Raw genomic sequence first — 404139 nt, 5'->3', positions numbered from 1 at the left:
AAAGAAAGAAAGAAAGAAAGAAAGAAAGAAAGAAAGAAAGAAAGAAATTTATGAGTCAGTGTCTACAGGTCATAGCTAAAGCCAGGTGAGTTAATGAAATCACCTAAGAATGTGCTGAGAAGAAAAAAGAACGTGTGACTAAATCCTAGGAACAGCAACATTTAAGGATATGACCAAAGTAAAGGAACATAAGGGAGTCTGAAAAAGAAGGAGGACAAAATAGAAGTGTGTGGTAGACACTAGGCACCATTTCACAGAAACTATCTTGCTCATTTTTGCATCCCTCATATCCGACATTCATTCAGATTATCCAGTTTATCTTAGAAATGAGAAGCAAAGCCAAAAATTGTTCTTTGTCTAGGTTTAGATTTATTTCTCTTTACCCTTCTTAGGACTCATCACGCTGCCTGCATCTGGATTCGTGTCTTTCTTCAAGTCTAGAAAATCCTTAACTATTACATTTAAAACTATTATTTCTCGTACATTCTTTCCTTCTGGAATGCCCATTAGATGTACATGGAAGTTCTCCACTGACTCTGTTGTGGATCTGCCTGTGCCTTTAAAACAACGTTTGTTATACTTTATGCAGCACATCCAGGTATTTTCCGTAAAAGAAGGATTTCCGGTTTACCAAGTCAGACATATTACCAGCAAGGAGAGGTGTAACAATTGCCATAAACTTGACTGTTTATGTCTGTCCCCCAGATCTGAGCCATGCTTCAGAACGGAAGCTCATTTGCATATTAGATGCCAACTAGACGTTCCAAACATCCGATACCCAACACATCTGACACCTCACAGCTTGGGTCTTAAACTTGCTATTTTCCCGACGTACTATGTCTCAGTTAATATCGTTCCCATCCACCCAGTCTTCCAAATGAGAGCCTGACTTTGCTTTGAGTCATCTCTCTCCTTCACCACCAATGCATCTACTCCTCTCAGTTTCCATGCCTATTCTGTACTATAAGCTGCCATCATTTACCGTTGCCTTAGTCAGCCTCCTACTTGACTCCCTATTCTTTATGCTGTTCCTACCCATTTACCCATTTAATCGTCTTTCTGAGGCTTGAAACTGGATACGTCACTTCCCCGCATGGAAAACTTAGCTAACTTTCTGCTGTCACAGAATCGAGTTCAAGCTCTTTACGTGGCAATAAAGACCCTAAAAAATTTGCTTTCACTACCCACCTTGCCCCATCTTGTTTCCTGTCCTTGTTACTGTGTATATATGCTCTGTTCCCCTTGTGCTCCCAGGGGAAATAATGTGCTCCCATGACTTTGTTCAAGCAGTTCTCCTTCCCTAGAATATCCTTTGCCTTCCTTTACATGTTGAAAGTCTAGTACTCATTGGTTAATTGGGCTTGGACTCTACAGCCAGAATTCATCTCTCTCATCTCACGTGAACCCAGATAGATAAAGTTCGTCACAATATGCCTTGCATTTGTACACTCGGTTGTACACGTCGATGGAGCAGCAAGATCCTTGAGAACAGGAAGTATACCTTATATTCACCTCTGTCCTATCTAGCAAAACATTGGGAGATTAATACACAGTGCTTGAACTGTGGTGTTATAACACAATATTACAAAAGGAACTCTGAAATTTTTAGGGATCCATGTCTACTAATTACAAACAACTCTGACAGGTCTAGAGAAAGAGAAGAAAGTATATATAGGGGGGCGCCTGGGTGGCTCAGTCGGTTAAGCGGCTGCCTTCGGCTCAGGTCATGATCCCAGGGTCCTGGGATCGAGTCCCACGTCGGGCTCCTGGCTCAGCGGGGAGCCTGCTTCTCCCTCTCCCACTCCCCCTGCTTGTGTTCCCTCTCTCACTGTGTCTCTGTCAAATAAATAAATAAAATCTTAAAAAGAAAGAAAGAAAGTATATATAGGCACACTTTGCATATATACATACATGTGTCATATATATTCTGAAATACCAGGTTTCTGGGAAAAGTATTTGGCCAGTTAAAAGAAAGTTTAAGCACTTGAAAAACACTAGTGCCAACTTTCAATCCCTCCATCTCCAGCCCCCATGAAGTCCTCTCAGCATGATTTTGCAGAACGGCTGGGGGAAAGCAGTGACCTTATCCACTCTCTCCCCATCAGTGTTCTAGACAAAGCAGGGCAATGGGGAGCCATGACAGGTATTAGTAAGCAAGAGCCTGGGTACTCACTCTCCGAGCTATTGAATGGCAAGACTAATTCAATACTGAAGTAAGAAAAGAATGAAATACATGAAATACAAAATATATGAAATATAAAAGTATTAACAAACTACAGCCTTTCTTAGGATCATATGAAACCAGAATGCATTACTATTCTCCAACACATATCATTACTGACTAAGGTCAAATGAGTGAGCAAGTGGTGGTTTTTATTATTTGCTTCTTGTGTAATGGGCAAGAAATTTTTTAAAATTTAAATTCAATTTAGTTAACATATAGTGTATTTTTAGTTTCAGGGATAGAATTTAGTGATTCATCAGCTGCATATAACAGCCAGTGCTCATTACATCAAGTGCCCTCCTTGATGCCCATCACCCAGTTACCCCACCCCCCACCCACCTCCCTTCGAGCAACCCTCAGTTTGTCCCTAGAGTTAAGATTCTTTTATGGTTTGCCTCCTTCTCTGTTTTTATTTTATTTTTCCTTCCCTTCAATGGGCAACAAGTTTTAAATTATTCCAAGAGAAATCTACCTTTAAAGAATGTTTCAAAATAACATTTATTTTCTTTTTTTTTTAAGATTTTATTTATTTATTTATTTGAGAGAGAGAGAGAGACAGTGAGAGAGGGAACACAAGCAGGGGGAGTGAGAGAGGGAGAAGCAGGCTTCCCATGGAGCAGGGAGTCCAATGTGGGGCTCGATCCTAGGACCCTGGGATCATGACCTGAGCCCAAGGCAGACGCTTAACGACTGAGCCACCCAGGCGCCCCTCAAAATAACATTTCTTAAATTAAAAATGTGAATGCTTTATCTATCTTGTATGGGGTGATGGAAATTAAAACAAAAACAAAAACAAAAACCCAGGGATGCCTGTGTGGCTCAGTCGGTTAAGCGTCTGCCTTTGGCTCAGGTCATGATCCCAGGGTCCTGGGATCGAGCCCCGCATCGGGCTCCCTGCTCCACGGGAAGTCTGCTTCTCTCTCTCCCACTCCCCCCTGCTTGTGTTCCCTCTCTCGCTGTCTCTCTCTCTCTCTCTCTCTGTTTCTATCTCTCTGACAAATAAATAAAATCTTAAAAAAAAAAAACCCAAATCCAAATCAATTAGTGGAGCCTAATTTTAATAAAACTTCTTTTTTTAAAAAAGATTTATTTATTTATTTGAGAGACAGAGAGAACACAAGCAGGGGCAGAGGGAGAAGCAGACTCCCCACTGAGCAGGGAGCCCAATGCGGGGCTCGATCCCAGGACCCCGGGATCATGGCCTGAGCCGAAGGCAGACGTTTAACCCACTGAGCCACCCAGATGCCTCAAAACTTCTTTTTTTAATAAATTTTCTTTTTTAAAAAAATCATTTTTCCTATTTATTGTATTGTTTGGTAACTTAACAAGAGGTAATTTTTCAGTTGAGAGACTTGAAAAACATCTGGAGATTTTTTTTTTCGTGTTTAGATCAAATAAATTCTCAGTTTAATATCCTGTTAGAGCTTTGTAGATATTGTTTCTTTCTTTTCGATTTATCAGATGACAAATGCCTGATACAAGCCTTATGCCACACAAAGATCGTTATGTGATGTCCGTGCATCCAAAACATGTTGAGATGTTACAACCTGAAGAAAGCAACGGACCTCTCCCCTTTCAGGTTAGCTGGCAATGATAGGAAAGTTAAAGAAGATATAAAAACAAGAATGGACCTGGTTAAAGAACAGATGATGAGCAGAAAAAAAGAAAAAAGCAAATCTTTCCATGTAAAGGAAATTCTTATTAAATCATTGAAGGGATGCGTGGAAAGCTGTGGGCTTCTCTGGGACAGACTTTGAGATAACACAAAAAGGAGACTCTGGATTAAATCAAATCTCCTGATGGCTTTTTGGTAGCGACTAGGAAATATACAATTGAATCACGTGATTCAAGAGCAACGAGATGGTACTTTTACAAAGATGACTGAGATCTGATGTGTTATCAGAAAAAAACAGGATAGCTGCAGAAGGTCATGGGCCCAACTGGTCCCAAGACGGTTCTGGGAATTATTGGGAAGTAGACATTCTCTTTCCATAGGTAGTTGAAAGTGGTAGGATATACAGGTATCTCTTGATTTTGGAAAGTTTGCATTCGGCCACTTCACTTTTATGAAAGACCTACATTAACACCTGTTTCAAAAGAAATCTGAGGGGCGCCTGGGTGGCTCAGTCATTAAGCGTCTGCCTTTGGCTCAGGTCGTGATCCCAGGGTCCTGGGATCGAGCCCCGCATCGGGCTCCCTGCTCAGCGGGGAGTCTGCTTCTCTCTCTCCCTCTCCCCCTGCTTGTGTTCCCTCTCTCACTGTGTCTCTCTCTGTCAAATAAATAAATAAAAATCTTAAAAAAAAAAAAAAAGAAATCTGAAGAGGATTTTCACTTTTACGATAAAAGGTGAAGGCTAAAATAGCATTCAGAGTTTGTTTTGCAATGAGTTGTGATAGATGTGATAGAAGCCACTCTCCCCCAGCAGTGAGAACAGCCCTGCCAAGCGCCTTCCCAGAGAACTAGGCTTAGCATCTCAGTAAGCAAGCCTCCATAGCTTTGAACTGTGTCTGTGAGCATCTCTGCTTTATCTCCATTTATAATGTGCATCCATCAGCAAGATGTGTCCAAAGGTATCAGAAAAGCCTAAGAGAGGCTACTTTGTTTTTTGTTTTTTAAAAGATTTTATTTATTTATCTGAGAGAGAGAGAGATAGCAAGAGAGAGCACAAGCAGCAGGGGGTGGGGGGGGCGGTGTGATGGGGAGCAGGAGAGGGAGAAACAGACTCCCTGTTGAGCAGGGAGCCCCATGGGGGACTCGATTCCAGGACCCCTGGATCATGACCTGAGCCTAAGACAGATGCTTAACTGACTGAGCCACCCAGGAGCCCCAGGGCTACTTTTGGGGTCTAGGAATGCTCAAAAATTTTTCTGCATGGATGAATGGTAATGGCTTCTTCCCTTGATGGCATTCCAGCTTACCAAATATTTCAAAGGAACACTCTACTTTCAGATATCAGGGGAAACCTGTATGTGAAATTGTGAGCCTCCCTATGGAGAAAGTATACATGACAATGAAGATAACAATAGAGGAAAGCAGAGCAGAGAAATGGAGAGGGACTGAGTCCTCATTTTAATTTGGGAGCCAGCCACACCTGGAGATTTTTCATTTTCATGAGTCAGTAAATTCCCTTTTTGGCCTTAAACCAATGGGAGTTAGAGTTTCTGGCACTTCACTTGAAATAATTCTAATTCTAATTTAAAAAAATTTCCAGAAGCAGAATTGTCTTATCAGATTGCTTTCCTCAGAAGCTGTATCAAATCCTTCACCACCATCAGGGGGGTTCGAGTGTTTCTTCCATTGCATTTCAGCATTAAATGTTGTTACTTTGAGACTCTTTGTCTATTTTAATTTTAATTTTTGTGTTTATGTAACTACTAGTGAAATAAAACTTTTTTTAAAGATTTTATTTATTTATTCATGAGAAACAGAGAGAGAGAGAGAGGCAGAGGGAGAAGCAGGCTCCCCAAGGAGCAGGGAACCCAATGCGGGACTCGATCCCAGGACCCTGGGATCATGACCTGAGCCAAAGACAGACACTTAACCATCTGAGCCACCCAGGTGCCCAAATAAAATGTTTTCTATCCAATAAATAGCATATACTTTTTCTATTGTAAATTGTGTCTTTTGCCTGTTTTCCCTATCAACCTATGGGCTGAAGATTGATTAAAGTGGGATTTTGACACTTGGGGAATTTATTTTTCCTCTGGATTTGATACTTTAAAAAATAACATATTTTTTCTGATTATAAAATACTATTATGGCAGAAATTCAGGAACGTGGTAAAAATTTTTTTAAAAAGAGAAAAAACTAAAAATCACTTTTTAAAAAAGATTTATTTATTTAAGGGGTGCCTGGGTGGCTCAGTCAGTTAAGTGCCTGCCTTCACTCAGGTCATGATCCCAGGGTCCTGGGATTGAGCCCAGCATCTGGCTCCCTGCTTAGAGGGGAGTCTGCATCTCCCTCTCCCTCTCCCTCTCCTCTCTCTCTTTCTCTCTCTCTCTCTCAAATAAATAAATATTTAAAAGTAAAAAATAAAAAGATTTATTTGAGAGAGAGAGAAAAAACGTGCACAAGCACAAGAGCGGGGGGTGGGGGTAGGGCAGAGAGAGAGAGAGAATCTCAAGCAGACTCCCCACTGAGCACAGAGCCCAATTGGGAGGGGGCGCCTGGATCTCAGGACCCTGAGATCATGATCTGAGCCAAAATCAAGAGTCGGATACTTAACTGACAAAGTCACCCAGGCACCCCTAAAAATCAGTTTTAATAATACCACGCAGATATACTATATGTTGGAGAAATTCCCTCTAAATTTATATATATTTATATATTTACTAGAATATAAATGTGTGTGTGTATTTATAGCTTTTTAACTTGTTTTATCACTTAGGATTTTATCACAGGAATTTCTCCCTTATTATTCCTCTAAATAGGTCTTGGGACTCTTTTTGGAACCTGAGAAAATCATGGACTCACTTTTCAGGAAAAAAAAAATGTACATATTCAGAAAAGTTGATACCTCATTTCAGGAAGTTCTCAGATTCACCAATGGAGCCCGGATTAACAACTCTGATTATAAACATGATACTTAGCATCTGCATAGCAGTCTCCTGTGTTAGTGCATTCATTTATTTAACCACTCCACATCAGGCTTCGGAGAGCAGACTTTGGGATCCAAAAGTGTGGGTTCCAACCCTGGCTCTCTTCCTGCGAGGAAATGACTTGCAAATTTCTAACCCCATTAAGCCTATTGTAAGAGTTAAAGGAGATGGTCCATGTAAAGGCTTAGAAGATTCTCTGTATATAGTAAACACTCAATGTAGCTCTCACTTAAAAAAAAAAATTGGGGGGGGCGCCTGGGTGGCTCAGTCCTTAAGCGTTAAACGTCTGCCTTTGGCTCAGGTCATGATCCCAGGGTCCTGGGATGGAGCCCCACATAGGGCTCCCTGCTCGGTGGGGAGCCTGCTTCTCCTCTCCCTCCACCTCCCACTCCCCCTGTTTGTACTCTCTCTCTGTCAAATAAATAAATAAAATCTTTTTTAAAAATGTTCTTATTGTTTCTATATATATTTTAAAGATTTTATTTATTTATTTGAGAGAGAGAGAGAGAGAGCAAGGAGCCTGATGCGGGGCTCGATCCCAGGACCCTGAGACCATGACCTGAGCTGAAGGCAGATGCTTAACCGAATGAGCCACCCAGGCACCCTATAGTTAACCCTTTAATCTACGTGGAATTATTTTTGGTCTATGGTGTGCAACAAGGTTCTAAACTTATTCTCGCCTCCCCCCAGCCCCCACGGCATATTTTCCGAGTGCTATGTTGCTGCCTCTCCCTTCTATGTATTCTCTCTCCTCTGGGTGGGCCACACCCTCCTTGGTGGCAGCAAGAGTAAAAGGAAGATAATTGAGGAGGCTAAGTGACCCCTGCCAGTACCACACCTGGATTATGAGCACTGTTTTCTACTCCTGGGGTTTTCTCCTAAATAGTGAAGGAGATCAGAAGGATGAGGGGAGGCAGGAACATCTGCTTTCTTTACATTGAGAACAACCACATCAGCCGGGAGATGACAGGTCTTCAGGCCCCAAGAAGCCCCCCAAACTGCAGATTTACTGTGAGTTTGCTGATTTACAAAACAGGTCTATCCCTTTCTGCTTTTTGCTCTTTGCCCATTGTATAAATCACCTCCCCAATCCCTCCCCAAACCAAGAGAGGAGCTAGTTGGATGAGTTGGTCTGCCTCTAATTACTGCTTATTGAATTTGATTGTGGATTTTAATATCATTAACACGAGGAGGGGGCAAACAGGGGCAATGCCTGCAGAGTGAGGCTTCAGCTCACCCTCTGCCATCTGGGTTCTTGGCTTATCTCATCCTGTGGTTTGAAGAATGTAAAGGCTCAGCAGGGACTCCTTATCTTGTCTGTTTCTCCCTGTCCCCCCTGGATATACCTCTCTAATGAAAGTATTTGGGTAGCATGTTTCACTGTATATCTGATTATCTTTGTTTTGCTTACGTAAGCCTAAATGAAAACTTAGATTATCACATCCCACTTCCTTCAAATCTCAATAGACGTCACTGCATGGTTTTCTTGGGTTTATGGCTTTGGGAAAGTATGAAGGCACATTATTTTCCTAAATGCTTGCAGCAGCTCTGCCCCCATGGAATTTATGGTCCAATGGAGAAAAAAAATAAATTATTTGTGATTATGAATGCAATATGCTGTGAATTTAATCTTATTTTTCGTATTCTGTCATTTTCATGAGATTTGGGGAGGAGAAAAGATAAACACAGGAGCTCAGTCCACCACTGGGAAATGGAAGTCACACATTCTCCTCTAGTGTCAGAAAAGGGGGGGGAAGGATAAGTACCCAGGAGGAAGAATTCACACTAGGGTCTTGGCTCCTCTCAAACTAACCCTGAGCTAAGACTTCTGGCTAGAAAATCCTCCTGTTGGCTTTCACAACTCAACAGCTATGGTTTCAAGACAGATGGATGCCTTCTCAAATGGCTCCACCCCCTAGGTATGCAGAGAGGTCTCTCTCCTTTGTAGATGCTTCTGGTGACTGACTGAAAGTTGTTGAGTCCACAGTGCCGTGAACTCTGAATCTGATTTGTTTGGGGATAAACCTGTCTGAAGCAGGGAATCCCACCACTTTATTTCTTTTCGGTCCTTTAATCCTAATGCTGGGGCTGTACTCATAACACTTCATAAATTTATGGCCGCTGAGAAACATCGTCTCCCCATCTGCCAATAGTTTCCAAAACTCATTTTTCACGGAGGCTTTTCTTAGCAGAGCTCTTCACTGTACTCTCTAACGACGTATCACGGTGCACATTCATCCAGGTACTGCTGTGGGTTTGGCTGATGAGACTGAGATTTCCCTGAGCCTCCGATTCCTCATGTGGAAGAACTGAGTTAACAGCATCTCTCAAGGCTCCGCTGTGAGAATCAAATGGAATAATGCACACGCACCTGCCAAGCCCACCGGTATTACTACTTTCTACTTTAAGTCTGAACATATCTCATTTAAAAACTGTTAGCAAATTATTTATTTTACTTAAAAATTTTAAAAAAAAGAATTAAAAAAAACGCTGTTAGCAAATTAAAGCCAGATATCGTGCCTTGCTACCAGAGAACCGCTCATAGTAAGTCAGGGACCCCCTCCCCATGCTCAGGGTTGCAGGCTATTTGAACAGTGTGTGTACTTTTTGTGCGTGCCTAGATAAGCTCGCTCGCTCGCTCTCCTCCCCACCCCCACCCCCCGTGTCTGGGTCTCCAGATTTCATTATGAAAGAGGCAGAGCCCATCAGAGAACTTGATCGGCAGCCAGGCACGGTTTTTCTTCTTCTCGTCCTTTGTCAGGTCTTTGTTCCGCCCCTGGCTACACTCTCACAGAGCCACTCACTGGTGATTAAAAGGAGGGACCGGCGGCGGGGCGGGGCCATTGCCTTCACCCCGGGGGGCTGCGCTCTAAGCGCCGCCGGCCGAGGACCCCACCCCCGCCCCCCACGCCGCACCCGACGCCGCGGAGACGTCAGCGCCGCGCAGCCCGGGCTGCGGGCCGAGCCTCGGCTGCTGCTGCGGACCGACGGGCGGGCGGACGGCGGCGGCGGCGGCGACCGCAGGACCCGCGGAGAGACGCGCGGGGCCCGGGAACCGCAGACCCGCAGCCTCCCGCCCCAGCGCCATGGACGGCCCCGACAACGCGACGCTGCTCTTCGCCCCGTCCTCGCTGCAGCCGGACAGCTACTCGCTGTCGCCCAGTGCCAGCAGCCTGCGCCCCGGCTCGGACCTGCCCGTCGCCCCCAGCTCCAGCGCCGGCCCCGGGCTCAGTCTCGCGCCCAGTCCCGGCGTCGGTTTCAGCCCCGGCCCCACGCCCACCTCGGAGCCGGCGCCGGGAGCGTCCCTGCTCCCCCACCCCTGGGCGCACCCCCAGACCCCGTTCTGGGACACGCCGCTGAGCCACGGGCTGAACGTGTTCGTGGGCGCCGCCCTGTGCATCACCATGCTGGGCCTGGGCTGCACGGTGGACGTGAACCGCTTCGGGGAGCACGTCCGCCGGCCCGTGGGCGCGCTGCTGGCCGCGCTCTGCCAGTTCGGCTTGCTGCCGCTGCTGGCCTTCCTGCTGGCCCTGGCCTTCTCGCTGAACGAGGTGGCCGCCGTGGCCGTGCTCCTGTGTGGCTGCTGTCCCGGCGGGAATCTCTCCAACCTCATGTCCCTGCTGGTGGACGGCGACATGAACCTCAGGTACGGAGCTGTCTGGTCCTTGGGCATCTCTCGCACCCCGAGCAGCCACGCTGAGCCGCGGGTTCGAGACGCGGCCGAGAGGAAGGAGAGGCGGTTGGAGAGAGCGCAGGAAGAGGTGACGCCCGGGCTTTCGAAGTCAAGGCAGATGGGAGGAGGGAGCGCTGTAGGGGGAAAGACCTGGACGGGCAGCTGCTCTGCCGGCCCTCCGACCATCTTCCCTGAGGGCTGGGCTGTCAGCGGAGGTCTCCGGCCTCTGGAAGACAAAGGGAACTGGGAAGCCTGAAGCTAGGTCTCGCCGGAAATGCAAAAGCAAAATAAGGCTCTCGGCCCCAATGAAGAAAGTGACCTCATATAGAGGACAATATAATTGAGTTCAGCCCAACAAGTCGTGTTGACATAGCTTTGCCATGTCTAACAGGGTGCTTTGGAGGACTAAAAAAGAAAGATGTTCCTTGCCCTCAGAATCATCCAGACAGACTGTAGCCAGCTCAGTAGGCTTTATAAAGCCGGGGCAACAGTTCTCAGATTCCCCCCGCCCCCAAATCTGGGGTTCCTGTTTCACTTGGGCTTAGAGGTGCTGTTCTCTTGGCAGTTCCCTGGATGAAGTGGGTTCTCCCCACACTTCAAGCTCCAGACTTGCAGTCTTTTTCTCCTCTACCCAATGTGCAAGAGAGAGGTTACCCAATGTGCAAAGGAGATTCTTGGCACAGAGCCCATTCTGAATTCTGTTCATTCCCTTTTCTGCAGCATCATCATGACCATCTCCTCTACGCTTCTGGCCCTAATCTTGATGCCCCTGTGCCTGTGGATCTATAGCCGCGCTTGGATCAACACCCCCCTGGTGCAATTACTACCGCTGGGGGCGGTGACCCTGACTCTCTGCAGCACTCTCATCCCTATTGGCTTGGGGGTCTTCATTCGGTATAAATACAACCGGGTGGCGGACTACATTGTGAAGGTGAGGTCACTCTTCCTTTCATGTACTTAGTGTATTTAGAGAGTCCTTGGTCTCTGACCCCTGGCTGAAATGCTAAGAAGTTTGGGAAAGAGGGATAAGGAAGAAAACTTGGCAGCCCTTGCATGGATAAACTTGAAAAAAAAAGTTTGTGCCACAAAGATAACTTCTGTCTTTTGGCATTCCAAAAACTCATAGCTTTAATTAAGACAAAGCTTAATTAAAAACAGCATAAGAAAACTACTAGTATTCACAGGAGGAAATATATCACAGGGGAAAGAGATATCAGTGCCATTAATTGGCAACATATTTTCCACTAACAAATCTTGCATTATTAAGAATCAAAGCAGATGAAATAAAATTATATGAATTGAATTTGTCCAGTATTTTAGAAATGTATTACTATCTTTTTAAAAAGTGGAACTCTAATTCTTAGAAACTCTGTAGACATTTCCTTTAAAATGTTTTATTAATTTTCTAAAAATAAGTTGACACTAATAAGACCAAAAGTAATTTAAAAATCACATTGAGGCAATAGAATACACAAAATACTGACTTTAAAGCACAAAATAAGATTGGGTCCCGGATAAATAATGCAGAATATATAACCATAAGTAAATCTGTGTGGTTTTCCTTCCCCATTGCAGTACTGCATATGGTTTCTAAAGCTAGTGAAAGGATGAGAAGTCCTATTATTTTGTGTACTATTTCCAGTATTGCTTTATTAAAAAAAACAACTGGTGCTTTTTGAGAAGTAGAGATTTTGTGAAGTTGACTGGAGAAAAAATTAAATATTTGTCAACTGAGCTTTCTTTGAAAACTCAAAAATAGTAAATAAGAGTAAACCATGAATAGGACTCTCATTTTAGGAAGTTACTCAAAATACATAAGTAATTACTGTTAATGCACAGGCAAATTCATTTAGACAAGTGAAAAGAGTTTCTCCAATGTTTCAATTATGTAGATTTAAGAAGATATAATCTTTTGTGTTTTACTTATATTAATTAAATAAGTTAATTTTAAATAAATAATAGATGAATCTAAAACCTGATTATTCAGAGAAGCTACCTTTTATTAATATGAAAAATAAAGGGTTCTTTTATACACATATATCCAGTCTTGAGTAAAAAATTTGTGCTCTATAATAAACATATATTGGGGCACCTGGGTGGCTCAGTCATTAAGCGGCTGCCTTCGGCTCAGGTCATGATCCCAGGGTCCTGGGATCGAGTCCCGCATCGGGCTCCCTGCTCAGCGGGAAGCCTGCTTCTCCCTCTCCCACTCCCCTTGCTTGTGTTCCCTCTCTCACTGTCTCTCTCTCTGTCAAATAAGTAAATAAATAAATCTTTAAAATATATATATAATAAACATTTTGAATATAATAAATTTATATATATATGTAAATATACATATATTTTATATATTACGTATATAGTATACCTACAAATAATCTTGAAATACATTAAGAACACATTAAGCTTAATCATGAAGCTGATACTATTAAGCTAATGCTATAAAACCTAGGAATTCTAGGGCGCCTGGGTGGCTCAGTCATTAGGCGTCTGCCTTCGGCTCAGGTCATGATCCCAGGGTCCTGGGATGGAGCCCCGCATCGGGCTCCCTGCTCGGCGGGAAGCCTGCTTCTCCCTCTCCCACTCCCCCTGCTTGTGTTCCCTCTCTCGCTGTGTCTCTGTCAAATACATAAAATCTTTAAAAAAAAACAAAAAAACACCTAGGAATTCTAAGAGAAAGTCAATCAAATAAGCTATTCCCATGCTAAAAACAGATAAATGTATTTAAGTAATAGACAATTCGGTAAGATTGGCTCACTTTGAATTTAAGGTGAACCTATTCCTACTCCTAACTCATAAAGTATGCTATATAACACTTTTACACTTTTGCAAACACTGTAAAATGATTCTTCAATGTCAGTGCTCACCCAAATGATTTAAAATAGTTCAAAAGAAATTTTGGAGCCAATATTTTTACAATGAAGAATCAGATTTCCTGTCAAAGCTTTTGATGTGGACACACATCTTTTTTTTTTTTTTAAAGATTTTATTTATTTATTCATGAGAGACAGAGAGACAGAGGCAGAGCGAGAAGCAGGCTCCCCGCGGAGCAGGGAGCCCAAAGCAGGACTTGATCCCAGGACCCTGGGATCATGACCTGAGCCGAAGGCAGACGCTTAACCGACTGAGCCACCCAGGCGTCCCAGTGGACACACATCTTAATATAAGAAAACCTCAGGGGCGCCTGGCTGGCTCAGTCAGTAGAGCCTGCAACTCTTAATATCTGGGTCATGAGTTCGAGCCCCACGTTGGGTGTAGAGTACTTAAAAAAAGTTTTGATTTATAATAGTTTGGTTTCTGCCTGTTGTACCTTTGTAGCTTGAGTACTTTATATAATAATTTCAGCACCCTCTAGCGTAGACTTTTTGTCCAGCCCAGATAAATTTTAAATAATTTTTAAAAGAGTATGAAGTATATGCCAATCCCATAGACTCCAAAGGGGTTTCCCCCAGATATCCAGCAAACCAGAAGCAACACTTAAACTGTTCTTCTGGATCTCTGGTTTCCTTCACAGACACCTCCCAACCCCCACCCCCATTAAAAAACAAAAACAAAAACAAAAACTAGCTAACTACTAATCTGAAGGAGAACTAGGAGAGGAATTTTTAGGTTTCCACCTTACTATTTTCACAGCTTATCTTACTTGAATGAGTGAGATGTACCAGTCAGACATCAAGACGGTGCAGTGTCTTATACAAAGTCAGTTGTACTATATTTAAAATCCATCTATTATATGTAAGAATTTTTAGCATCATTAGAGATGTACAGGTGGGAGTTTTCTCATGAACAGATTGAAAAGGGGATGTTCAGAATTACAAAGAATTCCTCACTTCTTCTGTTTACATTTTTCACTTACATAATCTGAGTTGGTAATTGTTTCAATATTGCTATCAATTCTCTGAAATACAAAGTATTTTGAAGTTTGAAAATATCACATGTAAGGTTCATAAATTTTAATAGCTTTTTATATCACGTGTAAAGCCAGAACTAATTTCTTATGGAAAACATGGGGTCCTGTTCAGGGAAGGTAATGTTCATTTGCCCACTCTGTTCATCAGACCAGACCTGGTGTGTTGAGCTCAATTCTAACTGCTGTTTTTAAGAGGTACGCGCACAAATTAAACACATGTTCAGAACCATCAGGACTCCCACCACAGAGTTACATGAAAGTCTGGAGACATCTGCCTGAAGAAGAGTAGCCTTCCCCTCCTGTTTTTGTTTGTTTCTTTTGTTTTGTTTTAGAGAGAGAGAGAAAGAGAAGAAGAAGGAGTGGGCAGAGAGAGAGGGAGAACCCCAAGCAGGCACAATGCTCATTAAGGAGCCCATTGCCAAGCTTGATCCGTGAGATCATGACCTGAGCTAAAATCGAGAGTCGATGCTCAACCGACCAAGCCACCAGGCGCCCCTCCCCTCCTGTTTTTTACTTTTTATTTATTTTTTAAAGATTTTATTTATTCGAGAGAGAGCAAGAGAGGGAATGATGAGCAGGGGGGAGGGGCAGAGGGAGAAGCAGGCCTCCCCCCCCCCCCCCCCCCCCCCCCCCCGAGCAAGGAGCCCAATGCGGGACTCGATCCCAGGACCCTGGACCATGACCTGAGCCAAAGGCAGACACCTAACCAACTGAGCCACCCAGGTGCCCTTCTGCTCCTGTTTTTTAAACAGGAGTCAAATAAATAAGTTAATTAAACAAACAAACAAGAGCCTGGTCTATGCTGCTCCTGAGCGTCTATCCAAGATAATGGCTAGTTGTTAGGGAAGGCAGATTGTCACTTGTCGTAAGGACAGGCCTCCAAACAATTAGAACTGTCCAACAAGGACCCGGACTCATCCTGAAGGCGGACCTACCCATCCTCAGAAGTACTTTGTCCAAGACTGCTGTGGTAAAGGTCTCCACTGTGTGGGAGGTGAGCCTAGATGTGTCTCTTCTTGCAAGAGCCTCGGATTCGCTTGCCTGAATTCCGTATCAACTATCCTATTTTTGATGGTTGTCTGTTCATTTTCTATTACCAGGTTTCCCTGTGGTCTCTGCTAGTGACGCTGGTGGTCCTTTTCATAATGACTGGCACTATGTTAGGACCTGAACTGCTGTTGAGTATTCCTGCAAGTGTTTACATGATAGCAATTTTTATGCCTTTGGCAGGCTATGCCTCAGGCTACGGCTTAGCTACTCTCTTCCATCTTCCAGACAACTGCAAGAGGACCGTATGCCTGGAAACGGGTAGTCAGAATGTGCAGCTCTGTACTGCTATTCTGAAACTGGCCTTCCCACCGCAGCTCATCGGAAGTATGTACATGTTTCCCTTGCTTTATGCCCTTTTCCAGTCTGCAGAAGCAGGGCTTTTGGTTTTAATATATAAAGTGTATGGAAGGAAAATACCACACAAGCGAGATCCTCTAGATGAAGATGAAGATACAGATATTTCTTACAAGAAACTAAAAGAAGAGGAAATGGCAGACACTTCCTATGGCACAGTGAAAGCTGATAATTTAATTATGATGGAAACCACTCAGACTTCTCTCTGAACATGAAGATACAGAGGCGCTTCCATCTTGCTGAAATATTACTTCATCTTTATGGTCTGTGGTAGTGAATATGGTTTACATAAAGGATAACAAATGGTTCACATTATCATACGTGTCACAGTTATGATCTTCCCATTGTAAGGTTGCATTGGTGTATTAACCAAGTCTTTTCCCAAATTACAAATCGGTGTCATAATATAACTTGCACCTGGGACTGCTAGAGTAAAGCCAGAACATGTTAAATGTGCTCTTTGGTTTTTACCATTACCAATTTCTATGTTTCAAATATGTAAACTCCTAGAAAACAGGGTCTTGGAAATGTAGAATTCTGGTGCACTATCTTATATGAGTAAAAACAAGCTATTTTTTTTTTGTAAAGCATAATTTGAAAGCAATTTGTAAAGCATAATTGAGTTTAATGTAATTGTAAAAAAACCAAGTGCTTGCTCAACTTAGGAATACCAGACAGTGTTGAATTTTGAGCTGTATTAAAAAAAAAAAATCCCAAAACAGGTCAACTAAGCAATGAAATACAGTATTTTATTGTCAAACCTTTATCAAGTCAACACAAAAAGTACATTAATGTGTATCTGATATCGATTAATAATGGACAACTAACATTCTTCCAGGGAACAAGGCATTTTCTTCTCAGTTGGGGACTGATTTGGTTTCTGCATTTATGTCGACACATCGCCAATCAGTTATCTTTTGGAGGGATAATTTGGTTAGGAGAATTTTAGTACTCTCCACCCCAAAAGACATCAATACCTCGTGGTACTCGCTTGAGGTGGGGGGTGGAGGGGAGGGGAGGACGTGCTCCAGGGGAGAAAACAATTAGCCTAGAAACGGATGCCTTCCAGTGCTTTCCCTGTGGAGTTCCCGAAAGGGTACAAGGGGCGGACTTTTCAGAGCAGTTCTGAAATAATGAAACTAGAACCTGAGATCATAGGTAACAGACCCAAAGCAGTTCCCCCAAACCTGTGCATTTTTGCTCACTAGCCAGACAGAGGCACCCAGCTTCGCCTCAGCTTCCCGGGCGGCGCAGACACCTGGAACCATCAAGGCCCGGGGGCCACCTGGCTCGGCTAATCCCGGTGATTGCGCTCTTCCGCTGGTAGCCTCTTCACCTCCGGCGGGCTCACGCACAAGTCAGTTCCTGCGGCACAGAGAAAGCAGTCCTTCCCCATCACCGAAGGCTGTTTGTGCCGACCTCCGGGCGTGGAAAATTTCCCCACCGGGGTGGTCAGGGACAGGCCGCCTAGGCGGGGGCTCCGGGACGCGAGCCGGCGACGGGCAGGCTGCGGGGGGCCGCGCAGCGAGGGGAGCGGCGTGGCGGGGGGGGTCGGCGGCCGGCTGCCTCCGCTGGGCTGCCTATTTAGGGCAGGGCGGCTGCGGGAGCGGCCCGGGCTGCGCTTATGGCTGCCCTGGGGGACGAGGTGCTGGACGGTTACATGTACCCGGCGTGCGTCCCCTACTCGTACCCGTACCCCTACCCGCCGGCCGCCAAGAGCAAGGGCGCGGCGGGCGCGGCGGGCGCGGCGGGCGGGGGCGGCTGGCGGCACCGGGGCGGGGGCTACGCTCCCGCGTCGTCCTCCTCGTCGTCGTCCTCTGCCGGGGCGGCCGCGGCCTCCTTCCCGGGCTGCGGGCCGCTGACGGCCGCCGAGTACTTTGACAGCTACCAGCGGGCGCAGCTCATGGCCCTCCTGTCGCAGGTGAGCCCGGGCCTGGGCGCGCGGCCCCACAGGGCCGGCAGCCGGGACGTGGCGGTGCAGGTGAACCCGCGCCGCGACGCCTCGGTGCAGTGCTCGCTGGGGCGGCGCACGCTGCTGCGCGGGGCCCGCGACTCCGCTCCCCCGGCCGGCCCTGGCCTCGAGGGTGCGGGCGGCGGCGGCTCGGCGTCCCCGCAGCCGGCGCGCCGGGGCCCGGAGCAGGGCAGCCCCCCGGGCGGCGCCCCGCGGCCCGTGCGCTTCCCGCGCACCGTCGCCGTGTACTCGCCCGTGGCCTCCCGCCGCCTCACCACCTTCCCGGAAGGGGCCGCCAGCGCGGCTGGGGGGCAGAGGCCCGCGGCGCCCGAGGGCGAGCGGAGGCCGGCGCCTCCGAGGCCCCGGGGCCCCGAGGAGGGCGAGGGGTCGGCGAGGAAGGCGCCGCAACGGCCGCGGCCCGAAGAGGACGGAGGGGACGAAGACGAGGCCCAGGCCGCGGTGCGGACGAGCTGGGCGCCGCCGGCCGCCGGGGCAGGGGAAGCGGCCCGGCGGCGCGCGCCCAGGAGTCCGGAGCAGCCCCCGCCGGTGGGGCGGGCCCAGGACGCCGCGGGCGCGAGGTCGGCGCCCCGGAGCCCCGAGCAGGCCAAGGAGCGGCCGCGCTTCCAGGTGAGGCCCGGGCGGCCACGGGCGCGTGGTCTCCTCCCGCCCCCCGCCCTCGCCCCTCGCCCCCGCCCCTCGCCCTCGCCCTCGCCCGTGGCCGCGCGCCAGCCGTGGAGCGCCGGCTCCCTTGGGGGCGGGCCACGGCTGGGTGCCTTTTCGCAGCCGCTGACCGCGGCAGGGGAGCGGCCTTTCCCCCCGCAGAATTCAACGAGCGCAGCCTGCTTGTTGGCGGCGGTTGTAAAGCGGGCCCCACAGGTTGGCGAGAGACGCCCTCGTACTCCTCCTATTCCGAGCGCATTGACTGTTTAAAAAACAACAACCTTGACCGTGGACGCGGAGTCGGGTGTTGACTCCTCATCTGGACGGTCTAGGTGGGGTGCTCAGCAGGACATCCTAAGGGGAACTTGGTGGCAGGAGAGTCGTTTCCTGAGGACCGCACTCCCCTCTCTGAATTCAGTGTGGCAAAAAGCCCTAACCGTCAACTACTGGGGTCCTGGTCAGCTCTCCCCTGATTCTTTTTTTTTTCTTTTATTTTTTTAAAGATTTTATTTATTTATTTATTGGAGAGCGAGCGAGAGAGAAACAGCATGAGAGGAGAGGGTCAGAGGGAGAAGCAGGCTCCCCGCTGAGCCGGGAGCCCGATGTGGGACTCGATCCCAGGACCCTGGAATCATGACCTGAGCCGAAGGCAGTCGCTTAACCAACTGAGCCACCCAGGCGCCCTCTCCCCTGATTCTTGCCCGAACTTCCCAAGCTCCTCCTGGAAGCTAGAGCTCTTGACGTGCCTCCCTTGGGATCTTTTCTTGCTCCTAGAAAGTACCCTTATTCGGGACCTCAGCGTTGCTAAAGCGCTCGGGCCACTGTGTCCGCTGCCTGAGCGGGGCAGGCGTGGGGGCCAGCTCCCACGGGCTGACCCTAAAGGGCTGGAGTGCGCGGGGGGCAGTGGTAACGCGGAGAAGTGGATAAGGCCGAGGCAGGTAGTGCGAGCACTGGAGGCCTCCTTTGGGGTCTCTCGCACAGTCAGCCCACGGCTGTTGGGAGCAGGGGAGGAGAGGAGGAGGGAGTCAAGTTGGACAGAAGCTGTGTGTAATTTAAACCTTGGGTAATCTTGCCTCCTAACTTTCCTGGACCAATGTTTGCTCACCTATGAAATTGCTCTAGAATTGGCAGGAACTTTGGAGAGCACTTAAAGGCCTAACTCCAAACATCTGTTTCTCACGGGGAGGGGGAGACGAGCAGCTCAAGAATAAGACAGTACTACTTTAGTTCATGTTAAATACGAATTCTGGTTTATCCGCAATTTAGATTCCTAGCACTGTTGGAAATTGAAGAACCAAGCGGATCTGGAACATGAACTTTTTAGGCTCCTGCTTGCTTGTGTGCTTGATTAAACCATTAGGTCACCTAATTACATTATAGAGACTAATGGGCAAACCTTGAGCCCACTTTACTCCATGATCTGGAATGAGGTTGCCAATTTTAAGTAGCAAGTCGGTCCTTCCCAGCTTGTGAAATGAAGGCTAATTTAAATATCCTGTGAGTTAAATGCTGGTGTCTTTCTCTTCAGTTCTTAGAGCAGAAGTATGGCTACTATCACTGCAAGGACTGCAACATCCGATGGGAAAGTGCCTACGTGTGGTGTGTGCAGGGCACCAACAAGGTAAGAAACCCCGCGGAATCGGCATCTTTTTGACATTGGTGTCGAGAGGGTTTTGCTTCACGTTTCCTCTCTCCTCACAGGTTTACTTCAAGCAGTTTTGCAGAACTTGTCAGAAGTCTTATAACCCTTACCGAGTGGAGGATATCACCTGTCAAGTAAATCAAATACTCACACTTTGTGTCTGAACTGGGTAGCTGGGAGAGGGGTTTGGTGGAGCTTCTTGAATGTATCCTGAGAGAGGCTAGGTTCCCAGTGACCCTAGGTTTTGACTGCTTTTCAGTGGGGATTGTGGAGGTAATACTCAACCAGGGAACTGGGCCTTGGGGGTCTTGTTTCCTTCTGTCCTTGCAAGTCTTGGTTATGTTAACCTCTTTAGACGCTGTCCCTTCTCCCGCAACATGGAAGAAGGTTTGCCTTACCTGGTACTCCGTCTAGTGTAGGAAAGCAAATCAAAACCTGGAATACCTTTCTGCTGTCATGAAGCTGCCTGTTGTGCCCAAATGCTGTTTGGACGTACGCCGTACGCCGCTGAGCATACTCAGCATAAGCATGGGGTTTGAAAGTTTCAGTCCTGCCTGAGTGCTCGCGAAGGGAGGATGATTTGTTTCAGAGTAGATTTAAGCTGCCCAGTTTTATGGCTAATGATGACCTTGCTGGTTTACTTTTAACTAAGCACTGCACTGTGGGAAGCGGGATAGATAATCTAAGGAAAGAGGTGACTAAACTTTTTTTTTAAAGAGCTAAATGGTCCATAGGTCTTCTTAAAGATTTTATTTGCGAGCGAGCGAGAGAGCGCAAGCACAGGCCAGCTGGAGAGGCAGAGGGAGCCCGACGCGGGGCTTGATCCCAGCCCCTGAGCTCATGACCTGTTAGCACACGTGTCGGAACCTGATGTGTCAGTCGACAACAGCCTAATCCATGCACGTCCCTCCAGCTGGACGTTGGAAGCCTTCCACGCTAGGGTAGGAAGAGAGCCCCCAAGTATGGCAAACGGTTTAGGCTCCCTTAGATGAGGGCAGAGTAGGGTGAGGCCCTAAAGTAGGATGCCTCCAACGCTGTGCTCCTGGCTCAGGGGTTTCTGCTTTGCTTTTGGTGTCCGCTTCAGGTCACTGGCAGCAGGTGTGTGGGGGGAGGCAGGGTTAGCCCCCGCTGCTAGGCCGCACCCACAGCTTGCACCTGGCAGCCTCACCCCTTGGCTTTCCTGGTCTGACTCCGCTCCCCGGCTGGTTTCTTCTCCACCCTCCAAGGGCAGAAAGATTTCCTCCTACCTGTGTTTCAAGAGAAACTTCCCACGTCTGAACTGAATCTTCTGCAACATGAGAGCATGACTAGCTGGTTCAGCACCCTCTATTCCTATCCTATCCTTGCTGGAAGGGCTGTGGATGGGACAAGATCAGCACAGGGCCTTGCGTAGAGTGCATTCGCGAAGTGTTTGAATGGACTAGAAAAAAAAACTGAGGTTTGAGGAAGTCCCCACAGGCTTATCTTCTGTATGTGCTTCTCACTTTGGTTTTTCAGAGTTGTAAACAGACTAGATGCTCCTGCACTGTAAAACTCCGCCACGTTGACCCTAAAAGGCCCCATCGTCAAGATTTGTGTGGGAGATGCAAAGGCAAACGCCTGTCCTGTGACAGCACTTTCAGCTTCAAATATATCATTTAAATGAATGTTAAAAGAAACCCCAAGAACAATGGTCCTACTTGAATGTGAGCTAATGGAGCAGACAAGTTAGCTTTTTTCCTGCTCCTTTCTGCCTCTCCCTTCTCAAAATACTTCATGCAAGGCTGTATTTTTGACAAAGCCTTCAAATAAAAGTATTGCAAAAACAATCGATAAATTGCATAAGATGTTTTTTTGCTTTGTTTTGAAGTTTAGGAGAGCTGCTCTTCTAACAGTTTGCATCTGTCACTTTGTTAGAGGGCCTCACAAGTATGAGGTTTACTGCTCCCGTGTGGCTGTGCGGCTGAAGCTTCTAAGCAAGATAGTGATCGAATGAAAAGCCACCTAGCCATTAAAGTAACATTCTTCTCGGGGAGGTGGAGGCGGAGCCCAGCCTTGCTGTACGAGCGAGAGTTAGGGTTCTGCCTCTGGGTTGCTCCCGAGCGGCTGGCTGGCTAGCTGCGGCTGGGGGCTGTGAACTACAGTTTCACGGAGGGTACAGGTGGGGACTGGAACAGGGTGGCCAAGGGCAGTTTCTTTAAGCTGTTACCACCTGAAGTCCAGTGGATCAAGTTAAATAGGCCTCCTAAACGTACTTAGGGATTTCAAGTTAGTTAACTGTGTTAAGGCTGGGTTTTTGTCTTGCAGTTCTGTAACTGCAAACTAACATAGGAATTCTCATCCTATCTGTGCCTGCTAGCTTCTGACATGATTCCCAAGAAAATACTAAGGACCTGCTCCCGGCACGCTCCTGGTGGGGGATGGCATGTTGGCTAGGGCCTCAGGATTTTAGTATCAGAGTTGATTATTGGTTTAATGGTTACAGAAACCACGTAACTGGAACCAGGTGCTAATTATGCCTCTGTCCAATTTTCTAATCCTCTCATTTGAGTTAACCCTTACGACCTTAGAGGGTAGTCTAGAGAGATGTTTGTTAACCTCTTGGGTGCATGGGTGTAGACAAATGTAAAGAACCTAGAATGAATTTGAGGTCTCTAGGACCCTTAGAGCAAGGGGAAGTCCCCTCTGCATCTACATGAACTAGGGAAGGTGCTTGTAAAAACAGACTGAGGCCCCTGTCCCTTCAGAATCACGGTCTGGGTGTGAGGCATTTTAGCAAGCACCCTGGGTGTTACTTGTTGATGGAATTGAGGTGTGGAAACTGCTTGAGTCAGCCTTGTACTTCAGAAGAACACAGATGTGGCCTCTGCCCTTCTGGACCTTCCAGTGCATTGGGTAGATGGCCATTATTTTCTGCATTAAAAAAAGGTAACATGGAGTTTGTCACATAATATGAAAGAGCTACTTAGGTGCCTATAATAAATGGGGGATCAGATTTAGGGAGGTCAGGGAAGGCTTGCCTGAAAAATGACACTTGGGCTGACCTGAAGTTTGGGTGAATTGAATTAGGTGAAGGAGAGCCTTTTCAGACCAAGGTAGCATATGCAAAGGCCCAGTGGTAGAGCAAACCAAAAGGAAACCAAAGTAATAGAATACTTTGGAGGACAGGGATGGGCATGATGGCAAGTGACACTGGTAGGCCTAGACTGGGAGGACTTTTTAGACCTTGCTCAGGACTGACTGGCCTTTGTCATCCGAATTCACGGAAAGGTTTTAAAGCTGTGGTAGGACACAGATTTATCTTCAAAAAGAAATAATCACGGTGGATGCCTATAAACAAGTAAGACTTGCAAAGACCAGGTAAAATGGTGGTAGGACCAAAGAGATGACAACTCTAGGTGTGGGGGAAGGTGCTGTTCTAACACCTGTTCCTATGGATTTGGTTGAAGGTAGAGACAGGGAAAGGACACTTATTTGACTCACGGCATGCAAGTGTACTCAGTAAACACTTGAGTGAGGGAACAATAGAAATACACCTATTAGGGAGTCCTAAGTCTACTAATACGGGTAGTTAAATCATTCTTTAAACTTAGGAAAAGTAATGGCAAGCTCTTAATAGAGCAGCTAACCTATTTTACAGTTGAGGTAAAGCAAGGATCAAAGTAGGTTTTACTTGGTGTGCATTGGACAAAGTGGCACAAAAACATCTTTGTTATAAAAGTTGTGCTAACATTTTAGCAATTAGCACTGTCAAACTGTACAAAGGAAATGTGTGTATATGTGTATACGTGTGTGTGTATATTTAACGAGCGACATTGACTAGAAAGAAATACCCCAGAATACTGTTATCTCTGGTTTCCAGTGATTCTAGTTTTTACATTTCCTACATTTGCTAAGGTGACAGTGGATTACTTTGGAAAAAATTTTAGAATGCCATCAAGTACAATGACATTGATTCTAATATCTTCCTTCTTTCATTTAGATTATGCTGGCGTGGTGTGTGAGCAGTTCTCTTGGACCTAAATGAGGAAAACTTACTCTGGCTTTGGTGAGTTTGTTCTAAGAGAATGTTTATTTCCTAAATTTATGGTAGATTGTGGGTTGTATCACACCCTCTATATCACTGAAAGTAGAAAACAGTTTCTAAACTGTGTTTAAAAAAAAAAAAAGCTTTTGGCTTCCTATTTTAGAAGCAGAATGAAAACACTTCCAGCTCTCTTCTCTTGGTGTTATTTTACAAGCTAGTATTACTATTTAAAAAATGATCAACTTAGTGGGCAAAAGAAAAAGGGCTCTGTTTGGAAGTACACGGGGTATTTAATAAATTAAGCATCTGGTGTATTTTGTTAAATGCAAACTTTGGATTCAGAGGAGCAAATTAGTATCGGTTTTAGGAAAACTCAATTGCAAAAGGACAATCCTACTTACTTTGTATTTGCATTTTTGCTCTCTGTAGGTGTATTTATCTTATTAACTTAGCTACATAAACATGAATAGGAAATTTCAACTGTTCAAAGGTTTGGTTTGGGTAATGAATTAGTCAACCTAATCTGTTCTCAACTTTATTCTCCCCCTTTTCGGGAAGGTATGTTTAAGAATGAGGCTAATATTTGAAAAGTTTCTGCATGATGCACACGATCATCATTCATCCTTAAAATACAACACAAATCAACAGCTACAATGCTTTTTATTTTAACAAAAAGGATATAAGGAGGGTGAGAAAATGGGATGGTACGATAGGATATAAAGTGTGGGGTGTCTCTGGACACCATCCCTCTCTTCCTGCCCCACACCTAAAAGTTATTAAATAATTTAAAGGACACCATTTACAGTACCAGAACACCATTAAAATAATTTGTGTGTGTTTTATCAGGGTCAAAAAATACAGTGATTATGAATGTGCCGTGACCAGTTATGGATTTTACAGGTAACATAACTCTAGTCAGCAGTCCAATGGCGTGCACAGTGCCTTCAATTAATGCACTTGAGCATAATTACATTTCTGGCAGGGTCCACACCCCCAAGAAAAGGCAAAGCTAAGCATTTCATTTCTACATTCTAAACTCTGGAGGCACAGAGCCCAGTTTAAAAGAAAAGTCACAGTGGATAAGAGATGCCTATAAAAAATACAAGGTGTTCCTTTCAAATCAGAGGAATTGTGGGACTACATTCATTTCTTTTACAAAATGCTATTTAAAAAAGGACAGAGAATCCAGTTCATGTTATGCTACAGACTTCGACAGGAGTTAAGTATATTGCATGTTTTGGTAGTCAGTCTTCAGGCTTCCTTTCATTTTCCCCCATAGCCCCAGGTTCCTTCTGGGTGAAACACATGAGTCCTGAATAAACATAGAAAAATGTGTTTGCATCTCCTTGAATTTTCTGCAGACTTCGGAGCCCGCAAGTCATGTATTCTACCATCAGTGACCACAATCTTTTCTTTAGCTTTGTACACCTGTTCTTGTCTAACAGTGCATTGCAAAAATGTACAATACTGGTTTTAATCTATACAGTTTCTATAATAATTATGGAGTAAAATAAGTTAACGTTTCTAAGGAGAAGAGCTGCCGGGCAGCATACATCTTTATTTTACATTTTTAAGTCTCTGCAGGCATCTACTTTGGTTAGTTATCAACAATCGTCCCGTAAGCACTGATCAGAGAACTGAGCAGCATTCCAATAACATTAACAGATATATTATTTCTTTTCAAAATACCGGGAAAGCCCAGCTTTAAAATAGTATTAAAATGTTCTAACATTTACACACTATGAAGAGTTAGAGCTAATAAAATAAAATTTCTTCAAAAATAATCTTGCAGTGCTCTTTCAGGCATGCTCTGACACGTTATCCCCAAACATCCATACCTTGAAAATAGGACTATCACATACTCACACATCCCAGCTCACGCACACGTAATCCCTTATACAGACTAAAAAACAAAACACCCACGCCCTTATCCCAGGTGTTGAAAAAAAAAATCAATGGTTTTTGCAAAGAAGTCTTTCTGTGTGTGTGTGTCTATCCGACTGAAGGTTCTTCATGTAGATGATTAAGCATCAACTGTAGACTATGCTTCTGGCTGCTGGAAATCCACACAGCTTTGCAGGTCTTCAGCTAAAATGAACGCCTGGATTTTAGCCTCATGTCACCTGCTTTCCAATGTCTCCGTATTAGAGGCCATTATTGCAAACAGTCTGGGAATTCTCTTCTTTCTCCAGAAAGTAATGTATGCATCACTTTTAGCCCTTTTCTTTTCACATAGGTTAAGTAATAAAAAATTCCTTCTTCATAGAGTTAATTGTGGGAGGTATTGGCAGCTGTTAGAATTTTCTTCAGATCTTTGATTTTGACGTTCTTTATCTCGATAGAAGTTGGACAATAGTTACACTCGTGTTGTGGATGCTGCCAGGAAGTTATCTGTGAACTGCAAGGGTTCATAAAAGGTGCCTGGTAATATTCTTCATCATCTTCAGGTTTGTTTCTTCCCTAAATGCCTGAAGTTTCTCAGAATCCAGTGCTCACCAAATTTCCAATTGGTTTGGCCTGTGCTAAAAGCTGGTATGATTGCACCATGCGTAGAGACTCTCTTATTTCTAGATTAAGTTCCATCAATTTGTAGTTGGCTTCTGACATGTCCAGGTCAGAGCCTATAACCGCGAAGCTTCCCGTCTGGCCCAGAGTCTGATGATGGAAATATATGTGTAACAGCGTCTGCACAGGGTCATCTTCACAACTGCCGAAGATATCACTGGGCCAGAGAGATCTGAAATACACAATATTTTTAAGTCCTGAGACTCAAGCAATTATTAAAGTTAGCTACATTTTAAATTAATACCTATAACAAAATTTCCTTGTGAATCATTGAGGATCTGTTTTAATATTTGAGCAAATGTATTACCCAAAGTAGAGGAGTGAACAAAGTCTAAAAGTGGGGTCATTTCAGTGATAGCTGTAGAAAATACCAAAGTCATGCTTTCATAAAGACGGGATACTGAAACAACATCAGATGAAAGCCCAAACCCAGTCACTGTAAAATCCCAGTCTAGGTGGAGAGGTAGGAAATCCCTTCACATTTTACCTGAAAGCTTTTACTTGTGCGACAGCTGATATAAATTCCTTATTTTTCAAAGTTTCAATTAAAGAATGAATGGCAGTTTCTATAGTGGTTTGTGCGGCTTTGGAAAGGTCAATTTCTTCATTTTCTGAAGCAGACTCTGCTTCTTTGAGGATATTTTCCAGCTGGGCTAGTTCCTCAGACATGTTGATGACCTAAAACAAATAAATATACCTTAAAAGGATCTATTTGTATATTAAGTAACAAAAAGGGCATTTATTTGGCTGTAAAGATATGTCTCATGATAGGAGTAGCTTCTCTTAAAGATTTGCAAATGTTAAACTTAGTAGTTAAAGGCACTTAATACTTCAAGTTCTCAATTCAGTAGACTACAAGTCATCTCTAAATACTCTTGATAAGGTGATAAGGGCACCTGGCTGGCTCAGTTGGAGCACGTGACGCTCGATCTCGGGGTCGTGAGTTTGAGCCCCACATTGGGCACAGAAGTTACTCAAGAAAAAAAAAATAACAGGTGGTAATAAATATGATAGATGTAATAAAACCGGTTGTAACCAATGTTTATATTGGTTTTAACATAGTAAAAATCATTCACTGTTGGGGGGGGTCATGAATTTTTGAAAGTCTTTATATTTTAAAAGATTATTTACCCAGTGCATTTTATATAAACCAGTATGTATTTTTTAAATTGATTTAACCATTTAACAAAAGTGAAAGCATTTCCTGTTTCAGTACCAGCTTTGACAAGGGGCAAAAAGACTAACTTCACTACCTTTGCACCTATTCCTTACATGATTTCCAACATTCAAAGTGTTTTTGACATGTTGGTTCTTATGTGCATCACTAGAACTACAAAAATATATGGACAAGATGTTAGGGGAGTTCCATAATTTAACTGTCTCTTTATTCAGCTGATGTGTTTTCCTTGACTTTTGGTTACAGATGATCTGTCATTGCTGCTGTGACCTTTAAGGTCTTGAACCTTTCAAGACCGCTGGCTATCTATCTGCTGTTTTATTTACTGACAGGTCCCAAAATAGCACATCGAGTCTAAAGACAATTCTGAAAAAAAGCATTCACCATTAAGTGACTTTTGACATAAGCTCTCCTACAAGGAATATATGTATTGTATTTTAATATTCTAGAATCAGTGATTCCTACTACAACTAAATATTTACCTCTGCTTCATTTTTTATTGTATTTACTTGGCCGATCAGTTTGCAGTAGGCTTGGAACAGAAGCAGCAACTGAAAATGCAGTTTATATAACCTTCGGCAGAGCTCCAGTTCCTAGAAGTAAGTAAATAACACTGTGTTAAATTCAGGTGCCATTGTCCATGCTGTTTGATTAGACAGTACATTTCCAATAAAAATTTATAAGTAAATACATTAAAAGTCATCTTGGCATTTATTTCTCTGTAGTAAGCAAGTTAATGTAGTGTGAAGCTGATGAAAGATGCTTTGAAGACTGGGATTAAAATACAATTTAAAGATTGTTGGTTACATAATTCATTTAGTGAGAAGCACATTTTCACATTAGAATTTTTCGGTAGGCAATATATAGAATGCTTTAAAAAGGATTCACTTTAGCTTAAAATTCATAATGAAAAAAATGTACAAATGCATATACTTTTGCCCCCTTGAGATGTATATCGTGCTACATTTATCAACAAATGTTTGATAAAGCAAAGTCAAACTGGATTACCTCTTACCTAAAAATGAAAACCCAAAACCTTGTGATCTCATTGAAATGAGACCATGAAATTAACATATGCACTTATGAGTTTTAAAATTAAGTTTAAAATGTTAGTTTACAGATGTACAAAAAAGGGAACTGCTAGTTGTACATATCAGAAAATCTCCTCTTTAGAGGACCAACATTTCATGGATTAGGGCTATGTGGAACTAAAGCACACTCTTAAAAGTAGTCCATGACAAAACATTGCTAGGTCACAAATGGCAAGTGAAAATCAGCTTGTCTGACATGGTAAGTCTATAAATTAAGACAGGTCACTTACTGCTAGAATTTCCATTTGCTAAGCAAGAAGGTGATCGGGTCACAAAAAATACAAAGGAAGAAAAAGACCAAGAATTAGTGTAAGAAATCATTTTAACTAGGGTCACAGATGTCCCAGGCAAACTGAAGAACATTTACTTTCATCCAAAAGAAAAATTTGATATTTCCAGAATAAAACTTTTTATACACTTACTGTAACAACCCAGGGTGTTTTAAACTCTTTGCCAAATAACTAAATGACATGTAGGCTATAATTTATTTCTTGTCTGAAAGCTACACAGGACAAAACTGAACTAATGTGATCTAGGAAAAGGTGGCTAGTATAAGTGATCTAAGAAAAAAAGCAAATGTCATAAAATTTCCATCAGTAAAGTGGAAAATTTCTGATTAGAAAAATAAGAAATGAATTGCTGTTTTTAGAAATGAACTGGCTTATAATCTTATAAATATCCATGAGAAGATTATCTTTGGTGTGGGTCTAGGCTTCCTACCCTTACTAATTAGGTCCTATGTTGCCCTAATTGGTGCTGAGTCAGAACATAAAATATCAAAAGCAGATGTGTATTTTAAAATGCATTCCAAAATGCAATTTAGTGAACTTCAGAAGTTCAGCCCAACTAGGTTTGAGTCAAATGAGATGATGTATGTAAAATACATAGCAAAACATCTAATTTAAGGATTATTTAAAAATTATTACATTAAAGTATCTATAGCCACTTGGACCTAGTCCCTAGTCCATTCTAAAGAATGATTTCTAATTAAAATAGCAATTGCTGTAACGTAAATATTGCTTCTAAAAGTCCCTTTGAAGTCAGCTTTTCTAAACAGTGTCCTCTGAAGGACTGTTTATATAACATTTATTCCTATCAATTTAGAAGGGATTTGCTAAGCAAAGGTGAACTTTAGCTCCATTCTGCTTCCTTGTAAATTATGTGGATAGTCATTCAGTGAATGTCAGTTGAGCATAATCCAATGTCAAACATATTAGCATATCTAAATTTGAGGTTCTACTTTGTACGGTTTTATATGGAAACTAAACCATTTGAGTTTCAAATACTTTTTCTCACTTCCATTAGCGTGAATGATGGAACTGGCTCTCTCTGCATCACTCACAGCATCTATTCTGGGCTGTAATGGGAAGGAAATCATGGCAGGGGCGCCTGGGCGGCTCAGTCGGCTGAGCAGCCGACTCTTGATTTCAGCTCAGGTCATGATCTTAGGGTCATGAGAATGGAGCCCCACGTCGGGCTCCACGTTCTGCAAGGAGTCTGCTTAAGAGTCCATCTCCCTCTCTCTCTCTCTCCTCCTCCCCTGCTTGCTTGCTCTCTCAAATCAATCTACGATCACAACTGTAGGAGATAACACAAATGTAATTAATCGTGTAGCTCTGAATTACCAGAAATTATGCCAACTTTCCAGATTTAAAATTGATTTTTAAGTATATTGAAATTGGCAGGTGTGGGTTTTTTTTTAATCTAAAAATTATTATGCAAAAGAATTCTGGTACACAGGGACAGATACTAGTAATGTTGTGTAAAAAGTGTCCCCAATCTCAAGGAGCTGAATATAAAAGGAGAGAGAAGATATAAACTAAACTCTTAAGTGTACAGTTTTCAGTTTTCACTTAGAAAGCCTTGAGCTATATTAACCGACTTAGACTCTTGGAGATGGAACTCATTTACTTCAAGGCAGAGGGATGTAAGAAATCACTTTGTCTAATCACCTAATTTATGTAGGAAAAAGTTTATATTACATGCTCAAACCATGCAGTTAAATAGTGGCAAAGATAAAACCAAAGGCTCCAATTCTAGTTTAGGGTTAATTCCTTATTTTCCCTTGTTTCTTTCTTTACACAGGTGATTTGACCATTCCTTGTAACACAGTACAGGATTTGGAGTCAGCCTGCCTAGATTTGAATCTTAATTCTAACTTTTCTTACTGATTTTAGATACATTGGCTTCTTTGAGCCTCAGCTTCCTCATCTGCAACATGGGGATAATAATAGCATCTACTAGACATCGTTGTAAGGACAGAGATACTGAATGTGAAATGCATACTACTATTTTCTCAACATTTCAGTTTAAAAAAACTTCACATTTTTATTATAATCATACAATAACTTTTACAGTGACTAGAAATGCTTAACAGTGTAACCAATATTGAAAAAGATGAACTCTGATGTCAATGCAGAAGTTAATTTTAATTGATGACTGCATCTTCCCCATATGAACCTATATTCCTATTAGAATAATTTGTAGGGCTTAATTTATCCTCATTTAATATAATGTGTTATATACATGTACTTTAAGAAAATGTTACTCTTATTTTCACTGACTTTTATACTATAAAAAAGTTATAATTTATCCAATCACAATTTCACCTTTAGAGAGGCCAACATGAATGTATGTAACGTTACTCTCAGGTTTGCTTTCCCAACTAGACAATTTATCTGCAGAATACTAATGCAGAACAAAAATTTTTTGAAGAGGCAGATGCAGCAAGTACAATCTAACTTGGACTGTCTAGATATCCATCAAGCTTATCTGCTGAATGTTATTAAGCTTCAGTCACAAGCTGGTCGTTCATTTTTATTAAAGTGAATTTTTCATTACTAAGCCAATATTTCATTGAACCTAACTTTGACAAAGATTGTTCTGATAACAAAAATGAAAAGTGTTATAAATTTTATTTTTAGGATTATCAAACAGGGACATTCGAACACATAATTTTACCTGATCTAGAGATATAGCAAAAGTAAGAAGAGGAAACTTACCTGTGCATCTGTGTTTATCCTATACAGGTCGTCTTTGGCACCAAATGTCCTCTTACAGTTGTCTAACCACTAAAGAAATAAGTAACCGTAAATTTTAACATGGTGATTGTACAATGCACAATGAAATTGGTAATAAAACAGCCTGTGTGTATAAAACAACTTTAAAAGTTAACCTGAAGTTCTGGGATTGGTTATAGACCGAGCCTTCAATCTCCACTTGAGCCTAATTATTTATGTGCAACAAACCAGAGCAGGATGATACTGTAAACACAATGAGATGCACACACTGTGGTGCTTTACTCACAGAAACGCAATGAATAGTCTGCTCTTCTAGAGACTTGTGGTGCTCCATTTCAGTAAAGAGTATTCATTTTGCAGATTTTATTGGAAATCGTCACAACCTATACCTGACCTTTGTCTAATATAAGATGGGGAAATAAAAGATGTGCTTCCCGCTGGAAGCACAATTTAATAAAGGCAACTTCAAATTACCAGGTCTGTTTGCTTATCAGAAGTGTAATTCTCAGAAGACTGGTGTCCGTTTTAATTAGTAAAACAGAAACCAAAATCCATTTTAAATCTTGTTTTTACTTCTTTTCCTTCCTTTTGGACAGTAATGAATGACAAACATGTTATCTCCCAAGAATATTGGATATAGAAGGCATGTGTGGTTTTTTCCCTTACCCATGGGCTATTCCTAAAGTTGGCTATTTATTTAAGGTATCTTTTCTTTGGTCAAATAAAAATAATAGTATCGTAGTTCAGTGGGGGAAAACATTGGAGGTCATGGAATGTCCGAGCTGAAATAAAAGCTAAGAGCCTCCAAGTGAAGCACCTAGGTTTTGACAGTTTGATATTATTGTCTGTTCTTCTTACTTCCTAGTTCTTTGTGATCTATTCAACATAAAACTAATATATGTAAGAAATCATTCAGACTTTGAGAAAAACTATTAGCTACATTAAGTATACTCTCTGAAAATATCTCGGTACTACCAGGCATTTAAAACACTCAACTGTAGCTTAACATTCTACATGCAAAGAATGAAAATGAGACACCTCAGTTATTTCAAAACAATTCTTTGACCTTATGTTGCTTTTATTGCAGTCCCTTAGACTGTACAGGCCCATCGGCTTTCGCTTGACAGCGTGTCTGAGGAAACATGTTAAGCTTTCCTAGTGGGACACGGCAGCCAGTACCAGCCAGTGGCAGAGGCTACCCGGCAGGTTTCTTTGTATCGGCAGCACCCGGCTGAAACCTGCTGTAAAATGCATGGGCTCGTATTTACTCAGAATGTTAAAATGCATATACACCTAGTCATTCTCCCTAATCCAGCCCAATTTGTCCAAGTATACTAATTATTAGAAAAAAAAGTAACTGAATATTTAATGCCTATTCTTACTAAATATGATTTTTTCTACTCTATGCCCAGTGATCTAGCATTTTGGGACCCTTATTCAATAAATTGACTTTTTAAAATTATTTTTTTTTAAAGATTTATTTATTTGAGTGAGAGAGAGAAACAGCATGAGAGGGGAGAGGGTCAGGGGGAGAAGCAGGCTCTCCGTTGAGCCGGGAGCCTGATGCGGGGCTCGATCCCAGGACTCTGGGATCATGACCTGAGCCGAAGGCAGTTGCCCAACCAACCGAGCCACCCAGGCGCCCAGTTTATGACTTTTTTTTAAAGACACCTCCCAAGCCTGTAGTCCCACGGCTGCATGCCAGCCTGAACAGTACAGGTCCCCACGATCCCAGCCAGTGTATGCAAGACAGTACTCTGTGTACAGCATGTCTTCCAGTTCACAGCCAGTCTCCCTGCCATTACTCTTTCTTTACCCAAGGCTCAAGTGAAGGTTAAAACTGAACAGGAGAGGTTGGGCTTCTGGGCATGATGGAGTAGCCTGTATAAGGCCAATCCTCCAAGGACAACTACAGACGCAGACTACCATCCACCAGGACTGAGGGAGTTAGGCCAAAGCACTGAAAGGGAGCCCTGTGTAGATCCCACGGTTTATTCCAGGGGATCTGCTTACTCAAAGCTTTGCTTGGTCCTCAGGCAGAGAGGCTGACCAGACAGCCGTGGCCTGGGGGGTGTGGCCCACAGTGTCACTGAGCTGGGAAAACAGGGTCATCAAAGGCGGGGAAGTATGGAGGGCCAGGATGCTGGAGGAAAGGGGACTGCAGAGAAGGGACCCAACCGTGTGCAGCTTCCCTCGCAACACTGCCGCTCCAGCGTTTAACATGTGCAGGAGGAGAGGCTAGAGAACCAAGCAGCCGGGAGGCTAAAAAATCTGAGAGATTTCTGGTCTCCTGGTGTTGAAAAGAAGAACCGTTCATTTCCTGCCAAGACGGCAGGGGTCCTGATGCATACCCCACACTTTCACTCATGATCCTCAGGAGGCTCGAGGAATAATGGAAGACTATCTTAACTACAAGACTATAATGCTAAAAACTATTAGAGGGGAAAACTGAGTAACAAGAAATACTTGGTTCATAGACCAAGATAAGAAAGGAGAAAAAAAGGTAACAAAGAATAGATGGGGGGCGCCTGGGTGGCTCAGTCAGTTAAGCGTCTGCCTTCGGCTCAGGTCATGATCCCAGGGCCCTGGGATCGAGCCCCGCGTCGGGCTCCCGGCTCAACGGGGAGCCTGCTTCTCCCTCTTCCTGCTGCTCCCCCTGCTTGTGCTCTCCTTCTCTGTCAAATAAATAGTCTTTAAAAAAACAAAAACAAAACAAAGAACAGAGGCGACAAATAGTGAGATGGTAGCTCAGAAGGAATCATTTTTCTCCCGCATACAAATATTTGATTCAACACAATTTATTGTAAAGAACATTCTTTTCCTACTGCATAGCAACAGCACGTTTGCTATAAATTATTACACACATGTATATATGTCTGTTACCGGGTTTTCTATTATATTCCATTGGTCTAGTTTTCTATTCTTAAGCCAATATACTCTTGAATTTTTTAGTAAGTCTTACTGGCTGGAAGTTTAACACTGTTTAGACTTTGTTGTTGTTCTTCATGGACAAGGTCTGGAAGACTATTTCTGTGAAGGACAGAGTAAAGATTTTAGGCACTGCAAACCATTTATTCTCTATTTTAACTATGTTGCAGTGCAAAAAATAGCCACAGACAATATGTAAACAAATAGGATGACTATGCTCCAAAAAAACCTTTAGAAAAACAGGCAGTGGGCCAGATACGACCTACGGGCTGTAGTTTGCTGACCTGTGTTCAAGACGGTTGCTTGCCCTATAATTAGCTATTTGTACGTCCATATAAATTGTAGAGTTAGCCTGCCAATTTCCATTAATAGACAATCTGAGATTTTGAGTCTCCTGATTCATGACATAGTACAGTCTTTAATTTATTGGGCTGTCCTTTAATTTCTCTCAGTCATATTTGAAGTTTTCCGTGTGGAGGTGTAGCACATCTTTAGATTTATTTGTAGGTGTCTGATGTTTTCCTCTTGTACGTGGTATCTATTGCTGTATCACTAACCTCTCTAAAACTTAATGGCTTAGGGGGCGCCTGGGTGGCTCAGTCATTAAGCATCTGCCTTCGGCTCAGGTCATGATCCCGGGGTCCTGGGATCGAGCCCCACATCGGGCTCCCTGCTCAGCGGGAAGCCTGCTTCTCCCTCTCCCACTCCCCCTACCTGTGTTCCCTCTCTCACTGTGTCTCTCTCTGTCAAATAAATACATAAAATCTTTAAAAAATAAAAATAAAAAAATAAAACTTAATGGCTTAAAACAACCAGACTAATCTGCTGGCTGGGAGTTTCTTCTGGCCTTGCCTAGGGTCGCTCCTGAGTCCCAGTCCTCTGACGACTTGAGTTGGCCTCCCTTCGATGCCTGGCATGCTAGCTGTCAGCTGGGATGCCTCCACTCTCTTCCACGGGGCCTCTAACTCTCTAGGAGGCTAAGGGTCAAATTCGTTTTCCAGCGTTTACCCAATTTACACTTGGACTGGAGTGATGGCAAAGCACAAGCTGCAAAAGGCCTACATGCTAGGCTCAGAAACTGCACAGCACTGTTTCTGAATTTGGTCAGAAAAAGGCAAGGATACCTCAGACTTCAGAGGTGCGGAACTAGACTCCATCTGTTGACGGAAGGAACGGCAAAGCCAAGTTATAAAAGGGTGTGGACAGAGGCATGGTTTATCAAGGTCATTAATTGTAGCAATCTATCACAGCTTCTATGGTAGGCAAATATTTCTGAAGACACAAAAGGCACAAACCATAATGGAAAACAGACGGATAACTTGGACTTAATTAAAATGAAAAACGTGTGTTCATCAAAGGATGCTATTAAGATAGTGAAAATGCTAGCCACAGAGAAGGGAAAAAATTTATAATACGTATATCCAGTAAAAGGCCTGTGTTTAGAAGAACTCCTACAAATCAGTAAGAAAGCCATAAATAACCCATTTACAAAAATGGACAAGACACTTGAAGGCACAATTCAAAAAATACCTAAATAAAATATCTATTTGAGCAGGTGCTCAAACAAGTCTTCAGGGGAAATGCAAAATAATATGATAAAATACAGCACACCCACCAGAATGACTAAAATTCTACAAGGTGGAAACACCAAGTGGTGGCAAAGATATGAAGCAACAGTAACTCCTGTACACACTTCTGCAGGGATTATAAACGGATACAGCATGTTTCAGAAAACTGCACGGCAGAACCTACTAACGTCGAACATACGTATACCCCACGACCCAGCAGCTGTACTCCTAGATACTCAGATATGTGAACATAAGCACACAAAAGACGTGCACAAGAATGCACACAGCAGTGTTACAGTACTCCACCCTTGTCTGTGGGTGCGGGCACCCCGTCAGTGGCAGCCCGGAAGCAGTGACCCGCCTCTGACCTATCACTGGAAGGTCCACAGTAGCCTGACGCTGTGTCACAAAGCCTGCATCAGTCCCCCTCCATCGCATCCTGAAGGCACTGTATCATGTCATGTCATCACAAGGGTGAGTCCAGTACAGTAACATATTTTGGGAGAAAAAGAGACCACCTTCACACAACCTCTTTTACAGTCCATTGTTATAATTGTGCCATTTTATTACTGTTAATCTTTCACTGAGCCTACTTTATAAACTTCATCATGTACAGGAAAAAACACAGTGTAAACAGGGTTCCGGTACTATCTATGGTTGCGGGCATCCACTGGGGCTCTTGGAATGTACCCCCCATGGATAAGGGGGGACTATTGTATTTGCAAGATGACCAGATCTTGCCCGATACTTTCCCAATGTCGAAAACTCTTCCCTCTTTACCAATGTCATTATTCTATCAGTCCAAATGTAAGATTTCCTCCTCCCTTATAAGGGGAGAATACTTAGAATAAATACTTAGTATCTAAGTATTTTCTCATACCATATGCTTTCCCTGAAAGAATCCCCCAATCTAAAATTACTGTCTGTCAAGGCCTGAGGTCTGATCTCTATTCCATGAAGTTTTCCTAATAGCCCAAAGTGACCTCTCTTTGGAAATCACAGTATATAGCATCAGGTCTGTTAGACCTGTACAATTTTGTGAAGTCTCTTTCATTGCCAGTACTTTTATTTATATCTATAAATTGACACTTTTGTTACTAATTATTTGTATGCAGTGTTTGTGCTTTATATTCTTACTGAGTATATTAAGGGAATAAGAGCCAGGTTTTATACTCTTCATAGGCCTTTACATGTGAAATATATATACTTTTTTTAATTAAAAAATTTTTAAAAATTAGTTTCAGGTGTAGAATTTAGTGATTCATCATTTACTTACAACACCTGGTGCTCATCACAACAAGTGCCCTCCTTAATCCCCATCACCTATTTCACCCCTCGCCCCCCCCAAGGAACCCTCAGTTTGTTCTCTATAATTAAAGAGTCAAACTCAACACCCAAAAAACAAATAATCAAGTCAAAAAATAGGCAGAAGACATGAACAGACACTCCTCCAAAGAAGACATACAAATGGCAAACAGACATGAAAAAATGTTCATCATCATTAGCCATCAGGGAAATTCAAATCAAAACCACATTGAGATACCACCTTACACCAGTTAGAATGGCAAAAATTGACAAGGCAAGAAACAACAAATGTTGCAGAGGTTGTGGAGAAAGAGGAACCCTCTTACACAGTTGGTGGGAATGCAAGTTGGTACAGCCACTCTGGAAAACAGTGTGGAGGTGCCTCAAAAAATTAAAAATAGAGCTACCCTATGACCCAGCAATTGCACTACTGGGTATTTACCCGAAAGACACAGATGTGGTGAAAAGAAGGGCCATATGCACCGCAATGTTCATAGCAGCAATGTCCGCAATAGCCAAACTGTGGAAAGAGCCGAGATGCCCTTCAGTAGATGAATGGATAGAGAAGACATGATCCATATATACAATGGAATATTACTCAGCCATCAGAAAAGATGAATACCCAACTTTTACATCAACATGGATGGGACTGGAGGAGATTATGCTAAGTGAAAGAAGTCAAGCAGAGAAAGTCAACTATCATATAGTTTCACTTACTTGTGGAACATAAGGAATAGCATGGAGGACATTAAGAGAAGGAAGGGAAAAATGAAGGGGGGGAAATCAGAGGGAGAGACGAACCATGAGAGACTATGGACTCTGAGAAACAAACTGAGGGTGTTAGAGGGGAGGGGGTGGAAGGATGGGTTAGCCCGGTGATGGGTATTAAGGAGGGCACGTACTGGAGCGCTGGGTGTTATACGAAAACAATGAATCATGGAACACTACATCAAAACTAATGATGTATTGTATGGTGACATAACATAATAAAATAAAATTAAAAAAAAAAAGTCTGTTTCTTGGTTTGCCTCTCTTTTTCCCCCCTATGTTCATTTGTTTTGTTTCTTAAATTCCACATAGGAATGAGATCATATGATAATTGTCTTTCTTTGACTGACTTATCTCACTTAGCATAATACCCTCTAGTTCCATCCATGTCATTGCAAATGGCAGGATTTCATTCTTTTTTATGGCTAAGTAACATTCCAAAGAAAATATGGAACACTTCACGAATCTGCATGTCATCCTTGCACAGGGACCAAGCTAATCTCTGTATTATTCCAGTTTTAGTAGATGTGCTGAGGAAGCGAGCATTACATGCGACAGGTATTTAATACTAATTAATGAAAGATCCATCTATTCTAGGAAAAAAATATCTACTCTATATAGTTTGTGTGAAAAGGAGAAAACAGTTTTCAGTTTTTCTGCCCCTGCTAATTGAAAACCTTCCCTCTCGGGAACAGAACTAATTATTGTTTTGCAGTGCCAGATGGGGGATGAAGAAACATCTCTTCAAAAGTACGATCTATAATCTACTACACATCTCTTTCTCCCTTTGCTTGCCCATATACACATCGCAGGAAAGAGAGCCCAGCTTTGGCATGGGTTACACATTTTCTAGATCACAACAGCATAGTGCATTCTCAGAGAGCTGATGCTTTTATTTCCCCACTTGCACTGTGGACAGAAGCTATGTCGTCTCCACAAAGAAGCTTTCTATAAAGCTATAGTTTTCCATTGTGTTCTTAGGCTCTTCGAGGGCTGATTTCTAAGAGCCAAAGACAGGAACTCACTGGACAGAGAATTCAGAGGGAGGGCCCATGTTTCTCAGTAAAACCCCGAGGCAAGTGCTAAGAGGTCTGCTTTTCTCTCTCGGCTGGAATTCAGCTGCCAAGTTAACATTTCTAGTGTCAAAAGCAAGCTACTTTTTTCATATGGCAAAAGGAGACTGACCTGCTCAGCTGCTTCTCTTTTGGCATTGTATGTATCCAGGTGTTCTTGCAACTCCAAAACACTGAACTTGAGTGTTTCCAGCAAACCGCATGACATCAGCTGTCAAATCAGAAACATTGATCCAGGTTATCACTTTTTTTTTTAAGACTTTATTATTTGAGAGATAGAGAGTACGAGCAGGGGTAGAGGGAGAAGCAGGCTCCCCGCTGAGCAGGATTCCAGGACCCTGGGATCACGACCCAAGCTAAAGGCAGACAACGACTGAGCCACCCAGGCGCCCCCAGGTTATCATTTCTGGTCATAGTCATGAGACTGGCAACTTTTGAGTCGTGGAATTTCTGTTAGTTGGTTTTTGGCCCAACTTAGTGCCGGCGTCCCTTTACTGCACTCTGTCCTATACGAAGGGCTGACCTTTCGCTGAAATAGTATAAACACAGTGGGATTTCAGGGATGCCAGCAAGGACAAGCATGCCTTCAAATGCTTTCAAGAACTGCCTTAGGTGAGAAATGGCATGCCAGACCAGTATATACCTTAAAGATAACACCCTTGAAGCTTCTTAAATCTTAATGCTCTAAATATATATATATATATTTTTTTTTTTAAAGAGAGAGGGAGAGGGAGAATCTTAAGCAGGCTCCCATGTCCAGCATTGAGCCTGATGTGGGGCTCGATCTCACCACCCCTGAGATCATGACCTGAGCTGAAATCAAAAGTTGGACGCTTAAATGACTGAGGTACCCAAGTGCCCCTCTCTACATATCTTAATACATAATCTATGAGCATGTTTGGAAACAAAACACGAAGACTGAGCTCTGGGTTCTTCATGGGGGTAGGTCTAGCCCTCTCCTACCCACTTTTATTCAAGAATCAGGAAAGAAGTACCCATGTCTAGAGTAGGACTCTCTAGCTTCCCCATCTAGGACTCTGTGAAGGGTGAGGACAGTGAGGGCTCAGAATCAGAAACAGTCACAAGTCACTGCATCTAATACACTGGAATTATATTTTGCGAGATATTTATAGTCAAATTGAAAATATAAACCTTTACACTTCAAAATTCTGAATTGCCTTTAAAAAAAAAAAAAAGACCATTTACTGATTGGTGCCATTCAAATTTAGTCTTTATAATAAGCCTTCATATAAAAACTTACTGTTTCGGGGTGCCTGGGTGGCTCAGTCGTTAAGTGTCTGCCTTTGGCTCAGGTCATGATCCCAGAGTCCTGGGATCGAGCCCTGCATCGGGCTCCCTGCTCGGCGGGAAGCCTGCTTCTCCCTCTCCCAGTCCCCCTGCTTGTGTTCCCTCTCTCACTGTGTCTCTCTCTGTCAAATAAATAAATAAAATCTTAAAAATAAATAAATAAATAACTTACTGTTTCAGCATCCACAAACACTGTTGGGCATTCTGAACACATCATCATCACTTCCAGTGAACTTTTAAATTTGGTACCAATGCGTTGCAGACTCTCACCAAGAAAGCTGACTGCCTCATTAGTTATATCTCCAAACTTTCTTTGAATTGTCTACGGAGAAAAGCATTAAAAAATTTTAGTGTTTCATAAGGCCTTTTTTCATCTTTAAGGAGCATAATTTATAATTAGGGCAAACTTTTATTTTAAAATTATTATTGTAGTGATATACAGAATTCTAATAACTGGTCTGTAAATCCATGTTTTTAGTCTCTTCCTTAGGATATGTTAATTTCACAAAATGATCAAAAATTTACAAAATCGTACTACTGAAAAAAGAAACTGATGATTCATGCCATTCATCTCCCCATTCCTGAGATTTTTTTCATTAGGAGAGATAGAAGGAATACATGCTGCACACCGTTGGAAATAAAGTCCTTACATGTCTGAAGAATTAGCTCTTCTAAAGTTCTACCTGAAAGAAACTTTCAGTAAATGCAGTTTACTATGTATGCTTGGCTATGGGCTGCCATCTGATTTAATTAAAGTCATAAACATGCATTAAGGGTACTATCTTCTCAAAACTCAAGAATACTCACTGATGTAGAGAGTGCCTTACCCATAATGAGCACTCAGGGACTTAGACTACATTATCAATGGTATAATTATACAGATAGTTAACGTGTACCCACATGTGTATGTGCCGCACCGTCGGGTATCCTTATAATTTAATAATAATAAAAGCATTAGCTACAATCTCAAGCATCAGGAAACAGAATATCATTGGAAAGAAAAAAATACATAAATAGGAAACCAAGTAGCAGTGCAAAAGTACAGAATAAAATAAATAAATGCTCTGCTTCAGGAGCGCTAAACAACTTCCCGGAGGGAGAGACTGGAGGTTGGAGTGGCTGGAAAAGCCCCACTGAGAATATGTACTTAGCTGGGTCTTCCAAGATGGGCGGCATTTGCTTGGGTTGAGAGGAAAAGTGGTAGGTAGTTCAGAGCATAACGACTGACCTGGTGTTTCTCTGTGCTTTAGTTTCCCTGGCTACAGAACGCCAGAAATACATCTACATTTCTTTTTTTTAATTTTTATTTTTTTAATTTATTTGCGAGAGAGAGAATGAGAGACAGAGAGCATGAGAGGGAGGAGGGTCAGAGGGAGAAGCAGACTCCCCGCTGAGCAGGGAGCCCGATGCGGGACTCGATCCCGGGACTCCAGGATCATGACCTGAGCCGAAGGCAGTTGCTTAACCAACTGAGCCACCCAGGCGCCCAATACATCTACATTTCATAGGTCTGTTCTAGGAATTAAATAATGTAAAGCATTTAAGCACAATGCCTAGCTCATATTACTATTTCTACAGTTGGAAGCAATCTTAGCTAAAATTTGTGAGATGTGTGGAAACACAGCCAATTAATTTAGTACTTAATTATAAATTGTTTTAGGATAGTGACTGTAAACCCTTTGAAGGCAGGGACCATGCTTTCTATGTTTTTTTGGCATCCCGGATGGTGCCCACCCTACTGCAGAAAATTTATCAGATATTGCTTTCAAGTTTTATTTTAGTTGCCTGAAGGGAGATATCTGTATTAGTCGTTTATAAATTAACAGCAGTACAATGGCGTCACAATATAAATTTAAATAATATCACTATCTTCGGGAAAAAAAATTTTTTTTAAAGATTTATTTATTTTAGAGATGGGGGAGAGGAGGGGCAGAGGGAGAGAGAAACCGAAGCAGACTCAGCTCTGAGCGTGGAGTCCGTGGGGCTCGATCTCACGGCCCTGAGATCACAACCTGAGCCAAAATCAAGAGTGGGACGCTCAATGGACTATGCCACCCAGGAGCCCCGGGGAAAAAATTTTTTTAAAGAACATCATTGGGAAGATGAAAATCTGAGACACTAAGAAAAATAAAAATAGAAAATAGAATTTGAAAAAGAAGGGAAAGAAAATAGAATTTGAGATACTGATTTTAGATTTAAAAAAACGCAAAACTCGGGGCGCCTGGGTGGCTCAGTCGTTAAGCGTCTGCCTTCGGCTCAGGTCATGGTCCCAGGGTCCTGGGATCGAGCCCCACATCGGGCTCCCTGCCCGGCGGGAAGCCTGCTTCTCTCTCTCCCAGTCCCCCTGCTTGTGTTCCCTCTCTCGCTGTGTCTCTCTCTGTCAAAGAAATAAATAAAATCTTTAAAAACAAAACAAAACAAAACCAAAACTGTAACTTTATCAGGTAACTGTTAATATAAATTCAGAAAACTTTAAACCTCCCAGACCTGGAACAGCCTGGAAAACACATGAAAAGTGAACACTGCGCAGGACCCATCGGTGTCAGACAGCATCTGGTTGACATGGCAACGCCAGGCTTCTTCCTCGTCATCACACGCTACCGGCTGAAACGCAGCTATTATGGCAGAAAGAAACGGTGATGGAGGAGGGGATGTCTGGACTTCTGGGAAGCCATCTTGCTCTTCTTCATCTTGACTGTTAATACAAACATCACAGTAATCATAATACTATCTTAAAATAGTCACAGTCATCCAACATAGATTATTTTTATTCAAATTTATGCATTGATTTAGAAAATGTACAACAACCTAAACTTTGTAAGAAAGTACAAATAAGCAGATATCTGTGTTCTTTCTACTGAGCATCTTTGGAATTAGAAATTAACTTTCAAGCAACCACCTTAAAACAAGCCAAGTCCCATAATATGCCATGCTGTGCAATAATTTCAGCAACTTCTGTGAATAACTCAGATTAGAATGCTTTCATTTTTAATGATCAATTTTGGAGGCTTTTTCATTGAACAGGTCCAAATTGATGATGATAACACGTAAAGTGTTCTGGCTTTCGGGTCAGGGGCTAGCTTAGCTGCTTTATATGGACTGTTTCAGTCCATCTTCACAGCAACTCTGAAGGTTAGACTCATATTCCCTCAGTTTTACCACGAGGAGACAAAAAGTTCAGTGAAAAATACTGTGCCTAGGTTATTGGGTAGGAAATGAGAGAATCAGAATTTGAACCCAGGACTATGGGTCCAAACCCAAGGTTATCAGCCTTGACACATACTGGGAGCTCAGCTATTTCATGAGTATATACCATGTGCCTCGAGGTGTGTCAGTAATAGACTGTGGACTCAAAGAAAAATAAGACCTGGCCATCTCTTTTGAGGAATTTATAATCCCAACAAAGTCAGATAATACAAACAAAAATGGAACAATGGAAAGAGATGAAGATACGTTTGGGTTGGCCATTCTATATAGAAATGTGTAACTCTGGGTCTTAAAGCTGAAGAGGGGTTTGAGTCAGACACTCCATAAAACAATGTGTTACTCAAGGTCTTAAATTCGCATGTTTCACATGACAAAGTAGCTCTATATGGCTTTACAGAAATTATGGAGCAATTCATATGGAAGGGAGGGATCTGAGTAAAGATGGGGGGAAGATCAAAATAAAACGGACATCTGAAGTAAAACTAAGCTATACCTCAAAAAAGTATATTTTTACAATGTCACTGTGGTGACTGATTTTAACAAAATGTGTTTCTTTTAAGCTTGGGTGGCTATCCCTCCGTATTTAGTAGGGATGCACTACTCTATTTCAATCTTCAATACTTGGCCAAAGTCCCTAATTTGGCTTCAGCCTTTTAGAAAGCCCAATAGTTGAAGATCTACCTCCACATCATTTCTGGCATCCCTGACTTTGTGTATGATGAATGAATGAGTGATTGCAGAGGTTACTGCCGTCCAAATCGGTAATATGAACAAGGTGTGTCACCAAGATGGTTAATGTCTGAATGTACACTTTCAAATACAGGAAAATATTCTAGGTATACTGAAGAGTGAAAATCTCCTTCTGTGTTGTATATGTTAAAACTCTATTATCACTTGATGGGGCGCCTGGCCGGCTCAAGTTGGAGGAGAATGCAACTCTTGATCTCAGGGCGTGAGTTCAAGCCCCATATTGGGTGTAGAGCTTACTTAAACACACACACACACACCCTCACACCCACACACCTCTCTTAGCACTTGAAATACAAATGAATGGTTTTTATTTTAAGAGTGAAACTCTGAAATATTTGATGATTAAAAATAATTATCAAGGAGCTTGAAATTATTGAATGGGGAAATAGATACACGGACAGTGCGTCAAGCTAGATAGCTTTATAAAGAACATTATTTTGAGCAGTATTTATAAAACTTAAATAAAAGAAAAATAGTAGATATTATATCATAATTCTAATCATTATAGAACTGTTTGGTTTACACATTTCATAACAGCCACCAAGATTTCTTCTAAGAACTATATGCAATAATTGATTACTCAATTTTGTTAACCCATGAGTGAATAAAATGCCCTCTCTGGGAATTCTTGATACTTTGCAATAATAATATATTTTGAATGTATGGAACATAAACATTTTAAAAGGAGTAATCTAACATCTGACAGTACCAAGAAATGATCACTTCTGCCCATTTTGTAAGTCAAACTTTACAATTCTGACCACTGATGAGGAAACTATAAAATAATTTTTTGGATAGATTTCACATTTATTTTAGTATCACATAAGTTCATCCCATGATTTTAATACTTGGCTCTGGCCATGGCCTAATATTGATTTTAACAACTGGCCATTTGGTATTTCACCAAAATAGGTATTTGGTGTAGAATGTTGCTCACTATGCTTTGTTTCTTCTTTAAACAAACTGAAGGTCAATAATAGAAAATAAACCCATCACAGTCATTTTTTTTTAAATGAAGGCGGTATGATTATAGGCTAAAACACAGAAACAAAAATAAGTAAACTGGAATAGAGCGTCATATTTGGGAGGGGCTCAGATGGAAAATATCACCTCATTCTAGTGTTTGTGATACCATATTCTCACCTAGACAGTCCAGAGAAATCAGCTTCTTCTTCTTCACATCGTTCATCTAGTTCTTTCAAAGCTAAGGTAACATCTTCTTCACAGATTGACTCAGGGTAGCTTTCGGGAGCTAAGGGCTCTGGCATGTCAGTGTCTTCTAAGTCCAGAATCCCCCGACACACAAGAGAATCCTGCTGTTCTTGAATTATGTATGAACCTTCATCTTCAACAAAGTTTGTAATAGCCTGTTCCTCCTTTAATACTGAACTTGTATCCTGTAAATCAATCACATTTTTTATCAAGTTTAAAAATATTAGAAATTAAAAAAAATTTTATTTCAAGTTTTTGTTTAAATTCTAGTTAGTTAACATATATAGTAAAATTGGCTTCAGAGAATTCAGTGATCTCATCACTTACATACAACACCCAGTGCTCATCATAACAAGTGCCCTCCTTAATGCCCAGCACCCATTTAGCTCATCCCCCCACCCACCTCCCTCTATCAACCCTCAGTTTATTCTCTGTAGCCGAGTCTCTTATGGTTTGCTTCCTTCTTTCCCCCCTTCCCCTATGTTCCTCTGTTTTGTTTCTTAAATTCCACATATGAGTGAAACATGGTATTTGTCTTTCTCTGACTTAATTTTGCTTAGCATTACACATTCTAGCTCCATCCACATCATTGCAAATGGCAAGATTTCATTCTTTTAGATGGCTGATTAATATTCCATTGTATATATACCACATCTTCTTTATCCATTCATCACTCAATGGGTATTTTGGCTCTCTCCATAGTTTGGCTATTGTTGATAATGCTGCTATAGACATCGGGGTGCAGGTACCCCTATGAATCTGTATTTTTGTATCCTTTGGGTAAATACCTAGTAGTGTAATTAATTGCTGGGTCATGGGGTAGTTCTATTTTTAACTCTTTGAGGAACCCTCATACTGTTTTCCAGAGTGGCTGCACCAGCTTGCATTCCCACCAACAGTGTAAGAGGGTTCCCCTTTCTCTGCAGCCTCACCAACATCTGTTGTTTACTGAGTTAATTTTAGCCATTCTGACAGGTGAGGTGGTATCTCATTGTGGTTTTGATTTGTATTTCCCTGATAATGAGTGATGTTGAGCATCTTTTTCATGGGTCTGTTGGCCATCTTTATATCTTTTTTGGAAAAATACCTGTTCGTGTCTTCTGCCCATTTCTTAACTGGATTATTTATTTTTTGGGTGTTAAGTTTGGTAAGTTCTTTATAGATTTTGGATATTAACCCTTTATCAGATTTGTCATTTGCAAATGTCTTCTCCTATTCCGTCAACACTAATTTTAATGGACATGTATATTTAATTGGTTTGAAAATAAGCACTAATGGCTCAGTTTTAGAGGAGTAAAGATCAGCTCTTTTCAAAGGTGCTTAGTCCTAAGTTACTACTTAGTTGTGTGGTAGCTTCTTTTCTTCTTGGGTCAAAGTGGGATTTTTCTTCCAAAACATGAAAAGGAAGTGAAACAGCCCTTGACCTTAGACCAGTCTGGGCCTCAGTTTATACATTTGTAAAATTCATCTATAACATAAAATGAGTGAAGGATTTTGACCAGATTCTGGGCTGGGTGCTCTGGGATAAATCAATAACTATCTACAATTAGTTTACAACCTAATAATGGGGTTAGTCTAATATGCAAATAATAATCATCTAGAGTACATTAAGTGTAAGGTAAATATTATGAGTAATATACAAAGGACTACTGGTACTCAAAAAAGGGAAAAATCACAGCTAGTTGAAGCATGGAGACTAGTCTCTTTGGAGGAAACAACATATGATGAGTTTTGACAAAGATGGGTTAGTGATGGTGTCACGGACTGAATGCTTTTATCCCCTCAAAATGCCTATGTTGAAACCCTAACCCCCAATGTGGTATACCAGAATATAGGGCCTTTGGACGGTGATTAGGTTCTCAGGAATGGGATGAGTGCCCTTACAAGAAGAGGCCAGAGAGCCAGCTAGTTCTTTTTTCTCCCATGCGAGGACACAGCAAGAAGGGCTACCAGGAAGAGGCCTTCCCCACACAATGAAATCAGCTGGCAACTTGATCCTGGACTCCTTGGCCTCTAGAACTGTGAGAAGTAAATCTCTATTGTTGATAAGCTACCCAGTTTCTGGTGTTTTGTACTAGCAGCCCAAGCGGACCAAGACAGCATTATCAGGGAAGAGGACTTAGAAGACAGGAATGGCACAGAAACGTGGCAGGAGAACATGAAGGCTATTACGGGAACACTGGCCTGGAGTTAGTGAAGCAGGGAAGGGAGCAAATTCTGACTCTGCACGGAACAGTACTTTTTAAATAATATAGGACAATCATTCCTTAATAATTCCAAAAACTTATATTCAATACACTCTGTTTGCATCGGAAACTTTTTAAAAAGAGATTTGGCCATTTAAAGTGGTAAGCATTAGTTATTTGGAGAGATAGTTTATGTGATAGTGTTAGAGATATTTCTACACCTAGAGATTCTATTAGCATTAATCTTTCCCTCTACATCGATTTGAATATACCATGTTGAAATAACCCACCAAATTTCTAAATGTCCTCACTTTTCATTAGTTTATACTTGTATTTGGTTGACATTTCTTACTGAATAATAATTAGAAAATAGATGTTTTATCTGTAGTTATTAACATATACTATATGCCGAAATTTTCTAGGAACACCTAGATTTCATGAAGAGAGTGCTTTTGGGCTAATGGAATGGATTCCACTGTTATGTGCACATTATGAGAATCAAATTTTCTTGAACTTTATCTTATGATGCCTGTATGTACACATAGCCCGTCCCCCCATTACATTCAAAGATTCATGTCCTATTAGAAATAATTTCTGCCATCCATGAATTGGTATCTAAACTATTCTAAATACTAGAAGAAATTCCTCTGTGAAGTTTTCTCTAATAAAAGCAAGTGAAGAACTTAATCCCTTAACAGCTCAGAGTGTAATTTATATATATTACAGAGAAGAAAGGAGCAAATGGCTCTGAAGTTTCTGTCATGACATGAAATGCGTTGGCCTCTTCTGTTTTATCTTCCTGATATTAACATAATTTAAGGGGAAAAAAACTCTCAGACAATTCTAGGAATGGATTCTCCCTTTAATTCAAAGTATTTCACCCATTAAAATTAATTCCTCTTCTTAAGAAGTTGCTTTAAAAAACAGAATTATGGTTTTATTTCATTATCTTGGTGTTTTCATGCTTTTTAAAAAAGGACAATTTGAGGTCATTTGTCCCATCTGGCATACTAGGGAAAAACAAGTTAGGCTAAAATACCTAATATTCTCCTGAGGACAGCCATTCTTTTGGTGATAATTTTAAAGTCAACAGAACTGTTTCTAAATGAAATACTATGGTTTACGAATATCTCCTTCATCCTCATTCACCTGTGTCACAAAGCTTATAGCGAAAATGAAACCCACGACTGGAACAGGAAATAAACCCAGTAAAGTGAAGTGTTTTTCCTTTAGGAAAAGAAATAGATCATCAGGAACTTTATAGTGCCTTGGAAACAAGCCATCAAATACAGTCCTGTTGGATGAATGGCTGTCCCATCTGAAATAACACAGTTCCCCATATATATGGAAATACATGTGAATTTCCAATTTATTTCCAATAAATGAGTGATTTCTATCAGAAGTTTACTGTGATTATAGCTATTTTAATAACCAAAAATAAAAGACTTCCCATTTGTCAAGTAAACAAAATGACAACACAAAACCATTAACCTTACTGCTTTTGTTAAGAAGGTATTTCTAGTATCAGTCTGTTTTCCATTGTTTCTAGTAAGACCTTTTTACATGCTATGATCCAAACCAGACACAGTTGATAGATTATTAACTAGGAATTAACACTCACATAAAAAGCCTCCCCACAACTGAAAGGAATACAGTCTACTTACAGTGCATCTCTAAATTGGTCAGTTCTCTCCTGGAAACATTTCTCATTTTGTGCACTCTTCCTTCAGGCCCCATTATCTCTTGCTAATTTTCTTCTGGTTTATCTCCCCATCTCAGTCTCCTCCTGCCCACCCTCCACACCTCCGACAGAAAGACTTCACTAAAACACAAACCAGACTGTGCCTTCCCCTGATGACAGGCGCCTAGACCGCAAACTCCACATGACGGGTACTACAACTTCCTTTCCTTTTTCCACACACAAAAAGAGAGATTTTAAAAAACAAAATCAGATCGTATCCCTCTTCTGCCTAAAATCCTCCAATGCTTACCTGCTATGTGGCTCTAGGTCCCCCCCACCAACTCCTCTACGCAGCCCCTCCTGCTCACCGTGCTTCAGCCTCATTGGTGGCCTGCTCTTCGGCTACACCAGGGCCTTTGTAGCTGCTGCCCCCCCAGCCTGGGATACCCTCCCTCCACACCTCTTTGTCACTTAGGTTTCACCTCAAATGCCACCCTTTCTTTCTCACAATTCCACATTACTGTTAGTTTTTCTTAGTATGACTACGAGGATGATCACCTTCTGATATATTATTTCTATTTTCTTTGTCTTACCTGTTTATCATTCCTTTTACTACAATTAAGCTCCATAAAACCGGGAGCCTTTGTTCCACATGGCGCCATATGCCCAGTGCCCAGAATAGCGACCAGCAAAGCAGTAGGGGCTCCATAAATATGGGTTAAATCACTGAATACTTGCATGCCCTGTATGCTCATCTAGGTATCTGGCACGGTGCTTGTCAGACAACAGGTATCTCTTGAAACAATGAAAATTCATGGCTTTTGATCATCCTGAGGTCAGTCTAAGTCTTCAGTATGGCATGGAGGACCCCGTCTCATCTTAGACCCTAACCATCTCTCCTTTTTCTCCTCCTATTTCATTCTCTAGAAATACTCAATTTCCTGCTGTTACCTGAATAGCCATGTTATATCATGCTGCCATGTCTTTCCACATGCTGTCCCTCTGCCTGCAATGTCCCAGTTGCCATGAGGCCTGTCCTTTACCACCATCACCCCAATGTACAGCTCATCAGTCTCTCCTGAGGTTTCACAAAAGCCCAGACATGGCTGTTAAGTTTCTTACATGGAAATGTAATGCCTTTTTTTTTTTTCCCCCAACCTTCTCTGTCTTCCTTAATAGACAATGCACTCCCTGAGAGTAGGGGTCACCATACCTTAATTCATCTTTCAAGCACCTAACTCAGTGCCTGGCATATAGGAAAATCTCAATATTTGTTGAATTATCTAAACTTAAGCCATACTAGCCATATATTTTTAAAAAATGCCAAAATGCCTTCATCTCAAACTGTGGTTACTGTTAAAAATGTAAAATACACTATCAGCCTAATAAGAACACGAGAATTCAACTAACTAAAATAATGAGATCTAGCAACATTAATTTGGTTAACTGTGAAAAAAATATTTTCCTAATACTTACCAAAGCATTAAAGCACATATGACAGAACTGTAGCAATTGTAGCTTAAAAAAAAAAGAAAAAAAGAGTATCTATAGTAATCTTAAGGAAAAAAAACACTAAGAAAACTAATACTTACTTATTTTTGGGGTCAGTCATTAGCTTGGAATCTGGCTTACTTCTCACAGGCCTTTCCAAAAGTCATAATACTAGTAGTTCCAAAGTCTTTTTAAAAGGTTTCATTTAACCAACCACTAACACAGCTGGCCTGAGGTTTTAATCCCAATCATAGCACCAATCACATGAACCCAAACACAAAGCAGAAAGAGAAGAAAAAACAAAAGCGGTCCTTCAAAGAAGATACAGTGCCAAAGAAGATGCTCACCATCCCCAGAGAAGCGTCTGTACATTGACCTAAATCACTCTGCAACACCAAATGCTCATTCAGAACACTCACGATTATTTTTAACCTGTAGGTCATTTCCTTAATCCAGCAACTTTTTTTTAATTATCAGACTTGACTATTTCATTTAAAGCAACCTGACAGGTTAGAAATACTGTCAACAAATCAAATCATTAGTGTATCAGGTGAAAACGCTTTTGAAAGAAAAGCACGGGATGTAACAGAGTGCTAGAGAGAGCCCAGATTGGCCATGCACCAGCCCGCCTTTCGCCCCACCTCAGGCAGCTGGCTGTTAGCGGTATCTAGAGAAGCCTCCAAGCTTGGGGTCTCATCTCGGATTTGAAGCACTTCTTCGGTGGAGACGCTGCCCGTGGAATCTTGCGACTGAAGAAGTAAATCGGGATGGTCTGGTATCGTTTCATCCGCAGCACCGTCGCTGTTCAACTAAAAGGAGAAACAGTAAAGTAAGGAATTCATTCACAAATCAGTGATGGTCACAAAGGCCACAAGGAACAGATTCTAGATCATCAGATATTTTGGGAGCTTCGTTAGAAAGAGCTTCTTTGACTTTGTAAAATGACCTCTGCCCTCCCTTCTGTCTACGACGGAATCGGTGCCGTTGATACGAGCAGCTACCCGTTCATGCAGGGTAAATGTCACCGAACAACTACCAACGCGGAGGAGCTCCATGTGACCACGTTCACCTGGAACTGAAATTCGTATTTTTTGTCCTAGATCTTATTTTTTTAATTTATGTTTTTAATTAACATACAGTGTACTATTAGTTTTAGAGGCAGACTCGCCATCGCCAGGAGAGGAGGGAACGGCCTCAGCTGCTAAGGGGTGTGCAGCATCAACGTAGATGCTTCGTTCTGTCAGGAACAGAACACTCCCCTAGCAAGGCAATTTGGTATTTTCATTTCAGCACGTGCATTTTACCCAAAGTGAAATGAAAATCAGGAAAATCAAGCAAGAGTAATCACTAAATCGGAAGTTAAGAGGAAGGCAAGACCAACTTCGCTCTGGAAGGTGACTGTTTACCATCTGCGTGCGTGAGAGTATCTGGCTTGCTGTGAGCGCTGCCTCCTCTTCTGACGACTCATCTGTATCCTCCTGGTTGGTCAGGTTCAGGCTGGGCGTGCTGCTGGAGCATTGGTACTCCTGGAGGGACGGAGTGTCCCCCTTGTCGATGCTATCCAGTGAGCGCCTGCGGACTCCCCAGTTGAAGTTGTCCATACTTTCACCCTGGAAAAGTCAGACATGACTTCTAAGACCCCAGACACATGTGAATATAGTCAACATAATACACCAGGAAAACATGAACCAAGATGAGAAATACTTAATGCATCCTCATAAGCAGAGTTTCAATCAGCCCTTCAATTTCTCAAAACTTTTAAAACATCATTAAATATTTATACTTAAAGAGGTCAAAGATTTGGCTGAGCCTGTTTTAACTAAATAATTTTCTTGACTTTCTATCTTGCATGACTGGGGACCAACTAAACCTACAAGCTAGGCCATTTCTATTCTAACACACAAACACAAAGGAGACCACGAAGAAGACAAATACATCACAAATGACAACACATAAACAGTCCACAACACCAGGCTGCAACTTACCTGCAGTTCCTGGTTAGCAAAAAGGAAAACACACAGAATTAGAAAGAACGAAGACAAACATTTAAATATACACTACACCTTGGGGGGAAAACTCTTTGTGATTTCTCAAACCCAAAGACTGATTCAAGCTCTGGATTAAGCTCGGAGTAGGAAGCCAACATGTGATTCAAATTACTTTTTTATGCAAGATATATTATGAAGAAGTCAGAGACAGACACTTAAAACAACATTTCTATGATACACTTTGGCAACACAAACTTTAAGAAAATCTTCAAAATTTACATGGATTTAATACTTGATACAATGCAAAACTGACTTAAAATACCCACATTCAGTTGACAACATACAGGGTCACAATTATTTTAGTCTGCAGGATGGTTCTGGCTAAACCCATTTCTTGCTATAAAATAGTTTAAAATCAAGATCAAAACATAACCTTTTACAACTTCAGAAGGTCAAGAGGAAATAAGACAGATTTCAATTTCATGCCTTTTATGGATTTATATAAGTTATGTTTCTGTTACTCTAAACTGATCCTCCTTTTGCAAGGATGTAATTCTTATATTCTCTCTTAAGCCCTGATATGACAAATTACAATGAGTTGGCCAGCAAAACAGGATTTATTTGTGTTCCTTTTTACTCAAGAGGGACTGTCCAAAATAGAGGTTTTCAAATCCTTTTGTTTAATAAAGAAAAGGAATACTTCTTTCTTTCCTTTTTTTTTTTTTTAAGATTTTATTTATTTGAGAGAGAGAGCACAAGCAGGGGGAGTGACAGAGGGAGAGGGAGAAGCAGGCTTCCCGCTGAGTAGGGAGCCCGATGCGGGGCTCGATCCCAGAACCCCGCGACCATGACCTGAGCTGAAGGCAGATGCTTCACGACTGAGCCCCCCAGGCACCCCAGGAATACTTATTTCAAATGAGATTCAAAATGGAAGTCAACTGTGCAAAACTGATGAACAAAATCCAGGCTGCTCTGGTTGAAAAAAGGTAGCCAGGAGCTCTGCCCACTTGGCCCTTGGATTTCTCCCCATTTCTCAGGCTGTTAGAGGCCCTGCAGGTCAAAGTTTGAAAAGCTATCTTCCTACAAGGTATTTCAAATATTGTTATGTAGCATAGCACAGAGTAAGGGCAACACACGACAACAGCCCTCAGTCTTTATTTGGTGAATGAATGAATATACACGGGGAGCTTTCAAGGTTGGGGGTATTTTAGAAGTTTAATTAAGAGTTCCATTTGTTTTGTAGCAAAGTGTTTCCTATTACCATGTTTTAAGCAAGACTATATTTAGGTTTTAAAGATTTGCCTAATTATGAGGCATAAATTAACACCACTTTCCCCAAATCACTGACTTCAATTAAAGAAAAAACTACATTAAACATCTTTAATTTGACTAAGGTTCTATTCAAAAGCCATATTTACTGGGGCGCCTGGGTGACTCTGTTGGTTAAGGACCAGACTCTTGACTTCAGCTCAGGCCATGGACTCAGGATCATAAGATCAAGTCCTGCACTGGGCTCTGTGCTGGGCATGGAGCCTGCTTGGGATTCTCTCTCTCTCTCTCTCTCCTTTTCCCCCCACTCTCCCTCTCAAAAAAAAAAAGAGCCATATTTATTACTATTGACGTTTTAGGGTATGGGATGAACTTGGAAGCATTTATAGAGTTCTTAAAACAAACAAACAAACAAAATAAATAACCTTACCATTACAAACATGTCAAGAGCCTGTCTGCCTTTAGAAATTTTAAACTCTCAAATGAAAAAAAGTCAATAACTACAAAAGAATTTGGAAGCTGCTCATGCCCTTGAGGTAGGGCAGCAGGCCTCTTGAATCCATCACACTTTCTTGCCTGATTATTCAAGCCAGTCCTACTTCCTACAACATGTTTTTCAAATTGGGGATGTGAAATCAATTTTAGAGGGTGATGACCTGCCATTTTGGAAAAAAAAAATGAAAGAGAATAGGAAACATCAGTATGCATATTAGATAGAGTAAGGCTGCATTTTTTTTTTTTTAAGTAATCTCTATGCCCAATGTGGGGCCCAAACTCATGTCCCCAAGGTCAAGAGTCACATACTCCACTGACTGAGCCAGTCATTTATTTTAGAGAGAGAGAGAGAGAGACAAAGAAAGAGAGAGAGAGAGAATGCTTGAGCAGGAGGATGGGCAGAGGAAGATAATCTGCAAGCAGACTCCCTGCTGAACATGGAGCCCCACGTGGGGCTCCATCCCAGGACCCATGAGATCATGACCTGTGCTAAAACCAAGAGTTGGAGGCTTCACCGACTGAGCCACCCAGTCACCTGAAACTTTAATTTTAAATGTATGTGTATTTAAATTCTTGGACATGATATAAAAATGTATTAACTATGCATTATGGTTAAAAAAAAAAACCACTTTAAAAGCCACTGCCCTACGAGGTGCTGAATAATACTTGTTTTGGGGCTCCCGTGTTCATTGGGAACATGTCAATGGTGAGCCATTCCACAGAATCCGGTATAGCTCCCAAGCTAGTGCAAAGGCATTTGGTTCGACCCTAAGCCACCATGTGCATATCCTCCCATGTGCAGGGGAGGCTGAAGCACAGAGGAGGACCTCCCTAAACTGGTCTCTCAGCAGCTACCACTGTGACATGGCTCAGGCCATTACGTTTCATTCCCCCTCACCTATTAGAGCCAAAGGAAACATCCCTTCATGAGGGTTAATGAAGGCATACAATTATATATGAGTGACTTTAAATTTTTTTTTTTAAAGAACTTTTTTTTTTTTTTTTAGATTTTATTTATTTATTTGACAGAGAAAGAGATAGTGAGAGAGGGAACACAAGCAGGGGGAGTAGGAGAGGGAGAAGCAGGCTCCCCGCTGAGCAGGAAGCCCGATACGGGGCTCGATCCCAGAACCCTGGGATCATGACCTGAGCCGAAGGCAGACGCTTAACGACTGAGCCACCCAGGCGCCCCGAGTGACTTTAAATTCTTTGAAGAAAGGTATCTCAACTGACATGGTATGGGTACTAGATGACAAGGCATTTTGGGCTTCTCAAATACAGATATTTATAAAAATTTTAGAATGCACATTTTTCAAACCCATGTGACATAAACGTTTCAGGTTTAGGAGTTCCAAGTTTAGGGGACTGAGCTACAGGAATAGGTCCCTAAATAGCCTAACACAATCGGGACGATCCTGTTCTCTTTGCCACAATGATTGTTTCAGAAATTGGCAAATGTCCCTGTTTGGCCCAATAATATGATGGGAAGTGTGCTAAAAACATTTAGGAGAGCAACTTCTTCACTTCTTCAGCACAAGAGCATCTCTGAAGTGACCCTCACTTGCTCTGAACACTGCTGCATGTGGACATAACCATCTGGCAGAGACTTGCAGAGAAATAATCAGAGACCTCACTGAGCCATATCTAAGTAAGCTCTACCTCTGGCCTATCTCAGGTCTGTAAGCTAGTAAGTCCACCTTTTGAGTTAGATTTTCCATCTCGAAATCATCTGAACTGACACACAACTATCAACTTAATCTGGACTGAATCAATTTAGAGGAGAAAGCCCTCTGGTGCTAAATGAGATGAGTCATTTGAGGGAGTTGGCTATGTCATGAAGAAGAAAATGGTGAGGACATCACAGGTAGAGTATCGGTCGCTTGCCACAGGAGAGAGTTCTGGAGAGCCGAAGCCTTCGTAATCATGTAAGTTCATTTAACTTAATTTAGTGTAAGCGTTTGTACTTATACTTTAAAATGGTGTTTAATAAATCTTAATATATTTTTTTTTACCATTTTGCTGCGTATTAAATTGTTTAGCTCATGCAAAACATTTAAGTCTAAGCACACCCTAAATTAAAGACCTACTTTGGAAGAAACCCATTTTTCACTTTTTATTTTCTGGGGAAAAAATTAAAAATTAGATTTCCTCTTTCCTCTTTTGTTTCAGACTACTTCTGCTACTGACTAATTGTACTAGTCACATTTGTTCCCAATTTAGATTTTTACCTCCTTTTTTAAAAAAAATTTTATGTATGTCTGTATATGTGTATACAGTTTCAAGTTTTTATTTAAATTCCAATTAGTTAACATATAGTGTAGTATTAGTTTCAGGGATAGAACTTAGTGGTTCATCACTTCCATACAACACCCAGTGCTCATCAGAAGTGCCCTTCTTAATCCCCATCACCCAGTTAACCAAACTTTTACCTTCTTCACCTTACACTGACCTTAACAAGTAATGGTCCTACGGTCAAATCCTTAATTCTTATACACTTGCAACTGCAAACTATAAATATGATAATGGAGAGCCCACATCCTTACCTCTGCATCTTCCAATTCAACATCTAAAAAGTCAAAATCCTTAAAAACGCCAAACTGTTGTTCACTGCTGTTATCCTCCACGACGACTTCTTCCTCCTGGATCATGTCTTCTGTTGTAGAAATCAGGCTGGTCTGTTGGTCCCCGACTTCCAAATCCTCATTAGAAGAAAACACAACCTGACCCCCGGCCAAAGAGAAAGAAAGCAAAGCCACCCGTCAGCTTCGTCACTCTGCGTCTGAGGTACTGGTGCCCGAGAGAAGCCCCCACAGGCCTCCTTGGTCGATGAACTCAGAGCTTTAATCTGGTTTTCATGCTACCGTCTAACCGGCTGAATACTTCATTACCATAACTGCCAAGCACCACAGAGACAAGTAATATCTTTTTCACTCTTAATTAATGCCATAAAATAAGGGAAGTTAGAAAAGGCAAGCAAGAAGCTGGAGTAATTTGCATTTCTTCATGGAACAAGAGGATTTTTAAAACCTTTACACATGCCATTGTGATTACTCACTGATGGATTCTTTGGAAGGCCAGATTCTGGACCACAGAGAGAAAGCACATTCATTAGCTTTTCTCTTGTTCTTCGCTAAGGAAAAAAAAAAAAAATTCAAAGGTTAGGATCACCAATAAGTAAGGCAAATTCTCAAGCTGTCATACATACAACAAAATTGATTCTTCTATAAATGTTCACTTTTGATGGTTTTTTATGTACCTGTGATAACTGTGGCCTTTTCCAACTAACGGGAACCAAGGCGTTAGAATTAGAACCAGAAGAAGTGGAGGAAGTACTCCTGGTAACGGCAATAACTTTCGGTTTCCCATTCCTCCCAGCTGCGCTAGGCTGGTCGCCGTATTTGTTTCCAATAATTGGTGTCTGCATAGAGACAAAAATGACAGTGTCTGACTCAGATATTTCAGCATTAAAGAACTGGGAGTGTATCTACGAGGACTTTTTTTTTTTTTCTTACAAACAGAAACAACAAAAGGTGAAAGATTACTTAGCATGAAGTAGATGTTACAAACATCAAAGGTAATAATGTCTTTTTTAAATTTATTTTTTAAAGTTTATTTATTTATTTAAGTCATCTCTACACCCAACGTGGGGCTCAAAATCACAGTTCTGAGATCAAGAGTTGCATGCTTCTCCAACTAAGCCAGCCAGGTGCCGCCCATGATGTCTTCTTTTTTTCTTTTTTAGTCAGAAGACTTCACTTTATTGAAAATGACTCTCTGAGAACCCTATCAGAGAGCTTATTCCTATCTATCTATTTATTTATTTTGGTGGGCAGCAAAGTTTATTGAGCAACAGTATAAAGCTCCCCAAGAGGAAGGGGACCCAAGAGGGTTGCCCAGCTTATTCCTATTTTAAACAGAGATCTGCTTTCTTTAAGAACCACCACCTCCTCATCTTCCCCCGCCGATGATTATAAAATATATCCTCTTTGAAAGCTCAGAAAATATTAAGATGATCTTTAAAAAACTACCTGTAATCTTATCACTCAGATTTAACATCTATTAACATTTTGGTGTTCTTTCCATGCGTATTGCTGTATGTGCTTCAGTAAGGTGCTTTTGCAAATATTCAAGCTAAGTAACAACTCCAAAGAGGAAGGTATCTATGTAGCTTCTTACCACAGTCTGATGTATAACACGTTTCCAAATTTTTATCAGTAAAAATTCTATGATTATCCAAAACTCATTTATATTTACTCTGGCTTTGTGAACTGTCTTGCATTTGCATTTGAAAATAACAGTCAAGCTTATCTGCATGTCATACAAGTCCCTTTATGACGTGGTTCCTGCTTATCTCCCTGACATCACCTTTTACCACACCCACCTGAACTTGACACTCGAGCAAAACTGAACTTGCTACTGTCTTCCAAACAAACCATGTTCTTATGGATTTATGTTTTCGCACATGCTGCCCCCTTTGCATGGAATATTCACCAACCAACCAAACCCGTGATCATCTTTTAATGGGGACTCCAGACTTCCAAGGAGGCCTTCCCTGATACCACATATCTGGGTAATTATATGTGGACATTTGCCAGGTGTTGGTGACTTGTTTATGTGGCTGTCTTCCCTACACATGAGCTCCTCCACTATCTCTCCACTGCCTACACACAGCAGGTACTTAGGAATTTTGATGAAACAAATTGAAATTAAGCATATCAAGTGTTTTGAGAATTCTTACCACTGCTTTAGACAAGATACTTCGGAACAGGAAAGCCCAGTTTCTCCATCATATCCTATGCTACGTATTCCGTGACAGAATTTTGATATTAACTAAAAAATTAGCAATAAACATAGTTCCTTTCTATCTAAAAAACGTAACCCATAAAGCTTGGGACAAATTCTAATACCAGGGCTAAACAGCAAAAAAAAATTTTTTTAATCTATGTGATCCTGATCAATACAAAAGTGATCAGATCTTCCATTTTCATTGTTCTCAACTTCCTTACAGTACTTGTTCAGTAACTTCATTCTTGAGAAATTCCTTCTTTGGCTTCTATAAGATGATTTTAATGGCTCCACAGCCAATAAGAATGGGTTCAGGTGCTGGAAAAAAAATTGGGGGTTCCCAACAAGGGTCAAAAATTTTTATGTGAGATTTGTGTTAAATATGTGACATAATAAAGGGCCCAGTTTCCTTCTGCACTGGGGCCCTGCATCTCTAAAGTATCAGGCTTCTCAGGTCTTAGTTTATTTTATTTATTTATTTATTTATTATTATTTTTTTAAAGATTTTATTTATTTGAGAGAGAGAGAATGAGAGAGAGCAAGCACATGAGAGGGGGGAGGGTCAGAGGGAGAAGCAGACTCCCTGCCGAGCAGGGAGCCCGATGCGGGACTCGATCCAGGGACTCCAGGATCATGACCTGAGCCGAAGGCAGTCGCTTAACCAACTGAGCCACCCAGGCGCCCCCTTAATTTATTTTAGTTTTACTTTTCCTTTCACGATTTTAACTGTCCATTTCTAAAACACTGAAAACCTTACATTGTTACTTCCACCCAAGTTTTCCTCTAAAACTTCAGATCTTAAAATCGAACTGCCTACTAGGCAGCTCCACTGGTATGAGTCTTAGCATCAGAGTTGGTATAGCCAAGACTGACCTCAGCACCCTCCCCTTCCAGCTAAGATCTGTTCTCCTTGCCTTTTCATTCTCTCTGAAAGGCATCAACATTCATCTAGTTGGCAAAGTAACTGTCCTTGATGCCTCTTCCTCACTTAGTACCTCCTCTCCTTCCCATGAAATCCTGTTTAGGACTTCCTTAGTCTTTTTGAAAACCATCCCGACCCTCTTCATTTCCTCCGCAAATGCCTAGAGACATTCCAACATTGTCTTCTAATTATTTTAGTAGATTCCTTATTGACTTCCCTCTCTTCCACCCTGGTCTATTTTTCCATCCTGTTGCCAGAGGAAACTTCCCAAAATGCAAATCCTACTATTTCCACTCCAGTTAAAAATTCTTTAAAAGCTTCTACTGCTTCAAGACAAAACCATCTTGTTATGATGCATGCAAGATCCTTACGATCTTGCCTCTTCCTGTGCCTTCAATCTGGTTTTCAGATTGGAATCTGGAATTTCAAATTGGAAATTTCCAGAACACCATGCTTTCTTACACTTACAAGGCTTCATTCATACATGCTGCTCTTTCTTGCATTAATCTTCTCTCCCCAACTCCCATATATGCCCGTCCAGGGTTACTTTATCTTTCAACACTTAGATCAGGTTAGATATACATGCTGTATTTTCCTAAAGTACTTCTAATGACTTCCAACCAAAGCACTTATCACAATGTTTATTTACCCATTTCCCCAAGAGTCTGTAGGCTTTCCCTAAGTACAGGGCCTTTCCCCACCCCCACCCCATTTTCACAGCACCTATCACACTTCCTACTGAGTATGAGCTTAATCAACACTTGTTGAATGAGAGAATGAATAAATGAACAAATGAAAATTTCTCACAGAGCACCTTACCTCAGATATATCAAAATGAAAATCTAAGGTCTTCCCAGGCAACTCCTTAGAGACATTATTAAAAATCTTGGTGAAGGATATTTCAGAAGAACCTATATCTCCTCCATAGGTCTTGGGTATATCATTGGGTACAACAAGACTTGCAGAGCGAGACACCACCAGTTTTAATATGTTAAGGGCTTCCTTCCAATAAGGACTCTGGTTTAAAAAAAATAAGACATGTAAAAGTTACAAATATATATTTAACTAAGAACAAAAATGTAGTGTACACTGTAAACAATGAAAATATTGTTTCTATAAAAACTTTTGTAAAACATTCATTTTTACTTTAAGGCCCATAACAGAGGGTCTGAGTTACAACAGGTAAGAAAATTATTTTTCTACGGTCAGATTTATGAGACATCATATACATAATAATGCTACCAACTCAGAATACCTTGCATTTCTCTTAATATAAAGTGCTTTGTAAATATTAATTTAGAAAGTCTAAATAGTAATCTCACAGTAGTGGTAAACAAAAGGGTTGTATATATGTGAACTTTCTAGATGAATGAAGTTATGGCTTTAAGACTCCAAACTTCAAATATTTTAAATCTTGGAGACAATTTTTAATGCGTATTTTTTTCAGACGTAAAAATATTTTAAAAAACTAAAAAAAATTTAGATTTTTCTTGATGACCCAAGCCCAAATCTGAATGGTAGGATTGGTATGATTCCTAATTTTGATTAATCGTTACAACTAAAGTGATGTTCTCAGGCGTTACTGAGTTGTATAGGGTGAGTTTTTTTCCCCTATATATGTGGCTACATTGCCATCTGATTGGCCCTCGGGACTACAAAGAGGCCAGGTTGAGTTATTGAGGTCTTTATTTTTCTGCTTTTAGTTTTGTGTATTTTTACCAACATAATTTAAAAATGATTTACATGGGGGCGCCTGGGTGGCTCAGTTGGTTAGGCAACTGCCTTCGGCTCAGGTCATGATCCCGGAGTCCCGGGATCGAGTCCCGCATCGGGCTCCCTGCTCGGTGGGGAGTCTGCTTCGTCCTCTGACCCTATCCCCTCTCATGTGTTCTCTCTCTCTCATTCTCTCTCTCTCTCAAATAAATAAATAAATAAAAATCTTTAAAAAATAAAAAATAAAAAAATAAAAATGATTTACATGACCATGACAGATATTTGTAGAGAAGAATCAATTTTTTTCTTTCTTTTTTTTTTTTTTTCCAGAGAGTGTGTATGGGGAAGGGGGGGGGGGGGGGGGGGGGGGCAGGCAGAGGAAGAGAGAGAGAGAGAGAGAGTCTCAAGCAGGCTCCACACCCAGCATGGAGCCCCACACAGGGTTTGCTCTCAGAGTCAGATGCTTAACCAACTTAGCCACCCAGTTGCCCAAAGAAGAATCATTTTTTTTTTTTTTTAAGATTTTATTTATTTATTTGAGCCAGAGAGAATGAGAGAGAGGGAGAGAGCACATGAGAGGGGATAGGGTCAGAGGGAGAAGCAGGCTCCCTGCCGAGCAGGGAGCCCGATGCGGGACTCGATCCAGGGACTCCAGGATCATGACCTGAGCTGAAGGCAGTCGCTTAACCAACTGAGCCACCCAGGCGCCCCAAGAAGAATCATTTTCTAATGAAGAATTTACAGTATTTTTTTCCCCCATCTATTGAAAAGCATACACATTAAAAAACTGTTTTTTTTCCCCCTGACTTATGGTAACAAAATCACACCTCAGTCTTGTGTCCTACATACTGTGTCACAGGTGACCATTCTGAGGGGGAAAATGCCACTAAAATGACAATAACAAACAGCAAGTGAAAAATCTTTGGCAGAACTGAGTTATCCAATTTATTTAATAACATCTTGATATGAGGACACCTAAAGCACAAAATATTCAATAATTATAAAAATGTCCACATAGATATTATGACATTTTAAGCACATACTTCATTGTAAAAAAAAAAATTAAAAAAGTAGTTTATATTTAACAAAGTTATGACATTTTTTTTGACAGAAATAATTAGAAGCTCTGAACACTGTAAAAAGTTAAAACTTCAGGGATGTTTCTATAAATTATATTGGTAGTTGTGCTTGAAATATAAAAGATTATCAGGAGGAGTTCAATTCTGTGAAATGTTTAATGTTTGAATAAAGCAGAAGTCACTAACTGTGAAAGACCCATCAGCTAAATACGACTTCGGTCCATACAAAATTTAAGAAATTTGGGTCATTTTGAAATTAGGAGATTTTAAAGAAAAACCCACATTTCCAGCTTCTCTTCAAAAATTACAAGTTCTCGCCACACTGGATCTGTCCTCCACCATGGCAGCCATTAGGGGAAGCTAAGTTGTGCTGTTCCTTTTAGACGGGGAATGTGCCATTCACTTAGAAATCTATGCCCTCTTATGACCACCTGCTTGCCCAGTGGATATGTGAGCTTGTGGTTCTGAACATAAAGAAATGCATCTGCATTTTATAAATTAGTAGTTCAATGTGGTATGTGTCTCTGTGGGAGATGCAGCAAATATTTGATGAGTTAACTTCTTTACGCCTTAAGAAGAAAAGAGAAATGTGCTTTAGAAAAAAAAATATAATTGTTTGGTGAAGTATTACTCATTGAGAGAGAAGATAGGATAAACGAAAGAATCTTAAATTTTTTGATTATTTGCATTCACCGACTGTCAAGGGAATTTTATTTTTATTTATTTATTTTTAAAGATTTTATCTATTTGAGAGAGAGAATGAGAGAGAGAGAGAGAGCATGAGAGGGGGGAGGGTCAAAGGGAGAAGCAGACTCCCTGCCGAGCAGGGAGCCCGATATGGGACTCAATCCTGGGACTCCAGGATCATGACCTGAGCCGAAGGCAGTCGTTTAACCAACTGAGCCACCCAGGTGTCTGTCAAGGGAATTTTAAAAAGAATTTGATTACCTAACAGGATAATGGAAACCAACACAGTTTTATTACTTTCAGTATGAGCTAAGACAAAAACTCATTACTAGCCAAGTTATTTCCATTTGTAAGTTTTGCTTTAGTGAATGCAATTATAACTGCAGTAGAAACAAGATATTAATCTGTTAAGGCTCTTAAACAGTTTGTTCTCTTTCAGAAGTTGTATCCACAATACTGATCTGCTCAGCAAGGCCTTTCTTAACAGATAATTCAAAGGTGAAATTCAGTATAGACCAGACTGACTTGTCATCCTTTACATTAAATCAAGTTTGATTTTCTTTCTAAAGACCTGGGCTCCTGTATCAGACACAGAAAGCAAGTCTAAAATACAGACTCTACGAAGAGCTCTTCTGTTTCCAAAAGTGCTCTTTGTTCATTATGTAGAATCTGGGTAGTGGCAGGAAGGCCCAGAAGAGTCCCAAGCGTCCTGCCCAGAGGTGGGGAGAGCTGTGTACATTCTTTCTAGTCATTCCTGAAATGCATATTCACAGATGTAATGATTAATCACAATTAGGAATCATGCCAATTGTACCTTTCAGGTTTTGCTTTTTTGTCACTTACATTATGAACATTTTTTCCATGTCGTAAATATTCCTGGAAACATGACTTATGGACTAACTACTTTCTACTCTAGGAACTTCAGAGTGTTTTTTTATGATTAAAAATGGTTCTGCAACGAATAAATTCTATACATAAATTTTGTGGTCACTCACCTGTACATATTTGCCAAGAATCTTTATGATCTCCAGATTAAACTGCTTGACTGGGGCAGCAGAAAGGTCAATGTGACTCAAAAGACTATAGATGATCTGTAGTAATGACTGCTGCATGCTGGACAATCCTTTCTCTAACAGCTAAAATAATATTAAAAAGTATACTTTTATTAGGTTAAGGAAAATTCAGCATTTATGATGTTGAAAAACATAATAGATTTAATCCATGATTTTATGGTTAGATGATTAGAAATCCAGAGACTAATAAATAATAAAGATAAAAGATACTGTCTATTACTGTTACTTGTCTTTGGTTCAGAAAAGATCAGTAATAACTTCTCATTTTATTTATTTATTTTTTATAACTTCTCATTTTAATCTTAGTTTTTTCTTTCATTTCCTTAACTAATTTAAGTTGACCATCATTTAACCATCAGTTAAGAAAAAAAACCATCATCACCAAAGAATAACTATCCCCAAATCATTCATACCAGGCACACCTATTAGCTACATCATCTTGGACAAGCTTCTTAACCTCTGAGCCATGATTTTTTTAAAAATAATAAAGCAATCATGTGGCACCTGGGTAGCTCAGCTGGTTAAGTGTCTGCCTTCGGCTCAGGTCATGATCCCAGGGTCCTGGGATCGAGCCCTGCATCGGGCTCCGTGCTCAGCGGAGAGCCTGCTTCTCCCTCTCCCTTCCCCCATCTCCCTGCTCGTGCTCTGTCAAATAAATAAATAAAATCTTAAAAAAAAAAAAAAAGTAATCATACTATCTAAACTTCATATTTTTTGCAGGGCAATTGAAGTTAAATATATGTAGTTCTAAATATATGTAACTAGTCTCAGTACTGTTGTTAGCAATAATTTCAGAATTAATAATAATAATAAAACAAGGATAACTTACACTGAGGGTAACATTCGGGGCAAAGCACTTTCTCCACAGACTGAAAAACAGTCACCATATGTGGTACAGATCCCATGACCCCAGGATGGGAGAACCAGTGCTACTTTAGTGGTGAGCTTGATGGCCACCAATGTGAAGCTGGTCTAAGGAGCTTGACTTCAAAGCCAATTAAGGAACAGGCTTAAGAAGTTAGCCTTGGTTTTATATTGGCTCTTGTCCTAAAGGTTTAGGTATAAGATAAACCTAGAGACTTGCATTTATTCAGGTTAAGAAGCTGCTACACAGATCATTCCCACTGTCAGCTCTGCTTTGTTTTGTTTTTTAACATTTTTTTTTTTTTTTTTTTTTTTTAAGTACTCTCTACACCCAACGTGGGGCTCGAACTCACAACCCTGAGATCAGGAGTCTCATGCTCCACTGACTGAGCCAGCCAGGCGCTCCCCCATCATCATCTCTCCTAAATCTAAGGTTGATGGGAACAAACCTATCAAAGCAACACCTTAAAAATGCACACCAGTCCTAAAGCATTTTATGAAAGTCTACATCTGTGACATAGCTAGGTTAAACAGTGTTATGGGCAATATTTAAAATGTTTATTGAGTTATGAATAATTTCTTTTAAGCTTATTCAGTGTTTTAGGTTTAACTTTTAGAGGTCAAGTTTTAAAAAGGAAGGTATCACTTTATAATAAGCTGACAAACATTTTTAGTGACTAGGACTTTTTGAGATTCTTTGTGGATATCACTCAATAATTTACTTTTTTAGGCATGAAGTTAGTTCCTCAACAAATACTAACTTTCTATGTTGTTGTAGGGCTAGTGTTTTTATAATTCCATCTTTAGCCGCCCAAATCATGTTTTAGATCAGGAAGCAAATATATCATCAAAATAAGAACCTACTCAGCAGAAATGCCTTTGTATGCTGTATTATTCTAGAATGGATTTCAAAGTCAGGAACTAATTTTTTTAGAAGCAAAACGTATAACCATCGTCTAGGATCAAGACTACTGAAAACTCATTTTTTATTTGAAATAAAGGTGAAATTTACATTTTGAGTTTTTTGTCACTTAAGGACTGAATGAGAAAATAAACACTACAAATGGAAAAAAAAAAGCCTTTATACTTGAAAGTATACTTTATACTTTCTTTATACTTGAATTACCCATATTTTCCTTTAAAAAAGGATGTTATCTATATTCACTTTCAAAGACAACTTGAAGATTAGTATCAGTACTGCTTCTAGAACTAAGACCACTTGAAAATTTTGCCACAGAACAGTTAAAAAGTACTTTTTTTTCTTTTGGTAAATTTACCTCTGCAAGATAAGTCACAAGATTAAATGTAGTATCTGAGAAGGAGTCATGTAGATATCTACATACGACATTGATCCAGTTAGAACAGTCTCTGGAATACGTGTGTGTACTGTACAAGCTCATCATGTGAGCCAGATTGACAAGTGCTGGGCATTTTTCTTCGGCACACACCTAAAAAACAAAGAAAATAATTTCACTCAATAATTTAGAGGTAGATGTTGAAGCTTTAATGCATTTTCTTTAAATACAGTAGAAAAGTTGAGAGAAAAAAGCACAAGGCATTCGTAAGAGAATAACTTAATAGGTAACATGGAATGATTAATAGGTTGAGAACTGCCATGGGTGTTAAATAGGACTTTTGTCCTACCAGCTGCCTCTGGTAAAACCCATACATGGTTTTGTAAATGCTACATATCATTTGTAGCTGTTTTGTAAAGAATTTTGTTTTGTAAAATCCCTATGGTGCGCAGTCACTAAACAGGCAGGCTCCGTGAGGTTCAGAGATGCTGAGCCAGAGCAGAAATGCTTTTGTCTCCAGCTCCCCTGGTTCTCTGAGTAGGGCAGTCAACTGCAGAGATGCTCACATGCGTGACACATTCAAAGAACTTCACTGGAGCTCTGATAAAACTCTGCGTTCTACCTCTCCAGAACATCCTGCATGACATCGTGCATGACAGCCTGCAGGTTGGACCCCAAATCGCCACAAGCTCCTAAGGTCCTTGGCCAGTAAGTTAAGGTCACTTCAAAATGTACTGACTTCCTAGAGTTTGTTTGATCCAGTATTATGCAACCTGAATCAATAAATGTTTGGGAGGATCTTACTGACCACGTGCACCTTGTCTGTTCCGAGTTGCTGGTGAAGGTATTCTTTAGCCTGCTCTAGGGGACACCTGAACAGTGCAGAACTGGAAAGGGGCCACCCTAGTCTTTTATCCCTGCCTATCACAGAGCTAGCACTGAAATTTTGTCTGGTTTTCCTTTTCCTCACTTATTCTACCATCTTACTGATGTTTTGTCTGTATTTTCACAAACTGCCTAGAGCACTTAGTAAAGAAAGTACCGTTGACCCCTGAACAACGTCGGGGGGCGGGGTGGGGTGTTCAACTGTGCGGGTCCACTTATATGCAGATTCTTTTCAATAAATACAGGATAGTACTGTACGCATATTTTCTCTTATGATTTTCGTAGTACCTTTTCTTTGCTCTAGCTTACTTTACTGTAAGAATACAGTATATGATACATGTAGTATAAAAAATATGTATTAATTGACCTGTTTACGTTATCGGTAGGGCTTAGAGTCAACAGTAGGATATTAGTAATTACGTTCTGGGAGAAGAAAACGTCATATGTGATCTTCAACAGTGCAGGGGGTTGGTGCCCCTAACCCCTGTGTTGTTCAAGGTCAACTGCAGAATATTACCTTTTAAAGTATATGTACTTTTCAACTTTCAGATGAATGTAACTGTTACTTTGATTCATCATGTGGACATTATCACTGGATAGGCCTGAAATAGGAAGGCATGCAAGGCTCTGCGGGCTATTAGCAGTATCTATCTTGTAAGTTATTTTATAAAATTGTTAAAAGCAGCTAGTTTCATGCATTACCCTTTTACCCATAAAACAGACGGGGTAAGAAGAAAAAAAAATTTGTTGATGTTTCTTATTTTGTATTTCAAAATATAATTAAGCATACTATTTTTAAAAATCACAAAATTTTATATTTTCACAACTTGTTATTTTTTAGGAATCATTTTAATATTTTAAAGTAAGTTCTTTAAAATTTTAAAGTATTTTTTTCCTGAAAAATAAATCATTCTTATAGAACTCTTATGTCCTCAAAAAATATTTTTTTAAAACATGATTTAAAAAAAAAAAACAACAAACACCTGTTGTTTAAGAGGAAGAAAATTCCTAGGAATAGATGCTGTATAATTTTATAGTAAAGACAATGGCTTAGATTTAATTTTGGAATTTTTGAATGACTAGGTTAAAGTATGACCCCAAAAGAGTGTGCGAACATTTTCAGCATACTATTTTTGCTATAATGAATAGCTAAAAAGGACAGGATGTCTTAAGTGTTGCCTCACTTTGAAGTTCTGTGCTCACCAAGGGCACAAACAGAACTGGGGATATTTGCATAATGAGGAAGCACATAATGGCAGAAAATTACTTTCAACAGTTTTAAGTGAGAGGATAATTAAGGAATCAATTTAATTCATATCCTGCAGGTTGCTGAAAGCAGAGGGAACCTTTTTGTCCTGCTCAACAGGAAGAAAACAGACTTAAAAACAATTTATGACTCATAGAAAGCTGTATTTGGTTTCTTAAAAACAAAAAGATATCTGGGAGTTTCCTGTGCTTTGCCTTGGTCCAGACAGCAGAGGCCTGACCCTGTGAGGGGCTTCCACATCCTTTGGGTCAGGCCAGGCTGGGCTCCTGTCTTGGGCCATCATTTGGCAGGAGGTTCTCCAACGGTGTCCCCTGCCATTCTAAATGCTCCTACTTCCCTCATTAAAGGACTCGGGGCTTTTTATGTTTTGAAATCCCGAAGTAAGCCAATATACTTTTTTCCCCTTTATACGTTCTTTCTTACCTCTCATGAAAAAAACCCAAAAACTTGTTTATGACATTCTTCTAATGATAGGTCATTAGAATATTAAAGTGAACAATATTTTAATAAATTATATCACTTTTAGACCTCAGTAATGCAAATGCATGTTGCTGGGTTTTTTTTAAGGCAATCGTTTTCAAAATTAAGATATGTTTCCACTAACTGTAACTCTTCTTTTTAAATACATGCTTTTCAAACGATTATGTTAAAAATCTCTCCGTATCTAATTTATTTAGCAGTGTAATCAGGGAGGGATTCAAGTGCACACTTTATTAAATATTACCTTGTCATTTATTAAATAGTATCTCTCAAGATAACAAAAAGGTTTCTATGTGTGTGGCTTCATGGGGATTCAAGGGGCTGGGGTAGCTCAGAGATGAATCTGCACTTGCAGGCGCTGGGATCCGGGCCCTGGGGAAGCGGGTGTTCTCTTTGGCTTTCTGCGTGCTTGCCCTTTCCATCTACTGTTGTGTTACTTGCTAAATGATCCGCAGCTTTCAAAAGGTTGCTCATATAAAAAAAAACTCTTCCAGAGAATTTCACTTGCTTATTCCCTTTTGTTGCAAATTTCTCTGATTTTTCTCCTCCTGTTTTAGCTAGGTTATCTTCTTTCTGCTGCTATTCACTCATCTCCCCTAGTTCAGCTAATTTCCTATTGTATGTACATGACTTGTGAATTTATAGAACTCCTTCTCATAACTGTTCATATTTTCAGTCTGTAAAGCCTTTTTTCCAAGACTCAATGAGTGACAGAAAAAAAAAGAAGAAAGAAAATTCAGAGTTAAGTTTAAGCAGAATGCGAGGTATTTGGGTTCTTCATTGTTCTTGAGAGGAAATTATTAAAAAATCATACTCTTTTTTAAAATTATGATGAAGAGCTCTAACACTTTCAAACAAATTTTAACAGATGATTTAAAAATCGGTACATTCCTGTTTCAGAAACCTTCAGAAGGAAAGAAAATAAGGGAAAGAAAAGAAGGAAGCCAGCAAAGAAAGATGAAGATAATGTTAAAAGGGAAAAGGAAAAAGTAAAGGGAGACAGAACTTGTGGAGTCACAGAATATACTATGCCCTCTACTTAAGACTCGGGGCCTTTGCACATGCAATTTCTCCTGCCTGGAAACCTAACCTCACCCTGCTCCCTAGGTTCTCGTCCAGGGATCTTATTTTGGTCATTCCTATTCAGCCTTCAGTGTCGAGGCAGACTTTTGCTCTCTGTGCCCCTGGAGTCCTATGCTTTCATTGCACACTTATCAGACTCTAGGGCGATTGTCTACTTATTTGCTTGCACCCCTACTGTAAGGCCCACAGGGGCAAGTATTCTGTCTCCTTTGATTTTCACTGCATTTCTGGCACCCAACCCAGTGCTCAGCAATATGTGGTAGGAAACAAATGAATTGGAGACTGACAGAGAGGTAGAAGATAAAGTAGGGAAACAGAGCAGAAAAAGACTCAGACTCAGAGGAGCATTACGCTAAACAAATAATTTTATTCACTATGATTTGAACAGTGGTAGCTTACATCATTACTGTAAAACTCCTTTATATGCATGAAAAGGATAAAAATTTAGATGTGAAATTTCACAGAGGAAGTGACAGTAAAAGATTTGAGATCCCCCCTTTAAGATAAACTCCAGAAAAATTTCCCTTTAGCATTATCTGTCAGCATAACATTTGCTTACCTTTGCTATTCGACTAGCTGTTTCTTTGCAAAACTGAGTTGGGCTGTCAAAATGCTGGATTAAGTGAGGCAATAAGCAAAGGATGTTAAGAGGAAAGCCTATCAAAAAAACAAAAAGCAAACAATAACCAATTTTATTGCACATTATTTAAAAACTAAAGGTATTTTTTTTAATGGTTCACAGAAACCATTTTCTTTTTATTTTTTGGAGCACCTGATCTTCTACATTCTTTTTTTGTTGTTGTTTTTACCAAGGAAATTAAGCTATCTCATATATTCAAACAAACAAGTCAACCCATGACTAGTTGTGGAAAAGCAGAAATTAGTAGACTTCAAAACAAATTAGTTTACATTTCACTACATTAAAAAGCAGAGAGTTGGTGCAATTCTATTAACATCACCTGACAACTGGGAAGGATCCACCAGCGTGTGTTTGGAAACAGCAATGAGTTTACTGAGGAGGTGCACGGTCATTTCTTGCGTAGAGACTGAGGTAAAACCCTTAAGGAAGAGCTGCTGAAGGCCTGGAAAGTTATTCCATTTCAATTTGCTTTGTACATTTTCAATCTTCTCTCGACTCTCCAATTTATCCAAAGGCAAATGGATAAGCAGTTTGTTGAGAAGCCTAAGAGCCAGGAGGTATTCATATTCATAATCTGATTCCAATAAAGATGCTGCTATCCAAAAAATGGTGGCCATCAAGTTGGTAGGCTCAGTAGTGGACTGCACATCATACATTCCCTTCTCTCTCAGAGAGGAAAGGCTTCTAGTCCTTGCTAAACTATTGCTATGGTTTATCCGTCCATCCATTATATCCAGTGTGTTACTCCGCCGCCGGTCACCTCTTCGGTCACCAATTAAACTTAATCTCAGAGAGTTACTTCTTGCATTACTGTTATATCCCAAGTAACTGCTACTACTAATGGGACTTGTGCTTAGATTGAGTTGTCCAGTGCTTTTCCTGTTAGCTGCATACTTGTTTCCCATTATAGGATCATGGTATGAGGTTCTTTACAAAAAAAAAAAAAAAAAGAAAAGATAAATGCATGTACAGTCACTTCTTTTGCTACATTAATTTTACTCTTGAAAACACTGAAAAAACACTGTTACCAGGAAAAATTACGTTTGAGTCTCTCTGACTTTGCTTACTTAAATTTCAGTTCGGAAAGAAACTTTTTGCTTTTCCTCTCAAAGCAAAACATACAATGGTGTCTTTCCTACTGTGGCCAACCGTTTCCTGTGAACTGGAGGATGTTTGATTTGAAGTGAAAATTCTGCCACAGTTATCACGGACAACTTTCAGCTCTAGGATTTAGTAAACGTTATGTCCAAAGCAGAACTCATCTGTCTTCTCCCCAGACTTGATGGTCCCCATGTCCTTATTTTTGTCAATGCACACTCTTTCCCCCCCAAAAAAATCAAGCTCAAAAATTTATTTTCGATTTCTCCTTCTCCCTCACATCCGATTATCACCGATTTAAAAATAATGACAGAATGCTGCCTAGAGGTGCCAGCAGTATGCAGAAGCACTAGCAACACTGAAGTCTGCTGGGAGAGACAGAGATGGGAAAATTCATAGTTTGTTAATTACTGTTATTAAACTCTGAAGAAAACCCCCGAGAGAACCCCCAAAATGGAGTAATTCGCACCACCCTCAGGGAGTTAGAAATGCTTAGCTAGGTGGTGACATCCGAGATGGGTCTTGAACAAGCACAAGCCAATTCGGGATTTGCAGGGAAGAGAAAGCGGGAGAGGAACAGTTTGCAGCGGATGTGCGTGGGGAGGGGCTGGCCGGCTGTGGGGCAATGGGATGGTGGGCGTGGCAGGAATGGCGCTGGTCCGTGGTGCTGACGGCCCGCTGCACAGCAGAAAGACCTCTGACCAGGACCTCAGAAGAACAACACACCACTAACAGCTCCGTCAGACTTTTCACACGGTCTCCCTGTCCTCCTGTGCCCAATGGTGATCCACCTGAGTTGTTTGGTATTATTCTCACTACCAATATGAGAATAATATAATGTCATAGTTATGCATATTTAGCTACTGGAGTTCTATCTACAAGTCTACATTTTGTCTGGCTTAAATTCTTACTGAGAAAGGGCAGAAAGAAGATCATAATGCTTCATGGTTTCAGCCAAAGTATCAATTGCAGATTCCAATGTGAGAAGAAGCTCAATCACAAATCCCTAGGGGGGGAAAAAAAAGGGCAGATTTTCATTAATTATGCTCTGGAAAAAAAAGAAATTGCAACGGACTTCCCGATGAGATTTAAAATTAGAACAAACTCAACATTAATATTACAAAATGATTAAACTCTTGAGCAACATGATCTTGCTGATTGATGAAAAACTCATCAAACTAATGGTTATAATGGCACAATTCACCCAAAATTGCTCAGGCCAAAAATTGGAGTCATTTTGGTTTCTTTCTCTCACATCTAAATTAAACCCATCAGCAAGTCTTGAAAATATTACTTTTAAAATATATCTGAAATCTGATCCCCTCTCTATACCTCCACAGCCTCCCTTAGTCTAAACTACCCCCATTTCAGTGTGGACTTTTACAATAAGCCCCTTAGCTGACTCCTACTACCCTCCTAAGGGCTCTACCTAGCCTCTGGAGTTTTCTAAATAGCAAATTATATCCATTACTTTTCCTCTCAAAGCCTAGAAGTATTGTTTGCCATCAACTCAAAGTAAAAGCCCACCTCGCACCAGGGTCTACTAGACCTCACATAATCTGGACCTGCCCACGTCAACCTCCTGACGTTAGACACCCCCATCCAATACACTAGCCATACTGGTTTGCTTCATGTTCCTCAAAGAAAGGTCTATTGCTTCTGCCTCAGGGCCTTTGCACTTGTTGGTCCTATTTATCTGTCTGACATGTTCTTCTGGATTATCACAGGCCTCAATTCATTGACGTATGTGTTTAAAACTCATCTTCTCAGGGGCGCCTGGGTGGCTCAGTCGTTAAGCGTCTGCCTTCGGCTCAGGTCATGATCCCGGGGTCCTGGGATCGAGCCCCGCATCAGGCTCCCTGCTCCGTGGGAAGCCTGTTTCTCCCTCTCCCTCTCCCCCTGCTTGTGATCCTGCTCTCACTGTGTCTCTCTCTGTCAAATAAATAAATAAAATCTTTAAAAACAAAAAAAAAAACCCCAAAAAAACCCCTTACCTTCTCAGATGATCATATATAAAAACAACTCCCTCTCCCCTGCCACTCTTTAACCTATTACTCTATCTTGTTATTTTCACACCATTAAACACTAAATAAAATCATGTTACATATTATTGGTGGATTAGAGGCTTATTTCTGCAATAGAATGTGAGCTCCAGAATGCCAGGAACTTTCTCTTGTTCACTACTATATTCAGTGTCTAGAACAGTGTTAATAAAATCACTAGTCTGTATAGACGTAGGTTCTCAATTGCATTATTTCACTTAATTTATCTTAAAAATTCAGCACTCTTCATTTAAATTTAACTTCCTATCTCTTTTACCTTGTGGTCATCCCAAAATAACATCCAAGTGTGTGTGCGTGCATGCGTGTGTGTATAAATGTAAAGCTTTCTCAGATAGGCACTAAGTATTTGATTCAGTTAGTATGTTATCAAATATTATTTACAAAACTGTTTCATAATAACCTGCTTGTTAGCATCTGACAGGAATTCTGTGTAACCATTAGACCTGCTGTGCTCTGTACTTGGCAAATGAGTCCTTGACAATGAGTAACTGCTCAATGGCTACTGAAAGAATTTAATGCAATACCTGTGCATCTTCCCCTGGGTCCCCTACAGTTTCTACAAGTCTGGAGAGAACATCAGAAAGTGTAGTTGCAGAAAGAGGCTGCTTTAGGGCCCTGAAAATCTGGAAGGATCTCCCAGCATAGTGTCGAGAAGAACAAGAAAGTGCTGTTTGCAGAGCAACTTCACTAAGATGATGTTCCAAATGCATTCCTTCTGCGAAGACAAAGGATGGATACAAGTGAGTGCGTCTCGTTGCTTGGAATGCAGGGTTATCATCAGAGGTTAACCATTTTAAACCCAGTGCCCAGCACATTGCCTAGCAAACTGGGCAGGCACTCAGATTTTAGAAGTCAATGCTTTTTCTTTTCATGAAACTCCATGTGCATTTTAGAGGACTCTTCAGTCTAATCTCCAGGGAAGTATTTTTTGAGAACAGGGTTTCTCAACCTCAGCGCTGTTGCCATTTTGGCCAAACAAGTCTTGGTTGTGAAGGCTGTCCTATGCAGCATGCTTGCTTAGCAGCAGCTTGGCCTCTGCCCAACTGGATACCAAGAGTAACCAGTTGTCCCCTGCCCCCCAGTAGTGACAAAAATGTCTCCGGACATTGCCACATGTCCTGAGGGACAAAATCACCCCTGGTTGGGAACCAGTGCTTTAAACAGATACATTTTTACTATAATTTTCAGTATGTGTTAATTTTAGATCATAGAAGCCTGTTACAGTATAAAACAGAATTTAAGTTGGTCATCTCCACCTGTGTTCCTTTAATGTTCTTATTTCCTAATACATAACCACAGTGTAACTTTATGCCATCATATATGAAATGAAGAATCCCAGAACGTCACAAATGACTTTCGTATTTTTTAAGGAGTAACTGAATTTTTCTTGAACCAAAACAAATCTGTTATCACAAATGAGTTAAAAAAGAAAACCTGTCTAGGGGTATCTGGGTGGCTCAGTCGGTCAAGCGTCTGCCTTCTGCTCAGGTCATGATCCCAGAATCCTGGGATCCAGCCGCACCCCTGCCTCTGCCCCTCCCCCTGCTCATGCTCTCTCTCTCTCAAATAGATAAAATCTTAAGGAAAAAAAAAAAAAAAGAAAAAACGGTCTAAAACTTTTTAATGTAGACGTGTCAACTGTCAACTCTTTGCTAAGCAGTATCAGGAATTTTCACATCACATTAAAATATCTCCTTGAAAGTAAGTATTATCTGAAATATTTAATAAAAGATACCTGAGCTTGACTGCTTAAAAACAGAAACCACATGTTTCAAAAATGTAGTTAACTGCTCAGCACTCTTTATGCTAGGATTCTTGGCAGAAACATCCTCATGGTTCCAAAGGGGCCCTCTTTTTCTGAAAACAGAGAACAGACATAATCCCTTGGTTTTAAACTGACATTAACAGTTTCACTCAGTCACCTAAAATGTGTCTTTGCCACTAGAAAGGACAGTAGCGGAATAAATCAAATAGCACGCACACGGTCTACTACTATTTATGTACTCGAGTGTGTAATGGTCTATGTTAAGTAAAGGAAGATCCGGGTTCCATGTAATTTCAGCCTTCCATCATTACAGTTAAATTCTCTCAGAGATGGTAGATAAAAGGATGACAGATTCTGCCAAGTGAGAAGAATAGTGATTTCTGCTTCGTGTTATAGGTCACAGCATAATTTGGAGAGGCTAGACTGTATTTAGATTGTAATGCAAAGAAAATAATTTACTAGCTAAAAATACAGGAATGTTTAAGACAGAATGGTTTCCTCTTCGCACCAGCGTCTACTAGACCTCACATAATCTGGACCTGCCCACGTCAACCTCCTGACATTAGACACCCTCATCCAATACACTAGCCATACTGGTTTGCTTCATGTTCCTCAAAGAAAGGCCTATTACTTCTGCCTCAGGGCCTTTGCACTTATTAGTCCTATTTCTCTGACATGTTATTCCGGATTATCACAGGCCTTTAAAATATCTTTGCATTCTCAAGGCTGCCAGCTTGGTTAGTAAGGGTTAAATTCCTTATTACCTCAGGCCCCAAGTGCCCTGAAAATCTTTTATGTGCTCACACAGCCACCAGTCTGCAACACCTTTAATTCATCCTGTTCATTGCCACGAGACTGATTGTTCTCGAAATATTTAATCGTGTCTCCCACCCTTCCCATCCAGCTCAAGGAATTTCAGTAATTTCTGTTTTCTGGAAAGATGAAAGATCTGTAGCCTATGGCCTAGGCTTCATGGCCTCCAGTCTGAATTCTCCCTTGCCTACAAAGTTTTCTAGTCTAGAAACATTTCCCCCAGCATTACAGTCAGACTGGATTACTCACCATTTCCAAACACATTTTATTTCTCACGCCCCTGATGATTCTGCTCTTGCTGCGGAACACCAACCCCCCTGTCCCCATCTATGTTTCTTCCTTACTTATGGTGCCTTGCAAAGAGTAGGCCATAAATAAAAATTTGATGATTGACTGATAATGGAGCTAACGAAAGTGGAATATGTATTCAGATAATACTGTATTCTCTTTGGCCACTTGGTATCGAGACACGATTAAGGCCCTCCTCAGGGATAACTGTGTGAGCACAGAAGAAGAAAGTCTTTGGAGGCATCAAATTTTCTAACTATCACACAATGCACACCTGTGCATTCCAAATCAATGGCACGCCAGCAACGAAAAACAGGGTTCACCGTAGCCGACAAATGAAAGAACGACTTAACGCAGCTATGAGGCTGGAATGGTGAGAGCTGTAACGTTACCTTGAGGTAATGAATTCCATGAGGGTTTTGACTTTTCCATCCTGCTCTACTGAGATGTCGACCTCATTGAGGATAGTGGTGTGCAGATGGGAAATGGCAGCGCTGTTATTTCCTAAGCTGATACTAGAAGAGGTAGAACTTGAGCTAAGCCCTGAGTCAGTCATGGGGGAGGGCTGGTAATCAGGTATAAAATCACCAACGCCCGCTGAAAGAGAAAGATGGCCGTGAAAACCAGACAGGAAAGGATCGCACACGCTATTTACACTTAAACTCTCCTTCCTTACACATTCTACGGGACACATGCAGGAATCTTAGCGCCAGCTGATGCAAATCAGCGCTCCTTCCGTGGGAGCCTCGTCAGCACCAAATTCCAGCAAGCGAGTTTGGGGGCCAACACTGTTTTCCACAGCCTACTATTAAAACTTAACTATCTGGATTTCCTGTGAGGTCTTCTGCTGCCATCTGCTGAGGAAAGTTGAAAGTGGCACTTTCCTAATATTTTGGCACATTGACTCAACATGTGTTGAGTCCAGGGTTTCCACAGTGTGAACTGATTTTTCTTATGGAAAGGATTCTATACTTTCTGCTTCATTTTACTTGAAGAAAGGTAATTTTCAAGTCTTTGTAATATTTATGTCAATTATTAAATTCTTTTACAGGTTGTTACCAATGCCGATCTTCACAAAATGGCAAGAGGAGTCTTAAAAACAAACTATGGAATTTTAAATAAAGATGCTTTAACATAAAAGAGGCATAAACTTTATTCTGTTAATCTTTTAATCACATTTTAAAAGCTGAAATATTTCCTAATAATTGTTTTCTTACTAACTACATGGGTTTAAGTAAATAACGGTTTTGTTGTTTTTTTTTTTTCGGGTTTTAACTAAGTAACTTTCACCCTGTATCTGACATTATATGACTTATAAAAAATGTAATTTTATTTCATTTTTTAAAAACAATTATTTTCTAGATCTATTAGTAACTTGATACAGACAAATGATTTAATAAGTAAGTTAGGGCTATTAGGAAAGAAGAAAATATAACTTGCAAAGTAAAAAAATTCACACCAACAGTGAAATAACTTTTATATTAGAGTCAATAATTTGGACCTCATTACTTCAAAATGTATGATTTGGAACTCACTAGACTTAAAAATGCGTAACATTTTAAATATAGTAAATATAGGGGCACCTGGCTGGCTCAGTCAGTTAAGTGTCGGACTCTTGGTTTCTTTCAGCTTAAGTCATGGTATCTCAGGCTCGTGAGATCGAGCCCTGCATTGGGCTCCACACTCAGCAGGGAGTGACCTTTCCCTCTGCCTCTACCTCTGGCCCCGCTCACATGTGTGCTTTCTCTCTCTCTCAAATCTTTTAAAAAATAAATACATACATACAGTAAATATAATCAAGTGAATAAAAAACTTTAAATGTCTTCCTTTGTCCATTTTTCAGCTCTTGAGAGCACGAGGAATCTAACACAAGTTCAACATCTTTTCCATTAACTGTGCTCAATCAGCTAATAAGCACTCTTTCACTGATCTTCAACTTACGTGTTGAGAACTTAACATTTTTAAGACAAAGACCCTTTTTAAAGGCAATACAGACTCAAATACTCCAAGCTTAATTCTTTTACTAGTTAATAAATAATGTATATGGTACTTAAACTAATAAAACTACATTAAAAAAAAAGTATTTCAACTTTTATTTTATTTAGTTGACTTTCTCCATTGCAGATTTCAACTTAATGAAGCACGATTCCACTGTCAATCAAATTGGGCATTTGGAGCAAATACCTGTGAAAGTGTAATCTAAGTGTGCAATCTGTTTGACTGTAAGCACCCTGGGCTCATTGAACTCCTTGTTCCTGAGAAGGACAGAAGCAACAGTGCGGATGTTACTGTTGGATCCCATTACTATTAGTAAGTGCAGAAGCAGGCGCTTACAATGCTCATACACCTCAGGGTGGCAGTGGTCAAACCCTAGAAAGGACAGGAGAAAATCATCATCAGTAAAGAGAAATAATGAGTACTCTTGCTTCCAAACACATATTTTAAAGAAAAGCAGACATTACAGAAAATATTTTGTAGAAGATGATGTACGACACGAAAATATTTATTGGCCTGGAATTCTTATACCCTTTTACAGTAATGGCCTGTTGTCTTAGAGCAGCAGGGAGAATCAAGACAAGTTTTCAATGTGTTTTCTGTCTAAAATTTAGCCATCTATTAGGAATTATTACTCTGAGGGTGCTGGGTGGCTCAGTTGGTTGAATGTCCGACTCTTAATTTTGGCTCAGGTCATGGTCTCAGGGTTGTGAGACTGAGTCCCATATCAGGCTCTGCGCCGGGCATGGAGCCTACTTGGAATTCTCTCTCCCTCTCCCTCTGCCCCTCTCAACCCTGCTTCTCTCCCTCTCTTAAAAAGAAAAAAAAAAAAGTTATTACTCTGTTGCATAACACTTTATGTAAATAAATTTCATACGGGCAAGCATTTTTTGTGTGTAGCGCATAATGCAAAGTCAGTAGATGTTTGACTACCGAAGAAATGAAGTAATACATATATAATGAGTGTGCATATCAGGAAAACTTCAGAGAAGATGGCTACCTTGACTTGCTTCAGGAAGTCAATTCTATGAGCGTGAAAAGTACCGCTGATGTGATGGATCCCACGTGTCTGTTACCGAGGGCCCAGTGGAGTTTCAGCTGTAATAATCAGACTGTCCAAAATCCCAAACTTTTGGGAAACACTTAGAACCCATTTTAATTTTCCATTTACATGGAAAGTTTCCAGTTCCAGAGGTAAATTAACTTTACTCTTGCTATAGCTCCCGAATTTCTCCTGCTAGAGGGTTAAGTGTGTTTGTGAGCAGTGGAGGGGGCCGCAGGACAGGAATGGGAATGTGGACAGAGGACCTATTTGTGGTTAAGAGAGAGGTGAGGGCTAACTCCCTACTGGACCACAAGGATCACTGTAAAAAGTGTCATGGAAATGATACACAAAAACGCGACAGCAGAAACACTGAAAAACTAGACTGTCTTGAAATTATCACCGAAATATAATGGGACATATAGAACCAATATTTATTACCTATAAAAATTGCATGAAGAAGAAGATGGAGGTAGCTTCCCCATTCCACCTTCACACTGTGATCAATGATCAGATCAGTCAAAAGGATCACGGCTATGTTACACCTGTGACAAATGAGAATGCTATTAATGTCCTATCAGAGTAAGCCTGGAGAAAATCTTATGCCAGTTACTTGAAGACTTGAACATTGTATTTTATGGAAAAATACAACTTCTCAAGAAAAAAAGAAGAAAAGAAATATAGCTGAAGAAACCATTAAGTGATAGTTTTAGAAAAAACATTACCTGCTAAGGGCTCCCCCAAGCCAAGGGCCATAATTTCTTCATCTTCGACCCTGACACCTAGCACGCACACTGCTTGCCCCATAGTAGGTGTTCAGTATGTGTTTGATATATTAATAAATTTTGAAAGAACGTGGTAACTGTTCTATTGTGACTTCAATAAGTAGAATTCAGTTTAACACAATTCAAAATAATAGTGCCTCGTGCCATAAAATATTTTTCAGATGTAGTAACTGGGTCCCAGAAAGGTCAAGTAACTATGCCAGACACCCAGAAAAGCAGCAGCAGAAGTAGATTTAATAATATTAATTGTAAACAGAATTCTGAGTTTGTAGATTTCTTGAACTCTAAACACATGGATCTCATTTGTTGCAGTATCAAACGAAAGAAATGGCTTTTTATTCCATGTTGTCAGATAGCATAAAGAAAGCTGAAGGTGTTAAGCAGCAATTTGGCTCATATGAAATAGGAATGATGCTGTGGTCCACCTGTGAAGAGGTAATCCAGGTGATGACGTTTCAGGCAAGTAATCCACCAGTGGTGACCAGCAGCCTCCAGCTGGTGGGAAGGGTAGTGGCTCTCCTTGATTATGCTCCATCACTTTCAGTCGCCAATTAGAATAAAGTGGCATTGAATCACCTATCAAAATAAAATGATCTCATTTTCTACACCATCTATTTTCTGCCAACATAAGCAAACTCTAGTAAGACACCAACTATTTATAGCATTGGAAAGTGATAAAAAATAACTTCCCACTCTTTTGACATAGGTCTGCTAGGAAGACCTGGGTACAAATATTATCAAGTCAAGCAAATCAGAGAGAGAGAGAGCTATCAATTCAGGTTCCATCGTTTATATCAAAGCAAAACTACATTCGCACTCCGTTAGATTCTGGAATTGATGTCCAAGCCATGAAACCACATCATAGGTGAAGCTGCCTTGTAACAAGGGCCTTCTGGTAAGTTACTCAATTCTAAATTTCCTGAGATAGGGCCAATATAAACCCAACTTAAAAGGAAATCTGCTCTACCACAGTGGGGCTGCAGGGTGCAGTAAAAAATGACATCAGGAAATGTGAATTCTGTGTGACATGGGTAAGTCACTTAACCTCTCTGGACCTCAGTTCCATCATGTGCAAAGTGAGGAGATTGGACCAGATTATCTTCAGGGTCCCTTCCCAGTCTGAAGGCTGGTGCTATTCCACTCTACCCCAGTGTTAGAGTGAGACTCAGATAGACATTCACTTTGCAATTGCAAGGGAGAACTTTTCAGTAAAATGTGAATCCACAGAAAAAGAGCAAACCTGTTAAAAAAAAAAGCAGGCTGTAGCCAGTGTCTACGATGCTTCTTGAGAACCAATTCTTATGTTCCTTTTGATTTATCTATAAGGGAACCTGTGCTTTGAAAACAAATTTCCCACATTCATGCTGCTTCTTAAAATCAGGACATTTCAGATTACGTTGGACCACCACCAGTGGCAGTTAAATACTCTTCTTAAAACCAATTTATCAGAAAAATATATTCACTGATATCAATATAATAATTAATAATACGCCTCGCCATTGTAGTTATAAAAAACATGTGGAATTTATTACTTTTTTCTTCTTCATAAGATCCTCCAGAGCTGCTACTGTATCGAGATTCTAGTCTGTGATGTTGACGATTTAAGTGACTGCTTAGTCCACTGTAGATGTCTAGGTGCACATAGCTATGGGAATGATCGTGGCAGTTAGTCACAGTTCATGGTAAAATGGTATTTGTACTTTCGGTTTCACTTTCTACGTTTAAAAAAGAACACAGTACATAAAATATTAACAAAAGCTTCCTATGATAGATCTTAATTTCCACGTTACAGTTCAAAAGCTTAAGCTTTTAAGTCAATTATTTCTACCTGAAGACTTTTCCTATATTGTGGTAATAATGCTCTGGTGAAACCTAGCTTATAAAAAACAGGCAGAGTAAATAGCCATTTAGAAAAGTCTAAAAATGTAAACGACACAAAAAGAGCCTGGACATACTCAATCTATTCATCCATTAGAGCACATAAAAAAATCTAGCATGTCAGCATTCTGATGATAAAACAGTTAATGTGGAAAATTTCCAAAACGGAAATATATTTCTTCACTAGAATTCTGAAATATACATTCAATGAAATATATGCTGCAATGCAGAAATGATCATTTATTCTGATGATAATGGTATCTGTCAAACTGAAAAGCTAATGAAGAACAGAGAGGTACTTACCTCTCTTCAATATTCTCTTTAATGGGCTTATTATCAGGATTGCCATCTATGGGAGCTACCATTGTATTGCTACTGGAAGTAGTTCCTGCAATCAGAAATAAAATAATATCTGTGAACTTAAAGCCTGGGATAACTCAGTAAGAACAAAAAATTTCAAAATTACAGATGTTAAAACTCCACTACAAGGAGAGCAAGGTGATTTTTAAAAAGGAATGTACTCATAATGACCAAGAGAGAAAGGAAACAACACCAACTAAATTCTAGATGCTGGAAAACAAATGGACAAGAAGTAATTTAGCTTTGAAAAGGCTGAATCTTAAAGCTGGTAGTGGGGGAAACCAAGAAGTTTCTATATCTATATTGCTGAACCTCCAAAAGACTCAGGAATTAGCAGCACTGAGTACCTCTGGGAGTAGGGGTTGAAAGTGTTGCTAAAATGGCAGGCTTGGTTGAAAATCTACTTCAGAGGTATTTGGTCCCCACAATCTATGCCCCTCCCTCTTATAACTGGGTAGCTGTCTCTCTCCACTTCCAGAAATCTTTTCTTTTTTCAAGTTTACTCATTTAAGTAATTTCTACACCCAACATGGGCCTTGAACTCATGACCCTGAGATCAAGAGTTGTATATTCTTCCAACTGAGCCAGCCAGGCACCCCCAGGAATCTTTTCGGATAAGAGTAAATCAAAGATTTCTGGACTAGGGCACATTATATACAGCTGAAGGAGGAAGAACTTTATTGAGAATAGGGGGATTGAGTGAAAATACACACACTAAAATTTGAGATTATACCCCCTTGAAAGCTGCTCACCCCATGGGGCTACCAGAAGGCTTGAAGACTATGTTGTGGTATGTGTGTGTCCATCTGTGGATTCTATGTATTTGTACATACACACAGCCCTACAACCTCTACTTTGGGTAGATGACTAGTAGAGTTTTGTCTGGGGAATCTAATTAGTCCAAGAGACCTATAGACACTTTCATCAATGAAATCATCGTACAACACATGACAAAGTCAACAAGCTCCATATATACCTACAAAACATCTGATCAGTTTTTCAATATTCCACTCTTTATCAAAAAACAGATCTAGAATTGGTAGGCTTTTGAGGAAAGCTTTTACTAAGACAAATCAAAACAGAGCAATATAGAGAAAATAGGCTCTTCTGCCGGGAGAAGAAAGTCAGATATAAAAGACAGTCCAACCATGAAACATGAATAAGGTGCTCTTAAAGAAAAAAATTAATTAAAAAACAAACTCTTTGGAATTAACACTCTGGCAAATAAGAAAAACTCAATGGAAGTGGTATTAGAAATCCCTGAGAAAGTAGAACAAAAGGAACTAAAAGATGAAAATAGATGACAAAAAATAAATTATAAAAGATTCCTAATTACACAGATGTTATTAACATGTCAGAAACATTCAATTTAAACTGAGTGAAAAAGAATTTTCATGGAAATGTAATCTGAAATAGTCCCGATATTATGCTGATTTTCAATGGAAGTTATTCCCTCAGGGACATAGTTTCTTCAACTCAAAATATTACAATAATTATATCTGTATATACATATAACACTCACATGACTGGATGTTATGTATCATATATGCCCAAATAATTATAATATGAAATTACAGAGTAAGTCAGTAAGTAAGCCTTTTCTATATTTAACACACTAAGTTTATTTGTTACAAAATGCTTGTTGTATAAGATATATAAATCTATATTCCGGTTCCAAACACATATGTGTAAGTATGTTTCCCTCTGTAATACTAAGAACCCTTCCACTGTCAAACCTCTTTACTCCTATGGGGATTTACGAAGTCTTGTCAAGTTAATTCCCACACATGACTCATGTTTGCTTGTGTTTCTTGATGCTGTTTAAAGTACATGAATAGTTATGTAAAGCTTCTCTTTCGAGACAAAGTTATCAGTTTTAAGTGACTTCTTACCTGAGGTGACCGAAGGGATTTTGCAGCTGGAAGTGATTCGGTAATACGGGGGGTTGTCCATGTGCGTGACGCCTGAGCTGACGGGATCGGTCAGCTGCAGCTCACTCACCAGCTCTTCCAGCAACTGCATTGTTTTGTCTCTACCTAAATAGACAATAACTTTCTTCACCTGTCACAAGAGAAAATCGTTCAGAAAAGAAAAAGCACAATTTTTATTTCATAAACTTGAAGCGGATTTTCTCAGATAAGATCAACTTGAAATGGTAGATGAATTAAGCACAACTCAAATTTAAACACTGATCCACAATAAGACATTAATTGGCTTTATTAATAGGGTCTTCCATCTGGCCCTCAGCATTGTATTTGGTTGGGATGACTTGACTGTTTAATGGTTTCTGCATTATCTACTTCTTTACTATTTTGCCTTTTTTTTTTTTTAGAAAAGCAAAAGATAATTGCTTTCCTATAAATCAGCGTCTTTTTAATGGAGAGATTTCAATTAATAATATCATCCCAAATTTCCTCAGACTTCAAACCCAGGATTTTTTATTCTGCTTCCCCTATTAATTCTCTATTTAACCCAGCAGGTACAGAGTAGTGATTAAAAGCAAGGAATCAGAACTAAACTGGAACCCAAACCACACAGCCTGGATTGGAGTGTAGACAACACTTGGTAGCTATGCAATTGGATAGTTACTCTTGGTTTTCTCTTCTGCAAAATGGGGACAATAGCACGTATTTCATACAGTTGTTAAGATTAAATAAGATTTAATAAAGCACTTCAAGCTTGCCTAGCACGTAGTAGGAGTAAAATAAGTGAAAAAAAAATTTCAGTAGTATGCATTCTGTATGTAAGTAATATGTATTAATGAATCGCTTACTAACTGATCAGCCTATGTCTCTTTTTTCTTTGTAGTTCAATCCTTGCAACTCAAAAATGTGGTCCTGCTGGCATAGGCATCTTCACCAGGAGCTGCTAGAAATACAGAATCTCAGGACCCACCCCCCAGAGCCAGAACCAGATACCCTGGTGATTCACCGGCACACAGACAACTGAGCAACTCTGCCTTATGTGACCCCTGGGCAAATCTTTTTTTTTTTAAGATTGATTGATTGATTTTTAGAGAGTGGGGGCAGGGCAGAGGGTGAGGGAGGGAAAGAAAGAATCTCAAGAAGACTCCCAACTGAGTGCGGAGTCTGACTCAGGGCTCTATCCCAGGACCCTGAGATCATGACCGGAGTTGAAATGAAGAGTCAGCCGCCTAAGCGACTGAGCCACCCAGGCGCCCCACCGCTGGGCAAATCTTAAAAAATGCCTTATTGTATCATACCAGAAGCCTTATAATAATTACCCATGGATAACTGACCTACACACAGCTCTGTATCTATCCAACCTGCTTTAACTATTTGCTAATTCTCTGTTCTCAGATTCAGTCACTGCTGACCCTACCAGGTGCATTCTTGCCTCCGTGCCCCCTCCACCCCCAACTCTAATCCTGTTAATCTTCAAGCCCCGGCCTCACCCCAGCTATACTGCCTTCTCCACAAAGTGGGAATTCACTTAGTGACAGAGCTAATGGCTGCCCAACACTGAAGAAGTTACTCTTCTCTGTGCCCTGTTTTATTCATCTGTAAAACTGCTGTGATCTTCACACACTCAGATCTGGGAATTCAATGAAACAATGCAGATGAGGTGCTTATATCATGCCTGGCCTGTAATAAGGGATTAAGAATGATAATTAAGAAATTACGATTGTCATTAAAAATAGCTCCTTTTCTAAGTTCCTGGGAAATGGTTATTCCCCGAATTTCATCTCGGCTTCATGGCGCTTGTGTCTTCTTGCAGCCCCACCCACGCGTTCATCCATCCAATTAATAGGTACCTTCTATGTGCCAGGCACGATTCCAGGCTCTGGGAAGAGAGCAATGAACCGAACAGACAAAATTCCTGCTCTGGAGGACAGAATCTACTGCGCTGACTAAAGTGAAAGCAACAAGGCGAAGAAGTAAAACATATGTTTGGTGATGACAAGTGCTGGGAAAATCAACAAAGCAGGGAAAGGAAAAAAAAGTACGTGTCAGGACAGGGCACCTGCAGTCTTCGATAGGATGACCAGCAAAGGTCTCAGTGAGAAGGACATTTGAGGAAAGACCTGAGGGAGGGAAGGGAGGGAGCAAGGTGGCTGTTTAGGTAAAGACAGGGGGAGTGCAAAGGCCCCAAGGTGGGAAGGCCACAGAGCAGGGCAGCAAGGGGATCCTCATGGCCTCAGGCAGGGGGCATGAGGGAGAACATTAGGAGCTGAGCTCAGAGAGGTGAGGTGGGACTTTGTTGTTTCACACCACAGCCGCCTTTCTCTAACAGCTTCTCAGTGAGTATTAATCCTGAGGCATGCAACAGTCACGGTAACTTGGGAAATGCTAGGTCAGGCAAAGCTATTAAATGGTTTGTTTGAAGTAGGACCTGTAAGAACTTTGACAGCAACATTCCGCACAGCTGTTCTTCTGTGGTTAGGAGACGCTACCAAGGGGCTGACATCGACGTGTGTTTACACACGTGTGCATTTGTGCACCTGTGTGGATCCAGTTGAGCCCTCATGTTTCATAGTCTCATGTTATTTTCCACTTGAGCAGATATAAGTATTGCTTTCCCCTCTAGAAGGTAAAGACTGTGACATTCTTCATTGCATACCTCTTCCTATGTTTCCCCTTGCTTCTGGAAGCCGTCGGCACAATTCTACATGCACTGAGCTCTCTCACTCACCATTCTGCTCTAATATCTAGCCTAGCAGAAGGCATAAACACTCTCAATTTTGTGGTCTCACATCTAGATCACTGCCTCTCGAGGATCATCTCCAATCCTCCCAGAGAGCCGTGGTTCCTCGGTTATTCACTCTCAGTACTCTGCAATTTTCCTCTGCAGCCCTTATCAAGACTGCATTTTATTAACTTACTGATTTATTCATTAAATACATTAGGTGAAGGTTCAGAGAATAAAATCTCCATCACCCACCGGGCTGAAAGGCCCAGAACCTAGAAGAGCACCTGGCCTGTGATCAAGGCCAGACAGTACGGGTTGAATGAAGCAACGAACAAAGGCACGTGTGATTTCCTGGCGGGGTCCTCACTGTGGGCCTTGCTTTGCTTCTGCTGCCCTCCTGCTGCCCATACTCTGGTACTACAAGAAACCAGGTAAGTTTTATTAAAAAAAAAAAAGAGAGAAAGAAAAAACGAAATGAACCTGAATACATACGTAAGGCAAGAGGCTTGGTTCACTATTCACTCCACAAACGCTGATCAGAAAGTGCAGAATGATTTTCAGGTTTTTCGGCCAGCCGTCTGCAAGCGTGGTCCACACATTCTCCACCTCCGACCAGGCCAGCCCGTCCCCATACTAGATGCAGGGCACACAACGCGTACTTCAGTGAGGATTGCTTATTAAATACCCAACTTATCACACCATCAAATACTAGAAAATCGTTTAAGAGACGATTTAATCTTTTCCGAGCTCTAGAGGAATAATCATTTCTTTCAACAAATCTGAACATAAATATATCATTAATCATCTATGATATTCTCTCCTCCCCCAAGAACATATTTTGGATCTACTGAGAAGTGTTTTAAAGGAAGGAATTTGGTTCTTTTCAAACAAGTATCTGTTTGGTTATCACAGGATGATCTGATCTCGTCTATTTCTAACCTTTTGACTCCTCTTAATAATTCTGTGCAGCAACTGTGAACACAAACCCCACTTTACCTTTGCTGTCATGTACATTAGATTATTCAAAACCATCGCAGTGGCCTGTGGAGATCCCCAGCCTTCTCCTCGCAACCAGCGCCTGCTAGTCACCATAAGTTCTCGGTCTTTTAAGGAGTCGTCTTCATCTTCCTCATGCCGCCTTGCTGTGGGCAAAGGTCTTAGATCTACCAACTCAATGTTGTTCATCCACGGTAAGAGATAGTGCAGCATTACTTGCCTCCCAGCAGGGTGAGCTGTCTGAATTCTCTGGCTTATCTCTGTCATTAAAAACAAGCCAAAAGAGGAAACAACCGGTATCATTTCCATTTCCTTTGATTTGTAATTAACCTCTGGTAAGATATGAGATCCCGACCAGGGGAGAGGTGGTGTGTGGGGGAGCTGGGGCCCCAGCAACGGCAATGACCTCCCTCAGGGAGACAGGGTCTCTTGAGAAGGAGGCCTAGGAACACGAATACTTAAGATGGAAGAAACGAATCCACCAAAAGTGACAGAAAAGGAATAGCTCACACTGGAAGGAAAACCAGGAAATAATAAATGTCTAGAAATCAAGAGAGCTCAGGATTTAAAGAAATGTAAGGTGACTAACATTAATTGCTTGGCAAGGTAGCAAACAGACTGAAGACCAAAAGTTGATTAGATTTAGCAGTTAGGAAGTCTTCAGTAAGTTCACAGAGAGGAAACTCACACTGATGGAGTCTGAAGGTCATTTTTGAAGATGCACAAGGACTGAGAACATGGAAAAAGTGAATGTGGATACTCAAGGCAGGTAAAGGGATGAGGGAACGGGTCAGAAGTGGGTGTAAAGGCAGAAAAGGATGGGAAGAGCCAGGGAGCTGAAAACACTTAAAAATTACCACAATTGGTCCCAGAGAAAGGAAGGAGCAGGACCCTCAAATTTCAAAGTGGGCAAAGTTTCTATCAGTAAGCTGCCCCATACAATCCCTAACAAACACTCTGCTCATCTTGCCTTGGAAACAGTAAAAGTGAAAACTGCACTGAGCAGGTTTACAGGCTATATTTTGGTTTAGAATAGACCATTTAAAGCAAGGAGTTACAATTAGCAGATCCTAATGACGAGTATCTGAAGACAGAAGTGAAGGACAAGGCGAGGGAGCTGGGGGCATGGTCTACACATCCCAGCTGCCCTTGCCACCAATTTCTTGAGCTCTGAGACTCAGCTGGACTGCTCTGCTTGCTCTGTGGGAGGCTGGAGAAGCAGCCCGGCAGAGGATTGGTGATCCAGGCAACCACCGCTCCACACTGATGACCACCCACACTGACCCCGAAAGGGCTGTCAGGACTGTTGCGAAAACGGAAGGGCATGATCCCTGCCGTCTATCAGTGCAAACCAAACAGCTAAACTGCTTTAAGAACTAAATGTCGGAGGAATTTAAATAGATTTTTCCTCATTCAGGTCAGTGAGGGATGAGAAACTATTTCTACAGCTGAAATGGGTGCTGTGGAAAGACGCTCCAAGGAAGCTAAGGTCACTAAATCTTGAGGCCAAATGAAAGGATCCATGGCAGAATCTTGTCATCTCCTGGATGCCCATTTTGGTGCATGTCCAATTCTCAGACTAAAATAAGATCTCGCTACAAGTGAAAGGCAGAAAAACTACCTAAGTGTTCTGTGTTAAAAATCAGTAAAAGGACAAAGCACTCTAGGAGCACATGCAATAGTGTGTTCATCGGGCGGGAGGTTAAACTAAATTTTAAACAAAAATTGTCCTAAATCTGAGTCCTGGGAGATCCACACAGAGAGGACATCTTGCCTGACACATAGTCCCACAGTTTTAGAAACCCCTGGAAGGAACTGTCATTGGCCCAAGAAAAGAAAATGGGAACAGAAAGCAATGTGGGATCCTAGCAGTAGTTTTGCTCAGGGCAGTACAGGACCTTCCCCTATGATGAGAGGTGTTACTTATAGAAAGAAACCTGTATCTTTATCCCTGCCCATTTTTATTATTAAAGACAGACCAATACACAAGATAAAATATGTACTAAAACACTTAGGAAGTTCTGTGTCTACCCAAGAAACATCTTTAAATTGCATGTGAAGCCCCCTCCTTCCCACCCCCCTCCCCAGGGTGGAGAAGGGAAGGCAAAGTGAGAAGCCTTGGCAAGACTACAGTAGTAAGAAATCTATATATATTGATAGAGTAGTATTAAACATTCTTACTAAAGGAAAAAATTTTCTTACATAAAGACATGTTCTGTTTTGAATCAACCTCCAATTTCATATATTTAAAATTTCCTAAAAGTAGTTTTTTAGAAAGGATTGCTAAAGAAAACCCACTGACCAGTTCAACGATCATACCTGAGAATATGGCAAGAGTTAGCTCAGGATAGGCCCTTGCTAATTCCTCGGACAACTGATAGTATGAAACAGAATACAGATGCGGCAGCGGAGACAGCTGGCTGAGTACTCCATCTGTTCTCTGAAGTTCCAATTTGTGAGCATAGCGAAACATCTTCGGTTCCAGGATCTGCAGGAATGTAGATTCAAGATTTTATGAGTCCTCTAAATTTCAGCTACAACGGAAAAATAAAATCTTCTCCTAAGAATTATTCCAGCTTAAAAATTATATAGTTAGGCATATTGTAAAGTATTTCAGGTGTTACCTTCTAATTCCCAGGAATGTTTGCAAAAGATCTGTAACTGTTTAGAAGGCTTTATACTCCTTGTGCTTAATTCTAATGGTTTGGGTTAGTAGCATAGTCTGAGAATGACTTTAGCAACTTAATATACAATTACTTGAAGAAGATTTACCACTTTCCAGTTAAAAAACAGGATTATATAAAACAAGTGAAAAAAAAATCCTCTAACAGATCTTGGTTAAATACAGATTAAATATGGAATATGAGCTAAAAATTATTTTAACATTACACTATGTAAAGATACAGCACTGAACCTTCTTAATTAATAAAGTCATGAGGGTTTAATTCCCAAGATGGCAGCTACCAGCATCAGTACCATGTCAAACCCTCTGGAAACATCAGCGTCTTCTTGAATCTTAACTTGGTTAAGAGTGAAGAAACTCATCCTATTACCAATTAGTTAGATACTGTAAAATAATGCTACCTCCATGCTTGGTAAGTTAACTTTCTAGGTTATTTTTCTTGGTCTAAGAAAGAAAAACTGTACAAGCACATCATGAAAGGGCTAATTACTTTTTACTTGGTTCTCAGAAAAACATTTAGCTCACATTATTCTTATCTGCTGGACAGAAACAGTTCCATGCACACGCAGGTCCTGACCACTCCGTTTTTATGTGTACACACACTGGCACATACAGGTGTGTATGTGCGAGTATGTACCTAAGCCCTCTGTAACGCACTTCTGAACAGTCTGTATTATTTGTAGACCTGAGTGACCCATATTATCTTTGTCTTTTTTCTTTTAAGATTTATTGATTTATTTATTTGACAGAGACAGAGAGAGAGCACAGGCAGGGGGAGCAGCAGGCCGAGGGAGGGAGAGAGAAGCAGACTCCCCACGGAGCAGGGAGCCAGATACAGGGCTGGATCCCAGGGTCCTGGGATCATGACTTGAGCCCAAGGCAGATGCTTAACCGACTGAGCCACCCAGGCACCACTTATCTTTGTCTTCTATTTTTAATGATAATCAGGAATTGATGCCATGCCTCCCTATTAAAAATAAAGCCCAGGGGCTCCTGGGTGGCACTGTCAGTTGAGCGTCCGACTCTTGGTTTCGGTTCAGGTCGTGATCTCAGGGTCATGAGATCAAGCCCTGCATCAGACTTCCGCACTGAGCACAGAGTCTGCTGGAGTTTCTCTCTCCCTCTCCCTTTGCCCCTCCCTACCTCGCACTCTCTTACACTCTCTCTCTCTAAAATAAATAAATCTTAAAAAAAAAAAAAAAAAGCTAAATATCTATATGCTTCATTAAATCATTAATAAGTAATATTTTAACATTTGCTTACAAACCTGTAAAAGTTGCATAGCAACTTCATAGATACTTCGAGAAGAATCAGCTGCTTTAAACAGTATCAGATTTAGGAGCATCACCGTGTCACACTGATAATCCCTAGGGACAAATATTACATGTTAGAGAAGTTTTAGAAGCTTTCACACCATTAATAAATATGGTACACAAAGGGCAAGGCTGCAGACATCAAGTGTTAAGCCTATGACTAGGTGTTTTTTTGTTTTTTGGGTTTTTTGTTTTTGTTTTTGTTTTTTTTTAAGGCAAAAGGTACACAACAGAAGCATGGTGATCATTATTCTTATTCTGGTTAAATTTCAGTAGAGCTCAAGGAGAGAAAATACTGGTTTCTTAGTATTTCTGAATTCAAAAGGAAACATTTTCTTAAAGAAAAGAGAAGGAAGATAAAACAAAAAGAAAAGCTAAATAAAATATGGAAGACAGTATGTGGAGTACCTGTTCTGGAATACATTAGCTATGGCTTTAAAGCAGCCGGCTGCCACTCTCTTGGAACCAGTGTAACATCGATCCACAGCCCAGTACATCAGGTTGCTCTGGTCCGGGTTCAGCTCCAGCAGTAATGTAACTGCCTCACAGCCCAATTGATGCACCTACGTAAAGGTCACAACATTGCCCAGGATAAAGAAATTTATGTATTATATATAACTACTCCTCTACATTTTTATTAAAATAATATAGTATATATATATTTATTGTATTTAAGCACAAAACTCAGTCTCATTTTGTTCAACTCCTTCTCATTTTATTCGGCCAAAGGAAAAAACAAATGACATGGATAAATTATACTTGGTCTCCTGCTTTTTACCCAAGACTCTAAGCAGTACAATTCTCTCCTCCAGCAGAGCCCTCAAGGCGGCTGATGAATACGAAGAGTGATTAAGTGCTTTCAGAAAAGTGAGTTATTAACCTCTCCAGTTATTTTTATCAAGCTTTATTCTTGTTTTTGATAAGCCAATAGAAAAATTATTCTGAGGGGAAAAAATCTAAGTCCTGTTTTAAATCGTGAAGTCTGTGCATATACAGTAGGAGAATAAGGAAAAGGGAAGGCAAGGAAGATTAATTGGAGAGTGGTCAAGAAAATGATATCAAACATAACGTATTTCTTCCATGGAGCTCAATGTATTCTATATTAGTATTTTATTTAAAGATCTAGAACCCTATCGTGAGATATATATACACACACACACACACACTACTGTATTAATCCTATAATATAAAAGGGAAATTAACATTATTTAAACAAGTAATAAGAATTAGAAATTTCTTAAAATATTGCATCCTCTTTTACACAACATGCTTTTTGCATATAATTCTAACCTATCTTATTCAAAAAAAAAAAAAGATTTGTTTTCAGTGGGTCATACTATAATTCCAAAAAACACAGTGTGATTTATTATGAAATCTTCAAGGCACCATCATAATCACCTTTGTGTCCAGAGAGTCCAAAATGTTATCCAACCATTTGTACAAATAGCCATCTGATGAAAGTCCCACATTATCTGCAACAGGGCCACAACACAGTACAGCAGACATAGCCTTCAAACAATAATATCAGAATTACACTTAAAACATCCAAGAGGTTTTCTGCTGGTTGCTTAATGAGAAGAGGCAGGGTATTTTTATTCATGCTTATGTAGCCACAATATCTTTAATTCTTTCCTTTACAAAGAAGAGTATAATAGCAATTTTTGAAACTAAGTAATTTATGATGAGTAGTAAGTAAATACATGATACCAAATAAGGCATGAGCTTGGACAGTACTGGAAGAGAAGAGAAAAAAAAAGACCAAGAAAAAGTACTTAAGTAGGAAAAAAGAGGCGATTCTCAGTTCTTTAAGAAAATGGCATTTAAATTTTGGGTAGATTCTGTAACTTTTTACATTGTATTTTATGTATTTAAATCAACATACAGTATAAATATTTGAATACAGCAGGCAAATATACTCTCAGGTACTCAGAAGAAATCTATCCTTTTTATACTACTAGGAATTGAGAGACAAAAAAAAATTTAACTGCACTCTTCACGTAAGAAAAAAGAAATCAGATTTCTAAGCAATACCTTCAGTGCACAGTACTGATGTCTGTTAATTTGCATATTTCTGTCACTGTATCTGTCCAAGGGTGTAAACATGATGCTAAAAGGACCTGCCCAGTGACTGAACAGCATAAACAGACTGTGACGAAGACTCTGTTGAGGGAAGATACTTCTTCTCTGGTGCACTGTACGTAAAAAAAAAAAAAAAAAAAAAAGATGGGAAAAAATTTATTTCCATTTCTTTTTAACATGCATGTCAACTTATTTGGTATTGAGTATATAACACTGCAAAAAAGCAAGCAAAAGTTTTCATTTTCACCTACCAAAAAACCTCCTTGGTGACAGTAATCATTGATGCACATGCAAGACCCAGAAACAGGGCTGCAGTCTAACATCATGTAGCTCAGCATTATGAGAGAAACAGGATCTCTGCAAGCAGAATTTCAAGGCGGGCAACGTACTGCTCAGAGGCTGGCACAGAGCTGGGACTCAGGACCCTGCTTCTCCCCGGCTGTTGCTGGCTACATGGTAAGCTTGGCCAAGACATCAACATGAACGCAACTCTGGATCTTGGTTCATTGCCAAGACAAAGCTTTGGAATAGGTAAGCTGTTTTTGAGCTTTGTATGTTTTCAGCTGCACAGCTATCTTTTTAAAAGAATCCTTACATGGACTCTTGATATACAGAACAGACAAAGGAGGGGCTGATCAACTGGAAGTAAGAGGTGAAGCCTAGAGTCTAAACCCATTCTATTCTGCTGCTTCTTGCTGATGGCACCAGAAGAGAAACAACATCGTTTGAAAACCACTGGTTGAGATGATCTCCAAGAATTCTTTCCACTTGGAAATTCTACCTACAAGTTCTCTGCGTCAATCCTTGTTGAAGAAACTCAACAGTATCTTAATGAACCAATCCGGAAGTTGTAGACAAATGTTTAGTAATGGACTAAATTATATCTTTATGTTAACTGAGCTTCAGATCAGGAAAGCATTTCCCTCTGAAGTTCAAAACAGGCCTCCTGCATTTGTAATTAATGTACCTAAAGAAATGTTTGCAGGCCTCTTTTATAAAATACAACCCATGCTCTCACTCTCACAGAGTCAACTGTTTGCATGTTCTTTTAAAGGTAACAAAATAATTCTTTTACAGAAAGAAAAAGAAACATTTGCATTTACATGGTATACCAAAGGCTACAGTCACATTTTATGTCTCATCCTTGTAAATAATTTATGGTTTTTTAAAAAAAGTAATTGAAAATATCAGTATTTCTAGGGCCTAAACCAGTACCTGGCATATAGTAGGTACTGGAAAAATAGGCATATATACCTTAAAGGAATCAATCAGTAACACCATATCCTTAGCATACCTTGTAACTGCAGCCTACACCCTCCTTCCATTATTCAGCAGTACCTTGTTTATTCTATTCTCAATGACCATTTGGAACATAATTGTTTTTTGCTCATTGTATTTAGAACAAGTTTGCCTAAAGAAGCTTCTTCTAGTGATTTCTTAAATTTTTTGTTAGTGTCTTGAATATCATTAAAAATCTATGTGGGCTTGCTTTTTTTTCGATTTCTACTCACTACACTAGTTGAAAGGTAAAACAAACTCTTGCCATCCATGTTATGCTAACGTATTTTTCCACTATGTTCATAAGCTGCTTTATCACCTTAGACTGCAAACCCTCAGGGGAAGAAAGTACATGATGGTCCCTTACTATTCAATAATGTTTTAAGAAACTGGAAAGAATACCTGGAACATTCTGAATGATATTCGCCACTAAGGCACTAAAATGGCATCGGATATCCTTCAGTGTGTCAGAGTCTTTTTCATTTTCTGCTTCCAGGAGTTGTCTAGTTAAATCTACATATTCCAATAAAGTGTTGTTGAGGAAATGTGTTTCATTATCAAGGCCACCACTTGCACTGAAAATATTGAAAAAAATAAAGAAAATGTGGTTTTAAATTATAATTTAAATCAAAATAAATTCCTAGTAACCAAATTCAGAATAATATACAGTCGACTCTTGAACAACGTGAGGGTTAGGGGCACCTACTCCCACCACCCCAGTCAAATATCTGCATATAACTTTTGACTCCACAGAACTTAGCTATTAATAGCCTACTGTTGGTGGGAAACCTTACCGATAACATAAACCTGTCGATTAACATATATTTTGTATGTCATATGTATTATATAATCTATTCTTAGAATGAAGCTAGAGAAAAGAAAGTATTATTAAGAAAATCATAAAAGAAAATACATTTACAGTACTGTACTGTTAGAATCCACATACAAGTGGACCTATGCAGCTCAAATCCATGTTCAAGGGTCAACTGTTTATTAAACTTGGCATGATCATGGTAGTGTGCAACTTTATATAAAAAATTAAATGAACATGATTTTGGCTTACAAATATAAAATAGATGGTGCTTCTTAATCAAGAAACTGCTAATGTAATTTTTATTATTCAATTCCATATCCACCTTTAATCAACTATTCTGAGTGCTAAATGTTAGTCCCTCTCTGGCAAAATATATAGCTTTTCAAAATAAGGAAATAAGGAGGCATATGGGATAGGGAGGATCAGTTTAGAAGAGTAGAAAGAGGAGGGGTGCCTGGGTGGCTCAGTCGGTTAAGTGACCCACTCTTGATCTCAGCTCAGGTCTTGATCTCAGCGTTGTGAGTTCAAGCCCCATGGTGGGCTCCACACTGGGCATGGAACCTACTTCAAAAAAAAAAAAAAAAAAAAGATAGAGGAAAGACTAGTTCTATATATTCTCAGAGCTGCCATGCAAATTCACATTATGCCTTTAGTGCAATCAATCAAATATCCATTAGGTACTTATTCTCAGCAAGTACTGGGGATACAAAAATTTAAGAGAATTCAAGTAAGAGTGCTGGTTTTCAAGTCCTCTATCTACACCTATGGAGTTGCCTCCAAAATCTCTGCAGTATTTTTCCTTTGAGGCAAGGGTTCTGAGCCTAGAAACCACAGACTGGAAGGGGGTCATTTGGTTAGTCAGAAGTCTCAGATTCCAGTCTTGTTCCCTCACTTATTAAAGATTTGACCAGTAGCTACTTCAGAGCATTTTAGTAACAATATAAATTAGTTACTATATAAGAAAGGATTAGTAAACCATAAATGCTATATAAATGGTTGGCTATTACATTTACATTTATTTTGATCGTTTTTCCTTGCTATACTTGAAAAGTACTTCTAAAATATGTGATTTTTAAAGTAAAAATAATTTTTAGTAGTTGTGGCCATGAAAACAAGAGTAAGGAGTCACAATGGTACTATAGAATATTAAAATTATCAGTCTACAACAATAAAAGATGTTGAATCATAAGGAAATGTTTTCCTTCATTCCTTAAAGGAATGTTTTTAATTTCTGAGTAATGATTTATTACTGGATGGGAAACCAATTTAATAGATTGCAACCTGACTCAGAATAAAGCATTCATTTAACAACTATTCATTGAATACCTCCTATGCATCAGGCACATCAGATTGGCTGGGTGAACAAAGCAAAGATCCCTGCCTTCTTGGCCTTTGGAATTCTTTTTTTTTTTTCCCCCTTAATTAAGGAAATAAAAAGTCCATAATACCAACAGCCTTATGGTACTACTTTCTCCTAAAACAATAAAACCAAAAGCAAAACACGTAACTGTGTTCAAAACCATTACTGCTAATGAGTGAACACAGCTTTTGTAAATTTTAAATATACCAACGTCCTGCAGTTCCCCCAAACAGTACCATTCAAAGATTCTTCATTCACTAACACTACATTAAAAGCAACAAAAAAGAAAGAAAAAAGATACAGATACGTATTACATTGTTGACTTTTTTCATTAAGGCCAGCATGTTTCAAATTCTCTTTTCCTAACTTCCACTGTTTTATTTTGTGTAGGACAAAAAAAAGAATGAGGTTTCTTTTTTCTCTTTCTTTTCATTTACTGTAAAAGAAAAGGTAAATCAGTGGTCTAAATTCTCCTTAACTAAAGCTTGATTTTGAAAGCACTCATCAAAAGCATTTGATGCTAACTATGGAAGGTATGAGGTACACTAAGAAATAATCAGGACAAATGCCAACGTCACAATACTGCACTTGTTTATTAACATTCATTTTTACTCAAGATCTCTTTTCAGTTACCTTTTTTTTGGAGATGATCAGATCTTTTTTTCCCCCCTCCTTCAATAGTCAGACAACACAGTTACCCTTCCTAGGGAAATAGTTATTTCTCAACCCAAAGCCAGTGGAATTTTCCTCAAGGGGCTGGTCTTACTGTCCACATGCCTTTATTCTAGCAATAACTCCAGGTTTTATGTTTTCATTGGTGAAGGGTGGAAAGTTATGAATTATGTATGTATTATTTATGTTCATGGATTTCGTAATTGTCCCCAACAGGAGAGAATAACAGTCGATTGGAATAGATTTGCAAACCTTACAGTGTTTAGCCTTTATACATATGATTTTACAATCCAAAAGAAATAGATCTTTAAAATGAGGTAAGAAATCATTAAGTTAGTCACAAAAAAAGGCTACTGTCCACTTGCCTGACTTACTAGATTCCTACAAATATCAAAATCCTAGGAGCATTATAGCCAATTTTTGCCCGAAGCAATCTAGTACTAGTCGTAGATGTTTTTCAATATGTTTTTTAGCCACTGGTTGACGTACTGGATGCATCTTCTGTAAATAACGTTCAGTGTAGCAGTTTTGTGTTGTGGCAAAGGGGTTTTTCTGTTTTTATATATTTCACAAGAGAAAAAATACTGTGTTCCCTAATCGTTCCAAAGTTTTGAAAATCAAAACCCAGCACTGACCTGTGACTAATGACACCAGCATCTGCCAGCAGTTCAAATATTCGTACCAGTTGTACTCGCAAAATGTCTCGACGCCTGCGCCGCTTCATATTCTAGCCCAAAGATATAAAGATATTAAGCGAAAGTCCTTTGGGAAGTTGACAGAAAACCTGCTGGTGTAACTTGGAAAGAATAATGTGCAATGCAGACTTTGATCACTGTAGTGGCTACTGAAACAAGGAGATCCGCGTGGAATCGTTTGAAATTAACGAGCCAAAGAAAATCACATGACGTTTTATGTGGCAATACTCCTTGTGTGGGGAGAAAATAACATCCTATAATTTCAGGTGATTTGCTAATCTGACAACTTCAAACAACTGAAGCAGTCAGTAAACTGTTGTCACTGCATGACAAAGAATCCCTAAGATATTCCCCGAAATATAACAAAAAGACGGGGGAAAATAACACAAAGGGGAATGAGAAAACCTCACAGATTTTGCTCGTGCCGAAGTCTTCCACTCCATAATTAATTCTGACACAGAAACTAAATGCAAAAGAAAAAATTTCTCTGACCATTATGGTCTGAATAAATTTGTCTTGTTAGAGCCAAAGTACTAATGATTAGCATAATTGCTGTAACGTCTCCCCTGGATTCTGCTTCCAATGGGAACTCGTGTAGTAGGAAGAGACAGATGCACTGTATCACTTTCTTCCATTGTTCATTATGTCACTGTGGTGTAACTTTCACAATATAGAGCAACTGGAAACCTACTTAATTAGTCTTTCAACTTTCAAGTCCACGATCCAGTTTCCTGCCTTGCATAGACCAATCTGCTGATGACCAGCTCATTACATTTCCTATTTCTCTTAATTCTTTATAAAGTTCACAGCACATTGTACTCAACAGGATAGTTTCTAAGCAATCTCTGAGGATTTCTGCAAAGTTTTATTGACTTGTTTCCATTCTGTATCTACAGAAAGATTGTGAGTCTAAAGCGCTCAAAATAAATCTTACATTCAAGGCACATCATTGTACTTTATCTATTCACTTGCTATGATGCATTTTTCCCCCTGAAATTCTGAAGTATAAATATTGCTACTTAATTTTGTTTCCAATTCCAATTTGTTTCCAATTCCCTCGACTGAATCACCCTACACTATAATCAACATGATCATTTTGAAACAAAAGTCTGATCAATTACTAAGTGGGGATACTACCACAACTCTACAGGGCTGAATTAAAGAAAGGAAGTGAAGCCTTACAGACGCCATCTTAAAGTTTCTAAAAGAGCACCTATTGTCACCATGTCCTTCTCCTGCTTTAATTCCTCTGTAACATTAATAGCAGTGACTCTCAGTCTTCTACACCAGGCTCATCTAAGGTGGTTTTTAAAAGATTTCTGGGCTCTGTTCCAGGGATTCTCACTCAATAGGCCCAGGAATCTCTAATTTTTAGGAAGCTTTTCCAGGCAGTTCTAATGGCCATGCCATATGGTGCTCACTGGTCTACTGGATAAAGCTGAGACCAGGAGTCTTTCATGAGATAGTTCCTCTCTTGCTTTGCAGCCTGATCCATCTTTTTCTCCATAATATAAACATGCAAAAGCATCTGCAATGTCCACATTCTTTTATAAAGTTTGCAAATGCTGTTTCTCTGCCTAGAATGTCTTTCCCTTGCTTGTCCACTGGGGAATATGTTTCAAACTTCACCTCAAGTGTCAGTGCTTCAGGCCTACTTTTCCTTGACAGACAGAGCCAGAGGTTTTCTTCTCTGCAGTTTGTGCAACCTCTAATCTGTGATTTTATTCCAGTGGGTAATACGTTGTTATAATTATGGTTTGCAATCTATCTGTCCCACTAGACCTGTGGTTTCTAAAAGTTGCTCAGAACCTGACAAAGATCTGTAGATTTAGGGACATAGACCCAGGATTGGCAAAATATGGCCCTCAGGCCAACCCTGGCCCACTGTTGCCTAAAAAAAATTGTTTTGGGATATAGCCACGTCCCTTTGTTTAGTAGTCTATGCAGACTGAGTAGTTGCAACAGAGACAGTAGGGCCTGCAAAGGTGAAAATATTTACTATCTGGCCATTTACAGAAAAGCTTTCCTGACCCCGATCTAGACCCTGACTGTCCCCACTTTACAGCAATTTAATATGTTTTATAGAATGAGTTTCTGCATAAGATCTTCTGTGGGGGGGAAGGAAGAATTTTGTATATTAAAAAAATGTTGAGGAGCACCACGCCTGGGTGGCTCAGTCAGTTGAGTGTCCAACTCTTGATTTTGGCTCAGGTCACAATCTCAGGGTCATGAGATCGAGCCCTACGTTGGGCTCCGTGCTGGGTGTGAGGCCTATTTAAGATTCTCTCTCTTCCTCTGCCCCTCCACACCCCTGCATGCTATTTCTCTCTCTCTCTTAAAAAAAAAAAAAGGTTGAAAACTGCATCAGACCATCTTTTACATATTTACTTCTCAATTTCTAACTTTTGGTATAATGTACAGAATACAGAAGACAGTAAGTATCTGCCAAATAAATATTTAATGACAGAAAACTATACGGCTTACCTCTGGCCTTCTTTCGAGTGCTTCTTTAATTATGGGATGCAATTCCTCTATTAGTTCCCTAGAAGAAAAATTATACACATTTTTAAATTAATGGCTGAACAGATATAATCTGATGTGCAAATATGTAAATACTAATATAATGATGTGAAATGACAAGTGTTAACCTTAATTCTACTGTTTTAAACATAATCCTCATTGTTGTAGTTATAGAAGAACACGTGCACACTGTAGAAAACTGGGAAAACAGAAAAAAATTGTACAGGCCACCTATTCTAATTTGCAGAGATAAATACCGTCAAGATTGGTGTTCCATTGTTTTGCAGCCCACGTGTATTTTATATAGTTGAAACCCTATCAGGTATGAGAAGGTATCCTTTCTTCCTTTAACACTAGCATAATGATATCCACATGCCCTTAATTAGTTCATAATATTCTATAACAGGGTGGGATACCATAATTTTTCTAAACATTTTCATTTATTACTGGTTCATTAAATTTCATCCAATTTTTTTTTAAAGATGTTACTTTTAAGTAATCTCTACACCTAACGTGGGGCTCAAGCTCACCGTCTCAAGATCAAGAGTCGCATGCTCCACCGACTAAGCCAACCGAGTGCTCCAATTTTATCTAATTTTTGATTATAAATACTGCCTCAGTGAACATCTTTGTCTTCATTTCTGATTATCTCCTTAGGATTAATTCTTACAAATGGAATTAATAAGTCAAAGGGCATGAACTTCATGAAAATGATAATTTCATCTTTGCTTATATTCTGATTTTAAACTGAAAATGTGCTCATTGTCGATGATTGGGAAAATAAAAAAGGATAATAAGAAAATAAAATGCATCCACGATTTCATCATCTATAAAACTACTGCAGACATTTAAAGTATTTGCCTCCGGATTGTTTCTTTCTTTTTTTTTTTTTGGATTGTTTCTATTTATGAGAATTTGTTTTTTAAGAAGCTGAGATCATTTTTGTAACCCATTTTTTGCTATTAGCATACTATTTACTTGTCATAAAATAATCCTCCAAAACCTCATTTATGATGAATGCCATTCCACAAATACAGCCCTATTACAATTTGCTAACCTAGTCTCTGTTGTTCATGTTATCTCAGAGATAAAACATCAAACATCACCTTAGATCAAGAGAGGACAATCTCAAAAGAATAAATACAAGGCCCAGCAGGCAACAACAAAGCAGAATCTCAGGCAAAAATGAAGGATTTGCTTTGTTAATATCAAAAACATCAAGAATGAAATAATATATGTACATAAATATTTCTTCTAAAAATAATCTAATTCTCTCGAACAAGAAGGGGAAAAACTATAGTTTTAAGCAACAGACCAAACCTATAAAATAATCACATCATGGTCTAAATAGGTAGGAAAATATTAAAAATTTACATGGCATTTTATCATTTTTAGAACGTATTTATACACAGTATATATGAGATTTTCATAGTAATTCTGTGAAGAACATTGGGGAAATCTTATTTGCTCAATCAAAATGAAGAAATAAAGGGTCTAATAAATTAAATGACTCGTTAAATGTTAGATGGCTAGTTAACTGGTAAATGTCACGACTGATACGAACTGTCCTGATTAGAAAAAACTCTACCGCACCTTCTCTCGAGTAGTGCATTTACTATTTTAGAGCATAGAGAAAACATATGAAGATAATTACCTAAAAGCTCCTGGGTTGGTCCTGCCAAGACCTAGAACAAGGGATTCTGTGATTTCCATGCTCTCAGAGCGCATCATTGGAACTACATGCTTAAACAAGGATGAAGGGGATGGGATGCCAATTATCTGGAAAAAATAGATATATTTATAGCAGCCATTAATGATAGTACATCCAATTAAATAACTTGGCACTTCATCAGTATTTCATCAAGGGCAACGAGGAGATGAAATTTTACTGTGAATGGGACTTCAAAATTCACCTGTGGTGTACATAATCTAAAAACATTAAACATTTGTCCAATGGTTCACTGCGAGTTCGTTAAAAGAATTTGGGTTCTGGGAGTCTCTTAATTTCTTACAGATACTTACCATTACATAATAGGCTGACTTCCTCTGTAGGAGGATATTCTGATATTCTATGTCTTTTGATCCATAAAAATAATTAAAATTATTTCTAAGTCATTGGTGTTTAAGACACCCAGATCTTACTCAGTTTTCTAAATTTTCTTCAAGCACCTCATAATATTTTGTGTCACAGCATGAAGACTATTAAGAACTGTCCTTATCAAGTATCATTACATAATTTGGGGAAATTCTACAAAGGTATTTAATTATTTAAATGAGTTTTTTAGGATCCTGAGAAGTGTGAGAACTACAGGAAATCAAATAAGGAAAAATGGGCATGAAAATTCCTTTAAGAAATATTATGATGAGGGGCGCCTGGGTGGCTCAGTCGTTAAGCGTCTGCCTTCGGCTTGGGTCATGATCCCAGGGTCCTGGGATCGAGCCCCGCATCGGGCTCCCTGCTCAGTGGGAGGCCTGCTTCTCCCTGTCCCACTCCCTCTGCTTGTGTTCCCCCTCTCGCTCGCTCTCTCTGTCAAATAAATAGATAAATCTTTAAAAAAATATGATGAGGGGCGCCTGGGTGGCTCAGTCGTTAAGCGTCTGCCTTCGGCTCAGGTCAATCCCAGGGTCCTGGGATCGAGCCCCGCACCGGGCTCCCTGTTCGGCGGGAGGCCTGCTTCTCCCTCTCCCACTCCCCCTGCTTGTGTTCCCTCTCTCGCTGTCTCTCTCTCTGTCAAATAAATAGATAAAAATCTTTAAAAAAATATGATGAATTTAATGAGCATGACCCTCTTTTCACCAAAGAAAAACTATATATAATTGATTCCAACCAGGAATCCATAGTAAGAGGACTCCTTGAACTATTCTCATCATTGGTACAAGTGATACACTTTTCAACCAAACTGCTTTATTGCCCTGGAGAGGAAATTTGAAGACGCTGCCTCACGGTGCCCTTCCGACTCCGTGGCGGCCGGGGACCTTACCTTGGAGTCAAGGCCGTAGCCGCTGTCAGGGGTGGACGCCAGCGTCTCGGGAGGGGAGCACCTCACAGACCCCGCCGACGCGGAAGAGGACGCGGCGGCCGCCGCACTGCAGCACAGGAGGAGGTAGTTTCTCCACAGGCCGACGTAGGAGTCACTGCTTGCGGCAGTGTTCACTTTCTTAGCATTGATGGGGCTACTGGGGGAAGCAAGTAATACAACGTGTTCTCGAGGCGGCTTGCTTTTTTTTAACTAAAGCTAAATTCTATCAGTTTAGGAAAGACGGTTAACAGGAAGTGTTATTACTACCACTGAATCTCTGTGGAATGGCGTAACACGTAAATGACTATTTGACTGAAAATTAAAACACACTGTAGCATCATTTTCATCTGCTATTTTTGTGACCGAAGTTAATACTTTATCAGGCCACATTTTATAACTTATTATACATGCTCAGTGTAAAAAAAACAGAAACAAAAAAAACAACTGAGGGGCGCCTGGATGGCTCAGTCGTTAAGCTCCTGCCTTCAGCTCAGGTCATGGTCCCAGGGTCCTGGGATCAGGCCCCGCATCGGGCTCCCTGTTCGGCGGGAAGCCTGCTTCTCCCTCTCCCACTCCCCCTGCTTGTGTTCCCTCTCTCGCTGTCTCTCTGTGTGTCAAATAAATAGATGAAATCTTTAAAAAAAAAAAAAAAAAAACTGAAAACAAAATGAAAATCACCTTTAACCCCACATCAATATAAGCACTGATACTCTTTTATACATCTTCAATTCAAATACATGTATATAAATACATGAATATATCACCTTTAACTTATAAAAACTGAATAATACTGTTTGTATTCACATGTATTTAATGAGTTTTTAAACATCTTCCATTAAATATTTTTAAAACCAAAAAAAAATTAAATAAAAATAAACATCTTCCATTAAAAGAATATACTTCTGTGACATCATTTTTTGATGACTGTATGCTATATTATTATAAAGATTATCAAGATTTATTGTCCAAACCTTCAGGTTTTTTTGTCCAAATTTTCATTATTGGACATTTTAGCTAAGAGCAATTTTTCCCTATAATACACAACACTATACATTTGAATATATGCTTAACTATAATAAAGGTTTAATTATTTTCTTGAGTAAATTCCTGAAAATGGAACTGCAGCATTCAAAAGAATAGCTACATTTTTAAGGCTTCTGTCAAATTTCTGTCTTAAAACATTAGACCAATAAAATATGTTGGAATAATTCTATAAATCTTTCCAAACACCAAAATTCTGGTGGGATTAAGGACTGAGAGCAAAACAAAACAGAAAAATACTACTACATATAGTCCTAGGCTTCAATACATTTATATATTAAGATAAGCAAAGCAAACATAGCACTTCATTAATTCATCAACAGTGTTTTATTATTTTAGAAAATACTGTGACGGCAGTAAAACAAAACCAAACCAACCCTGTAAACAATCACTGCCATCATGTGTACCGGGGAAGATATACAATACAGAAATAAATAAAACAATGTCAGATGGTGCCAAGTGTGATGAAGAACAACAGAAGAGATAGAAGATGGTAGTAGGAGAGGCCTTCTAATTTGAAATATGGCAATTAGGGGAAACTAAGATAAGGTCATAAATGTTATTTATGCAAGATGGCAAGTGTCAATTTTCACTAAAAAAAATACCATCTAATACACAATTCCTGAGATCTACACAGATATACAGTGTGTATACACATACAGAAGTACCAAAAATATCTATATTCAAATCCAAAAGAAGGAATGATTACTCTGGGTTGGAGATGTAAGAGAAGGCTTTAAAAATAAGGTGGAATTTAAGATACATCAGATATCCACATATAGAAGATACAGAAGACAAAAGGCATTCTAGGTTCATGGGAACAAAAACTCATAGAATAGAAACTGTAGACCCATGCAGTGAACTCTGAGAAGTTCTTTTGGGTCCACCATAAGAATATACATAGGTAGCCATGACAGAAAGTATGGAAAAACATATAGACTAGAGCCAAGTTTGGACAGCCTTTCATGTGAGCCTAAGGTGTTAGGTCTGTCTGGGTGTTGGGTTTATATGGGCAACTTATACGATGAGAATATTCATTCCATGTGATCTGATGAATGGCATACTAGATCAAGTGAAATCAGGAACTCAAATTCAGGTTCAAAAATTCTCTATTATATTTAAGAGCAAGAAGAAATTAATTGCAGCTTATGATGACCTTCCTCTTTATCACATCATCAGTTACTCCAAATTTTTACCATTATCCTCCAAATGAAAATCCAATGTTACTATCACTAATCCCTATCGGCAGATGGCCTTCCTTATAATGTCATCAGGAAAAGACAGGTCACTGAGCTTACTATCTCTTCATGTCACACCCTTCATCTATAAACTTACCTATCTATATCCACATCCATACTCCTCTTCAGATCCTTTCCTTCAATATGGACGGATTCATCAGACACATACTATGTACCAAGCACTGTGCTATTAAGTAAACTAACAATCTGGTGAGACTGAATGACATGAAAAGGATGAAGGCATTATAAGACTACATCCTTTACATCTTTCATCTCCCTCCTTAATACATCAAAACATTATGGCATGTTATTTATTTGTGGAATTTCCAACTTGTATGACTTTTCAAATACATATAGACACTGACAGTCTACACAATTTAAAATTTACACTAGGAAAAGAACTTACTTTATATCAACCTGTGGGGACAACAACTGAAGTCTTGTGTATGCAAACATCCAAGCATAGCTCACAGCTGTACAGCAGTGTTTGGGAAGGTTTTCCTGCTTTAAAAAACTGGAGAGACTTATAATCCACGGGTCTTGGCCTTGGGTCACGTGTGCAAATATCCATATGTGTGATGGACTAATCACATCAAACTGGTGGCTGATAGGAGAAGAGTTCCATTCTGCCAATGTCTGTAAATCTATCGAACTAGGGCAATACAGCAAAGTAGTCTATGTAGAGAAAAAAAACAGCAGATTATCACACATTTTAGTAACTTTCACACGTTTTGCCATACAAATTGCATTAAACTATATGTGGCCTATTGGTAGTTTCTAGAACAGAGGTTCTAAAACAGAGGTTCTAATGAGGCCCAGATGGGTTTGAGGGAGTATTGAATTCCTGAAATTGCACATAACATTTTTTTGTGTATGTGTGTACATGTGTTGTTCTGGAGAGAGAGTCCATAGCTTTCATTAGTCTCTCAAGGATCTATAAACCAAAAAGGTGAAGAACCACAACTTACGTAATTCATGTAGGAACAGGCAACTTTCATGGGCATACTAAAGCCGCTGGGAACTGAAAAATGGACGATTAACTTTATGCTGACGTGCCCTAAATACGCATAAGTAGAACAGACATGAAAATGGACTCCGCTAGAGGCACATACTGTTAAATATTTGTTCAACGATATTCTAAGCTCTTATACTGAAGAGATAAAGATTTACCTTCAGAGCAAATTATGTGTCATTTGAACAACAACAACAACAAACAAATGGAGTCTTAAACTGAACAGAGGCTCAATTCACTCTATCAAGTCAACAGATATGTACAAAACACCTGCTATGAGGCAGGCAGGGCTTTAGGCACTAGACAAGAGTCATTCACTATTCTTTTTGTTGGCATAAATCATAGTTAATATTCAAAACAGAATTCTTTAAATTGTACAGATTTATAATCATCACTTAGGTTTATAAAATTTTTTATTATCTCCCTCGGTTATACATTAAGTTGTAGAGTTTTAAGAGCCAACTGTCGGGGCGCCTGGGTGGCTCAGTTGTTAAGCGTCTGCCTTCGGCTCAGGTCATGATCCCAGGGTCCTGGGATCAAGCCCCACATCGGGCTCCCTGCTCGGCGGGAAGCCTGCTTCTTCCTCTCCCACTCCCCCTGCTGTGTTCCCTCTCTCGCTGTGTCTCTCTCTGTCAAATAAATAAATAAAATCTTAAAAAAAAAAAAATAAGAGCCAACTGTCACACAGAGAGCACAGAAACCTTGTCCATGTATTCCAAATGGGAAGAAAAAATTTCAAGAAATAAAGTTTGATAGTTATGTTTACGTCCATCTTGAAATCCTGATGTATGACCTTTCAAAAAAAATCAAACTATTCTTAGCTGTGTGTGCTGACAAAGTGTTTTTCTTCATCTTACTGAGTCAAATTACTTATGACTTGGGCATAAAATACTTTCCAGTGCATTAAATTTATAAAGGAAATTCATATATGTCTGTCTAAAGTTCCAAGACTGAATAGCATGAAATCATTCCAGTTACCTGATCGGCCCCAGTGAGATGTATGAAGCTCTCAAGAATGGATGGGCTCAGCCTGTCCATCACATCGATGGCTAATTCATCATCACCCTATAAAAAAGTATCATATGTCTAAAAATATTTAGGAATGATTAAGAAAAGTAGCCAAATCTAAGAAAACATAACAAAATTCACATTAGTACTCTTTGTGACAAATGGAATTGAGGGCAGGTGGGTTAGTTTAGACCCTGTCAAAAAGACTTTGTCTCCCCGCCGCGTCGGGACCGGAGTCTGGTGCGGAGAGCTCCTTGTCCCGGGAAACGGGGCGCAGCCGAAAAGGGGGCCGCCCCCTTGCCTGTCACACAACGCACGTTCGTGGGGAACCTGGTGCTAAACCACTCGTAGACGATCTGCTTCTGGGTCGGGGTTTCCTACGTAGCAGAGCAGCTCCCTCGCTGCGACCTACTGAAAGTCAGCCCCCGACACAGGGGTTTGTACAAAAATTTATTAAAAAAAAGACTTTGTTCCTTTGTTATAAAGGTAAATTGTACCTGCGGAGTAGCAACGGAAATGTAGTAAGAATGAACAACAGGAGAGTTTTTACGTACTTTCACTAGATAATTAAATGATATACCTAAATCTTACCTTAGGTATTTCCAAAAGTGCAAACAGAGCCCGTATTTCTCTAAGGACACTGACGGCTAATCTCCTAGTGGCAGGTCGACTGCTACAGAGAATGACGAGTGCAAACCCTTCAACCACATGGAATACACTGGAATACGGACTCCTTTCCAGAGGAGGGGGATGAGACGCTCCATTAGCCACACCATGCTTGAACAATAAATAGAGGTTAAAAATAAAATAATATGTGTAGACATTCCAGTACAACCATTAATAAAGAGTAAAACAAATTATATCAATTACAGCTACAGGTCTGCCTGGGTTCAAGCAATTTAAATAATATTTAATTTATAAAAATTTAACAGTATACGCAGAAGAAAAAGCATTTATTTGGCAGTCTAAATATGAATTCTGTACTGAATTTCTACCATTCTCTGGCTGCTTTGTAATCTTGGAGCTGACACTGTTAGTCACTCTTGGTCTAACATTTCTTTGTGGAAAATGAGGGGATTGAACTGGACCATTTGAACTCAAAGTGTAGACCAGTAGCATGGCATCATCTAGGAGCTTGTAGGAAACAGAGATTCTTAGGCCCCTGGTGATTTATTCCCCCCCCCTTTTTTTTTAAAGATTTTATTTATATATTTGAGAGAGAGAGGCAGAAGGACAAGGAGACTCCCCATTGAGCGGGGAGCCTGACGCAGGGCTCGATCCTAGGACCCCGAGATCATGACCTGAGCCTAAGGCAGACTGAGCCACCCAGGTGCTCAGGCCAATAGTGACTTCTATGCTCACTAAAGGTTGAGAAGCTGGACTGATTTAGATGATTCAGCTCTAAAATTCCAAGGTTCTAGGACAATCCATTATATAAATCAATAATTTGAGCACCTTTCATGTTAAAGAAACATACAGATTGTATATGTGAAGCAGGGACTAGTGCCATGGGTAAAACAATCAAATAACTCAAATGGAATACTACCAAAAATTATTATTCTATCAGCTTTAAATGTATTGGAAATAAATGTAAGCAAGCATTGCCTCTAGTTTCTGTGTTTATTCTAAACCTAATTGTTACCTAAGGAAGAAGGTTGGAAAGGTTGGACACACACTGTATTTAATATCTGAACTATAGGAAGGTTCCGTTTAAGGGATTACGAATACTTCCAAAGTAAACAAAACTAAGCAAATGTTTAGTTTTAACTTTTTAGTGTTAACCTTTATTAACACCACCGCTGTTCATTTACCACTGACCACACACAAAGGGACCATACAAAAGAATTTGGTACCTGGGAGTCTTGGTTTTTGTTATGCACTTGGGTTGCTTGTTTCCACTGGTTTATTAATTGTACCAACATCTTTACAGCATTATCAAGAAGCGTGGGATGGACATCAGTCACTTCACGAACAACGAAATAAACAAATCCTGAAAGCACATCCTCCCGCCAATCTGGAAAATCAAGCATTAGTGCCTGGAGGGTATTGAAAGCCAGAGCACGCAGTTCTTCATCCATATGAATTGTGAGCCTACCAAGAACAAAATTCCATTAGCAAACCTCAAAACCTTCCAAGTAGTTTTATCATCTAAAACTTAAAACTAGGAACTTAAAAAATATGTCCTCTTCACTGATTCCTAAGAAGTCTGAGGATAGGAACCAATGTTCACCTTTTGTATATATTCACGCCTATGTTATTCTATATTCACTTGTTTAAATTCACATATAAATCTATTAATAGTAGTTGGTATTTACTATAATTCAGATAGTAAGTTTGATAATCAAAATGCTGTACTGTAAAAAATACAGACAGAGTACATTTAAAAAATTCTTTGATCCTTAAAATGCTTGCTGTATGTTATCTTGTAATCAGTCAAAAATTATATCCAATCATACAATATCTTAGCATTATCTCTCATTTGTTTAGTCCTTTATTATCACTGGAAAGAATATGATTTATCTGTCATTTTTTTCATGCTGCTGAGGTTACAGTTAAATATAAGATGGCTGATTGTAAACAAGAAAATTGAATAAACCAAGATGAAAGCAATTTAACAGAAATAATCCTGAAGCATGAGAGTAAATTTTGGAGTAACATCATAAATAGGGTGAACCTAGAAAAAAAATAGGAAAAAAAAGTGTTGATCTAACACAGAAGTCCCTAAAGAGACTTCGAGGAGAGGCTACATAAAATTACCTTCTAAAGATATCAAAACAATATAGGAAGACATGAAAGTAATATTAGCTAAAGGATTTTACCAGAACATAAAGCAGAAAATGATAAACAAGAAAAACCATAAAAGACGGTTGCAGTAGTGAAGCTACCATTATATAATACTCTATGGGCAACAGTTTCTGACTTGGGGCTGAAGAGGATTTCTTTAGTGACTGCCCATCAGGACACATACATCAGAGTTAGGAAGAGCCTGAGTGAATAAGCTAAGTAGCTAATATTACGAATATGCCACAATGACATGCTTAGGAAGCTGGGAGGGTGGAATTATCTTCACGGACAGAGGAGGAAAGCTGTGTGCTTTAGGTGGAAGGTGATATCACCGTCTTCACCCCGCTGAACTCAGTTCTGGTCTTCACTAAGCCAACCTTCAACTGACAGTGAGGCCGAAGAGAACATCTATTACAGCTCGACAGACTTGGAAGTAAGCCACGGATGAGTAGCAGCAGAAATATCATGCGGGGCCAGATTCAGGCTCTCTAGCCCAGTGTTCTGTCTCTGATAGTGGCCCCAAGGGAGGTACTGTGGAAGAACAGTGACTGTCTCCATGACGCTCACTTTAAAGATGATTTCAACATCCCTTAAATCCCCAAAAGTATACGTGTCCATCTTGCCCCTATCTGTGTAACTCGGGATATACCCTCAGGAGTTAACCACCCACTGTGTAGAGAAAAACAATATAGCCTGGCCAATTTAAGGCAGAGGAATTAACTTTTCTTAGACATAGCTTACAGGTTTACAAATGCATCTTTGTTTTGTTTACTTGCTTTAATTAAAAAACAAAACAAAACAAAACCCCAAGATTTAGAGATCGTAATTCCAAAAGATAAGAATGAGGGACAAAATAGAACAGACCCTAGAATCTTCCTTTCTGCTGAAGTAAACTAGTAAATGAATTTCTTGCTTTTACCTCATAAGGGAAAGAAGCAAAGCAAGTCACAAAGCTGTCATTCACTGATGAGATGTCTGCTGCCTTCACTAAGCTCCCCAATCCCTGCCCCTTATGATGCAGTTTGTTTTTGGTGGGGGGTATGGGATCGCCATCCACAAAGGTGTGCAGGCGAGTTAACTTAAGGGGAGGAGTAAGAGTACAACTGAGGAAGAGCTGTTTACTGTTTTTCCAAGGAATACCATTACAAATCAGTAAACCTCTTTTCCTTCCCTAACACTGACATGAACTTTGTAACTCTTCAATCCAATTCACAGCAAAAATTAAGAGAGTGGAAAGGGATGAATTGATCTCATGGTGCAAAGTTTCAAAGTAACGCCTTTTCTGCCCTCAGAATCCTGAATGGAGAAGACAAATGCCATTCTGTATCTTGATGGCAACCTGCAACGGTTAAGGATAGGGTAGTGACGGGTGTGTGAAATGCTAGGTGTTTTCAAGGAGGAGGTAAAGGGTTGCTGAAGAAGTCTACTAGCTGTTCGCGGTGAATTTAACTCAATTCTTGGCGATAAGTGCCTGGCAACCAGTAAACATCTTTCAATACAGTCAAGTACCCCTGTGGTGATACTTGGTCTTTCATTTAGAGCAGAGGCCAGCAAACTACAGCTCAAGGGCCAAACTGCAGGGGGCGCCATGGGAACACGGCCACGCCCCCTCCTTTACAGGCTGTCCTCCACTGCTTTTGCGTGGCACTGGAGACCGTGTGACCTGCACATCCTAAGATATTTCCCATTGGGGCCTTCACAGAAAAATGTTTGCTGACCCCTTATCTACAGAATCCCTAAGTCCACCAACAAAAAAAGCAGCTTTCAACAAGCCTTCACCTCAGCTTAGAATTAGTTTTGGGAGCAAGTATTTAAATTTGGTTGGCATGGTATTGCTTATTTTATAAAGCTATGACAAACCCAACAGAGGAAAGAGAAGCAAAAACTTGAACCCAACAGGCTCTGCGATAGGAGAAATTAGTGACAATGAGATCTGGTCACCAACCTGGGTGTTATAGGAATGACTGCAAGAGTTAACCCAACAGCTCACTGCCCAGGGGGTAACCCACACATCTGCTAAGGAATAATGCCTTGCCTAAATTCTAAGAAATATACTAGATGGAAGGCTAGAAAATAGAAAAATAGGATTTGTAGAGGTATCCAAAAGAACTTTATAAAGTTAAAAATGAGTGGGGAGAAGGTGTTTAACAAAACATAAAAGACAAAATGGAAGTTTAGAAAGTTTATCAAATAAAAGGAATGAACATGCCTTTATTACTGTGTTCATGAGAACAATAACAGGGGTGTATTCAAAATTTAAAGGGACTGTAAGAGGTAAAAAGTAACATAGCAAAGAGTAATTCTCATTTACCTTGCTAACAGTTCAATGAGGTCAGTTCTGCTCATGCCATCAGGAATCAACCTTGGAATAGCAGCAATACAAGTCCTAAACAAATCAATTTTGGGTTTTCTTTCCCCCCTGAAAAATATATAACAGGATTTAGTAAGTTTATTAAATGTGCTAGATAATGAAAGCAAAGTTGGAAAAATAATTATAGAAAATAGGAGTCTCCTTCCCCTAAAAAAGTTTAATGTATTTAATATAAAAAGAATTCATACAAATCCAGTAAATAGTCATCAGTTTATAAGTAGACAAAAGAATAGAGAGATAATTCAGGAAAGAAAACACCTCTAGCAAGCAAAAAAGATTTTCAGTAGTTGGAAAGCCACAGGAACTATTATGTTTAAATAATAATATTTAATTATTTAGAATACAATTATTTTAAATTAAAATTTAAATATAATTTAATCAGAACCTAACCTTTAATAAAGAATATTTAATTATTAAACCATAATAAATAATATTGATATTATTAAATAACCAAACATTGGTTATTTTAGGAACCTACAAAATTAACCAAAAAAATGTTTTTCATTTAATATTATACATTAAAAAGGGTCTTAAAAAACAGACATTCTCATATTCCACTGTTGTTACTATTTTCTTTTTATTTTACTTCAGGATATACACAAATACACACAAATATATATATTTAAACTTCTACATAATTAAATGTCAATTTTGAAAATCCTGGTTCCTTCAGAGGCTTGATTCAATTTATTTCTACTACATTTTCTTCTAGTTATTCAATGATTTTTAAAAATTTTAAATATCTTTTTTTTTTTTTTTTAAGATTTTATTTATTTATTTGAGAGAGAGAGAATGAGAGACAGAGAGCATGAGAGGGAGGAGGGTCAGAGGGAGAAGCAGACTCCCTGCCGAGCAGGGAGCCCGATGCGGGACTCGATCCCGGGACTCCAGGATCATGACCTGAGCCGAAGGCAGTTGCTTAACCAACTGAGCCACCCAGGTGCCCCCAAAATTTTAAATATCTTCTTAATGCACTGGTTTTTGTTTTTATTTTGGTCTATATTTCAAGGTGAGGATTTTAGTTTATTCTGTCCAAACTGTTCTTGAGGTGGCCTAAAAAATTCTCAGGTAGAAAAGAATTTGGATGTTTAAGCATTTTGGGTCAGTATTCATTATAGTGGCAAAAGCCTTGCTACCTACTTTTAAAGATTTTATACAGTCAGTCTTCTCTTTAAATGGTTCCAATATGCATGAATTCAGTTACAACAATTCAGTTAAATAATAGTTTCCCTGCTAGCTCAAGAGCCCATAAATCACTGTGTAAATAACAGATTACATCATAATCCCTGACTAATCATGTCACTTTTTTTATTTAAGTTTTATTTATTTAAGTAATCTCTACATCCAACATGGGACTCGAACTCATGACCCCTACAAGAGTCGCATGCTCTTCACTCCTTCACAGACAGCAAAGCGGTAACTGTGTTGCTTCCTTGTCCCCAGTGATAAACACAGGTGACATTTTACAAACAGGGATCATCAGAAGAGGAAACTGGCCAACAGAGATTTAAGTGCAGCAGTTAGAGGAAAAGCAATATTGCTGGAGGTGAAATTCGAATCAAACATGAATGGTGTTACAGAGGGAACAGCCGGCAGGGACTGTTGATGCCGCTGTGTTTGCAGACCGCACATTACAGCCAGGGGAAGCTAGTGAGGGCAAACTCTGTCACACAGGAAGGAAGGAGGTTGTGGCAAAGAGGACAGAGACTTTCCAGAGAAAGGGACGCAGAGGGAAAAAATGTCAACACCGGAGAAGTTCTCAGAGATGTTAGCATATGCTATTATATAATAACTCTATATTAATTAAATTGAGAGATCAAATATGCAGTTTGGTGTTTGAAAACCTACAATGCAGATATTAACAGCTAAAAAAATGTCCTCCCTTATTACAGGATATGTAGATACTAGCAAATAAAACAAGTTACTGCCGTACAATACATCCTCTGGAGGAGAAAGTCCCTAACAGATAAGGAAAAAAGATGCTGGGGTGACAAGCCTGGGGCTGGGGGGGCAGGGGGCTGAGGTACTGTTTCAAAAAAACTACTCACATTATTCCCCTCTGTACCTCTTGTTACCAGGAGATTTTTAGGTTTTCTTTTTTGTTGGGGTTCTGGAAATAAGAGTATGTGTTTGACTTACTAAACCAACCATATCCACACGTGTCAAGGATAATCAGGATTTATCTATCGGTCATGGAACAAGGATAGGGCCTTGTCACTGGCAACTACACTGAGATCCAGGAGGACTTTTGCTCTCTATACTCGTTTGATAGCACTTTAAAGAATAAAACTGAGCACGTGGAAGGAATCACTGTATTAAAAACTGCAGCAGATGGCAATATGGGACAACTCCAGAGGAGACAGGAAGGAAGCAAGAATGAACCTCTTAACGAAAACTGAAATAGCAATGAAGAGAAATAGTTTACTACATACGTAATCATGTCTTCGGGCTCCTTATTGGACATCTGCACACTAGTCATACACATCGGTCTCCCAACTTCTTTGTCCAAATGTCTGAGAATGCTATCTAATGCTTTACGCACTTGAGGATAGTACACTGACATTCCTAGGGGAAAAAAACCTCACAGTTATGTCAGAAATTAGATAAAGAATAGCCGTACTTTCCATAAAAAATAAAAGCCTATCTTTAAAGGACAGCAGCTATTGTTGTCACCAAGGAAGGAATTTCAACTGTGATATACTCTTCTCCCTCATGATCAGCTTCAGTATATTGGAGAGAAAGTGTACAACTCATGCACAGAACTAAAATTACTTTGAAGGAAGTACAAAATGCAGTAAATATATCATGTAAGAAAATAAAGACTGAATTGGAAGACTCTTAATATGAAAACTTATAGGTATTATCAAAACTGTATTCACTTTTTGTATCATTCTGTACTGGAATAACCATATTAGACCAACATTTTCATTTTAGATTTGATAACAAACTTTTTTTTTTTTTTAAGATTTTATTTATTTGTCAGAGAGAGGGAGCGAGAGAGAGAGAGGGAGAGTGGCAGGCAGAGGGAGAAGCAGGCTTCCCGCTGAGAAGGGAGCCCAATAAAGGACTCGATCCCAGGATCCTGGCATCATGACCTGAGACGAAGGCAGACGTTTAACCGACTGAGCCACCCAGGTGTCCCGATCACAAATTTTTTCAAAAGAATATTAAACTGTATCACAAAGCAGTTTATTTGGCCCAGTTAACACTAACCTATGACTTTTGCTTCTTCATCTGTCAAGGTTTTGTTGAGAAAAATTTTCTTGACACGAAGAGTGTTTCCTGAGGGAAGAATAACCCCTGTCGTGGGCATCGGTGGCTCCCCATCCTTCTGCTGCAAGCTGTCTGCTATTACAAGGAAGACTCTGAGGCCTATGTTCATTCTCTTCAGGGGCAAAAAAAAAGTTTCAGAATGAAATCAAAGTGTCAGAAAATATCCTTTTTTCATGTTGAAAACATCTTGTCAATTAACCCTGGGGAGGGTAGGGGGCAGGAGGACATGAGGAAAACTAACTTTTCTGTCCAATGTCTTTTAAGTAGTCCAGGCATTACAGTTTAATACCAAATTCCCGAATGCCGCCCCTTCACTTCTGAGGCCAACTGGCTCTCCTATTCTCTAGAAAGCTTATTTCAAACCTCTTTCCTCCTTCCTCAGCAATCCTACCCTCCTACCAACCCCTCCCCTCTCTAAGCAGATGATAGGTCTCCTACTTCACAGAAGAAAAAGCCATCAACTGTCCTCAGTCTCTCACGAGGTTAACACCTCTTCTCCCTCTCCTTCGTTCGGATGACAGACAGTCAAGGGGGCGCTGGGCTTCCTCGGTGTTAGGATCCCATCTGCTCTTGCTTTCCCGGCAATGGTACACCACCATTGAGCCCTTCTCTCACTTGCATCTTCAACACTTCCCTTTCAACTGGATATTCTGCTTACTTCCATTAACTATGCTCAGTTATCTTAATGGAGCAAGTCCTCCCCATAATACTTCCCTGAAGCAACTCTCCCTCATTAGTGACTTTTCAAGCAGCACAGGACATGGTCAACTCTTCCTTGTTTTCTGGAACACTCCCTTCCTCTGACTCATCTGTGCCACAGCTGGCTGAGTCATCTCTGCTGACACTTCAGCTCTGGCCTCCTTTCGCCAGTCAATGTGAGCCTGCTTCAAGAGGAGGTACTAGACTGCCTTCTCCTATCATTAGGTGTTCTCTCCCAGAGTGACTTCACGTATCTACATGGCTTCCGTTACCACCCACACCACATCCCCCGCCAATGTGAAGCCTCACTTCTCTGAACTCGGACCCTCAGACCCACTTGACATCTCTACTTCGATGTCAAAAAGATGCCTCAGGTTCAACTCGTTCAAGCCAAGTGCACTTTCCCCTCAACCACAATCCCTTCTCAAGGTTTCTTTCCAGGGTCAACAATCTTCTCTCCAGCTGCACCACCACGGTTCTCAGCCCAAGCCACCGTTGTCTCTGCCCTAAGCCAGTGGTCTCTAAAGTGGCCATGTGCATCCCAATGGGTGTGCAAGATAGCTCACTGGAATATAGGAAATAAATAAAATTTATTTATATGTATTTTTAAATCTGTTTAAATAAGATTAAAGTTTAAAGCTTTACTCATCTTTATATGTATTTTATTTATATGTATTTATATGTATTTTTATTTATTTGTATTTATTTTATATGTATTTTTTATTTATATGTATTTTTAAATCTATTTAAATAAGATTTAAGTTTTAAGCTTTACTTGTCTTTATATACGACATAGCACCAGTGTCCTCCCTTAGTCTAAATATCACATGGTCCTGTCACACAGTCATAGAAAACATCATGAAGGAAGTGGAAAAGCACCATAATATACTGGGGTTCACAGAAGTACCCCCACTTATTCATACTTCCGGTGTATTAAATGGATAATTTTTTCTGGCTTTAACTAAACTCGCTCTCACAAGCTGAAAAAGATTCTGAAAATAGGGATTAAAGAAAATCCTAAAAGAGTAAGCCTATGGAACGAGACAACAAAACAGAACTCACACTCTTTCTACTCCTCCTCCAAGAGCTTCAGTGAGGAAAAAACTTATATTCAGAAATAAACTTGTTCAATGGAGAGAATATTTTTGAAAATGGATGTTCAAGAAAATCTCTTTCATTATGTGATTTCCGAGGTTGGAAACCATATTAAATATGTCATCTATAAAAATACTCATTTCTGCTCACTTTATAAACCTGGAAATAATTTTAATGTATCTTAAAAATCCTACAAATGAAAAGCTTCAATAACTTTCCAACTCCTTCGTTAACTACATAAATATATTTTTTAGGATTTGATTATGAGAAGGACCAGCACAGTAATTTTAAAGAAATAAGAGATAACCTTTTTATATTCTCCAATGTCATTTGATTCTAGTAAGCAGTTAGTTTGTAAAATACTTTTGAACAATCTGAAAATGTAATGTCTAAAGAGTGAGTTAGAGTTTACTAAGTGAATAACAGGGCCACAGAAGTAGGAAATGTTTAGTATTTAATTCTTTTGCCTATTTTTTTTGTAATCGTAAACTCCACCTGGGGAAAAGGATTTTTGCCTGTTTATCTCTAATATCTAAAACAGTGCCTGACACGTTTTGGGTGCTCAAGAAATGCTAAATAAATGATATTTAAAAATCCGATACTAATATTGATAAAAGAAACCTGAGCTCATATCACAACCTATAGAAGTCGGCTGAGCTGACTCATCTGGAAAACTTCCTCTCGATTATTTTTCATCATGCTATTAAACCAGAGTCGGCGATCAGAAAGGTGAAATAACTGGCCTCAGATCACACTGGTAATTAAAAGTAAAGCTTCTAACTAATGATTTGAGTCTAAGCATTCTGATTCCAGAAACTGCTCTAAAAAAATAAAATAAAAAGTTTATGTAGAATAGGGTATTACCATATTATATATCTATATATATATATATATTTTTTTTTTACCTCTGGATTAATGGTGAAAGTTTTAGTAGATTTTCCAACACTGAGAAGATCAAATATTATTTCTTTCATTGCAAAATCCAAACGTTCCTAGGAAAAAAAATAACAATCAAGGAATTCTTATAACTTTCCACTACTATGTGTTGGGTATCACGTGCAGAATTATACATATAATGGCAACAACACAGGTCTGTGCCCATTAAGAACTTCAAAAATCTAGATGGACTAAAGAAATATACCTATGAAGTAAGGTTAAAAAATATGAGAGGACTATAAATATGTTACTTAATTATCAAATGATTTAATATCCCAACAAATAGGATAAACGTTTAAACACTCATTTACCAAAATCACACCCCAAAATCTAAGTGAAGGAAATCCCAGAATGATGACAAAAGCAAACAGCCATGCAGCGGGCCTAGACAGCAGCGAGTTCATCCTAAGACAGGCAGACTAGGTCTCCAGGAAGGAAACCTCCACGGAGAGAAAAAGATAAATAAGATTAACTGAGGTTTGAGAGGAGTCACACAGTTCTCATTGGTGTGAGGTGATTAATCCAAGGGAGAGATCCGAGGGTAAGAAAAAATAGAGACGTGCACCAAAGGCAAAAGTTTTCTGAACACAAGCTCTCAAGCACAATTTGCTTTCATTCACCTTACCGACACATTTATACCCATTGAATCATCATTAGTTCTGTGCTCCAGTAAATAGAAATGTATTAATTTTATTTAAATATTCCTTATTTCTTCACTGTTCAAAATAATTACATTATAGATGATCTGAATCATCAAAATCGTCACAGTTTCAGCTCAAAGAGGACACAATGAATATTCTGAAATCAAAGCATTTTCCTTAGTTGATGAGGTAACCCCGGGCTTCATGTCCCCAGAGGGAATGTGGCCAAAACCTGGGATTTGCTCACTCAGCACCTGTTGAACCCCCTTCTAATAAACCTTCCTTTACTGCAGAGACGAGAAAGCTCATATCGTATTTCCCAGGGTTCCTCAGAACAGTGGGCTTTGGGATGTGATTTAGACCCTGCCAAAGGGTATAGTCATGTGTGTCCATGGGAACTGGCATACATGAGGAAGAGGAGGAGGACAGGAGATGGAAGGAAGCTTCTACTGATGGGGGCTGATGGGGAGCACAGCAGCAGCAAGATTCTGAGGCCACTGTGATGACTTCCTCCCTTGGCAGCTCTTTGTGGCAGAGGGAGCACTCATCCTGAGAGCCCAATTCTGCAATTTCCTCTTAGCCATTCAGAGTAGTCCTACTAGTAACTCTATGACCCATCCAGATTCCTTCAAAGACCCCTCTGGGCTCAACTAGCTACAGTGGATTCTAGTATCTGTACCTAAGAAACTAGATGAATGCATGAGAGAACAATTTTCCAAAAATCTTTTGATACACTCAGGAGGTCAACGGCTTAAAAGTAGGATCGAGAGAGACCTTCCAGACCCTTCCTAAATTACGTGCTTCTTCTGCCCGTGGGCCTCATTGCCTTCTGCAAGGGTGCAGATCAAGGACTTAAACTGACTTTGTCACCAAAAAAGTACTAGCATACTTTAATTTTTTCACTATTCAATATTAATAAATGTTTTGTTATCATGCTTTCAGATGTGCAACTAATTTTAAAACGCCAAATTACTATAACAGATTATGCATAAGTTGCATGTATATGTTTATTATGAGATAAAGCACTCACCTGAGCAATGAACTGAATAATCTTCACAAATATATTGAGAGGTGTATCACGAGGAACCACACTACGTGAACCTTTTGGAAAAAGTGCTGACACTATGCTCATAAGACGACTATAGAAAAAAAAAAAGACTCAGTCATAAAGAGATAATGACATTAACAGCAAACATTTTTTTTTTTAAAGATTTTATTTATTTGACAGAGAGAGACACACAGCGAGAGAGGGAACACAAGAAGGGGGAGTGGGAAAGGGAGAAGTAGGCTTCCCGCGGAGCAGGGCTCATGACCTGAGCTGAAGGCAGACGCTTAACGACTGAGCCACAGCAAACATTCTTTGGCTAAAATTAACAAGTCAGGAAATTACAGATGTTGGCGAGAATGCGGAGAAATGGGAACCCTCCTACACTGTTGGTGGGAATGCAAGCTGGTGCAGCCACTCTGTAAAACAGTATGGAGGTTCCTCAAAAAGTTGAAAATAGAGCTACCCTACGACCCAGCAATTGCACTACTGGGTGTTTACCCCAAAAATACAAATGTAGTGATCCGAAGGGGTACGTGCACCCCAATGTTTAGAGCAGCAATGTCCACAATAGCCAAACTGTGGAAAGAGCCAAGATGTCCATCAACAGATGAATGGATAAAGAAGATGTGGGGTATAATATATATATATATATATATATGTATACACACACACACACACACACACACACACTGGAAAATTATGCAGCCATCAAAACTCCCCGAAATCTTGCCATTTGCAATGACAGGGATGGAACTAGAGGGTATTATGCTAAGCGAAATAAGTCAATCAGAGAAAGACAAGTATCATATGATCTCACTGATATGAGGAATTCTTAATCTCAGGAAATAAACTGAGGGTTGCTGGGTGATGGACACTGGGGAAGGTATGTGCTATGGTGAGTGCTGTGAATTGTGTAAGACTATTGAATCACAGACCTGTACCTCTGAAACAAATAATATATGTTTAAAAAAAAAAGAAGAAGATAGTAGGAAGGGAAAAATGAAGGCGGGGAAATCGGAGGGGGAGATGAACCATGAGAGACTGTGGACTCCGAGAAACAAACTGAGGGTTTTAGAGGGGAGGGGGGTGGGGGGATGGGTTAGCCCAGTGATGGGTATTAAGGAGGGCATATACTGAATGGAGCACTGGGTGTTATACGCAATGAATCATGGAACACTACATCAGAAACTAATGATGTACTGTATGGTGACTAACATAATAAAATAAAATTTAAAAAACAACAAACATTTTTCCTATTCTCCATAAGATGTCAAGAGAATTCATATTTCTTCTTTAAAGATTTTTTTTTTTTTTAAGGATTTTATTTATTTGACAGAGAGAGAGAGAGCACAAGTAGGCAGAACAGCAGGGAGAGGGAGAGGAAGAAGCAGGCTCTCCACCGAGCAGGGAGCCTGACGTGGGGCTCGATCCCAGGACCCTGGGATCATGACCTGAGCCGAAGGCAGCCGCTTAACCGACTGAGCCACCCAGGCACCCCCATATTTCTTCTTGAGGTCTCTATAATGTTCACTAAAATTCCATCATTGTGGTATTTTTTACCAAGATTTTTTTAAAAATACATTTTTTGAAAAGATTTTATTTATTTGACAGAGCGACAGCAAGAGAGGGAACACAAGCAGGGGGAATGGGAGAGGGAGAAGTAGGCTTCCTGCTGAGCAGAGAGCCCAATGCGGGGCTCAATCCTGGGACCCCGGGATCATGACCTGAGCCAAAGGCAGATGCTCAACGACTGAGCCACCCAGGTACTCCTAAAAATACACTTTAATACAAAGGCACTCACCTTTGAGTTACAGTGTTGCTTTCACATTTTATTCTAATTACATAAACCCACAACAATCTATACAAAGATTCCAGTGCAACTCGAGACATTTTAGGATCTTTATTCTGTTTAAAAACAAAAGAGAATAAAAATAAACTTACTAAACTACTTGTAATCATTTCAGATCAAATACAGTCTATCAACAACTAAAAGCCCTTACCCCACTCCTTTCTTTCAATCTAAAGCAGGTTTAAAAATGTAAATATAAGTTTGGTATATGGTAAGTACAGAAGGTTGAAAGGTAACCATAAATAAGGAAATCCTGAGCCATTCTTTAGACTCTCAAACAAAACAGTAAAGTATTAGTATTAGTTTAATATTATATTAACATTTTAAAGAACTCCTAAATTATACACACATCAACTTACTTGATAGAAAAATGGTTAACACAATATTGACATCATGATGGAAGGATTACTAATCTTTGGAGTAATTCACTGCAGCCCATATAGTTAAAATTTAGAACACCAAAAGTTATTATAGATACTTGCATTTATGAAAAAATGAGAAATATTATTGAGTGATTATCCTTATAAGGGAATATAGAATAGAGCGTGGAGAGCATGGACTCTGAAATCAGGAATGACTAGCCAAAGCCCATCTCTGGGCACTGTTCTATCACCTGGTGCCACAAGCAATTTTGTCATCTCTACAGTGGAGATAAAATAGTACCCACCTCACAGATCAAGGAAGTTATGACGTGGGAAGCACTTGGAACACTGCCAGGCACACGTTAAATGCCCAATACATGTTAGCTACTATACCTTTACATCTTATTTACCATGAGAAATTATTTAAATTATCATTTAGAATGAGAAAATTATTTCATTTCAATCACAATTTGATCTGTAAACTTTTTCTTCACACTACTTATTATAAAAAGTAAAGTTAACAAATAACGAGAGTCATGTAATGAGATTTAATTGTGAATTTTGAAAATGCAGCTAATGGTCACCTTCATCAGGAGCATTTTTGGGGGTGGGGGGCAGAGGGAGAGGGAGAGAAGAGAATCCTAAGCAGGCTCCACGCCCAGTGCAGAGCCGGACACAGGCTTGATCACACGACCCCCAGATCATGACCCAAGCCAAAATCAAGAGTCAGATGCTTAACTGACTGAGCCACCCAGGCGCCCCAGGAGCATTTCTTTATGCACGTTGATTGGTTGTAGGATGCACTGATTGCTATAAATTAGCATTCATTAATTTGGTTTGGGGACTTTTTTTTTTTTTTTTTAAGATTTTTATTTATTTCAGAGAAAGAGAGAGAGAGGACGAGCAAGGGGGAGGGGCAGAGGGAGAAGCAGGCTCCCCACTGAGTAGGGAGACTGATGTGGGACTCAATCCCAGGTCCCTGAGATCGTGACCTGAGCCGAAGGCAGATGCTTAACTGACTGAGCCACCCAGGTGCCCCACATTTGGGGGACTTTTTATTGTTAAACAATTGTTTTATATACAGCAACCAACAAAAGGTAGTTTTAAAGTACTAAGTAATTTAGCTACTCTATTTTACGTTTTCTTAAGATACAGAAAAATGGACAACTAAGTATGATTAAAAGCAATGCAAAAAGGTAACAATTGAGGGGGCGCCTGGGTGGCTCAGTTGGTTAAGCGACTGACTTCGGCTCCGGTCATGATCCTGGAGTCCCGGGATCGAGTCCCGCATCGGCTCCCTGCTTGGCGGGGAGTCTGCTTCTCCCTCTGACCCTCCTCCCTCTCATGCTCTCTGTCTCTCATTCTCTCTCTCTCTCAAATAAATAAAATCTTTTAAAAAAAAAAAAAGGTAACAATTGAGGATTAAAAAAAAAACAGCCACTAGAAAATATAATTTTACACATCTATATGAGGAATTGATATATTTAAGAATGGAATATTGGGGTGCCTGGGTGGCTCAGTCAGTTAAGCAACTTATTCTTGATTTTGGCTCAGGTCATAACCTCAAGCCTCAAGCTTGATCCTGAGATCAAGCCCCAAGTAAGGCTCCACGCTGGGTGTGGAGCCTGCTAAGGATTCTCTCTCTCCCTCTCCCTCTGCCCCTCCCGACCGCTTAAAAAAAAAAAAAAAAGAATGGAATATCAAGTATTTTGCTGGTCAGTGTCTCAACATCAATCCCTCCTTCCATTGCTAAATCCATTATGATTCCAAATTTCAAATACACTCCCCAGTATTTACTAATTTCTTACTAATGTAACTAAAGTAACATATAAAATATCGTGGAATATATGCATGTTACTAGTAACAACCAAGCTTTTTGTAGTACTTTCTTTTCTGTCACATAACTTTCTTTTCTATCATTTAAATCCAAGATATCAAAATATAATATGTATACTCCAAATAGTATTTTCACATTATTAAATTATGTTTTCAAAATAGGACTAATACAAATTAATATATAAGTTATATATTAAAAATATTTAAGTCCAATTCTGCATTAAAAAATGTTCTTTTATCTTATGGTTAATAAAGTATTTGGGTTATCTTATGTTAAAAGTTGATGTATCTGGAATAAAAAAACTGGACTTTCAAATTTCCTAAGATGGACTACTATGTTTACAAAGCAGAGTTACTCTATACTGAACAATGCCAAAACCAGATGAAAAATGATAAAGCAATGATCGCTTATTTATTCACCAAAATGCTGCTATACATGTCTGAATAATAAAAACATCCTAAATTGATTTGAGCCTTAAACAAAGATATATATAATTGCTGAGTCACAATTTTGGTATAAAATGAATAATCAGATTGTTACATAAATTAAAATCCAATACAGCTCTGATATGTCCAATATGTTTGGCAGCAATCATTTTAATGTTTCTTTCCCTTTTTTCTACTGGGAACCAAAACCAAAATATTTTGTTTAGAACCCGAACCCTATGAAAGTTTTAAAAAGACAAGCATCAAAAATCATATCCACAATCTAAGCTACTACCTCAATTTCATTGGAAAATGTTTTTTAAAGTTCCATTTATAACAATGTAATTAAGGTAATGTTAATTAGACAATAAGTTAAACAGACTATTTTAAAACTGAGGATTTGGGTTAAGAATCAACATTCATGATCCCTTCTAGCCCGTAAATTCATCTTCTTGGGGCCACATTAATATTATCCCTGCTGAGTGTCCCTGCTGTTTGCTAGTCTTATAGGAGGAGAAGCAGGTTGGAATAAATACATTAGACATGCAATGCAACAACGGGTAAAGGAAAAAAAAAAAGCCACACTTAAAGGAGATAAAGCAGTATTTTGTTTTGTACCGTCAACACAACTCACCTGGAGGGTTTCTATTTGTTTTCTGATACTGTTGTTAGATGGCATCTAAATAAAGCAATGTGAGACAGCAAACATAAACATGAGATGCAGCACATGCATGTTAGATGAAAATAAGCACAAAACAAGACAGCTCTTCACCAAGGTCTCTATTTAGAAGAAATTTGAAAGTTCCAAGATAGTGGCCAGAAACACTAAGGAAAAAAATCCTGTAATTCGGGCATCATGGGATACATCTCCTATACTCGAACTAAGAGAAAATAGTTAAATTTTTAACTACCTTAAATTTTCCTCTCAAAGCACTGCATTTGAGTCTGAGCAAGTGTAAATTTTTAAAATAAGCATGCACTATAGAAAAAATAAAATCTTCAAATTATTTCTATAGGATATCTACTCTTATTATCCCCACCCCACCCCTCTCCAATTATTCTTCAGAAACTTTGCAATCATTTTTCACACAGTGACCTTAACTGATATAAAGATAGGGAACTAGGAAACTACCAAATTCTGTTTAGGACAAAAATAACAGATTTAACATTTTCTGTGACTATAAATGGATGCTTTCTCATGCTAGTTATGGGCCTACAGGACTAAAGCCCATTTCTCATGGTTGCCAACTTCAAAAACTAGTACGGTCATTTATAAAAAAGTGAACAATATTAAAGTGTTTTGAAAATGTATCCTATTTATTCTTATGGCTCTAGAGGATAATGCCTTTTAATATCCCAGAATTATAGCCAAGTATTTTCTGAAAATATTCAGTACAGCAAAATTCCTTACAGTCCATTAAAAGGTAACAGGTGGACCTCAAAAAGCAAAAGTTATGGAACTGAATGGATCTAGATGTAGATCCTATCTCTATCACTTTTTGGCTCCCTGAATATGGGTTACTTATCTTCTTTCAGCCTCTTTTACAATAAGAATTAAGAGATACTATATTTAGAGCATCTAGCATATGGTAAATATTAATAAAAACCACCTTTAAGAAGTCATAAGTCTAACAAATGAAAAACTGTTATAGTTCTTTTTGAAATCAAGAGGTTACTTGACTCTCAAAACAAAATCACTTTAGGGCGCCTGGGTGGCTCAGTTGATTAAGCGACTGCCTTCGGCTCAGGTCATGATCCTGGAGTCCCGGGATCGAGTCCCACATCGGGCTCCCTGCTCAGCAGGGAGTCTGCTTCTCCCTCTGAGCCTCCTCCCTCTCCTGCTCTCTGTCTCTCATTCTCTCTCTCGCAAATAAATAAAATCTTAAAAAAAAAATCACTTTAGGCCTTTATCTTGAACCAGTTTTTCCTATATATAAAACAAATAAATTATATGTTACAACAGATAACTAGTGTAGGTTTTTTTCCTGCATACTTAATGCCTTACCTCAACTGTAGTGTAGCCACAGTATCTAAAACTTAATAAATAGGAGTCAATTCATAAAATTTCTGCTGAATAGAGCCTTAATGTAAGTTAAGGGTTAATGGCCAAGACAACTATATTCCAAATATTCATGCTAAGGTGGCTCTTATCTCCTTTAGCCTGGCAGATTGACATTGCCATTAAGGAAAATGAACAATATGCCAGAAATATTTAATAGGAGGTAAAGGTTCAAAGAAAACAGCATTTTAAATGAAAGCCTTAAGACAAAAAATAAAAGTTAAGGTACTGCGAAAGAATTGCAAATATGTTAGGTGAAAACGTATATATATAAAAAACTCCAACAAGCAACAGAAAAGTATGAATTGTCATGAAACAAAGCAACCTTTCAGGAAACACTTAATGCAGGTCTACAAATTTTTTATTAAAATTATGGAAAATCATACCACCCAGAAAATGATCAATTCCCTTTCAGTCCCTGTATCTGTATGAATTTTTCAAAATGAGGACAGAAAACAGTTTAATGCAATTATTTAAATAAAACCTATTTTCTGGTTGCATGACATAAAAAGTTTAATAAGCTCGATTTGGTCCTGAGAATTTTCATAAAGAAAGCAAAGAGAGTATATTAATTCTCATGCAAGTATGAATAATATTGATGTGTATCTAGGAGAAACATAACCAAAAATGTTTTTCAAAGACTTATATTTTCTGTATACCTCTTTAAGTAATCAAGGCACTTTTGACAATGATATATTAAGTCATGGAAAAAATATATATAGGATAATGTTGTTCAGTGGACCATTATCAAAGTGGGAAAGAAGAGCCAGTCCTATTTCTCAAATACCCCAATGACCTATAGGGTCAGAGAAAAGTCATTTAATCTAGCTGTGCTTGCTTTCATTGTCTTCAAAGTATAAAAGTTTTCAATGTTATCCCTAACTCAGAGGAATAACAGGAAATGAAATGTCATGTCTGTCATGTTTCTACTTGTAAGCAAATATTCAAACATATCCATCTATGCATCAAAATCGTGTTCAAATCAAGGATTTACATGACATGCAGGTAAGGAGCAGTGCCATGTTCCATGTCAGACATTAGCTGAGCTCCTATCCACAGAAGAAGATCCTGTTAGATCCTGCTAGCATAATATCTTGGGAAGATAAAGATCCTACTATCACACACTTTTGTTGACAACACTAAGAGAGATCGGACATGGATGTGCCAAATAGTGTTAGTAACAACTATCTCTTGAATCAAGGCAGAATCATTTCAGGAGTTTTGTATCCATGTGGAACCAACACGAGGCTTTTAGATTTGGCTGGGCATGCTTACATTAAATGTGCTTTTAGTGACATTTTATTATCAAGGCTTGTTTCATTTTCAGACTAGGGACATTACTTAATTTTCTCAAAATGAAACACAAAATAAGTAACTGGAGGGTTCTGTAAGATTAATACTCTGCCAATTCTAAAGGAATTTATTTATTAACAAATATTGCTAGGTCTAAGATAATATAAACAACAGTTGTTAAAAATGTACACTTTTGCATTCATTAAGACAAACTAAATTTTCAGTCAAAAGTTTATTCATGTCAATACATGATTCTCCACAGAAAGAAAGATGTATAAGAAAAGCAATATGGTAAAGTATTACCATTCAAATGTACCAATAATAATGAAAGTTTTATTACATACTGTTCAATATATATGCATAAGTGAATATACTACAGTCAGAATATTTACAGGTCAGAATGTGATTACATCTTACCTTTAAATGTGACAAACAGTTCTGTAGGAAAATATGCCAGTTATTTAAAAAAAACTGTTTCTGACTGACACACAAAAGGCAGGTAATTAGTGGATATAGAGCCTGTAGGAGACAGGGAAAAGGGGATTAACATTTTTCATGAAAAAGCACTGGATCTGTAAATTATATTTATTCTCATCAACAAAGAGAAGTAGATGTTTTTAGGCAGTGTTCCCATTTGTCATAAGAAGTACGATCTCATAGAGTAATCTAATAAAAAAATGATAACGGACAAATTTTCTATAAGAACAACTCCTTAATCTATCTCATCTCATGCTTTTATTTTCCGTAGACGCATCGCTCCTTCAACCAATACAGTGGTTAGGAACCCAGGCCCTGGGATCAAGGACAAACTGGCATTAAAATTTCAGCTTTCTATTTGCCAGGTGCATGACTTCAGGGTGGATACATTAAGTGATCCAAGGCTCACTTTCCTAACATGTGGAGTGCTGAATAATAATTATGTATCTCCTACAGGGTTGGGAGGCTTAAAGTAAAACAAAGAATGCAAAGCACTTAGCTCAATGCCTGGCACAATCACTGTTTATTCATTATTAGATTTCTATCTTAAGTGGTCAATTATTTGTCTAATTCTCCACACTTTCTCCAAGCTGCATAAAAATTTACAGAAACTCCTTTAACATTATATGAAGTGGGTGGTTAAGTGGGGGGAGGGGGGAGCCTTAAATCTCTGAATAGGAATGATGCAATTAGACAGGCAATGGTTCCTAAATAATCTAATACTTCTGAGTGCAATTAATTATAATGTAAAATAAAGGAATTTATGGTTTAATAGGCATATAGTCAACTTCCCACATAGTATAATACATAATTTAAAGCACCTGTCAAGACAGGTAAATACCTAGAATGAAGTCTGAATAACCTATCAATTGTAGAGCTAGTCCAATTAGGAATAGAAAGTCTTAAAAAGAGCAGGAAAAATATATAAAACTTGCTCTTATGTTGCATTTTGGATATTTTATAATACTTTGAAATCTCTCCTGAATTCATAAATCAATTATTCTAACTCCTAATGAAATACTGAGAGGTTTGAATGTTTTTCAATACCAATGAATGCTTCTTTCTGGAGCTCAGTTCAAAAGTAGTCTGATAAAGCATCTCCACAAAATTTTTCAAACAGGGAACATTCACTTCATTTTTAACAGCCTAGAAAGATAAAAGAAAGAAAGAAAATGGTTACAAACATTAGATAAAACTATACAAGAAGTACAAGAAATTTCTGTAAGGTTTGAAATCGGTTAATAATTCACGACTATCTCAGCAAAGTCCTGCAAACTGCCAAATGACCAACTTGTTCAGTAAATAAGAGGAAGTTGGCCCCTGCCCTGAGAACGCAAGTAAGGGAACAGGCAATGAGCATGTGCTACAACAAACAGATGCTGCAAGAGGAAATTCTCGGTGCTCCAGGAACGCAGAAGGGGCCCCTGAAGAAAACCTCCACAAGGAGGTAACACCTCGCTGAATCCACCTCCTCTTCCCTGAAATAGGGCAATAGCTCCCCAGGTAACCTCTGGCCTTGCCCTCCACTATTCTGTCCTCCTGCACTGGGATCCAGCTGCATCAGCTAGCTTTTGCAGTTCCTAGAACATATCATGCGTGGTCTTACTTCAGGGCATCTGCCCTGGTTTCTTCTACCCAAAAAGCTCTTCTCCCAGATACAGCACACCTTACTCCCTCGTTCCTTTAGTTTTTGCTCAGTTGTTTCTACCTCTTTTGAGGTGGAGGTCTCACCTAATCACTTTATCTAAAATTTCAACTTCCTTACTCCTTCAGCAATTCTTCTCCCCCACCTGACTTTACATTTCTCCATAGTACTTATCACCATCTACATACTATATATTTTATATACTAGATGACTATCTGTTGTCTGCACTAAAAGTAGCTCTCTAAGAGCAGGGAGTCTTTCCTACCTTGATCATTCCTGCAATCCCTTTGCATAGAAGAGGCTCTGATACAAAGAAAGCATTCCATACATGTAATGAATGAGTAAGTAGAGTCCAACCAGGCAAAGGGCGGGGGGGGGGGGGGGGGGGGAGGGGGAGGTTATTAAAGAGGCAAGAATGTTCCAGACAGAAGGAGCTCTATGTGCAGAGTGGATGCTATGGGTTGAACTGTCACCTCTCCCGCAACCCAAATTCAGATACTGGAATCCTAACTCTGCGTACCTGTACCAAATAATGTGTGACCTTATTTGGAAATTGCAGATGTAATTTGGTCATTGCTGATGTAATTAGTTAAGTTAGGATGAAGTCCTATTGGGGTACGGGGACCCTAATCCAACATGACAGGTGTCCTTGAGAAAAAAAAAAAAAAAAAGAATTTGGACAAAGACGCACACAAGCAGAATGCCATGTAAAAATGAAGGCAGAGTTCAGGTGATGGTTCTCTAAGCCAGGGAATGTCAAAGACATCAGAAACCTAGGTGAGAGGCACGGAACAGATTCCCCAAAACTGTGAGTCAGTAATTGTTGTTTAAGCCATCTAGTTTGGGGTACTTTGTTAGGGCTGCCTTAGCAAACAAAGCAAACATGGCAAAAAAGAATCAGGTAACACAGTATTAATGGACCACAGTCAAGGGTCTTTCTTCCTACAACCTGCTCCTTTTAATTACCTTAAAAATACAACCTAATCCCAGTTAGGTACCCGGCAAAACCAGATTTTCACATAAGGGGGAAGCACCAATGACAACCTGGGATTGGATAAGCAGTAATTCAAACCACTTCTAGAAAAAGAAATTGAAGTACATGTACTAATGATAATAGACCAAAACTGACGGTTTTATAAATGATTTTATAAATTATACCATCTTGGCTAGAAGCGGAAGTTAGTAACTCTCCATGTATTCAGGTTTTATTTTAGTTGAAAATTTTAAATGTGGAGAAATTTATTTTCATGTTGCGAATCAAACTGTAGTTTAGACTTATATTTTATAATATTGAATTAAATGGCTTGTGATCTATATATTCATATGAATTGATTTGTGGTATTCAGGTCCTGTCTAGGGCATGTTTAGAAAAGGTGGATAGGGAATTGTAAGGAAAGTGAAGAATTTCAAATATTAATGACAGTGACTGGCATGATTTTTTTCTATACCTGTCTTGAATATTTACTTATAAATATTTGAAGATTTTTTTTTTTAATGGGTATGAACAAAAGTCATGAATTACAGCTTTGCAGGTAGTTTGAGTCAGATAGCCTCCCACTCCAGTTTTTAGCCATGTGAATAGTCTGTTTTCTTTTTGATAAAATAAACCTATCATTTATAAAACCATTATGGAATGTAAGAGAATCAGATATATAGACCCACACATATAGAGCCAATTGATTTTTTTTTTTAAGATTTTATTTATTTATTTGTGAGAGAGAGAGAGAAATGAGAGGTGGGGAGGGGCAGAAGGAGAGAGAGAGAAAGAAGCAGACTCCAGGGAGCCCAAGGCAGGACTTGATCCCAGGACCCTGAGATCATGACCTGAGCCGAAGGCAGATGCTTAACTGACTGAGCCCCCCAGGAGCCCCCCAGCCAATTGATTTTTTAAACAAAAAACTAAGCTACTTAGAAAGAACTGTCTTGTCAACAAATGGTCAGATGGTGCTGGAACAACTGGATATCATATGTAAAAACAAAACAAAAACTTAAAATCAGTTCATACCTCAACCATACACAAAATTAACTCAAAATGGACCACTAACCTAAAATTAAATCCTAAAACTAAAATATAGGAGAAAACCTTTGAGACCTTGGGTTAGGCAAAGACTTCTTAGATATGATACAAAAAGCACAACTGCTGAAAGAACAAAATGATAAATCAGACTTCATCAAAACTTCTCTTCCAAAGACGGTTAAGAGAATGGAGCATATATCTGATAAAATATCTGCATCTAAAACGTATTTTTAAAATATATTACGGTGCCTGGGTGGCACAGTTGGTTAAGCCTCTGACTCTTGGTTTCGGGTCAGGTCGTGATCTCATTAATCATTGGATCCAGCCCCGATTTGGGCTCTGCTCATGCATCAGTACAACGGCTAAAACCAGAACAATTGGCTAAAGCAAGAGTTGGTGAGGATGTGGAAGAACTAGAACTCTCACACACAGCCCCCTGGAATGCAAAATGTGGGACAATTTTGGAACATGGTTTGACAATTTCTTTAATAATCAAACATATACCTTCCATTTGGTCCACCAATCTCACTCCTAGACATTCCCCCAAAGGAAATAAAAGCATATGTCCCATACACAGAGTTGTGCATAAATGTTCACAGGAGCTTCATTTGTAACAGCCAAACACTGGAAACCACCCAATATTCAAAAACAGGTGAACACATAACCAAACCATGGTATATCTATGTAAATGAAATACTACTCAAAAGAGGAAAAACCCACTGATATATTCCACAACATAGTTGGAACTCAAAACAATAATGCAGAGTAAAAAGAAGCCAAAAAATGGCTTTGTACTGTAAAGTTCCATTGATATGAAATTCTAGGAAAACCAAAACTAACGTGGAGTGATAGAAAGACAATCGATAGTTGCACTGCCCAAAGGTGGGGTGAGTGGAAGCAGGAATTAAAAAAAAAATAAGGAGACTTTCAGGGTGTGATAGATATGTACATTATCTTTTGCGGGGGAGCGCAGAGGGAGAGAAACTTAGGCAGGCTCCATGCCCAGTGCGGAGCCCGACGCGCGCCTCGATTTCACAACCCCAAGGTTGTGACCTGAGTCGAAATCAAGAGTCAGATGCTTTACCAACTGAGCCACCCTGGATCTCCAGATATGTACATTATCTTGATTGTCGTGATGGTTTCACTGGTACATACAAAGGTCAAACGGTATACTCTAAGTATGCATAGTTATTATATGTCAATTTTACCTCAAGTTTAAAAATGAAATGATATATATGAAAAGAATATTTACACAGCAGTGTGTAGTATACTGAAAGTGAGTAGCATATCACATATACAGAACTGAGTTGGGTTAGGGAAAAAAAAACCCGTGGGAAATAAAAAACCTGGCATCTAAGTATTGTACAATCCCTTAATCCTATTTATAGCATGCTGTTACTAGTAACTGCAAAAATTATTTTCAAATGACACACTGCTTTTATACCAAGGAAGGCTTTTATAAATCTGCTTCCCTAGATGTTAGGATTATTATAAGTATGACTGCACTATCTTCTAAATAATTTAGAATATACAGTTTGACAAGTATGATGAATGTCAGCAGCAACTACAGAACATTTAAAATCGAGACAGTCCTGTAAATGCCAAGGTACATGTTACAGTACTTTTAATTTCTTCAGAGGCTACTAAAATGGCCACCACACCGTAGGAAGGAAAAGCCATGAGTAAATGCAGTATGTTGCACTGAGCTATTTCAGGCGGCCGTTACCTAGAGGCATAACCTAGAAGCTAGATTGCAAATACTCCGCCCTCTTAACAGTCTCTGAATCTTAAGGACCTGGGCCCATTCTTTTAATTAAAAGACTAATCAATGCTCTACTAGCATTTGGCTAATAACCATTTTCCCCATATCCACATTATATTCCAAGTTTCCACTTATTAGTCTATGAAATTACCAGAAGGTAAGACTATTTCATGTGGCAACTTCTTCCACAAAAAGGTACCTTTCACATACAATATAAAAATAAAAATATACTTACAGCAGCTACAGGGATAAGAATCTCCACAAATAAACCAGCAAGTGCATGTTTTATATCTTTATCTTTTACTTCTAAGAAATACTGAGCACATTCCTTGAGGGGGAAAGAGGTATAATATTAAGTTCACAAAAGAGGAAGATTTAAGAATTTTCATATCATGATAATTTTGTAAATACTGTCATTTTACCAAAAAGCTAAGGTCAAAACATGCTCAAATTAAAAAAGAAAGTTAATTCACACTTGTGACAAATTTAACAGTTGGAGTAAGGAATTAATAATGATGTCATTAATTTATATACATTTGTTTCTTTTAAAAAGTCATGAAGAGCAAGAATAACCTGTGAGGCTAATTCTAATCCCTGCAATGGAGAAAGTATATCACCTGCATGAACTGAAATGATGCTTCAAAATCTTCTACAGGATACATTTTCACTCGAAAAAATTTCATTCCCATTATTAAGCTGATGATGCTTTGAACCACATGTGGGCTCTGTTCCTTTTGCCGTAGTTCTTTCAATTCTGTCACAAACTTCTTCCTCACAGCCTGAAACCTTTAATATACACGAATATATAATATGATATGAATTTAAAACACTAACTTCCCACATGATATTCAACATGGAAATCTTTAGATATTGTACCTAAACATCATCTCTTTTCTTGGCCCTCCTCAAAATTACCAGAAAAGCATAGAGAAAAACAAAGTTATTTGTCATTCCGAATCCGCTGTTCATTTATTTTAAAATTACAAGTTCTATAAGGAGATAAAATAAGATTTCTTTATTCCTATCATAGCATCAGTACAGCTCCATTACCATTTAATAATCATAATAAAAACAAAATCAAATAATCCACCCATAAAACGTCCCCCTGTAAATCAGATAGTGTCTAATTTTTAAGGCTCCTTTATATAAAGTCTTTAATTTGAGTTATACGGAGAACAAATTAGGGACTACAAATTTGTTCAAAGACATGAACCAATCAGTTTTAGACCACTATCACTTAAAATTAATTTCTCCTTATACTGGAGAAAAACTGAAGGAGAGGAATGGGAGAACATGGTCTCGCACAATGGGAATAAGCGAAAGAACCCGAAATGCTTTCAAATATAAGCACCATCCTGGATTCAAATGACCACAACTGATAAGGGGTGTTTTTCTGTTTACACTCCAAAAAGATACCTAACAATTTAATAACCAATAATACTTAATTTCCCCCCTCTACAAAATATCAAACAGCTCAAGATTTTACTATTAATGTTACTTGGGGAAACCAGTTCCTGAAAATAAAAATGACAAATGAAGCATATTTTCCAATTGTCAGTGACTACAGAGGGGGGAAAAAATAGTGCATACTAATGAAATACGGATACATGATAGAAAATACTACTTATCCACTTCCACTTGAGTCTTGGGGAATACAATACCATTTTCCACGAATGTATTCTTTTGCATTTTATAAAGAAAATATAAAGTGGATAAAAACCTTCCCATTGCAATAACACTAGAATCCAAGGGTTTTCTCTTTTATTAAATTTCTCATAATAATTATTAGTCACTAAAATCACAGGAACTAAACATTAACAAGAATTGTAGTTGGCTTCTTAGAATTTAGAAAGGTTTTTATCTGATGATTTCAGGACCAAAGACTCTTTAAATGACATCAAGAAAATCTTCATTGATAACTTTTTACCTCACAAATTTCCCAGTAGCAACAAAGGAAATTCAAAATCTTCCATAGTCTTCAGAGCAACCACAAGATACTAAAGACAAACTTTTTTACTATTTACTATAATGATGGTTCAAGGCAATTCAATAAGTGTAACTCCTAATGAACAACACCTTTATGGAGTAATCTATTACCTCCTTTTTCTTTTTTGGTATCTCTTCTACCTATCCAAAACTCTGGTGCGTTTTAAAACAAATAAGGTAATTAGGAGGAAGACACTGCACTCAGAAATGAAAGTACTCAACTAGAAAGTATTAAAAGTCATTATTAGCTCTGTAGAGTTCTAAAAAAATAAAAAAGACTTAAAAAAACACTTCTCATAGAATAGTTAAAAATAGGCAATAAGGTAATGTCCTGACTATTCCTGGTAATTTCCAACTTCCTCAATTCAGACATTTACGGAAAACCCCAAATAAATGAAAACAAGTTGTGAACTTAATGTATGGATTTAACTTTTAAATCCTCTAAGGAATAGAGCAGCTAAGTAATAAAAGGTGGAGTTCAAAATAAATATGAAAAAAAAATAGATCTAAAACTATTATATTAGTAATGAAGCATTCTAAAACACAAATTGAAATCAGGATTTATAACACTTACTTTGATTGGGCAAGAACCCCTATCACCTCTGCATATAAATCTGCAATAATATGCACATTCCCAGTGTTGGTTCCTGAATATCTAAAACAACAAGAGAACAAATGCATTATCAAATTTTTCTACAAACTCTCCCTAATAAATCTGAAAATTTCTTATCAGGGTGTTATACAGTTTTTTTTCTCTGAAGATTCATCTATAGGATAATAAAAACCACATGAATTTTCTTCTATCTGGATTTTACTGTCATGAAATCTAACCTTCTAATTCTTATGTAAATCCAATCAATAGTTTTAAGAATTATTTTAATAAAATCTTTCCTATGGAGGCGCCTGCCTGGCTACCTCAGTTAGTACAGCATGTGACTCTTTATCTGAGGATCTTGAGTATAAGCCCGACACTGGGCATGGAGCCTTAAAACCAAAAGACCAAAAACCAACAACAGAAAACACCTTTTCTATAAGCATTTGGTGTGGATTCTGAAAGAAAGAAAAGAAAGAAAAGAAAGAAAGAAAAGAAAGGAAAGAAAGGAAAGAAAGGAAAGAAAGAAAGAAAGAAAGAAAAGAAAGAAAGAAGAGAAAGGAAAGGAAGAAAGGAAGAAAAATTGCTTTGAACTCTAAAAACAAATAATCAATGAGAGTTTGAATTATACTTAAATGGTCTAAACCTGGCCAGCAGACAAAACAATGACCCCAAGCTAGCATTTTACTTACCCTTCCTTATGTTTAAAGTGCTTAAAAGCTAAGTTTAGAACTTCATGAACTAAGGGATCGGGCACAGGATGAACAGGAATCTAGAACAAAAAAATTATCAAGTCAGCAAGAGCTAAGTAGGTTACAAGTCTTTTCTGAGTGTTCTCCACATTTCAACTCATTAAATCAATAAATAACCAGGTTTCCATTTCCATGATATGATCTACTACTACTTAGTCAATCTTCCCTTTTTCTAAGGATGTTACTTTGTCTGAGAATTCAGTTACCCATCTAATTTAATAGGCTCTAAATTTAAGAACGTTAGCTTCATAATCACAAATCCCTGAACTCTGGCCCATAAAGCGGAAAAAGCAGTCGCGATCGCTGATGTGACTGTAATTATTACTGCCCGGAAATTACAAAGACACCCACGTGTACCTCTCTGCGACACCAATAGGAAAGCAATCTCTGGCTGAGCCAGCCACACATTCCATTTGTCTTGATTTTCTATCATAAACAGTAGCCAAAACGACACCAACTTTTCCAATTTAAAACTATTTGTGGCCTTGTTCCTATTAGAAATCTGTCATTTAAATACCTTTGTTTTAATTCTTTAAATGCTCCTTCCTAAGCCATAAAACAAATCAAAATGTTTAAACCAGAAAGTAAAATCCCTGCCCCATCCCCCTTTTATAATCACTATTAATAGCTTAGTATATATCCTTCCAGATTTTTTCCTACACACACCCACACATACACACCTTAGTTTTCTTATTTATTTTTATTATGTTAGTCACCATACAGTGCATCATTAGTTTTTGATGTAGTGTTCCATGACTCATTGTTTGTGTATAACACCCAGTGCTCCATGCAATACATGCCCTCCTCCTTAATACCCATCACCAGGCTAACCTATCTCCCCACCCACTCCCCTCTAAAACCCTCAGTTTGTTTCTAGGAGTTCAGAGTCTCTCATGGTTCATCTCCCCCTCCAGTTTGCCCCCCTTCATTTTTCCCTTCCTTCTCCTAATATCTTCCATGCTATTCCTTATGTTCTACAAGTAAGTGAAACCATATTATAATTGACTTTCTCTGCTTGACTTATTTCACTTAGCATAATCTCCTCCAGTCCCATCCATGTTGATGTAAAAGTTGGGTATTCATCCTTTCTGATGGATGAGTAATATTCCACTGTATATATGGACATCTTTATCCATTCTTCTGTTGAAGGGCATCTTCACTCTTTCCACAGTTTGGCTATTGTGGACATTGCTGCTATGAACATTGGGGTGCATATGGCCCTTCATTTCACTACATCTGTGTCTTTGGGGTAAATACCCAGTAGTGCAATTGCTGGGTCATAGGGTAGCTCTATTTTTAATTTTTTGAGGAACCTCCACATTGTTTTCCAAAGTGGCTGTACCAACTTAGATTCCCACCAACAGTGTAAGAAGGTTCCCCTTTCTCCACAACCTCTCCAACATTTGTTTCTTGTCTTGTCAATTTTTGCCATTCTAACTGGTGTAAGGTGGTATCTCAGTGTGGTTTTGATTTGAATTTCCCTGATGGCTAATGATGATGAACATTTTTTCATGTGTCTCTTAGCCTTTTGTATGTCTTCTTTTGAGAAATGTCTGTTCATGTCTTCTGTCCATTTTTTGACTTGTTTTTTTGGGTGTTGAGTTTGAGAAGTTCTTTACAGATCTTGGATATCAGCCCTTTGTCTGTAGTGTCATTTGCAAATATCTTCTCCCATTCTGTGGGTTGCCTCTTTGTTTTGTTGACTGTTTCCTTTGCTGTGCAGAAGCTTTTTATCTTGATGAAGTCCCAAAAGTTCATTTTCACTTTTGTTTCTCTTCCTTTGGAGACGTGTCTTGAAAGAAATTGCTGTGGCTGATGTAGAAGAGGTTACTGCCTATGTTCTGATGGATTCCTGTCTCACATTGAGGTCTTTCATCCATTTTGAGTTTATCGTGTGTATGGTGTAAGAGAATGGTCGAGTTTCATTCTTCTGTATACAGCTGTCCAATTTTCCCACCACCATTTATTGAAGAGACTGTCTTTTTTCCATTGCATATTTTTTCCTGCTTTGTCAAAGATTATTTCACCAGAGAGTTGAGGGTCCATATCTGGGCTCTCTATTCTGTTCCACTGGTCTATGTGTCTTTTTTTACACACCTGAGTTTTCTTAAAATGATGCATCTTTCCACGTCAGTACTTCAAGCTCCTTTCTTTTCAATGGCCATATACTACTCAGCATATTATAATTTATTCAATGAGCTTCCTATTGCTGAACATTTCATTCCAGATTTTCAATAATCAATATAATGCTATACAATAAACATCGTGTACGTTTAATGTTATATACTTGTATAGTTCCATGGGAGAGAGTCCAAAAGAAGGAACTGATGGATCAAAGATTATAAAAGTTACCACTGATATATATTCAAGGTCTATATATGTGTGGGTCTGTTTTTGAAAAAGCTCACTATTCTATCAATTTTTATATGTTGGTACTAAAATCATAGAGTCTTCATTATTAGACTTTATGAATAAGTTCTGATGTCTGGTACTGAAAATCCCCCTTATTTTTCTTCAGAGAGAGCTTAGCCATTTTTGGCCCACTGTTCCTCCATATTCAACTTAGAGTCACCCTTCGAAGGTACACAAAAAATGTCAGGATTTTCATTGGAGTTGCAATCAATCTATACATCAATTTGGGGCTAACTGTATTCTACATTCACATGGAATATCTTTTCACTTCTTTAAAGGCTTTTGGCAAGGCTTTATAATTTTCTGTTTTTGTCCTTTGATGGGCTTATTTCTAATAAATGTGAAGAGAAGCTTGATTTAATTAGTAATAAGGAGAATGAAAATACACAAGGTATCATTTTACACCTCCTCAATGGGGAAAAGTCTGACAATACCAAATAGTAGAGATAATGTAAATGAATGAGGTTTATAGACATTGCTGGTGTTAAGTTTAAATCAATTTTTTATATAGCCAACAATCAAGTGAAGCAGATCAAGTATGCCACCTCAAAATATGTCACTTTGGCATGAGAATTATTTTGAGCTGAAGGCAACTGACAAAGAGCAGGTGCAAGAAAAGCTCTCCAGCTTTTCTTTTTCTGCCTAAAAGCAGTCTCCCCTCTCTTTCCCACACCAAGAAAACAACAACCGTTATCATCAGAACCAGAAAGCTGACAATGAGATAGGTCTGCACAAAGCTTACTAAACAGCCCTTATCTTCCATTAGTTTCCCCCATAGATTTTCCTTCCCCCAATTTACCACCCCTAGAAGCCCAGACACTTTTCCTTTGTCTTGTCACTTCACAAGGTACTGCTCTTTGTTAAATTTTAGGGCCAACCATTCTGTCTTCAACTTCTTTTCCATGAAGACCTCCATATGCGTATGTAATAAACCTTTTCTCCTGTTAATGTGATGTTTCTCAATTTAATTTGTAGGGCTCCAGGAATGAACTTAAGAGGGTGGAGCTCCACTACACTAGCAATTATATGCCTAAGAAAATTATTATGTATAGCTACACACTTCATGGATTAATCCTAGCAACATAATGTTGAGTGAAAAAGTAAGTCCCAGAGGACAACATACAGTATGATACATTTTTAAAGAAAATTCAAAGACAAGAAAAACTTACTATTCAAACATATGAAAACATTTTTTAAAGAAAATAATTAACATAAAAATCAGTATAATGGTAAGAGAATAGCCAGGAAGTGAACTAGGAGAGATTCACATAATTAGGCTTAAGCTATCGGGTTTTTTGGGCCTACAGGTAACCATTATATTGTAAACAAATACAAAGGCAGCCACACAGAGACCAATGATAACAGTGTACCTTGAACCAGGATCATGATTTATCCCATTCTGTGGCCCGAAGTCCAATTAAAACAAAACACATAGGAATTCCACATTTCCCTATTTTTTTTAACTATATATATTACAGAACACCTCATCAATAGGATAAAATCATAATAGAGATTTTAATTTATCAAGAAAGCCACAAACTAGACTGGGGGAAAGAACAGCAGGGAACTCTAATTATTCAGAGATGGTCAGGGAATGTTTCTTGAGGGTTTGATAAAGGGGAGGTTTTTATTTAAAATCTACAAAGGTAAATCAGGAGCCTATCAGGAGGGAGCTGAATTTAGTCCTGAATAACGATCAGGAGCTAGTTCAAACCTAGTAAATAGGAGAGAGGCATTAGAAACAGTAACCACAATTACATTGTAATAAGGGACAAGAGATACAAGAAATCCAGTAAGTAACTACTCATTGATGTGTATTCAGCTCAATGAGAAAGTGACTAAACTCACACAACACAGAGGAGAATACTAGCGTTTTAAAATGCTGTCCAGGGGCACCTGGGTGGCTCAGTCGGTTAAGGGTCTGCCTTCGGCTTGGGTCATGATCTCAGGGTCCTGGAATCGAGCCCCGCATCGGGCTCCCTGTTCAGTGGGGAGCCTGCTTCTCCCTCTGCCCCTCCCCCTGCCTGTGTTCTCTCTGTCGAATAGATAAATAAAAATCTTAAAAATAAATAAATAAAATAAAATGCTGTCCAAGCAGAGGGAGGCATGCAGCTAACACAGCTTTGAAAGGCTCATGGTGAACTTTTACTCCAGGATGGAAGGCTATAGCTTTATCTTGGCTAGGCAGATTGATATTTGTTGTTGAACAGAGGAGGATCAGAGAGAGCATTTGTCTCAGATTTCCTAGAAATTGGGACCATCCTAAAGGCCTGTACCTGGAATCCAATTTGAAGAAAATGAAGAAAATGTGCTTCATCACAAAATCAAATAGGGATTAAGTGAGGAAGCAGCTGTAATCCAAACTCTACCTTTCTTAGTTCTCAATGAACCTTTTAAAAGTAGTAGCCTGATAGAGAAGTCTATTCATCTGTTTGTAGAAGCCAAGATTTGAAAATCCCATGTTAATAAATTGTACAGAAACGGAATTTATTCTACACAGGAAGGTTCAAGAATTCAGACTCTACAAGAATAATCTCAACCTCTGTCCCACATTGGAAGACTAAATTTTAAACCCAGGATTTCTTTAGCAACTAGAAATACTTAACTAGGAAGTTCATGATTGACTATATAATTATAAAAAGCTTTTCAGGGGTGCCTGGGTGGCTCAGTCGGTTAAACATCTGCTTTGGCTCAGGTCATGACCCCAGAGTCCCAGGATCGAGCCCCCCATCAGGCTCCCTGCTCAGTGGAGAGTCTGCCTCTCCCTCTCCCCTGCTCCTTCTCTCTTGCTCTCTCAAATAAATAAAATCTTTAAAAAAAAAAAAAAAAAAGCTTTTCAGGGACACCTGGGTGGCCCCATTGGTTAAGCATCTGCCTTCAGCTCAGGTCATGATCCCAGGGTCCTGGGATCGAGTTCTGCATCAGGCTCCCTGCCCTTTGGGGAGCCTACTTCTCTCTCTGCCTGACACGCACCCTGTTTGTGTTCTCTTTCTCCCTCTGACAAATAAATAAAATCTTTAAAAAAAAAAAAAAATTAAAAAAAGCTTTTCAATCTTTTATAGGCAGACACTTCCTCATAGAAGTGTAACAGTCATGTTCTGTCGATATAGGAATTTCAGAACATTGCTGATCAATTAAGTAGAGGCATGACAATCTTTTACTTGGTACTCTGAATACCTCTTTTTAGGACAGTACTATTATCTCATATTAAGAAGAAACTCAAAACAGTATTCCCAAAGTGCTCCTTTTTTTACACACCAAGCTGATGAATTTATTATAAGTAAACTATAATCGGGGCGCCTGGGTGGCTCAGTCGTTAAGCGTCTGCCTTCGGCTCAGGTCATGATCCCAGGGTCCTGGGATCGAGCCCCACATCGGGCTCCCTGCTCTGCGGGAAGCCTGCTTCTCCCTCTCCCACTCCCCCTGCTTGTGTTCCCTCTCTCACTGTGTCTCTCTCTGTCAAAATAAATAAATAAAATCTTTAAAAAAATAAACTATAATCAAACCTTTATACAATAAATAAAAACATTTTCTTCACTATAATGATAAAAGTGTAGAAAGACCATGGATTTTGGTTTAATCAAGCCAAAGCTTCTCTTTTTACTAGTTATATAACCTTGAGCAAGTTTCCATTTCCCTACCTTAAAACATAGACAACAGACTGGAACTCTATAATCAATGGCCCTGAGAGAATGAAAAATCGAGTATAATACAATTGGAGATTGATTCTTGTCCTCTCACCTTTTCCATCTTTTTCTAAAAGGGACTAGGCCAAAATTCTTACCTCCTGAGAAAGCAGGGCACACAAAGGGACTAGAATACAAGGATGGAGATACTGAGGGGAGAGCCTGGTACGGAAAATGGCAGGAAACCAGGGCCCATTCGAGAAGCAAGGAGGCAGATGTAGTCTCCCAGCTGATCTTCCCTCAACTGGGCCCATAAATAGGCCCTAGGGTAACAAAAACAACTACTATCATCAATGCTGCTGTCCCATGCATCCCAGTCAGCCCTGTGGCTACCCACTGATGGTTAAAATGGAGCAGACACCTACCACCAGGGGCTGACAAACTTCAGTAGGGAAGAGGCTGTCCGTGGATCAAGCAGCCTGGCTCCCAGAACCTATTCTAGAATTCATGGCGCTAATCATACAGGCTGGCTGCAGACATTTCACTGACCTTGCAATAATGCAACTCTGCATTTTATGTGATTTAATTTTTTACACTCCACTTACTGTGCTGTGGTTTTCCCAGACTGATTTCCTCACAGGAATGTTTAGTGCGCTCTAGGCCAGAGATACGATATACAGGTTAACTCAAACCTGTAATTTCTCCTCAACTGTCTTATTTGGTCCGGCGATGTCTGATGCCTACCAATGACAGCTAGGGGCACTCTTAGCCATGCTATATACTCTATTACTCCCCTACCATGGCCACCATCAACCCTTTTTATGCGTCTGTGTGTCAGGTATTAGGTAGGCATTTTTATAAATATTACCTGTAACACTTAGTCTTACAGGGTAGATGATTATCCCCTATTTTACAGATGAGGGAACTAAAGTTCGGAAGCTGATGTGTACTTCTCTAGAAAATACTGTATGCCCAGTTTCCGACATATAAAAATGCATTGAATAAAGGAAACAAATAAGGAAAGAAAGCTTTCAATTTTATCATATTGTACCCAGAAAAGAGACACAGAAATAGAAGTGAAAGAAGAAACAGGTCTTATCTTTAATTTTTGGAAGAAAAAAAGGACCACCTCTAAACATTTTAAGAATGAACATTTTCAGGATGCACAGACATTCTTAAAATCCCTATTTCTCCCCTTATGTTCAGTAATAATAATGATAGTAATAATAAAATCATTCTCAAACTGATTCTCAGAAAAAGGCAGCGGGGTGTGGGTGGGGGCAGAATCCTATTTCAGCTTATAGAGGAAAAGTTCTACTTTCATGGAGTAACATTCCCACCCATAGTATCAAGACTTTTTCAGGTCTTGTCATTTGAGATTTTAGAAGCAGCTCTAATTCTACTGCAACATTCCAGAAGGATATATATCTAGTAGACTCTAAAGAATACCCGGGGGCGCCTGCCTGGCTCAGTCAGAGGGTCATGCAACTCTTGACCTCAGAGTCATGCATTCCAGCCTCACGTTGCATATAGAGATTACTTAGAAAACTTAAAAAAAAAAAAAAAAATTACCCAAGTTTTATTCCAAGGCCATTCCCACCACCACCTCCCAAACTTTAATGCTTTTATCACAACATCAAAGTGAAAAATAACAAAATCAGGGTAAGATATGGATACTGTGGAGTCAGTGAGGCTCATTCATTACCTAAGTGACCAGCTTTCAGTGCAAAGGGGAATGAATACATTTAGTCTCAGAAAAATCACAAATAACTGCATAATCTTCAGGGAACTCATCCACATCGAAAATGCAAATGTTAAATCTGAAAATACTAAAGATGTACTCCACCTTCTGATACTTCACAATAGCACAAATAAAACTAAGCCAAGAGCTGGAAGTGGTTTACAAACCAAGTTTCCCAATCTTCTTATTTGTTTCAAAGAGCAAATGTCTGACTAAAATTTCATATGAAAAGAAAATTGCTTCAAACTTTCTAAAGGTTTATGTTGCCGTTTAATCATGCTTTTGCTATGAATTTGAAAGCCTTTGGTATCAACATGCTAAAATTGGTAGTTGGCCATGACCCCAAAATTATGTTTGACTTTCTTGAAAAAATAAAATCAGTCCTCTATCATCTTGAATTACTTTTGTTCCCACAGTGAATCACACTCATTTCATCACATTTATACTAACTCAATTCTTTGTCTAATTTGTCATGATTAAAACTTTAATTTTCCAAGATGCTGGCCATTTCACCTAATTTTGTATCACTGATTTTACCAATATTTCTATTATTAATGGGAGAAAACTTGGAATAAAACAGTGAACTAACTTTATAATCATCAGCCAGTCACTAAATTAAGAACATTTCTTTATCTGCAAGATGAAAATAACAGATAATACTTATGGAGCACTTTCCATGTCCCAGGCGTTACTGTATTTAATGCTTATGATTCTACAAAAATGATATTATCATCCCTCTTTTACAGACGGGGGAAAAAGGTAGTGGATAATAACTTGCCCAAATTACACAGCAAGACAATGACAGAGCTGAGATGAAAACACTTGCCCTGTCTGTCTCCCAGTTTTATTACAATGACCGGCTGATACAAAGGATATAGAGCCCTCAGGCGTTATGAAGAGTTCTACACACGCATGAAGACATGACAAATTATTCAAGAAACAAAAAAACGTATAATATATGAGGTCAAGGACTAATCCGTAAAGAATATTTACTCCTCCTTATGACTGGCCCAACCATGTATCAATACTTCAGTACTCCTGGGACCGTCCGTCTCATCAAAATAAAACTGAGTCACGTTTTAATATGTCTCTTATAGTGGGGCAAAAGTAAAAATCCTATTAAATTCAAGATATATTACATTGATTAGTCTCCAGATCTATTAAACCCTACATCACTTTGACACAGTAGAAAATTGGGTTAGTTTGTCATGATATTTCAGAAAGCTCTATTGATTTTTACTTCATTTTCTCTGGTTTTATTAGTTTTGAAGAAGTGAAAAAGACTTCCTTCTACTGGGGAAAAGAAAAAACACCTATGTCAGATTTTTAATAAATAAAGTATCTCTGTGTTCTTTGTGACAGATTTTATTCTTTCATGGGTGCATTTGAGTGAAAGTATGAGGATAATGAGTAAAAGAGAGAAAACAGTAAGTGGAAAGGCCACTGTAGGTTGGAACAATATGGTGACAGAACCAAAAAACAGAGCTTTGCTATTAAAGCTGTTGTAGGGATGCCTGGGTGGCTCAGTTGGTTGGGCGCCTGCCTTCGGCTCAGGTCATGATCCCAGGGTCTTGGGATCAAGCCCCGCATCCCTGCTCATCGGGAAGCCTGCTTCTCCCTCTGCCTGACACTCCCCCTGCTTGTGCTCTCTCTGACAAATAAATAAATAACATCTTTAAAAAAAAAAAGCTATTGTATTTCTTTTTTCATACTTTGAGTCCATTTCAACCATGGATCTGAAGGGATTTTGTGGAATGAACCTGAAAAATGTGCCCCATGGAAGTTTATAGATCCAATGATTCTCTCCTCCAGAAGAGCCATCTGGATTATTTTTTAAGAGGAGAAGGAAGGAGGACGAAGACCAAGAGGATGGGGAAGGCGAAAGGACAGGGGCGGGAGAGGGGAAGAGGAGAGAGAGAAACTGACATAGGGCTTTCTGTGCACGGAAGCCCTGAAACTGCAATTTGGGGCACCTTTCAGAGGAGACACCGAATGGCAAGTAAAAGAATGTCCTGGGAAACAAAGGAGAAAAGGCACCATGGAGCCAGATCAGAGAGGGGCCTGAATGTCTGGGGGAACTTACAATTTCTCCTGCTAAAAGAAGAAAACCTGCATTATTGAATCAAGCAAAGAAGTGCAAAATGTTGGTTACCAAACCACTCACATGACCTACATGGGCACACAGGAGATGCTAGAGGTCAACCACAATGAGTCCTAGGCAAAGTCTAGTCATGGTCAGTGGCCGCTCTGGTCCAAAGCTCTTCTATCCCTAATTACGCTGGCCTCAGGGTCTTAGGATCCCAGCGAAACGGAGATGACAGAAAGCAAACCTGGCTTGTTAGCACAACTCCCAGAGGAAACTTCTTTCCTACACCTAGGGCAAGACCTTTATGAAAGGCACAAATTAATTAAAATGATTTTCACCTTCGATTAACTCACTTATCTGTTTTTCACATTTCAAACTTGTATGTGCAGATTTCAGATATTCAGACTTCAATGATTTTTCACATGTTACAAAAACAAAGGCAAAGTATAAAGAAATACATCATTCAAATAATTTTATATTGCCTCTGTCAAAAAAAATTGGCTGTCAATTAACTTTATAGCTAACATTTGCTGTTTGTTTTCATATTATATATTCTACTTCATTTTGTATAACAAAAACAAAATCCCTATCCAAACAGGTCATATGCAAAATGTGATTTTTTTTTTTCTTTTAGGTTTCCTAACTTTTTCAAAACATCACAGTGTACGTGGCTGGAAATATGTGGCTTGTGTTTGATAACTTTTTAAAGACTACAAACTCAAGAATACTTTCATGCATTTGAACAAAGTAGTTGATTTTAGTAAATAAAAAAACAAAAATGGACCTCCCCCCCCCAAAAAAAACCCTTTCAAAATCAGTACAGGTATTTATATGTATTTAAATGTATACCTGTACTGATTTTTAGTAATAAAAATATACATGATACCAGACTTCAGATGTTAAACTCATGAGTGCAGCGTGAGCACATGCCAGCATCCTAACCAACACTGAATAGACATTAAAACATTATCTTGAGGTGTTTTCACTTGTCCAAAAACCATTCGCACTTGACAATTCAGTGTTCCCCATGTCAAAGTGCCCCTATCCCTTAACTGTAACTGCACAATTACTACATGTTGGAACGCAGGCTTGATGGCTTCAGAAGAGAAATTCTTTGAAAGTGGACTGAAGTCGACGAATGACAGGCAGACTATATTCACAGCTAAAGCCCCACATGTAACCCAATTTCCATTCAGCTCAATTTTGCTAACAAGATCTCCTATCTTAGACGGCATTTTACAAGGATAAAATGAATAGGAAATGATAGGTACAATCCATGAAAGCCCCAGGCACCTGAAGGACGTGTAATTATATTATAGAAATCTAGCTAACGTGGGCCAGAATTTTAGACATAACATCCTAAATAAGGTAAATGAAACATGAAGGCAAAATAAGAATAAGAAACATAAACTCTGCAGACAAAAGAGCTTCTTACCTGCTTTAGAACTTCAACTAAAACTAAACAAAAAATGAAATCTACTGCTAAGTCTCTCCTTTCAAGAAGATAATCTCTTTCACGTTGTTGTTCATCCCTGAAACAAGAACCCCAAATTAGGATTGCACTTAAGACCATAAATCTTAAAATAGCTATTGGTTAACAGTTCGGTTATTTACTGAGCTCCTCGTAAGCCTGGTGTCCTACGGCAGCTGACTGTTCAAGCTGTTCTTAAATTACCCAATGTATGTACACTCTCATTTTCTTTCTCTTGTTGGGTATTTCGTACAGTACTGATGAACACGTCACTACTATATCTGTCAGAAATTAAACCCATTCTAAAGCAATCAGTTAAGAAAAATATTTTAAATTTTATTTAGAAAATCTAACATTACTCCATATTTGATTAGTATTTTTTTAAATTAAGAACTGAAATAAAAGTAGTAACTCTTCTGATGAAAACAGAGTGCCAGCTAACTTCTTGCATATCTAAGGTGAAAAATCACAAGTGGCATCAAATAAAGTCCAGTTCCAAACAACGGATCATCTCCTGAACACAGACAGATGTTCTATGCAAAGCCACCTCCCTGGCAAATTCGAAGAAGGGAAAGAGAAGTTCTGGGATTTGAGTACCAAGGAGAGTCTCACGGTATCATAATATAGGGTTTGGCAGTCCTCCTGTATCACAATTGCTTCCCTTCACAAACCATAGGAACGGGACCTTCTTTGAATATTTTCTTAACTTCAACTATTAAAGGTCCGCATTGAAGTACTGAAATGATGCTCCTGAAATTCATTTTTGCATAACTATCCCAGTGATGAGTACCATGGAGATCCATCGACCTTAACTGGTACCTTCCCTTGATTTACAGTTAAGTATGGACTATGCTTTCCCTTTACTATCAGTTTCATAACAAAAGTAATCAATGTTTTTCCTTAGAAACCAAACAATACCGGTCTTGGGTTGAGAACATTATCGCCCCCTTCAACAAAAGGATTTCAATTCTAGGTAGAAGAGTGGAAAATGAGCCACTTACCCCTTAGACTTTGTGCTAGACCGAGGCCTGTACTCATAGGATTCATCTTCAGTTCCATTCTGGCGTCTGTACCAGTCAAACAAGGTGCGAAGTAAGGAAGGGAGACAGTGCTCTGCTACTGAGCTCATAGAGCTTATCAACTGAAAACATAAGATATTACCAGAAGATAAAATACATCATCAAGGTACCACACTCCTAACTATTAGCCATCACTGGCAAATGATTAACATTTCTAGGATAAACAGAGTAACTCAAATGCGATAAATGTGTTTTAAAATAAAAATAAGAATTAGGGGTTTATCCAAGTAACAAAGTGGGCTAAGTTACCCACTTTTATAATACCCACTATTAATATATAATACCCACTATTAAACTTTGCCCACATCCATTCAGTTTAGCTTAGCAGCTTTCCACCTTTTTCCTGCCTCCATATGCTACTCACATATGTAAAAACATGACCCTTAGTAATATCCCTGATTATACAGAAGGATACCTATGGGAGAACTGGTATGCATAACATGAGAAAACCACACCTGCCTCCTTCCCCCTGACCAGTTCCTCCTCTATACTCACGTGAACAAAAGGTTGTAAATATTGCCACTAGAATGAGTGAAGAGATGGAGGAACAGAGAAGACTATGTTATGTTAGAAACTGTGCAAAAGTAAACTTTGTATCGTTCTGATGTGGAACAGAGAATTTTATAATTACATTATTAATTCGTGACACCCACACATGAACATATTAGAAATGTGTTGTAACAAGCTTTTAAAGCTTAGAATATAGAAGCAGACAGCATAAAGATAAATGTAGTGGGATGAACAACTGCTATTCAATTTGAGGCATCCCTGAAACTATCTGATTCTAGGTGAATATCAAATCAATTTCACAAATGAACTCAGCCGTTCCTGGAGCGGCAGTTAAGAGGCACACCAGCCATCCTTAGCAAGCAGTCCCCAGGGTCACTCTTCATCTGGAGGATCTCGAGCAAAAAATCGCTCTTCATGAGAATTTCTGATCTGATGCAACTCATTGCTCATAAAATTAATATTTCAAAGTATACAGTCAAACATGCTTCACTCCTTTTTTCTTAACTAAAAAATGATAGGTTGCAGAAATACTCAAGGTCTTGTTCAGGTCCAGGACTGTAGAAAGTGTCAGTTAATGAAGATAAATTGATACCTCTAGGAATTAAACATTTACTTTTCCTAATATTTGATAGCCTTCATATAACTTCCAAATGTACTTCATTCAAGGAAATAGAAAAGAATGAAAGTTTTATTTGATTGTGTAAGCTCTTTTTCTTTTTCCTTATCTCTGCCTTCCTTTAATCATGCTTTTATTTATAATTACCATAATTTGACAGGTAAATAGTTTCTAATATAGGAAATTAAACTAAAAATAAGATTCTAATTTAACTAATTTTTCAAATTTATATTTTATTAACAATGAACAGTATCACTCAAAGGCAATCCTTTTAATATCTAAAGAAGGAACAATAAAATTACCATCCATTATTTTAAATATAAAGTTTCTACCACACTTGGCTTTTTACTGTGGAAAAAAAACTGAACTATGGGGCACGACTATTTAAAGTTTCATTAATCATTTACACAAAAAAAAACAACAAATGGATATATTCCTTAAAAACACTGTTTAATAGGATTTCAAATTCTGATTATACATTTATTCATTAGTGGATTTAAGATCTGAATAATCTAAATACCTTTAAAATAATATAGTAATAAAATAAATAAAAATTACTAATTAGTAATAATTAATACCTTTTGCAGTAGCATTGAGATTTGAAGAGCCTTATATAAAGTGATCTTAATATTACTTTAACAGAGAATTAGCCTTCCTATCTATGGTTTCTTCTTAGACCAGTGGCTACTCACTAAGTGTATGCATCAGAATCCCCTAGGAGCTATTGTAAAATACAGGTGCTGGAGCACTGCTCTTGGTAATTCTGATTCAGAATTGGGTCAGAATCCAGAAAATACAATATCTTGTTAAGTGTCCACCAGGTAATTCTAGCCAGTCATCCTTATCTAGTCAATTAAACTAATATGAACATTAATCTCTGTTTCCCAGATACATAATTATGAGAATAGTAGTACAGGAATACTAGGTACAAATGGAGAGCTAATCTGGGTTATTGGTTTTTGCAAACAATATATAATAAAACAATTCTTGAATGAACATAATTATGACAGAAGAGGAAAGAATTAACATTATAGGAATATCACACTCAATTTTAGGTATTAATGTTCTATCTTAAGGTTCTGATAGCCCCAACAAGAAAAAACAAAAGTTAAAAGCTAAAATACTATGGGGCACCTGGATGGTTAAGTGTCCAACTCTTGATTTCAGCTCAGGTCATGATCTCAGGGTTGTGAGACTGAGCTTCATGTCGGGCTCCATGCTAGGCATGGAGCCTGCATGGAGCCTGCTTAAGATTCTCCCTCTCCCTCTTCTGTCCACCCCCTTCTGTCCCTTTCTTTAAAAAAAAAAAAAAAAAAAAAGGTAAAATATTATTATGTGAGAATTGTGTGAATTGGTACACCAGGGAAGATTGAGGTATGTTAATTGGAAACGTTTTAAGAAAATTTCAAAGGGCACAATAAAGAGATTACCAATGAAAAGTAAAAGTTTTAAGATGCTAAATGACAGAAACCGGGGCACCTGGGTGGCTCAGTTGGTTAAGCATCTGCCTTTGGTTCAGGTCATGATCCCGGGGCCCTGGGATCGAGTCCCACATCGAGATCCCTGCTCAGCAGGAAGCCTGCTTCTCCCTCTCTCTCTACTACTCCCCCTGCTTGTACTATCTCTCTCTCTGTGTCAAATAAAATCATAAAATAATAAATGACAGAAACCAATCAAGTTCACAGATCATTCCATGAACTATAAAGTTCAAAGTTCATAACTCCTTCTATTTACTTTGTTAAAAAACAAACTACCAATTTCAGACTGAATCTAATGTGTAATGATATAAAGGATCACTAAACAAAATAAAATAATTTCTTAATATTGGATATATTTGGACCAGACTGTTAGGATGAACATTTTCCTTTCAGGAAAATATATCCCCCCGAAATTGGCATACCTGGTCAAACTGAAGATCTTCACCTCTTTGAAGAGATCTAGACAATGGCTTCTCCTATGGTTAAAAAAAAAAAAAAAAAAAAAAAGCATATATACAAAATATGAGAAATCTTATATATATTAACAGATTCATGAGTTGGTTTTGTTTTTGTTTTCATTTGTAATTAGATTTTAAACAAAGGTAAGACTCCCTCTTTTTAATACACACACACACACACACACTTGCTACTACATACACAGAATACCTCTTTGGAAAAAAAAGAAATAAGTGTTTGCAAATGGGGAAAGAAACTGGATAGTTAGGATAAAGGGAGGGTTGGGGACTGGGAGTGGAAAGTTGTTACTACAAAGATTTTTGTACCATTTGAACTTGCGTATCACAGAAGCCAAGGGAAAAGAGTACTACATAAAAAAAGAGCATATTGACAGTGAAACATGATACTTTGGTGAGGTGACCTTTCAGTATGGTTGCTTCCTATTAAGTTAAGCTTCCAGTTTAGTGTTGTGTCTTCCTTCAGCACACAACAGTACTGGAACCTTTTTCTTTTTTTTAACTTTCCATTTGTTATGTTCATTTATTTGCTGAAAAAACAACTGAGTTCCTACTATGAGCAAGCAACATCCATGAACCAAAGAGGACTCAGAGGACTCATTGTGGAAAGCTTAGACCCTTTAATCTTCAAACAATGGGTCTGGGGACATAACTGGTAGTAAAGTCTCTCCACCCTCTCTCACCTGCATGTGCACTCTTCCTTGCTTATATGAAGAAATGACTCAAAAGAGGTCAGTCCAGATTACTGTCTAAAGTTAGTATAGAAAGAGTGTCATGGGGGGGGCACCTGGGTGGCTCAGTCAGTTAAGTATCCCACTCTTGATTTTGGCTCAGGTCATGATCTCAGGGTCATGAGATCAAGCCTCACATTGAGATTCTCTCTCTCCCCCCACTCTCCCTCTCTGGAAGGGAGGAAGGGAAGAAGGAAGGACAGAAGAAGGAAGGACAGAAGAAGGAAGGACAGAAGAAGGAAGGACGGAAGGAAGGACGGAAGGAAGGAAGGAAGGAAGGAAGGAAGGAAGACATTGGGGGCATAAAGGGGCCTCCACCCAGTAGAAAACAAAGGAGTGAAGGAATGGGCGTGATTCTATGTTGCAATGGGTTGAGAGGAAGGGGGAGCAAAGAAAATCCTAGACAGATAGAAGTTTTGATGGACACTGGACACTCTGATGGTTAATTTTATGTCACAGGTTACCCTGTGATATTTGGTCAAACATTTTCTGGGTGTGCCTATGAGGATGTTTTGGGATGAGATTAACATTTGAATTGGTGGACTGAGTAAAGCAGGTAGATTAAGACTCCCTTATGTGGGTGGGCTTCATCTAATCAGTTGAAAGCCTGACCAGAGCCAAAAGGCTGACCCTCCCTGGAGTAAGAAGGTACTCCTGCCTGACTACACTGAGCTAGGGCATCAGTCTAGCCCTACCCCTTTGCCCATGTCAAACTGAAACATGGGCTTTCAGACTGGAGCTTACACTACCCACTCTCCTGGGTCCCCAGCCTGCCCACTGCAGACCTTGGGACTTCTCAGCCTCCAGGATCATGTGAGCCAATTCCTTCCAATAAATCTCTCTTTATACACACATACCCTATTGGTTCTGTTTCTCTGGAGAATCCTAATAAAAACATCATTTCTGATTTAATTTCCTCTTTGATCCAAAGACAGAATATGTCCCGGGGGCGGAGGAGGGGGGAATGTGTTCTACATTTACAAACAGCATAAGAAGGACATTATCTAAGCAGTTAAAAATACGAAGCAACATCAAAGTACAACAATGGGGAATTTGGGTCAAAAAAATCATGGTATAGCTACACATCAGAGTATTGTATAGCCAGTAAAGTGACAGGTAGAACTAAATTTGTAGATTGGGAAAATGTCCTCAATGTATTAATTAAATTAGAGAATAACAGATATAATCCTCTTACAAAAGGATAAAATGTATATATGGTGGTATATACATATATAAATACATTTAAAGCTCTAGAAACATATTTACCACATACTAGTAATAAAAACAGAGTAATAGGTTGTTTTGTGGTTGAACAATTAGCTTACTTTTATTTTCTGTACTTTCTACAAAGAATGCAGATTACTTCCTCTCATTCTTAAACTTGAGGGCTGTTCTTGAGTTTCCCATTCTTAGTGGTATCCAGCAAATCCATTTAATTTTAGAACAATGTAGTGCACAACCATGAAAGTTATGGTTACAGAACAGACATGTTTTAAAATATGAGAAAAACAATATAACTAAACAAAATCATGAATTATGAAGAAGTGATTTTCTTTTTTTTTAAGATTTTTTTAAAAATATTTTATTTTTTATTTATTTTTATTTTTTTTATTCTTATGTTAATCCCCATACATTACATCATTAGTTTTAGATGAAGTGTTCCATGATTCATTGTTTGTGCATAACACCCAGTGCTCCATTCAATACGTGCCCTCTTTATTACCCACCACCAGGCTAACCCATCCTCCCACCCCCCTCCCCTCTAGAACCCTGTTTGTTTTTCAGAGTCCATCGTCTCTCATGGTTCGTCTACCCCTCCGATTTCCCCCCTTCATTCTTCCCCTCCCGCTACCTTCTTTTTTTTCTTAACATATATTGCATTATTTGTTTCAGAGGTACAGATCTGAGATTCAACAGTCTTGCACAATTCACAGCGCTTACCAGAGCACATACCCTCCCCAGTGCCTATCACCCAGTCACCCCATCCCTCCCACCCCACCCCCCACTCCAGCAACCCTCAGTTTGTTTCCTACAATTAAGAAATCCTCATATCAATGAGATCATATGATACATGTCTTTCTGTTTGACTTATTTCACTCAACATAATACCCTCCAGTTCCATCCATGTCGTTGCAAATGGCAAGATCTCATTCCTTTTGATGGCTGCATAATATTCCATTGTATATATACCCCACATCTTCTTTATCCATTCATCTGTCGATGGACATCTTGGTTCTTTCCAGTTTGGCTATTGCGGACATTGCTGCTATAAACATCGGGGTGCACGTACTCCTTTGGATCCCTACTTTTGTATCTTTGGGGTAAATACCCAGTAGTGCAATTGCTGGATCATATGGTAGCTCTATTTTCAACTTTTTGAGGAACCTCCATACAGTTTTCCAGAGTGGCTGCACCAGCTTGCATTCCCACCAACAGTGTAGGAGGGTTCCCCTTTCTCCGCATCCCCGCCAACATCTGTCGTTTCCTGACTTGTTAATTTTAGCCATTCTGACTGGTGTGAAGTGGTATCTCATTGAGGTTTTGATTTGGATTTCCCTGATGCCGAGCGATATTGAGCACTTTTTCATGTGTCTGTTGGCCATTTGGATGTCTTGAAGAAGTGATTTTCAAATCTAGCTGTCACCAAACCTCCATGTACATGCCTGTATGTTTCTATACATTTAGCTTTAAAGATCTTTTTAAAAAATATTTTATTTATTTATTTGGCAGAGAGAGCAAGCGAGCGAGCATGAAAAGGGAGAACAGCAGAGGGAGAGGGAGAGGCAGGCTCCCCACCGAGGAGGGAGCCCGACACGGGGCTCAATTTCAGGACCCCAGGATCATGACCTGAGCCGAAGGCAGACGCTTAACCGACTGAGCCACCCAAGTGCCCCAACTTTAAAGATCTCTTAAGAACTATTCTCTGTATATGGGGCACCTGGGTGGCTCAGTCAGTTAAGCGACTGCCTTCGGCTCGGGTCATGATCCTGGAGTCCCGGGATCGAGTCCCGCATCGGGCTCCCTGCTCAGCAGGGAGTCTGCTTCTCCCTCTGACCCTCCCTCCTCTCATGTGCTCTCTCTCTCTCTCTGTCATTCTCTCTCTCAAATAAATAAATAAATAAAATCTTAAAAAAAAAAAAAACTATTCTCTGTATAAAAGAAAATATTACCTGAAATTCAGAAATTAAATCATTTTAGTTTCAGTTTCTTTTTGTTCTAATTCAAACAAAATTTATAACATAATTAAATTAAAATAGCATATACAGGGCGCCTGGGTGGCTCAGTCGTTAAGCGTCTGCCTTCGGCTCAGGTCATGATCCCAGGGTCCTGGGATCGAGTCCCACATCGGGCTCCCTGCTCGGCGGGAAGCCTGCTTCTCCCTCTCCCACTCCCCCTGCTTGTGTTCCTGCTCTCGCTGTGTCTCTCTCTGTCAAATAAATAAATAAAATCTTAAAAAAAAAAAATAAATAAATATAAAATAAAATAAAATAGCATATACAGTGTGATCCCCTTTGTGCATCTTCCTACCTACTTGCCTTGCTGGCTACCCCACACATACTTACCTAACTTACTTCCTGAATATAGGAGATGGCTAGGATTATGTTCAAATATATGGTGGCTGTTTGGTTGACATTTTTAGGATGATTTTCTAAATCTGTTATGCTTTTTTATTGAATTTTAAATATGTATTAAATGTGTATCAAAGAAAAACGAACATCATCCTTCTATAAAAGAAATGAGAATTTAGAAATATGTATATTTTGAAGTTTCTTTATCTGGTAGAGTCTTATCACCTTCTGTCATTCATGGCTAATGTTGATGAAAACACATCCACAATTATATTTGCCACTGAAATGTAAAAATTCCCAGTCTAGCTACCAATGAAACATGTTCTAACTAATATAAATGGGATCTGTGACTAACATAATAAATAAAATTTAAAAAAAATAAATGGGATCTAACTGAATTCTGGGGCACTTTACTTTCTTAATAGGAATAGGTTTTTGGTGTGTCCTTGGCACTTGGGCCTTCACACTTGGGTGATTATCTTGCAGAACAAGTTCTGTATTTCAAAAACCAAGCTACACATCATTTACATCCAACATGACGATTCTGCACAACAACACATATGCCCAATTACCTCTAAAATTTCAGTAAAACACAAAGTCCTATAGCAGTTCCATAGAACACTGTTTCTAAAAGTATCTAAAAGTTTGAAAAATAGTGAGTTAAAGGGCCTTTACTATCCTAATGTGAACTATTTATTTAAGATAAGTTTGGGGAGACAATAAGTGGCTTCTTTGCACTCGTTTCATCCCCTTTTATTGTTTTTAATTTTTTTTAAAGATTTTATTTATTTATTCGAGACACAGAGATACAGAGAGAGAGCATGAGCAGGGGGAGAGGCAGAGGGAGAGGGAGAAGCAGGCTCCCCGCTGAGCCAGGAGCCGGATGTGGGGCTCGATCCTAGGACCCTGGGATCATGACTTGAGCCGAAGGCAGTCGTTTAACCATCCGAGTGACCCAGGCACCCCTCATTCCATCCCCTTTTATACTGTAAGTCTAAAGGTCTTCAGTGATATTTTGAGGACTGCTGATCTAAGTGGTTTATTACTCACACAGCATGTTTATACACTAGAGTAATGGTCAAGCAGAATTAGAGAGCTTTTCAGAAACACTTACAATGTTGTTTTATATTAACATATTTTATTTCTCAACAAACTCATGCTTCCTCAAAGATTTCTAAAGATTTGACATCCTCCCTGAGCTTTCCCTAAACCAGGAAATGGAGGAAGACTGTTTTTTCCATAATAAGAACTCAGAGATGATTTTTTAATGCAAAAGGATACTCAAGTTACCGCAAGTACAAAAACATAAAATAAGTGTGCTGCACTAAACAGAAATTACTAATCAAGAACTCTGTACTAAACTCTCAATTTAATTATAGGGTGATTGAGGACGTTCTCATCATTGCTCAAGCAGTTGTGGTGTCTTGCAATATGACATTTTGAAAAGATACACCATTTAAAAATGTTTATGCATATGCAATCCATTATAACAACTAAAAAGAATAGAAATTATTCTCTATATTCATGCATGTATGCAAAGACTTTGTGCAAGAATGTTTACCGTATTTTTTGCACAGTAGCCCCAAATTAAGGTAACTCCCAAACCGACTACCAATAGACTAGTAAAAAACATTGTTATATTCTTTTATTAAAATAATATTGAACTATTGGGCGCCTGGGTGGCTCAGTTGGTTGAGCGACTGCCTTCGGCTCAGGTCATGATCCTGGAGTCCCTGGATCGAGTCCCACATCGGGCTCCCTGCTCGGCAGGGAGTCTGCTTCTCCCTCTGACCCTCTTCCCTCTCATGCTCTCTGTATCTCATTCTCTCTGTCTCAAATAAATAAAATCTTTAAAAAAATAAAATAAAAAAATAAAATAAAATAATATTGAACTATTAAAAAGAATGAGGCAAATTTATACAGGCTAATATAGAATAATCTCCAATTTACATTGTTAAAAATATCTAGGTACAGGGGCACCTGGGTGGCTCAGTTGGTTAAGCGAATGCCTTTGGCTCAGGTCATGATCCTGGAGTCCCGGGATCGAGTCCCACATCGGGCTCCCTGCTCAGCAGGGAGTCTGCTTCTCCCTCTGAGCCTCCTCCCTCTCCTGCTCTCTGTCTCTCATTCTCTCTCTCTCACATAAATAAATAAAATCTTTAAAAAATAAAAAAAAATAAAAATAAAAATAAAAAAACATCTAGGTACAGAAATAAATACACACAAAACCTCCCATTTGTGCTTTAAAAAAGGTGGCAAAAAGAAATAAAAAATTTTAAAAAAAGGTGGCAGGTGCTACAGAGATGGACAGTGTTTATCTTGATATAGAATGGAAGAGTCCTTACTTTTGTTATATAAAATTTAGAACTATTTCTACTTTTTATAATGTCATTATTTCATAATAATATAAAAAAACTAACAATGAGGGGCACCTCGGTGGCTCAGTCGGTTGAGCCTCCAACTCTTGATTCCAGCTCAGCTCATGCATGATCTCGGGGTCATGAGATCGAGGCCTGCATTGGGCTCCACACTCAGCGGGGAGTCTTCTTGGGATTCTTTCTCTCCCTCTCCCTATGCCCCCCCTCAAATAAATAAATTAATTAAAAAAAAAAGAAAGAAAGAAAAAACTAAAAATGATTCTAAGGCTCCCAATCCTTTATGTTCTAATTTGATTCTTTACCTAGTATATGTATAGAGTACCAAGAGCAACATGTAGCCTCCACAGAAAGCAAGAGTGTTTATTGAAAAGATTTTAGTAGCATAACAATGATATGGAAATATCTCAATAATTTGCAATTAAAGAGAGTAGGCTGAACACTCTCTCCATTCTCTCCTAAAACCCGACCAAGACAAGAGTAAAAGAATTTTTAGAAGACTTAAAAATTAAAACCAAAAAGGTTAGAGAGAATGGGAGAGACAGTAAAGAGCTGATGGAAAAGCCCAACCAACACATTTCACCCAACAAGAGTGAGTCCTAAGTAGGCAAGGGGAAAAGGCAGATGTCTATTCTCCACGCAGCCACTCACTCATTCACCTAAATTATTTACTGAGTGTACAGTATGCCAGGCACAGTTCTAGGCTCTGGAGACACAACCATGAGCAAAATGAAAAACAATCCCCGTCCTCATGAGGCTAAAAAGTCTAATGAGAAAACAACCAAAATATCTATTCTATTAGACAGACTTCAGGATAGGAGGCTGAGATGGGGGGGTGAGATTTTAGACAGAAGGACCACTGAAAAGATGACATTTGGGTCACAACAGGGGGAAAGTGGGTGAGCCTGCCATACAGGGTGAAGGAAAGATAATCTAGTCAATACTTTGCAATTCCTGAGGATTTGGAGAACTACAGTACTCTGAAAGTGTAGGTAAAGGTGAAGTTAAAAACAAGAGGGCTGGTTGAAGAATTAAGAAAAACTGAGACCCCCTCCCTTTCCTTCCCTTCACCAGCTCCGTCTGCCTAGCAGGTTGACCATCCTCCATCCACCTTACCCACAGAATGGTTGTCCTTCTCAGGAAAGGGCAAAACAGAAATGCTGACTGGTGGATGCTATAGTCAAAGACGAGGTAACACACTGAAGACAGGGAGCTCAAGTAAACATTTATATACCAAATACCAAAAAACCCAGTTATCTTCTGCCTCGAGACCCCCAGAACATCAGCTAAACCCTGTCATTTGGGGTACTGGAAGGACCTTCTCTAGGGACTCTGACAAACCCCAGAGTAGATCTGACATTGATGATTCATTCAGAGATTACACACTGAAGACCACAGTCAAAAAGGCCTATCCACCCAGGTTTCCAATCTGTTTATAGTGCCTTGGTTGTAAAATAGAACAAGTTACAACGGACATACATGTAAGGAGAAGTCAAAACTTTCAGAAGAAACAGATCATATGGGGAGAAAAAATTTAAAAATAAATTACATATATGTATTCAATATTCTAAAAAAAAAATTGTGGATATTTCAGAGTTGTAAAAATGCTGGGCCTAAACCAAATGAAGTCTAAATGAGCAGCTGATTGGTTAAAGCCTTTTTCTTACCTTCTTTTCTAGTCACTGGCAATCTAAAAGATTAACAGATAAGCTAGAATGTGCCCAGATCATTACCAAGGATTGATCCACCTCCTTTCAGGAAGAAAGAGACCTAAGGTATTGGAATGTAGTTTGCAAGCTGCAATTTCAATTAATGATTGCCCTTCCTTCCCCAATCTTCCCCCTAAAATGAAAATGAAGTTGTGGCTAAAAATCAAGCTCCGCTAATGTTCGAATCTTTTGGTCTCCTTATTTTATTATAACTTCTAATATGAGAATGAGAAGGCCAGTTCTCTCATTTTCATGGTAGATTAATTCTTTTAGCAAAATCCATTCACATTTGTGCTTCTACATTTTTATGTAACTTACTGTACGACTGATCATGAGACATGCTAGTCTCCTTTTATGTAACAATCCATGGATGCTAGTTTCTTTGAAGTAACCCTGCAAGAGTTTCATTCAAGAACTCAAGAGATTCATCTTGGATGGTTATTTATTACTAAAAAAATAGACTGAATAAATTTCACAGTAAATGAAATCACAATAAATAAACTTGAAGCTATCATATAAACACTGTCACAGTATTAAACGTATCATTATCTAATCTTTTTTACAATTTAAAAAAATTTTTTAAATTCATTCCAGAGGCGGGGGGAGTAGGGGGAGGAGCAGAGCGAGACGGACAAAGCAGACTCCACACTGAGCCCAGAGCCTCACGCGGGGCTCAATCCCAGGACCCTGAAATCATGACCTGGGGCGAAAGCATGAATCGGATGCTTAACCAACTTTGTCCTTGGTTGCTACAGTCCATTACACTGGGGGGTTTCCTGGTATGTCAGGAAGAGTAAGCAGGGAGTGCTTCTTCTAAGTACAATGGTGGGGTAAAAACATCAATTTTCTGGTGGAAACCTCACCACTATTTACCAAATTTTATAATCTCAGATTACACAGCAGATGTCCCTGAAATTAGCTACTAAGTTACAGAATAAAATGTAGTCAGCATCAGACTATTATGAAAGAACTATTAAAAGCTCTGGCTGGAACAATGACATTATGTCTTGTTAGAAGAACAAAGGGTACACACCACAGCGATGTTCTTTCAAGCTAAAGTCAACTTAAAATACAAATCTTTACTACGCACCTTCTACTAGGCATCTACCACCACAGGCGGTGCTATAAAAGGCAGAGGAGACCTGGCTCCTGGTATCACGTAGCTCCCATCAGAGGAGATAAACATGTAAGCCATTAACATGACAATGTCAGAATCTAGGAGTATGAAAAATTATTATGATAAAACAAAGATTCGTATAGCTTGAAGAGGATCACTATGTGAGAAGGAACATGTGGGAAGTTTGGAAGGATGAGTAGAGGCTTAAAATACAGGAGAGTTAAGAGTATTTTGGATTAAGAGATAAATAAGAACAAACACACCAGGACAAAAGAATATATAGAGGATACATTAAGTGTCACAGGAGAGACAGGATAGGAGAATCATGAGACATTATACAAACTGTAATAAGACTCTGAAGAGGCTAGAATGACCCACCCAGAACTTGAATTTATTCCATAGCAACAAAAAGTCAGCAAGATTTTTAAAGGAAAAAGGTAATAATACTTGTTGTAGATGAAGCAAAGTCTGAGAGCAAGGCAAATGGAAAGGTGATAAAGCACTTATTTACTGGTTATTGCAATGATCTAATATGAGTGAAGCTGACCCTGAGCTAGGACAGTGACAATGGCATTGGAAGAAAAAGAAAAGAGGAAGACATAAAATCACCATTTTATAAGCTCAGTCAAACAAGGTAATTTCACCCATATTTTCTTTTAATGCTTTTACTCTCAAGAACTTTGTATTTCAAAATTAAAATTCCTTTAACATAATATTTGAGAGTGGACAGGACCATACCACGTGTTGCTATTGATTAAATATTTTATACAATAAAAAATAAGTATTTTATAAAATAGGTGAAGTGTTTTTTTAAATGTGCTGTGCGAGTTGAAAGTTGCTGAAGCCAGCGGTCGGTAGAGGGTGCAACTCTTGATCTCAGGGTTGTGAGTTTGAGCCCCACGTTGGGAATAGAGATTACTTAAAAAACAAAATCTTTAGGGGCGCCTAGGTGTCTCAGGCATTAAGCATCTGCCTTCGGCTCAGGTCACGATCTCAGGGTCCTGGAATTGAGCCCCTCAAGGTACTCGCTGCTCAGTGGGGAGCCTGCTTCTCCCTCTGCCCCTCCCCCCGCTTGTGCTCTCTCTCTCTCTCTCTCTCTCTCAAAGTCTTTAAAAAAATAAATAAAATCTTTAAAAAAAGAGAGAGAGAGAGAGAGAGAAAGTTGTTGAAGCAAGGCAATGGGTCCTGGAGGGTTCATTACACTATAATCTGTACTTTTATATAAACTTGAAATTTTTCATAAACATTTTTCTTTTTTCAGGTTTACTGAGATATAATTGACAAATGCAAGTGTAATATATTTAAAGTGTACAATGTGATGATTTGATATATGTACACATTGAGCTCATTAACATGTCCATATTTACCTTTTTTTTGGTGAGAACATTTAAGTTCTACTCTCAGCAAATTTCAAGTTTATAATACAGTATTATCAACTAGTCACCATGTTCCATAACTTTTTTAATGTATATTTTTTAAAGTGGTTCCCTTATTTTTTTTAAAGATTTTATTTATTTATTTGTCAGAGAGAGAGAGAGAGAAAGAGAGAGAACAAGCAGAGGGAGTGGCAGGCAGAAGGAGAAGCAGGCTTCCCGCGGAGCAGGGAGCCCGACGCGGGGCTCGATCCCAGGACCCTGGGATCATGCCCTGAGCCGAAGGCAGAGGCTCAACTGATGAGCCACCCAGGCGCCCCTGTTCCCTTTCTTATTGTACGGTGGTTAAGCTGGCTACTGCAGCACACTACCAAGTAATTCACAGACCACTGATGAAGAAAACAACATTTTATAGATTAAGCACATTTATAATCAAACCTCATAATCATTAAGTCATATCTATGAGTTCTTGTAATCCTTATTTCTAAGGCGGAACTTTATATACATGCTGTAAATATATACTCACTGATAAAAACAAAATCATCAATGTGTTACATATAAAGCAACTGTGGAATGATTTAAATTGAATACAGTGAGCTGCACAGTTTTAAAACATACGTTTTGGCTAATGATCTCTTACATATTATTATTTATTGGACCTCACATACACAAACAGTAGTTTCTTCTCTACTTAACGACAAGAAACTCACTCACAGGCATGCGCAGACCCACTCACATACCTTGGCAACCTTAGCAATGTTAATTTTCTTAGTGAAGTAAGACTTAAGAACACAGAACAATACCTCCTTCAACTTCTCACCTTTCTTAGGTCATCACCTATTCTCCCTTCTCTTCCTTTCCCCCTTTCCTTCCTCAGTAGGAAGTACAGCGAAGTGAGTCAGCATACAGGCTCTGACGCCATTACTGTGCCTAACTCCTCATTCTGCCACTCAGTGGCTTTGAGCTTCAGGCAAGTAGCAAACCCTTGGGGTCTCAAATCACTGGTGAAAACCTATCCCTAGCCCAGCTGCATAAGGAATAAATAAATTTCAGCTGTTAAATCCTCCACCACCATCTTCATTGTGATCATCCTGCTTTTAGCTGACACTGTGATCTTGATACATCACATATCCAGCCCCTTCAAACTCCCAAAGTTATTTCCTAAAGTTGTATCACCCTACTAAAACTGTTTTGAGGCTGTTTAATTCCCAAGTCCAGCAACTTTTCCCAGTGTTCCTTGTACTCTTCCCCTCTGTATCATTTGACAATAATAATGCTATTCTACACTCTCTCTTGATCATCATCTGCTCTTTTGGCTTTATCACCCTCTCATAGACGATGCCAAAATCTCTATTTCTGGTCATCATTTCTGGTCACTGACAAAGAATTCCCAGCTACCAATAAAATAATTCCACATGGTTTACATTACCAGTATCTCAAGCTTACCATTCACACAAGAAAAATTATCTTATTCTCCTTTCCTAGCCCAATCATATTCTCATGTTCTTTAATCTAATGTCATCTCTTCTAACACTTCAAAGAACTTTTAACCTTCACTTTCCCTCAAAACACCTACTCCTATTTGTTGAGTTCTACTAATTCTGTTACCTTACTTTCTTCTCCAACCACTTCCACTGTTAATGCCCTAATTCAAGACTCTTTTCATTCCAGCCTGAATTATATACAACAGCTAAACAGTAGTCTCTGCCTTTAAAGATTTTATTTTTAAGTAATCTCTACAACCAACGTGGGGCTCAAACTCACAACCCAGAGATCAAGAGTCATATGCTGTACCCACTGAGCCAGCCAGGCGCGCCTCTAGTCTCTGCCTTTAATCTCTTCTCTCTGCTAATGTCTAACCACTGTATTATCTATCACAACAACCTTCAATAACCCCTCAGAATCTGACTCAAACATTTGTTTTCAGTCTTTCTCTTCCTTCCTCTTTACCATAAGCTCTAATCACATGGAGCTTCTCAGACCACTTAAGTATGCCTCATGCACTATACGTCTAAAAATAAGTTTACTGTTTTATTGTAAGTTTGGCAACTGCCATATCATCAACTTGCAGAATATCCTAGATTTTCCTTTATTTTCTCTTATGTTTTATCTGTTTCAACAATCCCCTTCGGTGAAATCATTTTTGTTCTTTGGTGACCTGCAGTAACTTATCAAGGTGGATTCTAAAGTCATTACAGCTTTCTAGATCACAACTTTACTAACTTATCTCTTAATTTTTTTTTTAAAGATTTTTTATTTATTCATTTGAGAGAGAGAGACAGAGAGAGCATATGCAGGGGGAGAGGCAGAGGGAGAAGCAGACTCCCCACTGAGCAAGGAGCCCGACATGGGACTCGATCCCAGGACCCCAGGACCATGACCTGAGCCAAAGGCAGATGCTTAACCACCTGAGCCACCCAGGCGTCCCTTATCTCTTAATTTTTAAGACTTTATTTTTTTTAGAGCAGTTTTAGGTTCACAGCAAAACTGAGTGGAAGGTACTGATTTCCCATATACCCCATCCCACACTTACCTAGCCTCCCCATCAGAGTGGTACATTTGTTACTACTGACAAAACTACAATGACACTTCTAATCATCCAAGTTCTGTAATTTACACTACAGTCGACTCTTGGTGTTGTACATTCTGTGGGTATGGGCAAACGTATGATGACATATGTCCACCACTGCAGTATCAGAGTAAGTTCACTGCCCTAAAAAATCCTCTTTCTTCTGCCTATCCGTCCCTCCATTCCCAGCCCCTGACAGTCATTTTACTGTCTCCATAGTTTTGCCTTTTTAATAATGTCCTACAGTTGGGATTATACAGTATGTAGCCTTTTCAGATTGGCTTCCTTTAATTTTTTTTCAAGTACATTATTTCCTTCAGAAATTTTGTTTATAATGGTTAATAGAAAAGTTAAGAAAATATTTCAGATTTATAGGTCAACTCTACTCACCAAGGGTTCAGCCATTACAACTTCAATTTTCTTTTCGGCTTGAACAGCAAATTCTGCAAAGAGGCTCTTGATGACATATTCACCAGGCTTGACATCTGGGTCAATCGTAATGCTTGACATGATGATATTCTTTTTTCCCAAAGTGGAATGAAAGTTGGAGGAAGCACAGTACTTATTCACTTTGCTGACTGGTGCTGAAGCTAAAAAGAAAACAAAAGAACTCTAATTATCAACACAATAATGAGACCCACCATAACAACCCTATTTAATATGAATCCTGCCCCTAAACCCCATCCGTATTATCATATTCTATTTTTTTATTACACTTGCTACATTCTAACAAATTGCCCAACTGTAATTTAGTTATGTGTTATTATGTATTGTTCTTCTCTCAACCCTACTAATGTGAATTTCCTAAAAACAGGGATTCTCTTGTCTTTTTTGTTCATCAATGAATTCATGAATTCCAAGTGCCTAGAACAATGCCTGGCATATGCTGGGTATATAATAAATACATACTAAATGAATGACTCTGAATTCTAAACAAAGTGATGTGCAGTGAAGGAAATAAAACAGATGGGAATAAAGGAAACAGGATTGGTTAGGGCACTGAAAGATACTGTTTTGGAAAGCATGATTAGGAAAAGGCCTCACCGAAGAAGCTACATTTGAACTCATCTGGAGGATGAAAAAGAGGCAGCAAGGCAAAGCACTAGGAACAGAAAGCGCTAAATTGAGTGAGCATATTTGATACATAAAAAGAAGACCAGTGTGGCTGGAGCTCAAGGGAGGAAGCAGGGGTGACAGGCAATTTCAGATGAGGTCAAAATCATTAGCCAGGGATTTAGAACTTTGTAGGAAAATCAGATTTTATTCTAAATGAAATTAAAATTCGGTGGAAAGTATTCACTTGGAGAGGGATAAGATCTGGCTTCTCTTAAAAGATCTCTCCAGCTCCTCTGGAGAATGGACTGGAAGGAGACAAAGGTAGACTCAGGAAAGCCACTACACAGGTCCAGGTGAGATGATCCTAGCTCAGGGTAAGAGGATGGAATGGCACAGGAGAGAAGGAAAGGACTTGACATTTGTCATGTGTTAGTGAATTTGGCATCAAGGTGAAGGAAAGGAACTAGCAATGACTTGTAGGATTTTTACTGCCATTGTTCAAAGGAGAGTGGCACCATTTACTCAGCTAGGGATGTCCCAGGGCCTGGCAAATAATACATTGCACCAGCTGGGGCACAAAAAGAGCACACACTGACTGCTACAGTCTCTTTATCTTCACAGGTTTTGTCCTCTTGACTGACTGGCTCATCACTCCGCTCTGTCAGCCGGCTGCGTAATACAGACCATTCCATTCCTGAACTTCAGCTTATGTCATCCCTGTGGCCTATTCACTGAAAACCTGCAAGTTTGTATTTCTCTACCCCAACCTGATCTCCAGGTCATGCCCTTTCATAAGCTGTCCCCAAAGCAAACCCTTCCATGAAAACGGAAGCAGAACACAGTCGAATGCCGAATTTCTGTATGTGTGTACATAACTATAGAACAAATTTATTCTAAATACCTAGTCTCCAAACTCATAAACTGTTCTGTCAAAAAAAAAAAAAAAAGAACCCTACTCTACCAAACATAGTGTGCCAAGATAAATAAAAGTGACCTGTGATAACTCCAAAATAAAATTCTAGGAAGTAATGCAAAATACAAATATTTTACTTCAGAAAAAATAATTGCAAATTAAGAAAAAAACATTTTTGAAAGAATTCCCAAATATTTGGATTCCCTCCATGCCCTAGTCATAATCTTTGTTTTTCCACAAAAGAGTATTTTTCCTCCAAAACTAAGATTAAAAATTAGTCACACATGATGTTTATATATTTAAAAATAATCTAAAGAATATTCCAAATTGTTAATATTGCACCTAAAAGTAAATATCTTTGTATCACATCAAATTAAAATATATTATGTATTGTATTCTAGAACTAAAATTATATAATAAGAACAATTCAAAACAAAAATTCACAGTCCTTTGAACACAGTACACACTATTTTAAACAATGACCTGTTTGTTTACTCTGTTTCAGGATCCAACATTGTGTATTATAAAAGAATCTGTTAACAACTCTTACTGTAAAAAATGGAGATCTTAAAAGATATCATTTTGGATCATTAAGAGAACTCTATTTTATACCCATATTATGTTGGATAACCTTAAGGAATCATAAAATAGTAAAACAATAACAAAAACTACTCAGTTTCCAGAAGGTTAATTTACATTTTAGACATAAAAATGAGGATAAAACATTTTCAAGACTTTGACTTAAGGTCATAGTTATAAAATACATCTTTTCTTTTAAAAGATTTGTAAGCCTCAAAGTAAGATTCATAAGATTGTAACAGTTACAAAGTTTTTTTGGCTTTAACTTCACAATAAATGTAACCAAAGAAGAAGCCCTATAATAGATCTGGTACTTCTAGCCTTTGATGAGGCATAGCCTTTTTTAAATGATGTTTTTTTTGGAACAGTTTCTCCAAAAAAGAAAAAAAACTTTAGTTAAAATGACCTCTCAAATAATTTGCCTTTACTGTCTTGTACTTCCTAAATAGTATAAATTAAGCATAAACAAATATTCCTAGGTATCAAAATAGCATATTTTAAGAAATTTGCCAATAAAGCCAAAAGTTGTAGGACAACCTGCACTTATCTTCCAAATAAAGATTTCCCTTCCAAATACCTGCACTATCTTCCAAAATAAAAATATCTCAAGTTTGAGAAAATCCAATTTTTATGAAAAATGAATGTTTTTACATCAAACAAATTAATTTATCTCAGTTGTATTTCTTAGTATTTCACGAACGCTTGTTGACTCTATTAATGCCAAAAAGTAACAGAGAACATATCTACTGATTGAAATTTCTGGTCGCAGAACAATCGAATGTTGATGTTAAGGACTGGCAAAATAAATTGTCTTTATAATCTAATAAACAGAATGCTCTATGGACCGTTGAAATGACAGCATCAAAAAGTACTGAATGGCATGGGAAATGTTCAACATACAGAGTTAAGTGCAAAAAGGTCGTAAGACAGTAAGTACATAAAACCAAAATGGAATTAAAAGGCAAGAAGAATATCTGCAGCATAGAACAGAGTTGATCAATTAACCTCCATCCACAAAGCTCTAATGAAGTCAGAAAAAGACCCTCACCCCCAAACCGAAAACTAGACAAATGACATGAATGAGTTACAATATTTAACTTCACTAATGTTTTTTATTTATTTATTTATTTATTTATTTATTTTTAAGATTTTATTTATTTATTTGAGAGAGAGAATGAGAGAGAGAGAACACATGAGAGGGGGAGGGTCAGAGGGAGAAGCAGACTCCCCGCCGAGCAGGGAGCCCGATGCGGGACTCGATCCCGGGACTCCAGGATCATGACCTGAGCCAAAGGCAGTCGCTCAACCAACTGAGCCACCCAGGCGCCCCGACACTAATGTTTTTTAAACAAGCCAAAATTAGATAACATTTTTCAAAGTGGTTCCCCCCCTCCAATTTTGTATTTCACTATAATGTTCAGCTTTGGTAAAGATGTGTGAATTTTTCTCATATTCTGCTAATAGTTAAGAAACAAGGGTGATCACTCTAAGCAAGGTGAAAAGACTAGTTTCCACATAACTAGATTAACTTGACATCTGACCACTTAAGTTAAATATTTTATAATGTGAAATAGTAATATTTCCCTACATGTTATTATAAAATTTTGAAAACTTTATGTAAGCTTATGAGAGAACGAAGACGTAACTGTTGGAGCATAATTCTGAAGAACACAATTCAGGCATTGAATTACAAATTTAAAAACCCAATGTCATATCAAACATCCTTGGAATATAAATCCACTAAGCTCTAACTGCTAATAAGAATAAACTAAGATCTGAGTAATTAAAATATGGGAATATAAGCTAGCATACCTGTTCTTTCTTTTAGATAAAGTGCAAATAAAAAATAAATATGGCATTTTTGGACAGCTTATTCTATGTAGTACTGTACTTAGCATATTTACTGAAACAATTATTTTTCATGCTCTTAAGACACCTATACCCTTATAAAATGAATTTAAATTCAGTCAAAGAGAGGAGACAAGTGAGAAGAGACATAACCCCTAAAGTGAGACATGTTTGGTTGTTACTTTTTTTTTTTTTAAGATTTTATTTATTTATTTGTCAGAGAGAGAGAGAGAGCTCAAACAGGGGGAAGGGCAGGCAGAGGGAGAAGCATGCTCCCCGCTGAGCAAGGTGCCCAATGTGGGACTCGATCCCAGGACCCTAGGATTATGACCTGAGTTGAAGGCAGACGCTTAACCGACTGAGCCACCCAAGCGTCTGTTTTATTACTTTATAGCAATGATTCTCAGCCCCCTTTTTTTTCTGCTTCTACTATGTTCTTATGCACAACACTCTGAATAGTAACATCTCTCAAAATACAGAGTGATTCTCAACAACTGGGATATTTCAGATAGGGATGTGTAGGGGCAGGTAGATGAGGTTTAAAAAGATCTCAGTGGAGGGACGCCTGGGTGGCTCAGTCGTTAAGTGCCTGCCTTTGGCTCAGGTCATGATCCCAGGGTCCTGGGATCGAGTCCCACGTCGGGGCTCCCTGCTTGGCGGGAAGCCTGCTTCTCCCTCTCCCACTCCCCCTGCTTGTGTTCCCTCTCTCGCTGTGTCTCTCTCTGTCAAATAAATAAATAAAATCTTTAAAAAAATAAAAATTAAAAAAATAATAAAATAAAAAGATCCCAGTGGAGTCTGTGAAAAATGCCCCCAGTTACCCCCGAGAATAGGTCCTTAGGGATAAAAATTCCTACTTCATAGTCACAACCTTATATATGTACATGCATATTACACACATATGTTTATATATAGAAATGCAGAAATATAACAAAGTTCCATACAACTGCTTACTATTATAATTATTACTTACACTGTGAGGCACCTGGGTGGCTCTGTCTGTTAAGGGTCCGACTCTTGGTTTTGGCTCAGGTCATGATCTCATGGGTTATGAGATGGAGCCCCACCTCGATTCTCTCTTTCTGCCCCTCCCCCAACTCGCTCTCTAAGTCTTTTTTTAAAAATCATTATAATTTGGGGCACCTGGGTGGCTCAGTCATTAAGCGCCTGCCTTTGGCTCAGGTCATGGTCCCAGGGTCCTGGGATTGAGCCCCACACTGGGCTCCCTGCTCGGTGGGAAGCCTGCTTCTCCTCCCCCTCCCAGCCCCCTGCTAGTGTTCCCTCTCTCGCTGTGTCTCTCTCTGTCAAATAAATAAATAAAATCTTAAAAAATAAATAAAATAAAAAATCACTATAATTATTATTAATTACACTAGCTAACAATAAAAATTTTGATGACCACCCAAGAAAAAAAAGTATGAGGTAAATGGCCTTGGAACAAAAACAAATGTAAAAAATATTTCTGAATTAAAAAAGCAAAACCAAAATTCTTAGTTTAAAAAGCAAGCCTATCCCAGCAAGTTCTTCTGTGGATATCAACAAGCTGATTCTAAAGTTTATATGGAGAGGCAAATGACCCAGAATAGCCAACACAATACTGAAAGAGAAGAACAAAACTGGAGGACCTACACTACCCGACTTCAAGGCTCACTTTAAAGTTTCAGTAAAGAGACAGCGTGGTATTGGTGAAAAAACAAACAGATCAGTGAAACAGAACAGAGAGCCCAGGAATAGACCCACACAAATAAAGTCAACTGATCTCTGACAAAGAAGCCAAGGCACTCAATGGGAAAAGGAGACTTTTCCACAAATGTTGCTGGAATAACTAACTGGGCATCCACAGGCAGAAGAAAAAGAAGAGGAGGAGGAAGAATCATCATCCAGACACAGAATGGACACCTTTCACAAAAATTAACTCTAAATGGATCATAGATTGATTTTATGTAAAATACAAAACTATAAAATTCCAGAAGATAGAAGAAAAGCTAGGTATTTTTGGGTTTGGCAATGGCTTTTTAGATATAACACCCAATGGGAGCCATGAAAGAAAAATTTATAAATTGAGCTTTATTAAAATTAATAACTTCAGCTCTACAAATGACACTGTAAAGAGAATGAAAGACAAGGCACAGACTGGGAGAAAAATCTTTGCAGAATACGTATCTGATAAACGACTGCTATCCAAAATATACAAAGAATTCTTAAAAGTCAACAAGAAAATAACCCAATTAAAAGGGGGGGGCAAAACTGAACAGACCCCTCAACAAAGAAGGCATACAGATGACAGATAAGAATATGAAATGATGCTCCATATCATATGTCTTCAGGGAAATGCAAATTAAAACAACGACATACCATCACACACCTACTAGAATGGCCCAGAATCCAGAACACTGAAAACACCAAATGTTGGTGGGGGGTGTGGAGCAATAGGAATGCTCATTCATCACTGGTGGAGATACAGAATGGTACAGGTACTCTGGAAGATGGTTTAGAGGTGTCTTACAAAACTAGACATTCTCTTACCAGACGACCCAGCAACCATGCTCCTTGGTATTTACCCAAAGGAGTTAAAAACATGTCCACACAAAAACCTGTATATGGATGTTTATAGCAGCTTTATTCATAACTGCCAAAACCTGGAAGCACCCAAGATGTCCTTTAGTAGCTGAATGGAAAAATAAACTTTGGTACATCCAGGCAATGGAATATTGCTCAGTGCTAAAATAAAATGAATGATCAAGCCAAGAAAAGACTTAGAGGAAACCTACATGCATATTATTGAGAGAAGCCAGTCTGAAAAACTACATGCTATATGATTCCATCTGTATGACATTAAGGGAAAAGCAAAAGTATGGAGGCAATAAAAAGATGCATGATTGCCAGGGATTAGAGGGAGAAACAGATGAAGAGGGGAGCACAGGTGATTCTGAGGACCCAAAACTATTCTGTATGATATTGTAATGATGGAAACATGTCACTGTATTTGTCAAAACCCATAGAACATACAACACAAAGAGTGAACCCTAATGTAAACTATGGACTTTGGGTGATTATGATGTGTCAAGTAGGTTCATCAATTATAACAACTATATCACATTAATATAAAGTGTTAATAATAGGGGAAATGGGGGGAGGATAAAGGGGTACAAGGGAACTTGTTTGTACTGTCTGCTCAAATTTTCTGTTGATCTGAAACAGCTCTAAAAAATCAAGTCTGCTAAATTTTTTTAAACTCAAAAAGAAGGGGTGCCTGGGTGGCTCAGTCAGTTAAGCATCTCCCTTCAGCTCAGGTCATTATCCCAGGGTACTGGGATCAAGTCCTGTGTCAGGCTCCCTGCTCAGCAGAAAGTCTGCTTCTCTCTGTCCTCCCTGCTCATGCTCTCTCTCACTCTCTCTCTCAAATAAATAAGTAAAATCTTTAAAAAACAAAACAAAAAACCTCAAAAAGAAAAGCCCATTCTATCCCTGTCAGAACCAAAGATGCCTGGGGAGAGTCCAAATAAACACCAGCTCAAGCTAAAGCTTAAAACAGTAACGTACTTGGATCAAGCTCAGAGAAAGGAAACAGATTATAAGTCAATTAAAAAAAATGTCAAAAACACAAATCAGGTTACATGGTAGCCTGAAAGTAGAAACAAAGCTAGTAAAATCAGCATCCGGGAATGACAGCGAATTTCAACTTTTGGTGAGGTCAGTTAGGTTGGAGTAACCTCTCAACAAACTATCCAGAGAAAAACTGCACGTTTGGAAGCAACTATATCTGAAGAGGAAATAAAGAAAGATAAATAACATGCATGCTGTGGATACTGAGATGTATAATATGAAAGCAACATTTGATGACTTCAGTGCTTGCTGTAAGGTGAGGTAACCTCAAAATTTCTTCATAAATGAAGGAAACTCATCCCGACAGTTTATTTCTGACAGAAATAAAACATTATCAATATATTATTAAGGTATTTTGCATATTATCTCATGTTACCCTAATAAACCTATTTTGTTTTTTATTTTATTATTTTTTATTTTATTTCCAGTACAGTTTAACATACAGTGTTATATTAGTTTCAGGTATACAATATAGTGATTCAACAGTTCTACACATTACTCAGTGTTCATCACCACAAGTACCCTCCTTAATCCCCATCACCCCTTTTATTTTTCACCCCTTCCCCCACCCAGTTCTCCTCTGGTAACCATCAGTTTGTTCTCTGTAGTTCTAACAAACTTATTTCAAGTGATATGCTGATAAAGGTCTCTTAAAAAAAGGTTCTGATTTATATCATTTGCTAATTTCCATTGTGTAAATATAGTCATCATGGCTGATTTCAAGCCACAAGGAGTTTAACAACCAGCTGGTAAAATTCCTAGCAGGAACTAGATCCAGAATATACTACTTCAAGTTATAGCCCATTTATGATGAGGAAATTGATTCCTAATTAAAGTCACTTGTCACATGGGAGTGAAATATGAAGTCAGGTCCTGAATTCCTAAGAACTTTCAGATCAGTGGCTTTATGTTCTCCAGAATCACCATATTTTGATAAATCCCTTTTTTTAAAATTCTTTAAAGGTTTAGATTATTAACATACTATTCACTTAGAATAACTATTTCCCAAATCAAATATTTTGATTGCATCTTCAAATTCATTTACATAAAGTGGGCTAAAAAGAAAAAGCTTTCCCAATTTGATATTTACCTATATTTTCTTTTAACTCCTTTTTACTTGGTTTTATTTTTCCCATTTAAATCTATCATCCAACTGGAGTTTATTTGATGTGATAGTCAATAAAGACATTTTTTCCAATGGCTTATTATTATTTATTTAATCAATTCTTCTGGATTCCTTTACTGAAATTCTATCACTGATTTTATTCACTATCATAAACTAAATCCATACCCAAATTGTGCTTTCTATTCTTCTCATTAAGAATCTGGTTTTGGGGGGCACCTGAGTGGCTCAGTCAGTTAAGCACCCGACTCTTGATTTGGGCTTAGGTCATGATCTCGGGGTCCTGAGATGGAGTCCCAAGTCGGGCTCCACACTCAGTGGGGAGTATGCTTGAGATTCTCTCTCTCTCTCCCCCTCTGTCTCTCCCCCTGGCTCACTCTCTCGCTCTCTCTCAAATAAATAAATTGAATCCTTTAAAAACAACAACAACAAAAAGATTCTGGTTTTGGATGCTTTGCCCCGCCTGGTTATATATATACAGAGAGAAAGTGGAGAGAATTTTTTTTTAAAGAATTTATTTATTTATTTACCTATTTATTTATTTGAGAGAGAGAGAGCATGCAAGTGAGCCGGGGGAGGGAGAGGGAGAGAATCTCAAGCAGACTCCCCACTGAGCGCAGAGTCCCACGGGAGGCTCAATCCCCTGACCCTGAGATCATGACCTGAACTGAGACCAAGAGTCCAATGCTCAACCGACTGAGTCAGCCAGGTGCCCTGAGAAGAAATTCTTTTAAAGAGGAAAAAGACTGGAGGTGAATTAGGCCTAGAACATAGGCTGACAAAATCTCTTAGGCCTATTTGTACTGGACTGCTCCTTTAAATCTTACAGCTTGGGTACCTGTCTTTTTGAGGAGTGATATGCTGCCATCTCTTTCTTGATAACAAATTTAACAAATTAGTGATACAGTGAAACTACAGTCTCATAATAAAAAATGTAGAAAGATCATGGTGAGATAATCAAACAAGCATAATCAAGTAAAAAAAAAATCTGTTTTTGAATCAGGACCTTACCTTTATAATAGGTTTTATTATCTGTTGGCACAAATACTCCTGGTTACTCATCATCGTCAGTAATTTCTCAGCTATTGTTTTTCACTTATACTTCCAGGCTTATGCCTATCATCATAAATTAATTGGAAAAAACTGACATCTTAATTAAGACTTCTTGTCTAGAACCCAGCATATCCTTATTAATTTATCTTCCTTTGGGTACCCCAAAAAAAAAAAATGTACACTTTCTTTCATAAGGGATCTATATAATTCTTTTTTTGGATTTGAATTTTTATTCACTCTTCGAGTTACTAATTTTTAAAATCAGAGTATGTAATTCTTACTAATTCTATTAATAAATACTTTAAATTTCTATTGTGTGAGTGCCATCATTTTTCTTACTCTTCAGTCCAACATTTTTGCTTCTGGTGGAATTTCAATGGATAGAAAAATTAAGACTTTTGCTTGTTCTTTGGACATCTGTTCCTAAAATGTTTATTTATCCTAGTCTAAACTATTCCTACTGAAAACAGTTTCTAAATATAGAAGTCCTATGACATCTTTGGCACATTTCCAATGTTTTTTACTTGAAGTCTACTACAGAAATATCGCTTATTATAAAGCTCAAGAAAAATGACCTATCTCTAAATAATCCATTATTCACTCAGCTAGAATCTCCCTGAGGTTATTTTTTTCTTGTACTCTTTGAACCTTCAGAAACTCAGCTAATGAACTATTCTAAAAATCTAGAAATGATGTGATATTTTTAAAATGTGCATGAACCCAGGAGTCAGAAGACCAGGGCCCCAAACTTGACTTGGCTACTTAGTATCATTATAATCTTGGTCATATTATTTAACCTAAGCTTTTGTTTTCCCTCTGGAAAATGAATGGGTTGAATTATATCTCAACCATGGGTATGTATCAGTAGCAACAAGAAAGTTGTTTTCATTTTTGTTCTCCTCTCCTCCTCCCATAAAAACATTCGCTGCCAGTGAAAAAAGATGTTGTGGCAGACTTTTCTCTTCTAGCCAGACAAGAATCTAGGGATCAGCACAGGATAGCCCTGAAGTGAAAATGGGAACACCAGTACCCTGCAGGACCTCATCCCGCAAACATACGTAGACCCAGGGCCTGAGGGAAGTCAACGACTGCATATGGATGTAGAATCATCTTCTCTGCCTTCTAAGAAGTTGAGCACAGTCTAATAAGGGGGCTGAATCCTCCATACTCCATGAAGCTGAGATGGTGGGAGAAGACAAGGACCAAAGGGGCTTCCTCCTAATATCTTAACTGTGAGCTAACTAAGAGGCTCCCAAGGGCTGAGACTGCTTTCCCTTCTATCACTCTTGCGATTACTCTTTAAAGCACTGTTAACTGTATGGCCCACCCCTAATTAGCAGACAAAGAGATATAACTGCACTCTACAGATATCCAGCAGCCAGAGATAAAGAAAACAAAAATATTTACCAAAGAGGAAGAGCAAACATCATTATAGGCTTCAACACACCAAATCTATTTCAATTAAAAACAGAAACTAAACAAAGATGCAGACTCTTGCCTTATTACTTAACATCAAGAAGTTAAGGGATAAGTAAATGCAATAACACACAAAAATTAAATCATTGTTATAAATATTGAAAAAGAAACAAAGCTTTCTTTATTAAAGCAATAATTACCGAGAAAGGAAAATGGATAAAAATCTATTCACAAATATAAAATTAGTCACAATAAATTTAAAAAGGAAAACATAGGACTTACATAGAGAAAACTATGAGAACCTCTTTTTTTTTTTTTTTTAAAGTAATCTCTACACCCAACATAGGGGCTTGAACTGGCAACCTCGGGATCAAGAGTCTCGTGCTCTACCAACTAAGCCGGGCAGGCGTCCCTATGAAAACCTCTTAAAGGACGTAAAAGAAGATCTGAACAAATGAAAAGACCTATTTGGGGGTAAGAACACTTGTTGTTACAAGGGTCAATTCTCACAAAATTAATATGTTAATTATGAAATTCCAATTAAGATTTCAATACTATTTTTTTAAGTTGTAATGGATAAAAACCATCTTCGAGTATACATAAGGAGGAGTAAATATCACCCAAAAAAGCTTTAAAAAATTATTTAAAAAAATATAAAGAGGGGTGCCTGGGTGATTCAGTTGATTAAGTGTCTGCCTTTGGTTTCAGGTCATGATCCAGGGTCCTGGGATGGAGCCCCGCATCAGGCAGGCTCTCTGCTCAGTGAAGAGCCTGCTTCTTCCTCTCCCTCTGCCTGCTGCTCTGCCTACTTGTGTTTTCTCACTCTCTGTCACATAAAGTCTTAAAAAATATATAAATATATATATAAAGAATATTTTCTAAATCAGAAGACAAGATAATTAATCAGAACACATTATAACTATATTTGAAACATTACATCAAAATATAAAATGACTATTTCAGAACATAATATAACAGTAATTAATTCAGTAAACATAAGTAGAGATAAATCAGATTAATGTAAAACATTAAACCACCTCCTAAAAAATCCCAGAATAAGAATTCAACAGGGGCAAAATAGGAGGGAAGAAGATAATTTAGCAATAATGTTGGAGTATCAGCTATTCATGTGAAAAAAAAAAAAAAAAAAACCACTATATTCAAAAACCAAAGTCCAGATTAATAGGATGTTGAAAATTAATTTTTTTAAGTTTTTAAAATTTTTAAAGAAAAAACTTAGGAGTCAACATACAGAATCCAGGGGAGAGGAGATTGTTGGCCCAGATAGAAAACCCAAAATTATTTTAAAAAGATGAACACATTCAACCAAATAAAAATTTTAAATATTTATAAGGCAAACAAATACCATAAACAAGAGAGGGTAAATTTGGAAAAGAGTATAATGTAGATAACAGCAAATATAAAGTATTCAAAAAGCTCTTAGAAATTAACAAGAAAAAGACAACAGAAAATTTGGCAAAAAATATAATTAGGCAATTCACGTAAGAACAAACCTAAAAAGACGATATATGAAAAAAATATTCAAACTTTGTATACCCAGAAAATGCAAATTAAAGTAGCAATAAGCTTTCATTGTATACACATCAGACTGGCAAATGATAAAATGAATAATTAGCTCTATTGGTGGCAAGGTACAGGGAAACTGAACACTTAACCTATTGCTGACAGAAATGTAATGTCCACCTAAGTACAGTCCAGTAGGCTGAACAAAAAGATGAGTATTCTGGCCCCTCTAGCAGAGCACCGCAGATATTAATTTCTTTGATCTGCAGGCTTTCCATGCAACTTTCTGATTACAATTTAGCTTTGTATGACCTACCCCACAAGGAGAGGAAAGGATAGCTGGCCAGCCCTAGCATTAACACCCAGTCGGCATCTTTCTCCTTGTAAATTAGTAAACTGGCAAATCTAAAAACTTGTCTCTGTCAGATTGTTTATTACAATTCCACCTCCTGGAAAAGATTTCATATCCACTCTCAGCATTAAGGCAAAGTCAAGTTTTCTGACCCGATCCCGGTCTTTGCTGGCCTTCTCTGGCAATTCCTTAAATCACAATCAAAATCTTTGGAGTGAGGCCCAAGGCATCTGTATGTTTTTGACAACTCCCCATCCCGATTCTAAGGTGCAGCCAAGGTTGAGAATCACTGCCTTTCACTATTCATCTTAAGCGGAATAGTTGGTTCTGTACAATGATTTGACTTAAAACTAATTCTGATCAATAAAAAATGTCAAAAACACCATAAATAAGGAAACCTGTGTATAGAATAACCACAAATAACATCCATCAAGCAATTCGGAGAGTGTTAAATAAATGTATGTCGGGGCAAAGCTCTAGGAAGCAAAGTGAAGGATCAATAAAACAATTCAAAAACCTAATTTTAAAAAGTCATACGCGGTTCTCCCAGTTGGAACTAGAAATCTCGACGAACTGATTTTTCTCTCATGGTTTCAGCCACTTCACTTTCCTTACCGAACCGTGCCCCAAACCATGTATCCTGGTGCCCTATCAATCCTCTGCCTCTCATTATCTGTGATTTCAAAAGGAGGTTTCAGTGATGAGAATGGAGAACCATCATTAATCCCTCCCCATGCCTTGGTTCCTACAACCAGTCTAGTCACCAAACCCCATCGTACTGAAAGGAATACCTTCTTTTGCCTGCATGGTTAAGTTTTGAACACAAAAGAATATTCCATATAGGCTCCTAAAAAAAAATCTTCCTTCACAGTTATCTCTGCTGCTTAGCAGATGAAATAACAACTTCACGTAGCAGCCAAAGTGACTCCTTTCTATTTGACTGACACTAGACCCTGCACATCAAACCGTGGAAAGGCATGCTTCTGTACTCTGCATAAAAATGCACCACTAGCCTTACCTTCAAGGGTGTTACTAAAGCCATTTTATTGGAATCATCATTTTCTTTTCTTCCAGTCTCCCTACAATAAGAATGACTCATTCATATATTGCTCCAAAATCTTATGTGAAGCTTTTAGTTTTTCAATTTTTTAAGACTTCACTTTTTTTTTTTTTTTTTAAAGAGCAGTTTTAGGTTCACAGCAAAACACAGAAGGAATGGAGATTTCCCATATACTTTCTGCTCCCACGCATGCATAGCCTCCCCCATTGCCAACATCTCCTATCAGCATGGTCCATTTGTTAGAGTTGATGAATCTACACTGACACGTCATTATCACCCGAAGGCCATTGTTTACCTCACAGTTCATTCTTGGTATTTTATATTCTATGGGTTTGAACAAATGCATCCATCAACATGGTATACTACAGAGTAGTTTCACTGCCCTAAGAATCCTCTGAGTTCTACATATTTATCTGACCTTCCCCCTAACCTCTGGCAACTACTTTTCTTAACGTCTCCATAGTTTTACCTTTTCTAGAACATCCTATAGTTGGAAGCCTACAGTATGTAGCCTTCTCAGACTGGCTTCTTTCACTTAGTAATAATGCATTTAAGTTTCCTACAAATCTTTTCATGGCTTGACAGCTCATTTCATTTTAGCACTTAACAATATTCCATTGTCTGGATGGACCACAGTTTATCTATCTACTCACCTACTAAAGGACAGCTCTGTTGCTTCTAAGTTTTGGCAAATATGACTAAAGTTGCTCTAAACACCAGTGAAGATTAAACTAAAAATATCCATTTAATGCATCTAAAGTAAATATTTTTATGTAACATTGTTAATATATTAATAGATATTAGTTCATCCTTCATTTTTATAAATACTTTCACTACGTTCTGTACCACATGTGTCAGTAAATATATGTATTGTTTCTAAACCATCCATATGATTTTCTACCATGAACTGCCATCACATTTCCAATTCATTATCTTCTAATACAAATAGGTGTGACATTTTGGAATTTGGCTTCTAGAGTCTTCCCCAAACAGATTTCTCTTAAATTCTCTTTTTCAAAAACCCTTAAAACTTTACTCATTTTAGCAAGTTTTTTTAAATTGGGAAATAGCATCCTTCAACCAACTAGTAGACTCAAAATAAAATTGAAAGAAATTCCACTTAGGCAGTGTCCTGTGACATCATGCATTAAAGATCAGGAGAAGGAATAATCAAGAGAACAAAGCCCATTCCATCCTGCAAAAGGCTAGCAAACTCTGTCTCATTAATGTGATGAAATTGTAAACATGGTTATTCCAGAAAAGAAGCCTAAAAGAGTATGGCAGTATTGGAACACTGGAACAAGCCAGAACTCAATGATTTGGCACTTAACCACTAATGTAGGCCAGATACCTGTCAGGTATCACATTTAAAATATTATATACTCGGTACAGAGGGACAATTAGAACGGACTCTGACTGTAAATACCCCTGCAGCCATAAGGATGCATAATGGCCAACATCAGCAATGCTGGAGGAAATGAGAAATCTAGTAATGGAGGCAAAATATGGTATCTAAAGAGTCTGATAATGTAAAAAGCACCATGGAGATCCATGAAAGAACAATAGTTATATGTTAGGAAACAGATATGTAAAGTCTAAGAACAAGAAGTACATGGACATGCGATAAGGGAGGTGGATCTCATCATTAAAAGGTATGTCAGCAGAACTTGATTCTCTTTGAGTCCTAATTATTGTTTTTGGATGAGAACTTCACTCCCTTGAGGAGAAAAGCAGAGTCCCATATTTGAGGGAAATGGTTACCAAAGAGTTTGACCAAAGCTCATATATACACAATGGAATATTATGCAGCCATCAAAAGGAATGAGATCTTGCCATTTGCAACGACGTGGATGGAACTGGAGGGTATTATGTTGAGCAAAATAAGTCAAACAGAGAAAGACATGTATCATATGACCTCACTGATATGAGGAATTCTTAATCGCAGGAAACAAACTGAGGGTTGCTGGAGTGGGGGGTGGGGTGGGAGGGATGGGGTGACTGGGTGATAGACACTGGGGAGGGTATGTGCTCTGGTAAGCGCTGTGAATTGTGCAAGACTGTTGAATCTCAGATCTGTACCTCTGAAACAAATAATGCAATATATGTTAAGAAAAAAAAAGAAGACAACGAAGGTAGCAGGAGGGTAAGAATGAAGGGGGGGAAATCGGAGGGGCAGATGAACCATGAGAGACGATGGACTCTGAAAAACAAACTGAGGGTTCTAGAGGGGAGGGGGGTGGGAGGATGGGTTAGCCTGGTGATGGGTATTGAGGAGGGCACATTCTGAATGGAGCACCGGGTGTTATGCACAAACAATGAGTCATGGAACACTACATCTAAAACTAATGATGTAATGTATGGGGATTAACATAAGAATAAAAAATAAATTAAAAAAAAAAAAAAAAGAGTTTGACCAAAGCTCAGGAAGGAAGAAATACTAATTAGTAGAGGTGGAGGCTTTGACCTCCATTCTTTGACACAAGAAGGAGTAGCTGCCCAGACACTAGAACTGAAGAACAAAGTCAGGCCAAAGCTTGTAGTGAGGTTGGGCCAATGCTGAGTTGTCTGGACTAGTGAGCTAGGGCTCTCCAAAACTCATCATCTTTAGCAGAGGATAGGACCCAGGGCCTGATAATCAGAGAGAGAGAGAGAGAGAAAGAGAGAGAGAGAGTGTGTGTTTAAGATTTATTTGAGAGAGAGACAGCGTGCAGTACGGAGGGGCAGAGGGAGATGGAGAAACTCAAGCAGACTCCATGCTGAGAGTGGAGACTGACATGGGGCTCCATCTCATGACCCTGAGATCACAACCTGAGCTAAAACCAAGAGTTCGATGCTTAATCGACTCCACCACCCAGGCGCCCCAAGAAGGAGTATAGACACAACTACAACAGAAGGTACAAACGGGGGAAGGTTGTGACATCCAGGTTTATGAAATAGCGGGTCTGAAACCTGCCACAGATATTTTTTTTTTTTTTTTAAGATTTTATTTATTTGAGAGGGGGAGAGACAGACAGAGGGAGAGTACAAGAGCAAGGGGGAGAGAGAAGCAGGCTCCCTGCTGAGCAGGGAGCCCGATGCAGGGCTCAATCCCAGGACCCTGGGATTATGGCCTGAGCTGAAGGCAGATGCTTAACCAACTGGGCCACCCAGGTGCCCCTACACTGTCTTTTTAGAATAATCTCAGACACCTATGAATATTATGACCATCCATCTTAGATTTTTTCCATCTTGAATTTTCTATATTATTAAATTATATGTCATTATTCCAATACTTACCAATATAAAATTTTCAAACAAACCATGAAACCAAATATTTAATGAGAGAATCAGTTATACTTCTCACAACACAAAATGTTCAGTCTTGAAAATAAAGTATCAAGACAGCTGGGTGGCTCAGTCAGTTAAGCTTCTGCCTTCGGCTCAGGTCATGATCCCAGGATCCTGGGACTGAGCCCCGCATTGGGCTCCCTGCTCAGCGGGGAGCCTGCTTCTCCCTCTGCCTGCCACTCCCCCTGCTTGTGCTCACTCACTCTCTGTCAAATAAATAAATAAAATCTTAAAAAAAAAAAAAATGAGGTATCTGTATCAAATGAGGTAAACCTAGCTTAAGGAGTTAGAATATGTATATTTTTTAAATGGATAAAGCAGGCCCATGATTCCTAAATTCAATGATGTCTGCAGCTAGGAACTCTAAATTCAGGGACTTTCACACTGTTCACTTAGTACAATGAGTTGGCTTCTTTGTCTAGGCTTCAATTCCTAAAGCAGACAGATTTCTCTGAAGGATGAGACAGTATTTTGGCAATAAGCAAAGCATCTAGTGATTCTTTTACACTGTGATCAGTTTTAACTCTCAATGGTTCCATCTCTGAAATTAATGTCAAGGAGAACATAAATTACCCTACCAAATTAATTTATTAGAAACCTAGGTAAAAATTTCCTTCACCGGGCACCTGGGTGGCTCAGTTGGTTAAGCGACTGCCTTCGGCTCAGGTCATGATCCTGGAGTCCCGGGATCGAGTCCCGCGTCGGGCTCCCTGCTCAGCGGGGAGTCTGCTTCTCCCTCTGACCCTCCCCCCTCTCATGCTCCATCTCATTTTCTCTCTCAAATAAATAAATAAAATCTTTAAAAAAAAAAAAAAAATTCCTTCACCTCCCATATCTGTTGTCCCAGCCTCTTAAATATTTCTCATATCCATGATTAAATGAGTTCCTATTTTGTGAAGCACTCGAAAGAGTATCTACTCACAGCATAGGCATTATATACATGTTTGCTAAAAAAAAAAAAAGACGACATTTCTTCATTTGTTCAACCTTCATCTCACATCTGACCTGCTGCAGTCACACCCTAACTCCTCCCCTACATGGTACCTCCCTCTCTCTCCCTGCTCCCAATCCCATTCCTTGAAAAACATTAGTCTGATGAAATCACCCCAACCACTGTCACAGAGTCCATCAATGGTTCTGCATTTGTTTTAGATTTCAGACCAAAATCCATAGCTAAGTCTTCAAATTCCACATGCTCTGGCCCCTGCCTACCTTTCCAGCTCATTCCCACTTCTCTGGCTGCAGCCAGATTGGTCGTATTTCCTCTACTGTCCAGCATGTCATATCCCTTCTGCCCACCCACCCTTCTTCCAAACTGTTAATTCTGAAGTATCACTAGAGATCAGGGAAGACTTTCAATTGAAATATGGAGAATTAGATGATGTTAGCTAGAGAATTTGATGTGTAATGTACAACAATAATTATACTCTATTGAAAATACTGGATTAACAATATTGTGTTGTATTTTTGAAAGTTACTAGGGGAGGGGCGCCTGGGTGGCTCAGTTGTTAAGCGTCTGCCTTCGGCTCAGGTCATGATCCCAGAGTCCTGGGATCGAGCCCCGCATCGGGCTCCCTGCTCAGCGGGAAGCCTGCTCCTCCCTCTCCCACTCCCGCTGCTTGTGTTCCCTCTCTCGCTGTGTCTGTCAAATAAATAAATAAAATCTTAAAAAAAAAAAAAGAAAAAAGTTACTAGAGGAGTAGGTCTTAAAAGTTTTCATCACAAGGAAAAAAATTCTACCATGTGATTTGATGGATGTTAATCTCATTGTGGGAATTATTTTGCAATGTATATATATTAAATCATTATGTTATATACCTTAAACTTAGACAATGTTATAGGTCAATAATTCTCAATAAAACTCGAGTGGGGAGAGTTTGGGCATTTGGGGGGTGTTCTTACTGCTCTTTAACTTATCTGAACCTCAATTTACTCTTCTATTAAAAAAACAGTTTATCTACCAATGAGTGGATAAACAAAATGTGGTATATCCATACAATGGAATATCATTCAGTCATAAAAGGTAATGAAATACTGATACATGCTACAAATAGATGAACCTTCGAAATATAGTAAGTGAAAGAAGATGGTCACAAAACAATACCTATTAGGATTCCATTTACACGAAATGTCCAGAAGAGCTAAATCCATAGAGACAGTAAATTAATGAGTATGAGGTTTCTTTTGGGGATCATAAATGTTCTACAACTGGAGAGTGGTGACGGTTGTATAACTTAGTTAATATACTAAAAATTACTGGATGATACACTTTAAAAGGATGACTTTATAGTATGTGATTTATATATATGTTACATTATATCATAACCCTAATATTTTTTATTTTTTTTAATTTTTTTTAAAGATTTTTATTTATTTATTTGACAGAGAGAGACACAGTGAGAGAGGGAACACAAGCAGGGGGAGTGGGAGAGGGAGAAGCAGGCTTCCCGCCAAGCAGGGAGCCCGATGCGGGGCTCGATCCCAGGACCCTGGGATCACGACCTGAGCCGAAGGCAGACGCTTAACAACTGAGCCACCCAGGCACCCCAACCCTAATATTTTTTAAATGGCAGTAATAGTTTGTCCCATTAAATTTTCAAGATGCTTACATGATATAATAAATGTATGTACACATAATTTGTATACACACACACACACACACACACACAATGTACTTACCACAATACCAGACTCCTAATTACTTCAACAAATGGTAAATATTATTTTAATCAAGTGACACACAAATTTTAAGTGAAGTTTAGATAAATGCATAATTGTGCTTTTGGGGGTTGACATTTACTATTTTTGCAATCCAGGAAAAACATCTCTGAACATCTATGAACTATGTTCGTTGTGCAAAAACCCAAGTAATTTATGCAGATTGCTTCTTAACATACCATATCTTATTCATTTTTTTTAAGATTTTATTTATTTATTTGAGAGAGAGAATGAGATAGAGAGCAAGAGAGGGGGGAGGGTCAGAGAGAGAAGCAGACTCCCTGCTGAGCAGGGAGCCCAAGCCCGATGTGGGACTCGATCCCGGGACTCCAGGATCATGACCTGAGCCGAAGGCAGTCGCTTAACCAACTGAGCCACCCAGGCGCCCTCTTATTCACATTTTAATTTATAAAAATTGTGGTTAAAATAAGTCAATTTATCTCCTCTATGTCTGTGATAACTGATTTTTTTTAAAGATTTTATTTATTTATTTGACAGAGAGAGACACAGTGAGAGAAGGAACACAAGCAGGGGGAGTGGGAGAGGGAGAAGCAGGCTCCTGGCTGAGCAAAGCCCAATGCTCTGGGATCATGCCCTGAGCAGAAGGCAGACGCTTAACAACTGAGCCACCCGGGTGCCCCTGTGATAACTGAATTTTTTGAAACACTAGTTGTCATAAAATTATGTATGCAAAATAAATCTTATAAATGTTTACAGGAGGTATTATATTGATAATGCGTATGTGACCTTAATTAACACTGCAGACACATGACTGGATAGATCTCAGTACTGAATCTTGCATTGTCTTACCAATTTTAGGGAACTAAGCCAATCTTTTAATGATAACATCCTCACTACACAGCTGGTTTAACAGAATGTTCCTGATTCAGTTTTTAAAAGAAGTAATGCCTAAAACTGTTGGCACAAAGACAAAATCCTGAATTTAGGCCATATGAATGTCACTTCATTGTTGTTACTGAAAGAAATAAGCTCAACTATAATCAAACTTCAGCAGCACTGCATCAACATTCTGCCAGCTAAGCAGGCCTTGAAACCAGAGGGCCCCTAGCGATTAATATAAAACGCAGCATTTAACAATAATACAAATCATGGGAAATGCATCTTATAAACATGAAACATTATTATTTAATGATAAAGAATTATAACATGCACTGCTATTAAGTTATGTTCAATGACAAAAATTGAATTTTTCTTTTTTCTTTAAGGAGAGTAGGGGCAACATTTGAAGTATATAGTTTATTTAATGGGAAAATTACTTGCTTTTTTTTTTTTTTACACAAAAGCTAATAAATTAGGTTTTTCTCTATTCTTCCTGTAAAATTCACTAAACAGAATTTAGTGAAATGCTGAATTTTTTTTAATTCAGTAAGGTATCATTTTATAAATTCCTGCTTCAGAAACTATTCCCCTTAGAGATATTACTAGTATAATAATAAATAGAAGAGGGGCCACATATTTATCCTCCCTTTTCCTATTATTAATCCATTCCAACAAAAATGACTGCATCCCCACGCTTGATCTTAGTTGCCTGCACAGTTATCAGAACTTAACTAAGCATTAAGTATACAAAGAAGTATTAAGTATGCAAAGAACAAAAAAGATAATCTACACCCTCCAGGAGCTTACACTCAAGTAGTAGAGAAAGCCATGAATGAGGTGATAATAAGCATAATGATTCCATGATGTTTAAGGTGATGAAAAGAACAGATGAAGGAAAGGATGGGTCTTCAAAGATGAAGAAGAATTCATTGGGAAGCAGGCGTAAGAGCTGAGGGCGTGAGCGGGGAGGGAGTGCATTCCAGGCAAAGGTAGCAGCAGATACAAGGCACAGCATGCTCCAGAAACTGGGCAAGCACAGCGAGAGAGGAGACACAGAATGAGCAGGGGCTCATCTCACAGGGGATAGAAAGACCGTGAATGAGGGGACAGACTTTAAGAGTAGGCTTTAGAAGGAGCCCTTGGCAGCAATGTGGAAGGGGCTTAGAGGACAAAAAGGAAGCTACAGCAGTACTCCAGATGGTAAGGAAGAGAGGCCTGAACTAAGTGGCTACGGCAACAGAAGGCAGGAGAAGACTAAGGAAGTTGTAGAAGGTAGGATGACACATCTTGATAAGTGGCTGAAAGGGGCAGGGGGTTGGCGGGGGGCAGGTGGTGGAGGGGTGAGAGAGGACTGTGGACTCAAACCTGCTTTCTGGCTCAGGGAGACTGTGGGTGACAGTGCTGTCTACCAAGAGGGGGAACATCCTATCATCTGAAACTAAACTCAAATCCCTTTCCCTCTAAGTCCTTTCTGTCCCCTGTGGTTCAATAGGATTCCTTTGGTCTCCGTATTCCCCATTCTTTTCACATGTAACAGTCATGGGGTAAGTTATGATACATATGCAACAGCACTCATTGAACTTCCTTACTGTTAACTTTACGTGCATATTTGCACTCCCGCTAAACTAAAAGCTCCTTATGAGCAAAGATCACATCTATTTGTTACCGTATAGTATATGCTCAATCAGTGTTGGCGGATGCAATTGCTGGATTATTAACACAACCTCAGGAAGAGACATATAACTACTGTCCTTTTCTAGGATCTTAAACATGTTTCAATCTTCTCTCTCTCCTTTTTAAATACAATAGGGCTAAGGTGAGATTTTAAAAAGACATCCACAGATACTGGGAAAAGAAAAATATTCTCCCACTTTCCAGGGCTAGAACAGACCTAGTTAGGGCCTTAGTGAACAGTGAGACTTTGTCTTGTCTTCTCAATATTAACCTATCGCTTTATAGCTGTAAAAACACCTTTAGGAGACATGCTCCATGAATGCCCAAGGGCAATGGGATGCCCACAACCTGAATCATTACATCACTAACAGCTAACAACAAAGGCTTTACAAACATCTGTTTTTGGTTCACTTTTGGATTTAGGGAATGTGACTACATGAGATTTGGCGGTAGCTGGTTACGTGGTTCAGGCAATGACATGTAGAAATGTTTAAATGGTCACAAAACAAAAGAACCACCTAATTCAAAAATATCTAAGCAAACTAAGTTTTTACAAGACAAGCTGCTGTGATATAATCTAATGCACTGTTCCTATAAAAGAACCCATTAATTATAGCTTCGTTCTCACTATAAAACTGTCTTACTATTTTTAAAAAAGTACATGGTAAGGATAGGGGAAGGAGGGACGAGAGGGAAAGAAAGATTAGAAACTACAGTCTGTTTTAGTAAAAATGCATTCTGTATTACCCTTTTAAGTAGTAAAAGTATTTAACTTAATTTATCTTAACTTAATTATAATTCAATTATAATTCTCCCAATATTTTAATTCACTTAGAAACTTTCCTAGAACTAAGATAACTTTCTGCCATCTGGCACAACAATATCTCCATATGGAAGAATTACTTACAGATCAAAAATAAAAGAAATAGAGACTGTAAATGCAGTATATTTGGTGAAATACAAATGTCCTCAAATTATATTCTATAAGGTTTTACCTTAAGAGGTTTTCTCCCCCTATATCAACGTTCGGCCTTCTATAGTATTTGCTTACAAAACAAAGCTACACTAAATAAATATTTTGGTAAAGAGCTGGAAAAAATTAAATTTAGTCTTTCATCTTTTATTCATTAGTTTGCTCAGGAACCAGCAGCACAGTTGGGAGCAAGAACAACGGGGCTCTAATTCCAGTTCTTTGCCACTGTATGACCTTGGAAAAGTCACAGTTTTTTTTCTATATTTCAGTTTTCTTTGGGCAAAACAGACATTATAACAGAATCTTTGCTTGATTACTTCATTAGTTTGGTATCATATTATTGAGGTGATTTTGACCAAAAAAAAAAAAAAAAAAACCAGACTATGGTAATAAATCATTGCTATAAGTGTTTTCAGGTTTTTAAAGTACCACTGGAAAATACTAGAAATACTGAACAAAATCAGTATTTCTGCCAAATCTATGTATTAGGAAGGGAGTTAAAGACAAAATAATATTTAACTCAGTGACATTAGTTTTACTGACCTAGCTGAACTTTAAATGTTCTTTATCCGAAAACTCACTATATATATGAAATTACTCACTGTAACTTCAGTTATAGGAATAGAGGAAAGTTCTGATCGTTAAATCGTCTGATGCTTTCGGATAGCTGATGGTGTTTCAAACAAACATTTTGTCCTAACAGAACTGAGGAACAGTACTGGTATCCGATAACCCTGCAGAGATCAGAGCCTGTCATTCCCCCCCTGTGCTTGACCAATTGAGAGAAACTTTGCCAGAATGATACAAATTAACAAGAAAACCAGTGCTGGTAAATTTCAGCCAAAGACTATTTAACTGCCCATATTACAACTGCCCAGTGTGTGCACATCCAGATTTTCTACCTGTCTCACCGATTACCATCCTAGAGAATACTTGTGTTATTTCCAACAGCTTTTCTTCTATTTGGACTGGTCTAAAGAATTAGCATGCAAGGAAGGGCCACGACCATACATCAGCATTTCTCCCATTTGGGAATATTTATACTTACGGCTGCTGCTCCAGGACTTTAACAAGGACTTTATGCTAATTTCAAAAAACACAGAATCCTGTAGGCTCAACATTGTGTGTCAACTGGCTGCAGCAGCAGCAGCAGGAGGAACAGCAGCGGGCGTGTTGATCTCTCCCTCCAAGCCGCCGTCCCTTCTCTGGCAGGCAGCGGAGTTCTGGCCCACGGTGCTCTGGCTTCATTACCATGCAGTCTCGCAGTGACGCACAACTATAGTGGAAACGCTGCTGAATGCAGATGAACTCGCCAGCTGAATGAAAGCTTACAAGTTTACTGCAAGTGCCCTGAAGGACATCGTCACCTTTCTTGCGGTGGGCATACACGTGGCCGCAATTATCTTCTCTGCCTCTGTTCCTGTTACCGGCTTTGATGAGCTGGGTCTCGGCTGCCTTCAGTAGCCAGTACTGACTGCTAGTAAACACACAAGGGTAGAGCTCTGCCCTTGGATGCCAACTTTTCTCACTAGGGGCCTTAGGAATAAAAATAAATTCAGGTCTAGAGTAAGATCTTTAAATCTCTTCCTATAGTAGCTGACCAAAAAGAAGAAAAAAGGAAAGAAAAAAAAAAAAGAATTGGTGGTATTTTTCCCACTCCAACATCAGTTTTCTTTAGGTGATTTTAGGAGTAATTCTCTCCACCCTTCTACACCCCAAGGCAGTAAGCAGTGACTTTCTCAGCAGGCTTATGCTACAGAGCCCACTGCCTCACTTAACCCACCAGACAGAACGCTGGCTAATGGGATGAAAAGATGATGTAATGAATACTGTGGCTGAGCCCCCATCGGCCCTCTAAAACTGCTCAGCTCAGGACAAAGTTTCCTCTGCTGCATGCAACTTATTCAAAAGAGGGCACTCTATTATAATAATGGGATTATTTCAAAACATAGGGCCTTCTATTCTTAATATAGCACATAACTCCCCTAGAAAATCTTACAGTCGGAATATCAATGAATAGCAAGAAATCTTCCGGTCAAATAAAATGCATATTTTAAAAACTTTATTCTATAGGAACCGTTTCAAAACTGAAAACTGACACTGTTAGAAGCCTAGCTGCTCTTCAAAATAGTAGGAAAATTTCATAATCAAACCCAACAAATATTTTATGTTACTGTCAGAAGAAAAAGGTCTTGACCTCATAATTAGTTTACTGTGACTCTGAAGGTCAATGGAGCATGTGTTTTTCCATATGTGGCAATATACTTGAATTGACCCATTTATGCTATTGTATCTTTTAATTACCACAAGGAATAAGTAAATTCAGTGATCAAAGTCATAACTGAATAAATTTATTCATAGCCAAATGGCTAGGCACCGTATTAAAAGCTAGAAGAACATCCTTCCATACACTAAGGGAAAAAGATAATCCTATCCATTAAGACCTATTCAGTGGTAACAGTACTGTTGAGAGTTTCATTTAAAGCTTGTCCTTTTCAGAGTAGTTCAAGAAATATGGACTAAGTCTGGACCATTCCTACTTCTGAAAAGGCCCCAAACCTAAATTCAAACCAGGGCTGCAAAGGCTAATCACACAGACCCCCACTACCAAAGCACATTGTTTGGGTACATTGTCTTGATCAGAGACCTCTCTGAATCAGTGAAGAGCAGGGTTTCCCCTGGTCAAACGCAACACAAATGACTCACAGTGTTGCATGAATAAAGGGCATTCCACAGTCCAAAAACACTACCTCCTACATTCCATTCTTTCACATTAACAATGTATATTAACAAAGGGCTCTGAGTTGTACACAAACCAGTTTAATTTTTCTTTTCAATTAAAATATTCCCTAAAGTGATTTGACAATACAATCCTCTTTTCATCAAACAGCTGTTAACAGATTCAGGGAATCAGCTGATCTAAACCCAAACAAACTATACTATCAAGTGCCAAGACTCAGAACTGAACCATTTAAGCAAGCAGACAAGTTAGGGGACGTGTACCCAGATTATTTTGCCATATTTTTTCTACCCCTATTGAGCTAAGTCTACTAGCCTCATATAAACCTTAAAAGCTACTCAACACTATTTGGCTAGAATGGCCCACCAAAGTAGTCAAAGTTCATTCCTGGTAAACCTTTAAAAACTGTAACTAGCAAAACTGTCATATAGAACATCAGAATCTGAGAACTTTTTTGAGAGCGGGGGTAGAGGTTAAATAATGGGTGATTTTCTCACAACCTTAAAAACAGCATTTTCTTCTGCTTAAGTTTTGTCTACATGGATCTAAGAGATTATATCAGTTTCTATTCTATCTAATCAGTCTGTTACTATGTATATACAGCCAAGGCAAATTAACAGCTGCTCTGGGACACAGATGTATAAAATTAATTCCAGGGCTTGTTCTGGAAGTTCCACTTGACATCAGGATTTCCTTATAGACAGAGGGTGAGGGAAAATGGCACTTTCCATTTATATGGAAAATAATTCAACAAGCCTGCCTGTATGGGCAGAACCTGGGCTCTGAACTTTATTCTGAAATGCAAATAATAAAATAAGTCATATTACTACTCCAAATATTAATCATAAATTTAACAAACTTCAATGGAATAAGTATTTCCTTTCCAACCCTTCCCAAAATGGTATCACCCAAATCACTCACGTATTAATCTGAAGAACTACATATCCACCCACAACTACATATGCACCCAACAATCCTTTTAGAAGACTGGGGTAGCAGAGACCTACAGTATTCTGAATGCTTTCTCAATCCCTCAATTACTAGTTATATTTTCTTATTACACAGATAATAATACTCCCATCATTCTTCAAGTGAGTTCTCTATTTTTAACCTATTGATTAATCACAGAAACACATAGCCTAGAGCTTATTGCAAGCTTGCCAAAGACCAGTCAAAATATCAGTCCTCTGTTTTATTCTTTCTATAAATTCAGAATTCTCCAAGTTGTATCATACATATGTATTTTTCGGTATCCTCACCATAGAAAGATAGTCATAGATGCCATTTCTCAATGGCATATCTTTGGCAAAACAGAAAAGTCTATTTGGGATAATTTCCTTTAACTATCTATACTACTCTCTACCTTTTAGGTTATAATGTATTAAAGAATGTTTTTAAAAGATAAGATTTTAAAAATAAAAATATTTAGAATATTTTTAAGAACTTCACAGTTTCAGTATTACCAGCCTTTGCTAAGATCCTTGTGGCCTGGGTCAGATAATATAAAGCATTACATACAAAAGATGACCATGGCCATTCTCTTGCCCTCAAGGAGTTAGAAAGTAGGTTTCCCCTCTTCCTTTTAATCAATTCCATTTAATTCTATGCCCTTTTCACTGGCATTTTAAGGATTCATGGAATTAGTTACTTGCTTTACATGTCTAAGTAGAAGGAAGACAGAGGTACATTCTAATACACCAAAAAAATGTGTACCAGGAAAAATCCTCAATAAATCCTTCAAAAATACTCCATTTAAATATAGGATCTGAACAAACTGTCCCCCAATATATAATGGAGTTTGGATTTAACAAACTATCAGACAATTCACTGAAATTTATCTAAAAGGCAATAAAAGTCTTCAACTGTTAACATCCTTAAAAAGGGTGCAAAATATAAGCATTATCCCTTATATTAACACTTTTTAAAATATCTCAGAAATTATTAAAGTGGTAATCCAAAACAATTATGATAAAAACCAGAAACTTGGCAAGTTTTTCTATATAAAATGTCAACTACCCTACCACTCCTAGAGCCTTTTACAGCCCCACAAATTTTGGCCTCTTCAAAAAGTCCATATTTTTTCTGGAGTTTAGAACAGAGATTGAAAGGCTTTAAGTATGGAAGGAGAGATGCTCTCAGGTCTACTAGGTAATTAACACTACACCTGAAATACAAAGAAGAAACAGGGTGGGGGGATGGGGGAAATAGGTGATGGGGATTAAGGGGTGCACTTGTGGTGATGAGCACTGGGTGATGTATGGAAGTGTTGAATCACTGTATTGTACACCTGAAACTAATATAAACTGTATGTTAACTATACTGGAATTTAAAATAAAAATAAATAAAATTTGTAAAAAAGAAGAAAAAATGGTTATAAAAATTACTTCAGATTTTTCTTTGGATTCTCATTAAGTAATGCAACAAAGTAACAGCAATTATCTATAATTATATCAGTAATTAACATTTACTTCTTAGTGCACTTACTTTTCTACTTACTTCTTACATATTTTCCAAACTTTCTACAATGAATTCAACATTTTAAAACTTCACTACAAAAAGGGAGCCGGGCTCCCTGGGTAAATGGCTGATTCCTAAAGCCAGAGCACGAACACACATGATAAGCCTAGAACATCTTTTGTAGGGCCAGAAAGTAGGAAAGCGCTCAAAACACAAAATAATGTGGGTATAGCAAAAGGATATGGGAGGCAACCAAAAGAGGGCTGTAAAGCACCAAAGCAGTTTTGGAATATAACCCCAAGTATAAAATAAATATCCATGAGTCTACACTGATATAAATAAATGATTAAATAAATAAGTAAATAAGTAAGAGAGAAGAGACAAATCTCATATTGTACAGAAAAGAGTTAACCTAGCAGGTCTGTTATCCTTTGAAATGTCTGCTCACAAGATTGGCTCTTAGATACCATCTAAGAACTTTGATTTTAAAAGGGCCCCACCATTCCCAGAACTAAAAAGCATGGCTCACTATGCTAAACTCTTGGTACAAACAATATGGTTTATGCTAAATATCTGCTTTCCTTCAGGGAGTCTAAAACTTGGGGATGTGTCAGGCAGGGGATGCCTAGGTGACCAGCCCCAGTAAAAATCCTGGGCACTAAGTTTCTAATGAATTTCATCAGGAATGTCACAGCTCACTACCTGGGAATCAACTGCCTCCTCTATAATGCTACTGGAAGAAACTCTGGAAGTGGCACCTGGTTTCCCATGGAGTTTGCCCCATACGCCTTTTCACTTGTTAATTTTGTACAGTACCCTTATGCTGTAATAAAGCCTAGCTGTGAGTACAACTATATACTGTGTCCTGTGAGTCCTTCTAGTTGATCGTTAAATCTGAAAATGGTCTCATGGACCTCTGAGACATATTCAGAAGAATTCCAAAAAATTTATGTAGATAATTCATCCTCAAGAAGACGGAGCATTACTCTCAACCCTTAAAAGCATGAGCTATATATTTGGTGGCTTCCTTTCAAAGGGTACAATAGAGGTAGCAGGGAGAAAGAATAATTGTATTGTTAGAGAAACCTATGTCAGCCAGGAGATCAAGGTTAACACCATCAGTGATAAGCGTACACACTCTTGATAGGATTATGACGAAAATGGCACTTTACTCTGTGTTCTTCTTACTAAAAAGCCATCACCCCAGTCTAACTATGAAAAAAAAAATTAGATAAACCTAAACTGAAGCGTGTACAAATTATCAAAGCAATACACCTCAGCATCATCAAGGTAATGAAAAACAAGAAAAGCCTAAGAAACTATAATAGCTGAATAGCCAGGGCATTCTGTAGATACTTCAGAAATGTAAAGACTACTTTGAACCCTCCTTAACATGGCTTCAAAGGATCCAACAGGTCTCTAAGGCTTAAGCTATCTGCAAGTACTGCCTTCCAGAACAAAGAATGACAGTCTTTAAAGAATGGTTAAGCGACTCCCTTCAGCTCAGGTCATGATCCTGGAGTCCCGGGATCGAGTCCCGCATTGGGCTCCCTGCTCAGCGGGGGGTCTGCTTCCCCTTCTGCCCTCTTCCCTCTCGTGCTCTCTGTCTCTCATTCTCTCTCTCAAATAAATAAATAAAATCTTTAAAAAGAAAAAAAAAGAATGTAACAAAATGTAGCTCTCAACAATGTCACATTTACAGTGTCCAGCATCCAATAAAAAATATTTTTAAACTATTAAAAATTACTATTAAATTATCTGTCACGATGTAGGAGAATATGACCCATAAAAATCAGTCAATAGAGATCCAGAAATGACGGAATTAGCACCTGTGCTCTTTAAAAAGCTATTATAAATAGGCTCAAGGACTTAAAGGAAAAAAAATAAACACAATGAAGAGAAAATAAAAGATATAAGAAGCAGACTCAAATACAACTTTGAAAGATAAAACACACTCTCTATCCATAACAATAAATTCACTAGATGGGACCAACAAAAGATTAGATTTGGGGGAAGAAAAAAAAATCAGTAAACTTGGAGAAACGGAAATAGTAGCTCCAAAGTGAAGTGCAGATGACAAAACAATAAAAAAAAAAAGAATGCTCAAAGCCTCAGTGACCTCTGGAGCAACACCAAACCGTCCAACGTATGTGTAATTGGCATCTGAGAGGAATGAACAGAAAATACTCTTTGAAGAAATAAAAACTTTTTAAAACTGAGGAAGACTATAAACCCACAAATCCAAAACTGTCATCAAACTTCAAGCAAGAATAAATACACACACACACACAAAAAAAACAAAAACAAAAAACCCATGCCAAGGCACACCATAATCAAACTGCTGATAACCAATGACAAAGAGAAAATCTTAAAAGCAGTCAAAGAAAATAATTTACACACAGAGGAAAAAGATAAAAAGTCAACCCAAATGTTTCATCTGAAACTACACAAGGCACTATCCTGGGCACTGAGTCTCTAAGAGGGGTCTCTGGTTGGTAACACTTCACCCATAATATTGCTGAAAAGCTTAAAGCATAAAACTGATGCCCTATACTTCTATATCCAGTGAAAATAGCTTGCAAAGATATAAGCAAAACTTTTCTGAGACAGAGAAAAGCTGAAAGAATCTGTCACGAACAGATCTGCATACAAAAAAATGTTAGAGAAGGTTCTTCAGGCAGAAGCAAGATTATACAAAATGAAAACTTGAATTCACACAATTGATGAAGAATGCCAGAATCGGTACATATATGCAGGTAAAGAGACCTTTCATGTTTCATCTTAAATTTCTTTAAGTTAATTGATTGCTTAAGGCAGAAGTGGTTAACATACTGTCAGGTTCATAACATACGTAAAAATAAAAAATCTGACTACAATAGTACAAAGGATAGAGGGGAGAAATAGTATAAGATTTCAGGATCTTACATTATACATTAGATTTATGTTATTACAAAGTAGACTGTGATAAGCTGAAATTCATTTTGTAAACTCTGGAGCAACTAGTTTAAAAAAAAAAAAAGAAGTGTTTTAAAAAGCCAATAGTAGAATTACAATACTAAAAAATATACAATTAGTCCAAAAGAAGGCAACAAAAGAGGGGGGAAAAAACAAGATAGAAGGTACAAATAGAAAATAATAACAAGATACATTTAAGCCCAACCATGTCACTAATTATATTAAATATAAATTATTTAAACACTGGAAGCACCATGCCAAGTGCTAAATGATAATTTAGTGAATAAAACAGGTCTTTGTGCCCTTGGGAAGGCTGCACAATGGTGCAGATAAAGAATTTGGATGGGGGGGGGAGTCCCCACATACCAACATGCAAATACAAAATTACAAATTGTGATTAAGAGCTGTGAAGGCAATAGCGTGGGCCTCCTGACATAGAAAACCAGACGAGGCTCTACTGAGTTAGGGTGATCAGGGATGGCCACTCTGAGGGGACAATATCAAATCTCAAATCTGTTCAGCAATGTATCTCCTGAAGAATGAATCTTTTTTTTTTTTTTAAAGATTTTTATTTATTTATTGAGAGAGAGAGAATGACAGAGAGACAGCATGAGAGGGTGGAGGGTCAGAGGGAGAAGCAGACTCCCCACCGAGCAGGGAGCCCGATGCGGGACTCGATCCCGGGACTCCAGGATCATGACCTGAGCCGAAGGCAGTCGCTTAACCAACTGAGCCACCCAGGCGCCCTGAAGAATGAATCTTTATGCTTAAACCCAAAAGGGAAAATAGATTAAAATCAAAGTAACTCTGGCTGACCACGGATTAGGGTACCAGCGTCATACCCACTTTTCTCCTTTCACTTACCTGAGATTTGCAAAGAACCCCTGACATATCCAGAGGGCTCCAAGAAATACTGAAATCATTAGTTGGATACTGGAGAAGAGTTCCGAGCAGGAACAAGGAGAGACAGACCAGTTGATGGTTAGGTGGAGAATGGACTTAAGGAGGTTCTCCTGAAGTCTCCTGAATATAAGTTGCTGAGGGGAGAGAAAAAGACTAAAAAAAATGCATAGTATACCTACAGTAATTAGGAAAAAAGCAATAAAGATGGCAATAAGAGAGATTCCAAGTTTTCCTACTAGATACTTCTTGATATATTTGGTGACCAATAGGATAGGGGAAAAAAAGCTAAAATACTCAAAAGTGAACCCTAGGTTTAGGTGACTACATGGATTGTGGCACTGAACATGTAAGAGCCAGATGTAAGTCACATCAAGAGTTTGGGCTCCACCAATCTAACGTACAAAAGAGATGTCAGGACTAGAGATAAGAAGAGGCTACAGAGACAGAAGGGAAGTAGACAGACCCCCACAAGCTCTCTCTCCGTCTTCTCCACTGATGAGGGGGAAAAAATGAATTCATTATTTTCAAGTACCTCCTAGCCAACAATAACCAAAAATTAATGGATTCAGCTGAACTGAGAGAAACAAAGCAAAAAAAAGGGGGGGGGAGGGAGAGAAAGAGGGGGACAATAAATCAAATACAGTACTATGAAAGAGCCAACAAAATAAACAAGTCAGTAATGAAGGGAATCTGCTCCTGAAACGGACCAGAATTCTATCTAGGTTTCTGGAAAAAAGGTTTCAGGTTACGTCCACATTAACTGCTTATTTTAGAAATGTAAATTAAGTTTCTGAATTAACAGTTACAGCTATAAAAGGATTTCTAATAGAAGTTCTATACAAATGTCACAGATTGGCCCAATGCATCAATATATTCACAAATTAGCAACATAAAATCTGTGAAGAAGCATTTTTAACTATACTCTATAATTTTGGGAGTGGCTACCTATGCAGCAATTATATTACTTGTGTATTCTGTAAGGTGCAATTACTGTTACCTTCCCGACATGGGGTATTTATTAATAGACGAACCTGTTCCTAGCTTTTGGTTTAAGTTATTTTTATATGTTTCACATATTTTTAAAAATTGCTTCCTCTGCTTAAAATGAAACAGCCCAGACCCTGTAATCATACTTTCTTCCTTGCCGTCACAAACCATACCAATTTGCTATTATTTGGCTCAGTGCTAAGATACTATTATTTCTTGAATAAAAAAAATGTTTATGAATATATTTAAAATTCTTGAGATCCTTATCTGGACATGAGAAATTATTTTCAATTGTCTGAAATAATTTTTGAAGATACTGTTAATAAAAACCCAGATTTAAAATTTTCCAGGGATGCCTATCTGGCTCAGTCGGAAGAGCGTGTGACTCTTGATCTCTGGGTCGTTGAGTTTGAGCCCTTCATTAGGTATAGAGATTGCTTGAAATAAATAAAACTTTAAAAAATAATTAAAAAAATAGGGGCACCTGGGTGGCTCAGTTGGTTAAGAGTCTGCCTTCGGCTCAGGTCATGATCCCAGCGTCCTGGGATCAAGTCCCACATTGGTCTCCTTGCTCAGTGAGGAGTCTGCTTCTCTCTCTGCCTCTGCCACTCTCTTTCCCTCTCTCTCTCTGACAAATAAATAAAACCTTTAAAAATAATAATAGGGGCGCCTGGGTGGCTCAGTCGTTAAGCTTCTGCCTTCAGCTCAGGTCATGGGATCGAGCCCCGCGTCAGGCTCCCTGCTCAGCGGGGAGCCTGCTTCTCCCTCTCCCTCTCCCCCTGCTTGTGTTCCCTCTCTTGCTGTGTCTCTCTCTGTCAAATAAATAAAATCTTTAAAAATAAATAAATAAATAACAATAATTTAAAAAATAAAAATAAAATTTTCCATTCAAAAAGCTACTTGTTATCAGATTTGTATTTTTTTTTTTTAAGATTTTTATTTATTTGTGTGAGAGAGAATAAGAGACAGAGAGCATGAGAGGGAGGAGGGTCAGAGGGAGAAGCAGACTCCCTGCTGAGCAGGGAGCCCGATGTGGGACTCGATCCCAGGACTCCAGGATCATGACCTGAGCCGAAGGCAGTCGCTTAACCAACTGAGCCACCCAGGCGCCCCAGATTTGTATTTTTACTACAATACACATAATGTATATTCACTGCCCCCCCAAAACTAGAATTGTTAGTACTAAGATACTTGTGTGCTAAAAATGGCATAAATATATATTATCAATAATCAATATCTATTATTCAATATATCAATATATATATTATTATTATATATTATCTATATATTATTCAGATGTATTGGGAAGAAAAGAGTGTTATATGCATTATAATAGGTCAATCCTACTGGCAAAGGATAAAATTCTATAAGCTATGAATAGGGTGAACACAAAATGAGCAAAGCCAGACTTTTTTGAGCACAAAAGTAGGTCCTATCAATGACATGCCAGAACAGAGTCTAAACCACAACTGTCCAGGGTCTACGGAGACCTATGGTCACTGTATCCATGAAGTACCCATTACCAAGTAAAGGCTCACTATTTCCTGCCAACACTCGCCTTTCTGGATTTTTCCTACACTGCATGTAAGTTTTCAGTCAACTACAAATTTTTATCATTAACAAAGGGGTGAGTCAGAAAGGCTGCCATCAAGTAGAAGGGTCGAAACCAGAAGAGGAAAGAAGGTGTCAATAAACTGCACAGGGAACCAAATGGACAGACAAAAAACCCACACTTAGCAAGCAGAATACCAGTGGGGGTGGGAAGAAAAGATGAAGAGATTGTCCAGTAGATTTAAATGGGCAAGCCTAAAACACAGAAAAACATTTATGCATGGGTCACCTTAACATATACTGCATTAAAAGGAATTTGGAAAAACCTGCCTTCATAATCTTCTTTAAAGCCCGACTCTAAACCCAGTAAATCAGAACCCACATTTTTATAAGTTCCCTAGGTCATTCTCAAGCACATTAAAGTTTAAGAAGAGCTACTTTAAAATATACTAATATTTTTATTTTTAAATATACTATTATCTTGCTTATGCCATTTTTAGCACACAAGTATACTCATTTAAAAATAGAGATTGGAAGGGGCGCCTGGGTGGCTCAGTAGGTTAAGCATCCAACTCTTGATCTAAGCTCAGGTCTTGATCTCAGGGTTGTTAAGTTCAAGCCCCACACTGGGCTCCATGCTGGGTGTGGAGCCTACTTTAAAAAAAAAAAAAAAAAAAAAAGAGAGAGAGTAGGAAAATTCAGAGGCCTAAAAAATAAATTTTCTGTATTTCTTACAAAGAATGTTCCAGAGTTTGTTTTTTTTTTAAAGTTTCTTTATCAAGTAGACTAGAAATCTATACGGGGCTTATGCTTCTTGAGAATAGTATAAGAGATCATCACACGGCTTACCTAGTCTTAAATCATTCTTTAGAAACAGAAAAAGCTATCAAAAATTTAAGAAAAAGAAGATTTTAGGATTTAGTTAAGATGACTATAATTTACATCTGTAATAATTAAGTTATTTTGGGTTATCTTTAACAATTTAAATGAATAAATCAAATGATGGAATGTTCACTTTGCTGATATAGAATTTAGAAAAATATAATTCTAAGCCACAAGACTGATCTTCATCTTAACTGCCATCTTTCTATGGAGAATCACCTGAGATTATCGACTTACCTTTATAGCTAATTTATTCTTTTAAATAATAAAAAATGATTAGGTTTATTAAATTTAATGATTAAAACAGACAAAGTGTGTATTCTATCCACATACATAGTTAGATGGAGTGAGAGATGGGTGGAAGGTATAGAGCCTAAAGGAAGGAGAGTGAGTTCCAATGTGGAAAGACCATAAACAAAACGATTGATAAAAGCGACCATTCCAGAACTCAGCAGGACACTAAAGCCATACGGGAAATGTAATAAAGCCAACAATTGTTATCTTTAAAGAACAAACCATCTGGTCTTCCACAAACAGTCGGTGAGTCACAGATTTTTTTTTAAACTGGAGCGACTTTAAAGATCACGTAACATAATCCATTAAATTTTAGATAAGACAACTGAAGCCCAGCGGGCACAAGTGACACAGCTGGATCCTGAATTGAATCAACAAATATTTACTGAACACCTACTATGGATAAAACACTATTCAGAGGGCTGTAGAAAATACAAGTAAGTGTAACGTTAGATGCCTTCCGTTCTCTGCTTCCCAGGTAAGTTACTCACATGGAGCCCTCTGATGTTAGCAATATTCTTTTCCATATTCTAGTTTAGGGGTTTGAACACTTCGGCCCACAGGCCAGATCTGGTTCATAGCCTATTTTTGTAAGTAGAGTTTTACGGGAACACAGCCGCGCACATTCATCTGCGTATCGTCTGGGCCCCTTCGGCTCTAGGAAGTCAGAGCTAAGTAGCTGGGGCAGAGATGTGCAGCCTGCAAAACCTAAAATAATTTACTATCTGGCCCTTTACAGAAAAGGTTTGCCGACCTATGTTCTAGATCACTGTCTGCACGATTTGAGGATTTTGTTTGGGGTTTCTGGTTGGTCTGTTTTCATTTTGAAGCTACTGGAAGGTTAGTTTTGCCTCAGGAGCCACGGCCTACTGAACACTGTACTAGATGGTATTGAAGGAAAACCTGGTAGGCTAAATATGGCAACTGACAACAGCTCTCAGGAACAAGTAAAGACTTGCTCTGGGACATGGAGGACAAGAACCAAAGGCGAGAGGACTCTAAAATCCAACCAACATCTACTAACTGCTTCCTAAGTACCTGCCATGGGGCTAAGCTCTGGGGACTCCCCACATAGGTAAGATCAACTCTGTTCACAAAGAACTCACCATCTGGTAAAAAGAAACAATACTTTTACATTAAATGGAATAACAGAAGCTAGTGGACAACGAGTCTGAGTCCTGACACAAAGAGTAATTAACTGAGGCTGAGGGTGAGGGAAAAGATTTAAACCCAAGGATAGCCACGCAGAGACCTCGGTGGCCCCCACAGAGCTGCAGATCCGGGACATGGCCAGGACTGGAAGCTGAGTCCACGGTTGTCTCAATCCAAAGGCTCCTGCTTATACGTGGGTGGAGTTAACCTTTGGCCCATACGCTGCTTCCCGAACTCCTTTTATAGCACACTTTATTTTTTGTTTAACTTTTCCAGTGTATTCCTTTAGTTACATTTTAAACTTACATTCAGCTTTAGTCATCTGTACCTATTTTTACTATGCTTGTTTTTAACCTCGTCTTCATTGTTTCCTTAATATCTTCCGATATAGAGATTATTTATCCTCTTATTCACCTTTTTGTGCCTTTATTATTTCAGTATATTTTGCCTAATATTTATTTAGTTATATATTTTTCTTACCTACATCATTTCAACTATTTTATCCTAGATGTAATACCTTCAATTGAGAGGAAGAATTGTAATATTTTAACAACTAGTATCAAACACAACCAGTACACAGTGGGGGAGTACCAGTTCTGTGATTAGGAAATAGCACAGTAAATGGGGAGGGGGGGGGAGACTATTCCAGGCCCCCTTAAAAAGGGAGACAGATGCATCTTTACTTCAACTAAGTTTCTTGCAAATCCTTTCTAAAGGCCAAGGAAGTAAAACCCTGACCCCAACTCAAGCCATACTTAACTGTGCCAATAAAAAAAAAAAAAACAAACATCCACGTAAGGAGACAGTCTACAATGATCTTTCTTATGAAGTGTTAGACTAACTTTAAAAACAACCAAGAGAGGGACACCTGGGTGGCTCAGTCGGTTAAGCATCTGCCTTCGGCTCAGGTCATGATCCCAGGGCCCTGGGATTGAGCCCCACATCCGCTCCCTGCTCAGCGGGAAGCCTGCTTCTCCCTCCCCCACTCCCCCTGCTTCTGTTCCCTCTCTCGCTGTGTCTCTCTCTGCCAAATAAATAAAATCTTAAAAAATAAATAATTAAAAACAAAACAACAACAACAAAAAACTAACCACAAGGAAGTACAAGGTCACGTTGCTGCACTAACTTCCAAAAACCTCTGTATCTGCATCCTCCAATCATTTGGCGGTGGTTATCCAGAGGAGCACACACATTGCGGACCAAGAAGGGAGCACAGGAAAAAGTGCCTCAGCCCCAGCTCCTGTGACCTGTCACGCCGCTATAAATCACAAGTTTTTGGAATTAGGCACAATAAAAGACCTAGATCCAAATTCCTAGACTATTTTCTAGGATGCAATGATCCAAGGATAAATTCTCGTTAGACATGATTCATCTACCTCCAAGTCAAAACTCCAAAACTTCTCGTAAATAATGAAAGCCACCGTGTATTAAACTACGTGTCAATTCTGCTGCCATTTTTTTTTTTTAATAATCCCAAAAACAATGCTACAAAAGAAGCTATCATTCAAATGGAGAGGTGAGGTTAACTGGCCGAGAGAGATGAAGTAACCCGTTCAAGGACACAGTCACCACGCGAGCTCAGCTCAGCTCCGTCTGGATCAAAGCCCACTCGGCTCCTTTCACGGTCCTCCACTGCCTCTTTCCTGTTGCTGCTGGGGGTCTTCCCGATAGCTCGATCACGAGAATTCTCACAGATGCAGAGAAGGCGTGACTAGAACACCCAACAAGGCTTCTACATCCTCCGATGACTGCAGCCTGAGAAGTGCTCCAGAGGCTCTCTCAAGGCGGGGACGCTGCTGGATTTCATGGCACTATGAAAGCCCAATGCTTCCAAATCCCACTTGTATGAGCAAGAAAAATTCCTGAACTCTTTCACATATTATATTTACACAAAGTATCATTTGGGTCAGGCCAGAAATTCCATAGCAAACGGATTATTCTTTGGAGCTCAGGTTCTTCCCACACATTGCCTTTCCCACCATCCTTTTTATCACATTTGAGTTCCATACGATTCTCCCATCTCCTTAGGTCTGTTCTCTACCAGCAGAAGTGTCAGAAGAAAACCTCATCTCTGTGTTCTCCCACGACCTCCTCTAAACTCTCTATTAATAGTCCAGTCTCTGAAGAAGACTTCAATCACTCTTTACCCATCTCATTCCTTTCTAAACTGGCCTGCCACGCTACTCTGCTACCCAATACAGGGCGTATCAAACAAAAATGAGCTATTCTGAAGATATAAAATCTGACCATGGAGAGCAAGAGTTTTGCAAAAAACAAAACTGGAAAAATCACTTATTAAGGAAATCCAGTCAGTAACAGCACCCCCTTTTCTTTACTAGTCAAATACAGATAGCAGTCTTCAAAACTCAACCAAGAGGGACGCCTGGGTGGCTCAGTCAGTTAAGCATCTGCCTTCGGCTCAGGTCATGATCCCAGGGTCCTGGGATTGAGTCCGGCTCCCTGCTCAGCGGGGAGCCTGCCTGCTCCTCTGCCTGCCGCTCCCCCCTCCCCAACTTGTGCTCGCTCTGACAAATAAAATCTTAAAAAAATTAAAATAAATTAAAAAATAAATAAAACTCAACCAAGAGGTATTTGGAATTTTATACTAAGTGCTACATTCTGCTTTGTCCCTGCTAGTGAGCTGTGCCAAATACCTCAAGAGAAGTATACCAGTATACTATTTAAATGTTTATGATCCCATGGAGTCATTAACACTTTGTAATAAAATGGAATGGCATCCCAATGTGTGCCTCTTAATGGTTTTTGTAAAACTCACATGAAACGGCTATTCACTTCATCAGCTTATGTAACCAGAGTGTTATAAAAATAATTATCAACTGCTCATTAAAGCCAAACACAGGGTCTCAAAGAGTAATGCTTTATTTTGGAACTAAAGTTTCTTCCTATTGAAATATAGCTCTTAATTAAAATGAAATCACCGGCCCCCCCCAAAAAGGGTATGTACTTTAGTGGCACAATTAAACTTGATAGATGCCCTACTCTTTAAAAAATATATTTCATACATAAAGATTTGAAAATCTCAGACACTGCAGCAAGATGGAGTACAAGGAACAAGTGCCTGACTTTAAAGCCACGGCTATCACTTAGGAGCTAAAAGACCTCAAATAATTCGCTTAAGCCCCTCTGAAGTTTTAAAACTTCGTACAACAACCTATATCTCACAAGGTTTGCAGGAGGACTTAGAGAACATTTGCTCCTTCAACCAGTCCCTCACTGAGCAACTATTATGTTTCAGGTCCTGGAACACATCAGTAGGCAGAATCTATGCTCAACTTACTTTCTATCTGGGGTATGCACTAAATAAGTAGACAAAATTAAGTTATTGGTAAAACAAGAAAACAGTGCCCAGAATACAGAAGTGCTCAAAAGTTTCTTCCATCCTTAATGTTGATACATACTCAGTTCTGTTCAATCATCTCTGTTCCTGGCAATTATAAAGTCAATCTTATAACGTATTTACACTTATTCTTGACTCCAAAGAGAAAATTAAGGTTGATTCCATCAGAATAAAAATAACCCAATCTTGGAGATGCAAGGACGTTGCAGCTGTCACAATAGAAGCCTATGAAAACACACTGCCTGATTCTTAGGATCTGATTCATGGCTATGCCTAATAGTCACTGTTCTTCAGTGACTGGACAACATGGGAGTATATTCTGAATCAGTGAAGGGCATTTTCTCCCCACCAACTTTTATGCCTGAAGATAGATATCATTTATGCCAATTCTACCAATATTTATCAGTGAAATCAATCTCTGACCACATGATTAGGACTCTTCACCAAAAATATATGGATAGTTAAGCATGTTAGGAATAAGATTACATACCATGAACATCCTGATTCCTTTTTTTCATTAAGGAAGTTGGGACAGAAAATAAATTTACTTCTTTAACAAAACTGCAACATTACACAACTACATACAGCAGAGTTCCTTTACTATAAATTACAACGGTTAGCTAATCATCTAATCAAAAAGCTCCATTAAAGATGGAATCAGGGGAAACAATGATCAATAGGTCCACTAAAGGTTTTAACTTAAAATATAAAATCCATGATTTATTCCCTAGCATTCTGATATAGTGCCAAGTCCCTAAGGTGAATTTGCTGATCACAGCATTGTCTGCCTTGCCTAAAGTCCAACCTATCTACATTGTCTATGATTCCCAGTTTCAATTTCTTCAAAGTGGAAAGGGAAGTTGAAGGTATCTGAGGAAAAAACCCTTCTGATCTTACACACTTCTCCGATCTACATGTAATTCAAACGCTCCCCCCCCCCTTTTTTTTTTAGGAATTCACTTTTATGGAGTCTGACCAAAGCAGTCAACCTTGTTTACACCAAAACAACCCCTTCTTTTCAGTTTCATACTTCACTGAATTATGTAATACCTAATTAAGTTACATGATCACAATTACAAGCATAACTGGCATGAACAGGTTTGGCTTAAAACACAGCCAACTCTTGGTAAGCCCACACAATTTAACCTGTTGGGTGCAAAAATGATGGGAAAGGCTTTGGACAGTGCACAGTGTACCACCGGCATTTGTTAAGATATTCTACAGAGAAACAAAGGATCTCCGGTAAATCCAGTGAGTTGAGAATTTCTACAAAATTCTTAAAACATTAGGTTAACTTAATATTTAGTGGAAAAATGAAAAAATTGATCAAAAGCAAAGAAAAATGTTCAAAATATCAACCCTGCAAATACCTCAAAATTCTATGCATATTTTTGTTAAGGAAACCCTATGCATCCATAAAAACTTCTGGAGTTATAAGTAGTAGCAGGTAAATTTCTATATATTGCAGACTAGCTTATTCTCAATTGATTCTCTCACAAAAGTATAGTTATCTACCCATTTTACAATCTTGTCTAACATCCCCTAGAAATCACACCTCCCATTTTGAATTAACAAGTAAATAAGTTGGCAACAGATCCAAGTACAAAGCTATGAGAGGTCACCCTAGTCTCTCTCTAAAAGAATAGTTCCTTCTTTGCATTAGTGATATGAAATCTCTTCATAGTCTTCATTTCTTTCATTGCATGAACAAAACTGTAACACCCCTTAGAAGAACTGTACCCAGTCATTTGCATGACTTCTGGTGAAAGTACTGCATTATCTCTATCCCAGAACCACCAGTAAACAGGAAGTAAAATTCATTCAAGCTGAGTTCGAAGCAACCTATTTGCACATTGCTGTGAATCATGTGTGTCTTATTCCTTTGTACGATATAAATTTAGTATCAAATCTTGAGATTCAAGAAGAAGGAATTTGATCAGTAAATTTAAATTTAAGAACCAAACATTTTAAGACCGACTCTCTGTACAGAAATTGCCTAAGAAGTCCTGTCAATTAATTTTAAGTCACTCCACCACAAAGCTGAATTTTATTCCTGAAGAGAAAAACCAGGCAAGAGTTATTCTGCAAAAAACTTGAGGCCTCTGAAATTTCAGACAACAGATTCTTCAGTACTCCATGATTCTGCTTTGCTTTGACCGTGATTGGTAAAAAGAAAGATACTATAGGAAATTCTTAATCGTTAACTTGAGTGTTTATTTGCAAATTAACAAATTACAAATCTGATTGTTACACTTTTTTTGAGAGAGAGAGCACACCAGTGGGGGGAGGGGCAGAAGGAGAGGAAGAGAGAATCTCAAGCAAGCTCCACACTCAGTGCAGAGCCCGATGGAGGGCTTGATCTCAGGACCCTGAGATCACGACCAAGCAGAAATCAAGAGTCAGACGTTTAACCAACTGAGCCGCCTATATGCCCCTAATTATCTATCACCCTTTATAATATGTGTGCTATGTTCAAAAAGGTGTAAGATAGTCTTTAAATTTAAAAAAAGAGTCCTATTAAACTGATGGGCATAGCATATTACATTTAAGCATCAAGTCTAACCATACAGTTCATGGCACAGTAAAGAAAACCAAATGATTCAAGAGTGAAAGTTAAAGGAAAGGTAAATTTTTAATAACTTAAATAACTGCACATATAAATATATTAATATGTTTCACATACACATACACTGCTGAACAAAAAACTAAGGGCTGAACAACTTACAGATTTTAATTTAAGACACACTAATCCATCAGCAGCCTCACCTCTACGTCATCCACCCAAGTAAGTGAAGAGCATGAAAAATGACTTCTCACCAGTACATTGGAAATGACAACATATATTTCTTCTTAAAACTTAAAAGCTCCTTCTCCTTTCTTTTACATAATTGATATTTTTAAAACAAAATATATGGTTTCTCATAAACATGACCTTATTTTTTAAGCTGACAAGAAAAAGTGTTAGGAAGAATACAAAAAAACAGGGACACCCCCTGCCCTGGGGAGCTTAAATTGAGAAATTTTTGAAAGGTTGTTTGGCATTGTTTATCAAAATTTAAAATGCACATAGAAATTTATACTGAGAAGTAATCATACAAAAGTATAAAGGGATATACCAAGGGATATTTATTACATAATTATTTTTAATAACTAAAAATTAAAATCATTCTAAATGTTCATCAATAAGACACTGAATAAATTATTATATCCACACAATGGAGAGCATTTTAAGTGAGACAGAAAGATGTTTAGGATATATTAAATGAAAAAGCAAGTATCAGAACAGTTTGGATAGTAAATCTCATTATTAAATTCTACAAATAAAAATGTGTATGTGCCTATTAAAATATGCATAGAAAACAGCTATAAAAATATATATCACATTTGTATGGGGTTTACAGAAACTCTCTTCTTTCTACTAAATATTAATTTATATGAGCCTGTATTTATTCCTTAAGATTAAAAAGCTCATACAGATGGGGCGCCTGGGTGGCTCAGTTGGTTAAACCGCTGCCTTCGGCTCAAGTCATGATCCCAGGGTCCTGGGATCGAGCCCCGCATCGGGCTCCCTGTTCAGCAGAGAGCCTGCTTCTCCCTCTCCCTCTGCCTGCCTCTCTGCCTACTTGTGCTCTCTCTCTGTCAAATAAATAAATAAAAAATCTTTAAAAAAAAAAAAAAAGGCTCATACAGAACATTTTAACATTTTAAAGTGTTTTAGTCAAAAATGTAAAAACTTACATCATTTTTCCCTCTTCTTCCTAAAGGATTTTCCTGTCTTTTAATATTTGCTAATTACTATATGCAAAACTGATTTTTCTCCTAATACATAATAACTATCTTCCTCTCAGACTTTAAAAGGTATTAAATTCAATTTTGCAGGACTATGGGAAACAAAGACACTAGGACACAAGATAATAATTATATTCAAGATGTGACTTTGACATTTTACCCCAAATATTGACTATCTTCAGAACAAAAGAATGGGATATATATATTTTTTTAAGATTTTTATTTATTTGACAGAGAGAGACACAGCGAGAGAGGGAACACAAGCAGGGGGAGTGGGAGAGGGAGAAGCAGGCTTCCCACCGAGCAGGGAGCCCGATGCGGGACTCGATCCCAGGACCCTGGGATCATGACCTGAGCTGAAGGCAGTCGCTTAACCAACTGAGCCACCCAGGCGCCCTGGGATATATTTTTTAAACAAAATTCAAGTGGCTTCTATAGTGATAGATAAAATTCGTATCTTAATTTTCATTTATCCCATATGTACCAATAGCATTGGCCCAAGCACATCTTCATTCTTCTAATACTCAACATGAAGAAAATAATTTACATATTTTAAAAGATGAAGCATGAAAGAGTCTATATAGATACCAGGAAAAATCGTAATGCAAAGGGGTGCCACAGATTGTACCAATAGCATTTTTTCAGTAAGTATAACACTTATTCATCAAAATATTTTCCAAAGATCGCCAAACTTTTTCTTTTATTAATGGCTTTAATCTTGATTTATAGCATCAATATTTCTTCATCTAAACTCAAAACAATTTTGATACTAAAAAATTTTAGATCAAATATTTATCTACTATATTGAACATTTTTAATGTTTAAACTTGATTTTCAAAATAAAGATATATGCTCACTAGACCATACTTGTAAAAATGATTTTACTTTCCTAAAATATTTTAAAGAATTGAAAATCATACATCTTTACTTTACCTAGTTGTTGATGTGGGTGTCTGTCATATTTACTGTGGCAGACATGGATTCCATCTTTCTCATCTACAATCTTCTCTGAGGAAAGCACACTAAGACGTCTCATCTTAAGTAATCTTGGGGAGGCTTCCCGAAAACTATCTCTGGTATCCAAAACCACATCTCCCGAAAGAATGGGAGGAATGACTCTCTTTAAAAAGTCCATTGTAAGGTTCTTCTGCATTACTAGACCCACAAGCGCATGGAAAGGTGCTTGCACCCACTTCCTGATGAGAAGGTAAGGTGCACTATTCGTGTAAAACAGCAAGGAAATGTCATGTGAACAGAGGTGGTGCTAAACGCCAGCAGGTCAACTGTCAGCTGTTCTGAAGCTGATTTTTAAGACATTTGCTGTTCACACTGATAACAAACCAAACAGCTCTAGCCCATGAAACCGCACTTCGTTCATACGCAGATGTACACGTACATGTACAGTGGGTGTTAACAGCAATATGGAGACGATAAAATGTTTAGCATCCACTTGGTTTAACATTTAGACTTTGAAAATCTAAGCTGTGATCATGTTAAGACAAATTTACTTTCCTTTGGGGCGTGTCTTACTTTTAATGAAACTTACAACTGAAATGCAAAACAGTAACTTGTATTCAAAAGATAATTCTTATCATTCTGAAAATTCACTGAGACCTCAGAAACATCAAGTTTTGTGGGACATTAAAAACAGTAATTTAAAACTTTATACTGTATTGTGAATATTCCAATGTACTTCTAAACACACAACAAAACTCATTACAATCAATGGTAATTATCAATAGTAGCAATGAAAACTTTAGCGTGAATTACCCCCCCCAAAAAAGATTGATAATTTAAAAATATATGGATCTAAAGAAGATAAAATTGAAGAATTTAAAGTATAAATATTTAGTTCTATAAACCCAGTAATCAACCTTACAGAATTTAATTCCAAATAACTGAGCATTCTACTAAATATTTTCAAATAGCAAAAGTAGCTGATCCTACTGCCTTAATGTAGTCCAGAAGTATGACAAAATATGTCAGCGAAAGGTGCCTAAATTAAGATTTTGAGAACTGAAATTAGTATCTTCTTTTCTCCTTTCCTTTGCCTGCCCTCTGGTGGGAGTACAAAGTGAGCAAGAAGGAAATAAACAGAAGGATCAGCTAAGGAGTAAACTCCCTACGTAATCCAATTTATCACTTTGAAGGATATACATTTTAATAATAAAAAAACAAATCTGACTCAGTGAAACACAAGCACACTCTCATTCTTCTAATACTCAACATGAAGAAAATAATTTACATATTTTAAAAAATGAAGCATAGAAGAGTCTATATAGATACCAGGAAAAATCGTAATGCAAAGGGGCGCCTAAGTGGCTTAGGTAGTTAAGCGTCTGCCTTTGGCTCAGGTCATGATCCCAGGGTCCTGGGATGAAGCCCTGCATCCCTGCCCAGCGGGGAGTCTCCTTTTCCCTCTCCCTCTGCCATTCCCCAGGCTCATGCGCGCGCGCACGCTCTCGCACGCACTCTCTCTCTCTGATAAATAAAATCTTAAAAGAAAAATTGTAATGTAAAAACAAGCAAAGTTCTGGTTCTGAATTGCTAAGTGTTTAATCCTTATTCTTCTACCACATTAATTGTGAAGTCAATTATTTTTTATTCCATTCATTTAAAAGATTAATTGAAGGTCCTCTACACGTAAAGCAGTAATATATTATTAAGGTTCAGGGAAAATTTAGAGGATTTATTAATGCATATCCTGTCTCAGGGAATCCTGCAGTAAAAATGAAGGAAAAACAAGAAAATCAAATGAAAGACTTAAATTTCTTACCCCAAGGCAGGACCATACTTCCTAGAAAACAATGTTGACTTTTTAAAAAAAGCTCCTAAGAAGTGGATGTTCTCTTAACCCTTGAACATAAAAGGATAAAAACTCTTACCTGAACAGCCTATTCCCCACACACAGAAAAAAGCAACTGGTTAGAACATCTTAAGAGCTGAGAAGCTATTGCTATGTCTTCCAGGGTCTTCCCCCTCCCCCATAGATAGGATCACATATTCTTTATAACTTTGGTTTGTGGTTCTCTTGGGGTCCCGCTGCAGGTCCCCCTTATCTTATGGAGCTCAGAAACAGTAGTTTACAACACAGGCTGATTATGGAGGGCAAGTTACCTTCATGTTTGTTCATGACATACAAGATAACCACCTGTGTCTCTACTAACCTTACTGTTCTCAACTGCACTTTCAACTGGGGAAAGTAAAGGCAAGGATTAGGTGTTACAGAAGAAGCCACAAGATTTTTCTCAATTTCTTTCATTCCACAAATGTTTGCTGAGCAGCTTCTATGCTGGCCTGTGCAACGTGCAAGGGCACTGAAAATATGTCTCTGTTCCCAAGGAGGTTACTATTTATTTATGAAGGGAAAGAAACTCTCACAACTACAGTTCTTCCGGTAGGCTTGGCCAAGGCTTTGTTAAGCCTGAACTGCAGTTTGATTTCCTCTGCCTAATCTGCTTCCTCACCTCCTCTCTTGACAGGTGTTGATCCCTAACGAACATCCTGGAAGCCAAACTTTCTCAGCATCAGCTTCGGAAGGACCCACCCTGAGACACAGAGCAAGGGTTGAAAGTATGGCATTCCAGTGACAAGACTGTACCCATTACTAGCTGAATCTATGAAGGGTACAGGTCATAAAGCCTTGTTGCTTGTTGATATTTCTAAGATATTTGGTTGATTATCACAACTTCCAACTCCCGGTACAGTAGTCAGGATTAAAAAATTATAATAGAAGTTAGTCACTCACATATAGCATTTAAAAATCTTTTTAGAATGCATAGTCACCATTCAGCCTTTAGAATATTTATTATAATCTTACCAGAGAATTCAAGACAGTAATTTCTTGGTGGTAACTTGAATCATCTAATCCTGACTGTGGGACTCTTGAGCAGTTTTGAGAGTTAAGCATTTAGGTGTTAATCTTCCAAGATTCAAATAAATGGCTTCGGCTCTAAAGGAAAACAAAATACAAGATTTACACATAAGATAGGTTTCTAAGTACTTTTGTATTGCTCATACCCATCTTTACTTCTGAATAGATTATATAGCAGAGTCACCTGGTGCTGCCAGTTATCTTCTTTCAATAATGTTGCATTATATTTTTTCTAAATCTTTATTATGCAAAAACTCAAACTAATGCAAAATTACTGAGAATAGTATAATGACCCCTACCCTTATTAACCCCTACCAAATCATGTTTCATTGATATCTCCACTCACCCCTTAACCCCTATCCCACCACTCTGGATTATCCTGAAGCAAATTCCTGATATCATAACACTTCATCTGTAAATAATTCTGTATGCCATCTCTTTAAGATACAGATTTACTTTGGGGCGCCTGGATGGCTCAGTTGTTAAGCGTCTGCCTTCGGCTCAAGTCATGATCCCAGGGTCCTGGGATCGAGCCCCACATCAGGCTCCCTGCTCCGCCGGAAGCCTGCTTCTCCCTCTCCCACTCCCCCTGCTTATGTTCCTTCTCTCGCTTTGTCTCTGTCAAATAAATAAAAATCTTAAAAAAAAAAAAGATACAGATTTACTTTTTAAATATAAGCCAATATCATAATATCTATAATTAACTAATAATTTATAACATCAAATACCAATCAGTGCTCAAATTTCCCCAACTGTATCAGAGTTTTTTTTTTTTTAATTTGTTCTAATCCAGATCTAAACAAAATCCATACAGGCAATTGTTACTGGGTCTCTTAAATCCCTTTTAATCTACAGTTTCCCCTCTTCCTTCCTTCTCTTCACAGTGATAAATAATGCTTTTACTAGCCAATGCTTGAACTAACATGTCAATATTATGCAATAGTACATTTAATACATTTTTTTTTTAAAGATTTTATTTATTTGAGAGAGAGAGAATGAGAGAGAGCACATGAGAGGGGGGAGGGTCAGAGGGCGAAGCAGACTCCCTGCTGAGCAGGGAGCCCGATGTGGGACTCGATCCCGGGACTCCAGGATCATGACCTGAGCCGAAGGCAGTCGCTTAACCAACTGAGCCACCCAGGCGCCCCATTTAATACATTTTTATTTTATTCATGAAAATAAACAGATTTGCAAAGTAGTTCATATACCCATGAGGCCTAATATTTACCTCATCTACAGAAAAGTTATGGCATACATATTTTTTAAAGTCCAATTATATTAACTGATAGAGTCACGGGTTATAAATTATTACGCCACATCCCTAACAACCAGATGGTTACTAAGAATGAAACCAATGACCACAGGGAGTTATCCTTTTACTACATATCAGAACTCATGTAATTGTACACATTCCATGTTTTTATTACCATTAAAGGTCTTGGCATTTTTCAATAGCTAAATAGGCCACATTTTAAATCTGGCAATGAAAATTCAAATTAACGTCATTTGAAATAATAACTGGTTTCTTACTATTTTTTTTTCTGTTTAATGAATTTAATCTCCAGCCCAAGAGAAAGGACTAACTACTCTCTAAAATATCAATTTTGTACTTAACCTTAATTTAAAATTCCCTTAGCCAAGTTAGAAAAATATGATATTCCATTTGCTGACAGGTATAACTGATTAAATCATGATTAAAACCAAATCTTTGAAGCCAAAGAAGTTGTAAATATGAATAAAATACTAATTCACATGCACTATTCATAATCAATATCATTCAGACTTACTGGAATTTTTGACTACCCCACCAAATATTTCTGAATCTGTAAACAAAACGGTATCTACAATTCTGCCATAATTCTTGATACTTTTTTATCATCTTAGGTTCATGGACTCACTTCTCCCTCATAGCAAATAAAGCTTATATGACAAACAGCGTATCTTTTCTCTCTATAGTGGGTAGTACAGTCACAGAATAGTCTGTATTTAATGAAATTTAAACTTTCACTTCATCTTCTACGACAAATCACAAAACCAACTACTACTAGAGCACAAAGCAGTTTAGGAATACTACAACAACTTCAAAGAGGACTGATGTGTACCAGCATGCCCAGGTCTTTCATTTTGCTTCACTTTTGAATTTCTTGTTCAGACACAGCAAATGCTAATGCCATGCTTTTTATAAAAATGTGTTTTCTCTTCTTGTAACCACATTGTCAGAGCACTGTGTCATTTCAAGACTTGCCAGTGTTTGTCTAGAATTTTCAGTACCTCCTTAATAGACACACAACCTTCCTATTTCTAACTTTTACTTTTGATAAAATAAACATAGGTCTTTGGTTACCCTGGGAAATAGTTGGTTTATACCTCTCTGGCCTTCATTATGGGTTATAGTCATTTTTAGCAGGGGTGGGTTTTATTGTTTTTGTTTTGGTTTGGAGTTTCTTTCTGCATGTCAATTGTTTTTTCCATCTTGTGTCCATATACATATTACTTAACCTGGGACTCATTTTAACTCTTCTTTCACTTGATTAATTTGGAGAATATTTTATCTACAAAAAGAGTAATTTCTATTACTACTTTAATAATACTACTTTTGACATGGTTGAGGTCAAACAGGTTGTAACTGTGGTCATAGTGTACATGTAAGCAATGCTATAGTTTCTTATTTTAAAAGAAAAAAGTCATATAAACAAGAGTGACTTGCAGAGGTCAGTTGGTATTGGACAACATTGAAGAAACTAAATAGCCATATAGCACAAGCTTTGAAGGAGCAAGGCTTTAAACCTGCAGCAAGAAAAATGGTCTAGAAGCTTCCATGTGCAATAAATAAAGAGAACAGTGGCCCAGCTCTGGTGCTTGGGAGGATCTCAGGTCAAATGAGGTCCTCCAAGGACAGCCTTATTTCACTTCAGTCCAAAAGTAAAAGAGAAAGTTGAATGGGTGTTCAGATAGCACGTTAACCTCATTTCCTTTCCAAGCAGAATCACTAGAATTATAAAGAACAGAAATCTACAAATTTAATGTATCTTAATTGTAGTAAGACATTTGAAGTATAGGTCTCTGATACACAATGATACAGAAAATACTCTCAAGCAAACGGAGCAAAAATTAAGAGTAAATGAATCTCAGCGATGTTCATTATAATACTCTTAACATTAGTCTGTATACTTCATAATTTGAAAAGGAGAACAAGGCAGTTATGGTGTCTAGCACAAAGTAGATTTGAACCCAACATAAAGAATAACTTAATTATTACATAACTGATAAAAGGGCTGCTTCATAAAGAAATGGAAGTCCCTGCTTACTGTTTTTAAGGAAAAAGCTGTTAGAAAATGCCACAGAAATGGTTATCCCACTGGGTAAAAAGATTAGGCTGTTACTTCCAAGACTCCAACTCAAAACTCTAAATTTGACTTCCAAATGTATTTCTTACCCAGCTGACCCTTGAACTTCTGAACTGTCAAAAGTTGACTGCTGCTGACTTCTGAACTGTCAAAAGTCTGCTTATAATTTGATTCCCCAAAAACTGAACTACTAGGAGCCAATTGTTGACTGGCAGCCTTACCGATAACAGTTGATTAACAGTCTTTTGTAGGTTATATGTATTATATACTGTATTCTTACAATACGGAGAAAAATGTTAAGAAAATCATAAGAAAAACTACACTTACAGTACTGTACTGCACTTATTCACAAAAATCCATGTCTACGTAGACTGTACACTTGCAAACCTGTGATGTTAAAGGGCCAGCTGTGCTTCAATACCAAGAAATGTAGTGACTAGAAACTCATCATATTTCAATTAAAGAAAGAAGCCAGACTGCAAGATATGTAACCTATGAGGGCAAATTCCTGCCCGTCTATTAAAATTATTCTGGGAACCTCACCAGGCCTCAAAATAATGCAAAAGACCAAAATGATTTAAATGTCCTGACAGCCTTTTAGAATAAGGATGTGATCATTTTCAAATAAATTTAGAATAATCACAGCTCCTATTCACAGGAACAAAATAACTATGGAAAATATAAAATCCAGTAATTTTTTTAATCTGCCAAAAACTTTATAAAGTATGAAAGATCTACTCACATATAATCAAGTGCAGGTAGCAAACAATTATTCATATATCTTTTATGTCTGGTAAAAGTCATTAATATAAAAAACTTACAATCATCCCTTTAATTAAGAAAGAAAATTGATGATTCATAAAATCTACAGCTTCCATCATAGTTCAATTTTTGGAAATTCACTTTTTCTCTTATTTTAGAAATGCTATCGTTTTTACAATTTGTAAAGCAGGCTTGCATTGTACCCGTCTGTCATTCTTTTTAACCTTCTCCCAAATTTCAATTTTAAAGAGTACAGAAACTTATTACGCTGACTAATGTAATAACTGTATATGCTATATTACCTGCTAAAAATGCTGTATAATGGTACTGAGCTAAAATACAGCTTCAATGCAAAAAAAAAAAAAAAAAAATCTAAATTTCCTGCTGATAAAGCAACATTCTCTGCAGGTAAATTTGTCAACATTTTGTTGATTTTACATTTTTAGCCAGAATAGCAGTTGTTATCATACTACTTGATCTAATGAAAACAACTGGCAAAATTTTCCATTCAAAAATTTAAGGGGAGATTTTGTACAAAGGTTTCATTCATTGAATCAAACAAACACAGCACCAGGGCACAACATTTTCTAATATACTGATGAATATATATGGTTTAGAATAATTTTCCTATTACATTTCCATGTTGGCTTAGGAAAAAAAAAGGAATTCAATCACAAAAGTATCATACAAATGTTCTACCTATTTATCTAGATTTAAACACCAAGAGAAAAATTTTATTTATTTTAAGATTTTATTTATTTATTTGACAGAGAGAGCACAAGCAGTGGGAGCGGCAGGCAGAGGGAGAGGGAGAAGCACGCTCCCCACCGAGCAGGGAGAGCCTGACATGGGGCTCCATCCCAGGACCCTGGGATCACGACCTGAGCAGAAGACAGACGCTTAACTGACTGAGCCACCCAGGCATCCCCAAGAGAAAAATTTTAAATGTAGAAGCAGACCAGTAAGACATCAACCTCACTAAATCTGGAATGTATTCCAATCTCTAACTTCTACAAATCTATTATTATAACTACGCCATACATAAATGTACTGAAATCATACATTCAACAGATACTTATTAAGCAGACTGGCATGCCAGGAATCAGGGACAGAGCAGTGAATAAAACAGACAAAAATCCCTGACCTCATGAGACTTACACTCTAATAGGAACTTGAGTTTTTTGGAGTCATTCCTTTGAGAATCTGAAAAAAAACCGCGGAAGGCCTCTCCTTCCAAAATGCACATATATCCTTAACTTTGCAATGTATGAACCTTTCTAATCCAATCACTAATCATCGGTTAAGAACCCCTGATAAAAATCCTCCTCGTATTTATTTGCTATCTCTGCCATTTATAGTTTTGTAATTTTACTATTCATAGTAGAAAATACTTTTCCTCCATTAAAATACTGCGGCCTTCAAATTTCAATGTAATGTTTTCTATTTATTCCAACTGTACCTCTCACAAATTTCTAGGCTGTCAGTTTACCTTTTATCAATATTGGTCTTTCTAGAAAACTCGATCCTAACGTCTTTGGTAGCACCACAGGGAAATTTTCTGATTTCATTAATTATTCTCTGGACCCTCTTAAGTTAAAATTCCCCTCCCACTGCCCAAATCTTCTGTTAGTCTTTGAAGCAAGGTCGCCTACAGAATCTCTGGAAGAAGATATGCTCAAGAGAAACCACAACAAACCCTTAGTCATTTAACAGAAACTATCAACTAATTAACCAAAATGTTTTTGTTTTTGCTTGTCACAAAAAGAGTGACTCCTTAGGGAAAAGCAAAAGGGGGGGGAGGGAACAACAGAAAAAATGGGGAAATGTCTTTTTTATTTAAAACTACAACATCTAAAATACTTTCTAGAGTCATTACAGTCTCTAACCAAGGTGCTGTACCTTTTATATCTATAATTTTTAAAATTATAGAATGGAAGTCACAACTAAGTATGACCCTGAGGTCCTATCACGTAAAATATCAAAGAAATTGCATGCAAATGATATGAGTATTTTGTATTTTTATAAAACAATTTCCAATAAAAAGGTTGCTGGGCTAATCCAAGTTTTAAGTTTTTCAGAAAAATGAAAAAGTAAATGGCCACCATATAAACTCCGAAGTTTGTCTCTCCTCTTTTCCTCTAAGAGAAGCCTGACTTTTATAAGAGCAACTATGAAAGCACAAATTCCCCTTGGTGTTTAGATGATCTATTTCTCCCAAATTTATAGCCCCCAAACAACTTAAGTTTAAGGAGGAATGATCATTTGTCATCTGCAATCTCACAATTTGTATCAAAAGCTTTTAAAATGTTTTATATTCTTTGATCCAATAATTCTAAGACTTTTTTTCTAGGAAGATAATCAGAAGTACACATACAGATTTATTTGCAAAGATGTTCACTGTACCATTATTTCTACGGGCAGAATGCTGCAGGGGAGGCAGAGAACAAACACAAAGCACCAGATGAAAACGACCATGGTATGCTCAGGAAATAAAGTGTTACCCATCAGTTAAAGAACACTTTTTCCTAATATGTCACAATAGTCACCATATATCTTAAAGTAAGAAAAAGAGAAACAGAACAGTATTTAGATTATCTTTCCAATTGTTGGGGAAACTACATTTAGAAGCAAAGAACATGGGCACCTGGCTGGCTCAGTCGGAAGAGCATGAGACTCTCAATCTCAGGGTCATGAGTTCAAGCCCCATGGTGGGTGGAGAGATTACCACAAAAAATAAACTTTAAAAAAAAAAGCGGGACGCCTGGGTGCCTCAGTCGTTAAGCGTCTGCCTTCGGCTCAGGTCATGATCCCAGGGTCCTGGGATCGAGTCCCACATCAGGCTCCTTGCTCAGTGAGGAGCCTGCTTCTCCCTCTCCCTCTGCTGCTCCCCCTGCTTGTGTTCTCTCTCTGACAAATAAATAAAAATCTTAAAAAAAAAAAGCAGCAGCAAACAACAAACACAGGATAGAATCAACTTGGCAAGGCACTCAATCTGTGTCCCCATTGCCTCATCTACAAAATAAGGATAATAAAACCTCTTACAGCTATTATGAGAATGAAGTATAAAAGATGAAAAATGTTTAAATAGTGATTGACACATAGTAAGTACTCAATAAATGTTTGTTTATTAATTTACATCACATATTCTGACAGACTGATGTGAAACACTTCCAAAAAAAGTAATGAAAAAATAAATATCAGTCATAATTCTAACACCTAGAGAGAGCTGCTACTAATTCATGTTAATATCTGGGTTAATTTCTTCCAGGTCTTTCAATATGTACTAGATGTTTTATAAAATTGGTGTCACATTGTATCATTTCTAGCAATTACAAAATATAGTATTTTATAAATATATTACATGCATTTAATCATTTCACTATTATTGAATGAGGTTCAATTCTTCACTGTTACAATATCGCAGTAAATATCTTAACTGGCACTCTTTGTATACATCTTTTAAATTCCCTCAAGAAAGAATCTAGAAACAGAATTTCTATCTCAAATGGTGTGAAATACACTTGGCTTCATTACTCTACTGACCTGTATGGAATGCAGACACACACTAGGTATTCAAAAATGCCGATTTCTCCTTTTTCTCCAGGGGCACTTAAGAGATATTAAAAATATTAATTTGCTTTTTCACTGTTACTTTTCTATTGTTTCTTGGCACAACTGCTCATCAGGTATTTCACTTTTTTTATTTAGCCCATTTAAAGGATCTCACCTTCCCTTTATATCACTCTAACATCCCCAACACAATTGGAGTATTCAGAACTTCAGTACCTTCCCCAAAAGGTGAAGATTCTACTTTATAGGTCTAGAAATGAAGTCCTGGTCTTTCAGAAACACCTCCTGAAATATTTATGGATGATGTTTCATGACCAAATTGCATCAAACTACCTGGGAACTGGAGAAAGGGAGTGGGAAGAGGTAAGAGAGTTGATAAATGTTGAAGCTGAGGATGGGCACATGAACATTCATTCTGTTATTCTGTTTAATTATTTTTTTAATTATCTTTGGTGGAAGAAATTGTTTTTAAATCTTTAAAAGATATAATTATTAAAATCTATAAAACAATTATAAGTTTAGCTTGTACCATAGGTCTTACAGAATAATTCAATGATAAAAAAAAAAGCAAGACCAAACATATTTAAGCCAAATTCGGAAGGGAAGTAAACAACTACAGTATTTAGAATCTCTCAGTTATACTTGCCCAGTAATTCCCACAGATAAAAACATACTACAATGCCTTTTTCCAAACCATGGCTTCAGCATACCAATCCGATTCTCCAAAACAATATTAGTATTTATATTGTGCATTACAAGAATACAATTATGCCTCTGTATGTGCCCACATGAATATTTGATAAGTAGTTTTATTATGTACTAGCATTAAATAATCCAAATTCTCTTGGTGCTTAAATCACATCTTGGTACCAAGTTAGGCACATCGTAAACAACACTTACAGATTAACAGATCCACCGAAGTGGTTTTTTGTACCGAAGTGTTTTTTGTACCCGGAGGCAGTGTAATAAAACAAAACAAAACAAACAAACAAAAAAAAAACTACCTCACTGCATGTCTTTTATTCAGATGAACTATGGTAAAATATCACCCGTGTATATTTCTACCTGTGTATATTTCTATCTGCATAGAAAACAGTTTACCTTGATGTCAGTTCATGATAGCAAGAGAACCCTGCAAAAAGAATAAGTCACATATCTAGGGATAACTGTATCAGTGGCTGCTCCCCAGGTTTAAAACAAGGGTGAAATGGACAGATTAGAGAGATGTTTCCAAACTCTTCACTGCCGTAAAAAAATACATTGTATATAAATGTACTTATAATACATTTTATATAACAACCCAGTATATATGTGTGTGTGTGTGTGTGTATATACACACACCTACAGGATACGCTTGAAATAATAATCTGCAATACACTTTGATAAGTCTCCAAACTATTTTTAAAAAGTGTTATATTCTAGTCACCACCCACTAAAACAATTTCTTGAGTTCATAGTTTTAAATCCCTATACTTAAAAAATGGCCTGCATGGCCTCCTGCTTACTAACAAAGGAGATGGAAGAGAGTACTTGACAAGCTACACATTTCATGTCAGCCAATCATCTGCCTGCTTGAACTCTCTCCCTTGCACAGAAAATGACATTATTACAGGTCTGGGAGGATGGGAAGGTGGGGGACAGAAGACACTGAAGTGGGTTGGAATCAGAAGACTGCTGCTTGCGCGCGCGCACACACACACACACACACATACACACATCCACGAGAAGATAATCTCTTACATTTCTTCCTGTTTTAAAATTCTGTGGTTATGGTTGGTTAAGCGTCTGCCTTCGGCTCAGGTCATGACCCCGGGATCCTGGGATGAAGCCCCACATCAGGCTCCCTGCTCAGCAGGAAGCCTGCTTCTCCCTCTCCCACTCCCCCTGCTTGTGTTCCCTCTCTTGCTGGGTCTCTCTTTGTCAAATAAATAAATAAAATCTTTAAAAAATAATAAAAAATTAAAAAAATAAAATTCTGTGGTTCTAAGAATTGGCTCTGAGAGTATGAGTCCCTAAAGAAATTCATCGTTTCATCTCCCAGAGTGCCTACCAAACTGGCTTTCATAAAAATAATAAAGCATTAAATAAAAATTAAATTCAACTGGGGCACCTGGGTGGCTCAGTCGTTGAGCATCTGCCTTTGGCTCAGGTTGTGATCCCGGGGTCCTGGGATCAAGCCCCGCGTTGGGCTCCCTGCTCCGCAGGAAGCCTGCTTCTCCCTCTCCCACTCCCCCTGCTTGTGTTCCCTCTCTCGCTGTGTCTCTCTCTGTCAAATAAATAAAATCTTTAAAAAAAATAAATTCAACTAATATGCAAACTAAGCATAAATGTAAAGGTTTCCATCATGAAGTGTATGTTGTCTACACACATATTAAGTGTAAAAAAAAAAAACAATGCTATTGTATATTATTTGAAAACTCATAAGCATAAAAATGTTAAAATTTATACTGTGTATGTCTACGTATGTATCTGTATATATAATATCGATGTCACAAAGCAAATACTATTCTTGTTACGTTGTCCATAAAGGTATAAAACAATTCACTGTAAAATTATTCTAAAACTCAGAATCAAATTAAACACTTTTAGTTTCATACTTGTTTTTCTCTACCTCCTTATGATATTAATTAGTAAAGAAATTACCAAAACATAGGCCCTGTACAAACAAAAAAATAACAGCAGATGACTGGGCAATATAAAACTTTCATAATTCAACCATGATTTATAGTACTCCAAAGTTCACCAGTTCGTGGTTCAAATGATCTCCTCTGCTTTTGTCTTAGAAAGAGCTTTTCTCCAAAAAAAATTCAATGACATCAAAGTTTCTGCCTATATATTTTTTTAACTTTCAATAAATTATTACAGTTTAATTGAAGTGGGGGGAGAAAAAAACCTACATAAAGGACTTTCAATTTTAAATCCCAATAAAACCTTTTATAGGGGTACCTGGATGGCTCAGTTGGTTAAGTAGTCAACTCTTGATTTTGGTTCAGGTCATGATCTTGGGGTCCTGAGATCAAGCTCTACATGTCTCCATGCTCAGTGCAGAGTCGGCTTGGGAATCTCTCTCTCCCTCTCCCTTTGCCCCTCCCCCTGCTCTCTTACACTCTCTCTCTAAAATAAATAATCTTTTTAAAAAAACCTTTTATAAATAAGGACAACAAAGCCAATCCTTACACCTTTTATAGGATATAAAATGCCATGTGATGCAACGAAAGACCCTTTTCTCATGACAATATGAAAATTATAACACAACTTTCAACTTCTTTCCATTAGATTTACCTAAAATCCCTATTACTTTGAGGTTTGGAATTACTTGGGGAAAAAAAAATAAAAAATTTAACGTAATTAACATAATTTCTGATTTTTAAATGAGGAAAACGTTTACAAATATGTTTTCATTACTAAAAGAATTACGTATTTTTTTTATAAAGATTTATGTATTTATTTGGGGGAGAGACAGAGCACGAACGGGAGGGGCAGAGGGAGAGAGAATCTCAAGCAGACTCTGCCCTAAGCACGGAGGCTGACCTCAGCATCCTGAGATCATGACCTGAGCCGAAACCAAGAGTTGGACACTTAACCGACTATACCACCCAGGCACCCCTAAAAGAATAATGTATTTTTTTTTTTTTTAAGATTTTATTTATTTGACAGAGAGAGACACAGCGAGAAAGGGAACACAAGCAGGGGGAGTGGCAGAGAGAGAGGGAGAAGCAGGCTCCCCGCTGAGTAGGGAGCCTGATGCGGGGCTCGATCCCAGGGCCCTGGGATCATGACCTGAGCTGAAGGCAGACACTTAACGACTGAGCCACCCAGGCATCCCAAGAATAATGTATTTAAATGAGCAATTCCAAATTTCCAGTTCTGGTTAACATTTCTCACCTTTTCCTGGATTTCTAAATTTAAACTACTACTAACCAAAATTAAACATACCTTGAAAAAGCTTCATGGAGAAGGACTTGAAATGTCCCTTGAAAGAAATAAAAGAAATAGAGAATTTGCATTGGCATAAGAGAAAGAAATAAGAATGGGTATGATGGGGGTGGTACAAGATACAGGATGGGATTAGCTTCTCTCGAGGTCTTTCATTAAAGAATTGTTAGAGATAACATCCAACGATATCATTGCACCAGTTAATGAGGAGTCTCCACAAGCGACAGGGAGACATGCACTTAATAATGACTAATGGTCAACCCTTAGCTCCCTGGACCTGCACTAAGTGGTACCTTCACACACACCACCACCACCATCCAGGAGCTTACAGACCAGTCAGAAGAGAGAGGTGCACGATGACCAGTTTCAGGTGCTTTGACAAAAGTTACCTAAATACATTCAAGCTACGATCAGGTACAAACAAAGGAGACAATCATCAGTTTAAGTGGAAGAGGGGACAGGAAAGACCTCTCCGAGTAAGTGGGTCTCACCAGTGGCCAGAGACTCACTGTATCGACAACCTACAACTCTATGAGCAGCTTTTGGCCTCTTTTTGAGGAGCTGGCTAGCTGTTGATTAAAAAACAAAAACAAAAAACCAACCATTTAAGTAACCTGTTAAGGCTCAAAAAAACATGACTGTAGGCCTGTGAGCCAGAACTTCCCTGTGTGACAAGCTCCGAAGCTGGGTGCTATCCCATACCATCCTAGTTACACAATGGTGCCTGGCTTTATCCCAGAAATGGTTATCTTGGGGATGCCTCCTCCCCATGTTGATGAAAGGAAGTATTGTGTAGGGTAAGGTTTACACTGATTGACAGGTCCTCTCGCTCTAGAAATTTATAAAAGATAATAAGTAATTTATTCAGATCAAAATCCTCTGTATGGAAAATAACACATTTCAAAGTTAGTAACAAAACAACATTCCAAATGAGTTTGGTCACCATGGATGACCATATAGAACATGCCACAAAGCTTAATCCTTCACATTCCAGTACATCCAGTAACTCTAAAAGGATTGCACACAAAAGTCCAAAAACCCCACCCTACTCTACCAATAGGCTTTATTCTTCACAGCGGTTAAGTCAGTCTAAACAAATTACAAATATAGGAGGGTAGAATTCAGAATTGGTTCACTGTACCCAAAGAAATGGTGCCCTAGAAATCCAAATTAATTAAGTAGCCAATAAGAATAACAATAACAACCACTAATTACTGAGGGCCTACTGTGCATAAGGAACTAGGTTAGGTGCTTTACACACATCACTTCATTTTAATCCAAACAAACCTATAATTTCTGTAAATGTTCAACTTTGCAGCTATGGAAACTGACAAAGCTACTAAATGAACTAAGAATACTGCTCATCTGGATTCTTTTATCTTTTAAAAGAATAAGCAGAATAAGCCGTTATATGGAGTTCTATGCAATAAAGTTCTCAACCTATAATGTAATTATGATTTCAATGTTTTTATATTGATTCTGAACCTCAGAACAAAAGCTAGAGACCTCTCAAAAAAAGATTTAAGCATAGTTAGGTAAACTGTGTGTTAATTATTTCATAAAGAATAAATCTGCCTTATCGAAAGTAAAAAAATGGGAGGGGGGGTGGAAGCCTGCTGTGGTAGGAGAAGCCATTAGGAAGAGAAATCTGGTGTTCCTTAAGATGGCCTGATATAAAGGAGTCATGCTTCTAGCCAACCCATGCTCCCAGAGCTGCCCTGTAGCTGCCTTGTTCTTCAAGTGCAGGAACCATTTGAAATATCAGGAATGGAAGCCAATGTGACCATCCCAATCTGGCAAGACAAGCTACATGGGGCTACTTGCAGTTTAGTGAGAAGAACTGGGACCAAGCTGTCCCTGAAAGCCATGTCCCTGGGCACCCTTTGAGACCCTGCCCAACATGTCCAACCTATGTCCTACTCTGGAGGACATCGCCTGGATAGCTCAGATGAAGAGGAGACATATGCCCGGGTCAGGAGTGACACACAGCCCCTGAGGCATACCTGGAAGCCGAGCCCTCAGACTGTCATGCAGCGCAATGCCTCAGTGCTCAACCTGCAGGGGTCCGAGGAGAGGTTCCTGACCTTGAAGAAGCCAGCCCTGCCAGTGCCCTAAGCCACACCACAGAACTGCAAGATGAGCTGAGCCACCTGCACAGCCAGATTGCTAAGACAGTGGCAGCTGATACAGCTTTGGGTTCATTAACAACAGATGTCTTATCTCCAGGAAGTTTAAATTTCTCTTCTCCCTTACCTTGTTTTAGGATCTTCAACCCACTGTACAACTTCCCTTGTCATTAGTGACATCCCCAAGGAGACCAAGGTAGAGGTCCCTGAGCTTCCATCAGTCCCCCTGCTTTGTTCTGCCAGCCCTTAATGTTGCAAACCAGAACACAAGGCTCCCTGCGGCTCGTCTGAAGAGGATGACTGTGTCTCTCTGTCCAAGGCCAGCAGCTTTGCAGATATGATGGGGATCCTGAAGGACTTTCACCAGATGGAACAGAGCCAAGATCTAGCTCTTATAAAAACCTCAGGAAAAAAAAAAAAAAAACCCTTAAGACAATAGAGGTAAGTAATCTACCTGATAAAGAGTTCCAAGTAATGGTCATAAAGATGCTCACCAAACTGGGGAGAAGAATGGATGAACACAGAACTCCAACAAAGAGATGGAAAATATAGGAAGTACTAAACAGAAGTCCTAGAGTTGATGAACACTGTAACTGAAGTGAAAAATACAAGAGAGAGGTTCACCAGCACATTAGATGAAGCAGAAGAAAGGATAAGTAAACTCAAGGACAAGGCAGTAGAACTCCCCCAATCAGAGGAGCAAGTAGAAAAAAAAGAATGGAAAAAAAAAAGTGAAGATAGCTTAAGGGACCTATGGGACATCATCAAATTGACTAACATTCTCATTACAGGGCTCCCAGAAGAAAAGAAAAAAAGGGACAGAAATCTCATTTGAAAAAAGAATGGCTGAAAACCTCCCTAACCTGGGGACAGAAACAGACATCCAGATCCAGGAGGCCCAGAGAGTTCCAAATAAGAAGCCAAAGAGACCCTAAAAACAGCAAGAGAAAAATAACTTGTTTTGTAAAAGGGAACTCCTATAAGACTATCAATACATTTTTCAGCAGACAGTTTGCAGGCCAAAAGAGAGTGACATAATAAATTCAAAATGCTAAAAAGAAGAAAACTTCCAATCAAGCAAAGTTACCATTCAGAATTGGAGAGAGATTTCCAGATGAGCAAAAGCCGAAGGTGTTTATCACCACTAAATCAGCCTTACAAGAAACGTCAAAATGACCTCTTTAAGCTGAAAAGAAAGAGCACTGATCAGTAAAGGAACACATATCAAAGAGTAAATCTCACTGGAAAGATAAATAAAAAATAATAGATTCATCACCTATTATTAACCTTAAAAAGACAAAAGTAGTGAAAATAACTATGAGTACAATAATTAATTAAGGAATACACAAGATAAAAAGATGTAGGTTCTTTCAGCGCATGACCACCCACTGCCACGGACTGCTTTCTGCTGCTTTGGTGCCTCGTCCAGAGCCAGGGCCTGAGGCTTGGCCTCCTACGGGGTGCAAAGCACCCGGTTTCCAGATGCCTATGGGAAGGAGCTCTTTGACAAGGCCAACAAACACCACTTCTTACACAGCCTGGCCCTGTTGGGGGTGCCCCATTTACTGCTAGCCTCTGGAACCACCTTATTCGGCACCAGCTTTTACTACCAGGCTCTGAGTGGAGATCCCAGTGCCCAGACTTTGGCCCCTGTGGGAGGGAGCCTGCTAATCTTGGGCTGGCTTACCTTGGCTCTTTGAGCTTCCTTGCATTTAATCTCTGGGTACTTTTTTGAGAGTTGGAGAAGGGAGAAGATTAAAAGAGAAAGAAAAAAAAAAAGATGTAAAACGTGACATCAAAAACGGGGGGGAGGAGTAAAAATGTTGAGCAAATGCGATCAAACTTAAGTTGGCAACTATTTTATCAACTTAAAATAGACTATTATAGATATAAGTTGTTACAGTTAAGGCTAACCTTAACTACAAAACAAAACATACAGTAAATATACAAAACATAAAGAAAAAGGAATATAAGCATACCACTAAAGAATGTCATCAAACCACAAAGCGAGCAAGAAAAGAAAGGAACAGAGAGGAACTAAAAACAGCCAAAAAACAATGAACAAAATGGCAATAAGTACGTACCTATCAACAACTATACTTTAAATATAAATGGACTAAATACTACAATCAAAAGACATAGAGGCTAAATGGATTAAAAAACAAAACCTATATGCTGCCCACTAGAGACTTCCTTAGATGTAAGAACACATACAGACACTAAAAGTGAAGGGATAGAAGAAGATATTCCAGGGGAACTAGGGTGGTTAAGCATCCGACTATTGATTTCTGTTCAGGTCATGATCTCAGGGTCCTGGGATCAAGCCCCACATTGGGTTCAGAGCTGGGCATGGAGCCTGCTTAAGATTCTCTCTTTCCCTCTCCCTCTCTCACTGCCCCTCCCCTCTTCCCCACACACAAGCACACACTCTCTCAAAAAAAAAAAAAGAAAAAAAAGGTATTCCATATAAATGGAAACTAAAAGAAAGCTGGGGTAGCCATACTTATATCAGAAAAACAGACTTCAAAACAAAGATTGGAAGAAGAGAAGAAGAGACAAAGGGCATTATATGATAAAGGGGTCAATCCAACAGGAGGATATAACATTTGTAAATACTTATGAACCTAATAGAGGAGCATCCAAATATATAAAGCAAACATTAACAAATATGAATGGAGAAATAGCCATACTATAATAGCTTGAATACCCCACTTCCATCAATGGATAGATTATCCACAGATAATAAGAAAACATCAACCTTAAATGACATGTTAGACCAGACAGACTTAACAGATGTGTGTGTGTGTGTGTATAATATATACATACAGAACATCCCATCCCAAAGCAACAGAATATACATTCTCAAGTGCACATGGAACATCCTCTAGAATAGATCATATGGTAAGCCACAAAGCAAGTCTGAATAAAGAGGACTGAAATCGAATCAAGCATCTCTTCTAACCACAGTGAAATGAAACTAGAAATCAATTTTTTTTTTTAAAGTTTAAAAAAGAGGGAGAAAGGAGAAATTATATTATGGCCAACAAATCACAGAGATTTGTTGCTTATTTTAAGACTAAATTCAATCTTCTTCTGTTCATGTCTTACTATTAATTTAAAAGTCCTAGAACAACTTTATAAAGGAAAGTGACATTCCTCTGTTTTAGCCAGAGTTCTTAAAATAATCTTTAACCTAAAATGTTTCCCAAAGATGGGTGCTCAATTTAAACACTGGTGGTAATTCAATCAGCTGCAAAATTCAGTTAGCAGTCTCTACATTTATAGGGAAAACCTGACAAAGTATACAAGTATCAATTGCCACAGCTGTGGTTTAAAATGAAACTTTCCCCCACTCCACTTAACTCATCCTTTTTCTCCTAGCCCCTGCTATGCCCCTTTTCGTTTATTCCTGTTTTATGTTGAGACAGTACTTGGTCCCTGGCTCAGTTTAGTGGAGAGTTCAGGGTCATCAGAATAATACCCCTGGAATGCTGCCTCTGAATCAACTTCTCAATTTAGATTATGCTCCTCTTCCTAAGAATCTTGATATACATCCAAATCATAATAAGGCTAGATGTAAATACTAACTGGAAGATTTATTATAATAAAGCAAAAAAGAAAAGAAAAAAATTTTAAGCTTTCTAAAAACCTAATACCATGTACAGTGTAATAAATAAAAATAGACATAATTATACTACCTTTGCTGAGCCTGACGGTTTATCAAGTGAGGTAATGAAGGACACAAACAGTGAATAAGACAGATCTATGACCTTATGGAATCTGAGATTCATCCAGTTCTAGGACCATCCCTCCTCAACTGTCCTACAAGGAGAGTGTTGTAGAAAGTTCCAATATGGCACAAATGGGACTCATTACAAAATAACAATGCTTATCTTTTAATAGATTGGGCTTCTGGATTAAGGTTGTGATTGTACTGGAAGCCGGAATTCTCATGGAGGATTGGAAAGGAGAGAGGAAACAGAAGTGGAGAGTGCAAAGCAAGGAACTGAGTCACTCTCCCACCTCACCAGGTTTTTCACCCTCGCTACTAGTTACATAAATCCTATGTGGAATGCAATATTTCACTTATGACAATTTTATTACTTAAGCTTTTCATAAACCTGTCAAACCATGAGCTACATGAAACATTTTTGTTTTATAGATTCTCGGTTTTAAAAATAAAAACTTTCATCACTCCAAACTAAATGCAATATGAGTGAAGATCACACTACCAAATGATGATTTGATTCTTACCTATAACCACCTGCCCCAGTTAAGGTTTCAAAGTAATTTTTTTAAAAAAACCATACTGCAGAAACTAAGACTTAATGTCCCAATTTCATCTTAAGGAAGCTCACTAAAAATTTCCATGAAGATATTTTTACCTTAAAATAATACAACCCAAACACTTCTCTTTAGTTACTATTGCTACAACAACAAAAATGTGAAACGTCACTTTAGGAAATTTACTTTTAAAATAGGTTTAAAAGGTTTAGTCCCCCACTGCATTTCCAATGATAAAAAGAAATCCCATTCAGGATGGAATTATTAAAATTATTATCATCTCCCAATCATTTTATTGCATCAATACGTAAGAAAACAAAAAAGTCATTTATTTCAAGAGGTGATCCAAAAAGACTAAAACTTACATTAATATCAGAAAAGTGCCATGTGAAACAAATCTATATAAACCCCATTTCCATTATAATTACAGAGAAATGACCTCAGATGAGAAGGCAGCAGTGGATGTAGTACAGTTACACAATACTGAAGTTACACTAACAGACAAAGTGACTTAACCTCATTTATAGGAGAAAAGGGAGAGAGGGAGAGGAAAGAAGAAAGAAGACCTGTAAGAATAAAAAAAAAAAAAAAGATGGAACACAAAAAATCATTTTTGCAAGTTTGCAAGCAGTAAATGAGAGTACTCTTCCCAAAAGAAACATGCTGGCCTGCCCTGATATATATAAACAAAATCACATATGAGAATCAAATATACTAGTATTTGTCAACATGCAGACTACTGCATTCAACCTAGCAAGACACCTGATTAAAAAATGAGCCAAGTGGAAGATTAGTCCACAAGATACCTCGGGTAAAAGAAGAGATTTAGATATACTAAATCTACAGTCATGATTTTATTGGCCATTCTCCACCACCACGGAAATCAAATACTGAATGCTCTAAATATGCCATTTCCCTCCCTCCCCACCGGAAGTCATAAGAGCTCTCTGATATTGCCATATAAACATATTTTCGTCAAACTAGTATAGACAGTTTAAGTATTACTTGCTGTTCACTGAATTGTAAAGACCATTTCAAAAGGGAAGTAAGAGTTTCCTATACCTGAAGGTTTAATACGAGATGTTTTTTAAATTGTATTTGAGACTTGTCTCTTTTACAAGAGATTCTGATAAGTGATCTACCACACTGAATGCTCCCTAATTTCATACAATTCAACAAATGTCTATTGAGTTATCAGTTACAAAAATAAAAAATACATGCTTCTTTGCACTCCAAATAAATACATGAATATTTCTGATACAACAGACACTGTGACAAATTTTAGAATTGACACATCAAAAAGGGAAATAGAGTATGTCGGTTAAAAGTCAACCTGACTGGGGTGCCTGGGTGGCTCAGATGGTTAAGTGTCTGCCTTCGGCTCAGGTCATGATCCCAGGGTCCTGGGATCGAGCCCCACATCAGGCTCCTGGCTCAGCGTGGAGCCCGCTTCTTCCTCTCCCTCTGCCTCTCCCCCTGCTCATGCTCTCTCTCTCTCTATCTCTGTGTCTGAAATGAATAAATAAAATCTTTTAAAAAAAAAAAGTCAACCTGACTGAGGAGATTTAAGGAGGACTGGGGAATAGTTAGGATCTGAGGAGAGCCTTTAGGGAAAAGAGAGAGAAGATAGGGTTCCAGAAGCAGAGATGTCATGACAGAAGATGAGCATGAGCTAAAGAAAAGAGGTAGAAACATATCAGTTTGGTTGTCTAAAGGAAAGCAGTCTCACTTGGAAGCTTAAAGAAAATGATAGAGCCTCCAATTTCAGGTGGGCTTTCATTTTTCCACAATGAGGGAGTGTATTAGTCAGGGTTCAGAGACTACAGAGAAACAGAACCAATAGGATATATAGAGAGATATATAAGAGATTTGCTGTGGGAATTAGCTCAAGTGATTATGGAGAAGTCCCATGATGTGCCATCTGCAAACTGGAGAACCATGAAAGCCAGTGGTGTAATTCAGTAGGAGTTCCACGAGGAATTGAGACCCAGAGAGGTCAATGATATAACTCTCATAACTCTCATCTGAGGCCAAAGGTCAGGGGGCGGTCAGGAGGGCAGGGGGTTGCTCTGTGTGTAAGTCCCAGACTCCAAAGGCCCAAGAACCTAAAGCTCAAATGTCTGAGGGCAGCAGAAGATGGAATTCCCAGCATAAGGAGCTCGAACAAATTCACCCTTTCTCTGCTTTTTTGTTCTGTTTGGATCCTGGGAGGACTGGTGATGCCCACCCACAGCGGTGAGGGTGGATCTTCTTTACTTAGTCTACTGACTTAAATGCTAATCTCTTCTGGAAACACCCTCACAGACACACCCAGAAATCCTGTTTACCAGCTCTCTGGGCATCCTTTAGGCCAGTCAAGTTGACACAGAAAATTAACCAACACAGGGAGCTGCCACAAGTTTTTGAGAAAGGAAGTGACATGAACAGACCTGTGATTTCTAAAAGTTACCTTCTGAAGCAGATAGGAAGAAAGACTGAAAGAGCAGGACCAGTTTGTAAAAACCTACTGGAGTAGTCAAGAGAGAACTTCCCGAACAAAGCCTGTGGGAGGCATGGACAAAGCACTGAAGTAGAACTCAAAGAATTTCACTTTGAGAGACCAACACTCTTCACAAATACTACTACAGCCTCCTCACCAACTTGCAAGATCCCTTCCCAAGCATTCCCCCACCCCAGCCAGAGTGATTGTTTTACAAAGTAAACCATATTGCATCTCAAGGCCCTCCACTCCTCCTCCCTCCATGCCAGTCAAGCGGGCCTTTTCATTTTCTAGAAGTTCAACTTCTTCCCTGCCTCAGGACCCTCATGCACTGCTTCCTATATCTGGAAACTGGCACCTCAGTGTTTTCCACCAGGTGAACCCTAACTGGCCTTCCAATCTCAGTTTAAATGTCTCTCTCTCAAAGAAGCTACCCTCCTAACCCCTCCAATCTAGTCACATGCCCCAACCTTTAAATTCTCTCTTGAAATATGAACCACAAATGTAGACACGGGTTTGTGTTTATATTTGATTAACACCCCCCCTCCCCCGACTATTCCCTGAGAGGCAGGACTATGACTATTTGTTCCCTAGTGTCTGTACCCATAGTTGGCACCTGGCAGGGGCTTAATGAACACCTGCTCAATGATAAATACACCAGAAAAGATCACTTCAGGTGCTCTGCTGGGAAAATGATAATGCCATTACCTAATAAAGGGAACACAGGAACATCAAGTTTGGGGATAAAGTGGAATTCTATCTAGGGAATGTTGAGTTGAAGGGATTAGGTCTGAGCTGTACATGTGGAATCACCAAACAGTGAAGAATAAATGTAACATTGGAAAAGGAGAAGCAAAATAAAGCAAGCAGATCAGAAGAACTTCTATCTAACTGCCAGGAAGAAGAAAACAGACAAAAAGACGGATATTCCTGGGCGCCTGGGTGGCTCAGTCAGTTAAGCGACTGCCTTCGGCTCAGGTCATGATCCTGGAGTCCCTGGATCGAGTCCCACATCGGGCTCCCTGCTCAGCAGGGAGTCTGCTTCTCCCTCTGACCCTCTTCCCTCTCATGCTATCTCTCATTCTCTCTCACTCAAATAAATAAATAAAATTAAAAAAAAATAGATATTCCTAATATGTAAAAGGCTTATAAAGTAGAAAATATCAACAAACCTAGAGAAAATGAGGCTAAAAAAAAAAAAAAGACAGTTAACAGAAAAAGAAAAGCACATGTGCCCTAACCATATTAAAATATATTCAGCCCAATATGTACCTCAATGTAAATTTGGTGTAATATTATCTTTAAAAATTCATTAACTTAAGTGTCTAAAGATAAAGAAATTTTAAAAGTTAAAAAAAGATATTCAGGGGCGCCTGGGTGGCTCAGTTGGTTAATGTCTGCCTTTGGCTCAGGTCATGATCCCAGGGTCCTGGGATCGAGCCCCGCATCAGGCTCCCTGCTCAGCGGGAAGCGTGCTTTTCCCTCTCCCTCTCCCTCTGCTGCCCCCGCTTCTTGTGCTCTCTTGTGCTGTCAAATAAATAATACCTTAAAAAAAAAAGATACTCAATTTCACTCATAAGGAGATGGAAATTAACAACAAGGCTATTCCATTCAGCAAAAAAACAAAAATTTGACAACACACTCGGATGCCAAAGTTACGTATAGACAAATAGGCACTCTCACACATTACTGATGGGAACAGAGAGAGAGAGAGACATGAGGATAAACCCGGCAATATCTAGTAAGACTGCATACTCATTTACCCCTTGACCCTGCAATTCCACATCTAGGAATCTGTCCCAAATATACAATGGCAAAATATAAAAAGACATGTATATGCACAAGGCCATTTATAGCAGTACTATGAACAAGAAATTAGAAACAATTCAAATGCCCACCAATTAGGAACTGGCTAAATGAACTATGGTCTATTCACTCAATGAAGCTATAAAAGGAATAAGTAATTTACTACTAAGAAGGGATCTCCAGGAGCTATTAAGTTAAAAAAGTAAGGCATACAGCATTCTATGTGAGAAAGGAAGAATATTAATATATATTGTGCTTATATTTAAAAAAAAAAAACAGAATGGAAGAACAAGTTTTTAGAATGCAAGTACTTAGAAGGGAAAATAGAGAAACCAGAGATGGAAATCGGACTCCTTTGAATAAATCTTGTTTTGCAGATTTGACTTTGGAAACATGAAGCTGTTATACAGGATTATAAAACAAAATTACATTTTAGAACAATTACTAAGTATCAAAATTAAAATATATAAACTTAAATGTATATCCAGTTGGTGGCATAGCTGTACAGAGAACAATTATTAAGACCCATTTAAACAGTATGGTAGGCAACCTCTGAGAGGGGACCCAAGACCCCCACACTTCCTGGTATTCACACCCTTAGGTAATTACCTCCTCTTTAGTAGGTACTGTATTTAGAGACTTGTTTCTAAGAATAGAATGCAGCAGAACACCCATGTTCACAGCAGCATTTATTCACAATAGCCAAAAGGAGGAAACAAATGTCCATCAATAAATGCATGGATAAATAAAACACAGTATATACATACAATGGAATATTATTCAGCCTAAAAGAAGGAATGAAATTCTGACACGTGCACACAGATGAAACCTTGAAGACATTCTGCTAAGGTGAAATAAGTCACAAAAGGACCAATACCATATGATGCTAATTACAAAGGACCCAGAGTAGTCAAATTCAGAGACAGAAAGTAGAATAGTGGTTGCCAGGGGCTGAGGCAAAAGGGAGATGGGGAGTTAATAATACTTAATGGGTCTAGAGTTGTGGTTTGGAAAGACAGAAAAAGTTCTGGAGATGGATGGTGGTGGTGATTATACAACAATGTGCATGTACTTAATGCAAATGAACTATACACTCAAAAATGGTTAACATGGTATATTTCATGTTATATATTCTGTATATATATTTTTTTAACACAACACATTTTTTTTTTAAAAGAATGCAGAATATGTGATGGGCTGTCACTCTAAGAACAGGTTTTGAAAAGGCCATGGCTTCCATTTTGGACATCCTTTCTCCTTTGTTCCAACCTAACAACCAGCTGCTGCCCTGTTATTAAGTGCCCTGGGGAGAAGCCCAAGGAACTCGTTTCTGGCCAACAGCTAAAAAGGATTTGAGACCTGCCAATAATGACCTGACTGTGCTTGAAAGCACCCCCAAGGGCTCCTTTGTGCCCCCTCCAACTGAGTCTTGGGATGAATGCAGCCCCAGCTGACACTGAGATTGCAGCTTTATGAGAGACCCTGAGCTAGAGGCACCGAGTTATGCTGCACCCTACAGAAAATGACCCACAGCAACTGAGATAAGGTTTGCTGTGCTAAGCCACTAAGTTTTGGGGTGATTTGTTACACAGCAATAGATAACTAATACACACAGTACTTTGACTAAACATTCCTAAGGGAATGTGCCCCATATCAAAAAAGAATTACAAATTCCATTGCTGGGTACATATCCAAGAAAAAAAGCACCTATATCCACCAAAAGACATGTACAAGAATGTTCACAGCAACTTTATTCATAATTATCCCAAACTAAAAGCAACTCAAATATCCACAACTGGAGAACAGATAGATTGTGGCATTTCACACAAATGGAATACTACACAGCTATGAAAAAGACAAACTACTATTTCACACAACATTGGTAAATCTCACAGACAAAATGTTGAGCAAAAGAAGACAGAAAATTTTAACACTGGTACTGCTATTCTAAGACTTCTGTGTGTATAACATACAGAGGTACTCAAAATGAGGAATTATGAAATGTTCTAATGGTATTATTCCTGGTGTCACTGGGAACCAGGATTCCTAGCTGAGAAAGATAGATATAAAATAAAAAAAGATTGAGCAAAACTCTTATAGAGCTGAAACAGAATTGGAAGTATCAGTATGAACTCATGAGGTTCTCTATCTTAAAAAAAAAATTCTCCCCTAATTTTGACTACTGAAAATACCTAGAAACAATGATCAATCCATTAGAAATGAGAACCCCTAGAGCCCAGAGTATAGTCTTAAAATCCTATTCCCCAGTAAAGGAATCGGGGTCCCTCGGGTCCAGGGATACCAGGCATAGGGAGGAAATGTACATGATGTACCTGGAACTCCTTGTCATACCAGATAATCAAGAAGCTATCAAAAACTACTAGAGCCATGTCAAAATAACTCAGTAAGCAACTTTAAAAGGCTCCGACTGACCAAAGTTTAAATAATTTAAGCATCAATAAAAATAATGCATTACGTTTAAATCTAAGAGTCCTTAATGAGTCTAGGGGAGAAGGGGCAACCCTAACTGATCACTACTGCAGAAGGCTGATATAAACAACTCATTGTTTTGAAACTGGTAAGCCAGGGGACTATCAAGCTTTTCCCCAACCTTTCCTATACAAACTATACAAGTAGGTAACAAATAGTATATGAGGAACAGTTTCTCTTTATAGAAGATTTCACATGATAAATGAACAGTAAAGCTATAATACTACACATCACTATCTTGCAACCCCTAATTATTTAATAGACCTAAAGCAGGGAGTCCATCACCTGTTTTTGTAAATAAAGTTTTATTAAAACACAGCTACACTCATTCATTTACATTTTATCTATGGCTGCTTTCCCATTTCAAGGACAAAGTTGGTAGTTGCATCAGAGGAAACCAGATGGCCCACAGTGGGTAAAATACACACTATCAGGCCCCTTACAGCGAAAGTTTGCCATCCCCTGATCTGAAGCATTGAGCACAAATGTCAACTAATCAACATTAGAAGAGGGAGAACTAAAAGCTGTGTGCACCAGACACTTGCCAAAACACACAGACTTGCCAGAAGAAAGTGAACCTGAATCTGAGTAAGTCTCTAGATCCAAGTACCAACTAATAAGAAATACAAAGGACAGAGGAGTATGTTCAATCACTTCACAGGAATGTAATCAGGAGCATCCACATCTATGGGACAAAGACCCAATTTGTCAACAAATAAATTTTAAGTACAAGGACAACCTTAGGAGAAAAATTAAAATTGCAATGAAGGGAGGGCTTATCTAGATGCGGATTCAATCAAGTCAACTGCTTTAAAAATGTATAAAAGAATCAAAATTACCACCAACTGGATATTTTATTACATTGGGATTGTTGCTGTTTTTTAAAGGTGATAATGGTATTGTAGTTGTATTTTTTTTTTTTTTAAGATTTTATTTATTTGACAGAGAGAGAGACAGCGAGAGCAGGAACACAAGCAGGGGGAGTGGGAGAGGGAGAAGCAGGCCTCCTGGCAAGCAAGGAGCCCAATGCGGGGCTCGATGCCAGGACCCTGGGATCATGACCTGAGCCGAAGGCAGATGCTTAACGACTGAGCCACCCAGGCGCCCCTTGTAGTTGTATTTTTTAAAAGAAGATCTGCTACTTTAAGAATACATACTGAAATAAAATAAATTATATGATGTCTAGGATTTGCTTTAAAATGATACAGGAGTGGGAGAGAAGTCGGTGGGAGATAGACAAACAATTTGGCAATGATTTGATAATTATTAAACCTGAGTGATGAATACAAGGGGGTTCATTACAATAGTCTATTTTTATATAAATTTTAAATTTTCCATAATAAAAATTAAAAATAAAGCAAACATTTCTTATTCAGACACCAAAAAAAATCTGAAGTAAAAAGAAGAATAGGTCAGAAAAGTGTGTTAGATCACCCCAAAAAGCAACTGGACTGTGACAAGGTATGGATCTTTCAAAGGAATGATAAGAAGCCAACTTTGAAAAGAACCAGTTCAGGGATCAAGTAAATGATTGCTGAGTAGATCCAAACTTAGTCATGTGTCCTTTTCCAACTATATCAAGCATCTAGAACTAGGGAGGAAAGGATATATATGGCAAAGGAACTTAGGTTTGAGATTTGGTAAGGCAGTTACTCAGAATTTTTAAAAGGCAAGAGAATATAAGATGCAAGAATGATCATGGAGTTTGGGTAAGAGGAAAGCTAATGAGGCTAGGAAATAGCTCACTTGGTTAGAAAAACAAAAAAATGCCAAGAAACTGCAAGTCATAATAAAGACTAAGAACAGATTTGAGAAGTGGGATGTGACAGAGGGTAATGATCATGACAGGAAACTTTCCAAAACCTCAGAAACAGAAGTGTTCCAGGTGATGGTGAAGCCTAAGGTAAGAAGGGGTGGGGTGTGAGCAGTATGTAGAATTTTGGGGCTCCAGTCCCAGTGAACTAATGCTGGTTAACTAACTGGTTTCAACTACCTGCCAAAGAATCACACCCTTCTCCCAAGCTTATTTCAAAAGGTTATCTGTATGTGTAAGGGGCCCAGGACCGGAAGCTCTGGTCTAAGATGTAGTGATCCTGGAAAATTAGTAAGGTGAAAATGATGGAGGCTAGGCAGACAAAGAAGCATGATGAGAGCCACCAACATGATACAAGAGACAGAAAGGGAGTATCGGAGTCAAATAATGGAAAATTCCAGAGGTCAAGAGAAGAATTAAAATGTGGAGAGAAATAAAAGACATCAAAACAAAACGATTAATTGAAAAATGTTCGGTTAGTGGAAGCCTTATTGGAACTCCGTAATTCAAAGAATATAGTCTAAAAATCTATCAAAGGGGTTACAGAAGAAAGGTATCCTCAAAAAACCAACAATCTACCAATTTGTTCATTACAATCATAAAAGTGTTAGATGTATGAAAGCACCAAAACACCTTATAAATCATTTAGTTTAATTCACTCATTTCATAGATGAGAAAACTGAGCTCTACTAAGGCTAATTAACTTGCATTCAAAAACACAATGCAATTAATGATTAGAACTAGGGCTAAAACGTACCCCATTCTGCACTCAACCTCCCTACCTTGCATCCTCACCTAACACCATGGTTCCATTTGGTGACTTCTCTACAGTGCTAAATGTCATTATATATTTCCATGCATCAAGAGCAGGCATTTGGTAAATATTTGTTGACTAACACTCAAAATAAGCCTACTTCAATAATTTTCTTTTAAACGTCTCCTATAACAGCAACTGGTTCTGCTCAATTTTATGCCTCTGCCCCACCCCACCCCCACCCGGCCAAAAATGTAGAGTAAATCTCAGGGACATTCAAAAACCATGTTGGCTAACTAGCATCTATGCTTCCAAAAACTGTTAGAATATGAAAAGGCACACATAGTGCCAGGCTAAAAAAAGAAGAGTCAGCATCACACACCTCTCTTATCATCTCCATAAATATGTAACTACATAATGTACATCAATAGGAATTAAGACAATGTTCTTGACCCAGTGGACTCCACGTACCTAAATAGATAGGAAAAGACAGTAACGGGATGAACTACCCAACCTTCCAATAAGGGATTAATGGAGTACATATAGAGTACATAACGTATACACACAGTTGTTTATATATTTTTATATTCTTTATAAATATCAGATATTATACTGGACCTAGAATCTCATATGGAAAGAATGTTTTGAAGCCTCCAAAAATCTGATGTTGCTATTTTTAGATGTGATTTTTAAAAATTAGCTAAAAAAAAAAAAAAAAAAAAAAAATGCAGGTATTACTCATCTGTGAGAAGAGAAAGCACAATAAAAGGGAAGGCAATCCCCCCCCACAAAAAAAAATTGTTTTCACAAAGTTCTATTATTCTGTTAAAAAGTACATATCCTTGGGGTGCCCGGGTGGCTCAGTCCGTTTAGTGTCTGGCTCTTGGTTTCAGCTCGGGTCATGATCTCAGGGCCCAGGGATGGAGTCCCGAGTCAGGCTCAGTGCTCAGCGGGGAGTCCCCTTGTCCCTCTCCCTCTGCCCCTCCTCCCCCTCGTGCTCTCTGTCTCTCTCTCAAGTAAATAAAATCTTTTTTTAAAAAAATAAATAGAAAAGGGGGCGCCTGGGTGGCTCAGTCGTTAAGCGTCTGCCTTCGGCTCAGGTCATGATCCCAGGGTCTTGGGATCGAGCCCCGCATCGGGCTCCCTGCTCTGCAGGAAGCCTGCTTCTCCCTCTCCCACCACCCCCTGCTTGCGTTCCCTCTCTCATTGTGTCTCTCTCTGTCAAATAAATAAGTAAAATCTTTAAAAAAATAAATACATAAATAAAATAAATAAATAAATAGAAAAAATAAAACGTACATACCCTTACCACTTAGAACAGGTTGTTGAGGCACAGGGTTTGTAGAAAAGACACCAATTTGGGAAAGGATCCATCTAGAAGCTTTTTCAGTGTGGAGCTTGTACTTTATAGGCACACGAGTGGGCTCGCTGGTGCAAAGCAGTAGTGATTCACCATGTACAAAGCAGAATATGGGATGTTAAAGGCTGGAAGACAAAAAATGAGAGAAAAGAAAGAAATATGGTTATTAGTAATACCCATGTTTAAAACAGAAGTTGTAACATTTTAGCAGTTTTCATAGAATATCATTATTGAAATTAGTTTTTATCACTGAGAATCTAGACAAGAAGAACTTTCTTGCATAAAAATCTCAACTACAAAGGGAAAGACTATCTGGAGAGAGAAAACAAAATGAGAATTAGTCTTTTGAAGGATTTAAAGATTTTTTTTGCCACCCACAACATCTTTCTCAAATGTATTATAAATTTCCTTACCATCTAAACATAATTAACTGTTCCTTAATGACACAAGAGCAATCATAAGAGTGCTTCCCTAGTACTTGAGGACATATACCTTATGGGACTTGGGGTAATAACCCTAGAACTGCCTTTATTTCAAAAGGTACACCCCAAAGTACCCTAAGAAATAAGCACTTTCTGTTGCTGGTGATAATGTCAATATCTACAAAATTAAGAATGTCTTTATCCTTTGACCCAACAATCCTATTTCTGGGACATTCTCCTACAGATATACTTGTACACTCACAAAATCAAGCATACAGCAGGACTGTTGTGGGATTATTTGTAAAAGTGAAATACAGGAAACAACCAGTTACACATGACCCAGCAATCCATTCCTGGTTATATACCAAGAGAAATAATAAGATATATACCTGCAAAAATATGTATATAAATGTTCATAGTAGGGTTATTTGTAATAACCAAAAGGCAGAAATACAAATGTCATCAACTGATGAATGAATAAAATGTGGTATATCCCATCCAATGGAATATTTCTGCCTCAAACAAGAATGAAGTACTTGATACACGCTACAAAATAGATGAATCTTAAAAACATTATGCTAAGTAAAAGAAACTAATCACAAAAGGCCACATAGGCCGCATATTACGTGATACTATTTATATGAAGTGCCTAGAATAGACAAATCTACATACAGAGAAAATAGACTAGTGGTTGACTAGGGCGGGTGGGGGGAGAGGAGGAATGACTGCTAATCGGTACAGTGTTTCTTTTGGGGATGCTGAAGATGTTCTAAAATCAACTGTGGTGATGGCTGCACAATTTTGTGAATATTGTACACTTCGGTGATTTGCATGGTATGTGAATTATATCTTAATGAAGCTGCTATATTAAAAAAATATATATGTAGTCTGTAGCTTCTTCACCACTAACCAGTATTCCCCATATTATTCCTTATCACCTTCCAACACTATATAATGGGAAAGGCACTGGATTCAAGATAAAACAGGACTCTTGCTAATCTTAAACCATAAATGAACCAGAACTTTCAAGTTTCAATTTCCTCTTGGGGGAGGCAGGGAATCCTCTGTGTTACACCGTCTTATTTTTTCCCTAACAATTGAGCTGCATGCTTACCAAGAGTAAACTATATCTGCCCCAAAATCTGTTTTTGCCAATTGTATCTGCAATAATTATGTAACTTAAATATTACATCAAAAATATGAATGCAAAGAAAATGCTGGGTCTCTGAAAATTAAGCTGTATGATTTGAAAAAGCCAAGTTCCTTAAAAAATATCCTAAAGAGAAGGCCTGAGTTATACAAATGATTGATGATGTATAAGCATTTTATACTTTTCAATTATAAAATATTTAAGGTATGTATCTTTCTAATGATTCCTCACTTTAAACAAATTTTCTGTGTAACCAACCCAACTACCGGTTGATTATACAACCAATATTGTATAAGAAAGTTTACTCTATACAAGTAGTTTGTATAAAAAACTGACAAAGTACACCACTATTCCTACCAATCTATCTCACGCTCTAAAGAGTGACGGTTGACCCTACTGAGTTCTGTCTTAGAGACGCTGAAACTTTTCTACTCTTTAAGCTCCCAGGCCCACCACAGTCTTGAACTCTACAGATAACTTGTCTCTTAAACTAAAAGAGGATGCCCAATGTAAACTCTTCAAATTCAATTCAAGGGTGCTGAAATCCCTCTTCCTATGCTCTTAGGTTCTCCAAATCCTCCCTTTTCAAAGTTACACTTACATCTGACCTATATATTCAGATGACCATTAAGCAAAAAAAAAAATTTCTCACTTACATTCATGCACCATAGACTCCTCTTGATTTCCTCCTAGCACGCATTTGTGCCTCTTCTTTCTCACCTATCAACTTATCCTCGATTTCCAATCACTTGCACTCTGACTCCAATACTAAATACTAAAATACTCTTCCTAATGACTTCAAAAGAATTCTAAGTGCCCATTCTAACTTGCATCTGACCTCCCCTCTCTCACTACTCCAATGCACCTCAGAGATTGCTGCCAAATGCACAACTCTGATCACAAAATTCTCTGGCTTGGTAATATACAGTGGTACTCCTAATTCCTACAGAATAAAGTCCAGAAATTTATTAGCCTCAAAGTCAAGATCCTAATGGCAGAAAGTCAACTGCTAGCACATCTCCCTAATATTCTCTAGACTACAGTCAGGCTGAACTCTGCTCCATGCAAACATATCCCGTTCCTACACCCACATTCTTTTTCCATCTAGAATGTCCACTCTTTGTTTCGATGCACTGAAATTCCTCTAAAATCATTTCTAAAGTAGAAAATCACTTATCCAACTCGAGCACTGGATTTCTCAACCGTCACACCTTCAAGGACTATTTTATAAAGATCATAAAGTGCTACAACTAGAATAAGTATTATTAAGTATAAACTAAGAGCCAGCATATATCACTCAACAAATGTGGTTACTGTTATTCACTCAACAGAATAAGTGCTCTATAAATATTTTTCAAATTGAAAATTTGAAAAAATTGTATTTTCCAGCCATACTACACTCTTTGCCCTAAAAACAATAGTTCAAGGTTTGATACCTCTGAAAGTTAAGATGATGAAAATTTCTGATAATCAATAGTTTTCAATGGATGGGAATCTTATACAGATTCATGGTGTAAGAACAGTAACCCACTACCTTAGTATTTAGTCAAGAGCAACTTGATTCATAATCATTTCACAGTATATGTCAAGTCATTATGCTGCACGCCTTAAACTTAGTGTTGTATGTCAATTATATCTCAATAAAAAGTGGGGGAGACAACTTGATTCAGTAATATCTACCAAAAATACGAAATGCAAGGCATACAAAAACAGTAGTTTCATCATTTGTTTTTTTTAAAAATTGTGGTGAAATACACCTAACATATAATTTACCATCTTAACCATTTTTAAGTGTGCAGTTCAGTAACATTAACGTACATCCACACTGTTACACAAACATCACCACCATTCATCCATCTCCAGAACTCTTTCCATCTTGCAAAATTGAAACTCTGTGACCATTAAACACTAACTCCCCATTCCCTCTCCCCAGCCCCTGGTTACAAGCATTCTACTTTCTCTGTCTAGGAGTCTACTCTGGGGACCTCACTGGAGTGGGATCACACAGGATTTGTCCTTTGTGACTGGCTTATTTCACTAAGCATGATATCCTCAAGGTTCATTCATCTTATCATTTACCTTTTCAACAAGAACTTCAAAACCACACAAAGGACATGTTTAAACACATTCTAGTTTAAACTCATGGTTTACACATTCTCTGTACCCTGGAGATTTAGAGGACTCAAACTACAAAAAGAAAGGGAAAAGGAAAACACATAGTGGATAATCTGGTATGATACCAGGCATTCTGCTAGGTGCATTTCACAGACAATTAAGTCCACACGACCCTGAGGAGGTAGGGTTATTATTATTCCCAATTGGTAAAAGAAAAAGAAGGCTCAGGAGACCATGCAGTATTAGGTAGGCCTCCTATGTTACTTTCCTATTTCCACTTTGTTTTTATCATAGAAGTTATTACTATCTGACATATATCCACATATATATTTATCTCCTTATGTGCAAATTATATGTAGACCAAATAAAGTTGGAAATCACCACACTAGCGCAAGGGTCACAGTTATATAACAAAGTTGTGTCTATTATACAACATAGTTTAAAATCCAAACATCTTACAATCTCTGGCTTTTCTGAGATGCTTTTCCACAGGTACATTTCTTAGATACTCAGAATTTGGGAGACCTTATTGCTGCTGAAGATATATTTAGAGATATTTCTGCCCAGCAGGGATGGGAGGTGGGAGGCAAGGGAGGGCCGGGGTAGAGGATAAAATTCCGACTGAGAAGTCCAAGGAGGCTTGTCCTCAATGACCCCAAATTTAGTATAACATCCCTATGTTCTATAAATTTGGTTGTTTCTATCAAACTTTACCTGAGGACTCTTCTACGAAGCATGAGTTTACAATAGAAGGGGAGATACAAGGTTATGATGTATGGTCTACTTCTACCTTAAATATAGTCTCACTATAATATTAGCTATAGTTAACAGTAATTTGATTTCCTTCTTCACTTCAGAATGAAAGTAAATATTCCTACCATCCTGTATTGCTATATTTTCTCCCTCAAATTAGCTAAAACTTTTATTTCAAGAAATTAAGAATTAAATACCTAACATTTAAGCTGCTTAAACTGTATTTTTTCATAATTTAAATTATAGCAAATAACTCCACAATTAGAAGAATTTAAAATGTTATGAAGCAAAATCTGTTTAAGGGCTCTCTAAATAAATTCCTACTTGTAACAAAGCCTACAATTCCCATTAACTTATTGTTTTCATAAAATAATTTCTTTTGCACACAGTATGAAAAATGTTACTCATAAAAGAAGTACTGTGTTCACAAAATAATTTTATCTTCATTGATGTAATACGAAGTCAGTGGTTTCCTTTTTGTGGTAAACAATGGGTCTTAGGAAACACATTCCCCGCTAAATGTCTTTTACATTTTTTTATACACAATTGGTTCAACTTCCTAATAATCACTATTTACCAGAAATGTGAAAGATAAAAATCTGTCAAGATACACAATAAGATTAAGCAAGCCAAAAGAGAAAAATAAAATTATAAAGTTTCCCTAAAGAGGGTGGGGTAGAGAAAACTCAACCTAACACCAACAATCTCCAAGCCATTTTTAAAACAGAATACTGGTTTCAAGCTGACAAAAATCCACATCTTTTTTCTCCCTTCCCAAAGGACCATGCCCATCAGCATACAAACATTCTGTAATGATCCCCACCTTAAGGGAAGGACAAAAAGAGCCCTCCGATGACATTGTGATTTATAATAAGAAATATATATTTGGTCTTTGTCCCATTTCTGGCACAGAACTCCCAAAACCCTTACAATTTCCTAAGTGATGACAGCCTTAAAGGTGTCTTTTGTTGTTAATGAGGTGACTTTTTGGACCACACCCAAGGATCAGAACTAGTTGCCAGGAGAACCAACCTATGATTAGAGGGTTGGAACTTTCAGTGTCACCCCAGCCCCTCACGTGGTGTCAGCGGGGAGGCTGGAGGTTGAATCAATCGCCAATGGCCAAAGACACAATCATCATGCCGGTGTAATGAAACCTCCATAAAAACACAAAAGGACGGGGTCTGGAGAGCTTCCGTGTTGCATACGTGCAGATGTGGGGAAAGTGGCACACTCAAGGGCATGAAAGCTCCTCACCCTTTCCCCATAGCTTGCCCTATGCATCTCTTCCATCTGGCTGTCGCCCAGTTTTATAATAAATTAGTAACCTAGTAAGTAAAATGTTTCTTCGAGTTCTGTGAGCCACTCCAGCAAATGAATTGAACCTGAGGAGGAACCTGCTGGAACCTCTAATCTATAGCCAATAGGTCCAGGAGCACAGGTTGACAAGCTGGATTGGTGTCTGAAGTGTGACTTTGGGGGTTGGGGGTAGAAGGGAGTGGAGATGGTCTTATAGGACTCAGCCCTTAAATTGTACGATCTGATGATCTCTCCAGGTAGTGTCAGAATTGAAATGAATTGTAGGACACCCAGCAGGGGTCTAAGAATTGCTTGGTGGTATGGGAAAGCCCCATATACACACATACTGGAATTGGTGACCAGATCATTTACCTCCCTTGACCACAAAACCCCTGTCAGTGACTACAGCATCTCTTTGCTCCCTTTTATAATAAAAGTCACCCACATAGTTGCCTCTATGCAGTATTTCACTTCCCTTCTTTGTCCTATTTTTTCTTCTATCCACTACACGGCTTTTTACCTTCCACTCCATAGGACTGCTTGTCAATGTCACTAATGACCTCCACCCCTCATGAAATCTAAAGGTTAATATCAGGCCTCATCTGAATTGACTCTACAGCAACATTTCTCTCCCTCCTTTTTGAAAGACCTTCACCTGGATTGCAAAATGCCACACTGCTGGTTTTCTTCTTCTTCCTTATGAGCTGCAATTCCTCTGCCTCTTTCCCACCTCAGAACATTGGAGAGCACAGGGTCAGTCCCTGCCCTCTTGTCCACTGACATTTACCTCTAAGTGACCTTACTTATCCAGTCTCAAGATCTTACATTCAAACTTGGGATTTGTCAGCATATAGATGGTATCTCTAGCCCCATTCTCTCTCCCGAGCATGAACCTCAAAAATTTAATCATCCATTTGGACACCAAATAAGACTTCAAACTCAGCTCTTAATACATCCCCCCAAATCTTTACCACCCCCAGCATTGTACCTCAGCAAATAATACCTCTAGAAGTTACCACTTCATCCTAACAAAAAGTAAAAAGATGAACTGAAAATGCAAAAACTTTAGATGCATAAAAAAAGTGAGGTCATAGGGCAAATCACTACTCCCAGAATTGAAGAAACAGACAAATACAGAGAATCATAAATTAATGGAATAGAAACTTCCATGGAGATCAGTGCCAGGGTAAGAAAACCTGAACTATTAAGATTTTTATTTTATTTTTTTTAAGTAATCTCTACATCCAACATGAAGCTCGAACTTAACAACCCTGACATCAAGAGTTGCATGCTCTACCGACTGAGCCAGCCAGGCACCCAAGAAGTCTGTTTAGGACTCTCTCTCCCTCTCCCTCTGCCCCTCCCCCTGCGCATGTGCTCGTGCTCTCTTTTTCTGAAATAAATCTTTAAAAAAAGAAAACTGAAAAGAAAAAAGACTGGAAAAAATACAGAATATCCTAGAAATGTAGGACACTACAAAATAGGTCACATATACATAAGAATACTAGAAGAACAGAAGAAATATTTGAAACAATAATGACGGAGAATTTTTCCAAATTAATGTCAGACACCAAACTACAGATCTAGAAAACTCAGAGACCACCAAGCAGGATAAACACCAAAAAAAAAAAAAAAAACTTCGACCAGGCACATCACACTCAAAATGCAGAAAAATCAAAAATAAAAAGTCCTGAAAGAAGCCAGAGGGGGAAGAAAACACCCTACCTATGGAGAAGCAAATATAAGAATTACATTTGACTTTCAGAAACCATGCAAGCAAGAAGAGAGTAAAGTAAAATATTTAATATACTGACAGAAAAAAAAAATCTAGAATTCTGTACCCTGCAAAATCATCATTTAGAAATGAAGGAGAAATAAAGACTTTCTCAAACAAAAACCAAGGTAATTTGTTGCCAATAGACCTCTTAATGTACATAAAGAAAGGAGGAGCATCAAAGAAGGAGTAAGGGAAGGTAAAATTAAAACTTTTTCTTACTCTTAATTGAGCTAACAACAGTTTGTTCAAAGTACTAGCAACAATGTATTCGATTATATATGCTTATATAAATGAAATGAATGAAAAAGGGAAGGGTGAGAGGAATTAGGATTATTTTATTATAAGGTAATTGCACTACCCATGAAATAGTATAGTCTTATTTGAAAGTGGATTTGGATTCCTTGTAAACGTATATTGCAAACTCTAGGGCAATGACTAAAAACAATTTTTTGAAGTACAATAAGCTAAGAGAGGAGAAAAACAATCATATAAAATGTTCAAATTAAAACCATAAAAGGCGGGGTGTCTGGGTGGCTCAGTCGTTAAGCGTCTGCCTTCGGCTCAGGTCATGATCCCCAGGTCCTGGGATCGAGCCCCGCATCGGGCTCCCTGCTCCGCGGGAAGCCTGCTTCTCCCTCTCCCACTCCCCCTACTTGTGTTCCCTCTCTCACTGTGTCTCTCTGCCAAATAAATAAATCTTAAAAAAAAAAAAAAAAACATAAAAGGCAGAAAAAGATTAGAATCCAAAAAAGAGAACAAAAAACAAGGCCACAATTAGGAAACAGTAACAAATATGATAGTTACTAATTCAACTACAGCAATAATCAGTTTGGACATTGTCTAAATGCACCAATTAAAAGAGAACTGTCACAGTAAATCAAAAAGCAAGGCAGACTGTCTACAAGAAACCCACTTTAAATGTAAAGACACGTATGGATTAAAAGTAACTGCATGGAGGGGCTCCTGGCTGACTCAGTCAGTAGAGCACTCAATTCTAGATCTCAGGGTCATGAGTTCAAGCCCCACACTGGGTGTGGAGTTTACTTTAAAAAAAAAAAAAAAAGGTAACTTCATGGTGAAAGATATACCCGCTAACACTAATCAAAATAAAAATGGAACAGCTATATTACTTTCATACAGAGCAGATTTAAAAGCAAGGAAAGTTATTAAGGATAAAGAGGACCATTACATAATGACAAAAGGGTCAATTCTCCAAGACCTAACAAGCCTCAGTGTGTATATGCCTAACAATAGAACATCAAAATACATGAGGCAAAAACTGTTAAAACTGCAAGGAGAAATAAATGAATCTATTATAGTTGAAGACATCAACACTGCTCTTTCAGAAATGAACAGATTCAGCAGGCAGAAAATCAATAAGGACATAGCTGAACTCTACAACACCATCAATCGGCTGGATATAACTGACATACCTAGACTACTTCATTCAGCAAGAGCAGAATACACATTCTTTCCAAGCTCATATGGAACATTCACCAAAACAGACCACATTCTGGCCCACAAAATACAACTTAGCGAACTTAAAAGAACAAAACCCTGCAATGCCTACTCTCAGTTCATGGTGGAATTCAACCAGAAATCAATGACAAAGATAACTGGAGGGGCACCTGGGTGGCTCAGTTGGTTAAGCTTCTGCCTTCAGCTCAGGTCATGATCCCGGGGTCCTGGGATGGAGCCCCATATAGGGCTCCAGGCTCAGCAGGGAGACTGCTTCTCCCTCCACCCCTCCCCCTGCTCATGCCCGCTCTCTCTCTCTCTCTCTCTCTCAAATACATAAGTCTGGAAAAAAAAAAGAAAGGCTAACTGGAAAATCACAAAATACTTGGGAGATTAAAGAATACACTTTTTTTTTTTTTTCAAGATTTTATTTATTTGTCAGACAGAGAGAGAGCACAAGCAGGGGGAGCGGCAGGCAGAGGGAGAAGCAGACTCCCCACTGAGCAGGGAGCCTGATGTGGGACTCGATCCCAGGACCTTGGGATCGTAACCTGAGCCAAGGGCAGATGTTTAACTGACTGAGCCACCCAGGCATCCCTAAAGAACATACTTCTAATAATACATGGTCAAAGAAGAAATCTCAAAAGAAATTTTAAAATATTTTGAACTAAATGAAAATGAAAATTCTTAAAATTTGTGGGATGTATCAAAAGCAGTGCTTAGATGGAAATTTATAGTAGTAAATATCTATATTAATCTAAAATCAGCAATCTAAGTTTCCACTTTAGAAAACTAGAAAAAGAGCAAATTAAATTCAAAGTAATCAGAAGGAAAGAAATAAGAATTAGAGCAGAAAACAGTGAAACTGAAAACATGAAATCAATAGCGAAAAATCAATGAAACCAAAAGCTGGCTAAGAAAAACAGGAAAGAGGACACAAATTACTCATATCAAAAATGAAAGCGGGGACGGGCCCACACCAGGCTCCTTGTTCAGTGGACAGCCTGCTTCTCCCTCTCCCTCTGTCACTCCCCCTGCTTGTGCTCTCTCAGTCTCTCTGTCAAATAAATAAAATTTTTAAAAAAATGAAAGAGGGGACATCACTACAGATTCCATGAACATTAAAAAAATAAATACTATGAACAAGTATATGCCCACAAATTTAATAACCTAGATGAAATGGACTAATTCTTTGAAAATATAATCTGAATGGCCCTATACTTATTTTTCAAAATTCAATCAGTAATTAATTGAAATATTATTCTGAAACTGAAAACACTAGGCCCAGATGTGTTCACCGGTGAATTCTCCCAAACAGTTATGGAAGAACTATAATAATTCTCTACAATAACTTTCAGAGATTAGAAGCAGAGGGAATACTTCCTAACTCATTCTATGAGGCCAGCAGTATCAAAAGACATTTGAAAATCAATTAATGTAATCTATCACATTAACAGGCTAAAAAAGAAAAATCACATGACCGTATCAATGGATACAGGAAAGCATCTGACAAAATCCAACACCCATTCATGATAAAAACGCTCATTAAATTGGAATAGAGGGCAACTGCTTCAACTTGATAAAGATTATCTACAAAAAAACTACAGCTAATATCATACTTAATGGTAAAAAACTGTAAGTTTCTCCAGTAAGATCAGGACCAAGGCAAGATGTCCATTCTCACCACTCCTTTTCAACATTGTACTGGAAGTCCTAGCTATGCAATAAGAAAATAAATTATAGGGGCGCCTGGGTGCCTCAGTCGTTAGGCGTCTGCCTTCAGCTCAGGACATGATCTCAGGGTCCTGGGATCGAGCCCCGCATCGGGCTCCCTGCTCAGCGGGAAGCCTGCTTCTCCCTCTCCCACTCCCCCTGCTTGTGTTTCCTCTCTCACTGTGTCTCTCTGTCAAATAAACAAATAAAATCTTTAAAAAAAAAAAAAAGAAAAAAAAGAAATTATATACAGATTAGAAAGAAAAAAATAAAACTGTCTTTGTTTGCAAATATGTTGATCACCAAATAGAAAACCCAAAAGAATACACATACACACACACACACACACACACACACACACCCTGAACTAATAAGCAATTATAGCAAGGTTGCAGGATACAAGGTTAATATATAAAAGCCAATTGTGTTCCTATATACCAGCAGTGGACAAACAATTTGAAATTAAAAATAATACTAATTATATTAGTATCACCCAAAAATGAGATAATTAGGTATAATTTTAACATAACGTGTATACGATCTATACCAGGAAAACTATAAAATTCTGGTGAACAAAATCACAGAACTAAATAAATGGAGAGATATTCCATGTTGATGGACAGGAAGACTCAATATTGTCAAGATGTCAGTTCTTCCCAATTTAATCTATAGATTCAATGTAATCCCAATCAAAATCCCAGTATGTTATTTTGTAGATATCAACAAACTGACTGTAAAGTTTATACAGAGAGGCAAAAGACTCAGAATAGCCAACATAATATTGAAGGAAAAGAACAAAGTCAGAAGACTGACAATATCCGACTTCAGGACTTAACATAAACCTAGGATAATCAAGACAGTATAATGTTGGGGAAGATCAATGGAGCAGAATAGAGAATCTCAAAACAGACCCACATAAACACAGAAAAAACTGATCTTTGACAAAGGAACAAAAGCAATACAATGGAGCAAAGATGGTCTTTTCCACAAATGGGCTGAAACAACTGGACATCCACATGAAAAAAAAAAAGAACAAGAATCTAGATACAGACCTTTAACCCTTCACAAAAATTAATTCAAAATGGATCAAGGACCTGAATGTGAAATGCAAAACTATAAAACTAGGAAATAACAAAAGAGAAAACCTAGATGACCTGGGGTATGGCAACGACTTTTTAAATACCAAAGGCACAATCCATGAAAGAAATAATTGATAACTTAATTAAAATGAAAAACCTACTGTGCAAAAGACAATGTCAAGAGAAGGAGAAGACAAGCCACAGCCTGGGGAAAAAAAATTTACAACACACACACATATGCGCGTGTGTGCATGCGCGCGCACACACACACCCCCCTAAAAAGGACTGTTATCTAAAATTCACAAAGAGCTTTGTGCAGTGGCAGTATCATAGCCAATGAGGTTTATCCGAGGCACGATTATTGCTAATCGAAACTAAAATACACAAATCTTTAACCGGAATAGGAAAACAATCTGATATAAATATGGGCCAAAGGGACACCAGGTTGGCTCAGTCCGTTAAGCGTCAGACTCTTAGTTTGGGCTCAGGTCATGATCTCAGGGTCAAGAGATCAAGCCCCACACGGAGATTCTCTCTCCCTTCCCCTCCCCACCCCCTCTGCATGCACATGCACACACGCATGTACTCTTTCTCACTCAAATAAATAAATGGGCCAAAGACCTTAACAAACACCTAACCAAAAATATGCATACTGCAAATAAGCATATGAAAAGACGCTCCAAATCGTATGTCAACAGGGAAATGCAAATTAAAATGAGATGTTGCCAGACTTCTATTAGAATGGCCAAAATCTGGAACAGTTGACAACAAATGCTGGAAGGGATGTGAAGTGACAAGGACTCTCACTCATTGCAGGTGGAAATGCAAAATGGAACCACTGCTTTGGAAGACAGTTTGGAGGTTTCTTAGAAAACTAAATAGACTCTAACCATATGACCCAGCAATTGTGCTCCTTAGTGCTTACAGGACTTGAAAACATGTCCACACAAAAACCTGCAAACATACGTGTTAGGCAGCTTTATTCACGACTGCCAAACCTTGGAAGCCACCAAGATGTTCTTGAGTAGATGAATGGATAAACTGTGGTCCATCCAGACAATGGAATATCATTCAGCACTAAAAAGAAATAAGCTATCAAGCCAGGAAATAGGAGCCTTAAATATATAATGCTAAGTGAGAGAAGCCAATCTGAAAAAGCTACACACCGTATGATTTCAACTGCATGACATTCTGGAAAAGGCAAAACTATGGAGGCAATAAAAAGATCACTGGTTGCCAGGGGTTTAAGGAAGAGGAATGAACAGGCAGAGCACAAAGGATTATAGGGCAATGAAAATATTCTGCATGACACAAGGATGGATACATATCATTAAACATTTATCCAAACCCATAGAATACACAACACCAAAAGTGAACCCTACTGTAAACTGGGGACTGTGGTAATTATGATGGGACAATGTGGGCTCATCAATTATAACACATGTACCACTCTCATGGGGGATGTTGATAATGAGGGAGAGGACACATGAATAGGAGCAGTGGGAACATGTACTTTCAATTTTGCTGTGAATCTAAAACTGCTCTTAAAAAGTCTTTATAGAGAATAAGGTCTATAAAAAAATTTTTTTTTTTTTATTTTTAATGGGGGGAAAAAAAAACCTCTTGTCTTATCTGATCTGGCTCTGATTCCAAATGTCCCCACACATCTTACAAAACAGGTTTTCAGCTTTGGTTGCCATTAAAACAAAAAAGTAAAATTGTTTGGAAATTTTTTAAAATAACATATGTATAGCTATATCAAAGACAATGCCAGAATTTCAACTTATCATAAACTGGTCTTTCCATTAAAATTAACTTCTGAAAATAAAGTTTGTAAAAAATTTGATTTTTTTTTCCTGGATGTAGCAATAATTTAACACAAAAACAAGATCAAAATCTTTGTAAAGATGGGTTTTCTGTGGCCTGTGATAAATCAATTTACAGTACAATAAGTTGCACGAAAAATATATGTGTTTATAAGCATTTTCTAGTGAGAGGTCCAGAGTTATTAGATTCTCAAAGGGGGTTCTACTACCATTATTTACGAAATCTTCCTTGACTTCCATCCTGGGTATGTAGCTCCTTTCCACAGACAAAATAAAGAAAATAAATTCCTGTCACCCAAGTATCTAGAAAAGTACTAGGGAACATCGTAAGAGTTCAATTAAATCACCCCAAGCTTTTTTTTTTTTTAAAGATACATTCCCGTATGGTTGACAAGATCCTGGAAAATAATTGGGCTATATGTGTCAAGTCTACTAAAACGTTCATAAACCTCTAACCCAAAGGGGAAATTTACCAAATAATCCAAAAGCACGTTAAAAATTCTGTATGCAAGGGGGCACCTGGGTGGCTGAGTCGACAAGCGTCTGCCTTCCGCTCAGGTCATGATCCCAGAGTTCTGGGATCGAGCCCCGCATCAGGTTCCCTGCTTAGCGGGAAGCCTGCTTCTCCCTCTCCCATTCCCCCTGCTTGTGTTCCCTCTCTCGCTATCTCTCTCTGTCAAATAAATAAATAAAATCTTTAAAAAAAAAAAAAAAAATCTGTATGCACAGAGGTGCCTGGGTGGCTCAGTCGGTTAAGTGTCTGCCTTCAGCTCAGGTCATGACCCCAGGGTCCTGGGATCGAGTCCCACATCGGGCTCCCTGCTCAGTGGGGAAGCTGCTTCTCCCTCTCCCTCTGCTGCTCCCCCTGCTTGTGCGCTCGCACTCTGACAAATAAAACCGTTAAATATATATGAAAAATAAAATTACTAATCATCAACTGTGTTAGGCACTGTCCTAGGCAGCTGAGATAGGTCAATGAAGAATATGTCAACGAAGAATGCTGCCCTCCTGTAGCTTACATGCTAACAGTGGGAGACGATAAACAATACGTATCATTATGGAGTATGAAAAGGTGAAAGAAGCTATAAAAAAGAAAAAAAGAATCATGGACTGTCAAGCGCTCGGCGTGGTAGGAGTTGCAATTTTTAAATGGAATACAGCGTGTTGGAAAGGTGACATGTGAACAAAGAACGGAAGAGTGAGCCAGGTGGATAGCAGGAATGAGCGTGTTCCAGCCACAGGAAAAAGCCACACAAAAGCCCTGAGGCAGAAACCTGCCTGGCACATCAGAGCGAGAACAAAGGTGATGACAGCCGATGAGCAAGGGCAAGAGTAGTAAGGGAAAAAAGGATCAGAAAGGTAATAAGGGACTAACTCAAGGACGGCCTATAGACAAATGTGCTTTAAGTGAGCCGGGGAGTCACCACAGTCTGCAGAAGAGGGACGTGATTGTCCTACGTTTTAAAGGAGCGCTCTGGCCACTGTGCCGAGAAGGAGCAGACGGCGAGCAGCCCAGCAGTGGGGGACCTTTCGGTGGCAGGCTCTTTGTGACTGAAGTGTTAGAAAAACCCTTGTCTTTCAGCAGGAGAAATTGCTCTTGGATTCAGTTAACTTTCTAGCTCTGTTCCCCAGGAAACCATGAATGTCAGAAACCACAGAATGTCAGCTGTGTTACTAGGCAACATGGCTTATGGTAAAAATGACCCATTGGTACATTGCTTGGGACTGAGCGGGACTATAAATACCTGGAGAGTGGCTGTAACTCTGGGCTGCTCTTAGTGTGGGGACTCCCGCAATCGGGCGCATACCTTGTAGGAATCCTAGAAGCTATGCTCATGGGTGCATACCATATAAGATAATGGCTTTTGTGGAAGAACACGGTGCTCCTCAGTCACGTTAGCTACATACCCATTCATGTGGGCCTCATTAGTCACACCTAAGCTTCACCTGGAAGCAGAAGCACAGAGAATAGCTCTGGCTGTTCCTTTTTTTTTTCCTTTTTATATATATACTTTTTATTTTAAAATAAGTTCCAGGCCCCACGTAGAAATTAAACTCACAGCCCCAGGATCAAGAGTCACGTGCTCTACCAACTGAGCCAGCCAGGTGCCCCGGGCTGTTCTCTCTCTGCACTGCTACAAGGACACCCCCCAAAAGAACATTTGTCCTCTGCTGGTAAGCTGTTTTTCCTGTCCCTCCTCTCCTGTACCCTAAGTGAATGTGATGTCAAATATGGATTGCCATAGGCCACAGGTCTGGCTGAGCCCCAGTGAAATTCCCTGGGAGGCACTGCTCTGTTGCAGTAACCCAGGCAAGAAACGGTAGTAGCACGGACCAGGATGGCAGTGCGTAAATAGGAAAAAGCAGTAAAATTGTAAATATAATTTGCAGGAGGAGCTGGTAGGATCTTCCAATAAATAAAATGTGGGATGTGAAAGGGTAAAGTTAGGGATAACGCCAACATTTTTGGCCTTAGCAACTGCAAAGATGGAGGGGGAAAATGGGGTGAGGGAAGGACTGGAGATCAGTTCAGTTTTAGACAATTTTGAGGTGAGAGTCATTCCCAACTCACTCTCTTCAACCCAAGATGGCAGTAGCAGCTCCAAGTATCATGAGCCCATATAACATCATCCAAAAGAAGGGCTATACCTTCATATGTTGAAGCCAGACTCCCCACAGACTTCCCTCACGTGCCACTATCTCGAAACCAGTCATGAGCAAGGAGAATGGAACACAGCTGGCTTTAGGCTGAGCCACATTCACAAACTGCCCCCTTTGGAATGGGGGTGGTGGGGCGGGGGGGGGGGGGGGAAGACCATGAAACACATGAGCACTAAATACCCAAACAAAACTGGGTTTCCATTAGCAAGTAAAGAGACTAGGAAGTACAGTGTCTGTCAAAGGTATCGGATGAACCATCCACATCAGTGGTGAAATTGCTCAGAAGGGAAGATTAGTAATAAAGGACACTTACAAAATAAGACAAGGGAGCGAGGTGACAAATGAGAGGAAGTGACCTACCTTCTGGTCCGTGAAAAAACATTTAGGCAAATCTTGTGAAATTACACAACCACCAAAAGATTCTAAAGGATTTGAGGAAAATGGACTAAAATGAAGAATCTGACTGAACTCAGAAACTCTGAGCTGCAGAAGACAGAGCACTGCCTCAGAAATTTCTAATGCAAGATAATTTTAACCTAGATTTTTATATCCAAATGATCCATCAAGAAAGCTGAATAAAGACACTTTCAGACATGTAAGGACATCACTTGAGGGTATTCTCTAGCAACAAGGATGAAAACCATTAAAGTAGATGTGAGAACACAAGAAACAGTGGAAATGATCCAAGAGTGAAATGAAAAAGGCGTCCCAGGATGGCAGCTGTGCAGGACTAGACAGTAATTCATCCTATTAAAACATAAAATTAGTGAACTCCATGAAAGGAAGAAAGGAGTGGATTCCATTCAAAAGACAGAATAACTAAGAAGCTGGTTTAATGACAGGAATGCATGTGTTTCTCTTCTCAATAGAAAAAAAAAAAAATTATGCAACAGAAAATTCCCACAGAGTGCTGCTAATTGTCTACCCAGTTTTCCTCCCTTCCTCCTTGCTAAAGAAACCTAAATTTTTTCTTTCTCTGAGTTATCAGATGAGAAACACATGATTAGAAAAGGTAGTCTCTCCCCCAGACCCATGGGATGAAGTCATTACAGGTCTAAACTAAGCCTGGAAATCCCATTCTCCCTTGCCAGCAATTGGCCTGAGGAATCTCTCCTGTCCCACTGTGGAGAAGTGATTCATTTCAGGCCAATGAGACATACAGGAAAATCACCTGGGGAGCTTCTTGAAAGATTTTTCCAAGATGAAAAGAGATCTGATGGGGAGGAAATTTGCTATAAAGGGTGTTACTGGGCAATTGGTGAATTTGAACACAGACTGTATATTAGATAATAGTACTGTATCATGGTAGACATGGAAATGTACCACCCACATCCAAAGACTCACCACCAGGTGTGAAGAGTATGATTAAGCTATTAGCTTCATCAGAGTTGGCTTCAGCTCTCAAGAGGAGGTCATGATAATCTCTGAACAGCTCAAGCTCATGACTGAGAAAGGCAAGGTACAGGCCAAGAAATTTCAAGCCAACACAGAACTCTTCTAATGGACAATCCTGACTCCAGATCTGCGTCTTCCTTCATCACAATCTGACAGCTCCACTTGCCCACTCCTGCTTCCTTCTTTTAGGAATCTTACTCCTGGCCTCAGCATTTGCTTCCCAGTGAACGCAAATGTTAAATTTCCTGAATTTAATCCTTGTTCCATGATCACATGAGAAAGTCCTTTTCATAGATGACACGGAGTAAAGCATTTAAGAATAAAGAGTCATGATCTCTGCAGTTTTCTCTTAAAAGATTCCCCCCAAAAACAACTATAGATATACAAAGATAAAGGAAAAAGCAAATACAGCAAAATGTTTATAACTGATGAATCGAGGTAAAAGTTAGACAAGAGTTCACATTCTCACAATTTTGTAAATTTTTAAACTTTTCAAAACTAGGGGTTTTTCTTTTAAAGGGGGGAAAGAGCTCGATGAATCAGTGCCCATCCTATCCCCTTCTTCCCACCTTTTAATAAGTGAGAAAAAGATGCTGGGAGCAACAGTAACCACCCACAATAAAAGAAAGGTCAAGATAATCAGCTAAGTCCCCTGTGGTTAGATAGTCTGCAAAATGCTGCCAAAAGAACCAAAGTGATACATCAGGAAAAACAACAACAAAAAAAACTATTCAAGAAAGTCATGGTTCTGGGGCACCTGGGTGGCTCAGTTGGTAGAGCATACAACTCCTGATCTCAGGATCATGAGTTTGAGCCCTGCATTGGGCATAGAGATTACTTAAGAAAAATTTAAAATAATTAAAAAAAAAAAAAAGTCATGGTTCAAGGGTGGGAAAATGTGACATGATTTTGAGCAGCTGATGGATTACAGGAAGAGAATCTATTTGTCTTTGATGCTAGGAAGAGCAGCCTTCCATGGGCATGGAGTCATGATAGTGGCGTATAGAGAAGGAAAGGTCACCATAACTTCTCTGCTCTGCAATGAATATTTGCACAATAATTAAAAGACATCAGACCAACATAAAAACAAAGCACCAAAGACTTCATTAAGGTTACAGAACAGAATGTAAATGTTCTTGAACTTGTCAGTTTAAAAGGCACAGCTGACAGAAGTTGGAAGCTAGAGTGCAAGAAGGCAAAAGCAAAAAGGAGAAGCAGTGGAAAAAGAATGATTTTAATTTTGAATACCTTAAGACTAGAAATCTCTAAACATATTCCACTTGACTCACTTTTTAACCGGTTTCATTGAGATATAATTCACATACCATAAAATATACCAGTTTATTCATTTTTAGTTAGGTTGTCTTTTTATTACTGAGTTGTTAGAGTTCTTTATAGACCTTAGATACAAGTCCCTTATTTGATAGAAATTGCAAATATTTTTCTCCAATTTGGTGGGTTGTCTTTTTCACTTTCTTAATGGTATCCTTTGAGGCACAGAAGTTTTTAATTTTGATAAAGTCCAATTTATCTATTTTATTCTCTGTTGCTTGTGCTTTCAGTGCCCTAAGAAGGCTTTGCCTAGCTAAGGTCATTAAGATTTATTCATATTTTCTTCTAAGAATTTTATCATTTCTGCTGTACATTTAGGTCTATGATCCATTTTTAGTTAATTTGTGTGTATGATGGGAGAAGGAAGCAGTTCAAATTCCTTCTTTTGCATGTAAATCTCAAATCTCCGGGTGGCTCAGCACAATGTGCTGAAAAGACTATTCTTTCCCTATTGAATTTTCTTGGCACATTTGTTAAAAAAAAAAAAAAATCTATTGATCATGGAGTTTATTTCTGGATTCTCAATACTATCCAGTTAATTTCTACATACTGACACTCTAGTGTGAAATCAAGATAGTATAAGTAACCATTTTAAAATGAACAGCTCAATACCACATAGGACATTCACAAGGTTTTCCAACTAACACATCTAGTTCTGAAACATTTTGCCATCCCAAGAAGAAACCCATATCCATCAACCCATATCCATCTACCCATTCCCCATGGCCCTGGCAACCACTAATCTGTTTTACATCTGTGCGGATTTAACTGTCTGGGATACTTCATATCAGTGAAATCATAATATATGATCTTCTATTTCCAGCTTTCACTTAGCATAATGTTTTTGAGGTTCATGCACTCTGTAGCATTTATCAGTACTTCATTGTTAGAGCTGAATAATATTCCATTGTATGGACATGCCACGTTTTGGTTATCCATGCATTAGTTGATGTACATTTGGGTTGTTTCTACCTTTTAGTGAATTTGAACTGCTATCTAAGTACAGAGCTACTATAAATATTCATGTACAACTGTTTGAATACCTGTTTTCAACTCTTATGGGTACATACGTAGGAGTGGAATATCTGGTTCATATCCTAATTCTAGATTTAACTGTCTGAATAACAACCAAACTGTTTCCCACAGCAACTGTACCCTTCTACATTTCTACCAGCAATGTACCAGGGTAACAATTTCTCCAGATCCTCACCAACATGGGTGATTTTGTTTTCTGATTCATTTTCAAAGGTGACATCCAGAACTCAACACAGTACCCCAGGTGTTGTCTGGACAGTACAGAATAGAGTAAGACTAACACCTTTCCTCTTCGGAACCTCCTCCTCCTGCTAGCAAACTATGAGTCTACGCAGCCTTCCTCATAGTCACATTACATTTTATATCCATATTGAATTTATTACAGTAATTAAAATACCTAAGTTGCCTGTATTCCGCCACATCTCGCTCACCCCTATAACTATGCAGCTGTCTCCTCAACCCATAGACAGGACTTCGTATCAAGCTCCATTAAGTTATGTTAGCCTTGGCCCACCATTTCAGTCAGAAATATGTTCAAAAGTTAACCCTAAAAAATTCATTTCATCCAAAAACTTGAAAAGCATAGTATCGGTGTTTTTTTAAAGATTTATTTGAGAGAGGGCGCCTGGGTGGCTCAGTCGTTAAGCGTCTGCCTTCGGCTCAGGTCATGATCCCAGGGTCCTGGGATCGAGTCCCACATGGGGCTCCCTGCTCGGCAAGAAGCCTGCTTCTCCCTCTCCCACTCCCCCTGCTTGTGTTCCTGCTCTATCTTTCTTTCTGTCAAAAAAAAAAAAAAAAAGATTTATTTGAGAGAGAGACACCGAGACACCGAGAGAGCGAGCGAGCGCGCGCGCGTGCACGAGCAGGGGGAGGGGCAGAGGGAGAAGCAGACTCCGTGCTGAGCAGGGAGCACAATGCAGCATGATCCAGGACCCCGGAATCATGACCTGAGCCAAAGGCAGATGCTTAACCAACTGAGCCAACCTGGTGCCCCAGTATCAATGTTTTTATTCACACTACAAAAACATGGACAGTAACCTTCAGCAACAGAAATTTTTCTCCAGTTGTCATCAATTCACTATTCACTAATGTTTAGAGTTGCTACTCAAGCAATCACATTTCCACCTAATTTTATGGTCATCCAGCCCACATTCTCTCACTTGTCAATTTCTCTCTAGAAATGGTACAGAATGTCTGGCAGAAATTCATTTATACTGTTATCCTCTGCATTCTCCAGACCCACAGTCTAATAATCCTACCTAAAAAGTAAGGTTAGTCTAACATATTGTCTCTAGTGAGCCCATGTAATACTTTCCTTTAAAAATGTAATCACAATGTTTTTAGTGCATAAAACACAATGAACTCAGATTAAGTCATACTATGTTCCAGATCATATTTTGAGATTTATATAACATCAAATATAATACAATGAAAAAAGCAGTATGTATCACTTAAGGCAATGGAGGAAATAAAGAGCTCATGTGTTCTACCTGAGATTATCAAGACAAATGTGTTGTCAATTTACTGTAATTTAGGGTTATACATCTTTAAAATTCAACAGGAGTCTCTCCTCAACCATAAAAATTCAATAGGAAAAAAACATTTTCTACATATGTTCACAAAAAATGAATGAGCAAATTTTAGGAAGTTTTGTTTCTAATAATATAAACCAATTTCCCCAATTCCTTTAAGAGCACGTTCCTCATTCAAGAATCTCTTCTATACCTTCTGGGGCGCCTGGATGGCTCAGCCAGTTCAGCATCTGCCTTCAGCTCAGGTCATGATTCCAGGGTCCTGGGATAGTCCCACATTGGGCTCCCTGCTCAGCGGGGAGTCTGCATCTCCCTCTTCCACTCCCCGTTTGTGCTCTCTCTGTCAAGTGGATGAATAAAAGCTTATAAAGCCTTCAGAGGCTGTTGCAGTCTAAAAGAGCCTCTCCCTACTTTGCCCTCTAAAGATACCTACTACTGTCCTTACCAGGCACCGATGCTTGGTATTTACTGCTTGTGAACTGTTTGCTAATTTACTTATTGTCTGCAACAGAATCCCACGGAGAACTGACGCTTTCTCGTTCTTTTCTAACCTCATCACAACCAACATAGTATAATGCTTATGAAAAGGTAAGCACTCAAATTCTTATGATTTTATATCGCATATAATAGTTATAAACCTATACAGAATTAAAATTAAACAGGAAATCATCTCATAAAAATTGAGGCACTTTAAGGTCTTGTGGTTCTTGGGGGCGATTGCAGTGCGGTAACTAAAAAGGAAAGCTGCGTCAAGCAGGGGCTTCTCCAAGATGAAATAGCTGTGTATCTCAAGGTAGCGAGTAAAGAGACAGGAGAAAATGTAGAGGAGGGGACAGAAAATGTGGAAGGAATGAGATTCTGGGGCTCAAGTGAAAAGAAGATAAAGGACACTTTTCTTTCTGAAAAGGAAAAACTAGGTACAGGGATATGTTGAAACGGACAAGGGTTAAATTCAACAGGTGGGTTTTTCTTAAGATTTTGTTTCTTTATTTGACAGAGAGATAGAGAGCACAAGTAGGCAGAGGGAGAAGGAGAAGCAGGCTCTCCGCTGAGCAGGGAGCCCGAATAAGGGGCTCGATCCCAGGACTCTGGGATCACAACCTGGGCCAAATGCAGCCGCTTAACCAACGGAGCCACCCAGGCACTCCAACAGCAGGTTGTTTTAAGAGAGAAAGAGAATGTTTATTTAGCTCCTAATATTTATTAAGAAAGCACTATATCAGTTTCCTGCAGTCCAATCAATTGCTGCAGTGACAAATTATCACAAACCTAGTGGCTTAAAATAATATAAATTCATTATCTTACAGTTCCGGAAGTCAGAAGTCCAAAATAGCCCAGGTCTCGCTGGGCTAAAACCAAAGTGTTGGCAGAGCTGGGTTCCTTTCTGGAAGCTCTGAGGAGATTCCATTTCCTTGCCTTTACCGTTTTATGGAGGCTGCCCACCTTCCTTGGTTCCGGCACCTTTCTATCTTCAGAGCCACCAACAGACATTGGGCTCCTTCTCATGAAGCCATCTCTCTGGTCCTGACTCTGCTGTCTCCTGCTTCTTTTAAAGATTATATGAGGCTCGGGGCACCTGAGTGGCTCAGCCGTTAAGCGTCTGCCTTCGGCTCAGGTCATGATCGCGGGGTCCTGGGATCAAGCCCCGCATCGGGCTCCCTGCTCAGCAGGAAGCCTGCTTCTCCCTCTCCTACTCCCCCTGCTTGTGTTCCCTCTCTCGCTGTGTCTCTCTCTGTCAAATAAATAAATAAAATCTTAAAAAAAAAAAAATTATATGAGGCTCACCCTAATGTAATAACCCAGGATACTCTAGTTTAAAATCAGCTGCTGAGCAATCTTAGTTCCACCTGCAACCCGAATGCTCTTCAGCTGGGTAATATAACTCTCACAGGTTCCAGGGATGAAGCTGTGGAGGGATGCCATTATTCCGCCTGCCACAGGCACTATGCTATGTGCCTCATTTATATCTCTTAATCCCCACAACAACGCTATGGGGGAAATCATGTTTTACTCATTTTATACTTGAGGAATCTGAGACTACCCATAACACTTTGAGAGACTTTAAATAACAGCGCAAACAGTCAGGCTTATGAGATACTACTATAATGTTTCTGGAGCTGCACCAGTGGAACCAGGATGCAGATAACACAGCCTGCACCGGCCTGTTTCTAAAGCCCTCACTACCCTCTCTACTTGCGTGCGTGTGTGTGTGCGTGCGTGTGCGTGTGTGTGTGTGTTTGTGTGTGTTTTGGGGTGAAGGGAAAAAGGCTTTTCTTGCCCCCTACTTCAACCAAAACCATCTCTCCTTTCATCACTAGAAATCTCTGTGCATGATTTTGTTTAAAAAGTGTTTAAATCTCTGCACACCATGCTACATATGTTCCATTTAGGCTTTGGTATATGAGAAGAGGTCATATGACAGTATGTTAAGAAACAAGGCTAAAATTATGTGATTTGTAGATTCCTTCCTAAATTGTATAATTTTAGGCTCCAGATTTGAAGATATAAATTATTTTTATAACTATTTCAAGCATTCAGATAAATTCCCCAAAGCATAATATAGTGGGCTAGAGATTATCAGCATTTTAAGATGTCTTGACACATATAACCCATTACTTTTCAGGATCTCATCAACCATATAGGAATGGATACTTTTTGGAAAAAATGATGACTGGGGCAATATAACTGACTTCCAGGTATCCTGCCTCATTTAATAATGAACTCTTACAGTATTCCTTCACTCTCCCCTAAACACTTGGGTAACAATAATTTTCTTTTTATGTCCTCAAAAAAGGCTACAGACCAGGGTGGAGATCAGGGAAAGAGTCTGTGATTGATGGCAAAAGCCTTGGTGTTAAATTGTTGGCAAATGTCTTGATTGAACTTTTACCTCTAGAGCAGCCATTTTTAATCTTCTCAGGATCGTGGCCTCTGCTTTGTAATCTGATAAACCTATGGACCTCTCACTAGAAAAATGCACATGAACACATCCCCAAAATTTTTCATACAACTTATTTTACTGCATTTTAAATCTGCTGCCATCACAGACCATATAAAACTAGTCTTTGCAAGGATATCTGTATGTCTCACTTTTGGTTTTGTGCCAAAATCTGCTACACCCAGGAATAAAAATCTAAAGTATGCAATAAAACAAAGCAAACTGTAATTATTTTTGACAAATAGATACCAAACTAATGATGACGGCTGGATGTAGAGCCTCTGGCACCAAAGCACAGGTCTAAGAAAAAAACCACCTCTTGTACATTGTTCTCCAAGGACAGCTGGGAAAATATGGGCGTCAGAGAGAAGGCTCAGGTCCCAACAGGAAGGAAAAATAATATTGACTGAATTTAATGAGTGCTTCCCAAAACAGTAACATTTTATACTTGTATACACTTATAAAAAGGAAAGATATGAGATTTTTGTTTGTTTTTTTAAGTAAGCTCTATGCCCAGTGTAGGGCTTGAACTCACCACCCTGAGATCAAGAGTCTCATGTTCTGGGCGCCTGGGTGGCTCAGTTGGTTAAGCGACTGCCTTCGGCTCAGGTCATGATCCTGGAGTCCCGGGATCGAGTCCCGCATCGGGCTCCCTGCTCAGCAGGGAGTCTGCTTCTCCCTCTGCCCCTCCCCCCTCTCATGTGCTCTCTCTCATTCTCTCTGTCTCAAATAAATAAATAAAATCTTAAAAAAAAAAAAAAAAGAGTCTCATGTTCTACTGATTGAGCCAGCCAGGTGTCCTTAGGATAAGATACAGTTTTAGAAATTGGGAAATATTAAGATAAATTGAAATATTTGAGAAAAAAAATCATACCAGACCAACTCTGTTCCTACTACTTGGATATCCAGAATGTATCAAGTTCAAAGTGGAGTACGTGTACCCCCAGAGGCAGGGGATCATGCCACTGGTGTGAAGAGAAAATACCGTAAGACTGAACATATGCGTTATCTTAAATCTGAAACTGAGCTTTACTCATATTCACTACATGAAACCGACACCACCACCCTCTCTGGTCCTGCGTCAGGCGGTGTCAGCCCCGCAGCAGTTACCTGAAGAATGCTAGTCACACAGATTGGCTCACTTGACCTCCAGTCTACCTAGAGGCAACTGGAAAAGCACCTTTCTAGCAGTTTGGGGGGCAAGCAGAGTCGTGGAAATACAAGACTGCCCCACAGCATCATTCCAGTGTCCATTCTTCCTGGACGACGAGCCTTCTTACTCTGTCTTCCCAGGCCTGAGTTGCAGTCTCGGTGTGTCTGGCAGTTTCCAGAGCATCTGTAGGCTGCTGAGGTGGCCCAAGCTCTGAGCTCCCCTTATGGGTTAGTCCGTACCACAAACCCTAAGGCAACTGTCAGGCCCTTCCAACACCTCTGTAAGCACCTCATATCCTGATTAAATCTCTTCTTTTGTTTGTGGCACTGAATACACACACACAGTATTCCAGTAGGTCAAAGTCTCCTAAAGGAAAGGTGGCCATTCCACACCCTGGAGGGGCTGTCTGTGATGCCCTCACCTGATGGCTCACTTTTAGCAAACTGCAATATCCTGCAGCTTCCTTGGGCCCAATTAAGTACATTTGCAGATCTCATTAGAATTATGATGTCACTCACAAATGGGTTTTAAAAGATTTTTGTAAATGAACGAAGGAAGAGAGAGAGACAAACCAAAAAACAGACTCTTAACTATAGAGAACTGGTGCTTGGGGGTGGGGGGGATGAAATAGGTGATGGGGATTAAAGAATACACTTGTCTTGATGAATACTAAGTAATATATGGAAGTGCTGAATCACTATATTGTACACCTGAAATGAATATAACACTGCATATTCACTACACTAGAATTGAAATGTCTAAAAATTAAAAAAAAAAAAACTGTCAGAATTGGATACTTAGCTATACCTATAATAAATAAGAAAGGGTTTTTGCAAAGAGAGGCAGATTAAACATAATAAAGCAAAATAGAAGCACAACACAAGAAAACGGTAGAACTGCCAAATGCCTGTTAAAATACCAGTGCTTTATCAAAACTGTAAGGTAAAAGAGTTATTATCTTGTAAACTGTAAAACTATACAACTTTTAGAAGAAAACATAGGAAAAAAAAATCTTTGAGGCCTAGGACTGGATGAAGAGTCCTTACAACACTAAAAGCACAATTCATAAAAGAAAAAAAATAATTGAATGCACTACACGGAAATTTCAAACTTTTCTGCTCTATAAGATACCCGGTTAAGAGGATGAAAAGTCAAGCTTGGATGGGAAGAAAAGTTTGCCAACTGCATACCTGACAAAGGGTTTATATCTAGACGACAGAAAGAACTCTCAAAGCTCAACAATGAAAAACAATCCAATTTGCTCATTAGGGAAACAATTTGCCCATTAGGGAAAGGCAAATTAAAACCACAATGCGATACCACTACATAACTATTTAGAATGACTAAAAGAAATAGTGAAAATACCAAATTCTGACAAGTGTATGAAGAAACTGGATGTTTCATACATTGCTAGTGAGAATATATAGCCACTCTGGAAAATAGTCTGGCAGTTTCTTATAAAATTAATCATACACTTACCATATGACCCAACAATTGCACTCTTGGCCATTTATCCCAGAGAAATGAAAACTTATGTTCACACAAAAACCTATGCATGAATGTTCACAGCAGCTTTATTCGTAACAGCTAAAAACTGCAAACAACTCCTATGTTCTTCAACAGGTGAACAGTCAAACTGTACGGTGGTACATCCATACAATGAATACTATTCAGCAATAAAAAGAAATGAACTACTGATACATTGGATAACTTGGATGGTTTTCTAGGGCATTGTGCTGAGAGAAAAAACGTCAATCTCAAAAAGATACATACAGGAGGATTCCATTTATGTAACATTCTCAAAATGACACAATTACAGAGAAGAACAAATTAATGGTTGCCAGTAAACAGGGACAGGGGGAGTGGAGGGGACCTTGAGCTGCATGAGGGAGTTTCTCGGCAGTGATGGAACAGTACTGTATCTCGATTGTGGTGGTGGTGAAATGAATCTAGACATGAAATGTTATTAATTGCACAAAACTACACACACATACACATGAATGAGTGCATTAAAAACCATGAAAACTGGGCGCCTGGGTGGCTCAGTCGTTAAGTGTCTGCCTTCGGCTCAGGTCATGATCCCAGGGTCCTGGGATCGGAGCCCCCTGCTCCGAGGGAAGCCTGCTTCTCCCTCTCCCACTCCCCCTGCTTGTGTTCCTGCTCTCGCTGTGTCTCTCTCTCTGTCAAAAAAATAAATAAAATCTTTAAAAAAAAAAAAAAAAAACCATGAAAACTGAATATGGCTACTTAACAGTATTGTAGCAATGCCAGTTTCCTGATTAAACATGGTTATTAATGTTACGTTATGTAAGATATTACACTGGGGTAGCTGAATGAAAGTTACACGGGACTCCCTGCACTATTTTCACAACTTCCCACGAGTCTATAATTATTTCAAAATAAAGGTTTTTTTTAAGTGATGATACTCAATCATACTTATTTTTAAAATTACTAATATTTTAAGTGGAATCAAAAACATGAAAATAATACATTTTAAATTGTTCCACAATGTTTTTCATCTTTATCTCATTACTTTTTATGAATGTCTTACTATGTACAGTATAAGTAGTATATAGTTTACAACAAACATGCATATGGGGAATGCAGACACAGTTCTTTATACTGCTTGGGTATGGCAAAAAAAAATGTGCAGACCTCTGTTATAGAAGCTACAAAAGTCTGAGATTCTACCTATCCCTTCAAAGTTTTACTTAGGGAAGAATATACAAGAACAGGACAGACACCGTACTGAGAATCAAAAAGAACTCTATTCTATCCATAGTTTAAACAAGTCACAATCTCATGATCATCCACAAAATGTAGGAGTTATATTAGATCATTCCCAAGACCTTCCAGCTCTGAAAACATTGTAACTCCATGAGTTCTACAACAGGAAAAAGTACAGCAACCATAAAGAAATGTATGACTAAGCTCCAACCAGTATTTACTGAAAGTATCCCAAAGATTCAGTATTGCCGGGAATATTAAATACAAGACATTGTCCAGGTTATCATTAACACAAACATAGAAAACAGCACCTACAAAGACAATTTTACCTCAAAGAAAATAGATTACCAGAAGATCCAGTTGAAATATAAATATGCAGATAACAGGCAAAGGTGGCTATTTTGCATGCAGCCTCCTTGTTGTTGAAGGCCTCTAACTTCTGCTCATGGAATTATATGAGGCTCTGTATTGCAACTAAAAATACACCAGTGCATTCAAGTATCCTGGTGTACGAGCTTGGGGATCATGACAGTTCTCTCAAGAAGCAGAGTATCAAGACATGCGGGGAGCCTGAGTGGCTCAGTCGGTTAAGCGTCTGCATTCAGCTTGGGTCATGATCTCAGGATCCTGGGATTGAGCCTCGTGTTGGGCTCCCTGATCAGTGGGGAGTTTGCCTCTCCCTCTCCCTCTGCCCCTCCCCTACTTTGTGCTCTCTCTCAAATAAATGAATAAAATCTTAAAAAAAAAAAAAATCAAGACATCCAAGAAAGAATTATTTTCCTTCTTCCCCATCCACTTAATTATTCACCATCTACTTGAGTTAGACTGAATAAGACAGAATTTTAAGAGGTCTATTATTCAGGGGAAGCTAAACATCCACAAGGTAATTATATACCACCCTGTTACACCACCTGCTATCCAGAAACATCAACTACCTGAAACAGAGTCCAAAACCAGGAAAGAAGCTAGAGTCCTCTAAGCAGTAAAAATCAATATAACAAGGTCCTAGCACTAAAGCCCCATGCTTCTTTGGCTCCTTATTCAGAACCTTCTATCATTTTTACCCACCATTCCACAAGTGTGGTTATGGGTTCTACTCATGGCACACTAAAATATCAAATTAGAAAGGCAAGAAAAGTACGGTAAGCAGGTATAATGAGAGCAGAGAGATACAGCTAACAGTAAAGTAATATGCAAACCAATCCCCAAACCAACACGATTTAGAAAGGAATAGTTTGGCCAACAAATGAACAAACTATGGTGGTCTGTAGATTGCTGACTGAGGACACTAATGGCTGGAGCTCTTCTGCAAATAAATCATTGTGCGTTCCCTGGTGCCCAAGACACACGAAAGGAACCACCAAAGTGATATTTTTTAACCAGTATTATAGACAGCATAATCCATCTTGTATTTTTAAACAGAGACACAAAACTGAAAACTGTATTAAATGATCTTTCCAGCATTCTTTAGTATTGAACTCAATTACATCACATCTGAATTTTACCATGAAATAGAGATACACCAAACTCAAAACAGAACAAAACAAAACATGGAATCCTGAGAAATTGAAATATTATGCTGAAATTCATTCAGGCAACAAAGCATACATGGGAATACTTTATGAACTAAAAAGTGAGGCTACATTACAGTGAGTGAACAAACTACTATCCTTTTCTCATCAATTCCCAGATGCCCTGTAATAAATAAAACAAACAAAACACAACATACTTCAACCCCTCTGCAGTACAGATGCTCTCAACTAGAGATGAATCTTACAATTGCTGTCACCCAACAGCAGGATGTAGTTGGTGAAAATCTTATCTCCTGGAAAGATCAAGAAAGCGGCAGCATCAAAGTGTCTTAGGTCTGACCAAAAACGGTCATTCAAAAAAATCTTTCTTTTTTTAAGATTTTACTTATTTATTTGACAGAGAGAGAGCACAAGCAGGGGGAGCAGCAGAGGGAGAGAGAGAAACAGGCTCCCCACTGAGCAGGTGGCCTGAGGCAGGGCTCCATCCCAGGACCCTGGGATCGTGACCTGAGCCAAAGGCAGATGCTTAACCAACTGAGCCACCCAGGCGCCCCTCATTCAAAAAATCTTAAAAAGACAAAGAAATGATCAGAAACCTGGAGATAATTACAGAAAATTCTCAAAAATAAACTACATCCTTTTACCTTAAAAGATAGCATATTTATGTAATTATCACAATACTTACTAAGCCCTCAATAAATTTAGCTATTATTATTTCAAGATGACAAATAAGGACTACTAGAGCTAATGAAAATATCTATGATCATACTGATCAGGCTATCAATAAGCATTTATTAAGTGCCTACAAGGTCACCAGCACTATGAAGTAGCAATAAAAGTTCATTACCATGAGAGAGAGGGAGAGAGAGAATCCAAGCAGACTCCCCAATAAGCACGGCACCTTATGCAGGGCTTGAACTCAGGACCCTGAGATCATGACCTGAGCTGAAATCAAGAGTTGGCCACTTAACTGACTGGCACCCCTCAACTTCTTTCAAAGTATGTCCTTTCTTTAGGTCCAGCAGGCAGATATTTTGAGACATAAATTATTTACTTGTTTAGAGTCACCAAATGATTAAATGAATATAAAAAACTGTCACCAAATGAGTCTTGTAGTTTTCATAGGAAAAAAAAAAACTTTTCCCATTACTCTCCAGGCTTAGGTAGAATAAGGATGGTAGATAAACTTGCCTCTTAAAATCCTTCTAAACTTGTAGCTACACACATGATGAAGGAACCTCTTTCCTAGGATTTACACACATTGAAACGGATCAGTTTATACAGAAATATACATTTATTAAAATGCTATCTTTCATTTATATTAAATGTTCAGAATAGACAAATGTATGAAGATGGAAGGTAGATCAATGGTTAGTTACCTAGGGCTGGTGAGGGAGGTGGGGAAGGTGAATGAAAAAGTTCTAAAACTCATTGTGGTGGTGGTTTACAACTCTGGAATATACTAAAAGCCACTGAATAGAACACTTTACTTTTTTAAAAAGATTTATTTATTTGAGAGAGAGAATGCGTGCATGCACACATGAGCAGGGGAAGGGGTGGAGGGGAAGGGAGAGAAACAAGCAGATTCCCACTGAGCATGAGACCAATATGGGGCTAGATATGGGGCTAGATCTCAGGACACTGAGGTCATGAGAGCTGAAATTAAGAGTAGGCCGCTTAACCGACTGAGCCACCCAGGTGCCCTTGAATTGTACACTTTAAATAGGTGAATTGTATGGTATGTAAATTACTACATCTCCATAGAGCTGTTTTTTTGTTTTTTTTTTTTTTTTTTGAGAGAGAGAGTGTGAGACAGAGAGCATGAGCAGGGGGAGGGGCAGAGGGAGAGAGAGAAGCAGGCTCCCCACTCAGCAGGGAACCCAGTTTGGGACTTGATGCCAGGACCCTGGGATCATGACCTGAGCCGAAGGCAGACGCTTAACTGACTGAACCACCAGGCGCCCATTAAGATTTTATTTTTAGGCAATCTCCACACCCAATGCGAGGCTCAAACTCACAACCCTGAGACCAAGAGTCACGTGCTCCACCAACTGAGCCAGCCAGGCACCCCTGTTATTTTAAAATTTTAACTCTTCACAAAATTTGACAAATCATAATTACTACATTATGGTCAAACTCCATAGGATATACCCCTCTGTCAGATATTCTTCCTGACCTGGCTGACCTCATCACTGACAGTCCTACACAGTCCTTTTATTAACAATCCAATTCTTTCCCAACAAATACAAACATCAAGCAACAGACATGGGGGGAGAGGTGCAGGGAAGTACAATTTATAAAAGTTAAAAATAATTCACACAGTATTTTTATGTAAGTGGTTTTCAAAATGGTTATTTTCATAATATAAAAAAAATCCAGAATAAAGTCATCTATTTATTATAGCATTTTGATTTTAAAAGAATGTTACTACTCTATGAGCAAACTACCCGTTATCTCCCAGCATACAGATGTAGTCTCATAATGGCAGTCTTTGAAATGGATGACCCTTGTAGAGTGTAAGGAAAGACACATTTATATTTATAGAATTTCAAAAATATTCTGCCCCATAAGAACAGGGTTTAAATTAAAAAAAAAAAAAAACAAACAAAACCCTAGACCTCACAGATTTATTTAACAGTGTCCATGAACCCAAGCCACCTCAGATGGAAGACCATGTTTGTTTGCTAGCATACTTTGGAAGAAGCTATGCAGAACAATAAACAAGACTGAATAATAAATTCACTTAGGTGTGTACTTTTTACACTACTTTTAATCCACATGTACCACTCTATTTAAGGATCCTACTCAGAGGAGCTCACAACTTGGTAAAGGCAGACTTAATCTTATCTTCAATGCTAGGCAATGTACACAAAGTAGGGGCAGTTCTCAATAAAAATTTGCCAAATGAATGGAGATTTCTCAGCTAATTAAGCCAACTGGCTGCTTACAGCTGGGTTTTCTATTTAGGAACCTTTGGAAAACCTTTTTCCCCACTAAGCTTAAAGAAGCACCTAGAACAATAGAATTTTATCACCCACTTCATCAGCCCAAATTGTAGCTCCCTTTTTACAATGAGCAACATAAGATTTGAGTAAAACCTCTGTATGTGATTTGATCATGAAGAAATGTCTGTCTTCCCACATTCCTCCTTGGGCTACTATGAGTGCCTGTTGGCAGTCTCAAAGCAATTTTTAATGCTCTCTAGAAATTAAAAGAATCAATAAATGAGAAGAGATTAAGCTTAGGAGTATGTACTCCAAAAATATTTTAGGGTAAAGGCAGGTAAACTGTTCAGGGACACCGGTTTTGACCAGTTTTTGAAACGTTTTGAACACAAACATACTAGTGGTAGCCTTGTACTCAAGAACATGCGGGGCGCCTGGGTGGCTCAGTTGGTTAAGCGACTGCCTTCGGCTCAGGTCATGATCCTGGAGTCCCAGGATCGAGTCCCACATCAGGCTCCCTGCTCAGTGGAGGGTCTGCTTCTCCCTCTGACCCTCTTCCCTCTCGTGCTCTCTGTCTCTCATTCTCCCTCTCAAATAAATAAAATCTTTAAAAAAAAAAAAAAAGAACATGCAAAGCTCTGCTGATAAGGGAAAAAATGGTTTACCTCTAAACACACACACACACAACACACTTTCCCCAAGTAAAACAAGTTGACTTCTTTACAGCTTATGGTTTTTCAGAATACTGGTGGGATAACAAAAGTGCTCAAGTACTTTAAGCAACAGTAAAAAATAAATCAAATAAATAAAATAAATGAAGAGAGTACCTAGAACTTTTGTTAATGGTTTAGCAAAGTCTACAATCATAACAAACATAACCATACTGTAAGTCAGAGCATAGTTTGTGCTGTAAAAGGGTTTTATAAGAGCAAGAAGAAAGAGCAATCAGTTATGATTAGAATAGAAGAAGAGCTTGCAGACAAGGTGACATTTGAGCTGGGTTAGATGGATGATCTCTCTAGTGAGGTAACTACAGTTGAAATTCAGAGCATTTGCTCTGCCCCCCAAAAAATATTTTATAGATAAAAATAGTCCAAGTAGAGAACATACACCCAGCCAACCCCCAAACATACTTTATCTTTTAAGATTTCTTTTAAAATATAAAAGCTGCTATATAAAGCAATGAAAACTTTCCCACCTCACCTAGATTTCTTCTATTATTCCACTATCTCTTTACCATTTGAGCATGAATCCTGTGTCCCTGTCACTTTGCACTTGTTACTGTGCTGAGAAATACATGGTCTTTTTCCTGTGGATGATAATTTTGCATCTTCCCATTAAACTGTTATACCTTTGAGAGCAATAACCGTAATCCATTTCTATTTTATCTTTCCATAATACTTCTTAAATACATACTCAACAGATACTGTTGGCAGGTTAAACCTAGTTCTAATAATTGTGACAATAAGCTATCACTATCACAAAAGAGGTCTGTGGAACAGATATTATAAACAATTAAATCACATTTTTTGCAAAGAGAACAAAAAGCATCTAGACTAATAGTATCTACCCCCAGACAATGAACTAGTTGCTCTGCTTTAGTGTAACTTGTTCAGAAAGGGTGCATGTTTAAAAAAAAAAAAAAAAAATTAAATCTCTCAAGCAGCCTTTATAGAACATTATCTTTCTTTGTCACAAAGTCCTAAGACAACACTGTTACTGTGACAGTGAATTTGTAGAGAAATGAAGGACAGTCCTAGTTCCCAAGGATCTCAACAGACAGTTCACAACTCAAGAAATGGCTTGGCAATGTGTATACATAAAACAATGTGTTTAAAACAATATGAAAAGCACAAAGGAAAAATGTTTTCCAGGAAGCACAGCCTAGCTATTTCAAAGATAATTCTTTCTGAATGTGCTCTTTTAAAAGTTCAGAAATTCTCTCCTCTATTGTTTAAGCTGGAAGTAAACAAAGATAGAAATTTGAAAACTTGTTTTAATCTTCTACTTAACTATATTATGAGATGGAAAGGGAGATTATGCCTGCAAGCTTGCCTGACACCCTTATCACAGAAGAAGATCAAAGGGGAGGGACAAGAGGAATATAGGTGTAACAATGCCAGATACCATCAAGATTACTACCAAAGAACACGTTTTTGTGTGTCTGCACTTCCTAAATTCTGTGGGAAGAACAGAGTACTTCTCAAACATTCTTATCCAAAATTGGCTTTCAGTTTGCCTAGTTTCTCCTTCCTTGTTATTGCTGAGCCTGTGAACTGATAATGTTCCACACCACTCAGAAAGTTACTACGTTAATCAAGTGCGTTAATCAAGGAACACTTCAGGACGTTTAGTATTGCTTTAAAAAAAAAAAACAAAAAACCACTGAGCCAGGCATTCCAACAAAATTCACTCTTCCAAAGAAGTAATTTTACAAAATAACTCAGAATGGAAGAAAAGACAGGATGGAATGCTATTTTTTTTTTAACATTTTATTTATTTGACAGAGAGAGACACGGCGAGAGAGGGAACACAAGCAGGGGGAGTGGGAGAGGGAGAAGCAGGCTTCTCGCCCAGCAGGGAGCCCAATGCGGGGCTCGATCCCAGGACCCCTGGGATCATGACCTGAGCCAAAGGCAGACGCTTAACGACTGAGCCACCCAGGCGCCCCTGGAATGCTATTTTTGATAACGAGTAGCAAAAACAACAACAAAAAAAAGACTACAGAATAACACACCCACAGCTACTTTGTTTATAGGCTTGTAACTTGCACATGCAAGTACTCTACAAAGTATTGCTCAAGAAGAAACTGTCAAAAATGAATGCTTATGAAAACATTCTTTTTCTAAAGATCTCTAACAAGGGCTGTGCTGTTTCTAAATTATTTCTTTAGCAAGTATTCACAGGTAGAGCAGAGCAATAATGCTCAGGATGAGAAAAAAAATCTGTTTTATCAACAGTAAAAGTTGTTACTAATTATAATGCCTATGAGTTCAGTACTAGAAATTACGGTAGTTATCTGCTAGACAGAACAGTACTTCACAAAACTGATTATTCCTGAAAAAAAGTACTTTTTTCCTAATCCTACAGACCCTAACAACCTAGTAGATTGGTTTTGTTGTTGTTTTCCTTCCAAAAGAACCTCCGCTAATAAGTCGAGGTAACCTTTCGCAGTTCAAAGGTTAAGGCAAATTCAGCTCTATGTAGAGTTCTTGCTCCTCATCACCCCCCCCCCCTTCTTTTTTTCTTTGGTCTCTTCTCATATTATCTTGGCCTGAAAGAGGTTAATGCGCCGGTACAATTGCAGATCCATGAGGGAAGCGATTTTAGGTGCCGAGGAATGAAACTGGGATGGGAAGAACGATCGACAGCGATCAAGAACCAGCTCGCTCTAGAAATCATCCTCTCCAAAAAGGAAGAAGAGAGTCTCTGCCCAAAGAACCTGCTGCCTGGAAGCCACAACTTCCATCAATCGGCAAAGAAAAGTTGCAAGAAGAGCTCAGCGCCCAGGCAGCCCGCGCCGGTGCGGAGACGGAGGTCAGCAAGACACTCATCAGGCCCGGGCGGCCCGCGAGCCCGGGCTGCGGCGTCGGTGGGGCCGACTCCGACTCCGGCAGGCTCCGGGTCTGGGGATGCGACCGCGAAGAGTGGGCGGAGAAACAAGAGCAGAGGAAAAGAGGGACAATGCTGGGCCGGGCCGGCGACTCCGCGCGCTCCAAGGGTCCCCCAGCGCCTCTTCCCGCCCGGGGCCGCCAGCTGCCGGGCCAAGTTTGCTTCTCAGCCCTTCCTTCACGACCCGGGTGGCGAAGCCGTGGCCGCCGGCCTCCCTCCGCCTGGCCGCGGCCGCCTGCCTTCCCGCCGGGCGGCTCCCGCGAGTCGGCGAGGAGGCGGCGCGCGCGAGGGGAGCCGCGCGCGCGAAGGGGCGCCGGGCGCGCGAGGAGCAGGGGGCGCGTGAAGGGAGGCGGGCGCGCGAGGGGCAGGGGGCGCGCGAGCGAGCGGCGCGCGCGAGGTGCGCCGGGCGCGCGGGGGAGCGGGGCGCGCGGCGCTCCCCGAGGACCCGCTGCCGCTCCGGCGGATTTTCGGTTGAGGCGGGGGCTGCGCCGCCGTTTACGGTCCGTTAGGAGTCTTTGCCCGGGCGGCGCAGCCTGCCAGCCATCCTGGCCCGCCTCCCCCTCGGCTCCCATCAGGAAGGGCAGCCGGGCGAGGGCCGGCGACCTCGTCTCCTCCCAGGGCTGTGGCCGCCGGTCGGCGGGCATCCCGGCGCCTGCCCCTGGGGCTGGAAGAGAAAGTGAAATGAAGCGTCTTTCCCCAGGCAACACCTACCCGTCCCCAGTCCAAGTGCAGCTGCCTCGCTCCTCGGGCGCCGCCGGTCCCCGCCCTCGGGCCCCGGGCTCCGTTCTCTTGACAATGGCGCGTCCCCTTTAAGGAATAATCCGATCGGAACCGATGTGTGGTTAAACCTCCGACTCTGATTTTAACCGGATTTCTCTCTCTCCCCCTGAGCCCGACGGACGCCCGGCGGTGCTGCAAGCTCTTCCCACCCCTTCCCCGCCCCGCCTACTCCCTCGCCTTCCTGATTGGCGAGAAACACTACAACAGGAACAGCAATACTCGCACTCCACTGGCCGGCCCGGCCGCCGCTCACCGCGGCTCCCACCCCCACCCCGCCCCTTTCCCCGGGTTGGTCTTTCCTCTAATCACTCTCTGTCCTCTACTCCATCGTTGCTTTGGAGAACTGGCAGTCAAGGCTCACCCTCCCGCCTCCGGAAAGCGAACTTTATTTTTATTGGTAAAAGGACATCTTCCTGTGCACCTGATTGGGCAAGGAAGGAGTTAGTCTGCACGCCCCTTACCCATTATTGCTCTCCCTTTACGGGTCTGAGAAATACAGCCGCAAAGTCCTCCCTACTTTGCCTTCTTCTAAGCGCCTTTCCCTTTAAGTGGTGGTAGGGGTCGTGGACAAACTCACAGCCTGCATTGGGGAAAGCGGGGAAGGGAGAAGAGAAAAATTCAAAATCTTCTCCAGTTGAGTAATCTATCCGGAGCTGGAATCCTGCGGAACCTCAGCATGCTGTCTAGTGAATGGACTGGTGAGAGTGAGTTAGAATACCTGAAATTCTGGCACTAATTCCTATTGAGAGTCCCTCAAGTTTTCACTCACTGCCCACTCTACCCCCATCGTCGATTCGACTGGCTTCTCGCTACCCCGAAGAGCTTTAGTAAAGGTATCTGCAAAACTGGAGGTGTCATCTCGCAATCGTTCTTTTTTTTTTTTTTTTTTTTTTAAGATTTTATTTATTTGACAGAGACACAGCGAGAGAGGGAACACAAGCAGGGGGAGTGGGAGAGGGAGAAGCAGGCTTCCCGCGGAGCAGGGAGCCTGGTGCTCGATCCCAGGACCCTGGGACCATGCCCTGAGCCGAAGGCAGACGCTTAACGACCGAGCCATCCAGGGGCCCCTCGTAATCGTTTAAAAAAACCATTTAAATCATTTCCATTAAAAAGTTCCGCTTAATTCACGTCCTCTGTGTTGTCTCGGCGTTCCTCACGAAGGCTCAGTTACTCTTCTGAAAAGACTGAATAGATGGTGCCTCTCATGCCAACCTCAAAAGTTAAAGACCTCCGTCCCCCCTGCTAGAACTGTAGCAGGGGGAGCCCAGGTTGAGCCCAAACGGTCACCAGAAGGCTATTCCTTGAGGGAAAGAGGGAGTCTGGCACCGGAAGCTTGACCTTGCCGCAAAACCTGCCCCATAAGAAGAGAAATTCTTCGACAGTCTGGTGGATTATGCTTTCCCCAGTTTCCCACCAGAGCTGTAAGAACCGAAAGAGTTGTCACTACTACAGTTGGGTATAGCTAGTGCTTTTGTACCCATCTAAGACTGTTAGGGGGAAAGGTTAAGTGTCCTGGCCCTGTTTGCCGAGCAACTTTGAGAGCCTTCGGACCTCAGGATATTTAGTGCATTTATAGGGGTAGCTCAGTGGAACCCAGTGGTGCCTAGAAAGTAGCACCTCTCAGCGGTACCCTAGAAGGGAGTTTAGTAGCAGAGAGGGGAAAATAAATATCGGTAGCTCAAAGGACTTTTCCGTGAGTTCAGCTCAAAAATTTTATGGACATACCCATAAATATCAAAGGGTGAGCAAAGGGAAAGGCTGTAGGTCATTCAGGTGTTTCTACTGGGGGCAAGAGACAAGGAAATACTTGGGTTCTATTTGTATGGCCTCAGAGGTGCTTATATAAATCTCTGAAGTGTCTATAACTAAACCCACATTTTCAGCCTATTCCATTTTGTTTTTTGGTTGTTACCTTTTTTTACTATTGTCAGGATAAAACCGGTTTTCATCTGATTTACAACTGTCAAACTTTGAGACTGCTTCTGGGTTCTGATATTCTATATTAGAATATAAATGGAATAAGAATATTTTATATTCTAATATCTAGTATGATCTTCTAGAAATAAAGACATCTACTATTTCTGATATGTACACAACTATAGGTTTTGTTCAAGGTCTAGGTGATGTTTTCAAGTTCTTTGTAAAACACCTGTTCTTTGATGTCCAGATTGTTCTGTTACACTAGCACATTGGGCTCGGTAACTCCAGAAGACAGTCTGCAGTAACCTCTAAATTCTCTTCCCTACACTTAACCAACCATGCTGAGATCACCACCTTACAAACATAATTTATATTATTTTTTCTCTATTTCACACTTGCCCACATTAGCATTGTTTATCACTTTTTAGCTCATACACCTAACCTCCTCCTCCTACTACTATTAGTATTCACATAGAGGAAAATTTTAGAAAATCTGCAAACCTAGAGCTTCCAATATGCAAGTCATTCTTAAGAATGTTCAGTATTGGGTATTTACCCCAAAGATACAAATGTAGGGATACATGCACCCCGATGTTTATAGCAGCAATGTCCACAATAGCCAAACTATGGAAAGAGCCAAGATGTCCATCAACAGATGAATGGATAAAGAAGATGTGATATATATATATACACATATACACACAGTGGAATATTATGCAGCCATCAAAAGGAATGAGATCTTGCCATTTGCAACGACATGGATGGAACTGGAGGGTGTTATGCTGAGCGAAATAAGTCAATCAGAGAAAGACATGTATCGTATGACCTCACTGATATGAGGAATTCTTAATCGCAGGAAACAAACTGAGGGGTGCTGGAGTGGGGGGTGGGGTGGGAGGGGGGGATGGCTGGGTGATAGACACGAGAGGGTATGTGCTATGGTGAGCGCTGTGAATTGTGCAAGACTGTTGAATCACAGATCTGTACCTCTGAAACAAATAATACATTATATGTTAAAAAAAAAAAAAAAGAAGAAGAAGATAGCAGGAGGGGAAGAATGAAGGGGGGGGATCGGAGGGGGAGACGAACCATGAGAGATGATGGACTCTGAAAAACAAACTGAGGGTTCTAGAGGGGAGGGGTGTGGGAGAATGGGTTAGCCTGGTGATGGGTATTAAAGAGGGCACATTCTGCATAGAGCACTGGGTGTTATGCACAAACAATGAATTATGGAACACTACATCAAAAACTAATGATGTAATGTATGGTGATTAACATAACAAAAAATTTAAAAAAAAAAAAAAAAAGAATGTTCAGTATTTGAGCACCTGGGTGGCCCAGTCAGTTGAGTGTCTGACTCTTGATTTCAGCTAAGGTCATGATCTCAGAGTCATGGGATCAAGCCCCGGGGCCAGCTCCGTGTTCAGTATGGATTCTACTTGTCTCTCTCCCACTGCTTCTCCCCCTACTCATGCTCTCTCTCTCTCTCAAATAAACAAATGAAATCTTTTTTTTTTTAAGGTAAAAGACTTAAAAAAAACAAAAGAATGTTCAGTGTTATTGAACCAGTCCCTGGAGAAATTTACAATTTGTACTTTCCCCTTAGAGGGACTTTATCCCATACCTTTCTCATCTCTAAGCTAGATCCCCATTCTTTAAAAAGAAATATTCCCTGGGGCGCCTGGGTGGCTCAGTCGTTAAGCGTCTGCCTTCGGCTCAGGTCATGATCCCAGGGTCCTGGGATCAAGCCCCGCATCGGGCTCTCTGCTTGGTGGGAAGCCTGCTTCTCCCTCTCCCACTCCCCCTGCTTGTGTTCCCTCTTTCGCTGTGTTTCTCTCTGTCAGATAAATAAAATCTTAAAAAAAAAAAAAAAAAGAAATATTCCCAGAGGTGCCCAGCAGGCTCAGTCGGTAGAGCATGCAACTCTTGATTTGGGGGGTTGTGAGTTCAAGCCCCACATTGGGTAGAGCAATTACTTTAAACAAATAAAAAAATAAAAAGAAATCTTCTACCAATGTGCCAGCATAACTAAAGCTTTTTAACATCCTTGTATAGAGATCTTTTTAAAATTCTTTTAAAGGGTGAAATACATTATGATCATTTATTCTCTCCGTTTACACACAAAGGTAAACCACCTCAAAGAACTACCAGTGAGGGGCACCTGGTTGGTTCAGTCGGTTAAGTGTCTGCCTTTAGCTCAGGTCATGATCCCAGAGTCCTGGGATCGAGCCCCGCATGGCTCTGCGGGCTCCCCTCTCCTCCCCGATTCTCCCTCTCCTCCCCGCTTGTAATCTCTCACTGTCTCTCCTTCTCTCTCTCTCAATTAAATAAATAAATAAATAAATAAATAAATAAAACTACCAGTGAAGCCAGTAATTAGTTTTCCTTAGAAAAATTGTTACCATTTATATTGCAAATTCTTTTCAGTACACCGCACATTTATGTAGTAACCATTATGTGTTAACTAAAGAATAGGGGGAAAAAATGAATATGTCTCCATTCTCCAGAGACAGAATCTCTAAATTCTATCCAAAAGTGACACTTTACCCCTCACTTAGCACTTAGGTGGATAGCATCTATTAACGAGGGATTTTCTACAGTAAAATTAAGAAAAATCCAATTCCTAGAAGCTGTCAACAAAAATTTCTTTCCCCAGCCCTTTATTAATATTAACAAAAATGAGGCAGTTAAGAGAAAATAAGTTCATAGTAATTTGATTTTATAAAGAAACTTCAAAAAAATATTTCCTGGATCTCTATAGAGGAGGCTCATGTCCTCCACCTTCCATACTTCAGTGTGTTCCTTTGTAAAATTAGAACGGATATTCATTGAGAATATCACTGAATGAACTTTAATCATCAGTAAAAGAATATACTGAACAAAAATGAATCCTTTACTGGCAGAAAGGAGATGCTAATACATTTTTAGGAAGATTTCCAATTCTCTCCTGCTCAAAATCCTTCAGAAATTTCTCGAGGCACACACTGAATATAGTCCAAGCATCTCAGCAAAACATACATCTCTCTTTATAATCTGACTCCAGGCTATCTCTCGGGTTTCTTCTCTGGCCACTCCTTCATTTAACACTTAAAATGGCTGCTCTATGTCAATGATCCTGTTATTTCAAGCCTCAATGCCTTTGGGTATGTGGTTCCCTTTGTGTAGAGTAGCTTTCCCTCTGTGCTCACCTGGAAGATTCTCATTTACGTGTCCATCAAAACCCAATAGAAGCATTACCTTCTTTGTGAAGACTTTTCAGATTTCATCCCCTTTCCTGACATGATTATTTTTCTACTACATACATGCATCTATTATTCCGATTCCAGGTATCAAATTGAAGACAAGCCTTAAATGTTTCTTTTTCTGTCTCTTGCACTAATCTGAATTCTTTTCCAAGATCGAAGGCCATACTTATGCACTTTTTTCTTTTTCTTTTTTTAATTTTTTTAAGATTTTATTTATTTGACAGAGACACAGCGAGAGAGGGAACACAAGCAGGGGGAGAGGGAGAGGGAGAGGGAGAAGCAGACTCCCAGCTGAGCAGGGAGCCCGATGTGGGGCTTGATCCCAGGACCCTGAAATCATGACCTGAGCCGAAGGCAGACACTTAACGACTGAGCCACCCAGGCGCCCCATACTTATGCACTTTTGCGTCAGCATCACTTGGGTTGATACCTGGCATAACTGATGCTTTCAATAAATGCATTTCAAATTTGGTTGAATGAGCAAGGCTGAAATGAAAAGGTTAACTTATGGGGCGCCTGGGTGGCTCAGTCATTAGGTGTCTGCCTTCAGCTCAGGTCATGATCCCAGGGTCTTGGGATCGAGCCCTGCATCGGGCTCCATGCTTGGCAGGAAGCCTGCTTTTCCCTCTCCCACTCCCTCCCCCTCTGCTCGTGTTCCCTCTTTCACTGTGTCTCTCTCTGTCAAATAAATAAATAAAAATCTTTATTAAAAAAAAAGAAAAGGTTAACTTACAATGTGAAAATCTAATTAACCAGAATACTATTCTAGAAATATTTTATTGTAAATCTGTCTAGATAATGGAAATGAGTCTATATCGCTGATTTCCAGACTTTATTTCATGGACTGGTAAATTTGCAAGAAATTTCTGGTAACTGACATAGCCTTAATAACTTTTTTATGTTGCAAACTAAAGGTATAAAAGTAAATATAAATAAATATCTATCTACTCTTCCCATTATTTCATAAAATAGAAATGTTTTAAAACCAAAACTTGAGGGGCGCCTGGGTGGCTTAATTGGTTAGGCATCCAACTCTTGATTTGGGTTCAGGTCATGGTCTCGGGTCCTGGGATCTAGCCCCACATAGGGCTCCATACTTGGAGTTGGTTTGGGAGTCTTTCTCTTCCTCTCCCTCTGCCCCTCCCCCTGTTCACACTCTAAATAAATAAATAAATAAATAAATAAATAAATAAATAAATAAATAAATACATCTTTAAAACAAAACAATACAAAACTTACGGGCGCCTGGGTGGCTCAGTCAGTTAGGCATCTGACTCAATCTCAGCTCAGGTCTTGATCTCAGGGTCATTAGTTCAGAACCCATATTGGGCTCCATGCACTTAAAAAAACAAAAAAACAAAACACCCACCAAAAGTTGGGAAGGTTATAAATTCAGAATAAAAGACTTTTGAATAAATTTGACATTATGGGTGCCTGGGTGGCTCAGTCGGTTGAGCGTCTGCCTTTGGCTCAGGTCATGATCCCGGGATCCTGGGATCAAGTCCCAGGTCGGGCTCCCTGCTCATTGCGGAGCCTGCTTTTCCATCTCCCCCCACCCCCAGCTCATGCTCTCTCTCTTGCTATCTCTCTCTCTCTCATAAATAATAAAAATCTTTAAAAATAAATAAATAAATTTAACATTATAAAGAACTTGCACAAACCTCCAATTGAAACTAAAAAATTCGAGTGCCTGGGTGGCTCAGTTGGTTAAGCGACTGCCTTCGGCTCAGGTCATGATCCTGGAGTCGCGTCCCGCATCGGGCTCCCTGCTCGGCAGGGAGTCTGCTTCTCCCTCTGACCCTCCTCCCTCTCATGCTCTCTGTCTCAAATAAATAAATAAAATCTTTAAAAAAAAGAAACTAAAAAATTCTTTGCACTTCAAATTACTTAATCTGATGCCTCTTTTCATGTATTTTTAAACAATGGTTTAGAAATGAAAATATTCCTAAGGTTTTCTTTTCCCCTATGATGTCCATGGCGGTGGGGCGGGGATCTGTTTGATTTTTTGTTAATTTTCACTCTACCCACGAATAAATGTCATAGTATCACACTAATTGACTTGCTAGCTTCCTGCCAGAATATTTGTAGAGAAATATTTATTTATGAAAGTGCTTGCAAAATGCTAATTGAATTCCTTTCTGCATCTACCATGTCATATAGCGTTCCCTTCCTTTTCTTTTGGGAAACTTGCCACTTTTTTTTTAAAAGATATTATTTATTTATTTGACAGAGAGAGACACAGCGAGAGAGGGAACACAAGCAGGGGGAGTGGGAGAGTGAGAAGCAGGCTTCCCGCAGAGCAGGGAGCCCAATGTGGGGCTTGATCCCAGGACCCTGGGATCATGACCTGAGCCGAAGGCAGACGCTTAACGACTGAACCACCCAGGTGCCCCCAAAATACAAAACTTTAAAGCAGTTAAGGATTGCCTAAGACCGAGCTGATCACAGCCAATACTCATATGTATTTTTCCCTTGTCTTGTTCTATGTATATAAAAAAGTATTTTTACACTAATGGAATCATACCACATATTGGGGATTATATTCTTCTTTTTATGTGACATTATATCCAAGAACATTTTCTCATAACATTGGTTTTTTTCAAACATTTTTATGTATATATACTATACTATGGATAAATACACCACAAGACAAGCCACCATTTTCCTACTGTTGGCCATTTATGAAGCTTCCAACACTGTGAGGAACAGCTTTCTTTGTCAACTAATCTCTTACTGCATCTTTGATCATTTCCTTAAAATAATCCTTTAAAAAGAGATTTAAAAGTACAAGTACCATGTCAAGAGGTAAAAGCATTTTTTTTTATTTATTTTTAAAGATTTTATTTATTTATTTGACAGAGAGAGACAGCGAGAGAGGGAACACAAGCAGGGGGAGTAGGAGAGGGAGAAGCAGGCTTCCCGCGGAGCAGGGAGCCCGACGAGGGGCTCGATCCCAGGACCCTGGGATTGACCTGAGCCGAAGGCAGACGCTTAACGACTGAGCCACCCAGACACCCCTGCCACTTTTTTTTTTCTTTAAGATTTTATTTATTTGCGAGAGAGAGAATGAGAGACAGAGAGCACGAGAGGGAGGAGGGTTAGAGGGAGAAGCAGACTCCCTGCTGAGCAGGGAGCCCGATGCAGGACTCGATCCCGGGACTCCGGGATCATGACCTGAGCCAAAGGCAGTCGCTTAACCAACTGAGCCACTCAGGCGCCCACCACTTTTTATTTTCATTTTTATTTGTTATTTATTTTTAACAGTTTTATTTTTTATTTTATTTTTTATTTATTTGAGAGAGAGAGAGAGCAGGGTGAGGGGCAGAGGGAGAAGCAGACTCCCCGCTGAGCAGGGAGCCCGACACATGGGACTCCATCCTGGGACTCTGGGATCACCACCTGAGCCGAAGGCTGACGCTTAATCGACTGAGCCACCCCGGTGCCTCAAGCTTACCACTTTTTAAAAACCATTGTTTAATCCTTATAAAGTTCCCCCATTGTTTGTCAATGAATCAAACAATAAAAACTTAAATGCTTTAAATTTTTTTTATCCATATAGCACATATATTTTCTGAACTTCCAAAAATTTAGGTTAAGTGCCTGATAACCATCAGCAAATACCATAAAGTCTATCCTGTGTCAGTTATAATAATGATAATATGAGGGTGCCTGGGTGGCTCAGTTGGGTTAAGCGACTGCCTTCGGCTCAGGTCATGATCCTGGAGGCCCGGGATCGAGTCCCGCATCGGGCTCCCTGCTCAGTGGGGAGTCTGCTTCTCCCTCTGACCCTCCCCCATCTCATGCTCTCTCTCTCTCTCTCATTCTCTCTCATAAATAAATAAATAAATAAATAAATAAATAAATAAAATCCTTAAAAAAAAAGATTTAAAAAAAATAATGATAATATGAGACATATTAAAACACTTAGAGGGCGCCTGGGTGGCTCAGATGGTTAAGCGCCTGCCTTCGGCTCGGGTCGTGATCCCAGGGTCTTGGGATCGAGTCCCGCATCGGGCTCTCTGCTCCTTGGGAGCCTGCTTCTCCCTCTGCCTCTCTCTCTCTCTGTCTCTCATGAATAAATAAATAAAAATCTTTAAAAAAAAAAGAAAAAAAAAAACACTTAGAGAAATTTTTATGTATTATTAATGCAAATATATATACACATATATACTCGAGTATACATAATTATATATAAAAGTGCTCTTTTAAATAGTGCAACCAAATCAGACATAAATTCTTTATGATGGGATAGCTCATAATGGCTAAGCATCCTATAGAAGAAATCTTCTGTTGCTATGATAAAGGTCTAGAAATATCACTTTCTAAACGTTGTCAAATAATTGATTTTTTAAAAAATAATTGATTTCTTGGGGCGCCTGGGTGGCTCAGTTGGTTAAGCGACTACCTTCGGCTCAGGTCATGATCCCAGGGTCCTGGGATCGAGTCCCGCATCGGGCTCTCTGCTCGTTGGGAGCCTGCTTCTCCCTCTCCCACTCCCCCTGCTTGTGTTCCCTCTCTCGCTGTGTCTCTCTCTCTCAAATAAATAAATAAAATCTTTTAAAAAATAAAATAAAATAAATAAAAATAAATTAAAAAAATAAAATAAAATAATTGATTTCTTGTTCAGTGGAATATGTGATTAATGTATATGAGATCATCTTCCATTAATAAAATATTATATTTGTTTTGTCTTCATTTTCTATACATATTTTAGATATTTAGGAGCTTTATATTTTAATACTATTTTATTAATTGGGATACCTTTATCAATAAGATCCTAATTTTGTCCAAAATATCTTACTGGTGGTATGTTCATATTCTGCCATTTTTCTTCTTTTTCACCATTACAAAGAGGGTTCCATTCTAAACAGATCCATTGGGATACCTGGGTGGCTCAGATGGTTAAGCATCTGCCTTCAGCTCAGGTCATGATCCCAGGGTCCTGGGATCGAGCCCCACATCAGGCTCTGTGCTCAGCAGGGAGCCTGCTTCTCCCTCTCCCTCTGCCTGCCTGTCTGCCTACTTGTGATCTCTCTCTGTCAAATAAATAAATAAAATCTTAAAAAAAAAAAAACAAAACAGATCCATTGTGTGAAAATGGGAATTTAAAGAAGAGATAAATCAAGGATTAAATCATGGCTTTATAAGTGGATTACTCCGAGGGACTCTTTAGAATAGTATTCAGCTAGATCTATTTCCACGCAACAAACTGCTTTTCAGAAGTAAAAGACATGACTTAAAAAAAGACACCTATATTCAGTACAATCCCCTTTGTCTATTTCTCAGTAAAAATATCTTTGAATTCAGCAGTCAAGAGCCTATATAGTGGTTACTTTTCAGATTGGATTTTTAAATTAAATTATTTAAAGGAATGAACACGTCATCTGTCTCTGTTGAAATGTTTATCTAGTACCCTGGTGAAATCACTTTGAAATTAAAACTCTCTTAGATTTTAATGTGCATTTTATTTTATTTTTATTTTTATTTTTATTTTTATTTTTCAAAGACTCCATCTATTTGACAGAGAGAGACACAGTGAGAGAGGGAACACAAGCAGGGGGAGTGGGAGAGGGAGAAGCAGGTTTCCTGCCGAGCTCCATCCGAGGACCCTGGGATCACGACCTGAGCCAAAGGCAGACGCTTAATGACTGAGCCACCCAGGCGCCCCTTTAATGTGCATTTTAAAGTGTTGCTCGGGTAAGTATGAATTTGTAACTGGAAAGGGATATGGTCCCTTTAAAAGAAAACAAAACAGTTTTTAATCCGTTTCCAGTTTGTGAGTTGAAGGAAAGTTGGTGGGAAAATGGAGGCATTCTATTTAAATTCATCGCTACCACCTATCAAACTCATTATCTCATTTGAGAAAGGAATTCATGAATTATCCAAAGAACTGGGAAATCTGATGGTGGGGGACAGTTACATGATCATACCACTAGCAAAGGGGTATGCCATATGACTGATCTCCTTGGGGGGCTTCTGTCTGCTGATAAGAGAAACAGAAAAACAAAGGACAAAGGAAAGTCTCTTTAATTAATCCTACCAGCCAAGCAAAATAAATAGATCATTTGTTTCAGCAACAGAAGCAAACTGTTAACAATTGAGAAAAGCCACCTGCAGGTGTTTTTGAACACAGGCTGCCCCAGAGCCCAAAATTACTATTGTTTAACACAAAGGTCAGCACATTTTTTCTCTGAAGGGCCAGATAGTAAATATTTTTGGCTTTGCAGGCCATCTGGTCTCTGTCACAACCACTCTGTCACTGTAGCACAAAAGTAGCCATGGAGAATCCACAATGAACACATAAGGCTGTGTTCCAATAAAACTTTATTCATGGACATGGAAATGGAACTTTATTTAATTTTCATGTGTCCAGGTTAATATTATTCTTCTTTTGATTTTTTCAATCATTTAAAAATTTAAAAATCATTCTTAGCTTTCAGACCTGAGAGGTAGTGGATCAGATTTGCTGATGGGTTCTAGTACTGACTCCTGGTCTAACATAATTCTAATTCATAGAAAACAACTACAACAACAATTTGGGGGGGGGGGCGGTGGGTACCTAGTATGTGACAGGTACTATGCTAGACCTGAGGACCATAATGGCTGACAAGATAGACATGGTCCCTGTCCTCATGGAGCACACAAATATACAATTAGAGAGAGTAATAAATGGCTATGAAGGAAGAGGACAGAGTACTCTAAATCATGACTTATCATCCAGACAAGGAGGTCAGGGAAGGTTTCCCTAAGGAAGTAGTCTTTGGCAAGGACTGAAAAATGAATATGAATTGATGAGGAGAAGTGGGGGGTGGGGAGGAGAAAAATCTTTCTGGTAGAAGGCATAGCACGTGCACCACCTTGATGGCACTGAAAGGCCTCTGTCCCTGGAAAATACAAAGTGAAGGGAAAAGAGACAAGCAGTTAAATTGGAGAAACAAGTAAAAGCAAAAGCATTCAGGGCCCGGTAGGTTTTAATTCAGTCATAGAAAGTCATGACATGGTCAGATTTGCATTTTTAAAAGATCACTGGCTATAGTATGGAGAATTGATTAGTAGAGGGCAACAGTGGAGACTACAGGTAGTCAAAGGCTTCTTGGCCCTAGACTCTATGCCCTAGAGCCAAATACTACTATTTCACCTATGCCAGGCACTGTTCTTAATACTTTACATGTATTATCTCACTGAAATTTCACAATAACCCATAAGAAGGCACTACCACCCTCCCTTTATCAAAGAGGAGACTACATCTCAGTTCTTCCCTTAGTGCACCCTCAGTTGTCTCTACTTATAGAATTCTGGGAAGTAATTGCAGGAGAAAAGTTAAGAGTGAGGAGAAAAGAGGCAGAAAGAAATGAAGAAGGTGTGTTCTATGGGACCATAGTCGTGGCTCAGACCCAAGTCTCTTTCTCAAGAGATTATATTATTTACAGGGGATGAGGCCCAAATTCAAGGAGGTGGCTGCCTTGGGTATCTGTGGCTCAGTCGGTTAAGTGTCTGCCTTCAGCTCAAGTCATGATCCCAGGGTCCTGGGATCGAGCCCTGCGTGGGGCTCCCTGCTCAGAGGGGAGTCTGCTTCTCCCTCTGCCTGCCACTCCCCCTGCTTGTGCTCTCTCTCTTTCTCATTCTCACTCTATCTCAAATAAATAAATAAAATCTTTTATTTTATTTTATTAACATGTAATGTATTATTTGTTTCAGGGGTGCAGGTCTGTGATTCATCAGTTTTACACAATTCACAGTGCTCACCATAGCACATACCCTCCCCAATGTCTATCACCCAGACCCCCCCTCCCTCCACCCTCCTCCCCTCCAGCAACCCTCAGTTTGTTTCCTGAGATTAATAGTCTCTTATGGTTTGTCTCCCTCTTTGGTTTCCTCTTGTTTCATTTTTTCCTCTCTTCCCCTGTGATCCTCTGCCTTGTTTCTCAAATTCCACATATCAGTGAGATCATAGGATAATTGTCTTTCTCTGATTGAATTATTTTGCTTAGCATAATACTCTCTAGTTCCATCCATATCACTGCAGATGGCAAGATTTCATTTTTTGATGGCTGCATAATATTCCATCGTATATATATATACCACATCTTCTTGTCCATTCATCTGTCAGTGGACATCCAGGCTCTTTCCATAGTTTGGCTATTTACCCCAAAGATACAAATGTAGTAAATAAAATCTTTTTTAAAAAAATACTCATTCTTTCTCTACAGAAAAATCCTCAATGTAATGTTCGGGACATACTTACACTTAAAAGGTCCCGCTTGTTTATCTCAAATTCAGACCTAACTGGGTGTCCTGTATTTAACCTGGCAAGCCTACACTGTGAAAACAAACACATTTTCTCCTATAAAACTAGATGTCAGGTGGAGACACCTGGACGCTTAAGATTTAGAAAATGAGCCTGATGAGGTGCCTGGGGGGCTCAGTTGGTTAAGCGTCTGACTTCAGCTCTGGTGGTGATCTTGAGGTCCTGGGATGGAGTCCCACACCAGACTCTGTGCTCAGCAGGGATTCTGCATGTCCTTCTCCCTCTGCCCCTTCCCCAGCTGGTGCTCTCTCTCTCTCTCTGTCAAATTAATGAAGTCTTAAAAAACAAAACAAAACAAAAAAACAAAAGCAAAAAAAACGAGCCCGAACACCTTATATAAGTCCAAAGGCCTTCCCAAGGATTTTTGTGAATTACCCAGGCAAGGGTGTGGAATTAGGGGTTCTGATTGCACCTTTGCTTCCAGGCTCATTCTTTCTCACTGAAGACTCCCTTCTGAGTTCTTTTAATATCAAGAAAGCCAGCAAACATTATGGAAACATTATGAGGTGGAAGGATTCACAGGAGAGCAGAGTTGAGTGGAGCACCCTCGGGCACAGCCTCGCAAACAGCTCAGAGCAGTACTTCATTATACACTCTGTTCCTCAGAGTCCCTTCAGCCGCCTACCACCAATGCTTTCTCATGGTCCTGTGCCATGATCCCTGGTTCCTGCTCACCCTCTTGACATGCCTTTTCTCCTCCTCTTTCTTCTCGACTTTCTTGCAGTAGCCAAGAATTTCTCTCCTCTTATAGAGCAAATTCCCAAACTAAGCAGGTTGGACTCCTTTTCTAAAGCTTTGTCACCAGCTGATTTGCAAGACCTCAGGGTCTCAGTCACTTGTTGAGACATTCTTTCAGAACAAAGACAGTCTGAAATTGTCCCTAAGAAGAATTCTGATGCTAGCAAATGAGACAATAATCACTTTTTTCTTAAGTTGTTGCAATAATTTTCTGCCAGCGTGCAGGAAAAAGAAGGATATCTCTTTTGGTTGTATCCAATGGGGCCTGTTTTTACTCGTTATATGGTCCTTTTTCTTGGGAGAAGTTTAACTGCTTTTTACCCTGTGACAACATACATCAAAAGTTCAGAAAAAAACAAATAGGCAGCATTTGGGATCCCGTTATGGATTCTAGATAAACCTGTATTTTTTTTCTCTGCTTTGAAATCTAATTCAAAATTAAAGCAAGTTACTTTTCTCAAGGTAAAGAAAGAAAGTTTTGGGAAACACATCACCATTTGCTATAACTGGAAGCACAGCCTGCTCCTTTCGGGGAGAAAAAAAAGAATGAAATATGCTATCACACGAACTCCTCAGAAGGCAGAAAGATATGAAAAAAATGGGCTCTGCGGAACCAGAGCCTTGGCTCACATCCTATCCCATTATCTTTTCCAAGGATTATCTTCCAACTTTGCCTTTACTTGCCTATTTTCCAGCTTGTCCCGAGATACTGCAAAAACCATGTACAGACACGCAGTATACATAGAGATCCCGCCAGCCAACTAGAATAATATGAAGATTTGCGAGTACATGTTTCTGTGAGGTCATCTACAGCAAGATGAAATAGAGTACTTAGTCAGCCTACAGGTACATTTAAAAATAACTTAACTACAATTATCTTGATATTTAGCTGTCTATTGGTTAGTGGGGTTTTTTTGTTTGAACTATCCAAATAAAAGCCTTAATGTTTTACTGCCTCTCTGCAAGTGTAAATTTGGCCTGAGTTTCAGTGTGTTGATAAACTGAAATATATATATATTTATATATATATCTCACATATATTAATTATGTAAATGACAAGCAGATTAGTAATCTAGTAGCGACGCTGATCATATAATCACAGAGAAAAACAGGCTCAAGCTCAAAGAGCAGAACAAAATGCAATTGATTTGTCATTTTTTCAGAACATTATCACCTCAGAAATTATCTTCTACATATAACAAAAATACCAATATAGTAAATATTTTTATCAGCCAACTGAAAAAATAAAATCCTCTTTCAGTAAACCTATACCTTTAACATAGAAAAAAGTCACAACAACTGAACAGTATGTTAAATTATCCTTCAAAGAGACATCATCCCTTTAGAGAATTAGGCTCTTTCACTTGGTCAGGAAAACAATGTCCATCTTTATCTGTGAGGGTTTTTTCCCCTGTCAAGAAAATCCTCAACCTTCTACATCTTGGTATTTTAGCAGGTCACTTTTTCCATAAAAAAAAAAGTTTTGCAAACCATATGTAGATATCTGATCACTGTCGTGAAATCCCACTTAACACAATTTAGTATTTTAGGTCTATTTATAGAAGTCCTGCTATGTGAACATTTTTAGCCTGTACGATGTCAGCCTGGTAATTTTCATGCAAGTAAGAAAACAATTTGTTCCAGCCTCCAAAATGGCACTGACATCAAAAGTGTCCTTCACACTGGAGAACTTGTGACTGAAGAGCTTCCAGCAAAAGCAGTAAAAATGGTGGCAACAGCATGTCTGAAAGTGGCGGTGCTAATGGGAGGGCAGTGGCTCTTCCTGCCCCTCATGATGGAGGCAGCTGTCACTGCTGAGGGATGGTGAGAGAGAAAGCGTCTAGGCTTCAAGTTAATCTCTGCCCCGACATGGAGATTCTGCCACCCTCAGGGGATCTAAGCTGATGTTGTTTTATTTTTTTTTTTATTTTTTTAAAGATTTTATTTATTTATTTGACAGAGAGACACAGCGAGAGAGGGAACACAAGCAGGGGGAGTGGGAGAGGGAGAAGCAGGCCTCCCGCCGAGCAGGGAGCCCGATGCGGGGCTCGATCTCAGGACCCTGGGATCATGACCTGAGCCGAAGGCAGACGCCCAACCGACTGAGCCACCCAGGCGCCCCTTGGTGTTGTTTTTAATGGCAGTGCCATTACAGACCCCAACCTATTTTTCTAGACCTCAACTTCCACTATTCCCTAATATTTGGACCAAATTGGTCTATATGCTGTTCTCCAGGTTCCTTTATCGCCCTTGCCTATAGCGCTGAAAAGAGTTCTCAGGAGAGTAGAGTCCAAGGTTAATGGAGAGGTCAAGAGAATAGTCCTTAATCATAGTGACATTAGAGCAGCTGAGATAGAGAAGCCGGGCTGAAGCCCTATAACCTGCCCTAAGAAATCTATAAATGCATCTGGAGAGGGTGAGAATTAGATAGACAACAGAATCATTAAGACTGCTCAGCTTATTCTATACCCATGGCCCAACAAGCCAAGTGGAACATAAATTATTTTCAGTGTTTGGAGACTGCATTGAAGTGTCTTTAAGGAATCTGGAAATGAGAAGTGTCTAAAGGTCATCTTGGAGTTCATTGTACAACCAGCACAAAATGAATCACAGAGGAGAAATCCAAAGTCACCTAACACTGCAAAATTTGTCTGTAATGGATAAAATGTGCCATCATATCTAATAAGACAAGAGTCCAACAGAATGGGGGTGGTTTGCCACAGAGGCAGGGAAGAAGAAGAGTCCCAGAAAACTCCTGATTGCCTTCGTCCAAGCCCTTACCGAGAGAGAACACCATGATTGAAGAGTCCATTTGTCAATCCCAGTGGCAGGAATACTATTATTATGCATGTTCTACATGGACTAACTTACTTTTTTAAAAAGATTTTATTTATTTATTTATTTATTTGAGAGAGAGAGAGCATGAGCAGGGGGAGGGGCAGACAAAGAGGGACAGGCCAGCTCCCTGTTGAGCAGGGGGCCCGACATGGGCCCACCCTGGGAAGTGGGCCCACCCTGCAGCTCGATCCCACGATCCTGAGATCATGACCTGAGCTGAAGTCAGATGCTTAACCAACGGAGCCACCCAGGTGCTCCCTAACTTACTGACTTCTTAAAAATCTCATGTAGTGCACATAAAGTTAAAAAAGGACAAGAACCATATTATCCTCTCAATAGATGGGGTAACGGGGTGATGGGCATTAAGGAGGGCACGTGATATAATGAGCACTGGGTGTTATAGAAGACTGCTGAATCACTGACCTCTACCCCTGAAACCAATAATACATTATATGTTAATTAATTGAATTTAAATTTTAAAAAATACCATGTAGTGCTATATTGTTCAAGGTTCTGGGTTGCAAATGACAGATACCAACCCCAAAGAGCTTAAGCAAGAAGAGGAGCTTTATGAGAGAACGCAGGGATGTCTCCACAGAGAGTAAAGCTGCTGAGCCTCAGAAGGACCTGGAATAGGGAGCCAGCAGGCACTGCTCCAGCTTCTCTCTGGTGCCTATGGTCCTGGTTTCTGCTTCTCTGGGCAAGTCTGCTTCATTCCCCTTCCCCTCTCTCTACAGACCAGCCTCAGCTGGTTCTGGTAGCACGCGCACAGGCATCATTAGACCATAATGGCAATCTCCCATCCAGAGTTTGTTGTTTGGTTTTTTTAAAGATATTTTTTATTTATTTATTTGACAGAGAGATAGAGAGCACAAGTAGGCAGAGCGGCAGGCAGAGGGAGAGGGAGAAGCGGGCTCTCTGCTGAGCGGGAGCCCGATGCGGGGCTCGATCCCAGGACTCTGGGATAATGACCTGAGCTAAAGGCAGATGCTTAACCGACTGAGCCACCCAGGCGCAACCTCCCGTCCAGAGTGTGTATTGCTTCATTCAAGCAAACAGACCAGACCGGTTGGGATCTTTGAGTCTAATTGCAAATGTCTGGGTGAGAGAATCTGATTAGCCCCACCTAAATAAAGAATCCACCCCTTATCCACTTTCCTGTGCACAGTGGTACCAGGTCATAACATAATATGGATAGTAAAGGCCCACGTTTACGGAAGGAAGGAAGGTAGGGGGAAAGGGAAAGTGGTTATTCTTAGAGGAAGTGACCTACGAAGACGTTCCAAAAAGTATCTTCTACAGGTATGGACCATTATTATCCCCATTTGTTTTAAAAGATTTTATTTTTACTTATTTGTCAGAGAGAGAGAGCACAAGCAGGGGGAGTGGCAGGCAGAGGGACCCTGGCATCATGACCTGAACTGAAGGCAGATGCTTAACGGACTGAGCCATCCAGGCATCCCTAGTATCCCCATTTTACAGGTGAGAAAATTAAGGCATTTGAGCTTATGCAACCTGCCCAAAGTCACAGAGCTAGTCAGTGGCAAGCTCAGGATTTGAAGTCAAGTCTGTCTGAGTCTTAATCACTATGTTGTAATGCATCTCTTATCCTTATTCATCAAGCAACCATTTTATTTAATATACCTTCTTATGAGGGACTACTACAGGCAGGTAGTGATTATACAGACTCCATATTTTCTAATTCTCATGATGATTATAGTTCTCATGATAAACTAATAAGTTGGCATTCTGGTTCATATGTCGTTATTATAAGTTTGGGTAAGGTCAGTCCAGTCTTAAGAAATGGATCTGTTCTTCATATGTTGGTAAAATTGGATTTCAGAGCCTATTAAGCCTAGGACCGAGTCCCTTGACAATGACAGCTGTGATGGTTGTAAATTCCACCATCTGGGTCAAGCACGCTCCTGGGAAGTTACTTCAAGGACAGTTGCTGGCCTTTCTGTCATGACAATCCTCTTCTTACTGAATGAAACATTTTGATTTACAATGATTGAATCTCTTTCTCTATTAGCCTAACAACAACAACAACAACAAGATGCTAGGTTTTTGTTTACAAACTGGGGAATTTTTATTTTCCATTCATCTGTGCATTCCACAATTACTATTAATGCCAATCATGTGCCAAGCAATGTGCTAGGTACTATGAATGCAGTGAACAACACAAGCGTGGCCTTTGCCCTCGGGTTGCCTGTAATATAGACTAGCTTAGAATTTGAGGCAAGTAGAATTTCTGCCAACAGATTTTGAAAGGAGAATGAGAATGAAGGGAAAAAGTAGTAAATGGAGAAGAAATACGTGGGCCTTTTCCCACAGGAGAGATGAAGAACAAGGGAGTCGAGAAGAAGAAGAGTCCTGGGTTGATTAAGAAATAACCCAGATGGGCACCTGGGTGGCTCAGTTGGTTAAGCGACTGCCTTTGGCTCAGGTCATGATCCTGGAGTCCTGGGATCGAGTCCCGCATCGGGCTCCCTGCTCAGCAGGGAGTCTGCTTCTCCCTCTGACCCTCATGATCTATCTCATTCTCTCTCTCAAATAAATAAATAAAATCTTTAAAAAAAAAAAAAAAAGAAAGAAAGAAAAGAAATAACCCAGAGATGGATTTCATGAGTGTTCATCAATATATTAATCATGAGAGCAGCATCTTCCATCTCACATTCCACTGGAAAAGAGAAGTACACTGTGACCCAAATAATCCAAATCAAGAGAGCCTTGGCTAAGGAGCAACTACCATCAGCGGCAGCTGAGGAACTGTCTGATATGATTATGAGCTTTCAGACATGTCTACGGAGTTCACTACCTCATCAACAATCAATCAACAAATATATATAAGATTGCAAATGCAATTTGATTTGATTGATAGCTCTAGCTCTGAGACCCAGTGTGCTTAATAAACCACAACACTGCTAAGTTTTTGTCTATCCTAAAAGCAAATTCAGATTCTCTACAAGCCTTATTTCCCTCCTGTGACAGGAACACGTTTGGTATGTTCAAAGAAGAGCAGGAAGTCCAAGTTGCCAAATCAGAGTGAAGGAGAGGGACAGTTAGAGGGATGAGGTCAGAGAGGTGGGCCAGGTCATTAGGGCCTTGTAAACATGGATAAAGACTGAGTTTGTATTCTTAAATGTAACGCAAAGCCATTGTAGGGCTTGACTCCGATGAATGACATGATCTGATTTACCAATTAAAGGAGATCATTCTGGATTCTGTGTAATGAATGAATTGTGTAAGGGTAAGAATTGAAATAGAGAGACCTGTTAGAAGACTATTGCAGGGGCGCCTGGGTGGCTCAGATGGTTAAGTGTCTGCCTTCAGCTCAGGTCATGATCCCAGGGTCCTGGGATCGAGTCCCGCATCGGGCTCCCCGCTCCGCAGGAAGCCTGCTTCTCCCTCTCCCACCCCCTCTGCTTGTGTTCCCTCTTTCGCTGTGTCTCTCTCTGTCAAATAAATAAATAAAATCTTTAAAAAAAAAAAAAGAAGACTATTGCAAGAGACTGGAGGAGAGATTATGCTATTCTGGACTTGAGTGGCAACAATAGAGATGGTGAGATTTCATTAGATCCTGGATATATTATGAGGATAGAGCTGATAGGACTTGATGATGGACAGAGTACAGTGAAAAGAAGGAGTTCAGGATGATTTGCAGGTCAGTGGAGTGAAAGGTAAGTGCCGATTTTTGAGAAGGGGAACACATGGAAAGAAGCAGGTTTGGGGAAAGAAATCAAGAGTTGAAGTTAGAGATACCAAGTAGACATACAAGGCGAGTTATTGAGTTAGAGCTGGACTATAAGTCTGGAGCTCAGGGGAGTAGTTAGGGCCAGAGGGATAAACTGGGAAGCTTCAGTGTATAGATGGTATTCAAGGCCATGGGACTAAGTGAGAGCGTCTAGGAAATGAGCACAAAGAGCATAGATGATTTTTTTTTAAAGCCAATAACTGAGCCCTGATGTGCCAACCATTAACAGTCTTGGAAGAAGGACTGGCCAGTGAAGCAGGAGAAGCAGAAAAGAGATGTGATCTGGAAGCTAAGTGAAGAAATGTTTAAGGAAGGATGATCGTCAAATGAAATGCTATTAAGAGGCCATGCAAGGTGAGAACTGAGATATGACCACTGGATTTGGCAAGATAGAGGCTATTATTTGATTTTGACAAGAGTGTTCTTGGAGGAATAGTCAGTGCAAATGCCAGAAATGGAATGATTGGAATTGAAAATGCAAGGTGACAAAGTGGAGACAGTAATAACAGACCATTTGAATGGGCTACTGCAATAAAAAAGAGCAGGAAAATGTGACATTAGTTGAAGGGGACAAGAATAATAGAGAGAATTTATATCCTGTTTGTATGCTGATGGGGATGATTAAGAAGAGAAGGAAAAATGGTGGATGCAGAGGGGAGAGAGGATATTACTTGACTGAAATCATTGGTGGGTCAAAAGGGCAGGATCTAATACACGTGTGGGGATGCTGGCTTCAGATGGGAGCATGGAGGGTTATGACTGGTAACAGAAGGGAAGGCAAAGTGCATAGCTACAGATGCTGGTAGATGGACAGATTTAATGAAGAAAAAATTGAGGCAATTTTCTTCCAGTTGCTTCTATTTTCTCAGTCAAACCAGAAGACTGGTCATTATCCGAGAGCGAGAAGTGGAGTGGGGGTTTTTGAGGTTTAAAGATGGAGGAGACACTGAAGTAACTATCCAGGACAGTGGGGAAAACCCAGAGAAATGTAACAAAACTGTTGCACAGGGTAAGATTGACTGGAAAAATGTTGGAAGAGCCATCTACATGGTTACATATTGTTCTCTAGCCATATTCAACTGATCAGTGCTGATGGGAAACAAGGAGTTATGTTTAAGGCAGCATTGGGTTTTTCCAATAAGATAGAGAGTGAGAGGGGCAAGGCAGTTGTGGGTCTATGCAATAGACCTGATTACAGTGAGCCGCACAAGGAGAAAAGACCATAACGCAAGTGGAAAAACGGACAGTGACAAAGTGATAGACCAATAGATTGGCTGCCCCAAAGGGGTTGATTGGGGTGGTGGTGATGGTACAGCTAGAAAGGTAAGAGATGATTGATCAGAAGAGTAGGGAATACCAAAACTGGAAAATTTTTGAAAGTGATGAAGTGATGTGGTAGAAAGTTCTTTGAGGCATATGCTGAAATGTAGTGGAGGAAAATAATATTGAAGGTGGGAAGATTAAGGAACTCAGAGGCTAGGGAACACGTGGATATGTACATGGGGACATGGATAATTTTTGTGGATGCTGAAGTCACCCAGCACGGGAGCATAGTACAGAGTAGTGGTGGAGAGAAAGACAGAAGACCGGAATCTAAAGTCTTCGTTGACTAGGGAAGTTAGCGAGAAGCGAGTAGATGACTCAACATGGAGGGTTGACAGTATGTGCTCAAGGACACTGAGTTGGTGGTTGTGGCAGTGGTCATTGTTATTGTTGTTCTGGGAGGAATGAAAAAATACCCAAAAGCAGCAATGAGAACCACAGACCTCACCTCTAGGTCCTCCTCTGTGAGCGGGGTGTAAGAGAAAACACCGCTGCCATGTGGGAGCCGAGGAGGAAGAAGTGTCTTCAAAGGTGAGCCCAGCTTCAGTTAAGGAAAGAGGAACCATGCATTCCAGAGCACAGAGTGGAAGGGTTTGCCTGGTCAGGGAGGAGTGGGAGATTGATTCATATCAGTGGATGTACTAAACTCTATGAATGATAATGAATGGCCCAGAGGCTTGGACTTCTGTTTGTGGAGCTGTGTCTATAAGGCGTTTGGCATAATGTGATTAATTCTGATGGTGGCTTAAGAGAAGGTGGGGTATCAGTCTCCATTGTAGCCCCTGCTTTGTGCCTGATTTCTTACTAACACTTTGGTTTTTGTTTGTTTTTTTAAAGATTTATTTATTTATTCAAGAGAAGAAGAGGGTGCAAGCCGGGGTGGGGGGCAAGGGGCAGAAGGAGAGAGAGAATATCAAGCAGACTCCCTGTTGAGCATGGAGCCCTATGCAGGGCTGATCCCACGACCATGAGATCACAATCTGAGCCAAAATGGGGAGCCAGATGCTCAACCAACTAAGCCACCCAGGCGTCCCTTTACTAACACTTTGCAGGAGAGACGCAGGTGGTATCATGATCCCTAAGAAGCCGCAGCTTTGTGGTCCTTCCTTTGATCCTACTGAAGGTGGTGTGACAGTAGGGAGAGGGCTGAGTTTTACCAAGGCCAGTGAGTTCTCATGGCCATGCCTAAATCCTCTGAGCCTTTCCACAGATAACTCCGTTAAAGCCATCAAGAACACATTCTCTTCTTGGGCGCCTGGGTGGCTCAGTTGGTTAAGCGACTGCCTTCAGCTCAGGTCATGATCCCAGGGTCCTGGGATCGAGTCCCGCATCGGGCTCTCTGCTCCTTGGGAGCCTGCTTCTCCCTCTGCCTCTCTCTCTCTGTCTCTCATGAAAAAATAAATAAAATCTTAAAAAAAAAAAAAAAGAACACATTCTCTTGGAAAATTCTTTCCTTTCCTGTCCAAAAGCATATGCTGTGGCTCCCAGGCACATTCATCAATAGCTTAATTAGCTTTACTGTAGTCTGTTTACCCTAGTCTGTTTACCCTATGAATCCTCCACTATTGAGAAGAAAAAACATGATCTAGGAATGGCATTGGCCTTTCCTACGTTACACTAGTGAAAACTGATGTGATATAACAGCTCTATCCCAAAGGACTTAAATCACTAAAAAAGGTCTTATCATGGATGTTCATTAAATTCCTGAAATTTCATGATAAAAATAGTATATATGAAAATAATAACTGGTTTAAAGTATATTATTTTCTCTTTGACAGTTGCTATCTTACTTTGTATACACCAAACACATATTAACAGTTATCATCAGTCTGGATAAAGTTTAAAAATACAAAGCAGCGGGGCGCCTGAGTGGCTCAGTCTTTAGGCGTCTGCCTTCGGCTCAGGTCATGGTCCCAGGGTCCTAGGATCGAGCCCCACATTGGGCTACTTGCTCAGGGGCAGCCTGCTTCTCCCTCTCACACTCCCCCTGATTGTGTTCCCTCTCTCACTGTCTTTCTCTCCATCAAATAAATAAATAAAATCTTAAAAAAAAAAAAATACAAAGCAGCTTAGTACAAAATAAATTAGCAACAGTTCTGAAAAAAAGAAAAAAAAAAAAACAAGAGAAAACCTTCAGGCTGCTAGGTGTTTATCCAACAATGAACTGTTCTGGATAAATAGAAGGAAGACAAGAGTTCAAAGAATTGAAACTCACGTCCCAACAAGCTAAAAGCTATTAAAAGGGCCTGAGTAACAGACTTACACCCCCACTCCAACAACTCTTAACACAAATTCATGACACAGAATGATGTTTGAAACAATGGGTGCTTTGTTCTAAAATTTCAAGTCCAAGGTGTTAATCTTACTACTGGAGTTTGGAATTCCCAGATGGTTGGGCTCAACAACTGATTAAACATGCCTAAGTCTTGTTGGGACACAACCTAAGGTTAACACAGGTGGTCAAAACAGTCAATTTTAAAATGCACTCTTGTTATAGCGATTGCGAGGAAATTAATGAAAGCTAAATGCAAATTTATAGTGGAGAGACAGGTGAAAAATAAGATTTGATTAAAAGGACTTGAAGTTAGAAAGGTTCCACAAAAATTTAAAACAGATGACTCTTGTATGCTCAAACTTTTCCATTTTTACAACTCCATCTATGTCCATTGTATAGTCATTACTCCCTTTGAGAAATGCCTCTTCTTCAGACTTTTTTCCTCCTCAAGTCCTTTCCCAAAGCTGTTGCCAAAATCAACTTCCTCTGTTGCCCTTCTGACAATGTCACTCCTTTTCTAAAACTCCCTTTAATGGCATTATGCTGGTCTTTGTGTGAGCAGCAGATTTCTTTCCCTGACTTTAGGACAAACACATTATTCCTGCCCAGATTTATTTAAGGCTCCTATGTTGTGGGGTTTTGTGTGTGTATGTGTGTGTGTGTATGCGTTTTACAAATCCACATGCCATTTTCCTCTCTATGTAGACTGAGTACCTTTCAGCTTCTCAGCTTTTTAACATTCACTAATGTTTAGATTGTAAACATTCAATTCAGTTTTGGTTAATAAGAGTTCCTCGTTTTATCTCTACCCTCCCCTTAACCCCTATCCCAACACAAATACATACACACTAAAAATCTCTAGTGCTATTTGCCTTATTCAAATTTCTCTTGAAATTTGATTATTTTTGCAAGAACTATACAAATAATCACCTGCACTGAAAATTTTTGTCTAGTAAAAACCAAACAACATCAAAAACAAAATGCTCATAAAGGATGAAAATAAGAATGTGGAATTTCCCTAAGGAGTGAACAGATTTTTCAGAATGAGTCACAGGAAAAAATATCTAATATTACTATCATGGGCAACTTCTAGGAAAAGGTTCTGAAACAACACCAATACTATGCTCTTTTTTCTTCTTTCTTTTTTTTTTTTTTAAGCTAGAAGACCTAAATTCAAGCCCCAGCTTGGTTATTTGCAAATTCTGTTATTTTTGTCATTTAATCTTTTTGAGCATCACGTTCTTGTTTGTAAAGTGGAAATAACAGTATCTATATGACCTTTTCTGACGATTCAATAGCATTTGTAAATATGCTTTGTAAAGTAAAAAGTGCTACACAAATACAGATATTATTATTACTTCCTTCAAATTTTCCCTTTGGCTGAGAACTTACCCAGGATTTCCCCTTTCCCACACATTTTTATCTGGAGACAAATTTGATATTATAGTTATAGACCTACCTTTTAAATAGGAAACTGCACTAAATCTTCCAGAGACACTGAATACTGTTGCTGATAATTTCTTCTATCATTATTGTATTTTATAGGAAATTAGATACATTTTTCTTTTCTTTTTTTTCCTCTTCTTTTTTAGCATGTTCTATGCCGAGTGTGGAGCCCAACTCTGGGCTTGAACTCACAACCCCAGATCAAGACCAGAACAGAAATCAAGAGTTGGAGACTTAATTGACTGAGCCACCCAGGTGTCCCACATTTTTTCATGATTTTAATTTTAATTTTATTTTTTAAGTAGGCTCCATGCCCAGCATGGAGCCCAACACGGGGTTCAAACTCACAATGCTGAGATCAAGACCTGAGCTGAGGGGCGCCTGGGTGGCTCAGTCGTTGGGCGTCTGCCTTCAGCTCGGGTCATGATCCCAGAGTCCTGGGATCAAGCCCCACATCAGGCTCCCTGCTCCGTGGGAGGCCTGCTTCTCGCTCTCCCACTCCCCCTGCTTGTGTTCCCTCTCTCGCTGTGTCTCTCTCTGTCAAATAAATAAATAAAATCTTAAAAAAAAAAAAAAAAGACCTGAGCTGAAATTAAGAGTTGGATGCTTAACGGACTGAGCCACCCAGGTATTCATTATTGTAATTTTTAAAACATAGAAAGTATATAGAAGGAAATAAAATTTATCAGTAAGTTCATATCCAAAAAAGGTAACTAGTAAAATTTTGCTGTATTTTTCTCATATGTTTCCTGATGTATACATATAAACTTTATGGAATATTTGCTATGTGGCAGATGCTTTACATTAATTATCTAATTTATTCTTCCTAACAACCTTGTGAGGTAGGTACTATGAGCATCTTCTACATTTCCCAGATGAAAAATCAGAGAGATTATCTTGCCAAATGTCATGTAACTTATTGTAAAGCACTCCATTATTCTATCTACAATACTATGATCCTCCAGTGCCATTTCTGTGTCACCTTTTTTATTTACTGTAAAATAGTGACCATCATACTACGGTATTACATATTCATTAAAAACATGATTTCTTAAGACAAAATCAGAGAGGGAGACAAACTATAAGAGACTCTTAATCATAGGAAACAAAGAGTTGCTGGAGGGGAGGGGAGTTGGGGGATGGGGTAATTGGGTAATGGGCATTAAGGAGGGCACATAACACCAGGTGTTATACGCAATTGATGAGTCACTAAACTCTACTCTGAAACTAATAATACACTAAATGTTAATTAATTGAATTTAAATTAAAAAAACATGTTTTTTAATAATCTTTTTTGTTTGGATGAGTCATTATTTATTTAATTATTCCCCACCCCCATTGTGGGATACTTATGTTAGTTCCAATTTTTCACTATCATATTTATTTTTAGCAATAAATATATGCTCAGTATCCAAAATTTTGTTAAATAAGGAAATATATAGAAGGTAAAAAATCCCTTGTGCCATTATCCATCCACCCCTCTTTTTTTTTTTTTGAGATAATCCCTTCCAACAGTTTTGTATATATTCTTCCAGGATTGTTCTTTTTTTTTTTCTTAAGGATTGTTTTTCTTATTTAATTTTTGACCAAAAAATGGAATATTCCTATATGTGCTTTGCATCTTGTTTTTTTGTTGTTTTGGGGGGGTTTTTTTTCCTTTATAGTATCTCATGGGCACATTTCCATGCCAGTCCAAGTGTTCATCGGGACTCTTCCTGTGACAAGACTTAGATACCGGGCGCCTGGGTGGCTCAGTTGGTTGAGCGACTGCCTTCGGCTCAGGTCATGATCCTGGAGTCCCGGGATCGAGTCCCGCATCGGGCTCCCTGCTTGGCGGGGAGTCTGCTTCTCCCTCTGACCCTCCTCCCTCTCATGCTCTCTGTCTCTCATTCTCTCTGTCTCAAATAAATAAATAAAATCTTTAAAAAAAAAAAAAAGAATTAGATACCAATTCAAACCAAATTAGATTAAAAAGGGATTTTTCTTTTGCTCATGTAAATTGCAAAGTCCAGAGGTAGATCTCTACTTCATGTGCAGCTGGATTCAAGTCTAAAGATAGTATCAAAAAGCCTTCTCTCTCTCTCTCTCTCTCTCTCTCCCATTCTGGTCTTCTGCCTTCATCTGTGGTGGCTTCCTTCTCAGGCAGGCACCAGCAGCTTAGCAACCCCGGTGAAGGGAGTGTGCCTCTTCCCCAGTACTTTCAGCCACAGTCCCAGAGTAGACCATCATCAGCCTAGCTTGTGTTGTGGGCCCATCGCTAGAACTGGGGGGTACCAGCCTCTGCCTCACCATACTAACTGGAAGTGAGCAACACTTGGTTTCACAAAGGCAAATCAGGGCACTGCCTATTTTCAAAAGAAGGAAGAAGGGAGGCCAGCAGTTGCAACCATAGATGTGTGCTATGGCAAAAGTAGATCTGTTTCACAATGTGCCATAGCTTGTTTTTTAACTTGGTGATTGGATCATAATTAGTTTAAACTAATCTATCAGGGAACAGTTCTATTCTTATCAAATAGTCTATACTAATATATTTTATACCTTCATTGTCTGATTTTTAATTTTAGGTACCTCTAGTACTCAACTGGTTTCATATTTGGTATATAATGTATCACTGCCTTCTCAATAATTTGGCAGTGCTTCACATGGAAGTAAATATAGTGTGTGTTATGGCCTGATTCACATACCCCCCCCAAAATATGTACAAGTCCCAACCCCCAGTACCTCAGAATGTGGCTTTTTTTTTGGAAATAGGGTCTTTACAGTGGTAATCAAGATAAAATGAGATCATTAGGGTGGACCCTAATCCAGTAGGATTGGTGTCCTTATAGAAAGGAGAAATTTGGACACAGAGACAGACACACAGAGGGAGACCAGGTGGAGACCCAGGAAGAAGACAGCCGTGTGACTGCAGTGATGCATCTACAAGCCAAGAAACACCTAGGATTGCTGGCAAACACTACTAGCTAGTGGTGACCCTGCTGACAACTGGATCTCAGACTTCTAGCCTCCATTTATTGTGAGAGAATAGATTTCTGATTTTAAGCTCCCCAATATTTGGTACTCTTTTATGGCATCCTTAGGAAGTTAACCTATCATGCTTATCTTTCCTGGAGGACTCTACTTCAAAATGTCAATGAAAGGCAAATAAAACCAACAATGAGATCACTACTTCATATCTAAAAGATTGACAAAAATTAGAAACCCGGGTAATGCCAAGAGTTGGTGGGCATGTGGTGATACATACAGGAAATCTCATGCACTGTGGTGGAAGCACAGCTGGGACAGCCATTCTGGAGAGCAATCTGGCAGTGCTTAGTCCAATAAAGAATAGGCATGCCCATTCTCCTGCTGGGTACATAAGTTCCAAGAAATTTCCATGAAGGTCCATGAGTGGGTGTTCAAGGAAGTTTGTAGTATCACTATGTGTAGCTGGGGTTGAGACCCACTGTACAGACTCCACAACACAAAAGTAGGAAACACTATCTTCTCAGCATGGATAGCAATAGGCACAGTTTGAATCCTTGTATGGTTAACAGGATGACTTATTTGGGGTAGATTTGACAAGTAACATTTATTTATTTATTTTTTAAGTTTTATTATGTTATGTTAGTCACCATACAATACATCATTAGTTTTTGATGTAGTGAGCCACGATTCATTGTTTTTGTATAACACCCAGTGCTCCATGCAGTACGTGCCCTCCTTAATACCCATCACCAGGCTAACCCATCCCCACACCCCCTTCCCTTCTGAAATCCTCAGATTGTTTCTCAGAGTCCATAGTCTCTCATGGTTCGTCTCCCACTCCGATTTCCCCCCCTTCATTTTTCCCTTCCTTCTAATGTCCTCCATGCTATTCCTTATGTTCCACAAATAAGTGAAACCATATGATAATTGACTTTCTCTGTTTGACTTATTTCACTTAGCATAATCTCCTCCAGTCCCATCCATGTTGATGTAAAAGTTGGGTATTCATCCTTTCTGAATGGCTGAGTAATATTCCATTGTATATATGGACCACATCTTCTTTATCCATTCATCTGTTGAAGGGCATCTCAGCTCTCAAAAAATTAAAAATAGAGCTACCCTATGACCCAGCAATTGCACTACTGGGTATTTACCCCAAAGACAGATGTAGTGAAAAGAAGGGCCATATGCACCCCAATGTTCATAGCAGCAATGTCTGCAATAGCCAAAATGTGGACAAGCGACATTTATAAGATTTATCAGAAATCTACCTTGTGGGCGCCTGGGTGGCTTAGTTGTTAAGCGTCTGCCTTCAGCTCAGGTCATGATCCCAGGGTCCTAGGATCGAGTCCCACATCAGGCTCCCTGCTTGACAGGAAGCCTGTTTCTCCCTCTCCCACTCCCCTTGCTTGTGTTCCTGCTCTCGCTATCTCTCTGTCAAATAAATAAATAAAATCTTAAAAAAAAAAAAAACAGATCTCCCTTGTGTCTTTTACCCAAGTTTGTCTGTATATTCATGTATTTTCTTATGCAATTATTTAGAAGAAAATGACATTTAAACTTAAGTGGTGAGAAATTTTAGTTTTTTATCATGTGAGTATGTGGATATACACATTTTATGCTGTTTTTATAGATTAATGATCTCCAGAAAAGAAAATATCCCTGTCTTCTAAAATTAGAACCACGCAGGGTGCCTGGGTGGCTCAGATGGTTAAGCGTCTACCTTCGGCTCAGGTCATGATCCCAGGGTCCTGGGATCGAGTCCCGCATCGGGCTCTCTGCTCCTTGGGAGCCTGCTTCTCCCTCTGCCTCTCTCTCTCTCTCTCGCTCTGTCTCTCATGAATAAATAAAATCTTAAAAAAATAAAAAAAAAATAAAAAAAAAAATAAAATTAGAACCACGCATATTTTATTCATTCACTGTTTATTGTTTGGCTTTAGCATTTGTCATTTAAATTTGGAAAAATATTTGAAAGAAAGTAATCAATGTTGGGGTGCCTGGGTGGCTCAGTCGGTTAAGCGTCTGCCTTCGGCTCAGGTCATGATCCTGGGGTCCTGGGATCGAGCCCTGCGTCCGGCTCCCTGCTCAGTGGGGAGCCTGCTCCCTCTCCCTCTGCCTGCCGCTCTGCCTACTTGTGCTCTCTCTCTATCTCTCTGTCAAATAAATAAATAAAAATCTTAAAAAAAAAAGTAATCAATGTTTATTGCTTTCATTAGAACATTGTCAACTTTGAACTTTATACTTGGCTGGTTTTCATCCTTTCCTTAAATTACTTTTATTTCTTTATCTTTGCTCAGAAAGACTTTTTTTCTTTAGAAATACATTTTAAAAATCATCTTAAATTGTGGCTTTTAAAAAATTAGACCACAGATACAGACCACAGAATTAGATTGATTTGATTAATCATACTCTTTGGTTGATGACCCAGTATCATCACTGTCCCCTCCCCCCTTTTAAAAAATTTTACTTCAGTCACTCTTAATGCTCCATCCCCACCCCCAGTTTCTTCCCAGCCAGGATCCCACACCCAAAGACTCTGCTTGAATTAGTTTGTGGTAGGGGCCTCATTATTTCATTTTATTTTTTAAAGATTTTATTTATTTGACAGAGAGAGACACAGCAAGAGAGGGAACACAAGCAGGGAGAGTGGGAGAGGGAGAAGCAGGCTTCCCGCACAGCAGGGAGCCCGCATGATGTGGGGGCTCAATGCCAGGACCTTGGGATCATGACCTGAGGCGAAGGCAGACGCTTAACAACTGAGCCACCCAGGTGCCTGGGGCCTCATTATTTTAAAAAATCTATCGAGGGCGCCTGGGTGGCTCAGTCATTAAGCGTCTGCCTTCGGCTTGGGTCATGATCCCAGGGTCCTGGGATCGAGTCCCACATAGGGCTCCCTGCTTGGCAGGAGGCCTGCTTCTCCCTCTCCCACTCCCCCTGCTTGTGTTCCTGCTCTCGCTCTCTCTCTCTCTGTCAAATAAATAAATAAAAAATCTTAAAAAAAAAATCTATCTAAGTAATTCTTGTATGTAACCAAGCTGAGAACCAATGGTGGACCCTTGCTACAAACTGTAATCCTAAGACTAGCAGCATTAGCTTCACCTGGAAGTTTATTGCATAAGGAGATTCTCAGACCTACTCAATCAGAACATACTTTTAAAACAAATTCCCGGGTGATTCTTTTTTTAAATTTTACTTATTTATTTGAAAGAGAGAGAGTAAGCACGAACGGGGCGGGGGGAGAGGGAGAATCAGGCTTCCCCATGGAGCAGGGATCCAGAGGTGGAGCTAGATCCCAAGACCCCAGGATCATGACCTGAGCCAAAGTCAGATGCTTAAATGACTGAGCCACCCAGACGCCCCTCTCCAGGTGATTCTTAGGCATTTTAAAGTTCGAGAGGCATTGATTCAGATGGATTAGTTTCAAATCCTGTCTCTACCACTTATTAGCAATGTGACCTTGAATAAATCACTCAACTTCTTTGTGCCTCAAATTCCTCATTTGGAATAATAAATGGAGAATAATAATGGGATAGTAAGTTAGGGATAATAATAGTACCTACCATCTATAGAGTTGTGAGGATTTCTTATGATATTGCCCTAAAATGTTTAGAACAGTGCCTGACACAGTAAATGCACAACAAATGTTAGGTATTAATCACCTTTTCTTTTAAGCAATACTTCTTGGACTTCTCTATCCGTCATTTTGATCAGTGATTCTCAGTTGTCTCTAGCATGCTGCAGCCACCCCCAGCAGAATCAACTGGTAGATTTAAAAAATGTATGGTTCCCTCAAGTCTCATTTCTGAAGATTCTGATTCAGTAGGTTTAGGGAGGGGTTCCACAGAATGTATATTTTTAAATCTAAATTTTAAAAATTTCTTAAACTTTTAGATCTGAGGTGATCTAATGCTCAAAATCTTTGGATTGGGAATCACTGCTTTAAATGTTGGTGCATTTAAATGCGTATATTCACAAATTCCATCAATGGCCTGATGACTCTAGCCCAGATTTTTTGCTGAGCTCCACACCAATATATCCAACTGCCCGCTACAACCCCCTACTTGGGTATTCTATGGACATTATAAAATCCCCATGTCCAAAATTCAGCCCTTCATCAAATTTCTCCCCCTCATTTTCTCTGTCAGTCAGTGGTTCCACCATCTGATACTGCAACCACGCCCAGAAAGCTGGCAGTCACTCTTATCCTCTTGAAATTTCCTACCTAGTTAATAATGTCTAACTAGAGGTTTCCTAGCTGGCTCAGTAGGTAGAGCATGCAACTCTTTTTTTTTTTGCCTCATTTTTTTTTTTAATTTAAATTCTAGTTAGTTGACATACAGTGAATTATGGGTTTCAGGAGTAGAATTCAGTGATTCATCACTTACATACAACAACCAATGCTCATTACAACAAGTGCCCTTCTTAATAACATCACCCATCCAGCCCATCCCCCGCCCACCTCCCTCCATCAACCTTGTTTGTTTTCTATCATTTCTTTTTTATTTCCCCCCTTCCCATATGTTCATCTGTTTTGTTTCTTAAATTCTATATATGAGGAAAATCATATGGTATTTGTCTTTGATGTATTTCACCTAGCATAATACATTCTAGCTCCATCCGAGTCATTGCAAATGGCAAGATTTCATTCTTTTTGATGGCTGAGTAATATTCCATCATATAAATATACCACATCTTCTTTGTCCATTCATCAGTCAATGGACATTTGGGCTCTTTCCATACTTTGGCTATTGTTGATAATGCTGCTATAAACATTAGGGTGCATGTATTCCTATGAATCTGTATTTTTGTATCATTTGGGTAAATACCTAGTAGTTCTATTGCTGGATTGTTCTATTTTTAACTTTTTGAGTAACCTCCAGAGTGGCTGCACTAGTTTGCATTCTCACCAACAGTGCAAGAGGGTTTTCCTTTCTCTGCATCCTTGCCAACACCTATTGTTTCTTGTGTTGTTGATTTTAGCCATTCTGACAGGTGGAGGTCGTATCTCATCATAGTTTTGATTTGTATTTCCCTGATGATGAGTGATGTTGAGCATCTTTTCATGTGTCTGTTGGTCATCTGTGTATCTTCTTTGGAAAAATGTCTATTCATGTCTTCTAACCATTTCTTAAGTGGATTATTTGTTTTGGGGGGTTTTGAGTTTAATAAGTTCTTTATAATGGATTTTAGATACTATCCCTTTATCAGATATGTCATCTGCAACTATCTTCTCCCATTCTGTAGGCTGCCTTTTGGTTTTGTTGTTTCCTTCACTGTGCAGAAGCTTTTCACCTTGTTCATTTTTTGCTTTTCTTTCCCTTGCCTCTGGCAATGTGTCTAGTAAGAAGTTCTCCTCTAGGATTTTAATGGTTTCTTGTCTCACATTTAAGTCTTTCATCCATTTTGAATGTATTTTTTGTGTATGGTGTAAGAAAGTGGTCCAGTTTCCCAACACCATTTGTTGAAGAGACTGTCTTTTATCCATTGGATATTTTTTCCTGTTTTGTTGAAGATTAGTTGACCATACGGTTGTGGGTCCATTTCTGGGTTTTCTATTCTGTTCCATTGATCTATTTGTTTTTGTGCCAGTACCATACTGTCTTAATGATTACAGCTTTGTAATATAGTTTGAAATCTGGAATCATGATGGCTCCAGGTTTGTTTTTCTTTTTCAGGATTGCTTTGGCTATTCAGGGTCTTTTGTGGTTCCATACAAATTTTAGGATTGTTTGTTCTAGCTTTGTGAAAAATGCTGTTGGGTGTTTTGATAGGGATTCCATTAAATATGTAGATTGCTTTGGGTAGTATAGACATTTTAACAATGTTTGTTCTTCCAATCCATGAGCATGTAATGCTTTTTCATTTCTTTGTGTCCTCTTCAATTTTTTTCTTAAGTATTCTATAATTTTCAGAGTACAGATCTTTTACCTCTTTGGTTAGGCTCATTCCTAAGTATCTTACTGTTTTTGGTGCAATTGCAAGCAGGATCGATTCCTTGATTTCTTTTTCTGCTGCTTTGTTATTGGTATATAGAAATGCAACAGATTTCTGTACATTGATTTTATATCCTGCAACTTTGCTGAATTCATGTATTCTAGCAATTTTTTGGTGGAGTCTTTCAGGTTTTCTACATAGAGTATAATGTCATCTCCAAATAGTGAAATCACCTCTTCTAGGAACCCTGCCTTGTTATGTTTTCCTGTAATGCTCTAGGTTTCCCTTAATTACAGTAGTGATTTTCTTGCATTATAAATTGCATACTTAGTTAGGTATATGGGTTCCAGAGTCAGACTGTATAGATCTGGATGCTTGTATCAGTGGTTACTGGCTTCATGACATTGAGTGTGCTACTTAATTTCCATGCTTGGGTCTCCTCTTTGTGAAAAGATTATTTTAGTAGGATTCACCTCTTATTTTGTTTTGAGAATTAAATACTATGACATGTAAAATTCTTAGAACGGTGCCTGGCACAAAGTCAAGTACTTGACAAACATTAGATAGGATTACTATCTCTGCAGATAAACTTAGCTTTTTAGCAGTGGAGCATGTGTTTGTGTTTCTGTTTTGTTGTTTAATCTCTGCACTCTATCCAGTCTCTGGCATATAGTACTCATGGATGACTTTAATTTTTTTACTCATTAAGTCTTTTAACAAATTTTAGTTGACACCTGTCACGCACTTCTAGGCACTAGGGACACATCAGTGAAAAATTAAAAGCCTGTTCTCATAATGTTTACCTGGAGACAAAAAAGCATTAAGTAAACAATGGATAAGCAGTAGTAATATGGAAGGGGGAAAAATGGGGAGGGGTTGGGGGGGATAGGAAATGCTAGTGATGGGCAGGGGTTGAGGATAAGAGAAAAGGCAGAGAGGGGTTGCAATTTTTAAGCAGGATAATCAAGAAAGGCTTATGAAGATGATGACATTTCAGCAAAGATTTGAAGTAGATGAAAGATTGAATTATGCAGGTATGAAAGGGCACTCAGCTCACTCAGAGGAGGGAACAATTACACAGACCCTAAGATGGGCTCCTGCTTGGCATGTTTGAGAAAATGCAAGGGCAGTGTTGCTGATGTGTAATAAGTAAGGGAAAGAGTAGGAGAATATGACTTCTGGGTCTTGTCTGCCACTGTAAGGACTTTGTCCTTTGTTGGAGAGCAATGAGAAGGCATTAGAGGGTTCTGAGGAGGAAATATCTGAATTGGGCTTTAACAAGATCACTATGGCCACAGAGTTGAGATTAAAATGAAGCAATGTAGGGAAAAAAGTTAGAAGACTTGTGCAAGAATTTAGGCAAGAGATGATGGTGACATGGACAAGGGTGGTAGTGATGAACTGATAGGATTTACCAAGAGATTATACATAGTGTGTGAAACAAAAAAGAATCAAGGATGCCTCCAAAGATTTTCGCCTAATAAACTGGAAGAAGAGATTGCCTTCAAGTGAGATGGAGAAGACTGAAAATAAGAGGTTCTTTTTTCCGGTTGAGTTGGAGATCAGGATTTGGTTTGCGGACATAAAGTTTGAGAGGCCAAGTAGATATATGTACATAGATATATGAATCTAGAGTTCCAGAGGAAGAGGTCTGTACTAGAAATCTAAAGTTGGAAGTTATCTGAGTATAGATGGTATTTAAAACCTTGAAACTGGATGAGATTACCAAGGTAGTGACCACTGAGATGTCCAAGATCTGAATCCAAGGGCACCCCAAAATTTAGAAGCCACAGAAATAAGGAGGAACCAGCAAAAGAGACTGAGAAAGTGAGTCATATAAGGTAGAAAAAAATGTAAAAGTGATATTTTGAAACCAGGTGAAGAAAATATTTAAGTAAGAAGTGATCAACTGTGTCAATTGCTTTAGGTCAACTAATACAAGGATTGAGATATGAAAAATCAGTTTAGTAACATGGAGATCATAGGGTGTTTACAAGGCCATTTACCATGGAAAGGTAGGGGTAAAAGCATGCTTGAAGTAGGTCTGAGAGAGACTGGGAGAACAGGAATTGGAGACAGAAGTATAGACAGTTTTTTCAAGGAGTTTTGCCATAAATGAGTCAATAAATGGGGATGTGGGTGTCAAGAGAAGTTTTATAGGGTCTATTGTTGTTAAAGGTATGAGAATTTATCTCATTTGTAAACTGATGGGAATTTTTTCAACAATGAAGGGAAACCAAGGATGTGGGAAAGAGTGGGTAGAACTGCTGAGGAAATATCCTTGAGCAAATAAGAGAGGATAGGATCTACTTCACAAGTGTAGGGCTGGTCTTGGATGGGAGCCCAGGCAGAAGATCCTAGTAGTAATAGGAGAAAAGACATAATATATGGACACAAATGCCGGTAAGCAGGCAGATGTTGTGATGAGCCTGTGGTTTCTAATTACATCTATTCAGACCTTTTCAAGAAATACCAGAGCACTTTTCTATTACATATATAAATCACTTTTTAAAAAACATTTTATTTGTGAGAGAGAGACAGATAGCAAGAGAGAGCACGAGCTGGGGGGAGAGGGAGAAGCCGCTTCCCTACTGAGCAGGGAGTCCAATGCGGGGCTCTATCCCAGGACCCTAGGATCACTACCTGAGCCAAAGGCAGATGCTCAACCAACTGAGCCACACAAGTGCCCCTATAAATCACTTAAGTTAAATAACTAAGCATCCTTTTTTTTTTTTTTTTTTTTTTAAAGATTTTTATGTATTTGAGAGAGAGAGAGCATGAGAGCGGGGAGGAGCAGAGGGAGAAGCAGACTCCAGGATCATGACCTGAACAGAAGGCAGTCACTTAACCAACTGAGCCACCCAGGCACCCATAACTAAGCATTCTTAAAAGAGCCTAGTATGCATGACACTGTTGATTTGAACATGGAGGGGTTCCCCTTTCTTGCAAGGAACAGTATTGTGGGTGAAGTGAGGAATTAATTGTGATGTAGTGTTATCAAAAAGGCATATGAAAATACTGCAGGAGCTAATACTGAGAAAAACACTGAATAGAATTTTCAAGAGTATATAGGCATGCAGCTAGGGCTAATTTCCTATGGTTTAATATTCTGGGTCAGTAAGCTTTTAAAGTTCTATGATATAACATTGTAAGAATGTGACAATTCTCATTTCCTGCAGACAAATAAGTAAATACTGTGTTTGTCTTTTGGTCAATTTGAAGCTGATATAGGGAAACTGGCCTGAAGTTGATAATACTTTAGATTTCTAGCCTACAAACTTCTGACATCTAGATACCAAATTGCTTCCATCTCAGAAAGTACTTGGCTCTTGAATCAATCTTTCTCTTTCCTTCTTTTGGGTTTTTTCTTTTTTTTTTTTTTTTAATGAAAATATTCCACCTCTATTATCCTCTCCAGTCAGAAGTTCTTTGAAATGATGCTGTTGGCCTTGGCCAGCAGGAGGATGGAGTCATTTGATTCATCATCCTGCGAATGGCCCCACAGATAGCATAGGTTTTAAATTGGCTGTTGAACCTGCATGTCACCTTGTTGACTTTGGTCACGTTCATCTGGATGGATACGTGGTCCTTGGCGAGGCTGATGCCATTGCTGAGGGAGCATTTCGGCAGCACATACAGTTCCACCAACTCATCAGAGTTGTTCTGCATGTTCAGAGTGCCCCCGCTCCTACTGCCACGAGCATGAGCGCAAACTCTTGAATCAGTTTTAAAAACATTTTTCACCCATGTATACTTTTTCTTAAGAGGAACTCATGAATAATTAAATATTTACAGTTGGTTTAAATTTTAAACATTTGGTGGGAGTTTAAAAAATATATGTTATTTTAGGGGCATCTGGGTGGCTCAGTCATTAGGTGTCTGCCTTAGGCCAGGTCATGATCCCAGGGTTCTGGGATTGAGCCCGTCAGGCTCCCTGCTCAGCGGGAAGGCTGCTTCTCCCTCTCCCACTCCCCCTGCTTGTGTTCCCTCTCTCGCTGTGTCTCTCTCTGTCAAATAAATAAATCTTAAAATATATATATATGTTATTTTAAATTTTCAGAGAACAAAATTTTAAGACCCTAGGAGTTATTATAAAATGAATTATTCTTTTTTTTCCAGTCTCATAAAAAATAACTTCAAAACTGAGAGTGCCATGTAGGACCCAGCTGCAGAAATTCAAAATCAGCTACATGCAGCTGCATTCTGGTTCCCCTAATTCATCTAACAGCTTCTAGTGGGTTCTGTAAGTGACATTCGAAAAGGCACAGCAGATGTGCAAGATGGCTCCTGAAATCTAAAGTGGGACAGAGTGTACTCTAATTGATTGACAGCATGAGGAGCACCGTGAGCAAGGGCCGTCTCCTGTGGAGGATCCCCCCTCCCTCTTCCTGCTTCTGCCTACAAATGAAACTTTCATACAAGACAAGCAGGGGATGTAAGTCAGTCAGTCTTTCTCTTCAAATATGCATTGTAGTGAAAAGATTCTCAGCGAAAGAGAGTCACTTAGATGTGGAAAAAATTCTTCTTTAACTTCTGACAAAGAGTTGACTCTGCATAGTTTTAACAAAGTAGACAAATATATGTTTGAATGCGAAACTCAGGATACTGGAGATAGAGCTGAGATTAATGAAAAGAACAAAGAAATAATGTAACTGGGATTTATTAGCCCTCAAACAACATTGATTAGAACTGAAATATTTCATCATTAGAAGCCCAATATTGCCCTAATAATAAAGTGTTTGTTTTAAATTTTAATTAGAAGGCTGGACAAAGTATTTGAGGTTGTTAACCAGGAATTCATAGTCTAGGCTATATCACCTGTACGCTTACTCTTCAAATTCTAGTACCTCAAGTCCTCAAGAAAAGGGAAAAACACCTCATTAATTGCATGTGAACTAAATGCTGGACCTAGGGCTAGGTGCTTCTTATAACTTTATGTGGTTTAGGATCTCAGAGATGTTAACTAACTTTTCTTAGATTCATATTAATATAGAAACATAAACCCCTAATTTTACTGATGCTTTTCTTCATCTCTTCTGCTGTAAAATGGAAACCAAGTATAAAATGTACCCCAGGAAAATATGTCTAAGCATAAATTCAGATGCATGCTAGGATCCTGAGTTTCCTTCAAACCAGCTCTAGAAGAAATTCACACAGTCATAAATACAAGATTTCTCTGTAGAAGAAAGTCAGGAATGGTAAGGTGTTTGCAAAGAAGAGCTGGGGGTAAATTGTCTTGAAACTTTTGCCTACAACATTTGCCTAAAACTATGCTTATTTGGAATCATCTGCCAAATATGCCAGTGAATTCATATCCCCTGGGAAGCCTGCCTTTCAGAGGGTCTTCAAGTGCTGTACTGTGATAAAAATCTGAAAACTAAAGCCGACCTTACATGTGATTAAATCTAGACTTCACTCCTGAGGCTTGTGAACTAAACTGGGTTCTAACAATGTAAGCAGCAATTACCTGGTAACCTCCTTTTACTCTTAAGTATCACTTCTTCTGCCCTTATAAAACCCTCAGATTCCTACTCCAATGGCTAGCCTGTAGCTCTGAACCTGCAGCAACCCCAAACTGTTATCCTTCCTTTCATTTCCCATCACCTCTATTTTAATGATGACAAAGTCTTTTGTGGTATTGGTGCAAATCCATCAAATATGAAACATTTACATTCCACTATCTGGTCAACATCATATTCTTCTTGCTCTCCCACACAGATAATTTTATGTACAACTGTGCTTTGACAACATGGTGACTGCCAGGTCTTTGAGAATCCTGATTTTATACCTATCTGTCTTCACTTTCTCCCTACTTTGATTCCATTGCCCATCATTTCAGATATTCTCTTGCCAATATCCTCAACTTACTTGTCTTTCCATCACAAACATATAAACTGGTATTTTGTACCTTTCATTACTTTTTTCCTCCCTGTTTCAAAGGATGGGTCAGTCCTTCTCCCATTTATACTAATCCATCTCTATTCACTCTCCTCTCTCTCAGAAATTCTATACATGTCCCAACTTTTTTTACATCATGGAAAGCACAGAAAAATGACAATATTTGTGCTATTCACTAGAATAAACTGAAGGGGACTGAGGAATCTATACTGGGCTTCTATATATATATATATATATAGGATATATATACACACACACACCCCTATTTATATGTTTATTTATGGTGTAATTGTGATAAAAAAGAAAATACAAAATACAAGGGAGGAGAATAAAACCAAATACTGACTCTATTTGAATAAATACTGAATTGTATAAAACCTCCAAATATATCTTTTAAACTTGAACTTGCTTCTCTAAATGTAATTTTTAAATAGATTTAAATTTGAAATGGCCACACAAATTTTCTTTTTAATGATTATCTCTTTGAATTCTTTTAAGTTTATGTACTCATTTTTAAGTAATATCTACACCCACCATGGGACTCAAACTCACGACCCTGAGATCAAGAGTTGCATGCTCTTCCGACTGAGCCAGACAAGTGCCTCCCCTTTAAGTTTATTTATTTACTTATTTTATTTTTTAAAGATTATTTATTTATTTACTTGAGAGAGAGAGACAGCGCCTGCAAATGAGCACAGGGGGAAGGGGCAGAGAGAGAAGCAGACTCCCCACTGAGCAGGGAGCCCAATGCAGGGCTAGATCCCAGGACTCTGAGATCATGACCCGAGCCGAAGGCAGATGCTTAGCTGACTGAGCCACCCAGGTGCCCCTATTTACTTATTTATTTTTAAGTAATGAATTCTTAACAGTTCTCATTGATGAGAAATTTTGAATGTAATAACCTTTCAATGTTCACAACTTAAATTTTATCTAAAGACTCTTAACAGTTTTCTTATCTTCCATTAACAAATGTAACACAGAAATGTCCTATGAGGGGCGCCTGGGTGACTCAGTTGGTTAAGCAACTGCCTTCAGCTCAGGTCATGATCCTGGAGTCCTGGGATCGAGTCCCGCATTGGGCTCCCTGCTCGGCGGCGGGTCTGCTTCTCCCTCTGACCCTCTTCCCTCTCATGCTCTCTGTCTCTCATTCTCTCTCTCAAATAAATAAATAAAATCTTTAAAAAAAAAAAAAAGAAAGAAATGTCCTGTGATAATCCAAGTGAATTTTGAATCCAAATGAACTTTTAGATTTTAAATATACCAAAATAACAATGAGCTCTAATTTGCATTGTTTGAACAGTCCACCTGCAGCTGACCTGGACATCACAAAAAGCATGTATCAACTACAAAAGGCCAGACATGTTGAATTAATTTGAAGACTGAGATTTGAGGCTGCTCTCTGGGGCTATTCCATGAAACTACACACACCAGAAGCCCCTGTCCTGTCTCCTTGGGTCTCCACCCTGCTGGCTGCGCCTCAGGATGCCTGCCATGCTCCCTGGGCATTGAGAACATAAATATCTCTGGCATCCCAAGAGCTCCTTGCCCCCGGTGGGCAGCAATGTGCCCTTTGACTAAATTTTCTACCATTTAGGATGAAGAGCTGAATGTTGCCCACCATTCTCATCATCTGTGGAGTACACAGGGATGCCATTAGACTTTATTCCATACTGGGTACCCTCAGAGGACCTTACAGAAGGTTGCTCAGCTCTGCTTGCAGCTCAGATATCCCAAAGACTGAGCGGATCAATAGCTTGTGGCACACCTATAGCATATTCACAGAACACAGCTGGAAAATCTGCCTTATGCTATTATCTCTTTTCACTCCTGTATTTCCAACCCTTCTCTTTACTGGTTTTTCCCCTTTAACAATTATAGTCAAGTCTCTATGGAATTAAAAAACAAAAACCAAACTAACCTTCAGCCATTCTTTATTTTCTCTTTAGCTACCACTCTATGACTTCCTTTCACGGAACAACTAAGCTTTGGGAAAGAGCAGTCACACTTTTTTCTATATTATACCCAATCACTCTTTTCTAAACCCACTGTTATCTAGGTATGAAACTACTTTCACAAAGTTATAAATAACCTTGTTGCTACACTTAATGGATAGTTCTCAGTCTTTATCAGCATTTGACACGAGTGACTATTCCTTCCTTTTGGGACATTCTCTTCCCTTGGCTTCTATAACATTACATTTTGGGTAATAAATATGTTGAGCGGGGTGCCTGGGTGACTCAGTCAGTTAAGCATCTGACTTTGGCTCAGGTCATGATCTTGGGGTCCTGGGATCAAGCCCCATGTCACATTGGGCTCCCTGCTCAGCAGGGAGTCTGCTTGTTTCCTCTCCCTCTTCCTCTGCCCCCCCCACTCGTGCTCGCGTGTGCTCTAATAAATAAAATCCTTAAAAAGTTAAAAAATGTGTTGAGCACTGTAAAGTCTATGGTGAACAAATAAGACACAGTCTCTACCCTGACAGAGCATAAATGGAAATATGCTGAATAACTGTGATTATAGAATTTCAAGACTTCATCTGAAAAGACAAACTTTCTTGACACTGAAATTAAGGAGGAATTTATTGCATGGGTTTCATTCTAATGAATTAATGAGTACCCTATATAATTCCTTTATAATTAATTTTTTTAAGTTATGTCTAACAAGTGGTCATTTCTTAAGGTGACATTTCATTAGATCTTACCTCTGTGCAGGTAGTCTGAAGTGAGTTGATTTAATTTAATCTGAACAGATTGATTTCTAGTGATCTCACAGTTCAAAATTAAAGCACCAAAGTTCTCAATTTGCTAATAAATCCTGTAGCCTTATCAAATGCGAATCAGCTTCTAGTAAGACTTTGGATCTTACCCAATTTATGTTTGAATTCTTTGTTGCATCATCCAAGTTACCAATAGACTGAATAACCTCTAAATGCTAGCATAGAAAATGACAGTTTACTTTGAATGTTTAGAATCTTATTTGTTCCCACAGAAAGAGCACTATACCCTTTCATCAATAAAAATCCAACTTATTAACTGACTGGATTGCTGAGAAATACATGGGCAACAGAAAATATACTTATCAAAATACCACATGCCTTGTGGTAGGCCAGGCTCAGTAAATATAAAGACTATGATAGAACTGGATTCTGGAATCTTACAATCTAGTTAGAAAGTAAAGATTTGATTTTGCTTTAGCATAAAACCCACCCAGTATGTCTTTTAATTATCTGTTCTTTTCTTATAAAAATGTCCTCAACGAATTCATTTAAGAAATATTTATTGGTGGGCGCCTGGGTGGCTCGGTTAAGCGACTGCCTTCGGCTCAGGTCATGATCCTGGAGTCCCGGGATCGAGTCCCACATCAGGCTCCCTGCTCAGCAAGGAGTCTGCTTCTCCCTCTGACCCTCCTTTCTCTCATGCTCTCTGTCTCTCATTCTCTCTCTGTCAAAAAATAAATAAAAATAAAATCTTAAAAAAAAAAAAGAAATATTTATTGGTTTCATACTATGTGCCAATCATTTTGATGCCAGACTCACAGATCTTTTATTTTAGTGAGTGGAGACAGAAAAGCAGTAAAAAAACCAAATAATTGTTCTAGATCATAAGTACTATGAAAATAAACATGGTAACGTGGAGAGTGATTGAGGATGTAATTTTAATTGGATGATCAAGGAAGGCCTCTTTGATGTGGTGACATCAGCTGTAACCTGAGACAAGAAGCCATGTGAACACCTGGAAGAAGAGTGTTCTAGAAGAGAGAACAGCAAGTGCAAAGGTCCAGGCTCAGCTTAGCATGTCCCAGAAACAAAATGAAATTAATTATTGATGATTTGGGGAGTATATTTATCAGCCAAGGTCTCTGTCCTAAAAGAGTTCTGTAACAGGCAGACATTAAGCAAAAAGATCACACTACAATGCAGAACTACATTGAAATGACAGAAGTATGTACAAAGAAAAGAGATGCTAAGAGGGAGGAGTGACCAATTCTCTGGGCTGTGTTTCAAGGAAGGCTTCACAAAGAAAGTAGTGTAAAAGTAGGATTTTGAAATACCAACAGAGTGAACCAGGCAGGGAAGAGGGTTAAGCTAGGGGGAAGAGCATACAGGGACTGTGAGTGCAAAGGGCTGCAGGCTGTGTTTCTTACTGAACACTACAATACAAGAAAGTGAGGCTCAAGAGGACAGAGGCTGAGCCACGCAGGGCCTTAATATTCTGTGCATGATAGGAGCTATCAAAAGGCTCTAAAGAAGGAACCACAGGATTGGATTTGTGTTTCAGATAGATCACAGCAGGATGTCTCTCTTAAATATGCCTGTGGGAGAATAAATATAGGGCAGCTCTAGAGGCAGTGAAAAAGGTGAAATAAGGCCAGCGGCAGAGGGACTCAGAAAAGAGGTAAGAAACCAGAGAGGCGTTTAGGAGTTGATGAAACAAAAACAACCAAGTAGGGCTAATTGTTCACTGCTGACTCACCAATAACTGTCAGTTAGTAGGCACATAGTAGGCACTCAATAAATACTTGTAAAATGAATAAATGAATCAGTGGTGGCTGGCTGTGGCAGCAGATGCCTGACGAACAGAAGTCACGAGGCCCACATTCAAACAGACTCTTCCATTAATAGAGAACCACTGAGTGCCTGTCTCTGTTCAGGCGTGTTGCTTTAATCCTAACAACCCTATGAGACAAGTGTAATTTCCATTTCTTCAAATGAGAAAAACCTGAGGCTCAGAGCGATAACGTACGATGCCTGAGGTTCTAGAACTAGTCAGCAGCTGGACTCGAGGCACCATAACACACAGCCAAGTGTGCATGCTTAATAATTACTTTCTATTACTTAGCCTTAGAGGCTCAAAGAATGAAATAGATCGTGTAAAGCCCCAACCAAAGAAATCCAAGGAAAATCGGTTACTCTTAACAAGAGGTTTAACAGGGTTCTCGAACTTTCCTGTCAGCCAGTCGCTGGAAGACCACACACGTGCGTCACAAGAACCTGAAGCGAAGCCTCCTACGGCGGTCAGGGAGGGGGTGGGGCGGGGTCCGGACCCGCAGAGGTGGCGCGCGCAGCCGCAGTGCAGCTCGCGAGCGCCGCGGCCTGGGGGAGAAGGGAGGAGGGACGAGCAGAGGAGGGCGGGGCAGACAGACGTAGGCGCCGGCGTCCAGTCGGAGGCTGCTCGCCTTTGGGTTCCGCGGGGAGGTCTTGACGTCATTTCCTTCCGTAGGTCGCCAGTGCTTCCGGGTCGCGGTCATTTTGAGCCCGTATTTGGGTGACTTCTTGGAGGCCGGGTGCCTGTCTGCTCCCCATCCCCCAACTCCGCTGCAGTGCCGCGCGGCTGCCGGTTTCCGCGCGCCTTTCTTCCTTCTTGACCCTTCTCGGGTCCCCTCGAGGCCTTCTGCCCCCGATCGCCCCGGCTCGCCGCGCCATCGCTCGCCGCTGTCGTCCGGAGGTGGGTGAGATGACGCAAAGAGCCTGCATTCCGCCCCCCACCTGCCCACTCACCACCTCCGTGCGGCCAGCCGCTACGCTGCACCTTCCGCCATTTTCCCTCCTGCGAGGGTGGGCCTATCGCCCGCTGGCTCTCGGGCTCCCGAGTGCGGGTCCCTGGGGCAGGCGAGGGAGTGATTACTTGGTGACTAATGTGGGTACCGGGGTGTTGCAGGTGGGAGACGCGGGTATTGCGGGGATGCAGTGCGTAGATCGGCCATAGGCCGACGAGGGTTCAGTTGAGCTTTTTTCTGTACCATTAAGAGGTTAAAATTGTGTTGTATGAAGGGGCCTTGTCCGCCCTGTCGCTAGGGTTTCTAAGTAAGATGCAGTTACGGGAAATAACGTTTCATTTTGTTTGTTTGTTTTAGGATATAAGTAGTTATTTAGAAAACTCCATCCATCCCTGAGTTCATTTTACCCTATTTCTTTTTCCTAGTCACGGGATTGACCTAGAGTAGGCCTTCAGTGATGGTTTATTGAGTGAGTGAAATATGGAAGGGCCTCAGTTGCTATCCTCACCGTGTATGCCATTTCACGTTTTCATGTAAATGGTTTTTAAGATGGGAACAATGATGGTCCTGTGTGAACATTCTCTAAAATACGCAGTTATCCAGTCTGTTGGTCTCATAAGTTCTGAGACGTGGGTTAAAAAATAAATAAATAAAAACGTATATTCTTGAAATATTGCATTTTTAAATCATATATTCTAAGTCTCTAGAGAGCGAGGAAAGTTTGGAGGATACAGAATTTGCTGTTAGCTTTAACCACAGGGAGAAGGATATGACGTCTTTGTTATTCAGTTTTAGTGGAGTAGTGCTTTGTGGGAGAGGTTGTATGTTTCCTGATGATTATTTCATTTTTTTAAAAAAATGGAGGCCCAGAAATGAATTTTGAGATGTTTCTTCTTCTATTTTGGGAAATCATCATAATCTTTGTGCATATATTTCTGAAAGGACAAAAACAGGGTAATGTGAAATAACCCAGCTTTAGGAGGAGAAATATGCCTATTTCTTTGATATTCTTTTATATCTTAATATGACATAATCTGTTGGTAAATAATTGTAAAGGACCTATTCTTTTTCAGTTAGGGGACCTAAGATGAGTAATCAGTTCCAATTTAGTTAATAGGTCTGATGCTTTTTTTATTTAGGTCACTGTTTTTATTATGTCAGGTATTTTAGATGTAGTAGTGTTTAGTATATATTTGTTGCTTTGATTGCCCTGTAGACTAGTGATTTTACTGTGCTATATCTTAATTGATTTTGGTGTAATGATTTCTAATACTTAAATGTTTTTGATGCAGGAAAAATGAATGGGAGGGCTGATTTTCGAGAGCCGAATGCAGAAGTTCCAAGACCAATTCCCCGTAACTATCAATTAAATATTTATAATTAGAAGCACTTTATATGTAAAAACACAGCCTTTAGTAACAGCAATTGGACTGGCTTCAGGGGTGTGTGACCTGTGCAGTCACAAGGGAACTCACTCTGTTTAATGATCTACTGTTGCCATTTTGAAATTCCCTTTTTTTTTTTTTAAGATTTATTTATTTGAGAGAGAGAGAGCGTGAACGCACGCGTGCGAGCATGGGGGGGAGGGGAGAGGGAGAGAGAATCCCAAGCAGACTTCCTGCTGAGCCTGGAGCCCGACATGGGGCTAGATCCCAGGATCCTGGGATCATGACCTGAGCTGAAACCAAGAGTCAAGACAGTTAATTGACTGTGCCACCCAGGCACCCCCATCTTGAAATTCTTAATAATTTGAATAAATGGTCCCAAATTTTCATTTTGCGCTGGACCAGCATGTTATGTAGCCAGTCTTGACTAATAGATAGTAGCACTAACTTCTCTTTGAGGTCAGTTTGCTAAAGTTTACAAGCCCGTTGTTTAGAGACTCTTAACTATAGGGAAAAATCTGAGGATTGCTGGAGGGAAGGTGGGTGGAGGGATGGGGTAATTGGGTGATGGGCATTAAGGAGGGCACTTGAAGTTATGAGCACTCAGTGTTACACGCAACTGATGAATCACTAAATTCTACCCCTGAAACTAATAATACAATATATGTTAAATAAATTGAATTTAAATTAAAAAAAGTTTACAAGGCATTTGTTTCATTCATTTTTTAAAAAATGGATGTGTTTTGTTAATGTTTAGACTGAATTAAATTTTTAGGCTTAGCTTTTCCATTGGCATTTTAATGTTTGCCAATTTTCCTTGGTAAAAAGACATAGGGGCTGATTACATTCCAACAGAAGAAGAAAGAAGAGTCTTCGCAGAGTGCAATGATGAAAGCTTCTGGTTCAGATGTAAGTTAAATTTTCTAATCAACAAAATTTGACCTTTAGTACCTGAAATTATTGTGACTTCGTATAGAAGAAATTGGTACACTTTTGGTGTAGTGTGATTACTGCTAAAAGAAGTTGATTAAGGGAAACAAATTGTACATATTTAAAGAAATAATTTCTAGAACTTTATTCAAGACCATGAATTAATTTTGTTGGTAACAGTAACAGCATTTACTGAGTGTACGTGGATTATATAAAAACAACCCAATTAGATTGATAACTATTACCCTCACCTTACAAATGAAGAAATTGAAGTTTAGAGATGTAAAATGAGCTGGTAAGTTGTGATGTCTGGAAAGTTGTAATGTCTGGACTTGAAGCCAGGTCTGTCTGAGACAGAAGCTTGTGATTTTAACTGTTAGACTTCTGTTATATGATAAAACCTAGTTAGTTTCCACCTTATTGTGAAATATTGTTACATTACTAGCTCCTGATTTGCGACTAGAGACCTCGTACATGACGATTTTATTTTTTAAATACAGAGAATGTTGAAAGCAGCATAAAATAGAATCTTTTGAACAGAGTCCTGAAGTTGCTTCATCTGGTCACTGCAGTCCTTTCATATTAGGTTTTTTTGTTTTGTTTTTTTAAGATATTATGTATTTTTGAGAGAGAAAGAGAATGCGTGCACGAGTTGGGGGGTGGAGGGAGAGGGATAAGCAGACTCCCTGCAGAGCAGGGAAACCTGAGGCAGGGTGTCATGAGGCTTGATCCCAGGACCCTGGGATCATGACCTGAGCCGAAGGCAGATGCTTAACCAACTGAGCCACCCAGGTGCCCCTCAAATAAAGTAATTCTAAGAAAAACAGAATGGAATTTTAGAAAGGGAAGGGACAACTTAAGTAATTAAAGAAGATGTACATTTTCATCAGTTGGCCTGGCATTTAGGCTTACAGAGCTTGGAAGATAAGTGTTATGAGACATAGTATTTGTCCTAAAGTAGTTTTTTGTTGTAATTGAGACAAAGCTAACACATGAAACACTTGGAGAAAGATTAAGTGCATAATGGCAGTAGGAATTTTAAAAAGGGAGTTATTTTAGCTAAAAAAGACATTTTCAAACAAATGAGACGTAACTAATAGGACTTGAGGTAAATGAAGAAGAATGGGGTTGGAGAAACATTTAGATGAAAGGAATAGTGAGCAAAGGCAGAGTCTATAAAACTTGATCTCTACTAGAGCCTTGAGGCTGAATTGATTGGAATAGGGGTCTTTTGTTGGGGGTAGAAAATAAACCTAATACCAAGAAGTTAAAGATTTGGTTCATTATATAGTTTCAGTTCTATGGCCAAGGGGTTGGTTTGCAATTTTTTTTTTTTTTTGAAGATTTTATTTATTTATTTATTTGACAGGAGAGACACAGCGAGAGAGGGAACACAAGCGGGGGGAATGGGAGAGGGAGAAACAGACTTCCCGTGGAGCAGGGAGCCTGATGCGGGGCTCTATCCCAGGACCTGGGATCATGATGTGAGCCGAAGGCAGACTCTTAACGACTAAGCCAGCCAGGCGCCCCTGGTTTGCAGATTTTTAAAAGGAAGATCAGGTAGCAGTGTGCAGGATGGGTTAGAAGGATGAGAAGTTACCTTTGTGAAGTCTGTTACGAGCTTTTGGCAGTAACTCAGGCATGCAGTCATTGAGATGTCATTAAGTGTAGTGTCATTTGGATTACAGAAGATGGGATGGCATTGGAAGATTTTTTTAAAGGATACGTAAAGGATTTTTAAATAAACTATAAGGGGTATTAACTTAAAGATATCCATCATAGGAGACTAATAATGACATTGCTGATTAAAAGATATTTAATCAGTAGGAGTTACTGTTTGAAGGAGGAAACTAGTTTGGACACTCTTTCCTGGTGCAACATTTAATTGCAGATCTGTAAGCAACTAGAGAGAAGCAAAGGTTTATGTGAGAAATTAGGGTTGGAGGTATAGTTGTATTGGTGAATTCAAGGAATTAAGTGTAGGAATAAAAGCATAAAACTGATAATACCTGTCATGTGGTTAATATGTAGGAATGGTAGAATACATGACAAAAGTTTGGATGGCACCCATGGATAAGGCAACAAGTGGTAGTAAAAGAATCAAGAGACAACCAAAAAGATAATAGGAGCTCTCATATAATCTTGTGCATTTTATCTTCAGTTCAAATATTCAGAGAGCTTTCAAGCTAGAAAGAACCTGAGTAAGGATTAGATGATGATGCACATCTGCAGGTGAGAATAAATAATTCTTTATATCCATAGTCCTCATGGATCAGGGACCTGAAAAAGTTTTTATGGCTCAGTAATTTTTCAGGGAACTCAGTTGTACTCTGGCAACAGATATTTTATCTTTGTGGGTTGCCTAGAGTAGATAGACAAAATGATCTATTTTCAAGTCTATTGTTGACACAGAATTAAGAAGAAGACAAGTCTGGTGGATAGGGGTTTGGGATCATTGTAATGTTGGGCTCATGGCCACGTAGATACTATGGTATCTAGATTAATTTCTGGCTGATAAATTTAAGCTACTGTATAAGTTTAACATTCTAAATAGCTGTAACAGCATTATGCTAAGAGTATGGAAGAGAAGTGATCAGTAGGCAGAGTACTCATGTATGCCTGATTATTAAAAGTAGGACGTGTAGTATATGAACAGTAGGAGCCTCAGTAATTCTGTGTATTCAAACAGATTAATCATGGGGAGCCTGGTTGGTTCATCTGGTAGAGCATGTGACTCTTGATCTTGGGGTTGTTTGAGCTTCATGGTGTAGAGATTACTTAAAAATAAAATGTTTAAATTAATCACAAGTTAGGATATAATAAAGAGAGGCTAAAACCCAGCTTATTAGTTGTATATCATATCTGGATTACTGGAAAATTACTGAGTAACTTGAATTAGTACATTAATAAGTAATGATTACTTTTAAAACAGGCTAGGTGTTGCATATTGCAGTAACGTCAGACATGGAGGACAGAACCTTGGCTGTAACCACAGACAATAGGCAATTCAGCATACAGTTTTCAGGAGAACTAATTGTCATGTATTAGGAAATTTTAATTTTGTACATTAACATTCATATCTTCATATAAGGATGTGCATGTTTATGTATGTTAATATGCAGTATGTGATGTTAACTTTATATAAATGGATTAATGGAATCCATGTTACTTTGGAGAGTATCATCTTATGTCCACTGATTTTAAAAAAGGTGTGATGAAAGGAATGAGTAGAAAAAGTACTTAATTAGGGTAATTTTTACACATTTTTTTAGAGGTGTTAAATATATTCGTCTTGGTTTAAAATTAGATTTGATCTAGGGTTCATTCTCTTTATTGGTAACTTGTTTATTTCTACTTTAATCTACTTTCTTTTAATTTTAAAATATAACTATGAAGGGATCTTATTTCCAGTTTCTTGAAATTGTGGTCCTGTGCACCAACCACAAACCAGTTATATCTGTGCCCATACGTACAGGTAATGAAGGAATCTAGTATTACAGTGGTTTTCAACCTATGGAATTACTGAAAAGGTATATGAATTCATACTGGTTTTATGCATCATTTATAGATTTTGTGAATAATATACATGTGTACTACTGGTTTTCTTTTTCTTTCTTTCTTTTTTTTTTTTTAAAGATTTTATTTATTCACTTGACAGAGAGAGACCCAGCGAGAGAGGGAACACAAGCAGGGGGAGTGGGAGAGGGAGAAGCAGGCTTCCCGCCGAGCAGGGAGCCGGATGTGGGGCTCGATCCCAGGACCCTGAGATCATGACCTGAGCCGAAGGCAGACGCTTAACGACTGAGCCACCCAGGCGCCCCTCTTTTTTTTTTTTTAATTTTATTTTTAAGTAATCTCTACACCCAACATGGGGCTCGAACCCACAACCTCAAGATCAAGAGTTGCACGCTCCACTGAACTGAGCCAGCTGGGTGCTGCTGTATACGACCGGTTTTCTAATGAGACAGTATAGTGATTGATGAGTGTAGACTTTGGTGCCTGTCTGGATCCAAGTCCCAGCTCCATCACTTAGCTTTCAGATTTGGGGCAAGCACCTGATGTCTGTATGCCTCAGTTTCCTTAGCTATATGGGGATAACAGCTCATTTCATAGGATTATTATGGGGATTAATTCAATTTATTTTGTAAGTGTTAAGCAGTCTGTGTTATATGACTATTAGTGCTACTGTGATTAACAAAATAAAAGTTTCAGTTGGACACAGTTATGAATTTAAAGTAGCATTTTGTTGTAAGAGAAGAGTTGAAGGAATTTTAGGAGTCTTCATATTGGATATGGTTGGGGCTGGGGTCATAATGCAAAATAGCTTTTGGTCAGCAGTGTTACTGGTTTGCCTAAAGAAACATTATTTAACCGACTCTGAGATAGGAGTCACATACTGCAGTGGAAAAGGCCATGGCCCTGGGGGGTCAGGAGACTTGGGTTTTAGTCTCAGCTCTACTATAAACTACCTATGTTGCCTTTTTTTTTTTTTTTTAAGATTTTATTTGAGAGAGAGCAGAGCGAGAGAGAGCGAGCATGAGTGGGGGGAAGGGGCAGAGGGAGAGGGAGAAAAAGTCTCCCCACTGAGCAGGGAGCCTGACGTGGTGCTCCATCCCAGGACCCTGGGATCATAATCTGAACTGAAGGCAGCCACTTAGCCAAGTGAGCCACCCAGGCGCCCCTATCTGTTGCTTTTGAGTACATGACTTATTTTTTCTGAATATCAGTTTACTCTGGTTAGAATAAAGACTAGATAATCTCTGAAGTCTGTTCAGTTTTACCGTTCTCTTTTACTGTGACACAATACATGAGACAGACGTCAGTTCTTTTTTTTTTTTTAAAGATTTTTATTTATTTATTTATTTGAGAGAGAGAATGAGAGAGAGAGACAGCATGAGAGGGGGGAGGGTCAGAGGGAGAAGCAGACTCCCCGCCGAGCAGGGAGCCCGATGTGGGACTCGATCCCGGGACTCCAGGATCACGACCTGAGCCGAAGGCAGTCACTCAACCAACTGAGCCACCCAGGCGCCCCCAGACGTCAGTTCTAATCCATTATCCTATAAAGCAGGAAAAGCACTACTATATAAAGACATAGTAGTGAATGACAGAACTAGTACTAGAATCTTCTTAACCAAATTGTTACTCTCTGTATTATACCATCTTGTCCTAAGGACAAAGTGACACGGGAACAGCGTTGTCCATTGTAGACATGGCCCACTGACTCAACACCTTTTATCCTTGTATGATTCTTCAGTGCCTCATGCTGAAATCCTTGAATCAAGCTGAAGGGGAAAAATGATAACAAATTATACTGATGCTATAATGAGAAGGGACTCGTCCTTTAAAAAATCTTAAATGATAGAGAAGCCTGGGTGGCTCAGTTGTTAAGCATCTGCCTTCGGCTCAGGTCAACCCTGGGATCAAGCCCCACATTGGGCTCCCTGCTCCATTGGAAGCCTGCTTCTCCCTCTCCCACTCCCCCTGCTTGTGTTCCCTCTCTTGCTGTGTCTTATCTCTCTCTCAAAAAATAAATAAAATCTTAAAAAACAAAACAAAAAAAACCCTTAAATGGTAATAAAATATTTTAACCAACCAACCTTAAAGAAGCATTTTTCTAGCAAAAGTAAAATCCATTCATAAATAGTAGATCAAGGATTCAAACCTTAGGGTTTCTGCAGATTATGTCTGATGGCAAAGCTAACCACCCTATTCCAAAATTATGGGTTTTAATCATGAGATCTCTAATAATTCAAACATCTTAATTACCTTAGTTCTTAAATTGCTCTTATAGTCTAGACCAGAGTTGAGCAAACTATAGCCTAAGGGCCAAATCTGTTTTTGTATGGCTATGAGCTAAGAATAGCTTTTACGTTTTTATTTTTAGATGGTTGAAAAAGGTCAAATGAATAATATTTTGTTAACGTGAAAATTACATGAAATTTATATTTTTGCATCCATAAATAAAGTTTTATTTGAACACATCTGTTCATTTGTTTACTATTGTCTCAATGCTTTTGCTTTAAAATGGCAATTGAGTAGATGAGACAGACCGGTGGCCCACAAAACCTAAAAGAGCGGGGAGCCTGATGCGGGGCTGGATCCCAGGACCCTGGGATCATGACCTGAGCTGAAGGCATACGCTTAATAACTGAGACTCCCAGGCGCACCATACCATCTGGGTCCTTATAGAGTATTCCCAGCCCCTGGTCTGAAACTGTGCTGTCCAGTGTAGCAGCTGCATCTAGCTATTTATTTTTTTTATTTTTTAAAGATTTTATTTATTTTTCAACAGAGAGAGAGACAGTGAGAGAGGGAACACAAGCAGGGGGAGAGGGAGAAGCAGGCTTCCCGCAGAGCAGGGAGCCCAATGCGGGGCTCGATCCCAGGACCCTGGGATCATGACCTGAGCCGAAGGCAGACGCTTAACGACTGAGCCACCCAGGCGCCCTTGCATCTAGCTATTTAAATTTAAAATACTTTATAGCAGAAAGGATACAAAGCAAAATCAGCAAAAGGAAAGGAATGTGGGGTAAAGTCCAGAGGAGACCAGGCACAGGCTTCCAAGACTCCTCTGCTAGTAGAGTCACACACAAAAGGACGTGGTAAATTTCTCCAGCTATGGGTTCTGATAATGTGAGTGATGTGTTACTCACCAGGGAATCTAAATGGAGACTCAGTGCCTGGGGTTTTTCCTGGGGGCTGGTCACATACACTCAGCCTATCAAGTACTGAAATTCCAGACTCTCAGAAGGAAAGCAGGTGTTCAGCATGAGCTGTATTTGTGTAAGCAGTTTAGGAACAGTGAACCACTTATCATTCAGGTCAAGTTTTATATCACTTGTAGGGAACTGTTTACCAGTCATGTTCCCACACATCAGCCAAGGACCTTGTCAGGAGGTCTTTTTTAAGGACAGCAGCCTCAGGGCTCTTATTTTAAATCTTTTCTGCACACTACCTAACTGGAAAACACGGATACAGACTAGTCCCATCATCACAGAAAATTCTGTTGGACAGTACTGGTGTAAAAAACAGTGATTTTTAATTATGAGCTCCTTTGAGATTATGATGGAGAGCTTTGGATTTTTCAGTCTGGGTTAATATGTGTATATATGTAGATTTTTTTTTAATTAAGTATAGTTGACAAATGTTACATTATGTAATATTTTCACTTAGTTTTAGGAATTCACTGGTTTAGAAAAAAACTTTAGTATTTAAAATGTATACTTGTGTATTCTTGCCCCTGTCACCATATAATTGTGGACAAATATTTCTTGTGTTTTGGTCATACAGCGTACTACAGAACTTAAAAGCTTGAGATACAGTATCAGTTAGAATCTGGAACTGCCATTGAATTAGCTGTCCTGTATGGCCTTGAGCAAATTTTCTTACCTTTAAAAGGGCAGTAATTAAAAAAATAACTACGTTAGAGAGATGGTAAAAAGTAAACGAGAAAATGTACATAAGGCATTTAGCATGGGCCATGGAATTTAGTAATTATTCAGTAGTGGCTCTTATTATTTGTAACAATAATAATAATTCTTGCCTCATTAATTCCTCTTTACTCTAATTCAGAAATGACTTTTTGTCCCTATTTAGTATGTTGTCTTTATTGGTGATATTAATGAATGGCTCTTCTAAAGCCAAATCTAGATAGTTCTTGAATTACATTGTTTAATATTTGTAATATTCTCTTAAATTTAAAATTTTTTTATATTTCTACTGACTGTATATAATACAGTTTTTCTTTTATTTTTTTCAAGATTTTATTTATTCATTTGAGACAGAGAGATGCAGAGAGAGAGAGCATGAGCAGAGGGAGAGGGAGGAACAGACTCCCTGCTGAGCCAGGAGCCCAGGGACCCTGGGATTGTGACCTGAGCCGAAGGCAGACGCTTAGCCATCTGAGCCACCCAGGCGCCCCTATGATACAGCTTTTAAAAATGGAAGAAATCTTTTTTTTTTTTTAAGATTTTATTTATTTGAGAGAAAAAGCATGAACAGGGGGAGGGGCAGAGAAAGAAACAGACTCCCTGCGGAGCAGGGAGCCCTGTGTGGGGCTTGATCCCCGGACGCTGAGATCATGACCTGAGCCAAAGGCAGATGCTTAACCAACTGAGCCACCCAGGCAACCCGGGAAAATCTCTTTTAAAAGATCTTCCTAGATGGTTATACACATATTTATCCTAATGAACTCAGACAAAATCTTTTCCTTTTGTTGATGGTGACAAGTTCTTTTTCCTCCTTTAGCTGTTCCTTTGGCTGCAACAAGTATGTTGATTACTCAAGGATTGATTAGTAAAGGTAAATATTTAAACTTCAAATTTATTTGGCATTTTGGATATCATTATATTTTTATGTTTTCCTGATTTTTAGATAAAGTATAATAATGTATCATATTAAACATGACCATTGATACGGTTCTACAACATAAGGAGAGTTATGTCTCCATGGACTCACTGACTCAGATATATTGACTTGAGAATTTGATGTCCTCTGACACTGTAGCAACATTAACAATCAACAAGAGCAAAAAAGTAGCTAAAAACCTACAGAGGTTTTGCAGGGAGGTAGAGGAAAAAACCTGGTCTAGGAAGGCCATCATCACTATTACCTAGGATCTTGTTAGAAATGCAAATTCATGGGCCCCATCCCAGAACTCCTTAATCAGTCTCTGAGGTAGAGCCTAGGAATCTGTTTTAACAGGCTCCAGGTGATTCTTAAATGCACTGGTTTAAAGATCAGTAGCTCCCTAGCTCCTTAAACCAGAGCTTTGTCTCATAGAGGGTTGGGGACACTTTCTGTCCCAAATTCTGTTGGTGTGACTATTACAGTGCCTTGCTCCTACATAACTAATTACACACATAACTGAAGCAGAAATTCCCTTTTTTTAGTCGCAGATATATTGTGATAGACTTGTTCTCGGATAGGGTGAATCCCGCTGAAAATGTTAGAACCTGTAATTGAGGAGGCAAATTTTTCTTACAGTTAAAATTCTTCCTGGATTCTTAGTCACCTTTTGGTGATTATTTGACTTGTCATTAATGGCACCATGCCTCTGTGATTTCATTTGCAAAAGTCATACCATGATCAATAATACTGTTCCAAAGTGCTCCTTTGTAATTGTCTGTAAGATCTCATCCTGGAGCCTTAACGGTAGAATTCAGTAATCCATTTTTAATTATTTTTATTATTTTTTTAAAAGATTTTATTTATTTTAGAGAGTGTGCATGCGAGTGGAGGGGAGGGGCAGAGGGAGAGGGAGACAGAATCTTAGGCAGGCTCCACACCCAGTGTAGAGCCTGACATGGGGCTTGATCTCATGACCCTGAGATCATGACCTGAACGGAAACCAAGAGTTAGACACTTAACTAACTGAGCCACCCAGGTGCCCCTATGTTTTTTAGAAAGAATTGCTGAAAGTGATTTAACCTAGTTTATGGAAGAATGCTTATTATAACTTTGTCAGAGTTGTTACTGTTGGGGTTTTGATAATTTGGAATAAAAATATAAAAAAGAATATTGAATGATACGTTATTCATGTAACTATTTCCCAGGACTAAGGGGTTTTATTGTTAGTTGTATTGAGGATTTGTTTTGGGTACAGTGTTCTAATAAAGTCAGTCTCAAAAAAAGAAATTGGGAAGACTTTAGAAAAGGAATTCAGAGTCCACCAAGACATTTTGCATTTAATCAGAATGCCTGATATTTTGTATATGCTTTCATCCACAGTTTGTCATACTCAACATAGTCTTAGCTGCTCCATCACTACTTGTTAAACATTTAAACATGCCCAGGTCTGTTCTAACTTGAGAACATGAAAAAGAAAAATCTTCCCTCACATCCCTTTCCAGCTCGTCCCAGCTGTCTTGCATGTGAAGCCAGACTTCACGAATGACCACTTCACTTTTTACTCCTTTTAACCCATTACAATCTGTGTGAAAAGATTATGCATATGTTCTGACATTTGCCAACACTTTAAAAGATTACCAACACAACTTCCTTGTTGCTTAATTCGATGGGCAGTTTGTGTTCTTGATGGTTATACGACTTTACCAGTCTTTGAAACCGTTCTCTTCCCCTAGCTTCCATGACAGCATATTCTGGTTTTTCTCCTGCCGCTGGCAATTCCTCCATTTTTTCATGTTTTCTGAGTGTCTAATATGTACTATACACTGTTTTTGGTAGATAACACAGACAAAAATTCTTAAGCTGTTGGTACTTAATATTCTAATGTGGTTTTCATCCTCCACTTGTGTTCTTCAGAGTTCTGCTTTGACTTTTCAGTCTTCAGTCTGTGTAAACTATTACCCAGTGATAATGGGCTTCAGGACCATTTATTGCTCTAAACCCCCATGAAAATTATTGCTAGCCTTCATATGTCCTCCAGAACCATATTCTGCATATCTTCACATGAGTGGCCCTCCTTAGAAACTCTTCAAACTGACTTCATCCCAAACTGAGTTCATTTCCCTCCAGACCAGTTTCTCTGTTGTCCACATGTCTGATGGTAGCACTCTTCATCTAGGAAACTGAGGCATTATCCTTAACTTCTACCCCTTATTTGCCTTACCAGTGAATGTTCATTCTAGTCCGTCTCTTAAATATCTCTGTAAACTCTCTACCTCCATCTGCACTGCCACTGTAATTAATGCAACCATCTGTTGCCAAGAGTATTAAATTAGCCTTCAACAAGTCTGTTTGCCTCTATTCTTGCTCCTTCCTCTTAGGAAACAGGCTATAACTGTAATAACTCTGTGAGAGCTAAAGAGAACATCTTGTTTACTGTTATATTCCTACTTTCTAGTATGTAGTGTCTATATAAGTGATCTGTAACTACTTGGTGACAGAATGACGGAACAGTTCTTTTGAATGAAGGTAGATATTGTTACCATCTTCCTTTTTCTCATTTCAGTTGTGTAACTAAAGCTAATAGCATAACTTAGTTCTCTTTTTATACTTCATATACATGAAATCCTACAATTAAGTGTTCTTTTGTATACCCTCTTTGAACGTTGTAAGATTCATCCAGTGGTATGCTAGAACTGGCTTGTACCACTTCCAGAAAGCTGATTGTTCAGTTTTCAACAACTTGGCAAGCCAGTGTTTAAACATTGATAGCTTGGAATTGGTCATGGTGCAAGTATTTTCTCCATGGAAATCGACCGACATTACAAATCAGCTTTTTATTTGGAGAGCTGGTTTTCTAGCACATCACTAGATTCATCCACATTGTTGCATGTAATTATAGATTATATATTCTTGTTGCCATATAGTTTTCTGTTGTGTAAATATACCACAGCAGTTTATCCATCCTGTTGTACATTGGCAGTTGGGTAATTTCCAGTTTTGACTATTACAAGTGGTTCTGCTATGAATACAGCATCTTTTGGTAGACATTTTGCCGGGTCATAGATTATGTATATTTTCAGCTATGGTAGATACTGCCGAACTTTCTAAATTGTTTGGACCAATTTACACTCTCATACCAATTTATTAGTAGAGTTCTGGTTGTATCACATTATAACCAACACTTGCTCTTTTCATGTCCTTTGAATTTTAGCCATTGTGGTGAGTGAACAGTAATACTGATTGTGGTTTTAATTTGCATTTCCCCAATAACTAATGAAGTTGAGGGCCTTTTCTTTTGTTTATAGCTCACTTGAATATATTCTTTTTTGGCGAAGTGTCTGTTCAGGTCTGTTGTCCATTTTCATTGGATTGTCTTTTTCTGTTGGTTTTGTGAGGGTTTTCTATATCTTCTAGAAGTGAGTCTTTTGTCAGATATTATGTATTGTGATTATTTTTTCCCACTGATTAACTGTAGTTCTTAATATGATAGAGTAAAATTTATCATATTTTTTTTATGATGAAGGCTTTTTATGCTCTAAAATATTTGTCTATTAACAGGATATGAAGACTCTCTTACGCTTTTTTCTATAAGCTTTATTTTTTCTTTCATACTTAAATTTTCAAGTCATTTGGAATTGTTTTTGAATACAGATATAGCTCTTTTTATTGTGCTTCGCTTTATTGCACTTCACAGATACTGTGGTTTTTACAAATCTAAGGTTTATGGCAACCATGCTTTGAACAAGTATCATTGGTGCCATTTTTTCAATAGCATTTGTTCACTTCGTGTCTCTGTCACATTTTGGCAATTTTCACAGTAAATGTTCTACTTACTATATTTGTAATGGTGGTCTGTGATCAGTGATTACAACTCTCTAAAAGCTCAGATGATGGTTAGCATTTCTTATCAGTAAAGTAATTAATGTATATACATTTTTATTTTTTAGACAATGTTGTTGCGTGTTTAATACAGGATAGCATAAACCTAACTTCTATATGCACTGGGAAAGAGAAAAATGCATTTGACTTTCTTTATTGTGATTCTCCCTTTATTGTGGTGCTCTTGAACCGAACCTGCACTATTTCTGAGGTATGCCTGTATTGTATGAGGTAGGATAAAGGTACATTTTTCCCCCTTACGGATATGAAGGTGACCCAGCGCCATATTTTGAAAGGACTGTCTTTGTTCATTGCATGCAGTGTTGCATTTGTCTTAAGTGACTGTGTGTGGATCTGTTTCTTGACTCTCTTCTGGTTTTGATGGGCTTATCTGTTCTTGCACTTAGAACAGTCATAATTACTGTAGCTTTATTATAGATCTCGATATTTGTTGGTAGTCTGTTTTTCAGTTTTGTTGTTTTTCAATATTGCCTTGGTTCTCAGCTCTTTGTATTTCCACATGAGTTTTAGAATAAGTTGGAATAAGTTTTTCAACTTTTAGGAATACTTTCTTTGATTTTTAATTGGGATTGCATTGAATTTAAAGATGAATTTATGGAGAATTGTCATACTCACAGTATGTAGTCTTTCCTTTTATGGACACGGATGTATTATTCCTCCACTTAGCTTTCATTTCTCTCAGTAAGTTTTGTACTTTTCAGTGTACAGATCTTTCATATTTTTCATTAGATTGCTCCTGGATCTTTGATGTTTTTGGGTGCTATAATAAATTATATCTCTCAAAAAAGTTTGTTTCTGGTATACAGGAATTATTATTTTTTTTCTTTTTGTATATTGACCTTGTGTCAAGTGATCTTGCTAAATTCACCTAATAGATTGTAGAGTCTTTTGGATTTTCTTCATTTTTTTGTTGATGTTGAATTTACTTGGTTCTCTCTTTTAAATAGCTGTAGCTTTAGACTTTGCTGAGGTAATGGAAAGAGCTAATGTAGTCAGGTAATACTTATAGTCTGTACTGATTTTTCCTTTTGTCTTTGTGGGTTTCCCAAAGCTGCTGAGAAATATATTTTTATATTGCATTGCTAGACTTTTTACTACTTTTGTCTCACATTAGAAGAGACTAGATTATAGCTCACAGAAATAGTTTTCTTGCACTTTTTACCATAATTTGTGTCATTTTCTTATATGCTTTTATTTATTTATTTTTTTTTAAAGATTTTACTTATTTGACAGAGAGAGAGATAGCGAGAGCAGGAACACAAGCAGGGGGAGTGGGAGAGGGAGAAGCAGGCTTCCCGCGGAGCAGAGAGCCTGGGGCTCGATCCCAGATGCTGGGATCATGACCTGAGCCGAAGGCAGACACTTAACGACTGAGCCACCCAGGCGCCCCCTTATATGCTTTTAGCATAAACTTGGCATAAGCCTATTTTATTTTTATTTATTTTTTTAAGATTTTATTTATTTATTTGACAGAGAGCACAAGCAGAGGGAGCGGCAGGCAGAGGGAGAGGGAGAAGCGGGCTCTCTGCTGAGCAAGGAGCCCGATGTGGGCTCTATCCCAGAACCCTGGGACCGTGACCTGAGCCAGAGGCAGCCGCTTAACCAACTGAGCCACCCAGGCGCCCCAAGCCTATTTTATTTTAATAAAAGATAAGACATCTTAATTATCTAAATGTATCTATCTCTCATAGTCTGACTCTGAAATATCTACTCTTTTATCTTTAGGAATCCTTTCAAGTCATCCCAAATATGGTTCCATCCCTAAACTTATATGTGAGTATGGACAACACTCGCTTTCTTACCTAAGTAAAGTAATTCGTTTTTACCAAATGTTTTGTCTTGTCTAACTCATAACTGTTATTTGGTTGTTTGTTTTGACCAGCTTGTTTAAGCTTTTCATTAAATGGACTAGTCAACTACTTGGGCATTTTATTGTTAGCATTAAGAATTACAAATTATTTGAAAGATAATTTTTTTCTTTAATAAAACGATTACTTTTAAATAATTTGTAAAGATACATAGTATTTTAAAATAAATTCTCTGGTTTACGAGGAAAGAAAATTGTCCAGATATAGGGAAGTAAGATGTCTTTTAAAATTAAGTCTAACTTTAAAAAATCTCTTTACATGTTAAAATGTAAATAAGCATAATTTATTTACATATTATAGTATGGTTTATAGGGAAGAAGCTAAATTGCTTTAAAAAAGAGCACCCAAGACTTTTTATGAGTGTTTCCAGGTTAGCCTCTCTTGTATACTGAAAATAAACACATAAGGCAACAGTAGCCACATTCAGGTATCACGTCATAATTCATTATTTTAAGGAATTTGTTGCACCTAATTTTTTTTATTATGTTAATCACTATACATTATATCATTAGTTTTTGATGTAGTGTTCCATGATTGTTTGCGTATAACACCCAGTGCTCCGTTCAATACGTGCCCTCTTTAATACCCATCACCAGGCTAACCCGTCCTCCCACCCCCCTCCCCTCTAGAACCCTCAGTTTGTTTCTCAGAGTCCATCGTCTCTCATGGTTCATCTCCCCCTCCAATTCCCCCCCTTCATTCTTCCCCTCCTGCTATCTTTTTTTTTTTTTAACATATAATGTATTGTTTCAGAGGTACAGATCTGTGATTCAGTAGTCTTGCACAATTCACAGCGCTCACCATAGCACATACCCTCCCCAATGTCTATATCACCCAGCCACCCCCACCCCTCCCACCCCCCACCACCCCAGCAACCCTCAGTTTGTTTCCTGAGATTAAGAATTCCTCGTATCAGTGAGGTCATAGGATACATGTCTTTCTCTGATTGAGTTTCGCTCAGCATAACACTCTCCAGTTCCATCCACGTCGTTGTTGCACCTGATTTTAAAAACAGGCTTATGAAATTAGCTGGGCAAATAGTATGATTCCTGTTTTATAGGAAAAGAAATGGCCTGAAATCCCTGTGACTAGGCTAGAACTCTTTTAATTCCTTTACCACATCTTTCCTGTCTATATTAATAATTAGTAAAGTGGAATTTATCATGGAGCAGTTTTATTTTGGATTATTTTATTTTGTGAAAGTGAATTATATCTACAGAATCTTTCTGTGTACTCTGAATCTGATTTAATATGGTACTTTTACCATTATTTCAGGAAATGATCAGTTTTCCTATATAAAGACCTGTTCAAGAACACATTTCTTAAAAACTTCTTTTAGGAGAGATTTTTATTTAAATGGGCACACTGAGTCACATTTTTTGTTTGTTTTTACAAATAAGTTGCTTGTATCATGGGATACTTTGCTGGAAAGCTTTCTTACGTGAAAACTTGCCAAGAGAAGTTCAGAAATCTTGAGAATTCCCCTCTGGGAGAAGCTTTACGCTCAGGACAGGCACGGCGATCTTCACCATCTGGGTAGGCCAAATTCTGATTTTTATTGAAGGTTTTTAATTTTAGCTAAAAAAATTGTAACTGGATACTGCTATAATTCAGGGCATGAAACATTGTGTAACCTGAGGGACTGTTGGAAACTCCGTTTTGCAACAAGCTAAAGTTATTTTGTTTTAAAAAGTGGAGTAAAATATGCCTACCTTTGGTTTATTTTTATATTTTTGTATTTATTTATTTGAGAAAATTCTTCCCACAACTTGGGGCTTGAACTCAGGATCCCAAGATCAAGAGCTACCATGTTCTATTAACTGAGCAAGCCAGGCACTCCTACCTTTGTTTTATTTTTATTTATTTATTTATTTTTAAGATTTTATGTATTTGAGAGAGAGAGAGCGTGAGGTGGGTGCGGGGAGAGGGAAAAGCAGGCTCCTGGCTGAGCAGGGAGCCCGACACAGGGCTCGATCCCAGGACCCTGAGATCATGACCTGAGCTGAAGGCAGACGCTTAACCGACTGAGCCACGCAGGCAGCCCCCTATTTTTGTTTTAAATAAAGAGTAGCATCCTGTTAGGAGTGCTTATACCAGAATAAAGGATTTTAATTTGACAAATACCTTTGAGTACTATATTTTAGACTTTTCTTTTGAATTCCCAAATTTTATCAGTCCCATCTCTTAAATTTCAACCTTTTAATCCTTATTTTAAGTATATTCTCCAAGTTTTTATTTTAATTATGTAAGTATAAATAAATAAATCTGTCCATCTGGATAGGTAGATAAGTAATAATGTAATTTAGTAGATTTAATAGATAAATTGTTATAAATGGTAAACCCCACAAAAGCTAGTATTACTTATATATCTGCTTTAGCAAAATAGGGTTTATGGCCTGCTAGCTATGGAAGTAACTTCCCTTAATGTGGGAACTGAACATACTTTCTGATTTGAAATACTTTTTTCTTTCCAAGGACCTTTTTTTTTAGATTTTATTTATTTATTTATTTTAGAGTGTGCGCCAGCAAGTGGGGGCTAGGAGCAGAGAGTGAGGGAGAGGGAGGGGGAAAGAATCTCAGGCATGGGGCTCAATTCCATGGCCCTGACTGAGATCATGACCTGAGCCAAAACCAAGAGTCAGACAGTTAACCGACTGAGCCACCTAGGCACACCTCCAAGGACGTTAAACTTGTTAAAATGATCTCTGAAGTGGCGCGCCTGGGTGACTCAGTTGGATAAGCAGCCGATTCTTGATTTCAGCTCAGGTCATGATCTCAGGGTCATGAGATTGAGCCCTGCTTTGGGATCCATGTTCAGTGGGGAGTCTATTTGAGATTCTCTTCCTCCTTCTGCCCCTCCCCTCACCCCCTCGCACACGTTCTCTCTCTCTCAAGTAAATAATTTTTTAAAAAAAATATGAAGCTTAGGAATTAGAAAATTGGATATACATTTCTGTAGTAAGAGTGGTGGTTTTTAAGTTGTATAAATGGGTCAAAATTTATTTTTAAGGTTTTTGTGGCAGAGAGAAACAGACTTCATTTTACTGTTCTAGATAACCATGTAAAAATTACATCATTCCTTTAGAAAGTAAGATAACTAGTTTTCATACTGTAACACATTTTTTTTACGGTGTAGGCAATAATTTGTATTTCTTATACAATATGATTTACAGGCACTATTCTCAGAAGTCAAAATATGACTCAGATTTGGGTGGTCCTTCATCTTTTGTGACGTCTCCAGCCGCAGACAACATAGAAAAAGAGATGCTTCCTCATTATGAGCCAATTCCATTCAGTGCTTCTATGAATGAATCCACTCCCACTGGTATTACTGATCATATTGCCCAAGGTAGAAACTTCTCTTGAAATGAGTTTCAGCATTATATGGTCCAACGTATGTATAAACTTTATTTGATGACCTTTTCTGCTGGATATCACCTGTATGTTCCACCATCAGCCTACACTCAGCATGTGTGTTCATCTGTTTCTTCATTCATTCAACATTTTTTGACGTCCAGTAGGTGTTAGGCACTCAGCTAGGTATGGAAGAAGTATAGATGAATAAGACCTGCTTCTTGTCCTTGAGAAACTCCCTTAGACTGTTAGAAGATATAGAAATATAAGGAAAAATTACTAATATGTCCCATTAATCAAAAATACTAACAAAGTTTAGTGATCATTGCAAAGAAGTGGTAAATTGGGCCACGGGGAGGCTTCAGAGATGTTACACTTGTTAGGCTGGTCTTAAAGGCTTTCAGCTTCTTTGTCTGTAATGTGAGAAAAATAATAATTACCTGCCTTACAGAACTCTTGTCAAGTGAGAAAATCCATGTGAAAATGCTTTGTGAAGTTTGTGTAAATACTAGCTTTGAAGATCGCAGAATGTAAGTGAAACAACACCAACTTTGGATTAAGGCCTGGATTTGAATGATTGACATTTGCTAGCTATGTGACTTTAGGCAAGTAACTTTGTGATCGCTTCAGCTTCTTGATCTCTGGGATGGAGATAATACCTCTCTTAAAGAACTTTGGGAATGAGATGAAATAATCAGAGGTAATGCCTGACAAGTCATAGGCTCTTAACAGTTGCTCATTTCCTTCTTTCGTTTTTTCAATCTAATTTGTGGTGAAAAGTGAAGAATTAGGAAGTACAGGTTTGCAGTTCCTTATCTAAAAATCCTAAAATCCAAAAAAACTTTGATAACCACAAAGCTTTATTTAAAAAAAAATTTTTATTATCTATTTTTCTGACATGGGCTTGACTGCATGACCCCAAGATCAAGAGTCACACGCTCTACCAACTGAGCCAGCCAGCCACCCCTACAAAGCTTTTTTTGTAGTTAAACTGGTGATGAAATCTGACTTAACTCCTTTCACACTCTGGCCTAAACTGGCATAGACTATTTATAATCTTTATCTTAATAGGATTTTTCCTGCATTTTGTTGTACAGAATATTAATGTTTGCTTATGCATTGTTTCTTCAAACCTCCGAATGTATGGATATTAAGTAATTTTTTTTATATTAAGTAATATATTAACAAGCTATATACTATGACATCTTTCTAAAATCTGAGAAACTGAATTTTGAAACATTTCTGACTACAAAGTTTTAGATAAGGGATTTTGGATGGAATATTCTTTGAAAACGTTTGCTTTAATGCAAATACCATAAGCCAGTAACTATGAGGAACAAATAAGGTTAAAGGAACATTTTTGTTGCTTGAGATGGGAGAGATTTGGATCTATGTGTAGGTTAAAGGGAGGGAGGGGAAATAGTGGGAAGGGGCGAAGTCGATTATAGGTCAAGTAATGTTGCAGAGGTTGTAGAAGGGTTCTGGGTAGGTTAGAACATAAAGTAGCCACTAAATATATATGTGGCCATTTAAATTAATTAAAATTAAATCAAATTGAAAATTCAGTTCCTCAGTTTCTTTGTAGCATTTCACTTGTTCAGTAGCCACATGTGCTACTGTTGGAATGTGCAGATACAGAACGTTCTCATCCTTACAGAAAGTGATATTGGACAGCATTGCTTTGGAGCAAGCTGGGGTGGGGGCAGTGAGTATTAACATTTTGGAGAAGAAGAAACAGGAGAGAATGGAAGTTAAAATAATTAAAGACATCTTAAGTGGATGAAAGGTGTTGAGAGTCTTGACTCCACCCCCCACCCCCCCAATGTTTGGAAACAAAGACCTCCCAAGTAGTCAGAGAGGGAAGGAGGTGAGCAGGTTAGGAGAGAGTGGTTAGTATTTATCTTCAAAGGCATCTGTTCTTAGTTCTCACTGCATCTCCTCATTTTCCTAGTCTCTCAAGTTCAGATCCATTCTACTTGTATTCCGGCCATGCATGACTTCTTTCCTTGTAATGACTTTCATCTTTCCTTCCATTTGCATTAGAAAATTTCATGCTGGGGCACCTGGATGACTCATTCATTAAGTGTCTGCCTTTAGCTCAGCTCATGATCCCAGGGTCCTGGGATCGAGCCCCGCATTGGGCTCCCTGCTCAGCGGGAAGCCTGCTTCTCCCTCTCCCACTCCCCCCTGCTTATGTTCCCTCTCTCGCTATGTCTCTCTCTGCCAAATAAATAAAATCTTTTAAAAAAAAGAAAAAAAATTCCACGCTATGTTGTACAATTCCTTTTCCAAATAACAGCAGACAGACAAAAAAAGCCCTTTGGTATCTGCCCACAGACTACAGCAAGGCCCATATTTTAATATATTTTATGTCCTCGAGGTGCAGCCATCTATCCATCCACTGCTCTGCTTTCTCAATCCCTTCTCTAAATCAAGCTTGCCACTCTTTGACTACTCTCCACATGGGCCAGTTGTGGCCTCTGCTTTGCCCTAGCTGCTGTCCTCCCTTACCAGGACGTTCTCTCCTTTTGTTAAAGCCCTGTTTGCCCTATTTGGTTCTGCTTTCTTTTACTAGGAATTGAAAGAGTTATTAATCTTTCAGAGTAGAAAGTACTCTTTCATTGCTGTTAGACTTATCATAGTTTATTACAGTTAGATTTAAGTCATTGCTGTTTTATATTTTATTCCTTCCAGCTCTTTATAACCTTCCCAAAGTAGTAAATCATGCTCTCCCTACACAATGCAGAATATTTTCATTGGGCTTTGTAAGTGGAAAAAATTCTCCCTAATCTTCTGATTTATGTTTCCATTATTTGTCACAGAATTTTGGAACAAAGAAGTATTTTCTTTTCAGTGAGAAAAAGTATTAGACCTGGAAGGAACTTTAAAGATAGATCATGTAGTCAAACGTCTGTATTTCACAACTGAGAAAACCAAGATTCAAAGAAGTTTAGTGATTTGCCCAAGGATATTCACTGATTGTTGGCAAAGTGGGAATAAGAATTTAGGGTTCCTAACTAATAATCTAGTATACACTGTCTCCTTCAGAATTTTAAAAATACCATTTATGGTAAAGGGAAATGAGTTTAATAATTACTCATTAATAATGAAATGTGAGTGCTTTTTAAACCCAATATAAGGTTATCATATTTTTCTTTGCATTCTTTTTTAGCAAAAATTTAGTTTTCAAGAACGGTATAATATTCAAACTAATATTTAAAGCCTTTTACTTTGTATCAGTGAAGTATACTTTGTAGTGAAATAAAAGGTTATGCCTGAAAACATTTAAAGTTGTAGTTAACGTTGATTTGAAAATTCTGATTATTCACTGGGACCTTACTGTAGAATTCCAAAATACCACTTACAAAAACTGCTTTTTAAAAAATTATCTTAATTAATGATTATATTAATAAAATGATGTATCCAATTTGTGTGTAAGAACTTCTTTGAAAACTGCTACTTTTGGAGTGGGGTGTAAGACTTTCTAAGTTAAGTAGTTGTTGACTGAATGTTACGTTAGCATTAGTTCATTTCTTTTAAAATGTTTATATGACTTTTTTTGCTGGTTATACATTTTGTAAACTATGTTTAGTATTTGCTCCTGTCGTCTAATAGTAAGAGTAACCACTTCCTTATTTTTACATCAATATTTAACTCTTTGATGATATATAGTGCTACTTTGACTCTCTTTGGGAGAGGTAAAGAATAAAGGCTGGTTACCTGGCCAAAATTATCATTGCCACTTTTTTTCTGCCTCAGTATTGCTCCATTAGACCTGAGTAAAAATGATGCATACGGTGATTGAAGGCTATATTTTACACTTTTCAACAGCTATTTCCAAGTGTTTTTGTTTAAGTATAAAAATGGCACTTTTTTTTTTAATAGTTGTTCACATATAGACTGATTATAGGAACATTCAACTATGGAAATATTACTAAGTAGAATATATAGGATGTCAAATTTTGTTCAGTTGCCACTATTAGAATATATTTCTTTTTAATTACATAAACAGTGTGAATAATTTCCCAGTAAAACACTAATATTTTAGTATAAATTACACTGGTATGTATTATGATATCCATTCTTCTGGCCATGGTTACTTTTTAATTTTTTTATGTTGATTTTAAATTTTAGAAATAAAAGCTTAGAAGTATAAGAGAAAGTCAGTTTTCATTTTATAATTATCTTGGGGGAAATACAGTACTTTTGGAATGGTGGTAATAATTTGACTTTTTACTTTATTCTGTTTTTATTATAGGTGAGAAGCATTTAGAAAATTTAGTTGCTTTGGATTTATTCAAATCCTTTTATCACCATTTATTAACTGTTTGTTGTTTTAGGACCTGATCCCAACCCTGAAGAAAGTCCTAAGAGAAAAAATATTACATATGAGGAATTAAGGAATAAGAACAGAGAGTCATATGAAGTAACTTTAACACATAAGACTGACCCCTCAGTCAGGCCTATGCAGGAAAGAATGCCAAAAAAAGAAGGTATGATAGTTTAGTCTGAATCACTTTACTCTTTAGGATCGGAAACTGCAGCATTAGTTAAAAATATTAACTCTACTAATACGTGATTTAATTCTGCAAGCAGTTAACCAAAATAACATTTTTTTAAAAAGAATAGTTCTGTCACAGTTAACTAGTTTTTCCTTTTCTAAGGTGTTCCAAAGACCGTTTTGTGTTAGAAAATAATAAAGTCCAATTAGTGGTATGAATTAAAACAGACTAGTTTTAATAAGTTGTATAAATTATAAATCCATTTGAATGTTTTCTCTTATCAGAAATCACCTTGGGACTTAATAAGTGTTTTTTAAATAATGCATCGAATGCCTAAAACCAAATCTGGTTGCCTGAGTTTGATAACGGGCTGTAGTGACACTTTAAGCAGAATTAGAGAATCAAGATTGAGGAATGAAATTGATTTTCAATCTTATGTTTTGTGAAATTGAAATAAATAGAAGTTATATGCGTTATAAACCAGCTTTTAGGGCGCTTCCAGAAGAGGAGTTTGACCTTTTTTTCAATAGTACTTTTGCTCTATAATTAATTATAAATTTAAAAATCACAGCTTGTTTTCATTCCTTTTGGAAGAGCTCTACATTACCCAAAGTAAATTTTCTGACACAGATGTTTACCCCTAATGGAAGAAGGCATTTTGAGCAGGGGTTTGTACCTATTTCAGTGTAGAATTTTATGACCTCTTTTTTCAAGAATTTTAGAGAGTGTCACTGTTTTAAGGTTTTCTATTTATTACTTTAAAAAAAAGGGAAGGAAGAGGTCCTTGGTACCTTCTTGAGAGTCCTATGCCACAAAGAATGCAAAAATACTTAAAAGTTTTGAGTATTTTTTATTATGATTGTTCTTTTAGAACCAATTTTATTTCTAATTGTTAGTGGTTGCTTTATTTTGATTTCTGTTTTCATAACAGTCATGGATAATATTGCTGTCATACTATTAATGTAAAAAAATCCAGCTTTCAAATAGATTTGTAATAAAAAATACTTGTTAATGTTTGTCATTAGAAGAAAACCTTTAGCATAAACATTTTGCATTCGGTGGCCATTATTTTATAATATATAAAGACTTACTGGTACTTTGTTCCAGTAATTAATTTGAGGATTTAGACTGTAAGCTCCATGAGGGCAGGCAGTAGCATTTCTCTCATTTTTGTAAGCTTTTCTGTTATATGTCTGCACAGCGTAGTTTGCACTGATGTATCAGATATGAAGTGTTTTGGTTGGGCCTCAATAATAAAGGTTAACAAAAGGAAATGAATTAGGTAGATCTTTGGCACATGCTGGATTTTGACATTTGTGGTTTTGACTGAACAATCTTGAAGTTCTGTTACATGACAGTAATGTGAAATAACTTTTTTCTTTGTAAAAAGGAAGCTGATTTTTTTGTGTGCGCTCTATATAATTTAAAGAAAAACAGTTATGAAATAGTTCGGGTGATTTTTTAGAATGTTCTGTTTTAGAATCTAGACAGAAAATTTGACATTACTACAGTGTAGATTCACTTGGTCAGAAAGTATCACTTAGGTTTTCAGCTTCAGTTTGTGTAGATTATGTTTGTTGACATTTACCTAAATTAGAAATTAAGACTGAGAAATTTCAAAAACAGAAGCATATTATCAATTAGCCATCAGGGCATGATGGTACCACACATCATATAGCTTCTAGAAGACTCCCTTATATTCATGAGGAAGTGAAAGCTAGGGGAAAAGGCAAAATATGAGGGAAAAGGCATATAATATCTTAGTTTAATAATGCAATAGTTTGACTTAAACAGACTCCTTGAAAGACTCTTGTGGAAGGGGTTCCTAGTCCGTACTTTGATAACTGCTCCTTTACATTGTTATGAATACTTGAGTCTTCTGAAGAGTTGTAATCCACAGATGAAGGCTATGTAGAAGAGAGGCTGAAAGTAAAAGAGTAGGGAAGACAGAGGAGCTTATTTCAAAATGTAATTTCATGTAAAATGCAGGAATATTGGAAACCATTTCTTTCTTGTATAGTAATACAGCTCATGGGGGAGAAGAATGAATTAACCACAACCTGAAGACTTGATCATTTCTGTTAACTGTATTTTTTGTGAGAAACAAAATTCAAATGTTTGTTATTATTTTTTATTTCCTGGTAATTTTTTTGTATGTTCTATAATATGTACCACACTTAGTATGGTAAGTTGTAAAGGTGTCCACACTTTGGACCTCAATAGACTTGTGTTCAGATTTTGGTTCTATTTGCTTTATTAAAAGCTTGTACCTTGGGCAAGTTACTAATCTGTTTTCTCACCCTTCAGATGGGGATTGTGTTTACTTTATAAGCTTGTTACGAGGATAAAAGATTGATGTAGTTTTTGATAGAGTGCATCGTTATTTATGTCCAACCCTCACTTCACAAAAGTCTAGCTAGCCCCTTTCTCTCATGTGCATTTATTGAAAATGAAAGAGAAACATAATTTTCATCATAGTAGCAAATGTAAAATAGTATCTTTTACTTGTTAATATTTGGAATCATCAATTATTTGTGCTTTTTTCCTAGTCAAAGTAAACAAATATGGAGATACTTGGGATGAGTGAAAAATTGCATCATTGGACCTACTGAAGGCGTTTCAATATCCAGCTTCATCTAGGTGGTCATGAATATCTGCATGCTTTGAGCTCAGCAGCAGTCTTCATAAACACATTTAAAACTAGAACCTGGGTTCTTGTGGTTTGGCTTATTAAAATGATGTTTAAAAACACAGATTTTAATGTGAATGTTGTGTGAATGTATTCACCTTGAACTGTATGAATGATGATATTATACCATGACCACATATAGTTTGTGAAATCGTTTTAAGTTACAGGGTAAGGATACTCTCTTATGAAACTACAAAGAGATTGTCTACTCTAGGATCAGCATATATGAAAATAAGTATCTGCATGTTGAATTGGGGTGGGGGGGAGCAAGCATAATTTTAAGTGTTAAGCTTTACATCCAAAAATTATTAAAAAGCCTTTTTCCAGTGTTTGCTGTATTCACTTATTAATGTTTATGATAAATAAAACATAAAGGAACATGCATCTTTGTTGATTTCATGGATTTATGGTTTGTAATCTCTTTATAATTATATGTAAGTGGTGTTTGTGGGGATAGGAAATGAAGTCATCTGTTTCTGAATATTTAATAGTATAATGAATGTGACGCATGTAAATAAACGTAAATAGCTCAACACCTTTAAGCAATGGTCATATTTGAAAAGTTTGCAGATTCCACAGGAATAAAAATTTGGTAAACTTCGTTCATTATCTCCCCAATGTTTGTTTCTGGTTCAGGTGAATGGAAAATGAAACCAGTCTCATCTAAATTCTACTTACTCATAATTGCAGTTCTACCAGAAACATAGTGTTTCAGTTAGCTATTGTAAATCCCCAAACTTGGTGGCTTAAAACTGGTCATTTATTATCTCCATTTTCTCTGTGGGTCCTGATGAAGGAAGGATTCAGCTGAGTTATTTGGCTGTGTGTCTCTTAGGTCATTCAGATGCTGGGTGCTTCTGACGTCAGGGAACCAGAGCATCTGGGGTTTGGCCAGGGCATCTCTCCCTCCATTTGGTTTCAGGACCTTGCCACGGCCTCTGGGTGGGTTTGAGGGCTCCTCACAGCATGGAGTGCTCAGGACAGACTTTTCTATGTGACCACTTAAGGCTGTAACAGGAATGGTCCAGCAAGCGTGTCAGAAGCTTCATTGCCTTTTATTTCTGACCTGGCCTCAGCCCTATAGCATTTCTTCACAAGCCTGCCTTATCAAAGGGCAGGAACATAAGACTCCCACTTAAGTCACAGTGGGATGGAAGGAGTTCGCCATTTGGCCACAGAAATTCACATCCCTCTCATGCAAAACAAACTACTTTCCCAGGACCTCCAATTCGTATCCATTATAACAACAGCTCAGAGTCTAGGAGCTCATCTCATCAGGTCCAGTTGTGGGTGAGGCACTCGGGTGAGAGTCTTTGAAATACCGTTTCAAAGGTCTTAAGACCTGTGAACTGAAGAGACAAGCTACCTGACCTATTCATCCCAAATACCTGTTAGGCATCCTCACCACTCCCATTGAAAAAGGGAACATGAGAAGCATATGCCAGTCACTTATTCATAGCAATTCTGAAGTCCAGCCCGCCTCATGCTGCCAGTTCTTTGTGAGGGCTTGGGCATACCTCCCAGGGGTTCACAGTGGCTCTGAGTCCTGCCTTTCCCATAAAGGTAGCTCATGTTTGCAGCGGAGTGATTTTCTCAGCCTGCTTTCTTGCCCATAGAAATCAGAGCTCCTAAGACCTCTTTTTACACTGTCCCTGTCGAAACTGATAAAATTTTTTAACCCTTGGAATTCTGAAGTATCCATTTATAATGCATTCCATTACACAAAAGCCATCCATAAGTCTGTTGGAGACCGTCTTTTTTTTTTTTTTTTTTTTAAGGATTTTATTTATTTATTCATGAGAGACAGAGAGAGAGAAGCAGAGGGAGAAGCAGGCTCCCAAGGAGCAGGGAGCCCGATGTGGGACTCGATCCCAGGACCCTGGGATCATGACCTGAGCCGAAGGCAGACGCTTAACCATCTGAGCCACCCAGGTACCCAGTCTTTTTTTTTTTTAAGTAGGCTCCACACCCAGTGGGTGGGTGTGGAGCCCAATGTAGAGTTTGAACTCACAACCCTGAGATAAAGACGTGAGCTGAAACCAAGAGTCAGAGCTTAACTTACTGAGCCACCTAATCGCCCTTAAGAGACTGTCCCTTTTTTACACTGTGCTTCCTGTGAGGCTGATGAACAGCCCTGAGATTCTAGAAACCTTGCACAGGGTCTACAAGGTTATGCCTGTAAGACCTGTAGAGGGCCCTTGTGTGTTTGAAATGTCCTATGAAGGAAGCACTGTCACTTCATTTGCTTCAGGCAAACTGTGAGGCAGAAATGAAGGCGTGCTAGTTCCAAACTTGAGCCTAATGAGCCCTGTGTGTTTCCACTTGTGTCTGTCGTGACCATCAGAACAGGCCCGACACTAGATGCAGAGCCAATAGCCTCATGAACAGAAAACCTTATGCCCCACTTTGGATTTGATCTTTGCCTGGAAGCCATTTCTCAGCATGAGAAAATTCTGCTGGCTTTTTTTTTTTTTTAAGATTTTAGATCTTTATTAATTTTTTTAAAAGATTTTATTTATTTGGGGCGCCTGGGTGGCTCAATCGTTAAGTGTCTGCCTTCGGCTCTGGTCATGATCCCAGGGTCCTGGGCTCGAGCCCCGCATCGGGCTCCCTGCTCTGTGGGAAGCCTGCTTCTCCCTCTCCCACTCCCCCTGCTTGTGTTCCCTCTCTCGCTGTCTCTCTATCAAATAAAATCTTTAATTTTTTTTTTTAAGATTTTATTTATTTGTGAGAGAGAGAATGAGGGACAGAGAGCATGAGAGGGAGGAGGGTCAGAGGGAGAAGCAGACTCTCCACTGAGCAGGGAGCCTGATGCGGGACTCGATCCCGGGACTCCAGGATCGTGACCTGAGCTGAAGGCAGTCGCTTAACCGACTGAGCCACCCAGGCGCCCCAAAAGAAACTTTTGCTGGCTTAAGAAACTCTTATGGGCCTTTATATTTTCTACAAATCGCATTTGGAAATGGAATAAGTTGTTCTATTATGTCTCTTCTCTCATTTTAGGCAGCTAGAAAAATCCAGGTGTCATCCTCAACACTGCCCAGAAGTCTTAGCTAGATCATTACGTTTGTTGGTACGTTTTCTATTTTCTGTGTTGCCACAGGTGACAGTTTTGTTAAACTATACAACTGATAATCAAAATCTCTTCCAGCTTCCAATAATGTTTCCCTCTCTCTTCTGTGACCCTTCCTTGACAGCCTCCTTGGAACCTCTTTAGGTTTCTGTTAACACCCTCATCCAGGCTTTTGAGGTTTATACTGATCATCTCCCCAAAGTCCTGCCAGCATCCCTCTGCCACTCCTCCGCCAGACCAATGCTACCTGTTTTAGGTCTGTGTTAATGGCAGCACCCCACCTACAGCTACCCAGTTTCTGTATGAGAATTTGATAGAAAAGCAGATTGCCCTGAGTGATAGAGAGTAAGGGGTTTCTTACAGGGATTAGATCCTAGGCAACTGTGGCGCTGTGTGCAGGCCATTGGCTCTGCATCTAGCGTCAGGCCTGTTCTGATAGTCGCGATGGAGACAAGTGGAAACTCACAAGGCTCGTTAGGCTTAAGTCTGGAACTGGCTCGCCTTCATTTCTGCCTCACAGCTTGCCTGAAGCAAGTCATGTGGACAAACCCAAGGTCGAGAGATCGGTAGTTTGCCTCGCTCACAGTGGGAAGGAAATGCAAAATTACGTGTCAAGAGGCATGGATATAGTACAGAAGCCCAGGTTTGTCTCCCTCGCCCTGAGAGTGGAAGCTCTTCCAGGACAGGAAGCAGGTCTCTTTTTTACTTACGCCTGAATCTCCAGCCCCAAGCCGACTTCTTGGCCAGATATAGATACTTCGTTGTGTTTGTCAACCTAAGCCTGTAATTTCCCTGTGGCTACAAAGTAGCTTTTCTTTTTTTGGTCCCACCTGGCCCTACAAAATAGGATTATTCTTCTTTCACACAGCCTTTAAATATTGGAACACATGTGCCTCTGAGTTTCTTCAACCACTGGAGTGGGTTTCCAGCCCCATCACATCCCGGTCTGGGGACACTCCCGTAAGACCTTTCTGAACAGTCGCAGGCCGGGCCGGTCCGGGGCCGCCCCGCTGAGCCTCACGTCTCCTTCCCCTGCGGGTACGTATGTGGCTCCCGGAATCTCACCGGCCCAGACCGCAGAGGGGATCCCCTGCTTGTGCTCTCTCTCTCTGACAAATAAATAAAATCTTTAAAAAGAAATGAAGTGGAAAAATTTTGTCAACTAACAGATTGCATTATTTGAATATCAAGAAAATTATCTATCTGACATTTTCATTGTTTTAATCAAGTCCTTCAAGACAAATGTTAGCAGAAATTCATGTTAGCAGAAAATAAGTCATCTATTCTGACAGCAAGGGAAGAGAATATCTTTTTTCTTTTTAAAGATGTTATTTATTTATTTGACAGAGAGAGAGCACAAGCAGGGGGAGCAGCAGAGGGAGAGGGAGAAGCAGACTTCCTGCTGAGCAGGGAGCCCGATGTGGGACTCGATTCCAGGACCCTGGGATCATGACCTGAGCCGAATGCAGACGCTTAATGACTGAGCCACCCAGCCACGCCTGAGACTATCATTGCTTAAGTGAGAATTTTTAAAAATATGTAAGTATTATATACAGTACATCTTTTTTTTTTTTTAATCATGAAAGTACTGCTTTTACAAACTGATGACCAGCGTGGTGATGAGTGTTGGTAATTTCTAAATGCTGAAAGACAAAGGCCACTCCTTTGACACATCTTCCTACAAGAAACAGACATTCTCCCCCAGATATGCGTTTCCTAATATATGCAACAGATAATGTGGCAAAATATTTGAGATGTCTTAAGTGACCTTCCAGTTTTTTCTTTACTGATTTCCTTTCACATCACTGTGATAAACTGTTTCAATGAATAACTTACCTGCCTAGGAAAAGCAGAGAGCCCAATAAATCCAATTTGATTCAAAAGAGTGATGAAGATGTCAGCTGTGAAACAACGGGCCCTTTCACCAATAATAGATTCGTCTTTTCCCAGTACCCCAAGACGGATTTCAACATTGACTTGCTGTGCTTAGCAATGTGAAGATGTTCTGATCCCTGGGAAATCCGTTTCTGGCATGCAGGAAACAAATGTGCCTAATTCTGAATGGTTGCCAATCACTGAGAGAACAAAGAGTCACCAAGTGCTAGTTGTTGGAGCCAGGAGTTTAACTGCATCCATGAAGCTGGGATGCTGGCTCTGTGTTCTGATGGACAGAAACAGCACTTTAGCAGCTGAACGACCAGGCTATGGAAGATAGCCAGGAGACAGCGTCAAAATCACTCCATTTCAGCTGGTCACGTAAAATGGTGACCTTAATGGTCACGTAAAAATAAAAACTCCCAATATTTTTTATATTTAAAATAAAACATTTATATCAATTATTAACTTCTGATGAGATTTCCCTTTTTACCTCCATGGTATAGGTTTCAAAATGTATTAAGTAAAATACAAACATGTACACACACTCACACACACACACTCAATATAGAAGTGGTGACACATACATAAAGCATTTTCCCGAGAAAATGCAAAGATGCAAGGGAAATTTTTATGTAGGGCTCAAACAACACAAGGTCCCCAGTGGAAGAGGTTGGTTGGTTGGTTGTTTTTTCATGCAAAAAACCTGGTAGGAGGATACGAATTCACCTCCTGGGTTTGGATTGGCTTCTTCTAAGCTCCGTATGGCCCTAAAAGTTTATCATTCCATGAATTAATTCTTCCAGTGATTGTTGCCATAAACAAACTGTTCCTTGGGAGAGGAGAGGCAGTTTGGAAAGTTGTACATGTTTATATACAGGCCACCAGCAGTATATAAAAGAGCCCAGTTCTTTAGTGCTGACCATGAGCACGCACCGATTAGCGAAACAAGTAACCTAAAGATGGTGGGCTTCGCCAAAACTTTACCCTACCCATGAGGCATAAAGTCACCTGGGTCACTGAAAGGACAGTGGATTCAGATTCCAACTCTTTTAAGGGAAATCTTTTTTTATTAAATTAAAAATCTTGGTCCCTACATTTTAGTAAATACTTCTCAAGCTTATAAGATACAATCTTTCTTGCCCTTTGTTTCTACCTCTATACACATTGGTTTTCTGTGGGGCATGACTTCCCAAGTTCTGCAACATTCATTCCCATCCTCTAGCAGAGACCTTAAAACCCTGAACAAATGCAGAGTGAAAGAACGGATCAGAGAAGACTCTATGTTTTTTCAACTTAGCTGTAAGCAAGTTAAGGGGTGCCACATAATTTCTTTTTTGGTGTGTACTGCTCTGGACATGTTCTCAAATAGCCGACAAACGCATACTGCTCAATTCAACAGAGGCTATTCCACAGAAAGCATTTCAAAAGGGTGAGAGAATCACAATGTTTCTGTGCCACTATACTTATATTATTTTAAAGTACACTTGAAATTTTAAATGTGTCCAAACTCAGAGGTTTAAGAAACATCAAAAGCCACAGGTACAAGTTTAGGAAGCCGAAGGCTGTGAACTTCCCTTCTCATTTAATCCATGCTTAATTTTGCATTCCTCACAGGTGAGCAGGCAGTGCCTAGAATGGAGGCAAAAACAGAAGTTTGTGCTTTGACACTGGAAGGTCTAGTCTTTTTTTTTTTTTATCTTTTTTTATTCTTATGTTAATCCCCATACATTACATCATTAGTTCTAGATGAAGTGTTCCATGATTCATTGTTTGTGCATAACACCCAGTGCTCCATGCAGAATGTGCCCTCCTCAATACCCATCACCAGGCTAACCCATCCTCCCACCCCCTTCCCCTCTAGAACCCTCAGTTTGTTTTTCAGATTCCATCGTCTCTCATGGTTCGTGCACCCCTCCGATTTCCCCTGCTTCATTCTTCCCCTCCCGCTACCTTCTTCTTCTGGAAGGTCTAGTCTTAACACAACATTACTGGCAGACATTTTCTTTTCTTTTCTTTCTTTCTTTCTTTCTTTCTTTCTTTCTTTCTTTCTTTCTTTCTTTCTTTCTTTCTTTCTTTCTTTCTTTCTTCTTTCTTTCTTTCTTTCTTTCTTTCTTTCTCTCTTTCTTTCTTTCTTTTTTTTTTAGAGAGAGAGAGCTCGAGTGTTGGGGGAGGGCAGAGGGAGAGGGAGAGAGAGAATCTCAAGCAGGCTCCATTCAGCCTATAAGCCCAACACAGGTCTCAATCCCATGACCCTGACACCCTGACCTGAGCCAAAATCAAGAGTCAGACGCTCAACCAACTGAGCCACCCAGGTACCCCCTAAGGGACATTTTCTACATTAAAGTTCACAAGCCTCATTTTTTAAGGAAAAATAGGAGCTATTTCTTGGTTTGAGAACCCCGGAATTTCATCCGAACAAAGGGGCCAATAATTCTTCATGTCCATTGTTTTCACATGCTGCCTCTCAAATAGAATCCACTGTGACAAGTGAGGGTCTTTAGAGAAATGTGTCCCCACCACCAGTCCTATAAATACCCTTGTAGAAACAGCTATTATTCACTGAGCACTTACTGTCCTAAATAATCATTTCTGTTCCTTATAACATGTCATGAAAACAGTTCTGATCACCATTTTCTACAGAGGAGAAAACTGAAGATCAGAGAGTGTAAGAAACTTGTCCAAGGTTACCCAGCTTTGTAAGTGGTAATACTGGTTTCCACCCAGGTACTCTAGCCGCAGAAGGAATGTCCTTAAGTCCACGGTCCTGCGGCTCGCACCACTGAATGAGAATCGATACACATTAACCTAGAAGGGTTCTGAGAAGTCTTGCAGCAGAGAAACCTGTTCCCATTCTGTGTGGACCCGTGATGTAGAAGCCATGTCTGCTGATGAAGGTATTCTTTAGAGACCTGCACAATGCCTTGAACATAGTAGGTGCTCACGAAATGTTGAGCAAATGAAATAGGTAATTAAGTTGTGTAATAAATAATTATTATTGAAGTTGAATAGCAACAGCTCAAAAATTGAGAGTTAAAGAGGTTTTTTTTCCAACATATATTTAGAAAATTGTTTAATATTATAAGTGGTGAAAAGGCCTTTGTCTAACTTTTTATTATTATCTTCATTACAATCCCTCAATCAAAAAGATTACAAACCTGTCGCAACAACATGGATGGAGCAAGAGTGTATTATGCTGAGCAAAATAAGTCAGTCAGAGAAAGACAAATACCATATGACTTCACTCATATGTGGAATTTAAGAAACAGAACAAATGAACAAAAGGAAAAAAAGAGAGAGACAAACCAAGAAACAGACTCTCAACTATAGAGAACAAACAGATGGTTACCAGAGGGGAGGAGGGTGGGAAGATGGGGAGATGGGTGAAATAGGGGTTGGGGATGAAGAGGACACTTACCATGATGAGCACTGAGTAATTTCTAGAATTGTTGAATCACTAGATGGTACACCTGACACTAATATAACACTGTATGTTAACTGTACTGGAATTAAAATTAAAAACTTAATAACTTTTTTTTTTTTTAAGTTACAAACCTGTTATGCCCTGGACCAAAACCAGCCCCACGTAGCTGATCTTCAACAGAATGGAATTTACTCTGGCATACTCGTATGTATGACGCCTTTCCAAGGGCAAATCCCAAGATACCTGCAACTGTAAAAGCAGGTTAGGAAAGATAATTTTAAAAGTTCAGAATCTCTTCCATTAATTATCTTCTAGACCTTTCTACATGAACCATAGTAAATTTTATGTGAAAAGTACCACCACAAATCAACGAACACAACCACTGCGAATGAATCTCCCTATTAAAGAGCAGGATTGGGAAATGGAGACTTTCCAATCTCCTCCGTTTTGAGCTGATGGTAGAAGGGCCAGGATAGAGAAAGCGAAGGTGCTGTCTCAGAGACAGGCAGTCAGAAGGAGGCCCAGATGGCAAATTAACGTCTGAGGCCACCACGGAAGGAAGGGATGGGGTTTGGGGTGTGGCTACAGGTAGCTTCCAAATTCCTTGGCAGGAAATCCCCTTAACTCTCTTGATGGGTTAGAGTAGGGGGAGCTGCAATCCATCTTGCCTGCAGGGAGAGGTCAGGAGGCAGAGGGAACCTCCTAGGGGAGAAATAGCCAACCTGCTCTTCTTGCTGGGAAAGAGGTTTCAGACTCTACACTGGATTGCATCTTCTTTGTACATAACAGGTCTATGTGTAATGAGTGGAATAAGATGAACCCCCAAGTTTGTGGTAAATGTATTATTAGAAAGTCCCTGATTTTTAAAAAGTATTCATTTGCTAGGTCCGTTATAGAAAATATTTTGAAAAACCTGGCCAAAAGAAGAAAACTTAAAACCCCTAATGGCTCTATCATTCAGAGGCTCTGTTCTTGGTCTCTTCTCATAGTATATCCTGCTGGTGCCTCTTGGTCCAGGCTTAAAGGTGGGGTCCCTACTGCTCAGCCTTATATCAGAAAGTGCTGCATGAACTAAGAACTGCAAAGAGACAAAAAACGGAGACCAATTTTTCAGAGAGTCAACACAGGCAGTTTGGTTAGCCTGACATCCATATCTCCAGTTGCTATAAACATCTTTTAAAAAAATGAATCTTTTTTTCTTTTTTTAACTTCTGTAACTTACACGCAACCTTGGGCAATGATCCAAATCTTGGGTTAGATGCTAAATAACCTATGGAGTAATATATAAATACATTAGTATTTCATTTTATAACTTATTTAAATTTATAAAGTATAAAGAAAACTTCAAAGTTTAAGATATACAGATTCTCAATCTAAAGAGATGATTTTTAAAGAGTTATAAGTCAATTCTTGATTGAACTTAACTCTCAAATCACCGTTTTTGGCAAGTAGCAAGTATTAGCTTGCCAAAATGTAGAGAAAAAGAATATGAAACAGAAAATTCAAGACCGATTTAAAGATATCAAGGTGGGGCGGGTGGGGAGGGCACCTGGATAGCTCAGCTCACTGAACGCTGCCTCTTGGTTTCCACCCAGGTCATGATCTCAGGGTGGTGAGATCAAGCCCCATGTCAGACTCCATGCTCAGCACAGAGTCCGCTTGGGATTCTCTCCATCTCCCTCTGCCCCTCCCCCAGCTCACGTCTCTCACACTCATGTACTCTCTCTCTCTCTCTAAATAAGTAAAATCTTAATAAATAAATAAAGATATCAAGGAGGGGCTCCTGGCTGGCACAGTCCCTAGGGCATGTGACGCTTGATCTCGGGGTTGTAAGTTCGAGCCCCACATTGGGTGTGGAAATTACTTAAAAAATAAAATCTTAAAAAAAATAAAAAGCTATCAAGGCAAAGGTGGAGCTAACAACTTAGTTCCAAGCAATTAGGCATCGCCCCCTCCTCTTTTTAAGTAACTCAACACAGAGTCTCAGTTTAGAGATTCATAGTATATATATCATAATTTTTAAATGAAAACATTAAAATCTGTGGTAGGCAGAATTATGGTCTCCTAAAGATGTCCACATCCCAATCCCTGGAAACTATGAAGAAAGTGGAATTAAGGTTGCTAATCAGATAACCTTTTTTTGTTGTTGTTAAAGATTTTATTTATTTGTCAGAGAGAGAGAGAGAACACAAGCAGGGGGAGCTGCAGGCAGAGGGGAAACAGGCTTCCCGCCAAGCAAGGAGCCCGATGCGGGACTCGATCCCAGGACCCCAGGATCATGAGCTGAGCTGAAGGCAGACGCTTAACGACTGAGCCACCCACACGTCCCCAGATAACTTTAAAATAGGAAGATTACCCTGGATTATTGGGGTGGACCCAATGTAATCAAGATGTAATCACCTTGAATGTGGAAGAGGGATTCAGAGATAGAACCAGACAGATGGCAGGATGAGAACTTGTCTCAGTGTTGCTAGCTTTGCAGACAGAGGAAGGGGCCATGAGCCAGGGAATGTGGATGGTCTCTAGAAGCTGGAAAGGGAAGGGAAGCCCCAGACCAACCTCCCCCACCTCCCAAGGAAGGTAGCATTGCCAGCACTTTGATTTCTGCCCACTGAGACCTATTTTGGACTTCTGACCTCCGAAACTGTGAGATAATAAATTTGTATTGTTTTAAGCCACTATGGGCTTGTGGTAATTTATTATAGTAGCCACAGAACACTAATACACAAACCTGGAAAAGTATATTTGCACACATGCAGGAGACTGTAGATGTTAAGCAGTTTAATATCTATAAAACATAATCCCTATAGATGTCGTGGCCATAATTTTTTGTTGTCAGAAATGGTCTGACAAAGACTTGCTACTGACTGATGAATATATTTCTATGAAAAGGCTATCTTCTTCAAGTTATAAAAATGAAATCAGGGGCGCCTGGGTAGCATAGTCAGTTGAGTAGCCAACTCTTGATTTTGGCTCAGGTCATGATCTCAGGGTCCTAGGATCGAGCTCCATGTCAGGCTCCGTGCTCAGTGGGGCGTTTGCTTGAGGATTTCTCTCCCTCTCCCTCTGCCCATCTCCCTACTCATGATCTCTCTCAAATAAATAATAAATCTTAAAAAATGAAATCATATTTAATAAATCACTTTAAAGACAAGAGTAATATTGAGTGAAATGGGATTCTCCTAGATATATGACATATGTGGTCTTTGAGACCCCAGGAAAAGAACTAGGACATTTTCCTTCACGTTTGCTGGGTATAATACTCTTTTTAAAGTCCTGGTAATCAGCAGTGTTCAGTATAGTGGGCTTCAGCAAAGTCAGGTGCCTTCTTGTTAGGGGCCCAAGCAATGCCTAAGGGGGCTCTGACAGATGGAGATAAGAAGAAAGAAGAGAGTCAGACAGGAGAAGCGGAAAACTCTAAGAGGCAGGAAGAGACTATGTGGGGAGATGCTGGGCGGCTGCTAGTTCTCTGGATCTGTTGTTCAAATTAGACAGGGTGTCCTTCCTCAGGCAGATGCAGTCACGATGAATGGCATGATGGGCAGAGCATGGTGGATTTCCGCACCATGTATCTCCTCTTTGGAATCCGCTTCTGAAGGAGACAATCTGTCTAACCATATGCGGAGCCCCAGGGAGATACAGGGACTCTGGCACAGAGAAAGGCACTGCATGGGTCGCCTGGGCTCTAACAACTTACCACACACTTAGTGGTTTAAAGCAACACAAATTTGTTACTTTATAGTGCTGGAGGTCAGAGGCTCAAAGTGGGTCTCACTGGGTGACTCGGTCCATTTGGGTGGCTACCCCAAAATATGGCAGACTGGGGGGGCTTATAAACAACAGAAATTAATTTCTCAGTTCTGGAGGCTGAAGTCCAAGATCAGGTGCGAGCATGGTTGGGTGGGAGGGTCCTCTTTGGGGTTGCAGACTTCTTGCTGTATCATCATGTAATGGCAGGGGCTAGGGAGCTCTGAGGGATCTCTTTTCCAAAGGCACTAATCCCCTTCATGAGGACTCCACCTCCCCGCCAAAGACCCCATCTCCTAATACCACGCACGGGGTGTTAAGAGCTCAACATGTGAATTCAGACCATAGTACTGGGCTAACATCAAGGGATTGGCAGAGCTGCATTCTTCCTGGAGACTCTAGGGTTTCTTGCCTTTCCAGCTTCTAGAGGCCAGCCACGTCCGTGGACTCACAGGCCCTTCCTCCATCTTCACAGCCGGCAATGCTGGACTGAGCCCTTCTCGTGCTTGCTATCCCTTGGTTCCGTCTTCTGATCCACTCTTGGATTTTTCATGACCCTTTTGATTACACTGGGCCCATCCGGATAACCCAGAAATAATCTATTTTAAGGTCAGCTGATGAACAACCTTAATTCCACCTGCAACTTTAATTTCCCTTTGCCACATAACCTAATAGAGCCACGCATTCTGGAGATTAGGACATCTTTGGAAGGGGGGGGACTTAGTCTGAAAATTAGCAAACCCCTGCATAAATAGATCCCTCACCAAAAAACAAATGCCATATGCCAAAAAGCTGCCAGGAGGGTCAGTGAAAACGGGGCTTTCTTAAGTTTAATTGTTTAATGGATCTAGCATCTTACCTTGGTGGACTAGTCCTTGGGCGGCAAGCATACTCACAAGAGAAAAAGGCAGAGCTGCAAAAGAAAAATGCCCTTCAATATTGCTATTTTAAAACTTGGCATCTCATCCAGAAGTCAGGGGAAATTAGTCCGTGGTTTTTTTTCCCTCTTATCTACCTTGGCAATGAGTTTTCAGTCATTTGTTATTTTACTTATTCAACAAATATTTATTAAATACCGCATGAAGAATTTTCTCGAGATCTGCCCCAGTCGCTCAACCTGAAGCCCAGCATTAAGGGGACAAAACCGAACCCCATGCTACTCCATCTCCGCCATCTGATTTTACTGAGTGCCCACATGCACTAGATTCGGAACACGACCTACAACAAAGGCATCTTAGTGCATGTGCCCACTTAGCCATTGAACTGGGGAGCTGCCTTTAACCGTGGCTTTGGAAATTTTCAATCCTATGTAAAAGTTAAAAAAACAACACAATAAACTCCGTCCTACCCCATCTAGGAGCATTCCTAGCTTTCGTCTTGAGTGATACTTGGCTGCGCAATTTGGATATGTCTATTTTCTGAAGATTACAAGATTATCATACTTGTGTTAAACATGGGTGGTGTTGAGCTATGATTTTTATTTTTTATTTTTTTTTAAAGATTTTATTTATTTATTTGACAGAGAGAGAGATAGCGAGAGCAGTAACAGAAGCAGGGGGAATGGGAGAGGGAGGAGCAGGCTTCCTGCCGAGCAGGAGCCCGATACGGGACTCGATCCCAGGACCCTGGGATCATGACCCGAGCCGAAGGCAGACGCTTAATGACTGAGTCACCCAGGCGCCCGAGCTATGATTTTTAAAACAGGCAAGTGGGTCTGAACAGTTTCGAGTTCTATCAAAATGCAACACTTCTTCCAAGAGCAGAGAGCGCTGATAAACATCTAGCTCTTCCTAGCAACCAAGAAAAATCGAATAGCAACCGATTTCTCCACTCTTATCTACCTGATGGTAGACAAATGGGTCATATTGAAATGTTAATCTACTAGTGCTTACTTAAGTTATTGATTCATAAGCTGTAAAAAAAAAAAAAAACCATGGATTTCTAGGAGCACAATCAATAATCATAATAATGTATAATGAGTATCAGGTTCTAAAGTGTTACCTCCCAATCAGTTGACACTGAACTTGACTGATCTGAGAAACCAAAATGCATATTTCAAAGTTTAAATTATCTCAATGTTGCAAATCATTGGGACTATATCTACAGGCTCTATCATGACATTTTCAAATGGCAGATCATGAATTTTTTAAATTGGAAGAGACTTTAACGCACAGCGTGAATTCACACCCTCGTCTTACATAAGGCAGGCCTGGAAAGAGGAAGTGCAAAGTCCCTGCTCAGAAGTGAATCATTACCATCATTCTAACATGACACTTGGGCAGCTTACTGCAACAAATATCGAGTTAATGAAGATTAAGAGGGGTGCAATTACCTCTCTTCCAGAAACTTTCTTCTTGACATTCTCGGATAATCTTCGAAATCTCTCCTCTGTGAATGTGCAGTTTTGATTTTGGACAAAATAACAGACTCTGTAAGGAAAGTTACGTGGTGAGTTGACCGGAATCATTAACAAAACATCTGCTCTGAGTGGAGATCTAGCCATGTTGCTTAGACATCTAGGTCACTGTTCCAACTGCTGACTAATTCTCCAGCTTGCCTCCCAGTCCCCACCACCGTGTGTCTGCTTACAGTCTCCTCTGTGAGAACATTTGCGGATAGATACCGAGAAGTAAAACAGAGGACACATGTGTTCCCGATTTGACTAAGTCTTGCTGGAGTTCTCTCCCCAAAGGCTGTATCCACTCACAACAGCAGGGCCTGAACGTTCCTCTATGCCTACAGAGCCTGCCTGAGAGCTAGTTAAGCTGGATTCGAAGCAGGTTAAAGGACAGGTTTTGTAACATTTGGCATTACCCAGTTTTCCAAATGTTGACAGTCTGATAGGTACAGTGTAATATTTTATTCTTATCTGCATTTCTCTGATAACTAATGTGTTTGAGAATCTACATATTTTCAGCCAGAATGCCCTTCTCTTCGAACGTTGAGGCAATCCCTCAACTAACCTGGGCTGTCATCTTGTGTTATACGTTGGTATACCACTTTTTCATTGTGGTAAAATACACAAAACACAATACTTACCATTTTAACCATTTAAAAGTACACAATCCACAGCACTAAGTACCTCCACAGTGTTGTATAGTCAAGACCCCCGTCTAGTTCCAGAACTTTTTCATCACCCTAAGAGGTAATTCCATACTCATTAAGGAGCCTCTCCTCATTTCCTGCTTCCCCCCAACCCTTAGCTCCCTGGCAATCACTAATCTGTTTTCTGTCTGTATGGATATGTAAGTGGTATCATACATTATGTTTCTTTTTGTGGCTGTCTTCTCTCCCTTTGCATAATGTTTTCATGGTTCATCCACGTTGTAGCATGTGTCAGTAATTCATTCCTCTTTGTGGCTCAGGAATATTCTGTTGTATGGATATACCACGTTTTGTTTATCCAGTCATCTACTGATGGGTATTTGGGTCATTTCCACCTTTTGGCTATTGTGAATAGAGCTGCTCTGAACGTGAATGTGTAAGTTTTGTTTGAACACCCGTTCTCAATTCTGCTGGGCCATATGGTAATTCTATGCTTAACTTGTTGAGGAACTGCCAAACTGTTTTCCACAGCAGCTGCACCATTGTATGATCACCAACAGAGTAGGAGAGTTCCAATCTTTCCACATTCTTGTCAACACTTCTCGTTTTCTCTTTTGTTTCTGTTCTTTTCAAATTAGCACATTAAATTTTTTAATATAAATTATCTAGTTAATTTAAGCTAAATAAGCTAAATGGTTTCTGTTTTGAATTATGGTCATGCTAGTCATTGTGAAATGGTGTCTCACTGTGGTTTTGATTTGCATTTCCCTAATGACCAATGACATTGATCATCTATTCATTTGCTTGTTGGCCATTCATATATTTTCCTTGGAGAAATACCTATTTAAGTCCTTTGCCCATTTTTTAAATTGGGCTGTTTTTCTGTTGTTGAGCTGTCAAAGCTCTTTGTATATTGTGGATACTAGACCCTTATCAGATATGTGATTTGAAAATAATTTTTTCCATCTCTGGGTGATTCATTCATTTTTTAAAAAACAAATTTTATTTAATTTGTTCCTTGCTATACAAGTCACATTTGTATTTCCTTGATTGTGACTCATTTATGTAGGACCTCTGCCATTTACCTCTTGGATATTTAGTGTTTTTCTTGAGGGCAGCTCTTTGGCTTTTGAGTTTTGCCTTGCTGATTTTGCCAGTTTTCTTTTTTTGGACCCTTTGTAGTAGCTGTCAATGTGGATGATGGTCACCATTTCTAGAGCACTTTCCCATGGGCCAGGCACTGTGCCAAGCACTTTCTGTGCCTGATGACAAGGTGGAAGGACCCTGTGGCATCTATGCCTTCAGGGTTCTATTAATAGCTCAAGGAGGCAAACTTCCATCTTCTTTCTTTACAACTCCTTACAGCACAGCACACGGATGATGGTGGTCAGGATGAGTCACAGCCACAAGAGGAGCTGTTCTCCCTCTCCACTCACCTTAGTTCCTCAGCAAGCACTGCTCATCCTCCTGTAAATATCTCTCCTTGGTTGGCCTGTGGCCGTGGCAGAGGTAGGGAACGCCTCCTTCCCTCCTCTGCCCCAAACCCTGACCACCCCAGGGACCCTGACCACTACAATTGCTGTGAGTCCTCCAGTCAAGGCTGATGCTTCTGCATAGTTTTCCCCGGAAGAGTTCTGGTGATCCTTTCCTGTGTAGCCATAAATGTTTCATGGCTCTCTATTTCAAAGGCAACTCGGGTGTCTACACTCTTTTCCTTGTGACTTGATACCATTTATCTGTTTGCCTCTCCTAATCTTTGCTCCTTAAACATCACCTCCTTCATGAAACCATTTTTAGTTGGAAAAGTTGACACTAGAGGACATGAACTCCCTTCACCCATCACGATACTTTCTCTTTGCTTCGTGTATGTGTCCCTGAAACATATAATATTCATTCTTCACTCTTTGAAAGACTGTGCTCCTATTAACACTAGGGTTCTCAGTCTGATTGCTAATTTAGTAGTTAAGGAACGCCTGTCAGCAGCATATACTTAGTACGACTAGCCTTGGCAACAACAATGCAAAAACAAGCATGATGTATCATTCTGTTAGATTCAATTAAGAGTGTTTCTCTGCTATAGGAAACTTCTTCAGTCATTGACAGCCTACATAAGAGTTAGTTAGGCTGGATTCTAAACAGGGAAGAGTAAAGGAAGGATTTTATAAATAAAAATTTTAAAGGCTCTTCTTCAAGGAAGCTAAAAAAAAAAAAACTTTCCTTCCCCATCCCATTGTCTCTGAACCCATCCAACAAAGTGCTAGACTGAAAACAGGAAGATGACTGCTCAAGGATGAAGCTTAAGGAAAGTCCTATATGTTCCGCTTCAGTTGGCAGACTTCTGAATTAAAAATATACCTGCTTGCTTGGTGGTGGCAAATGGTGGCCTTTATCTTGGTTTCCGTGAGTAGACACTGAAGCCATGGTGACTTTGTCCTTGCTTCTCTTCTTGGTGAGTGCACTCAGCTTACTCGTGGACTGGGTGTCTAAGGAAAGTAGAAGGACTCACTGTGCTGACTATGTCACACTATTCAGTCACTATGGCTGAATTTTCTATCAACCTTAAAAATTCAACTCACCAATTTGGAAAACTTACTTTGATTTTGTCATTAGTCTTAATCTCCAACCGCTTGTAAACTCATGTTCTAATGCCCCTCCCCCACCAACACACACAAATTCACTCACCATGGGGACAGATCAGATTTAGAGTGCAGCGAAATGACACACTATGTACAGTTTAAAAATTGTGCCCTAAAAAAAGTTTCAATTCATGACAAGGGCACTAACTACCAGAAATATTTATTGAGTGTCTATTATGTGCCAGGCCAGGGAATACAAAGATGGAGCAAAGACAAATCGGTGCTGAAGGAACTCCTGGTCTAAAGGGGTAAGACAGACAAGTCAGCAGTTATCCAACATGCAAAGGGCTCCTTTGCAGGTATGTACAGGGTACAAAGTTAGGAGAGGAAGAAAGGTCTATTCTCTCTGGTCAGTTCTGAAGGCACCAAAAACTAAGACTCTTGAGCTTTCAAGGGGTGGATGGACTCCAGAGGCAGGAAGACCAGTTTGGAAGGGCTGTAACAGTCCAGCCAAGGAACTGAGGAGACCCGAACCAAGACCGTGGGGAAGGACAGAGATGATAAATTTGAGTTTGGAAACATGGGATTTGATGCCTGTGGGGCATATACTGGAATTAGCCAGTAGGAATTAGAATATTTGATAATTTGGGTCTGGAGTTACAGATTAGGGGTAGGCAGGGAAGAGGAATTTGGGAGTTGCTGTCAAAAAGATGACAGGTAAAGCAAGAAACATGAGTAAAATTGTCTACAAAGAGTATTGGAAAATGTGAACATTGAGGCCAAGGGAATACCGACAAGAGAAGAAAAAGGAAACAAAACAGGCCAAGGAAATGACTGAGAAGGTATAGTTGATAACAGAGGGGTGGGAGTTTCTGAAGGAGAGAATGAATTACTGCTACCACATGGCTCAGAATTGTGATTTGGCAATGACGGGCATGTTTCCAGATGGACCATGAACCCTCCCAACCCACCCCTCACCCCAACAATGGCCACTACACTCCGCAGCCCTGGCCTCTCTACCACTGATTTCCCTGCAAAGTGAACATCTTGTCACACCCAGTTCTGTTTGCTACTAAACTGCCAGGCGTATGAACCAAGGGGACCATTATAGAGGCAGCATGTGGATGCCCTACAGTGCAAAGTCCTGAAATCAGAGATCTGAATTCAGATCCTGACTCTACTCCTTGCCAGCCCTGTGCTTTGGGGCCAGTGATTTAGGGTGTCTGTGGCCTCAGCTTTCTCACCTGTTAAGTGGGGGGAGTGGACACAGCAAGGGGCTTGAGGGGCTGTTGTAGGGATGAGGGATGAAGATGAGGGATGAGGTCCATAAAGCCCCCGCTCAGCACCCTGCACCTAGTGAGCCTATGAGCAGTAAGTAGAGGGCAGCTTTGCCCTCAGATTGACTCTATTTCTTGCGGAGCTCCAGAAGTCTTTGCTGACCTAAAGCCCAAGTAGACAGTCTTGGCTCAGGCGTTAGGCCGCTGCCTCAAATCCGAGAGCAAAGATGCCCTGTCTCCGCTTCGGTGGTCAGGCCCCCTCGCACCCCGTGAATCACCAGTCCGCATCTGAGCAAGCCTCCTGGGAGCGTCATGCCATCCGAGTGCAGCTCCCACCACCGTGCCCTGGTCTGGGTCGGGGTCCCTTCACTTTTTCAGTGGTCGGGGCTGCAGGAGCGCCGACACCTGGGCAGGGGGAGGGAGGCCCGCAGCAGGATGCGGACGGGGTCACCGCACGTTCTGGTGGCGGCGGAGGGAAGCCGGCAATCAGCCGGCCGGAGTCTGCTCCATCTCCAGCCTGGCTGAGGCCGCCTGCACGACCCCAAGCCCCCCCGCCCCGCTTGCCCGACCTGGGCCGGAACCCGCGCCAGGCCAGGAGGGATTGGCAGGGGCGACTCTGCATCCCCCGCCCCTGAGGACCCCGGCAGTTAAGCGGCACAGGGATCCCGTCCCCGCCCCCGGCTCCTCGCCGTGCCTCCCGCTGTCACCCGGGGAGGCTCACCTGCGCAGGTAGGGATCCGGCGCTAGCCGCGCCCCGGCGCCCGCCGAGCCGAGCGGAGCCCGCGTCCTTCCGCGACCGCCGCGCAGCGCCGTCCCCGCGCTTCGCGGCCGCGGGGTCCCCACTCCGCTCTCCCCGCCGCCCGGTGCTCGCCTCCTGCGCAGCTGCCCTGGCCCCGGCTTCCTCCTCTTGCTCCGCCCCTCGGCTCGCTCAGCAAGCGCACCCCACCCCTGCCTGCGGTTCCTGTCTCGGTGGGTGACATCAGCACCCACCCGCAACTGCTCAGGCTGAAATCCGGCTCTTGGAGGCTCCCACCTCACTCCGGAGCCTGGACACCTGGGAGGTTCTACCTCCTCGGTGTGGTTCAGATAACTCCTTTGTCCCCCCAAAATGGCAACAACCATCTACTGAACGCCCTCCGGAGGTCAAGTGTTTACTTTCACTTATAGCCAAGCCTCTTTTTTTTTTTTTTTTTGGAGGTATAATTGACATATATCATTGTATTAATTTTAGATGTATAACATAATGATTAGATACTTGTGTACATTGTGAAATGATCATCGCAATAAGTCTAGTTAACATCCCTCACTATACAGTAACCCCCCCCCCCCCCCCATTTTTTCCCCTTTGGATGAAAGCTTTTAAAAATCTCTCTCTTTGCAACTTTTTTTTTTAAGTTGTATTTATTTAAATAATCTCTACACCCAAGGTGGGGCTCCAACTCACCACCCCGAGATCAAGAGGTGCATGTTTCTCAGGCGCCCCTCTCTTAGCAACTTTCAAATATGCAATGCAATATGATTAACTGTTGTCACCATGCTGTACATTAAATGTCCATGATTTATTTTATAACTGAAGTTTGTACCGTTTGACCACTTTCACCCATTTCACCCATCCCCATGCACTCCTTTTTACAAACTTTAGAGTATCGTTATCCTCATTTTATAGATTGAGCTGTGCAAGGCCACACTGGGAGTTTGGAGTGAAAGCCAGGTCAGTTTGGGTCCCAAGCCTTCTCTTTCTATTGTTCTCTGTCCATGTGTGTTTCCTGCCACTCCCAAGGTCCGACACAGGAGGCGAAGCTGCTGGGTGCCTCTGTCATCTAATTCGCTCACCCCCACCTCAACTGAGATTCTTCCCTGGGATAGGGGCACTGGGACTCAGGGAGTGTGTTGAGTTGGAAGACAGGTTGTAAGTCAAATAGAAGGCCCCCATCATTTCTCACCATTTCCTACAATCCTAACTGGTCTCTATGCCCCTGGCTTCAGCCCCTCCACACTGCTCACCCCTCGCTGGCTCCTCCACCACCCACTCCTTCTCTTCCTTCTGTTCCTCAAGTTCACTCAGCTCTGTCCCCCTCAGGCCTGGCCTGGAGCCTCCCCCTCACTGGAGGCCCCGCCTCATCAGGCCTGTCCTGGCTTTTTCCTACTCATCCTTCTCTGACTCTTCCTTGGGAAGCCTGCCTTGACCCCCACCCAGACGAAAGTAGGTCTCCCTTCGCGTTCATAACAGGATGCCCTGTTGTTTTCTTCCATAACACTTATTGTGCGTTGTTCTTATATACTTATTATTGAGCTTATTTTTTTAAAGCCTGTTTGCTCTGCCTCAGTGTCATGTTCTTGAGCTACAGAACCTGATGATAACTGTTTTGTTCATTGTTGTATACCTGGCATGTCAGATACAGGAGGGGCTCCTAAATAGCAGCGGAATGAATGAATGAATGAATGAGCCGGGATTCAAAGGCTGTGCGTCAAGATACTGTTGTTTTGGAGGCTCGGTGTTCCCTGGTAGATCCCCCAGACCACATTACTCTTTGCGATTTACCAGTTTCTTTTCACCCCCTTTTCCTTTCCAAGTGAAAGGGGGTATCATTCTATCATTAGTTTTACACTGTGTTACCAGAAGTCAGAAGTAACCCTCTGCCATTTTTGTGGTATGAAAGGAAGAGTTTCTAACTGGTTTTGTTAAAAAACACGAACAGCCTCCCTATTACATGGAAGTCTGACTTCCCACAAATACCCTAGGGCCATTTGTCCTTTAACATCTTGCTAAAATCAAGTCCACGTCCCAACCCTCATTGCCACTTTCCATCAGAATGGTCAGTTAAATGCCTCAAATAACTAGGAATTACCAATATATATATAATGTGCAGGGATTATATGAATTTCTTACTTAGTATTTGTTGGACACATCTGATGTACTTACATATTATTCTAGGTGATTGTAGAGATAAAATAAACGTGGATCCTTCCCACAAAGAATTTATCATTCCCCAAAGAATTAGAATAAAGTAAAATATTTTTGGCCCTAGTAGAATATAACACTGAACAGAGTCCTTTTTCAGGCTTTGCTTCAGCATCCTATGGGGCTTCAGGATCATGACCACAGTAGATTATGGCTGGCTAATGCTATGAAAAATGTGGTATTTTAGAAAGTGCCAAAATGTTCACAGCAGGCTCCAGCTTGAACTCTTTGCATCGCCCTGCACTGGCCTTAGGCAAGATCCAAATTCATTAGCAGGGCCTGTGTGATTCAGCTTCTGTCTGAGTCTCCAGCACATCTCTCTGTGCCGCCCCCCCACTCCCCCCGGGGGCGTGACTGATGTTCTCTCTTCTCACACTTTTGTTTTTTCTGTGCTGGCATCTCAGCCTTCCTCTGCTTCTCCACCCCTCTCTCACTCATTCCTAAAGACTGGGCCTGGGGGTCACCTCCTCCTGGCAGCCCTACCAGACTCAAGTTTACTTTCCCACTTTCTGTGCTCTCGTTGCACTCAGCAATGGGTGCTTATTATGCATATGTGTGTGTGCATATATATGTATCATGCATGTATATGCATATAAACTTAATACTCATAACTAACATGTATTCAACACTCTATGCCAGGCTCTCTTCTGGTCTCTCTTCTTTTTTTTTTTTTTTTTTAAGATTTTAATTATTTATTTGGCAGAGAGAGACACAGCGAGAGAGGGAACACAAGCAGGGGGAGTGGGAGAGGGAGAAGCAGGCTTCCCACTGAGCAGGGAGCCCAATGCGGGGCTCCATCCCAGGACCCTGAGATCATGACCTGAGCCGAAGGCAGATGCTTAACGACTGAGCCACCCAGGCATCCTCTCTTCATCTTTTAACTCCATCCTTGCAGCAGTCCCATGAGAGAGGTGCTAGTAACTTGTTCGATCACATAGCCAAGAAGTGAGAGGACCAGAATTTGAACCCAGGCTCTGGAGCCATGTGCTTCCAAGCAATGCCACCCAGCTGTCCCTCAGCTGCCATCACACCGTGTTACAACTACTGATGTCATTCATTTTCACCTCTTGACTGTGGTCTCCTTGAGGGCAGGGACTGATTTCGTTCAGTAACTGGAATATTGCATGAACTCAGGAACAAATAAATGAATTTAATGAGGCACAGAATGAAAAATGAGTAATACCTGGTCCTTTATTTCAAGGGCCCCACGATTCCTTTTTCACCTTTTTTCTCTCCTTCCTTCTTTCACAAAATGGTTGCAGGGCCTTTAATGAAATGAGTTAATCAAGTATTTAACAGGAGAACATAAAATTTCATTACATATGTATGGGGAATCCACATAAACGTGAGATTCCTGTAGGGCCTTTTAAACAACCTGAGAAATAGATGTTATCATTCCAACTTTACGTGCAAGAAAAATGAGACCCAGAGAAGGTGACTAACATGACCAAGGTCATAGTTGAGAATTGGCACAGTCTGGATTCAGTGGTTGAATCCTGTGGATTGGCTCCAGATTCATGATCTTAACCTCTGCAATACGTATGTCATCAAAAGCCTCACTGGGCAGAAGAGACCCATAAACAGGTAACAGAACAAGAGACAGAAGTACAGAAAGAAGGGGTGCCTGGGTGGCTTAGTCGGTTAAGCATCTGCCTTCAGCTTGGGTCATGATCCCAGAGTCCTGGGATCGAGCCCCGCATCAGGCCCCCTGCTCAGCGGGAAGCCTGCTTCTCCCTCTCCCACTCCCCCTGCTTGTGTTCCCTCTCTCGCTGTCTCTCTCTCTGTCAAATAAATAAATAAAATATTTTTATTTTTTTATTATTATTATTTTAAGATTTATTTATTTATTTGAGAGAGAGAATGAGAGACAGCACGAGAGGGAAGCGGGTCAGAGGGAGAAGCAGACTCCCCGCCGAGCAGGGAGCCCGACGCGGGACTCGATCCGGGGACTCCAAGATCATGACCTGAGCCAAAGGCAGTCGCTTAACCAACTGAACCACCCAGGCGCCCCAATAAAATATTTTTTAAAAAAGAAGAAGTACAGAAAGAAGTTCAGGCAGGAAGGGAGGTAGGAGGACCCAGACAAGCAGAGTGGGGGTGCCGGAAGAAAGCACTGTGCAGTGTGATTGGCCGGAGAGCTGGCCCTTGGTGGGCGGGGGTGGGGGGGATTAAAAATGCTCCAGGCTCACTCACAACCACCTGCTGAGTAAAAGGGGCTCTGGCTGGTTTCCTGGGGGCGGTGGGGGTGGGCACCTCTGATGACTTCAGAGGGACCAAGACCGCCCTCACCCTCCTGTCATCCTTTCTCTTGTCCCAGCTCTCCACTTGCCATCTGCCTAGTTCTGTGAGAGGCTCTCTGAATCACAAGATCTTGTGAGTCACTCATTCCCTCTCTAAGGAATAAATAACATCAAGTCACACAAAAGCAGAGCAGTCGGGTTTAAATGAGGTGTCACACAAAGATGGAACGTGGGGTCTGCTTTCCTTTATGAGCTGACGCTGCTGTCGGGCGAGGCGTGGTGCCAGGCTCTCAGCTGGAGCTTTGGGGCCATCAACCCAGAGCCCTGGCTGTTTTAGGTTCATCTGGATTTGATGTTGAGACTGCCAGACTCAGCAAGAGAAAAAGCAGCCCCCAAAGATCATAATTCAGCCCAACTGGAGAAAATCTGAACTATGAAGATGCGTGCACGTTGATTTGGCTGTGTCTCCAGTCTTCCTTGAGACAGGCTTTTCCTTTATTTCACTCGCAGAATGCCGGTAATAGACATCCTGAAAGTAAATGTAGTGCTTTAATATTCCAGAGCTGCTTTCCATAGCCTATGACATGCAAAGCCCTTTGAGTGCAAAAACCCAGAATGCTCCTGGTATAGCAGAGAGAGTATGTGGTCAAACAGAGCCCAGTGATACCTTGTGGCAGATATTCTGATCTCGTTCCAGTGGTGCGTTGTCATTTTTGTGCCCTGGTGTCTGCCCCAAGCCTCTCTCTAGAGCAGCCTCCTGCCTGGCTAGAGTCAGGGTAGGAGAAGAGCAGTTTGATTTTATGGTGAAAAAAACCTCACAATAGGGTGTGAATCCGAGCACAGATTATCTCCTTGCAGGGTATAATGCCATTCTAGAAGAGAGGTGTGGTAATCAAAATCTAATCGACAGAAGGTTGGGTAAGACTTATTTGAAAAAAAATAGACTTTATTTTTTAGAGCAGTTTTAGATTCATAGCAAAGTTGAGTAGAAGGTACAGAGATTTTCCATATCTCCTTTGCCCACAACTCATGCACAGCTTCCGCCTTATCAACATCCTTCATCACAATGGTGCATTTGTTATAACGGATGCACCCGCATTGAGCATCATTATCACACAGAGTTCGTAGTTTACATTACAGTTCATTGTTGGTGTTGTACACTCTATGCACTCTATGGGTTTGGAAAAATATATAATGACATGTATCCACCATTCTTGTATAATATAGAGTAGTTTCGCTACCCAAAAACCCTTCTGTAGTCTGCATATACATCCCTCTCTCCCCCTGACCCCTGGCAACCACTGACCTTTTTTTTTTTTTTTAAGATTTTATTTATTTATGTGAGAGAGAGAGTGAGAGAGAGAAAGAGCACAAGAGGGGGGAGCGGGAGAGGGAGAAGCAGACTCCCTGCTGAGCAGGGAGCCCGATGCGGGACTCGATCCCGGGACTCCAGGATCATGACCTGAACCGAAGGCAGTCGCTTAACCAACTGAGCCACCCAGGTGCCCCTACCACTGACCTTTTTTGCTCTTTCCAGAATGTCAATAGTTGAAATCATTCAGCATGTAGCCTTTTCCCATGAGCTTCTTTCACTTAATATGATGCATTTGTTTCCTCTGTGCCTTTTCATGACTTGATAGCTCATTCCTTTTTTAGCACTGAGTAATATTCCATTGTCTGGTTGTGTGTGCCACAGTTTATTTATCCATTCACCTACTGAAGGACATCTTGGTTGCTTCCGAGGTTTGGCAGGTATGAATAAAACTATTAGAAACATCTATGTGCAGGTTTTGTGTAGACATAAGTTTTCAACTCCTTTGGGTAAATACCACAGAGTATGACTGCTGGGTCATGTGGTAAGAGTATGTTTAACTTTGGGACACCTGGGTGGCTCAGTCGATTAAGCGTCTGCCTTGGCTCAGGTCATGATCCCAGGGTCCTGGAAACCAGCCCCACATCCGGCTCTTTGCTCAGCGGGGAGTCTGCTTCTCCCTCTCCTGCCTCTCCCCCTACTTGTGCTCTCTCTCATTCTCTCTCTCAAAGAAATAAGTAAAATCTTAGAAAAGATACATCTATTAAAGATTTTATTTATTTATTGAGAAAGAGAGAGAAAGCATGAGCAGTGGGGAGGGGCAGACGGAGAAGGAGAAGCGGCAGGGAACTAGATGGGGGCTCGATCTCAGGACGCCGGGGTAATGACCTGAACCACCCAGGTGTCCCATAAATAAAATCTTTTTTTTTTTAAAGGCTATGTTTAGCTCTGTCCAAACTATGTCCAGAGTGACTGTACCATTTTGCATTCCCACCAGCAATGAATGAGAGATCCTATTACCCTACACCTTGCCAGCATCTGGCATTGTCAGCAAAGATTTACTTTTGAGAGGAATTTTCTAGAATCCTTTCATTACCCTAGTCAGCCCTCCTCACCTGATTCACTTTCCTCAGCATCAGGGAAACAAGGGTCAGTATCCTGGGAGCCCACTTCTGAAGAGTTGCTGGGGCCTCAGCTGTATCCGTGTCAGGTAGCTGAGCTCCAGCTTGCCCGTTCCTGGCACCTCCCAGGGTGCCTTCAACCGCCGTCCCCCTTACCCGGCCCCCCCCCCCAGACACCTACACTTGGTTGTGGCAAGCCCGTGCTTACTCTTCGGGTCTCGCTGGGTTAGCTATAGAGTCTAGGCATTGATTTAGTGTGTGGACTGCCTGGGTTCTGATAGTCGCCCCACTGTGTACCTATAGCTACATAATAACTGCTTGGAACAGGGCCTGGTACATGGGTAGGGAGTGTCGGTTCAGCTTTCACAACCACTTCCTTCAGAAAAACCCTCTCTAGCCTCTGGTGCAGCGATCCCTCCTGTGTGCTGTATTTTAATAACCTCTTTATTTGCCTCTTTTATAAGATATAAGATCCCTGAAGGCAGGGACTATCTTTCTCCCGACCCTAGGGAGAAGAGTTACCTTCTCACCCTGCCTCCCACCAACCACCGCCCCCCGCACCCCACCCAATTCACGAAATTGAATTTCCTGAGGGAATGGGGGCTCAGAACAAATGTAACTTTATTTGAGACACAGAGAATCATGGCCTGTTTTTGAACCCTGGTAAACACCTGCAACATGTCCATGGTCCTGGCAAAAGTAGGCCCGTAGACTATTTGGTGGGTAGATGCAGGGGGGAAGTATCTTGAAATGTATCCAGTCTATTTTAATAATACCATAGAAACAGTTTTTGTTTACCTGTCTTGAGTAAATGTTCTTCAGGGCTATTTCCCGAGCATTTAAGGCGCATTCAAATGAGTTGTCTTGGATTCAAAAGACTTTCATGACGGCAAGTTAGCAACAAGTTGAACTTCTGATTCATTAGTCTCACATTGCTGGTTGCCTAAGCAACTAAGTCTGGCTACTTTACACTTTGACTCTGGAAAGATTGGAGTCTCCCGCCAGAACCTGTATCACCTAATGTGACAAAACCTGTTAAGCCAAAACCCCAAATCCCACTGTGCATACTGGCCTCCATTTCACAAAGTTGCCTGGGCCCACAATGCCTCGTTCTTGCTCAGAGTGAAAGTTGTGGAGACTGTTCTTTTTTCCACTCTCAGCTACTTGTGGTCATTCATCCACACATCACTCAAATGAATTAAGTCCAGAAAGAATCCAAAAATGTTTCTTTAGTCATTTGTTTCTGCTCATCCCCCCCTTCAGTCTTCAGAGACTTCTTCCTAGTCTGCTATAACAGTCTGTAGACTTGATAAAGTTTTTTGCCCTTCTAAGGATCAAAAGAGTCTCTAAAACACAGATAATAAATGGAAAAAGTAGGAATAAGCTAAACACTATGACAGAGCCTTCAGGCAAATCTCAAAAGCGACACATTTCACCACCATCCTGAACTCTCAGCAAATCAGCATCACAAACACAGAAGCTGTTACAGAGGAAAAGAAATGGAAGGGACCCAGGCACTGATGGGACATGTGGTCCTGGATTGGAGCCTAGTGTGAACAGTTTGAACAGCGACAACATCTATTTGGGGAACAATTATGGAAATTGGAATATGGCCTGGGTCATAAATGATGTTAAAACTCATTAAGATGATTAGTATTGTGGCGTGTTAAGCATGATAAGTATTTCTTTTGGTTATGTAGGATGTCCTCGTTTTTTTTTTTTGAGCTGTGTACTGAAGTATTTAGGGGTAAAACGTCATGAAGCCTGCAATTTAAAGTAAATTCCTTTTTAAAAAACCTATTTTTTCAAGTAAAATACATCAGCACAAAAAATAATATAAGTGTGGATGCCTGGATGGCGTAGTCAGTTAAGAATCCAACTCTTGGTTTTGGCTCAGGTCATGAGATCAAGCCCTGTGTTGGACTCTGTGCTCAGCGTGGAGTCTGCTTAGGTCTCTTTCTCCCTCTGTCCCTCCCCTGCCTCTCTCTCAAATAAATAAATCAATCTTAAAATAATAATAATATGAGTGTGAAAATCTGGAAGAACTGAAATGATCTGGAAGCTCTCACGTTAGATCTTTGTTACTGGACCCAATTAACTTGAAAGTCTGCTTTGCTAAAATACTCGGGTAGGGGCGCCTGGGTGGCTCAGTCGTTAAGCGTCTGCCTTCGACTCAGGTCGTGATCCCGGTGGTCCTGGGATCGAGCCCCACGTCGGGCTCCCTGCTCCGCGGGAAGCCTGCTTCTCCCTCTCACACTCCCCTTGCTTGTGTTCCCTCTCTCGCTGCCTCTCTCTCTGTCAAATAAATAAATAAAATCTTTAAAAAATAAAATAAAATAAAATAAAATACTCGGGTAAAGAGACAGTACGTATGTACCTGTGCGTATGTGTGCCAATAAGGGTTAGCCCATTAAAACAGTTTCTCTACCTGGGAAGAGAAAGTGCAAGGAATCTGGAGCATGTTTTGTGATTTGGTAACTGTGTGATCTTGGCCAAGGTACTTCATGTCTCTGTGCCTCAGTTTCCCCAATTGTAATATAGGTATAATAGTAGCAAACCTACTGCATAGAGTAAACTAGAGGTTAAATGAATTAGATAGGGCGCCTGGGTGGCTCAGATGGTTAAGCGTCTGCCTTTGGCTCAGGTCATGATCCCAGGGTCCTGGGATCGAGTCTCGCATCGGGCTCCCTGCTCCGCGGGAAGCCTGCCTCTCCCTCTGCCTCTCTTTCTCTCTCTCTCTCTCTCTCTGTCTCTCATGAATAAATAAAATAAAATCTTTAAATAAATAAATAAATAAATGAGTTAGATATTTATAAGCCCACTAAAACAGTTCTTGGCACAAAGTAATTGTTGAATAAGTGTTAGCTATTATTGTTGTTACTGTTTTTGTTATTGAGGAGCAGGACTGTAGAAGATGCTGGGTTGGCATAAGTCAGTGCAGCTTCTAGGGTTTTGTGGTATGTTGTTAGTCGCCATGGGAGCTCCATATTCCTGGGGACCCATCTTTTGAGGTCTTCCTTACCTTATACTGAGAAATATCCCACCCAGTGTTTAGGACTGGTGAACAGTGGTGAGGTCTAAAAGCATTTTTTCTCTTTCTAGGCAATGAGCAATACCTTTTGCAGTTCAGGATTGCCAGGCCAGTGGACTAGTTCTCTCTGTTACAGATATTTGATTGCGACAATTTCCATACATTCCAATAAAAAAGGACATCACAGTGCATTTCCACGATACAGTGACCTGAATTTACTGGGAGAGCCTGTACTTTGTCAGGTAAGGCTTTAACTCCCTTAGCAACCACATTGCCCTCATGCTGCGACTAACAGTCCCTGTAATGGCCTGACCTACTTGGGGAGCCCGAAGCAAGCACACAGAAGCATGTGGGTCCCCAAACATCATAGCCATACGCACATCCATCCCACAGCTCCTGGTTCAAGGCTGCTGCTTGTTCTGTTATAAGGGCAAGTCGTTTTTGATCAGGAATGTTATTTATTTTTATTTTATTTTTAAGATTTATTCATTTCTTTGAGAGAGAGAGAGAAAGAATGCGAGCCCCGGGGAGTGGGGCAGAGGGAGAGGAAGAGAGAGAATCTCAAGCAGACTCCCCACCGAGTGCACGGCCCTGAGATCATGACCTGAACCAAAATCAAGAGTTGGAGCTTAACCGACTGAGCCACCCAGGTGCCCCATAGATAGTTTCTGTACCTACCTAAACTTTCTATAATTTAAAATATACCATTAGCTTTTTATATTAAGCATGGGAATAAACAAATAAATTGGATGACTTCAGCAGTAATTATGGATATACAGAATAAACAGTGTTGCTATTATACTATATATATTTATAATGTTGAATATATTCTTTACTTCTATTTTCAAACATGATGATTTATGATCTTTGTACTGGGCCCTATTTTATAGCCTTCACGCATACATCCATATTGCATAATAGGAAGTGAAAGAATCTTGAAATAAGGTGTCCCTCTCCTTCAGGTTTCTGAAGATAACACTCATTTCTTTTATCATTCATTGAGAATGAGCTCATGATTCATAGTAATGCAGGATTTTTTTTTTAACAATGCCTAGGAGGTTTGAGCTGTGCATAAATAATTTAAAACAGACGTCATTAGGATACTGAGCTTATGTTCACATAAAAATCTATCTAGTTCTCTTGAATTTTATGAAAGTAGAAAGCTAAGTCTCCCTGAACAGAGAGACTTAGCTAACTATAGCACCACGTACTTGGATAGATGAAAAATTTCAGTGGGGAGTATCAAATCACGAAAAGCACAGTGAGAGTTGATGAGGCCCTCATCTTCCATCATTTAGAGAAATCACTTCTGTCTTCTCCTGGAACATTTTGTACCCCCACTGCATAGTCTTGGCTGTGAAATAGACATGTATATTATATTTTTGTTTCTCATTATTAGTGAAGGTTTTCCTTTTCCTCTCTTTTTTGACACTAGGGACAATTTGATGACAAGCTGAAAAACAGGTCATTGGATAGATAAAGGCTGTGGATTGAGATAAAAAAAACAACAACAACAGGAGTTTCAGTTCTGGCTCTGGGTGACCTGCCTACATTTCTGTGATAGGACAACATATCCCACCCACCTCTCTGGGCCTCAGTTTCATGATCTGTAAACAAAAAGAGCAGTAGACTGGATTAACTTTGAAGTTTCACTTTTGGCTGCAAAATTCTATGATTTCAATCTAGTTTTAGCTATAATAACTACGAGGCAACGTGGTAGCTGTAGGAGGTTATTGGACATTCTGTAACACCAAATTCATAAGGCAAAAATGTAATTGAAGTTCCTTCGAGAGCAGTCCAGTGGCCCATGGGACGCTACTGTTGAAGTTATAAAGTTATCCCCACTCTTAACGCTTCCTTACATTGGAGGGGACATCCACCATGTGACACTCCTCACGTCTCTGCACTGTCACTCACTCTTTCCTTGGGAAGATGCAGTGACTTGTGTAGCTAGTGTGTTTGATGTAGGAAAGATGTTGGGGTTTGGAACCAACCACCGAGAAAGAATTCTTGAGACAAGACGTCTTCGGTGCAGAAAGGTGGTTTTATTAAAGCACAGGGACAGGACCCATGGGCAGAAAGAGTTGCATTGGGGTCACGAGGAGTGGCCCATTATATACTCTTGGGTTGGGAGGGGGGTAAGGGAGAGCGAAAATCTCTAAGGAATGTTGGAAGCAAAGTTTCCAGGACCTTGAGGGGGCTAGCTCTTGTTGGGGAAATGTCAGTTATTAATGTCTAGTAAAACCTTAGTCATGAGACCTTTCAGATGTATCTTGGTGGGCCATATGCTTGGGGGATGATTGCCAACCTGTATCTTGCGGTGTAGAAATAAAGGAAGTTTCCGAAGGAATTTTTATATTGAAGTAGACTAACAGGATATTGGGGGTTGGGCTAAGATTGCCTTTTGCCCTATTGACATCGAGGCAGCTGAATTCCTAGAGGAATGTCACTCTGCCTGTTTCAAGGACTTGTCAATGGGCTGTAAGTAGTAAGGAAATTTGATTTTTCATTTGCCTTTGTTTCCCACATCAGGTTAGAAGGAGAATCTGGATAGAGTACCCAGCCCCTCCCTCTGGAGTTCTCTTGGGAGCTGGTGGATCTGCAGAGAATGTGTATCCTACTCTGTTACTTCGCGCTATAGGTTTTGGGTTTTTGTTTTTTTTTAAGATTTTATTTATTTATTTCAGAGAGAGAGCGCGTGAGCAGGGAGGGGGTGGACACAGAGGGAAAAGCAGACTCCCCACTGAGTGGGGAACATGATGTGGGACTCGCTTCCAGGACCCTGGGATTTTGACCTGAGCCGAAGGCAGATGCTTAACCGACTGAGCCACCCAGACACCCCTTCACGCCATAGGTTTAAAGGGCCAAGGCCCTGCCTGGGGAGGTCTGTTGTCATCCAAGGGTGAGTTTGTCTATTTTCGGGGTTTAGTATTAGGAAAACATTTCACTCTTAAATCCAAGCCACACATTCTGCAATGTCAGCTTGCTTAGCAGTACACATGATATTTGGTTTCCTTGTCTTTTTTTTTTTTTCTTTCTTGGTCTATTTCTCAAGTAATTCAGAAATTAGATGAGGTGCTATTTTGGGCGTCCCCTGAAGTCACAATAAGCAGTACTAGGTTGTAATAACAAGTGATGTTGGCCATGAACTTCCATGAACTTTCCACCTACATTCATATAGGTCTTCTCCCAGCCTCGATCGTCTCTGGTAAGGCCTTGATGGCCTCTGCAAATGCCGGCATTCAGAATGCCAGCGGCTATTACCATAGTTAGCAGTTACACAGCTGCGTGGAAGCCAGTATTGAAACAATCACCGTGTGCCTTAAATATATTGCATCCAACTTACTGCAGAACAGAATCAAGATGGGAAGGAAGAGATTCTTATTTACATGATTGAGGATGTTGGGTGAAATTTGAATAACCAATCTACCCTTATTACCATTTGTTTTCCCCGGGGCGCCTGGGTGGCTCAGTCCGTTAAACGTCCAACTCTTGATTTCAGCTCAGGTCATGGTGTCAGGGTCCTGGGATCAAGCCCCACATCGGGCTCCCTGCTCAGCAGGGCAGTCTGCTTCTCCCTCTCTCTGCCCCTTCCCACCGCTTGTGTTTTCTCTCTCTCTCACTCTCTCTCAAATAAATAAATAAAATCTTAAAATTTGTTTTCCCCTTAAATCCAGAAAGAAGGGCTTGAAGTCATAGGAGCTATGGAATTTAATAAATATTTGAGGGCCTGGTATAGCACCTGGACTTCTGTACGTCCTAGGGTATACAGCTGTGGACTGAACAGAACAAAATCCATATTCTCAAGGAGCTTGCATTTTAGTGGGAGGAGGTACACAGTAGCCAAAATCGTTAAGTAAATAATGTAAATAAATAAATCAGTACAGTAATGTAGTGTAGTGGCCCAGTGTTTGGAATCAAACAGCCTGGGGTCAAGAGTCCATCGCTTGCAAGCTGTGTGACTTTTGGGAAAGTCCTTAACCTCTCTGTGCCTCAGTTTTCCCATCAGCGAAATGGGGTTCATAAACTTGAAAAAAGGAAGAGAGGAAAGCAGAAGAGAGCGAATGAAGGAACTATGCAACAGTGTGGCTTCAGCTGGGACAGCCTGGCCCAAGGCGGGCTCTGGAGTGACCCGCACTACAGAGTATGTCCCCCACGTTGAGACAAGGGGTTGGGCGAAGTGGAGACAGGGTCTGACCTCGATATCGGCTTTTCCAGGCAGGCTAGTAATTTGATGCTTCCCCAAATTCTTCTTTTTCTTCTCTTTCTTTGAAGGCGACCTGAATTTAATTTTTTAATTACTTTATTTTTTGAATATGTGAAACACTAAGTTGGCTCAAAAATCAAAACTATATACAAAGGTGTACATTGAGAACTCTGGTTCCCATCCCTGTCCCCGTCTACCGCATTCTTGCCACCCCACCCCCACCCCATAGGCAATCACTTCTGTTAGTTTCTTGTATCCTTTCCATGCTTTGAACATATGAGCAAATCCAAATGTGTATAATCATTTTCCTCTTCGTCTTATACAAAAGTCAGGAGACTATAAACATTGTTCTACATCTATCTCTTTTTTTTCTTCATTTGTTTTTTTCCTATCTATCCCAGAGGTATTTCTACATTAGCATAGAAAATGTTCTTTTTTTTTTAAGATTTTATTTATTTATTTATTTGAGAGAGAGAGAGAGGGAGAGCACGAGCCAGGGAGGGGGTGGAGAGCAGAGGGACAAGCAGACTCCCCAGAGGGACAAGCAGACTCCCCAGAGGGACAAGCAGGGAGCCTGACCGGGGCTCCATCCCAGGATCCGAGATCATGACCTGAGCCGAAGTCAGACGCTTAACCCACTGAGCCACCCAGGTGCCCCAGCTTAGAAAACTTTCTTATTCTTTTCTCCTAGCTTCATAGAATTCTGTCCTGTGGATGTGCCACATTTTATTTAACTAGAGTTGTTTCTACTTTTTGCTTATGCTGCAAGGAATACATCAGTAACAGAATTTTGCACATCTGTAGGTATGTACAAATTCACATGGTTGGTAAGTGGTGAGAGCAAAATTCTCAGCAGGGGGGTTGCCGGCCCAAAGAGCAAGAGCATTTTTAATTTTAATAGCGATTGTAGGTTTCTCTCCAAACCTATATCCTCTAAAGGCTTCCAGGTTTATTTCTAAGGAAGCCGAACCCTGCAGCAGGCAAAGGCAGCAAAGATGTGCTGTAGGGGGCGCCTTGCTGCCTCACCTCCATGATTCAGGTCTGGCTCCAAACTGGAATATTCCACAGACAAAGCAATAGCCCTGCAGGCAGATAGCCTCACGTCCTCAGAAGGCAGCCTATTCATCATGGATCATAACTGGGGCTAGAGCCTTGGGTGTCTTGCACTCTACCCCAAGCAGCTTATCAAACTGTTGCTTCCAGCCACATAGCATTTGTCCCTGAGAGGAGCTGCAGTGGCTTTGTACAATGTCGACTTAACTAAATTGGAACGACCCTTTCCAGATACCCGGATACAGGAATACCCTGGATGGTTCAGAGTTATGGTTGCCACAAGAGACATTTGTAGGATATTTGAGAGGCAGAAATGAAGCAGCAGTCTTTTTGAAAGTCAGTAGAAGCAGTTAGGAATGGCCACAGACGTCCCAGTGGGTTCCATTTTGTTCATGCTTGTCCCATTCTGAATCCAGCTCTTCCTCCCGACGCCTGGCCCTACTGACCAACAGTGACTCCAGACCCACCACAAGATGCTCTGCTGTGAGCTCACAGAGGTGGAAGCCACAAACTGCCGACAGCCTTCCAGATGCTTCTACACCAGCCACCTTTGTAGTTCCTCTCCAGCCGTTGGTTTCACCCATCATCAACGAGCTCTGACTTGTCCATCAGCGCCAGTACTTTTGGAAACTTTTCTTCCTCAGCTCCTCCCTAAATTGTGGGAGGTCTAACACCATAATACTAATCCATCCTACAATACTCATAGTGGTCTTGCTTCCCTGATTGAACTTTACTGGTACAGGAGTGAAATAGAATTATCTTCATCTTATTACATATCCAAGGATATTTTTTTTCTTTTTTTCTTTTTTTTTAATTTTTTCATTTTTTATTCTTATGTTAATCCCCATACATTACATCATTAGTTTTAGATGAAGTGTTCCATGATTCATTGTTTGTGCACAACACCCAGTGCTCCATGCAGAATGTGCCCTCCTCAATACCCACCACCAGGCTAACCCATCCTCCCACCCCCCTCCCCTCTAGAACCCTGTTTGTTTTTCAGAGTCCATCGTCTCTCATGGTTCGTCTACCCCTCCAATTTACCCCGCTTCATTCTTCCCCTCCCGCTACCTTCTTCTTCTTCTTCTTTTTTTTTCTTAACATATATTGCATTATTTGTTTCAGAGGTACAGATCTGAGATTCAACAGTCTTACACAATTCACAGCGCTTACCAGAGCACATACGCTCCCCAGTGTCTATCACCCAGTCACCCCATCCCTCCCACCCCACCCCCCACTCCAACAACACTCAGTTTGTTTCCTGCGATTAAGAATTCCTCATATCAGTGAGATCATATGATACATGTCTTTCTCTTTTTGACTTATTTCACTCAACATAATACCCTCCAGTTCCATTCACGTCGTTGCAAATGGCAAGATCTCATTCCTTTTGATGGCTGCATAATATTCCATTGTATATATATACCACATCTTCTTTATCCATTCATCTGTCAATGGACATCTTGGCTCTTTCCACAGTTTGGCTATTGTGGACATTGCTGCTATAAACATCGGGGTGCACGTACCCCTTCGGATCCCTACTTTTGTATCTTTGGGGTAAATACCCAGTAGTGCAATTGCTGGATCATATGGTAGCTCTATTTTCAACTTTTTGAGGAACCTCCATACAGTTTTCCAGAGTGGCTGCACCAGCTTGCATTCCCACCAACAGTGTAGGAGGGTTCCCCTTTCTCCGCATCCCCGCCAACATCTGTCGTTTCCTGACTTGTTAATTTTAGCCATTCTGACTGGTGTGAGGTGGTATCTCATTGAGGTTTTGATTTGGATTTCCCTGATGCCGAGTGATATTGAGCACTTTTTCATGTGTTTGTTGGCCATTTCGATGTCTTCTTTGGAAAAATGTCTGTTCATGTCTTCTACCCATTTCTTGATTGGATTCTTTGTTCTGTGGGTGTTGAGTTTGATGAGTTCTTTATAGATTTTGGATACTAGCCCTTTATCTGATATGTCATTTGCAAATATCTTCTCCCATTCTGTCGGTTGTCTTTTGGTTTTGTTGACTGTTTCCTTTGCTTTGCAAAAGCTTTTTATCTTGATGAAGTCCCAATAGTTCATTTTTGCCCTTGCTTCCCTTGCCTTTGGCGATGTTTCTAGGAAGAAGTTGCTTCGGCTGAGGTCAAAGAGGTTGCTGCCTGTGTTCTCCTTTAGGATTTTGATGGACTCCTGTCTCACATTGAGGTCTTTCAACCATTTGGAGTCTATTTTTGTGTGTAGTGTAAGGAAATGGTCCAGTTTCATTCTTCTGCATGTGGCTATCCAATTTTCCCAACCCCATTTGTTGAAGAGACTGTCTTTGTTCCATTGGACATTCTTTCCTGCTTTGTCGAAGATGAGTTGACCATAGAGTTGAGGGTCCATTTCTGGGCTCTCTATTCTGTTCCATTGATCTACGTGTCTGTTTTTGTGCCAGTACCATGCTGTCTTGATGATGACAGCTTTGTAATAGAGCTTGAAGTCCGGAATTGTGATGCCGCCGGCTTTGCTTTTCTTTTTCAATATTCCTCTGGCTATGCGGGGTCTTTTCTGGTTCCATACAAATTTTAGGATGATTTGTTCCATTTCTTTGAAAAAAGTGGATGGTATTTTGATGGGGATTGCATTGAATGCGTAGATTGCTCTAGGTAGCATTGACATCTTCACAATATTTGTTCTTCCAATCCATGAGCATGGAACGTTTTTCCATTTCTTTGTGTCTTCCTCAATTTCTTTCATGAGTATTTTATAGTTTTCTGAGTACAGATCCTTTGTCTCTTTGGTTAGATTTATTCCTAGGTATCTTATGGTTTTGGGTGCAATTGTAAATGGGATCGACTCCTTAATTTCTCTTTCTTCTGTCTTGTTGTTGGTGTATAGGAATGCCACTGACTTCTGTGCATTGATTTTATATCCTGCCACTTTACTGAATTCCTGTATGAGTTTTAGCAGTTTTTGGGTGGAGTCTTTTGGGTTTTCCACATAAAGTATCATATCATCTGCAAAAAGTGAGAGTTTGACTTCTTCTTTGCCGATTTGGATGCCTTTGATTTCTTTTTGTTGTCTGATTGCTGTGGCTAGGACTTCCAATACTATGTTGAATAGCAGTGGTGATAGTGGACATCCCTGCCGCATTCCTGACCTTAGGGGGAAAGCTCTCAGTTTTTCCCCATTGAGAATAATATTTGCTGTAGGTTTTTCATAGATGGCTTTTATGATATTGAGGTATGTACCCTCTATCCATATACTCTGAAGAGTTTTGATCAAGAAAGGATGCTGTACTTTGTCAAAAGCTTTTTCTGCATCTATTGAGAGGATCATATGATTCTTGTTCTTTCTTTTGTTAATGTATCACATTGATTGATTTGCAGATGTTGAACCAACCTTGCAGCCCAGGGATAAATCCCACTTGGTCATGGTGAATAATCCTTTTAATGTACTGTTGGATCCTATTGGCTAGTATTTTGGTGAGAATTTTTGCATCCATGTTCATCAGGGATATTGGTCTGTAATTCTCCTTTTTGATGGGGTCTTTGTCTGGTTTTGGGATCAAGGTAATGCTGGCCTCATAAAATGAGTTTGGAAGTTTTCCTTCCATTTCTATTTTTTGGAACAGTTTCAGAAGAATAGGTATTAATTCTTCTTGAAATGTTTGGTAGAATTCCCCTGGGAAGCCATCTGGCCCTGGGCTTTTGTTTTTTGGGAGATTTTTGATGACTGCTTCCATTTCCTTAGTGGTTATAGGTCTGTTCAGGTTTTCTATTTCTTCCTGGTTCAGTTTTGGTAGTTGATACATCTCTAGGAATGCATCCATCTCTTCCAGGTTATCTAATTTGCTGGCATAGAGTTGCTCATAATATGTTCTTATAATTGTTTGTATTTCTTTGGTGTTGGTTGTGATCTCTCCTCTTTCATTCATGATTTTGTTGATTTGGGTCATTTCTCTTCTCTTTTTGATAAGTCTGGCCAGGGGTTTATCAATCTTGTTAATTCTTTCAAAGAACCAGCTCCTAGTTTCGTTGATCTGTTCTACTGTTCTTTTGGTTTCTATTTCATTGATTTCTGCTCTGATCTTTATGATTTCTCTTCTCCTGCTGGGTTTATGCTTTATTTGCTGTTCTTTCTCCAGCTCCTTTAGGTGTAGGGTTAGGTTGTGTACTTGAGACCTTTCTTGTTTCTTGAGAAAGGCTTGTATTGCTATATACTTTCCTCTTAGGACTGCCTTTGCTGCATCCCAAAGATTTTGAACAGTTGTGTTTTCATTTTCATTGGTTTCCATGTATTTTTTAAATTCTTCTTTAATTTCCTGGTTGACCCATTCATTCTTCAGTAGGATGCTCTTTAGCCTCCATGTATTTGAGTTCTTTCCGACTTTCCTCTTGTGATTGAGTTCTAGTTTCAAAGCATTGTGGTCTGAAAATAGGCAGGGAATGATCCCAATCTTTTGGTACCGGTTCAGACCTGATTTATGACCTAGGATGTGATCTATTCTGGAGAATGTTCCATGGGCACTAGAGAAGAATGTGTATTCCGTTGCTTTGGGGTGGAATGTTCTGAATAGGCCTGTGAAGTCCATTTGGTCCAGTGTGTCATTTAAAGTCTTTATTTCCTTGTTGATCTTTTGCTTAGACGATCTGTCCATTTCAGTGAGGGGGATGTTAAAGTCCCCCACTATTATTGTATTGTTGTCGATGTGTTTCTTTGCTTTTGTTATTAATTGCCTTATATAATTGGCTGCTCCCATGTTAGGGCCATAGATATTTACAATTGTTAGATCTTCTTGTTGGATAGATCCTTTAAGTAGGATATAGTGTCCTTCCTCATCTCTTATTACAGTCTTTGGTTTAAAATCTAATTTGTCTGATATAAGGATTGCCACCCCAGCTTTCTTTTGGTGTCCATTAGCATGGTAAATGGTTTTCCACCCCCTCACTTTCCATCTGGGGGTGTCTTTGGTTCTAAAATGAGTCTCTTGCAGACAGCATATCGATGAATCTTGTTTTTTAATCCAGTCTGTTAGCCTGTGTCTTTTGATTGGGGCATTTAGCCCATTTACATTCAGGGTAACTATTGAAAGATAGGAATTTAGTGCCATTGTATTGCCTGTAAGGTGACTGTTACCGTATATTGTCTGTGTTCCTTTCTGGTCTATGTTGCTTTTAGGGTCTCTCATTGCTTAGAGGACCCCTTTCAAGATTTCCTGTAGGGCTGGTTTTGTGTTTGCAAATTCCTTTAGTTTTTGTTTGTCCTGGAAGCTTTTTATCTCTCCTTCAATTTTCAATGACAGCCTAGCTGGATAGAATATTCTTGGCTGCATATTTTTCTTATTTAGTGCTCTGAATATATCCTGCCAGTCCTTTCTGGCCTGCCAGGTCTCTGTGGATAGGTCTGTTGCCAATCTAATGTTTCTACCCTTGTAGGTTACATATCTCTTCTCCCGAGCTGCTTTCAGGATTTTCTCTTTGTCTATGAGACTCGTAAGTTTTACTATTAGATGTCGGGGAGTTGACCTATTTTTATTGATTTTGAGAGGGGTTCTCTGTGCTTCCTGGATTTTTATGCCTGTTTCTTTCCCCAAATTAGGGAAGTTCTCTGCTATAATTTGCTCCATTATACCTTCTGGCCCTCTCTCTCTTCTTCTTCTGGGATCCCAATTATTCTAATGTTGTTTCGTCTTATGGTATCGCTTATCTCTCGAATTCTGCCCTCGTGATCCAGTAGTTGTTTATCTCTCTTTTTCTCAGCTTCTTTATTTTCCATCATTTCATCTTCTATATTACTGATTCTCTCTTCTGCCTCATTTATTCTAGCAGTTAGCACCCCCATTTTTGATTGCACCTCATTAATAGCCTTTTTGATTTCTACTTGGTTGGATTTTAGCTCTTTTACTTCTCCAGAAAGTGTTTCTCTAATAACTTCCATATTTTTTTCAAGCCCAGCTAGTATCTTTAAAGTGATGATTCTGAACTCTAGATCTGACATCGTACTAATGTCCGTATTGAGTAGGTCCCTGGCAGTCGGTACTACCTCTTGTTCTTTTTGTTGAGGTGATTTTTTCCGTCTTGTCATTTTGTGCAGAGGAGAATAGATTAATGAGAGAACAAAATGCTAGCAGAGTAACCACGTCCCCAGAAAATATACTTTAAACTAATCAGAAAAGACCTGAAGCAGTGGGATAAGAAAGGGAAAGAGAGAAAAAAGAAAAAGAAAAAAAAGAAAAAGATAAAGATAAAAACAAAAACAAACAAAACAACAACAACAAAAGAAAAACCAGAATGTGATCAAATATGATCTATATGGTATATAGATCAGTGCCACACACTAGATTTGGGGTGTATTTTGGTCTTTTAGAAGAAAGTGCCTCCCAAAATTTTAAGAAAGAAAAACTTATATATGTACAAAAATAAGGGTTGATATGATGAAGGGATGGAATATGACTGTAAAAATGGAAATTATAAAAAATTTTATAAAAGGAATTGATAAGAAGTTGTTTGAAAAAAGAAAGAAGAGGATTTAAAAAAAGAAAAAAGAAAAAGAAAAAAAAGGGGAGAGGATGTGATCAGGCAGGGGAATAGAAAACACCATATACTAGAGATTTAGGCTATATTTTAATCTGTTAGAAGAAACTATCTCAAAATTTTAAAGAGAGAACAACTTATATATATAAGCCAAAAATATGGGTAACTACTATGAAGGGATAGGATATGACTCTAAAAATGAAAAATAAAAATGTTTTTTTTAAAAAAAAGGGATTGATAAGATGTTGGTTGAAAAAGGGAAAAAGAAAAATTCAAAAAAAAGAAAAAAAAAGAAAAAAAGACAGTTAAAAAAATTAACTTTAAAAGACTAAAGAATCATGGTAAAAAAGCCGTGAATTCTATGTGCAGTAGTCCCCTAGCGCTGGAGTTCTGCCGTTCTCATTGATCGGTAAACTTGGTCTTGGCTGGCTGTTCTCGCTGATCTTCTGGGGAGGGGCCTGTTGCCGTGGTTTCCAAATGTCTCTGCTGGAGGCGGAATTGCCCCGCCCTTGCCTCTCCCAGCTAAGTAATCTGCTTGGTTTGCTCTTCGGGGCTTTTGTTCCCTGCGAGCTTTCCGTACAGCTTTGGAGGCGGAGAGTGAAAATGGCGGCCTCCCAATCTCCGCCCCGGAGGAGCCGAGAACTCAGGGCCCCGCTCCTCAGTGAGCCCCCAGAGAAAAGCCGTCAGTCACTCCCGTCTCCCCGCTCTCCGGCCGCACTCCGTGCTCGCCCGGCCTGTGACTGCGCGTTTCTATCTCTGGCACCCGAGCCCGGGTGGAGTCTCCAAACCCAGCAGATCCCTGTGGTGCGCTCCTGCGCGGCTCCTCCCGGGGGAGGAAGGTGAGTCTCCCCGGATCTGCCGCTTGTTGGGTCCCTGCTGGAGGAGCAGGGGCCCGACTGGGCCGCGGATCACGGTTTATGGCGACCCCGAGCTGAGAGCCCGCGCCTGGGCTCCGCCTCTGCAGCCGGCTTCCCTGCTCCGATACCTGGGAGCTCTGCCGCACTCAGGCACCCCCGGTCTTTCTGTGACCCCGAGGGTCCTGAGACCACACTGTCCCGGAGGGGTCCACCCCCCGCTTAGCCACCAGAGTGACGTCCCTCAGCGGAGTAGACTTTTAAAAGTTCCGATTTTGTGCTCCGCGGCTCGATCACTTGCCAGAAGCGGCGGCCGGAGGCCCCTCCCCCGCCGTCTATCCTCCCGAATATCGCCTCGGATTCACTTCTCTGCACGTCCTACCTTCCAGAAAGTGGTCGCTTTTCTGATGAGAGAGTTGTTGCTCTTCTTTTCTTCGATCTCCTGTTGAGTTTGTAGGTGTTCAGAATGGTTTGATCCCTATCCAGCTGAATTCCTGAGAGGAGAGGAAATCCAGGTCTCCTACTCCTCCGCCATCTTGCTCCGCCAGCCTCATATCCAAGGATATTTTATCATTCTTTATATATTGCCACACCAGACACTTTTCTGGATGGTTGTCCTTAAATATAATCAATATACATCAATATAATCAATGTGACATTGAATATAATGTCCTTGAATATCTGGTAAGGGAGACACAAAAGAACTCTTTTCAGGAGAATCTTAATCAATCAATCAATCAATCAATCTACAGATCCTTGTCAGTGAGACAAAGAGTAAGTGGGGACTAGAGACATCATGGAAAGACAAACTATCCCCCCTCATATTTTGCAAAGCGCTAAAAATCTCCCATCTCCAGGGCTGGACCTCCTGGCTTCTTCTTGTTTGGGCGTGAGTGTTTCTAGCTCACCATATAGCACTACACTGAAGGGAGACCAGCAGGACTTAAGTCAGTCACAAAATTGCTAAATTTACTCATTCATAATCGTGTGGTGTAATGGGAATCCTGTTGGCCTGAGGTGCAGAGGATCTGGTTTCTGGTCCTAATTGCCAAGAGCCTTTGGTGGGATTAGGGGAAAGTCAGCCAGCCTCTCTGTGCTTCAGTATTTTGTCATTTGTCTTATGAGAGTAGTGCTAATTGAATAGATTATAGATCTTCTGCCACGTACTTGAATTCATTGCTCTTGTAAAAGCCTTTTTAGAAACTTGCATTTCGGTTATTTATACAGTATTTCCCCCTTATGTGCGGTTTTTGCTTTCTGTGGTTTCAGTTACCCACGGTCAACTGCAGACTGGAAGCAGAAGAGCCTCCTTCTGATGCACTGGCAGAAGGCCTGGAGTTGCCAAACACTATGTCCCCATGCCTGTGGCATTCACCTCACTTCATCCCATCACAGAGACATTTTATCATCTCACCTCAAGAAGAAGGGTAAGTATGCTACAAGATATTTTGAGAAAGGGAGAACATGTTCACATAACTTTTGATGATGGTATATTGTTACAATTGTTCTATTTTATTATTCGTTATTGTTAATCTCTTATTGTGCCTAATTTATAAGTTAAGCTTTATTGTCTGTATAGGAAAAAAAACATAGTAAATATGGGGTTCGGACCTACCTATGGTTTCAGGCATCCACTGAGGTCTTGGGGTGTATCCCCACCGATAAATGGGGATTGTGTTAGAGTTCTACAGAGTATGGCACGTACATCCCAGAGTGTTATAATACTAAGTACTTGGATTGACATGGACAACCTCACTTGATCCAAATGTTGGCTGGTCTTGTGTCCTGGTTGTATCATATGGAGCCACTCTGAGGAGACCCTGGGAGTTCCAGAACACAGAAGGGTTGAAGGTGGTTTCCTCACTCTTGCATTTGCTTTCAGTGCAGTGTGGCATATTACAGTTTATGCATGCCCAGCTGTATGAGCATAACCATTTTTTGATACTAGTCACTGGTTTAATTAAACGAACTCTCATAAAATAGACAAATGATGGAAAAGATTTCCTGCAAGGAAACCATGGATCGAAGTGAAAACAGTAACACAAGCGCAAACAAACAACAAAAATGACAAAACAGACACTTCTACTCCTAAAACAAACTCTTGGCTATCCACATTAAAAGGTAAAAATAACGCGGGCCAAATTAGATCTAACAAAAAAGATGGGCAAAAATACTCAAAATTACCAAGAAGTTTACAACCGGATTCACACCTACTATCATTAATGAGGAGCCTTTCCTCTTTAGTTTTTAAAAAAATTTTTCTTCTATTTTTAAAAAAAGTGTATTTTTTTATTTGAGAGAGAGAGAGGATGCACAAGAGAGCACAAGCAAGGAGGGGGGCAGGAGAAGCAGACTCCCCACTGAGCAGGGAGCCCAATGCGGAACTCGTTCCCAAGGGAGCCCGAAGCGGAACTCGATCCCAGGACCCTGAGATCATGACTCGAACTAAAAGCAGATGCTTAACCGACTGAGCCACCCAGGCGCCCCAACAAGGAGCCCTTCCTTAAGGGCATATTGTGTCCTAAAATATTAACGAGTGAAGTATGATGCAATCATGATTAGCAAGGCATTTAAAAGTGTTGTTTATTTCACTTTTACATCATCTTTTTATGTTCTCTTTGTGTCTGTATGTATAGTAATGCTCATTACACTTTGGTAAGTACACATATTGGAGGTATGTACTGAAGACTTCTTACTGCTTAGAGGGACAGGACACCAAAAAGCCGGTGACCACAGCTGGGGACTGAGCCTGATGTGTCCACATGTCCATCTGACTTACGAAGAAGAGGTATGGGTGGCTGTCCAGCTCGGACTCTGCATTTCAGGATTGTTAGATATTTATCACTCTACTTTTTATGACCTCTGACAGAATTACAGAAATTAAGAAAAGGATTGCACTCGGAAACTCAGTGTTTTCATTTCAATGGTCAGCTCCCTCTCCCCCAACTTTGAGGAAAAACAAGACTATGTTTAATTACCTTTCAGTGAGTGGTTTTCTCTCTCACTTTCATCCGGTTCAACATTTAAGTAAATCCAGGTTGCTAACCAGTTAGTTTTTTGGAACAAAGGGAATCTGTGAAGATTTTTCAGACTCAGAGAAGACTTTTGTTAGGGTCTTGAATATGTGCAATATTTATTTTTATGTCTAGTTTGCAGATCAAAAGCTACTTTTGTTCAGGAACAACAACAACAAAAAAGCTCCTTGGTTTGCCCATAGATTGATTATTTATGGGTATACTATTTTAAAGTGTACTTTATGCAGAAAATAGCCATATTTAATATTTTTAAGTTATTTTTAAATCTTGCAAAATATAAACAGAGACAGAAAAGAAACAGGGTGTAAATGTGAGCTAAATTTTGCACCAGTAACAGGTGAGCCCCTAAATCTTAGTGACTGGATGCCATAAATGTTTATTTTTTACTCATACTCATGTCTAGTGCTGCTTGGCAGGTGGCGCTCTGCTCATTGAAATCTCTCAAGGCCTGTGATAGACAGAATAATGGTCCGCAAAGAGATCCACATCCTTATCCCCTGAGCCTGTGAATATGTTACCTTATGTGGCAAAGGGCTCTTTGCTGATACGGGATTAAGTTAGGGCTCTTGAGATGAGGAGATTGTCTTGGGTTATCCAGGTGGCCCGATGTAATCCAATGGTCTTCATAAGAGGGAGGCCAGCAGGTCAAAAGTGATAGCAGGAGTTGTGACCATGGAAGGAAGTGGCTGGAATGATGTGAGGGACAACCACAAGCCAGGGAGTGCGGGCAGCCCCTAGACACTAAAAAAGGCAAGGAAATGGATTTCCGCCTGAAGCCTCTAGAAAGAACCAGCTGTCAACACCCTGACTTTAAGCCCAGTGAGACGGATTTTGGACTCTGACCTCCAAACTGTAAGATAATAAATTTGTATTGTTTTCAGGGGCTCAGCTCGTGGTAATTTTGTTACAGAAGCAATAGGAAACTAACACAGGGACCCATGTTCCATCTTGACACATTTCTTTCACCGCCACTAAGACAGAAAAGGAAAAAGCAGTAAATTATGTGCCTGCTCTTAAAGTTTCCCCTGGAAGCAGCGCATAGTGCTTCTGCTTACATTTCATTGCCCAGCACAAGTCACATGGTCACACGTGATTCCGGAGCAGGTGCGGTGGGCGGTGCTGCCCCAGCGCCCACCAGTGGACAGCCCGAGCATCGGCGAATGGCCCTTAAGGGCTAACCTTCGCGAAGAGCGGAACTGGAAGGAACAGGACTTGGAACAGCGAGAGAGTGACTCATGGCGGGAAAACTCAGGTGACTTAGTGGACACAGTCAAATCTTTTTTCTTTTTTTTTTTGAGAGAGGGCGCGTGTGCGTGAGTGGGCGGAGGGGCAGAGGGAGAAGGAGAGAGAATCTTTTTTTTTTTTTTAAAGATTTTATTTATTTATTTGAGACAGAGAGAATGAGAGAGAGCACATGAGAGGGGGGAGGGTCAGAGGGAGAAGCAGACTCTCTGCAGAGCAGGGAGCCCGATGCGGGACTCGATCC

General features: G+C 39.5%; 5 protein-coding genes, 2 non-coding genes and 3 pseudogenes across 11 annotated transcripts; 6 read left to right on the top strand and 4 right to left on the bottom strand.

Annotated features, from left to right (window-relative positions):
- Positions 1-9909: 9909 nt before the first annotated feature.
- Positions 9910-16497, top strand: SLC10A4 (solute carrier family 10 member 4). The gene is made up of 3 exons (XM_035004410.1): positions 9910-10469; positions 11217-11427; positions 15507-16497. The coding sequence occupies exons 1-3, from the start codon at positions 9910-9912 to the stop codon at positions 16017-16019; spliced, it is 1284 nt and encodes a 427-aa protein (XP_034860301.1). The 3' UTR covers positions 16020-16497.
- A 937-nt stretch (positions 16498-17434) lies between these two features.
- ZAR1 (zygote arrest 1) lies at positions 17435-21712 on the top strand. The gene is made up of 4 exons (XM_035005019.1): positions 17435-18388; positions 19950-20042; positions 20123-20197; positions 21561-21712. The coding sequence occupies exons 1-4, from the start codon at positions 17435-17437 to the stop codon at positions 21702-21704; spliced, it is 1266 nt and encodes a 421-aa protein (XP_034860910.1). The 3' UTR covers positions 21705-21712.
- Positions 21713-24712: 3000 nt separating this feature from the next.
- On the bottom strand, positions 24713-284319 carry FRYL (FRY like transcription coactivator). Of its 4 annotated transcripts, XM_035005016.1 has the most exons (65): positions 284125-284319; positions 246909-247084; positions 229848-229884; positions 218179-218310; positions 169619-169818; positions 155735-155788; positions 152631-152770; positions 151594-151690; positions 140234-140313; positions 139524-139604; positions 137581-137749; positions 137199-137291; positions 132587-132685; positions 131480-131581; positions 125039-125142; positions 123220-123328; positions 121518-121604; positions 118759-118930; positions 117978-118110; positions 115486-115593; positions 112244-112481; positions 110982-111167; positions 110361-110447; positions 108777-109045; positions 106053-106248; positions 104726-104850; positions 103036-103093; positions 100492-100583; positions 97413-97585; positions 95685-95845; positions 95052-95162; positions 94062-94216; positions 93608-93707; positions 91977-92145; positions 89658-89917; positions 89154-89294; positions 85904-86072; positions 83955-84039; positions 83306-83418; positions 82199-82349; positions 81430-81533; positions 80136-80321; positions 78344-78548; positions 76821-76942; positions 75610-75800; positions 73934-74028; positions 72244-72851; positions 71844-71941; positions 67552-67722; positions 65333-65473; positions 61678-61875; positions 58408-58569; positions 58207-58281; positions 57695-57871; positions 52806-53009; positions 52041-52208; positions 45973-46226; positions 43360-43567; positions 41045-41194; positions 39677-39775; positions 31905-31973; positions 29133-29150; positions 28294-28404; positions 27122-27312; positions 26548-26806 (listed from the first exon to the last, which is right to left on the bottom strand). In XM_035005016.1, the coding sequence occupies exons 5-65, from the start codon at positions 169736-169738 to the stop codon at positions 26548-26550; spliced, it is 9051 nt and encodes a 3016-aa protein (XP_034860907.1). In that variant the 5' UTR covers positions 169739-169818; positions 218179-218310; positions 229848-229884; positions 246909-247084; positions 284125-284319. The 4 variants fall into 4 exon arrangements, with proteins under 4 accessions (XP_034860906.1, XP_034860909.1, XP_034860907.1 ...); XM_035005015.1 differs by lacking the exon at positions 229848-229884 and having other exon boundaries at positions 24713-26806; XM_035005017.1 differs by lacking the exons at positions 29133-29150; positions 229848-229884.
- Positions 38934-39037, bottom strand: LOC118010927. The gene has a single exon (XR_004679349.1). It is a non-coding gene; the product is annotated as a U6 spliceosomal RNA (small nuclear RNA).
- Positions 224984-225056, top strand: TRNAE-CUC. Its single transcript has one exon. It is a non-coding gene; the product is annotated as a tRNA-Glu (tRNA).
- Positions 231244-232412, top strand: LOC118010887 (annotated as a pseudogene).
- Positions 259033-259164, top strand: LOC118010994 (annotated as a pseudogene).
- A 37474-nt stretch (positions 284320-321793) lies between the features above and the next one.
- Positions 321794-322765, bottom strand: LOC118010242 (annotated as a pseudogene).
- A 7308-nt stretch (positions 322766-330073) lies between these two features.
- Positions 330074-357851, top strand: OCIAD1 (OCIA domain containing 1). 2 transcript variants are annotated; one of them, XM_035005013.1, is made up of 9 exons: positions 330074-330280; positions 331625-331687; positions 332546-332626; positions 340895-340948; positions 346622-346669; positions 348165-348300; positions 349938-350113; positions 354459-354611; positions 357170-357851. In XM_035005013.1, exons 2-9 carry the CDS (start codon positions 331630-331632, stop codon positions 357205-357207), a joined length of 744 nt encoding a protein of 247 aa, XP_034860904.1. In that variant the 5' UTR covers positions 330074-330280; positions 331625-331629; the 3' UTR covers positions 357208-357851. The 2 variants fall into 2 exon arrangements, with proteins under 2 accessions (XP_034860904.1, XP_034860905.1); XM_035005014.1 differs by lacking the exon at positions 330074-330280 and adding an exon at positions 330320-330472.
- Positions 357852-363305: 5454 nt separating this feature from the next.
- On the bottom strand, positions 363306-377395 carry OCIAD2 (OCIA domain containing 2). The gene is made up of 7 exons (XM_035005012.1): positions 377048-377395; positions 374829-374956; positions 371761-371857; positions 370288-370341; positions 366904-366951; positions 365813-365930; positions 363306-363889 (listed from the first exon to the last, which is right to left on the bottom strand). The coding sequence occupies exons 2-7, from the start codon at positions 374892-374894 to the stop codon at positions 363808-363810; spliced, it is 465 nt and encodes a 154-aa protein (XP_034860903.1). The 5' UTR covers positions 374895-374956; positions 377048-377395; the 3' UTR covers positions 363306-363807.
- Between the last annotated feature and the right edge of the window lie 26744 nt (positions 377396-404139).

This window comes from Mirounga leonina, unplaced genomic scaffold (genome assembly GCF_011800145.1).
Source record: "Mirounga leonina isolate KUSES-001 unplaced genomic scaffold, KU_Mleo_1.0 Mir_129, whole genome shotgun sequence".
NCBI lineage: Eukaryota > Metazoa > Chordata > Mammalia > Carnivora > Phocidae > Mirounga > Mirounga leonina.
Note: the sequence above shows the minus strand (reverse complement) of the source record. Positions and strands in the feature narration are given on the sequence as shown.

Bases quoted from the DNA above. Each gene is read 5' to 3' on its own strand.
- SLC10A4 (XM_035004410.1), top strand. From the start codon at position 9,910: ATGGACGGCCCCGACAACGCGACGCTGCTCTTCGCCCCGTCCTCGCTG. The intron at 10,470-11,216 runs GTACGGAGCTGT...CCTTTTCTGCAG, and splicing joins GACGGCGACATGAACCTCAG to CATCATCATGACCATCTCCT. The intron at 11,428-15,506 runs GTGAGGTCACTC...TTCTATTACCAG, and splicing joins TGGCGGACTACATTGTGAAG to GTTTCCCTGTGGTCTCTGCT.
- ZAR1 (XM_035005019.1), top strand. From the start codon at position 17,435: ATGGCTGCCCTGGGGGACGAGGTGCTGGACGGTTACATGTACCCGGCG. The intron at 18,389-19,949 runs GTGAGGCCCGGG...CTTTCTCTTCAG, and splicing joins AGGAGCGGCCGCGCTTCCAG to TTCTTAGAGCAGAAGTATGG. The intron at 20,043-20,122 runs GTAAGAAACCCC...CTCTCCTCACAG, and splicing joins GTGTGCAGGGCACCAACAAG to GTTTACTTCAAGCAGTTTTG.
- FRYL (XM_035005015.1), bottom strand. From the start codon at position 169,738: ATGTCAAGCATTACGATTGACCCAGATGTCAAGCCTGGTGAATATGTC. The intron at 84,040-85,903 runs GTAAGAAGTCAC...TTCTGATTGCAG, and splicing joins AATCCCTTCGGTCACCTCAG to GAACTACTTCCAGTAGCAAT. The intron at 75,801-76,820 runs GTATCTTTTATT...TTGTCTTCGCAG, and splicing joins TTTTAAGCAGTCAAGCTCAG to AAGGAATGCATTTGGAACAT.
- OCIAD1 (XM_035005013.1), top strand. From the start codon at position 331,630: ATGAATGGGAGGGCTGATTTTCGAGAGCCGAATGCAGAAGTTCCAAGA. The intron at 348,301-349,937 runs GTAGGCCAAATT...TATGATTTACAG, and splicing joins CGGCGATCTTCACCATCTGG to GCACTATTCTCAGAAGTCAA. The intron at 350,114-354,458 runs GTAGAAACTTCT...TTGTTGTTTTAG, and splicing joins TACTGATCATATTGCCCAAG to GACCTGATCCCAACCCTGAA.
- OCIAD2 (XM_035005012.1), bottom strand. From the start codon at position 374,894: ATGGCTTCAGTGTCTACTCACGGAAACCAAGATAAAGGCCACCATTTG. The intron at 366,952-370,287 runs GTAAGATGCTAG...ATTACTCCATAG, and splicing joins CCAAGGACTAGTCCACCAAG to GTTATTTAGCATCTAACCCA. The intron at 363,890-365,812 runs GTTTGTAACTTA...CCTCCATTCTAG, and splicing joins TTTGGTCCAGGGCATAACAG to GCACTGCCTGCTCACCTGTG.